The sequence below is a fragment of the Salvelinus alpinus genome, chromosome 12 (assembly GCF_045679555.1).
Source record: "Salvelinus alpinus chromosome 12, SLU_Salpinus.1, whole genome shotgun sequence".
NCBI classification, from domain to species: domain Eukaryota; kingdom Metazoa; phylum Chordata; class Actinopteri; order Salmoniformes; family Salmonidae; genus Salvelinus; species Salvelinus alpinus.
Window position 1 is genome coordinate 22,801,983 of NC_092097.1, and position 567,902 is coordinate 23,369,884.

Sequence of the window (567,902 nt, forward strand, 5' to 3'; positions counted from 1 at the left end):
TCCCAAAGCAAAAGCGATAGAGAGGGCACACTGTATCGGTAAAACATGAGCCTATCACAATAATTAAAACAAAATGTCAAGAATACTGTAGGCTATTACACCATTATTTATCATTACCGCATGTCAGAGGCATGAAACATGTGCAAAAGGACTTGAAATGTGTGGTATAGCCTACAATAGAACATTGCCATTTTTCCAAGGCAGAGATGAGTGGCCAACACTGAGACGCACGCGGACAGAAGTGGAAGCATAAATTCTGGCCTAATGACAATCGCCAAATGTCATTACAATTTTAAATGTTTTGTGTAACAGATGTCTCTTTCCATTCTCAACTGTTTGGAGGCTGGGAATATGTTGCGAGTGGATGAACGTATACGGGTAGCCTAGTAAAGAAGCTTTTGAAGTGATTGTGTTTATGCCACAATAAAAGGTAATACATTTTAAAAGTTAAATGACAAATCTTTACGACTAGTTCCACAGAGATCCTATTGAATTAATTACGCGCAAGCGTCAGTGACTATTTACCAGTTGTACACTCATTTTTGGAGAGTTTCTTTGACATGGCAGGAATTGTTTAAAAAAAACGTTTAAAAATGGTCACAAAGCCACTGTCGGCGGCCTCTCTCTGCCACTTGCCAAGGTTGGTCTGGGCTGAGGTAGATCCGCCTTCGGCGGAGTTTGCCGTTGAACAGAGTGGTGAATGAATGCGCTGCTAACAAAGCAAATCCGGGGGGAGCAGACGAACATAACGGGCATACCTGAATCACGTTCGCAGAGAGACCGGCGTGATTAGAACTCTGACCAATAAAATTATCATTCTAAGCATTGACCAATGCTGGATACTCAATAATACGTGGGTAAACGACAATTAACCAAATAAAAAGTGAGTAAACTCTATTTCACAAATTGAAAGGTGCTTTGTCTTGGCAGTTGCATCCATGACCTTGACCCGTTTTTCGATGACATTGATGGCTAAGGGATCTCTTACCGCATCATACTTTTGGGAATGGATCAGTCCAGCTCATTCTTACTAGGCAACCTGTCTTTATCATCACACAATGAACTTCCAACAGCAGCATTCCCCTGCTAAATGACCACATTCATTATTCATCAAGGATTTCTGTCATAATCGATTTTGTCCGAGGGGCCTTCATCGCACACTGTGTTCTTAATCCCTACCTCGAGAGACTCTGAACTTTGTCATATCTAATTAGTCAGCTGGAGTCAGCTGCATTAAGACAGCCTCTCCAACCTCCCCATTATATGCATGTTAATCTGGCCAGCCTGTGCTTTTGAATTCCATAACTGCCTCTACGTATTTCCAACATGGCCAGTCATATGATCTTCCCTGACAGCGAAGTCATGAAGAGTGTGATGGGAGTTGCAGGGCTCCAGCACTCCAAAATCACTGAGTGGGTATTTCTCCAGAGGATTGTGAGTGTGTTTATGATGGAGCAGCTTCTCAACCAGAATGGAGGTTGCTGTGTGTCATTCATTCACACTGAATTAGACTGCATAATGTTAACTCCTTACAGCCACCAGGAACACTTCAAGTATGCTTTGTAAATGTTCCTGTGGATACACAAACAATCAGTGAGAGCTAGAACAAACAATGAAGGGAAGGTATTCAAAATTCAGAAGATGCTAATTTATTCACAATGACACACCACCTCTGTCCCCATCCTGTGATCCCGGGGCCTCTCCGTTACCACGTAGAAGATGGGCCTGTGCTGCGTGTGACATCTGTATCTGCAACTGTCCGAGCCAGTCATCCTCCCAGCTTCTTGGCTGTCAGTCACCAGTGTTGGTGTGCAGCCTGGGACACAGCTGTTACGGTGACAGGAACAATTTGCATGTCCTCACATCCTCCTGATGCATGTCCTACCTCCTCTTCAGAGGTAATTTAACTTTTTTTGTGAAAAAAATCTTTTGTGAGTAAAAGATTTACTCAGGTTTATAGAAAGGACAATTTAAGTATCACTCATACAATGTCACATAATCTGATAATGAGATATAATCTGTTATATATTAATCACATTTAACCATACTAGTGGGAGGAAGATTTACACACACTCCAAACAGAGGTTATGCTTTAGCAGGTGAAGCGTTATGCCTGAGATCACCACTGTTTGTGTATGTGCAGTTACATTCAAAAAGAAATACAATATACAGTACATTCAGAAAATATTCACACCTTGACTTTTTCCACATTTTGTTACCTTACAGCCTTACACTACAATATCAAATCAAATCAAAGTTTATTTGTCACGTGCGCTGAATACAACAGGTGTAGACCTTACAGTGAAATGCATACTTACGCACTACCCTTACAGGCTCTAAAAATTATTAGGTGAACAATAGGTAGGTAAAGAAATAAAACAACAGTAAAAAGACAGGCTATATACATTAGCGAGGCTATAAAAGTAGCGAGGCTACATACAGACACCGGTTAGTCAGGCTGATTGAGGTAGTATATACATGTAGATATGGTTAAAGTGACTATGCATATATGATGAACAGAGAGTTGCGTAAAAGAGGGGTTGGCGAGTGGTGGGTGGGACACAATGCAGATAGCCGGTTAGCACTGGTAGCACTGGTTGGTCGGCCCAATTGAGGTGGTATGTACATGAATGTACAGTTAAAGTGACTATGCATATATGATAAACAGAGAGTATCAGCAGCGAAAAAAGAGGGGTTGAGAAGCCTTGTTGTTCAAGACTTGGCACTCCGGTACCGCTTGCCATGCGGTAGTAGAGAGAACAGTCTGTGACTGGGGTGGCTGGGGTCTTTGAGAATTTTTAGGGCCTTCCTCTGACACCGCCTGGTGTAGAGGTCCTGGATGGCAGGCAGCTTAGCCCCAGTGATGTACTGGGCCGTACGCACTACCCTCTGTAGTACCTTGCGGTCAGAGGCCGAGCAATTGCCGTACCAGGCAGTGATGCAACCAGTCAAGATGCTCTCGATGTTGCAGCTGTAGAACCTTTTATGGATCTCAGGACCCATGCCAAATCTTTCTCGTTTCCTGAGGGAGGAATAGGCTTTGTCGTGCCCTCTTCACGACTGTCTTGGTGTGTTTGGACCATTCTAGTTTGTTGTTGATGTGGACACCAAGGAACTTGAAGCTCTCAACCTGCTCCACTGCAGCACCGTCGATGAGAATGGGGGCGTGCTCAGTCCTCCTTTTCCTGTAGTCCACAATAATCTCCTTAGTCTTGGTTATGTTGAGGGATAGGTTGTTATTCTGGCACCACCCGGCCAGGTCTCTGACTTCCTCCTTATAGGCTGTCTCGTCGTTGTCGGTGATCAGGCCACTGTTGCGTCGTCTGCAAACTTAATGATGGTGTTGGAGTCATGCCTGGCCATGCAGTCGTGGGTGAACAGGGAGTACAGGAGGGGACTGAGCATGCACCCCTAGGGAGCTCCAGTGTTGAGGATCAGCGTAGCAGATGTGTTGCTACCTACCCTCGCCACCTGGGGACGGCCCGTCAGGAAGTCCAGGATCCAGTTGCAGAGGGAGGTGTTTAGTCCCAGGATCCTTAGCTTAGTGATGAGCTTTGAGGGTACTATGGTGTTGAACGCTGAGCTGTAGTCAATGAATAGCATTCTCACATAAGTGTTCCTTTTGTCCAGGTGGGAAAGGGCAGTGTGGAGTGCAATAGAGATTGCTCTATTGTGGAATAGAGATTGCATCATCTGTGGATCTGTTTGGGTGGTATGCAAATTGGAGTGGGTCTAGGGTTTCTGGGATAATGGTGTTGATGTGAGCCATTACCAACCTTTCAAAGCACTTCATGGCTACGGACGTGAGTGCAACGGGTCTGTAGTCATTTAGGCAGGTTGCCTTTGTGTTCTTGGGCAAGGGACTATGGTGGTATGCTTGAAACATGTTGGTATTACAGACTTAATCAGGGACATGTTGGAAATGTCAGTGAAGACACCTGCCAGTTGGTCAGCACATGCCCAGAGCACACGTCCTGGTAATCCGTCTGGCCCCGCAACCTTGTGTATGTTGACCTGTTTAAAGATCTTACTCACGTCGTCCTCGATGCTCTTATTGATAAAGCCAGTGACTGATGTGGTGTACTGATGTGGTGTAAAGCCGCCATTACCGTCAATACTACTCGCCAACGTGCAATCATTGGACAATAATCTAGACGAGGTACCATCATGAATATCCTACCAACGGGACATCAAAATCTGTAATATCCTATGTTTCACGGAATCATGGCTGAATGACGGCATGGATATTCAGCTAGAGGGATACACGCTGCACTGGCAAAATAGAACAGTACACTCCGGTAAGACGAGGGGGGGCGGTCTTTGCATATTTGTCAACAACAGCTGGTGCACGAAATCTAAGGAAGTCTCTAGATTCTGCTCACCTGAAGTAGAGTGTATTGTGATAAATAGCAGGCCACACTACTTGCCTAGAGAGTTTAGATAGATACAATTAATGTTTTTCCTCATCAATCTACACACAATACCCCATAATGACAAATCAAAAACAGGTTAACATTTTTTTTGCAAATGTATCAAAAATAAAAAAAGAAAGCCTATAAGTATTCAGATCCTTTGCTATGAGACTCGAAATTAAGCTCAGGTGCATCCTGTTTCCATTGATCATCCTTGAGATGTTTCTACAACTTGATTGGAATCCACCTGTGGAATATTCAATTGATTGGACATGATTTGGAAAGGCACACACCTGTCTATATAAGTCCCACAGTTGACAGTGCATGTCAGAGCAAAAACCAAGCCATGAGGTCGAAAGAAATGTCCGTAGAGCTCCGAGACAGGATTGTGTCGAGGTACAGATCTGGGAAAAGGTAGCAAAACATTTATGCAGCATTGAAGGTCCCCATGAACACAGTGGCCTCCATCATTCTTCAATGGAAGATGTTTGGAACCACCAAGACTCTTCTTAGAGCTGGCCCCCCGGCCAAACAGCAATTGGGGGTGAAGGGCCTTGGTCAGGGAGGTGAAAAGAACCAGATGGTCACTTTGACAAAGCTCCACAGTTCCTCTGTGGAGAGAACCTTCCAAAAGGACAACTATCTCTGCAGCACTCCACCATTCAGGCCTTTGCAGTAGAGTGGACAGATGGAAGCCACTCATCAGTAAAAGGAATGAGAGCCCGCTTGGAGTTTGCCAAAAGGCACCTAAAGGACTCTCAGACCATGAGAAACAAGATTCACTGATCTGATGAAACCTAGATTGAACTTTTTGGCCTGAATGCCAAGCGTCACGTCTGGAGGAAACCTGGCTCCATCCCTATGGTGGCAGCATCATGCTGTGGGGATGTTTTTCAGCGGCAGGGACTGGGACACTTGTCAGGATCGAGGGAAAGATGGACGGTGCAAAGTACAGAGAGATCCTTGATGAAAACCTGCTCCAGAGCACTCAGGACCTGAGACTGGGGCGAAGGTTCACCTTCCAACAGGACAACGACCCTAATCACACAGCCAAGACAACGTGGGAGTGGCTTCGGGACAAGTCTCTGAATGTCCTTGAGTGGCCCAGCCAGAGCCCGGACTTGAACCCGATCAAACATCTCTGGAGAGACTTGAAAATTGCTGTGCAGCGACGCTCCTCATCCAACCTGACAGCTTGAGAGGATCTGCAGAGAAGAATGGGAGAAAGTCCCCAAATACAGGTGTGCCAAGCTTGTGGCGTCATATCCAAGAAGACACTATGCTGTAATCGCTGCCAAAGGTGCTTCAACAAAGTACTGAGTAAAGGGCCTGAATACTTATGTAAATGTGATATTTATTATTTTTATATCTTTATTTGCAAAAAATTCAAAAAAAAACTGTTTTTACTTTGTCTTTATGGGTTATTGTGTGTAGATTGATGAGGGGAAAAAAAACAATTACTTTTTTTAGAATAAGGCTGTACCATAACAAAATGTGGAAAAGGTCAAGGGGTCTGAATACTTTCCAAAGGCACTATAGCCACAAAAAACTAAACCTACAGTGCCTTCAGAAAACAGTGCCTTCAGAAAGTATTCACACCCGTTGACTTTTTTACAGCCTGAACTTAAAATAGATTAAATTGAGATTTTGTGTCGCTGGCCTACACACAATACCCCATAATGTCAAAGTGAAATCATGCCTTTAGAATATTGTGTAAATTAGTTATAAATGAAAAGCTGAAATGACTTTAGTCAATAAGGATTCAACCCCTTTGTTATGGCAAGCCTTAAGCTTAAAGCTGTTCAGGAGTAAAAATGTGCTAAACAAGTCACATAATACATTAAATGGGCTCACTGTGTGCAATAATAGTGTTTAACATTATTTTGGAATGACTACCTCATCTCTGTACCCACATACCTGTAATGTCCTGAGTCGAGAAGTGAATTCAACCACAATAAACAGGTAGTTTATCCAATGCCTCGCTAAGGACACCTTTTGTTAAACATTCTAAACTTTTGTGAAACATAACAGCACAGTTGAAAAATATATGTCAATTAGAAATCAAAACTGGATGGTTTTCAGGACTAGGTGGGATGGGTGGGACTAAAAATAAATAAACAAATTTAAAAAAGTGAACTAATGTAAAATATACAGTCTCCGTAAAATGTATACTGAACCAAGATATAAACGCAACATGCAACAATTTCAAAGATTTTACTGAGTTACAGTTCATAGAAGGAAATCAGTCAATTTAAATCAATTCAATGTGTCCTAATCTATGGATTTCACATGACTGGGCAGGGGCGCAGCCATGGGTGGGCTTTGGAGGGCGTAGGCCCACCCACTTGGGAGCCAGGCCCACCCACTGGAGAACCAGGTCCAGCCAATAAGAATTTGTTTTTCCCCACAAAAGGGCTTTATTACAGACAGAAACATTCCTCAGCTCCATCCCTCCCTCTCCTCAGACGATCCCGCAGGTGAAGAAGCCGGATGTGGAGGTCCTGGGCTGGGGTTGTTACATATGATCAGTGGTTGTGAGGCTAGTTGGATGTACTGCCAAATTCTCTAAAATGTTGTTGGAGGCGGCTTATGGTAGAGAAATGAACATTACATTCTCTGGAAAATGCTCTGCTGGACATTCCTGCAGTCAGCATGCCAATTGAACTCTAGTGTAGTTAAGCACACACAAATTCCTAGAGGAAAACCTGGTTCAGTCTGCTTTCCAACAGTCACTGGGAGAAAAAAATCACCTTTCAGGAGGACAACAACCTAAAACACAAGGCTAAATTTACACTGGAGATGACATTGAATGTTCCTGAGTGGCCTAGTTAGTTTTGAATTAAATTGGTTTGAAAATCTATGGCAAGACTTTAAAATGGCTGTCTAGCAATGATCAACAACCAATCATTTTCGTCTCAAAGAATTTTCAAAAAAATAATTAGCAAATATTGTACAATTCAGGTGTGTAAATGTCTTAGAGACTTACCCAGAAAGATTCACAGCTTTGGATATATTTCTAAAAACATGTTTACACTTTGTCATTATGAGGTATTGTGTGTAGATGGGTGAGAAAAAACATATATTTATTCACCTCATAATGTAAGATATTAATACGTTTTTTTTAAAATTATTTTTACTATTTTCTACATTGTATGAAATAACACATATGGAATCATGTATTAACCAAAAAAATGTTAAACAAATAAAAATATATTTTAGATTCTTCAAAGTAGCCACCCTTTGCCTTGATGACAGCTTTGCACACTAATGGCATTCTCTCAACCAGCTTCACCAAGAATGCTTTTCCAGCAGTCTTGAAGGAGTTCCCTCATATGCTGAGCACTTTTCCTTCGGTCTCCGGTCCAACTCATCCCAAACCATCTCAATTCGGTAGAGGTTGGGTGATTGTGGAGGCCAGGTTACCGGAGGCAGGTGGTCAAATAGCCCTTACACGGCCTGGAGGAGTGTTTGGTCATTGTCCTGTAGAAAAATAAATGATTGTCCCACTAAGCGTTAACTAGATGGGATGGCGTATCACTGCAGAATGTTGTGGTAGCCATGCTGGTTAAGTGTGCCTTGAATTCTAAATAAATCACTGGCAGTGTCACCAGCAAAGCACCCCTACACCATCACACCTCCTCCTCCATGCTTCACAGTGGGAACCACACATGCGTAGATCATCCACTCACCTATTCTGCGTCTCACAAAGACACGGCAGTTGGAACCAAAAATCTCAAATTTGGACTCATCAGACCAAAGGACAGATTTCCACCAGTCTAATGTCCATTGCTCATGTTTCTTGGCCCAAGCAAGTCTCTTCTTATTATTGATGTCCTTTAGTAGTGGTTTCTTTGCAGCAATTTGACCATGAAGGCCTGATTTACACAGTCACATCTGAACAGTTGATGTTGATATGTGTGTGTTACTTGAACTCTGTGTAGCATTTATTTGGGTCTTCCTTTCCTATGGCGGTCCTCATGAGAGCCAATTTCATCATAGCGATTGATGGTTTTTGCGACTACACTTGAAGAACCTTTCAAAGTTGAAGAAACTTTCAAATGTTCCGTATTGACTGACCTTCATGTCTTAAAGTAATGACAGACTGTCATTTCTCTTTTCTTATTTGAGCTGTTCTTGCCATAATATGGACCTGGTATTTTACCAAATAGGGCTATATTCTGTATACCACCCCTACCTTGTCACAACACAACTGATTGGCTCAAACACATTAATTAAGATGGAAATTGGAAATTCCACAAATTAACTTTTAACAAGGCACAACTGTTAATTGAAATGCATTCCAGGTAACTACCTCATGAAGCTGGTTTGTGAGAATGCCAAGAGTGTGCAAAGCTGTCATCAAGGCAAAGGGTAGCTACTTTGAAGAATCTCAAAAATAAAATATATTTTGATTTGTTTAACACTTTTTTGGTTACTATATGATTCCATATGTGTTATTTCATTGTTTTGATATCTTCACTATTATTATGTAGAAAATAGTCAAAATAAAGAAAAACCCTTGAATGAGTAGGTGTGTCCAAACTTTTGACTGGTACTGTAAGTATTCAGACTCTTTACTCAGTACTTTGGTGATGCACCTTTGGTAGAAATTACAGCCTCGCGTCTTCTTGGGTATGACGCTACAAGCTTGGCACACCTGTATTAGGGGAGTTTCTCCCATTCTTCTCTGCAGATCCTCTCAAGCTATGTCAGGTTGGATGGGGAGCGTTGCTGCACAGCTATCTTTTAGGTCTCTCCAGAGATGTTTCGATCGGGTTCAAGTCCGGGCTCGGGCTAGGCCACTCAATGACATACAGAGACTTGTCCCGAAGCCACTCATGCGTTGTCTTGGCTGTGTGCTTAGGGTCGTTGTCCTTTTACAAGGTGAACCTTTGCCCCAATCTGAGGTCCTGCGTGCTCTGGAGCAGTGTCACTGCCGTCAAAAGAAGGAGACCAAGGTGCAGCGTGGTGGGCGTACATATTCTTTTTATTTTAGAAAAATGACGCCAACAAAACAACAAACGAAGAAAACAACCGTGAAGCTTACGGGGCTAAGTGCCACTAACAAAAGTCAACTACCCACAACGAAAGGAGGGAAGAAGGGCTACCTAAGTATGGTTCCCAATCAGAGACAACGATAGACAGCTGTCCCTGATTGAGAACCATATCCAGCCAAAACATAGAACCACAAAATCATAGAAAACAAACATAGAATGCCCAAACCAAATAGAGACATAAAAAGGCTCTCTAAGGTCAGGGCATGACAAGCAGGTTTTCATCAAGGATCTCTCTGTACTTTGCTTTGTTTATCTTTGCCTCGATTCTGACTAGTCTCCCAGTCCCTGCCACTGAAAAACATCCCCACACCATGATTCTGACACCCCCATTCTTCACTGTAAGCATGGGGGTGTAGAGCGAATTTAGAGTTTACCATCTACTTTACCAGCTACTAATATTAGCTAGCTAGCTAACAGTACACTTTAACTTGAAATGAAAACAACTTTGTCAAAATTAGAAACGTGCAATATCTGAAAATGTAGCTAGCAAGACTATCTTACCCATATACATCATAGATTGACGTATCTTCTGTCACGGATGCCATGTTTGCCCTTAGTTTGAAGACGTAATCTGGAGACAGGGGTTTTCTCCATTTTCTTAGCTATCATACTCTAATTCTACTGATTTCAAAACTCGGTCCTCCAGGAAAGTGGAGAGCAACACTTATGCAGATCTACTAAGCAATATAACATTTTTAAAAGCTGTGTTAGACAGGGTTACCTACACAGACTAACCAGCTCAAATAGACAGAAGCGCACTATATGGCAGACCAATCCGAACTCATCTCTCAGCATGTCCAGCCCACTAATTATCTCAGCCAATCATGGCAAGCAGGAAGGTTGCTGACTTTTTCTGTGGCTAAACCAACTAGGCTCATCATTTAACATTTGTATTCGTATTTACAGATGGCATACAAGTTTGTTAATAAAGAACATGAAAGTTGAACATGAAAGGTATTTCTGCCAAAAACTGCATTTTGATAAAAATTAAAATAAGATTACGTTCAAATGGCTATCGTGTGAAGTAGGGACCTGCAACATATGCCTAGTTTCCTGAAATGGGTCACATATTTCATAGAAATCTGGAAACACTTGGCAGTTACTTTTAAATAAGGTGATGTTTTGAGATGTAATGTTATCTGGTGGCTCAAAGAGAGACATGGATTCATGCAATTGATTAACCATAAACGTTAATAAACAGTTAATAGGTTATTGTTTAAAGCAGTCAATGCTTCCCCTTATTGCAACGGTTAAATTGTTAACAGTGACCTATGGATGTCAATATATGGTGCCCTGCTGTTGAATATACAGGTATTTGCCAAAATAAAGGAAACACCAACAAAGTGTCTTAATAGTGCATTGAGCCACCACTAGCCAGAACAGTTTCAATGCACCTTGTCATAGATTCTGCAAGTGTCTGGAACTCTATTGGAGGGATGCGACACCATTCTTCCACGAGAAATTCCATAATTTGGTGTTTTGTTGATGGTGATGGAAAACGCTGTCTCAGGCGCCACTCCAGAATCTCCCATAAGTGTTCAATTGGATTGATATCTGGTGACTGAGATGGCCATGTCATATGGTTTACATCATTTTCATGCTCATCAAACCATTCAATGGCCACTCGTGCCCTGTGGATGATAATATGGCCTCCCCAGCATTTTTATACAGTACATGACCCTAATTATGATGGGGTGTTAATTGCTTAATTAACTCAGAAACCACACATGTGAGGAAGCACCCGCTTTCAATATACTTTGTATCCCTACTTTACTCAAGTGTTTCCATTATTTTGGCAGTTACCTGTATGTTGCAATGAATATAAATGTACATTGACTGTTGGCAAGTGACTGTTTAGGCGTTCACCATCCATAGTGTTGGACACATGGTGCTGGTCTCTAATGAGACTGAGGGTGTCTATATGTGTCTCCCATTACCCACAGCTGAATTTTAACAAGGGTGAGAGACAATGCTGTCATATCCCCCACCGTGTGAGTACAACAGTGTCTGCATTCAGGGGGCCTTCTGTGCCATGAATAATGAAGAAATGCCTAGTCAGGTAATACGAGCGTAAATCAACGAAGCACATCGGTGAAGTGACTTGTATTTCGACAGTACCTCATCAAATGGAGGGGGTTCATACTCATGCTCTGCAGAGAGCTCCAACAAAAAAAACGATTCAGTTTAAACAGCTCAGCTGAAAAGGTATTCAGTTGTAATAGGTAATAGGGAGGGGATGATCAGACATTTTCTTTGTTGAATCTCTGTGGGCCCTATCAAGCCACCCAATTAAATGAATAATGAAATGTCATACATCAGAAATATCAGGGAGGCTGAAATGACAATTAGTCTGGAATATTGCTTTGATGTGTGTGGCACATGGATCACCTAAAGCAGAGACACCCAATTACCCAGGGTAATTTCCCTGCAATAACCACCGACAATCAAACAACTGGGAAACAAGTCTCACTAAACAGGAATGGGCTGTGGTTATGCAATGTGTAGGCCTGTATTAAAAATATAATGAACCATTGATTGATATTTTTCTTTTTATTCACTCAATGATCAGTGTGGGTGAAATGATTGAATAACATGTATGTTCATTTATTTTGCAACGCTTGCGCAAGCAACGTGAAAATCAAATCAAATTGTATTAGTCACATGCGCCGAATACAACAGGTGTAGACCTTGCAGTGAAATGCTTACTTACAAGCCCCTAACGAACAATGCAGTTTAAAAAATATGAATAAGAAATAAAAGTTACAAGTAGTTAAAGAGCAGCAGTAAAATAACAATAGGGAGACTATATACAGGGGGTACCGATACAGAGTCAATGTGCGGGTTCACCGGTTAGTCGAGGTAATTGAGGTAATATGTACATGTAGGTAGAGTTATTAAAGTCACTACACTAAAGTGTATGCATAGATAATAACAGAGAGTAGCAGAAGCGTAAAAGAAGCGTAAATTGCAAATAGTCTGGATAGCCATTTGATTAGATGTTCAGGAGTCTTATGGTTTCGGTGTAAAGCTGTTTAGAAGCCTCTTGGTCCTAGACTTGGCGTTCTGGTACCGCTTGCCGTTTGGTAGCAGAGAGAACAGTCTATGACTAGGGTGGCTGGAGTCTTTGACAATTTTTAGGGCCTTCCTCTGACACAGCCTGGTATAGAGGTCCTGGATGGCAGGAAGCTTGGCCCAGTGATGTACTGGGCCGCGCGCACTACCCTCTGTAGTGCCTTATGGTCGCAGGCCGAGCAGTTGCCATACCAGGCAGTGATGCAACCAGTCAGGATGCTCTCGGTGGTGCAGCTGTAGAACCTTTTGTGGATCTGAGGACCCATGCCAAGTCTTTTCAGTCTCCTGAGGGGGAATAGGTTTTGTCGTGCCCTCTTCAGGACTGTCTTGGTGTGCTTGGACCATGTTAGTTTGTTGGTGATGTGAACACCAAGGAACTTGAAGCTCTCAACCTGCTCCACTGCAGCCCCGTCGATGAGAATGGGGGCGTGCTCGGTCCTCTTTTTCCTGTAGTCCACAATCATCTTTTTTGTTTTTGATCAGTTGTTGATTGAATTTATCTGGTTGTTTTTACCCACAAAGTTCCAGGACAGATGGAAGGTTGACTTGTTTGGTTTTGCTAGCTAGCTAGTCAGCACCGGCTGCTTCTTGATCAATGAGACCTGACTGCATTGTGGAAATGGCAGAGCGCTCGTAGTGAGGATGACTACTGCTTTGGCCCCGGTTTCTCGATAGCGATGGAACTTAGGCTTTAGCAATGCATCGTTCTAATAACCGTCGAAGAACTCGCATGCATTTCCCAAAACACCTTATAGGGAGAACTTTCACTAAGTGTGTCGTTGGAGCATGGTTTGATACTAGAGGCCTTCAAGGGTCAAAAAGTTGGATCCTTTCCGAAAAGGACCTGGGGCTTTCCCATCTGGACCCGATATGCATAAATTAATTTGTAAAATATTAGAGACCCGTTCTGAACAGACCCAAGGACAACTAGATCCTTTCCGTATAGACCTGGTCTGATCCAGACCCAGTCCAATCCGAGTGAGGGAAGCAGCAGAATAATTCATTTTTAAGCTACTTTATTAACCGGAGCTGATAAAGCGAGGTATAGAGAGGTGATGCTCCGTGCAGTGTGTAGGCTACTGTGAGTGTGAGCGAGTGACATGGAGAACAGGGAGGAGGGTGTGAGAGATGAGAGACAGCAACCAACTAAGTTACATTGATTATATATCTCCTAACTTTTGCCCAACACAAAGGCTCTATGACCGTAGCCAATTGCACGCTTTGATGACTTATGATTGGCCAACAACAAGCTACATGTGCCACTCTCCTGAAAAGAGCAGAAGCATAATTTATACATATATATATATATGTATATAATATATAATCTCTCTCTCTCTCTCTCTCTCCTGCAGCTGTCGCAATGTGATCTGTATGGGTCCATCGGACAAGTCAGTTAAAATTATACATACCCGTGACAATCATATCAGATCCGGCCCAGACCCGTGACATTATTTAGAATTCTGGATACGAACCCGCTTGGGTCCCGGATCGGGTCTCGGGTATTCAGGTACAGGAGGATCCGTGAAAACCTCTATTTGATACTGATAGGATCGAAACAAAGGCAGCGCTGCTTTCAGATCAGCTTTCTCTGTTCACATCATACATTCAAATTATTCCACAACATTGACAACAGATCAGCTCCTATATATTATCACCTATATGGCTGCAAATATTGAGATGGGTTATTCTAATGATTAGGCTTCCCTATAATAATGCCTTATAGTAGATTTGGCACATCATTGGAATGGCGCTGCAGTGGATAGAAGCATTTTATTTCTACTTCAAAGAGTCAGCAGGTCTGGAAGTTCTGCTTACTCCGAACCAGGCCCTAATCCACGGGACTCGAAAGAGGTGGTGACGGCGCAAAAGAGGCATCCTGACGAGACTACATTGGAGAGCAAATAAACCGCCTCTACCATGAGTTCTGTTGGCGAACATACAGTCACTAGAGAACAAACTGGACGAGCTCCGTTCGAGACTATCCTATCAAAGGAACCTGAAGAACTATAATATTCTGTGTTTCTCTGGGACGTGGCTGAACAAGGACATGATTAATATACACTACCGTTCTAAAGTTTGGGGTCACTTAGAAATGTCCTTGTTTTTGAAAGAAACACACATTTTTTTGTCCATTAAAATAACATCAAATTGATCAGAAATAATTCTTCAGGCTAGGGTCTATTTTTCTCCACTTCCTGTCTGACTGACATGTCCAAAGTAAACTGCCTGTTACTCAGGCCCAGAAGCCAGGATATACATATAATTGGCACCATTGGATAGAAAACACGTTGAAGTTTGTAGAAATGTTAAAATAATGTATGAGACTATAACATAATTGATATGGTAGGAGAAAATCCAAAGATAAACCAACCAGATTTTCTTTTGTTTTTGAGAGCCCATGCTCTTCCAATGGAATGTATAGGGTCATATCCAAATCCAGCTCCCAGATTGGAATTCCTATGGCTTCCACTAGATGTCAAAAGTCTTTGTTCAAGGTTTCAGGCTTGTTTCTTCCTAAACGAGGAAGAATTTTGAGTTTTAGTACTGGGAGTCAGAGTTGGAAATCATATTTTTTTGTATTTATTTTTTTTACCCCCTTTTCTCCCCAATTTCGTGGTATCCAATTGTTAGTAATTACTATCTTGTCTCATTGCTACAACTCCCGTACGGGCTCGGGAGAGACGAAGGTCGAAAGCCATGCGTAAATGACTATTGTAGCTGGAAACAGCAGATTTTTTTGATGGAATATCTACGTAGGCGTACAGAGGCCCATTATCAGCAACCAACACTCCTGTGTTCCAATGGCACGTTGTGTTCAGCTAATCCAGGTTTATCATTTTAAAAGGCTAATTGATCATTAGAAAACCCTTTTGCAATTATGTTAGCACAGCTGAAAACTGTTGTTCTGATTAACTTCTCTCGGATAGGGGGCAGCATTTTCACGTTTGGATGAAAAGCGTGCCCAGAGCAAACTGCCTCCTACTCAGTCCCAGATGCTAAAATATACATATTATTATTGGTATTGGATAGAAAACACTCTGAAGTTTCTAAAACTGTTTGAATCATGTCTGTGACTATAACAGAACTTATTTGGCAGGCAAACCCAGAGGACAAACCATTCAGAATTTTTTCTTTTGAGGTCACTCTCTTTTCAATGGGGATTCATTGGGAATCCATATTTCTAAGGGACCTTCCTGCAGTTCCTATCGCTTCCACTGGATGTCAACAGTCTTTAGAAATTGGTTGAGGTTTTTCCTTTGAGAAATGAAGAAGTAGCCATGTTCAGAATGAGGCTCCAGTGAAGTGTACTGTTTGTTAGAGGCGCGTGACCACAAAGCATGCTACATATTGTTTTCCTCCGGTATTGAACACAGATCATCCCGTCTTCAATTTTAGCAATTATTTACGTAAAAAAATACCTAAAGTTGTATTACAAAAGTAGTTTGAAATGTTTTGACAAAGCTTACAGGTAACTTTTGAGATATTTTGTAGTCACGTTGTGCAATGGACATTTTGGATATATATCGACGGAATTAATCGAACAAAAGGACAATTTTTGATGTTTATGGGACATATTGGAGTGCAAACAGAAGAAGCTCGTCAAAGGTAAGGCATGAATTATATCTTTATTTCTGCGTTTTGTGTCGCGCCGGGAGTGTTGAAATATGATGGTCTGTGATTGTTAGCTGGGGTGCTATCTTCAGATAATAGCATTGTTTGCTTTCGCCGTAAAGCATTTTTGAAATCTGACACGTTGGCTGGATTCACAACAAGTGTAGCTTTAATTTGGTATATTGAATGTGAGATTTCATGAAAGTTAAATTTTTATAGTAATTTATTTGAATTTGGCGCTCTGCATTTTCACTGGATGATATCCCAGAGAGGTTAAAGAAGCGATAAAACTGGCCTTCTTTAGACTAGTTGAGTATCAGGAGCGTCAGCATTTGTGGTTTGATTACAGGCTCAAAATGGCCAGAAACAACAAACTTTCTTCTGAAACTTGTCAGTCTATTCTTTTTCTGATAAATTAAGGCTATTCCATGCGAGAAATTGCCAAGAAACTAAAGATCTCGCACAACGCTGTGTACTAGGCGTGGAATTGCCCGACAACAGCTTCGCCAAAAATTAACACCATTTGCGAGGACGTAAACAATCAACTTACCGCCACTCTCACTCGAGACCTTATCCAGGGCCTGCTTGATCAAGAAACAAGCCCATGGGCTTTCACTATAGACTCGGATACAAATATTGCGACACACAAGGTAAATGACATCGCAATAGCCAATTCCACTAAAACTCCGATAAGTCGATCTGTTTTCACCATGAACACAAATGACAACATCACGCCGTTGCGAACAATCACTCCACTTTTGGGGGATTATGACCACAAAATGCAACTCAGAGGCCATACCTCAAAACAGTCCTGGAGGACTGCTTAACTTCTTGAGAATACAGGGGGTGCTATTTTCCCATTAGCATAATTTGCTCTACAGATTAAACTGCCTCTTATTCAATTATTGCTCTTACTATATGCATATAAATAATACCATTGGAAAGAAAACAATCTCTAGTTTCTAAAACCGTTTCAATTTTGTCTCTGAGTGATACAGAAGTCATTTGACAGCACTTTCCATGACCAAGAAGAAAAAAGCAAGATGTGTATGCCAGCTTCAACGCTCTGCCTATATATGGTCGTGCCCCCTATGACCCGAAACACACCTCATTGGCCTTCCTCTGGGTGTCAAGAGGACGTCAGAGGAAAAATATCTTGTTTATCTGGGACTGACGTGAAATGAGAGCTAATTCTTTGGCGTGACCGACAACTTCCGGTTGTCTAAATCGTGCGACTTGTAGCTGCGATTGTCTTCTGTTGTGCGGCCATTATGGATGAAAACTATCTCCGTCTCGAAGTTTGTTTGATACATGTGACCAGATCATCGTAATGTATGTTTTTTCAATATAGTTTAATCAGATTATTTGATTTTTTTCGGGAGTTTTGTGGTGTTCCGTTGTCTGAATTTATTTACGTTTGAGAGATCCGTGCCACTCGACCAGTACCTGTGCTAAATGGAGTGGGAAAGGAACAATTCTGAACGGAACCAACGACTCATCTTGACAAAGGACACTTTGATCAACATTCTGATGAAAGATCAGCCATAGTAAGACCCAATTTACGATGTTATATCATATCTGTTGTGCATGTGAACTGGCCGTGGGCGCCTAGCCGAATCTGCCTGGTATAGCTATGCTAATTTAGCGCTACATTTTGTTTTCGTTATAAAACATTTCATAAATCTGAAATATTGTTTGGATTCACCAGATGTTGGGCTTTCAATATCTGTACGCTGTGTATTTTTCTGAAATGTTTTAAGATGAGTAATTCGTTATATGACGTTGGTCTCTGTAATTGTTCTGGCTGGGTCAGCACTATTTCAGATTGCAGCTGCAATGTAGAACTGTGATTTATACCTGAAAAATGCACATTTTTCCCAAAAAAAAACTATGCTATACCATAAATATGTTATCAGACTGTCATCTTATGAAGTTGTTTCTTGGTTAGTGGCTATATATATTTTTATTTAGTCGAATTAGTGATAGCTACTGACGCAGGAAAAAGCTGTTGGGAGTAAAAAAATAGTGTCCTTTGCTAACGTGGTTAGGTAATAGATTTACATATTGTGTCTTCCCTGTAAAACATTTTAAAAATCTGAAATGGTGGCTTTATTCACAAGACCTGTATCTTTCATCTGGTGTCTTGGACTTGTGATTTAATGATATTTAGATGCTACAAGTTACTTGTGACGCTATGCTAGCTATGCTACTCAGTGGGGGGGGGGGGTGGGGGGTGATCCCGGACCCGGGGTAGATACTCGTGAAAGGTTAACCCGTGATGCGCTAATTGATTCGGGCTCGACAATACTGCTCATCTCTCAAACGTTGTTCAATGATCTCAAAAGGACTTTAATCCCAGTTAAACATTGGTGGAAAACGGAATGATGCGACACTACATTTTGAGGTTTCACTCAGACTACCTCGCCTCTCACAATGCGACTCATGCTGAAACTACACTTCCAAGACGTATTGCTTGTTCACCCTATGTATGTGACCAGTCTCAAAACTGAATATCTGCTACTCGGAGCAGACTTGATGGATTGTTTGGTCCCACTGATGGATTGGAAAAACAACCAATTGTGGTCACAAGTAACCGTGCCGTCTCCACTGACTACACTGTCTTCTCCTAACGCTGGCTGCAACACAGTCATCCACAAAGAGTATCTGTCGAAAGGACCCCTTGGGATTTTGTTTGGTGCAGAATCTGACTCAAGGCGATATTACGATATCTCATCACATTCAATCAGCAAACCTGATTGACTATTATTTTCTTGATTTCAGCAGTCTCTGTGAGTGAGCAACATCCCTCATTGATACTGCAGCTAAGATACACTTCCGCAAGCATCGCTGCCATCTCAGGAATAAAAGCATTTACGTGTAGAGGGGACTCTGCTTCTGATGATACATTTTCCGCTTTGAGAGGGACTGAAACCCATTTCTATGAAATTAATGGCGTCAGTCCCGCCAATGACCCGATTACTCCCACTGGTGAAACACTGTGCGATATCACAGAAAGATATCCTTGTCTCAGTTCGCAGGTACTGGAATGGTTGCCACACCTGGATGCTGTGGTGACTGGCAGGCCACGACAGCCAATGAGAGTTTTGAAGCACAAACACCAGAAGGTTTGGTTGAAAGGTTACAGCCAATCCTCAACAACGCGGCTGCTAACAACTCGTACAAAGGGTCCGACCTTTTTGTTTGTGCCTCGGACACCAACACCAACCACTGGTGGGGGGGTCCCGAGACACAAGGGGGGGATACTAGTCCAGACCCTTGATGAGCCAGGGGGGGGGGGGGGTTCCAGACTACGTGCAACACTGTACGAGGCCTCCCGATCAGAAAACAAATGAAGTTGTAAACGTCCCCACAAGAACAGACAGGAGCGGACAAGCCCCTCGATGGGGATAACCTTAGAATACATCTGAGATATCACTTAGGTGTCCCACACTGGTCGTAAAATAAGTCCAGTGGACTTTCCACCTCCCCCCAAAAATGGGAACAATAATCAGTCCTTGCCATGTGTAGTCTCTACTACAATGCAACTAATAAAATGCTCTAATCATGTGTTCCGGTAGGATAACATTTAGGTTAGAGACTTAAGAGGTCGAATTGCCCTTCATAACAGCGACAAAGGAGGTAGTAGTCACTCAGATTGCAACACAAGGAAGGGAATCTCCAAAACACTCTTCTAATGGTTAACACAAAATCCGCTAATTAATAGAACCCTCCATTTAGGAGGAAAGTTATTAGAAGTCATGAATGATGATCACACTGCTTACGACTGGTTCAGTGCTTATAGAGCACTTCTGTCATGAGTTTAGCTCCTCCGTGAATAACATAGCTATGAAATAGACTCCTTCATACCTATCACCACTACAATGGTTTAAGACACATTGACTTGTAGTAAAACCACTACAGGTCCCCTTGGCATATGGCTTGAGGTTGGCACCGATTCTTACTGACATATGGTCATTGACATGGAAATGATCAGGATACTTGGTTTTCGTTCCCTTGGCATGTGCGCTTGTGTAAGCATAAACGCACATGTACATTAGAACACTTAATGAGGATTTATACTAGGATCACTTAAGGGCCCGAGCAAAATACCAGCCTTGGTAAAGTTGAACATTTACCCCGACACCCCTTTGAATCTATAGCTACATTAATCACCAGTTTCTTCCCAGAGGTCCATAGGTCATCCTTGTAGACTGTCCGATGCTAGTGCCTTACAGCTGTAGACATATCATGTAGTTATCAACTTAGGATAGTGCCCTACGCAACACACCACTAAGTAGGATCGACCTAGAGTGTTTGGCCGAAAGGTTGCTGGATCGAAACCCCGAGCTGACAAGGTAAAAATCTGTCATTCTGCCCTGAGCAAGGCAGTTAACCCACTGTTCCCCATGCGCCGAAGAAGTGGATGTCGATTAAAGCAGCCCCCGCACATCTCTGATTCAGAGGGGTTGGGTTAAATGCGGAAGACATTTCAGTTGAAGGCATTCTGTTGTACAACTGACTAGATATCCCCCTTTCCCATCTCTTATGGGATTAATTGATACATAATAAAACATTACAATTCACTATGGAAATTAAATGATAATTAGTCCGGTGTTCTCTGCATTGTGCATCACATAAAGACTGAAAATATATATATATGTATATAAAAAAACACATCATTTACAAATAATACTAAAACATAGGTAAAAATAATCAAGGTAAAAATGTGTACATAATAGTATTCTACATTGTAGAATAATAGTGAAGACATCAAAACTATGAAATAACACATGGAATCACGTAGTAGCCAAAACAGTGTTAAACAAATAAAAATATATTTTACATTCGAGATTCTTCAAATAGCCACCCTTTGCCTTGATGTCAGCTTTGCACACTCTTGGCATTCTCTCAACCAGCTTCACCTGGAATGCTTTTCCAACAGTCTTGAAGGAGTTGCCACATACTGTGTGCTGAGCACTTGTTGGCTGCTTTTCCTTCACTCTGCGGTTCGACTAGCGGGGTGCGTAATGGGCGGCAGAGAAGTCAGGCGCAGGAGAGCAGAACTTGGTAATAACCGGAGATTTATTAAGCAAAACCAACGGCATCCAGAACAACAAGAATAAATGGGCACAAAATAACCCGTCATGCGCTCCAGGGGAACGTGCACAAGCACTACAATAAACAATCCCACACAAAGACATGGGGGGAACAGAGGGTTAAATACACAACAAGTAAATGAGGGAATTGAAACCAGGTGTGAGGAAAAACAAGACAAAACAAATGGAAAATGAAAAGTGGATCGACAATGGCTAGAAGACCGGTGACGCCGAGCGCCGCCCGAACAAGGAGAGGACCCGACTTCGGCGGAAGTCGGGACAGACTCATCCCAAACCATCTCAATTTTGTTGAGGTTGGGGGATTGTGGAGGCTTGGTCATCTGATGCAGCAATCCATCACTCTCCTTCTTGGTCAAATAGCCCTAACACAGCCTGGAGGTGTGTTGGGTCATTGTCCTGTTGAAAAACAAATGATAGACCCACTAAGCCCAAACCAGATGGAATTGTGTATGGCTGCAGAATGCTGTGGTAGCCAGAATGCTGGTTACGTGTGCCTTGAATTCTAAATAAATCACAGACAGTGTCACCAGCAAAGCACCCCCACACCATAACACCTCCTCCCCTATGCTTTACGGTGGGAAATACACATGCTGAGATCATCCATTCACCCACACCGCGTCTCACAAAGACACGGGGGTTGGAACTAAAAACCAGTTTAGGGGACCAAAAGTATTGGGACAAATTCACTTATGCATTGCCCTTCGGAAAGTATTCAGTCCCCTTGACCTTTTCCACAGTTAGTTACATTACAGCCTTGTTCTAAAGTGGATTAAATAAATAAAAATCCTCAGCATTCTACACACAATACCCCATAATGACAAAGTGAAAACAGGTTTCTAGAAATGTTTGCAAATGTATAAAAAAATTCAAACTGAAATACCTTATTTACATAAGTATTCAAGTCCTTTGCTATGAGACCTGAAATTGAGCTCAGATGCATCCTGTTTCCATTGATCATCCTTGAGTTATTTCTACAACTTGATTAGAGACCACCTGTGGTCAATTCAATTGATTGGACATGATTTGGAAAAGCACACACCTGTTTATATAAGGTCCCACATTTGACAGTGCATGTCAGAGCAAAAACCAAGCTACGAGGATGAAGGAATTGTCTGTAGAGCTCCGAGACAGGATTGTGTCGAAGCACAGATCTGGGGAGTGGTACCATAACATTTCTGCATCATTGAAGGTTCCCAAGAACACAGTGGCCTCCAACATTCTTAAATGGAAGAAGTTTGGACTGAGCAATCAGGGGCTACATCAGTGTGAATGCATTTGAAATGAGCATTTGTGCATTCACACTGATGTAGCCTTTTAAGTAGCACACAGATGCAATGTTCATTTCCTGTCACTGTTCCTAAAATATGTGGGGTGGTTGTCATGGTAACAGCAGGTTGTGTAAAAAAAAAAAACACGTCAGAGACAAAAAATGTGATTGGAGAGTCTAGACAGAGGTCACATATATATGGATAGAGTTTGTATCAGGATTCCCATTCACTTAGGCTGTGTTTACACAGGCAGCCCAATTCTGATATTTTGTCCAATTGTTAGTGGGGGAAAAGAAGATCAGAATTGGGCTGCCTGTGTAAATTCAGCCATATGGAGGCTGTATAAATCGGAAGCCAAACGATAAGGTTCCATGTGGTTTTTCTTTGTTAACACATTAGGGATAATATTAAATACTGTAGGTATCAGATATGCAAATAACTGGCAAAATATCTATATTGGGCTGCCTGTGTAAACACGGCCTTAGAGACACAGATGCTAATTTCAGCTTCTTGACCAAAATGATGTTATAGGAAGGAGTTAATGAGCGTTAAGCTATAGATGTTTTACTCTATTCAAAGCGTTGCTTTTCCGTCACACATGATGAATAAGGAATGGACAAGAGATAATTAAAAGACTCTTCTCCTCTTGATGAGACCATCGCTTTCATTAAAAGCAGCAAACAAATGATCTGCCTAATGCATTAGCATAGTGCCTTTGCTACTTGAATGCAAACAAACCATTTGCAATTTAATGGTCTTAAAGAGCGATGTGACAGCTGTGGACACATTCAATTGTCAGATCGGAGTAAAAAAAAAAAAAAATAATAATAATTAAAGGTGACTAGTTATTAAAAGCATCCTTTTGTGGCTGTTTGCTTTGTGGTGTTGGTGGTTACTCTGCATATCAGTCTGTTGACGCCATCGGTGTCAGGGCCAGCTCTAGCCTTTTGGAGGCCCTAAGCAAGATTTGGTTGGGGGGGAAAAATATTTTAGTGGACCCCTTCTTGATAGTGAAAAGTACAATTCCTGCAATTCTCCACATTTTGCCATGGGCGGAGAGAAAATGTTTCAATTTTATGACAAATTTCAGATAATTCCACTCATTTTGTTATGACTTATGCTGTTTTAATATGATATCTCAGTGAGAATGACTAACAAAATCAAATCAGGGCCCTCTTAAGGTCAGGGCCCCTGGGCATTTGCCCCTGTTGCTCAGTCAGTATTTGGCCATGATTACTACAAGTTTAGATGGCTGATTAGACTAACTACCCATCTGAAAATTGTTAGCTGACATTACTAATTGAGCGACTGTCAGTGATTCACATAATAAGATAAACTGCTGATGCACAACCAAATTTCAAAATTGCACCTGGTGTATTCTACTATTCTTACTCTCAACAGTACGTTGATACCCCTTCTGAGTTCCTTTTTGTGCTGGGTGGGGGGCCTAGCGGCCAGGGGCCCTAAGCATCCGCTTATGTCGCTTATGCCCAGAACCGGCCCTGATCATTCTTCATGCTCATCAATTGTCTCTGAGAGGGTATATGCTCATTAGCATGGTCTTGTACTTATCATGCTATACAGCGGTAGGAATGCCTCCCAGTGATCTTTTTAGGCCACACATTCCTTTTTCTGTTCCAATTAAGGCGTTCGCAAGCTTCCCAGTCGAAACAGTTCGGAAGAGTTTGTGCATATATTATCACAACATTATGACGTTTTGTTCGTTTTGGACTTCATAAGGGTTTTTCGGCTGTTCGGGCACACAACATTTTTTCTCGAGGCCAGCCGAAGTCTATACCCCTTCATCCGTGATTCGTCACCTGTAAGGATTCTTTAATAAAGTCTTTGATCTCATTCAACAAGAGATTACTTGTTTTCCTGCTGATTTTGTCATTGAGAAATACTGCAAAAATAAATCTTACTTAGATGTAAAATTGTGCGACTAAGATCTCCTCGACAAAAACGTCAATTTCTTTGAGTCATCTTAGATCAGTACTAACTATTTTGACGAAATGTATACTGGCTACGATGTCTCAAATAGGACAAACACTACTATAGTACTATTGCTGCTTTTTTTTTCATTTTTCAAGATAAGGTCTTTTAAACCTTTAGGGTATTGGGAATAGTTACAGTGCATTCAGAATGTATTCAGAATCCTTCCCTTTTTCCACATTTAGTTACGTTACAGCCTTATTCTAAAATGTAATCAATTACTTTTTCCCCCCATCAATCTACACACAGTACCCCATAATGACAAAGTGAAAAAAGGTTTTTAGAAATGTTTTCACATTTATTAAAAATAAAAGAACATAAATACTTTATCTAGATCTTTTGCTATGAGACTCGAAATTGAGCTCAGGTGCATCCTGTTTCCATTGATATTCCTTGATGTTTCTACAACTTCCTTCCAACTTGAGTCCACATGTGGTAAATTAAATTGATTGGACATGATTTGGAAAGGCACACACCTGTCTATATAAGGTCATGAGGTCAAAGGAATTGTCTGTAGAGCTCCAAGACAGGACTGTGTCTAGGCACAGATCTGGGGAAGGGTACCAAAACATTTCTGCAGCATTGAAGGTCCCCAAGAACACAGTGGCCGCCCAGCCAAACTGAGTAATCGGGTTAGAAGGGCCTTGGTCAGAGAGGTGACCAAGAACTCAGTGGTCACCTCTCTGTGGTCCCGTGTGGCTCAGTTGGTAGAGCATGGCGCTTGCAACGCCAGGGTTGTGGGTTCATTCCCCACGGGGGGACCAGGATGAATATGTATGAACTTTCCAATTTGTAAGTCGCTCTGGATAAGAGCGTCTGCTAAATGACTTAAATGTAAATGTAATGTCACTCTGACAGAGCTCCAGAGATTTTTTGTTGAAATGCGAGAACTTTCCAGAAGGACAACCATCTCTGCAGCACTCCAACAATCAGGCCTTTATGGTAGAGTGGCCCTGTCCGGGGGTATCATCGGATGGGGCCACAGTGTCTCCTGACCTCTCCTGTCTCAGCCTCCAGTATTTATGCTGCAGTAGTTTGTGTCGGGGGGCTAGGGTCAGTTTGTTATATCTGGTGTACTTCTCCTGTCTTATCCGGTGTCCTGTGTGAATTTAAGTATGCTCTCTCTAATTCTTTCTTTCTCTCTCTCGGAGGACCTGAGCCCTAGAACCATGCCTCAGGACTACCTGGCATGATGACTTCTTGCTGTTCCCAGTCCACCTGGCCATGCTGCTGCTCCAGTTTCAACTGTTCTGCCTGCTGCTATGGAACCCTGACCTGTTCACCGGACGTGCTACCTGTCCCAGACCTGCTGTTTTCAACTCTCTAGAGACAGCAGGAGCGGTAGAGATACTCTTAATGATCGGCTATGAAAAGCCAACTGACATTTACTCCTGAGGTGCTGACTTGCTGCACCCTCGACAACTACTGTGATTATTATTATTTGACCATGCTGGTCATTTATGAACATTTGAACATCTTGGCCATGTTCTGTTATAATCTCCACCCGGCACAGCCAGAAAAGGACTAGCCACCCCTCATAGCCTGGTTCCTCTCTAGGTTTCTTCCTAGGTTTTGGCCTTTCTAGGGAGTTTTTCCTAGCCACCATGCTTCTACACCTGCATTGCTTGCTGTTTGGGGTTTTAGGCTGGGTTTCTGTACAGCACTTTGAGATATCAGCTGAAGGGCTATATAAATACATTTGATTTGATTTGATTTAGAGTGTCCAGACAGAAGCACATGACATCCCGCTTGGAGGTTACCAAAAAGCACCTAAATGACTCTCAGACCATGAGAAACAAGATTCTCTGGTCTGATGAAACAAAGATTGAACTCTTTGGCCTGAATGCCAAGTGTCACGTCTGGAGGAAACTTGGCACCATCCCTACGGTGAAGCATGGGGGTGGCAGTATCATGCTGTGGCGATATTTTTCAGCAGCAGAGACTGGGAGACTAGTCAGGATCAAGGGAAAGATGAATGTAGCAAAGTACAGAATCCTTGATGAAAACCTGCCCCAGAGTGCTCAGAACCTCAGGCTGGGGGCGAAGCTTCACCTTCCAACAGAACATCGACCCTAAGCACACAGCCAAGACAATGAAGGAGTGGCTTCGGGTGGCTTCTCTGAGTGTCTTTGAGTGGCTCAGCCAGAGACCTGAAAATAGCTGTGCAGTGACGCTCCCCATCCAACCTGACATAGCTTGAGAGGCTCTGCAGAGAAGAATGGGAGAAACTCCCCAAATACAGGTGTGCCAAGCTTGTAGCGTCATACCTAAGACTCGAGTCTGTAATCGCTGCCTGTATGTAAATGTGATATTTCAGTTTTCCATTTTTTATAAATTTGCAAAAATGTATCCAAACCTGTTTTTGCTTTGTCATTATGGAGTATTGTGTGTAGATTGATGATTGATGTAGATTGATGATAGATTGATGATTGATGATGGAAAAATGATTTAATCAATTTTAGAATAAGGCTGTAACGTAACAAAATGTGGAAAAAGTCAAGGGGTCTGAATACTTTCCGAATGCACTGTATCTATGAGTGGTTGTATAAAAGGGTACACGTGGCAATTTAGTCATCTGTACTCCTCATCAGTTACCTCTAAAAAAACACAACTAATTTCACTGTTTTGATATCTTGTGTTTATAAGTGCTATGTTCACATTAATAATAATTACATCCTAGCTAAGGGTATGTTTACACAGCCACCCTAAACCCAAAACAGATTTTGTTTCTATACCTCATATTTTTTTCTGACTGTCCACACTCAGTTTTGCATGTGACCAAATCAAATTTGCACATTCACACTGATGTAGCCTCTGAAGTAGCACAAATACACTACCGGACAAAAGTTTTAGAACACCTACTCATTCAAGGGCTTTTCTACATTTTTGAATAATAGTGAAGACATTAGCACTATGAAATAACACATGTGGAATCATGTAGTAACCCAAAAAGTGTTAAACAAATCAAAATATATTTTATATTTGAGATTCTTCAAAGTACCCACCCTTTGCCTTGACAGTTTTGCACACTCTTGGCATTCTCTCAACCAGCTTCACCTGGAATGCTTTTCCAACGGTTTTGAAGGAGTTCCCACATATACTGAGCACTTGTTGGCTGCTTTTCTTTCACTCTGCAGTCCAACTCATACCAAACCATCTCAATTTGGTTACGGTCGGGGGATTGTGGAGGCCAGGTCATCTGATACAGCACTACATCACTCTCCGTTTTGGTCAAATAGCCCTAACACAGCCTGGAGGTGTGTTGGGTCACTGTTAAAAAAAATGATATTCCCACTAAGCCCAAACCAGATGGTATGGCGTATCACTGCAGAATGCTGTGGTAGCCATGCTGGTTAAGTGTGCCAATGAATTTTAAATAAATCACAGACAGTGTCACCAGCAAAGCACCCCCACAACATAACACCTCCTTCTCCATGCTTTACGGTGGGAAATACACTTGCGGAGATCATCCTTTCACCCACACCGCGTCTCACAAAGACACAGCGGTTGGAACCAAAAATCTCAAATTTGGAATCCAGCCCAAAGGACAGATTTCCACCGATCTAATGTCCATTGCTCAAGTTTCTTGGCCCAAGCAAGTCTCTTCTTCTTATTGGTGTCCTTTAGTAGTGGTTTCTTTGCAGCAATTTGACCATGAAGGCCTGATTCACTCAGTCTCCTCTGAACAGTTTATTTTGAGATGTCTGTTACTTGAACTCTGTGAAGCATTTATTTTGGCTGCAATCTCTGAGGCTGATAACTCTAATGAACTTATCCTCTGCAGCAGAGGTAACTCTGGGTCTTCCATTCTTGTGGCGGTCCTCATGAGAGCCAGTTTCATCATAGCGCTTAATATTTTTTGCAACTGCACTTGAAAAGACTTTCAATGTTCTTGAAATTTTCTGTATTGACTGACCTTCATGTCTTAAAGTAATGATGGACTGTTGTTTCTCTTGGCTTTTTGAAGCTGTTCTTGTCAAAATATGGACCTGGTATTTTACCAAATAGGGCTGTCTTCTGTATACCACCCCTACCTTGTCACAACACAACTGATTCGCTCAAACACATTAAGAAAGAAAGAAATTCCAAAAATAAACTTTTAAAAAGGTACACTTGTTAATTGAAATGTATTCCAGGTGACTACTTCGTGAAGCTCGTTTTGAGAATGCCAAGAGTGTGCAAAGCTGTCATCAATGTAAAGGGTGTCTATTTGAACAATCTCAAATATAAAATAGATTTTGATTTGTTTAACACTTTTTTTGGTTACTACATGATTCCATATGTGCTATGTGAGCAATTAGAGTTAAGTGCCTTGCACATTGACAGATTTTTCACCTAGTCGGTACGGGGATTCAAACCAGCAACCTTTTGGTTGTAATGGCCGACCGCTCTTATCCGCTAGGCTATCTGCCACCCAGACAGAGGTTGCATATGGAAGATCGGGTTTGTATCAGGATTCAGATCCACATATGGAGGACATATGGAAGCAATATAAATCGGAAGTAAAAAGATCAGATTCCATGTGTTGTTTTGCTGTTTACACATTAGAGAAGAGAAAAGATCAGATAGGTATCATATATGCAAATAATTGGCCAAGATCTGAATTGGGCTGCCTGTGTAAAAGCATCCTAAGCACTTTGCATGCCCTTACCACAGCCCAGGTCCCATAATTGCCTTTCCTGACCAGGGATACTGTGCCTATTTTGGTGGAAGCATCATGTTATGGGTATGCTTGTCATTGGCAGAGACTATGGAGTTTGTCAGGATCAAAATAAATATGACAGAAGCAAAGCCGAGGTAAAAAGTTAAAGAAACCCCCCCCCCCCCCCCCCTCAGTCTTCGGAAAACCCAACCATGGGATAGAGTTTCATTTTTCGGCAAGACAATTACACAAATGTAATGACCAAAGACACAACAAAATGGCTTTCCAAGAGGTATGGAGTGTTCCTGAGTGGTCTAGTCTCAGTCCTGACTTACATTTGCTTAAAAGGGGCGACAAGGTTTATATATTGCTGTCCATCAATGATTCCCCCCAACCAAATCTCGCTTAGGGCCCCCAAAAGACTCAAGCCGGCCCTGCTGGAACCAACCGATTTTCAATTACTGGCACCTTTCCACACTGAAAGGTGAGTCAGCTACACTAAACTAGTGGCCATCTCATTAATCCTTGGAGCAATGAGGAAAAACAATGGCCGACTCGCATAATCAGCAATTATCTAGCACTGCCACCAGAGAGTTCATAATTATCCACCCGTTTATTTCATTAGAATCAGAGGTGCTTCACGTCCCTCTTGGGAACCAACTCTAAAGTACACAAACCAATCTCCCCGATGAAAAGAGGGTTTACATTTGCAGTTTCCTCTACAGTTTAAGAAACAGCATCAATGAAACCTTTGAAGCACTGGTGTCAAATTGGAGATCCAGTCTACGGTATGGTATTTAGTTTGGCTGCTAGACTTTGGGTTATTGGTAATATGTTTAATGATTTTTCCATCCCAAGCGGAAAAAAAGTATACTTACATATACAAAGATTTCAAAATAATATACTTCAATTACGATAACTTTTTTCCTAGTATATGTTATGTATACCATAAATATGATATCATTATCTTTCAACACACTTAAAAGTGTACTTTATATAATTGTTTTTTCAGTCTTTTAGTATACTATAAATATACTGTCATGAACCTTCAATACATTTATTAAAAGTATACTTTAAATGAATTGTTTTTCAGTATGTTAGTTTTCTATAAATTTACTTTCATCAACCTTCAATACACGTATTAACAGTGTACTTCATTGTTTTTCATTCTTTCAATATTCTATAAGTTTACTATCATTAAACGTAAACACACTCATTAACACTCAAATTTCAAATGCTTTAATTGTAATTTAGTATATTTATACAGTTGGAGTTTGTTTTTAAGTTGAAGCATTGCTTTTTTTAAATGAAACTATTCTTGTGAGTGATCACATACACTATAAGTATACAATGCCTTGCAAAGGCATTCATAACCCTTATATTTCTTCAAATTTTATTGTGTTAAAAAGTAGGATTGCAATTGATTTAATTGTCATTTGTTGTCAACAATGAACTCCAAAATACTCTGTAATGTCAAAGTAATTTTTTTTAAAGATTAATAAAAATGTGATAACTAAAACATAGTCATTGCTTAAGTATTTTTTTTAGGCGAGCCGAAATTAGTTGAGGAGTCAAATTTGGCTTAACAAATCATAGAATATGTTACATGGACTGTGAAATAATAGGGGTTGACATAATTTTTTTATGACTAACCCTTCCCCTGTCCCCCATACAACATCAACATTTTCCAACCAGGGCTGGAAAAACCCTAGATCATTGTTATACTAATTTCCGCGACGCATATAAGGCCCTCCCCCGCCCCCCTTTCGGAAAAGCTGACCACGACTCCATTTTGTTGATTCCAGCCTACAAACAGAAACTAAAACAACAAGCTCCCGCGCTCAGGTCTGTTCAACGCTGGTCCGACCAATCTGATTCCACGCTTCAAGACTGCTTCGATCACGCGGATTGGAATATGTTCCGCATTGCGTCCAACAACAATATTGACGAATATGCTGATTCGGTGAGCGAGTTCATTAGGAAGTGCATTGACGATGTCGTACCCACAGCAACGATTAAAACATTCCCAAACCAGAAACCGTGGATTGACGGCAGCATTCGCGTGAAACTGAAAGCGCGAACCACTGCTTTTAACCAGGGCAAGGTGACCGGAAGCATGACCGAATACAAACAGTGTAGCTATTCTCTCCGCAAGGCAATCAAACAGGCTAAGTCCCAGTACAGAGACAAAATCGAGTCGCAATTCAACAGCTCAGACACAAGAGGTATGTGGCAGGGTCTACAGTCAATCACGGATTACAAAAAGAAAACCAGCCCCGTCGCGGACCAGGATGTCTTGCTCCCAGACAGGCTAAACAACTTTTTTGCCCGCTTTGAGGACAATACAGTGCCACTGACACGGCCCCCTACCAAAACCTGCGGGCTCTCCTTCACTGCAGCCGAGGTGAGTAAAACATTTAAACGTGTTAACCCTCGCAAGGCTGCAGGCCCAGACGGCATTCCCAGCCGCGTCCTCAGAGCATGCGCAGACCAGCTGGCTGGTGTGTTTACGGACATATTCAATCAATCCTTATCCCAGTCTGCTGTTCCCACATGCTTCAAGAGGGCCACCATTGTTCCTGTTCCCAAGAAAGCTAAGGTAACTGAGCTAAACGACTACCGCCCCGTAGCACTCACTTCCGTCATCATGAAGTGCTTTGAGAGACTAGTCAAGGACCATATCACCTCCACCCTACCGGACACCCTAGACCCACTCCAATTTGCTTACCGACCCAATAGGTCCACAGACGACGCAATCGCAACCACACTGCACACTGCCCTAACCCATCTGGACAAGAGGAATACCCATGTGAGAATGCTGTTCATCGATTACAGCTCAGCATTTAACACCATAGTACCCTCCAAACTCGTCATCAAGCTCGAGACCCTGGGTCTTGACCCCGCCCTGTGCAACTGGGTCCTGGACTTCCTGACGGGCCGCCCCCAGGTGGTGAGGGTAGGTAACAACATCTCCACCCCGCTGATCCTCAACACTGGGGCCCCACAAGGGTGCGTTCTGAGCCCTCTCCTGTACTCCCTGTTCACCCACGACTGCGTGGCCATGCACGCCTCCAACTCAATCATCAAGTTTGCGGATGACACTACAGTGGTAGGCTTGATTACCAACAACGACGAGACGGCCTACAGGGAGGAGGTGAGGGCCCTCGGAGTGTGGTGTCAGGAAAATAACCTCACACTCAACGTCAACAAAACAAAGGAGATGATTGTGGACTTCAGGAAACAGCAGAGGGAGCACCCCCCTATCCACATCGACGGGTCAGTAGTGGAGAAGGTGGAAAGTTTTAAGTTCCTCGGTGTACACATCACGGACAAACTGAATTGGTCCACCCACACAGACAGCGTCGTGAAGAAGGCGCAGCAGCGCCTCTTCAACCTCAGGAGGCTGAAGAAATTCGGCTTGTCACCAAAAGCACTCACAAACTTCTACAGATGCACAATCGAGAGCATCCTGTCGGGCTGTATCACCGCCTGGTACGGCAACTGCTCCGCCCACAACCGTAAGGCTCTCCAGAGGGTAGTGAGGTCTGCAGAACGCATCACCGGGGGCAAACTACCTGCCCTCCAGGACACCTACACCACCCGATGTCACAGGAAGGCCATAAAGATCATCAAGGACAACAACCACCCAAGCCACTGCCTGTTCACCCCGCTATCATCCAGAAGGCGAGGTCAGTACAGGTGCATCAAAGCAGGGACCGAGAGACTGAAAAACAGCTTCTATCTCAAGGCCATCAGACTGTTAAACAGCCACCACTAACATTTAGCGGCCGCTGCCAACATACTGACTCAACTCCAGCCACTTTAAAAATGGGAATTGATGGAAATTATGTAAAAATGTACCACTAGCCACTTTAAACAATGCCACTTAATATAATGTTTACATACCCTACATTACCCATCTCATATGTATATACTGTACTCTATATCATCTACTGCATCTTGCCATCTTTATGTAATACATGTACCACTAGCCACTTTAAACTATGCCACTTTATGTTTACATACCCTACAGTACTCATCTCATATGTATATACCGTACTCTATACCATCTACTGCATCTTGCCTATGCCGTTCTGTACCACCACTCGTACATATTCTTTATCCCTTTACACTTGTGTGTGTATAAGGTAGTAGTTGTGGAATTGTTAGGTTAGATTACTTGTTGGTTATTACTGCATTGTCGGAACTAGAAGCACAAGCATTTCGCTACACTCGCATTAACATCTGCTAACCATGTGTATGTGACTAATAAAATTTGATTTGATTTGATTTGACATCTGTAAGGTCCCTCAGTCAAGTGTTGAATTTCAAGCACAGATTCAACTACAAAGACTAGGGAGACTTTCGGGAAGCCTCATAAAAGGGCAGTGATTGGTAGATCGGCAACAATATCAAATCAGACATTGAATATCTCTTTAATTATGGTCAAATTAATAATTATGCTGTGGATTATGTATTAAACCACCCAGACACATCAAAGATACAGTCGTCCTTCTGAACTGAGCTGCAGGACAGGAATGAAACTGCTCAGGGATGTTACCATGAGGCCATTGGTGATTGTAAAACAGTTACAGAGTTCAATGGCTGTGATGGGAGAAAACTGAGGATGGCTCAACAACATTTTAGTGACTCCACAATAATGATTTAATTGACAGAGTGAAAATAATAATACAAATAAATGCAAAGCCTTACATTTAGGGCATATCCAACACAACACATCACTGAGTAATTGCCGCCTTATTTTTAAGCATGGTGGCTGCATCGTTTTATGGGTATGCTTGACATCGGCAAATACTGGGGAGTTAAGCACAGGATGGAGCTAAGCACAGGCAAAATCCTAGAGGAAAACCTACAGTCTGCTTTACATCATGCAATGGGAGAGGACTTCACATTTTCAGCAGGACAATCGGCCAAATCTACACTGGAGTTGCTTACCAAGAAGACAGTGAATGTTCCAAAATGGCCAAGTTACAGTTTTGACTAAAATCTGCTTGAAAACCTATGGCAAGATTGGAAAATTGCTGTGTAGCCATGAGCACAAAATCTTGACAGAGCTTCAAGAATTATGAAAATAATTAAGGGCTAATATTGCACAATCCAGGTGTGTCAAGCTCTTAGAGATTTAACCAAGAAGATTCACAGCTGTATTCGCTGCCAACGGTGTTTCTAGCATGTGTTTAGCAGGTGTTTCTACTCAAGGAGCTGAATACTTATGCATCAACTATATTTTTGTTATTTATTTTCAATTAATCTTTTCAAAACATTTATAGAAATAATTCACTTTGACATGTAAGTACTTTTTGTAGATTGTTGACAAATTACAATTGAAATCCATTTTAATCCCACTATCTAACAACAAAATGTGAATAAATCTAAGGGTTATGAATACTTTTGCAATAATAATAATAATGAGTTTTGAAGTTCTTTGTGAATTCCTGTTCAGAAGAGTGCAGAGAAAGTTGACAATGATAACAATTGTTTATTGCACAGCTGAGGAACATGCTTACTGAGCGTATACTTTTTCAAATCTCAAGAAAATATACTTAAATATACTTTCAAAAAAACTATACTTAACCTTAAATGTCCACAAAATATATTTAAAGTATACTTTCAAAAATATACAGTATGTGCACAAAAATGTGCATATTCCCCAGCATCCTTTTCAGCAGTTGAGATTTGGATTTATAATATGATATTATTCTTCAAATTTTGCTTATTCAAATGTTTTGATGTTGATTTTCAAACTGAATAAGGTTGTACTTTTAATTAAGCATCACACATTATTGAAATGTTAAGTTATTACCATAACATGAACAACTAAAGTGTAAAATACCAATGGTGCACAGTTCACAAGAGTGTTATTTTTCAATTAATGTTCCAGCCACTGATGGTTAGTAAATAGCATTTTAACACAGGCTGAGAAGATGCCTTGATCAATCAAGGTAATATTTACATGGCTTTACAGTAGCTAATTTGGATAATCAGTAGAGATGTATTTGTAAAAGTATACATGGAACAAGAATATGAATTTTGTTTTGTATAGAAAATGCAGGATTTTAAATAGCAATTTAGTATATTTCAAATTCATGAGGAATATACATAAAAAGTACTTAAGATGTATTCAAAGTACATTTGTTTTGCTATTTATCTAATATACTAATATACATACAGTAAGTACAAAAAAGTGTCCCAATTCAGATACTTAAATCCTAATAAATACAAATAAAATGTACATTAAATGTATTTAAAATAGTTCCGATTTAGATCATTTAAAATGTACTTAAAATATGTTAATGAAGTATGATTTAAGTATATTAAATATTTTTTTTCCGCTTGGGATTGTAGAGCTGTAAATCAATTATTAATGTATTTTATGTATAGTAAATACGTGGGAACACAGCATAGAGTGAAGCCGTTCTATATTGAAAGGAATCCGTTGGCATAGCTATTGTTCTGTTTGCAGTCTGTAGGCAGCTTAAGTTCTCAAAGTATTAGCTTGGTGAGGTGGTAAGAAAGGTAGTAAATAATTCAACAAATTATCTCTACACACACAATAAAAAGGACAATAAAACAAGCTACCTTTTGTACAGCTTTTTTTGTATTTGTGAGGCAGCATTAAGACATGCACAGCGTCAAAGCACTGTACATTTGACATGTGTCTGTGTGTATATGTCATGCGTGTGTGTGTGAGTGTGCTAGTTAGCTAGAGCATCTATTCTGTATTCTGATCAGGTTTGCAAAATTGCAGGAACTTTTAATAAACTCCCTGGTTTTCCCAAAATCCTGGGTGGATATTCCCAGAATAACCAGGAAATCCAGAAACCTCCAACCAGGATTTCTGGAAAACCAGAGCATTTATTAAAATGTCCTGGAATTTTGCAACCCTAATTCTGATTATGAAAGCACATCATTGCTTTAATGCATGTCATCTCACCCACCACATGGTGTTCATATTCACATGAAAATACATAATAAAAAAAGGGCTAAATTCTAACTGTATGTTGGAAGTTCCGCGGTATAGCGCGATTGAAATGTAAAGGTAATTTCCCATTTAGCCAACATGTGCAGCGTTTACTGTGAATGCAGTCTCCGTGAACCCATGTGTATTTACATTGTGGAGGTTCCAGGGTCTGATCTAATTTTGAGAGCAACATGTAGTCTATTGCATTGCCTCCATCCTTTTACATATAAGCTTATCTGATTATCATGCCAAACATCATTGGGCAACCAATCGCAGCGCTCCAATAGATAACTGTCGTCGAGACCGACACCTCCGACAAGCTCACTTTTCAACCGCATGAAAGGCAGTGGGCAAAACTGAGTTTTCTTCAAAAAATAAATTATTTAAATCAAATCAAATTGCATTTGTCACATGCGCCAAATACAACAGGTGTAGACCTTACTCTGAAATGCTTACTTACAAGCCCTTAACCAACAATGCAGTTCAAGAAATAGAGTTAAGAAAATATTAATTAAATAAACTAAAGTAAAAAAATAAAAAGTAACACAATAAAAAAACAATTACGAGGCTATATACAGGGGGTACCGGTACCAAGTCAGTGTGCGTTAGAACAGGTTAGTCGTGGTAATTTGTACATGTAGGTAGGGGTAAAGTGACTTTGCATAGATAATAAAATAAACAGCGAGTAGCAGAAGTGTAAAAACAAAGGGGGGGATCAATGTGAATAGCCCGGGTGGCCATTTGATTAATTGTTGAGCATTCTTATGGCTTGGGGGTAGAATCTGTTAAGGAGCCTTTTGGACCCAGACTTGCCGTGCGGTAGCAGAGAGAACAGTCTATGACTTGAGTGAGTGACTGGATTCTTTGATAATTTTTTGGCCCTTGCTCTGACACCGCCTAGTACATAGGTCCTGGATGGCAGGAATGTTGGCCCAAGTGATGTATTGGTCCGTATGCACTACCCTCTGTAGCGCCTTACGGTCGGATGCCGAGCAGTTACCATACCAGGCGGTGATGCAACCGGTCAGGATGCTCTTGATGGTGGAGCTGTAGAACTTTTTGAGAATCTGGGGACCCATGCCAAATCTTTTCAGTCTCCTGAGGGGGAAAGGTGTTGTTGTGCCCTCTTCACGGCTGTCTTGGTGTGTTTGGACCATGATAGTTTGTTGGTGATGTGGACCTGAAGGAACTTGAAACTCTCTATCTACTACAGCCTCGTCGATATGAATGGGGGCGTGTTCGGCCCTTCTTATCCTGTAGTCCACGATCATCTCCTTTGTCTTACTCACGTTGAGGGAGAGGTTGTTGTCTTGGCACCACACTGCCAGGTCTCTGACCTCCTCCCTATAGGCTGTCTCATCATTGTCGGTGATCAGGCCTACCACGGTTGTGTCGTCAGAAAACTTAATGATGGTGTTGGAGTCGTGCTTGGCCACCGTCGTGGGTAAACAGAGTACAGAAGGTGACTAAGCACGCACCCCTGAAGGGCCCCCGTGTTGAGGATCAGCGTGGCAGATGTGTTGTTGCCTACCCTTAACACCTGGGGGTGGCCCATCAGGAAGTCCAGGATCCAGTTGCAGGGGGATGTGTTTAGTCCCAGGGTCCTTAGCTTAGTGATGAGCTTTGTGGACACTATGGTGTTAAACGCTGAGCTGTAGTCAATGAATAGCATTCTCACATAGGTGTTCCTTTTGTCCAGGTGGGAAAGGGCAGTGTGGAGTGTGATTGTGTCATCTTTGGATCTGTTGGAGCGGTATGCAAATTGTAGTGGGTCTAGGGTTTCCGGGATGATGGTGTTGATGTGAGTCATGACCAACCTTTCAAAGCACTTCATGGCTACCGAGGTGAGTGCTACGGGGCAGTAGTCATATAGGCAGGTTACCTTCGCTTTCTTGGGCACAGGGACTATGGTGGTCTGCTTGAAACATGTAGGTATTACAGACTCGGTCAAGGAGAGGTTGAAAATGTCAATAAAGACACTTGCCAGTTGGTCCCGCGCATGCTCTGAGTACACATCCTGGTAATCCGTCTGGCCCTGCGGTGAATGTTGACCTGTTTAAAGTCCTTGCTCACATCGGCTTCGGAGAGCAGGATGGCTAAATAATTGAGCAGTATATCAGGGTTACTTGCTACTGTGATTCCTGAAATGCAGGAATCACAGGAGTTTATGGATTTTTTTTTTAAACTGAAATGATCAGCTGGTTAACTAGCTCTCATTTTGACAACCACATGTTGCTAATGCTACCTAGCTAACCACTTAATATAACTATTTTCTCAAAATGTATGTTAGCTAGCTAAGTTAGCCATGTTATAAATACAACTCCCATCTGCCTTGGAATTCAGGACAAGATTTGAGAGCACTAGTTAGCTCCAAAAGTAGTTAGTAGCTTTGACTACATGCTGACAGTGAATTCAGAGACTCGCTATTAACATAATTGTACCTGGTTCTCGTGAAGCAATTGTAATGACAGTCCACCACAACATACCCGATAGTTTCCTGTTTAGCAATTGGAAGTCTAGGTTTAATTTCGTTGTGTATAAAAACACAGTTTGAGATGATTGTGAGGGGATTTTGGTTTGAGTAGAGAATTGGGCTTCCCGGGAAAAATGTATTCAAGGTTGCAACACTAACCAAGGTGGGCAGGGCTTAGCAAAGGGTAAATGATCTGTCGTTTTTCACCATCTTTGACCCTTTCAAGAGGAAGTGGGTTTAGAAATTACCTTCAGCCTTCACACCCCTCAACCTTCAGGAATGCCTGTGAATAACCCAGAAGACTGAATCTCCATAAGGCCCACACCATGTTCTGCTATTGTAAAGGATGCCACACCGAGGCACAAACCCAGGACCTCTGCCCTGCTAGCACATGTGACCTCCCTCCTGAAGCGTCTTACCAGTTGGCACCACTTGAAAGCTAGCAATTTGGCCGCGCAAGTGGCGACACTTCAGGCTGAGGAGTAAGTTTAACACATCTCCATATGCTACACTATGGTTCTTTGAAAGATAATAGATGGTGAGGAAACCAGGGATATGAATTAGTATGGATAGGCATTAATGTGGCATATGGTGTGGTCCATTTACATCTGCTTGACCAATTTGTTTATTGGATGATTGATTTATTTAACTGTTTAACATGGGCATGTTGGGGGTATTTTGAGCATTAAGGGTATTTTTTTAGTAGCTGACTCTCCAAATTATTTCTGTAACATTCTCAGTTTTAAGTGATTAAACCCTAGATTTGAAGAGCTATCTGATATTCCCTTTATTGTATCAGAAATGTGATGATTACATCATAACATACATTTTTTAAATCAAATAGTATCGCAAATCAGGTTTCTAGGGTCAATATTATGTTATGAACAATACTCAGAATTAAAGGTTGTGTGTTACAGATGGTAGTTGTACAAGGAAGAGAAGCAGAGCTGTCTAGTGGAATAATGGGAGGAATAGGGCAAGTTTGAAAGAGGAATAAGTGCAGTATGAAAATGGAGGGAAGCAAGGCAAAACTTATCTGTGAATACAGAAACCTTTTATGATTCTGCTCAGTTTTTACCAACAAGAAATTATAGTTGTGTGTCATCGTAATTATTTTAGATTAAAATTATCAGATAAACAAATGCAGTGTAAAGCAAGGTCAGTGCATAATGTTTCAAGCTGAACCTTGAAATGAAGACAAACCAAGATTAAACATCCTCCTACTCAATTTCACTTCATCAGCAAGTACATCTAAATGTAAATGTACTTTGCAGAATCATGCAAATCAAAGGTGACGTGTCCTACATAGCTTCCAAATGTGTAAACAATTTCATTCCTTTGCATTGCCTGGTAATGTTCAATCATGTTGTTAATCATACTCTTACATTCGATTTGAAAAAGGTAGACGATATAAAACAGTTGGTTGGTAAACTGTAAACAAGCTGTCCTTGAACACGGTGGTTGAATGAGGAAACTGAAAGCACCAATACCTGATAGTCGCTGAGATGTTAAGAGCTTACCCTCTTAAAGGCACTTCTCAGTATTTGGTATTCAGTCTTACCTTACACAGGTGCACAACAAGCTCTTTGGGAGTGGCTCCCTTATGTGTACTGAATAAATGTAATTCAACCACTGAAAACCCTCCTATTTGCTGACCAACCGATTTCCTCATGGAGTTTACATTCTTTGGTGTTTTCAGCAGTAGCGGTGTGTAGGTAAAAACACTGGGAAAGCCAAGCCAGTAAAAAAGGCATATTACAACCTATGTTGTGATAATCTTGTTGTTTGTTCTATAACCCTTTCGTTCATACGCCACCTTGATATACAATAAGGCCATAACAACAAAAAGATAACAGTCACACAGCGGCAGAATAAATTCAACTACACATACGTTTGTTTCAACACAAAACCGGAGAGCAACATCTGTCTGGTGGTTCACAAAGCAAATATTGCTTGTAACAAACAGTTATGACCTGCAGCATGGTCAAGCAAGTTAATGTTTTCAACAGTTTACTAAACATATACCGATTTAGAACCACAGAGTTAGTCAGCACGAAGACAATGGATGGGAGCACTGCGTCCGCTATTCCAGCACCATTTCAACTTAAACATTTAAACATCATCAAATCAACAAGGCTATATATGCTTAGCTTAATACACTGAAAACAAACTTAAAGATACAGAAATCAGTACCATGTTTTTGGTGTGTGCGTGTGCGCGCACAAGTAAAACTTTTGGGGGGGACTCACCCTACTTGTAGAGTAGAACGCCAATGCCGCCCTCCTCCCTTTCGTGTTGGCAAGATGGTCTATGGCTCTGTACACTTTTAGTTTAGTTTTCATAGGCTACCTAGCTAAAATGCTTGCTAGCCTAACTTCCTCACTTGGGCAACAATGAACCAGTTAAGTTAGCTTGCTAGTTAACGTGAGTCTACTGGGCTACATTTAGGCTACATATTGCACTTCAACTTCTCAGGCCAATAGCACAATATATGAATTTATGGTTAGATCAGAATCACCATCATAATAATTGGTTTGTACAGAGAATTAAGTCAAAACCAAAAGGCCAAATCCCAATCTCCAACCATGACTTAGGAAATAGCCGATTTAGTAAGGTAGCTACTGCAGGACATCAACACAAGCAGACCAGAAACAAACACGTTTTGTTGACAATGATGATGTTTTGCTCAGTATGTGATTTGATTGGTGTGAAGCCAAATCCAAACTGGCCTCCTTTAGAGGGAGTTTTGCTGCACCAGGACAACCCACAGTTGAACTCAGCTTTTTATTGGTCAAATATTTGGGGAAGCGCTTCCCTTGGCATCTGTGAATACACGCCACTGGTTTTCAGTACATCTTTCAAAGCCATCCCTTTAAATATGGTGCACCTTTTAATTTGAATTTTATCGACAGACTCACAATAATGTATCAAGAGAACAGGTTCAGAATATTAAGGATCAATTAAAGAAAGCAATCAAAATATAGCCCTATGTATATCTCAGTTTCAGCACCAATTGGTAGATTTAAAAAACCATCTGATTTTGTGGATTATTTAGAGTTAGGAACGTATTTAGGAATCTACCTACAGGTTTGCAGAGCCTTTACGCACAAAATATATTGGTGAATCAAATATATAATGGTTTAATTAATCCTGAAAGTTGCCATTCAGTTGTTCAATATAAATATTAGAATGTGAGAACTGTAACAATAAGGGTTGACGAATAGTCCTATAAATCTACCCTAATCCTCACTGATCATGGAACTAATATGACAACGGTCCAGTCGTCATAAACCGTGCCCCAGATTCCAGTTTAGAACTGCCAGGCTTGGTCTGTGTTCCATGATGATTCCATTGTAATTCCATGAAGTGGGCTACATGTCCCAAATTATTTAACTTGTAATACATTAAATATTATCCACTATTGCTAGCGACCCTCAGGATCAGCTACACAGACGTGACAGTATAAAGAAAGGGAATTTAACTTCTCTAGGGTATGTGGGACGCGTCCCCCTCGTCAACAGCCAGTAAAACTGCAGGGCGCCAAATTCAAAACAACAGAAATCCCATCATTTAAATTCCTCAAACATACAAGTATTTTACACCATTTTAAAGATACACTTGTTGTAAATCCAGCCACAGTGTCCAATTTCAAAAAGGTTTTACGACGAAAGCACACCAAACGATTATGTTAGGTCAGAGCGAAGTCACAGAAAAAGACAGTCATTTTTCCTGCCAAAGAGAGGAGTAACAAAGAGCAGAAATAGAGATAAAATTAATCACTAAGCTTTGATGATCTTCATCAGATGACACTCATAGGACTTCATGTTACACAATACATGTATGTTTTGTTGGGTAAAGTTCATATTTATATCCAAAAATCTGAGTTTAGGCGGGATGCTACTGTCTCATTTGGCCAAAAGCCAGAGAAAATGTAGAGCGCCAAATTCATATAAATTACTATAAAAATCTAACTTTCATTAAATCACACATGAAAGATACCAAATTAAAGCTACACTGGTTGTGAATCCAGCCAATATGTCAGAATTCAAATAGGCTTTACGGCAAAAGCAAATGATGCTATTATCTGAGGATAGCACCATAGTAAACAGAGAGAGAGAAGAATATTTCAACTCTGCAGGCGCGACACAAAACGCAGAAATAAAAATATAATTCATGCCTTACCTTTGACGAGCTTCTGTTGTTGGCACTCCAATATGTCCCATAAACATCACAAATGGTCCTTTTGTTCGATTAATTACGTCGATATATATCCAAAATGTCCATTTATTTGGCGCGTTTGATCCAGAAAAACACCGGTTCCAACTAGTGAAACGTGACTACAAAATATCTCAAAGGTTACCTGTAAACTTTGCCAAAACATTTCACACTACTTTTGTAGTACAACTTTAGGTATTTTTTTACGTAAATAATCGATAAAATTGAAGACGGGATGATCTGTGTTCAATACAGGATTAAAACAAACTGTAGCTAGCTTTCTGGTCAAGCGCCTCTAACAAACAGGACACTTCGAGTGACCCTCGTTCAAGATGGCCGTACTTCTTCATTACACAAAGGAATAACCTCAACCAATTTCTAAAGACTGTTGACATCCAGTGGAAGTGGTAGGAACTGCAAGAAGGTCCCTTAGAAATCTGGATTCCCAATGAAACCCATTGAAAAGAGAGTGACCTCAAAAACAAAAAATCTGAATGGTTTGTCCTCGGGGTTTCGCCTGCTAATTAAGTTCTGTTATACTCACAGACATGATTCAAACATTTTTAGAAACGTCAGAGTGTTTTCTATCTAAATCTACTAATAATATGCATATCTTATCTTCTGGGGATGAGTAGCTGGCAGTTTAATTTGGACATGCTTTTCATCCAAAATTCTGAATGCTGCCCCCTACCCTAGAGAATGTAATTGAATGATTACAAATTCATGCTACAAATTGAAGGGAACTAAGCGGTGTTGGCTACCGATAGTAGCTAGTTTTTAACATGATACAAATAGTTGTTGTTTTTTACTGAGGAAAGTCCAGGCTAAAATTAAAACATTCTAGAGCGCCCAAAAGTTAAATTCAGCCAGACTTTCACTCTGCCCGGATTTGGCTTATCATCTTTTTTGCCTTGCGTCTCACCGATTAATTCCTGCAAGTTAGAAGGCCATACAATTTAAATTCTGCATAACAGCACAGCATTTCATATAATTCAATGTGGTAAAAGGGAACACATAGCCTACCTGTTGATATGCTTCAGTTTGCTGCCATATGACTGGTTTCAGATGTCTCCAGCGATCATAAGGTAAAATAGATCTAAAACTATTGTCATTTATATTTACAATCCCCTTTACAAAGATATTACATTTTACCTAGATCTTATCAATAGCTCTTATCCATTTTCAAATTACAGTGTATTGAGAATGGTGTTATTTCTATCAGGAAAATATTTATTAGATGTTTTTCCACTTGGAACCGACAGGTTGTTAATCGTTTCCTCGCACGTAAAGGTGGTGGAATTATGAAGGAATTAAGTCAAAGTCAGAATATGGGGCTGTAGACACACCTCCCTCTGTAAACACACCTCCATTTATTTGATCTCCATGCCAAAGTTTTTTATTTTACCTTTATTTAACTAGGCAAAACTCTTATTTTCAATGACTGCCTAGGAACAGTGGGTTAACTGCCTTGTTCAGGGGCAGAATGACAGATTTTTACCTTGTCAGCCCAGGGATTCAATCTTGCAACCTTGCGTTTACTAGTCCAACGCTCTAACCACTAGGCTACCTGCTGGCCTAGTTTTTCCCCATGCGTCAGTTCAAGGTCAGAATACATGTAGAGAGAAAAGTGCATAAAATGGGAATAAAGTTCCATTTATGCACCCGCAACAAAGCTCTGAATTCCCCCCTTAGAAAGAGAGGTGGTCTAAGAGGGATTGATTGTGTGGGGGAGTGCCTTTTGACTTGGTCAATTACCCACCATTGATATGTTGTTGTTCCAGTTGTGTTTGTACTCTTGATCTAGAATTAAACCTATGCGCCCTAAGTGGACCAATTCAATGGGGTATGGATTTCTCCACCACTGAGTCCAAGTCAAGGATGTCTCTCGTTATGAAAAAATGTGCACTAATGCCTTGTTATATGGCGTCTCAACTATGTTGAAAGGTACTCTTTAATTGCTTGGAAAGAGTATTAACGATCATACACTTCTATCAATAAATTAACAGACATGTTAACAGCATGTCAAATCATTAAATTAAATTGTATTTGTCACATGTGCCGAATACAAGTGTAGACTTTACTGTGAAATGCTTAATTATGAGCCCTTTCCCAACAATGCAGTAAAAAAGTATGAAAATTAACAAATAGACAAAATACATAGATAAACAAATAGATAAAATAGTAACACAATAAAATAGGAATAGCAAGGCTATATATAGGCTATCTAGAAGGAGTGCCGGGACAGAGTAAGTGTACGGTGGTATGAGGTAGCTGGGGTACAGTTTTTTGTTATCAAAATGTGTTTTTTGGCAGAAATGCCTTCTGGAACATGTGCACTTTCATGTGCCTTAATAACAAACTTGTATGCCATCTGTAAATACAAATAAAATGGTTAAATTACAAGCCTTGTTGGTTAAGCCACAGGAAAAAAAACAAAAACCTTCCCACTAGTCATGATTGGCTGAGATAATGAGTGGGCTGAACATGCCGAGAGAGGTGTTTGGATTTGTCTGCCATATAGAAGGCTTCTGTCTATTTGAGCTGGTCAGTCTGTGTTGGTAATCCAATCGAATGCGGCTTTTTTTTTAAATGCATCATGTAGTGGAGCTGCATAAGTGTTGCTCTCCACTTTCTGGAGCATTGAGTTTTGAAATCAGTGGAATTTGAGTATGATAGCTAAAGAGACGGAGAAAACATCTGTCTCTGGATCACATTTTCAAACTAAGGGCAACCGTGGCATGGCATCCGTGACAGGGAGACGCGTCCATCATGCACGAGTCTAGCGTTAGCTAGCTATATTTTAAGATATTACACGTTTCTAATTTTGACAGAAAGTGATTTTCATTTCAAGCTAAAGTGTACTTTTAGCTAGTTAACATTAGCTGGCTGGCTCCCTAGCTAACGTTAAGTGTATGACATTATTATTCATATCCCAGAACCGGTGCTTTGCTAGTTATAGCCTAATGTTAGCTAGCTAACATTGAACATGGTTGGTTAGCTCCCAGCAGATTCATGCAGGGTACCAACGACATGATTTGGCACTATGTTCATTGTTGTTTAACTAGCTAATGTTAGCTGGCTGGCTCGTTAGCTAAATTTACGGAACGTGTGTGATCTTACACGTTATTTACCTAGCTAGGTTCATTGTTTACCTAGCTAGATACATGTCTTAAGCTAAAGTGTACAACACCCGTTGAATATGGAAGGGTGTCAGTAAACATCTACACTTTTTTGCAATGAAATTGTTGCCAGTAGAGCTGGTCAGGCGGTTTTCATGTTATCCAGAGGTTAACAAATCATTGGCCAGAGCGTCAAGTGTGCACTCTGAACACTCCGAGAGCAAAACAAGATGGGTGGAGATAAAGCTTAAGAGGGTGTGAACGATGCTGAATGGGTGTAGACAAAGAAGAGCTCTTCTCTAGATACCAAAACATTCAAAGGCCATTTTCTCAAAAGTGAGTTTACAAGTTTATCAACTTTCAAAGCAGAATTACTTTCCCATTGTTCCTCAAAAATGCTGTGTAAGATGTACCATGTAGCTCTGACTCTACTTTTATTCAATTTAAAAAACACTATTTCAAATTTTGCTACATAAGACCAAATCCAGGTGGTGAGTCACATATGTACATGTAGGTTTGTTAAGTGATTGATTGAAGTATTATGTACATGTAGGTTTGGGGTGAAAACCAGAATTCCGGGTAGCCGTTTAATTAACTGTTCAGCAGTCTTATGGCTTTGAGGTAGAAGCTGTTCAGGAGCCCTTTGGTCCCAGACTTGGCACCCCGGTACCGCTTGATTTGCGGTAACAGAGAGAACAACCTGTGACTTGGTTGGCTGGAGTCTTTGACCATTTTTAGAAACTTCCTTTGACACCACCAGGTATAGAGGTCCTGAATGGCAGGGAGCTCAGCCCCAGTGATGTACTGGATGGTATGCACTACCCTCTATTGCCATACCAATCAGTTATGCAGCCAGTCAAGATGCTCTCAATGGTGCAGCTGTATAACTTTTTGAAGATCTGAGGGTCCATGCCAAATCTTTTCAGCCCCCTGAGGGGGAAGAGGCATTGTCATAACTGTTTTTTTGTGTTTTGACCATGTTAATTCCTTAGTGATGTGAACACAGAGGAACTTGAAGCTCTCGACTAGCTCCTCTACAGCCCTGTCAATGTGGATGGGAGCCTGCTCAGCCCTTTATTTCCTGTAGTCCACAATCAGCTCATTTGTCTTGCTGACATTGAGGGAGAGGTTGTTGTCCTGGCAACATACTGACAGGTCACTGACATCCTCCCTATAGGCTGTCTCGTCGTAACCAGTGATCAGTAAACTTAATGATGGTGTTGGTGATGGTGTCGGTGAAAATGTCGTAGACAGATAGGGCTGCTGTGCTTCTCGCGTTTCTTACATTATTAGCCCAGGAATTTTTTTGTGTTATTACATACGGCCGGGAAGAACTTTTGGATATCAGAGCGGCGGTGACTCACAAGCATTACAACCAGGAGTACAACTTTCCCGAATCGGATCCTTTGTTCGTACTCCCCAGGGCAATTGAACTGATTCCAGAGACTGATCCAAAACACAGCGGGCAGAAAAGAGGTACTCGCAGTGGATTTCTAGTCCAACTCAGAGGTATAATAAAGTTGACAAGCTCAGGGCGAGGATTTTCTTCCAGAGAGACAACAGGAAATTCACTAAAACATGGCTCTCTCTGGATATACTGTCTGAGTCCGTACAGCCAGTTGGGTTCGCCGTTCATTGCGCAGACAGGAATAAATATCTCTCCGGGAAGAAGAAGGACGGGGGTGTAAGTTCCATGATTAATTACTCACGGTATGATTGTGATAACATGCAGGAACTCAAGTCCTTTTGTTCACCTGACCTAGAATACCTCACAATCAAATGCCAATCGTATTACATCCCAAGAGAATTTTCTTCGGTTATTGTCACAGCCATGTATATTCCCCCTCAAGCCGATACCACGACGACCCTCAAAGATCTTCACTGGACTTTATGCAAACTGGAAACAAAATATCCTGAGGACGCATTTATTGTAGCAGGGGATTTTAACAAAGCAAATTTGAGAAAAATGTTACTGAAGTTCTATCAACACATTGACTGTAGTACTCGCGCTGCTTAAACACTCGACCACTGCTACTCCAAATTCCGGAATGCCTACAAGGCCTGGGAGTGTGCTGCCAAGGTAATAACCTCTCACTCAACATCAAAAAAAAGGAGCTGATCGTGACCTTCAGGAAACAGCAGAGGGAGCACCCCCCTATCCACATCGACGTGACCGCAGTAGGGAAGGTGGAAAGCTGACAAATCACTGACAAACTGAAATGGTCCACCCACACAGACAGTGTGGTGAAGAAGGCGCAACAGAGCCTCTTCAACCTCAGGAGGCTGAAGAAATTTGGTTTGGCACCTAAAACCCTAACAAACTTTTATAGATGCACAATTGAAAGCATCCTGTTGGGTTGTATCGCCGCCTGGTACTACAACTGTACTGTCCGCAACCGCAGGGCTCTCCAGAGGGTGGTGCGGTCTGCCCAACGCATCACCGGGGACAAATTATCTGCCCTCCAGGACACCTACGGCATCCGATCTCACAGAAGGCCAAAAAGATCATCAACGTCAACAACCACCCGAGCCACTACCTGTTCAGCCCGCTATCATCCAGAAAGCAAGGTCAGTACAGGTACATCAAAGCTGGGACCAAGAGACTGAAAAACAGCTTCTATCTCAAGGCCATCAGAATGTTAAACAGCCATCACTACCACATTAGAGGCTGCTGCCCTATATACACTACCGTTCTAAAGTTTGTGATCACTTAGAAATGTCCTTGTTTTTGATAGAAACGCAAAAAAAAAAAAACATTAAAATAACATCAAATTGATCAGAAATACAGTGTAGACATTGTTAATGTTGTTAATGACTATTGTAGCTGGAAACAGCTGTTTTTTATGAAATATCTACACAGGTGTACAGAGGCACATTATCAGCAAACACCAATGGCACGTTGTGTTAGCTAATCCAAGTGTATCATTTTAAAAGGCTAATTGATCAATAGAAAACCCTTTTGCAATTATGTTAGCACAGTTGAAAACTGTCGTCCTGATTAAAGAAGCAATAAAACTGGCCTTCGTTAGACTTGTTGAGTATCTGGAGCATCAACATTTGTGGGTTCGATTACAGGCTCAAAATGTCCAGAAACAAAGAACTTTCTTATGAAACTCGTCAGTATATTCTTGTTCTGAGAAATGAAGGCTTTTCCATGCGAGAAATTGCCAAGAAACTGAAGATCTCGTAGAACGCTGTGTACTACTCCCTTCACAGAACAACTGGCTGAATAGAAAGAGGAGTGGGAGGCCCCGGTGCACAGCTGAGCAAGAGGAGAAGTACAGTAGAGTGTCCAGTTTGTGAAACATACGCCTCACAAGTCCTCAACTTCCAGCTTCATTAAATAGTACCCGCAAAAACACCAGTCTCAACATCAACAGTGAAGAGGTGACTCCGGGATGCTGGCCTTCTAGGCAAAGTTCCTCTGTCCAGTGTCTGTGTTAGTTTGCCCATCTTAATCTTTTCTTTTTATTGGCCAGTCTGAGATATGGCTTTTTCTTTGCAACTCGGCATGTCGTTATGCTTGACAAGGATTCATTCTCTGTAGCAAGGAAGTGGTCAATTGATTAGTCAAAGCCATGACAGAATACAATGCTTTCTTTCATCTGGAATCACAGACCACAACATTGTTTTAATGAGTAATAGGCATCAATTCGATTTGAGTGACCAATTTTCTAAATAGCAACCTGTGTCTGCACTTTACAATCAAACAACTTTGGCTGTGATAATTCCATCACCCTTTTGTTCTATTACAGCTGGGAGCAGATTAAAAAAAACACTGGCTTCCGTTTGCATGGCTTGTACAACATCACAGATTGCCTCAAAGCTGCCTTTTGAGAGGGGAGGTCGAAGGTCCCTACCAAGCAAACACGGTGTGCTGTTGTCTGACGATGGCCCCATACTGGTCAGTAAAAAGGACACTGCTCAACTGATAAAAGTGCACAGCGTGATATATCACATCCAGGCTTCACCGATGCCAAAAGGGTAATCTTGTTTTGTGATTAAGCAAATCTTGTCCTGTGAGCTGAACCAACACATAGCCTCAGCAGTTTGTAACAGTGACACAATAAAGACAATAACTATGGTAACCAGAGGTTGATTTGTCTGCATATTCTATTTGTAGATGACTGTGAGTGACAATTACATCAATAAGTGAAAATCAACCAGCAGTTAATGTATAGTTTGAAAACAAGGACCAGAAATTTACAAAGATGCAATTCAGATCAATTTGTCTAATGCTGTGCTTTTGCAAGTTCTTAGTTTTATCTCGAAATTATGTCAAATTGCTTCCCTGGCCTATGATGCTGGTGGGTTGGAAAGGGAACTGGCTTTTCTGAGCTAGATATTACAGTGCCCTCTCTAACTATTGAGACAATTGGCTCTGTACACCAGCACTTTGAATTTGAAATGATATAATGACTATGAGGTTAAATTGCAGACTGTCTGCTTTAATTTGAGGGTATTTCCATCCATATTGGGTGAACCGTTTAGAAATTACACCACTTTTGTACATAGTCCCTCTATTTTAGGAGACCAAAAGTATTGGGACAAATTCATTTATATGTGTATTAAAGTAGTCAAAAGTTTAGAATGTTGTCCCATATTCCTAGCACACAATGATTACATCAAGCTTGTGACTCTACAAACTTTTTGGATGCATTTGCTGTTTGTTTTGGTTGTGTTTCGGATTATTTTGTGCCCAATAGTAATTAAGGGTAAATAATGTATTGTGTCATTTTGGAGTCACTTTTATGGTTAATAAGAATAGAATATGTTTCTAAACACTTCTAAATTACTGTGGATGCTACCATAATTACGGACAGTCCTGAATGAATCGTGAATAATGATGAGTGAGAAAGTTACAGACTCACAAATATCATGCTGTAATCATTGCGTGCTCTGAATTTGGGACCAAAAACTAAACTTTTGATTACTTTAACACATATAAGGGCATTTGTCCCAATTTGTTTGGTCCCCTAAATTGGGGGGACTATACCCCAAAAGTGCTGTAATTTCTCAACAATTCACCCAAATGGATGAAAATACCTTCAAATAAGGGTGACAGTCTACACTTTAACCTCATACACTAGTAATTGTCATTCCAAATCCGAAATTCTGGAGTACAGAGCGAAAACAATAAAAAAAATGTGTCACTGTGTCACGCCCTGATCTGTTTCACCTGTCCCTGTGATTGTCTCCACTCCCTCCAGGTGTCATTTATTTTCCCCAGTGTATTTATCCCTGTGTTTCCTGTCTCTCTGCCTGCCTGACCTTTCTGCCTGCCTTAACCACGAGCCTGTCTGCCACTCTGTACCTCCTGGACTCTGATCTGTTTTTTTCATGATAGTACGAACTGGCCATGACAGACCCAGCAGACTTGGACCATCCCTGCCACGCTGTCTCCCTGCAGGGAGCCAACATTAGGAGACATGAGGAGTTGTTACAGGGCCTTTTGGAAGGGCTCAGTTACTTGACTAACACGACGACCATGGCTTAAAGGCTATTATGGAGCAAATCAGGAAGTTAGCTCAGTTAGCCTGCCACCTCTGAAAAACCCCAATCACCCAGTAAATTTTCCCCTTTCTGTGGTGAGTTTGTACAGCCTATCCCGGCTCCCGAGAACCCCGCTCCCTTCCCCCGGAGCGATATTCGGGGAATCCTGGTACCTGCCGGGGTTTTCTCTCAGTGCTTGCTTATTTTTGAGCTACAGTTATCTTCGTTTCCTTCAGACCGATCAAAGATAGCGTATATAATTACACTAATGATAGGAAGGGCGCTCTCCTGGGCTACGGCAGATTGGGAACAACATTTGTGCCATTTGTGGTCATCTGGAGGAATTTATGGCAGAGGTAGGAACGGTATTTGAGTCTTCGGTATCCGGGAAAAAGGCAGCCAGTACACTGCTTGACTTACGTCAAAACTCTTGTAGTGTGGCAGACTACGAGGTTGATTTTCGCACGTTGGCTGCCGAGAGTGCCTGGAATCCGGAGTCTCTTTTCGATACTTTTCTGCACGGATTATCTGATGAGGTAAAGGATGAGCTAGCTGCTCGGGAATTGCCGATGGACCTCGACTCCCTTATCGCCCTTACCATCAAAATCAATGAATGCCTAAGGGAACGTAGGAGTGAGAGGAGGTCTGGTCTCGGGCACTCTCGTGCACCCGCTATGGCTCGTTCACCTTTGAGGGAATCTGGAAGTTTCCGAAGGCAGCGTTTCCGAGAGGATTCGAAGCAACCCGAGCTCTCTCGTGAATCTACGCTGAGTGAGTTGAATACTCCTGAGCCAATGCAGTTGGGAAGTGCTAAGTTATCAGTTGGGGAATGCTCACGGAGGATGAACAGTAACTTTTGTCTGTACTGTGGAGGGGCAGGACATTTTATAGCTACCTGCCCTATTAGGAAACCCTTGTCTCTAGTGGGTACCAGCACTATGGTGAGTCAGACTGGGAGTTCCCTTATTCCCATCACCCGCACACCCTTTTTTGTGCTTGTGCTGTGGGGAGACCAATCTAAGTCTCTCCGAGTGCTCATTGACTCTGGGGCTGATGAATGTTTTATGGATGCCACTATTGCTTCGGAGCTTGGTATTCCCACTCAGCCTCTCTCTGTCCCCATGGATGCTAGGGCACTGGACAGCCGCTCTATAGGGGAAGTGACCCATAGTACTGTGCCCGTTCAATTACGGTTTCTGGTAACCACAGTGACACCATACAGTTCCTCCTCATTGCATCTTCCCATGTCCCGGTTGTTTTGGGATTTTCCTGGCTTCAAAAGCACAATCCTGTGATTGACTGGACCAAAAGCTTCATCCTGGGTTGTGGATGTCTCTGCTATTCCCACTGAATACCATGACCTCCTGGAAGTGTTCAATAAGGCACGTGCTACTTCCCTTCCCCTGCACAGTCCTTATGACTGTGCCATTGATCTTCTCCCAGGCACTACACCACCTCAGGGTCGGTTGTATTCTCTGTCCGGACCAGAGACCAAAGCTATGGAGGAGTACATAGAGGAGACTCTGGCCACTGGGGCCGTCCGTCCGTCTGCATCTCCTGCCGGCGCAGTGCATTGACTACCGGGTACGAAACAGCATTACGGTTAAAAATCGGTAGCCCCTACCTCTCCTCTCCTCGGGGTTTGAACCTCTCCAGGGGGCCACAATGATTTCCAAGTTGGACCTTCAGAATGCGTACCACCTGGTTTGGATACGCGAGGGGGATGAGTTGAAGACAGCCTTCAACACAGCCAGTGGACATTATGAGTACCAGGTCATGCCATTTGCACTCACCAACGCCTCCGCTGTTTTCCAGGCTTTGGTCAACGGTGTGCTCCGGGACATGTTAACTTCTTTGGGGTACCCCCCCCTCTTCTCAATTTCCGCCTAAAGACATACCCTAATCTAACTGCCTGTAGCTCAGGCCCAGAACCAAGGATATGCATATTCTTGGTATCATTTGAAAGGAAACACTCTGAATTTTGTGGAAATGTGAATTGAATGTAGGAGAATATTACACAATAGATCTGGTAGAAGAAAATACAAGGAAATAAACATATGTTTTCTGTTTTTTATTGTTGCTGCATCATCTTTCAAATGACCAAGAACAGCCAAACATACAGATAGGATGCTGTGGATGATTTGAATGAAGAACATAAGATGGCAACAATAGCTGAGCAGATAACTTAAAAAATGAGCGAGCTACATGACATTGAGCATGAAGTCACCCAGGTGTCCCACACAAATGTACCCAAATGTACCCAAGTGGCCGAATTGGTACAGTGATACATTTTGAAGGAAATAAGTATATACAAAATACATAAATGCTATTCTAACATACCCCCCAAAAAAAATATATTTATGAAAAAATATATATATAAATAAAATAATAATAAACAAACAAATAACAAGGGTAACTATTTACACATTTTCTATTTACAATATTGTATATTTTATAAATAAATAAATAGATAAATATTGTGAAGACCCTCAGCCCTCAGTCCTGGTGCCATGGCCCATAGCAGTCTCTTTCTGCTGTAAAGCAGAGGCTTACTGAACAGGTGGTGCAGGTGATGGGTCATTTCCTGTGACAAAGGGCAAACCGTCGCCTCCCCACTGTGCCCTTTTTGCCCTGAGGCACATTCATGCCTGCAGAATGGTTGACGGAGCAGAAGGTGCTGCAGTGGACTTGCTGTAGCTAGCAAGCTCCTGGATGAGCAGCTCCCTGAAGGCTAGCTGTGAGATGGGGGCTGTCTCTATCAATTTCCTCTATAATTTGGGTTAAATCTGTATACCTAGACTTTGTTTTAGCTTTTCCTGATTTATTCGCCATAATTTAAATATATAAACTTGTTGAAAATGCTATTGAATATGTACTGCTATGCGTAACACTCGTGGCTCCGTCAAGTAGGATTTGCAATGGCGAATGAACCTCTTTTACGCCAGAGTTTACGACAAAGGCTGGTCTTCAAACGTATAACCATTACATATTGCCGTTTACCTCAGCTCATTGGCTATCTTCCAAGCTCGATTTCAAGATGATCAGTGGTCATTGGGCCAAAATACAGTCAATCAACGATAGACCGGTCCTACCATTGGTGCGCAATGAGGTCATTGATTGGTGTCTTCAAATCGGTTTGTTTCGGTCAATTACGTCCCGGGAAAAGAGCCATCATGTATGGTTGTGTTAGTAACAACCAGAGGATTGCAATGAAACCAACCATGACTGGATAAACGTTTGTTTAGTGTGTGTAATTACCACGAACGCTTCATCCAAAGTTGAATGAGACGGAAATCACGACACAACCGGTTTACAAATGTTTCGTGTTAGGCTATAAAAATTGATTTTATCAAACAAAACAAACATGCACTGTGTAGGTAGGATGCTTGGCATTGCCACCAGAGGAAGATCTTCAATGGTAAGCGATTTATTTTATTGTTATTTCTGACTTTCGTGACGCTAATGCTTGGTTGGAAAATGCTAGTAATACTTGTGTGTGTGGGGCGCCGTCCTCAGAAAATCGCATGTTTGCTTTTACAGTAAACCTTTTTTGGATTAATAAGACGTTCATCTTTTAAATGATGTAAGATACATGTATTTAGAAGAATGATTAATACAACGAATGGTGAAATGTTAGCTCTCTGCAGTTTCACCGGATGTTGGCCTGGTGGGACGTTAGCGTCTCACCTACCCTAGAGAAGTTAAACCATTTTGTGTTTGTTTACCTTGACGACATCCTGATTTTTCCTGATCTGCCCAAGAACATGTACTTCATGTCAGACAGGTCCTTCAGCGCATCCTGGAGATCCAATTGTTTGTGAAAGCCGAGAAGTGTGAGTTCCACCGCTCTACTATCACCTTTCTGGGATATGTCATTGCTGAGGGCAATGTTCAGATGGATCCTGGAAAGTTGAAAGCAGTGGTGGATTGGCCTCAACCAATGTCCAGGGTGCAGTTGCAACGGTTTCTTGGTTTTGCTAACATCTACCGCCGTTTCATTCGGGATTACAGCACCCTGGCGGCCACCCTCTCGGCTCTCACCTCTCCCAAGGTACCGTTCAAATGGTCTCCAGCTGTCGACAAAGCCTTTGTGGACCTGAAGCATCGGTTCACAACAGCACCCATCCTCATCCATCTGGACCCCTCGTGTCAATTTGTGGTGGAAGTTGATGCTTCGGATGTTGGAGTGGTGACCATCCTGTCCCAGCGATCTGCCCAGGACCAAAAGCTTCATCCCTGTGCCTTCCTGTCCCATCGTCTCAAGCCTGCAGAGAGGAACTACGATGTAGGCAACCGAGAACTCATGGCAGTTAAGATGGCGTTGGAAGAGTGGAGGCACTGGCTGGAAGGAGTAGAACAGCCATTCTTGGTCTGGACCAACCATAAAAACTTGGAATATCTCCGTACAGCCAAGCGCCTCAACTCCAGGCAGGCCCGATGGGCCCTCTTGTTGACCAGATTCAACTTCACCATTTCCTACCGCCCAGGGTCAAAAAATGTGAAGCATGACGCTCTCACCCGCCTATACATTTCCGCTGCCACACCCTTGACCTCCGAAACCATTCTCCCTACCTCATGCCTTGCTGCCACTGTGGATTGGGGTATTGAGCACCTGGTTTGTGAGGCGCAAAGCTCCCAGACTGGACCTGAAGGGGGTCCGGCTAACTGGCTGTTTGTCCCTAACCCAGTCCGGTCTCAGGTCCTGGAATGGAGTCATTCCTCCAGGCTGACCTGTCATCCAGGGTCCCGTCATACACTAGCTTTCCTCCGACAAGGTTTCTGATGGCCTATTATGGTTCCTGACATCTCTGCCTTCGTTGCCGCATGCACAGTGTGTGCTCAGAACAAGACTACACGGCAAGCTCCTTCTGTCCTCCTTCGGCCACTGCCGAAACCCTCATCGTCCCTGGTCTCATATCCCTGGATTTTGTCACTGGGCTCCCTCCGTCTGATGGTAACACTGTCATTCTGACGGTAGTCGATCGGTTCTTCAAGGCCGCCCATTTTATCATGCTCCCCAAACTACCCTCTGCCAAGGAGACGGCACAGCTTATGGTGCAGCATGTCTTCCGGATCCATGGACTCCCGGTAGACATGGTCTCCGATCGGGGTCCTCAGTTCTCGTCTCAGTTCTGGAAGGCATTCTGCACCTTTATTGGGTCATTGGCCAGCCTGTCATCCGGATTCCATCCCCAAACCAACGGTCAGTCGGCGCGAGCCAACCAAGACCTAGAAACCACATTGAGATGCCTGGTCTCAACCAACCCCACTACCTGGAGCTGTCAATTGGTCTGGGTGGAGTATGCCAGGAACACCCTTCCCTGTTCTGCCACCGGACTCTCTCCTTTTGAGTGCCCATGGGGTATCAGCCTCCACTCTTCCCTCAACAAGAGCAGGAGGTCAGCGTACTCTCGGCCCAGATGTTTGTCCACTGTCGACGTACCTGGAGAAGAGCCAGGGCGGCTATTCTCAAGACCAACTCCAGGTATCATTGACAAGTGGACCGTCGCCGGACCCCAGCTCCCCGCTACCGCATTGGGCAGAGGGTATGGCATTCCACTCGTGACCTGCCCCTGCGGGTAGAGTCCCGCAAACTGTCTCCCCGGTTCATTGGTCCTTTTCTCATCTCCAGAGGCCTCAGTTGCACTGCTGTCCATCATGTGTTACCCCGTACCCTCCGTATCCACCCTACTTTCCATGTGTCCAGAATTAAGCCTGTGTCTCACTGTCCTTTGTCTTCTGTTTCCAGGCCCATCTCTCCCCCCCGGGTAATCAATGGCCAACCAGCGTATACGGTGAGACACCTCCTGAGGGTTCGACCACGGGGCAGGGGTTTCCAGTACCTGGTTGACTGGGAGGGTTATGGCCCGGAGGAGAGGTGCTGGGTTCCTGTTAAAGACATCTTGGACCCGGCCCTCATTGACGATTTCCACCACCGACACCCCGGTCAGCCAGGTATGCGCCCAGGTAGGACACCAGGTGGCATCCCTGGGTGGGGGGTGGGGGGGGGGGGTTACTGTCACGCCTTGATCTGTTTCACCTGGTTTCATCCTTTTGTTAAGGATTACTGAAACTAATATTTGTGATCTAACCGTTTTGTGTATAGTATCACATCTGTTGTGGTGAATTTGAAGAGCTGTTTTACAAAACAAATTAGCCACGGGAAACAATTGATTGATCGTTTGCGCGATGGAGCTCTACTTCTTCAGCAATCTTTAATTCAAAGGATTACGACCAAAACCATATTTAAAGTATATATCTATAGCTGTATTTCGAAATGGCTCTGCGTATGACAGTAAGAACATCACAAAGGAAAAAAACTGACTGCAGTTTTTTAAGTTGCCTGTTGCTTTGATAACAAAATATATATTTTTTTACATTAGTTTATGTCACATGAAAACAGAATGACTATGTTCTATGTTGCGTAACGGGAGTCATATGGATGAAGTAATGCAACGCGAGACTAGGATGACAGAGGTTTAAAAAACATTCCCTGTCAATGTTGGTTAGAGTGAATGTCCACCCGCTAAGACTTAACACTTTCAGGCTGGTGTGCTTCCTGTGCAGGCTGCGGCCTCCTTTCCTCATGCTATCAGAAGCAGAATTGCATTTTAAATAAATATAATTTCTTCCACCATTAATATTGATTTTCACTCCCTTTGAAAGCTAAGACTCCAAAACTGCATTGTGTGTGCCAGTCAGTCCTGGGGCCTTGTGTAAAAAGTCCATTATCCAGCCTCACTTCTTTCTCAGATTAGAGATCAGTCTTGACAGGGAGGATTAGACCCTTTTCTAGTTCCCTTTGGACAGCCTAATATAATCAAAATACACATCTTACAAATCAGGATGCAGAGGGAATTCGGTATTGGCTGACTTAAAAAACAAACTTATGAGGGCTGGGTATGTTTGTGCTTACCTGCATGAAAGCAGAGAATTTAGGCTAATAAAAAAAAACATGCATACAGAACATACTGAAGAGCACAGCCATGTCACAAAATATGTTTGTACTCCTTCAATCTGCCATGTAGGGGACAAGACCAACAAGTGTATTTCCTTGAGAGAGAGAGAGAGAGAGAGAGAGAGAGAGAGAGAGAGAGAGAGAGAGAGAGAGAGAGAGAGAGAGAGAGAGAGAGAGAGAGAGAGAGAGAGAGAGAGAGAGAGAGAGAGAGAGAGAGAGAGAGAGAGAGAGAGAGAGAGAGAGAGAGAGAGAGAGAGAGAGAGCGAACAAACAAACTGCCAGGGGACTGATATGGTGTGTGCTGCTCACCCACAAGACTCTTGGCTGGTGGTACAGCTGTCATACAAAGGACACAGACAATAAATGCTGTGGTATTACTGGGCATTTGTCAGATGGAGAAGATAGGAGAGGCAATGCTGATTCAGGGCACCAAACAGACACATAGTGAAATAATAGCCTCTCAATATGGATACCAAGGGGGGAAAGTATCGATTTGTATTTGTTCTTTTCTATATTGAGGATGCAGCAAGTCATATTTTGTTCACCTTGTAAAACGGAACAGGGCTGTTGTCATATTCAACACATTATTTACCTCTGACTTGTTCATCCAAATTCACCAGTGATAGGGAGAAGCGAGGACTGAATTGACTATACCTGAATGCTAACGCTCTCATTTTGTTTGAATAGTGGGAGAAATGTTGGCATAAAAGTGATTTTGATTTACTGCAAGACATAAAACAACATTTTATCTCCTCGATGGAGGTCCCAGTGAGATGGTAGCAGAGAGTTACAGCGATAGATATGAATTGAAGGTCACCCTTCAAAGGACTAAACATTCTCATAAAATAAATGCTGCAAGTCAGAAAAAAAGTACACTGTATAAAATGTTTTATATTTCCAAAGGTAAATAAAGAGAAGGGAGAGGGGGCTACAATGGTGCTTATACCATAATGTAGTTTGAGGAGATTGCCTGTAAAATCCTTTAGCTTTTTACCAATTATCATTTTACACACTGTTAACATATAAATCATAACATCAAGGACTGGGACCAGGGAGCAGTGAATACACTAAACAAAAAAAGAAAACTATCGTTGTTATTTTTATGAAGAGTGTAAGGAAGATGTGCCTATTTTTCAATAGGCCTTCTCCCAGTCTCCAGACATGGCGATTTAAATCACTGAAGATGATAAGTATTTAATATCACCATGGTGTCGAGCCATGGAGCGGACCTTGTCCTTAGAGACAGGCTGAATAATGTACAGCGATCAAAATTTTATCAATCCTCTGCATGATTAAAAGGCGATAAATAAAAGATTTGGGTGAGTCGCTCCAGGAGCCTCCACAAAGCACTTTGTACAGACAGGTCTTCCCAGAGCAATGAGAGAGTGATGGGCCTGACAATTAGAGCAGCATGGTGGGAGTTGGAGCAAGGACCTCTGCTTACTTCTCTCCTGCATGGCAGGTCTGTCTGGGAAACTTAATACAATTAGATTTTTTATTTGATTTATTAGGATCTCCATTAGCCAACACCAATGGCGACAGCGAGTTTTACTGGTGTCCGACACATAACAAAAAGGAGACTACAGACAATACTTTGCATTTTACCTACATTTAAAAACAATAACATGTAGTGTGTGTGAGCATCTATCAGTTGCACATACATGTCAGTACCTATATAGCCGTAGCAAAAAGTTTTGAGAATGACACAAATATTAATTTTCACCAAGTCTGCTGCCTCAGTTTGTATGATGGCAATTTGCATATACTCCAGAATGTTATGAAGAGTGATCAGATGAATTGCAATTAATTGCAAAGTCCCTCTTTGCCATGCAAATGAACTGAATCCCCCAAAAACATTTCCACTGCATTTCAACCCTGCCACAAAAGGACCAGCTGACATCAGTGATTATCTCGTTAACACAGGTTGACGAGGACAAGGCTGGAGATCACTCTGTCATGCTGATTGAGTTCAAATAACAGACTGGAAGCTTCAAAAGGAGGGTGGTGCTTGGAATCATTGTTTTTCCTCTGTCAGCCATGGTTACCTGAACGGAAACAAGTGCCATCATCATTGCTCTGCACAAAAAGGACTTCACAGGCAAGGATATTGCTGTCAGTAAGATTGCACCTAAATCGACCATTTATCGGATCATCAAGAACTTCAAGGAGAGCGGTTCAATTGTTGTGAAGAAGGCTTCAGGGCGCCCAAGAAAGTCCAGCAAGCGCCAGGACAGTCTCCTAAAGTTGATTCAGTTGCGGGATCGGGGCACCACCAGTACAGAGCTTGCTCAGGAATGGCAGCAGGCAGGTGTGAGTGCATCTGCACGCACAGTGAGGCAAAGACTTTTGGAGGATGGCCTGGTGTCAAGAAGGGCAGCAAAGAAGCCACTTCTCTCCAGGAAAAACATCAGGGACAGACTGATATTCTGCAAAAAGTACAGGGATCGGACTGCTGGGGTAAAGGGTAAAGGGTAAAGTCATTTTCTCTGATGAATCCCCTTTCCGATTGTTTGGGGCATCTGGAAAAAAGCTTGTCCGGAGAAGACAAGGTGAGCGCTACCATCAGTCCTGTGTCATGCCAACAGTAAAGCATCCTGAGACCATTCATGTGTGGGGTTGCTTCTCAGCCAAGAGAGTGGGCTCACTCACAATTTTGCCTAAGAACACAGCCATGAATAAAGAATGGTACCAACACATCCTCGAGAGCAACTTCTCCCAACCATCCAGGAACAGTTTGGTGATGAACAATGCCTTTTCCAGCATGATGGAGCACCTTGCCATAAGGCAAAAGTGATAACTAAGTGGCTCGGGGAACAAAACATCGATATTTTGGGTCCATGGCCAGGAAACTCCCCAGACCTTAATCCCATTGAGAATTTGTGGTCAATCCTCAAGAGGCGGGTGGACAAACAAAAACCCACAAATTCTGACAAGCTCCAAGCATTGATAATGCAAGAATGTGCTGCCATCAGTCAGGATGTGGCGCAGAAGTTCATTGACAGCATGCCAGGGCGGATTGCAGAGGTCTTTTAAAAGAATGGTCGACACTGCAAGTATTGACTCTTTGCATCAACTTCATGTAATTGTCAATAAAAGCCTTTGACACTTATGAAATGCTTGTAATTATACTTCAGTATTTCATAGTAACATCTGACAAAAAAATATCTAAAGACACTGAAGCAGCAAACTTTGTGGAAATTAATATTTGTGTCATTCTCAAAACTTTTGGCCACGACTGTACACAACAAGTAGGTCACATGGGGGAGAGGCTGGGTATATGGCAGAATACAAAACAGTGTAGTTATTCTCTCCTCAAGGTAATCAAACAGGCAAAATAGAGACAAGGTGGAGTCACAATTCAATGGCTCAGACACGAGACGTATGTGACAGGGTCTACAGACAATCACGGACTACAAAAGGAAAACCAGCCACATCGCCTACACTAACGTCTTGCTTCTGGACAAGCTAAACACTTTCTTTGCCCGCTTTGAGGATAACACAGTGCTACCGACGCAGCCCGTCACCAAGGACTGTGGGCTCTCCTTCTCTGTGGCCGACATGAGTAAAACATTTAAATGTGTTGACCCTCGCAAGGCTGCCAGCCCAGACGGCATCCCTAGCCGTGTCCTCAGAGCCTGCGCAGATGGGCATATTCAATCTCTCCCTATCCCAGTCTGCTGACCCCACATGCTTCAAGATGGCCACCATTGTTCCTGTACCCAAGAAAGCAATGGTAACTGAACTAAATGACTATCGCCCCGTAGCACTCACTTCTGTCATCATGAATTGCTTTAGTCAAGGATCATATCACCTCTACCTTACCTGCCACCCTAGACCCACTTCAATTTGTTTACCGCCCCAATAGATCCACAGACGATGCAATCACCATCACTCTGCACACTGCCCTATCCCATCTGGACAAGAGGAATACCTCTGTAAGAATGCTGATAATTGACTATTGCTCAGCATTCAATACCATAGTACCCTCCAAGCTCATCATTAAGCTCGAGGCCCTGGGTCTGAACCACGCCCTGTGTAACTGGGGCCTGGACTTCCTGACGGGTCGCCCCCAGGTAGTGAAGGTAGGAAACAACACCTCCAGTTCGCTGATCCTTAACACTGGGGCCCCACAAGAGTGCATGCTCAGCCCACTCCTGTACTCCCTGTTCACTCATGACTGCATGGCCAAGCATGCCTTGCACTCAATCGTCAAGTTTGGAGACGACACAACAGTAGTAGGCTTGATTACCAACAATGATTAGACAGCCTACAGGGAGGAGGTGAGGTGCCAGGAAATTAAATTCCTGTGGTGCCAGGAAATTAACCTCTCACTCAATGTCAACAAAACAAAGGAGATGATCGTGGACTCCAGGAAACAGCAGAGGGTGCACCCCCTTATCCACATCGACGGGACCACAGTGGAGAAGGTGGAAAGCTTCAAGTTCCTTGGCGTACACATCACTGACAAACTGAAATGGACCACCCACACAGACAGTGTGATGAAGAAGGGGCAACAGAGCCTCTTCAACCTCAGGAGGCTGAAGAAATTTGGCTTGGCACCTAAAACCCTCACAAACTTTTACAGATGCACAATTGAAAGCATCCTGTTGGGCTGTATCACTGGCTGGTATGGCAACTGCACCGCCCGCAACCGCAGGGCTCTCCAGAGGGTGGTGCGATCTGCCCAACGCATTACCGGGGGCAAACTACCAGCCCTCCAGGAGACCTACAGCACCCGATATCACAGAAAGGCCAAAAAGATCATCAAGGACATCGACCAACCGAGCCACTGTCTGTTCACCCCACTATCATCCAGAAGGCGAGGTCAGTACAGGTGCATCAAAGCTGGGACCGAGAGACTGAAAAACAGCTTCTATCTCAAGGCCATCAGACTGTTAAACAGCCACCACTAGCACATTAAAGGCTGCTGCCAATAGACATAGAATATAAATCACTGGCCACTTTAAGTAATGGAACACTAGTCACTTTGATAATGTTTACATATCTTGCATTACTCATCTCATATGCATATACTGTATTCTATACAATTCTACTGTATCTTAGTCACTTTAATAATGTTTACACATCTTGCATTACTCATTTCATATGTATATACTGCATTCTATTTTATTCTACTGTATCTTAGTCCATGCCGCTCTGACATCGCTCGTCAATATATGTATATATTCTTAATTCCATTCCTTACTTAGATTTGTGTGTATTGGGTATATGTTGTGAAATTGTTAGTTATTACTTATTAGATATTACTGCACTGTCGGAGCTACAAGCACAAGCATTTCGCTACACCAGCAATAACATCTGCTAAGGACGTGTATGTGACCAACAAAATGTTATTTGAGAGGGGGAGAGGCATTGTGCAATGACGTGTTTCTTTATTTGTTTTTTGAAACCAGGTTTGCTGTTCACTTGCACTATATAGGATGAGTTTTCTTGAATTTTGTTCTGGACCTGGGGACTGTGAAAAGACCCCTGGTGGCATGGCTGGTGGGGTAAGTCTGTGCTGTGTGTATGTTTACTATGCAAACAATTTGAAATTTCCAACACATTAATATTTCTTATAAAAACAAGAAGTGACATAGTCAGTCTTTCCTCAACTCTTAGCCACGAGAGACTGGCATGCATAGTAGTAATATTGGCCTTCTGATTACAATGAAGAGCAAGACGTGTCACTCTATTTTGGGCCATCTTCAATTAACTAGGTCTTTCTTTGCAGCACTTGACCATATGACTGGACAATAATCAAGATAAGATAAAACTAGAGCCTGCAGGACTTGCTTTGTGGGATGTGGTGTCAAAAAAGCAGAGCATCTCTTTATTACGGACAGACCTCTCCCCATCTTTACAGCCATTGAATCTATATGTTTTGACCATGACAGTTTGCAATCTAAGGTAACACCAAGTAATTTAGTCTCCTCAACCTGTTCAACAGCCACACCATTCATTACCAGATTCAGCTGAGTTCTAGAACTTAGGGAATGATTTGTAACAAATACAATGCTCTTAGTTTTTGAGATGTTCAGGACCAGTTTATTGCTGGCCACCCATTCCAAAACAGACTGCAACTCTTTGTTAAGGGTTACAGTGACTCCATTAGCTGTGGTTGCTGACATGTATATGGTTTAATCATCAGCATACATGGACACACATGCTTTGTTTAATGCTAGTGGCAGGTCATTGGTAAATATAGAAAAGATTAGAGGGCCTAGAGAGCTGCCCTGCGGTACACCACACTGTATATGTTTGACATTATAAAAGCTTCCATTAAAGAAAACCCTCTGAGTTCTATTAGATAGATACAGCATGATATGGCAGAGGTTGAAAAGCCATAACACATATGTTTTCTCAACAACAGATTATGGTCACTGAAATTGAACAGTACATCTCCCACAATCTTATTATCAATTTCTTTCAACTAATCATCAGTGAAGTACATGTTGAGTGCCCTTTTCTATAAGCATGCTGAAAGTATGTTGTAAATTTATTTACAGAGAAATATTGTATTTGGTAAAACACAATTCTTTCCGAAAGTTTGCTAAGAGTTGGCAGCAACCTGGTAGGTCTGCCAATAAAGGCTGCTTTACCACTCTTCTGTAGCGGAATGACGTTGGCTTCCCTCCAGGCCTGAGGACAAAAACTTTCCTCTATGCTCAGATTAAAGATATAACAGATAGGAGTGGCTATAGAGTCAGCTACCATCCTCGGTAGCTTTCCATCTAAGTTGTGGCTTCTAGAAACCTCTGAAAAATATAGGCCTATGCGTATTCATATGAGATTTAAATGGTCAGTATTACCAACATTTGCCATCACATAAACCATATCTAAGCCCATTGCTGTGCCTATTCCTAATATTTGTTACTATGGACAGACATACACTAAGAGCTTTAATGGAGGCCCATAATAACACCCAATATGACTGTGTATGTGGGCCCTATCTTTGTATTCTCTTAATGCAAATCGTCAGCCCCAGCCTCTTTGTCGAGGATAGTTGGTACATTGTGCTGTTCTTCCTTTATCATGGGTACTGCTGAGCCGGCGGAAATGAAAAGCAATGCAAATATGCCCAGCTTTTTGGAGCCAATAGATAAAGCATGAAGACCTTCAAACTGCATCGCTTCATTCGCTCCAGTTTAGCCTTGACCGAGCCATGCAAATTATACCTGAGATGCAGTGAGAGTGACGCCGCCAGCTTCACAGGTGCAAAGCTGGGGCTCAAGATAGTCAAATCTCTCCTGGGGCAGGGTTAATTGGGAAAAATATCATTAGAAAGGTTTAGAAATGGGTTTGTGAAGTTCCCCTGGAAAAAAAGGACATAATGCACTACTGTTTGAGTTCTCTTTGACAGCGGAAGCTTGCGCAGCATTTTGGGCTTTTTCTCAGTGTGTCGTTTTGTTTGCAGGGAAGGATGCGTTCTATTGCTGACCCAGGTACAAGGTGCAATTCAGCAGAGCTTTATCAGATCAGTATTATGTTCCCTGTTCTATGGATGGTTTGGGGCACCGTATAGGTACAGCAGCACAGGGCATTATGTGTTCTTCATTCTGCCTCTGTATTGTCTTCTGTTCTGTGGTTAACAGTTCTCCCCAGGGGAGGCCTAATAAGAGTGAACAGCTTGGTAAATGAGAAATTGCTGTGAAAATGAAGAGAAATAAGGAGAAGCGAACAACAATGTGGATTATTCACACTCAAAGACTGTTGAAGCATATTATGATCCATTCTCTTCTGCATTCTGTTGCAGAGAGTAGGCAACAGTGGGGAAAAGATGATTATTAGCTGATCAACATTATTAGCTGAAGACATTCCCCTGTTTATCAGCTGCTGTCAGCAAGGAGCTATCATAGCTATTCATGAGGAGACATGAGGACAAGAGAGGGTGTTGAGGACATGCAACTGGCAGGTCAGGGGTTTGTAGCACACAGTGCTAATGGCCAACCAGGCCATCCAGAAACCGTAGTAAGCAGGGTCGTCAGCTGCTGCTTGGGCTGGGTTGGCAGACACCAATGCTACACAGAGAGAACGTCTCCCAAACTGTGGAGAGCCAGTGATTAGATATGCAGCTGGTGTTCCACGTGGAAGGCTAGTGGTGTGGAGACATATGGGCAGATGGCGCAAGGAGGGTCACCAGGTCTAACAGACTGGGCTGGACCTCACTGCCATGGGCTGTCCGAACAGAGAATTGTGAAGTCCGGTTCCAAATTGGACGAGCCAAGAGATTGGACACAGTGGTCTTTAACAGACAGATTAGATTGTTATTAGGCATCACACAATGGGTCAAAATGTAGACAAAATTGCTGTTTCTTTGGTAATTGAACTGCTCTAGACTTGCAAAGATATCTTCAAAGCAACACATCAACCTTAATTCGAGCCCCACAAAAGATAATTGGAATATCATGTTATCGCTATGAAGTATTTATTTAACATTGACGTATTACACATGAATTATGAAACACTTTTAAAGTACAGTATGTATTCATTAACGTACCAAAGGGAATTTGGAATTGACATTTAATGGAGTTAAGCAATGTTTTATATGTGCAATGTAACTTAACATTATACTGTACATCTAATGTTAGACCTCTCACTCTATCCACGTATACAACTGAGTCACATTATTTCATCATGTTCAAAAGTTAAACCGAGTGACTTATCATAAGCCTCATTCTCTACCACAGGGGTGTCAAAGTCTATAGTATTATAAGGGCACATTATTTTCAATTATGTGAATGAAAGTCAAAGTATGGGTAGCTTCTAGTAGCTGCAAAATCTGTTTTATAGGAACAGACAGCATGGTTAGTATGAGTGTAAAGTTATAATAGACAATCTCCATTCATGAGTGTGAATAGATAAAATAATATTGAAGCTAAAATGATGGGAAAGGATGAGAGGACGGACACACATTAAGATACACATTAAGATATGAATCCCACAAGAGAAAGGGAAAGTATAAGATGATGAGAATGCGTACTGTAGATGCGAGAAGGAATTATACAACAAGCAAATGATCATGCTGTTTGTATGTGGCTGCTATGAAAGTGAACTGTGTTTGCGGTGGTCAGGGGTGTATTCATTCTGCCGATTCTGTTGAAAAACTTAAATGGAAGCAAACAGAATGAAACGGGGATAAACATACCTGAATTTTTCCAACAGAAACTCTCATTTGCAACTGTTGGACTAATGATTACACCCTAGATCAACTAGATGCAGGCAAGAGTCTGCAAGGCGATATTGAATATGTAATTTCTCTCTCAACCTGTGCAACTACGTCGTAAACTTTAATTCGGAAGCTAGGTTGTAACCTCATGATGGGTATAGGGAAAATTTGAGTATCATGTAGTAGCCTAAACCTATCGATGTTACATTGAGCTGGGTGAATGGAATATGAATGACAGTCATCCAATATGCTGTAATAGAAATAAGGCCATGCTCATAAAAAAAAAGATTGGCCTCCCTCATCTTAAATGGCACCGACCGCCAATGATGTATACTACATAAAGGTTACTCAATCATACACTCTGGCTACATCCAAATAACCTTGACATGTGGGTGACCTCCAGAATAGTGTTGTAGAATAGTATTATCATAGGAACACTAAACAAATCTTGTACAGTACGCTTTCAACAGCTTTTCTCATGTGCACTGTACATTTTGATAGAAACAACGCAACACTGTACTGAGTTATGTTTTCTGTTGACCTTGACCTGTTAAACAAAGCAACTGTATTTTAATGCCGGGGAGACGAAGTAAAATAAAATAATGTTTCAGAACCATAGAAAGCATGACCTTCTACTGGGATGAAAAAGAGAACTCGGGTATGGAGATGTAAGGGGAATTAAACAACAGATTCTACAGAAGTGGTGACAAAATATGGAATCAACCATCATTTCCATCCAGCAGCATAGGAAACTCAAAATAACACTAAGTCTTCAACACCATGCATTCATAGCCAAACATCTCAATTAATTTGTCAATCAACTCTTTTCAAAGACATTGTCAAAGGTAGGCCATTTCCGTTGAAGCAGAATAAAATAGAAACAGAAACAGGGCAGGAGATTACCATGTCTCTGTTAGCACAACAAACCACCGATGGCAATGGCTTCAAACAGGGAGTGAAGGAAAGGAGATACAAATGCTTAAGGACACTAGGGGATAGATTTATCAAAGGTTTGTGTGTGTTAAATTGCCACAAAAACCCATACAAAGCATTCTCCCTTTTAGGTGCCTCCACACACTAATGACGTCTGGGTGGCTGCAGCAGTTGTAGCCATTGTCTTTAGTGAATAGTGAATTCAGTATGCCTTTTGATGTGTAACATAGGTTAAATGAAGTTTGTTGCATATTATCATGCTGGTGTGGATATGTATTTGCTTTAACTGACTTAAAATGGACAATATCATCGTCATCCACAAGAAACATATATGGTGTGCATTTTGCACTTTGTAGTAATACAAGTGGGAACATTTAAATGTAAAACTACTAACCTCTGATAGACCAGGACACAAAGACAATGCCTTCTATTCCCTCTCATATCTCAGATAACCTATCTATTTCTGCAGTAGAAAAAAATCCGACGATTAAGCACTCACAGTCAGCGTCCAACACACTTTCATTTTTCTAAAAGCACAGATTCACTTGTGACACATTGACAGACATTTCACATATTTCACATTGCCAGGAAGAGCTTGAAGTTTGCTGAACTAATAGAACTAAATAACAGTGAAGTACTTTGTACACCTACAGTAGTTTCTCAGCCCTAAACAGATGGCTTCTCTCCCAAAGGATCAGATAAAAGAGGTCCATCTTCGGCACTGCAGCATGGTAGATTCAACAAAGTGTCACTCTCAAAGGAATGTGGTCCATTCTTACTCACAAAGGAAGGCTGTCAACCGTGGGAGAGAAATCTGTGTGAGGTAAGCACTGTCAACTCTGATGATGCTTGTTTTCGGCATATCCATTTTTGTAAGGAGGGGAGAGGACCAGTTTAAGCTGTCACAAGAAAGGCTCTGGGCCTGTGGCTGAGAATGAGTAAGCAGGGTCATCCAGATCCACCAATGGGATGGCAGTGCATGCCTCACAGGTCACCAGCAGGTCTCCTCAGATGGAGCATGCAGGAGCTCCCTAACACAAAGAGTCATCAGCCTGGCCTTGTGCTCTGTGCCAGCACTAATGTCCTGCTTTCACATGTTTCATGTTCCTGGCATTACGGGATGGAGAGGATTCAGGGCTGGGGCAAAGATCTGCTTCTCCCCTCTACACTGCCTGAATGTTGATACCCAGATCACACTGTCAGTGGTAGTTGCCATACCATCAGGGTGGTTTCTGAAGACTCCACCCCCGCCCGCTCCGTTGTCCCTTCCCTCAATCTGTGGAAACCCCTGCCCCCAGATATGACCGCTGCCGAGATCACTCTGTCCCTGCGCCCCCCGTCCCGCTCACAGGGGTGCCCCTGCACCCACATCTCTGGGTCGTCACTGAACTCATAGATTGAGCCGTCCTCCAGGCTGTGCTCCAAAGACTCCAGGGAGGAGTCCGATGCTTCATCGCCCCTCGCCGTTAGCGGTCGCCCTGGCAACCCCGAAGTGGAGCGCAACCTGTACTGTAGCAGCACACCCCGCCCCTTGCCCACCCCCTCCCCCTGGGAGGAGCCTGATTGTGGCAGAGACTCCTGGGAGGAGGAGTCACTGCGGTCCTCCTCTCCGCAGGCAGCGTCGGGTCCGTCCGCCACAGAATCCCTCTTCAGTAGCTCTGGGGACAGGGTGCTGAACGTGGCCACCAGGAAGTCCACTGGACCACAGTGGGCATTCAGAGAGGTCATCCCCTTTCCTGTAGGACAGAGATACAATCAGAAAAGAACAATGGTGACATACATACCCCCAGAAGCAACTAGCACCATTTTTATAATGGATCACTTTTCACTGTGAAAAACGTTCACAGGCCCCTTGATTCATCATATCCTCCTCCGTCATCTGTACCTGTTATTTTGGGGATGCCCTCCAGTTTGGGCACGGGCAGAGTGATAATGATTCCCTGAACAGTGCCCACCCACAGCAGCCCCTGGTAGATGAGTAGGCTGGTGACACGCATGCTCTTCTGGCCTACAACATAGGAATAGGGAAACATTGGGGTTTTGTTAAGTACTGTCTTAACATTATTAAAATAAATGTTTTATTGTCACATACACCAGATAGGTGTAGTGAAATGTGTTGTTTTACAAGGTCAGCCATAGAAGTATAGCACCCCTGGAGCAAATTAGCATTAAGTGCCTTGCTCAAGGGCACACCAACAGACTTTTCACATTGTTGGCTCTGGTATTCAAACTAGCAACCTTTCAGTTACTGGCCCAATGCACTAACTGCTAAGTTACCTGTCCCCCTCATGTTGATAGTCTTGATAAATACGGTCTGGTACACTCACTTCATTACACACTTAATTTCCAACCTCCCCTTCCTTGCCAAGACTCTGGAACGGACTGTGGCCTCCCAATTACAAACCCACCTACTAATCAACAACCTATATATGGGTGGCAAGTAGCCTAGTGGTTAGGAGCATTGGTCTAGTAATTGAAAGGTTGCTGGTTCAAATCCCAGAGTAGGTGAAACATCTGTCAGTGTGCCCTTGAGCAAGGCACTTAACCCCACTCTCCAAGGGTGTCTCAGGGGGAATGGGATATGCAAAAGTGTTTTATAATCATTTGCAGTGGTGTAAAGATCTTAAGTAAAAGTACTAATTACGTCTGTTTTTTGGTCTTTACTTTACTATGTTGTTGACAACTTTTACTTATACTTCACTACATTCCTAAAGAAAATAATGTATTTTTAACTCTACATTTTCCCTGACAACCAAAAGTACTCCTTTTCATTTTGAAAATGCTTAGCAGGACAGGTCACACACATCAAGAGAACATCCTTGGTCATCCCTACTACCTCTTATCTGGCAGACTTACTAAACACAAATGCTTAGTTTGAAAATGATGTCTGAGTGTTGGAGTGTGCCCCTGGCTATACGTAAATTTAAAAAACAAGAAAATTGTGCCATCTGGTTTGTGAAATGATTTATACCCTTACTTTTGATACTTAAGTATATTTTAGTAATTACATTTACTTTTGATACTTAAGTATATTTAAAACCAAAACTTTTACTCAAGTAGTATTTTACTATGTGACTTTCACTTTTACATTAGTAATTTCCAATTATGGTATCTTCACTTTTACTGAAGTATGACAATTGGATACTTTTTCCACCACTGCACTTGTGCATGTGTGAAATAGGACAAATTTAAGCACCCACCTAATTATTGTTATAATAGAGCCCCTCCAGTCTGGTTTCCATCCCCTCCACAGTACTTAAACTGCACTCCTCAAAGTTGTCAATGACCTCACCTCTGCTATTGCTGGTGCCCTCAACATCCTGATTCTCCTCGACCTGGGTACCGCTTTTGGCACAGTGAGCCATCAGATCCCCTCACTAGGCTTGAGGGTCTGAGCGTTGAAGGCACTGTACTCTCCTAGCTACAATCATATCTCACAAACCAGACCCACTACATCTCCCTCAATGGCCACACCTCAGCTGCAGTTACACAGGGTGTCCCCCACGGCTCTGTGCTGGGCCCCTTACTCTTCATCCTCGCCCTTGGTCAGATCCTCTGTCACTTCTACCTTAAATTCCACTGCTATGCCGATAACACCCAGATCTACCTCAGCACCAAATCCTTTTTCAACTTACTTCTGACCACATTAAATCCTGCCTCTCTGCAATAAAAACATGGATGCAACAAAACTTCCTCAAGCTCAACAGTGATAAAACGGAACTCCTCCTCATAGGCACCAAATCCACCCTCACTAAAGCTGGCAACCTCACCCTCACCATTGATGATACCACTGTCTCTCCCTCCCTCCCCCACACACGCAACCATGGCGTCACCCTCTCCTTTGATCACCACATAAGACACTGTCAAATCCTCATTTTTCACCTCCGCAACATTGCCAAAGTCAGGTCCTCCCTCTCCCATCCTGCTCCTGAAACCCTCATACATGTATTCTTCTCCTCCCGTCTTGACCACTGCAACTCACTGCTCTCCTGTATCAACTCAATGGTTCAAAACTCTGCTGTCCGACTCTTCACCCACACTAAGTCCTGGCAGCTCATCACCCCTGTCCTCTGGTGGCATGGCTTGTGGGGTATGCATGGGTGTCCAAGCTGTGTGCAAGTATTTTAAAAAGTACATAGAGAGCTAACATTAATGACATGCATGTCAATCTCTCATGGCTCAAAGTGTAAGAGAGATTGACATCATCATTACTTGTTTTCATAAGAGGTGTTGACAAGCTGAAGGTACCGAGCTGTCTGTTAGGGATAGCCCCCTTTAAAAAAAAAAATGTTAGCCTAAATGACATACCCAAATCTAATTGCTTGTAGCTCAGGCCCTGAAGCACGGATATGCATATTCTTGTTACCATTTGAAAGGAAACACTTTGAAGTTTGTAGAAATGTGAATTGAATGTTGGAGAATATAACACAATAGATCTGGTAGAAGAAAATACCCTTGACTTTCGTGACCATGCTAATTTGGGGCTAGCTGTTGTAGCATTGATTGATACACTCACAAAAGCTTAGATTGCTTTCGTTGCAAAGCATATTTTCAAAATCTGACACGATAGGTGGATTAACAACAAGCTAAGCAGTGTTTTGGTATATTTCACTTGTGATTGCATGATTATAAATATTTTTTGTAATATTTTTTAATTTGGCGCCCTGCAATTCAGCGGTTGTTTAGGGAAATGATCCCGTAATCGGGATCTGTGCGCAGAAAGGTTAAGTGTTGCAGTCATTTCAGTCACTGTAGTAGCTGACATGTATAGTGTTGAGTCATCCGCATACATAGACACACTGGCCTTACTCATAGCCAGTGGCATATCGTTAGTACAGATTGAAAAAAGCAAGGGGCCTAAACAGCTACCCTGGGGAATTCCTGCTTCTACCTGGATTATGTTTGAGACGCTTCCATTAAAGAACACCCTCGGAGTTCTGTTAGACAAGTAACTCTTTATCCACATTATAGTCGGGGAGTGAAGCCATAACACATCAGTTTTTCCAGCAGCAGACTATGATCAATAATGTCAAAAGCTGCACTGAAGTCTAACAAGACAGCCCCCACAATAATTTTATCATCAATTTCTCTCAGCCAATCATCAGTCATTTGTGTACGTGCTGTGCTTGTTGAGTGTCCTTCTCTATATGCGTGCTGAAAGTCTTTCAATTTGTTTACTGTGGAATAGCATTGTATCTGGTCAAACACCATTTTTTCCAGAAGTTTACTAAGGGTTGGTAACAGGATGATTGGTGGGCTATTTGAGACAGTAAATGGGACGTTAGTATTCTTGGGTAGCGGAATGACTTTAGGCATGGAGGGAAGCTGAGGGCACACACTTTCTAGTAGGCTTAAATCAAAGATGTGGCAAATAGGAGAGGCAATATCGTCCACTATTATCCTCAGTCATTTTCCATCCAGATTGTCAGACCCCGGGGCTTGTCATTGTTGATAGACAACAATACGTTTTTCACCTCTTCCACACTGACTTTACGGAAATCAAAAGTACAATTCTTGTCTTTCATAATTTGGTCAGATATACTTGGATGTGTAGTGTCAGCATTTGTTGCGGGCATGTTAACCCTACAGTAAGTTTGTTTATCTTGCCAATGAAAAAGTCATTAAAGTAGTTGGCAATATCAATGGGTTTTGTGATAAATGAGCCGTCTGATTCAATGAATGATGGATCCGAGTTGGCTTTTTTCCCCAAAATGTCATTTATGGTACTCCAAAGCTTTTTACTATCATTCTTTATAAACTTTATCTTTGTTTCATAGTATAGTTTCCCTCTCAACCATACCATTTTTCAATTCCTCATCAATCCAAGGGGATTTAACAGTTTTTACAGTCATTTTCTTAATGGGTGCGTGCTTATTAGTAACTGGAATAAGCTGACCTAAGTATGACCTCGTATACACTATTTTAGGCCCAGCCTTTGGAACTTTGGTTTTCCTAGATATGGCTATTATTTTGTGATCACTACATCCTATGGATTTGGATACTGCTTTTAAAGCAAATGTCTGCAGCATTAGTAAAGATGTGATCAATACATGTTGTTGATTTCATTCCTGTGCTGTTTGTAAATACCCTGGTAACTACCAATTGTGCTGTTTGTAAAATACCCTGGGAACTACCAATTGGGAAGAAAAAGGGGTAAAAGTACAAAACATATATAATATTAAACTTAACAAGCTAAAATACAAACCAAAACATTGTTTAGAAAGTAACTTTTAATTGCCTGGTTTGCTAGATTGACATACAGTGGGGAGAACAAGTATTTGATACACTGCCGATTTTGCAGGTTTTCCTACTTACAAAGCATGTAGAGGTCTGTAATTTTTATCATAGGTACACTTCAACTGTGAGAGAAGGAATCTAAAACAAAAATCCAGAAAATCACATTGTATGATTTTTAATTAATTAATTTGCATTTTATTGCATGACATAAGTATTTGATACATCAGAAAAGCAGAACTTAATATTTGGTACAGAAACCTTAGTTTGCAATTACAGAGATCATACGTTTCCTGTAGTTCTTGACCAGGTTTGCACACACTGCAGCAGGGATTTTGGCCCACTCCTCCATACAGACCTTCTCCAGATCCTTCAGGTTTCGGGGCTGTCGCTGGGCAATACGGACTTTCGGCTCCCTCCAAAGATTTTCTATTGGGTTCAGGTCTGGAGACTGGCTAGGCCACTCCAGGACCTTGAGATGCTTCTTACGGAGCCACTCCTTAGTTGCCCTGGCTGTGTGTTTCGGTTCATGCTGGAAGACCCAGCCACGACCCATCTTCAATGCTCTTACTGAGGGAAGGAGGTTGTTGGTCAAGATCTCGCGATACATGGCCCCATCCATCCTCCCTTCAATACGGTGCAGTCGTCCTGTCCCCTTTGCAGAAAAGCATCCCCAAAGAATGATGTTTCCACCTCCATGCTTCACGGTTGGGATGGTGTTCTTGGGGTTGTACTCATCCTTCTATTCCTCCAAACACGGCGAGTGGAGTTTAGAGCAAAAAGCTCTATTTTTGTCTCATCAGACCACATGACCTTCTCCCATTCCTCCTCTGGATCATCCAGATGGTCATTGGCAAACTTCAGACGGGCCTGGACATGCGCTGGCTTGAGCAGGGGGACCTTGCGTGCGCTGCAGGATTTTAATCCATGACGGCGTAGTGTGTTACTAATGGTTTTCTTTGAGACTGTGGTCCCAGCTCTCTTCAGGTCATTGACCAGGATCTGCCGTGTAGTTCTGGGCTGATCCCTCACATTCCTCATGATCATTGATGCCCCACGAGGTGAGATCTTGCATGGAGCCCCAGACCGAGGGTGATTGACCGTCATCTTGAACTTCTTCCATTTTCTAATAATTGTGCCAACAGTTGTTGCCTTCTCACCAAGCTGCTTGGCTATTGTCCTGTAGCCCATCCCAGCCTTGTACAGGTCTACAATTTATCCCTGATGTCCTTACACAGCTCTCTGGTCTTGGCCATTGTGGAGAGGTTGGAGTCTGTTTGATTGAGTGGGTGGACAGGTGTCTTTTATACAGGTAACGAGTTCAAACAGGTGCAGTTAATACAGGTAATGAGTGGAGAACAGGAGGGCTTCTTAAAGAAAAACTAACAGGTCTGTGAGAGCCGGAATTCTTACTGGTTGGTAGGTGATCAAATACTTATGTCATGCAATAAAATGCAAATTAATTACTTAAAAATCATACAATGTGATTTTCTGGATTTTTGTTTTAGATTCCGTCTCTCACAGTTGAAGTGTACCTATGATAAAAATGACAGACCTCTACATGCTTTGTAAGTAGGAAAACCTGCAAAATCGGCAGTGTATCAAATACTTGTTCTCCCCACTGTATATACTATACTTTTTAAATGGATGGGTTTATTGGTGTGAAAATACACCAGCTGTGCTATTTTGGAACACCATGCTGCTGACGTCATGCAGCCTGTCGTTTTTGTATTTATACTTTTTCATAACGACAAGTTTGATGTCGGAAGACAATAGAATGTTCATGATGTCACTGTGACAACTGTATACAGACATGTCGATAGACGTAGCATAAACCAGCCTTTAGTCTTGAAATCTTTGGCTGTTTAGTACACTATCGTACTCACTCTGTTTAGCCTGAATCCTTAAAGAGATGGGTGGGCTAATGGTTGAGAGGGTGTGAATGATGCTGAATGGGTGTAGACAAAGAAGACCTCTCCAGTGGGTGTACCAAAAAAAAGTGGGGCCACAAGTTTATCAAATTTCAAAGCAGAAACTTTCCCATTGTTCCCCAACTGTAGTGTATGATATATCATGTTCTAGAGCTGAGTCTTTACTTTTATCCAATGTAAAAAACACTTTAAAATGTTGCTACAAAAGACCGAATCGAACCGGTCAGTCACATTTATCTCTGGCCCTCTGTGTGACCTCTGTGATCACATGTGAAATATACAGTATCATTTTTTTTAAACATTAGATGACTTTAAAATCGAAAAAGACAAAGCTATAAACCATCAACTTTGTGAATTCCACTAGTATTTAATAGGAGGGGTTCAGCATGAAATATCCTTTATATTCTTTTTACACACCTATATATTTTTAACTATGTCAACATGTCTTTGTTGTAAATGCTTTGAAGCCAAACTGGTTGTAAAAAAATACAAGAATTAGAAAAGTTGCAGAGTTAATTGAAAATAATGCCATTCTTGATTAGATTAAATTAATTTGTCTATTTTCTTGATCGATATGGTCTATCCACTAGAAACTCATGGACAATTTGGACACAGATATAACAGATATACACTACCTTTGAAAAGTTTGGGGTCACTTAGAAATGTCCTTGTTTTTGAAAGAAAAGCAAATTTTTTGTCCATTAAAATAACACCAAATTCATCAGAAATACAGTGTAGACATTGTTAATGTTGTAAATGACTATTGAAGCTGGAAACGGCTGATTATTTATGGGATATCTACATCGGCATACAGAGGCCCATTATCAGCAACCATCACTCCTGTGTTCCAATGGCACGTTGTGTTACCTAATCCAAGTTTATCATTTGAAACGGCTAATTGATCATTAAAAAAAACTTTTGCAATTCTGTTAGCACAGCTGAAAACTGTTGTCCTGATTAAAGAAGCAATAAAACTGGCCATCTTTAGACTAGTTGAGTATCTGGATCATCAGCATTTTGTGGGTTTGATTAAAGGATCAAAATGGCCAGAAACAAAGACCTTTCTTGTGAAACGCGTCAGTCTATTCTTGTTCTGAGAAATGAAGGCTATTCCATGCGAGAAATTGCCAAGAAACGGAAGATCTTGTTCAACGCTGTGTACTACTCCCTTCACAGAACAGCGCAAACTGTCTCTAACCAGAATAGAAAGAGGGGTGGGAGGCCCCGGTGCACAACTGAGCAAGAGGACAAGTACATTAGAGTGTCTAGTTTGAAAAACAGATGCCTCAAGTCCTCAACTGGCAGCTTCATTAAATAGTATCCGCAAAACAGCAGTCTCAACTTCAACAGTGAAGAGGCGACTCCGGGATGCTGGCTTTCTAGGCAGAGTCGCAAAGAAAAAGCCATATCTCAGACTGGCCAATAAAAAGAAAAGATTAAGATGGGGAAAAAAACACAGACACTGGACAGAGGAACTCGAGCCTCTTCAATGTTGACGTGGGGACTGGTGTTTTGCGGGTACTATTTAATGACGCCTATGTAGATATTCCATTAAAAATCAGGCGTTTCCAGCTACAGTAGTCATTTACACAATTAACCATGTCTACACTGTATTTCTGATCAATTTGATGTTATTTTAACCTTTACTTAACACCCATCCCGGATCCGGGAGCATCCTCATCAGTAAAAGCTGACTAGCATAGCCTAGCATAGCACCACAAGTAAATAATAGCATATAAATATCATGAAATCACAAGTCCAATACAGCAAATGAAAGATAAACATCTTGTGAATCCAGCCATCATTTCCAACTTTTAAAATGTTTTACAGCGAAAACACAATATGTATTTCTATTAGCTAACCACAATAGCCAAAGACTCAACCGCATATTTTCACCATGTTTCTACCGCATAGGTAGCTATCACAAAACCGACCAAATAGAGATATAATTAGTCACTAACCAAGAAACAACTTCATCAGATGACAGTCTTATAACATGTTATACAATAAATTTATGTTTTGTTAAAACATTTGCATATTTGAGGTATAAATCATAGTTTTACATTGCAGCTACCATCAAAAATATCACCAAAGCAGCCAAAATAATTACAGAGAGCAACCTGAAATACCTAAATAGTCATCATAAAACATTTATGAAAAATACATGGTGTACAGCAAATGAAAGATAAACATCTTGTGAATCCAGCCAATATTTCCGATTTTTTTAAGTGTTTTACAGCGAAAACACAATATAGCATTATATTAGCTTACCACAATAGCCAAACACACAACCGCATTTATTCACCGCATAGATAGCATTCGCAAAAACCAGCAAAAGATATAAAATTAATCACTAACCTTGACCAACTTTATCAGATGACAGTCTTATAACATCAGGTTATACAATACACTTATGTTTTGTTCGAAAATGTGCATATTTAGAGCTGCAAACCGTGGTTATACATTGTGAATATGTAGCATCGATTCACCAGAATGTCCGGAGCTATTTTGGACACTCACCTAATCTGACCAAAGAACTCATCATAAACTTTACATAAAAATACTTGTTGTATGGCAAATGAAAGATACACTGGTTCTTAATGCAACCGCCGTGTTAGATTTAAAAAAAAATAACTTTACCATAACAAACAGCTTGCGTTATTGCGAGACAGCGCCCGCCAAAACGGCAGAGAATAGGACTCAACATTTTCCACAGAAATACGAAATAACATCATAAATTGTTCTTTCTTTTGTTGAGCTTCCATCAGAATCTTGTACAAGGAGTCCTAGGTCGAGAATAAATCGTTGTTTGGTTTTAGAATGTCCTTTTCTCCTGTCGAATTCGTGCCACAATGCTAGCCAATGTTGATGACGTTCCCAGTTTTTCTCGACGCAAAGAACGGAAAACTCCAAAAGTCCAAATAAACGTTGAATAAACTGATAGAACTCGGTTGAAAAAACCTGCTTTACGATGTTATTATCACATGTATCAAATAAAATCAGAGCCGGAGATATTAGCCGTGTATACCGAACGCTTATCATAAGACAATATGGAGGTGCTTCCCGCGCCTTGGTAGACAAAGGAAATTCTGGACACGTCATTCCAAGAGCTCTTGTTCGACCTCAGATCAAGCTAGACACCCCATTCCACCTTCCACTGCCTGTTGACATCTAGTGGAAGGCGTATGAAGTGCATGCATATCGATAAATATTAGGCAATTGAATAGGCAGGCCCTGAAACAGAGCCTCGTTTTCAGATTTTTCACTTCCTGTCTGGAAGTTTGCTGCAAAATGAGTTCTGTTTTACTCACAGATATAATTCAAACAGTTTTAGAAACTTGAGAGTGTTTTCTATCCAATAGTAATAATAATATGCATATTGTACGATCTAGAATAGAGTACGAGGCAGTTTAATTTGGGCACGATTTTTTCCAAAGTGAAAACAGCGCACCCCTATTGACAAAGAAATGTGTTTTTCTTTCAAAAACAAGGACATTTATAAGTGACCCCAAACCTTGAACGGTAGTGTATACTATATATTAATATATATTTTTCAAGTTATTCAAGTAAAAATAACCATAAATTGCTATAGATTACCTGTAAATTACCAATGTTACCGGGATCACTTACCGGTAGCTTTGCAACCCTAGTTATCACTATAAACGAAGATGCCATAATTGTGAAATTACAAACAAAACAGGAGACAATACATGAGGTTTATGTTTTTCTGGTCCCTCAGTCATTGGCTCTCCTGGTACTGATATCTAGAGCTCCACTTAATATCTACGGCAATCACCTAATTGAATTACAATAACAGCCATGTGATCGCTACTGAAAGAATGCTCATTTACATGTAGAGCTGCATTTACATGGTTGTTCTGTGTCACACTCAGATTATGATGTGTGATTCGCATGAGTGGTTAGAGAGCACCTTAATTGATTCATTTCACCACGCACGAACACAGCTCAAGTTTGGAAGAAACAGCAGGGTTGTGCAAGTAGGGAACGGATGCAGGATCGCTGAGGTGCATGTTAAGCGTCTGCAGAGAGGAAGCGATCTCAGAGGGTCACAGGAGAGTTAGAAGGCATAGTGAAGAACTCAATCTTCAAAATGTCAGCCAACTGCTTACATAGAGATTTTGTCTATTTCTAGTGTGTGTCACAGAGTGCTGCATCAGAAGGGCAGTGGTTGTCATGAACACCCACTGCAGGGTTAACATGAACTGTAAAGTTAAGTGAGAACATCTTCTAAGAACAGCAATGAAGGAGGAAAATGACAGACTGGAGTTTAGGGAGGTTGTAGCCCTTACCTGCAGTCAAATTTCCTAGTGGCCTCATGGGTGGAATGTTATTCAAATTTTTCATAATTTCCTAATTAATAATCATTATTTAAAAAAGCCACCTAAAATCCGATGTTTCTATGTCAAACGGTTTTGGTATATTTCAATCTTCTGTGTATATAAAGTTGGGATGCAAACTCAAAATTGAATACATTTCAACTATATATCTGACATGGTACATGTGCCTTCATTTTTTTATGCCCATAACCATGTGTTTGAGGTGCATACTTTAAAAAATATATATTTGTTTAAGACTCTCAAGAAACATTATGTGACCCTGATTTAGCCCACTGCTGCAAAAGGTTAACTTCTTTGGGGTAGGAGGCAGTATTTTCACGTTCGGATGAAAAGCGTGCCCAGAGTAAACAGCCTGCCAGTCAGCCATAAAAGCTCACTTTGCACTTCTTAAGGCTTTCTATAATATAATATAACTTTTTTTACTTTTCGTCCGTACTTTCCGCTAGACTTGACCGCGCGCGGACGAAAAGTTCAAAAAGTTATATTACAGTCCGTATAAACATGACAAACAAAGTATTGAATCAATCTTTAGGATATTCTTATTAACATAATTCTTCAATAATGTTCCAACCAGAGTATTCCGTAGGCTTCAGAAGTGCGATGGAACAGAGCTCGCTCTCACGTGAACGCGCATGGTCAGGTCATGGTAGACCTGACTCATTCCTCTCTCCTTCGGCCCCACTTCACAGTAGAGGCATCAGACAAGGTTCTAACGACTGTTGAGATCTAGTGGAAGCCTTAGGAAGTGCAACATTACCAATATCCCACTGTATCTTCAATAGGAGCTGAGTTGAAAATCAACCGACCTCAGATTTCTCACTTCCTGGTTGGATTTTTTCTCAGGTTTTTGCCTGCCGTATGAGTTCTGTTATACTCACAGACATCATTCAAGCAGTTTTAGAAACTTCAGAGTGTTTTCTATCCAAATCTACTAATAATATACCTATTCTATCTTACGGCTTTGTAGCAGGCCGTTTATTCTGGGCATACTTTTCATCCGGACGTGAAAATACTGCCCCCTACCCCAAAGAAGTTAAGGAGAAGTGCATCTAAAATTCCATGCATAACACTTGTATTTTCATCAACATTTATTTTGAGTATTTCTGTAAATAGATGTGGCTCTCTGCAAAATCACCGGATGTTTTTGAACTACTGAACGTAACGCGCCAATGTAAACTCAGATTTTTGTATATAAACTTTACCGAACAAAACATACATGTATTGTGTAACATGAAGTCCTATGAGTGTCATCTGATGAAGATCATCAAAGGTTAGTGATTAATTTGATCTATATTTCTGCTTTTTCTGAATCCTCTCTTTGGCTGGAAAAATGACTGTGTTATTCTGTGAATAGGCACTCACCTAAAATAATCGTTTGGTTTGCTTTCGCCGTAAAGCCTTTTTGAAATCGGACACTGTGGCTGGATTTACAACAAGTGTATCTTTAAAATGGTGTAAAATACATGTATGTTTGAGGAATTTTAATTATGGGATTTCTGTTGTTTTGAATTTGGCGCCCTGCAGTTTCACTGGCTGTTGACGAGGTGAGACGCTACCGTCCCACATACCCTAGAGAGGTTAAGCGATCCTCCACCTCCGGTTTCCACAGTAATGCAGAGGTCTTCAGTGGGCTGATCTAAGGAGTGTTTTTTTGTGTTAAAAATATGTTTCTAAAGATAAATATTTTGCTGTGATATTTCAAATGAGGACCTTTTGAAGTACAGTACCAGTCAAAAGTTTGGATACAGCTACTCATTCAAGGGTTTTTCTTTATTTTTAAAATGTCCTACATTGTAGAATAATAGTGAAGACATCAAAACTATGAAATAACACATATAGAATCCATATGTGTTATTTCATAGTTTTGATGTCTTCACTATTATTCTACAATGTAGAAAATATTAAAAATAAAGAAAAACCCTTGAATGAGTAGGTGTGTCCAAACTTTTGACTGGTACTGTCCATATTTTTTTACCCAAAGAAAACAACTATTAAACCCATTAGCAGAAGGGACAGGTTTTTCTTCTCGGCTTTAGAACCTTCCCAGTTGTTTATGGCATCGGACAGAAACCCCTTGGTGAGGAGCAGCACATTAACCCTTTGCACTCGTACCCGTATACGATTTGAAGTGGCAGATTTGGTCACTAATTAGCACCGAAATTGAAACATGGTGGCTGTACAGTAACATGCTATACATGATGTCAGAGCTTTGGCTCTGTGCTTCACATCGCTGTATGGGTTTTGACTGACAGCTGTTCTGAATTTGAGCATCGCTTGCAACAAGAAGTTTCCTCCATCCCTCCCGGTAATTAAGCAACTTTTATAAATGTTTTATCTCAGTGAATAAAATTCCGTAAATTTAAATGACTCAATGTATTTTGAAAGATGCGACGTTGAGGATTATTATAAATACTGCTTTGATGTTATACAAGCAAGCCAAACACCGGTGAGTCCTAATGTGCACTTTACATTTCCAAATCATAAAACTCACGTCATATAGTGTCAAAGTTTACGATCACTATGTTTGATGTACAGTTACAAGATGACATGGCATCATACCTGTCACGGCCGTCGTCGGAAGGAGACCAAGGTGCAGCGTTGTGAGTGTACATTTTCTTTTATTTATGTAAATGTCACCAACAAAACAAGAAAACAAAGACACGACCGTGAAGCTTAACAGGGCATTAGTGCCACTAACAAAGATAACTACCCACAAACACCAAAGGGAAAAAGGCTGCCTAAGTATGATTCCCAATCAGAGACAACGATAGACAGCTGTCCCTGATTGAGAACCATACCCGGCCAAAACATAGAAATACAAAACATAGAAATAAAGAAACCAGAATGCCCACCCTAGTCACACCCTGGCCTAACCAAAATAGAGAATAAAAGCCTCTCTATGGCCAGGGCGTGACAAATTGTTCTCTACAGAATGAGCCTATGTTTGTTTATTTTGAAGTATCTCAATGCACTCATGACTCCTTTCTATGCGCACCAAAATTATGGTCTGTTTCTCTGAATTGCCTTGTGAAAGCCTAACACTGTAAGATCGAATATTATAACATAGCTAGTCATGATGGCAATAGAACAAGCTTACAAATCATACCCACCTTACCCAGATTGCGATTGAAAATAGAAAAACTTTGGATTGTGTAAACAACAACAGTAATGGTGTGATGGCGGGAATGCAGAGTTATGTTCCAAACAAAACAACTACAAGTGTGCTTGCTCTAGTTCCTCAACAGCACAACTAGGAGAGCTTGAAGAAGTGCCTGATACTGTAGTTGAAGACTCTTCTTTAATCATAAAGGTGCATTAAAATTGCATAGGGGCAATTCCTTGATAATGGATTTACGCTTTGACTCAGTTTTTTTTCACTGTAAAATGTTGATTTCAAAGTTTAACAAACCATACAACTCTATGCACAAGGACTACTTCAACAATTTCCACAGCAAAATGTGCAAAAAATAATTTAGTGGAGGAACTGTGCCGATGCAAACTTTAGTAACGGAATTACAGTAAAATCTCCCTCAGGTTTTTATGCGACCACATTTTCAAAACTCTGTAAAATATTTGCTCCAAAATAAGATTCAAAGACGTCTGCAGAAAGAATGGGGTGTCAGCTATGACATGGCACCTTGAGTTAGAAAACATTTATTTTGGTTGTTGAGTAAGTGAAATGGATTTACACCTGGTAACGGAATTGCATCATGGATCCCTGATCTGTACTACACGTAAATGCATAATTATGGATATGAATGTCATTTTCCTCATGTTTCATAAGTTTTGACATCACAGCTCAGCTCAGCACAGCAGAGCACTGTAAAGTACAGTGCAGTACAATACAGCACAGAATGGCAGAGTAGGGTAGAGTACAGTAGAGTTCAGTACAGTAGAGTGCAGTTGAGTACACTGCAGTATAGTACAGTAGAGTTCAGTATATTATATTCTACTGTACTATACTTTACGGTACTGTATTGTACTGTACTACTCTATTGTATTGGACTGTACTCTACTGTGATCTACTCACTGTACTGTATTGTACTTGACTGTGCTCTACTCACTGTACAGTACTGTGCTATCCAAACTTGTGAAACATACTGTATGTCTATGATAGGTTCAGATTTGGTCCATCCCGGTTCGTTTGTGGACTGGGTGGACTGACCAAATTTGAACATCCATGGACGTCTGGTGTCGGTCGATGCTCAGTGGGTGAGGATGCTGGTTATGGTAAATGGAAAGAGAGGGGTGGTAATGGGTGGGTGTTAGTAAGAGCTGGGAGAGGTGACATTAACTGGAGAGTGAGAACGAGAGGCAGAGTGAGAGAGAGGGAGAGGTTGTCCAGACTCAGACTGCTCTAACACTCTTGGTTTGACCACCAGATAACAGAAAGAGGAAGAAAACAGTAACCAGCTGAACATAACAGTATGACAGTGGGAGGCAGGACAGTAGCAGGTGACTATTATGATTTCCCATTGTAGCCAATTCAGTTGCAACAATTCCATTACTGATTTTTTTGGTAACGGAATTACGAGTTTTAATCACTTACTAATTCATAAACAAAATTGATATTAGTAAATCACTATAACTAATTGGTGGTCGACGATTACTTGTTACTTCTGTGAACTTTCATTATCCTCCCTCCTCATGAGGGAGATAAATGTTTAAATATCTTGAAGATACAGTATGTGGGATTTTGGTAACAGAATTACAAGGCACAAGGCAATGTAAACAATTTCTCTAAAACAAAATATAACTGTTGATATTAGTTGTCAGGGGTCTTTACTTCAATATTATTGTGTTTTGATGTATTTCTGATACCTTTTAATACTTTTTCTGGTAGATGTTTTCTAACACCCCTTTTCCATCTGTTTATCCAGAAATCAAAACCTTTACGTATGCCTAATTAAGATGGAAAATGATTGAAACATCTATCTATGCCTTCCCAAAAATATAGACTCTTAGCTTTCATTTGACATCCAATTTGACATGCTCCTATGAACTTCACATGTTGGTACTCATGGGTCATTTTAGATGGAAATGCCCTTAGAAACTGTGCACACCTTGGAGAGGTGTGTGGTCACTTGGAGACACCAGTCAGTCCTCTCACTCAAACCCTTGTCATTTTTGTTGTCTTATGTTGCACCTACCCCACATTTACCAGGAATATACTTATTATCATGTTAATGAATGTAACAAGAGTATTTTCAGATTTCGGTATCAACAAATGCGGCAAAAAAGGAAGTAAATGTAAAATGCACATAATATAATCAGTGTAATGTTTGTATTCAGTGTTGTGTCAGGTGAACTGTTGTGTCCTCAACTTTGGTCTAATAATTTTCCCATTATCTCCAAGCTGTTCCCTTTCAATTGCTACCATGGTTATGCTTATGCTTTCCATGTTTCTTCTGTAAGAAACATTTCAATTCAGCCACATCCATATAGGCCAATTCCCACAAGTGTAAAAGGTTAAAGGGTGAGGATTTTGGGAAAAGATCATTCATGAATGAATGATCTATTAATAGAGAGGCCAGTGGAAATGGAAGAGCATTGATCTGTAATAACTCAATCAATATTCCATGTTACATGTGCACTCAGTGTATCCAGAAGAACCAGGTGCTCCTTTACCCATGAGCACAGCAGAAGAGAAACTGGAGCATTTTCTCTCTCAGGCCCTGAGGACCCCTCTAGCCACCCCCCATCCTAGCCCCCCTAACCCCCCTTGCACCCTGTCTCCCAACTTTCCCTGAGGCCAACCTGCCACCCTCTCTCATTCTCATACATGCTGCATATTTCATCAGGAAGTGCTGGAGTAGGGAAGAAATGACCTCAGGATCACCAAACTATCTAAAGTCTAGACATCTTGACCGATAGGAACGTCTTCTACAAGTGTCTAACAAAAATAAACTTCGATCTGAGAAAGAAAAGCTTGGGCTTTCTGAAACATGACTTTTTTTATTATTATTTTCTTCTCCATCCATTTCATGAGAAAGGGCTACAATAGTGGAACTGTTGACGGTAATTATCTTTGTCTGGCTGCTGAAGCTTGATTTGGTGCACTGCCTTTTTCTAATTTTAGTTTGTCCGACTCTGATCCTCAGTCCTTTTGACCTGGAGAATATCAAACTCTGTCTGGGCTGAGATGCATGGGGGAAGGAGGCACATTTGAATACATTCAGACAGCATTAGCGGAAAGGGAGCACAGGCTACACTGAATCAGCTCAAAATAACCCTCAGAAACAGTGTGAGAGTTGAGGCACCAGGTTAATCAGGATGTAATGACTCCCTGGGCCATAGGACCTTGGGTTGAGATTGAATCAAAATGACAATGTGTGGAATGACTACCCTCAGACATACTCTTTTCTGTGTCTGCTGTGGGTTTGTCCTGACTTTCCCATGGAAATACCTGGGTTGGCTGATATACAGTATATTTAATGTATCATGAAGGTAGGAGGCGGAGAGTGAGGAGAATGTATACATCATCCTAAAGGGGTTGCAGTGAAAGGTAAAATGAGGGTGAGATGAAGACAGCAAATATGGGTGAGAAGAAAAGAGATGTGGCAGTACAAAATGAAAGGGAGAAAGATAAGGTAAGAAGAGAGAAAGTGAGAGAGGAGAGAAGAAAATGGAGAGACGCCAATAGAAAGAAGGGGGGAAAACTGGCACAATACCAGCGTTGCAGGGGCGCTAAAGGAAAAACAAGCGTTTCCATGGCAACTCATGCAATGAAAAACTTTGCCTGTCAGCATTTTAACAGCGCCTTCATGACTCTACTCCTTTTATTAATTCCAGCCTCTTACCCTACAGCTTCATTAGGGCTTCACGGGTTCTGGAGGCTACTTATTCAGGTCAATCCCTGGAGCACAGGACCCAAGGAGCAGCTAGCTCCAGCAAGACAAGACCAGAATACCTGTCCAGTGAGGAGCGCATCGTCGGTGTGACTTAATTGGTGCCCTCTCATTGCTCTTGTACAATGAGGGCCCCAAAAACGGACTAATGTATGCCATATGTTTTCCTCCTAACCCCACTAATACAACAGGTCAGGCTCATGCATTTGCATGTGCTTGAAGACAGATTTGAATGTGATAGAAAAATAGCAAAGACTTGTGGAGTTGACGTTGTTTCATACAACACTTGACTTAAGTGTTTTCTAAAATACTTCAAAAACAACCAAGAATTGGCCGTCAAAATTATAGAGATGCATTAAATCAGAGGGCTTAAGGGCAGGAGTGTTAGAGAGGGTGACATTGGGCTCTACTGTAAAAACAGCAGGAAAACGTTGGCCCCTGGAATTAGAAGGTCAAGATGAATCCCTATGCCAACCTGAGGGTGGGCGTTCTGTACTGTACCTGGGTTGTGCAAAGATACTCGCGTGGAGATGTTGATTTCCTGCAGATGCTCCAGTGTCTCAGTGTGGAACAGGCGAATAGAAGAGCCCTCACTAAAGGCCATCCAAACTCCTCCCCCAGCCCGCACCATATGGGCCACGGTCACCATGGGGTCTGGGTGCACCTCAAACCTCTGGAAGAGAGGGAAGGGGGGAAGCTGTCAATAACATCACTATGGAAGCAGTGAATAATATCACCATGGAAACCATAGTAGAGATGGGACTTAAAATAGGCCTAGAGCTGGCAAGCAAATGCTTACACACAGAACATGTATATACAAATCAATGACCAAACAGTATGGCCACCGTTAGACCCGGTTTACATTGGTATTTTAAATTAGATATACTGTAGATCTGAGTTTTTTATGAATACAATTCATTTTACATGTAGAGATCCTGGTCTAAATGCAATAGAACATATTTGTTTTGTCAAATCACGTGATGTTATCTTGGTTAGCTTTCTCTGCTATCAGATATAAGGGTTATGTGAGGAACTGCTGAGGTACATGCTCACAATCTGGAGAAAAAAATTATCCTAGAGAAATCTGGACATTTATAATACCGGTATATTGCATTCTGGCTATCAAAACAAATTACCATATTAAGTGTGACGTTACTGTCTGTAATTGCTTATTTACCATTGCTCTGCACATCACAATTTTATGGACCTGTATGTAGACACCTTATCCATAATGAAGTTATAATATCATAGATATGACTTTATTAAACGTATGCATGCACATAAAAACTCACCCACACAGAAGCACACACACAAATGTGCACACTAAAAAAGGACTGTGGCTCAATGACATATAAGAACCCCTCTCCAGGAGTTGTATTTAATAGTGTTGGATAATAATGTGGCATAATCACCTTCCGGTGTAAAAACCATGCAGATTAAAAACAAAAAACTATGTTTTAAATCTGAAATATGTAACTTTTTGTGCAACCTGACCAAATTCACATAGAATTGTTAGTTATAGATCTGTCATTCTCATTAAAAGCAAGTCTAACAAGCGGTAGATCTGTTCAATGTGCCCTATTTCTATGCTTCCCGTTCTTAAGTTGTGTTTTTACGTCTTTTACTTTCGGTTCTGTGCACCAGCTTCAAACAGCTGAAAATACTATATTTTTGGTTAATTAACAAATATTTCACAGTGGTTTAGATGGTACAATGATTCTCTGCGCTTGCTTATTTTGTCACATAAACTGAAATTAGGCGAACTATTAGAATTTTATCAACCAGGAAATGGCAGAGCGATTTCTGCATATTGCACCTTTAAGTGATAATTAGGCTGAAAAAGAAAGGAAATTCACATGAGCACCACAATGCCTACTCCACCCTTGCTCTACCAAGGTTTTCCACCACACAGCTTTGACCTACAGTAGCTATGTTGGTCTATTATACTTCAAACAATGTTTAGGCAGGTTTCATAGGATTCAAACCTTCTCAAACAGCCTAATTCATACTCTTAAAGGAGGTGCTCCCACAATAATGTGATTTGTACCGCATACAAGGTAAATTATTGAATTTTTCACACATCACTAATTCATACTCTTCAGAGGGATAATGGATTTTACAGTGTCCTGCTATTAAAATTATGTGTGTGTATATATTAGCCCCCCATCCTTAGGCTGTATGTATTTTTTAGATATAAGCCTATTGGAAATTGTAGCATCACAATCTTTATTGCAAAAATAAATACAGATACAAACATAACTTTAAGCTACATATTCACTTGACTGAGGTAATGAACTGTCCTTTGATCATCACAGCAATTGATTAAACAGGACCATGTTTGCATATTCTGAGTTTATGTCAATATTACACAGATACGCTAACGGTTACAGAAATCAGAAATGCAGACAGGATTTATATATCTGAGTAACACACCACCACCTTTTGTTATGTTGGGCACCTACTGACCAAAAAAATGATGTTATTATGAAAATAAAACATTTTCTCAATGACGTATTGTAACCAGGACCTCTATACCAGGCAATGTCAGAAAGGCCCTAAAAATTGTCAAAGACCCAAGTCATAGATTGTTTTCGCTGCTACCGCACAGTAAGTGGTACTGATGCATCAAGACTTGAACCAACAAGACCCTGAACAGCTTCTACCCCAATGCCATAAGACTGCTAAGTAGTTAAAAACCTCTTGGCGCACAGATCCCTTTAGCGGGATCATTTTCGTAAACATCCGCTGAATTGCAGAGCGCCAAATTAAAAGAAATTACAAAAAAAATTTAATTTCATGAAATCACAAGTGCAATATACCAAAACACAGCTTAGCTTGTTGTTAATCCACCTGTCGTGTCAGATTTTGAAAATATGCTTTACAGCGAAAGCAATCCAAGCGTTGGTGTGAGTTTATCGATCACTAGACAAAACATTACAAACAGCTAGCAGCAATGTAGATTGGTCACGAAAGTCAGAAAAGCAATACAATTAATCGCTTACCTTTGATGATCTTCGGATGTTTGCACTCATGAGACTCCCAGCTACACAATAAATGTTACTTTTGTTCGATAAAGATTATTTTATATCCAAAAACCTCCATTTGGTTGGCGCGTTATGTTCAGTAAACCACAGGCTCGTGCAGGTCATGAAGGGCAGACGAAAATTCTAAATAGTATCCGTAAAGTTTGTAGAAACATGTCAAACATTTTTATAATCAATCCTCAGGTTGTTTTTAACATAAATAATCGATAATATTTCAACCGGACGGTAAACTATTCAATACAAGAGAGAAAGAAAATGTCGAGCTACCACTTTCGCGCGCATGAACTAATCGAAAGACATCTGGTAGTCCACTGACACGATTTGATAAATCTCGCTCATTTTTCAGAATAAAATCTTGAAACTATGTCTAAAGACTGTTCACACCCTGTGGAAGCCAATGGAAAAGGAATCTGGTAGATATCCCTTTAAATGGAGGAAAGGCAGGCAATGGAACAGGGATTCTTCAAAATAAGAGGCACTTCCTGGTTGGATTTCCTCAGGTTTTCGCCTGCAAAATCAGTTCTGTTACTCACAGACAATATTTTGACAGTTCTGGAAACTTTAGAGTGTTTTCTATCCTAATCTGTCAATTATATGCATCTGGGCCTGAGAAATAGGCCGTTTACTTTGGGAACGTTATTTTTCCAAACATAAAAATACTGCCCCCTAGCTTCAAGAGGTTTTAACCAAATAGCATTTCACTGTCAGTCACAATTGTTGTTTACAAAGCAAGTGACAAATAAAATGTGATTTGATTTATATTGCTAAAATAAAGATTAAAGGAAATACAGGGAGGCACCACATTACTACTAGACAAAACAGCTCACTCAATCAAGCCTGATGGTCTTGTAAGTATAAAAGCAAAGCATGCTTTCATTTAATAAATATAAGCTTGAAATGGTAGTGGAATGGGATAAAGTCTTGGTGTGGTGTGTGAAGAATCCAATAATTTACCTTGCATACGGTACAAACCACATTATTGTGGGAGCACCTCCTTTAAGAGTATGAATTAGGCTGTTTGAGAAGGTTTGAATCCTAAGCAACCTGCCTACACATTGTTTGAAGTACTTGATTAGAAAAGACCAATAGAACATCTGAATGTAGCCCTCTTTAAATCTTTCCACAAAACCCAAGTAGGTCAGATGACTGGAGATTACCAACCCTGCTTTCTCAGAAGGCCATAGTGTGTCTCTCTTGAGTTTGTAATTAACTGCACCAATGATTCACAGACTGGGGCATCTTTTCTACTGTGTCAGTATACAACATCCTCCCACCCTCCAACTTCTCAAGACCACAGGAAAAGAGAAGGCTTTTCAGGCAAAAACTCGGGCTCCCAAGTGGTGCAGCGGTCTAAGGCACTGCATCTCAGTGCAAGAGGCGTCACTACAGTCCCTGGTTTGAATCCAGGCTCTATCACATCCAGCTGTGATTGGGAGTCCTATAGGGCGGTGCACAATTGGCCCAGCGTCGTCTGGGGTAGGCTGTCATTGTAAATAAGAATTTGTTCTTAACTGACTTGCCTAGTTAAATAAAAACATTTTTTAAATGAATGAGTCGCTGAGGAAGAGCAACGAGCCTTATCATGGCTAGGCATGCTAGCCCCGAGGTCTGCACCATGACAGGGGCTGGCTCTGGCATCATCTCACAGGTCCTCTTGGTTTATGAGTGAGGGGCTAAGAGATTAGTCAGAAAGAGAGCGAGACAGTGAGAGTGAGAGTAAGTGTGAGAGAGAAAGAGAAAGAGAGAGCGCGAGGCACCAGCGGACAGGGATTTCAACCTGTTTGTGTGCTCTTGCCAGAGGGACCTCCTTTGTTTGAGAGTGGGGAGAGAAGAGAACCCTTTGATGTGTTTTCTCTTTTAATTGACTCCACAGCAGTAGGTGCATGCTCTGCTCTGTTTGGGAGGAGAGGATACTGCATCTCTCCCATTTTCAAGTGCAACCACAAAGAAAATATGTTTGGATTAGGTTTAGAAAAATAAAATAAAAGGGTTAGGGTTAAGTTTAGGGTTAGGACCAGGGTTAAAGTTAGGGTTAGGGCAAGGGTTAGTAGATTGTTAGTTGAACCATAACTGATCATCTGTAGAGCATCTACATTTAAACAAAAAAAATTCTACAGATGGACTATACAAATAAAGTGTTACCAAATGTTTTTTTTCTGATAGAGAATTCAATTCAAGAAGTCTTATTTCAAATAATTTAAGATCTAATAACAGACCAAGTTCAAACGTGTATAAAATGTAAAGAACATTAACAATGTCAGTGAACCGTGAGAAATTATGAGGGGGGTTTAATCAGTGATTTTGGCATAAACAGACTAATTCTTAATTAACAGACTGATCATTAACTGACACCCTGTCATCATGACACCTTGTCTAGCATATGTTTCACTGGATATGTCATTATCTGGCTGCTTTAAATTTGATCTGTCCCTGTACATTGGTGAGGCCAAACACAATTTTTTTTTTTTATTTAACCTTTATTTAACTAGGCAAGTCAGTTAAGAACAAATTCTTATTTACAATAACAGTCTACACCGGCCAAACCCGGACAATGCTGGGCCAATTGTGTGCCACCCTATGGGACTCCCAATCATGGCAGGTTGTGATACAGCCTGGATTCAAACCAGGGTGTCTGTAGTGACGCCTCAAGCACTGAGATGCAGTGCCTTAGACCGCTGCGCCACTCGGGAGCCCAATGCCATAGCCACAGTAATAATTAATTGACTGGTAGGGTAATTTAATTGAAGAGGTTAGTGGAAGTGATATTTGTTTACAGGGCTGCATGACTGCCAGCCTTGACAACATTGGATACTGCCTGGAGAGCCCATCAGCCTATCAGAGCATATATTTGGCACTAAGGTCTCTTCTAAAATGGATGGTGATGCTGAACATGTAGTGGAGCACTCTTTCCTCACTATCAAATAAAGTGAAGGCAACAACTGCTCACCCAATTGACACCGTGGTATTAGGGAGCTGAGTTCTGCATTGCTTACAACCACGAGAGTGGTAGCAAAGCGTGACAGAGGTAATATGCCCCTACCACCCATCACTGCTGTCACACAAACAGCAGCACCACCCAAGTCCTTCATCAGCAGAAGAGAGAAGCACTGCTGGCTAAAGCCCCAGCACTAAAGTATCACTAAAGTCCCACCGCCTGAACAGCTCATTAGCCCTGCATTACACTGAGCGCAATCTCAATCGCACTCCACACTCTCCTTTCCCACCTGGAAAAAAGGAACACCTATGTGAGAATGCTGTACCTGCCTAAATGATTACCGCCCCGTGGCACTCACGTCGGGAGCCATGAAGTGCTTTGAAAGGCTGGTCATGGCTCACATCAATAGCATCCTCCCGACACCCGAGACTCACTCCAATTCGCACACCGCCCCAACAGATCCACAGATGATGCAATCTCAATCGCACTCCACACCGCCCTTTCTCACCTGGACAAAAGGAACACCTATGTGAGAATGCTGTTCATTGACTACAGCTCAGAGTTCAACACCATAGTGCCCACAAAGTGCATCACTAAGCTAAGGACCCTGGGACTAAACACCTCCCTCGGCAACTGGATCCTGGACTTTCTGACAGACCGCCCCCTGGTGGTAATGGTAGGCAACAACATATGTGCCACGTGCTTAGTCCCCTCCTGTACTCCCTGTTCACAGATGACTGCATGGCCAAGCATGACTACAACACCATCATTAAGTTTGCTGACAACACAACAGTGGTAGGCCTGATCATGGACAACGATGAGATGGCCTATAGGGAGGAGGTCAGAGCCCTGGCAGTGTGGTGCCAGGACAACAACCTCTCCCTCAATATGAGCAAGACAAAGGAGCTGATCGTGGACTACAGGAAAAAGCGGGTCGAGAGTTTCAAGTTCCTTGGTGTCCACATCACCAACAAACTATCATGGTCCAAACATACCAAGACAGTAGTGAAGAGGGCACGACAAAACCCTTTCCCCCTAAGGAGACTGAAAAGATTTGGCATGGGTCCCCAGAACCTCAAAAAGTTCTACAGCTGCACCATGGAGAGCATCCTGACTGGTTGCATCACCGCCTGCCATGGCAACTGCTCGGCCTTTGACAGCAAGGTGCTACAGAGGGTAGTGCGTACGGCCCAGTACATCACTGGGGCCAAGCTTCCTGACATCCAGGACCTATACATTAGGCTGTGTCAGAGAAAGGCCCAAAAAATCATCAAAGGCTCCAGTCACCCAAGTCATAGACTGTTCTCTCTGTTACCGCACGGCAAGCGATACCAAGTTTAGGACCAAAAGGCTCAAAAGGCACATAGCCATAAGACTGCTGAACAATTAATTAAATGGCCACCCGGACTATTTACATTGACCCCTCCCCTTTGTTTTTACACTGTTGCTACTCGTTGCTCCTTATTATCTATGCATAGTCACTTTACAAATTACCTCGGCTAACCGGTAACCCCGCCCATTGACTCGGTACCAGTACCCCCTGTATATAGCCTCGTTATTGTTAAAAATATATACTCTGTTTTATTACATTGTTTTACTTTAGTTTATTAAATATAAATAAATATAGTAAATATTTTCTTAACTCTATTTCTTAAACTGCATTGTTAGTTATTTAAGGGCTTGAAAGTAAGCATTTCACGGTAAGGTCTCCACCCACAGCGTTCACACAGCGTTCACATCACTGAAATGGTCCACCCACAAGGACAGTATGGTGAAAAAGGCACAATAGCGCCTCTTCAACCTCAGGAGGCTGAAGAAAGGTGGCTTGTCACCTAAAACCCTCACAAACGAGATTGATAAACAGCTTCTATCTCAAGGCCATCAGACTACTAAACAGCAATCACTAACTCAGAGAAGCTGCTGCCTACATAGAGACTCACTAGTCCCTTTAAACAATACCACTTTAATAATGTTTACATATCTTACATTACTCATCTCATATGTACAGTGCCTTGCAAAAGAATTCATCCCCCTTGGCGTTTTTTTCTATTTTGTTGCATTACAACCTGTAATTTAAATGTATTTTTTATTTGGATTTCATGAAATGGACATACACAAAATAGTCCAAATTGGTGAAGTGAAATTCAAAAAATTACTTGTTTCAAAAAATTAAAAAAATGATAAACGGAAAAGTGGTGCGTGCATATGTTTTCACCCTCTTTGCTATGAAGCCCTTAAATACGATCTGGAGAAGCCAATTACCTTCAGAAGTCAAAAATTGTTAAATAACGTCCACCTGTGCGCAATCTAAGTGTCACATGATCTGTCACATGATCTCAGTATATATACACCTGTTGGAAAAGCCCTAGAGTCTGCAACACCACTAAGCAAGGGGCACCATGAAGACCAAGGAGCTCTCCAAACAGGTCCGGAACAAAGTTGTGGAGAGCAACAGTTCAGGGTATAAACTTTGAACATCCCACGGAGCACCATGAAATCGATTATTAAAAAATGGAAAGAATATGGCACCACAATAAACCTGCCAAGAGAGGGCCGCAAACCAAAACTCTCAGACCAGGCAAGGAGGGCATTAATCAGAGAGGCAACAAAGAGACCAAAGATAACCGTGAAGGAGCTGCAAAACTCCACAGCGGAGATTGGAGTATCTGTCCATAGGACCACTTTAAGCCGTACACTCCACTGAGCTGGGCTTTATGGAAGAGTGGCCAGAAAAAAGCAATTTCTAAAGTAAAAAATAAGCAAACAAGTTTGTTGTTCGCCAAGAGGCATGTGGGAGACTCCCCAAACATATGGAAGAAGGTACTCTGGTCAGATGTGACAAAAATGTAGCTTTTTGGCCATCAAGGAAAATGCTATGTCTGGCGCAAACCCAACACCTCTCATCACCCAGAGAACACTATCCCCACAGTGAAGCATGGTGGTGGCAGCATCATGCTGTGGGGATGTTTTTCATCGGCAGGGACTGGGAAACTGGTCAGAATTGAAGGAATGATGGATGGCGCTAAATACAGGGAATGTCTTCAGGGAAACCTGTTTCAGTCTTCCAGAGATTTGAGACTGGGATGGAGGTTCACCTTCCAGCAGGATAATGACCCTAAGCATACTGCTAAAGCAACACTCAGGTGGTTTAAGGGGAAACATTTATGACTTAAAGATTGCTGTACACCAGCGGAACCCATCCAACTTGAAGGAGCTGGAACAGTTTTGCCTTGAAGAATGGGCAAAAATCCCAGTGGCTAGATGTGCCAAGCTTATAGAGACATACCCCAAGAGACTTGCAGCTGTAATTGCTGCAAAAGGTGGTTCTACAAAGTATTGACTTTAGGCGGGTGAATAGTTATGCACTTACTTCTTGTTTGTTTCACAATAAAAAATATTTTGCATCTTCAAAGTGGTAGACATGTTGTGTAAATCAAATGATACAAACCCCCCAAACAACATTTTAATTCCAGGTTGTATGGCAAGAAAATAGGAAAAATGCCAAGGGGGTGAATACTTTCGCAAGCCACTGTATATACTGTATCTTATACCATCTATTGCATCTTGCCTATGCCGCTCGGCCATCGCTCATCCATGTATTTATATATACATATTCTTATTCCATCCATTTAGATTTGTGTGTATTAGGTAGTTGTTGGGGAATTATTAGATAACTTGCTAGATATTACTGCACTGTTGGAACTGGAAGCACAAGCATTTCGCTACACTTGCATTAACATCTGCTAACCATGTGTACAGTATGTGACCAATAACATTTGTTTTGATTTGATTTGACATGTTGTATTCGGCGCATGTGACATAACATTTGATTTGATTTGACAATGTGTCTGTTCTTAGGAGAGGAGCAAATCCACAGCCACAATCACACAGCCATGGAGGTGAAGGAAGGATGGAGGGGATTGGGCATGGAGAGGGAGAAGGATGAAAGTGGGCATGCTTAGGACAGGAGGAAGGAGGCGGAGTAAGCATATTCCTATCTTATAGAGTTGGGAGGAGAGGGAGGTAGACATGCCATGCCTGTCAATATTGATCAAAGGCCCATGTGTCGATGCTGTCTTGCCTGGTTAGGCTTTGACGACAGGCCTGATTTAGAACCCTTCTTTTTGTGGGCAGATGGACCATTCCCACAGCTCTGTCACAATGCAGAACACACACACACACAGGTCGCTTCAAACCCAATAAGGGTGGAGAGGAGGAGAAGGAGGAGAGATGGATGCATATCCACAGGACTGTCTGAGGGGCTTTATTCTGTTTGCTCGGCACACTGCGATGTCACACCAGTGTGGTGCTGCCCATTTACACAGGAGCTTTGCAGGGAGCACAGTGTAGCCTTTTGTGTTAACTGCCGGCTCTATCAAGGATCATCAATTCAAGATAGAGCAGAGCTGACAGTAAGGCTGTTCTAACTTAGGTAAATGGGCTAGACCACTAAAGTAGTAGAGAGGGGTGAGTCTGAATGATCACGACCCTGGCCTGCCCCCATCACGAAGTTATTGCTTAGCCACAGGGGCAAGCGCTGCTTCCCTGATCCCAGTTCCGCATCACAGCCCCAGTGAAGTCAGCCCTCTAGGGTGTGCATTAGTAAGGAAGACAAAGTTATGAAAGGAGCGACCAGCGACGACCTGAGCACACACGCCTGTTCAACGCGGAGGAGGGATATGCTGGAGCCAGCCAGACAGAACCTTGTCTCCTTTGCGTGGTCACTCAGCTGGCTAAGCTCTGATCTCCAGAGGACTGGACAGGCAGGAAAGTGTACAAGCACAGAGAGCCACTGCTGCCTCAAAGCTCATTCTGTACTCAGGGTAAGTAATAATGTATAACTTAAGGAGTTTTGAGTTCGAATATAGTTTACAATTCCAATAGCAAGTGTGTTGAGTTGAAGTAAAAGACAGGCTTGTTGAGACTATTCTGTGCGTGAGCCTCTGCTCTAAGGCAGTTGTGAAAAGTATGCCAGGCGGAAGTGAAGATGCTTTTCAGGGGCATTTCAGGAGGTATGTGTTTGTGTGCTGTTGTGCAAACTATAAAACACTTGGTGCATCTCCTATTGTACCTGGGTGGCAAGGCTGGAGCCCTTGATGACGGTCACAGAGTTGGCACAGCTGGCCCACATAGAGTCCTCCAGTTCCAGAAGAGTCCGCACCGGCTCTGGGCCCACAATAACAGTCCTGCAGGAGTCTGGCTCCCACAGCTCACCTGAGAACACAACACAACCAACACTCAGGAGTAGAACACTTTAAACTAAAGATTTAAGATCACTTTATTTGTCAGTTGTACACAGTTCCAACCGAAATGTTACTTCCGCTTTTTTATCCCAACCCCACCGAAAGATCCACATACATACAGGTTGTAGAAGGGTGCCCGTGGAGCAGTTGTTGTGGGGGGTAAAGTGCCTTTCTCAAGGGCACAACGGCAGGCAAAAGCATCTAGAATTTGATACCAGCAATCCTCCGGTTGCCAGCTCACTTCCCAACAGATTAGAACTGGCAACCCTTCGGCTGCTGGCTCGACTCTCTAACCCCTAGGGTACCTGACGCCCCATTACTCCTACTTTACAATGGACAAATCAAAGCTCTGCTAAAACAGCTGACAAAATCATGACTTGTTATCACCATTTAATGATTATGTTTTAAATACATGCAACACTTTCTGTTTGACTATGAAATGTAGTGATTCAGCAGCTGTTGCCTTGAGCAAGGCAATTAAACTATATTTCCTCTACTTATACTGAAGCAACTTGCCCTGGTGTTTGCTAGACAAATATTCCAAACTGAAAACACATACAAATACTTATACTTACTGTTTCACAAACACACACGGGCACGCGCAACTAAGCATGCACATGCGCGCACATACACACAAATAGACATACACACATACTGTACACGCGTACTCACGCATGTACACACCAGCTTGAATCACAATTTTATGAAAGCAGTGTCTCTGGAATATGTTTTGAGACTCGTGCGCTAAACAATAATTAATTCTTAATACCATATGCTAATATCTGCCATACAATTTAATCAGCTTTCCAACTTCTTTATCGCAACTTTCTTTTTTTTGCACATCAGTGTGAAAATGAAGCAGACCTTTTTCCTTTGAGTTGTAATCACGGGCACCCATACCTGCTTCTGTGGCAACGTGTTATAAAGCGCATTACATAAGCTTTTCATTTGCAGTGCGTTAATGAAGCAACATTTAAGAAGAAAGTGCACACAGCCATTTAATTATCATTTTTAGTTGTTTATATCTTGCCTTTCAAACCAGAATAGCTTCACAATGACTTCTGACTTGCCCAGGTTAATTGCTTGTCGTGTTCTAAATGTCATTCTTCCACCTTTTCAAATTCAGTCTTTTAAAAGTCCCCTTGGCACTCCTCTACCACACGCACCACAAAAGGAAAAATTACATTGGGATTTTCAGCTAAGCAACAATGTGCTGGGAAGGCTGTTCATATGCCTTTTGATAGAAGTCCCATGTGAGGACTTGATATTTTCCTACTCCTGCAGACATGGTTTCCAGGCAGTAGTGTACCATCCAGGGGCATCAATCTTTAACAGCTGTGCAAAATGCACAAACATTGCCTGACACCATCCACGCTCCACTCCAGAGCTTTTCACCTGTCTTCTCCCTCTTTTTTATTTATTAATTTTACATAACATGAATAGTCATATTTAATCTACACGCAGCACACTGGCGTAATTAATCATCCTTTCTGCATGGCTGGAGGTGAGAGCAGAGTAGAGTGCTGGGGAGATGCAGGCAGCCACACTGACACAGCCAGGACAGATGCACCACACCACACCGCACGGTGATAAAGCCATTGTGCTCCCGCAGGCTGAGGTGACTGGGAGAGTGAATGTTGAGATTGTGCTAACTAAGCCTCCTGGCCCTACTGTATGATATGCCTGACTGACCAAAGCACAACCACGCCTACCACTGTATGGTGACTTCAGGTGTCAATTCTTTACACTGGCAGGGAATATCACCAACAATGGGCATTAAAATAGGTATTTTATGGCAATATTTTCCAAGGTTGCTAGTCTGAAATTAAGTTGCTTTTCACAAATGTATCCACTTGATGGAATCCCCTGAAAATCCTATCACGCATTACATGTCTCCGCAAGCAGACTGAATGCATGACAGAAAATATGTTTCTTACACACTCACTGAAGCATTCACTGCAGCAGATTGAGACATACATTAGCATGTACAAATCGACAGATGTACAAATTGAAACAAGGAAACAGTAAGACTCATAATTGCACTACTAATTTCATTGGATTACTAAATCAAAAGCCATTTTGTTACAGATACAAGCCCTGTTAATAATGTCTAATAACAAAATAACCTATCCATTTTAATGTCACATTCCATACAATATAATACAATCCTTACACATTGTTGAGTGAATGCAATGATTATCTGAATTAATATCAATTACTAGCTAATATTTGTAAGAGTATTAGTGGCGTGACATATTTATAAATGTATTCCATTCTCCTGCTTTAATTGTACTGCAATTGCTTTCATTGCTATAATGGTGATGGCTTGAAACATGTATTTCTGAGTGTCCATCTATGACTACTGACATTAAAGAAATTGCTATGAGAGAATGCTTCAACAATTCTGCCATTTTGGATTTAAATCTGAGGACTATCTTCCTGACATACAGGGAGATACCTTTTTTTTATTATTCTATTTGTTACTCCGTTTTTCTCCCCAATTGGTAGTTACAGTCTTGTCTCATCGCTGCAACTCCCGTACGGACTCGGGAGAGGCGAAGTTCGAGAGCCGTGCGTCCTCCGAAACACAACCCAACCAAGCCGCACTGCTTCTTGACACAATGCCCACTTAACCCGGAAGCCAGCCGAACCAATATGTCAGTGGAAACACAGTACACCTGGCAACCATGTCAGCATGCACTGCGCCCGGCCTGCCACAGGAATCGCTAGTCTGCGATGGGACAAGGACATCCCTGCAGGCCAAACCCTCCCCTAACCCGGACGATGCTGGGCCAATTGTGCGCCGTCCCATGGGTCTCCCGGGCGCAGCCGGCTGCGACAGAGCCTGGACTTGAACCCAGAATGTCTAGTGGCACAACTAGCACTGCGATGCAGTGTCTTAGACCACTGCGCCACTCGTGAGTCCAGGGAGAGACCTTCTTACCTCCATTACTTCTTCCATAGACCATCATGGTTCCATCCCTGAGCCCAGCAAACAGGAAGTTGGTGCAGTGTTTGAGGCACAGGACAGGGCAGCTATGAGGGTTCCGCAGGTTCAACAGGCACTGGGCCTCAGTGTTTACACTGCCATACACCAGGATGCTGAAAGGAAAAGGAGCAGGAACAGCGTAAATGAACATAATTTATGAAGACAGAGTACCTCGTTAATGTGTCATTTGATGTAACTGGGCACTTTGTAGCTTCAGTATTGTGTGTGCAGCCTCTCGCTCTTTCTCGATTCCATCTGAACTTCAGTGACTGTGCTGCACTTTTTTTTCATCTTTACAATTACTTTTTTTGTCTTGAAAGAGAACGTTAACTAACTTCGGAGTTGACAGTCATTCTATTGTGTCCCGCTAAAATAAATGCTGAAATTGTGCTGCTATTACACTCTGTCTTTTCCAATGATGTACATGTATATATAAACCCTGGATTGCTGATGCTATGTATTGGCCAATTAGAGGCTTTGACGCCACCAGCTGCCATATTGAGGTGTCATAATACCAAATAAAATCTAGCGGTCAAACAGGGAAAGGATTCCAATTGTTTTTCCACCATAGATCTTTCCCATAGGGAATTTTAGAAACACTTAATATAAGGGCTGTGTTTCGTGTAGACCTACCCTGGAATTACTTTTTGATAACCATGTACGTAAATCTCTCTAGGTATTATGACTCATATTGTGGTACTCTATGGGTACTCCCCAGAAGGAGCAGTCCTCCATAGGAATTAATATAATTCTACAATTTCAATATAATGTTTCAAGAACAAAATTACAGGTATTTTGTATTTCTTTGTGAAGTGGGGACATTAGTACTATTTATTTAACATGTTTATGTTCAGTTCGCATAATGAATTAAGGTGTCTGTAACAGAATATACTTGCCAAAAACGAATGTAAACATTTAATAAATGCATTTCTATAGCTTTTTTTTTTTTTTTTACAATAGAGGAGTACCAGCTGTGGAGTGGCTTCAGTACAGCGCCCCCATGTCAGTCATCCAGGGTTTATACACATCATTGGTATTTTCTCTCATCTCAGGACAAATATACAAGAGTGAATGAGTTGAGGGAATGAGTTAACATAAAGAGATAAATGACACACATTTCATTTTATTCTGGTGCCCAAATGAATAACAGAAACATTTGCAGAGAAAATAACTACAGTAACTGGCAATATCTTGCATCTCAAATGCAAGAAGACTGTTTTCTCGTTCTGAGAAAGTAATGCAATCACCACATGCAGTAGAAATCTGAAAATACAGACAGTAGACAGGAAAATAAGAAATGGTTGTGCACCAGGATTCAATGTGTATGAAATCAACTCTGATTTCTTGGTCCGATCTACTACTACTAGTTTGAGAGCAGCCTTACATAAATTGAATACAGATTATGACTCTCTGTGAAAACAAATTGACTTCAGAGTAGGATGATAGTGGTGATGCCAACAACAGTAAATACAAGAATATTGCTGTGTAACTCACACTACAGTATTTGACCATTTCTCTAAGAGCTGTGTTCTCCTCACCGTCCATCATCTAGTCCCAAACAGATGGTGTTCCCCACCCCAGTAGAGCTCCTGAAAGCTACATCCTCCACCTCCTCTGAGGGTCTGGGTTCAGGCACATACTCCAGACACCTCACTGGGGCCCCCACCTGGAAGCTCTTCACTGGGCGCAGTGTGGGCCTGTTCAGGGAGAATATCTCCACCTGCCCCTGGGTGACATCCCCTCCGCTGGCCACCTGCAGAGAGAAAAGTGGGTATCTAAGGTCAGTAAAATACTCATCTACTAGTCACCTGCAGATAGAAACGGTGAGATAATCCTCACTGGCTACCTACAGAGAGAAAAGTTGGGTATGTAAGGTCCTTAAAATAATCCCACTAGTCATCTGCAGAGAGAGACGGTGGGATACTCCTCACTGGCTACCTACAGAGAGAAAAGTTGGGTCATTAAGATACGACAGCACAAGTCACCTAGAGCAGGGGTTGCCAAACCTTTTCACTCAGGCACCCCTACCAGCATTAGGGAACATCCCACGTACGCGCCATGTCTATTTCTATGTCAATTTCTCTGTTCAAACCCTTCGTCGGTGGAGAGAATGTGCAGTTTTAAAGCAAATTTCCTTGCAATTTCATACAAATATCACACGTATAATGTGTATTCATGTTATATTTAGCGACTAAAAAATTACTACAAAATCTATGTACTAAAAAACCTAGCTAAAAAACGTTAGCTGACAAAGGCTTGTTGATCTGGACATTTCTGACAAGTTATAAATAGTTCTCTAAGGTATGCAATGACTTACATGACAAGAGGAAAACAGATGATACACTACCCAATTTCGAAATTGAACCTTGTGCATTCTACAATAATAACTTTCAAGAGTAAGTTGAAAGCCGGACTGAATTCCTAGGGGGCAGCATTTTCACGTTCGGATGAAAAGCGTGCCCAGAGTAAACTTCCTGCTACTCAGGCCCAGATGCTAATATATGCATATTATTAGTAGTATTGAATAGAAAACACTCTGAAGTTTCTAAAACTGTTTGAATGATGTCTGTGAGTATAACAGAACTCATATGGCAGGCAAAAACCTGAGAAAAATCCAACCAGGAAGTGGGAAATCTGAGGTTTGTAGTTTTTCAACTCATTGCCTATCGAATATATAGTGTCTATGGGGTCATATTGCACTTCCTAAGGCTTCCACTAGATGTCAACAGTCTTTAGAACCTTGTTTGAGGCTTCTACTGTGAAGTGGGGGCGAATGAGAGCTTATTGAGTAACAGGTCTGCCAGAGTGCCACGAGCTGATCACGCGTACACACGTCAGAGCGACATTGCAATTCTAAAGACAAAGGAATTCTCCGGTTGGAACATTATTGAAGATTTATGTTAAAAACATCCTAAAGATTGATTCTATACATCGTTTGACATGTTTCTACGGACTTTTTGACATTTCGTCTGGACCTAGTGATCGCGCGTCATGAATTTGGATTTGTGAACTCAAGGCGCGAACAACAAGGAGGTATTTGGACATAAATGATGGACTTTGTCGAACTAAACAAAAATGTATTGTGGAACTGGAATTCCTGGGAGTGCATTCTGATGAAGATCATCAAAGGTAAGTGAATATTTATAATGCTATTTCTCACTTCTGTTGACTCCACAACATGGCGGGTGTCTGTTTGGCTTGTTTTGGTCTCTGAGCGTCGTACTCAGATAATTTTATGGTTTGCTTTTTCCGTAAAGCTTTTTTAAAATCTGAGAAAGCGGTTGCATTAAGGAGAAGTATATCTATAATCCTGTGCATAATACTTGTATCTTTTATCAATGTTTATTATGAGTATTTCTGTAAATTGATGTGGCTCTGTGCAAATTCACGGGATGTTTTGGAGGCAAAGCCAAATATAAACTGAGGTTTTTGGATATAAATATGAACTTGATTGAACAAAACATACATGTATTGTGTAACATGAAGTCCTATGAGTGTCATCTGATGAAGATCATCAAAGGTTAGTGATACATTTTATCTCTATTTCTGCTTTTTGTGACTCCTCCCTTTGGTTGGAAAATGGCTGTATGCTTTCTGTGACTAGGTGCTTACCTGACATAATGATATGTTGTGCTTTCACCGAAAAGCCTTTTTGAAATCGGATACTGTGGTTGGATTAACGAGAAGTTTATCTTTAAAATGGTGTCTAATACTTGTATGTTTGAGAAATTTGAATTATGAGATTTCTGTTGTTTGAATTTCGCGCCCTGCAATTTCACTGGCTGTTGGCGAGGGGTTCCGGTAGCGGAACCCCGTTCCCAGACAGGTTTAAAAAAATATATATATATATATCCACATAATTTTCTTCCTCATGATGTCATCTATTTTGTGAAGTGCACCAGTCCCTCCTGCGGCAAAGCACCTCCACAACATGATGCTGCCACCCCCGTGCTTCACGGTTGGGATGGTGTTCTTCAGGCTTGCAAGCCTCCTGCTTTTTCCTCCAAACATAACGATGGTCATTATGGCCAAACAGTTCTACACTGCTCAAAAAAATAAAGGGAACACTTAAACAACACAATGTAACTCCAAATCAATCACACTTCTGTGAAATCAAACTGTCCACTTAGGAAGCAACACTGATTGACAATAAATTTCACATGCTGTTGTGCAAATGGAATAAACAAAAGGTGGAAATTATAGGCAATTAGCAAGACACCCCCAATAAAGGAGTGGTTCTGCAGGTGGTGACCACAGACCACTTCTCAGTTCCTATGCTTCCTGGCTGATGTTTTGGTCACTTTTGAATGCTGGCGGTGCTTTCACTCTAGTGGTAGCATGAGACGGAGTCTACAACCCACACAAGTGGCTCAGGTAGTGCAGCTCATCCAGGATGGCACATCAATGCGAGCTGTGGCAAGAAGGTTTGCTGTGTCTGTCAGCGTAGTGTCCAGAGCATGGAGGCGCTACCAGGAGACAGGCCAGTACATCAGGAGACGTGGAGGAGGCCGTAGGAGGGCAACAACCCAGCAGCAGGACCGCTACCTCCGCCTTTGTGCAAGGAGGAGCACTGCCAGAGCCCTGCAAAATGACCTCCAGCAGGTCACAAATGTGCATGTGTCTGCTCAAACGGTCAGAAACAGACTCCATGAGGGTGGTATGAGGGCCCGACGTCCACAGTTGGGGGTTGTGCTTACAGCCCAACACCGTGCAGGACGTTTGGCATTTGTCAGAGAACACCAAGATTGGCAAATTCGCCACTGGCGCCCTGTGCTCTTCACAGATGAAAGCAGGTTCACACTGAGCACATGAGACAGACGTGACAGAGTCTGGAGACGCCGTGGAGAACGTTCTGCTGCCTGCAACATCCTCCAGCATGACCGGTTTGGCGGTGGGTCAGTCATGGTGTGGGGTGGCATTTCTTTGGGGGGCCGCACAGCCCTCCATGTGCTCATCCAGAGGTAGCCTGACTGCCATTAGGTACCGAGATGAGATCCTCAGACCCCTTGTGAGACCATATGCTGGTGCGGTTGGCCCTGGGTTCCTCCTAATGCAAGACAATGCTAGACCTCATGTGGCTGGAGTGTGTCAGCAGTTCCTGCAAGAGGAAGGCATTGATGCTATGGACTGGCACATCTGGGACATCATGTCTCGCTCCATCCACCAACGCCACTTTGCACCACAGACTGTCCAGGAGTTGGCAGATGCTTTAGTCCAGGTCTGGGAGGAGATCCCTCAGGAGACCATCCGCCACCTCATCAGGAGCATGCCCAGGCGTTGTAGGGAGGTCATACAGGCACGTGGAGGCCACACACACTACTGAGCCTCATTTTGACTTGTTTTAAGGACATTACATCAAAGTTGGGTCAGCCTGTAGTGTGGTTTTCCACTTTAATTTTGAGTGTGACTCCAAATCCAGACCTCCATGGGTTGATAAATTTGATTTCCATTGATCATTTTTGTGTGATTTTGTTGTCAGCACATTCAACCATGTAAAGAAAAAAGTATTTTATAAGAATATTTCATTCATTCAGATCTAGGATGTGTTATTTTAGTGTTCCCTTTATTTTTTTGAGCAGTGTATTTTTGTTTCATCAGACCAGAGGACCATTTCTCCAAAAAGTATGATATTTGTCCCCATGTGCAGTTGCAAACCGTAGTCTGGCTTTTTTATGGCGGTTTTGGAGCAGTGGCTTCTTCCTTGCTGAGCGGCCTTTCAGGTTATGTCAATATAGGACTCGTTTTACTGTGGATATAGATACTTTTGTACCTGTTTCCTCCAGCATCTTCACAAGGTCCTTTGCTGTTGTTCTGGGATTGATTTACACTTTTCGCACCAAAGTACATTCACCTCTAGGAGACAGAACGTGTCTCCTTCCTGAGTGGTATGACGGCTGCGTGGTCCCATGGTGTTTATACTTGCATACTATTGTTTGTACAGATGAACGTGGTACCTTCAGGCATTTGGAAATTGCTCCCAAGGATGAACCAGACTTGTGGAGGTCTACAACTTTTTTTCTGAGGTCTTGGCTGATTTCTTTTGATTTTCCCATGATGTCAAGCAAAGAGGCACTGAGTTTGAAGCTTGGCCTTGAAATACATCCACAGGTACACTTCCAACTGACTCAAATGATGTCAATTAGCCTATCAGAAGCTTCTAAAGCCATGACATCATTTTCTGGAATTTTCCAAGCTGTTTAAAGGCACAGTCAACTTAGTGTATATAAACTTCTGACCCACTGGAATTGTGATACAGTGAATTATAAGTGAAATAGTCTGTCTGTAAACAATTGTTGTAAAAATTACTTGTGTCATGCACAAAGTAGATGTCCTAACCGACTTGCCAAAACTATAGTTTGTTATTAACAATACATTTGTGGAGTGGTTGAAAAATTAGTTTTAATGACTCCAACCTAAGTGTATGTAAACTTCCGACTTCAACTGTATCTGGGTCAAGATATCTTCTCCCCTAGCCATCAGCAGAGAATAAGGTGGTCATGTAAAGGTCAGTAAAGACCGTCAGTCACAGCAAACATTCTTCCCAGTCTAAGCAGTTTGGGTATATATTATGATCTGTTCGCTTTAGTGTTCGGCAGGTTTTTTTTATGGCTGTTTGACATTTCTTCTTGAGGCCAAGTCCATTTGGTAGCCGAAGTCTACTTCGTCTGTGATTGGTCAACAGTTCTTTGTTGTCATTCAACGAGAGACAAAAAGTTTTCAGAAAATAAAATTAGCTTGAGAAATACTGAACCAAACATCTTTGTGAATGTTAAATTGTGCAACTATGACCTTCTCTGCAAAAATGTCAAAACTTATTACAGATTTCTTGATTTATCTTAGATGAATTGTGACTATTTAGAGGAAGTGTTATGGCTATGTTGTTTCTACGTTGGCTCAAGAAGACAAACTAATATTTCTGCTTCTTTCTCATTTTTTCAAGCAGTCTTTTAGGGGAGTATGCGAGGCACAGAAGTTTGCTTCACCAAGCCGAGTTCTGCTAGGATCAAACCAAACCTAGTATGCGGGTGCCGAAACACAACACAGGCGAATAGGGTCTGGGTGAATGGTGGTTGAGAAATATGTTGGATACGGGACTATGGGCCATCTTTTTTAGTGACTTGCTCATGCTTACAATATGCACGTCTTGATAGAATTTCAGAAGACGGAGAACACTTCGTCTTCTGTAATTCCTCTTAGCTCTGATATTCGCACTTGTCAGCAGTTTCAGCAGAGACTAAAGTTAAAATCAAATATCCTTTCAAATCCTGTCAATAGTCCTCCCTCACTTTTAAATATCCCTCAGATTCAGAGACCACAGACTGTAATGGATTCATAATGTCATCTCTAGAACATCAAACAATTTCTAAAACTCAGATCTTTTCATCAACGAAGAACAGAGAGATAAAAAAAAAAAATACTGTACTTTGAAAGGCTGTGCATCGCTTGATAATTGAGGGTTTTCTTTAAGATGATTGATTTAATGTTTGAGTCGGGTACTGAGCAATGACAAACTCAATCCCAATGAAGGGATGAAATACTGTTGACTGTTGAATCAGATGACAAGGTGACCCCATTAAAACTCATCTTCACAGAATGGACAGAATGAGACAAGGTTATTGATCATTAGGAGGGGGGCACATTGACCGGTGGTTGTATGTTAGTGGTGTTCCTTTGCCTGTGGTCCATAGTGTCTACAGGGGCATGAGTTCGACATATCTTGTTCACCAACACACGTTGTGTCAGCCACAAGTAGCAGTCCATAAAAATAAAAAACACCTGACATAATCAAAACTGGCCTGGCAATCATCCCCCACTTCCCCTCTGGATTCCACACTCTCTGCTGTAGGCCTGAGTGGCTGCCTGACTGAATAGAGGCTTGATTCTGCAAGTATCACGCTCATATTGAATACAAGGATATAACATCTATAAACGAGACAGGAATGCTTTTGGGGGAGGTGTTGCTGTATATATTCAGAGCCATATCCCTGTAATGTTTAGAGAAGATCTTATGTCAAATGTTATTGAAGTGTTGTGGTTGCAGGTTCACCTGGCACATCTAAAGCCTTTTTTGGGGGGGTGTTGCTGTAGGCCACCAAGTTCTAACAGTCAGTATCTAAATAATATATGTGAAAAGATTGATAGTGTATCTGGTTAAAATGGCGCCAATGAACATGGCTGACGTTATACAGTTTTGTGTAACTTATTTTTTTACTTATTGTGTACATAATGTTGCTGCTACCGCCTCTTATGACCAAAAATAATTCTGGACATCAGAAAAGCGATCACTCACCACAGACTGGGAGAAACTTTTTCCTTTAACGAGTCAGACAAGAAGGATATCCTGCTTTCACTGGAACAGGCCCAGATCCACGCCTTTTACGTGAAGAAAAGATGCCGGAAAAGGGGACCCAGAACGGGATCCTTCTGAGATGCCGGAGGCGAGCGAGTAAACTCCCAATGCCTTCCATTCGCCTTGCTAAAGTGCAATCGTTAGAAAATAAAATTGATGACCTATTATTAAGATCATCCTACCAACGGGACATTAAAAACTGTAACATCCTATGTTTCACCGAGCCGTGGCTGAACGAAGAAACGGACAATATAGAGGAAATTCCATGCACCGGCAGAACAGAGATGGAACCTCTGGAAAGATGAGGGGTGGGGGTGTGTGTCTTTCTGTCAATAACAGCTGGTGCGCGATGTCTAATATTAAAGAAGTCTCGAGGTATTGCTCGTCTGCGGTAGAGTACCTTATGATAAGTTGTCGATCACACTTTCTACCAAAAGAGTTCTCATCTGTATTGTTCGTAACCATCTATGTACCACCACAAAGCGAAGCTGGCACTAAGACCACACTCAACCAACTCTATAAGGCCATAAGCAAAGAAGAAAATTCTCACCCAGAAGCGGCGCTCCTAGTGGCCGGGGACTTGAATGCAGGCAAACTTAAATCAGTTTTACCACATTTTTACCAGCATGCAACCAGGGGAAAAAAGTCCTAGACCACCTTTTCTCCACACACAGATGCATACAAAGCTCTCCCCCACCCTCCATTTGGCAAATCTGAGCATAATTCTATCCTCCTGATTCCTGCTTACAAGCAAAAACTAAAGCAGGAAGTACCAGTGACTCTCTCAATACGGAACTGGTCAGATGACGCGGATGCTAAACTACAGGACTATTTTTCTAGCACAGGCTGGAATATGTTCCGGGATTCATCCAATGGCATTGAGGAATACACCACCTCAGTCATTGGCTTCATCAATAAGTGCATCGACGACGTCGTCCCCACAGTGACTGTACCTACATATCCCAACCAGAAGCCATGGATAACAGGCAACATCCGCATCGAACTAAAGGCTAGAGCTGCCGCTTTCACGGAGCGGGAGACTAATCCGGAATCAGGAATCAGATTGTTTATTCACCCAAAATACATTGGAAGTAAAATGCATTAAAAAAAACGAATAATGAAAGAAAAGCATTGTATGTTAGAATTTTGTTAAGTTGGTACTGACATTGACAACTTACATGGAAAGATACTAAGGATGTTACTTGACTATATAGCCACTCCTATCTCTCATAGACCAACTCCAATTATCATACCGCCCCAACAGATCCACAGATGACGCAATCACAATCGCACTCCACAATGCCCTTTCTTACCTGGATAAAAGGAACACCTATGTGAGAATGCTGTTCATCGACTATAGCTCAGCATTCAACACCATAGTGCCCACGAAGCTCATCACTAAGCTAAGGACTCTGGGACTAAACACCTCCCTCTGTAACTGGATCCTGGACTTCCTGACGGGCCGCTCCCCAGGTGGCAAGAATAGGCAACAACATGACTGCCACGCTGATCATTAACACTGGGGCCACTTAGGAGTGTATACTTGCCCCCTCCTGTATTCCTTGTTCACCCCCGACTGTGTGGCCAAACACGACTCCAACACCATCATTAAGTTTGCTGATGACACAACAGTGGTAGGCCTGATCATGGACAATGATGAGATGGCCTATAGGGAGGAGGTCAGAGACCTGGCAGGGTGGTGCCAGGACAACAACCTCTCCCTCAATGTGAGCAAGAAAAAGGAGCTGATCGTGGACTACAGGAAAAGGCGGACCGAACAGGCCCCCATTAACATCGACGGGGCTGTAGTGGAGCGGGTCGAGAGTTTCAAGTTCCTTGGTGTCCACATCACCAACAAACTATCATGGTCCAAAACATACCAAGACAGTGGTGAAGAGGGCACGACAAAACCCTTTCCCTCTCAGGAGACTGAAAAGATTTGGCATGGGTCCTCAGATCCTCAAAAGGTTCTACAGCTGCACCATCGAGAGCATCCTGTCGGGATGCATCACCACCTGGTATGGCAACTGCTCGGCATTTGACCATAAGGCGCTACAGAGGGTAGTGCGAACGGCCCAGTACATCACTGGGGCTAAGCTTCCTGTCATCTATGGACCTATATAATAGACGGTGTCAGAGGAAAGCCCATAAAATTGTCAGAGACTCCAGTCACCCAAGTTATAGACTGTTTTCTCTGCTGCCGCACGGCAAGAGGTACCGGAACGCCAAGTCTAGGATCAAAGGCTCCTCAACAGCTTCTACCCCCAAGCCATAAGACTGCTGAACAATTATTAAAAACCGCCACCGTACAATTTACATTGACACCACCCTCCTCTTGTCCTCTTGTACACTGCTGCTACTCGCTGTTTGTTTGTTACCTATGCATAGTCACTTCGCCCCCACCTACAGATTACCTCAATTAGTCTGTACCCCTGCACACAGACTCGGTACCGGTGCCCCCTGTATATAGCCTCGTTTTTGTTATTCTTATAGTGTTACTTTTTATTATTACTTTTTAATTGAGCCTACTTGGTAAATATTTTCTTCTTCTTGAACTACACTGTTGGTTAAGGGCTTGTACGTAAGCATTTCACAGTAAAGTCTACTTTTGTTGTATTCAGCGCATGTGGCAAATAAAGTTTGATTTGATTTCATGTAAACAGAGAGGTCTACTTTCTTGGGAACCTGAATATTGACTAGTTTTCATCTAAAATCCTTTTCATTTGGGGTGTTTCTATAGGCCACCATGTACTAACAGTCAGTATCTAAATATTATGTTTGAAATGCTTTATGGTGTATGTGAAGTAAACAGAGAGGTCTACTTAATTGGAAACCTGAATATTGACTGGTTTTCATCAAGCTGTCCACTCAAGAGGAAGCTTCTCACTGTAACCAGTGCCTTTAAATTTAGTTCAGGTTATTAATCAACCTACCAGGATGTTAACAAACACTACAGGAACATGCATTGATCACATTTTTACTAATAATGTAGAACTTTGGATGCAGTGATAACAATGTAGTGACTATATCCAGGAAAGCCAAAGTTCCAAAAGTGGGACCTAAAATAGTGTGTAAGAGGTCATACAAAAGATTTAGCTGTGACTCTTATGTGGATGATGTTAAAAAATATTTGTTGGTCTGATGTGATTAATAAGGAGAGTCCAGACGCTGCACTTGATGAATTTATGAAATTCCTTCTTCCAATTATTTATAAACATGGACATGTTAAGAAACTGACTGTTAGAACTGTTAAGGCTCCATGGATTGATGAGGAATTGAAAAACTGTTTGGTTGAAAGAGATGGGGTAAAAGGAATGGCTAATAAGTCTGGCTGCACATCTGACTGGCTGACTTATTGCAAATTGAGAAATGATGTGACTAAACTCAACAAAAAGAAGAAACTGTATTATGAAGTCAATATCAATGATATAAAGACACACACCCCCACCCCTCATCTTACCAGAGGTACCATCTCTGTTCTGCCGGTGCATGGAATTTCCCGCCAGCTCTATATTGTCCGTTTCTTCGTTCAGCCACGGCTCGGTGAAACATAGGATGTTAAAGTTTTTAATGATATAAACAGACAAATTCAATTCCATCTTTCATCGAATCAGATGGTTTATTCACCAAAAAACCATTGGAAGTAAAATGCACAAAAAAAAACATTAAAAAACAAATCATGAAAGAAAAGCAGTGTATGTTAGAATTTTGTAAAGTTGGTACTGGCATTGACATGGAAAGATACTAAGGATGTTACTCGACTATATAGCCACTCCTATCTCTCATATCTTTAATCTGAGCCTGGAGGAAAGCCTTTGTCCTCAGGCCTGGAGGGAAGTCAAAGTCATTCCACTACCCAAGAGTGGTAAAGTGGCCTTTACTGGTTCTAACAGCAGACCTATCAGCTTGCTGCCAGCTCTTAGCAAACTGTTGACCAAATGCTAGATTTCAGTGCAGCCTTTGATATCATTGACCATAACCTGTTGTTGAGAAAACATATGGCTTTTCAACCTCTGCCATATCATGGATTAAGAGCTATCTATCTAATATAACTCACATGGTTTTCTTTAATGAAAGCTTCTCTAATGTCAAACATGTCAAGTGTAGTGTACCGCAGGGCAGCTCTCTAGGCCCTCCACTCTTTTCTATTTTTACCAATGACTTGCCACTGGCATTAAACAATGCATGTGTGTCCATGTATGCTGATGATTCAACCATATACGCATCCGCAACCACAGCTAATGAAGTAACTGAAACCCTTAACAAAGAGTTGCATTCGGTTTTGGAATGGGTGGTCAGTAATAAACTGGAGGATTGTATTTGGTAGAAAATCATTGCCTAAGTTCTCGATCTCAGCTGAATCTGGTAATGAATGGTGTGGCTGTTGAACAAGTTGAGGAGACTAAATTACTTGGTGTTACTTTAAATTGTAAACTGTCATGGTCAAAACATATGGATTCAATGGCTGTAAAGATGGGGAGAGGTCTGTCCATAATAAAGAGATGCTCTGCTTTTTTGACACCACACTCCACAAAACATGTCCTGCAGTCTTTTAACAGTCCCCAGGTCCAGAACAATTTCAAGGAAACGTACAGTATTATACAGAGCCATGAGTGCATGGAACTCCCTTCCATCTTATATAGCGAAAGAAAACAGCAAACCTGGTTTCAAAAGACAAATAAAGAAAAAGTTCATCTGTCCAGTGTCTGTGTTCTTTTGCCCATCTTAATCTTTCCTTTTTATTGGCGAGACTGAGTTTTGGCTTTTTCTTTGCATCTCTGCCCAGAAGGCCAGCATCCCGGAGTCGCCTCTTCACTCTTCACCGTGCTTCTACACCTGCATTGCTTGCTGTTTGGGGTTTTAGGCTGGGTTTCTGTACAACACTTTGAGATATCAGCTGATGTAAGAAGGGCTATATAAATAAATTTGATTTGATTTGATTCACTGTTGACGTTGAGACGTGTTTTGCGAGTACTATTTAATGAAGCTGCCAGTTGAGTACTTGTGAGGCGTCTGTTTCTCAAACTAGACACTAGACATGTACTTGTCTTCTTGCTCAGTTGTGCACCGGGGCCTCCCACTCCTCTTTCTAGTCTGGTTAGAGACAGTTTGCGCTGTTCTGTGAAGGGAGTAGTACACAGCGTTGTACAAGATCTTCAGTTTCTTGGCAATTTCTCGCATGGAATAGCCTCAGAACAAGAATAGACTGACGAGTTTCAGAACAAAGGTCTTTATTTCTGGCCATTTTGACCCTGTAATGGAACCCAGAAATGCTGATGATCCAGATACTCAACTAGTCTAAAGAAGGCCAGTTTTATTGCTTCTTTAATCAGGACAACAGTTTACAGCTGTGCTAACATAATTGCAAAAGGGTTTTCTAATGATCAATTAGCCTTTTAAAATGATAAACTTGTATTAATTGACACCACGTGCCATTGGAACACAGGAGTGATTGTTGCTGATAATGGGCCTTTGTACGCCAACGTAGATATACCATAAAAAACCTGCCGTTTCCAGCTACAATAGTCATTTACCACATTAACAATGTCTACACTGTATTTCTGATCAATTTTATGTTATTTTAATGGACAGAAAGTCTGCTTTTCTTTCAAAAACAAGGACATTTCTAAGTGATCCCAAACTTTTGAACGGTAGTGTATGTGAATTGTAAAGTCTTTTGTCTGTAATGTCTTTTTCATTATGTGTCGGACCCCAGTAAGACTATCTGTCGCCATTGGCGTCGGCTAATGGGGATCCTAATAAATCAAATAATAAGTCAAATCAAATATTGGCCTTGTGTCAAGCCTGCCAATGTCACTAGGTAAACCTAGAGCTGTAGCAATTTCAATTAGGAGGCTCCAAATAATTCTCTCCAATCATTAAGTGAAGTCATCATGGGTTTTCAACAGGATTCTCCAAGCTGTTTTTCTCTCTATGGGACTGATGCAACTGTCCAACTGAAGTGTAATGTCCCTCCCAAAAACTGACACTGAATAGCAAAGATGGACTTTCCACGGGAGTCACATTATTATTATTATTATTATTATGTAAGTCACAATCTGGTTTCAGAGCTGGTCGTTGGTGCACCTCAGCCACGCTCAAGGTCCTAAACGATTTCTTAACCGCCATCGATAAGAAACAATACTGTGCAGCCGTATTCATTGACCTGGCCAAGGCTTTCGACTCTGTCAATCACCACATCCTAATCGGCAGACTCGATAGCCTTGGTTTCTCAAATGATTGCCTCGCCTGGTTCACCAACTACTTCTCTGATAGAGTTCAGTGTGTCAAACCGGAGGGACTGTTGTCCAGGCCTCTGGCAGTCTCTATGGGGGTGCCATAGGGTTAAATTCTTGGGCCGACTCTCTTCTCTGTATACATCAATGATGTCGCTCTTGCTGCTGGTGAGTCTCTGATCCACCTCTAAGCAGACGACTCCATTCTGTATACTTCTGGCCCTTCTTTGGACACTGTGTTAACAAACTTCCAGACGAGCTTCAATGCCATACAACTCTCCTTCCGTGGACTCCAACTGCTCTTAAATACAAGTAAAACTATGCTCTTCAACCGATCGCTGCCTGCACCTGCCCGCCCGTCCAGAATCACTACTCTAGACGGTTCTGACTTAGAATATGTGGACAACTACAAATACCTAGGTGTCTGATTAGACTGTAAACTCTCCTTCCAGACTCACATCAAAAACCTCCAATCCAAAGTTAAATCTAGAATTGGCTTCCTATTTCGCAACAAAGCATCCTTCACTCATGCTGCCAAACATACCTTCGTAAAACTGACCATCCTACCGATCCTCGACTTCGGCGATGTCATTTACAAAATAGCCTCCAATACCCTACTCAATAAATTGGATGCAGTCTATCACAGTGCCATCCGTTTTGTCACTAAAGCCCCATATACTACCCACCACTGTGACCTGTACGCTCTCGTTGGCTGGCCCTCGCTTCATACTCGTCGCCAAACCCACTGGCTCCAGGTCATCTACAAGACCCTGCTAGGTAAAGTCCCCCCTTATCTCAGCTCGCTGGTGACCATAGCAGCACCCACCTGTAGCACGCGCTCCAGCGGGTATATCTCTCTGGTCATCCCCAAAGCCAATTCCTCCTTTGGCTGCCTCTCCTTCCAGTTCTCTGCTGCCAATGACTGGAACGAACTACACTGGAAACACATCTCCCTCACTAGCTTTAAGCACCAGCTGTCAGAGCAGCTCACAGATTACTGCACCTGTACATAGCCCATCTATAATTTAGCCCAAACAACTACCTCTTCCCCTACTGTATTTATTTATTTATTTATTTTGCTCCATTGCACCCCAATATTTATATTTCTACTTTGCACATTCTTCCACTGCAAATCTACCATTCCAGTGTTTTACTTGCTATATTGTATTTACTTCGCCACCATGGCCATTTTTTGCCTTTACCTCCCTTATCTCACCTCATTTGCTCACATTGTATATAGACTTAATTTTCTACTATATTATTGACTGTATGTTTGTTTTACTCCATGTGTAACTCTGTGTTGTTGTATGTGTCAAACTGCTTTGCTTTATCTTGGCCAGGTCGCAATGGTAAATGAGAACTTGCCTACCTGGTTAAATAAAGGTGAAATAAATAAATAAATAAAATGTGAATAAGACTTGGGATAAATATAGTCTTTAGACCCTTTCGACTCCCCTCCCTGGCCTTATTTGCATGCAATCATTTGTTAGATTTGTATCAGCATGCTGATCTGGAAGGGAAAAGTCCCTTGGGCTCTGGCTAGCGAGCCAGAGCAAATAATGGACTGTTACACGGGGAAAGCTACAGAGACGAGCTCCCCGAAAACAAAGCTTCAAGACAAGTGGCTCTGTGTAACAAGAGCCTGAAGCAATCCCAACTCCTACACTTAACCACCCACACATCCAACTGCCCCTGTCCTTCTCCATCCAATTCCTCCACAGACCCAGTGAAATGACTGTGTCCTGACAAACTCATCACTACATGTTTGTTGGAATAGATATCTGGAGTCGTACCCCGGCCAGAGTTCTGTTGTTTTGTCAGAGTGCAGCAGGAACTTCCTTAAAGTATCTAACTGCTCTGACAGCAGTAATTAGATGGGTCTGGAACGAGGGAGGCAGTGTAAGAGGATGAACATAGACATGCCTTGGTGGTGAGGCTAAGTGAACGCTGAAGTTTGTAACGTTGGCAATGACTCATTCTAAAATCTTAGCTCTTATTCTGTTTCAGTCCTGCTTTGTTTACCACGTTACACACCATGAGGATGAATCTGAACTTGTCTGAAATCTGGTGTGGCTGAGGACGAGGGTGAGAGGAGAGGTCATATATGGTATAAGGGGGAAATACACCAGTCAGAGAAGGGGAGTGAAGCGGCGAATGTAGACAAACAGGGAAATGCATGTGAATCAGACTGATTAGAAACATGGGCATTGCTGTGATCAAAGCCAGCAGAAATCCCACCAGCCCATCTCACTTTAACATGATTAGTGTCATCCCTCATTTGACAAGCCTGCCAGGGAGGTAGATCTGAGACGAGTGGGGGAGTGAGCAGAGGAGAGCAGAGCGCCCGACCAGTTGTTTATTCATGGATCCACTGGCTCTTATTATGATATTGTGTATCTTCCAAAAAATAATAATCCTAACTTTGGGATGTTGTTAGGAAATAAATTACAGGCATGTGACATACAGTAGCTTGGGAAGAACACTTACTTAGGTGAAGATATATGCTGTTTGAAAATCTTTCTGTGATGATTGCATGGTAGGTAACAGTGGATGCTGGACTCTTTGCAAAACTTGATCTTTCAAGGTAGGTACTGTATCATGTGTTGCAACCTGTCACACATGTAGCCTACATAACTGCAGCACATGACATTCTCAAGCTCAATGTTGCCAAAACATTGCAAAACACTTCAATCATTGTTATTTATTTATTATTTAGGTACTGTACAGTCGTGGCCAAAAGTTTTGAGAATGACAAAAATATACATTTCCACACAGTTTGCTGCTTCAGTGTCTTTAGATATTTTTGTCAGATGTTACTATGGAATACTGAAGTTTAATTATAAGCATTTCATATGTGTCAAAGGCTTATATTGACAATTACATGAAGTTGATGCAAAGAGTCAATATTTGCAGTGTTGACCCTTCTTTTTCAAGACCTCTGCAATCCGCCCTGGCATGCTGTCAATTAACTTCTGAGCCACATCCTGACTGATGGCAGCCCATTCTTGCATAATCAATGCTTGGAGTTTGTCAGAATTTGTGGGTTTCTTGGGCGCCCTGAAGCCTTCTTCACAACAATTGAACCGCTCTCCTTGAAGTTCTTGATGATTCGATAAATGGTTGATTTAGGTGCAATCTTACTGGCAGCAATATCCTTGCCTGTGAAGCCATTTTTGTGCAAAGCAATGATGACGGCACGTGTTTCCTTGCAGGTAACCATGATTGACAGAGGAAGAACAATGATTCCAAGCACCCAAGCAGGGTGGTTACCTGCAAGGAAACACGTGTCGTCATCATTGTGTGTGTGTGTGTGTGTGTGTGTGTGTGTGTGTGTGTGTGTGTGTGTGTGTGTGTGTGTGTGTGTGTGTGTGTGTGTATGTGTGTGAATGGTATGTGTGTGGGCGTATGTAGTCTGTGTGTGTGTGTGTCAGTGTAAGGTGTGTGAGTAGAGTTCAGAGTCTTAAGGATAACCACTAAAACAATTAAGTCCCAGATAGGGAGCACAGCCTTCCTAGAGGGCTTCTTCCACTGTCTGGCCTTATCCACCCAATTTATCCACCCGATTTATCAACCTACTTTAGGAGGATTACCCCATCAATTGCCCATTCTTCCCAGAAAGGAGGGGCACCAAAAAATGAAACTAAGATTAACAGATGATTTTCTGAGGCATGGTTTTTCACAGAAAGTGGTCCTATTTTAAATCCAGCTAAATTCCAACAAGTCCAGGGATTGTGGCACTTTTGTCTGCCAGTGAAATTTGCTCCACTCATCACAAAACCCCTCTGTAGTCTTTTCTTTCTCCCACACACTCGTATATACTACCAAAAAGGTTTCGAAAGGGTTCTACCTGGAACCAAAAATAGTTATTCAAAGGGTTCTCCTATGGCGATAGCCAAAGAACAATTTTAGGTCTAGATAGCACCTTTTTTTTACTAAGAGTGTATATGAACGTGAAGGGTCAGTTTCCATGATGATAATTGTTTTGAAGAGAAAACCCTTGAAACCACATTCACTGCTAAATATTTTGTATTTTAGATGAAAAGATGTGAACAATCCTGAGGCCAATATAAATAGTATATTACAGAAGAATATTAGTATCAAAATGTGTCATGGTTAATGGTTAATGGTTGTTAAATACTTTGGTGTGCATGTGCATGTCTGTGTGCATGCCTGTGCGTGTGTGCACGTGTGTGTTTGTGTGCATGCGTGCATGTGTGTGTGTGCCTGTAAGCACTGCATGTGTCACTCACCCAGAGGTAGCCTTGAGGTAGCAAGGTGCACCCTGCAGAGACCTGTACCGGATTGTGAAGGGCAGCTTCAAGCTAAAAAGGAAACAAAACAAATATTAAGCAATAAAAAAATATTACCAGTGACGTGTAGGCAGGCTTCCCCCAAAAATGTACCCCCTGACAAACTCATCGCTACTTGTTTGTGGGAATAGATATCTGGAGTCGTGCCCTGGCCAGATTTCTGTTGTTTTGTCAGAGTGCAGCAGGAACTTCCTGAAAGTAACTAACTGCTTTTACACCAGTAATTAGATGGGTCTAGACCGAAGGGGGCAGTGTAAGAGGATGGAAATAGACATGCCAATTCACAAGAGGCTGAATATTTCTCACCGGAGAAAGCATCCGAGTGAGCGAAACAATGCCCCTCTGTCTCAGATGCTGTCTGGACAAAAAGAGTATGACATTGTCGCCGCCCGTAGCATTGAATGCAAGGGAAGCCAGCGAGCATTTGGCCTCCCTTGGTAAAAAAAATATAAAATAATAGCCAGTCAGTGTTGAGCTAAACTGAGTGAGCTCAACTGTGAATGGTCCTGGCGCTCCAAAAGAAAAGTGTAAAGGGAAGCCAGTTTGGATTTGGCTTCACACCAATCACATCACATTAAGAGCAAAATGTCATTGATAGAAAATAATGGAATTGTTGCATCTCGTTGCATTGTTGTCCTCGGTGGCTAGCTAGCAAGCTAAAATGGTCCGTTTCTTAAATTAGCCATGCATGGAGATAAGGATTTGGACTTGTGGTTTTACTTAATTCTCCGTTCTGGCCAATGATTATAAAGGTGATTCTGATCCATTCGTAAATTCATACATAGTGCCCCTGGCCTGAGAGGATGGACGTTCAATATGTAGGTAAATGTAATAGGCTAATGTTAAGTAGCTGACTCATCATTGCCCATGAAAGGAAGTTAGACTAGTGAGCAAGCATTTTAGCCAGGTAGCCTAGGACAACAAAAACTCAAAGCGTGTACTGTATGACGGAGTCATAGTGCATTTCATCAACATGAAAGAGAGGAGGATGGCTTTGGCATTTCTCTACAAGTAGGGTGAGTCAACATGTTTTTTCTACTTACTTGCACACACACAGAAATCACAACCATGGACAGCCAAATCATATTTAGCTTATGTTGATTGGACTAAATAGTTTTTGGTATCTTTTAGTTTTCACTGTATTAGCATAGATGATTTGATGATGGTGCTGGAATAGTGGAGACAGCTCCTGTTTTCTTTGCTACTTGCAGTAACTCTCCGTGTTTCTAAATCAATAGTTGTTCAGTAACGTTAGTCCGAAAATTTCGGAAAAATTAACTTGACCATGCTGTAGGTCATGCAACTGTTTGTTACATGCAATATACTTTGTGGACTTCACCAGACAGAGGTTGGTCTTCGGTTTTGTGATAAAACAAAGGTGTGGTTGAATTTATTCTGCCACTGTTTCTTCTTATTGTCTCGGCCTTAGGCCTATATATCACGGTCACAAGACATATAATCTAACAGGTTATAAAGCACACAAAGCACTTATCACAACACAGGTTGTAATATGGCTTTTCATTTCTGGCTTGGCTTCCCCAGTGATTTTACCCATGCAACGCAACTGAATATTATATATTGTTTTGTTCATTTAGATAATTAAATATTCATCCCCATATGGTTTAGGTACAGTTGCTCTTCTAGCTGGAGACTGATTTCCCTTGGGATCGACTCTACACATCTGGATCGGCTTATAGAGCCCTGTAAGAGGATTAGATTCAACCAAGACATAGGCCCGTTTCTCAGTGGTGTGGTATCAATTCACGTGTTCCATCGTCAACACGTGTTACCATGTCCAGCAGATCTAAGTTGTCAACCTGTGAGTGACGTTTATTTCCCTGGAGTCTGACAGGTGTTTTTCCATTTGAATAAACAGGTCAGTCTAAAATGGCCACTCTTTTCATATTGGGAACTTCCTTTCAAGCAGCACTCACAGCACAGTTCTCCTACTGACAAAATGACAGTACCACATTGAGAAATTGCACCAGGCATGGGAAATTGATGGGGATGCACTGTTTCATGTTGAAATAAACAAAGGACATTTCTTTAAAGCTTTTCATTTGGTAGGATGTCAATCATAATAGTGGCCTCCTGCAACGAAGGCATTTTATGACTGTCTAAAATAGGTAGAGTGGGCTAACATACAGTACCTTGTCAGAGTTTGAACCATGGTCTCCATAGCTCCTACTGTTATAATAGCACCCTTGCCCTTTCACTGCTGCACAGACCTCTTCTACCTACTGCCCACAGCCATCTGTAGATTCTGCTTCTCAACACCCCCTCACATACAATAAATGTACATGTACTTGGTTTGTGCTATTTGCACCCTCACAATTGAAAGAGCACAGCTAGTACCTGGGACCTGCAGAACAATTATAGCCATTATGTTGCTCCTGAATGAGAATTTAACCCCTTTAGCATCAACTCATTTTCTATTACTAAAAAGTTTGGGAAGGTACAGTATACAGTACATGAAAAACAGGGAATCCACTGGAGGACTGTAAGTGCTATAGGAATGTGACATTTACCATGACCATAACAGACCAGTCCAGAGTTGGAGCAGTATGAATCGCTGCAATACAAAAGCTAAAACTGGTTTAGAAAATCACAGCTCTCAGATCTATGAGTCAGCAGTAAAACAATAGAAATAGACATTCAGAGAATAAGAGCAAACAGCAGTCTTAGGCCTGGAAGCTTTCAGTGTTGGCCAAAGAATAGCTGCTTCTCGATCTTGGTGTCCCCATGAGACAAAGGACTGTGGGCATGCAGCCTCCCTGACCAGCACTATAGCCATGGACGTGAGGGAATGTTTATTGGTGGTGGTGATGCTGGGCCATGTGGCAGACGGAACATCTAATTGTGTGGTGCTGGGGTGGGAATGTGGCTCAACGAGGTCAGCTGTGGATGCTGCACGCCATTTACTGTTGTCCAAAAGGCAGGAAACATCGATCATGGGTAATTTATAACATTCACTTGCCAAATCCCTCCCTCTCTCCCTTGCAGGGTGTGTAAACACAAAACACACCCCCAAAAATTATGCTGGACAGATGACTGCTTCTGCCCATCTGTCCAGTGAGTGCGTTCCTCCAGATCCCCTCGGTCTCTCTACATCTATTCACATTCATCACGCAGATGCACTGTCTCTCTCCATCAATCTCTTGCTCTGCCGCCCATTTTTTCTTCTCTCTCTCTGCTTATAGAGCCCACGTGTTCCAATCTCTCTCCCTCTCTGCCTGTCTCTCCCTCGCTATCCCTCTTGGCTAGCTATGAGGAGTGAGATGTTTTTTGATTGGTAATTAAACGGCAGTAATAATATGGCCCCATATGGAAGCCCTACGGTTAGAAGGAGGAGGCTGGTAGCTGAAGCAAAGGGACAGCAGCGTAGCGATGGGATACTGCTGGTTTTGTGGGCTGCAGACAGTGGGTTTTTATCAGTCACCGGAGACCGCTGGCCTTTGCAGGTAATTTTCACAGTCAGAGTTTGATTTGTCTCTCTCTCTCATATATATATATATACACACACACAGTACCTGTCAAAAGTTTGGACACATCTACTCATTCCAGGGTTTTTCTTTATTTTTATTATTTTCTACATTGTAGAATAATAGTGAAGACATCAAATCTATGAATAACACATATGGAATCATGTAGTAACCAAAAAAGTGTTAAACAAATTAAAATATATTTAATATTTGAGAATCTTTAAAGTAGCCATCCTTTTCCTTGATGACAGTTTTGCACACTCTTGGCAGTCTCTCAACCAACGTCTCTGTTCATTGACCTTTCAACTCTGAACTACACTGTATGTTGAGTGGATTGTTGACTGCTCAATTTTTGCAAATCATATAATGTTGTTTGAAAGAATCTACAGTCTCTCTTTAGAATTTCCATGACAGTATACAGAGGATAGCCCTATTTGATAAAAGACAAAGTCAGAATTATGGCAAAAACAGCTCAAATATGCAAAGAGAAACGATGTAATGAGTGCGTTGAGAGTCGGGAAGCAAGGGAGTGAGTGTTTTAATAAATAAAATAAACAATGAACACGAAACACAAACAACGCACCGACATGAAAACAGAGTCAGAAATAATGAAGCCTCGAGAAGGAACCAAAGGGAGTGACATATATAGGGACGGTAATCAGGGAAGTGATGGAGTCCAGGTGAGTCTGATGACACGTAGGTGCGCGTAACGTCGGTGACAGGTGTGCCCCATAACGAGCAGCCTGGTGACCTAAAGGCAGGAGAGGGAGCAAACGTGACAAACGACAGTTCATCATTACTTTGAGACATGAAGGTCAGTCAATGCGGAAATTTCAAGACGTTTTAAGGTTTCTTCAAGTGCAGTTGCAAAAACCATCAAGCGCTATGATGAAACTGGCTCTCATGAGGATCGCCACAGGAAAGTAAGACCTAGAGTTACCTCTGCTGCAGAGGATAAGTTCATTAGAGTTAACTGCACCTCTGACTACAGCCCAAATAAATGCTTCACAAATTTCAAGTAACAGACACATCTCAACATCAACTGTTCAAAGGAGACTGTGTGAATCAGACCTTCATGGTCAAATTGCTACAAAGAAACCACTACTAAAGGACACAAATAAGAAAATGAGACTTGCTTGGGCAAAGAAACACAAGCAATGGACATTAGACCGGTGGAAATCTGTCCTTTGGTCTGATGATTCCAAATTTTTGATTTTTCGTTAGAACCACCGTGTCTTGGTGAGATGCAGAGTAGGTGAACGGATGATCTCCCCATGTCTGGTTCCCACCGTGAAGCATGGAGAAGGACCTGTGATGGTGTGGGGGTCCTTTGCTGGTGACACTGTTGTGATTTATTTAGAATTCAAGACATACTTAACCAGCATGGCTACCACAGTATTCTGCTGCGATATGCCATCCCATCTGGTTTGCGCTTAGTGGGACTATCATTTGTTTTTCAACAGGTCAATGACCCAAAACACACCTCCAGGCTGTGCAAGGGCTATTTGACCAAGAAGGAGAGTGATGGAGTGCTGCATCAGATGACCTGGCCTCCACAATCACCCAACCTCAACCCAGTTGATATGTTTGAGATGAGTTCAACCGCAGAGTGAAGGAAAAGCAGCCAATACGTGCTCAGCATATGTGGGAACTCCTTCAAGGCTGTTGGAATAGCATTCTAGGTGAAGCTGGAAATAAATCCCACATATTAACTTTTAACAAGGCACACCTGTTAATTTAAATGGATTACAGGTGACTACCTCATAAAGCTGATTGAGAGAATGCCAAGAGTGTGCAAAACTGTCATCAAGGCAAAGGGTGGCTACTTTGAATAATCTAAAATATATTTTGATTTGTTTAACACTTTTTTTGTTACTACATGATTCTATGTGTTATTTCATAGTAGTAAAAATAGTAACTAGTAAAAATAAAAGGTTTGTGTGTGTGTGTGCGTATGTATGGGGCGGCAGTTAGCCTAGTGGTTAGAGTGTTGGACTAGTAACCGAAATGTTGCAAAATCGAATCCCTGAGCTGACAAGGTAAAAATCTGTCGTTCTGCCCCTGAACAAGGCAGCTAACCCACTTTTCCTAGGTTGTCATTGAAAATAAGAATGTGTTCTTAACTGACTTGCCAAGTAAAATAAAAATAATTTAAATTAAATATCTATATATATGTGTGTGTGTGTAGCTAGGACCTTGAACTAAATGCACGTGCTAGATTATGCACATCTTTAGTGTTGACAATGACTAGTGGACGCTCAATAATGTAAATCATAATGCTGTAAGGTGTGAACCAGTTCCACCTAAAATGTACAGGAAGCATTGACAGGTACAAAGGCAGCATGTGGGGTTTCCAGCGATGCACACACCATTGAGGTTGCCAATTCTAAAAAGGTGTCAGTGAGGAACCATTTAAAAATCTAGGTTCCGCTAAGGCAATTGTCAGTCAGCAGCCCACTCTCCCTCATCGTCTACTACAGCTGTCTGCCAAGGAGAGCAGACAAGATCCCAGTTGGAGGAGGGAGGATGTAGGGAAGATGGAGGGAGGGAGGCAGGTAAGCCAGATCGAGGGGAGATTTGATGGAGGACTTTGGGGAACGTGGGGAAGAGAGGGGAAGAGGATCAGCAGGTGAGCTAATTAAAGGGGGATTTGTTGGTGCGATGAGAGGGCGGTTTCCCAGCTGCCGGTTCCCAATGACCCAATGCCCGACACTGAGTCTGCCCCACCCATTACCCCAAGGGTGCGCCAGCCCATATGCCGCCTTCAGGTGGCCACTATGGTTAGTGTAGGCCAGAGCCGCACTGCAGCATGCTAGGAAAACAGGGGAAGGATGTATAGCCATAGATATTCCTACACACATCATCAGGGACTGGCCTTCCCCTCTATGATAGTCACTATTTATGTTTTATATTGCATCAATGGCAGCCAGACAGTTATATGCATCAACATTTGCTGTCAAATCCAATATTCTGGCCTGTGATTGAAGGTACTGTCACTGGTAACAGTACACAATAGAACCATGTTTTATACTATTTATACAGTTTACATGTTTGTCAGGCTTTTGTCGTCTCTGGTTCGACAAGAGAGGGATGACTTACACAGAAGCAATTAATGTTGTTCTCCTCCTGAGGGAAAAACAGGTGGACGTGTGTGTTAACCCTTAAAGTTAAGTTCCTGTGCAGCCGCTGTGAAATATATACTCCACTGTGTCTACATTTACCACACATTAGATGTGTGACGATTGCTGGACGTGCTTCTACGAGGCACAAATATCAAACCCAGTGGACCTGTAACGTTATCAATGAGAAGTCACACTGCAGCAAACAGGCATTGCATTGTCTGTGTAATGGATTATCTTTATTGGAAAGTGTGCAGTATCATCACTGATGGGATGTCTTTTAGAGTGTGATTCCTGATCTTACAGTTTGGGCCTGCCCAGCAGAGAATTGTGAGTTTGTTTGCAGATATATTATATTTTAAGCTCAGAATTACAACAACAAAACAAGCCAAGTTAAAGCAACCCAATGGATTTAGGTATAATACACCCAAGGCAAAGCTCCTCCTCCCTCCCCTCCCTTCTCCTGTCCTTTCCTGCTCAATACCACATAGTCACAGTGCCCCCCTCCCAATTCCACATAGCAATCTCTCACACGCACTAACAGACACTAATAGAAAACCTCCGCTGTTTATTAACTGATAATTTACTGGCTCTGGCGCCTGCTCCCAACTGCATCCCTCACTGCACCCTCCCGTTGCCGTAGGCTACAGTCAGGATGGCCGGGAACTGAATTTCAAGTCAAACTGAAATGAATGGCTGCAGGTAAAGCAAACTAAGCAGGTTAGGACTTTCAGGGGTTTTATTGTGAACATGCAGACAAGACTGTGTGGCAATTCACCATTACCATCCACACAAACTGCCTTGAGCATGTGCTAGAGAATAGGACGTGTTCACTGCATGATACATGTTTAGTATTCTGTACAAGGGAATCACAGTGGATTATCTCACAGGAATGTAATCAAAAGAGGGTTAGGGTTGAACAGTGGCAGTCAGGTAACGCCCCCTTCCCAAAAGTAAACCAACACACACACACACACACACACAAGCTGTAACGGGCAGATTTCCTCCTCTTTGTCTGAAGAGGAGGTGTAGCAGGGATCGGAACAAGACGCAGCGTAGTTAGTGTTCATCATGACTTTAATTAAGACAATAAACGTGAACACTACAAAAATACGAAAACAACAAATGTGAAAAACCGAAACAGTCCTATCTGGTGCATAGACACAAAGACAGAAGACAACCACCCACAAAACCCAACACAAAACAGGCTACCTAAATATGGTTCCCAATCAGAGACAATGACAAACACCTGCCTCTGATTGAGAACCATATCAGGCCAAACAACAAACCCAACATAGAAACACAACACATAGATAACCCACCCAAATCACGCCCTGACCACACTAAAACACAGAAAATACAAAAGAACTATGGCCAGAACGTGACACAAGCACATGTGTATGCACACAAAGGCACACACAGTCAGTGGCAGTATTTATAGAGACTCTCTTAGCCTCACTAGGGTATGTGGGACGGTAGCGGGCCACCTTGTCAACAGCCAGTGAAACGGCAGGGTGCCAAATTCAAAACAACAGAAATCCCATAATTAAAATTCCTCAAACATACAAGTATTTTACACCATTTTAAAAGATACACTTGTTGTAAATCCAGCCACAGTGTCCAATTTCAAAAAGGCTTTACGACGAAAGCACACCAAACGATTATGTTAGGTCAGAGCCAAGTCACAGAAAAACACAGACATTTTTCCAGCCAAAGAGATTAGTCACAAAAAGCAGAAATAGAGATACAATTAATCACTAACCTTTGATGCTCTTCATTAGATGACACTCATAGGACTTCATGTTACACAATACATGTATGTTTTGTTGGGTAAAGTTCATATTTATATCCAAAATTCTGAGTTTACATTGGCGCGTTATGTTCAGTAGTTCCAAAACATCCGGTGATTTTGCACAGAGCCACATCAATTTACAGAAATACTCATAATAAACATTGATAAAAGATACAACTGTCAATTTTAGATCCACGTCTCCTTAATGCAACCGCTGTGTCAGATTTCAAAAAAACTTTACGGAAAGAGCACACCATGCAATAATCTGAGTACAGCGCTGAGAGACCAAAACAACCTAAACAGATATCCGCCATGTTGTGTAGTCAACAGAAGTAAGAAATAGCATTATAAATATTCACTTACCTTTGATGATCTTCCTCAGAATGCACTCCCAGGAATCCCAGTTCCACAATAAATGTTTGTTTTGTTCGATAATGTCCATAATTTATGTCCAAATACCTTGTTCGCGCGTTTAGCCCAGTAATCCAAATTCATGATGCGCGATCACTAGATGCAGACGAAAAGTCAAAAAGTTCCGTTACAGTCCGTAGAAACATGTCAAACGATGTATAGAATCAATCTTTAGGATGTTTTTAACATAAATCTTCAATAATGTTCCAACCGGAGAATTCCTTTGTCTTCAGAAATGCAATGGAACGCAAGCTAACTATCATGTGAACGCGCATGGCCAGCTCGTGGCTCTCTGGCAGACCTCTGACTCATTCCCCTCTCATTCGCCCCCATTTCACAGTAGAAGCATCAAGCAAGGTTCTAAAGACTGTTGACATCTAGTGGAAGCCTTAGGAAGTGCAATATGACCCCATAGACACTGTGTATTCGATTGGCAAAGAGTTGAAAAACTACAAACCTCAGATTTCCCACTTCCTGGTTGGATTTTTTCTCAGGTTTTTGCCTGCCATATGAGTTCTGTTATACTCACAGACATCATTCAAACAGTTTTAGAAGCTTCAGAGTGTTTTCTATCCAAATCTACTAATTATATGCATATTCTAGCTTTTATGGCTGAGTAGCAGGCAGTTTAATTTGGGCATGCTTTTCATCCAAAATTCCGAATGCTGCCCCCTACGCTAAAGAAGACAGCTTCCAGACTTTTTAATTTTTCATTTACAACTGCGACCTGGACAAGAAAAAGCAAAGCAGTGTGACAAAAACAACAACACAGAGTTACACATAAACAAACTAACAGTCAATAACACAATAGAAGAGAAAAATTGAAAAATCTATGTACAGCGTGTGCAAATGTAGAAGAGTAGGGAGGTAGGCAATAAATAGTCCATAGAGGTGAAATATTTACAATTTAGCATTAATACTGGAGTGATAGATGTGCAGATGATGATGTGCAAGTAGAGATACTGGGGTGCAGAAGAGCAAGAGGGTAAGTAATAATAAGGGGATGAGGTAGTTGGCTGTGCTATTTACAGATTGGCTGTGTACAGGTACAGTGATCGGTAAGCTGCTCTGACAGCTGATGCTTAAAGTTAGAGAGGGAGATATAAGAGCACATGTCACTGCCACCAATGGGACAGACCTGTGTTTGCTTGTTAGTTGTTCAATATCCTCCAGTAAATCTAACCCAGAAGGATGGCAGGATCAAAGTTGAGACACACTGCTCATGTTATCATTTCATGAGCTGGATGTCATCCAGCGATTTAAATTCCATGAGCGTCAATGGACAGAGATCAAAGTGTCAACCACCTGCTGTGCTTGCAGCCCTCTATTACTCAGAATATTCAAAGTCATTGGAAGACTATGATTAAACCATCTGCAGCAGTAGGAATTCATTGAATAGGGTGCTGCTGCTTTCTGTTTTTAACTCTTCATTGACCCGTAGCTAAGCTCATAGTGTGGTCAAAGCTCCAGGCTAAACATATGGCTATCAGCTTATTATTAAGCCTGGCCAGGGATGTCTCCTTCAATTTCCTAAGTACTGACTGTAGAGTAACGATTGGCTGTCTCCTTTGGCTATCCCACAGATCATATCAGGCAATAACTGGAATGAAGTGGGAGAGTGGTTTTGCATATCTCTGCTCTGAGCGCGGCCTGACATTGCCAGGACATCACAAACTCATATTCGTGACTCAACTCAGATTTTTCTCTTCCTTGTGTCCTTCACAGCTGCTCGCTGACCGATTGCAACATGTCCGGCTAATGTGATACAATTTCCGCATGTAGCCCTCCGTCCCCGCGGCCATGGCAGGCGGTTCCAACTCGCCTGGATGAAAGCAATGGACTCTCCCCCGATGAATGGGTTTCAAAAGAGGACCACAGGTCAATAGTTCTCTGTGGCGTCAATCGCCTCCCTCCATCTCTCCCTTCATCCATCTTTCCCTCTCTCTGCCAGGCACAAATCTATCTGCATGAGGCCAAATTGTTCTGGGCTATGGGGATCTCTGTCCACCTATAAGATGTCACAACCACAACGCCGCCTCGACAGGGGTTCTGGATGGCACCAAACGGGAGGCACAGGGTTTAATCCTCCTGATCAGATGGCATGGGACTCAGAACAAAGGGTCCTCTGGTGCCCACTTAGACAAAACAGTGGGACGTGCGAACAGTTGCCAGGGCGTCTCTACATAGAATCAAGTAATATCCTAGGTTTGGAATTTCCCCTGTACCATTCTATTGTGGCCAGATTGGCTCATCAAAATAGAAATTCAATGCTCGACTCTCTCAAAAATACTAATAAATGTTTTGTTTTTGTAAGCTTTATTAATTTTATTAATATTATTAATTTTTATTAATTTTTATTTTTATAAATTTTCTGGACAATGTAAAAAAAACAAGCTGAATTCTTATACATTTCTGAATATGATCACGGTTGTCAATAAGCCACTATGTGCTCAAAAGAGGGTGCTGTGCTGGGTGCTCTCACAAAGTGCTGTCCTCAAACATTTGGTTTTGTCTTACAGTTTTCTACATGGAGGTAGCTAGTGTTCTAGTAAAATCTGGCAGTGGGCCATGTATTGGATTCAGGTAGAGGGGTGACTGACACGAGTAATTAGTAGAGACGAACAGAGAGAAGGAGAGAACAAACCAACACAACAAACAGACAGGAACAATGCAATAGGAACATTCAGAACAGGGTGGGATGCAGAACTAGTTTGCTTTGTTTTCTTTATAGTGATGCAATGATTTCATATAATTCTGGCACATTAGTCTCCTTTTATATCATGCAAAGGTAGGCTAAGATTTAGCCCATCTGCTGTGTTCCCCTCCTGGTTGTACAATGTGTCTGTGCGCTATCTTGACAGGAACAGAGTGAAGTGAGACGCTGGGCCAAGGGTGGAGGGGTTGAGGACAGAGGTGGCTTTCCCCACTCCCAGGCATTACTAGAGCACGGATGATTTCCAGTAATTAGTATGTTAAATGTCACAGCAACGGATCATCCTCGTTGTAGATGACCTCGCAGTCCAGCTGTGCAACGGCTCAGGCTGCCCCTGCATCTGAACACCAGCACCACACTGTCCTCTGTTGGTATGGAGTGTAGTAAAGAAGAGAAGACATGGATGGAAGCAAGCTGAGGAACACTCAACTCTGTTCTCTTAAATCGAGGTGGAGTTGACTATTGATAACTGCTCGCTAGCAACAACATTGAGTCACCATCAGTTGAATCTTTAAAAAAATATAAATTCTGAAAACGCTTACTTGTACCTCAGTGGCGGTCGGTGTAGTTTAAATTGAGGAAAGATATTTCTTTTTTTAATAAGCATGGCCTTATTTCTATTACAGTATATTGGATGACTGTCATTCATATTCCATTCACCCGGCACAATGTAACGTCAATTGATTTAGGCTACTACGTGATACAAACATTTTCCCTATACCCATCATTAGAATGCTACAACCTAGCTTTTGAATGAAAGTTTACCACGTAGGTCGAGAGAAGAATTTGAGTAATCAAGGTGACACATTCAATATCACCTCGCACACGCTTGCCTGCATATAGCTGATCTAGGGTGTAATCATTAGTACAACAGTTGCAAAAGTTTCTACAAATTCAGGTATGTTTATCCCCGTTTCGTTCTGTTTGCTTCCGTTTAAGAAACATAAAAGCTCTTCCTCAACACCCCTGATCACTGCAAACACAATTCACTTTCATAGCAGCCACATACAAAGACCATGATTATTTGCTCGTTGTATAATTCCTTCTCACATCTACGTGCTCTCCTCCGCTCACCTTTTCCCTTTGCTTGTGGACTGTAACCAGGCGAAAAAACCTTTCCAACCCAAACCTTCATACCATTAATATAGCTAGCACTCTCTCTTGCTTCTCCTTCATTTTTATTATTTCTCTTATAATTATTTCTCTTCTCTTTCTCTTATTTCTCTATCTTTGAGTAAACTACTAGCACATTGTATGCACTGCGGTGCTAGCCTACTGTAGTTTATTCTTTCAGTACTAGATTAATTTACTGATCCTTTGATTAGGTCGACAACATGTAAGTTCATACTGCAAGAGCTCTGATACATTGGAGGACGTCCTCCGGACATTGTCATAATTACTGTGTAAGTCTATGGAAGGGGGTGAGAACCATGAGCTTCCTAGGTTTTATATTAGAGTCAATGTACCCAGAGGAGGACAGAAACTAGCTGTCCTGTGGCTACACCATGGTGCTACCCCAGAGAGTGCTGTTGAGGCTACTGTAGATCTTCATTGCAAAACAGTGTGTTTTAATAAATTATTTGGTAACGTGAATATATTTAGTATAGTTTTATCTAATATTTTATTTTCTGAAATTCACTGAGGAGCATCCCCTTACTCATCTGAGGAGCCTCCACTGCTGTACCTATGTTTGTCCTGTACAACTGCGGTCCTTCCGCAGGGTTATGAAATGCATACTTACTAACCATTTTAAATTTCAACTTCAATGGTGTAGGGGCGTCCCAAGGGTCCTGGATTCCACGGATCCAATTGAATCTCAATTTACGTAGTACGTAGTATGTACTATGAGCAGCACAAATGAGGAAAAAGTCAGTGGTTGCTAAAAGTTTATCAAAGGTATGAATTTCAGCCCCCCGTGGAAGGACCGCAGTTGTACAGGACAAACATAGCGTTTTCACAATTTACATTTTTACAAGAATTGACTGATGGTGACTCAATGTTGTTGATAGCAAATCCCGCGACCAGTTATTTAAAGTCAACTCCGCCTCGATATCAGAGAACAGAGTTGAGTGTTCCTCAGCTTGATGGAAGCCAGACAGAAAAAGCTTTAAGCAAGGAAAAACTGAGGGTTGTGATAACCATTTTACTACCATGGTAATCACACAAACAAATCAATGCATGCAACCAGACAGTCCACATTTTCTGTCAAATCATACGTGTTATGGCTATCCATTAATATAGTTGGGGAGTATTCATAAGGATGTTGACATCCTACAGAGGCTTGAACGGATGATAATGTAAAGCACATGTGATTAATACTACCTTCATACATATTTAATTGCCATACTTTAGGTCTATTTCCAATAAAACTCATATACTTCATCAGTGCTATTTGAGTTTACCTCTGAAGACTCTACAGACCGCCACAACACTAACAATCTACTCACAGGGGGGAGCCCAATATACCCAGCAGGAAGCTGAGGTAGCGGAGTTGTGCTGACTATCACCAGCAATATAAAACATTATCTTGGCTCAATACGTTTGGCATCTGATACTCTTTAGTGCTGACATGAAGAGATCCACAAAGATGAGACCTTGGTATCTGTCTACACTACATCTGGGTTAAGATGTTGGAACAGCCACAACTCCCAGTGAGTTGTTTTCTCTAAAACCCAGATGTGTGGCTCTTGCCCTGACCCTATAAAGAGTGCTTATTTGATAGGGAGTGTTAAGCAGTAGAAGCTTTGTGCTGTCACTGTGTCCCCATGATGGTGATGGTGACAACCTAGGCTAGGCGTGTCTGAACTGCAGCAGGTTTTTTTTTCTGAGCCCAGCGACCCTGATGGATGAGACTGAGAGCGGGAGGCCCAGCCGTATCCAGGCGACACGTCTGCTGTGATCCAGCTAGCACAGAGAAATTAGATTGACACTTCCTCCTGCATCCCCATAATCCTCCCTCCGAGGGCCTGTCTCCTTGTCCCATTTGAACTGTGGGGATGAGCAGCGGCTGACTGTTAGTGTGGAGAGATCAGTTGTCCTCTGACGCTGGGTGACACACCGGGAGAGAGGAGGAAGGAGATGAATAAACAAGTGACAGATTAGGGCTGTTTGAAATTAACCCCACTTCACCAGAAATCTATAGCCCTCCTAATGAATTACGCTGCTCCTGTGAGACAGGGGGGCTGGGGAGGTTACGGCTTTAGCAATTAATAAAGCAAAGCCTTGATGAGGGATGGGCAAAATGGCTGCAGGGACGGAATGTGCTTTTCAACAGGCAAGCACAGGCACTTTTTCACCCCGCTGTTTGTGTGTTTATGTTTGCCAGAGAGATAGCGCTGCAGAGTAGAAAGGGAGCCTGCTACGTCCCAGTGGATCTGTGTTGAGGAAGAGCTTTTAATCCATGCTATGGCATCTGTTCCCCACAAATCAGAGAGGAGGATGATATCTGCTGCTCAGAAAGGAAGAGAACGACCTTCATGAAGAACAGAGGAAGAGAGCGATTGCATAAGGTGTCATCCTGATGACTTTACCCAAAAACATGTTGGGGAGGAAAAAAATAAACCAACAGATGGATGTTGCATCAGGGAAAAGGGCACCTTTCTCCCTTTCCCTTTCTCTCCCTCTTTTTTTATCCCTATTTCATGGGCACGTCATCTATGGCATGGTGACAAACACACATACAGCCTTCAAATTGAGCCACCTTTTCCACCAACGAAATAACAGCTTCGAGTCATTGTCATAAATCAGCAGATCTTTCAAACCCAACGGAGCTATAAAAAGACTCCATTAACACTTACAGCCTGAGACCAGTGGTGCTGGCCCCTCTACAAACTCATCTCCAGCACTCTGAGTCACTCCTTTAGGGCCAGTAGTAGAACACGCCACTGCCTCCTCTCTTATCCTCCCATCAGCAGGAAAGATGGATGAGACAGAGAGCGGGAGGGACATGTACAGCACACGGCACACACACAAAACAAGTCCAGTAAACAAGTGCAGAGAACCCAGTGACCATATTTAATGGGTCTCGCCATGACGTCTGTTTAATGGATTTAAAAACCCAATAACAGTGACCTTGCTTGGCGAGGCTAGTGATCTCTGTGTACTAATCGAGTGTATTAGGCAGTCTCTGTTGTAGTCTCTGTTCACAGGAGCTAATCCTCAACAACAAAAAATAAAAAAAAAGCTTGTCACTATCCACTTCAAAGACTACATAATGAAATCTAAGGAATTATAAAGAGCTCTACTGCTGCATACCAGCCATCACCATCTTCTTTCCTTCTAATGCCCTCATAAACGGAATGTGGGAAAAAAACTATTCTGAAAATCTTTATGGCCTTAGACCTCTTAGAGCCCTACGAGACGCTGAGGAGGATGCTCTTTTAGTCTGGAGGAGACGTGGAGGGTTTCTGCTGTGTGTCCAGGTGCAGGCACGCCCATTTCTCTCACTGCTGCCTTCGTGATCAAGAATCACCAACCTCTGAGGCGGTTTGAAAGTGAGGAGTGTTATGTTGCCCCATTCCTGGGCTCTAGGGAGACATGTTGTATGCACAAGCATGATCTTCACCGAGACAAGCATGTGACATGCTCTACAGTGACCACCACAGCACACATGTGATGTGATATCTTCCTTAGAAAGGGAAGAGAATACACATGCTTGTTATAGCTTCCAGTCCCTACTGGATTGGCTGTTGATACCTAGCACTACCTAGCCTGGTTGTTAACTTGCTAACACCCACATGAAGGCGAAGCTAACATGGCTATCTGAATTATTGTCACAGCTTCCGCCGAGGTCAGTCCCTCTCCTTGTACGGGCGGCGTTCGACGGTCGACGTCACCGGTCTTCTAGCCATCGCTAATCCATCTTTCATTTTTCATTGGTTTTGTCTTTATTTTCTACACACCTGGTTTTCATTATCCAATTACATGTTCATGTATTTAACCCTCTGTTTCCCCCATGTTTGTTGTGCGTGATTATTTCTATGTTCAGTTCGGTTCATGATGGCTGGTTTTTCGACGGGGGCTGTGTTCACCCGTGCGTAATATTTACCGTTGGTTTTTGGTCAAGTGTATTTGTTTACCTTGTGCCTTTATTTTTTGAGTAAAGTACGTTGCTCACTCATTTTGCTCTCCTGCGCCTGACTTCATGCACCAGCTACACTCACCTTCTGACAATTATCATGTTATGTGGATAGCGGGGTGAGGAGTATAATATTATGTCTACTCTGCTATATTATAGTGTATAATATTATGTCTACTCTGCTATATTATAGTGCAGTTAAACACAGTCATTTCCCATTGAGGGCAATCAAAGAGTACTTGCTGCAGCCCAGGAGCTAAAAATACATAGTCTCAGGGATGATCTCACTACAAAGGTCCTAGGCTTTGTCTACACTAAAGACTTACATGCAAGTTCTGCTATCAAAATGAGAAGATTGCACTGAAAAGACAGGACTATAGTAGATGCACAAAAGTCGCATTGTGGTCTGATTGTGTTCAGATCTGTCTTTTCAATGTAATCTTCGTATTTCGACAGCAGAAGTTCCATGTAAACTCTGAAACAATGTCCCCCAGGGAGCTACTATACAAATCATATCAAATTTTATTTGTCACAAGCGCCAAATATGAAATGCTTATTTACAAGCCCTTAACCAACAATGCTTTAAGTCAAGAAGAAAAAAAATACGTATTAAGGAAAAAATAGATGAGTAAAAATGAATTATACAAATAATTAATCAGCAGCAGTAAAATAACAAGCAAGTCTATATAATCAAAGGGTACCTGCAGTAGCAGAGAGAACAGTCTATGACTAGGGTGGCTGGAGTCTTTTTAGGGCCTCATTCTGACACCGCCTGATATAGAGGTCCTGGATGGCAGGGAGCTTGGCCCCAGTGATGTACTGGGCCGTACACACTACACTCTGTAGTGCCTTACGGTCGGAGGCAGAGCAGTTGCCATACCAGGCAGTGATGCAACCAGTCAGGATGCTCTCAATGGTGCAGCTGTAGAACCTTTTGAGGATCTGAGGTCCTATGCCAAATCTTTTCAGTCTCCTGAGGAGGAATAGGCTTTGTCGTGCCCTCTTCACGACTGTCTTGGTGTGTTTGGACCATGATAGTTTGTTGGTGATGTGGACGCCAAGGAACTTAAAGCTCTCAAGCTGCTCCACTGCAGCACCGTCAATGAGAATGGGGGCGTGCTCGGTCATTCTTTTCCTGTAGTCCACAGTCATCTCCTTTGTCTTGATCACGTTGAGGGAGAGGTTGTTGTCCTGGCACCACCAGACCAGGTCTCTGTTGTGTCATCGGCAAACTTGATGATGGTGTTGGAGTCGTGCCTGGCCATGCAGTCATGAATGAACAGGGAGTACGAGGGGACTGAGCATGCACCCCTGAGGGGCCCCCGTGTTGAGGATCAGCGTGGCAGATGTGTTGTTCCCTACCCTTACCAGGATCCAGTTGCAGAGGGAGGTGTTTAATCCCAGGGTCCTCAGCTTAGTTATGAGCTTTGAGGGCACTATGGTGTTGAACGCTGAGCTGTAGTCAATGAATAGCATTCTCACATAGGTGTTCCTTTTGTCCCGGTGGGAAAGGGCAGTGTTGAGTGCAATAGAGATTGCATCATCTGTGGATCTGTTGGGGCGGTATGCAAATTGGGGTGGGTCTAGGGTTTCTGTAAGTCGCTCTGGATAAGAGCGTCTGCTAAATGACTTAAATGTAATGTAATGTTTCTGGGATAACGGTGTTGATGTGAGCCATGCCCAGCCTTTTAAAGCACTTCATGGCTACAGACATGAGTGTTACGGGTCGGTGGTCATTTAGGCAGGTTATCTTAGTGTTCTTGGGCACAGGGACTATGGTGGTCTGCTAGAAACATGTTGGCATTACAGACTCAGACAGGGAGAGGTTGAAAATGTCAGTGAGACACTTACCAGTTGGTCAGCGCACGCTCGGAGTACACATCCTGGTAATCCGTCTGGCCCTGCGGCCTTGTGAATGTTTACCTATTTAAAGGTCTTACTCACATCGTCTACGAAGAGCGTGATCACACAGTCGTCCGGAACAGCTGGTGCTCTCATGCATGTTTCAGTTTTACTTGCCTTAAAGCGAACATAGAAGTAATTCAGCTCATCTGGTAGGTTAGTGTCACTGGGCAGCTCGTTGCTGTTTTTCCCTTTGTAGTCTGTAATAGTTTGCAAGCCCTGCCACATCCGACGAGCATCGGTATAACGGTCATCGTTGCATGAAGAAGTGAACCAAAGCGCAGTGTGGTCAGTGTTCATGATTTATTAATAAGACTGAACACTGAATAACAAAAACAACAAAGAGAACGAGCAAAAACCGAAACAGTTATGACAAACCGAAACAGTGCAGACACAAAAAACAAAAAACAAATACCAACAAAACACAGGTGGGAAAAGGCTACCTAAGTATGGTTCTCAATCAGAGACAACGATAGACAGCTGCCTCTGATTGAGAACCACACCCGGCCAAACACACAGAAATAGAAAACATAGAACACAAAACATAGAATGCCCACCCCAACTCACGCCCTGACCAAACCAAAATAGAGACATACAAAGGATCTCTAAGGTCAGGGCGTGACAATCGGAGCCGGTGTAGTACGATTCAATCTTAGTGCTGTATTGATGCTTTGCCTGTTTGATGGTTTGTCGGAGGGCATAGTGGGATTTCTTATAAGCTTCCAGGTTAGAGTCCTGCTCCTTGAAAGCGGCAGCTCTACCATTTAGCTCAGTGCAGATGTTGCCTGTAATCCATGGCTTCTGGTTGGGATATGTACGTACTGTCACTGTGGGGACGACATCATCGATGCACTTATTGATGAAGCCAGTGACTGATGTGGTGTACTCCTCAATGCCATCGGAAGAATCCCGGAACATATTCCAGTCTGTGCTAGCAAAACAGTCCTGTAGCTTAGCATCTGCTTCATCTGACCACTTTCTTATTGACTGACTCTAGTGACTAGTGCGTCCTGCTTTAGTTTTGCTTGTAAGCAACAATCAGGAGAATAGAATTATGGTCAGATTTGCCAAATGGAGGGCGAGGGAGAGCTTTGCACACGTCTCTGTGTGTGGAGTAAAGGTGGTCTAGAGTTTTTTTCCCTCTGGTTGGACATTAACATGATGATAGAAATGAGATAAAACTGATTTGAATTTCCCTGCATTAAAGCTCCCGGCCACTAGGAGCGCCGCCTCTGGATGAGCGTTTTCCTGTTGCTTATGGCCGTATACAGCTCATTGAGTGCGGTCTTAGTGCCAGCATCAGTCTGCGGTGGTATATAGACAGCTACAAAAAATATAGATGTAAACTCTCTTTGTAAATAGTATGGTCTACAGCTTATCATGAGATACTCTACCTCAGGTGAGCAAAACCTCGAGACTTACTTAGATTTCGTGCACCAGCTGTTGTTTACAAATATGCATAGGCTGCCACCCCTTACAAAAGGCCGCTGTTCTAGCATGACGAAAAAGCTTCAAACCCGCCAGGTGTATGTAGGATCAACAGATCCTTCATATAACTCTTTTGTTGCTGAGAATTTTCCTATACAGCAGGAAATGCATACCTTGTAGTGTATTGAAGGTTTAAAATGCTTCTTAAGTTTGTAATTTCCACTTTAAAATGTATCAACCCCCACAAAAAAATTCCATTAATTATAATCCACATAATAATTAATATTTCCTGTGGAAAACTTGCTCAAATTAAGATCCTACATCTGTATGATCATCATCATTGAATCTGCTCCATTAGCCTGGCCTTGGAGCGTCTGAGTGGGACATACGCTACATGGAATGGAAATAGACGGCCTTGGGAACACAGCAGACCACTTCCCTGTGACATTCACGGAGGAGAAAGGAGGAAAGTGGAGTGGTGAAGCTGGACCCTAGCTGGGGGATTCAAGTTGAGCACCACAGACAAGCCAACTAAAACCCTTTTAACACCCAGCAGAGTTAGACATAGGTAACAGGATACAGCCACTTCCCTGGACAACATTAACACTCACTTTCACCCTCTGTATTAGTTTTATGAACAACAGGTTCACATGTGGTTGGTGAGGTGGGCAATGGGGTAGGGGAATGGTGTTCTAATAATACAATACATTCTACAAAGACCTCATTTCAACATACAGTAGAGCTTAAAGTTGGAGGCATTGCATGGTTGACATATTCTAATTAGTTCCAAGAACAACAAAGGAAGTTCTACATTAACAATGACAGCCACTGCTTATGTGCCTCAGAAGTGGGTCAAACCATGCCTGGTAGATTAGGTTGTGTGCGCCTGTGTCAGTCAGTCCCTACTGATCTCACTCAACAGAGACTGTGATAAGGATTTTCTCCAGTGCCTAACGACTTTGCCCAGTAGCCCTCTCCACCTCCCAGCGAGCAGTGCAGAGCAGTGTTCAGAGTACAGAGCGCACAGCAGTGATCAGTGGACTGAGCTCCCTCAGGTGACCCATACTCTGCTCACATGTTGTTCATGCTACGCTGCTTTAGAACTTTATTTTTCTTTCGTAACGACTCTGGCCCCTTCGTCCCCATCTCTTTCAATCTGGACGTCTTTTTTTTTCTCGCCCTCAATCAAGTCAGACTGCCAAGTGAGGCTGCCAAAGTGGGAGAAAGAGATGTTGGGAGCTTTGGCACAGAGAGGCGTGTGCTTCCCAGTCGTAGTGCAAAGGCAGAACTGCAGAGAGAGGAAGGGAAAAAGGAGAGAGAGATAAGAGAGAGAGACAGAAGAAGAGAGAGGGAGAAAGAAAGAATGAGAGAAAGATGGAAAGAGAGAGGAAGGGATAGAAAAAGAGAGGAAGGTGGGGCTGCTGTTGAGTTAAGCCCCTAATCACAGGCTGTTCTGCATGAAAGACTTACCACCTTCTCTTTGGTTAAAGAGAAAACACATTCAGCTCGCCTCTCCCAGCCCCTTGTTCCCACATCCTCTACATCAACAACTAATGTGCACACAAAAACATTAATTTCAGAAACTCACCCACACAGTCACATACTGTCATGCAAGCACAAACACAAAAACAAAGCTGTCTCTCATCCCAAGGAAATAATTCGGTATCAGGCAATTTTACGGTCAACTCATATTAATGACAGATATGCCCTTCTATTGGCATGCTCAGGTGCTTAATTTGTTAGTGTCAGAAATAGAGAATGTGGGCAAATCCTGAAGCAATGTGGTACTTCTGGCTCCAAGTCCATGAATTGCCTTGGCTCACTCGCTCAGCAGGCGTACCAGATATTAGTCGAAGAATCCAGAAGCTCCATGCGATCCTCTGGGAGGGTTCTAAAACCCACAGTAATAGAGAGGTATGTTTGTCTCCTCTAGACTCAACTTTTCCAGCTGCCGAGGACCCCCCTTGCTCCGTTGCCCACATAGTTTCCAGACAGACTATTGGGTTGTGTGTGGGATCTTAATCTAATGTCGGAACATTGATTTATGCTTGGGTGTCCCACGACCATTAAGGTAACTGCCTGATCACTTTATAACATCCTCCTCTGGTGGTAATTTGGAATCCCCCACCCACCTTGCGATGCAAGCCCCATAACCGCATTATAGCTTAAAATGTAGTCTGAATATCATCTTCCAGCCACTGCAAATTGATTTTATAACTCTTTGACGGAGTCCTGAAACCCTTTTAGTCTGTCTCTCACCTGAGTTTGCCATTTGATCTATGAGAGGCTCCCAACTCTTCACAGGCTCTATCGATCGCCACTTTCTAGCCAGCTTTGCTGTGGAAGGTACAGTGTCACCTTGTAATTCTAAGACTCAATGGTCATGTCTAGAGTTGGCAGTTAATAAAGTTTTGGAATTTTAATCATGAAGTTTTGATCATAGAATTCCGAACACATCATGCATCTACATTTACATTTAAATGTGTTCACATTGTTTCCGGATTCCCTTTTCCTACGCTATATGCAAATGTAAGTATGCATTCTGAAAATGGTGGAATAGGCAAATATGTTAATAACACAACAACAACTTGATGGCAGTAGCTAACTACTGTAGCTAAGTAGCCTGCTAACTTCTGTAACTAGCCAGAAAGCTAGCAAGCAAAGCGAAGTGCTGATGAAGTCACCAACTGTACGCACTTTTGGTAGCCTGATTGTGTCCAGACTGAGAAAAAATCTGCACACAATGCACCTCCTGAGGTGGTCAGACAGATCTGAACACAATCAGACCACAATGTGACTTTTGTGCATCTACAGTAGGGTGACCAGACGTCCTCTTTTTCCGGGGACAGTCCCCGTTTTTGGTGGCCTGTCCCCGGCTGGAGCTGTCCACGGAAATGTCCCCGTTTTTAACTGTGCTTTAAAAATAATACTCCAAAGTGAAATAATATTTTAAGAAAGACTGGGCAACAGAGCCTACCGGTTGACGTCTCAATCGCGTTGTGTTGTTTTGTCCAGCAGAGGGGGCTGCTCGCTACAGCAGTTTCATTCACTCTCCTTCTACTAACTACCTGCTCGCTATAGCAGCTTCATTCACTCTCCTTCTACTAACTACCTGCTCGCTATAGCAGCTTCATTCACTCTCCTTCTACTAACTACCTGCTCGCTATAGCAGCTTCATTCACTCTCCTTCTACTAACTACCTGCTCGCGATAGTTTTAGAGAAAACTGCTGTGGAAAACTCGACCAGAAGCTAGCAAGTATCAAGTGAATCCACAACATCACCACAAACGTCTTTTTAAGCCAGGTAAGTTACAATCGTTTGAGATACTAGCTAATGATGTTATAATGTCACAATGTATTATATAGATAGATTATCTGCTTTATAAGGTTTTAAATAGGTTATGCTAGCTAACATTAGCTATGTCGACTAAGTTATCTAGCTAGGTTAGCTAGCTCTGTCATGGTAACTTAGCTAGGTTAAAAAACGTTCACATGTAAACATGCAGTGGACGGGCTGTTTTGAAAATATGATTATATTAAATTAATGCACAATTAATTATGAGAATATTTATTTGTAGATTACAATGTTAATGGTTTGGCGTTATAATAAGTAGTGTGAAAATATATTTTGAAATTTTCATGGATAACATTAGCATAATGTTTTCTGTTAGAGAGTGGAGAGGAAGGAGAGGAGGAAGACTGGATAGGAAGAAGAGTGAAAGGGAGAGAAGAGGAAAGGTAAATATATGATTACAGAGCCAGCCAATTTATTATTCCAAGCAATGTTTTTGAGATAAAATACAAAAATGAGGCAAGCAATGGGAATCTGTTAACCAAAGTATTTTATCTAATAGTGTACTATTTATTATTAAAGATTGGAGAAGAAGGAGAAGGAAAAATTAAGGGAGTAAAAATAGTGAAGCAAGGAGAGTGTGGAATAGTGGGGTGGAAAGGTAAAGAGAAGGAAAGGAAGAAAGAGCAGGAAGACGAGTGAAGAAAAGAGGAGAAAGATTGGAGGAGAAGAAAAAGTTTGGCTAGCCTTTGTCCATGGAAACCCGACCGTATTCAGTGACACGGTCAAGATGCTTGAAGGCCAGGACCGCTGTGCTGTGGAGTCAGCTGAGGCAAAATTGAGGCAAAATTGACTGCAAGATGTGATGACAACTTCATTCCAGTTTTGGTCAAAGGACTTCTGAGAGAGCAAGAGGAAAATGGAGCCATGTCGAAAGAGAGCTTTCTCAAAACATCCCAATCATTCTTCAATCAAAGCACACAGATAATCTAAAAGATTTTACATTGTCTCCTTTTAAAAAGGAAACCTCAGCGTGTAGAGATCCAGAAGGCAGCACTGCAGGAAATATGCCCCAATGTGACCATCAATGAGGATGCATTGTGTGACGAGGTTACTGGCCTGCAAGAGTTCCTAAAGGGGGGATCACTTGAAGAATGGAAAACATCTGAGACACCGCTTAGTCAGAGATAGAGCACGGTGGTTACCCACTTCAAAGAGAATGACATCCCACACACTAACCTGGCTAGATTAGTGTCTGTTGTCATGTGCTTACCTGGAAGTAATGCACCAGTCGAGAGAGTGTTCTCCCAAATGAATGATATATGGACAGCAGCAAGAAATAGGTTCACTGTTCCTACCATCAAGTCCATGCTTTTTGTGAAGATAAACTTCAACCTTCCCTGCCAGGAGTTCATGGAGAAGCTGGCCAAAGACAGAGCAATCCTGAAGAAGATACATTCTTCTGAGAAATATACAGATTAGGTTGGTATAAGTATATTATGTAGTTACCAATCTCATCATCGTCTTATTTCTTTATTGTGTTGTTAATTATTTCACATATAATATTGTCAGTTTTTTTTCAATTTTGCTCATGTTCTCTTCTGCTCTTATTCTACCCAGACTACCAGGACCACTGAATGGCTGTTCAGATTGGACAGTTCTGTATTGTCTGTAGTGTTTCTGTAACATAGTTGTTTTCTCTATCACAGTGTGCCTGTTAGAGTAAATACATGAAACCGGAATTGTCCCCTTTTGTATTTCATAGATAATAACATTGGATATTTTAATGATATATTGACCGCCGAACTGGAAATGTCCCCGGTTTTAATTTCAGGAATCTGGTCACCTTAATCTACAGTTGAAGTCGGAAGTTTACATACACCTTAGCCAAAAACATTTAAACTCAGTTCTTCACAATTCCTGACTTATAAAAATTCCCTGTCTTAGGTCAGTTAGGATCACCACTTTATTTTAAGAATGTGAAATGTCAGAATAATAGTAGAGAGAATGATTTATTTCAGCTTTTATTTCTTTCATCACATTCCCAGTGGGTCAGAAGTTTACATACACTCAATTAGTATCTGATTGGCATTGCCTTTAAATTGTTTTACTTGGGTCAAACGTGTCGGTTAGCCTTCCACAAGCTTCCCACAATAAGTTGGGGGAATTTTGGCCCATTCCTCCTGACAGAGCTGGTGTAACTGAGTCAGGTTTGTAGGCCTGCTTGCTCGCACACGCTTTTTCAGTTCTGCCCACAAATGTTCTATAGGATTGAGGTCAGGGCTTTGTGATGGGCACTCCAATACCTTGACTTTGTTGTCCTTAAGCCATTTTGCTACAACTTTGGAAGTATGCTTGGGGTCATTGTCCATTTGGAAGACCCATTTGCGACCAAGCTTTAACTTCCTGACTGATGTCTTGAGATGTTGCTTCAATATATGCATATAATTTTCCTTTCCCTCATGATGTCATCTATTTTGTGAAGTGCACCAGTACCTCCTGCAGCAAAGCACCCCCACAACATGATGCTGCCACCCCTGTGCTTCATGGTTGGGATGGTGTTCTTCGGCATGCAAGCCTCCCTCTTTTTCCTCCAAACATAACAATGGTCATTATGACCAAACAGTTCTATTTTCGTCAGACCAGAGGACATTTCTCAAAAAAGTACGATCTTTGTCCCCGTGTGAAGTTGCAAACCGTAGTCTGGCTTTGTTATGGTTGTTTTGGAGCAGTGGCTTCTTCCTTGCTGAGCGGCCTTTCAGCTTATGTCGATATAGGAATTGTTTTACTGTGGATATAGATACTTTTGGACCTGTTTCCTCCAGCATCTTCACAGGGTCCTTTGCTGTTGTTCTGGGATTGATTTGCACTTTTTGCCCCAAAGTACGTTCATCTCTAGGAGACAGAACGCGTCTCCTTCCTGAGCGGTATGACGGCTGCATGGTCCCATGATGTTTATACTTGCGTACCATTGTTTGTACAGATAAACGTGGTACCTTCAGGCATTTGGAAATTGCTCCCAAGGATGAACCAGACTTGTGGAGGTCTATAATTTTTCTTCTGAGGTCTTGGCTGATTTCTTTTGATTTTCCAATGATGTCCAAAGAGGCACTGAGTTTGAAGGTAGGACTTGAAATACATCCACAGGTACACCTCCAATTGACTCAAATTATGTCAATTATCCTATCAGAAGTTTCTAAAGCCATGACATCATTTTCTGGAATTTTTCAAGCTGTTTAAAGGCACTGTCAACTTAGTGTATGTAAACTTGAGCCACTGGAATTGTGATACAGTGAATTATAAGTGAAATAATCTGTCTGTAAACAATTGTCCTCACCAACTTGCCAAAACTATAGTTTGTTAACAAGAAATTTGTGGAGTGTTTGAAAAAATTGTTTTAATGACTCCAACCTAAGTGGATGTAAACTTCTGACTTCAACTGTAGACCTGTCTTTTCAATGCAATCTTAATATTTTGATAGCCTAGGACCTTTGTAGTGATATCATCCTGAGACAGGGTATTTTTAGCTCCTGGGCTGCAGCAAGTACTCTTTGATTGCCTTCAATGGGAAATTACTGCGCTTAACTGCACTGTAATATAGCTGAGTAGACATAATATTATACTCCTCATTCACTGTTTGTTGCTGCGACCTGATTATTGATTGCGTGGTGATGTCGATAGGGGGCGGCCATTCTGTTTAGCCCTACAGTGTGCCTCAGTTCATGTCTGAGAAACAATTCTAAAAACTATCGAAGAACCCACACTACTCTGTTTAACTAGAAGACTTGAGTCGAACAAAGAGGCGTTTTAACCTGGAACTCACCTTCCTGTCCGAGGATTTGGTGGTAAAGACAGGCACACGGCAGGCCAGTAAAAGCCAAAATGGTGAAATGGTCTTCCCTTCATCCTCTGCACAGAACCATCCTGGTGTGTTCTCCTCTCCTAGAAGAAAAGACAACTAGTTTTAATTCCACTCAATCATATGTCGTAATGGCATATACCTTGTAACTGTATTTGTACTTACTGCAGTTGAGCCTTCCAAGTGTGCTCTTTAGGACCTCTTCAAATAAGCAATCGCAAGAAATATGAAATACTTGACTGAACAGTGGACACTGGTCTATTTTCTTGTTTCCAAAACAAAGTGGAACCCGATGAATTGGCTTCAGGTATGTAATATGAATAGGATAATTAGAATTGTGTGTGTGTGTAATCAGTCAGAGCCAGGGGAGATGGGACCAGGTACAGCCCACGCCCAGAAGCTCCATGCTAGGCCAACACTGATTAAGGCCATGGTGATGATCCTTTGTTAAAGAGAAAATAACAGCAAGTATCTGCCCCAGCAGGAGAAAGGCAACCGCTGGTTAATAAAGAATTTGGCTGGCACATGACATCTGAATACCTCGAAGCCACTACAACAGGTGCACCTGCTCGCCAGACACAACACAGATCTGCCAAAATACCTCCATTAAGTAATTTCGTAACTGTCAATTGCAACTAACTAAAAGGCAATTGTGTGTGCAATCAAACAGCTTGTTTTAATTTACTCCCTGTGTCTTGTGCATAACTGCATATATCAATATGCAATAAGCCACAGAAATACAGAGTTGCTGTTTCCAAAGCATTAACATCACAGTGTATCCTAAACACCTCATTTGGTTTGAGATGTGCGACCAGTTAATTTGACAGGGGCAGTTGTTTTTGCTATTTGGCTGTTGCAGTGCAGGTAGAAATACAGGAGACTTAAGGGCCAATTAGTTTAGTTCTGTCTCCCCAACTCATAACATTTCAGATGGGTTTCCCTTAGAAGGACTGGTACACAAAAAGAGGGAGTCAATTTGCAGGTGATACAGTACCTCAAGATGTCGCACTGCTTTTAAACCCTTATTCTCAGATTTTCCATAGATAAATATGTACTGGAGACACGTACATTCAACACCTCTTAACTCTGCATAGCTTCATGTTACCAAGCCTCAGTACAGTACTGAATAACTGTTCATGATGATACACATTTATAACCTCATTGAGATTGATGACCTTCAAAATATGAATCCATTCAGTGATGTTTGGAGAGAGTGAGAGGACAGGGTCAAGGTCAAAGCCCCTTCTTTTGAGAGGCTTTCATATCTGATACTCATTTCATTTCATATGATAACTTATTCCATATTTCTCTGAACCAGTGTGAATAGGAACAATGAAACATTGAGTGTGTCTTTAGAATGACAGAGTTGAGATGTCATTTGACAACAATGCTAAGAAAAAAAAGAGAAAAGTCCAGGCTTTCTTATGAGCCAGAAGAAAAATCATACTGTATCGCTAAAATCCACTAGTCTAAATCACTGAGGGGTGGTATTTATGTTGAAAGTTAGGTTGCAAATGATGATGTACTGTAGCTCCCTAGTGTTGGTAATTTAAATACAAGGGCACATGCGCTATGTCAAAACAATACACCTTAGAAATGGTACAGTATTTGACCAGAGCAACCAGATGAAGTGTTCTGCCAGAGAAGACTACCTGACAAATCAGAGGAGCAGGATCAGACAGATCATCAACTGATTAATCAGTAATGATGAAGTTGGGCTATTTAGTGTTTGCAAAGTATTCCTAAATGATCTCCCTCTGAGATGATCTCTGAGCCTTTCTCAGATAGAGCTCTTCCCAGGGAGGATCAGGGCTATGAGGGTCATTTATTAAAAGGCTGTAATTGAAGGCAGATTGCCCGAAGCTGGTCCGCGTGGGTTAGAGGGTCCACTGATTTCCTTTGCACCTTTATGCTCTGCACCTTTCTTCAGCTAATCATTCAATGAGCATAAACAACACTCCACTACTGTATGTTTGGCAACCAAGTGATTGTTGGTTCAGTAAAGGTATTGGTCCTGCTGATGTTATTTGTTGTGGAGGGTGATATTAAATACCTGAGTATGTCAAAGACTGTGTTACCCATTCTGATTTCCTTAAGTACTGTGTGCATGAAGGGAGGCAGGAGAAAAACAAAATACAGGCATTGTGAAAACACACCCTGCCATTCAGCTTTGCCTGTGTATTAATGATGACAAGTAATGGTGCCTGCCCCTCGGAACAAACAGTAAACACACAACCAGTCTAATGTAGGCCTTAATGAGAGAAAGACAGACAGTCACTTCACACACACGCTCACAACCACACATGGGCATGGGCATACACACATACACATACACAGCCAAAGTCACTAATGAATCCGAGATAATACATTCTATTCACAAAAGACCCTCTATGTCACGTACGTGAGGAGAGACGGACCAAGGCGCAGCGGATGTTGAATTCCACATATTTATTATAAAGTGAAACTTAGCTAAACAAAACAATAAATCAAATAAACTAACAACGAAACGTGACTACGTGGTACACTTGCACAAAACACAAAATAATATCCCACAAACACAAGTGGGAAAAAATGCTACCTAAATATGATCCCCAAATAGAGACAACGATTACCAGCTGCCTCTAATTGGGAATCATACAAATCACCAACATAGATAATAAACTAGAACACCACATAGAAATAATAAACTAGAATACCCCCCAGTCACGACCTACTACACCATAGAGAAACAAGGGCTCTCTATGGTCAGGGCGTGACACTCTAACCCTTTCAGATAGAGCAGAAAGCCAGAGCTCCACATCCAAATATCTTTGTCCCTCCCTCCCTCCCTCCCTCTCTCCAACTGCCATTATTCTGCTTAATGTGTTGTAAACTGAAGCATCATGGCGAAAGATAAACAAACAACGTGTCTCATCAGGTCTGAATGAAAGAGGGAGGAAAGAGAGAGGGGAGCTCGGCCTAGCCACAGTACAGCACTGCCAAATGTGGAAAAAAAATTGAAAATATCAGTTGTGACAGACTACACACCATCACATAAAATTGCTGTCAGGAGCTGCGTTTGGATGTCAACCACTCAAAAATAAAACCTTAGAACCAATACACTAAGGATGGATACTCTGGAGGTAAAACAGTCATCCACTCCAGTCTTGAATGCTGCTGTGGGGCTGGTTCTCTATGCCACCTGGCTGCCTCATATACAACTAAACAAAAAAGAATCCTATAATATGACTTCTATTTCTTGGTTACCCAAACTACCTGGCTACCCAAACTAACGTTTCTTCTCCACGATGAGTCTGGATTTGCCTCTCACTTACGATTTCTAGAAAGCAAACACATTCTTGGTCCCAGAAACCGATGGGTTCGGCCAGAGCCAGCCTACATGATGACGTTACCAACTTTGATACTTTGATTGGTAAGATTTGTTAGATACGTTCCAATCGCTGATGAATTTTCTTTTTACAACGCCCCTCATTTTGAAGTCACACAACAACTTATAGGATGGCAGATTCAGACTGAATGTACAGTACCAGTCAAAAGTTTAGACACACCTACTCATTCAAGGGTTTTTCTTAATGTTTACTATTTTCTACATTGTAGAATAATAGTGAAGACATCAAAACTATGAAATAACACATATGGAATCATGTAGTTACCAAAAAAGTGTTACGCAAATCATAATATATTATATATTTGAGATTCTTCAAAGTAGCCATCCTTTGCCTTGATAACAGCTTTGCACACTCTTTGCATTCTCTCAACCAGCTTCATGAGGAATTATTTTCCAAAAGTCTTGAAGGAGTTCCCACATATGCTGAGCACTTGTAAATTAAGAGGACTATGTAATTTGAAAGATGAGACGTTGAAGATTATAATAATACCGCTTTGATGTCATCATAAAACTCATGTCATGTACAGTTTAAATGTTTATGATCATTATGTTTGATGTACAGTTACAAGATGACATGACGTTATACCCCGGGTTGTTATGAACAGAATGAGCCTATGTTTGTCTCTGTGAAGAAAATTTGCTGTGGCACATGCACCTGAATGCAACAAATGCACAACAAAATGATGATAGGTTTCCTTGAATTGCATTGCAAACGCTGTGCACACTTTGGAGAGGTGTGTGGCCGCTTGGAGACACTATTTAGTCCTCTCTGACCCAAACCCTTGTAATTGTTTGGTCTTATGTTGCACCTACTCCACATTTTCCATCAATATGCTTAGCATGTTACTGAATGTATCCAGAGTATTTTCAGATTTTGTTATCAAGAAATGTGGCATTAAATGTAAAATGCACATAAAATCAACAGTGTAATGTTTGGATTTAGTCTTGTGCCAGGTAAACTGTTGTGTCCTTACCTTTAGTCTAATAATTTCCCCATAATCTCCCTTTCAATTGCTACCATGGATATGCATCTGCTTTTGTAAGAATCATTTCAATTTACCCCTTTCCATGAGTGTAAAGGGTTAAAGGGTAGGTAACATAAACATAACCACATGTAACATATGGATTTGCATGAGTATACACATCAAAATTCCCAATGAAAAGTTATACCTCACTTTTATATTTTTTTAGTTATTACATCAAACCGATCAAAATTCAGAAGAATGCCGAAGTCATGTCGGAAAATGTTTTTCCCGGTGTGTGATGTAATATGGAGGAATCGGCAAGTCAGCCTATTCCCTATAATGTAAAAGCCAACAGAAATAACTTCAAATGTATAACTTGAAATGAAACCAAATCATTTGCATGACTACTTGCAAATGATAAGATTTTCTGCCAAATTGCAAGCAAATACTTTATGAATTTATTGTTACAAATCAGCTTGCAAGGTTGCTAGCCAACTAGGAAACTAACATTAACCCTACTAGCCTGCTAATGTTACGTTAACACTGCATGAGTAAGCCAGTTGCTATCAACACACCTAACTTACAGCTACATTAAAGTAAACCAAGGTTTTGGAAAATCAATAACGGTTATTTTGGAAATACATCCAACCAGTTATCAAATAATGTTTCCGGTATATGCATTTATCTTAGCCAGCAAGCCAGTCATCCAGCCAGCTAAAGTTAGTTATTTTAGCCTGCTAGCTAGCCTAGCCAGCTAACTAGCCTAGCTACCCAACCACAGCTAAGTAATATGACAGAAATCAACACCAACTAGTCTAGCAAAGGCAGGAACCCACAGAAACGCATCACAAAGAAGACAGCAGGGAGAGTTAGCTAATCCAATTAACATATAGTGAGGTAAATCCAAATTAGATAGACTACAGAGACAATAATACAAAGTTGACCAAACAAATTGGAGGGTGAAAAACAAATGAAGAACATACGAAGTACTAGCTAAACAATTAGAGCAGGCAGGAATGATTTTCAACTTTCCTTTTGAGCCAGAGGAAAGCCTGTCAGTGGTGCAGGAGAATTCAGAGCTACATGGAATGGAAAAGCAGAGCAGGATCATGTGGCTCCCACGTGTGGGGAATCTGATTGGTTGTTTACATCATACCTCCTCGTGATTGGTGGATTGTAGCGCACCACTGCCAACACTCGGTCTGTATGGCTAGTGGTTTACGTTAGCCAGCTCGAGCTAGTTAACACAGAGTAGATTCTCCATATGACATTGAGAAATAGTGCAAAACATAACTTTGTTTGTAGTTATAGGTAACCAGATCGTGACTACAGCTAAGTTACTAAGTCTTTGACCACACTGTATTGTTAATTTGATGAGTAACAAATCATGCTTCCTACCCTTAAGTGAGTGCCAGCGCCTACATTCTGATATAGGATGCATTGATGTGTACTGAACCTGTCGCCCATAATAAAGCGAAGTGTGCTGTGGTAAACTGTGCTGTGGTATACTGCATCAGAAGAAAATGTACTGTACTTACTGCTAAAGACCACATTTTTAATTTATTTTTGACTTTTTCTTTTATTTAACCTTTATTTAACTAGGCAAGTCAGTTAATTAAAAGAACAAATTCTTATTTACAATGACGGGCTACACCGGTCAAATCCAAATACACAGACTGTAGTATGACCGTAGCCAACAATTCATTTGTCCTTCATGTAGTTCTTGCCATTGAAAACCGAACAGACACAAAATGACCATTCCATAGAAGTCAAACAAGTCGTTGCAGTGAACTATCAAAAAGCTGCCCCAAAATAACCTTGTCTTGGTCATTTAGGAGTCCTTGTGATTTTGAATAGCTAAACCATTAGCAAGAGAACGCTCAATTGCAGTCATCAAAATGTCAGGCCTTGTTCCCTTGACTTGATCAAATGTAGCACAATGAATGTTGGATAACTGTCTTTAAAGCTTCACCAATGGGACTAGGCCATGGACGATCTGTTCTATTTGGAAGCCTATTAATGTGGTGGGAGTCGGGGTCAATTCCATCCAAGTTCTAATCCATTCAAGAATTGAATAGCATCCTGTGACAAATTGACACGTCCAATTCAACAGACAGGAGTTGAAATGGTGATTGATCTCAACATGGAAAGGTGCATTCAAGCCATTCCACATAGAGGTTTAATTTCTCCGGTTGTGATGTTCTATTCAAATCAGGCTTGTGTTTCAAGTCTTTTGCCGATGATGATTTAATTTGCAGAGTGCAGCAGTCTATCAACCCTATGATACAAAGTTATAGACTAATTAAATATACCAGCGCAATTGATATTTCCTAGAGATCGATGCAAGAGTGGGATTTGTTAATTAAATCCCTGATAATGTATTACTCATCATAAACATTTCCCACTGTTTGAGCACAGTGAGATGTTGAGATAATCTTTGCGGTCTGACAGATTCATTTCGGGGTGTAAAAATTCTAAAGCTTAGCAGCATACAGTGGAGCATGTGGCAACGGCTTTATTGTTTGTATTTGACTCATCATCACTAGGTATCTTTCCATCTTTCTTATCCAATGCTGAATAATTACAACAAAAAACATATAGAAATTGATGTTGCTTGAGCAAGGCAAATAAACGTGCAGTTGCCATAACAACCATAATATGTAACGTGAGCCCTGAAGGAGATACATTGAATGACACCACAGAGGCACAATACTACACTGTAAAGGGGACACTACAGGGCAAAAGAGATCATAAGGACATGGCAAAATGCTCAACCATTTAAGGTTTGAGACTTGCTGCTACTACAATCTGTCCCTATACATTTTAAATTGATGGAGCACTATAACCAAATATGAGTTAAATTGGTACAACATTCTCACTAACAGGTAAAACAATATAACCTCTTACAAGGCATGCCTCAAAATATGTTAATGACTAGAAACAACAATATCATGCACCCACTATTGCAGTGGTTCCCACCGGTGTGCTTACTTGGGAGCGCTAGTGCCTGTCAGATAATACATTAAACGGCACATGGTAAATTGTTGTTGTTGTTTCAAGTCCAGTGTGCTCAGGCTGTTGTTACATTTGTATGATTTGAGGGGTGCGCATCACAAGCAAAGTCATTTGAATCATTTTACTTCTTCTATGAAAACCATTATCATAGATAAGTCTGATTAGGCTTAGCCAGAGAGGTTGAATTTTTAATATATGACTCTTGGCTTAGCTACGCCACAGCCTCTGCCAAAGCTGCAGCACCCCCCTGAAAAATCAGAATAAAAAATGTTAATACAATTAATACATTTAATTTTTTTAAACCCAAAAGTGGTCCTTTTTCCTATTTTACCAGAGCTACATGTTTTTCTTTCTGTTTCAGACTCACAGGACTCTCTAAAAGGGGTACACACAAATACACCATCATGAGTAAGGAACTGTGAAAACTATGAAAATTATTTTAAAAAATACCATATTTTATCTATAAAAAATTGTCACAGAAAATAGATGATTTGCAGTATGGATCAGATGAGATGGAGGTCATTACCAATAATAGGGAAATTGTAGATGTGCTGCAGAATTATATATCCCATCAAGGGGTGCCATGGTTCAAAAAAGGTTGGGAACCAATGCACTAGTGGTCAAAAGGTTTTTGGCGTTCCAAAGATATGGTCCGGTATTGTATTCTGTGGGGTGGAAATACAGTACCATTCGAAATACAGTAATTATTTCCCACCCACAAAATGTTCACACAATGCACCATAATTTATAGTATGCCGCAGTAAAACATTTGGGTATTTTACTGTTGATGTTACAGTATAAATTACAGTTTTCCATTAAATTGTACAGTACTTGAACTGACAGCATGGATCTGAAGGACATCTCTTCTACTTGAACCTACAGCATGGTACAGGGAGCACATGGCCCATCTCCTATGTTCTGCTCCCCGGTGCTTCATCATAGTACTTGTTAGCTGTCAGAGTCTATCTAGAAGATAGCGAAGGAGTCAGGCGCAGGACACAGGTAAGAGTAAAAAAAACACTGTATTTACTCAATACAAGAACGTAACAAAAAATCCCGTATTAAAACAAGGACATAACAGGACATAGAACTCCAACACACGAAAGACAATCACGCACAAAACAGAAAGGGAAACCAGAGGGTTAAATAATGCGATGGGAACCAGGTGTGTAAACAGGTGTGTAAACAGGTATGTAAACAGACAAAACAAAAGGAAAAATGAAACATGGATCGGTGGCAGCTAGAAAGCCGGTGACGTCGACCGCCGAACGCCGCCCGAATAAGGAGAGGGAACAACTTTGGTGGAAGTCGTGACAATACCCCCCCCTTGACGCGCGGCTCCAGCAGCGCGCCGACACCGGCCTCGGGGACGACCCGGGGGACGAGACGCAGGGCGATCCGGATGGAGTCAGTGAAATTCCTGGAGTAACCATGGGTCCAGGATGTCCCCCACCGGTACCCAGCATCTCTCCTCCGGGCCGTACCCCTCCCACTCCACGAGGTACTGAAGGCCTCTCGCCCGATGTCTTGAGTCCATAATGGCTCGCACTGTATAGGCCGGGGCCCCCTCGATGTCCAGAGGGGGCGGAGGAACCTCCCGCACCTCAGACTGCTGGAGAGGACCAGCCACCACCGGCCTGAGGAGAGACACATTGAACGAGGGGTTAATACGGTAATCAGGGGGGAGCTGTAACCTATAGCAAACCTCGTTCAGTCTCCTCAGGACTTTGAATGGCCCCACAAACCGCGGACCCAGCTTCCGGCAGGGCAGGTGAAGGGGCAGGTTTCGGGTCGAGAGCCAGACCCGATCCCCCGATGCATACACCGGGGCCTCACTGCGGTGGCGGTCGGCACTCATCTTCTGCCGCCTGATGGCCCTTTGCAGACGCACATGGGCAGCGTCCCATGTCTCCTCCGAGTGCCGAAACCATTCATCCACCGCAGGAGCCTCGATCTGGCTCTGATGCCATGGTGCCAGGACCGGCTGATAACCTAGCACACACTGAAAAGGTGACAGGTTAATGGAGGAGTGGCGGAGGGAGTTTTGAGCCATCTCTGCCCAGGGGAGAAACACCACCCACTCCCCCGACCGGTCCTGGCAATAGGACCGCAGAAACCTACCCACCTCCTGGTTGACTCTTTCCACCTGCCCGTTGCTCTCGGGGTGAAAACCTGAGGTAAGGCTGACCGAGACCGCCAGGCGCTCCATAAACGCCCTCCAGACTTTAGACGTGAATTGGGGACCCCAATCAGAAACTATATCCTCAGGCACCCCGTAGTGCCGGAATACGTGGGTGAATAGGGCCTCCGCACTCTGTAGGGCCGTAGGGATACCGGGCAAAGGAAGGAGACGGCAGGACTTAGACAACCGATCCACAACGACTAGGATCGTGGTGTTACCCCGCGAGGGTGGAAGACCCGTCAGGAAATCCACCGAGAGGTGTGACCACGGTCGTTGTGGAATGGGAAGGGGTTGTAATTTCCCTCTGGGCAGGTGTCTAGGTGCCTTGCACTGTGCGCACACCGAACAGGAGGACACATAAATCCTCACGTCCTTAGCTAACGTGGGCCACCAGTACTTCCCAGCAAGACAGCGCACTGTCCGACCGATATCAGGATGACCAGAGGAGGGTGAAGTGTGAGCCCAACAGATCAAACGATCGCGGACATCGAACGGAACATACTTACGCCCAACCGGACACTGGGTAGGAGTGGGCTCTGAACGTGACGCCCGTTCGATGTCCGCGTCCACCTCCCACACCACTGGTGCCACCAGGCAAGAAGCTGGAATAATGGGAGCGGGATCTGCGGACCACTCCTCTGTGTCATATATCCGGGACAGTGCGTCTGCCTTAACGTTCTGGGAACCTGGTTTTTAGGAGAGGGTGAAAGAAAAGCGGGTGAAAAACATGGCCCACCTTGCCTGGCGAGGGTTCAGTCTCCTTGCTGCTCGAATGTACTCCAGATTTCGGTGGTCAGTCCAAATGAGAAAAGGGTGTCTGGCCCCCTCAAGCCAATGTCTCCACGCTTTCAGAGCCTTGACAACAGCCAACAACTCCCGGTCCCCCACATCATAGTTTCGCTCCGCCGGGCTGAGCTTCTTCGAAAAGAATGCACAGGGGCAGAGCTTTAGTGGCATACCCGAGCGCTGAGACAGCACAGCCCCTATCCCTGCCTCGGACGCGTCCACCTCAACTATGAACGCTAAGGAAGGATCAGGATGAGCCAGCACGGGAGCCGAGGTAAACAGAGCCTTCAGGTGACCAAAAGCCCTGTCCGCCCCAGCTGACCACTGCAGTCGCACCGGTCCCCCCTTCAGCAGTGAGGTAATGGGAGCCACTACCTGACCAAAACCCCGGATAAACCTCCGGTAGTAGTTGGCAAACCCTAAAAACCGCTGCACCTACTTAACCGTGGTTGGAGTCGGCCAATTACGCACGGCTGAAATGCGGTCATTCTCCATCTCTACCCCTGACGCGGAAAAGCGGTACCCTAGGAAGGAGACGGACTGTTGGAAGAACAGACATTTCTCAGCCTTGACGTACAGTTCATGTTCCAACAGTCGACCAAGCACCCTGCATACCAAGGACACATGCTCGTCGCGTGTAGCGGAGTATATTAGAATGTCATCTATATACACCACTACATCCTGCCCGTGCAGGTCCCTGAAAATCTCATCAACAAAGGATTGGAAGACTGATGGAGCATTCATTAACCCGTACGGCATGACGAGGTACTCATAATGCCCAGAAGTGGTGCTAAATGCTGTCTTCCACTCATCTCCCGCCCGGATACGCATCAGGTTGTAAGCGCTCCTGAGGTCCAATTTTGTGAAGAAGCGCGCCCCGTGTAATGACTCGGTCATACTGGCTATTAGCGGTAGCGGGTAACTGTATGTTACCGTGATCTTATTTAAACTTCGATAATCAATACACAGGCGCAAACCTCCATCCTTCTTCTTCACAAAAAAGAAACTCGAGGAGACGGGTGAGATGGAAGGCCGAATATATCCCTGTCCCAGAGATTCGGTGACATATGTCTCCATAGCCGCCGTCTCCTCCTGTGACAGAGGATACACGTGACTCCTGGGAAGTGCAGCTTCTACCAAGAGATCTATCGCACAATCCCCCTGTCGATGGGGTGGTAATTGAGTCGCCTTCTTTTTACAGAAGGCGAGTGCCAAATCGGCATATTCGGGGGAATGTGCATGGTGGAGACCTGGTTTGGACTTTCCACCGTAGTGGCACCTACGCACCTCCCTGAGCACTGACGGGACCATCCCTTGAGAGCCCTCTGTTGCCACAAAATAGTGGGATCATGCGAAGCCAACCAGGGAATCCCCAACACAACAGGGAACGCAGGAGAGTCGATTAGGAAGAGACTAATTCGCTCCCTATGACTCTCCTGCGTTATCATAGTGAGCGGAGCTGTGACCTCCCTAATTAGCCTGACCCCAAAGGACGAGTGTCTAAGGCATGTACAGGGAAGGGAACATCAACAGACACAATACGGTTCCCTAATCTCATAGCAAAGGAACGATCGATAAAGTTCCCAGCTGCGCCTGAATCTACTAGCGCCTTATGCTGGGAACGCGAGGAAAACTCGGGAAATTCTATCGACAACCACATGTGTGCAACAGGGAGCTCTGGGTGAGTGGTGTGCCTACTCACCTGGGATGACCCACCAGTACTCCGCCTGCCACCTCTACCTCCTGGGGAACCCCCCCAGCACCGAACAGCAGTGTGCCCTCTGCGGCCACAGTTGGTGCAGGGAATGGTCCCCCCTCCGGTCCCCCTCGTTGCAGCGCCTCCCAATTCCATAGGCGTTGGATCAGGAGCGCTGGGGGATGGAACTGGCGGACCCCGATCAGGACGTCCGCGGGAGGCCAACAGGTTATCCAACCGGATCGATAGGTCTACCAGCTGGTCCAGTGGAAGGGTGGTGTCCCTGCAGGCTAGCTCCCGACGAACATTCTCTCGTAAGCTACACCTGTAGTGATCGATCAAGGCCTGCTCATTCCATCCCGCGCCGGCCACCAGAGTTCTAAAATCCAGCGCAAAATCTTGAGCGCTCCTCATCCCCTGACGTAGATGAAATAGGCGTTCCCCCGCCGCTCTCCCCTCCGGGGGATGATCGAATACCGCCCGGAAACGGCGGGGGAACTCCTCATAATCATCCAACGTCTGACCTTCCCTACCCCAGATGGCGTTGGCCCATTCCAGGGCTTTACCGGTCAGACAGGAGATGAGGGCGCTCACTCTCTCACGTCCCGAAGGGGCTGGCTGGACAGATGCCAGGTAGAGCTCCAGCTGGAGTATGAACCCCTGACACCCGGCAGCTGTCCCATCATATGCCCTCGGGAGCGAGAGCCGAATCCCACCGGATCCTGATGACGGAGAGGTGGACATCACGGTAGGTAGTGGGGAAACCTGAGGAGACGACACAGGGTTCACGGGAGAACCTCCTCACTCCCATCGGTCCATGGTGCTGCTGAACGTGCTCCTCCATTTGAAGCGGAGGGCTGGCTGCACCTGCTGACTCCATTAGTTTGGTGCGTGATTCTGTCTATCTAGAAGATAGCGAAGGAGTCAGGCGCAGGACACAGGTAAGAGTAAAAAAAACACTGTATTTACTCAATACAAGAACGTAACAAAAAATCCCGTATTAAAACAAGGACATAACAGGACATAGAACTCCAACACACGAAAGACAATCACGCACAAAACAGAAAGGGAAACCAGAGGGTTAAATAAGGAACATAATTATGCGATGGGAACCAGGTGTGTAAACAGACGAAACAAAAGGAAAAATGAAACATGGATCGGTGGCAGCTAGAAAGCCGGTGACGTCGACCGCCGAACGCCGCCCGAACAAGGAGAGGGAACAACTTTGGTGGAAGTCGTGACATTAGCAGTGGATTAAAGATGCTCTGGAACGTTGGTGACTAGTAAGTGTTTTTTAAACCTCACATTTTGGGCTGGATGTGTCAATGTTTCGTTCATACAGACATCATCTATGAGCAGAATTTTTTTAAATCTCAATTAGCCACGAAATCCCTAGTTTGAAAGCGACTGTTTACTGGAAGCTGTGCATCGCCATTTTCCCCCACCTGGGCCAGCCTAGCAATTCGAGTTCGATCCAATAAGGTTCAGCTCTTCGCTATTTGAGTGACAGCTAGTGAGATGCACACACAGCAGAGTGAGAGAGAGAGAGCAATGACGTGGTGCACATATCTGCACATATGTGACATACAGTAGTACACCATTTTGGGGAACACTTTTGGGTTGTGAGCACTACTTTCAGAACTACTGGCTAAAAAGTATACATAACTACTGGAGAATCTCTTTCAGAGGGCATCTTAGAGTGTGTGCCAGGACGGTCAAGCCACATTCCACTCCTCAGGCATTGTCTATCAATCGGCTGCTGCGGAAGAGGAGAGTCTGACACACTTAGAGATAGCAAGGTAACCGCAGGCCACAGCCCCCTGCCTGCCCTCTGCTCCCTGTGGTGGGACTGATTGCTTGTCTCAATCATCCTTTCCACCCTTCCATCCCTTTCAACCTCTCTCTTCTTGCCTCTATCCACTCCTCCGTCTCTCTGTCTCTGGCGCCTCAACTCCTCTCACTTGTCTGCTCTGCTTGTGTGGGCCGTCAAATCAGCAGTCCTAACCTTGCCTGGAAAGGCTGGAAGTCTATACATTGAAATAGTAATGAATTATTCTGCACAAAATCAACCTACTAATTATTAGGCTATGTGTCTGGCGATGTTATTGTAGGACCCTCTTAGAAACAGTAGTCCCAATTGAAGTGGCATAGGAGATGCTGCGTAACACGTAGCTTTCCTGAGTTCTGAGTGTGCTGCAGCACCACTGTTGGGCAATTGTGGACATGTGGTCCCAAGGTGACACAATTCGAGAGCTTGGGACTATAAGGTTATAATTGGCAAAATGTCATTATTGGCATTGCCTTGTTCTGTTCAATGTTCTCTGCCTATGTATGTATTCTAAATACCCCAATTCATGATATTAAGTACAAAAGATTACAAGACAAAAATTGGTGTCACCATTCAAACCAATAAGGGTTTGGAACTTTAAAGCGAATATCTCAGAATCATATTTTTGCAGATAGAACCTTATCAGCCCATGCTCTCAAAGTTTTTTTTACTGGAGGCATCTGTTCTATATTGTGTCTGTGATGCAAGGCCTAACTGCTGGACGCATCCAAAGTAAAAACCTCTACATCAACAAACTTTTCATATCTGGCAGACATTCCTACTGTATATATAATGTATGTGCCCAAGACAAATAGCTACGCTACAAGACAAATCATGCTATTAATGTGCTTCATGTTGTACCTCGGGCATACAATTATGTTCCTGTAGCTTAAGTGTAAGCAATGAGATGTGATTGATGTGTTTTGAAAGTACACTTTGGGGATAGCATTTGGCAAATTGGCACTAAGCGTATTCTGTGCGGTACAGTAAGGAGTGTACATGAAAGCATACCTGAGGGATATAAATGTGTTATAGAAATGGGGGGTTATAACATAAACACTGGTAGCTACAAGGCTGAGTCTGGCTTCAAAATGAGCTTTGTGATGTTTAATAGCTCACTAAATCACGCATTTGAGTGTTTGCTATTTGGGGCATCAGCCATTTGGAGACATTTTGGAGCAAGGCACCCCTCTCTGTCCATACAGGATACAGCTGAGTAGAGTTCAACTGCTGATTGAAATAGAAATGACCATGAAATGACAGGAGAACCTAGTGACGGCAGGCCATCCGTGAAATTACATCAACACCTCCCTTATTGTAATTACATTTGGTTAAATGGGAAAGCAAAGTGGGGTGTAATGCAATTAACATGTAATTGACATCCTGGCCGGGTTGATACAAATCTATTTTGTTCACACTGTAGCCTCAACAATGTCTCAATGGATTTTCACCTACATTGCCTATCATAAATAGCCCCTTGGATTTCTTCACATTATATGTTGTTACAAAGTGGGATTAAAATAGATTGAATTGTCTTTTTGTTTGTCAACGATCTACCCAAAATATTTTGTAATGTCAAAGTGAATTTTTGTTATCATAAATTGTATTGACACTAATAAAAAGTACCTTGATTTGATAAGTATTCGCCCCTTGAGCCAATACATGTTAGAAAGAGCTTTTGCAGCGATTACAGCTGTGTCTTCTTGGGTAAGTCTCTAAGAGCTTTGCACACCTGAATTATGCAATATTTACCCATTATTCTTTTCTAAATTCCTCAAGCTCTGTCAAGGTGTTGGGGATGATGGCTAGACAGCAATTTCCAAGTCTTACCATATATTTTCAAGCAGATTTAAGTCAAATCTTTGTCACTCAGGAATATTCACTGTCTTCTTGGTAAGCAACTGCAGTGTAGATTTGGTTTTGTGTTATAGGTCTGGTGTAAAGAAAATTGAAGCAGGTTTTCCTCTAGGATTTTGCATGTGCTTAGCTCCATCCCGTTTATTTTAATCGGTCTTTGTCAGTCTTTGTCGATGTCAAGCATACCCATACCATGATGCCGCCACCACACCATGCTTGAATTTAAGGTGGCAGTTACTCAGCGATGTGATGGATTTTCTCCAAACATAAGATGTAGCATTTAGGCCAAAAGGTGTATTCCTTCGCCATTACTTTTTTTCCAGTATTACTTTAGTGCCTTGTTGCATACAGGATGCATGTTTTGGATGATTTTTATTCTGTAAATTCCTATCCTATTCTTTTCACTCTGTCAATTAAGTCATTATTGTGGAGTCACTACAATGTTGTTGATTCATTCTCAGTTTTCTCCCGTTGAACTAGCTGTTTTAAAATCACCTCATGGTGAAATCCCTGAGCAGTTTCCTTCCTGTAATGCATTTCAGTATAGAAAGGACAACTGTGTCTTTGATGTGTCTGGGTGGTTCAATACATAATCCATAAAATAATTATTAAATTGGCATGCTTAAATAAATATTAGATGTCTGATGTGTTATTGTTACCCATCTACCAATCACTGCCCTTCTTTATGAGGCTCTGGACGAGCTCCCTGGTCTTTGTAGTTGAATATGTGCTAATATGTGTGACCTTACAGATGTTGTGTGTAAACAGGGCAATCATGTCAACCCCTATTAAGTCCATGTTACTTACTTTGTAATTTGTTTAGCCATATTTTACTCCTGGACTAATTTAGGCTTGCCTAAACAAAGGGGGTGAATACTTAAGCAATGACTATATTTTAGTTATATCATTTTTAGTCATTTGTAAAGATTTGTAGGATTTTCTTTTCACTTTGACATTGTCATATTTTGTATAAAGTGTAAGAACACAACATGGCCAAAGGTATGTGGATGCATGCTCGTCTAACATCTCATTCCAAAATCATGGGCATCGATATGAAGTTGGTCCCCCCTTTGCTGCTATAACAGCCTCCACTCTTCTGGGAAGGCTTTCCACTAGATGTTGGAACATTGCTGCGGGGACTTGCTTCCATTCAACCACAAAAGCATTAGTGAGGTCGCGCACTGATGTTGGGTGATTAGGTCTGGCTCGCAGTTTGTGCACGGGGGCATTGTCATGCTGAAAGAGAAAAGGGCCTTCCCCAAACTGTTGCCACAAAGTTGGAAGCACAGCATCGCTTAGAATGTTATTGTATGCTGTAGCTTTAAGATTTCCGTTCACTGGAACTAAGGGGCCTAGCCCGAACCATGAAAAACAGGACCAGACAATTATTCCTCCTCCACCAAATTGTACAGTTGGCGCTATGAATTGGGGCAGGTAGCGTTCTCCTGGAATCCGCCAAACCTAGATTTGTCCATCGGACAGCCAGATGGTGAAGCGTGATTCATCACTCTAGAGAACGCGTTTCCACTGCTCCAGAGTCCAATGGCTCCGAGCTTTACACCACTCCAGCCAACGTTTGGCATTGCGCATGGTGTGCGGCTGCACGGCCATGGAAACCGATTTCATGAAGCTCCCGATGAACAGTTCTCGTGCTGATTTTGTTTCCAGAGGCTGTTAAGAAGTCGGTAGTAGGTGTTGCAATCGAGGACAGGCGATTTTTACACGCTACGAGCTTCAGCACTCGCCGGTCCAATTCTGTGAGCTTATGTGGCCCAACACTTCAAGCTGAGCCGTTGTGCTCCTAGACGATTCCACTTCACAATAACAGCACTTACAGTTGAACAGGGCAGATCTAGCAGGGCAGAAATTTGACGAACTGACTTGTTGGAAAGGTGGCATCCTATGACGGTGTCACGTTGAAAGTCACTGAGCTCTTCAGTACGTGTCATTCTACAGCCAATTTTTGTCTATGGAGATTGCATAGCTGTGTTTTTTTTTTTTTTTACCTTCGCTTAACTAGGCAAGTCAGTTAAGAACAAATACTTATTTACAATGACGGCCTAGGAACAGTGGATTAACTGCCTTGCACAGTGGCAGAATGACAGAGTTTTACCTTGTCAGCTTGGGGATTCGATCTAGCAACCTGGCCTAACGCTCTAACCATTAGGCTACCTGCCACCCCTGTGTGCTCGATGTTATACACCTGTCAGCAACAGGTGAGGCTGAAATAGCCAAATTCACTCATTTGAAGAGGTGTCCACATACTTTTGGACTTGTAGTGTATGTTAGGTCTAAATATATAGTCCTACAGTCATAAACCTATTCTATACGTAACTACTGCAATACTGAGTATAAGGAATAAGGAAGCCAGAAAAATAAGTGGATATAGAGTGCATACAGGCAGGTAAAGTGATGGAGAGAATGTTTTATGGCAGGTCATAATGTTTTATATTAAAAACATTCCTAATATTGAACTTTTAATAGGCTTTTGGAAATGTTTGTCCCTCTCACTGAGTAGCTAGCTGCTATCTGTGTTTTGGTGATCTTTCCACTTAAACAGCAACAACCACTTCGTTATTTGCTCATCACCATTAAAAGATTTCCAATAACTTGAGCTTGAGAAGCATCGTGAGATTGGCATTGGGGTGGTTTGTTGTTGTGCAACCAATCTATTCTGCAAAAACATTCGCTTTCCAAGTAATAACCGGATAATACAAACCCTTGGCAAAAGTTGGGTAAGGGGAGGAAACAATTCAAATCAAAATACCAAACAAGCCACATTTCCACACTGTTGTCGTAGCTTGTCTAACAAAACCATATTGTTTATACGGTAATGGGGTTGAGAATATACTACATAGACTAAAGCTTTCAGAATGGTTCTAAAATGTATTTTGAGAGTAATTTGGCTTTGCATTTCGTCCATGTTAATGTAGCAGTGTTTAGAAACATATTCTATTCTTATTTACAATAAAAAGAGACTCCAAAAGGACACTATCCATTTTTAACCACAATTTACAGTATTTCTATTGGGTACAAAATAATCTGAAACACAACCAAAACAAACAGCAAATGCATTCAACAAGTTTGTAGAGTGACAAGCTTAATGTAGTCATTGTGTGCTAGTAATATGAGACCAAGTACTTAACTTTTTACTACTTTAATACACATAAGTGAATTTGTCCCAATCCTTTTGGTTCCCTAAAATGGTAGGAGTATGTACAAAAAATTCTGTAATTTCTAGACGTTCGCCCAATATGGATGAAAGTACCCTCATATTAAAGCTGACAGCACTTTACCCTCATAGTCATTGTATCATTTCATGTCTCACTGTCCCAATACTTTTGAAGTTATCTGTATAAGCTATGATTGCTACTGTAGAAGCTATCTATGAGCTAAGTAATTTCAATAGATCACCTGTCCTAATCAACACTGCTGTGTTGTGGATGCTGCTGTGCTGTGGTATACTCAACTGAAAGTATCCTCCCTGTCTGATGTTTTTGATGCCTTTCTGACAGTCAGACAACACCCCACGGGCTCTGCTGGAGAGCCTACAGACGTACTCCAGCACTGACGTATTCAGCACACTACCCCATGCCCCACTGTGAGACACAGAGCTGCAGCACCATGCAGAGATCCACTCTAGTGGTCTTTTCACTGGCATTTCTGAGGACAGAGAGATATGCAGATGTCTACAGAAACTAACACTGTGGATAGATAGCCAAACAGACATGACTACTTTAGCCTATAACACATAACAGTAGACTTAGTCCTGGCCCTATCGATCCCTTTGCAAGTTGTCCCTGGGGCTGGGTATTCCTCACCACCACAACAGGATGATGTTCAATTGCATCTCTGGCTGCTCATCTGTAAAATGCATTTCATGTTGTGGTGTTTAATCTGGTTCCAGTAACTTCCTTTGAAACCTTTACAGATTTGTGTACAGGAGCTTACTGTGAAGCCAGCGGCCTCTGGGATTTAAGCAGCCCAAATACAGAGCCGGCCCAAGTAACACGCTATCAGGACGCTTAGAGAGCAATACCATAGACACAAAACCATGAGTAGTGTATGTATGTGTGCATGTGTGTTTGGGTGAGTCAGGGGGAAGTGATGGGGGGACTGATGGGGAAGCTAGTTTTACCATGGCAAATCAGATTAATATTATGTACAGTAGTAGCACTGGCTGGCTAGCCCCGTGTCAGTTGCTCAGAGCACGCTTTGATGAACCTCCCAATGGATGGCCTCCAGCATCACTGGGTGGATTCACTCCGGTTATTGAGCCAGGCTATAGGTAGTGGGGAGTGGGGAAGGGGGAGACTGGAGGGGGAGGCAGTAGGAAAGAAAATCACAGTGCTGCTCCCTGCTGGAAAGGGACCAGTGCTGATGCAGTCTCCTCAGACTGTGTGTGTGTCTTCATGCTCAGCTCAATATGGCCTAGCCTCTGAGGCCAAGCACACATTATGCAGAACACATTATCCCTGGGGGACGTCTTTGGTTAATGTGATTCAATAACACATAACACCAGACTTTCACTGAGCCAATGGCTGTAAAACAAACCAGAAAGTGCCTTAGCAGGAGCACAGCTGCCTTAACCACATCCTATATATTACTACTCTTTTTCAAGGACTTGTAAGTGAAATGTTGTAACTACTACTCTATAAAGCCTAAACAACACCATAGAAATCAATTCACTGTGTTTATTTTGCAGCTTGTATTATGTAACAGGTGTTTTGTTTCAGTAAGGGTAAGGAAGGGTCATGCAATGTAGTACTCACGCTGCGCAATCTTGGCCAGGTGCAGCCGGTTGACCCAGGAGATCTTGCTGAGGGGGCTGGGGGTGTTGAAAACCACCATGAAGCTGACGGGACGTCCCGACCTGGAGGGGAATGCACACACACACAAGTTAAAACAACTGACTCATGCTCTGTGGGGACCTCATCAAGACCATTGTTCTACTGTCTACAGAAAGCTGCAGCTAAAAGCCCATCTGTGTTTAAGGGTCATTCACTGCACCGGAAAAGAGCCATAAGTGTAGGAATAATGGTATAGTGCTCCGTAGAGCAAATCAATGATTAAAGACAAATACCACATACAAATGCTCTGCAAAAGGCCTGTTCCTTCTCAGTGACAGTCCACACAGAGCAAGGAAAAAGTTCCAGGTGCTATTTCAGACTTTCAAACTGAAATTCAAAAATTCAAGTTCTCTTTAGGTCTGCGCAGTGTCATACAAGATATAGGTCTATGGTCCTTAGCTTCCCAAAACCAGGACACCGCTGCAGACGGGTCTGTTTTATGGATGTATGTTTGGATATGCCATGGGATTGTGATATGGTTGGATTATGTGATTATGAAATTCTGGTCTGCTTTTTATTTGGAAGCTTAGTCGTATGTGACTATTCGATGCTGTAGGCCTATCTATTTTACACATGTTGTAAACAAACCCCCCTTCTGGATTAATAAAGACATACTGTAGATATTCTACTGTACTATAAGAATGCCTCCTCTCCTGTAGAGGTACTTCTGGGGACAGGATGACGAGGAGGAGAGGGAAAGGGAGGAGATGTCAAGACCTCTCCCTCAACGTCAACAAAACAAAGGAACTGATTGTGGACTACAGGAGACAGACGACGGAGCATATCCCCATCCTCATCGACGGGGCTGCAGTGTATAGGGTCAAAAGCTTCAAGTTTCTTGGCGTGCCCTTCATTGAGGACCTGAAATGGTCTCACCAAACTGATACCCTGGTGAAGAACAGCGCCTCTACAACCTCAGACAGCTGAATAAATGAAGGACCTCAGTCACCCAAGCCACGGACTGTTCACTTGGCTACTGTCTGACAGACAGAGACAGTACAGGTGCATCAGTGCCAAGACCAAGAGACTAAAAAACAGCTTCTATTGCCAAGCTATCAGACTGTTGAACAGCCATCACTAGCCATCTACCAGGTGATGCACACTACTTACACACACACACACACACACACACACACACACACACACACACACACACACACACACACACACACACACACACACACTCGCTGTTGTCCCATCTTATAGAGGCATTAAACCACTGAACATAGTGTATTCTCAACAAAGCTCATTCTAATAGTTTAATTACACTGTTTATACACACCACACATTCATTTATATACTTGATTCTTGACATAGCTCACTGTAATATATCTATTGCTGTACATTTCCTTCTTAGTAAATCGTGTGTAAATTCATCCGGTGTATATACTGTACATATATATTGCATTTGGATTACTGTTACAGTGCTATCTGGGTAGTTAATTACATTTGTTCCGACGTTTCTTGATTTTTTAAAAAATATAACAATTTGTATACTACATTTTACTGCATAGTTAGGAGCCAGTAACATAAGCATTTCTCTGCACCCGCTATAACATCTGCTAAACCTTGGATGCGATCAATAAACTTTGATTTGATTTGAAGGAGTAAGAGGCCTGTAACCACAGAGCCGTAACAAACAGCACATTTCACCTCCCCCTGTTTCAATCAGGATGGTGGAAGTGATGTAAAGGTCAGATGATACGGCATGCGCCGTTGGACCCTGAAGGTAGAGACGCCCAGATCAGATAAGAAAAGGGATGAGAGGGGAGCATGAACTGCTAACACACAAAGAAGGAGCCAGGGAGCTGGATTAACAGGCCAGAATCCCCACTCCGCCCCCCTGCTCCTCGCCCCTTGGCCCCCGACATGCCTCTTACACCCTGGGTAAAAGCTGACAGTTCTGGACCTGAATGTGGGAATAATGTGATCCTTGAACAGGGGGAGCTCAGTGTGGAACTTTTAAAGGTCATAGGCCTCCAGTAGTGGCTCAGCACTCTGAGATCATCAGCTGTGATTGGGCTACCATGTTACCTCTCAACAATGGCACACAGTTTTACATTCACCAACTCCTCCTGCTGACACTCATCCTTGCAGTCTCTATGCAATACTTGTCTTAAATGTTATTTTTTCCTCTGTTCTACATGAATAAACAAGGACACAGATACTACTTGCTTCAGGTTGAGTGATAAAAGATACAACAGCAGTACACATCCCCAGTGACTCGTATCTCTCTCTCTCTCGCTCTCTCAAATCTGCTTCTGTCATACCTGCCTGTTCAGACTGAGTGAGAGCGTGAGAAAAGACAAGGACAGAAAGATGTGAGTAAGATCTCCAAATTATTTGACATGTTGAAAAAGTGGGGCTTTCACACAGAGATGTAATTCATACCCTTCACTGCTTAAATAGAGCAGAAGCAATTTGCTGAGGAAAGAGAGAGATGAAGCAAGAGGGGAGGGAGAGGGGGAGAAAGATGAGAATGAAACTGGTCACTTCATCAGATTGCCAGGGAGGGTAATACTTGACGCTCACGCTGCTCCAAACATGCTAATCAGAGCAGACTTGGAGTCCTCCCACCGCCTGATTGACAGGCGCAGTGCAGGTGTGCTGGTACACAGGCAGCATGGGGAAGTAGGCACGGGCATGATGGCGGAATAGAGTGGAGCAAGGACCCGGCCCACAGCCCAGACCCGGGCTGATGTATGGCTGCTGGTCACTGCTGAGGCACACATGTGACATTAATGCACAAAGAGTGGACAGACACTGAGAGGTCCTGTGGGAGCATCAGTGTGCCTAGACCAGACCTGGCTGGATGGGGAAAGTCACAACTTAGCTGCTCATTGCGAGGGGAGTGAATGATGCATGTGCCATGCAGCAAGTCAAAGGTCTTCTTTCCACACTTGGCTTATGTGTGTGTGTGTGTGTGTGTGTGTGTGTGTGTGTGTGTGTGTGTGTGTGTGTCTATAGCACCATTAAAGCAGCCATAGTTAAAGCAGATGTTAATAGTGTGCTGTCACACGTACGGCTGTGCAGTAGAGATTCCCCCCACGTCCTCAGCTCAGCCTGTCCCTGCTCAGCGTGGAGGGATGGAGGGAAGGGAGGCTGTGATGTGCTGCTTGCTTGGAAACTCTCCCAGGATGACAGGAGGGGACCGACTCAGTAAAGGGGGACCCTGCTGTGGACCCACTCTCCCTCCACCACTCTCATAGAGACAGAGCAAGACTGTATATCAACGTGTGTGCATGATTGAGAATAGAGAGAAAACAAGAGAGACAAAATAGAGAAAATAAAGAAAAGAGAGAAAGAAGGAGACAGAGAGAGAGACACAGAGAGCAAGATGCCGAGAGCAAGAGAGACACACAGAGAGAAAGAAAGAAAAAGAGAGAAAGAAAGAGAGAGGTGTGCCCAGTCTACCCTCTGTTCTCTCCTGCAATCTGCCACCATTGCACCCTGGGTCGTGTCAGAATGGCTGAGGCACCCACCGCGCCAACTATCACCCCCCAACCCCCACCAATTACCACCAAACCCAAGCCCTAAGGCACTCTGCTGGCCCTGCCACCTCAACAGCCAGCCCTGCCGGCCAAGCAACCACCCAGCCTCCAGCAACAATTAGTCTGCTATCAGACCCTGCTCAGCTCTCTCTCTCTTTATTACTTTATCGCATGCCTCTCTTCACAATATACTATAACCATCACTACACTCTACACTGGAGTCCAGGTCTGTATAGTACTCTACTTGCTCAAAGCATTTCCCCCACTTTACATTGTAGAAACCTGCTTCTCTGTGTGGCAGAATGTGGTCTGTCAGAGATGGGGTATGGGGGTCTCCCTCCCTGGTCCATGCTGCTGCTAATGACATTATCAATGGGACCAAGGGGATGTGGTACTCCTCAAAGGGGATGCTAGGACTTTCTTGTATGCATGACGTCTGGCTCCACCAAACATCGAGAAAGCAGCTTGGCCCTGCAGGCCCAGTGTGGCGCCACAGGGGGGGGGGGGGGGGGGGGGGGGGGTACCAATCTGCAGTGCTCTGCTGCTCAAGCTGTCACTTTAGGTTGGATGGGTACATTTAGGCCCTCATTGCTGTCACCCTGCCTTGCCCCGTTTATGTTGTGGAGGTGGATCAAGGTCTCTTTCCCTCCCTGCTCATAATACTCCCCTCCTCCCCCTCTCATCCTCCACACACTAGCAGCCACAGCACGACTCCCACTCTAATCTGTCTTCATTCTCTATCCTCCTCCTCTACTCTCAGCTGAGTCCATAGCCACTTGAGCACATTACGATAAGCACATTCAGACTCATCACAGTGTGAGAGAATTATAGAAGCTCCCATTATGGAGCCTTTAGATTTAGTATATCTAAAAATGACAAAATTACCTGTCAGTCAAAGACCACTTTCTGTGTGTCCTTGAGCTGAACTACAATAGCTTTTTTATTTTTTTATTCTGTCGGAACAAATGAAAAACACACAATACTGGCTATACCTGTAATATGAATGGAAGTCCATGAAAATAACATGGCTAATGCTGTCGTTCCATTTGCGTTCTCAAGGAAGTGAATATGTGAACGATCAGTTAATGACCAATTGCGGTGCACACCTCTAATTTGCCAGCCAGCTGTGGCAGAGATGGAGTCAGGCTTTTAACACTGGCTGAGCGTAATGCCAGGTAATGTGCTCAGTGAGGTTAAGCGAACGCAACGTCAGGCTCCTGCATCATCATAACGTTAGCGCCCAGACACATTAAAATGTTTGTCACCGGCCATTCTCTTTTAGTGTTGAGTGTGATGGCATGTTTTCCGAGTTATGGATGAGGCAATTTCTCCAGCAACCCATTTTGTGGAGTCAAGACGGCAGTGTAAAACAAGCCCTTGCAGTTCAATTTGTCGTCTTTAAATCGTAAAATCACACAAGTGTGAAGATAATGGATGAATTCTACACATTGGGTGGTACTACAGTATGTCTTTAACAGGCCCAGTAATATTGATGTAATACTCACTTGTCTGGTCTCCCAGGCACCTGCAGGCGTAAGCGGCACTTGTTGGCACTCTGAAGTTGATCCTCCTTGATCCGAATGAGTCTCTGTAGAGCTAGACACCAGTCCTGGGCCACAGTCGTGTTCAGGTTCTATGATCCACAAACACACAAGAACATTCTGCTGTGACAAGAAAATATAGCTACAGTACATACTCCCATGTGCACGATATTCTTCTATCCACTCCTACATGATGCACTTCTGTGTACATTCACAAGCTAACATTCATATCTCATGCTTACACTCACACCTTTATATTTATGGACAGTACTGACATAAACTCAGCAAAAAAAGAAACTTCCCTTTTTCAGGACCCTGTCTTTCAAAGATAATTCGTAAAAATCCAAATAACTTCACAGATCTTCATTGTAAAGGGTTTAAACACTGTTTCCAATGCTTGTTCAATGAACCATAAACAATTAATGAACATGCATCTGTGGAACGGTCGTTAAGACACTAACAGCTTACAGACGATAGGCAATTAAGGTCACAGTTATGAAAACTTAGGACACTAAAGAGGCCTTTCTACTGACTCTGAAAAACACCAAAAGAAAGATGTCCAGGGTCCCTGCTCATCTGCGTTAACGTGCCTTAGGTATGCTGCAATGCTGCAAGGAAGCATGAGGACTTCAGATTTGGCCAGAGCAATACATTGCAAGGTCCGTACTGTGAGACGCCTAAGACAGCGCTACAGGGATACAGGACGGATAGCTAATCGTCTTCGCAGTGGCAGACCACGTGTAACAACACCTGCACAGGATCGATACATCCGAACATCACACCTGCAGGACAGGTACAGAATGGCAATAACAACTGCCCGAGTTACACCAGGAACGCACAATCCTTCCATCAGTGCTCAGACTGTCCGCAATAGGCTGAGAGAGGCTGGACTGACCCACCGTCGCTGGACCAGACAGGACTGGCAAAAAGTGCTCTTCACTGAGGAGTCGCAGTTTTGGCTCACCAGGGGTGATGGTTGGATTCGCGTTTATCGTCGAAGGAATGAGCGTTACACCGAGGCCTGTACTCTGGAGCGGGATCGATTTGGAGGTGGAAGGTCCGTCATGGTCTGGGGCGGTGTGTCACAGCATCATCGGACTGAGCTTGTTGTCATTGCAGGCAATCTCAACGCTGTGCATTACAGGGAAGACAACCTCCTCCCTCATGTGGTACCCTTCCTGCAGGCTCATCCTAACATGACCCTCCAGCATGACAATGCCACCAGCCATACTGCTCATTCTGTGGGTGATTTCCTACAAGACAGGAATGTCCGTGTTCTGCCATGGCCAGCGAAGAGCCCGGATCTCAATCCCATTGAGCACGTCTGGGACCTGTTGGATCGGAGGGTGTGGGCTAGGGCCATTCCCCCCAGAAATGTCAGTGAACTTGCAGATGCCTTGGTGGAAGAGTGAGGTAACATCTCACAGCAAGAACTGGCAAATCTGGTGCAGTCCATGAGGAGGAGATGCACTGCAGTACTTAATGCAGCTGGTGGCCACACCAGATACTGACTGTTACTTTTGTTCAGGGACACATTATTCCATTTATCTTAGTCACATGTCTGGGGAACTTGTTCAGTTTATGTCTCAGTTGTTGAATCTTGTTATGTTCATACAAATATTTATACATGTTAAGTTTGCTGAAAATAAACGCAGTTGACAGTGAGAGGACGTTTCTTTTTTTGCTGACACTCTCTATTAAAAGAACCCACCACCCCTTCCTCATAAAACTGCTTCCATTTATAGACCCTTTCATCAACCCACAGCAAAGCACTTTTATACCATCAAATACGTCATACAGATTACATCTCCTACACCACTTTTACAGTTAAGTCCCCCCAGTCATACTGTAAGAATCAAATCAATTTATGAAGTCAATGAGCCATGCAGAAGTATTTCCTATATTTGTTTAGTGGACATTTATATTATAACTGGGTGGAGTGTGAAAATCAGTAATATGGAGTAAAGCCTATTTTACTCCACCTTAAAAAAATAGAGATCCAAAAAGCCACCTTTCCACTGAGAGGCTCTTTGGTGATTGCTGGAGTATACTGTGACTGTGTTATGTACAGTAGCTTTAATGTGATTGTGGCTACTGGTAGGTGTACTGATTTGAACACACCAGAGCTCACTGCAGGAGAGAGAGGCACTACATTCTTCAGGAGATAGCCCTCAAATCTGTCACATCTCTGATTCTCACATATCCTCTGTTTTTGATATTTTTGGGTATTTTATTAGGATCCCCATTAGCTGTTGCAAAACTCTTTCTGGCACTGTTGGCATGGGGATATCGCATGTATTTATGCTGTTTTCAATTGGTGATTCCAGAAAGATGTGTAGCTTTTATATGATCACATTTTAATTGCATTTTAATTCTCCATTTTGAATTTCAGTGTGAATGTTCCCAGAAAGAGATTTCCCCAAATGTCTTCCTCTCTATCATCTTTGAATAATTATCATCTTTGTTGTTGTACAATGCCCTGCATTTTACAAAATAACACTTTGTTCATGCATTTTCAATATCCAATCAAAGAATTCTGTGTTCTCAGAGTTCAGACCTGTAGATAGTTGGGATGTGGAAGAAAGAAATCACTTTACGTGTTATTTTGACTTACCAGCTTTATGAAAAATTTGTCAAGCTGCAAATGAAATCTCTTTAAAGTAAAGACCATTGTTTTTGGAGGTCAGGCTGCGGTTCACATTTTTAAAGAAGGTAATATGGATGTAGGCTTTTGTGAGTAAATCGGAGGCAGCCTGGGCTATGAGGTGATGCAATAAATACTATAGTAGAACAACAGGTTGGGTTTGGGCTGTGTATACCAAGTATGTCTCCTATAGCATTCCTACAATATGTAGTGAGGCAGCGTGCGACAGTGGTTTGGCACTAGTGGAATGGGATGGTGTTATATAGTAAGTAGTGGGGTGGTGTGATATAGTAAGTAGTGGGGTGGGCTGGTGTTAAATAGTAAGACCTGGTGTTACATAGTAAGTAGTGGGGTACGCTGGTGTTATATAGTAAGTAGTGGGGTGGTGTGATATAGTAAGTAGTGGGGTGGGCTGGTGTTAAATAGTAAGAAGTGGGGTGGGCTGGTGTTACATAGTAAGTAGTGGGGTGGGCTGGTGTTAAATAGTAAGAAGTGGGGTGGGCTGGTGTTAAATAGTAAGAAGTGGGGTGGGCTGGTGTTACATAGTAAGTAGTGGGGTGGGCTGATGTTATATTGTACGTACTGGGTATGCTGGTGTTATATAGTAAATAGTGGGGTGGTATTATACAGTAATTAGTGGGGTGGTGTTATAATAAGTAGTGGGGTACACTGGTGATATATAGAGTAAGTGAAGGGGTGGAGTGGTGTTATTTAATAAGTAGTGAGGTGGTGTAATATAGTATGTAGTGGGTTGGTGTTATATAGTAAGTAGTGGGGTGGAGTGGTGTTATATAGTAAGTATTGGGTGGGCTGGTGTTATATAGTAAGTAGTGGGGTGGTGTTATATAGTAAGTAGTGGGGTGGGGTGGTGTTATATAGTAAGTAGTGGGGTGGGCTGGTGTTATATAGTAAGTAGTGGGGTGGGCTGGTGTTATATAGTAAGTAGTGGGGTGGTGTTATATAGTAAGTAGTGTGGTGGTGTTATATAGTAAGTAGTGGGGTGGTGTTACATAGTAAGTAGTGGGGTGGGGTGGTGTTATATAGTAAGTAGTGGGGTGGGGTGGTGTTATATAGTAAGTAGTGGGGTGGGCTGGTGTTATATAGTAAGTAATGGGGTGGTGTTATATAGTAAGTAGTGGGATGGTGTTATATAGTAAGTAGTGGGATGGTGTTATATAGTAAGTAGTGGGATGGTGTTATCTCGTAAGTAGTGGGGTGGAGTGGTGTTATATAGTAAGCAGTGGGGTTGTGTATATTGTAAGTAGTGGGATGGTGTTATATAGTAAGTAGTGGGATGGTGTTATCTCGTAAGTAGTGGGGTGGAGTGGTGTTATATAGTAAGCAGTGGGGTGGGGTGGTGTTATATAGTAAGTAATGGGGTGGTGTTATATAGTAAGTAGTGGGATGGTGTTATATAGTAAGTAGTGGGATGGTGTTATATAGTAAGTAGTGGGATGGTGTTATCTCGTAAGTAGTGGGGTGGAGTGGTGTTATATAGTAAGCAGTGGGGTTGTGTATATTGTAAGTAGTGGGATGGTGTTATATAGTAAGTAGTGGGGTGGGCTGGTGTTAAACAGTAAGTAGTGGGGTGGTGTTATATTGTAAGTAGTTGGCTGGTGTTATATAGTAAGTAGTGGGGTGGGGTTTTGTTATATAGTAAGTAGTTGGCTGGTGTTATATAGTAAGTAGTGGGATGGTGTTATATAGTAAGTAGTTGGGTGGGGTGGTGTTATATAGTAAGTATTGGGGTTGTGTTACATAGTATGTAGTGGGGTGACGTTATATTGTAAGTAGTGGGGTGGTGCTATATAGTAAGTAGTGGGGTGGGGTGGTGCTATATAGTAAGTTGTGGGGTTGTGTTACATAGTAAGTAGTGGGGTGGAGTGGTGTTATATAGTATGTAGTGGGTTGGTGTTACATAGTAAGTAGTGGGTTGGTGTTATATAGTAAGTAGTGGGGCGGGGTTTTGTTATATAGTACGTCGTGGGGTGAGGTGGTGTTATATAGTAAGTAGTTGGCTGGTGTTATATAGTAAGTAGTGGGGCGGGGTTTTGTTATATAGTACGTCGTGGGGTGAGGTGGTGTTATATAGTAAGTAGTTGGCTGGTGTTATATAGTAAGTAGTGGGGCGGGGTTTTGTTATATAGTACGTCGTGGGGTGAGGTGGTGTTATATAGTAAGTAGTTGGCTGGTGTTATATAGTAAGTAGTGGGGCGGGGTTTTGTTATATAGTACGTCGTGGGGTGAGGTGGTGTTATATAGTAAGTAGTTGGCTGGTGTTATATAGTAAGTAGTGGGATGGTGTTATATAGTAAGTAGTGTGGTGGGGTTGTTTTATATAGTAAGTATTGGGGTTGTGTTACATAGTATGTAGTGGGGTGACGTTATATTGTAAGTAGTGGGATGGTGTTATATAGTAAGTAGTGCGGTGGTGTTATATTGTAAGTAGTGGGGTGGGGTGGTGCTATATACAGTAGTAAGTTGTGGGGTTGTGTTACATAGTAAGTAGTTGGTTGGAGTGGTGTTATATAGTAAGTAGTGGGGTGGTGTTATATAGTAAGTAGTGCGGTGGTGTTATATTGTAAGTAGTGGGGTGGGGTGGTGCTATATACAGTAGTAAGTTGTGGGGTTGTGTTACATAGTAAGTAGTTGGTTGGAGTGGTGTTATATTGTAAGTAGTGGGGTGGGGTTATATAGTAAGTAGTGGGTTGGTGTTATATAGTACGTAGTTGGCTGGTGTTATATAGTAAGTAGTGGGGTGGGGTGGTGTTATATAGTAAGTAGTTTGCTGGTGTTATATAGTAAGTAGTGGGGTGGGGTGGTGTTATATAGTAAGTAGTGGGGTGGTGTTATATAGTACGTAGTTGGCTGGTGTTATATAGTAAGTAGTGGGGTGGGGTGGTGTTATATAGTAAGTAGTGGGTTGGTGTTATATAGTACGTAGTTGGCTGGTGTTATATAGTAAGTAGTGGGGTGGGGTGGTGTTATATAGTAAGTAGTTTGCTGGTGTTATATAGTAAGTAGTGGGGTGGGGTGGTGTTATATAGTAAGTAGTGGGGTGGTGTTATATAGTAAGTAGTGGGGTGGGGTGGTGCTATATAGTAAGTTGTGGGGTGGAGTGGTGTTATATAGTAAGTAGTGGGTTGGTGTTATATAGTAAGTAGTGGGGTGGTGTTATATAGTAAGTATTGGGGTTGTGTTACATAGTATGTAGTGGGGTGACGTTATATTGTAAGTAGTGGGATGGTGTTATATTGTAAGTAGTGGGGTGGTGTTATATAGTAAGTAGTGGGGTGGGGTGGTGTTATATAGTAAGTAGTGGGGTGGTGTTATATAGTAAGTATTGGGGTTGTGTTACATAGTATGTAGTGGGGTGACGTTATATTGTAAGTAGTGGGATGGTGTTATATTGTAAGTAGTGGGGTGGTGTTATATAGTAAGTAGTGGGGTGGGGTGGTGTTATATATTAAGTAGTGGGGTGGTGTTATATAGTAAGTATTGGGGTTGTGTTACATAGTATGTAGTGGGGTGACGTTATATTGTAAGTAGTGAGATGGTGTTATATAGTAAATAGTGGGTTGGTGTTATATAGAAAGTAGTTGGCTGGTGTTATATAGTAAGTAGTGGGGTGGAGTGGTGTTATATAGTAAGTAGTGGGGTGGGGTGGTGTTATATAGTAAGTAGTGGGTTGGTGTTATATAGTAAGTAGTGGGGTGGGGTGGTGTTATATAGTAAGTAGTGGGGTGGTGCTATATAGTAAGTTGTGGGGTAGTGTTCCATAGTAAGTTGTGGGGTGGAGTGGTGTTATATAGTAAGTAGTGGGGTATGGTGGGGTTATATTGTAAGTAGTGGGTTGGTGTTATATAGTAAGTAGTGGGGTGGGGTGGTGTTATATAGTAAATAGTGGGTTGGTGTTATATAGTACGTAGTTGGCTGGTGTTATATAGTAAGTAGTGGGGTGGGGTTTTGTTATATAGTAAGTAGTGGGGTTGTGTTATATAGTAAGTAGTGGGGTGGTGCTATATAGTAAGTAGTGGGGTGGGGTGGTGCTATATAGTAAGTTGTGGGGTGGTGTTACATAGTAAGTAGTGGGGTGGTGTTACATAGTAAGTAGTGGGGTTGAGTGGTGTTATATAGTAAGTAGTGGGGTGGTGTTATATAGTACGTAGTTGGCTGGTGTTATATAGTAAGTAGTGGGATGGTGTTATATAGTAAGTAGTGTGGTGGGGTGGTGTTATATAGTAAGTATTGGGGTTGTGTTACATGGTATGGAGTGGGGTGACGTTATATTGTAAGTAGTGGGATGGTGTTATATAGTAAGTAGTGGGGTGGTGTTATATAGTAAGTAGTGGGATGGGGTGGTGTTATATAGTAAGTAGTGGGGTGGGGTGGTGCTATATAGTAAGTTGTGGGGTATGGTGGGGTTATAGTGTAAGTAGCGGTTTGGTGTTATATAGTACGTTGTTGGCTGTTGTTATATAGTAAGTAGTGGGGTTTTGTTATATAGTAAGTAGGTGGCTGGTGTTATATAGTAAGTAGTGGGATGGTGTTATATAGTAAGTAGTGTGGTGGGGTGGTGTTATATAGTAAGTAGTGGGGTTGTGTTATATAGTAAGTAGTGGGGTGGTGCTATATGGTACGTAGTGGGGTGGGGTGGTGCTATATAGTAAGTTGTGGGGTTGTGTTACATAGTAAGTAGTGGGGTGGAGTGGTGTTATATAGTACGTAGGTGGCTGGTGTTATATAGTAAGTAGTGGGGTGGGGTTTTGTTATATAGTAAGTAGTTGGCTGGTGTTATATAGTAAGTAGTGGGGTGAGGTGGTGTTATATAGTAAGTAGTTGGCTGGTGTTATATAGTAAGTAGTGGGATGGTGTTATATAGTAAGTAGTGTGGTGGGGTTGTTTTATATAGTTAGTATTGGGGTTGTGTTACATAGTATGTAGTGGGGTGACGTTATATTGTAAGTAGTGGGATGGTGTTATATTGTTAGTGGGGTGGTGTTATATAGTAAGTAGTGGGGTGGTGTTATATAGTAAGTAGTGGGATGGTGTTATATTGTAAGTAGTGGGGTGGTGTTGTATAGTAAGTAGTGGGGTGGTGTTATATAGTAAGTAGTGGGGTGGGGTGGTGTTATATAGTAAGTAGTGGGATGGTGTTATATTGTAAGTAGTGGGATGGTGTTATATTGTAAGTAGTGGGATGGTGTTATATTGTAAGTAGTGGGGTGGTGTTGTATAGTAAGTTGTGGGGTTGTGTTATATAGTAAGTAGTTGGGTGGAGTGGTGTTATATAGTAAGTAGTGGGGTGGGGGGGGGGGGGTTATATAGTAAGTAGTGGGTTGGTGTTATATAGTACATAGTTGGCTGGTGTTATATAGTAAGTAGTGGGGTGGAGTGGTGTTATATAGTAAGTAGTGGGTGGGGTGGTGTTATATAGTAAGTAGTGGGGTGGTGTTATATAGTAAGTAGCGGGGTGGAGTGGTGTTACATAGTAAGTTGTGGGGTTTGGTGGGGTTATATAGTAAGTAGTGGGATGGGGTGGTGTTATATAGTAAGTAGTTGGCTTGTGTTACATAGTAAGTAGTGGGGTGGAGTGGTGTTATATAGTAAGTAGTGGGTGGGGTGGTGTTATATAGTAAGTAGTGGGGTGGTGTTATATAGTAAGTAGTGGGGTGGTGTTATATAGTAAGTAGTGGGGTGGTGTTATATAGTAAGTAGTGGGGTGGTGTTATATAGTAAGTAGTGGGGTGGTGTTATATAGTAAGTAGTGGGTGGGGTGGTGTTATATAGTAAGTAGTGGGGTGGTGTTATATAGTAAGTAGTGGGGTGGTGTTATATAGTAAGTAGTGGGGTGGAGTGGTGTTATATAGTAAGTAGTGGGTGGGGTGGTGTTATATAGTAAGTAGTGGAGTGGTGTTATATAGTAAGTAGTGGGTGGGGTGGTGTTATATAGTAAGTAGTGGGTTGGTGTTACATAGTAAGTTGTGGGGTTTGGTGGTGTTATATAGTAAGTAGTGGGATGGTGTTATATAGTAAGTAGTGTGGTGGGGTGGTGTTATATAGTAAGTATTGGGGTTGTGTTACATAGTATGTAGTGGGGTGACGTTATATTGTAAGTAGTGGGGTGGGGTTTTATAGTAAGTAGTGGGTTGGTGTTATGTAGTACGTAGTTGGCTGGTGTTATATAGTAAGTAGTGGGGTGGGGTTTTGTTAAATAGTAAGTAGTTGGCTGGTGTTATATGGTAAGTAGTGGGATGGTGTTATATAGTAAGTAGTGGGGTGGGGTGGTGTTATATAGTAAGTATTGGGGTAGTGTTACATAATATGTAGTGGGGTGACGTTATATTGTAAGTAGTGGGATGGTGTTATATTGTAAGTAGTGTTGTGGGTTGGTGTTATATAGTAAGTAGTGTGGTGGGGTGGTGTTATATAGTAAGTAGTGGGGTGCTGTTATATAGTAAGTAGTGGGATGGTGTTATATAGTAAGTAGTGGGATGGTGTTATATAGTAAGTATTGGGGTGGTGTTATATATTAAGTAGTGGGGTGGTGTTATATAGTAAGTAGTGGGGTGGAGTGGTGTTATTTGGTAAGTAGTGGGGTGGTGTTATATAGTACGTTGTGGGGTGGGGTGGTGTTATATAGTAAGTAGTGGGGTGGTGTTATATAGTAAGTAGTGGGGTGGTGTTATATAGTAAGTAGTGGGGTGGTGCTGTATAGTAAGTCATTGGGTGGGGTGGTGTTATATAGTAAGTTGTGGTGTGGTGATACATAGTAAGTAGTGGGGTGGTGTTATATATTAAGTAGTGGGGGGGGGTGGTGTTATATAGTAAGTAGTGGGGTGGTGTTATATAGTAAGTAGTGGGGTGGTGTGGTGTTATATATTAAGTAGTGGGGTGGGGTGGTGTTATATAGTAAGTAGTGGGGTGGGGTGGTGTGGTGTTATATATTAAGTAGTGGGGTGGGGTGGTGTTATATAGTAAGTAGTGGGGTGGTGTTATATAGTAAGTCGTTGGGTGGGGTGGTGTTATATAGTAAGTTGTGGGGTGGTGTTATATATTAAGTAGTGGGGTGGTGTTATATAGTAAGTAGTAGGGTGGGGTGGTGTTATATAGTAAGTTGTGGGGTGGTGTTATATATTAAGTAGTGGGGTGGTGTTATATAGTAAGTAGTAGGGTGGGGTGGTGTTATATAGTAAGTTGTGGGGTGGTGTTATATAGTAAGTAGTGGGGTGGTGTTATATAGTAAGTAGTAGGGTGGAGTGGTGCTATATAGTAAGTAGTGGGGTGGTGTTATATATTAAGTAGTGGGGTGGTGTTATATACTAAGTCGTTGGGTGGGGTTGTGTTATATAGTAAGTTGTGGGGTGGTGTTATATAGTAAGTAGTGGGGTGGTGTTATATAGTAAGTAGTAGGGTGGAGTGGTGCTATATAGTAAGTAGTGGGGTGGTGTTATATAGTAAGTAGTGAGGTGGGGTGGCGCTATATAGTAAGTAGTGGGGTGGTGTTATATAGTAAGTAGTGGGGTGGGGTGGTGTTATATAGTAAGTAGTGGGGAGGTGTTATATAGTAAGTAGTGAGGTGGGGTGGCGTTATATAGTAAGTAGTGGGCTGGTGTTATATAGTAAGTAGTGGGGTGGTGTTATATAGTAAGCAGTGGGGTGGGGTGGTGTTATATAGTACGTAGTGGGGTGGGGTGTTGCTATATAGTAAGTAGTAGGGTTGGATATTGTTATATAGTAAGTAGTGGGGTGGGGTGTACCTGGTATGTCCCCTGTAGTGTTCCCACCAGTAGTGTGACCTCCTCCACCACAGACAAGTCATGCTGCAGGTCCTGGAGTTCTTGGTAAAGCCGTGGAGGACCCAGGATCACTTTCCCTGTGGTCAACACACAACACAGCCTTTCACACTACAGTGCACACATCAACAGTTTACACCAGTTAACACGTCACACACATCAATGCTTGTCTCCTAAAGAAATCTTGAAACATCTCAAGGTCAAACAACAATCCCCAAATGGAACTGCATTTCAAGACTTTCCTGAACTACAATAACTAGTGGAAGTGATAAAGAAAACTTGCGCTTGTTGAAACTCTGGTTCCACTAAGAAAGGAGTTCAATGTGTGATGGATCGATCACCACCGTTATTTGTTGAACAGTCTGAATAAAGTCGGGAGTCTGAATGTATAACTAAAAAGCAGATAGAGAGAGGCCATTTGGAGCTATATGATGCCCTTTTCTCAAACAAAAGGAATGCAGGTGTCTCATTAGACGTGAGATTCAACAATCGATTTTGAAGCACACTCTTTAAAGTCTACCTCTCCAACCTCAGGGAATCAATAGCTCTACCTCTCACTGCCAGCCTCCCTAATGCCCTGGTCCACATCTCTACACAAGGCTCCAGGAGCACAACACAATTCAATGTTGCAGCAAGATGTAGCTGTAGCGTTGTCCTGTGCTGTCATCACAACCACATAATCAAATAGCAGTCCGGCTTTGGCACAAGGCAGGTAACTGAAGCATGGCCCTTTGTGGGAATCTAGTGGCTGTGTAAAGCCAGGGGGTGTCTGTGTGGCTGTATCGACAAATAGTCAGAGAGTGGAGAGAGGCAGGTATTGTTCTCTTAAGAGAGCCTTTGTAACCTTTAGTGCAGAGGAGGCTGGCGAGCGGAGCTATAGGAGGACGGGCTCATTGTGATGGCTGGAATGGAATAAATGCAACGGTATCAAACGCAACTATATGGAAACCACATTGAACTCCGCTCCATATATTCCATTCCAGCCATTACAATGAGCCCATCCTCCTGTAACTACTCCCACCAGCCTTCACTGATTTAATGGGATCTCTCACACGGACGGGTACAGACATCTGACATCTGTGAGACACGATCAATAGCAGACACATCTGAATATAAAGAGGTGTGCCTGCCATGAGTCTCTGTAAACAATGGCTTCCCTGTAACTGTGGGGCTTTGGGATTCGCTGGCACACAGGTCCGCTGTGTCCCCGCCTGCCTAGAGTTGGCCCCAGCCCCAGAGGTGAATGTGCTGAGTTGTAATCCAGCGTAATCCCGTTGGTGTGGCGGGATTGGTTTTCACACTCAGACACGGTCATTCACACTGGCCGCCAGGCACGAAGCAGCAAGGCAGGGCTGAGCCCACAGGGGCCCCTGCCCTTCCTCCCAGAGGCAGCCGCTTCATGTAACAACAGCCAGCAGGAATCTTCATCCTCAGCATATAGTCCAGCTGGTGCTGCATCCAGCTCTGGGAACTAACCTGAGGGAATTTACAGCAGCCACTGTTTCCAAATCCCCAATATATCAAATCTGCACCAAAGCCATAGACTAATCCCCATCCAAACCTGGACACCAGCTCACTGCATGTAGATGAAGCATAGATTCAGTGTAGCATTGCTTTGCATCGCAGTCTTGTGTCAGTATCAGTATAAAAAAATAACTCTGTAATGGTGGCAGGGAGAAGGTAAGCCTGTGTGTCGGTACATGGGGATGGCACAAGACCAGACACAGTGGGGATACAAAACAGTTGCCCACCTTGGTCTCTGCACAATGGAGGGAGAGAGAGAGAGAGAGAGAGAGAGAGAGAGAGAGAGAGAGAGAGAGAGAGAGAGAGAGAGAGAGAGTTGAGAGATCCCTGTAGTTCCCAGAAGGCCAGCCTTCTCCATCAATAAGGAAGGGCATCAGGGCCTGCAGGAGATGAAAAATGAGCCCATTTCTCGCCAAGCCGTGGGAGTGTGGGATTTAGGCCGGACCCCCACACAGGGGACGGGGAACTATAAATAGACGTGGCAGTGGCAGGCTGGGAAACAATTCAGCAGATGCACAGAGGAAGATTCCTGGAAAGGCATGATTAAGGAGATGGCTTGCATTGGGCCCATGCAAAATTCTAAAATGAACCATCCTGGAGAGAGCGAGAGAGCGAGAGAGAAATAGCAAGTGAAAGAGCGAGAATCATAAGTCAAATGTCTACTGATGATCTGGTACTTCTGATCCCAACCAAGGAGGGCCTACAGCAGCACCTAGATCTTCTGCACAGATTCTGTCAGACCTGGGCCCTGACAGTATATCTCAGTAAGACAAAAATAATGGTGTTCCAAAAAAGGTCCAGTTGCCAGGACCACAAATACAAATTCCATCTAGTCACAGTTGCCCTAGTGCACACAAAAAAACAATACATACCTTGGCCTAAACATCAGCGCCACTGGTAACTTCCACAAAGCTGTGAACAATCTAAGAGACAATGCAAGAAGGGCCTTCTATACCTTCTAAAGGAGCATCAAATTTGACATACCAATTAAGATCTGAGTAAAAATACTTGAATCAGTTATAGAACACATTGCCCTTTATGGTTGTGAGGTCTGGGGTCCGCTCACCAACCAATAATTCACAAGATGGGACAAACATCAAATAATTCAAGCAGAGCAGAATAAGTCCGATTCCCGCTAATTATCAAAATCCAGAAAAGAGCTGTTAAATTCTACAACCACCTAAAAGGAAGCGATTCCCAAACCTTCCATAACAAAGCGATCACCTACAGAGAAAGGACCCTGGAGAAGAGTACCCTAAGCAAGCTGGTCCTGGGGCTCTGTTCACAAACAGACCCCACAGAGCCCCAGGACAGCAACACAATTAGACCCTACCAAATCATGAGAAAACAAAAAGATAATTATTTGACACATTGGAAAGAATTAACAAAAAAAACTGTGCAAACTACAATGCTGTTTGGCAGAATGCCTGACCACTGTGACTGACCAAAAATGAAGGAAAGTTTTGACTATGTACAGACTCAGTGAGCATAGCTTTGCTATTCAGAAAGGTCGCTGTAGGCAGCCCTGGCTCTCAAGAGAAGACAGGCTATGTGCACTCTGCCCACAAAATGAGGTGGAAACTGAGCTGCACTTGCCAAATGTATGACCATATTAGAGACACATATTTCTCTCAGATTACACAGACCCACAAAGAATTAGAAAAACAAATCCAATTTTGATAAACTCCCATATCTATTGGGTGAAATACCACAGTGTGCAATCACAGCAGCAAGATTTGTGACCTGTTGCTACAAGAAAAGGGCAACCACTGAAGAACAAACACCATTGTAAATACAACCCGTACTTATGTTTATTTCTTTTCCTTTTTTTCCTTTAACTATTTGCACATCGTTACAACACTGTATATAGACATAATATGACATTTGAAATGTCTTTATTAATTTGGAACTTGTGTGAGTGTAATATTTACTGTTCACTTTTTATTGTTTATTTCACTTGTATTTATCCATTTCACTTGCTTTGGCAATGTAAACATATGTTTCCCATGCCAATAAAGCCCCTTGAATTGAAATTGAATTGAGAAAGAGCGAGAGAGAGAGACAGAGAGAGAGAGAGAGAGGAGAGAGCGAGAGAAGGGGGTGATAGACCCTTTAATGTCAACTTAAATCATCCCGCAGTGTTGCAGTAAACTTTTAAGACTTTAAGGCTTAATCTTCAGAGAATCTAAACCTAATCTTGGCATCCCTGTTAAACTGTTGCTGTTCACTGAGCGTGACACGGTCAGACGCTGCTGTAAAAGGTGCCATTAATATTTAAAGGCCGTTCCATTACATCATGATAAGGCTTTGTATCTCCTTCTTCCCATAGCACATTTATCAAGGATCTCTCCACCAATCTGTACGCACAACAGAGTTTTGTGAGGGGTGAAAAAAGACCTGTTTCACCATTAGATTCCTATCTAGTGCTGCTGCTTCTCTAATTGGAGTTTGAGAGGAAGGGAATAATCTCTGCAGATTGATGACACCACTCCAGATATGTTTGTGGTCTATCAGAGAGTGAAATGAGACTGTGGAGGGTGCAGCTCTGTTTTCCCACTGTATCTCTCGCAGATAAAAACAGCCCAGGCAAATGGAACCAAGTGACCATCATCGCTATTCTTTTCACAAACACATCCTCAATCAGAGTGACAGCGCTGCGTCACCAGAATTCACTGGGATAGTTCACAGTAGCAAACAGATTAGAGGGCTGTGCTGAGTCAGACCATGGGGCTGAGACTAGGAGTCTGGCCAAGTGATGAGCTGGACTACAGGGATAGAAAGGCGATGGATGGATGACTCAGTAGGTTTACCAACCTGGGGGACAGGCACTGCCAGGGTGCTTGGCAACGCCATGTTGGAACAGGGTCTCCTTGGCCTGGGAGGCCTCCTGACCCACCTCCACTACCTGGACCTGCAGCAGGGGGGCACTCCACTTCATGGTGTATTTAGGACCAACAGGGACTAGGCTGCTGATATCAAGGGGCCCCCTGGTGGTTGAAAAGAGAAGAAAACAAGCAAACAAGTCAACGTTTCTCCCAGCATCCCTCTCTTTCTAACAGCAGCACTAATCCCAAACCACCAACAGGAGGAGAACTGAGGTATAGCTCCTTATATTGTCACATAAAGAGCTGAGGAGCTGAATTGGAATCCTTCTGATCAGCTGTGTTCACGGCAGAAAGCGGGACCCCCGGCTCTGAGCAGAGTTAATTTCATATTCATATATTCCTGTAATCACGCATACAATCAACGTTGTGATCACTTTGTCAAGATTCTAGAGGGCAGGCAAAGTCAACTTCAGGGGAATCAAGTTGAACGAAACATGGGGTGATAACTACTTTGAAGGCTGAACAAGAGAGCTTTGAGGTATGAACGTCTCAAACAGGAGCTTTGTAAATGGAGGAAAATATTTGCTGTTTACCTTTAGCTCTGAGACGATGTGAACAATGGCGCTGTCATAGAGGATAAATTGTAGAGGGACCAAGAAATATTTTATGTCAGTGATCTAGGACTCCTGTTGCTCTAGTTAAGCTGCCTGCAGTTTGTTTAAAGCTGATAAAGCTCCTGTTTCTCCAGATAGTGCTAGAGAACGCCTATTAGCTATTACTCTTTGCTATGCAGTTTGCCTAAATATATCCCTGTAAAGCTTTGTAGGCTGAGCCTTGTGGTGCTGCTGCTGTGGAGCTGGGAAGGTGTTTGTGTATTCAGACTGTAGAGCTGTTTAGCAGAACTCACTCTACTCTACAGAGACACCACTTACTTGACGTTGATGTTGGCACAGATGAGGATATCGTTGAAGAGGAAGACTTTGCGCTCCTTAGACTTCAGGACCTGGCCTCGCTCCCCATACACCGTCTCAATCAGAGTCTCACAAAGCACCAGCAACCCCTGGTCTGAGTTCAGTTGCTAAAGGGGCAGAGTAATCAGGACACTGTCTCATAAGGCACATCACAAATGGCAAATTCTCCAGTGTTTCAGTTCAATTGCTAAGGAGCACAGCAGGCAGGCTAAAGACTGGTTAAGTGAGTGCCTCGTTGGGGATCAGTGTCAGATCAAGGGAGATTTGTCCAGTCAGGGCACACAGAACACATTCACATGCTAAGACACACACACAGTGGCGACCTGTCAGTCAGAGCAGGTGTTTTGAGCCCCACCTGGTTTTTGTTTGGGCCTGTTTTGCATGTTATTTTGGCATTAATACATGTCACATATCAGTATACAAACATTGTAAAAAAAGAATGTATAAATTATTGACTTAATAATAAAGCAGAATACAAACATGGTCTCTTTTTTGCTTTCTTGAGTAAGGGAGCTCTAAAATGCAGGTGTTTCAGCCTAGCTCAGTGCTTTCTGTGGTGGAGGGGCAGCCAGCGGAAAATATGGAGCGTAGGGGTTGGTAATGTACTCTAGTTGCACCGTGATTGGCTCAGTGTTCTGTTACACATGTGGACACTACGTCAACGCAAAATTTAAAGGTAGAGAGAAAATTCGAGCCACTTGGGTGCTGCCATGGAGTTACGTTAGAAGAACCCATCCAAGAAGGCTCAAAGTCATTGGTCACAGATACAATTACATCAAATCACGGTATATCTACAGTAGTTTTGGACTGATCATGTCAACATCATACTTTCAAAATCTTAGCAAGCTAGCAGTCATCATCATGAATCAAGTCGACAATCTATCGGCAAATCCTTTTCAATCCTTGTCATATGAAGATAAAAAATTCAGAGAAATTATAGATAAAACGTATCGGTGCTCAATGGACATAAACATTACACAACAAGTTGGAAATCCCAAATTCAACAATGAGTGGTTTGGAAGGAATCAGTGGTTAACTGCAAGCATTGCAAAGCAATCACTAGCCTGCTATTCAGTGGAGTGGGTGTGTGGTCCCATGTCTGGGTTTAAGGGTCTCTTTTCCAAGCTTAAACGGATAAATAATCCAGCATGACTTCTGCCAAACTCAAAACATCTGGAAACTCGTAACTGGGAAATCTGAAAAAAACTAGGTCCGACTAGGAAAATAGGTTTTGAACGGTCATCTAACTCGGAATTGCAAGTCGGGAACTCGGGTCTCTTTCTAGAGCTCCGACCTGAAGATCACTGACGTCATGACTCAAACTTGTTTTTTGTAGAGTTCAGAAGTTCACCAGCACCATAAATCCAGAGAATGCCAGACTTTGATGACAAAATTTTCCCTCGAAGGACCGCCGCGCCACCTTCCTGTTCAAGTGAGCAAGGCACAACAAGGTGAGTCCAAAAATGTATTGTATGCTGCTGCATAAATGATGTAATATGCCAGGGAGATATGTACTGTATACTGTAGCTAAGAAAGTAATACTAAGTGTATGTTGTGTAGTAAGCTGTTAGTAGTCCATGTGCCTCAATCTTTTGGTCCCTTTTTGGCTCGTCATTTTGCCTACTGTTCTGACTTGGTAGTGCACATGTAGCCTATAGCCTGTTTTAGAGAAATGTAGTCCTTGAATATTGTAAGAGCTTTCATTGTCTGCTTATATTCCCCCTTTATTTATCCTGTGGTTCTGACTTGGTGTACAGGGAGAATACTGTACGAATGGCCCATGTTCTGAATTCTGTCGCTGTACATTTCAGAAGTGCTGAACAAATAGTTATATTGACTACGTCCATCCTAGCTCACTCATTAATGTCTTAATCGAAATTACGGATTGCTTCTTATCGTCCCCTTATGCCATAGTTTGTACATCTCAGATGTCAGTATAAACCACATTTGTTGAAGCAAGTCAGCCATATCAGTGCTGGGTTTTTTAAAGGCAGTAAATGAGGCTGAATGAACTGTTTCGCTGCCAGACAAGGCTCCTCTGATAGCCAGGTGTAGCAGTGGTAAGGTGTTGGGACTGCTTGTTGGGACACTGCTGTTTGGACAGCTTTATGTAGGCCCTAACAGTTTGTTGGCACCATTATAGAGCAATTAATGTATTGTTTAGTGCAGTTTCTTTTGCCCCACCAAGATCTACATGCTAAAATACCCACTATATACACACATACACAGACACATGGAAATATGCACAGAAATGTCTTTGTATACTGCAGTATGTGAGAACACACAAGACATACTTTTCCTAAGGTAAATATGGCAAGGGTAATCTAATAGAAAGCATTACTTGGTTCAGTCAATTTTATGTCCAGCTGAATCAATACAGTCAGTTTTATGTATTCGAAAACAATCTTCTGAAAAAAAGAGTCATTACAACTACAGTAAAACAAAAGACTGAACTGATGGTAAAGTACAAATATGCAGCTCAGATAGTGTCCCACTCTGATGTTTCTGTTTGCTCTATAGAAACACAATTTTTATGAATAATAATAATAATAATCTGTGTTTTGTCCATTTTTCAATGCACAGTGCTCTACATCCCATCACATCTCACAAAATGGATTGTTATATCTGTGGAGAATCAGTAGCTGTGCTTGGCTTTTGTTCAGATGGCTTGGGAAATGAGTCATTAGTCAAACAGTAGCCTGTCTTCTATGATCACAGAACTACAGCACCCTCCAGAGGCAGAGAGACGTAAGTCATGGAAGGCCCCTCTGAAAAGTCCCAAGTGTCAACAGTGTGTGTGCATGTGTGACTGTTTTGTGTGAGTGTGTGTCTGAGATATAGAGTGAAACGGAAACCTCAGCCTGTTCCCACTCACAGTGTTATCTCCCATATTCCACTGACTTAGATACTTAGTGACAAATAATTAATATTTCAATGGATAGTTATGGGATAATGGAAGAGAACTGCTTCCTATTGAAATTCTGCAGTCTCACCGCAGTAAATAGAATTCTGTGTGGAGCTGACGAGATTGGCCGAATCAGCTCATCTCAGGGCTCTGGAAAATTCACCACCATGGACCAATAGAAAGAAAGAGAGAGGGAGGCACAGAGGGAGGGAGAGGGAGAGAGGGAGATGATGGGCTCCAGGTGGGGACAAAGAGAGGGAGGAAGAGGGAGAAAGTGAGCAAGAGAAAGAGAGGGAGAGGGAAGAAAAGAATAGCAGAAGGAAAGGAGGGGGGAAATGATAGGGAGAAGGACAAGGAGAAATGGGGAGATATAGCTTCCAATTAAATGTCTCATTTACCCCTTAATTCCTCTTATTCAAAAATGCATTTGTTCAGATTTGCAGCGTCTGGACTGTAATTCCAGTGTGGTAATGGAGAAGAAACGCCCCTGCCGTGGTGTTTAAACACTGTTCAGGGGCCATAATGGACATAATATCTGGGCAATGATTTTTCGAAATAAAAATGCTTTTCTAGACTAATGTTTGGGAAAATAATGTAAGTGATGGGTATATATGCTAATGCATAGGTGTTTGGCTCATGCTGATAACACAGAGGAGGTATAGGAAGGGCTCTGGGGTTGAGCCACACAGTAAGCAGGTTGATTACTCTGTGTGTGTGCGTGTGTATGTGTCAGTGTCTATGTGTCGGTTTGTATGTGTCGGTGTGTGCTTGTGTCAGGGGGTGCGTATGTGTGCATGTGCTTGCGTACATGTGTATTGCAGTGTTTCTGTCACCTTGCTGAGCGAGCGGTCGCTGACACTGCGTGCTAGCTGCTGAGTCTCAGCTATTTGGTCGGCCACACGCTTCTGTTCATTCAGCTTCTCGGCCAGCATCTCCAGTTCAGTCAGAGCCAGCTGCAGAGGCAGGCAGTCTACGTGACCCTTAGGTGTGTTCTTCAGCATGTCCTGACAGAGAAACAGTGAAGAGAGAAACAAACACTAAATAAAGTGAAGAGGTGTTGGTTTGTGTGTAAGCGTGTGTGCGCATTGTTTTCTGTGTTTTTACAGCCCAGAGCCTGGTAAGCACATTGTTCTCATTTTCATATTTCTTTTAAAAAATCCAAGTATTTATTGAGTTTCATCCCAGATCTATGTGTCTGGCTTACCTGCAACTGTGTGTGCTTGTGGACCTGCATAAATAAGGCCTTGTATTCTGTGTGTGAGTCCCAAAAGAGTTTCAGTGCTTTGTTTAGTTCCCTGTGTAATATATGATTTAACACAGACACTCCCTCTCCAGGGTGCTGAGTTTGAGGCAAGAGGAAAATGCCTCATTCACATTCATAACTTATCTTTTGAAGTGATGGATAATCAACCCCTACTTATGGATAGAATGAGGTACTGCAGTTCCAGTACGCAAGTTGAAATCAAAATCTTTCCACACACAATGTTGAGACAGGAAAAGTAAAGGAAGACAAAGAAGCCTACTGCATGAAAAGCTTATATGGTTAGGCTAGATAGGTAGAACCATGCATGGTGTTATACCGTATCTCATGTATTTAGCAGTTTTCAATGGCTCAATGTATCATCACATGTGTTAATCTCTTGATTAGGTCCATAAAACATTGTGTGGTGTTAATCTCAGATTGTTTATCCGTTCGTTTTCTCATATGACATTATCTTGTCAATGTTAGCAGTGAAGGTGCTGGTAAAGACATATACCTGCAGTAAAAGGATGAACTGGGGAAAGCGTTGGATGGGCTTCACCATGAGGCCGTACAGGGTGATCCGGTCAACACTGGACGCCTGCTTCTTCTACACAACACAGGATAAGACGCTTTAGATAAACAGCATACCATAGTAAAGTCAGGAGATAAGCAAAAACACAGAGAGAAAGACCCCTCTAGGCACCTTTTATTCAGAGGACAAGATATGGAGAGTGCATGAGTGTGGGAGTAGGAGTGGGTTTAGGTTAGTAAGGTGTGGAGAAACAGAATCTGGTGGCTGTGCTGGTCATTAGAGATTTGGGAAGTGGATGTGTTCACATGCCACATCTATTTCTATGGGCACAAGCACTGTTCATGAAACAAACTGTTCACACCCCACATGTTGGTGGAGAGAAAATGTTGCAGTTTTAAAGCTTATTTCCTGCAATTCTACACATTTTGTCATGGGGTGCAGAATTGTTTTTGCCGTTTTAAAGCGACTTTTCTTGCAATTCTATACATTTTGCAATGTCTAATGTGTATTCATGTGAAATTTGAGCGACTTGAACATTACTACAAAATGTTGAAATTGCACCTTGTCTATTCTACTATTACAACTTTCAAGAGTAAGTTGAAGCCGGACTGAGTTCCTTAAATATACTGTATGTTTTATACTTTTTTTGTGGGGGGGCGGGGAGAGTTGTGAGAGTTGCTAATTGGTGCAATATAAATATTCTCTATGATTAGTGCAGTGTATTGCAACAAGTAAACACAACCAGGCCAGCTTGAAAATATTTGAATAAAGCAACTACACTTTTATGTAGTTGCTGTCCGCAACCCAGGGAAATCTAATTAGCATAATAAAAAAATCCCCATAAAAATCCCTCTATGGAAAGAGGTGTTCTCCGTTTTGCTCTACAACCTCCACAAGTATCAGGAGACTGGTCTGAAGTCGGTACAGCCGATCTGCCAACTTCTGTCTGTAGCATCCGAACCGGATGTGACCCCTCACACTAATATGACCCCTCTGTGCAAAAGTGAGACTCTGATGAACATTTACATGCTCAGGCTTCACAAGTCTCGTCTGAAGGTCCGTCGGTACCAGTTGAAAAAATGTATGGAAGTATATATGGAGTTTGTTTAATGCCAAAAATATGGGGTTAAATACATGTTGAAAAAACAAACAAATATTTATTATATCTCTCAGATATAGGAGAGACAATTCAGAACAAACTTCCTTTTGATATGTTTTTGAAACTATCTGTTGTTCCATGCAGTGAATCTGTTATTCAATGTGTATGTATGGGCTAATAGCAGTAAGGCCAAAAATAATTGTTCATCAAATAATTGTTCATTTTCAATTCAAGGGGTCTTAAAATTCAAAATCAAATAGCTAAATGATCCTTGGTATGAGCTTCTTAAAACAATTCCGTATAGCTTAGTAGACCCCCCTCTTCCCCTCGCCCGGCTTAGACAGTGCTTAGACTCTGATGGGTTAACCAAGTATCAAGACACCAGTAGAATTATAGTATGAGGGCCAAATTAAATAGTAGATGAAGGTCGACAGTGACCGTGGGTTAGAGGGTATTGAAAGAACAATAGAGAAAGAAACATGGACGGTTCTACTTTGTGACTCACCTTTAAGAATTCCAGGAAAGCTTGTTTGGACATGCATGCCTTTTTTACGAGGGCCATGGCATTGGTGAAGTTATTGACATAGTCGCTGTAAACATCTAGCACCATCGACTTAGAAAACTGTAAAAACACAGAAAGGTGGTTATGGGAAACGCAAGAGAAACAATCCTTGGATTTCACATCAGAAATCTGTTGGGTTCTTCATGGAACAAGTTCATTCAGGAACTAGTCATGCTTGGTAATTTATTTGTTAAAGCATCTGACAACATTAAGTTCCTTGAAAGTCAGTAGCTCCACTGCTCATCTAACAATCCTATTCATGGAATGGAAGGGAAGAAAAGGGTAGAAAATTGCCATTTAGGTGTGGTATTTAAGACCCTGACCTGTTTACCATCCAGGAGACCAACACACACCCTTCACAATCCACAATCCTGCTGCGGCGGCACACAGTCATTCGCTCTCATTTGATTAAACACAAAGCAGGCTGCTGACGGCAGCAGTAGCTGGAGAAGCAGTAGCTGGGAAATTAGCCAGTCTCACAGAAATTAACCCTCTCCTTCATCTTCTCTGCAAGCCAGCCACAAACAACACACAGATAGTATGAGACCAACTAATAGCATAAAACATTAACAGCTGGGTAACAGATCAACTGTCAGGTGAAAAAGAGAAATGAATGAGGAGTGTTGAGTCCCAACCCCCAGCCTCCCTCCCACCTCTCAAAATAGGCCCATTTGGCTGGTGTCAGGATATCAATGGAACATTACAATAAACAAGGGCAGAGGGATCAAAATGGCATCTTTCATAGGTAAATAATCAGCAACCCTTATGGATGACCACGTTGTAGAGGGTCACAGCAGCACACTCATACATTAGTCCAATAGTCCTGTGCCAATGCTATAAGCACACATATTCAGAGTGTATTTGCTGCAGAAGATATATTCATCTCAGCTGTAATTGTCTCCATGTTTGAAGTTAGTGATGTTTGCTCAATTTTAAGTGCAGCTCATTATAACTGTGTCTGTGGAAATTGTCTTCTAATGCCCTACGGGAAAACTGACACACTCTCTCACGCACACGCACATGCACACGCACACGCACACGCACACTAACCGAGGCCACAAATAGGTCCCCAATCTTCTCACTGCTGTCCCACTCAGCCACACGTGACGCCAGTGCGATCTGGAACATGGAGTGACACTGAGTGATTTCCCGTAGGCGGTAAAATACAGGCCGGATCTTCCGTGGGCTCAGGATGCGTGGGTCCGCCTCCAGCAAGGGCCTCTGGTACTCCTGGGGAAATAGTATACCCAGGTTAACTTGGATTAGGTGTGCTTTACGGTGGAGAACGACATAAAACACAAGTAGGCCCTGATCATAAAAAGCATCACATCAATAGCAACATCTCTCAACAGATACAACAGCACCATCACGTGTGCCTTGGACCCTTAATGAAAGGTACATTGATGGAATCGTCAGTTAGTAACAATCTTATAAGTAGTTGCAATTAGTCAAGATGCTGTAGAGTATCAAACTAGTCAACTATGTAAAACGTGTGACTGCAGTGTCTTTTAAGATGAGAGGCATGGCTAATGTAGCCTGTACAATCAGAAACTGCCAGATGCAGTCAGCAGAAAATGAAAGTGAAAGCAATGAAAGTCAATGTTTGGAAACAACAATAGATGACAGACTAGTGCTGCTATTGTTGTTTTATGAGCCTCCCCTGCCCAACCACAAATCCTCCACAGCAAATGAATTATCGACAAGTGGAATATGGACATGGGGAATAACACAGGCAATTTCTGATATTACAGGACTGAAGTTGCAGTTCTTTATGCCTAATAATTGCGCTCTTGGCTTTTTTTAAATATATATTTCCTTTATCAGTGAGTTTGGACTTGAATGGTATGCAAAATCACAAAAAAGGCTAAACATCCCAAATTATCAAACATGCCACAACAAAGGTAATACATCATATGTTCACAGACAATATTTTCCAGAGCATAACCTCTCATTGATCACACCTGATCCCATTTCAGCAGGTGTGTCACTCTTCATCTGATAGGAGAGATAACGAATGATTCTCTCTCTGCCACAGAAAAAGAGAGACAACAGAAAAAAGAGTGAAACCCATGCTGTGATTCTGTGAAAACCTGACAGAGAGAGAATCTCTTTATTAGCATCAGCGGGGCACCACAGATGCAAAAGAAATCTATTTCATCATGATTATTTATGCGTAGCAAGCCTGGTTATTTGATAAATATCTCCAGTTTTCCTTTCAGCCTCATTCGTAAATGCTGAAAAGATGAACGTATTATTATCTGTCAGAGTAAGGGTAGGGTGGAGTGGAGGGGTGGGGCAGGGAAAAAAGACTTACCTCAAGGATTCTCCTGAGGGATTCAAGATAACTGCGCTCACTCTGAATGATGGAGCCCAGGATGTGACGTCTGACCACCTGAGGACAGAAGAGGCCAATCAGGAAACATACAGGTCGAAGGTCAAAGGTCACACACAGAAAAGGGCATGATGGGAGTTGATTGTATGCCATACAGCCTCAATTGTGTGTGACAGGTTGTTTGATAGTACTATTTTTTGGGTGGAGTAGCCTTGTATGCATGAGGCCTGGATTTACCTTGAGGTTTCCCTTGAAATGAGTAGCGCTGTACTTAACTGTAGCAGACATATTCCTCCCAAACGTACTACCGAGTCAGTGTTGGCAATAGAAAAATTATGTTTGCATCATTGCATGCATATAACATTACCTTAGAGATTCACAGAATCCTCTGACAGACACACACACACACACACACACAGAGACAAACAAACATATGTTATACACACATACAGACCTGCTGGCTGCTCAGTCCCTCAGGCATAGGGCTCAGCTGTGCAGGAGGATGTTTCACATCTGACACAGCCACATCCAGGTACCCTGCGTCATCCTCCACATCCTCTGCACAGGGGCACACACACACACACACACAGAGAGACACACACACACACACACACACACAGAGCTTTCATATCTCAACTGGAGTCACACTCCAATGTATTACCTCTAAAACATGAAGAGATTAGCACTCTGCAAGAAAAACTCAGGAGGGAAAAATACATTTTAAACAATACTATATCTCAGTAGAAGTAAAGAGGCGAACAGACAGTACGTCTTCAAAAACACGTTCAAACACTCGGACTTCTCAGCTTCAGTACGAATGTGTTCAAAAAGCACTTCCCTGCAGCCATACAGACACAGATACTAAAACTGCTTTTCGCCAGCCAGCACCATTCCAATTAATGATTTTGGAACAATAATAGTGTCTCAGTATCAGAAATATAAAATGCTGCACATATTCCCCCTGATCAACAGCTAAAAATAGAACCACTGGTCTGTTTGATTGTTTGAAGATTTGTTTGAGTCGTGGCTCTGTTATCTGTGGTTTCTAGAGCTGTTCAACACTCCATTAATGGATGGTAATCTGGTTCCATTGTGAAACGAGGCTTCCTGGGGTGCAGCCTCTGTCACGTGAGATTTTCTGCCCATTGCTCTCCTACACATCAAAACCTTCAGTTGGCCACAACATCTGTCTTTAATGGGAGCGAGCCAGCTCGACATATCCCGGCTGTTTTGTTTGAAATATCTTACATTGTTTAGATCATTTTTCCAGGAGTCTTTTTCTATTTTAAAGCTGGGATTGGAAAAGCAATGGGAAGCTTTCTCCTCTATCTGCCTTAACATTACTTTTGGCCCGGCTGGCATCAAACAATTTCTTCACCGCAGCTTAATTCAAAAGAGGCGACTGAAATGTATGTGAACTCCGATTTTCCACAGAAACTCTCACTTCACTACAAATTCATACATATCGCTATAAGAGGGAGACTTTAATCTGACACAGTCATTTGGCAAACAGTCGGTTTGAATAACTTCTTCTCAGATTACCTGAGTGGTCCTTCTTGTGCAGGAAGGAGACTTTCCGCATAAAGGCTATTCTGGTCTTGTCCAGTCCATCCTTGGTCCCACTCCTGGCGGCATTCATTAGCTGATGAACCTGGTTCAAAAGGACAAAGAGACCAGAAGAGTTAGTCCACGAGGAGAGGGAGAGTGGAGCCAGGAAACACTGCACAGTAATCCACAAGGAGAGAGAGAGAGAGAGATGGGGCACTAGATGCATCCAGCCATTAATGCCGACATCTGCGCATCTCCGTTGGTCTAGTCTCTAATCAGGAAGTCTATGAGGAGATCATAGTGAGATTATGGTAGCAGACTGGGCTGTAGTTGTGGGGAGGTAGTGGAGTCATGCTCAGTGAGGCTACATTCATCTAACCACAAACCCCACTCTGAGCATCACTGAAGCCCTGCAGAGTCATGTAAAGCCTGCGGACCCAGAATACACACATGGTGACAGTATTTTTAAATTTTTAAATCATGTTGTGTTCTCTTACTGCCAGTGATATACCTTGGTGTCATGTTGTGTTCTCTTACTGCCAGTGATATACCTTGGTGTCATGTTGTGTTCTCTTACTGCCAGTGATATACCTTGGTGTCATGTTGTGTTCTCTTACTGCCAGTGATATACCTTGGTGTCATGTTGTGTTCTCTTACTGCCAGTGATATACCTTGGTATCATGTTGTGTTCTCTTACTGCCAGTGATATACCTTGGTGTCATGTTGTGTTCTCTTACTGCCAGTGATATACCTTGGTGTCATGTTGTGTTCTCTTACTGCCAGTGATATACCTTGGTGTCATGTTGTGTTCTCTTACTGCCAGTGATATACCTTGGTGTCATGTTGTGTTCTCTTACTGCCAGTGATATACCTTGGTGTCATGTTGTGTTCTCTTACTGCCAGTGATATACCTTGGTATCATGTTGTGTTCTCTTACTGCCAGTGATATACCTTGGTATCATGTTGTGTTCTCTTACTGCCAGTGATATACCTTGGTGTCATGTTGTGTTCTCTTACTGCCAGTGATATACCTTGGTGTCATGTTGTGTTCTCTTACTGCCAGTGATATACCTTGGTGTCATGTTGTGTTCTCTTACTGCCAGTGATATACCTTGGTGTCATGTTGTGTTCTCTTACTGCCAGTGATATACCTTGGTGTCATGTTGTGTTCTCTTACTGCCAGTGATATACCTTGGTGTCATGTTGTGTTCTCTTACTGCCAGTGATATACCTTGGTGTCATGTTGTGTTCTCTTACTGCCAGTGATATACCTTGGTATCATGTTGTGTTCTCTTACTGCCAGTGATATACCTTGGTATCATGTTGTGTTCTCTTACTGCCAGTGATATACCTTGGTGTCATGTTGTGTTCTCTTACTGCCAGTGATATACCTTGGTGTCATGTTGTGTTCTCTTACTGCCAGTGATATACCTTGGTGTCATGTTGTGTTCTCTTACTGCCAGTGATATACCTTGGTGTCATGTTGTGTTCTCTTACTGCCAGTGATATACCTTGGTGTTGTAGTTGTTTTTGCCACCCAGCCTCATGACTATTTCACATTTGGTCCTGGCACAACGCTCCCTCAGCTGATGCACGTCAGGAGAGTACTGCTACAGTACGGGGAAAGGTGTCAAAGCAGTGGGGTGTGGGGAATGTCAGGGCAGGTCGCATTAAACCACACAACAGGGCACAGGGATGAAGGAAGTAAGATGAGACGGCGGAAAATGGAGGGGAAATGATCAAGGCAAAACAAGCAAGGCAACAACAGGATTAATCACAAGTATGGAGAGCGGAAATTTAGAGCACTGCGCTGGTCATAGGGTAATGTCAGCCGAGGCTAATAGCACTGATCTTGGTGAAGGGAGTGTTGTGCAGGAGGGGAGGCGTGAGGCACACTCCTACTGTGATATTTATTACAGTAATGCCTCCATCGTTACTGCCCAAACATAACAAACAATTGTTCATAACAAGCAGGTCATCGCTCCCCTGTTCTGAGGATATCATTTCATACGATATTAGGATATTATTAAATTAAGTGGTATCAGCGTCTACAATACAAAAAATATGAGAAAATATTTAAGGGCATATTTTCCACATCTATGTACCAATAGCACCAGCTCAGGCAAATATTCCCTACAGACATACATGCAACAGGGATGAGACTGGACCAAGTCTGACCAAATAGAATAGAGCACAACGTCAATGAGTAAATACTGCCCCCATGTGGAGGAGAGAGAGGCTACAGTCACCTACTGTATGGTTATAACCATAGATTTTATATATAACTGTTATAACATACAGCACCTAGACAGTGTCATGGCATTGGTGCCTTTCAAGTGACAAGGGAGCTTGTTTATTCTCAGGCCACAAAGCGAGATACAACCCACACAGACAGGGTTGATACATTTTTCATGTTCTTTGTATTTTCCCTACCAGTTTCTCACATGAATAAAAAAGCATGCGTGGGGAGCAGTAACATTGGATGAAATATTCTCTTTGAGTCATGTCTTGTGCATTTAAGACAAACGCACAAAAGCAAACAGACAGACAGACAGACAAACAGACAGGCATAGATATACAAATGGAATACCATCTCTCCTACCTTGCTGAGGGTTGGTAGTTTGCACTCGGTATCAGACTGCTCTTCGTAGCTCTCAAACTCACTGGAGCTCCAATCATTGCCTGCACCCTGGGGCCCTTCTTCTCTGTGCACATCCTCATAGAGCATGTCCCCTGACACACACACACACAGAGAGATGTGCTGACATCAACACAGCACAAATACTGACAGTGCATTTTTAGACAGCAGACCCTCAAGCTTAATCAAGCACAAGTCAAGTTTTTTAAAAGGAACCAAATGACATTTTAACCCAAACCTGATGTCCATTGATCTGATGGTGCAGTACCAGACAAGGCACAATAAAAGCACTCAGTGGCCCCAGCCCCGGCACTTACCCCAGAGCTCACCTTCGTCAGGAGAGAGTGGTCCCTCACAGGGCACGTCATCATAGATCACCTCTAGGATCCCTGTCTGGGGCTCAGCATCAGCCTCAGCATCAGCCACATCTTCTGGGGAAGACAGTAAAGACCACTCACATTCACAACCCCTAACCATAGAGCCAAGAGGAGGGCCTCACACTGGTAATCTGGCAAAGCAACCAAACTTCAAGAGTATTGCACACTGCATTTTTCCCCCCATACATGCATTTGATTATGCCATCATTTCTGTTACATACCGTATATTTTGTAAATGTACATTTATGCAATCGTATTTGCATCAGTTCTGATTCATCTCAAACATCAAATACCTATTATTTTATTAGCAGTGACTTAAAAGGGAGATAGGCCTTGTGCGTTGCTGTTATGTGTGCTAGGTGTGCACTCTTAGAAAAAGGGTTCCAAAAGAGTTCTTCGGCTGTCCCCACAGTAGAACTCTATTTAGTTCAAGGTAGAATCCTTTTGGGTTCCATGTAGAACCGTCTGTAGAATGGATTATACTTGAACCCAAAAGGGTTCAGCCTGCAACTAAAAAGTGTTCTTCAAAGGGTTATCCTATGGGGACAGCCGAAGAAGCTTTTAAGGTTTTAAGAGTGTGGGATTGTGCTGTGGAATTGTGGCAGCATGATCCACCTTGTTTGTAATGGATCGAACCTATCTATCTCCACAGTCTGCAGAATTTGTCATTAACTGCTTTGAGAGTGTTTCAGCCTAATTTAGTTGAGGGGATTTATTGATTCGCTTTTAAATTGTGATTTGTCTGGAACGGTTCTTTATAAGCCCCAAACAATCCCTGGATTCAATGAATCTGATGAGAGATGTAGATTCTGACATGGATTAGCCAACACTGCTTTAAGGATCTAAATAACCTGGGACACAATCCAAGAGAGAGACACAGTGTTATTATACTACAATAGTGACTAACTGAGCAACACTCTCTGTGAAGAATGTGTACTGAATGAAAAGAGAATAACTGTATCTTGGCCATCAACCTGACTATCTGTAGATCTGGAAAGTAACTGACTCAGTCCTCTGGGAACTCTCATTGTTTCAAACAGCCTGGGTGTGTTTCTTCAAGCTCCCCCAGCAATCCCAGAAGGCGACAACTCAGGCAGGTTTTACCCTGGTTTGCTGAATAACTTTTTAGCACAGTATAACGTTGCTTTCTTCAGTTCGTCTTTGATGAATGTGTTCAAAGTCAAATTTGTAAAATCATAGAATTAGGGTAGTCTTGGGATTAAGACCCAAGATTTAAGGGGGTGTCTGGTGGCCATTTGATTAATTGTTCAGCAGTCTTATGGCTTGGGGGTAGAAGCTGTTAAGGAGTCTTTTTGTCCTAGAGGGAAAGTGCTATTGGTTGTTGGCTTTAAACAGTAAAAAGCTCATTAATCCCATAATAGCGCCAGTACTTAAGACATTGAAAACACAACCACTCATGCCAATGATGTCACAATAATAACACCCTAGCGAATCAGAAAACTGAGGTACACTACAATTTGGACATACTGTCCAAGCATGATGAAAACACCAAAATTATCATTATAAACAATATTGACAAAAACAGTAAAGGACATATGTGAAAGAGAACTAATGAGAAAGGTGAAATAATGGAGAAAGGTGTGGATTAGTCAGGCTCCATACAGTCTTTGAGTGGACCACCTTCAAAAAGCCTAATGTCACCATTGCTGACTGAGTCAAAATCCAAGAGCAATTTCCCTTGGTGGAAATAGACTAATAGTACACTATTGATCCTCATCCTGAATTAATGTAATTCATGTCTATGTGTAAATCAAATCATAGGAGGGAGAGAGTATGTATTAGCTGTTGCCCTCCATGAAGGTTACAGAAGATTACAGGCCAATACAGTTTTTACTGTAAAACAATGTCAACAAATATGCAATGCTACCAACAACAAGCCTTGTGGTGAAGGTTATGAAGGCTATACTGTAATTGATGTGAGCTTGCTCATGTCTGTCTATATCATGTTTCATGTGTCTCTGTACTATGCTGTTGTGTACCTTCAGAGTGTTCCCTCAGGATAGAGCTCTCCTTGGGCGTCTCCACACTATGGTCCTCCCAGTCAGTCTGCTTCTCCACAGGTAACGCCTCTCCAGGACCAGAACCTCCCTGGGCCTGCTCTCCCACAGAGGGTGCTGCTGCACTGGGCTCAACCAGCTCAACGGGGCCAGAGACCCTGGAACATACCAGACAGAGTAGTGAAAGCAGTTATGACCACTCTAGGCTGGGTGCTGTGTGGCTCATTACAAATTTAGTGCAGTGTGGATGAGGAGGGGAGGAAGAGAAGAAGGAGAAGGAGAGGTGGAGTAACCGGGGGCCAAGCACTGCCGTTCCAGCATGCTAACACTCCCATTAAACCTGGCACAGCACATATGTTCCTAGTGCAGCTCAGTTCTGCTAGGTTGGTCAGTCCTATTCACTGTGGTGTGATGATTCTGCTGACCGCTGTTGTGAAGGGTTGAGAGTCCTCTGGTCCAGGTGAACTCATGTGAGACCATGAATATGATCATGTGACCTTACCTCCAGTTTGTTATATTAACTGTGAGCTATGAAAGTTCCCCATAAACTATACCCCTTGATCACCTGCCATATCTAAAGCCTGACCATAATAATGATTAGCTTTAAATAAAAACTGGCCTGTAATATTGCCTTTGACACAACTCCTAATAATACTGATCTTGTCGGTATTCTGTAAAGAGCTACCACTTGCTTATGTTTTCAAGCTACCAGTCAGATTTACAGCAGTCCTCCCACATTATACAGCTAGGTCTGGGATGAAGGAGAAACCAATCTCATTAAATGCATCCCTCCCACCATCCCTGTCGGCTATACCAACAGCCAGTAAATCAATCAGTCAGCAAGATACTGTACCTCTTCCCTGTTCCAGACATGCCTGACAGACCGCAGTAGTTATATAACTACGCAGATAAGTTGAGAAGGAAATATTTTGCAGCCAAATAGCTTGCGAGCAGCCTGTTGGCCAGTTGGCAAGACAACGATAAAGGTGTTAGCTAATGCTTGTTTGAGTAATGTTCAAACTTAAAATCCCCTCCCGAGTAATGTCCGCAAATAAAAGTTGCAAATCTTCACCTTCATTGGCTCCGCAAAGACACCAGACAGAAGACAGTTAGAAAGCAGCTCACATGCATTTCCCATAACTGTGGTTTCAAAGGGGGATTTAACAAGACATTTTGTGAGAACAATAATATTATTTCAATGTTGGAGGAGTATATATTTTATGGTTCATCTTTGTAGGCCTACACCCTTCACTTGTCTATATAAGTCCCTGTGAGTCATAGGCCTGTAGGAGAGAACAGAGGAGCAGGGCAGGGAACGTTTTTCAATGCAAATAGAATAGCCTGAGGCAAAGCACAGCATGAGCACTGAGCAGCCTGAATGCAAAGCCTTTACTGTCTGAGATCTGTTTCAACTCCCTCCAGCTACAGTACTGTCAACCCAGGGAAAGTTCTTTAAATGGCTTTCCTCCTGTCTCTCTGGGGAACAGTGCTGACCATGCTGATGATGGGCTAGATATACAGTACCAGTCAAAAGTTTGGACACACCTATTCAATGTTTTTTCTTTATTTTTACTATTTTCTACATTGTAGAATAATAGTGAAGACATCAAAACTACGAAATAACACATATGGAATCATGAAGTAACCAAAAAATTTTATTTTAGATTCTTCAAAGTATCCACACTTTGCCTTGATGACAGCTTTGCACACTCTTGGCATTCTCTCAACCAGCTTCACTTGGAATGCTTTTCCAACAGTCTTGAAGGAGTTCCCACATATGCTGAGCACTTATTGGCTGCTTTTCCTTCACTCTGCAGTCCAACTCATCCCAAACCATCTCAATTGGGTTGAGGTCGGGTGATTTTCGAGGCCAGGTCATCTGATGCAGCACTCCATCACTCTTCTTCTTGGTCAAATAGCCTTTACACAGCCTGGAGGTGTGTTGGGTCATTGTCCTGTTGAAAAACAAATGATAGTCCCACTAAGCCATGGGATGGCGTATTGCTGCAGAATGCTGTGGTAGCCATGCTGGTTAATTGTGCCTTCAAAAATCTAAAATTTGGACTCATCAGACCAAAGGACAAATTTCCACTGGTCTAATGTCCATTGTTCATGTCACTTGGCCCAAGCAAGTCTCTTCTTTTTTTGGTGTCCTTTAGTAGTAGTTTCTTTGCAGCAATCCGATCATGAAGGCCTGATTCACACAGTCTCCTCTGAACAGTTGATGTTGAGATGTGTCTGTTACTTGAACTCTGTGAAGCATTTATTTGGCCTGCAATTTCTGAGGCTGGAGCCTGGAGCAGGCTGCAGTAGAGGTAAGTCTGGGTCTTCCTTTCCTGTGGGGGTCCTCATGAGAGCCAGTTTCATCATAGCGCTTGATGTTTTATGCGACTGCACTTGAAGAAACTTTCAAAGTTCTTGAAATTTTCCGCATTGACTGACCTTCATGTCTTAAAGTAATGGTGGACTGTTTCTCTTTGCTTATTTGAGATGTTCTTGCCATAATATGGACTTGGTCTTTTACCAAATAGGGCTGTCTTCTGTATACCACCCCTATCTTGTCACAACACAACTGATTGGCTCAAACACATTAATAAGGAAAGAAATTTAACAAATTAACTTTTAACAAGGCATACCTGTTAATTGAAAAGCATTCCAGGTGACTACCTCATGAAGCTGGTTGAGAGAATGCCAAGAGTGTGCAAAGCTGTCATCAAGGCAAAGTTTGGCTACTTTGAAGAATCTGTCACACCCTGGCCTTAGTTATCTTTGTTTTCATTATTATTTTAGTTAGGTCAGGGTGTGACATGGGGAAGTATGTGTTTTGGGTTGTCTAGGGGTTTGTAGGTTTAATGGGGAAATGTCTTGTCTAGGTGTTTGTATGTCGATGGCTGCCTGGATTGGTTCTCAATTAGAGACAGCTGTGGTTTATTGTCTCTAATTGGGAGCCATATTTAAGGCAGCCATGGGCATCATGTGTTTGTGGGTAATTGTCTATGTTGAACGTTTGTTGCTTGTCTGTGCACTTACGTTATTTAGCTTCACGGTCGTTTGTTGTTTTTGTTAGTTTGTGTATATTGTTCGTTTTCGTGTTTTTTCTCTCTTCCACAATAAAGAGATGTATTTTGCACACGCTGCGCCTTGGTCCAATCTCTCACAAGAAGACGATCGTGACAGAATCTCAAATATAAAATATATTTTGATTTGTTTAACACTTTTTTGGTTACTACATGATTCCATATGTGTTATTTCATAGTGTTCCACAATGTAGAAAATAGTAAAAATAAAGAAAAACCCTTGAATGAGTAGGTGTGTACAAACTTTTGACTGGTACTGTAGCTTCATTGTTATCAATTCCCTCCCTCTATCGAGTCTAACCTAACAACACACCACCTATTATATCAACTGCATCTTCCGTCTGCTGTGTGCACCCGGTCAGTCATAAAGCATTGTACACAGGTCTGCATACAGTATGTGTCTACTGTGACATTGTTTACTTTAACAGCTTGCAGATCTACCACACAGTAAAGGAAGGGTGGAACGCTGATAAAGAAAAAGGAGTGTTGTAAAGTGGGGTTGCTTCGGTGGTGTGTTAAATGTGTTTACCTCTAAGGTTACAGCTCAAATGAACATAAGGCAGAGCCATATAAATGTCAGGTGTCAAGTTGTCATGGTGACCTTTGTCTAGGACTTTTCATCTTAAGGGTCTCACTTAATGAAAGGTATCTGTTAAAGGTCCTAGAATCAGACGTACCTAGACACACACACAATACCACTGCTTTCCTAGGTTGAGGCTAAGTAGACAGGTAGACATTTTATGCATGTTCTGCAACAATGTTTCTATTACAAAGTATTCTTTGTGATGCAAGTTTTACCAAATGTGTTAAATGTGCAACCAGAGGGGAAAAAACTCTAGACCCCCTTTACACACAGAGTTGCGTAAAAAGCTTGTCCTCCATTTGGCAAATCTGACCACAATTCTATCCTCCTGATTTCTGCTTACAAGCTAAAATTAAAGCAGGAAGCACCAGTGACTCGGTCAGAATAAGCATATGCTAAGCTACAGGACTGTTTTGCTAGCACATACTGGAATATGTTCTGGGATTCTTCCGATGGCATTGAGGAGTACACCACATCAGTCACTGGCTTCATCAATAAGTGCATCGATGACGTCGTCCCCACAGTGACTGTATGTACATACCCCAACCAGAAGCCATGGATTACAGGCAACATCCGCACTGAGCTAAAGGGTAGAGCTGCCGCATTCAAGGAGCGACACTCCAACTCGGAAGCTTATTAGAAATCCTGCTATGCCCTCCGACTAACCATCAAACAGGCAAAGCGTCAATACAGGACAAATATCGAATCGTACTACACCGGCACGGTCATCATCTCAAAGCTCATCACTAAGCTAAGGACCCTGGGACTAAACACCTCATTTTGCAACTGGATAATGGACTTCCTGACGGGACACCCCCAGGTGGTAAGGGTAGGTAACAACACATCCGCCACACTGATCCTCAACATGGGGACCCTCAAGGATGCATGCTCAGTCCCCTCCTGTACTCCCTGTTCACTCATGACTGCACGGCCAGGCACGACTTCAACACCATCATTAAGTTTGCCGATGACACAACAGTGATAGGCCTGATTACTGACAACGACAAGACAGCCTATAGGGAGGAAGTCAGAGACCTGGCCGTGTGGTGCCAGGACAAACACCTCTCCCTCAATGTGATCAAGACAAAGGAGATGATTATGGACTACAGGAAAAGGAGCACCGAGCACGCCCCCATTCTCTCGACGGGGCTGTAGTGGAGCAGGTTGAGAACTTCAAGTTCCTTGGTGTCCACATCACCAACAAACTAACATGGTCCAAGCACACCAAGACAGTCGTGAAGAGGGCACGACAAAACCTATTCCCCTTCAGGAGACTGAAAGGATTTGGCATGGGTCCTCAGATCCTCAAAAGATTCTGCACCATCGAGAGCATCCTGACTTGTTGCATCACTGCCTGGTATGGCAACTGCTTGTCCTCTGACCGAAAGGCACTACAGAGGGGCCAAGCTTCCTGCCATCCAGGACCTCTATACCAGGCGGTGTCAGAGGAAGGCCCTAAAAATGGTCAAAAACTCCAGCCACCCTAGTCATAGACTGTTCTCTCTGCTACCGCACGGCAAGCGGTACCGGAGCACCAAGTCTCGGTCCAAGAGGCTTCTAAACAGTTTCTACCCCCAACCCATAAGACTCCTGAACGTCTAATCAAATGGCTACCCAGACTAGTTGCATTGCCCCCCCTTTTAGGCTGCTGCTACTCTCTGTTATTATCTATGCATAGTCACTTTAATAACTCAACCTACATGTACATATTATCTCAATTACCTCGACTAACCGGTGCCCCCGCACATTGACTCTGCACCGGTACACCCTGTATATAGCTTAGCTATTGTTAGTTTACTGCTGCTCTTTAATTATTTGTTACTTTTATTTCTTATTATTTTTTTAGGTATTTTTTTAAGCTGCATTGTTGGTTAAGGGCTTGTAAGTAAGTATTTCACTGTAATGTTTACACCTGTTGTTCACGAGTGTGATGAATACATTTTTATTTTATTTGAAATATATCTGAATCTTAGCTGAAACAGACACAGTGCAAATGCTCTGACACACACCTCTGACACACACCTTACACCTAAAAAAAATCTATTGATATTTCCACTAGGAAAGGGAGAATGTTGACCCACAGTGGAACAGTGTACTCAGCAGAAATCTTCCCGAAGAGAAACTGCAGAGACTTAACATTTCCTTCTCTCACAATCCAACCCTATTCAAACACAGACACAGACATACTTTATCACAGTCACTCAGATACCCCGCTTTCTTATCACAGGAAAGCACACAGGAATGGCCAGCCCTGGCTCTCCTATCAGCACAGGTTTCCCAGCACACTTCCTAGCACACCATCATGCTGGTACCTCACCAGGACCATTGGACCCCACCATGGTAGGGGATCACAAATGAAGAGGGTGATACAGTACACTGGTTGATAACATGTTTCTATTGTACATTCTAATGAAGACCCTAACTCATATATAACTTCAGGTGTCACTGATTATTTTTCATGTCTGTGCTTTGTTCGAGGTTCTTGTTTTGCATTATGTTCCGTTTATTTTATTAAAACACTCACTCCCTGAACTTGCTTCCCGACTCTCAGCGCACATCGTTACAACTGCTATAACCTGCAGACTATAGACTACTTGTTTAGGCTACTGATTCAGTCACAGATGGGCTGTCTCCTTTGACTTCCTTTTCCAAACATATCAGTCCAACCTTTCAACTTTTACACACACTTGCTCTATGAAAATAGAGTTGTATCTGATTTTGTGTTATGCAAATATATTGATAACTTAATGAAGACAGAAGTTTCCTCTTCCGATACCAAACCACACGGTCTCTAAGGATGTAATACCAATTCCCACAAACTGTGATAGCACATAAAAAGCAGGGAGTCTCTTACCGCCTGGGTGGATCACAAACTGGAACATCTGTGGGGACATTAGAGCCAAGAAAATAATGTTTAAAAAATGCTAACGTCATGTTACTTTATACTTAACTTGTGCAGCATGTACCATATGGGAAGAACAGTTAAAACATTTGGAATTCATCTAAGTAGGTTTCAATATGAGCAAAACTTTATCTAAATGTACCTTGAATAGGAAGGTCATTCCTGTGACTCAAAGACAATTGCTGATGAAAAGCCCATCGGAATCTTAATATTAGCTGTATATAACCATTGTGTGTATAGCAGCTTTTATGAAAGATATCTCTACCCAAGCTATTATCTAATTTATACAGAGACATTGTAAACCCTCTCATTTGCCTGCAGGGCTGAGTCCCAGCCTGATGCGGTCTCCTCCACCAGCCTCTGGTTATGTAACAGGCTTTCACTGTAGAGCATCATCAACCCCAGAATTCCCCAGCGGGGCGGAGAAACGCTCCACAACCCACTTAGCGGATTACTGTACTACATGTAGGCTTTGTGAGAAGCCTTTTAATTAAGCACTAGTCACTTCATTTTGTCCAGCAGAAGTTTCCGTAGATTAAAATCTTCCGCTTTAGCTGGGAGTGTAATTAACAGAGCTTTTTTGGCAGCATGACTGAGTCAGGTAGTCAATATTATACTGATAACAAGAGTTTCACTGCTCTTTATCCAATTACAACACGGTTTAACCTGGCTCTCTTTATGCCTGTCTGTCTGAAGCTATTATGAAATCACTTCATGAACTGACAGCACCTTATGAGACCAGTGGAGAAGAGTCACTCACAATGTGATGTAATAGAAAGAACACTTCACCTGGAGAGGCTGTGGAGTATTGTCCCTGGGAGGGACTGTCCTCCTGACCAGCAGGGGGCATTGCATTGAGGTGCTGTTGTGAGTGTGCAGTGGGTGTTATTGTGTTGTCCTGTGGTGGGTTTGTAGCCTCCTTAAATGACTGGTTTGATTTTTGACTGGCTTTTACAGAGTCTGAGACAGGGTCTTTACAATCCGCTGGCTCTTTCTCTTCATCAGCACTGTCGACAAACCCAAACTTCTCCCCTTGCTCTTCATCTTCCTCCTCCCCTTCCTCCCTCTGTTGCTGCTGAGGCATCACAGAGGACATAAGCTCTAGAACAGAGAACAGAGACAAAGGGATAGTGAAAATGTTGAAGAAGAAAAAACATAAATAATATTCCTTCACAAAATTAGCTACAATTTAGAAACTGATTTGAGTTTGTTTATATACAATGTCAAATGTGTAAATACACAAACCACAAAAGGTATAATAGTTGTAAGTACTAATAAAGTGTACTAACCAACCTATGTAACTACCAGTCATTTCCATCTAAAAGGACCCATGAGCACCAACATGTGAAGTTCATAGGAGCATGTCAAATTGGGTGTCAAATGAAAACTAAGAGTCTAGATTGTTTAGACATTAAGGCATCTTTTCCATTGTAAAAATTAGGAATGAGCAAAGACTGATGGAAAAGGAGTCTCAGAAAACATCCACCAGAAAAAGTCTTAAAATGTAGTATAAATACATCAAAACACAATAATATTGAAGTAAAGAACCCCGCCAACTAATATCAACACTTGTACTTAACAAAGAAATTAAATGCAACATGTAAAGTGTTGGTCCCATGTTTCATGAGCTGAAATAAAAGATCCCAGAAATGTTCCATAGGCACAAAAAGCTTATTTCGCTCAGATTTTGTGCTCAAATGTGTTTACATCCCTTTAAGTGAGTATTTCTCCTTTGAAAAGATCATCCATCCACCTGACAAGTATGTCATATCAAGAAGCTAATTAAACAGCATGACATTACACAGGTGCACCTTGTGCTGGGGACAATAAATGGCCACTCTAAAATGTGCAGTTTTATCACACAACACAATGCCAGAGATGTCTGAAGTTTTTAGGGAGCGTGAAATTGGCATGTTGACTGCAGGAATGTCCACCAGAGCTTTTGCCAGAAAATTGAATGTTAATTTCTCTACCATAAGCTGCCTCCAACGTAATTTTAGAGAACTTGGCAGTAGGTCCAACCAGCCTCACAACTGCAGACCACGTGTAGAAACGCCAGCCCAGGACCTCCACATCTGGCTTCTTCACCTGCAGTATCGTCTGAGACCAGCCATCAGTCAGCTGATGAAACTGAGATAATAAAGCCCTTTGGTGGTGAAAAATGTATTCGGATTAGCTGAGCCAACTCCCCAGTGGGTGGGCCTGGCTCCCAAGTGGGTGGGCCTAATTGGTAATGGAATTTCAGAAAAATTGGTAACGGAATTTCTGCAATCGAATTGGCAACAATGGGAAATCATAGTAGTTACAAACCACAGTGGAATTCACAAGTTTGGACAGCACAGTGCATATTTATACATTTGTGTACCTGTTCACGATACATCACCATGAAGAGAATGACATTTATACCCATAATTATGCATTTCTGTGTTTTACAAATCAGGGACCCATGATGATATTCCATTGCCGCAATTCCGTTACCGGGTGTAAATCCACGTCACTTACTGTAGTTCAAAAACAGTCAATGTGTCATGTGATAGCTGACACCCCATTCTTTCTGCAGACATAGCTGAATCTTAATTCGGAGATGATATATAACATAGTTTTTTAAAATGTGGACACATAAATACAGAAACTCTGTTACCAAACATTTCATGTGTTTTTGTAAAATATTTAGTGTAAAATGTTAAAAGTAGTCCTTCTGCATAGAGTTGTATGGTTTGCTAAACTTTGAAATCAATGGGGTTTTTTCGGCATTACATTTTAAGAGAAAAGTGAGTCTCAGCGCAATTACGTTATCGTGGAATTTCCCTGCCATGAAAAGACAAAGGTTTCAGGACACTTCATGTAAAGTTGAACCTCATTTTCAAATAGTTGATCAAGCATTTTGGTAAGGCCTATTTACTTGGTGATCTTTTTTTATTGACTGATATAGTTGTTTCAACTTTACACAGTCAAAGAAGACTCCATAATCTGTAGTTTGTGTATGGGTGCTGGGAACTATCAGGATGAAACTGAAAAATGGAATCATGTTAGAATGGGCTCCACTTCCTCCTACTAGACAAATTGTTTTAGTTTTATTCCAATCTAAATTCCAGAGAAAACAATGGTGTGAAACATTAGGCTCATGCTGTTTACATTTAAATAACATTTAGACAACTGCAAGATATTTTGGGGGAAAACAGTCTATTGCCAGATTCACATGCAAAACCACAGGTAACTGCTAAAATAAAGGAAACACCAACATAAAGTGTCTTAACGTTAATACCGACTGGGGTCATTTTGACCAGAAACAGGCTAACTGAGGGCAATACCAAAATAAATGGTCTATTGATTCTGTATCCTCACAACAAAATCTGCAGAGCTTTGATGATTTTATGCCCCAAATATTCAACATTTTGTTGGTGGCAAGAACGACGCCATCCCGGTTTCCTGAGCACCCCAAGCCCACCGAACGTATCATTGAGGAACCCATGCAGCTGGAACTCACACGTCTGAGCCCACAGGAGCATGACAGGCGCATGCGCGAAAGGCTGCTGCCTCTACTGTGGAAATGCCAGGGCTCGCCAGGACAAGGGGAGAACCTGACAAGCTGTGCAATTACCCCCCGGCTACCTAGTCTGTCACTACCCGCAACCCTCCACTGGGACAACCGTCAGCACCAGATTCAAGCCTTCGTGGACTCTCAGGCCGCAGATAATTTCATTGATCAAGACTTCGTCAGAGAATTACAAATCCCCTGCGTGAAATGTCCTATCCCTCTGCAGTTTCAAGCCTTCGGTGGAGTTTCAAGCCCATTGGCTCCGGCCAGGTGGAATATCAGACCAAGCCCATTCTACTGGAGGTTGGGGTGAATCACTCAGAGACTTAGTTTTCTTTTGATCACGGCTCCCGAGAACCCCCTTTCCTAGGGTACCCCTGGCTAGCACTACATAACCCACTACTCTCCTGGTCCACGGGACCCCTACTAGACGGGGGAAAGAACTGCCAGACTAAATGTCCAAGACCCCCACCTGGAGTCTCGCCACGTCCCCCTGCATCCATTGAAGACCAAGACTTCTCCGCTCTCCCTCCCGAAGGTTGACCTTCGGGAGGCCTTCACCCTCCCTCCTCATCATCCTTACGACTGCGTCATAGAACTCCTACCCGGCTCCACCCCCCTACCCCTGATATCCGCTGTCTTGCAGCTGGCCCAGGGGGCCCAATTCTTCACCAAACTGGACCTCCGCAACGCTTACAATCTGGTGAGAATGAGGGAGCGAGAAGAATGGAAAACTGCCTTTAACACCCCTAGTGGCCACTGAGTATTTAGTCATGCCATTCGAATTATCGAGCTCACCGGCAGTCTTCAAAGCATTGGTCAATGACACTCTTAGGGATATGTTGAATCAGTTCATCTTTGTTTACCTCAACAACATCCTGATCTTATCCAAGACCCTTCCGGAACACATCCTGCACGTCCGCCAAGTCCTGAGACGCCTCCTGCAGAGTCAACTATACGTCAAGATTGAGAAGTGTGAGTTCCATGTATCCCAAGTCTCTTTCCTGGGCCACATTATCTCGACAGATGCCCTGTCCCGCCAACACAATGTCTCTAACGAGGAGAGGGACTCCGAGCCCATCATCCCCAGCTCCCGCATTGTGGCTCCCATGTTATGGAGTATAGAGACCACGGTACGACAAGCCCAGACCCGAGAACCTGACTCCGACGGGGGTCCCATTAATAGACTTTATGTTCCACGAACAGCCCATTCTTGAGTGCCACAAGAGGGACACTACTCTAAATTAATAATAATCGGACACTGGAGTTCCTGAGGAAGAAATGCTGGTGGCCCAAAATGATTGAGGATGTGAAATCCTTTGTTGCAGCTTGTTACACCTGTGCCCAAAGCAAGTCCTCACGGTAGTGACCGGCTGGGTTGCTCCAGCCTCTGCCCATCCTCAGCCAGCCCTGGTCCCAACTGTCCATATACTTTATCACAGGGTTACCTCCATCCCAAGGGCTTACAACTATCCTGGCGGTCGTTGATCGGTTCTCCAAGCCAGCCTATTTCATAACCTTACCCAAGTTGACCGCTGATCTCATGATTACCCATGTCTTTCGACTACACGGACTTCCCCAGGAAATTGCCTCGGATCGTAGGCCCCAGTTCGTCGCACGGTATTGGAAAGCCTTCTGATCCCTGTTGGGGGCGTCAGTGAGTCTCTCCTTGGGGTTCAGTCGAATGGGCATACAGAGTGGGCCAACCAGGAGCTGGAGAAGTTCCTCCACTGTTTCGTCTCCACCCAGGCCAGCAACTGGAGCAAGTTCCTCGTCTGGGCAGAGTACGCTCACAACACACTGTTGCCGTTCGAGTGTTAGTTCGGGTTCGCACCCCCCCCTCCCCCGTTTCCTGAACAAGAGGCCGAAACAGTACTGTGTACTGTCATGGTTCCACCTGTCACCAGAGGGCAGCAGAGACCATCCTAGAGGCATTAATGACACAGATGTGTCCTATTTACTCATTATGATTTCCCTGTTAAAAGAGGTGTGTTTACTGTTGTCCTTTGCTGAAGCTTGAATTATGTGCCGTGTGTGTTTGTCTCCTGGGTGCGTTTGAGACTTAGTGTTTGTTGTTTTCCCAGTGTTACTGTGATCCTTCCACTACCGTTTCTCAGTAAAATATTATGTTTATTCTTAACCGCTGATTCCTCGTCTGGTCTCTTCTCTGCACCTGGGTCCAACCTCACCATGTCACAGTATGCTGTATTACCTACATTTCGGCATGTGGGTCACTAGCAACAGGTTGTTTTGACCAGTTTGCTTCTCAGGATTGTAAAAAACTCCAATCCTTTAAGCATGGCAGAATTATGGTTGCCCCCAAAACCACAGAGGGAGAGACATGAAACAGAGAGGGGACTACAGTTCCAGTATAAAAGCAGGACATATGGCTGAGAAGGGCTGTTAGCATAATTAGGGGCTTTCCTAAAGATTAATGGAGATATCTATACCCTGAGAGTAATGAGCCCAACAACCCACAGGTTGTTTTAAAAATGAGCATACATACGTGTCTGGCCTAAATACCTAAACTTTACACCCTGGGGGGGGGGGGGGGGGGGGGTCTGTAGCAGAGCACCACTCCTGAGTCCTGGACTTCTGGAGAAGTCTCATAGTACAGCTTGTGCTTTACATTTTGATTATTGCTAACTGTTTCCTCTGCAGGAACATTCCTGGCCCTGATAGGACTGTTTGCACGGCCCTCTGGCGAATGACAGCATAGGGTAGAGAGGGGTGGACACGATCATCGGTGCCTACGCGGGAAAGGGGTTTGGCGCTGGCCCACTTGGAGATCATTGCACAATTCCTTTTCAGTCCAAATCTTCCCTTGAATACAAAGTCTGACTCAAAAATGTATATTACAGTTTTACAAGCCTCATCAACACAAGCAGTCTCCTGACAATTCTGAGGAAATCAGGTCAGTTTTAGGGAAGTGAGGTACTATAATGTTGTTGGCATGGTGATGGCTTGGAATTACACAGGGATACTTTTTCTGGTCTTAATTTGAAATATATTACACATGACAAGTGGCAAAGTAGGCCAGGTTTGAGACTCACAGACTCTATCCTTTAGGGGTAATACTAAGCATATCCACACGGTCGGTGCAATTCTAGTCATGTGTGGACCCAGCCCACCATGGACTCTATCCCGTTCACTGTATCACAAACCCAGTTTCTCCAGCCGGCCCACTTACTGCTCCTAATAAACAATGAGCCTTTTGTAGGAGGAGAAACCTCTGTTCACCCTCAGAAAGCATTGTTTCTGTGTTGATAACTGAACTGCTGGGCTAGCTGGGAGTTAGATCGCAGGTCAGAGGGTCACGGACATGCTGTGCTGTATGTGATGTGTCAGAGCCAGGCTCTGCTCAGTATAATGGAGTATCTGTGGGATAAAATCTATGATAACCACTGTCCTCTTGGGGTTCAATACTTTAGCTGTCTACCGCCATGTATTGAAGGAAAGCAGGACTGGTAAAATAATCTTTCATAATAAGTTCTGCTTTGGCATTGGCATGTCTTACAGCTACTATGGTACAGAAAAACGTGCACAATGAAAACTAATGAGCTCATGTCACTTTTTGCATAAAAAAACGTACTTGCCATTGCCAGCAGAACATACACTGAGTGTACAAAACATTAGGAACACCTTCCTAAAATTAAGTGGTACCCTACCCCCCTCAGAACAGCCTCAATTCATCGGGGCATGGACTCTACAAAGTGTTGAAAGCGTTCCACAGGGATGCTGACCCATGTTGGAGCCAATGCTTCCCACAGTTATGTGAAGTTGGCTAAATGATTCAAATTACCAACTCATTATCAAGCTTTGATTATTTGAATCAGCTGTATAGTGCTATGGCAAAAAACAGCACCGGCCCAGCACCAAGTTTGGGAAACCCTGTACTACCATACCCCATTCAAAGGCACTTAAATATTTTGTCTTGCCCATTCACCCTCTGAATGGCACACATACACAATCCATGTCTCCATGTCTCAAGGCTTAAAAATCCTTCCTTAACCTTAATAACCCCTTCATCTACACTGATTGAAGTGGATTTAACAGGTGACATCACTAAGGGATCATAGCTTTCACCTGGTCAGTCTATGTCATGGAAAGAGCAGGTGCTCCTAATGTTTTGTACACTCAGAGTAGTTTGTTGCTGTTGTGTTCCTCACTAGGCTCCTCAAGCTCTGGAATCCCCCTCCTCATGTTGAAATACTTTGTACGACATACATTTAAAAACTAAACTTTGTGTGCAAAAGCCTTTAGACAGCCTGTCAAAAGAGACTAGGATAAGAGGAAACAAAGGAGATTGAACTGGTTCTGTCCTAAAGCCATTCTTGAGGAAAATTGGATAGCTTGTATAATTGAGATGAAACAAACACACCCTAACCCAAATAAAGAGTTCAGCAGCACCGATATGGTGTGGTAATGTTTGGGGAAGGTATCGTGATGTCAAGGAGATGTTGGATACACATAATTGTATATGTCTCTAATATGATACACATAATCAAATACACCACATGCATATGATATCTATAGAAGTATGGATCCATAGAGCTTTGTTGGAATTCGAACACGAGTTGGGAGAGATCGGCTGAACTGAATGTGGCATTTCACCCACAAAAACTTGGGGAAAGTTTCCAGAATTTTAATTTCCCAGTAACCCCATTTCATCCATCCCAGTCATCCCAGTCACCCCCCTCTCCCCAACATCCACACACCCTCAGACTCTACTCACAGACTAACGTTATTAACATGCCACATGAACACCACCTGTTGCCATGTTGAGTCCATTGCTGGCTGCGTGCATAATGCCCAGGCCGGGCAAGTCATTGGCCAGACAGGGAGAGTGAGTCAGGGTACATCAATGGACAATAGAACAGAGCAGCAGCTGGTGGAGAGTAGAGACTGAATAAACAGCAATGGAATTCTTACAGAAGACAGCTAAAACAGCCTTCTTTTATCCAGGGTCTTCCTTGGGTTTTATGCAGGGTGGTTTGACTGGTTTCTAAACTTCCTCTCTCTCATGGGCGTCTACTTCAACAAGATCCATGGACAACAAACAGTTGGGAGAAGTGACAGTCCGAGGCAGCTCCCTTCCTGCTTCCACTGAATATCAATTTCCCAAAGGAAATGATCTTATCAAAAGATAGGGTTGTAAGACAACCCATTTAGACACAAGCTAACCACTTCTGACCAGATTGACTGTCATCCTTTTAGCTGTCAAAAGCAGAGCTCCATGAGTGGGAGTGTTTGTAACACATACTAATGGATTGTATGCCTCCTCCATGATTCTCCAACCAACTCCTGCCAAACATTTAGCATAGGGACTTGTTAGAGTATCTGACTGTCAGATTTAGCTCAGAGTAGAATGAATCATACACCATAACCCAGTTTGTTTTTTTCCTATTGTAAGCTCCATTGTAAGCTACAGTATAGTGTACTGATTACTGAATATTGAGAATATACAGCACCGTAGACTGTATGGTCAGCATAGTGAAACCTTCATGATGGGCTGCTTTCATATGCACTGTTGTGGTCTGTACTGTTCAGCCATGTAGGTTTACATTATTCATACAAGAGTCACATTGGCCTTCAGTTGCCCTCCCCTGCAGAAGCTGTTGCTGTGACCACTGTGTGTGATGGTAGTCACACTACTCAAGGACGCCGTTGGTGTTACTGTATTCTCACCGCCTCTCTATCTCTGCTGTGACCACTGACTGTACTGACTATACCTCAGTCCAAATACTGCAGGTAAGTCACCTCAGTAACAACAATGTAATTATAATATTAATATTCTGATGTAGGTGTATGGCTTAAGCTATGGTAAGTCCTGAAATGCATCCATTTTTATCTCCTGTCAAATAATTTCTGGGTAACAATTTTTCTATTCAAATGATCAAAAAGAAACAAAAATATATTTTTAGCAAGTAGCAAATTTCTCAAGCAAGAATTTTGCTAGGACTGTCTGGGAGTCGTCTGAGTGGGGAGGGAAAAACTGAAAATGTGCTGTAATTGGCAGAGAGGTTTAAAACTCTCTTTCTTATTGGTCTATTAACCACTTTACCTCCTGCTGATGTCACCAGGCAGGCCAAAACTCCATTCCACCAAAACAGGCTGAAATTTCAGGCAGTCTTTTCAAACAGCTGTAACACTAAAAGGGCATTATCATAATTTTCACAATTTCACAGTATTACTCCAACCTCATAGTATGGAAATATATATAAAACATAAGGAAATCATGTTGACTGTACTGGGCCTTTAATAATACACATAATGACCTGGGTGTCCTGTCATTGGCTCGTTGGACTAATCTTTTTATTGGCCAGTTTGGGTCATCTGTGTGCACGCTCATTTGTTGATACTTCTCTATTGTTAAGTCTCGGCCAGCCAGGGTTGTTTTTCAGTATCAGAATACAGAATTGTTACCTATTACAATACAGAGGGTGGTTGGGCTGTCCCTTTGATGCAGTCTTAAGAATGCCACTTTGTTATGAATGTATGAATGCAAGTTATAGCACAGTTACAGCACGTATGAGGGAATTGACACAATGCAAACAGAGTGATACCAAACAGCTCTATACCAAACATCCTCCTATGTACCTCACTATACCAACACACTACTCTCCTACGACTGTACTCCTAAATCTCCTTACCCATTCCCTAGGGCTTCCAGGAGTGGGAAGGCCTTAGCTGTTTATAGGCTGTGGCATGAGAGGAGAAGGAGAGTGGGTTCCTATTCATAGGAGAAGCTGTATGGTTTAAGCTACAGGCCAGACATGCATAGACTATTAATGGAACTTGATTGTCAGACAAGGGGAAAAGAAACTAACAGTCTGACTGCTGGGACATCCGGCTAGAGAGAGAAACACAGTACATCTTTCCAAAACGCAGATCAGAGGACCCTTCTCCCTTCTCCTTTCGCCTCTGTTGAGATGAGGCAGCGTGAAATTCATGCAGGGAGGGGCTATTGTACTCCAGGAAGCAGACCCTACACTGGGGCTGGATAGGGACTCCTGTTTCAACCTGGGGTGATGAAGGGGGTACAGACAGTATTGTAGTGCAGTGGAGTAGCTCTGGCCCAGTTCTGACTGGAATCAACGGATCAATGAACCATCCTCCCAAGGGGCCAAAAGATGGTGTCTGTCTCTGAACCACAGTGTCTCATGGTCTTACCCCTGATAAGATGGGTAGTGAAACACCTGACACAGCCCTGAAGACTAGTCCTGGCGTAATTATTTGTGAGAGAGTGTATTCAAATAGAGGCCACCCAGCTTTGGGCAGTGCTCTCCTCTCCTCCTACCCAGCTCTACCCCAAGATGAAATCTTTCAGACACAGGGATTGAGAGTGCAAAACAACACACACTCACCCACCCCCACTCCATCCATGGCCCCTCTGACAAAGCTCCTGTCTTTGTTAAGAAACAGAAAAAGAGTAATCAGAGGGAGAGAGAGTATAGTAGAAAAATTCTCACCTTCTGTCCTCAGTAGTTCCACTAACAAGCTTCAGTTACTCCCTGTGGACTTTTAAGGTTACTTCCCATGAACGTCCTACTTCTATACTGACAGGTTCCTCATACTTATCGCCCTGTCTGCTTTTGAAGCTGCTAGGGCTCCAGCCTCAGGCGGAGTAGACTGGAAATATCCTGCACTATTTACTTTCCCACACCAAGTAAGTTCTTCCCTGCTCTGCTCTGCACACTAGCTGCTCTGAATGAGGCTCCCCCTTCTCCCCTCTCTCTCACTTCTATGGTTCAGTCCCCCCATCTGTTCCTCCCCTCTCTCTTTTTCAAAATGTTTTGCCCTGTCTTTCTCTCCATCTTCCCTCTCTTTCTCTCCCCTCTTGTTTAGTCCCTCCCTCCCTCCTCAACTCTCCTGCCCCCTGCAGCTTAACAGACAGCAGCACAAAGCAGGCCAAAGACAGAGCACAAATCTTGACATTGGCCAATAAAAATGCTAGAGTATTGCACATGCCCCAATCAGAGCAGATATGCAGATGTCATGGGCGGGTCAAGAGGAATTAGGGGTGGACACTCAGGGTGAAAGGGGGAATAGTTTTAGTGATTACATTACCAAGGCAAGGAATACAAGCAATTAAGTACTGTATTTGTAAGTAAACACATCTTCCTTTTCATATATATTTCAAAACATTTTGGTCACTATCTAGTCAGGGCAAGATAATCTGTGATTGGCTAAATGTCTTGACCTCTGACCTATTATGTCAATGGCTCTATTTCTGCTCCTAAGTACATTTACTGTACGGCCAGGCAGTCAGTGACCTGGACCGCTGGTAGACATCAGGATGAGATTTGATCAGAGGTCAAGCCCCATTAAAAAGCCTGCAGTTCAAAAGTCAAACTCTAAACAGTTCTAAAATCACTCTCATCTACAGAGACAAAATATATATACACTACCGGTCAAAATTTTAGAAAACCAACTCATTCAAGGGTTTTTCTTTATTTTTACTATTTTCTACATTGTAGAATAATAGTGAAGACATCCAAACTACGAAATAACACATATGGAATCATGTAGTAAACAAAAAAAGTGTTAAACAAATCTAAATATATTTTATATTTGAGATTCTTCAAATAGCCACCCTTTGCCTTGACAACAGCTTTGCACATTCTTGGCATTCTCTCAACCAGCTACACTTTGAAATGCTTTTCCAACAGTCTTGAAGGAGTTCCCACATATGCTGTGCACTTGTTGGCTGCTTTTCCTTCACTCTGCAGTCCAACTCATCCCAAACCATCTCAATTTGGTTGAGATCAGGGGAATGTCGAGGCCAGGTCATCTAATGCAGCACTCCATCACTCTCCTTCTGAGTAAAATAGCCGTTACACAGCCTGGAGGTGTGTTGGGTCGTTGTCCTGTTGAAAAACAAATGATAGTCCCACTAAGCCCAAACCAGATGGGATGGAGTATCACTGCAGAATGCTGTGGTAGCCATGCTGGTTAATTGTGCCTTGAATTCTAAATAAATCACAGACAGTGTCACCAGCAAAGCACCCCCACACAATAACACCTCCTCCTCCATACTTTACAGTGGGAAATTTACATGAGAAGATCGTCCGTTCACTCACACCGCGTCTCACAAAGACACAGCAGTTGGAACCAAAAATCTCCAATTTGGACCAGACCAAAGGACAAATTTCCACCGGTCTAATGTCCATTGCTCGTGTTTCTTGGACCAAGCAAGTCTCTTCTTATTATTGGTGTCCTTTAGTAGTGGTTTCTTTGCAGCAATTCAACCATGAAGGCCTGATTCACACATTCTCCTCTGAACAGTTGATGTTGAGTTGTGCCTGTTACTTGAACTCTGTGAAGCATTTATTTGGCCTGCAATTTCTGAAGCTGGTAACTCTCATGAAGTTATCCTCTGCAGCAGAGCTAACTCTGGGTCTTCCTTTCCTGTGGTGGTCCTCATTAGAGCCAGTTTCATCGTAGCGCTTGATGGTTTTTGCGACTGCACACAAAGTTCTTGAAATTTTCCGTATTGACTGATCTTCATGTCTTAAAGTAATGATGGACTGTCGTTTCTCTTTGCTTATTTGAGCTGTTCTTGCCATAATATAGACTTGGTCTTTTACTAAATAGGGATATCTACCCCCCCCCCCCACCCCCACCCCCCTTGTCACAACACAACTGATTGGCTCAAACACCTTAGGAAGGAAAGAAATTCCACAAAACTTTTAAGAAGGCACACCTGTTAATTGAAATGCATTCCAAGTGACTACCTCATGAAGCTGGTTGAGAGAATTCCAAGAGTGTGCAAAGCTGTCATCAAGGCAATGGGTGGCTATTTGAAGAACCTCAAATATATAATATATTTTGATGTGTTTAACACTTTTTTTGGTTACTACATGATTCCATATGTGTTATTTCATAGTTTTGATTCTACAATGTACAATTTTATTCTACAATGTAGAAAATAGCAGAAATAAATAAAAACCCTTGAATGAGTAGGTGTTCTAAAACGTTTGACCATTAGTCTATATATATGGCAAGGTAAACAAGCCCGGATAAAATTAACAAATTTGCATCGAGGGAAAGACAGGAGGACTATTTATACCAAACTTGAAATTGTGTTTCCAGGCACTAGCATTTCATCCCATCCTAAATTGGTTTCACATGATTATTCTGCCCCCTGGCCAAGTACAGAGAGAAATATGGTGTCTCCTATTTTCCTGGAAGAGATTGTCTTCACTGATATATTCCTTAAACAATATAAACTATGCTTTTGTCCTGTTATTGCTCACACAATTTCTATTTGGCACGGAATATAAGAACAATGTAACTGGGAATTAGAATGGCATGCCCATACTACAATTGTCACGCCCTGGCCTTAGTATTCTTTGTTTTCTGTAATATTTTGGTTAGGTCAGGGTGTGACAGGGGGGATGTTTGTGTGTATTTGTCTCGTCTTGGGTGGTTGTATTGTATAGGGGGTTTTGTAGAGGTTATGGGGTTGTGTTTAGTGTAGGTGTCTAGGTAAGTCTATGGTTGCCTGAATGGTTCTCAATCAGAGACAGCTGTCTTTCATTGTCTCTGATTGGGAGCCATATTTAAGGCAGCCATAGGCATTAGGCTATTGTGGGTAATTGTCTATGTGTAGTGTTTAGTGTCAGCACTATTTCGTTTGAAAAGCTTCACGGTCGTCTGTTTGTTGTTTTGTTCGTCTTCATAATAAAAGAAGATGTCTTTCTATCACGCTGCGGCTTGGTCCACTCTTCTTCAAAGTTACGACGATCGTGACAACAATATTTCACAATAATGCCTTGCAATCTGGAGGGCAGACTTTTGCATCCCCCGGTCCACATATGGAATCCGTATCTTTGCCGATATCACGGACAGTAATGGTTTGAGAACATTCCAAGATTTGAAAGACACATACATACACATTACCAGGTAACTCCTTTTTTCTATTAGGTTAGGTATGCTGGCCTATGGAGTCCCTTGGGAAACCCATCTACCAAACCATCCAATGATGAGATTTATAAATAAATTATTTTGTCTCTCAAAAGGACTGATCTCTATAATATATAAACAACCTTTGGAAAGCTCATATTCTAAACTAGCCATTGAAAAAGTATGTTCCACAGATCTAAGTGAATCTGAACAACCCTTTAACTGGAACAGAATTAGGAAAAATATGACCTTGGCATCCCGTAAACCGAACCATCAATTTATGCATTTTAAGTTTGTTCACAGACCGTATTTAACAACAAGGGAAAGTTTTCAAATGAAATTGTCCCCAACTCTCAACTGTTCACTGTTTCCCCTAAATCAGGTAGGCACATTCCTTCATATGATGTGGGAGTGCCCTGTAGTTAAATGCTTCTGGGACAAAGTTATAAAATTCATTTCGAAAGTGCATGAAGGTAAATATTCAATGCGTTTGCATCTACTATGTTACGGTCATGGAATTGATCGCTTCTCCCAGCTATAAGCACTGGACTCTTAGATGAAATCAGGTCTCTGCTCTGAAAAAGTGTTGGATTATATTTACAATTTCAATCTGTTTTGGGAGGGACCGCAGTTCCTAAAAAAGGGATGGCCTGCACCTGAACAGGAGAGGAGCTTGGATGCTGAGTGCTAACATTGAAAGACTACTAAAAAAGTGATGGGATATCAGTCCTTGCCCGGAGCAGGTAACCCTTATTGAGTTTTCTATTTAATCCACATCCTCATTCGAGGCATAGACCAAATGGCACAGTTCTAAGCAATCTTTTATCTATACCATTTCAGGCCAACCGCATGGCTATTTCATATAAGGGTTATCTACTGATCATTAGCATGTTTGTGTTAGATACTATGTCTGGTATGAAATCCCGCAGTTGTGGATTTGGGCTGATTCATGTAAATGTCAGAAGTTTGATTTAGAAAATGGATCATATCGTAATTCTGTTTTCTCAAACACGGACAATTAGATCATTACTGAGACTTGGTTAAAAAAGAGTCTGTGCCAGACTCTGATGTCTCTGAATGGATATAATGTTTATAGATTTGACAGAGCTGGCAGGGGTGGGAGTGTTTCCATATTCATAAAGAACAACTTGACTGTTGCTGTGTGTATTACCATCTCTGCCCCAAAGCAATTTGAATGCCTAGTCTTAAATGTGGGCCTTTGTATTGATGCCAAACTAATGTTAGTGGGAGTTTATCGCCTTCCCTCTGCCTCCTTATGTGCTCTCAGCAAATTGTCTGACCTGCTGTCTAACTATGCTAAATCCAAATTATTAATAGTGGGTGATCTTAATCTCCATTTGTTGATGCCAGAGTCTGATGGGCTAAAATATATTAAAATTTTACTCTGTTGCATATAAACATGCGTCGCACAAAAGGCTAAGGAAAATTGAATCCTTGGTTGACGCATGAATTGACTGAGAAATTACAGGAAGCAAATGTAGCTTGTGCTAAGGCTAGACTGAATGATTGTACGTCTGATTGGCAGTCCTTCAGACACTTGAGAAATAGATGGTTAGAAAAGCAAAATCAACATATTTCTTGAATTGTGTATCAGAGTGGTGGTAATCCAGCAAACTTCTGGAAAGTGGTCAAATCTTTGAAACAAAACTCCACCCCCTCGTTTCCCCAACAGGCTTTGACAGCCTCTGGTCCAATTTTAGACAAAATGAAAATGTGTAGTGCTTTTAATAACTATTTTGCCACCTGTTTGAAAGAATAGTCTCTGAAACAGGGAGTATTTTAGTCACCTCAGAACAGATTGTGGAGAATGATGCTCTAACAGACTCACATACTTTATTTTAATTTCAACCATTTGACGTCTACGATGTATTAAAACAAATCAAATGTTATTGGCCACATACACATACATAGCAGATGCTATTGTGGGTGCAGCGAAATGTGTTATGTTCCTAGCTCCAACAGTGTAGTAATATCTAACAATACAAAACAATACATGCAAATCCAAAACGTTAAAGAATGGAATTAAGAAATATATAAATATTAGGACGTGCAATGTCAGAGTCTGGAATATTCTGTAAATATACAGTATATGTATATGATGGTATGTATAAACCTTATAGACAGTATATGGATAGAATATGTAGTATATTAAGTGCCTTGCTAAAGATCGATGTAAAAAAATCCACAGGGGCTGAGTCACTTGACCCATTCTTACTACAGCTCTCTGCCCCAGTCATTGTTTAACATTTAACCTGTATATTTTACTTGACAATTGCTACTGGTGTTATCCCTAAGATTTGGAAAGAAGCACATGTACTCCCCTTACATAAAGGCGGAGATACTTCTGACTTAGATAATTACCGCCCCATCTCCAGGTTATCTTGCCTAGCCAGGGTACAAGAATCCCTGACCAACTCCCAGCTAAGAACTTGTTTAACTTGTCACTCTATTCTCAGTCTGGTTTTACATCTGGACATAGCACTGTTTCAGCCACTCTGCTTGTGTTAGATGATGTGTTAAATTACAACAACAAAAAATAACATTGTGCTGCCCTATTTATAGACCTTTCCAAGTCATTTGACACTGTTGACCATTCTCTATCCATTAAAAACCTTGAGGCGTTACTACAGACCCGGGTTTGATCCCAGGCTGTGTCGCAGCCGGCTGCGACCAGGGGGAGACCCATGAGGCAGCGCACAATTGGCCCAGCGTCGTCCGGGTTAGGGGAGGATTTGGCCAGCTGGGATGTTCTTGTCATATCGCGCTCTAGTTACTCCTTGTGTCAGGCCGGGCGCATGGATGCTGACTTCGGTCACCAGCTGTACGGTGTTTCCTCTGACACATTGGTGTGGCTGGCTTCCGGGTTAAGCGATCAGTGTGTCAAGAAGCAGTGCGGCTTGGCAGGGTTATGTTTCGGAGGATGCATGGCTCTCGACCTTCGCCTCTCCTGAGTCCGTAAGGGAGTTGCAGCTATAAGACTGTAACTACCAATTGGATATCACAAAATTGGGGAGAAAAATGGGTAAAAAAAAGTACGAAAGAAAACTAAAAAGTTCTGAATTGGGCCTGGACAATAACTATTGCAAATGGTTTTAGAGCTACAGAGCTATCTGACAGACAGGACACAATGTGTGCTTTCTGATGGTGTCAAGTCTAGTTTTCTCAATATTATGAAAGTTGTACCGCAGAGGTCGGTATTGGGAACTGGTCTCTTTACTATTTACAGTATATAAATAATATTGGTATATTTATTAAATCCTGTAATATTCATCTGTATGCAGACGATATGGTTATGTATGCCATTGCACCGACTGTTGACCAAGCTATGTTAGAGCTGCAATCTGATTTTGTTGCATTACGGAAAGCCCTTGTTGATTTAAAACTTGTTCTAAATATATGTTGTTCTCTAATTCACTGAAAAATGTCTCAGATGGGCTACATATTCACTCATTGGGTGGCTCTCTCAAGGAGCGGGATCCCGCTTATAAATATCTGGGCGTTTGGATTGATAAAGATCTAACGTTTAAAAAACATACTGATGAGCTAGATAAAAAGATACGATTCAAAATGGACATCTTCATTAGAAATAGATCTTGCCTCTCCATGAACAGCAGGAAGCAGATTGTGCAGTCAACTTTCCTGCCGGGGAGTTGGACGGAGACATGTTGGGCTGGGGAGAATGTGGGCTCCCGAGTAGCACAGCAGTCTAAGGAGAGTGCATCTCATTGCAAGAGGCATCACTACAGTACCTGGTTTGAATACAGGCTGCATCACCTCCAGCCATGATTGGGAGTCCCATAGGGTGGCACACAATTGGCCCAGCGTCGTCCGGGTTTGGCCGAGGTAGGCCATCATTGTAAATAAGAATTTGTTCTTAACTGATTTGCCTAGTTAAATCAAATAAATAAATAGGGGGGATAGGCCCACCACTTTTCGTTTCTATTTACTTTACATACCAATTGCATTATTATTATGATCATTTCTCTGTATGTAATTATTTTTTCTCCGTTTTTTTTTTTTGGAGTGGGTATAAACGTTGTAAATGTACATGAATATTGTACCTGTAACCCCGCCCCCCCAAAAAAGCAAAAAGATAATACAAGCAATAAAAGAACAGCTTTTCTCCAGTTCCTTCATTCTCTTTATTGATGTTTCAGAGCAACTTGACTTACGTGACTTAGTCATTTCAGCTCCTCAGTGGTGCATCTCCAGCTAACTCTGTTCTGGAACGTTTTCTTGAAATAATTCCAGGTGGTTCCTGTCTTCTTCATCTCCTTCTCATGTGTCCTGTTCCATGCCTTTTTTGGGCGGCCAACCTTCCATTTGCCCTGTGGGTTCCACTCAGAGCAACAGAAAGTCTACTTAAAAATTAAGCTTCACAGTTCACACATACATACATACTCAAGCTGAGAATTTGCTTATTTTCTCAGATGTGCATTTATCAAAGCAACAATGAGGTATGTCTATTGTTGTTGAGAGGATTTATTAAAATACATTGAACAAATACACAAAGTACAAAGTAAAAGATTACAATTAACTTTTTTCATTGATTTGCAATTTAGCACAAACATCTGTACCATTATAATAACACTGCTTGAATTCAATAGCTCTCTCAAAGCTAGCTACGCAGAGCAACCATCTCTTTCTTTACCAAAGTGAACCTTCATACAAAACATTTTACATGCTGTGCATTCTCTGCAACAAAGGTGCCTTTACCACGGTCTTTTGGTAGCTTTTGAAGCCTTGTTTATAAGCATGTACATATACTGTAAATATATTTATAATATTAGACTGAAGCCTTCTTACATACACATTACATTCATACTGACTTCAGTTTGATTGCATTTCATTTAAACAATTTGATTTCAGTCACTTCAGCACTCCGTAAGGAAACAGACATGGATTTGATTGAACACATTCTGTGTGCACATTGCAGTTCTATGGCAACTACCCTGCAACATTCATTTTCTCTCACGCATACTATGAACACTGAACAAAAATATAAATGCAACATGTAAAATGTTGGTCCCATGTTTCATGAGCTGAAATAAAAGATCCCAGAAATGTTCCATACGCACAAAAAGCTTATTTCTCTCAAATTTTGTGCACAATTTTTTTTACATCCCTATTAGGAAGCATGTCTCCTTTGCCAATATAATCCATCCACCTGACAGGGGTGGCATATCAAGAAGCTGATTAAACAGCACGCTCATTACACAGGTGCACCTTGTGCTGGGGACAATAAAAGGCCACTTTCAAATGTGCAGTTTTGTCACACAACACAATGCCACAGATGTCTCAAGTTTTGAGGAAGCGTGCAATTGACATGCTGACTGCAGGAATGTCCACCAGAGCTGTTGACAGAGAATTGAATGTTCATTTCTCTACCATAAGCTGCCTCCTACGTCGTTTTAGAGAATTTGGCAGTACGTCCAACCGGCCTCACAACCGCAGACCACATCAAGCACAGGGGGGGAGAACCCCTTTTGTGGGGGAAAACTAATTCTGATTGGCTGGGCCTGGCTCCCCAATCGATGGGCCTGGTCATGTGATTGGCTGGGCCTGGCTGCCACCCAGGCCCACCCATGGCTACAACCCTGCCCAGTCATGTGAAATCCATAGACTAGGGCCTAATTAATTAATTTCAACTGACTGATTTCCTTATATGAATTGTAACTCAGTAAAATCTTTTAAATTGTTGCATGTTGAGTTTATATTTTTTTCAGTATAGTTAGGTACATGATCGATAAGAGTATGAGAGAGACAAAATACTGGAAATCTTAGTATTTACATAGCATTGCTATTTGCTTCTGTCCAGTGACACTATTCCAATTTATGACAAGGCGTGGGTCTTGTCCAAACCATCCAAAGCAACACTTTAGTCCACACAGGGACCCTCACAGGACTTACAAATGGAGTAACAGGCTGAACAGAAACACTGGGACTGCACACTCCATGGACAGAACAGCACTGATAACACGCACTCAATTGGGTGCAAAATAATAGCTTACGAACTGATATGTGCCCTATTTGTTGAAATTCCTATCTCAACTTCAGGTGAAGTGCTTTGTCTGGGCACAATCCCAAATGGAGTCTTAAGACCTACAGTACGCCCTATGCCCTTGGGAGATCTTAGAGGATTTGACGGGTGTAAGCAATATGGTTATAGCTCCACCTTGCCCTATCATACACTATGTGGATGTTTTGCCATGTTGCTTATACCGTTCAAATCCTCTCAGACCTCCACAGGTGCATAGGGAGTAGGGCTTAGGGGTTCATTTGGGATCAACAACTGAAACAATATGTAGTTACACATTCCAGCCAACAGAGGGCATGACAGAGCACCTCAGGAGATTCATATAAAAAGCCTACAGAGAAGAGCTACAATCAGACCCTGTATACAGGAATCTCTTCAGTTCAGGATGGTCCATTCACAATTTCTTTCTCAAAAGCTTCACATACTGTAAGTGCTATAGCCCTGTCATTAAAAACAATACAAATAGGTAATGCCTTTACTCTTTGAGAGAAAAATAAGAGCAAACATTGCAATGACAAAATTGAATACACACATTCTTGAAAAATCTGAACAAATGAAGTCTCATTAAACATATAAAACAGTAGTTTCACTTTGGACAATCACATTAGCAGACAGATGGAATAAACAGTATTGTCAAGTGAATCCATGCTGTCGCTCTGATACAGTTTAGTCCTCACAACACGCAATGCAATAAACAGTTCTCTTCCAAGGAACCCATATATAAAAAGAAACATAAAAATACATTTTGATACTTTTTCTGTAATGCTCTCCAACCATGTTCCTTGATGGCTAATATCTATGGAGATTCTAATCTATAGATGATTGAATTAGCTATCTAATTCCACCACTGCCCTCACTTCTTAATGAAAACATTTTCACCAATGTCTAAGATTATCAGCATACAATCTGGGACGTTAGCCATCCAGGACACGGAGTGAGCAGCCATCTTTTAGTGGCACTAAAGCAGTAAATACTGAAATAACACTTTACCTTAACATGAAGAACACACAATAAAGCACTTTTCATGGAAAACATGAAACCTAGGCCAAAAGGTGACGGACGCAGTGTCATAAGCACTTTTTTGTTTTAGCATTTCTCAAAATGGAAGAGGGAGGGAGGAGCTGTATGTGTAGCAGGCAACAGCCAATAAACACATTCAAATGTTAAAGAAATACATGTACTATACCATTGGCTGAAATAGGCTAGTCTTGAGTCTCTTCTGAAATGTACAAATGGTTACAAACTGTACCACAGTTAGATATGTTCTGTAACTTCTATGTGATCGTCACTTTTTGCACTAATCCAGCCTGTTACATTGTTATGCATGTATGCATTAAATTCACAATGATTATGCAAGGCAAAATAAACAGAAGTCTCTTGAACTATGTACATTACAAGGGGGAACCCTTAGTATATTAGTAGCTAATGCAGCTCTGTAACTAGGATCCCTTTCTCCAGAGGCGGGAGATGGCAGTCTTTATGGGTTGAGGCATAGTGCAGCTATCCTTCCTTAAAGTCACTCTTATTCTTACAAGTTCCAAATCAAGGCTCTGCCATGAAACTATAAAAACAAACACATGTACTAAAATTGACCAGAGAATTGGCTGCTGTATGAGCACCCACTTATCATCTCTATAATTCTAGGAGGGGAGACTTATGCCTTCGTGGTTTTCCTTCTATTTGTATGTAGCTAAAGCACAAAGCTCCAGCAGAGGTCAGTCCCGATGCACAATGAATAGGCCAATGATGAACGCAGAAGGAAAAGACCCAGAACGAAGGAGCAGAGCCAGGCCTAAACGGAATAAATAGACATAGATAAGTCTCATTACAGCAGCCTTGGCACCTCCACCGGCTCATCTTCATGTGAACTTTGACTTTCCCAGCTCTCCCTGTAGCCAAGACAGGGCAGTTCCAGTCATCCTATAAGATCACCACGGTCGTGTTCCTCTGCACAGCCGTTGCTGACACATGGCAGATCTTACAACCCCTGGATAGGTATTTTACGTATAGCAATGTGGTGCCCGATGGCACAGTCGATGGCGTAGCACCCAACCATTAGTTGATGCATGCAACGTCTGAGCAGGGGAACACGCTTCCACATGTCAGGTAGCAGAGGTCGGGGCGTATGAGGTCGTTTGACTCTCACATCCTAATAGACAGTTCCTCTGCTTGACTCACCAACCTAAGTCATAAAAGCAAATAGCTACTGCAAAGTATGTTGAAGAATCCTTGAAAGATAGAAGTGCAATTGATACGATAGACAGATACATCAGTGTAATGTTCTTAGTGTTATCCTATGATCCATAGACATAGAGCTTCTTTAGGAGTTCTCTGGTGGGTTGATTCTGTAATCATTGATACAGTAGTTGACATCCCTTGGCTTGGCTGACTCCAGATCAGTTTTGGAGTAGATTACCTAATCTTCAATACAGATAACATCACTGGGCTTGCCTGACTTAAGGTCAGGGGTGGTGACATCCCTCAGGTGGTCGCAGGACTTCTTGTCCAAGTGGCTGGATGTGGGTGGGGGGCCGTTGGACACTAGAAAGGGGGGAATGATTGGGGGTGGGGTGGGGTGAAGGGATACCAAACAAAGGGTGCTCAGCAAAAGAGATGAGCCAAATAAAATATTTGAAGCTATGTATTCCCTAACATATTATTAGAAAGAGAAGCAGAGCAGTAGATCATCTTACAGTGCTCCCTCTTTTTCAGTTATCATACATTCTGTCCTCGACTGTTCAGCTGAAACATCTTGTATTACAGTTAAAGTCGTGCAGAGACAGGCCACTTACCACTGACATAGGGTCCCAGGGGCATCTGGCTATAGTTGACCATGGCCTCACCTGCAGGCCCCCGGAAACTGCCCCCAAAGCCAGTGCTGTACATCTGGGAACAGGCAAATGAGCCCTGGCCGAACGGCTGGAGGTAGAGTAAACATTTTACACATCCTGTCAATGATGGAATCAACCAAAACTACCTATCACCATAACAGAGCCAATGACAGTACAGTACCTGTTGGGGCGGAGGTTCGTTGCCGCGGCTGGTGAGGCGGCTGAGGATGCTCCTCTCAGACATCTGCAGACGCGAAGACACTGGGGGGATCCGGGACAACATGTTGGGAAGCCGCGTCACATCTGCCTTCATATCACTCAGCAGCTCCTCCAGCTGGTTCAGTACTGGAACGCACACACACACACAATCACACAGAACAAACACATACACACACACATTCACACACACACACCGTCAATGACGAGAATGCACTAACGTATTCAATCTTATCTACAGTTCATGCGATGCTTAATTATTATTCACCCAGATCTTGAGTTTGTAGACAGTGTTTAAGTCCTGCTGCTGTGTACACACTGGGAGATGACAGACCTTTGTGCAGCACGGCGTTGGCTGGCTTGTTTCCAGCCAGAGACTCCTTGGACAGGTGCTGGTGAGACTCTGCCAGACACTCCACCTCAGCAAAGCGAGTGTTCAGGGCCATGGCCGGGTGGCTGGGGTCCTGGGTCATATTCAGGTACGCTGCCCTCCTCAACTGCTCCTCTATCACCAGAGCCTGCTCTAACAGCTAGGGCAGAGAGGGAGGGAGAGAAATGATATTGAAATTGAGAGAGAGAGAGAGAGAGAGAGAGAGAGAGAGAGAGGGTGGTGAGAGAGAGGGTGGTGAGAGAGAGGTGGAGATTGAATGTTGCCTTCAGTAGTCCACTTTTCAGATTCAAGGTGTTCAAAAATGTGTCCGTATGACAGCAATAAGCATTTCACCTTAAAGCGACGAGCCAGGAACTTGTTCTTCATCTCCAGGTAATTTCCCTTGTGCATCTCAGTCTTGAAGGGCTCATTGTGGATGGCATAGCGTGGATCGTTCTGAATGTCCTGCCAGCGGGCATAGCCATGTCTGAGGTTCCCCCGTAAAGGAAAACAAACATGATAAAAGGGCTTCACATCACAAACAGAGAGACCTGCACACTGTGAATTCCGAACAGCTGTGTTAGATGCAGAGGAAGGATACGTTACGATGCCAGCCAGTAGCCAGTAGTCGTGGCGACGGTGCCAGATGTCATACATCTTCCCAGATGACACGGCAGCCCGCTCCTCGTTCTGCCACAGGGTGTGCAGCTCTGAGATATAGTAACACATCAGATCATACATCTACACTATATATACAGAAGTATGTGGACACCCCAGAGACAAACCTTGGCAGTAGAATGGCCTTACTGAAGAGCTCAGTGACTTTCAACGTGGCACCGTTATAGGACGCCACCTTTCCAACAAGTCAGTTCATAAAACTTCTGCCCTGCTGGAGCTGCCCCGGTCAACTGTAAGTGCTGTTATTGTGAAGTGGAAATGTCTAGGAGCAACAACAGCTGAAACGCGAAGTGGTAGGCAAGACAAGCTCACAGAACGAGACCGTAGAGTGCTGAAGCGCATAAAAGTTGTCTGTCCTTGGTTGCAACACTCTCTACCGAGCTCTAAACTGCCTCTGGAAGCAACATCAGCACAATAACTGTTCGTGGGAACTTCATGAAATGGGTTTCCATGGCCGAGCAGCCGTACACAAGCCTAAGATCACCATGCGCAATGCCAAGCGTCGGCTGGAGTGGTGTAAAGCTCGCCTCCATTGGACTCTGGACTCTGACAGTCCGAAGGACGAATCTGGGTTTGGCGAATTCCTACCTGCCCTAACGCATAGTGCCAACTGCAAAGTTTGGTGGAGGAGGAATAATGGTCTGGGGCTGTTTTTCATGGTTTGGACTAGGCCTTTAGTTCCAGTGAAGGGAAACCTTAACGCTAAAGCATACAATGACATTTTAGATGATTCTGTGCATCCAACTTGTGGCAACAGTTTGGGGAAGGCCCTTTCCTGTTTCAGCATAACAACGCCCCCATTCACAAAGCGATGACATACAGAAATGGTTTGTCGAGATCGGTGTGGAAGAACTTGACTGGCCTGCAGAGAGCCCTGAACTCAACCCCATCGAACACCTTTGGGATGAATTGGAAAGCCTACTGCGAGCCAGGCCTAATCGCCCAACATCAGTGCCCGACCTCACTAATGCTCTTGTGGCTGAATTGAAGCAAGTCTGGAGTGCTGTTCTTCCCATTGACATGCTCAAACTCCTGGACCTGGCTACAGACACAACAGTGAGTTAACAATCTAACAACAGAAGACTTGGATTTCTCAACCATTCTAGACTTGTTGTATTTTATTGAATGCATCCTATCTAAAACCAGATGCTAGAGGCAGGGAACCAGCCTTACTCAATCTAAACATAGGCTACAAGACATTTCTCAACCCTGTTAGGATGTAATGTTCCATCATCTAGTGGAAAGCCTTCCCAGAAGAGTGGAGGCTGTTATAGCAGCAAAGGGTGGACCAACTCCATATTAATGCCCACGATTTTGGAATGAGATGTTTGACAAGCAGGTGTCCAAATACTTTTGGTCATGTAGTGTATGTAGTGTTCCTACACCTTAGCTGTTTCTCCCACTCATCCCTCACCTGTGAAGCCTCCGTCGGCAATGTTGAACATGAACCTCATCTTGAAACCATTCTTCTCCAGTAATTCCCTCCTGACCTCCTCCATCTCCTCCTGTGCTTCTTTTTCTCCATTCAGCCGTCCGTCGGGCACGAGCAAGTCCTCGCTCTTGGCCTCGTCTGAAACAACTAAGGAAATGGAACAACTGGCTTACATTTTTGTGGTCCTCTTTCAGCAAAAAGTGTCACTCAAAGAGTGACAAGGTTTTAATGTTTTTCGCTGTTCCGCAAATACCTGGATTCAGTTCCTTCTCCTCAGGTTTGGCTGGGGCAGGATCACGGTCTCCTTTTTCTAAGGACTTCTCTGTCTCTCGACAGGGCTCCGCTAGAGGGTCATTGACAAACAGATGACCACATCAGAACAGAGACATGTCACAACTGATTTTTATGAAGTGGGACAAACCAAAGCCATTACACCAACCATTTACACCTCATTTGATTATAATAACCATGTAATGCACCGCTCACCTTTTGGTGAGCTTTGATTGGACGACAGCTCTGTATGTATGGATGGAGGCTCTTTAGGATTGATGGATGGCTCTATCAGTGCGGAGGGTATGTCTGTCATTTCACTACTCTCCTCTGAGGAGACTGGTTTGTCCTCTGTGCTGCCTTTCGCTGTCTCATCACTGTCAGGAGCGATGTCCGTCTTCTCTACCTGGGAAGATGACTCTGTACTAACATGAGTCTGGAGAGACAACCATCACAGATGGAGAGGGAGACAGAGTAAAACAAAAAGGAGACAGTTTACTTTAAAAGGTGACAGTTAGAAAGTTGCATGTGTTTTGTATTATAATAATAATTAAATTAGATGTATGGGGAGATGTATGAAGACAGTAAAGGATAGAGGGATGAGAAGGATAAGAGAGGGGAATAAAGGGACATTTCTGAAGAAGCGTGAACTCTGACCTCCAGTTCTGGTAGCTTCTTGCATTCCTGTTCTGTGGGCTCCTTGTCTTCAGCAGGCCCTGAGATCGAGTCCATCTTCTCTGTAAAAACAGCAAAACAATCACCAACAGTGTCTCTCATTTCCTGTCTAATGAATCTAATGAACTAAGCTGAATTCTGAAACACACACACATACCACACACACTGGAGGGGTGAGGATGTGACTCTGACCTGGTGGGACAGGACTTCCAGGAGGCTGGGGTGTGGCAGCAGGGCTAGCAGGGACGGGGGTGTTGGGGTCAGAGGACAGACTCTCAGTCAGTTTCTTCAGGTCCAGTCCAATAGGGATCAGGTCTGGAGTGCTGTATTTCCCATTGACATGCTCAAACTCCTGGACCTGGATACAGACACAACAGTGAGTTAACAATCTAACAACAGAAGACTTGGATTTCTCAACCATTCTAGACTTGTTGTATTTTATTGAATGCATGCTATCTAAAACCAGATGCTAGAGGCAGGGAACCAGCCTTACTCAATCTAAACATAAGCTACAAGACATTTCTCAACCCAGTTAGGAGGCTAACTTACTGCTTTCTGCTGGGTTTTATTAATGTAACTACGGAGTCATTGGATGACTGGTTGATGTGTACCTTTTTCCTGACCAGAGACATAACCCCAATCCTGGTGAGGACATGCTGGCGGGACAGCCCTTCTCGTGGAACCCCATCTGCAAAGGTCTCCGCCCCGTCTGCCCCGGGCTCACAAAGATGTCTCATGAACAGGGACACGTAGGCCCTAAGAGAGACAGGGTCACATTCATAATGCTAATCAATTTCCGATCATAGTATCAAAGATACTTGAACTGGGGCCTCCCGGGTGGCGCAGTGGTCTAAGACACTGCATCGCAGTGCTAGCTGTGTCACAAGAGATTCTGGGTTCGAGTCCAGGCTCTGTCGCAGCTGGACGCGCCCGGGAGACCAATGGGGTGGCGCACAATTGGGACAGCGTCGTCCGGGTTAGGGGAGGGTTTGGCCGGCAGGGATGTCCTTGTCCCATCGCAGATTAGCGACTCCTGTGGCGGGCCGGACGTAGTGCACGCTGACACGGTCCCAAGATGTACGGTGTTTCCTCAAACACATTGGTGCGGCTGGCTTCCAGGTTAAGTGGGCATTGTGTCAAGAAGCAGTGTGGCTTGGTTGGGTTGTGTTTCGGAGGACGCGCGGCTCTCGGCCTTCGCTTCTCCCGAGCCTGTACGGGTGGTGCAGCAGTGAGACAAGACTGTAACTACCAATTGGATACCACGAAATTGGGGAGAAAAAAGGGAAGAAAAAAAATAACTAAAAAGATACAAAAATAAAAAATAAAAATACATTTTTATACTTGAACTGACATTGTCTTGCATTTCGTATGGGAGTGAACAGTAGACTGCAGCTGAACCCCAGTTAAAATAACCCTGAGTACAGGAGGAGCTTTAAATACCTGAACTCTTTCTCACTCTTCCCTCTCAGGTCTCTGACTAGCCAGTGAGAGTTGAAGGCGTCCTGAGGAGGCATGCCCCAGCGCATGATAGCGTTGAGGAAGGCCTTCCGCTGACGGGCGTTGAACCCCAGCACCTGGCACAGGGAATTATACCCATTGGTCAAATCAATGTGCATACACACGTTGTCTACTAAATTAAAACCAGAGTGCTTCCTTCCTTACCTCGATGTTGCCCCCTACGCGCGCCAGCAGGGGTGGCAGAGGTTTGTCCCTGTCACTCTTCAGCTGTCTGCGAGAATGCCTGCGCCCACCTACAGAGAAACACCCCCACCATCAGCCAGGTGCCTCAGCAACATCTTATCAATGATAGGTTCCAGGCCCATCTACACAGGACAGAGCAGGCACTGAGAGAGTTAGTTATCTATAACGTAGTGATTACGCAGGTCTCATTGACACCCACCTTCCGGCCTCTCCTCGAAATCTTCGTCCTCGTCCTCGGACCCCACGGAGTACTCGGAATGATTGTCTGAAAGATCATCCTGCCACTCTGAGCCACAGATCAGATCAGAGAGAAACAGCACAGTGCATTCACTTGTGTAGGGGCCTACTGGGGGAGGAGGGGAGGGGGGCTAGCACCGCAGACCGCTACAGTGGGCATGCACACTGACACTACTCCACTACACCACTGGGGGGCAGGCATTCTTTCAAAAAGAAAGTTCTGTCCTCCCAGCCACTACACTGGTGGACTGTGCACTTCATCAACACTTCATGTCTCTGAGTGTGCATTTGCTTTAGATGGGTTTAAATGTTTCCCTTTCAGTCTCAAATGCCTGTTGTTGAACTATGGGGGTAGCGTTTTAAGAGGAACTCTACACAACTTACATACTGTAACGCTATAAGCAATATAAAGCAATCAAGCTTCTAAACGTGCCACTATTTTCAAGCAAGCTGCTATAGTTATGGACACACAGCCAAAGAAAGGTATAGTGTGCCACTCGTGATACCAGAGGTATATCTAGAGCAGTGGGCTTCAAAGTTGGGGTCACGGGGGAACTGCAGTGGGGTCGCCAAATAAATAAATGAAAAAGTACCTGTTACAAATTATTGTATGGGATCCATATGCAAAGGTTTTTGAGAAAGATCATTTGGAAAATACAATTTTATTGAGTAAATGTATTTATTGGTTTATTTTCCAGATGGAAATGTGATGAATTGAAGGTTATTTGTTGATGTAAAAATATAAATTTACCGGTTGTAAGGTTGTGTCATTAGATTTGGGGTGGGGCCACGCAAAATACTTGGGAAACAAATGGGGTCCCCAGAAATTCTGGCCAAAACAAATGGGGTCCCCACTGAAAATGTTTGAATACCACTGTTCTAGAGTGATGCTAAGTTCACTCAAATGTTTTCTAAAAGGAGGGGGACCAATAAGCATAGCATTATTGTTACAGTAAAGGGATACTTCAGGATTTTGGCAATGCAGCCCTTTATCTACTTCCCCAGAGTCAGATGAACTCATGGACCCATTTTTTATACTCTGCATCCAGTATGAAGTAAGTTAGAGGTAGTTTCATGAGCCAATGCTAACTAGCATTAACACAATAACTAAAAGTCTATGGCATCTACTAACATGCTAGCACTTAATACGTCCAGTCATTGAGTTAGCAATTGCACTAACGCTAGAGACATGAAAATGGTATCCACGAGTTCATCTGACTCTGGGGAAGTAGATAAAGGACTTCATTGCCAAAATCCTGAAGTATCCCTTTAAAGCAGAAGAGAATAGCAGGCTAGAGTGTACAGTACAGTATGAGGCAAACCTTGGTCCTCCTGAGACGTGTCGTTGTAGTTGACCTGCTTGCGGATGCGTTTGCCTTTGCCCAGGTTGCGGGCCAGATCCTCCTGTTGCTGCTCATAATGGTGCCTCAGCAGCTTCTCCCAGTAGTCTGGATCCACATTCTCCTCCTGCTTAATGATCTCCCGCTGGGGCTCCTCCTGAACACACACGCATGCACACAACGTGAGAATACTGAACAAGGATACTCCTGGGTAAACAAAATGGTTAGCTACTACTGAATAAACACTGGTAATCAATGAGAATACAATGAAGAGGCTGCTGAATACTCACACATACACACTGTGAGAATACATAACAGAGCCACTCCTAGACATAACAACGCCCATGCTGACTGAGTGTGTGAGTGTGTCCTCACCTCTGCGTCCTCGTCTTTGACCACGTACTGGGCCACCTTGAAGGAGCTGAGGTATTCGTTCATGTTCTGGATCTCAGTGTCCTCCGTGGCATTCTGGCTACGGTCCAGCAGCTTGGAGATGGCATTGTCATCATAGTGAATGACACTGCCCTCATCTCCATCCTTTATGTCCCCTGGAGTAAACACAAGTATCACAATATATCAGAGGGATACAGGCTGGTTTACTTTACATCCATGTCAAATCTAGAAACAATATTAGAAGAATGCAAATTGGTTTAATGTCCAGTTTAAAACTACTATATGTTCCTAGCAAAACAGGTCTGACTTTTCAAACAGAAATGCTAAACCCTTGGGGTGAATTGTATATTGATCCCATACAATAATCCCTACTCAGTTATTTATTTGGTGACCCCACTGCAGTTCCCCCGTGACCCCAACTTTGAAGCCCACTGCTCTAGATATACCTCTGGTATCACGAGTGGCACACTATACCTTTCTTTGGCTGTGTGTCCATAACTATAGCAGCTTGCTTGAAAATAGTGGCATGTTTAGAAGCTTGATTGCTTTATATTGTGACACAGTGTAGTCAGTGTGCGTACCATTATTCTTACAGAGTTTTTGATGGGAACCCATGGCCCGTGCGGCTGCCTCCATCTCGTCCTTGAAGAGCTCCTCGGTGCCGAACTTGAGGATGTCGTCCAGCTCCTGTTTGGACATGGAGCCGGTCTTGGAGCCCAGGCCGGGCCTCACCACCAGGTGGGTCAGCATCATCTTCCTCTTGGCCACCTGGGTGATGCGCTCCTCCACGCTAGCTCGCGTCACAAAGCGATAGATCATCACCTTCTTATTCTGACCTATACGGTGGGCCCTGCTGAATGCCTGCAGCATAGAGATGGAGGGAGGGAAAGAGAGAGCGGCAGAGACAGTTACAGAGTTAGAAATAAAGAAACATAACAGGGAGTCAAGGAGGAAGACAAATAGAATGAGGTAACACTGTGAGGGTTATAATGCATTCAGAAGACAGTATACTGTATGTACAGTATGCCTGTGTTAGTCGGTACCATGTCCCACAGTACCTGGATATCGTTGTGAGGGTTCCAGTCTGAGTCGTAGATGATGACGGTGTCTGCCGTGGCCAGGTTGATGCCCAAGCCTCCAGCTCGGGTGGAGAGCAGGAAGCAGAACTGCTGAGCACCCGGTGCTGCAGTAAGAATCAAGGCGCACAGTCAATGAGTGAGTGAGTACGCGAGTGTGAGTGCTGTTTGTGCTGCTCCCCTACTGGAGAAATACAGAACAGCAGCGTAACTCACCGTTGAAGCGGTCGATAGCCTCCTGTCGTAGTCCCCCTGTGACGCCTCCATCAATGCGTTCATATTTGTAGCCCTCGTATTCCAGAAAGTCCTCAAGCAGATCCAGCATCTTAGTCATCTGGGAGAAGATGAGAACTCTGTGTCCTTCATCTTTGAGTTTCCTTAGCATCTTCTGGAGCAGAGTGAGTTTGCCTGAGGACTTGACCAGCTGGTTCCCATCATAAGAGCCATTGGGTAACACTGGTGCCTCCTGCATATACACAATGAGCAAATAACCCAACAAGAGGCCACAGCCCCTCACACACAGACAGTCAACTCTCACTGATAAACAAACATACCTGCATATTGGCAACCTATCAACTTCTACATTACACACCAGTGGAGGCTGCTGAGGGGAGGACGGCTCATAATAATTGCTGGAATGGAGTGAATGGAATGGTATCAACCACATGGAAACCACATCATTGATGTGTTTGATACCATTCCATTCACTCCATTCCAGCCATTATTATGAACCATCCTGCCCTCAGCAGCCTCCACTGATGCACACATTTAGAAACACACAAGTCCTCCTAAACATCAGTCCCTCCCCGCAGCCCTTAGCATGGTCTCCCCCCTCTGCCCTCTCTCCCTCCCTCCTCCCTCTACCCCGAGAGGGATCCCATCTCTCCTCCCTCCCTCACCACGGCTGCCACGGGGAACAGGTAGGGGTGGTTGCAGCACTTCTTCAGGTCCATCATGATGTTGAGCAGGGACACCTGGTTGCCCCCGCCCTTGGAGTTGAGCGCCTCAAAGTTCCGCGTCAGGATAAACTTGTAGTACTTCCTGTGGGTCAGAGGTCAAACATGAAAGGTGGGATTAGGTCTGGGGGAACCACTCTGAAGGGGTTTTATACAACAATGGGAGGTTCAATAGAAAAGTACTAGAAGAGGACTAACTAACTTCTGCATGGGGCTGAGCTCCACTCGTACGATGAGCTCTGTCTTGGAAGGCATGTTCTTGAAGACGTCAGCCTTCAGTCTCCTGAGCATGTGTGGGCCCAACAGATCATGCAGCTTCTTGATCTGGTCCTCCTTGGAGATGTCTGCAAACTCCTCCAGGAAGCCATCCAGGTTACTGCACACAGAGCGAGCAGACACAGCAAAACGGTTTATAGACACCATTTAAAGACGGCACAATCCCCATATGTTCCAGTTGATGTTAAGAGGAGCAACTGACGCTTAAGTGTCCGCCATGGCTTTAGGCTGTACTGTAAGCCTTAGTATGCAGGGATTTGAAAGGAGAACCCTGTGGTAACAATTGAATCTCCCTCAGCATTAGGTCTTTACTCTCTGCTACTGCAGCAGGTACGAGGCCCAAGAGGCAGGCTGCCAGGCTAATGGATGGCCACAGAAGGAAGTACAGTACAGCTCTTACTTGAATCTCTCTGGGGTGAGGAAGTTGAGCAGGTGAAACAGCTCCTCCAGGTTGTTCTGCAGAGGAGTGCCAGTCAGTAGCAGCTTATAGTAGATCTTATAACCATTGAGAATTCTGAAAAACTGAGGAACAGTGACAGCGACATTAGACACTCAACCAAGCCACAAATAGAGTTGAGTCATAATGCTATACAAGGTTGATGATGTTGGAAGGGAGGAGATAGATAAGATACTGATCATAGATTGTAAAGAAATCAGAATTTGGACCTTAAGAAACGCTATTAGCCAATTTACCGTTCACCAGTGACAAAGAAAATAAAGACCAATTACATCCATTTGTAGAATGCATTGGTTTAATGTGCGGTGGGTTACCTTTGACTGGTTGTTCTTCAGTCTGTGGGCCTCGTCCACCACTAGACAGGCCCAGTTAATGGAGCCCAGAATGGTCTGATCGATGGTGATTAGCTCATATGACGTCAGCAACACATGGAACTTGATGGCCGTGTCTTTCTGTCAAGACCAAAACAGAGAGTCTATATATGACCACCACTCTCCTTTGGCCTGTAAATTACATGCTTGTCAATGTTTACTGAGATTCAATACATTGTAAGTGTAGTTTATGGGGATACCTTCATACGGAAGACCTTGCGGCCTGTTTTGACCGCACTGTCCTCGAAGGTGAACTCGTTCTCCCTGATGACCGCCCGGCTTTCTTTGTCCCCAGTGTAGGTCACCACGTAGAAGTCTGGGGCCCACATCTCAAATTCCCTCTCCCAGTTGATGATGGTGGACAGGGGGGCACTGACCAGGTATGGCCCTTTGGAGTGACCCTGAGAGGGGAGGACATGTTTCAGTCATGACTAAGGACACTATTTGATGATATACACAACAGATATTGCATTACTTTCATCACTACTGATTCTATTGTGTATTGTATTTACTTAATAATGTCATAGAACATTAATACTAAACAAATAGACCCCTGTCCTGTATGAGCCTGTCCTCCTCACCCACCTCCTTGTAGAGTGAGTAGAGGAACACGATGGTCTGGACAGTCTTGCCCAGGCCCATCTCGTCTGCTAGGATAGTGTCTGTGCCCTGTGCCCAGGAGAACCGTAACCAGTTCAACCCCTCCAGCTGGTATGGGTGTAGGGTTCCCCCAGTGGCATTGATGTACCAGGGTTGATGTTCAAACTTGATGGTAGGCTAGTGATGGAGAAAGAACAGCCAGAGGTGTATCAGCTTATTGTTAAGCCAATAGTACAGTATGTTTTAGTCCCTAGTAATGATTCCCACTCACATCTATAATTGGAGCGTTAGGAGGGATTTCTCTCTCCCTCCTCTTCTCCTCCTCTTTGCCCTTCTTTCCCTTTCTCACAACTAAAGGGCGCTGGTCGTCACCAATCATCTGCTCCCTGTCAAATCACAGGAGACGTCAACAAACAGTCTACTCAGGTTGTAAAATCATGGGAAATATGTTTGTCTGTATGTGCATGCGTAAGAGAGAGAGAAAGAGAGATACAGTGAAAGAGAGAGAGACAGAGAGAGAGAGAGACTTCTTTGAGTGTAATGTTTACTGTTCATTTATATTGTTTATTTCACTTTTGTATATTATCTACTTCACTTGCTTTGGCAATGTTAACATATGTTTCTTATGCCAATAAAGCCCCTTGAATTGAATTGAATTGAGAGAGAGAGACAAAAGAGTTCTGAGCTGACCTGTGGTCCCAATAGGAGTGTTTGGCGTTGTGATACTCAGGGACGTCAAAGTCATCCACCTCCCAGGTGCACTGGTCATAGGGCAGGTCTCTCCACTTGATCAGGTAGTGCACATCCCCATCCTTATCATAACTGTAGGGAACGCGAGGAACAATGACAATCACAATTCTGTGAGCTTCAGAATACAAAAGGAAAGGTTGCAATTACATAGTTCAAACCTGGGACAAAAATGTATGGTTGAGAATCCTGTCTCTAGTTTATTCCACTGTATATCAGGTGCTGAGCGTGAGTCTGGGTGAGAGAATGTCCCGACAGGGAGAGGAAGGTGTGTGTGTCTGGGGTGGGCACCTGTGGTTGAGGATCCTGTGGATGACCATCCACTCTGGCTTGATGCCGTAGCGGTAGAATCTCTCCTCCATGGCAGCGTACTGCGGGTCTTTACTCTTCCTCTTCTCGTTGTTCAGCTCCTCCTCCCCAGAGCCGTAGTCGTACGGAGGGGGCTCGTCCATGTCGTTCTTCCGCTGGTAGTTACGGTACATCACCGCGTGGTACAGCTCCAACTGCACACACCACAAACAAGACCATGGCTTAACCAACGATGCTGCAGAAAATTATTGTCGTATTTGTGACAATGTGCTGTAGCAAATGTAGAGTCTTGTAACTTCTGCAAACTAGATTTTTAAAGTGAGAGTAAGCCAGTATATTTGACCATGGCTGACTTTCAAACACTGACAAACCCCTCAGCAGCAGTCAAACAGACAAATGTGTGTCTCACCTGCAGTTCACTGACCCAGGAGCAGTGCCAGTAGGAGAGACCAGCCCACTTGACAAACAGCTCCCTCTCCGGGTGGCCCTTCAGGGGGGGCTTTACCAGCGGGTCCACAGTCTCTCCATTGGGGCCAGGGGGCACCTCAGTTGGTAAGGGAGGGTCCCCCCAAATCCAGTGGAGAATCCTCTGTACCTTCCCCTTCGGAGGTGGGCACTAGAGGGGAAAAGAGAGTTGTGTGAGACAGCATGGTATTATCTCTCTGTTCTCTCTTGGGAGCCTGCACAGAGAATGACACTTTCATTTTGTTTCCAGCAGTCAATTTTAATAATGGAGAGCCAAGTGCATTCTCACAAATAACATGGTTCATCAACTGGATCATCACACTGACTGGTGGGAGAACTTGTCACTCACCATGCAGCGTGGGCACAGCCACTCCCCATTGGGTATCTCAGGCAGTGGAGGGTTGAGGCAGTGGATATGGTAGGACGAGGGGCAGGTGTCACAGCACAGCAGCTCCCCTCCGTCTTTACACACTCTGCAGAACTCCAGGTGGTCGTCCTCTTCCTCAACCGCAACCTCCTCTTCCTCATCGTCATCATCTTTGGCCTCCCACTGGATGCCCTCCTTCTCCTGAATGCACAGATGGGGGATAGTGATAATGTAGATTTTTCTACAATGTGATAGTGATGATGCACTTCTGTTGTGTTTAGTGATAGTCCAGGTAAAGGTGTACTACTTACACAGTGGGGGCAGCTCCACTTGCCCTCGGGAGCTTTTTCCAGCTCAGGGTCCAGACACACCATGTGATAGGCTTTGGGACAGGTGTCACACAGGATGATCTCCCCTCCCTGCTGGCACACCTCACAGTAGTCCTGGTGGTCTGTCTCATAGCCGTCCCCATCCTCTCCTGAACACAAGACAGGAAACACAGATAAAAGTAAATGTAGTCTTCACACACACAGCACTAACAGTCATTAGGTTATGAGGGTTATGAAAAGGTAGGAGGATATACAGTATAAACTAGTGGACCTGGTTAGTGTAGATAACGGACATAGCATACTTTTCCTTTTTTTCCGACCCTTCCGGGCTTTCTTCTTGGCATTCCCCGAGGTATCAGAGCGCACCGAGGCACTGTGGATGCTGACATCATCAAAGTCCGACTCCTCCAGCCCAAAGTCCTCCTCACTCTGCCAACAGACACGAGTCATTCACAACCACACAGTCAATCAGCAATGAGAGCCAATAACGTTCACACAAGTTTGGACATAAAACCCTAAAATGAGTATTTTGGGTGCTGTATAACTAAGACAATAAGCACATACACTGTACCTCATCCATTCCTGAGTGTGGGAAGAACAATCTAGTGTATCTTCTCAAGTCATAGTAATGTGACTGAAGGTAAGAAAGGAGACATGTGCCGCTCCAAACCTTACCGAGGATGCTTTCTTCTTTGATTTGGTCTTCTTCCCTTTACTTTTCTTCTTTACCTCCTTTACAGTCTTTGTTTTCCGTCGAACCCCAGGCCCTATAGGACAACAACATCCAGCACAGGCCAGAGAGGTATAGAGGGTACTTTATTAGTACATTTCAATACATACTGATATAAAGAATTATTTAATGACAGCCCTTACCCTTTCCATCTTTGGTTTTGGCTTTTCTGATTTGCCCAGGCTGAGAACTTGACAGTGTAGTGATCTCTTTGACAGAGGTGGGCGAGGCAACGGTGACCGTTTCCACGGCAGCAGCCACCGCAGCAGCCACAGCAGTTGCAGAGGTGCCTTTGAAGGGGTTGTTAGCGCTGAACTCTCGCCACTTGGCCCCTAACACTGTCATCATCTTTGACATGGGGATCTTAGGGTTCTTCTTGGCAATAAGTGGCCTGAGGAAAGTCAGGGAAAGAGAAAGAACACTGTAATCTTACTATCTTGTTATTTTCTTAGTTAATTATATACTGTAACAATCTGCACTAGAGTGACTTTTATTCACAAGAACTAGTGGTGACCCACCTGTGTGACATCCCCTCTGTGTTGTGTGAGTACTTTGATTGTGATTTGTCAACCAATGTCTTGTGGTTCGGCACATTGGTCTCTCTGAGATTCTCGGTCAATGCATTCAGTCTCTGAGCTTCCAGGCTGTCACACACAGCCACAACATCTCTCTCTCTCTCTCTCTCTCTCAAACAGTCCAGTGTTCACCACACACAGTTTCTCTATACAGTTTTTATTTGGTTTTATTTGTAACTACGCTACACAGCTACACAGCCATGACAGCCATCCATAGACAAGAAAGGCAGTAAATGATGATCCTACATGTACAGTACCTGAGGAACTGGCTGAAGGCCTTGTAGTTGGTGAGGGTTGTATAGTCCTCCTCTGTGAAGCCATACTGCACATCCTCCAGACCCCACTCCTGCATCAGCTGGCTGGACGACTTGGGCTCCTGGGGCACAACAACACTGAAGTAAGAGTTCAGTCTATAAATCCACTAAGGCCCCAAATAATATCAAATACATATCAAACTAAACAGAGATGTTCTAACAGAGGCACTCTTACAGTACCTTATTATTTTCATCATCTTCGTCATCATCATCATCGTCATCCTCCTCCTCCTCTTCTCTCTTCTTCCGTTTGGGTTTCTTCTCCTTAGGTTTCTTCTTCTTCTTTGTGGTAGGGGCGTAGGTGCTGCTCTCGCTCTCTGAGCCAATCTCTGGACCCTGCAGTGGACGGTCATCCTCCCGCTCAGGGGCCTGCTCCTTCAAGTCACTGCCACCACCTCCTACTCCTCCACCTCCTCCTCCCTGTCACACACACAGATACAACATTGTTTATTATCTCAATGCTATCATTACTTTCCCATATAATCTCACCCCCTTTGCCTGTCAATCATTCAGGAGACATTTGATGCACAGACAATGAGTCAGCAAATATCACTAACATACAGAGTCTGTACTTGAAGAGGAAAGTCCCCAATACCATCTGGATAATGATGACCATTTGTAACCGTTTCAGGAAGCTAGGCGTATGTCGCACGTCACTACTTCACAGGAGACGCATTTGAACGTAAACATTTATTTTTTATCAAAATGCTTTTTTGGCAGAAATGCCTTCTGGAACATGTGAACTTTCATGTGCCTTAATAACAAACGTGTATAACCTGTAAATATTAATAAAACGGTTAAATTACGAGCCTAGTTGGTTTAGCCACAGAAAAAGCCAGGAACCTTCCCACTAGCCATGATTGGCTGAGATAATGGATGGGCTGGACATGCCGGGAGATGAGTTCAAATTGATCTGCCACGTAGCCCACGTCTGCCTATAACATGAGCATCTCAGCGTGGGGCGGCAGGTAGCCTAGTGGTTAGAGCATTGGACTAGTAACCGAAAGGTTGCAAGATCGAATCCCTGAGCTGACAAGTTAAAAAGCTGTCGTTCTGCCCCTGAACAAAACACTTAACCCACTGTTCCTAGGCCATCATTGAAATTAAGAATTTGTTCTTAACTGACTTGCCTAGTTAAATAAAGGTTAAACTGTATGGATAATCCTTGCTACTGTGGATTTTTTGAAAAATATAATGTTAGAAATGGAGAAATGCAAAAGTGCTACTGCTCTCAACAACAATGCTCCCCTGAATTTAGCAGGCACTATTGACAGTGGGGAAAAGTTGTGATGGACTGCTTTATGCACAGGGTCAGTGAGAACCGGAGTGATTTGACACAATGGGCCAAACAAGCTGTAGCTCCAAAACAAAACGGAAACGACACAGCTAGACGTCTTACTTAGTTAAAGCGGTTCCAGTCTGCCGTGAAGCAGACTGTAACCATGTATACGGGTAAGAGTCTAGCTAAATTGTCAGGTATTATAAGTTTCTAATTTTGTCAGAAAGTAATTTTCATTGCAAGTTAAAGCGTACTGTTCACTAGCTAGCAAACGTTAGCTTGCTGGCTCACTATCTAACGTTACATGTATGATCTGTGCAGTAATATTAATTGTATCTCAGAAAGCTATTTGCATTGCTATTTATAGCCTAATGTTACAGTAGCTAACATTGAAGTTAGTTGGTTAGCTTTAGCTACCTGCAGATTCACACAACAGCATTTCATGCATGGTGGCTACCTATGATAATCAATTTGTACGGTAAGGGTTGGGATTATAGTTAATTGTTTAGCTAGCTAACTAGCTACATGCCAAAACAAAAGACTTCACTTCGCCAGATGATTACATGATCCATCAAGTTAGCCAGGTGTGTCTGGGGGTGATGATGGCCATCTATTGTATTTCATGAACATGCATACATGTCTAGACAATAATGACCTTAGCTAGATGTGGCTGGGGGGTAGGTATAGCATTTTGTTCGCATGACCCATTATTTACACAAATGTGTCTGGTTAAGCATCATCTAATAATTATATAAAATTATATATTTTTATCTGGAAACTTTCTATTTTTGATAGCTACTATGCAAATATGCAAGTAACCATTTCACTATACCGTTTACACCTTCTGTATCCTCTGCATGTTACAAACAAACATGGATTTTATTTGATATACTGTGTGTATCAAATAAAAGAACAACATGACCTGCACCAATGTTAGATTGGGATATAGGCCAAGAACTAGATCAATTGTATTTTTACTAGAGGTCGACCGATTAATCGGCATGGCCGATAAATTAAGGCTGATTTCAAGTTTTCATAACAATCTGTAATCTGCCTTTTTTGACGCCGATTATATTGCAATCCACGAGGAAACTGCATGGCAGGCTGACCACCTGTTATGCGAGTGTAGCATCAAAAGAACCTGGTGGCTGCAAGGAGCCACGGTAAGTTGCTAGCTAGCATTAAACTTATCTTATAAAAAACAATCAATCTTAAAATAATCACTAGTTAACTACACATGGTTGATGATATTACTATGTTAACTAGCTTGTCCTGTGTTGCATATAATCAATGCGGTGCCTGTTAATTTATCATCGAATCACAGCCTACTTCAACTTCGCCAAATGGGTGATGATGTAACAAAAGCGCATTCGCGTAAAAAGCACAATCGTTGCACAAATGTACCTCACCATAAACATCAATGCCTTTCTAAAAATCAATACACAGAAGTATATTTTTTTAAACCTGCATATTTAGTGAAAATAAATTAATGTTAACAGGCAATATTAACTAGGGAAATTGTGTTACTTCTCTTGCGTTCAGTGAAAGCAGAGTCATGCAACAGTTTGGGCCGCCTGTCTCGTTGCGAACTGTGTGACCGTAATTAATTTGCGGTTGTGCATTGAAGGTTGTGCAATGTAACAGCAATATTTAGACTTAGGGTTGCCACCCGTTTGATAAAATACGAAAAGGTTCCGTATTTCACTGAAGGAATAAATGTTTTTTTTCCGAAATTATAGTTTCTGGATTTGACCATTTTAATGACCAAAGGCTCGTATTTCTGTGTTTATTATATTATAATTAAGTCTATGATTTGATATTTGATAGAGCAGTCTGACTGAGCGGTGGTAGGCAGCAGCAGGCTCGTAAGCATTCATTCAAACAGCACTTTACTGCGTTTGCCAGCAGCTCTTAGCAATGCTTGAAGCACAGCGCTGTTTATGACTTCAAGCCTATCAACTCCTGAGATTAGGCTGGCAATACTAAAGTGCCTATAAGAACATCCAATAGTCAAAGGTATATGAAATACAAATGGTATAGAGAGAAATAGTCGACGCGTCATAATTCCTATAATAACTACAACCTAAAACTTCTTAACTGGGAATATTGAAGAACTGGGAATATTGAACCACCAGCTTTCATATGTTCTCAGGAACTTAAACGTTAGCTTTTTTACATGGCACATATTGCACTTTTACTTTCTTCTCCAACACTGTGTTTTTGCATTATTTAAACCAAATTGAACATGTTTCATTATTTATTGCAGACTAAATAGATGTTATTTATGTATTATATTTAGTTAAAATAAAAGTGTTCATTGTTAATTCAGTATTGTTGTAATTGTCATTATTACAAATATATATAAAAATCAGCCGATTAATAGGTATCGGCTTTTTCTGGTCCTCCAATAATCTGTATCGGTATCGGCGTTGAAAAATCATAATCGGTCAACCTCTAATTTTTACCTGGAGTTTTGTCTTATTTTAGGCTACTACTTTCCACTGTAGTCTTGAAATCTTTGGTTGTTTCCTACAATACCTTACTCAGTATGTTTAGCACATGGCCTCATATGTAAATCCTTAAAGAGATGGGTGGGGCTAATGCTTAAGAGTGTGAATGATGCTGAATGGGTGTAGACAAAGAAGAGCTCTCCAGTAGGGCCATTTTCTAAAAAGTGCAGTTACAATTTTATCAACTTTCAAAGCAGAATTACTTTCCCATTGTTCCTCAACTGCAGTGTATGATATACCATTTTGTAGCTGAGTCTCTACTTTTATCCAATGTAAGAAACACCATTTCAAATGTTGCTATATAAGACGGAATCGAGGTGGTCAGTCACATTTCATCAATTGAATATCTAGCACCCAGCTTGTTGAGAGCTCCATAGAAGTCATGATCAGAGGCTTGTTCACCTCTAAACTGGCTGCTGCTTACACAGAGAACTGCAACAACACAGCAACATACACCTTGAGCGTCTGCTCAATCACATCTCCCCCTCCCAGCCACAGTCAATAAGACTAGGGCAGGTATTGTCTCCTTCTATTGTCTCCATGGCCTCGCTATGGCTACATCTGGAAGGCTACACAGATGTACGTTTATAGATAAAGTGTATGAGTGAGCACTGGCATTGGGTTGTGTGTGTGTGTGTGTGTGTGTGTGTGTGTGTGTGTGTGTGTGTGTGTGTGTGTGTGTGTGTGTGTGTGTGTGTGCGTGTGTGTGTGTGTGTGCGCATGAAAGAGCTGTGTGCAGCTTGTTGCCTGTTGCACTATAGGCCTGTGTGGATCCATGGAGAGACTCGCAGGCGTCTCGCTCTGTGGCGCAGAGGAAAGGCTCACGTTGCCGCAGCGCCCGCCAACCCCACCGCCAGCCCGTCTGTGTTGCCATGGCGACCAACCCGTGCAGAGTCTGGAGCTCTCTCTCTCTTACCCTCTCTCTCTCTTACCCTCACTCTATAGCAGCAGCAGCCAATGAAACGGTGCCATCCAATCAGACACGTTTGCATAACGAGCTTGTTATGCAGAGGCCTGTGGTTGCAGAGCCTGTGTTCCAGCACCCGTCTAGACAAATCTCATTTATGCATACGGAGAAGGAGAGAGAATGAGTTTGGAGGGAGGTCCAAATGAAAAAGGGTGGGGGGGTGGTGGAAGTAGTAGAAGCAGAGAAGCAGAACCTCCGTTAATCTAGAGAGATAAACTGCAGAGAAGTGACTTAACCCAACCACTGACGGCACACACAGGGTTGAATGTTACACAAACACATCACAGGATACATAAGACCAGCGTGGAAAGAAAGAGGAGGACTCTTCTGGGAGATCATGAAAAATAAATAAAGTCCTAAAGCATAACCAAATTGTTTATTCCTATATATAATGCCTTCCCTTTGGTATCAACTTCATTTCTGTTCAGCATCTAGTTTCAGTACTAAATTAAATTAGTACATACTAATTGTATAATGTGCAACCATTATTTAAGAAATGAATGTCAGATTGAATACACAAACTTCACATCCTAACGATACCATAAACACCCAAAGGCGTACAATTGTACAGTGCAACAGGGGGGAAAACACTGCTGACTATCAACACGCAGTCCCCCTAAAGGGATTTCTCTCCTTAAAACTGATCTAGCCAGTCATCAGTACTAACAGCTCTCCTGTGGTGTGCTTGGGCCCTGCTAGAGGGAGTCTGAGCACTGCTTGCTTTCTCAGCTCTGAGACTGACCTGGGGGAGAGAGGCCCACTGACAGGGCTGTAACCTCCATTGATCCGTGGCCTATGTCTGACAGTAGACTTTGGGGAGAGATTGTAAGTGAATAACAGCTAGTAGTGGTTTCCCTTAACAGAGAGTGCTGCCTGATAAACACGTACAGTGTACTGTCTAGCAGAGCTTGTGAACTGAGCATGGAAAGAGAGCGGTATGGAGAGAAAGAGTGTGTGAGAGAGAGGAAAGAGACAGGGAGACCCCTCATTAGCACAGCGGGGTCCAATGCTCAGTGTTTATCGTGGCCAGCCAAAGGGCCGGTGACAGGCTAGCCACCAGAGCTCCTCACAGTGCAGCTGGCAGCCCTGGACAGGGACATCCCTGCTCTGTCACCGCCACAGTTCAGAACACTGATCAACCGCGAACACAAGCAGGGGACACACAAATGAGAAACAGGCACCGCAAAGCCAACACAAACTGTATAAAGAGCAAGGCCCTCAAATGGCAGAGGGATGTTTTACACACTTTCCTCCGGCTCACTGTCACTGTGTTGCACCAAACATTTTCCCCTGACTTCACTATGATGTCTTTCAAGGCACACTTGTGGTTAACCTCAAATAGCCAAGAATCTAAGGAGCAGTCATGGAAACAAATAAAATGCAGGAGTGGTTTGTTGTCTGTTTTGATATATGGTGGTGGTGTGGTAGATGGAGAGCCTCAGCTCAGTGCTGCTGTTTAAAGCCTGTTGTCTGAATGCCAGGAACTAATGCCTGGTAGAGTTCAGCTGTCAGAATAGCTCTGTCACAATGTTGTTGTTGGAACCTACTGGCACACGCTGTAGGACTCCTGACCGACCGCCCATTTTGACTGCCACAGGGACAGGCACTTCTCCTGATCCACAATCTACACTCGCACTCAAAGCCCACAGCTTACACTGGCACTCACGCTGGCACTGGTGCCAAGTGCCCCTAAGCCAAAGACACTACTGTTTCTCCTTGAAATTAGAGAATAGTCCAAGAAACCAAATATTGTACCCCAGTAAAGAAATAAAGTGTTCAATCCCAGCCAATATAAATGGCTGCTCAAGGACTACAGTATATGGCACAACATCTACTGTAGCTTTTTAGAGGTTCTGTGTTATTGTGCATGATTGTAATCTGATAGAGTTTACCTCCTTTTTCCTCTTCTTGACTTTGGGCATCTTCCCCTCCTTCATCTTTTTGAGTTTCTTCTTCTTCTGTTGTTTGAGGGAGTCGTTGTCAGTGAAAAAGCTGTCCAGAGGTGTGAGCGGGACAGTGTTATGTTGACCCTCCTCATCCTCATCTAGACACACACAAACACAAACATGGCCTTCAGAACCACATGATACAAGTATTCACAACTTTGACTCTTATTGTAACATATACAGATTTCATGGGGCTTCTGTTAGTCATCACTTTACCATCCTCCCCTTTTACCTTATATCCTGTTGGCCAGGCAAGACTCAAACCTTAACCTAGTGGGCTGCTAGTTCTCTTTCAATTGTATTGTCTCAATATTGTTGTATACATATAAGCATGCTGACAACAGTGTATAACGGTGCTCCAGACTTCAATGCTGCCATAGTGGGTCACAGAGGAGTAAGAGAGACAGCAGGGCCAGGGAGACTGCCTTAGACAGTAGACAGTACATCACTATAAAGAGACACTCCCACGGTGCCTCCTCACACACAAACACACAGACTGGAGGGCATGAAATATGCAGCACATGTATCAGAGTCAATCAGCCAGCCAACACTAGACTAGCCCTGCAGCCTACCACTCCCAGAGGGACACTGAGTAGGGAGGAGGGGTTCCCCGTCTCCATAGCACAAACATTGGCTTGCAATGTACTTATCCTCCATTTAGCCAGGCTAGTCAAGAGGGGCCACACAGACACTAGGGGCTTCCAAGGTCCATTATCAATGAGAGACCCATAGAAATGTCTATCTATATATTCCCATTCACCACTGGATAAGCTGGATGCATCTTCCCACGTGTGTCCAGCAAACGGTACCGGAGCATTTGTTCTCAGACCAACAGGCTCCAAGACAGCTTCTACCCCCAAGACTGCTAAATAGTCAAACTGCTAAATAGTCAATAATGGCACCCAAACTATCTGCGCTGACTCTATCTTGCTCTGACCCTACGCAAAGCAAAATATACACACACCATATACAGTGCAATCAGACCCCTTGACTTTTTCCACATTTTGTTATGTTACAGCCTTATTCTAAAATTTATTAAATAAATGTTCCTCATCAATCTACACACAATACCCCATAATGACAAAGTGAAAACAGGTTTTTAGAATTTTTGGCAAATGTATTAAAAATTAAAAACAGACATACTTTATTTACGTAAGTATTCAGACTCTTTGCTATGAGACTCGAAATTTGAGCTCAGTTGCATCCTGTTTACACTGATCATCCTTAAGATATTTCTACAACTTGATCGGAGTCCACCTGTGGTAAATTCAAATGATTGGGCATGATTTGGAAAGGAACACATCTGTATATATAAGGTCCCACAGTTGACAGTACATGTCAGAGCAAAAATTGAAGGTCCCAAGAACACAGTGGCCTCCATCATTCTTAAATGGAAGAAGTTTGGAACCACCAAGACTCTTCCTAGAGCTGGCCGCCCGGCCAAACTGAGCAATCGGGGGAGAAGGGCCTTGGTCAGGGACGTGACCAAGTACCATATGGTCACTCTGACAGAGCTCCTCTGTAGAGATAGAGGAATCTTCCAGAAGGACAACCATCTCCAATCAGGCCTTTATGGTAGAGTGGCCAAACAGAAGCCACTCCTCAGTAAAAGGCACATGACAGCCAGCTTGGACTTTGCCAAAAGGCACCTAAAGGACACTCAGACCATGAGAAACAAGATTCTCTGGTCTGATGAAACCAAACTTGAACTCTTTGGCCTGAATGCCAAGTGTCATGTCTGGAGGAAACCTGGCACCATCCCTAGGTTGAAGCATGGTGGTGGCAGCATCTTGCTGTGGGGATGTTTTTCAGCAGCAGGGACTGGGAGACTAGTCAGGATCGAAGGAAAGGTGAACAGAGCAAAGTACACAGAGATCCTTGATGAAAACCTGCTCCAGAGCGCTCACGACCTCAGACTAGGGTGAAGGTTCACCTTCCAACAGCACAATGACCCAAAGCACACAGCCAAGACAATGCAGGAGTGGCTTCAGGACATGTCTCTGAATGTCCTTGAGTGGCCCAGCCAGAGCCCAGACCTGAACCCAATCGAACATCTCTGGAGAGACCAGAAAATAGCTGTGCAGCGATGCTCCCCATCCAACCTGGGAGAAACTCCCCAAAAACAGGTGTGCCAAGCTTGTAGCATCATACCCAAGAAGACTCAAGGCTGTAATCGCTGCCAAAGGTGCTTCAACAAAGTACTAAGTAAATGGTCTGAATACTTATGTAAATGTGATATTTCAGTATATACAGTGGGGAGAACAAGTATTTGATACACTGCCGATTTTGCAGGTTTTCCTACTTACAAAGCATTTAGAGGTCTGTAATTTTTATCATAGGTACACTTCAACTGTGAGAGACGGAATCTAAAACAAAAATCCAGAAAATCACATTGTATGATTTTTAAGTAATTAATTTGCATTTTATTGCATGACATAAGTATTTGATACATCAGAAAAGCAGAACTTAATATTTGGTACAGAAACCTTTGTTTGCAATTACAGAGATCATATGTTTCCTGTAGTTCTTGACCAGGTTTGCACACACTGCAGCAGGGATTTTGGCCCACTCCTCCATACAGACCTTCTCCAGATCCTTCGGGTTTCGGGGCTGTCGCTGGGCAATATGGACTTTCAGCTCCCTCCAAAGATTTTCTATTGGGTTCAGGTCTGGAGACTGGCTAGGCCACTCCAGGACCTTGAGATGCTCCTTAAGGAGCCACTCCTTAGTTGCCCTGGCTGTGTGTTTCGGGTCGTTGTCATGCTGGAAGACCCAGCCACGACCCATCTTCAATGCTCTTACTGAGGGAAGGAGGTTGTTGGCCAAGATCTCGCGATACATGGCCCCATCCATCCTCCCCTCAATACGGTGCAGTCGTCCTGTCCCCTTTGCAGAAAAGCATCCCCAAAGAATGATGTTTCCACCTCCATGCTTCACGGTTGGGATGGTGTTCTTGGGGTTGTACTCATCCTTCTTCTTCCTCCAAACACGGCGAGTGGAGTTTAGACCAACAAGCTCTATTTTTGTCTGATCAGACCACATGACCTTCTCCCATTCCTCCTCTGGATCATCCAGATGGTCATTGGCAAACTTCAGACGGGCCTGGACATGCGCTGGCTTGAGCAGGGGGACCTTGCGTGCGCTGCAGGATTTGAATCCATGACGGAGTAGTGTGTTACTAATGGTTTTCTTTGAGACTGTGGTCCCAGCTCTCTTCAGGTCATTGACCAGGTCCTGCCGTGTAGTTCTGGGCTGATCCCTCACATTCCTCATGATCATTGATGCCCCACGAGGTGAGATCTTGCATGGAGCCCCAGACCGAGGGTGATTGACCGTCATCTTGAACTTCTTCCATTTTCTAATAATTGCGCCAACAGTTGTTGCCTTCTTACCAAGCTGCTTGCCTATTGTCCTGTAGCCCATCCCAGCCTTGTGCAGGTCTACAATTTTATCCCTGATGTTCTTACACAGCTCTCTGGTCTTGCCCATGGAGAGGTTGGAGTCTGTTTGATTGAGTGTGTGGACAGGTGTCTTTTATACAGGTAACGAGTTCAAACAGGTGCAGTTAATACAGGTAATGAGTGGAGAACAGGAGGGCTTCTTAAAGAAAAACTAACAGGTCTGTGAGAGCCGGAATTCTTACTGGTTGGTAGGTGATCAAATACTTATGTCATGCAATAAAATGCTAATTAATTACTTAAAAATCATACAATGTGATTTTCTGGATTTTTGTTTTAGATTACGTCTCTCACAGTTGAAGTGTACCTATGATAAAAATTACAGACCTCTACATGCTTTGTAAGTAGGAAAACCTGCAAAATCGGCAGTGTATCAAATACTTGTTCTCCCCACTGTATATATATATATACAGTGGGGCAAAAAAGTATTTAGTCAGCCACCAATTGTGCAAGTTCTCCCACTTAAAAAGATGAGAGAGGCCTGTAATTTTCATCATAGGTACACTTCAACTATGACAGACAAAATGAGAAAAATAAATCCAGAAAATCACATTGTAGGATTTTTAATGAATTTATTTGCAAATTATGGTGGAAAATAAGTATTTGGTCACCTACAAACAAGCAAGATTTCTGGCTATCACAGACCTGTAACTTCTTCTTTAAGAGGCTCCTCTGTCTTCCACTCGTTACCTGTATTAATGGCACCTGTTTGAACTTGTTATCAGTATAAAAGACACCTGTCCACAACCTCAAACAGTCACACTCCAAACTCCACTATGGCCAAGACCAAAGAGCTGTCAAAGGACACCAGAAACAAAATTGTAGACCTGCACAAGGCTGGGAAGACTGAATCTGCAATAGGTAAGCAGCTTGGTTTGAAGAAATCAACTGTGGGAGCAATTATTAGGAAATGGAAGACATACAAGACCACTGATAATCTCCCTCGATCTGGGGCTCCACGCAAGATCTCACCCCGTGGGGTCAAAATGATCACAAGAACGGTGAGCAAAAATCCCAGAACCACACAGGGGGACCTAGTGAATGACATGCAGAGAGCTGGGACCAAAGTAACAAAGCCTACCATCAGTAACACACTACGCCGCCAGGGACTCAAATCCTGCAGTGCCAGACGTGTCCCCCTGCTTAAGCCAGTACATGTCCAGGCCCGTCTGAAGTTTGCTAGAGAGCATTTGGATGATCCAGAAGAAGATTGGGAGAATGTCATATGGTCAGATGAAACCAAAATAGAACTTTTTGGTAAAAACTCAACTCCTCGTGTTTGGAGGACAAAGAATGCTGAGTTGCATCCAAAGAACACCATACCTACTGTGAAGCATGGGGGTGGAAACATCATGCTTTGGGGCTGTTTTTCTGCAAAGGGACCAGGACGACTGATCCGTGTAAAGGAAAGAATGAATGGGGCCATGTATCGTGAGATTTTGAGTGAAAACCTCCTTCCATCAGCAAGGGCATTGAAGATGAAACGTGGCTGGGTCTTTCAGCATGACAATGATCCCAAACACACCGCACGGGCAACGAAGGAGTGGCTTCGTAAGAAGCATTTCAAGGTCCTGGAGTGGCCTAGCCAGTCTCCAGATCTCAACCCCATAGAAAATCTTTGGAGGGAGTTGAAAGTCCGTGTTGCCCAGCAACAGCCCCAAAACACCACTGCTCTAGAGGAGATCTGCATGGAGGAATGAGCCAAAATACCAGCAACAGTGTGTGAAAACCTTGTGAAGACTTACAGAAAACGTTTGACCTCTGTCATTGCCAACAAAGGGTATATAACAAAGTATTGAGATAAACTTTTGTTATTGACCAAATAATTATTTTCCACCATAATTTGCAAATAAATTCATTAAAAATCCTACAATGTGATTTTCTGGATTTTTTTCTTCTCATTTTGTCTGTCATAGTTGAAGTGTACCTATGATGAAAATTACAGGCCTCTCTCATCTTTTTAAGTGGGAGAACTTGCACAATTGGTGGCTGACTAAATACTTTTTTGCCCCACTGTACATATATACACATACAAATAAAATATGATTTTGCTTTGTAATTATGGGGTATTTTATGTAGATTGATGAGGGGGATTTTTTTTTTTTATACATTTTAGAATAAAATGTGGGAAAAGTAAAGGGGTCTGAATACTTTCCGAATGCACTGTACATACACATTACACACACACGCACAATCACACACTTTTACAGTAATTGTTTGCTGCTGCTACTCTGTTCTATATTTCACTCTTATTATCTATCACTTTACCCAGCCTAGTCACTTTACCCTGCCTTCATGTACATATCTACCTCAAATACCTCATACCTCTGCACAATGATCTGGTACTTGTACTCCCTGTACATAGTTCCATTCTCATGTATTTTATGGTATTATTCTTGTGTTACTATTTTATTTGTATTATTATTTATAAACTCTGCATCGTTGGGAAGGGTTCGTAAGCAAGCGTTTCAAGGTAAAACACCAGTTATATTTGGTGCATGTGACAAATAAAACTTGATTTGATTTAGATTGAGTCTTTCTCCTAAACATACATCATGGTAGCTACCCACTGGGCGCATTCAGTGCCAGTCAAAAGTTTGGACACACCTACTCATTCAAGGGTTTTTCTTTATTTTTACTATTTTCTACCTTGTAGAATAATAGTGAAGACATCAAAACTATGAAATAACACATATGGAATCATGTAGTAACCAAAAAAGTGTTAAACAAATCTAAATATATTTAATATTTGAGATTCTTCAAATTAGCGACCCTTTGCCTTGATGACAGCTTTGCACACTCTTGGCATTCTCTCAACCAGCTTGGGAAGTCACCTGGAATGCATTTCAATTAACAGGTGTGCCTTGTTAAAAGTTAATTTGTGGAATTTCTTTCCTTCTTGATGCGTTTGAGCCAGTTGTATTTACAAGGTAGGGGTGGTATAGAGAAAATAGCCCTATTTGGTAAAAGACCAAGTCCATATTATGGCAAGAACAGCTCAAATAAGCAAAGAGAAACAACAGTCCGTCATTACTTTAAGACATGAAGATCAAAGAACTTTGAAAGTTTCTTCAAGTGCAGTTGCAAAAACAATCAAGCGCTATGATGAAACTGGCTCTCATGAGGACCGCCACAGGAAAAAAGACCCAGAGTTACCTCTGCTGCAGAGGATAAGTTCAATAGAGTTACCAGCCTCAGAAATTGCAGCCCAAATAAATGCTTCACAGAGTTTAAGTAACAGACACATCTCAACATCAACTGTTCAGAGGAGACTGAGTGAATCAGGCCTTCGTGGTCGAATTGCTGCAAAGAAACCACTACTAAAGGACACCAATAAGAAGAGACTTGCTTGGGCCAAGAAACACTAGCAATTGACATTAGACCGGTGAAAATCTGTCCTTTTGTTTGATGAGTCCAAATTTGAGATATTTGGTTCCAACCGCTGTGTCTTTGTGAGACGCAGAGTAGGTGAACGGATGATCTTTGCATGTGTGGTTCCCATCGTGAAGCATGGAGTAGGAGGTGTTATGGTGTGGGGGTGCCTTGCTGGTGACACTGTCAGTGATTTATTTAGAATTCAAGGCACACTTAACCAGCATGGCTACCACAGCATTCTGCAGCGATACGCCATCCCATCTGGTTTGCGCTTAGTGGGACTATCATTTGTTTTTCAACAGGACAATGACCCAACACACATCCAGGCTGTGTAAGGGCTATTTGACCAAGAAGGAGAGTGATGCAGTGCTGCATCAGATGACCTGGCCTCCACAATCACCCGACCTCAACTCAATTGGGATGGTTTGGGATGAGTTGGACTGCAGAGTGAAATAAAATCAGCCAACAAGTGCTCAGCATATGTGGGAACTCCTTCAAGACTGTTGGAAAGCATTCCTCATGAAGCTGGTTGAGAGAATGCCAAGAGTGTGCAAAGTCATCAAGGCAAGGGGTGGCTACTAAAACCCTGGAATGAGTAGGTGTGTCCAAACTTTTGACTGGTGCTGTATGTGTCACTCAAAGTCTATTCCACGTTGGTTCAACGTAATTTTATTTAAATGACGTGTGGGTAGTGCCAGCTCTATAGTTATTAGGTCAACATGTCTGCAGTACCTCACACTGGGAGCTCTTTCATGTCTGAGCCACAGTCAGGTTCAAAATTATTGGCAGCCTTGATAAAGATGAGAAAAAAAGACTGTATAAACTTTATGAAAATAGAGCTCTTTGGCCATGCACACCAGTGTTGAGTGGCGTCATATAAGTATGCATAAGCAGGAAATTACCCCATACCTATTGTAAAATATGGTGGTGGATCTTTGATGTTATGGGGCTAGTTTGCTTCACTGGTCCTCGAGCCCTCGTTAAAGTCAACGGCATCATGAACTTTACCCAGTACCAGGACAATTTATCAAAAAACCCGGGTGCCTCTGCCAGTAGGCTGAAACTTGGCCGCAAATGGATCTTCCAGCAAGACAATAACCCCAAGCACACATCAAAATCCACAAAGAAATTGTTAATTGACCACAAAATCAACATGTAATGGCCATCTCAGTCTCCAGACTTGAACCCCATTGAAAACCTGTGTTTTGAATTAAAGAGAGCAGGCCATAATCACAAACAAAGGATTTCAAGGATCTGGAAAGATTCGGCATGGAGGAATGGTCTCAGATCCCTCCCAATGTATTCTCCAACTCATAAAATATTTTAGAAAAAGGCTCAGTGCTGTTATCCTCGCAAAGTGAGGTATTGAAAGGTATTGACAACAGAGGTGTCAATCATTTTAACCTCTATCTTTTTGAGAGAAAAAAAATGAAGTGTTAAATAAAATCTATGTCTGCAGCCTGCCAGGCATGTCATAATTACGACAACTCAGCTAATGTTACAGCTCTTTCAAATGCACTCATGATAAAATTGGCTGAGATGACAAGAAATGCAGTTGTTTATTTAAGACCTACAGGAAGGTTGAGAGCGAAAATCTGCTGTTTCCATCTCAAGACATCTAATTCTCCTCCTTGCTGATATGTGACACCCGCCTTTATTTACCACCAAGTTGACCAGAAATGGCCACTACCATCAATGCAATTGAGACAAACACATTATGTCTGCACATGTAAAAATGTATTTAAGGCACCACATCTAAGTGTGTGATCCCAGAGAGAAGCCTCTGGCATTCTGGCAGCTATTGTTCTAATGCTCTGTGATGTCTTCCAGAGGTGGCTGCTTCGTACCGGGTGATGAGGGGGATCACTGTGGCATGTGGCAAAGGACAGCTGGCACCAGGCCCAGTTTGAACTAGACTGCAGCCTCACTTGGCACACTGTGCCCACATTGAAGCGTGGACGGGGGGCAGGCAGCACCGCTCTGACCTTCATGCAAGGGCTTGGCCACCGGACCGCTCCATTAGAAGGGAAATTCATGACCCTCTCATTCCTGAGAAGTCCAGCATTTACAGGAACACGCATTAGGCCACTCTCTCTGACAGGCTCCTTATGGAAATACTCAGTTAATGGTGCCCTGACCGCCAATGTGAAGAGAGTGACTTCAGGCTTCTCCCATCATTGAGAGGGTGTTTATAGCTCACTCTACTTATGTCTTAGGACACACAAAGGCACCCTCACACGCATTTACTCCAAAGCTTGGAGTAAAAAAACTGCTTCTATCTCAAGGCCATCAGATTGTAAAACAGCCACCACTAGCACAGAGAGGCGGCTGCCTACCTACAGACTTGATATCATTGGCCACTTTAATAAATGGAACACTAGTCACCTTAATAATGCCACTTGAAGAATGTTTACATATCTCACATTACTCCTCTGATATGTATATACTGTATACTGTATCCTTTTCTATCTATTCTTTACTATCTATTGCATCTTAGCCGCTCTGTCACTGCTCATCCATATATTTTATACTTAAATATTCTTATCCCATTCCTTTATTAGATTGTGTGTATTAGGTTTTGTTGTGGAATTTGTTAGATATTAGGTTTTGTTGTGGAATTGTTAGATATTACCTGTTAGATATTGCTGCACTGTCGAATCTAGAAGCATAAGCATTTCGCTACACTCGCAGTAACATCTGCTAACCATGTGTGTGTAACCAATAACATTTGATTTGATGTTGGTCTTTCTAGTAGCGGATATGCTTTTATAGTGTAGCATTCTGAATTGTGGACTGTATGACTTCATGATAGAATCAGAGTAGTAGTCATTGACTGTGAGCTCACTTTCCTGCTCCTGGGTCTTGGGAGTTAGTGATAATAAATGGTGGCAGTGCAGTCAGGATCTAAGGGTACAGAGTGATGGTGTGTGAGTGAGTTAGATGTACTGTGGGTCAATTTAGGGAAAGTCAGCAGAAGCCTGGTGGTGGCAGGGTATAATCTGGCAGCTGATGTAACATTACAGCTCCTTTGTGATTTGCTATTCTTTCTCATGCACCATAAATATTATGAGATCACAGTATATTATTATGACAGTGTAATTAGAACATACATGTGCAGTTGAACAAAAATGCAGTGGTAACATTACATTTACATTTAAGTCATTTAGCAGACGCTCTTATCCAGAGCGACTTACAAATTGGTGCATTCACCTTATGATATCCAGTGGAACAACCACTTTACAATAGTGCATCTAACTCTTTTAAGGGGGGGGGGGGGTTAGAAGGATTACTTTATCCTATCCTAGGTATTCCTTAAAGAGGTGGGGTTTCAGGTGTCTCCGGAAGGTGGTGATTGACTCCGCTGACCTGGCGTCGTGAGGGAGTTTGTTCCACCATTGGGGTGCCAGAGCAGCGAACAGTTTTGACTGGGCTGAGCGGGAACTGTACTTCCTCAGAGGTAGGGAGGCGAGCAGGCCAGAGGTGGATGAACGCAGTGCCCTTGTTTGGGTGTAGGGCCTGATCAGAGCCTGAAGGTACGGAGGTGCCGTTCCCCTCACAGCTCCGTAGGCAAGCACCATGGTCTTGTAACGGATGCGAGCTTCAACTGGAAGCCAGTGGAGAGAGCGGAGGAGCGGGGTGACGTGAGAGAACTTGGGAAAGTTGAACACCAGACGGGCTGCGGCGTTCTGGATGAGTTGTAGGGGTTTAATGGCACAGGCAGGGAGCCCAGCCAACAGCGAGTTGCAGTAATCCAGACGGGAGATGACAAGTGCCTGGATTAGGACCTGCGCCGCTTCCTGCGTGAGGCAGGGTCGTACTCTGCGAATGTTGTAGAGCATGAACCTACAGGAACGGGTCACCGCCTTGATGTTAGTTGAGAACGACAGGGTGTTGTCCAGGATCACGCCAAGGTTCTTAGCACTCTGGGAGGAGGACACAATGGAGTTGTCAACCGTGATGGCGAGATCATGGAACGGGCAGTCCTTCCCCGGGAGGAAGAGCAGCTCCGTCTTGCCGAGGTTCAGCTTGAGGTGGTGATCCGTCATCCACACTGATATGTCTGCCAGACATGCAGAGATGCGATTCACCACCTGGTTATCAGAGGGGGGAAAGGAGAAGATTAATTGTGTGTCGTCTGCATAGCAATGATAGGAGAGACCATGTGAGGATATGACAGAGCCAAGTGACTTGGTGTATAGCGAGAATAGGAGAGGGCCTAGAACAGAGCCCTGGGGGACACCAGTGGTGAGAGCACGTGGTGCGGAGACAGATTCTCGCCACGCCACCTGGTAGGAGCGACCTGTCAGGTAGGACGCAATCCAAGCGTGGGCCGCGCCGGAGATGCCCAGCTCGGAGAGGGTGGAGAGGAGGATCTGATGGTTCACAGTATCAAAGGCAGCCGATAGGTCTAGAAGGATGAGAGCAGAGGAGAGAGAGTTAGCTTTAGCAGTGCGGAGCGCCTCCGTGACACAGAGAAGAGCAGTCTCAGTTGAATGACTAGTCTTGAAACCTGACTGATTTGGATCAAGAAGGTAATTCTGAGAGAGATAGCAGGAGAGCTGGCCAAGGACGGCACGTTCAAGAGTTTTGGAGAGAAAAGAAAGAAGGGATACTGGTCTGTAGTTGTTGACATCGGAGGGATCGAGTGTAGGTTTTTTCAGAAGGGGTGCAACTCTCGCTCTCTTGAAGACGGAAGGGACGTAGCCAGCGGTCAAGGATGAGTTGATGAGCGAGGTGAGGTAAGGGAGAAGGTCTCCGGAAATGGTCTGGAGAAGAGAGGAGGGGATAGGGTCAAGCGGGCAGGTTGTTGGGCGGCCGGCCGTCACAAGACGCGAGATTTCATCTGACAAGTGACACTTGTAACAAGTGTGACAGAGTAAACACATAAAACACACATTTACTTGGATAAACATTACACACACGTGCACACACACACACACAGATGGACAAAAATGGTGTCAGCTTTCACAGTGGAGTCTCCAGAAATAGCCCCCACCAATCAGGGATGACTTTAGTAGGCGCACAAAAGCCCATGCTAATCTTTCAATTTCATTGAAGGACGAAACAATTTCAAAAGGAAACAAGACAAAGAGAAATGTCAGAGGCAGTATCAAAAGGTAAAACTGAGACACAAGGACAGCGCTAGTGACATGACCAAGAACGGGACAATGGGAAGGACAACAATGAGTTTGAGGCAGTGAGTGGTGGTGTATGGCTGTGACAGCAAACAGTAGAAGCTACTGTACTGTGGGTCCTCAGCTCTCCCTCCATGGCTTGTGGAGGGCCCTTGCCAAACCTGAAGTTCATTAGACTGCTGTCAAGCTTGGCTGGGTCTATATGAAGAACATTCTCATCAAAGCATCAGGCACATGCATGGTTAGGGAGATGCTACATGCACAATTATAGAACAGAACTGATTGATACACTCAGGGAAAATAAATCTAAAACATACGAAGAACCAACTGGAACATAACAGGAGCAAGATTTCTTTATTAACACATTCCATGGCTATTTGTATGCAATTAACCTCCTTTTTAACCACTAGTTGTTGCTTATTGGGGATATGCATAGTGATTGCTTTATCCCTCAGGTTGCAGCTGTCAGACTGCATGTACAGAAATCACAGAGCACTCCCCCCTTCTAAAGATAACCAGTTCTTTACTAAATTGTACCAATACAAAAAAAGGTTATTTTGTGAGTCGGTTTGCTCCATAACACCCATGACTACATTCATTAACCTTTTCTGTATGTTCCAAAGTCAGAAATGTTGTTGGAAACTATTTTAAATGTAACATAATAATGTACATGTATTGATTCCATAGGCTACTATCAGAAAGAAGCTCAGACACGGGCATTTTGGTATCAATGACAGGCCAAATGCAAACCCCCAACTATCCACAGTGCATAAAACTCTTACAAGCAAACAGCATGAAATTCAAGCAAAATATTTAACATACAAAACAATACATTACAAATGTCATTATTGCACCATGATAAACTGGTGCCATAACCAGCCAACCATTTCACACTAATAGGCTAATGCAAATGCTATGAGGGCAGGAGGGCATATTGGTCTGCACTGGCTGCTAATCCAGGAGTAAATCATCTGGGGCCTGGCACTAGCTGGACGAGAAAACTATGAATGTATGATTCTATTTACTGAACTGACATGGTGGTATAAAAAGGCAGGCTCCTGACTTAGGCACTTGCTGTAGAGCACTTCATCACCTCACCCCTGGCTCAGCAACTGGCTCCCCAGAGATGTATGACCTGGTTGACAGCCATGGATGGAGAGATTTATGAACCAGGCTCAGGGGCCACATAGACACTCTCTTTGACTAGCAGTGTAAATAAGAGGCATGTCCTGTTGCAGATGACCACATGAGTTGATGGGTTTACAGATTTCATCCACCATGCTCTCACCATTCTAACTTTGGAGGATTCACGTGGTCTTGAGTGCATTAAAATATGCAGGCCTATTAGTTTTGTTTCACAGTCATATTCTGTGAAAGACTAACACAGCAGTAGTCCTGCGTGGCTCAGTTGGCAGAGCATGGTGCTTGCAAAACCAGGGTTGTGGGTTTGAGTCCCACAGTGAACCAGTATGAAAAGGTATAAAACTGAATGCACTCACTACTGTAAATCGCTCTGGATAAGGGTATCTGCTAAATTACTCAAATATGCAGTAACAAAGACACCATTGTGGAAAATGGCATGTGCAATTAACTAGTATGATGGATGTGTGGAGAGTATCAACCCATTGTGCTGGTTGATGGCCACAATCAGTTTGATTACACTTGACTTATCAACAGGACAGTTGCCCTAACCAGTGTTTTCCTGGTACACGTGGGTTCAGTCACAGCCCAGCACATTTGTGGCCACTACCGAATCAATTGGACAAGAGCTTCAAAACAATTGGGACACAGCTGTTCAATTTTGATGATGGGGCATCACCAGGGAGAGTTGGACAGTCTATGGACATTCATTTAGTAATAACGTATACCTTTTATTCAGTTGTCACAGGGTGTGAGGTGAAACTTCTGACCTCAAATGGAAACACAAAAAAATATTATATTGTTGCCTAACAGCAAAATAAAAGGGCGCACCCTCAAAACAGCACGAATAAAATGGTGTGCATGTGCCTAATTCTAAAAAGAAAAATGTAGGATATATGCTGATCGCAATCAAAGTCAAATGGAGATCGGTGGCCTAACATCTGAGCTTTTAATTTAAAAAAAAATCTCGAGAATGCACGGATTCTAGGCTGTCCCCCTTTTCTCGGACCGGCTCATTTCAGTACCACAGATGGTGGCTTTTCATTTGTCTATCTATATCATATTTGAAGATGACACAGTGGCGACAAGTGCAGACATGTGCCCCTGAGGAAAACAACGGGTTGTGCAAAAATTGAAACGCTTACTGCACCCCACCCCTCTTGTCTCCTATAACGTATAGTACGACAAGCCCTTTTCCCGCATTCAACTAGGCGTAGCAGCGCAAAATATCTGACGGGCAGAAACTCCCCCCACCTTACTTCGCTCGCTCACCTGGTATTTCGTCTTCAAAATCCATGTCCTCTTGTCCCTCGTCTTCATTGCTTAACGACCCAGGCATCTTTATCGCATACCAAAAACCTCTTGCCTGAGAATTAACTGAAAGTTAACCCTCTAAAAGCCACTGTTCACCTCGTATTGCTTCTCCGAAAATAATTATATGGGTCTTGTGTAAATAAAATGTATATATGTATATTTCCAAGAATGATGACTTCCCTCTTTTTGTAGGAAAACATGTATTTCCTTTTACACTCTTCTCTATCCAAGTCCTCCAGTCTGAAAATAAGAAAGAGACAAAACTGGAACACACATGCCCAGATTGTGACGTCTGGTCTGTTGCCATGACAATCCATCCCATAATTTCACCACAACTAGTTAAGTCATGCTCCCCTAGTTACCACTTTTACTAGTCGTATGCAGGGCTGCAAGTAGCAATGTCACTGTGTGCATCTCTTCCCGTCTGTCTCTTTGCCCGTTTTCCCAAGCAAGTCTGTAGAAATTGAGGTTACACCAGGATATGGGGAAAACACTTCACTCAATCCCCTCCTGAGCCCCCACTTCGCATTTCGTCTCAAATGGATTTGATGCAGTGTAATGTATCCAGTTGTAAAACAATCTAAGTCCAACTTGGTTTGAATAATCGCCAAAATTGCATATTTTAATTAAACGTAGGCTATTATGACAATGGCAAGAATCATAAAGCCAAGTTAATCTATCTATTGGCATTATTAAACTTGAGGCAATGTGGGTCATTCGTATTTAAACTTTTAAATATAGGATGCAAACAGCTCGCTGATGTAAGGGCAACGATAATATGTTTGTTACCATAGACATTAAAAGTGTTTGTTAGATGTAGCGGTCATTTCGGCTACATTGTATTGCATCTTGATTTGAAGGCGGCGCATGTTGAACAGTCAATGTTACAAAGTAATATTCTACAGAGAAGGTATTCGTTCGTGAAATTATTGCAACCTACACTAAACTTGTTTGAATTGGCAATTTCAAATATATTATTCCTTTTGTTTTAGCAATTATTTAGTCAAGGTATGCATGCATTCAACAAACTTACTTGCTTTTTCACCTACACGAAATTGCAAGTGCGCAGCCAGTGCTGTGTTGATTGCTTAGAACAGTTGTCAAGGTTACGCTGCAACCTGAACTCAGTGGTAGACATAACATAGTACATTTATATCCGGAAACCACAAATTATTATGAAATGTTACGCTTTGTATTGGTATTTATTAACTTGTGGATGTCTATAACCCACCTTCGTATGATATGTTAATTTATTATATTTTTTAGGGGGTGGATCAGCTTTAATATTGAGGATAGATTGTTGCTTCCATCAATGTAATTGTCTGCATAATTTCCAATCCCTCATATATGTTTTTGGTAAATATATATATATCTATATATATATATATATAAACATACATACACATACCCACAAGTATATATATATATATATATATATATATATATATATATATATATATATATATATATACAGTTGAAGTCGGAAGTTTACATACACTTAGGTTGGAGTCATTAAAACTCGTTTTTCAACCACTCCACAAGTTTCCTGTTAACAAACTATAGTTTTGGCAAGTCGGTAAGGACATCTACTTTGTGCATGACACAAGTCATTTTTCCAACAATTGTATATAGACAGATTATTTAATCTTATAATTCACTGTATCACAATTCCAGTGGGTCAGAAGTTTACATACACTAAGTTGACTGTGCCTTTAAACAGCTTGGGAAATCATTTGAGTCAATTGGAGGTGTACCTGTGGATGTATTTCAAGGCCTACCTTCAAACTCAGTGCCTCTTTGCTTGACATCATGGGAAAATCAAAAGAAATCAGCCAAGACCTCAGAAAAATAATTGTAGACCTCCACAAGTCTGGTTCATCCTTGTGCGCAATTTTCAAACACCTGAAGGTACCATGTTCATCTGTACAAACAATAGTATGCACGTATAAACACCATGGAACAATGCAGCTATCATACCACTCAGGAAGGAGATGCATTCTGTCTCCTAGAGATGAACGTACTTTGGTGCGAAAAGTGCAAATCAATCCCAGAACAACAGCAGAGGACCTTGTGAAGATGCTGGAGGAAACAGGTCCAAAAGTATCTATATCCACAGTAAAAACAAAAACTATATCGACATAACCTGAAAGGCCGCTCAGCAAGGAAGAAGCCACTGCTCCAAAACCGCCATAAAATAGCCAGACTACGGTTTGCAACTGCACATGGGGACAAAGATCGTACTTTTTGGAGAAATGTCCTCTGGTCTGATGAAGCAAAAATAGAATTGTTTGGCCATAATGACCATCGTTATGTTTGGAGGAAAAAGGGGGGACGCTTGCAAGCTGAAGAACACCATTCTAACCGTGTAGCACGGGGTGGCAGCATCATGTTGTGGGGGTGCTTTGCTGCAGGAGGGACTGGTGCTCTTCACAAAATAGATGGCTATAACAATTATGTGGATATATTGAAGCAACATCTCAAGAAATCAGTCAGGAAGTTAAAGCTTGGTCGCAAATGGGTCTTCCAAATGGACAATGACCCCAAGCATACTTCCAAAGTTGTGGCAAAATGGCTTAAGGACAACAAAGTCAAGGTATTGGAGTGGCCATCACAAAGCCCTGACCTCAATCCTATAGAAAATGTGTGGGCAGAACTGAAAAAGTGTGTGTGAGCAAGGAGGCCTACAAACCTGACTCAGTTACACCAGCTCTGTCAGGAGGAATGGGCCAAAATTCACCCAACTTATTATGGGAATCTTGTGGAAGGCTACCTGAAACGTTTGACCCAAGATAAACAATTTAAAGGCAAGGCTACCAAATACTAATTGAGTGTATGTAAACTTCTGACCCACTGGGAATGTGATGAAAGAAATAAAAGCTGAAAGAAATCATTCTCTCTACTATTATTCTGACATTTCACATTCTTAAAATAAAGTGGTGATCCTAACTGACCTAAGACAGGGACATTTTTACTAGGATTAAAAGTAAGGAATTGTGAAAAACTGAGTTTAAATATATTTGGCTAAGGTGTATGTAAACTTCCGACTTCGGCTGTATATATATATATATATATATACACACATATATATATATATATATAAACATTCATAAATATACACACATACAGTGGGGCAAAAAAGTATTTAGTCAGCCACCAATTGTGCAAGTTCTCCCACTTAAAAAGATGAGAGGCCTGTAATTTTCATCATAGGTACACTTCAACTATGACAGACAAAATTTGAAAAAAAATCCAGAAAATCACATTGTAGGATTTTTAATGAATTTATTTGCAAATTATGGTGGAAAATAAGTATTTGGTCACCTACAAACAAGCAAGATTTCTGGCTCTCACAGACCTGTAACTTCTTCTTTAAGAGGCTCCTCTGTCCTCCACTCGTTACCTGTATTAATGGTACCTGTTTGAACTTGTTATCAGTATAAAAGACACCTGTCCACAACCTCAAACAGTCACACTCCAAACTCCACTATGGCCAAGACCAAAGAGCTGTCAAAGGACACCAGAAACAAAATTGTAGACCTGCACCAGGCTGGGAAGACTGAATCTGCAATAGGTAAGCAGCTTGGTTTGACGAAATCAACTGTGGGAGCAATTATTAGGAAATGGAAGGCATACAAGACCACTGATAATCTCCCTCGATCTGGGGCTCCACGCAAGATCTCACCCCGTGGGGTAAAAATGATCACAAGAACGGTGAGCAAAAATCCCAGAACCACACGGGTGGACCTAGTGAATGACCTGCAGAGAGCTGTAACCAAAGTAACAAAGCCTACCATCAGTAACACACTACGCCGCCAGGGACTCAAATCCTGCAGTGCCAGACGTGTCCCCCTGCTTAAGCCAGTACATGTCCAGGCCCGTCTGAAGTTTGCTAGAGAGCATTTGGATGATCCAGAAGAAGATTGGGAGAATGTCATATGGTCAGATGAAACCAAAATAGAACTTTTTGGTAAAAACTCAACTCGTCGTGTTTGGAGGACAAAGAATGCTGAGTTGCATCCAAAGAACACCATACCTACTGTGAAGCATTGGGGTGGAAACATCATGCTTTGGGGCTGTTTTTCTGCAAAGGGACCAGGACGACTAATCCGTGTAAAGGACAGAATGAATGGGGCCATGTATCGTGAGATTTTGAGTGAAAACCTCCTTCCATCAGCAAGGGCATTGAAGATGAAACGTGGCTGGGTCTTTCAGCATGACAATGATCCCAAACACACCGCACGGGCAACGAAGGAGTGGCTTCGTAAGAAGCATTTCAAGGTCCTGGAGTGGCCTAGCCAGTCTCCAGATCTCAACCCCATAGAAAATCTTTGGAGGGAGTTGAAAATCCGTGTTGCCCAGCAACAGCCCCAAAACACCACTGCTCTAGAGGAGATCTGCATGGAGGAATGGGCCAAAATACCAGCAACAGTGTGTGAAAACCTTGTGAAGACTTACAGAAAACGTTTGACCTCTGTCATTGCCAACAAAGGGTATATAACAAAGTATTGAGATTAACTTTTGTCATTGACCAAATACTTATTTTCCACCATAATTTGCAAATAAATTCATTAAAAATCCTACAAATCCTACAATGTGATTTTTTTTCTTCTCATTTTGTCTGTCATAGTTGAAGTGTACCTATGATGAAAATTACAGGCCTCTCTCATCTTTTTAAGTGGGAGAACTTGCACAATTGGTGGCTGACTAAATACTTTTTTGCCCCACTGTACATATATACACATACACTTTTAAAAAATATATACCTTCCTTTTTTATTCCTGCAAACTCTACCACCCCTCCCCCAATTGGATAAAACTAATAAACAATAACACTTCGGCTTCTACTTCCAGTTTATACATACTATACACAATTTACAGACACAATCCATTTTACAATAGTTATATTTAGTTTGTTTTTAGTACTGGCCTTCCTCTATTTCTGATGTCTATCCAGTTTGATTTCTCCTTCGTATGATATGTTACCAATTACAATTAGTCTCTTACTGAGTATACACCTTCGTAATATTGAGTTCACTCCAACGCTTCCCACAGTTGTGTCAAGTTGGCTGGATGTCCTTTGGACCATTCTACACATGGAAAACTGCTAAGTGTGAAAAACCCAGTAGCGTTGCAGTTCTTGACACAAACTGGTGCGCATGACACCTACTACCATACCCTGTTTCATATTATTCTGTATGTAAATCCGAGACACTCCATTTAGTATGATACGCTACGTCGCGTATGGTATGTATTAATTTGTGGATGTCCATCAACCATTTTGTGTGATATGTTACAAATTACAACTCATATGTTACGAATTGCAATTCGAACAATATGTTAAGAATTCACAAAATGTACAATATGATACGAATTTCCAAAACGTATGATATATTAGGAATTCCAATTTGTTGTGGATAATGCTAAAATTAGCTAGCTGGCTAACGTTAGCTAGACTAGGGGTTAGGGTTAATGTTAGGAGTTAGGTTAAAGGGTTTAAGGTTAGATTTAGCTAAAATGCCAAGTAGTTGCAAAGTAGCTAACAAGTAGTAAGTCGTTGAAAAGTTGCTAAAATGCTAGTTGTCTTGATGAGATTTGAACATGCAACTTTTGGTTGCTAGGCATTCGTGTTATATGCCCGCTCACCTATCCACCCCCGACTAACCACCATCCTTTAGTTTTTGCCTTAAGTAACCTTCTGTTTTATATAACCACATCAAATGTAACATATTATACTAATTCCAGTGTCTCGGATTTACTTTTACTATGTTATGTCTAGTCTATGAGACCAGGCTGGAATGGCACACACAATCCATGTCTCAATTGTCTCAGGGATAAAAAAATAAATAAAAAAAATCCTTCTTTAAGCTGTCTTCTCCCCTTCATCTCGATTGCAGAGGATTTAACAGGTGACATCAATAGGGGATCAAAACTTTTACCGGGATTCACCTGGTCGGTCTGTCATGGAAAGAGTAGGTGTCCTTAATGTTTTGTACACTTAGTGTATGTTACGAATTGCAATTCCTACTGAAAGCAGGTCCTACCTGCTCTACATACTTTAGTGGTTTGTGACCTACTGACACCGCCCCCAGATAGAGGGGAATAAAGCAGCCAAAGAGTGAACACACACAGGGAACTTTATTCACACACAGGAGAAGTTGAATATGGGGATGCATATGAGAATGTACATGGGGATGGTTCTGTAGGAAAGGTAATGGTTCTGTAATGGACAGAAACCGAGGTAATGAATACACACATACTGAATGAATATACCAGGGCAACAATCAAGATACAGAATAGAGCAGTAATAAATGGCAAAGGACTGTTTAGATTGTATATGCTATCTGCAGAGTATTATACAAAACAGTAAACACAGAGGGGCAACATAAAATACGCAATAGTAGTAACTAACTATGAAGAACAATATACAAATGTCAATACAACTCACTTTGGGCACCCATCCCATCTCACAAGTTCAGAGATATGAATGAGTCCAGTTGTTGATGGGCAGAGACAGAGATGTTGCTCTCTGCCACTGCTTGAGGGAGACTGGAGGTATTGTGTTGCCTGTATAGTCAACCTAGTAACCTACCTAGCAACCTATCAGGGCACAGGTCACAAAGGTCAGAAAGAGTTTGAGAGGCAGGTTTATGGTACCCCGTAGACGCTCAGGCTACAAAGTGTAGTGCAGCTAAGGGGCTGTGAGGTGCTGATAAGTCACCGGCAGGGAATTCCTAACAGCCACCCCTAAATATGAGCAGCATATTTACGCCACCCCATCAGAGGCAGGCAAGGAGCAGCCAGGGGACAGAGTGCTGAGGTTGTCCATATTGATGGCACTTCAGAGTAGGGCCAGCCCACTGCAGCAAGTCAGGTGCTGGGGGGCTCCCCCACAGAGGCGGCCCAGGAGTGCCCCCATGTCCAGGGAGGAGAGCAGGCCCAGCAGCAGCGATTCCCCAACTGAGGCAGGTCCCAGCAGCGGGGAGCAAGCGCGGTGGTGTTCCCCCACAGGGGCTTGCTGTGCCCCAGTAGAGGAGAGAAGGCCTGGCTGTGACGGTTCCCAAACTGAGGCAGGCAAGTCGCCCAGGGCAGGCCCCAGAGCAAGGCCCCCGATCAGAAGGCAGTGCTGGTGAGTCCAGGGCAGATGGTGGATCAGCTCGGACCCCAGGAGCAGGAATATATAGTGCCTCTGAGACAGGACACTGGGGAGTGAAGTCTGGGTAGTAGTCCGCGATTAGGTCTGGTGTGTCTCACACAGTCACGTCGGGGGTTGAGTCCAGCAGCAGCAGGACCAGGACTGGAGATTGGACAGAGGCATCCTGGACACCCCAAATGGGACCCAGGGCTGTGGATGGGTCAGGTGAAGCAGTACTGTCAGTACCTGGCGATAGTGGTGTGGCTAGGTCTTCCCATGGGCCCAGGTCAGGGCTGGACCGCTCATCAGAGGTAGCAGCAGACAGGTCTGTTGCTGCTGGAGGGTCCCCTAGTTCAGGGACAGGCTGAGAGTCAGAGGCAGGCATGATCTGGTGGCGGTGAGGAATTGGGTCCTGTCAGCAACATAGGCTCACTACCGCTTGGCGATTCTGCTGGAGTCGCATAGACTGCCCGAGCCAGGGAGAGGGTTCCCCCAGAATCCACAGCAGTGGAGGGGGGATCGGGAATGACATCTGTAATAGACTCAGTCACTGAAGCAGGCAACTCCAGAGGAATGTGATTGACCACATGAAACAAAGGAAACGTGCAATATTTATTTTTTAGAAGCGCTGCATTTGAAAGCAGATTCGAAAAGTCATTGAATTACTTGAGGGGCTGTCATAAAACTTAAAAGTTCTAGAATTGGGTGAAAATGGCAGCCAGGGAGAAATCCAAACCAGTCTAATTGGAATGAATGGCAGAGGCATAATCCAGATTGTTCTGGATTATGTAAAAGGAATGTGTATCAGAAATTGTGTAACACAATTGTCAACCTAAAATATTTTAATATAATTATAAATACAGTTTATACCGGTTTTATACACATGTTCTGTATAAATAGCCTCTAAAATATATGTAAACAGACCATAAATGTCTAAATTGTTTTCTTTGTGCTGTGTGCTATTATTTTTTATTTATTTAACCTTTATTTAACCAGGTAGGCCAGTTGAGAACAAGTTCTCATTTACAACTGCGACCTGGCCAAGATAAAGCAAAGCAGTATGACAAAAACAACAACAGACTTACACATGGGATTAACAAACGTACAGTAAATAACACAATAGAAAAATCTATATACAGTGTGTGCAAATGTAGTAAGATTAGGGAGGCAAGGCAATAAATAGGCCATAGTGGCAAAATAATTACAATTCAGCATTAACACTGCAGTGATAGATGTGCAGATGATGATGTGCAAGTAGAGATACTGGGGTGCAAAAGAGCAAAAAATAAATAACAATATGGGGATGAGGTAGTTGGGTGGGCTATTTACAGATGGGCAGTGTACAGGTGCAATGATCGGTAAGGTGCTCTGACAGCTGATGCTTAAATTTAGTAAGGGAGAAATGTCTCCAGCTTCAGTGATTTTTGCAATTCGTTCCAGTCATTGGCAGCAGAGAACTGAAAGGAAAGGAGGCCAAAGGAGGAGCTTGCTTTGGGGATGAGCAGTGAAATATACCTGCTGGAGCGCGTGGTACAGGTGGGTGTTGCTATGGTGACCAGTGAGCTGAGATAAGGCGGGGCTTTACATAGCAAAGACTTATAGATGACCTGGAGCCAGTGGGTTTGGCAACGAATATGAAGCGAGGGCCAGCCAACGAGAGCATACAGGTCGCAGTGGTGGGTATTATATGGGGCTTTGGTGACAAAACGGATGGCACTGTGATAGACGACATCCAACTTGCTGAGTAGAGTGTTGGAGGCTATTTTGTAAATGACATCGCCGAAGTCAAGGATCGGTAGGATAGTCAGTTTTACGAGGGTATGTTAGCAGCATAAGTGAAGGAGGCTTTGTTGCAAAATAGGAAGTCGATTCTAGATTCAATTTTGGATTGGAGATGTTTCATGTGAGTCTGGAATGAGAGTTTACAGTCTAACCAGACACCTAGGTATTTGTAGTTGTCCACATATTCTAAGTCAGAACCGTCCAGAGTAGTGATGCTAGTCGGGTGGGCAGGTGCAGGCAGCGATCGGTTAAAGAGCATGCATTTAGTTTTACTAGCATTTAAGAGCAGTTGGAGGCCACGGAAGGAGTGTTGCATGGCATTGAAGCTCGTCTGGAGGTTTGTTAACAAGGTGTCCAAAGAAGGGCCAGAAGTATACAGAATGGAGTCGTCTGCGTAGAGGTGGATCAGAGAATCACCAGCAGCGAGAGCGACATCATTGATATATGCAGAGAAAAGAGTCAGCCTGAGAATTGAACCCTGTGGCACCCCAATAGACTCTGCCAGAGGTCCGGACAACAGGCCCTCCGATTTGACACACTAAACTCTATCTGAGAAGTAGTTGGTGAACCAGACGAGGCAGTTATTTGAGAAACCAAGGCTGTTGAGTCTGCTGATAAGAAGCCTTGGCCGGGTCGATGTAGACGGCTGCACAGTACTCTTTTATCGATGCCGGTTTTATCGTTTAGGACCTTGATCGTTTAGGACCTTATAAGACACAATATCAGTACTTGTTGCATTTACAGTGCCTTCAGAAAGTATTCATGCCCCTTGACTTTTTCCACATTTTGTTGTCTTACAGACCGGATTTAAAATTGTATTAAATAATTTTTTCACACAATACCCAATAATGTCAGTGGAATTGTTTTTCAAAATGTTCACAAATAAAAAATGAAATGCTGAAATGTCATGAGTCAATAAGTATTAAACCCCTTTGTTATGGCAAGCCTAAATAAGTTCAGGAGTAAAAATGTGCTTAAGTCTCATACGTTGCATGAATTCACTGTGTGTAACAATGATTTTTTTAATGACTACCTCACTGTACCCCACAAATACAATTATCTTTAAGGTCCCTTAGATGAGAACTTAATTTCAAACAAAGATTTAACCACAAAGAGAAGGGAGGTTTTCCAATGTCTCGCAAAGGGCACAAAAAAAGCAAACATTGAATATCCCTTTTAGCAGAATGAAGTTATAACACTTTGGATGGTATATCATTATACCTAGCCACTACAAAGACACAGGTGTCCTTCACCATGAGTCCAATGGTGACTAAAATAGTTTAATGGCTGTGACAGAAAACTTAGGATGGATCAATCACATTGTAGTTACTCCACAATACTAGCCTATATATAATTGACAGAGTGAAAAGAAGGAAGCCTGTATAAAGGAGAGCTTCAAGTTCCTCATCCACACACGCACAGTAGTGAAGAAGCCATGACTCTTCCCCCTCAGGTTGTAAAGGTTTGACATGGGCCTAGAGTGGTGTGGACATCCCAGTACATCACCGGGGCCGAGTTCCCTGCCATCCAAGACCTCTATATCAGGCGGCATGAAATGAAAGGCCGGAAAATCCTTAGACTCCAGCCACAGACTGTGCTCTCCACTTCATCACAGCAAGCGGTACCATTGCAAGTCTGACACCAACAGGCTACTGAACAGCTTCTATCCTCAAGCCATGACTGCTCAAAATGGCTAGACAGACTATTTTATTTTTGCATCGTCTCTACGAACACTCAAAAGGGCCCTACACACTCCATTTGCTCACACATAATATGCATATTTATACTGACTACACACACACACACAACCAATCACATAAGCTGCTGGTACTGTTTATCAAATCCTGTTGCCTAATCACCTTACCCACATCTACCTCTATCACTGCAGTATCCCTGCACATTGTAAATATGGTACTAGAAGTGACTGACCCTGTATATAGTATGCTTGCTTACTTTATGGGTGTTCTTCTTATACATCTTGTGTTTTTCCTACATTGTTATTTTTACTACTACATTGTTATTTTTACTACTACATTGTTATTGATTACTGCATTGTTGGGTTTAGATTTTGTAAGAAAGGCATCACTGTACTTGTGCACATGACATTAACTTGTAAGCACAGAACTCATCCTCACATTATAAAGAATACAGGTTTTCAAGTCTAACCAGCTCATTGCAAGAGTAGTTACAATGATCTCCAAACATTATGCAGATTTAGTCCCAAATCAGCAAATAAAATCCATGGGAGAAGCTTTTGTTCTTTAGACATTTTATTGACAAAAGAAAGCATGGATTTAATCTTCGTCCTCCTCCTCTTCCTCATCCTGGTTGATCTGGAAGTATCGCAGTTCATAACTCTCCTTGGTGTTGGCCACCACACGCAGCCAGTCCCTCAGGTTGTTCTTCTTCAGGTACTTCTTGGTCAGGTATTTCAAGTACCTGGCACATAGAAGGGCAGTGTCAGCAATTTAAAACACCATTGAAAATTACATTACATTTTGAGGACTTATCAGGCTAGGCCTGTGGTTTATTTCGGAGGGTGCAACATTACAGAACGTTCAGATAGAACAGACAATATAACTTGCAGAACATCAAATCATCAGCTCCATATTTAACCGTTCAATCTGCAATGTACACCCCCCCCCCAAAAAATGCACTCTCCGGGTTCAATTTAGAGCAGGTCTTGGCACCCCCATAACAAATCAGGGATCCCACCTAAGAATTTAACATTTCTATGTGAGACACCCCCAACAACTGTCAGAGATAGACGTCAGGCACCCCCCAGACACTTCAGTCATCTACAAGAGTCAATGTATAACTTAAACCCTGACCCCCCCATTACATAAAGCCTAGATGTACTAAATCACCACACATTAATGCTAGTCAAATGGCATTCACATCTTAAGTCAACTGTGTAAACCTCACCAACAAAGTGAATCTGTTCAAAATACTGAACCTATCCATATCAGAAGAAAAGGATCAGGGATACATCCAGGGATCTATGTGGAGGGTACAGATGTAAAAAGGCTTGTTTTAAAAAGAGCCCCGTTTGCTTCCCTGCCTGTACTGCAACATCTATATTATAATACCGTAAAGACAAATTCACACGGGGAGACATCCGTCAACGGCGTGAAATGTGTGTGCGAGAGTTGCGAGTGTTAATTCACAGACCGCGTAGCATAACCAGCATAATTTGTCATGAAAATCCATAATAAACAGTTGTATTATCTTAAAATCGTAGTAGCCTAAAAGGCACCAAGTAGACCAACTATACATTTCTTTTCTGTAAATGTATCCTGTTATTTTAACAGCATTGTGCCGCGTAGACGCAAGAACAATAGACTGGCGTCATACTTTGACAAGCTATACGCGCGTGATGCCGTTGACGCTCACAGCCCGTCTGTTTTATCTCATTTAGTCCTGTGCATTCCATTTCAAACACGCTCGTTCTCGTGCATAAAAAAACATTATTAAAAACACTGCTTGCCATGTGATTCGGGGCTTAAGCCACAAAATTACGACGGGATTTGCTTCTACAATTTTGTGCTGATTTTCTTCATTTTAGGCTCACAAGTGCCGTCAAGAGACATGCCAATGGCCACTTCATATTCAGCTGTGTTTTGTATTTTTGTTTATTTTTTCCCCCCCTGCCCTCCAATCTAACTCTCAAACCCTTACAAAATAAAGGTTCATAATGAATCAATTAAGCACTAGGCCCACACTGGAGGGGGAAATTTGATTATAAACATTGCATTTCAGAGAAAGCAAGTGCCACGATCCCACGGGAAATACAAAAAGAGTTTTATATAAGGTATATATATATATATTAAAAACTACGAAGTTAAAATATAAAATGGCATATCCAGAGACTGAAAAGCTCAACAACAAAAAAACATTTAGGGGGAAGAGATTGCACTGAATCAAATTATTAAATGCCAATTATTTACTGCCCGTAAGGGCAGGGTGTTGCTAGTGTTCCATAATTTCCTGCCATGTAGGCCCAAATATTGCTTCAGAAGGTGCTTAAGAATCCATGAATGTCTAAGAGGGTACATGGTGACTTGGAAACAACAATGTTACTTTGAGACTGACGAAAGACCTCGATCAGATCACAGCATCTCATCCCCTTGTGGAAATAAAGCTGACTGAAGTCAAAAATAAACATTGTGCGTTCTCTTAACTTGTTCTACTCATATTGATCTGTCTGTCTAATGATAGTATTTTATGTGAAACACTAATAATCACTTCAAAGCACTCCTTCAAACAATGAATTAGACTTTGGATTTTCTCCAGATTGTCCATCAGGTAAGACAACAGAAAGCCAATCAAAGCCCAACATCGATGGCAAAACTGCAATGAGCAAATAACTATTTGTGCCATGTTACTTGCTGCCTTCTTAAATGCAATACCACAACACAACTGAAAGCAAAGGACAGTTCCACCTTCCTAATAAAAACAGGTGAAAATGCAATACATGCATAACTGTGGACACAAACCAAGTACCACCATCAGACAACACAACATAAAAAATGGAAGATGATGTTGCTCACCACATCACAAGGGCAATTCATAAGCTAAATCAAGATTTAATTCAAACATACCTTTTGGAGAATGGCACCTCAGAATTCACAGAGATTTTGCTCTTGCTCCTTTCAATGGACACCACGCCACCACCCAAGTTCCCAGCTTTACCGTTGACCTTGATGCGCTCCTGCAGGAACTGTTCCTGTAGAAGACGAGGCCAAAGGTGGATTTTAGGACAAATATGGAACCATCCCAACTGAATACTACCTGTAATGAATGCTACATACTGCTGCAAATATTCTGTCAATATGAGAACCATAAGTTGAATATAATTTACATTTGAAACATTTTCATTTAGCTGACTCTAGTAGCAATTTACAGTTTGTGAATTTTAATTAAGGTAGTTATGTACGATAACCACATAGTTATAGTAGCCTAGTCTAGAATCAGGCTTCCCTAATCGGAAAGCCTCCTGAATTCAATGGCAGAAAGTAGCTACAATGGGGTGGAAACCCAGTGTAAATCATTAACACCTCACAACATGTTAAACCAATCAAATCCCTTGCTTGTGCAGATCTCTAAAAAGGTGCCCACTAGATTAGTGCCATAGGTGCAACAGTGCGTGAGGATGGCCAGGAGTACAAAGGTATTGAGTACAAAACAGAATTACGTTTTTCTCCAGGTTTTCTGCAACGTTGCAAACTAGCATACGCAACAACTCTGCAAAATGTGTCCTACCCGGTCGGAAAACAGTGACAAACATTACACGCAGCACCCCTTCTACAGGCATATGGGGGTATGGGTCTTGAAATGTAACATCTGCTGGAAGCTGGCAGACCATTCGAGCAGTCGACTTACACAAAATTCTACAGACCTCCAGAGGCATAACAACTGACTTGGAGGTGTGGCTACACGAGACTACGGCCACAGTCACTAAAACTTCAATACAGCAGCAATCATCAAAAGCAGTGCTAGTAAGAAAAAAAACAAGTGCAAATGTCATTGCAACTTTCAGGATGACTTAATTTACTAATTCCTTTTTTTTCTCTTCCTGAAATCTGGTGTGTGTGTGTGCTGTGTGACACCAACTGCAAAATATCAGTAGTATGAACCACACTAACCATTACACTTGTACTAAATTGAAGACATAGCCTAGTAATAATGCATAATATATGCATAATGCAGATAAGGGACATCTGGATTAGGAATCATGTGCCTAGCCCCTTTGCTCCCGGAGACCTGTACACATTGGGCTCGAGTCACTCGAGGTTACATCCCGTATGCCTGAAAACATTAGGGCTGGGCGGTATCCAGGTTTTCATATCGTCCTTCTCTTACCCCAGGATTTACGGTATTACCGGTTTAGTACATAAGTGTGCGCAAAAAAAGTCCATTGGGCGTCTTACCAGAATTTGAACAAAAATAGCGCTAGTAATAGTGAATTTGCATGAAGGCTGCTAGATAATGTATTCAACTGAAATGTGTCTTCCGCATTTAACTGAACCCCTCAATCAGAGAGTTGCGGGGGGCTGCCTTAATTGACATTCACGTCATCGGCGCCCGGGGAACAGTGGGTTAACTGCCTTGCTCAGGGGCAGAAAGACAGATTTTTACCTTGTCAGCTCGGGGATGTGATCCAGCAACCTTCCGGTTACTGGCCCAACGCTCGAAAAATAAATAGGCCAACGAGCGCAAGCGAATTGCAAAGACAGGCAATCCCGCTCAAAGTTATACATATATAGGAGCTACCGAATGTCATTTTTGGTGAGTTTCGACATTTACAAGCTAATGTGAACGAGAGACATTGTGCAAATGAACAACGTTTTGACGCATGCCGTACTGGTTCTCCAGCAGCATGTCTACACACTGTGTGTGGAGTCGCTAGGGCAACGGGCTCAGAGAGGGGAGGAGCAGATGGGCTGAAAACAGAGGACAAAAAAACAAAAAAAGGAAATCAAGTCAGCAGCAGCAGCTGTACAAATAAATTAACCAAAAGGGCTTTGCCTTCTCAAACACTGCAGAAAGCTAACACAGTATGACACCCTGTCACCTTAAATTCAGCCACTTATAAACTCAGCAAAAAAAGAAACGTCCCTTTTTCAGGACCCTGTCTTTCAAAGATAATTTGTAAAAATCCAAATAACTTCACAAATTTTCAATGTAAAGGGTTTAAACACCGTTTCCCATGCTTGTTCAATGAACCATAAAACAATTAATGAACATGCACCTGTGGAACGGTCGTTAAGACACTAACAGCTTACAGACGGTAGGCAATTAAGGTCACAGTTATGAAAACTTAGGACACTAAAGAGGCCTTTCTACTGACTCTGAAAAACACCAAAAGAAAGATGCCCAGGGTCCCTGCTCATCTGCGTGAACGTGCCTTAGGCATGCTGCAAGGAGGCATGCAGATGTGGCCAGGGCAATAAATTGCAATGTCCGTACTGTGAGACACCTAAGACAGCGAGACAGGACGGACAGCTGATCGTCCTCGCAGTGGCAGACCACATGTAACAACACCTGCACAGGATCGGTACATCCGAACATCACATCTGTGGGACAGGTACAGGATGGCAACAACAACTGCCCGAGTTACACCAGGAACGCACAATCCCTCCATCAGTGGTCAGACTGTCCCACAATAGGCTGAGAGAGACTGGACTGAGGGCTTGTAGGCCTGTTGTAAGGCAGGTCCTCACCAGACATCCCCTGCAACAACGTCGCATATGGGCACAAACCCACCGTCGCTGGACCTGACAGGACTGGCAAAAAGTGCTCTTCACTGACGAGTCGAGGTTTTTGCTCACCAGGGGTCGGATTCACGTTTATCGTAGAAGGAATGAGCGTTACACCGAGGCCTGTACTCTGGAGCGGGATCGATTTGGGGGTGGAGGGTCCGTCATGGTCTGGGGTGGTGTGTCACAGCATCATCGGACTGAGCTTGTCATTGCAGGCAATCTCAACGCTGTGCGTTACAGGGAAGACATCCTCCTCCCTCATGTGGTAGCCTTCCTGCAGGCTCATCATGACATGACCCTCCAGCATGACAATGCCACCAGCCATAGTGCTTGTTCTGTGCGTGATTTCCTGCAAGACAGGAATGTCAGTGTTCTGCCATGACCAGCTAAGAGCCCGGATCGCAATCCCATTGAGCACGTCTGGGACTAGAGGGCTACAGCCATTCCCCCCAGAAATGTCCGGGAACTTGCAGGTGCCTTGGTGGAAGAGTGGGGTAACATCTCACAGCAAGAACGGGCAAATATGGTGCAGTCCATGAGGAGATGCACTGCAGTACTTAATGCAGCTGGTGGCCACACCAGACACTGACTGATACTGACCCCACCCTTTGTTCAGGGACACATTATTCCATTTATGTTAGTCACATGTCTGTGGAACTTGTTCAGTTTGTCTCAGTAGTGTAAATATGTGTATGAACATAACAAAATTCAACGTGTTAAAACTTCTTCGGGCTAGGGTCCTTTTTTCTCAATTTCCGCCTGACTGACGTGCCCAAAGTAAACTGCCTGTTACTTTAAAGGCCCTGAAGCCAGAATATGCATATCATCTGTACCATTGGAAAGAAGACACTTTGAAGTTTGTAGAAATGTTAAAATAATGTAGGAGACTATAACACAATAGATATGTTAGGAGAAAATCCCCCCAAAAAACAAACAGAATAAAAAAAAAATTGAGCCCATGCTCTTACAATGGAAAGTATAGGGAAATAATTAAATCTAGCTCCCAGTATGCAATTCCTATGGCTTCCACTGGGTGTCAGCACACAATGTTCAAGGTTTCAGGCTGGTTTCTTCCAAAACGAGTAAGAATAATGAGTTTTACTACAGGGACAGTCTTGGAAATTCGTGTATGTGCGAGCGATGAAGAGAAAACGCACCTGCAAATATCGTTTTCCTATTGAACATACTTCATTCCGAATGAAATATTATAGTTTGATTACATTTTAGGGTATCTGAGGAGTCAACAGAAACGTATTTTGACTTGTTTTAACAAAGTTTAGCGGTAGATTTTTGGATTCCTTTCTCTGCATGTTGAGCGAGTGGATTATTCAAATCGATGGCACCAACTAAACAGACTTTTTGGGATATAAAGAAGGATTTTATCTAACAAAACACTACGTGTTATAGCTGGGACGCTTTGAATGATAAATCAGATGAAGATTTTCAAAAAGTAAGTGAATATTTAATTCATGAAACCTGTGCCGGCGGAAAAATATTTTGATCTGGGGCGCCGTCCCCAAACAATCACGTGGCATGCTTTCGCTGTAATGGCTACTGTAAATCGGACAGTGCAGTTAGATTAACAAGAATTTAAGCTTTCAACTGATATAAGACACTTGTATGTACATAAATGTTTAATATCCATAATTTTTATGATTATTCATTTGAATTGCGCACCCTCTAGTTTCACCAGAAGTTGTCCCACTAGCTGGAACCCTATCCCAGAGGTTTTAAGTTTGCTGAAAATAAACGCAGTTGACAGTGAGAGGACGTTTCTTTTTTTGCTGAGTTGATAAAGTTAAACTAGAGGTCGTATTATCGCATGAATCTGTATTTTTCACGCAGGAATTAGTTAGTTAAAACGAATAAGAAACATCATCCTGTGTTTTGTAAACACAGATGTAAAATGCTTCTTATTGTAATTTCTGCTCGGCATCAGACTAAGTTTGTGCTTCAGTTGCACTTCTAAATAAGCCAATTTTTCTCCGGTAAAATGCAAGATCAACTTTAAGCAAAACATTAGGACATGTAGCTGTCTACATTCTTTCTATGACAGGCATAAATATTAGGAAAATGATGACCATGCATCATTTTTTGCAAAGAAGACCTTGCTTTTTCATTGTGAGCTCATTTACCTGTGGTTGGCAGTTATTTCATTTTCGTCTGATGAAAATTAAGCTATTTTATGCCTAATGTGTTTTCCGTGAAGGGAAACTATACTTGCACGTCCCTGATCACTCAATCGAAGCAAAAACAAAACAAAAAACACTTGACTTTCAATATAAAAACACGACCCCTGGACTCTGATGATCCTGCTCCCGCTTTCTACTGATGTGCTATTTACAAACACGTGACTGGCTCAACTTTACTGGGGAACTAAGCTTCACAATGTAAAATAATATAACAGGTGAAATAACAACGCAATCTGCTTTATCTCCTAACGCATTGCACAAGTTGACTGCAGGTATTTAGTTAAATAGCTGAAAATATTAAAACGTATTGAAAAACCATCCCGTATATACAGTATACTGCCCAAGCCTAGAAAACATATTTACCAGCCCTCTAGCTTACACATTTCCGAGAAACTTTCCTCCCCACTTAAGCAAATCTATAATACCTTATCAGTCGGTAAGGGTTATAAAATGTTTAAACTATGGTAAAACAAACATTTAAATAAAATTGTTTCCGAAGTTCACTCACTCCATACTAGATCCCAGATGGAAGCGCACCTTTATGGAGATAAGAGTGTATTCGGTAAACTCAGGAAGTGGGATATAAATGTTTCTTTTCACACAATTTATAACCCGTACTGACTGGTAAAGCATCCCGGATTATAAATTTGTCTTCGGTGGTCGGAAAAGTTGATTAGAAATAGGTCAACCAGAGGGCTGGTAAATATGCTTTCGGGGATATGGGACGTAGCCTACAGCGACGGTTGCCCATGTGTACAGGTCTCCTGGAACTAAGAGGCTAATTTGTGAAATGCAATAGGTACATTGCAGCTAGTGACTGGAACGAGCTGCAAAACAAAACACTCACACTGGACCGTTTTATCTCCATCTCTTCATTCAAAGACTCAATCATGGACACACTTACTGACAGTTGTGGCTGCTTCATGTGATGTATTGATATCTCTACCTTCGTGCCCTTTGTGCTGTTGTCTGTGCCTAATAATGTTTGTACCATGTTGCTACCATGCTGTGTTGCTGTCTTATGTCTCTCTTTATGTAGCGTTGCATTGTCTCTTGTCCTGATGTGTGTTTTGTCCAATATTATTACTTTTAATCCCAGCACCCGTCCCCGCAGGAGGCCCTTTGCCTTCTGGTAGGCCATCATTTTAAATAAGAATTTGTTCTTATCTGACTTTCCTAATTAAATAAAGGTTAAATTAAAAAAAAATATATGTAACATGTCTAGTAATAAAGTTAGACATTTAATAGGATATTGCATGTTTTTTCTCTAACATAGGCTACTTACAAAGTTGGCAGCATCCATGATGCCATCCTCCACTGGGTGAGTGCAGTCCAGGGTGAACTTCAGGGCCTGCTTCTTCTTCTTGCCACCCGTCTTGGTCTTTTTGACGACCTGCTTCTTCTGTCAGGACATTGCAGAGGGTCTAACGTTATTAACTACAACATGATAAATACTGAATGGGACACCATACTGTGTCATTTTAGTATCGAACGTGCTAGATTCTTTTGAAATGAGCTAACTTGATTGATTTGTTTTATCAAACTGGTCCGGAAATGTTTGCTCGTGATGTGTGTAAACTAACGATGGGACTAGACTTTAGCATATCAATTTGGTAAAACATTTGATTAAACATATTTTAAAACGGTCACTAATGGGACTATAATTTTCACGCTAACTTCTAGCTAGTGTATTTCCCGCTGGCTAGCCACCCATCGTTCACGGTTACTACTAGCATTTGCCAACTAGCTAGCTGTGTTAGCTACTATAGCTAAATTGCTACAACGTGGTTCAATGGGTGCAGGCCCAACCGGTAAACAAAGCAATCGATTGGTGCTACAATTCTTCTTTGGAAACACAGTTCAATGTGGATTTATTACGTGAACATTAACTACAATAAAAGACAGACAAAAAGTGATATACTTAGCTATACAACCTATTTCAACGTGAGTACTCACAATCGGAGCCATGTTGGCCGGCGATTCTTGTCCAGAAAGGAAGAGGCAGGGTTTGCTAAGTCATATATCCGGTCTACATAAATATATGAAATCCATGAATCTGTGATAGATTCATCCAGGAGATATTCTATGCCCAGTTTGAGGTATACGTATTTGGGCAAAAACAATTTAATAATTGTTCTACACTTTGGCTACAGACCATTTTGAAGGTAGTCCAATTCAACAATTATTATTGACAATTAGTATAACTTCAACAGGCCTAACAGGCCTAGGCTACAGGTATCCTCTAAATCCTGTTGTTGCCCAAAAGAAAATAGCTTCTCTCTACAATTGAGTCAAAAAGCCTGCCCTCATTTCAATATTTCTGAGACTGCAGCATAGGTGTTGGTGGTGATACCCATTCAATCCCTGATTCCTGGTTAACTAAGGGGAGAATATTCTATATTGGGGGGATTTTTCCCCTGCTGACAAGGCAACAATATCTGATTTCCCTTTTGTCATCTGTGACAGTATGGTTGCACCGTTGGCCCATCCCCAGTCCCCCACTCTGTGAGCAGAATGGCTGCTGGCTAGGGGAGCAGTCAGCTGCCTGGCGTCAGGGCTCAACCAGGCCACTCCAGAAGAGTTTCTGCATTGCTGTCATTCCTGCTGGGGGTAGTTGATAGTACCACTGAAAGGTAAGACAGTAGCGCTCCGTGCTGTCCATATGTAGGAACAGACTCCATCCACTACACGTTTACAGTGAGCTCTTCTGTTGGGGGTGCCTTGTGTTTGGTTGGACATATAGAGCAGTAGGCTACAATAGAAGTACTAATATGACAAAACAATAGAACTTTCATGTGACATCATGTGTGTTTTTTCATCACAGCACTGAGGACTTCTACCATGGCTGGCAAGGTAAGTGAAAGAGGGAAGTTCTCTCTAACCTAACTGTTCCAACTAAATTAGACTAAAGTTATGGGAGTATTATGTACTGCATTAGCCTGGTACCAGTGTGTTAATGCTAATGTTCCAGTTCCACTTCTTGTACTCTGAGTCATTGGCATTGACACGGGGTACAAGGAGTGGAATGTTAGCAGAAAGTGACTGGTACCCAGGCTAGTCCTGCATCACATTATTCCATTCGAAAAATTATCTATATGATCTCAAACTCTATATGTGAAGTCAAACATGATGTCCTACTTACATTGTGGCTGATTTTAAATGTCAGTTTAGTTAAAAAAAAAAAGGCTAATCCTAAGGGATTCACTGTCACTACACTCTCTCTGTAGATGGCAGGGGGTGTCCTCTCTCCTTTGGATAATCTGTGTGGAGTGGACTGTGCCAATGTCCATCCCCTGTTTTGTCACCTGTGCCATGAGCAGTACCAGCACCCATGCCTCTTAGACTGTTACCACATCTTCTGTGCGCGCTGCCTACAAGGCAGAGCCAATGAAAGCCGTCTCAACTGCCCCCTCTGCGGGTAAGGGACTGAACTTAACTTACTGAAAGAAGCTTTCTGAATACACAAGCTGTGCATTTGATTTGATACTATTGTTAGTCCAAGACTAAAAAAATGCCACCAACCACATTTGTATCTTTGTGGTGACCTATAGTTACTTGTTACTTGTTTAAACATTGGGTTTGAGCATAAGGCATTGCATCTCAGTCTTGGCTATGAAATAGGAGGAATCCCCTTAAGAATCTGTGTAACTCTCCAGTTCTACAGGGCGCTTAGAGCATGCATACTGCACAGCCAACTCTGATCTACACATGAATGGAAAACATGACAGGGACTCACCTATCCTTACAATCAATACCAGCCTTAGTGGATGAAGTCAAGCAGTCTGCTAAGGACTATGGCTCAGAGTGACCTGGTCCAGCCCGACCAGGGCAGGATGGTTTTGAGCGGCTGGGACAGCTGCAGGGTCAGCCCTGGCTCTGAGTTAGCACCATGTTAAGGCCACAATGCAGTCACACTACAACAAAACCTACACAGGCATCTTGGCAATGGAGCCGGGAGCTCAGGGCAATTAAATGTGACCTCACAGTGCCCTATCCATTTTATCCCCTACTGGAGAATGAGTCATGGCCAACAGTATTACCTAAAGGCCCTCTGGATTAGCTCTCACTGATCAAAGAGCACACGGCTATGTGGAACAAAACTTCTCCAGGAAAAAGATTATACTGGAAATAAAACTGATCTTAGATTAGGCCTTTTCTATCACTAAAGAGTTTTCAGCATATGAACTTATCACTTATCTTTGATTATCTTCAAACCCAAAAACACAGATACACAAAGAAAAGTGGTGGCAACCCCATTTAGATCACTGGATCAAGTAGTGATGAGCAACACATTGGGGATGATGTTACAGCCAAACTGATACACTGCATTGTACAGATACCCCAATGTGCACACACTGGTTGAACCAATGTTGTTTCCATGTAATTTCAATGAAATTACATTGAAACAATGTGGAGTAGATGTTGAATTGTCATCTGTGCCCAGTGGGACAGTATGCAGCTGACATGATCAGTCATTTCAGTCCATTTCCTGAATACATCCTGAGGTCCCCTGATCAACTCCCCAACGTGATGCCAAACAAACAGTAGATTGCTGAAATCATTTTTGTCTAAATCGTTCCTCTGACATTGGGTAATTTTGAAACATCCTGGGTTAAGTTGGATTTTCTTTGTAGGGGAGAAAGGGGATGACCGCAGGTCATCAGACTGTAAAATCATCTTACAACTCGCTGTAAGATTATCGCTTCTGCGGGTTCTGATAGTATCAAAGCCTACAGCTAAATCTGTCCCTGTAGATCTTTAGTGGTCCAGAGGGGCTTTGTTGCCCTGCCTGCTGAGCCCACAACTGCTATGGTTGCTGCTTTGTTCTGCAGTTGCATTGTCCCCCCAGAACCCGAGGTCTCCTTGTGTGCTCTGTGATTACATATCTGGGATGAAACCAAACACTGGATCACATCCGATCATGCAAGATGATAAGTTAAATAAAACATAGTTGGTACGAGTACGACTACTATGGGGCGGTTTACCTATTTAAAAATGGCTCCCTGTGGCTCTCGACCAGGCATAATTTATACCAGAGTTCCTCTCATTGCAGGTATTGAAGAGCTTGCAGGAGTGAGCAGATGGATCTATTGAGTGGACCATTGTGTAGTAGAGTGAAGTGTGTTCCGAGGGGAGATAACCCAGTGGGCACACTGTCTCCCTGCAGGTCCCCCTGGCCCTGTGGCCTGTGCATGGGCAATACGGAAGTGCTGTTTGTTGCTATTTTCATCAGTACTTCCAACCATCAGCGGTGGGAAAAGTACCCAATTGTCATACTTGAGTAAAAGTAAAGATACCTTAATAGTAAATTACTGAAGTAAAAGTGAAAGTCACCCAGTAAAATGCTACTTGAGTAAAAGTCTAGAAGTATTTGGTTTTAAATATACCTAAGTATCAAAAGTAAATATAATTTCTAAAATATACTTAAGTATCAAAAGTAAAAGTACAAGTATAAATAATTTCAAATTCCTTATATTAAGCAAACCAAATGGCCACTTTTCCTATTTTTATTTACGGATAGCAAGGGGCACGCTCCAACTCTCTGACATCATTTACAAACGAAGCATGTGTTTAGTGAGTCCGCCAGATCAGAGGCAGTAGGATTTCTCTTCCCTCCTCGCCAATGTTTATCTAGTTTGCATAGCAACAGGGTCTATTGTGTGCTACTAATAGCAGTGTAGCAAATTCCCGAGATTACGTGGTTCTTGAGTGAGTGGATGGCAGTGGTGTAAAGTACTTAAGTAAAAATACTTTTTTGGGGCATCTGTACTTTACTATTAATACTTTTGACAACTTTTACTTCACTACATTCTTAAAGAAAATTATGTACTTTTTACTCCATACATTTTCCGTCACACCCAAAAGTACTCATTACATTTTTAATGCTTAGCTGGACAGGAGAATTATCTAATTCACACACCTATTAAGAGAACATCCCTGGTCACCCCTGTAATACTGCTAGAACCAGGTCAATGTTAGAGCTTGCATATTGGAACTCTAAAATGAATTATTGTTTGACATGTTTATGACATGCCATTTGTCCTACCTGTAGTAAAAAAGTACTGCCACGTACTGAATTCAGAATATGTTAGCAAAGCTTCTGCGATTAGATATGTTGCACCATCTGCTGGAGAGCCTTGGGAATGCAACTCACTACTTTTTTATGATCAGTGTAGCGAGAAATAAAAATTTGAACGAAGCACTGCATAAAACATTTGTACTGTGCTTTTGTTGCTGGATCCATCTGTGTCACAGATACCCATCAGTTGTAAAAGGAATGAATGCACTCCCACCAGAGGACCGTCTGCTGAAGTTCCTGGTTGATAACGCTACTGATGACTGTGAAGAGACAGTCCAGTGTGCCAACTGTGATCAGCAGAGCAACAACCAGGTACCTCACAACAGAAATAACTAACAAACCATGCTATAGATCTTAATAGAGAGCATTTATTATCATGGATCATATTGTGTGTGTGTGTGTGTGTTTTATAGGACACAGGGCCAATGTACTACTGTAACACGTGTAGCCAGCCCCTGTGTGGAGCTTGCAGGGATTCCACACACAAGGCCAAGATGTTCTCCCACCATGAGATTGTGTTCCTGGCCAAACGCACCAAAGTGTGCCACCGGATGTGCTGTGAGTACCACCTGTATTATATTCACACTACAACAAGTGCTCAGCGACTTCTAGCTATAATTACATTGTTATCTAATAATAACCTATGGTAACACTTTACATTAAGTTTCCCCTATTACTACGTAACTAACACAGTAATAACTGTTAACAACATAGATTTTACTAGGCTAACCAGGAGAAATTAAGAGACAGGAAAACATTAGGTATAACCCTTTTAGTTACATTATACAATGTAACAATCTTTGAGAAAGAACTGTGTACTTACACTTTACATTAAGTTGCTTGCTCCTGGGTATGTGCATTGTAAATACATGTATATCCCTTGTAACAACATTGTAATTACAGAGTTGGTTGTTAAAGATGGTTATATTGTAAAAGGGTTCATCCTAATGTTCTCCTGTCTCCTAATTTATCCTGGTTAGCCTATTGTCTGCAAAGGTTATTACATTGTAACTGCATAGTAACTATAAAGATTATACCCTACTGGGCTACACTTTACATTCAGTTGCTTGCTCCTGGGTAGGTACATGATAACTACAAGTATATCCTATGTAACTACAATGTTCTTGCATTACACTTGATTCAGTATAGCCTTTGTGCCAGGTCATAACATACAAATAAACTAATTGAAAATGGCCAGTAGTTAATGTGCCTTGTTACAATTGTTGTTACCAGGTCCTAGGCTATTTAATCAACCCTGGTATTACATGTTGATTCAATGGTAGTGGAACCGTGTAGTTACATGTACCAAGATCAGATTTTGGTTTGAGTTATTAACATGGTAATTCACAGGTGACTTTCAAATGTGTAATTACAAAACATTAGTTATATAGTGGAACAAGAGAATGTGTAATAATAACATAATTAGTTACACATGTAGAATAACCTTCATCAAGTGAATGTGTAATTAAGTGTTACCTAACCTATTGACACAATTGTCAACATGTTCACGGGATGATTATGTTATTGTAAGGAAACAGTGATGTGATAGTGATGGTCTAACATAATGTTTGTCTCCACAGCTCTCCACGATGAGCCCTACATCATGTTCTCCACAGAGAAGAGGTCGATGCTCTGCATCAAGTGTTTCAGAGACATGCAAGTGTGAGTGAAGCTCCTACTACAGCGACGCCACAGATTCAGACAGGAACACTGTGAGTAAAGCTAATTGATGTTTCTGCTAAATTCCACAGAGAGAGCCGGATACACTGCATTGATATTGAGACAGCATACATGCAAGGCTGTGAGATACTAGACCAGGCAGTGCTGGTAGGTGAATTGTGACTTTTGTTTTCTAGATACATTGTGTGTTATCCCAGCTAGAAAAACAAAGAGAGTTGCACATTCTATGTATAAACTCCAGGTATTTATTGGGTAAACCATCAATGTTTCGGCATCACTGTGCCTTCTTCAGGGTGATGTCATGAATGCTTGAACCAGGTTATGTAGACAAAACAGTGCAATTAGTGCAACCAATTACAATAGTGAGGGGTGTGTCATAATTATCAGGTTAATTATAATTAATTTTGTGAAACTGTTAAAAGACAATAGTTTACAGCATATTGAATATATTAGGCTATTGTTATCATTAGCATAAGATTATCATCAACATACATGATTGTTTCATTGAATTTCACATATATATTTAATTGTTTCCAATTTCATTCAATTTTTGTTACATGTAATATTTTGGTTCAACCATAATGCATAATAAGCATCATCAACAGGGGGAACATATTGGATGTACGTGGATAAGCTGTAGAAATAATATATTAATTTATAAGACTTGTTCATAGAAAATATAATTGTTCATTAGAAGGGCCTGAGATCCAGTGGTGTAAAGTACTTAAGTAAAAATACTTAAAAGTACTACTTAAGTATGTTTTTGGGGTATCTGTACTTTGCTTTACTATTTATTTTTTGGACAACTTTTACTTTTACTTCACTACATTCCTAAAGAAAATAATGTACTTTTTCTTCTATACATTTTCCCTCACATGCAAAAGTACTTGTTAAATTTTGAACGCTTAACAGGACAGGAAAATTGTCCAATTCACGCACTTATCAAGAGAACACGTGGGCATCCCTACTGCCTCTGATCTGGCGGACTCACTAAACACAAATGCATAATTTGTCAATTATGTCTGAGTGTTGGAGTGTGCCCCTGGCTATCTGTACAATTTAAAAACAAGAAAGTGTCATCTGCTTTGCTTAATATAAGGAATTTGAAATTATTTATACTTTTACTTTTGATACTTAAATTTATTTTAGCAATTCCATTTATTTTTTATACTTAAGTATATTTAAATTCAAATACTTTTAGACTTTTACTCAAGTAGTATTTTACTGGCTAACTAACTTTTACTTGAGTAACTTTCTATTAAGGTATATATACCTTTACTCAAGTATCACAACTGGGTACTTTTCCCACCACTGCTGAAATCAAAGTCAATATTCAGACCACTAGAGGTCAATGTTTTTAAACAGGATATCCAGTAGGCATCCTTCCGTAGTAGTAGGATCTCGATGTTACATACTCTCCTTTGTAGAGCAACATGCTCAATGCCTGTGTACATTCTGAGAACTACATGTTTCTTAGAGCTTGGTGAGAGCGTCCTATGGTTATTTTGCATACAACCTTCCACAACTTTCTGGGAATGGTGCAGGGTAGTTGCTTGGTTTTGAAACATTCTCAGCATATTTAATGAATTTGACAAAAAAACAATTTTCTTAGAATTTCATTACTTTAACAGAACATTTCCTAAAAGTTCAAACATGGTCTTTCAATTTTGGTAATGCTCTTGGAATGTTCTCAAACTGGTTTGACATTGGGAATGTTCTCAAATAGTTCAGAGAAAGTTAAGAAACAATGTTCTTCTGTGGGAATTTCAGTACTTCAGCATAATGTAAATAGTTCAGAGAAAGTTAAGAAACAATGTTCTTCTGTGGGAATTTCAGTACTTCAGCATAATGTAAATAGTTCAGAGAAAGTTAAGAAACAATGTTCTTCTGTGGGAATTTCAGTACTTCAGCATAATGTTTCCTACAGGTTTCCTCATGGTTCTATTCAAGCTAATGTTCTCAAATTGTTCCGAAAACGTTAAGAAAAGTTCAATAAAAACGTCAAGAAAACTTTAGTAACATTCAGAGAACGTTCTAAGAATGTTATTTAAAGAGTAACTTTCATGATTTTTATTTTTTTTACACAGAAAACCAGATGTTTTAGTTATCGTGAAACACGTCAATTCTGGTCTTCATTTTGATATTTTGTATATATTTATTTTGTCTATTAGTAGTAAATTAGTAGTAAATCTAGCTGCACCTTGAGAAGGTACCTCTACGTTATCTCAAGGGAGGGCTTCTGTATGAAATCCACTCCCTTCTAGATGTTCTGGGTGGTACCACCTCAAGGCTTACTAAAAAAGCAGATGACAGCACGCCTTATTTGGCAATGGTTTTGGTACTCTTAGTGGAGTTTGCCAATATATTTTGCATGATGCTTCCTTGACTTGACTACTGACATTACACAAAATTCAAAAGGCAGTAAGACACATTTACGTTTTTGACAGTTTTTGCTTATCTTTTCATACACATCTATGTGCTTTTACAAAGAAAAATAAAACATGTCGGCTATCAGAATTATACGTTTATATTCGTAGCTACATCGATCAAAACAAGAAATAGATGACAATGGTATTCTTGTCAATTATTTTTATATTTTCACTATCATAATGTCTGATTGGTGGCGCAGTCTGCTAAAACAGTTGGCTCATATTTAGTCGTTATGAGTTCTAATCCCACATGGAGCAGTTGTCTTTTATTTATTTTTAATAATGTAATTTACAATATTTATCCCATGCCCACACACTTCTAATTCTGAAAAGTGAAAGCATACCTGTGAGAGGGGTCGCCCTTGTACTGTAGTAGTTGTAGATTTTTATGCAGTTCCCAAGACCAGTCTGTGAGTTACTTTGACCACTGGAAAAATAGTTACTTCGTAAATACTGCAATGAGGGTTGGATTGAATTGAGCCCCTAATCCTTCATTTGCAAGGTGATGATTGCACTTTTCTTCCCAACACAATACCTGTAACGGCTGTCTTTGGGTGAAAGAGAGAACGACCAAAATGCAGCGTGATGATGATCCATATTTTAATTAGGATATTTAAACGACGAACAAAAACAACAAACTGACAGAAGGAACCGAAAACGCTAGTCCTGAACATGGGAACACAGAATAGATGAATACACGAACATGAACAATCACCTACAAACAAACAGTGAAAACAGGCTACCTTAATATGGTTCCCAATCAGAGACAATGACAAACACCTGCCTCTGATTGAGAACCATATTAGGCCAAAAAACAAACCCAAACAACAAACCCAACATAGAAACACAAAACATAGAATGCCCACCCAGCTCACGTCCTGACCAACTAAACAAAGACTAAACAAAGGAACTAAGGTCAGGAACGTGACAGTACCCCCCCCCCCCCAGGGTCTGGGCGGGCATCTATCCACGGTGGCGGCTCTGGCGCTGGACGTGGCCCCCACCATAGTTAATTCCCGCTTCCGTGGCCTCCTCTTAACGGCGACCCTCCAAATTAACCCCACTGGACTGATGGGCGCCTCCGGACTGAGGGGCAGCTCCGGACTGAGGAGCAGCTCCTGGCTGAATGACGGCTCTGGCAGCTCCTGGCTGACTGACGGCTCTGGCAGGTCCTGGCTGACTGACGGCTCTGGCAGGTCCTGGCTGACTGACGGCTCTGGCAGGTCCCGTCTGGCGGGCGGCTCTGGCGGCTCCCGACTTGCGGGCGGCTCTGGCGGCTCCCGTCTGGCGGGCGGCTCTGGCGGCTCCCGACTGGCGGGCGGCTCTGGCGGCTCCCGACTGGCGGGCGGCTCTGGCGGCTCCTGACTGGCGGGCGGCTCTGGCGGCTCCTGACCGGCGGGCGGCTCTGGCGGCTCCTGACCGACGGACGGCTCTGGCGGCTCCTGACCGACGGACGGCTGTGAAGGCTCAGGACAGACGGGCGGCTCAGACGGCGCTGGGCAGACGGGCGGCTCAGACGGCGCTGGGCAGACGGGCGGCTCAGACGGCGCTGGGCAGACGGGCGGCTCAGACGGCGCTGGGCAGACGGGCGGCTCAGACGGCGCTGGGCAGACGGGCGGCTCAGACGGCGCTGGGCAGATGGGCGGCTCAGACGGCGCTGGGCAGACGGGCGGCTCAGACGGCGCTGGGCAGACGGGCGGCGCAGGCGGCGCTGGGCAGACGGGCAGCGCAGGCGGCAGCTAAGACGGCGCTGGGCAGACGGCAAACTCTGGCCTGCTGAGGCGCACAGTATGCCTGGTGCGTGGTGCCGGAACTGGTGGTACCGGGCTAGGGACACGCACCTCAAGGCTAGTGCGGGGAGCAGCAACAGGGCGTACAGGGCTCTGGAGACGCACAGGAGGCTTAGTGTGTGGTGCCGGAACTGGTGGTGCCGGGCTGGAGACACGCACCACAGGGCGAGTGCGTGGAGGAGGAACAGGGCTCTGAAGACGCACAGGAAGCCTGGTGCGTGGTGTTGGCACTGGGCTGGGGCGAGGAGGTGGCACCGGATATACCGGACCGTGAAGGCGTACTGGAGCTCTTAAGCACCAAGCCTACCCAACCTTACCTGGTTGAATGCTCCCCGTAGCCAGGCCAGTGCGGCGAGGTGGAATAGCCCGCACTGGGCTGTGCTGGCGAACCGGGGACACCATGCGTAAGGCTGGTGCCATGTACACCGGCCCGAGGAGACGCACTGTGGACCAGATGCGTTGAGCTGGCTTCATGGCACCTGGCTCGATGCCCACTCTAGCCCGGCCGATACGTGGAGCTGGGATGTACCGCACCGGGCTAAGCACACGTACAGGATACACCGTGCGGTGTCTGCCCGTACTCTTGCTCTCCACGGTAAGCACGGGAAGTTGGCGCAGGTCTCCTACCTGACTTCGCCACACTCCCCTTTAGCCCCCCCCCCCCCCAAGACATTTTTGGGGCTGACTCTCAGGCTTCCAGCCTCGCTTCCGTGCTGCCTCCTCATACCACCGCCTCTCGGCTTTAGCTGCCCCCAGCTCTTCACGAGGGCGGCGATACTCTCCAGCTTGAACCCAGGGTCCCTTACCGTCCAGAATTTCCTCCCATGTCCAGAAGTCCTGAGTACGCTGCTGCTGCTGTCGCTGCTGCCCGTTACCACGCTGCTTGGTCCGGGTTTGGTGGGTGATTCTGTAACGGCTGTCTTCGGGTGAAAGAGAGGAGGACCAAAATGCAGCGTGATGATAATCCATATTTTAATTAGGATATTTAAACGACGAACAAAAACAACAAAATTGACAGAAGGAACCGAAAACGCTACAGTCCTGAACATGGGAACACAGAACAGATGAACACACGAACATGAACAATCACCCACAAACAAACAGTGAAAACAGGCTACCTTAATATGGTTCCCAATCAGAGACAATGACAAACACCTGCCTCTGATTGAGAACCATATTAGGCCAAACAACAAACCCAACATAGAAACACAAAACATAGAATGCCCACCCAGCTCACGTCCTGACCAACTAAACAAAGACTAAACAAAGGAACTAAGGTCAGGAACGTGACAATACCGCAATAAATGTGAGCCCACATTTCCAAAAAAGAATTTGCCCCCATGGGGTATTCAAATTTACACCGCAAGTGGCAATAGATGTCAGGAACTCGGCGTTGTGCCACTGTGAGCTAACTGTCCAGAGCCGTTTTGTATGCAATGCACATAATTGTATTTTCAGAACGTGCCAGTGGACTTCTGGTAAGTATGCTTTAGTGATAAAGTGTTGGGATCAGGTACAACTAGGTTTACCCACCCCCAAAATTCATATTTATAAGCAATTTCCCCCACCAACAACTCACCAGAATGCATTTTTAATTTTATTTAAAGGTATTGGGCAAAGGCTGAAATTGGGGGTGAGAGTTACTCTTTAAAAACATACATTCCATTCTGAGAACGTGAAGAAAATGTTCCATAAAAACAATCTTAAGTGTGTTCATGTGTGTTGGCCGCAGTCACTAATTGACTACACCTGATCTTAATGAGTGCTTGTTTCCTTTGAAATGGGGTCTATTTGGATAGACTGAAATGAACAGCTTTGTATGTGTAAAAAAATACAGTATGCTAGCTCCATTCTGGTGGCACAGTGGACTAATTCCATGGATAGAGAATAGAAGATTATATGTTCGAAGCTCATTGATCCCATGTCAAAATAAAATGTGTTTGCATGATTAATGCCTAAGGAAATTATATTCCATATGTTCAAACAAGTTAACTGAAAGTAAGTTAGCAATGTTATTGAATGTCTTATTGAAACATTCAATGAAAGTTTTAAGAAGGTTATTCAAAAACCTTGAAATAACCTATAATTTCCGTTCTCAGTGTTAATAAAACCTCTCAAGGAACCAGAGTAAAATGTTCTCACAACTTCCCTGCAACCTAAAAATAAAGTTCCTAGAACATGCAAAATTGTAACTACTACAGTATGTCAGAATTCATATTGCTTTGTTCCCATAACAAATGTGAAACCAAAAAGATACATTCCCACAACTTCCAAGGACAAATGTGCGCTAGCTGGGATTACATTGATATGTCACAGTCACCACCTCTGAAAATCACAGTTTTCCTTTGTAGGGGAGATATTGAGCCATTTTTTATGTTCAGCATCAGTATTCTTTCTAACAAAGATACACTACATGACCAAAAGGTTGTGGACACCTGCTCGTCGAACATCTCATTCCAAAATCATGGGCAGTAATATGGAGTTGGTCCCCCCTTTGCTGCTATAACAGCCTCCATTCTTCTGGGAAGGCTTTCCACTAAATGTTGGAACAATGCTGCGGGGACTTGCTTCCATTCAGCCACGAGCATTAGTGATGTCGGGAACGGATGTTGGACACTGATGTTGGGCGATTTAGGCCTGGCTCGCAGTCTACCTTCCATTCATCCCAAAGGTGTTTGATGGGATTGAGGTCAGGGCTCTGTGCAGGCCAGTCAAGTTCTTCCACATCAACCTCGACAAACCATTTCTGTATGGACCTCGCTTTGCACAGGGGCATTGTCATGCTGAAACAGCAAAGGACCTTCCCCAAACTTTTGCCACAAAGTTGGAAGCAGTGAATAGTCTAGAATGCCATTGTATGCTGTAGTGTTAAGATTTCCCTTCACTGGAACTCAGGTGCCTAGCCCAAACCATGAAAAACAGTCCCAGACCATTATTCTTTCTCCACCAAACTTTACAGTTGGCACTATGTTTTAGGGCAGGTAGCGTTTCTCCTGGCATCCGACCAAACCCAGATTCGTCCGTCAGACTGCCAGATGGTGAAGTGTGATTCATCACTCCAGAGAATGAGGCTCCAGAGTCCAATGGCGGCAAGCTTCACAACACTCCAGCTGACGCTTGGCATTGTGCATAATGATCTTACTCTTGTGTGCGGCTGCTCGGCCATGGAAACACATTTCATTAAGCTCCCGACGAACAGTTATTCTGCTGACGTTGCTTCAGAGGCAGATTGAAACTCGGTATTGAGTGTTGCAACCGAGGACAGACGATTTTTCGGCGGTCCCATTCTGTGAGCTAGTGTGGCTAACCACTTTGCATTGTAGCCGTTGTTTCTCTTAGACATTTCCATTTCACAAAAACAGCATTTACAGTTGACAGGGGCACCTCTAGCAGGGAAGAAATTTGATGAACTGACTTGTTGGAAATGCGGCATCCTATGACGGTGCCACTTGGTATTTTGGTATTTTATTAGGATCCCCATTAGCTGTTGCAAAAGCAGCGGCTACTCTTCCTGGGGTCCACACAAAACATGAAACATAATACAGAATGACATAATACAGAACATCATTAGATAACAACAGCTCAAGGACAGAACTACATAGATTTTTAAAAAGGCACACGTAGCCTACATATCAATGTGTATACACACAAACTATCTAGGTCAAATAGGCGAGAGGCGTTGTGCTGCGAGGTTTTGCTTGATCTGTTTTTTGAAACCAAGTTTGCTGTTTTATTTGAGCAATATGAGATGGAAGGAAGTTTCATGCAATAAGGGCTCTATATAATACTGTACGCTTTCTTGAATTTGTTCTGGATTTGGGGACTATGAAAAGACCCCTGGTGGCATGTCTGGTGGGATAAGTGTGTGTGTCAGAGCTGTGTGTAAGTTGACTATGCAAACAATTTGGGATTTCCAACACATTAATGTTTCTTATAAAAAGAAGAAGTGATGCAGTCAGTCTCTCCTCAACTCTTAGCCAAGAGAGACTGGCAAGCATAGTATTTATATCAGCCCTCTGATTGAACCACACGACTGGACAATAATCAAGATTAGACTAAACTAGAGCCTGCAGAACTTGCTTTTTGGAGTGTGATATCAAAAAAGCAGAGCATCTCTTTATGACCATCTTTGCAACCACTGAATCTATATGTTTTGACCGTGACAGTTTACAATGTAAGGTAACGCCAAGTAATTTAGTCTCCTCAACTTGTTCAACAAATACAATGCTCTTAGTTTTAGAGATATTCAGGACCAGTTTATTACTGGCCACCCATTCCAAAACAGACTGCAACTCTTTGTTAAGGGTTTCATTGACTACATTAGTTGTGGTTGTGTCATGCCCTGACCATAGAGAGCCTTTTTATTCTCTATTTTGGTTAGGTCGGGGTGTGACTAGGGTGGGTAATCTAGGTTGTTTTATTTCTATGTTGGCCTGGTATGGTTCCCAATCAGAGGCAGCTGTTTATCGTTGTCTCTGATTGGGGATCATATTTAGGCAGCCATTTCCCCACTGTGTTTTGTGGGATCTTGGTTATGTGTAGTTGCCTGTGAGCACTCCATAGCTTCACGTATCGTTTGCTTTTTTCTTGTTTTGTGCGTTTCACAAATAAAAAGATGTGGAACCCATATCACGCTGCGCCTTGGTCCGAATGTTATTTTGACGATCGTGACAGGTTGCTGATGCGTATATGGTTGAATCATCAGCATACATGGACAAACATGCTTTGTTTAATGGCAGTGGCAGGTCATTGGTAAAAATAGAAAAGAGTAGAGGGCCTAGAGAGCTGCCCTGCGGTACACCATTTGTATCAGTGTAATACATGTTGAGTGCCCTTCTCTATAAGCATGCTGAAAGTTTGTTGTTAATTTATTTACAGAAAAAGAGCATTGTATTTGGTCAAACACAATTTTTCCCAACAGTTTGCTAAGAGCTGGCAGCAAGCTTATAGGTTTGCTGTTAGAACCAGTAAAGGCCGCTTTACCGCTGTTGGGTAGCGGAATTACTTTGGGTTCCCTCCAGGCCTGAGGACAAAGACTGTCCTCTAGGCTCAGATTAAAAATATGACAGATAGGAGTGGCTATAGAGTCAGCCACCAACCTCAGTAGCTTTCCATCTAAATTGTCAATGCCAGGAGGTTTGTCATTATTGATCGTTAACAATAATTTTCCCACCTCTCCCACACTAACTTTACAAAATTCATACTTGCACTGCTATTCTTTCATTATTATTTTTTTTATGCATGAATATAATTGCTCACTCTTTGTCATGGGCATTTCCTACCTAAGTTTGCCCACTTTGCCAATGAAATAATCATTAAAATAATTGGCAACATCAAATGGTTTTGTGATGATTAAGCCATCTGATTCGATGAAAGATGGGAGTTGAATTTGTCTTTCTGCCCATAATTTAATTTACTCAAGTTTTTTTCCATCATTGTTTATATCATTGATCTTATCTTCATAATAAAGTTCCTTCTTTTTGTTGAGTTTAGTCACATAATTTCTAAATTTGCAGTAAGTAAGCCAGTCAGATGTCCAGCCAGACTTATTAGCCATTCCTTTTGCCCCATCTCTTTCAACCAAACAGTTTTTCAATTCCTCATCAATCCATGGAGCTGTAAAAGTTCTAACAGTCAGTGTCTTAACAGGTCCATGTTTATCAATAATTGGAAGAAGCAATTTCATAAATTCATCAAGTGCAGCATCTGGATGCTCCTCATTAATCACATCAGACCAACAAATATTTTTAACATCATCAACATAAGAGTCACAAACAAAATCTTTTGTATGATCTCTTATACACCCTTTTAGGCCCAGCTGTTGGAACTTTGGCTTTCCTGGATATAGCCACTATATTGTGATCACTGCATCCAGTGGGTACGGATACAGCTTTAGAACAAAGTTCTACAGCATTAGTAAAAATGTGATCGATACATGTGGATGATCTTTGTCCTGTAGTGTTTGTAAACACCCTGGTAGGTTGATTAATAACCTGAACCAGATTACAGGCACTGGTTACAGTAAGAAGCTTCCTCTTGAGCGGACAGCTTGATGAAAACCAGTCAATATTCTGGTCCCCAAGAAAGTAGACCTCTCTGTTTACGTCACATACACTATCAAGCGTTTCACACATATTATTTAGATACTGACTGTTAGCACTTGGTGGCCTATAGCAACACCCCAAAAGAAAAGGCTTTAGAAGTGCCAAGTGAACCTGCAACCACAACACTTCAATAACACTTGACATAAGATCTTCTCTAAGCATTACAGGGATATGGCTCTGAACATATACAGCAACACCTCCCCCATAAGCATTTATGTCTCTTCTATAAATGTTATATCCTTGTATTGCTACTGATGTATCAAATGAATTATGTAAGTGAGTCTCAGAAATGGCTAATATATGAATGTTATATTATGTTAGCAAGTTATTGATTTCATGAACCTTATTTCTAAGGCTACATATATTAATATGGGCTATTTTCAGCCCTTTCCTGGGTAGCTTATCAGAAATAGACATAATATTGAAAAGAGCAAAGCAAGAGAAAAAAATATACATTCAGCAGTCCATTAATCAATTGGTGTGTGTGTGTACTGTGGGGTTGAGGCTACGAACCCATAGGCTTGGCTCTCTCATCCCTTCCAGGCTTCTGGGAGAGAGGGTGGACAATGAGTCTGGTGGTGGATTTTCCAATCCTGTGGGTGCGCTCCACCTCAATCTTCCTGTGGTCCATCTTCAATTTCTCAGAGATAATTTCCCTCACTTTGTCCTCAGACTCCATCCAGGTCTCATGTGGAGATTCTGCAATTCCGTCCACAACCATGTTGTTTCGCCTTGATTGTCCCTCGAGATAGTCTAATTTATCTGTCATTGTTATCATGGATTCACATACAGAACTGATGTCCTCTCTCAATGACTTACAGATTGCTGTCATCTTGCCGTTCTACTGTTTCAACTCGTCGAGCTGACCCTGGGAGAACTGCAGGTCCTGGACCTCTCTGGTCAAGTCACCATTATTTTATTAGTTGAATTCACCAGTATTTGGACAAAACACTTTAAACTATTTTCTTGTTGTTGTAACAACTGCTTATAGGTATCTTTTTGTTAGTTTAAAAGATCCTTCACGTGTGATAGAGAGACACCACTGGCACTGTCCTCAACGGTACTCCCGCCGGCTTTGGTCTTTGTCATGGTAGCTAGCAACGTATGTTAGGCTGTTACTCCTCGCAGTTCCAGACAGGGCAGGTCATGGGGAAAATTGAAAACAACAAACAGCAGGGATCTAGACAGCCAGAAACTCAGGACAATCCACGGTCCCAGCCACAATGGCTAACCGCGTCGCGGGCTGAGTTCAAGAACACCTCGCTAGCTTGATGTCCTGCTAGCTAGCAGGTTCGCTAGCTGCGACGCCAAATAGCTCCTCAGACCCGTCCTTGATCGGCAACATCACTGGAAAGTTGAAAGTCACTGAGCTCTTCAGTAAGGTCATTCTACTGCCAATGTTTGACTATGGAGATTGCATGGCTGTGTGCTCGATTTTATACACCTGTCAGCAACGGGTGTGGCTAAGATAGCCAATTCCACTAATTTGTGTATATATAGTGTATCTGCATATATGTCAGGATGTGCTGTATGCCTGGAAATAATCAGAATTAATGTAAACATTACAGTTTATAAAACATAGTTGGCCCAAAAAAAGTGGTCCCGGGTATGAGGTAAGTTGAGCTGCGGGACAGGGTAAATTATGCTGCGTTCACAAACTAGTAGGAACTAGGAAAGTCCGAAATTTCCAACTTGCTAACTGGTTGAACGCGGCACATGTATCGGCACATGTATAACTACAACCAGTTAGCAAGCCACAAATTTCAGTTTCATAGTTCATCTAGCACATGAACGTGGCAATAAGCCCCCTACAAATTGCTGTATTGAATGAAATATTACCACTACATTTTAAACCCATTCAAACACAAAATTCAAAATCAAAAGTAACAGTCAGTGTCTGGTGTGGCCACCAGCTGCATTAAGTACTACAGTTTATCTCCTCATGGACTGCACCAGATTTGCCAGTTCTTGCTGTGATATGTTACCCCACTCTTCCACCAAGGCACTTGCAAGTTCCTGGACATTTCTGGGGGGAATGGCCCTAGCCCTCAACCTCCGATCCAACAGGTCCCAGACGTGCTCAATGGCATTGAGATCCGGGCTCTTCGCTGGCCATGGCAGAACACTCACATTCCTGTCTTGCAGGAAATCACACACAGAACGAGCAGTATGGCTGGTGGCATTGTCATGCTGGAGGGTCATGTCAGGATGAGCCTGCAGGAAGGGTACCACATGAGGGAGGAGGATGTCTTCCCTGTAACGCACAGTGTTGAGATTGCCTGCAATGACAACAAGCTCAGTCCGATGATGCTATGACACACCGCCCCAGACCATGACGGACCCTCCACCTCCAAATCAATCCCGCTCCAGAGTACAGGCCTCGGTGTAACGCTCAAACGCGAATCTGACCATCAACCCCGGTGAGACAAAACCGCGATTCGTCAGTGAAGAGCACTTTTTGCCAGTCCTGTCTGGTCCAGCGATGGTGGGTTTGTGCCCATAGGCGACGTTGTTGCCGGTGATGTCTGGTGAGGACCTGCCTTACAACAGGCCTACAAGTCTCAGTCCAGTCTCTCTCAGCCTATTGCGGACAGTCTGAGCACTGGTGGTGTAACTCGGGCAGTTGTTGCCATACAGTACCTGTCCCGTAGGTGTGATGTTCAGATGTACCGATCCTGTGCAGGTGTTGTTACACGTGGTCTGCCACTGGGAGGGCGATCAGCTGTCCGTCCTGTCTCCCTGTAGCGCTGTCTTAGGCGTCTCACAGTACGGACATTGGAATCTATTGCCCTGGCCACATCTGCAGTCCTCATGCCTCCTTGCAGCATGCCTAAGGCTTCTTTAGTGACCTAAGTTTTCATAACAGTGACCTTAATTGCCTACCGTCTGTAAACTGTTAGTGTCTTAACGACCATTCCACGGGTGCATGTTCATTAATTGTTTATGGTTCATTGAACAAGCATTGGAAACAGTGTTTAAACCCTTTACAATGAAGATCTGTGAAGTTATTGGATTTTTACGAATTATCTTTGAAAGATAGGGTCCTGAAAAAGGGACGTTTCTTTTTTTGCTGAGTTTATATTAGCCCACACAGCTACAGCATGCTAGGTTTAGGACCTCATATTGAAGCTTTTAGAGAACCCAAGTCCCCAACTGATGTATACAACAATCTTTAAATTATCTACTTTGTTTTAGATACAAGCATCATGAAACCTCATTTGACATGGTGAAAATACATTTTTGGGGACCTAAGTTTGCTTACCACTTTTTCAATGTGGTTTCTTCCTTCACAGACTCCATGAAATGATGACCTCTTCCTAAATATTTGGTCAAATTATACATTTTGTGTATGGTCACATATAAACAAGGGTGGCTCAACATTCCCCACTCTCCCCTAACGCACTCACAACTCCATGGCTTAGTATGAATCTCCCTCGGCAACTCTGTTTCCATGCTATATTTTACTTGACATAATATAGGATGCTTATGTTGTCGATTTTGAAAAGATACCGGGTGGGTCTTGAGTTTGAGATAAAGCATATGATCATGTGTGTGGTTTAGCTACAGGTGAGTGAGAATATATACCATGACCATGTGTGAGCCTTGCTTTCTCTGTAGGCAGTGAAGGAGCTGCAGACATTGGCCCGTGAGGCTATTATCATGCTGAGGGCCATGATAGGGGCAGTGGGCTCCAATATGGAGGAAGAGGAGAATGCAATCTGCAACATCTTCACCAGTATGCAGGTAAGACATCACTACAGGACTCTTTTCAGGTCACCTGAAGAAAAAAAAGATTATGTTGTTATTGAGATTTGAATGTATTAAATAAACATTGTGAAGTTTAACTATCTAAGTGCAACACAATAAATTTGATTCCACATTTGAATATGTGATATGCCCTTTACATGGAATATATAACTTTGAAGATGCTATGATGGTGCCTCACCACTGGGTGACTCTCTTGCTCTTTTTGTTAAAAGATTGCAAGGGTATTCAGCTCTCAACAAAAACTCCATGAATGGACCAAACCCATACTGGTACAATTACAAGACAATGTGTACCACAAAATTACATTTTAGAGGAAATAAATTAGAAGTTAAATCCCCAGTTATTTTCAAAAATGGAGGGTGGCAAACAAGGCCAACAGTCTTTTTCACAGTAGACCTACTACTAGCAGACGTTTTCATATCCATTTTCCTTTTGGTTAACTTTTTCTCTGCTCTCATCTGACAGGAAAGACTGGCTGAGAGGAAGAAAATTCTGTTGCGAGCGGTTCAAAGGTACTGCATTACTTTGCTATGAAACTGTTGCTTTGATGCCAGAAAAACTATGGATAGGCAATCTGATAGGCATGGATTGAATTTAGCAATTTCCCCTAGGCCTCAATGTGCTTTACATTGTACAGTTGTACATAGTTAGCAAATCTCATTTACCAATACGAGTGTATTGCAGCGGTTATATGTCACACCCTGGTGTAGGCTAGTTTCTATTTGGCCCCATGAGATAGACTTCACAGTAAACAATTCAAACAATAATGACTAGGCAAACAGAGTAAGGACTGCTTCAACACAACTACTCATCATTCCATGTCCACAGCTGCAGTTCACGGTTACATTTAATCAATGAAAATGTGTAGATAACCTCTGGTATTGATATTTACTCTCTGGTAGCAGTCCATCACAACTAGTGGAGCAGGAAGCTAGATCCTGGGGGCCACTGGACTGCAACATTACTGCCTCTGAAGTCTGTATGGGAGAGAGTGTATCAAGTTGCATTGTGTAGAGATCTTCATTGAGATTTTTGTGCCCCGTGTTCTCCATCTTTCTCGGCTCGCTGCCTGGAAGCGGCCCAGTGACTGTCTGGATTCCCAGAAGGGAGTTAAAGGCTATTTATGGCAGGCTGTGTGTTTCCATCTCAGTGTCTGTCGGTGTGTATGTGTTTGTTACGGAGAGCAGAACATAGATAAAGACCTGGATACATGAAGTATGGGTTTCTGTATTGCATAACCCTCTGCATCGAGGTGATAGATGTGTAGTGGAAATGTTGTGTGTGTGTTTGTAGCCAACATGAAGAAAAGGAGAAGGCGCTAAAGGAGCAGCTCTCACACCTTGCTGCCCTCCTGCCAACCCTGCAGGTTAGATCATCATATCTCTATATCCCCAGGCCTGTAATTAACAGTGTAGGCCAATAACTAGTTGTTACCTAGTTGCTACCAATAAATACATTTGACAGTGGTATAGATTGTTCGTTATTACCTGAACAGTTTATTATTCACGAGCCCTCCAGTGTGGTTGACCTATGACCCTCTCTGATGCCCTCTCCAAGGGCCACCTGGTCACCTGCTCAGCCTTTCTCAGCTCAGCCAACAAGTTTGAGTTTCTGGACATGGGATATGTGAGTACTGGCACTTTATATTCTGAAGAGAATCAAAGATAGAATGGGTAAATTAACCAGAGGTTTGCATCAAATATGGTGGCTCTCTCCTCCACAGCAACTAATGGAAAGGCTGAGGAGGATTGTGAAGCTCCCTCATCAACTGCGACCAGTGCAAAGCAGCAAAGTGAGTGTGGCTTGTCTACGCTGTTCTTACAAAACAATGTTACTTCAATCCACACTGCCCTTACAAAAAATTATTGCCGTTTTGAAACTGCAGTAAAAGTGCAGTAACTGCAGTCGACTGTGGTATTTTGGACGCAGTAATTGCAGAATAACTGCAGTGTACTGCAGTTTAACTGCACTGTAACTAACTGCAGTAAAAAAAAAAAAGAGTTATTTTGGATGCAGTATTTGCAACATACTGCAGTTATACTGCACACTGACTGAAATCTTTTTTTGTAAGGGTGTCATGTAGAATTTGCATTTAATACTATACACACAGTAAATGTGTTGTCTCTTCCTTCAAAGAAAGGTGCTAGGTGCTCTGACCCAGATGATCTCTCTCTCCCCTCAGATTAACACAGACTACAGGGTTGAGTTTGCTCGCTGTCTGGAGCCCCTACTGCTGCTGGGACAGCGCCGCCCAGCCTCCATTACCGGAGCAACTAGTATTGCAGCCCTGTGAGTCTGCTTGGCCTTTAACTCTTGTGCAAAATATTCTTCCCTAATCTCTGTCTTTCAGTATACAAGTGGGGCTTTTTAATGAGACCAAATCTCTGGACCCAAATGTTTGCACATATAAAATATGAGATATGAAAATCTCCTTAGATTAAAACATGAGATATAATATAAACCATTCTTGGAAGCACAACTGGCAGATGGTGATAACCACAGAGAGAGGGAAGGAGACGCCATTATGAGCCCCACTATGTCACTTATCCTGTCTGCCTGTAAACTCTGGCCACAGACATGCTTAGGCTACGTAACTCACCTTTTTGGTGGCGGTCTTCCTGTTATAGCGGGCGCTAGTCCCGTCCTTTCCGTGCCAGAAATACGGGTGATTACAGTGGGCTGGGCCAGAGTGACCAGCGCAAAGCCAGGGTTCCAGGAAACAGCTTTTTCCAGCAAGGCTCTGTGTCTGTCTGGATATCACAACACAGTCTGGATCCCAAGCAAACCTTGACACACATGACAGTATGTCTCTCAATACACACACATACTGGGGTGTCAATGTATTTGGCTGAAGTATAAGATACAGTGAGGATGACTGGACCCAAATTCAAGGACTGAGCTTGCACTGAGCTTAGCTGTTACCAGAGTTTTAACAGAATCAAAATGTCCCCTTCCAGAGCCTTGATTCCTAGTTGGTGTAAGCTATAGTTGTAGGTATTTGACACAGACATAGAGATTCATTTGTTTTCAAAATGGAGCCATTTGTTCTCACAAACTCATTCAGATGCAGACTCTGTCCCTGTCCATGTGGACACAAGGGACGCATGCTCCCTGACCAATTTTCCACATCAATCACTCCCAACTGTTCACAGGTCTGTAACTCCCCCTTTTCCCAAACCCCCAACATACTGACAGTCCACCCTCCCAACCAGTGCCCCTCCATGTAGGATACGGAGTGGGTGGGGACGGCACTGAGCAGCCTGGCACTATTTTTATCAGAATTTCACAGAACTCTCCAGGATTCATCTGGTAGCTAGGCACACAGGAGTGGCGGGGCCAATTTGTTCCATGCCACTGATGTCACTGCTTTTGCCAATGTCTTAAATTGGTATCAGTGGTGGGGGCAGCAAGTGGATGCTCAGAGGACTAAATGCGTATGGCAGGGTGAGAAAGAGACACTCACAGCAAACAATCAGAGACTCACTCTCGGGATAGTTCTACTGCTGTATCAGGGCATGTGCCAGGCAAGAAATCAGGACTGAAAGCATTCCAGAGCCCAGGTAAGCTACATGTCTTCCCCAGTTGTGTGCCCATAAACTTTTCTGTAATTATAGAATATCTGTCTTTACTAACTGGCTCATGATATTTCCACCTGTTATATATTCCAGAGTTTATTCCGTGTTTCATTGGTAACATACATAGCCCTCCCTCATTCATGGACAATTATAAACTATGGCAAACATTGGGTTAAAATTGTAATATTGAGTGTTAGGAAAGTCTGTTAAAGTGGTCTACAGTATTACATGAATAGCTATCTATTACTCCAGTGGTAGTTGTGGTGGTAAGGAGTGAGAGAAAGCCAGGTCAGGGCCCGCTGTCTGTCTGTCCTGGTTGTCTCTTTGTCTTAAAGCTCACTGGAGACGGGGAGAATTTTATGTTTCCAGTTCAGCCAGGTCTCAAAAGCGACTCAAGTACAGTCTACAATATTTATAATTTCCATTTGTTGCAAATACAGTATATGAAGCAATGGTTCTATTGTTCAAAATTTTATAGCAAAGTAATTTTCTGAACTGGAACTCGGCAAGCAAATGTTTTACATTGTTAGTTGTAAACATGGTCTTCAGAATGCCATTATCTGAATAGCCTGTGTTGAGTTATGGTTTTGAGGTGCACGCTTCAACTATGAATCACTCCCTCTGGAACATTAGCAGTGAGAAGACCTGAATATAATATTGAACGTAAGGGACAGTATATTTATATAAAATGGGATAGATAGGCTGTAAAACGTACTCTCTGATTCATTCTTTATGTAAGTATATAATTAGAGCCTTAAATAAATAACTGTTACTTAGAACGAGGCTTCCCAATGAATGATGCCCTGTGGTTTAATCTCCCCACCATCAGGCTCCATTCCCCCCTCTCCATGTCGTGCCGCTCCCCGTCCCTCAGTGACATGCCCCTGGGCTCGGCCGCGGGGAGAAAGTCCACCTCCCACCGCTACATCTGCACCAAGGTCCTCCTGGCAGAGGGGGGCGACACACCCTTCACTGAGCACTGCCGCAACTATGAGAACAGTTACAGGGTGAGTGACATGACCACAATGACAACAACTATGGGTAGAGTGACTTGGCCACTTCACTTGTGATAGGGTGTCTGTGACAGTGTTGGTGCGTGCGTGCGTACATTCATATGTGTGTTTGACCCAGACCCTCCAGACTGAGATCCAAAACATGAAGGACCAGGTACAGGAGCTACACAGGGACCTGACCAAACACCACTCCCTCATCAACACAGACACCATGGGGGAGATCCTGGACCGCTCCCTGCACATCGACGGACAGATCTCCTCCCAGTACTCCTCTGTGGAGACCATGAGGGCTCTGTTTGAAGAGGTACATCCACAGGCCCCATATCTAACACCAGCAATATGTTAAGGAGGTCAAGCAGCTTATAGATCCTTTAATATATCCTATGTTTTGTACACATGAATGACTTGGCCTTGTGAATGATTTGACCTTATTAAAGGAAGTAAACATTATTTCCCTTTAGATTTGGGAGGAGACCTTTCAGAGGGTCACTAATGAGCAGGAGATCTATGAAGGTAAGGTTTACCCATAAACTAAACATCCATCTGTTGTATGTATGTACATGTGGACTTGGTAACATGCATCATGATCTAATCCCATCTTTGGATGTGATGCATGTGCTTTGTTCTGTACTTTGACATGGCATTTGTGTTCGACCACATTCTAGCACAACTCCACGACCTGCAGCAGCTGAAGCAGGAGAACTTGTACCTGACCACCATCGCCCGACAGATTGGACCATACATCCTGTCTATCGCCAAGGTTAAAGAGCGCCTAGAACCAAGGTAATAATGATATACAGTTCCCTTACAAACCACAACTCCATTGATACAAAATACAGAAATTCAATGTCAAATATATAACAAGTAAAATACTGGTCAATCCAGATTTCAGGAGCCCAAAGAGCTTCATGATGATCGCACAGAAACCATGCTGAAAATCTATGAGGACACCTCTATGGCCATGGACGCACAACACAGGTACCTCGCAACACATAACTGTGGTTAGTCTGTATACTGCAGAGAATATAAATAATGATCGGAAACTGGGACAGATTCCATTTTATAATCATGAAGGTGTTGAATGCACTATCCGAGCTATGTACCCTCTCTTTGTTTTCCTTGGCAGTGAAGACCACACCTGTCCCACTGACAGTGACTGGGAAAGGAACATGGACAACCGCTCCCTTATCATACAGTCTGATGAGGCTTCCATCAAGACCAATGACTACCATTGGCCAGGAAGGCAGACAGCCAATTACAATGAGATGCCATTATAAAGCAGAATGTTACACTTTCCCCTCCCCCCTGTTTCCTGTGTGGCTTCCAGCTCAACACAACAGGACAGGGACAGCATGTGACATTCTCCTCTGTTCAGATAGCCGCTCCTGACATTTCATGGTGACATTTCTTGGCAGGGAGGTGTTGTCATCAGCTCAGAGGTGAGTCCTTAGACAAACAGGTGTCAGAGGACCCCACTGACACTCACTGGACTCAATGACTAACAAACTGGAGTCAATGGACTCACCGAGAGGGTGGTGAATCCCCTCCAATCTCACTTGTCAATGTGAATGTGAATGTGATGGACCAGTAGAACACCTCATTATGGACTGATTGGATGGAGGATCTGGAGTTTTATGCTGAGGTACATAGTACATAGTGTAATGTGTGTAATGTGTATCTGGTGATGTATGGCTTGTTGGTCCTCATCCTCAGGTCATAGATAGTGCTGGTGTGACCTCAGTAAATACAACAGTCAAATGTAATGATGCACATCAACTTGTGCATTAATCATGGAGAAACTGGGTGAGTATTGTCAGTGTGGTTTCCTTAAATTACCCAAGAATATGCAGCAAATTGGTGAAGCCGAGCTTGTGTGAGGGAAGCAATGGCAAAAATGTTGTGTCAGGCGCTGCTCCAGAATCTCCCATGTGTTCAATTGGGTTGAGAGCTGGTGACTGAGACGGCCATGGCATATGGTTTACATCGTTGTCATCCTCATCAAACCATTCAGTGACCACTCGTGCCCTGTGGATGGAGGAATTGTCATCCTATGGGGGCATAGCCATGGTAGCCACAATACCCCATAATGACAAAAGCAAAAAACTGTTTTTTAGAAATGTTTGCAAATGTATAAAAAACCGAAATACCTTATTTACATAAGTATTCAGACCCCTTGCTATGAGTCTCGAAATTGAGCTCAGGTGCATCCTGTTTCCATTGATCATCCTTGAGATATTTCTACAACTTGATTAGAGTCCACCTGTGTTAACTTAAATTGATTGGACACGATTTGGAAAGGCACACACCTGTCTATATTAGGTCCCACAGTTGACCGTGCATGTCAGAGCAAAAACCAAGCCATGAGGTTGAAGGAATTGCACGTAGAGCTCTGAGACAGGATTGTGTCGAGGCACAGATCTGGGGAAGTGTACAAAAACATTTCTGCAGCATTGAAGGTCTGCAAGAACTCAGTGGCCTCTATTCTTAAATGGAAAAAGTTTGGAAACCAGCAAGACTCTTCCTAGAGCTGGCCGCCCGGACAAACTGAGCAATCGGGGGGAAAGGGCCTTGGTCAGGGAGGTGACCAAGAACCCAATGGTCACTCTGACAGAGCTCTAGAGTTCCTCTGTTGGGATGGGAGAACCTTCCAGAAGGACAACCATCTCTACAGCACTCCACCAATCAGGACTTTATGGTAGAGTGGCCAGACAGAAGTCACTCCTCAGTAAAGGCACATGACAGCCCACTTGGAGTTTGCCAAAAGGCAACTAAAGTCTCTCAGACCTGGAGAAACAAGATTCTCTGTTCTGATGAAACCAAGCTTGAACTCTTTGGCCTGAATGCCAAGCATCTCGTCTGGAGGAAACCTGGCACAATCCCTACGGTGAAGCATGGTGGTGGCAGCATCATGCTGTGGGGGTATTTTTCAGCGTCAGGGACTGGAAGACTAGTCAGGATCGAGGCAAAGATGAATGGAGCAGATAACAGAGATCCTTGATGAAAACCTGCTCCAGAGCGTTCAGGCCCTCAGAGTGGGGTGAAGGTTCACCTTCCAACAGGACAACGACCCAAAGCACACAGCCAAGATAATGCAGGAGTGGCTTCGGGACAAGTCTCGAATGCCCGTGAGGGGCCCAGCCAGACCCCGGACTTGAGCCCGATCGAACATCTCTGGAGAGACCTGAAAATAGCTGTGCAGCAATGCTCTCCATCCAACCTGACAGAGCTTGAGAGGATCTGCAGAAAAGAATGGGAGAAACTCCCCAAATACAGGTGTTCTAAGCCTGTAGCGTCATACCCAAGAAGACTCAAGGCTGTAATTGCTGCCAAAGGTGCTTCAACAAAGTACAGAGTCTGAATACTTATGTAAATGTGATACGTTTTTTATTATTTAATAAAGTAGCAAACTTTTCTGAAAAACCGTTTTTTCTTCGTCATTATGGGGTAATGTGTGCAGATTGATGAGGATAAAAAAGATATATTTTAGAATAAGGCTGTTACCTAACAACATTTTGAAAAAGTCAAGGGGAATGTGGAAGTATCTGCTGTCAATATACTTTGAATCCCTCATTAAGTGTTTTCATTATTTTGTCAGTTACATATAAATATTTATTTACATTTACATTTAAGTCATTTAGCAGACGCTCTTATCCAGAGCGACTTACAAATTGGTGCATTCACCTTATGATATCCAGTGGAACAACCACTTTACAATAGTGCATCTAACTCTTTTAAGGGGGGGGGGGTTAGAAGGATTACTTTATCCTATCCTAGGTATTCCTTAAAGAGGTGGGGTTTCAGGTGTCTCCGGAAGGTGGTGATTGACTCCGCTGACCTGGCGTCGTGAGGGAGTTTGTTCCACCATTGGGGTGCCAGAGCAGCGAACAGTTTTGACTGGGCTGAGCGGGAACTGTACTTCCTCAGAGGTAGGGAGGCGAGCAGGCCAGAGGTGGATGAACGCAGTGCCCTTGTTTGGGTGTAGGGCCTGATCAGAGCCTGAAGGTACGGAGGTGCCGTTCCCCTCACAGCTCCGTAGGCAAGCACCATGGTCTTGTAGCGGATGCGAGCTTCAACTGGAAGCCAGTGGAGAGAGCGGAGGAGCGGGGTGACGTGAGAGAACTTGGGAAAGTTGAACACCAGACGGGCTGCGGCGTTCTGGATGAGTTGTAGGGGTTTAATGGCACAGGCAGGGAGCCCAGCCAACAGCGAGTTGCAGTAATCCAGACGGGAGATGACAAGTGCCTGGATTAGGACCTGCGCCGCTTCCTGCGTGAGGCAGGGTCCTACTCTGCGAATGTTGTAGAGCATGAACCTACAGGAACGGGTCACCGCCTTGATGTTAGTTGAGAACGACAGGGTGTTGTCCAGGATCACGCCAAGGTTCTTAGCACTCTGGGAGGAGGACACAATGGAGTTGTCAACCGTGATGGCGAGATCATGGAACGGGCAGTCCTTCCCCGGGAGGAAGAGCAGCTCCGTCTTGCCGAGGTTCAGCTTGAGGTGGTGATCCGTCATCCACACTGATATGTCTGCCAGACATGCAGAGATGCGATTCACCACCTGGTTATCAGAGGGGGGAAAGGAGAAGATTAATTGTGTGTCGTCTGCATAGCAATGATAGGAGAGACCATGTGAGGATATGACAGAGCCAAGTGACTTGGTGTATAGCGAGAATAGGAGAGGGCCTAGAACAGAGCCCTGGGGGACACCAGTGGTGAGAGCACGTGGTGCGGAGACAGATTCTCGCCACGCCACCTGGTAGGAGCGACCTGTCAGGTAGGACGCAATCCAAGCGTGGGCCGCGCCGGAGATGCCCAGCTCGGAGAGGGTGGAGAGGAGGATCTGATGGTTCACAGTATCAAAGGCAGCCGATAGGTCTAGAAGGATGAGAGCAGAGGAGAGAGAGTTAGCTTTAGCAGTGCGGAGCGCCTCCGTGACACAGAGAAGAGCAGTCTCAGTTGAATGACTAGTCTTGAAACCTGACTGATTTGGATCAAGAAGGTCATTCTGAGAGAGATAGCAGGAGAGCTGGCCAAGGACGGCACGTTCAAGAGTTTTGGAGAGAAAAGAAAGAAGGGATACTGGTCTGTAGTTGTTGACATCGGAGGGATCGAGTGTAGGTTTTTTCAGAAGGGGTGCAACTCTCGCTCTCTTGAAGACGGAAGGGACGTAGCCAGCGGTCAAGGATGAGTTGATGAGCGAGGTGAGGTAAGGGAGAAGGTCTCCGGAAATGGTCTGGAGAAGAGAGGAGGGGATAGGGTCAAGCGGGCAGGTTGTTGGGCGGCCGGCCGTCACAAGACGCGAGATTTCATCTGGAGAGAGAGGGGAGAAAGAGGTCAAAGCACAGGGTAGGGCAGTGTGAGCAGAACCAGCGGTGTCGTTTGACTTAGCAAACGAGGATCGGATGTCGTCGACCTTCTTTTCAAAATGGTTGACGAAGTCATCAGCAGAGAGGGAGGAGGGGGGAGGAGGGGGAGGAGGATTCAGGAGGGAGGAGAAGGTGGCAAAGAGCTTCCTAGGGTTAGAGGCAGATGCTTGGAATTTAGAGTGGTAGAAATTGGCTTTAGCAGCAGAGACAGAAGAGGAGAATGTAGAGAGGAGGGAGTGAAAGGATGCCAGGTCCGCCGGGAGGCGAGTTTTCCTCCATTTCCGCTCGGCTGCCCGGAGCCCTGTTCTGTGAGCTCGCAATGAGTCGTCGAGCCACGGAGCAGGAGGGGAGGACCGAGCCGGCCTGGAGGATAGGGGACATAGAGAGTCAAAGGATGCAGAAAGGGAGGAGAGGAGGGTTGAGGAGGCAGAATCAGGAGATAGGTTGGAGAAGGTTTGAGCAGAGGGAAGAGATGATAGGATGGAAGAGGAGAGAGTAGCGGGGGAGAGAGAGCGAAGGTTGGGACGGCGCGATACCATCCGAGTAGGGGCAGTGTGGGAAGTGTTGGATGAGAGCGAGAGGGAAAAGGATACAAGGTAGTGGTCGGAGACTTGGAGGGGAGTTGCAATGAGATTAGTGGAAGAACAGCATCTAGTAAAGATGAGGTCAAGCGTATTGCCTGCCTTGTGAGTAGGGGGGGAAGGTGAGAGGGTGAGGTCAAAAGAGGAGAGGAGTAGAAAGAAGGAGGCAGAGAGGAATGAGTCAAAGGTAGACGTGGGGAGGTTAAAGTCACCCAGAACTGTGAGAGGTGAGCCATCCTCAGGAAAGGAACTTATCAGGGCGTCAAGCTCATTGATGAACTCTCCAAGGGAACCTGGAGGGCGATAAATGATAAGGATGTTAAGCTTGAAAGGGCTGGTAACTGTGACAGCATGGAATTCAAAGGAGGCGATAGACAGATGGGTCAGGGGAGAAAGAGAGAATGTCCACTTGGGAGAGATGAGGATCCCAGTGCCACCACCCCGCTGACCAGAAGCTCTCGGGGTGTGCGAGAACACGTGGGCAGACGAGGAGAGAGCAGTAGGAGTAATTTATCTGGTGTAAATACTATTCTTTATTTGTCCTTTCCCATTTTCTTGTATGTTTCTTTTTTTTTTGTCTGTTGAAGACATGTCCATACAAAAACGTATTCCCATATTATAAGAAAGTCGTTGCTTCACCAGTAATTAATATCCCCCTTTGTATTGTGGATAGAAGCAGGAATGACCTCTATGCAGGAAAACCAGGCTTACATACAGATGGATGATGTAGAGCAGAGGGTGAAGGTTATTTACGTTACAGTATGTGATTTTAGGTCTGTTCAGCCCCGCTGCTTCTCAGAAAATATTGAGGTCAGGCTGAACCTACAGAACAGGGCTGTCTCTCCTCTGCAGAGGAGTCAGGGGTGCACACTCATTAAAAACATATTTGTGACAGCAGAGTAAAAACTGAGTTTGCAACTGCTCTGGCCATCCACTGCCTCCCCGTGGTCGTATATCATCTCATTGAACATCTAAACCTTGTTTCATCCCCTGTCCACTATAGAGGATATTGATGACCTGTGACTGATCCCAGCCAGGTGTTGAACAGTAATTGGAATCAATGTTGATCCCCTTATCACCACGGTGACAGGTGCTGGGGCAGCCATAGAAAAATGTCAGAGGGCAAGAGAGTAGTCCCATGGGATTGTGGATCCTCAAGGAAAAAACACATCTCACTAGCACCAACCGAACCTCTTCACATACACACATACGCTCACGTGCGCACGCACAAACTAACACACAGGCTCACTGACAATGTCAATGCATGTTAATGCAAGTCAATTTCCTTCACTATTCCCTGTCTCTCAGCTGTATAATTGAAGGCTGTCTCTCAGCCTAGGGTTTCTAATCTGATCCCTGTCTCTCTGAAGGTCACACTGTCCTCGGTCTCCACGGCTACAACAGGGAGCTCAGATGCTGATGGAACAGAGTGACAAGAACACACTGCCCAGTCCACACAGGAGAACCACACACCCACTGGATCCACTGAAACTAGGGCAGTGACACACACAGTATGGGTCACACACACACACCAGCTGGAGTGATAGGTCTTTTTCCAGCTCCCGCCGTTAACATGCGTCATTCGTCCTGATCTTGACCTGATCTGATCTTTTAAGTGTAAACAGACAAGATCACAATGCGTCCTTTAATCGACTACACTTGTATAAAAATGTGGGCACAATTAGAATGTGTTCAAGATCAGGACAAAGACTGTATGTTAGAACCAGGTATAAACAGTCTAGGTAATTTGTAAAGTGACTATACATACTGTAGATAATAAATGGCGAGTAGCAGCAGTGTAAAAACAAAGGGGGGGGGGGGGGTCGTCTCACCTTGCTACTTTAAGATGAATGCACTAATTGTAAATCGCTCTGGATAAGAGTGTCTGCTAAATTACAAAATTGCAAATGTAAAATGTAATCACACTCCTGTGGAGACAAGATAAAGACAATGTACAATAGCAGTGTGGTAGCCTCTCAAAGCCGCCTGATCCCGAGAGCTTACATTAATGTTGCTGCGCAGCGTGAATCAGTATGGTACAGCTCTAGATGATACACTGGAACCGTGGCCTTTTCTTGATTTCCTTCTATCTGCCTTTGAGTGTCGCAGTACAGAAGGAAGTAGGAGAAAACAGGGAACTGTTGACCCTTCCTATCAATGACCTCACATAGTGGTAAATACTGTATGTCTTGTATGTGAGGCTGACAAGGTGTGCAAAGTGAGAAATGTTCTATAGGGAACAGCCTTTTTGTCATTCCTTCTTCTTTTACACAGAATCCTTGCAAAATTCCAAAGTAATGCTAAAACAAACAAAGGAGAAATTGCCTGTTCCACTTATGTATGCGCACGGTGTTGTTCCATGTAATATAACAATAAAACCCAAATCCCTGCAAAATCCTTCACCTTTGGATGTCATTTTGGATTTGGTGATCAGTCCAATACTGATGAGGCATGTCTTACAATGCTTAAAATCCATATTCTTATGGCTTCGGAATTCACTCACAGAAAACCTCTGGAGGATCGTTGCTAATGCAATGAAAGACCTGACAAACAGAGCTCTTTTTATTGCTCAGAACAAATGCAGTCACTGTGTCCTTGACTGGGAGGGATCACAGGTGTGTGTGTCAGAGGATGTGTCAACCCAGTAGCACACCATGCAGGACTCAGGAGACAAAGCCCAGCAGTCCCTGTATTAATCATCAGCTGGTTGGGGCTGACAGACCCTGCTCTACTCCACCTCCTCTTCCCCCTCCTCCAGCCTCCGTTCTCATTAGGAGCTCAGCAGGAATGAATCATTAACAGATCAGTTACTCGTTAATTAAGACCTCTCCCAGATGCTCTCACAGGGGGAGAGAGAAAAGAAAGAAAGGGAGAAAGAGGAAGGAGAAAGGCACTCAACACTGAAGCCTGCATGTGGTGTGATATGGGTATTTCAGAGATGGGGAGCAATCATATAATTCCTATAGAGGCTCTTCTTCCTCAGAGATGCAGTGGAAGCTACATGAACAAAAACAAGGCTTATGCAGCCTTAGCCAACCTGATGACAATGAACCATACAAGGGTTAGCACACAGCAGGTACCAGGTACTTTAAATTCCAGGAGGCATAGATTATCACTCCAACTACATCGGGTTCATACAGGAGAGGTGGTAGACTATCAAGCAACACTACTGATGTGTGATGATCACAGGACAATTTTATGTCACATGCCGCTTCTCTTCTCCCATGTGAAAAATGCACTGGTGCGGCACTCCACACAAGTGTCAGGAGAAGAACTGCATACCAGAGTGATTTCTCCCCTAATAGCCAAATCCTGAATTCTTCTTAGATTCCTTAGATTTTCTGTTCAAATCTACTTTCACAATGTATAACATATAATACCTACAAAATAAATACAGTTGAGTGTGAAAAGGGCAGGGCTGTAAACCAATGTAGACCTGTGTCCTGTCCAGTCTATTCTGATAAATCAAAGCAGTGGTGGGGCTGTGGAGCGGCCGCTCCTGACAGGGAAGATCAGGGCCAAGGTTAACAGAGACATGTCTGAGAGGAGAGAGACAGAAACAAAGAGAGAGAAGAAGAAAGAGAGGGAGAAATTAAAAGGAAGGGGCATGGTAGGAACATTATTAGGGAGATGGTACCGCCTGTTTTGGGGGAGGGGGTACCCTAATAAAAACGACTTCATACTGCACTATAAAAATGTTCAAGAAGAGTTCAAGTGGGTTCTATTATAATGCCTGTCAGACAGGCTCTCTGATAAAGAGTCAAAGCAAACAATTTAGCCAACGGTAGGCTTGTTGTGTTGTGTTGTGCACTGTGAAAGAAACAGTGATCTGTGCTGTTCTGACTACGTCTTATATAGAGGCAAGTGTAAAACATCCATTGTTTGAGCTAGAAAATAGTTTAATTGTCTAGTGTTTTCATAGACAAGTGTAAGGGGTATAGCATTTGCCTAAGGAACATAGCATTTGCAAGGAGCGTAGCATACTTTTTTTTAAAGTACATTATGCATGCATTTCTGTCTACCCTGGATAATAATTCAATTAAACACTCCATGCCCATGAACAATGTAAATGATATGTCAGAGGTGTCGTGTTTTTATTAACATGTAGATAGAATTTCAAGGTGGTGAATGTTTGGTATTCACCCATGTTACTCAAATCAATGTGGCTGGTAACTCAGATCAATAAAGAGTTAGTGTTTTATCAAGAGAACAACTCAACACTGCTGGGACATACACATTGGTTTTTCGAGTAAATTCCCTCACAGTCATTGTAAGACTAAGAGTAGTGTTCTTTGACAAAGGCTTAATTGCATTTACATATGAAAGACAAAAATGATTTATTTCAGGTTTTATTTCTTTCATCACATTCCCAGTGGGTCAGAAGTTTACATACACTCAGTTAGTATTTGGTAGCATTGCCTTTAAATTGTTTAACTTGGGTCAAACATTTCAGGTAGCCTTCCACAAGCTTCCCACAATAAGTTGGGTGAATTTTGGCCCATTCCTCCTGACAGAGCTGGTGTAACTGAGTTAGGTTTGTAGGCCTCCTTGCTCGCACACGCTTTTTCAGTTCTGCCCACAAATGCTCTATGGGATTGAGGTTAGGGCTTTGTGATGGCCACTCCAATACCTTGACTTTGTTGTCCTTAAACCATTTTGCCACAACTTTGGAAGTATGCTTCGGGTCATTGACCATTTGGAAGACCCATTTGCGACCAAGCTTTAACTTCCTGACTGATGTCTTGAGATGTTGCTTCAATATAGCCACATCCTTTTTCTTCCTCATGATGCCATCTATTTTGTGAAGTGCACCAGTCCCTCCTGCATCAAAGCACCTCCACAACATGATGCTGCCACCCCCGTGCTTCACGGTTGGGATGGTGTTCTTCGGCTTGCAAGCTTCCCCCTTTTTCCTCCAAACATAACGATGGTCATTATGGCCAAACAGTTCTATTTTTGTTTCATCAGACCAGAGGACATTTCTCCAAATAGTACGATCTTTGTCCCCATGTGCAGTTACAAACCGTAGTCTGGCTTTTTTATGGCGTTTTTTTCGAGCAGTGGCTTCTTCCTTACTGAGCGGCCTTTCAGGTTATGTTGACATAGGACTCGTTTTACTGTGGATATAGATACTTTTGGACCTGTTTCCTCCAGCATCTTCACAAGGTCCTTTGCTGTTGTTCTGGGATTGATTTGCATACCAAAGTACATTCATCTCTAGGAGACAGAATGACAGAATCTCCTTCCTGAGCGGTATGACGGCTGCGTGGTCCCATGGTGTTTATACTTGCGTACTATTGTTTGTATAGATGAACGTGGTACCTTCAGGCATTTGGAAATTGCTCCAAAGGATGAACCAGACTTGTGGAGGTCTACAATTTTTCTTCTGAGGTCTTGGCTGATTTCTTTGATTTTCCCATGATGTCAATTAAAGAGGCACTGAGTTTGAAGGTAGGCCTTGAAATGCATCCACAGGTACACCTCCAACTGACTCAAATGATGTCAATTAGCCTATCAGAAGCTTCTAAAGCCATGACATCCCTTTCTTGAAATGTCCAAGCTGTTTAAAGGCACAGTCAATTTAGTGTATGTAAACTTCTGACCCACTGGCATTGTGATACAGTGAATTATAAGTGAAATAATCTGTCTGTAAACAATTGTTGGAAAAATGACTTGTGTCATGCACAAAGTAGATGTTCTAACCGACTTGCCACAATTATAGTTTGTTAACAGGAAATTTGTGGAGTGGTTGAAAAACAAGTTTTAATGACTCCAACCTAAGTGTATGTATACTTCCGACTTCAACTGTATCTGTTAATTTCCCAGTTTAAAGGTATGACTTGCTCTTAAAAGCTAGAATCCTTAGTTGCTACATACATTTGACTTATAAATTAATAATAAATATCCACTGATTATTGAAAAATATAACTTATGAATGCCTCAAGCATAGTTCAACTGTCGTACCCCATCAGAACCGAAAATAAGTTTGTTTTACTCCAATGTTTGTAAACAATGTAAACAAATAGCTGCAAAACATGGTTAAAACTTTGGTTAAATTTTTTTATATAATGCATGGTCATTCCTTGCATCCATAGCTCTGTCTATAATTTGAGAGTGGTTACATTTCTCCTGGCCCATCCCTCAGCTTTTTACCAAATCAGAGGCAGGGTGGCGCTTTGCTATTGTTTCAACTGCAGATTATAGCTTTAACCCAGACGGTATGGAAGGCACCAATCCACTGGGCACACACACTGGTTGAGTCAACGTTGTTTCCACGTCATTTCAATGAAATTTCATTGCACCAACATGGAAAAGACATTGAATTAACATCTATGCCCAGTGGGAAGCATCTCATACTGTGTGTTCAGACAGAGATACAAGTCTGATTTCAAAAAGTACACTCACAGTGAAAGGATGTCACAGTACCATTGCAAAACAAATGACTCGCATGTGACTACATGTTGACCTTCTCAATACACTCCTAATCCTGAAACAGGAACTACCCTTAGAGGGTTATGTTCAGTTTCACAACAAATAGATCAAATTATTTAAGTCCTTCCTGAAAGCTGCAATGTGCGTCATGTACAGTCAAATGGGGAAGTAAAACTAGAAACATCGAGGAGATGGTGGTGCTGAGAATAGCTTATGGATAGCTTACAGTAACATAAGGCTTACTAAAATAACACAAAACCAGAGCACTGGTTATTCCAAACACTGACAATAATACTGTTGAAAACATGTCATGTCCATCTTTCAGGGTTACGACCAATGTTCCCCCTGAGGTTTTTCGTCACTGAGCAAATTTCAGGTCTGCTGAGTGCAAACTTGAACATTGTGAGAATTCTGTGGAACTTCCGGCGTGTGTTTACTGTGAACACTGAGGCTGTACCCAGCTTTACAGTTATAACAGTGTTCAAGTAGGCTACTGTGGCTATTTGATGATAATGTAGGCCTTCCAGAGTGGCCAACCATAAAAAAACAAGGGAGAAAATGCATCCCATAACATTTTAACATGGAAATAGCTGTTCTATCATTCAGCCTACAGTAGCAGTCAAAGTATGGTGTTCAATGTAGGCCTACAGTTGAAATAATTTTGGAGAAAACAAAAACATGAAGGTCTTGACAGTAACCTGTTGATCTTGTCTTTCAGACAATTGACTTACATTTAGTTGTTTGCTTGATGCAAGAAACCACTTAACAAAATAAAATGCACCATTATTCCCATATAAGAGAATCAGACAAATTATGCTACCTTCTGTCTATTGGCAACTTAGCTTATTCAAGCCTGTCTCAAAATAAAACACTGCCCATTAAAGACTAAAAAAAGCTATTTACCGGCTCTCTTTTTCAAAGATGTCTAGAAATGCACACATTTTGTGCTCTTGTAGGAAGCAATCACTCCCCCATTGCGGACTACAAATTATCTATAACTGGGCTAATAACTCACTAGCAAAGGATATGAACAAACTTGTACACTGCGCTACATGTAGCTCTCGCTTTGATCTCAAGACAAGCTAATTCTGTAAAAACAGTCCAGTTCAAAGTGAATGGCACTGATCCATATATGGCAATGGTCTATTTGCATATAGGCCTACTGCAGCTCTGATTGGTTATGGTGCACCGGTCTGTGTAGAGTACAGGCCTGAGTCTTGCCTGTCAATGCAACAGAATCCTATTCTGACGCATACTGACTACAACAGTTTAGCATAGTTTGTTTTGCTTCATTATGTTGCATTGAAAGTAGATAATATTGCGTTGATTCGATCACAGTTTCTACTGTAAAGGGAAACATTGACAGGTATTAACGGGAAAACTCTATAGATAGTTCAGTGAAGTTTAATCTCGTGCTTTTCTGCGCAGGGCGAGCTGATATTTCTTCTGTGAGGCAGTCCCGGAGGAGTTGCGTGCCCACACATACGCGGAGCTTAGAGGGAACATTGGTTATGACAACAAAGATCTTTCTTCAGACATCTTTTTAAAAATGGCACAAAGTAAGAAATATAGTAGCATTAAGGCCAGGGAAGATATTGGTAAGAGGTGGCGGAAACGTGGGTGTATAATTTTGTCCAACTGTGTTCTCTACATTATTATCCCATTAGCTAGGTTTCCATCCAATTGGGGACAGATTTTCATGCCAATATTCAAAAATCCCGAATGAAGAAAAATATGTGCATTTTCCCCACCAGTGGTGTTTCTCCAACATACTGTAGCGACCCGCACAGACAGCTGTGTGTTATGTGTTAGGCTAGTAGGTGGTTGTGTTGTACTTACCAGTATCCAGTGTTCGCGGGGTCCGACATGCCAATCAACCTGCTATCTGCCAATCACGGGAATGCCTGGAATGTTCTGATGCCGGGCATCCTGGCTGTTGGCGGAGTGGCGTGGAGGGGGGTTGGGCAGGGGGATGGAGCATTGGAAGTTAAGACCAGGTTTAGCCTTTGTTCTCTCTCTTATGTCTGGCCTTCACAAGAGAAGGTCACGGTTGGCTTGTGGTTATCTTTCATTTATTTGGCGTGGGCTACGGCCAAACAGTAGCCTGTGTAAAGTTGGGTTAATAAACCGTCAATTCGTAAACTCAACCCTCTGTCTGGACAATTGTTCCTTTATGATCTAGTCAGGTCATTACATTGATGTCAGAAGTAAAAAGTTGATAAAAGTTAGCCAGCTAGTGGCTAGCTACCTTAGGTGAGAACGGGGTTGAAAATGCTTCGAGGGAATCCGAAAGTGAAGTTGGAGGTAGGGACGATTATGGCCAAGGGGGTGCGTGTGCATGGACGTCGGAGGATCTGGCTGAGGAGATCGCCAGGGCGCCGGAGCCCAGAGGCCGCTTGAGGGAGGACGTTAGAGTGATGGCCGCTGAAGCGGGCATGAGTGCTTCGTCGACTGTGCTTCGCGCGGAATCTCGACCGGCGGGACGAGGAATCTGGGGCTCAGGATGTAAACAAACATGGCGGCGCCCAGTTCCCGGCTGCGTCCGTATCTGTTAAGACCCCGAAGTATTCCGGTAAGGCAGATTGGGAAGCTTTTCATGCTCAGTTTGAACTGTTAGCTCATTTTAGGGGGTGGTCGAATGAAGATAGGGCACTGCATTTGGCTTTATGCCTCACGGATGATGCTCTGGCCTGTTTGATATTGATTAGCCCCGAGGACAGACGTGATTATGGTGCTTTAGTGGGAGCACTGAGGAGGCGCTATGGACAGTGTGTACAGCCCGGGCTACTGCGCTCCGAACTGAGTAATAGACGCAGGCAGCCTGGAGAGCCTCTACGGGTGCTAACTAATGACATTGAGAGCCTCTCTCGGCGGGCATATACTCACATGCCCCCTCCATGCAGAGCGAGCTAGTACGGGACCAGTTCATACAGGCGCTCTCTCCTACGGAGCTGCGCATACAGACCCAGCTGGCTCATCCTGAGTCATTGCAGATAGCCTTGGAGATGGTTTTGGAGAGGGAGCTGGTGTGGGCAGGGGCTTTGGTGGGGGTGCAGGGAGACAGACCCTCTGTGCGAGCTGGGGGGCAGAGCAGCCCGGAGCCGGAATAGCCTGCATGGCTGGCTGAAATGACAGAACTAATTCGTGCTGTGTCGCTACAGGCTGCACGAAACACACGCCCTGGTCCCAGGGTCTGCTGGGGTTGTGGCCAGCCAGGCCATCTGCGCCGGAATTGCCCCCATGTCCCCCAGAGCTCAGGGAAACGGCTCGGGGTCCGCATAGACCGGGTAGTGCGGACCCCTGGCTTTCTATCCCAACCACCATCTTCTTCAGGAGGAGCCCACCGGCACAGACGGGGAAGCAAGGCTCCACTTCCCCCAGAAGCAGACGAGGGCAAGCGGATGGAGCCTGTTGTTGTGGTGGGCCGGACCTGTGTTGGGGACTTTTGTCATGTCCCTGTCACTGTGGAGGGGGTGCCCTGCTCTGCCCTGGTGGACACTGGGTCCACAGTAACCCTGGTGAGGCCAGATATTGTGCCAGGTTGGACTCAGTGTGAGCCTACAACTGTGCAGCTCCGCACAGTCACAGGTGAGCTGGCACCCATGAAAGGGAAGGGAATAATGACTCTGACAGTAGGGGGCAGGACTGTGCGTCATCCTGTGTGGGCGGCGGCTGTGCAGGACCCTTGTATACTGGGGTTGGACTTTCTTAAGAGCACAGGCTGCCAGTTAGACCTAAATAGGGGCACACTGAGCTTCCAGGGAGGGCCGGAAGTTACCATGGCCCCCCCTAATGTCACATTCACTCAACCAAACAAACCCTTTACTCCAACAGTTAAAGCAGCAGAGACTCATGGCTGCCCCCCCTCCCCCACATCTGTGTGTGACTTTTCCCCAGCCCCCCTGTCACCTACTGCGGTGTGTTGCATTCCCCCAGCTACCTCCACGACACAGCCCTCTGTGAGCCCGGGCCGCGCCCCCCCCAGCCCAGCTACCCCAGATGGGAGAGGAGAAGACACTGTCTGCAGTGAGGGAGATATGGGGGAGGAACTGTGTTGGTCTTGACCCCGAGCAGCAGGAACGGTTGTGGCAGTTGCTGTTTGAATTCAGAGACAGCTTTGCGCTGAGTGAGGAAGAGGTGGGTCAGACTCATCTGGTGCAGCATGAGATCGACACAGGTGACGCTCGACACATCAAGATGCGTCCCCGCCGTATCCCGCTGGCACGCCAGAAGGCGGCAGACAAGGCTGTGTTGGAGATGCAGCGGGCAGACTTCATTGAGCCCTCAGACAGCCCCTGGGCGGCGCCAGTCGTCATGGTTCCGAAGAAGGGGGGCAAGCTGAGGTTCTGTGCGGACTACAGGCGGCTGAATGAGGTAACCAGGAAGGACTCATACCCCATACCACGTATCGATGAGTCGCTGGACCTGGTTAGGGGGTCCTCCTGGTTCTCCTCACTAGACCTCCGCAGTGGCTACTGGCAGGTGCCCCTCTCCCCAGAGGCCAGAGCCAAAACAATAGTTTTTGCCGATAAAAATCAGTGTGTGATGACGTAGTGCACATGCAATTAACATTTCTGCTTAAGTTTTCATGTACCTTATTCAAATCTAAAGTTCAATGTGTTTCCATCGTGTTTCCAACTAGTTTTGTCACAAACACTGTTGCATTAAATAGCAAATGTGCCTACTCTGGTCTTGGCACCTGCCTCTAGCCAACAGCTAGCAGATACAGTGTGGGTAAAATGGTCTTGGCTAAAATAGTCTAGGCAGAGGAAAGTGCAAACAGGTGTGCCTTGTTAAAAGTAAATTTGTGGAATTTCTTTCCTTCTTAATGCGTTTGAGCCAATCAGTTGTGTTGTGACAAGGTAGGGGGCTATACAGAAGACAGCCCTATTTGGTAAAATACCAAGTCCATATTATGGCAAGAGCAGTTCAAATAAGCAAAGAGAAACAACAGTCCATCATTACTTTAAGACATGAAGGTCAGTCAATATGGAACATTTCAAGAACTTTTAATGTTTCTTCAAGTGCAGTCGCAAAAACCATCAAGCGCTATGATGAAACTGGCTCTCATGAGGACCGCCACAGGAATGGAAGACCCAGAGTTACCTCTGCTGCAGAGGATGAGTTCATTAGTTACCAGCCTCAGAAATTGCAGCCCAAATAAATGCTTCACAGAGTTCAAGTAACAGACACATCTCAACATCAACTGTTCAGAGAAGACTGTGTGAATCAGGATTTCATGGTTGAATTGCTGCAAAGAAACCACTACTAAAGGACACCAATAAGAAGAAGAGACTTGCTTCGTCCAAGAAACACGAGCAATGGACATTAGTCCTTTGGTCTGGAGTCCAAATTTGAGATTTTTTGTTCCAACCGCAATGTCTTTGTGATACGCGGTGTGGGTGAACGGATGATCTCCATATGTGTATTTCCAACCGTAAAGCATGCAAGGAGGATGTGTTATGGTGTGGGGGTGCTTTTCTGGTGACACTGTTTGTGATTTATTTATAGTTCAATGCATACTTAACCAGCATAGCTACCACATTATTCTGCAGCGATACCCCATCCCATCTGGTTTGCGCTGAATGGGACTATCATTTGTTTTTCAACTGGGCAATGAGTGTGTTACTCCAGAGTGTGTAAGGGCTATTTGACCAAGAAGGAGAGTGATGGAGTGCTGCATCAGATGACCTGGCCTCCACAATCCCCCACCTCAACCAAATTGAGATGGTTTGAGATGACTCGGGCTGCAGAGTGAAGGAAAAGCAGCCAACAAGTGCTCAGCATATGTGGGAACTCCTTCAAGACTATTGGAAAAGCATTCCAGGTGAAGCTGGTTGAGAGGATGCCAAGCGTGTGCAAATCTGTCATCAAGGCAAAGGGTGGCTATTTGAAGAATCTCAAATACAAAATATATTTTGATTCGCTTAACAATTTTCTGGTTACTGAATGATTCCATGTGTGTTTTTTCATCGTTTTGAGGTCTTCAGTATTATTCTATGTATTCTACTATGTAGAAAATAGTAAAAAGAAAGACCCTTGAATGAGTAGGTGTTCTAAAACTTTTGACCAGTAGTGTACTTAAGTATCAAAAGTAAATGGAATTGCTAAAATATACTAAAGTATCAAAAGTAAAAGTATAAATATTTTCAAATTTTTTATATTAAGCAAAGCAGATGGCATCATTTTCTTGTTTTAACATTTTACAGATTGCCAGGGGCACACTCAAACACTCAGACATAATTTACAAATAATGCATTTGTGTTTAGTGAGTCCGCAAGATCAGAGGCAGTAGGGATGCCCACGTGTTCTCTTGATAAGTGTGTGAATTAGACCATTTTCCTGTCCTGCTAAGTGTTAAAAATTGAACGAGTACTTTTGGGTGTGAGGGAAAATGGACGGAGTAAAAATTACATTATTTTCTTTAGGAATGTAGTGAAGTGAGAGTAAAAGTAATCAAAATAGTGAAGTAAAGTACAGTCGTGGCCAAAAGTTTTGAGAATGACACAAATATTAATTTCCACAAAGTTTGCTGCTTCAGTGTCTTTAGATATTTTTGTCAGATGTTACTATGGAATAATGAAGTATAATTACAAGCATTTCATAAGTGTCAAAGGCTTTTATTGACAATTACATGAAGTTGATGCAAAGAGTCAATATTTGCAGTGTTGACCCTTCTTTTTCAAGACCTCTGCAATCCGCCCTGGCATTCTGGCAATTAACTTCTGGGTCACATCCTGACTGATGGCAGCCCATTCTTACATAATCAATGCTTGGAGTTTGTCAGAATTTGTGGGTTTTTGTTTGTCCACCCGCCTCTTGAGGATTGACCACAAATTCTCAATGGGATTAAGGTCTGGGGAGTTTCCTGGCCATGGACCCAAAATATCAATGTTTTGTTCCCCGAGCCGCTTAGTTATCACTTTTGCCTTATGGCAAGGTGCTCCATCATGCTGGAAAAGGCATTGTTCGTCACCAAACTGTTCCTGGATGGTTGGGAGAAGTTGCTCTCGGAGGATGTGTTGGTAACATTCTTTATTCATGGCTGTGTTCTTAGGCAAAATTGTGAGTGAGCCCACTCCCTTGGTTGAGAAGCAACCCCACACATGAATGGTCTCAGGATGCTTTACTGTTGGCATGACACAGGACTGATGGTAGCGCTCACCTTGTCTTCTCCGGACAAGCTTTTCTCCGGATGCCCCAAACAATCGGAAAGGGGATTCATCAAAGAAAATGACTTTACCCCAGTCCTCAGCAGTCCAAATCCTGTAACTTTTGCAGAATATCAGTCTGTCCCTGATGTTTTTCCTGGAGAGAAGTGGCTTCTTTGCTGCCCTTCTTGATACCAGGCCATCCTCCAAACGTCTTCGCCTCACTGTGCGTGCAGATGTATTTAAAAAATATATATTTTTAAACCTGCATATTTAGTTAATATTGCCTGCTAGCCTGGCTTTTTGCGAACTCTGTGAAGACTATTTCTTCCTAACAAAGACAGCCAACTTCGCCAAACGGGGGATGATTTAACAAAAGCACATTTGCGAAAAAAGCACAATCATGGCACGACTGTACCTAACAATAAACATCAATGCCTTTCTTAAAATCAATACACAGAAGTATATATTTTTAAACCTGCATATTTTGCTAAAAGAAATCCAGATTAGCAGGCAATATTAACCAGGTGAAATTGTGTCACTTCTCTTGCGTTCATTGCACGCAGAGTCAGGGTATATGCAACAGTTTGGGCCGCCTAATTTGCCAGAATGTTACGTAATTATGACATAACATTGAAGGTTGTGCAATGTAACAGGAATATTTAGACTTATGTATGCCACCCGTTAGATAAAATACGGAACGATTCCGTATTTCACTGAAAGAATAAATGTTTTGTTTTCGAGATGATAGTTTCCGGATTTGACCATATTAATGACCTAAGGCTCGTATTTCTGTGTGTTATTATGTTATAACTAAGTCTATGATTTGATAGAGCAGTCTGACTGAGCGATGGTAGGCACCAGCAGGCTCGTAAGCATTCATTCAAACAGCACTTTCGTGCATTTGCCAGCAGCTCGTTGCTGTGCTTCAAGCATTGAGCTGTTTATGACTTCAAGCCTATCAACTCCTGAGATTAGGCTGGTGTAACCGATGTGAAATGGCTAGCTAGTTAGCGGGGTGCGCGCTAATAGCGTTTCAAACGTCACTCGCTCTGAGACTGGTTGTTCGCTCTGAGAGTGGTTGTTCCCCTTGCTCTGCAAGGGCCGCGGCTTTTGTGGAGTGATGGGTAACGCTGCTTCGAGGGTGGCTGTTGTCGATGTGTTCCTGGTTCGAGCCCAGGTAGGGGCAAGGAGAGGGACGGAAGCTATACTTTTACACTGGCAATACTAAAGTGCCTATAAGAACATCCAATAGTCAGAGGTATATTCTATACAAATCGTACAGAGAGAAATTGTCCTATAATAACTACAACCTAAAACTTCTTATCTGGGAATATTGAAGACTCCTGTTAAAAGGAACCACCAGCTTTCATATGTTCTCATGTTCTGAGCAAGGAACTTAAACGTTAGCTTTTTTACATGGCACATATTGCACTTTTACTTTCTTCTCCAACACTTTGTTTTTACATTATTTAAACCAAATTGAACATGTTTCATTTTATTTGAGGCTAAATTGATTTTATTGATGTATTATATTAAGTTAAAATAAGTGTTCATTCAGTATTGTTGTAATTGTCATTATTACAAATATATATTTTTTTTAATCGACCGATTAATCGCTTTTTTTGGGTCCTCCAATAATCGGTATCGGCATTGAAAAATGATAATCGGTCGACCTCTAGTACAGATACCCCCAAAACTACTTAAGTAGTACTTTGAAGTATTTTTACTTAAGTACTTTACACCACTGCTCTGAAATTTTGAGCTGACAGAATCATATTACATCTCTTATCATTTCCTCTTCAGACAGACATAAAACCTCTCTCACTGAGGGGATCTGTCTAATAACATCAATATCCCGTGTTAAAAAAATACTGTCTGTCAGAACAGCATATGCTTCAGAGAATTGCTAATCTATCGCATCTCTGTAACTCACCTTAAATGGTTGCTTAATGGACAGTTTGTCATGTTCCTTTGAAATCAAAACTCTGATGCAGATAAGAAACTTTACTGTGTAAAGTATATCGTATATCAGTCACCCTGTTATGTACTGTATCTCTACAGGTGCACCTTTAATATTAACTCAATTATAATCAAAGTCTGTCAGTGTGTGAGCTAGGACTGTGATTTGTATTTGTATAAATGAAACAGGATTTTTAACATACATTGACTGTACATTCTAGTAGACACATCTCATTGATTGAAGTGAAAGGCTTTCCAAATGTGGCCATGTATAGCCCCCACTTTTATGATTGGCCGGATATCCTACAGGGGACTTTGGAGGGAGGGATGGAGCGAGAGAGAGGGTGGTGGTGTGTGTGACATGGATCTATTACTTAATTTGTGTTGTAATTTTGTTTTACACTTGGGAGCCAAATTTAATAGAATTGGAAAACAAGTGACCATTTTATGTTGTCACCTCCCAATAGAGTGATAGACTGCACATACACAACAATACTCCTTTGAAGCATCTTCCCATACATTCCATGTTAAAAAACAATTCCTCACTCCTGCTGTTTAACAGTCTAGGCAGGTCCCTAAGTGATGCCACCGCTCCCTATGTATCCTGCCACCATCTGGCTGGGGGTGATCTATCATTTGACTGGCTGCTATCTAAGTTCCAGCAGTGCACTCAGTAGCACTGCACTTTCTCTGAGGTTATTAATGAATACATCACAACCACTTTTTTTCCCCAAGGCCGTGAATCAGAGTGAGAGCAACCTGGTGCTCCCAGTGTGCTGATTGTTTGGGAAGAAAAACAATTACTACTCTGCCTGATCAAATATTGATACAGGTACAATTGTGTGGTGGGAGCTAATGTTTTACTCACCAATATACAATATACACTTGATGTCATTGATTTAACTTTCTTTATACTCTGTAGAGCAAGTCTTGAGAAAGAGAGAGAGGGTGAGAGGATTAGAGAGAGAGTGCGCATCTGTTCTCCTCCAGGGAACGCTGGGCCGTGACACACAGAATCCCACTGAGAGCGGTGGGCATATACAGACTCAACCTCAGCGCTCCTGTGGCTCTTTGGAACCAACTATCACATCTGTCTCCACACAGAGTACTGAGAAGAATTATCCTTACTGGTGTCACGGAGTATAACGTTTCATAAGACCCTGAGCTCAATGACTAAGCATACTGAACACATAGAGGCAGCATGATGAGCATGATAAGAATCTTAAACAAGCCTGTCTCTGCCCTGCCTGTCCATGAAATTATCAAAGGACATGAACTCCCATTGACTGCTATGGGCCATCTACAGGCCATGTATTATGTGAAACCCTGAAGGATGATGTAACATGAGGTCCTTGGCATTTGACAAAAAATGTGACTAAATTTGACCCAAAAAATCATGCATCCATAAGATGAAGAAAACACACTCAAGAAAACTCAGAACAACAATCATCAATGTACAAGAATTTAATCACATAAAATGAGGTTGAAAAAACACAATAGACACAGAGTTCTGTTGTAAGTATTGTATAAATAAACCAAATATTAAAACATATAGAAGGAAACTCAAACATTTTTGCTTATCATAATAATTACCTTTAAAGAGTAGTGTGACAGAATCATTAGAAAAGCCATTGACAATCTATCCATTCTCAGAAAACACATTCGTATGTTCAGGACACAGTTGTTGTTTTGGAACTAATGTGTACATGTACGTGATTCTGTGGCACTGAAGTGAGGGAGACCAGATGAGTAGTACGAAAATTCTGAATGAACTATCACTAGACACTGTCTGTCTTTTATGTCAGAGAGGGTGGTCATGTTCAGTGTGTGGTGTGTGTCTGTGACCCCTCACACTGTGATGAAGGACCCCTGGTCTCTGTTGGCTGACTCTGGCACCACACAACGACCCCTTCGTCTGGTCACACGAAGCTTCCGGTGGAATTTGGCATAGCAACGGAACCCTGAGACAAATTAAGAGGAACGCTGTCAGAGGATGGACAAGCAGGCTCCTGGCATCAGAAACTGAGCCCTATATGTCCTATGTTGGTTGTGTTCTCACTTAAATTCTCTGATGCTCTGTGGCTTTGGCCTCTTACGTCGCTTACTCACCTTCCTCACACATACAGTCATCATAGCACTTGTTGTTGAGGCCGCGGTTGTGAAGCTTGCACTCGTGCTGTCTCAGGTCACAGCAGGATCCTATGGGTGGGGTAGAGGGAAAAACGTCATGTTATTTGCGTAACCCCGGTTCTCTGATAATATGACTGAAGTATCTCACTATAGGGACACATGAGAGCCAGTTTCATCATAGCGCTTGATGGTTTTTGCGACTGCACTTGCAGAAACTTTCCAAGTTCTTGAAACTTTCCGCATTGACTGACTTTCCTGTCTTAAAGTAATGATGGACTGTTGTTTCTCTTTGCTTATTTGAGCTGTTTTTGCCATAACATGGACTTGGTCTTTTGCCAAATAGGGCTATATTCTGTATACCACACCTATACCACAACTGACTGGCTCAAAGACATTCCACAAATTAACTTTTAAGAAGGCACACCTGTTAATTGAAATGCATTCCAGGTGACTACCTCATAAAGCTGGTTGAGATAATGCCAAGGGTGTGCAAAGCTGTCATCAAGGCAATGGCTAGTGTCTAGTTTGAAGACTCTCAAATAAAAAACATTTACTGATTTGTTTAACATTTACTGATTGGTTACTACATGATTCCATATGGGTTATTTCATAGTTTTGATGTCTTCACTATTATTTTACAATGTAGAAAATAGTCAAAATAAAGTAGGTGTGTCCAAACTTTTGACTGGTACTGTATATATTTTTTTACAGCATTACCAATATTATTTACAGTATATAGATTGTAAACAGTAGTGGGCCGAGTATCGAACCTTGGGGCACCTCTTTATGTAACTCAAGAAACTCAGATTTGACCCCATCTACCTTGATGGCCTGAGTTCTGTCGTTGAGATAATTCTGAAACCATTGGCAAGCATCAGTATCCAACCCTATAGAGGACAGCTTATTCAACAGAATAACATGGTCTACAGTATCAAAAGCTTTTGACAAGTCTACAAACATGGCAGCACAATTCATTCTATCATCTAAGGCATTTGCAATATAATTTACAAGCATGGTAGCCATAGCGGTACTACATTTAGGTCTGAATCTGAATTGATTAACATTAAGAATACCATTTACAGATAGAAAATAATATAGCTGTTTGTTGACCAATGATTCTAGGATTTTTTGCAAGACAAGGGAGCCTGGAAATGGGTCGATAATTATCGAGATCATTACTATCCCGCCTTTATGGAGTGGCAGCACAAAAGCTGCTTTCCACACGTTTGGAATATTTTCTGATACTAAAGTTAAATAAAAAATGTGTGTTACTGAGCAAGCAATGAGGGGTGCTGTATAGTTAAGCAAAGACGGGTCCATCTTGGTGTCAATAGCTAATCAGGCAGCAAGAACTTCTGTTTCTGTGAGTTGCCAAAAAGAAAAACCCGGACTACCATTTCCCAAGTTGACTGATTCCACCGAGACAACTGAAAGCTGTATGTGGGAAGAACAGTCAACTGACTCGCCAAGACCAGTTTGACCACCATTTATTTCAAGTAAGAAACTAGCTGAGATAAAATGCTGATTAAAACCATCACAAATCTTAACTTTCTGAGTAATGATGCAGGAGTCTAAAACTACTTGCTTAGAAAGGGAAGTAGAGGAATTACCCCGCTTCAGTGAATTAACAGTTTTCCAGAATTTAGAGGGATCACTAACAGAGTCTGCCATAGAGCTAAGGAAGTATTTTGATTTAACCTGTTAAACCGAGGCAATGCACCTATTTCTCAATTACCAAAATAGCTGCTTATCAGCTAACGAGACAGTTTGTCTTCGCCAGGCTTGATTTCTTACCAAGAGGAGGTCTGAGAGTACAGGAGAGTACCATGGATTAATTCGTTTTTTGACTCTGAGTTGCTTGAAAGGGGCATGTTTAGGGCTCCTGAGTGGTGCAGCGGTCGAAGGCACTGCATCTCAGTGCTTGAGGCGTCACTAGAAACCCTGGTTTGAATCCAGGCTGTATCACAACCGGCCGTGATTGGGAGTATAGGGCGGCGCACAATTGGCTGGTGTAGGCCGTCATTGTAAATAAGAATTTGTTCTTAACTGACTTGCCTTGTTAAATAAAGGTTAAATTTTTTTAAACCAGTCAAAATGGATGAGAAAAATCAAAGTGCCAAAACAGGGTACTGGTATGCAGCTAGTAAAAAAAAGCTAATCAATCAAATTTATTTATAAAGCCCTTTTAACACCAGCCGATGTCACAAAGTGCTATACAGGAACCCAGCCTAAAACCCCAAACAGCAAGCAATGCAGATGTAGAAGCATGGTGGCTAGGAAAAACTCCCTTGAATAGCAGGAACCTAGGAAAAAACCTAGAGAGGAATCAGGCTCTGAGGGGTGGCCAGTCCTCTTCTGGCTGAGATTATAACAGAACATGGCCAAGATGTTCATAGATGACCAGCAGGGTCAAATAATAATAATCACAGTGGTTGTAGAGGGAGCAACAGGTCAGCACCTCAGGAGTAAATGTCAGTTGGCTTTTCATAGCCGATCATTCAGAGTTAGAGACAATAGGTGCGGTAGAGAGAGAGAGAGAGAGTCGAACACAGCAGGTTCGGGACAAGGTAGCACGTCCGGTGAACAGGTCAGGGTTCCATAACCGCAGGCATAACAGTTGAAACTGGAGCAGCAGCACGACCAGGTGGACTGGGGACAGCAAGCAGTCACCATGCCAGGTAGTCCTGAGGCATGGTCCTAGGGCTCAGGTCCTCTGAGAGAACAGAAAGAGAAATATTCATATCTGTATTAATATGATCTATATCACTTGCAAAAACACCACTAGCCAAATACTAATGGGGTCGGTTAGTCAGTATAAAATCAATCGATGAGGAGTTTGCTAGTTTTTTTACATGAATCTGAATGGGTTTCATTATCAGCTGAGTCAAGTTGAATTCAAGACAGATATTCTTAAACCGATCTGAGGCATGTGTAAGCCAATCAAGATATAGATCTCCTAACACATCCAGTTCAGATACCAGAAAGGGTTTTAAATAATCAGAAATAATACCAACAGCCCCCACAGAAGCGGCTGGGGGGCGGTAGACAGCAGTAATAAATATCTGCATATTTTGGCTTATGGCCACTTTTACAACCAACAGCTCACACATATTGGGGCCATAAGAGTAGATTTGACATAAATAGCTACCCCTCCCTCTCATTTTTGTCTATCACATCTGAAAATGTTATAGTCCACAATGGCAACGTCCTTATCCATAATAAAATTATTCAGCCAGGTCTCCAGAATGTCTGGGCTAGTGTCATGCACCAGACATCCAGAAAGTCTAGTTTAGACATCAGGCTTCGCACGTTTACAGTCAATTGTTCAAAAATATAAATGCAACATGTAAAGTGTTGGTCCCATGTTTCATGAGCTGAAATAAAATATGCCAGAAATGTTCCATACACACAAAAAGCTTATTTCTCTCCAATTTTGTGCACAAATATGTTTACTTCCCTGTTAGTGAGCATTTCACTATTGCCAAGATAATCCATCCACCTGACAGATGTGGCATATCAAGAAGCTGATTAAACAGCATGGTCATTAAACAGGTGCACCTTGTGCTGGGGACAATAAAAGGCCACTCTAAAATGTGCAGTTTTGTCACACAACACAAAGCCACAGATGCTAAAGTTGAGGGAGCGTGCAATTGGCATGCTGACAGCAGGAAGGTCCACCAGAGCTTTTGCCAGATAATGTAATGTTCATTTCTCTACCACAAGCCAACACCAATGTCGTTGTAGAGAATTTGGCTGTATGTCCAACCGGCCTCACAACCGCAGACCATGTGTAACCATGCCAGTCCAGTATCTCTACATCCAGCTTCTTCACCTGCGGGATCGTCTGAGACCAGCCACCCGGAAAGCGGATGAAACTGAGGAGTATTTCTGTTTGTTATAATGCCCTTTGGTGGGTAAAAACTGATTCTGATTTGATGGGCCTGGTTCCCCAGTGGGTGGGCCTATGCCATCCCAGGCCCACCCATGGCTGCGCCCCTGCCCTAAATCCATAGATTAGGGCATAGAAAATGTATTTAACTTGACCAATTTCCTTGAATGAACTGTAACTCAGTAAAATCATTGAAATTGTTGCATGTTGCGTTCATATTCTTGTTCAGTATAAATGTAACAGTTCAAGCCATCTGTAAGATTGAAAAGAGCAGGAGTATCCATGTTGACACAAGAGTCAATAAAACTGGATGAGCTAGCCACAATGGGCTTTCTGATCGGATTCAAAGTGGCAGAGCTAATAGTAGAATTCAGATAAATGTGCACAAGATTACTATTGACAATACCCCTATGTTTATGAGCACATGTAGCAATATGATCGCTTGATATGCGCATACTGTAGGTGGAGCTAACAACAGTGGGTTCCTTACGGGAGCTAACAGATCTATCAATGGAAATGTAATTAACAGGCCCATAATTACTATTTACAATACCCCTATCAACATGTGAATCTGTGGAGGAATGATTTCGCTGCGATTTAATAGGAGTAAATACCTTTGAAGAGCATCCTCTGCTTCCAAAAGGTGTCAAAATTGTCTACAAAAGTTACACCAATGGAGCTGCAGTAGTCACGTAGGTAGTGAAGTGCTATTAACCTGCTTAAACGTTCATTACCTCGACCCAGCAAGGGCAGAGGGCTAGAAATGATATGATGTTTTTTGATGTCCAGCAGAGATCCAATCAGTTCTTCAAAATCCCGTTTCAGCCGTTCCAAACTACCATTCCTAATGTCATTAAATCTCACATGGAATACAACAGCATCAATCTCTGTGTGCTGACGTAGAATGGTAGGGAGTAGCCTAGTAATATCCTGGACTCGAGGTCTGGGGTAGCACAGGGTTTTTGGTCCAGGAACCGAGACGTTTCTTACCATAGAGATGCCTAAAACAACAGCCAGTGAGATGAGAGAGGAAATCCGCCCATTCCTATGCCTCGCATGAGTCGGGAGACCCGTTGAGGACTAGTGAGAGGCGGTATCTCGTATGCTCGGAACTCTTGGCACCCGGTTCAAGCCTCCCATAACCAGTGAAGCGTCATTCACTGTAGAAGCCACCGGCAAGGGAGACAGAACAGGGGACCAAGACGCAGGTATCTCCGGATCCAATATTGAAGCAGAAGCCCCCAGGGATGAAGGTGCTGGAGGGATGAAGCTGTTTGAAGTCTTTATCAGGTCCGGGCTTCCCACCGCCAAGGAGGCCCCTATTGACAAAATGCAGCTGCTTTCGACATCCACGGCGAGTGACGTGCCTCCATGGGTGGTTGGTAGGGTCAAGAATAGGAACATCCACGAAGTCATCCAGAAGCATCCTACCAACTCCATTCTCCAGGGAAGGGGTAAACCCCTTTGGGGAGAGATCCCTGCAGAGCACCGGCCAGTCGGCTGTGGAGAGACAACACGGCAGCGGCACTCCCACCAGGCCAGAGCGGCATCCAGCAACTGGAGTAGAAGAAAAAGTAGGCGGACATGGATTCCCCAGTAGCTTGTGTAAATTCGCTATTTGTTTGCTAAGAGTAGCCACTTCACCCCTGTAGTCTTATGCAAGCAAACAGTTGCTACATTGAAAGTCCGGATGGTCCACATTGTCCCAGAATAGAGCAAAAATAAACACAGCTCCTGCATCTTTGAAAACATTCGTTAGCAACCTTAATTTGAAACTACAGTTTAGCCAGTCTAGCTGGGCTTCCATGTCTCTCTTGTTGACAGGAATTTACTAAAAGTTTGCTACAAGCTACAGTGGGTTTGCAAATACAGCCTGCACCCCACTTCCTGAAACAAGCACAGCCAGTGAAATGGCAAACACACAAGCAACACACACCCGAGTCACACACCAGTAAGGCAAACAGAGAGAAAGCGGAGGACTTGCTCATCGTATGGATCCCGGCTGCACATACACTATACGAGCGGGAGATGACCAACTCGTAAGTTGGTGCTGTAGAAACAAGTAGTAAATTGTGGGGCACTGAGCCAAAACACAGGTCAACATGTCATAAGGCTCCACGGTCCCACCCTCTACTTCATTATCAAGCAAATGTTTTCGTCCACGTGAAGGGAAACGTGGTGAGATACTTCACTCATATTAATATTGTCGGTAGAACCTCATAAAAGGTTTGAGGGGTAGCCCAACATGCCACATTACAGATCTCTTGGATAGAGATGCCTTTGTGTAGTGCCCATGACGCAGCCATACCTCTGGTGGAATGGGCTCTCAAGCCCTCCGGAGGTGGTAAACCCTTGCTATTATAAGCCAGGGTTAGGTTGTAAGGTAACCTTTGATAACCCTAGGGGAAATAGCAGGTATGAGTGCTGGACTGACAGTGCGTGCAGCTCACTCACCCACTTTGCGTACGTAATGGCTAAAAGTAATGCAGTTTTAAATGAGAGATATCACATTCCTACGCTTTCCAGCGGCTCAAACGGTTGCTGTGAAATGACCTCAAGCACAATAGGTAGGTCCCACGATGGGACAAACGGTTTGGACACTGGGCATAAGTGACACGCCTTTCATAAAATGACAACTCAGGGGGTGTTTTCCCGCTGTATTATTGTCGAAGCCTATATGACAGGCAGAGTCTGCAGTCAGGTACATCTTAATGGTGGAAAAGGCTGTCCAAAAGGTCCTGCAAAAAGCATAGTACCTCTGAAACAAAGCATTGGAAGGGGGTGATCTGTTTCTGACCGCACCATCTTTCAAACATACACCACTTATTGTCATATAGTGAGCTTGTAGAAGGGACCCTAGCCGTAGGCCTATTGCATTGATATTCATCCGCTCACGGGCCAGGCCCAAAGAGTGAGCAAAATCTCCATTCACTTGGGTCAACAGATCACTGCGTAACAGCAGCTGCCAGGGCTGGTCAAAACAATCTCCGCTAGCCACAGCTGTCCTGGCCATTGAAGGGCTGTAAGAACGAGGGACACGTTCTGATCCTTCACTCTGGATAGAGTGGGAAGGATCAGACAGGGGAGGGAATGCATAAAGCTGCACCCTTGGCCATGGGTGTGCCAGCGTGTCCACCCCTAGTGGCGCATCACGGCCAGCTAGTGCAAAGAACAGCGAACAGTGTGTGTCTGTGCATGATGCAATGAAATCTACAGAAGCTTGTCCGTATCTCTCCCAGACTTGGGCCACCAATTGGGGATGTACAGGGGATTCCCTCTGGACAACATGTCTGCTACTGTGTTCATAACACCTGGAACATGAGTCACAGGTGAAGAGAAGAGGTGCTGCTCCACAGAATGAGCTTGTGGACTAGCCTGCATACAGCTACAGAGATCGGGCGCCACCCTGGCGGTTGATGTATGCCTCTACAGTCATATTTTCCATCCTAACCAGGATGTGACAATTCCTAAGAAAAGTCAGAAAATGTTTTAGGGCCAGAAGGGCTGTAAGCAACCTGAGGTAATTTATATGAGCAAGTGGGAGTTGTGGGGACCACAATCCGTTCACTGCTCTGCCCTTGTGGGCTGCGCCCCACCCTGTGACAAATGTGTCTGTCGTCAATACTTTCCTTGCAAACACTACCCCTAGTGGAGTGCCTTCGGCAAAGACAGAGAGGTCCATCCAGTGGCAGAGAGCCGGGACGGACTTTGAAGTGGCTGCAATGAAGGACAGCTTGCCCCAGGACCTGCCTCTACTCTGTGAACTCGCCTCCGGGTTCGCAGTCTTCTGCGACGGTGAGGGTTTGGAACCCCTGGCACCAGTGTTCTGCCCTCGTCCTGCAATGAAGTTACACGGGCTGGTTGCAGGGGACTTCAGACCGGGATGGGGCCTGGGACTGTGTGGCAGGCAGAAGTTGAAAGCCTCGCCTTCTGTACTGCGAAGTTCCATCCTACACATACACATTCTGGAGGATGGAGGAAGAGAAACATTCAGGCCAGGGAGAGATGTGCCGGCAATTGAGGAGGCACAGCGTTTGGGGTGGAGGTGGTTAGCTAGAGAAGGATCCACTGGAGGGGTTTGCAGAACCCCAGCTCCTCCATACCCTGCATGTCCATGGTAGCAAAGTCCCTAGCTGGGACCTTGCCCAACAGGGTCTTTTGCCAGTTGTGTTTGGCCTCCGCCAAGCAAGCTGGAATCGCAGGGACATCCTGTTCCCCAGGGACGGAACAGGATGGAAGTCTCTTCCAATCAAATCAGTCTCTTTCAGCGTTTCACTCAATATTGAGCTTGGCTGCAGCCTGTTTGTACACATGGAGCAGCCGATACTCCATGCTGGGAGAGAGGGGCCCTTCCTCCCTGGGGGGGTTCTTCCTCCCCTTCTTCATCCTCGTCGTGGAAGTGGTGCAGAATACTGTCATCCTCCTCCTTGTACATCCCCTTGTCTCCTTTCCCTGTTGCTAGTTTGTCAAACAGTGGGTGGAAATCCAGGGGGAGACCGTCCATAACCTCAGCTCAGCTGGTTTCATTCAGGGTTGTTGGGTTGCCTCTTGGCCTGAAGGCTGGGAGGAAGAAGAGCCTCGCGGGGGGCTGCCTGGCGCGCCCTACTTTTGAGACTCGACTTAGGCAACTTCTTGCAATGCGTGCAAGATTCAGGATTAGCAAGAGCTTCCTGAGCATGCTCCAGTCCCAAGCAGCCAACACAGATGGTATTGTGTGTCCCTCCCTGACATGTAGGACCCGCATGGGCACGAGCAAGCAGGGGGTCTGCTGGGTTCACCCTGTGCAGGGGTAGTAGTAGCCATAGCTCTGGCTAATGGGTCCAGGCTATGCTTGTGATGGCTGACGCTTAGCCGTATAGCTAGCTAGTGTTCACATCATGAGCTAATTGCTAGCACGCTGTTAGCTGAAGAAAATGTATGTGGCGTAACTCTTTGGTGAGCTAGCTAGGTTAGCTTTGCCTTGCAGTGTGGGCTAACCAAATATTAAAAGTATATTTACTGTCTTTCACCGTGATGGGGGAAAAGAAGCATGAAGAAGTTAGCTAAGTAGTGTATTGGGGCGAAGGCTAGCCATGTGGTGCTAGCATTGACTGGAAACTGAGAAGTAAACTTTTCCTTTGGGTAAGTGTGCTCAATTCATGCAAAGTAAAGCTGTTATCTTGTGCTAGGCAACGCGTCCTGTATAGGTCCCCTTTGAGCAGTTAAGCAGGAAAGCAGTGGTTCAAGTCTTGCTGAGGAGAGATAGATAGAGCTTGTTCTCCATTAAGAAACTGATAATAAAGTAGAGGGTGTTACCATGGCACCTATTTACCATACACTATTTGCCACGCTTCCTGTCTGCCTTTGACAGACGTGTTATTGGAACTTTTTTCACAAAGAAAAATGACTTTCGGTTGTAAATTCAAACGCAAATGTTTCGACCATCACATGGCCTTTATCATAATGAGCTTTCATGAGACCATGACCTGAGTGGCCAGAGGTCAAGGGTCAGCAGAGTCGTGGATGGAGGAAGGTTTAGTCACTGACCTGGGAGGCAGTCCAAGTGGTGGTCACATGGCTCGATGGCATCAGCGTCCACCGTCACGTTGCCACTGCTTAGGTTCTTACTGCGCCGCTTGTCTTCAGCATGCAAAATAACCAGCACAAAAACAGATTACAAGTACTGATTCAACCCAGGCTCAGACAAACATATGAACGATCAAGCAAACACTTCAATGTCAAACATGTCTATCCTATACAGTACAGTATGTTCAGTAGTTTCAAAAGGATCATTAGGGTTTTTTGTGGAGTTAACACATATTCATGTATGACTTTCCACCAACATTAACTGTATCTTCTCAAACTGAGATGACTAAATGTGTATTTGAATAAAGTACTGACCTTTCTTCCTGGAAGAAGGCCAGGCATCCACTGGCTTCATGTCCTCGTAGTCCGTCCAGTCAAACAGCGTCATATCCAGAGTGGGCATCACCTCTCCTTGCACTTTCCCCCGGCCTGACTTCTGTAATGCAGAGAGAATATTATAGCCACACTTCAGTGGTCTATAACTACATTCCCGTAGTTGAGGTGAACAGACACCTGGACCATAAAATGGCCTGTTAGTTATGGACACTCAGGACTTCACAGCCCAGAGTGCTTTACAGGCAATCAGTGGGTTTCGGAGGACATGCCTGCCCACTACACTGTTTATGGCCCTGAGGCAGCATACATACATCGTACTAAACATTGTATGGTAGAGTGTTACTACTTGTCAGAGGAGAAGGCCTGTGAATCACTTTCACACAGCTGTGATTTTACCGGTACGTCAATGTCCTTCAATATCACACCTTGAAACAAAGCAATTTAAGCAGAAGTCAATATTGAATAAAACAACTCCTCAGAGGACTACTTAGCCAAAACCGATATGTCATAAACTTCAACGAAGCTCTTTACATAACTCCTTTCCTCTGGACCTCTGGACTGTGTTGACAAAATAATAGCAGGTTATAATGAAGTCAATATGACATTGAGAGGTCTCCTGGGGATGTCTAGAGAGACAGGACCTGAGAAAATCATCTATCAGGAAATAAGGGTCTGTGCCAACCAGACTCCTTGTGCACATTGATCCCAGCTCATTCTGTCTCACCCAGAGGAAACATTGAGAAACATCAATTAGATGAATGGCGGTGGGATACTAGTACCTGGCTGTTCATTTTGCCATCAGCCAGAATCAAACATTAATTAAGAACGCTCACAGCGTCCCGGTGTCAATAAACCCAGGTCCACTCCAAGCGAGGCTATAATTTCAACTGCAGGCCGATATCTGACAGCTCCTGAATAAAGCCATGCACACAATATCCAAGGCTCTCTGGCAGCTTGTAAACAGCATACCAAGCAGTCAGACAGTTTAGACATCAAACACTCACAGAGGCCAGTAAAGCCAGACAGGGCTACAGTAACTATGGAACTATGGACCTGAGACAGACACCACAGAAAAACAGCCTGGAGTAAGAATCAGAGCTCAACACAGGCTGAGTACTGTTATTTACCAGTCTGATGAGTGTGTTGGTGATTTAATAGCATCCTGAGAAAAATAGAGGGAGGATAGAAGAGGGAGAGTATTTGTATGTGAGAAGCAGAGAAGGGATCTATCTATCTATCTATCTGTGTGAGTGATCATTGTGATGGCAGGCAGCATGCTGGGAGAAAGTGAAGGAAAAATGATAGGTAATTTAAAAAGCCTGTCTCCTCATTTCTCTGAGATGAGTAATGAGCTATGTGATACATTAAGCCCATTACGGAGCCTAGGTATTTCCAAATAGGAAATACAGTCACTCTTTCTTTACCATGACTAGCTCTATAAATCCTACAACACTGAATTACAATAGACAATGTTGTTTTGAATAAGCACTCATATGTCTTTATGGGGTACCTTGGGTTTGGTGGAGGCTGGGGGCAGCGTTGGGGGATGCTCGCTCATCACCGTGGTAACTGCAGAGGAGCCGGAGCCAAAGATGGTGGAGGACACAGATCCCTCCTTCAGACTAGAGTCCAGCTCAGGCTCAGGGAGGAAACCTATAGGAAGGATGGATGGACAGAACAGGGGTTGGGGAGGAGAGGAAAGACCATACATTATCATATCCACTTAACCAGATCTCTCCCTGTTGACAAGAAAATTCAGTAAAAAAAAAAAAAGTATAAGGTCAACTTCAAACTTAACCTCTTAAACTCTGATGCTCTCTGGTGGCATTTTCTAAACTACACATAATATTGTATATTACCCTCATTAAGAACATTTCTGTTTCAAAGTCCTACAAACATATGTTTAGTACTGTTAGAAAGGTAAAACCTGTGGGATTCAGATTTTTTTATATTACAGAGCCCAAGAAAACTATGCGGGCCCCCAAGAAACTGAAATTGTAATATTTTAAACAAATTCCCATCGGCACACAGGCATTTTAAAAGCGCAGGGCTTGTACAATGTGCAATGCCTTAATTTTTCGTCTTACAGGAACGATATACATATGATGAGAAAGCTGAAGTCTCTACCTATCCAATGATGTAAATACACGGAGTGTACAAAACATTAGGAACACCTTCCTTATATTGAGTTGCACCCCCTTTTGCCCTCAGGATAGCCTTAATTCGTTGGGGCATGGACTCTACAAGGTGTCGAAAGTGTTCCACAGGGATCCTGGCCCATGTTGACTCCAATGCGTGCCACAATTGTATCAAGTTGGCTGGATGTCTTTTGGGTGGTGGACCATTCCTGATACACATGGGAAACTGTGGAGCATGAAAAACCCAGCAGTGTTGCAGTTCTTGACACACTCAAACCGGTGCGCCTGGCACCTACTACCATACCCCGTTCAAGGACACTTAAATCTCATCTTGCCCATTCCACCTCTGAATGACACACAAACACAATCCATGTCTCAATTGTCTTAAATCTTAAAAATCCTTCTTTAATCTGTCATCTACACTGACTGAAGTATATTTAACAAGTGGCATCAATAAGGGATCATAGCTTTCACCTGGTTTGTCTATGTCATGGAAAGAGAATGTTTTGTAAACTCAGTGTATATCCCCTGTCTGATTCCCACTTTGTCCACTAGATCAGGGGTTCTCAAACTTTTGGGGGGCCGTGACTCCTTTTGCGATAGCAAATTCATTAGGGATCCGCTCATAACTCGAGTGAGATAAAATAGCAGGTAAGGAGTTTTACTATGACTTCGGAAGTACATGGCCGGACGAACTAAGTCTCGGGCCCTGGGAAGGAACATTTTAAAGGCCCACCGCTTGGCATTTGAGAGAAAATGTTGCAGTTTTAAAGCTAATTTCCTGCTATTCTACACATTTTGTCATTGGGCAGAGAGATGTGTTGTTGCTGTAGCTTTGAAGCTAATATCCTGCAATTGTACAAATTTTGCCATGAAACTCATACCATGAATCCCTTGGCCAAAATGTGTTAAATATGTCATTTTTTTGTAATATTCAATTAAAAAATATATATATATATATAATAAATAAATAATAATATGAATATTAATTTGGAGATCTGGCCGCAGACCCCCTGTAGTACCTCAAGTCTGAGGACCTCAGTCTGAGAACCCCTGCACTAGATAGCAGTAGGAGGTCTTTTGGCCACTTGAAGCCAGTTGCGTCTGGTTTGGGTAGTGAGTCACTTTGCCAAAATGGCTGAGCGGATTTTCAAGCCTGACATCTTAAAATTATCTTACCAATCAGGGTTTTCAAGTTATGGAGTTTTTATTTATATACAGGTGAAGAAACCTCTTTTCCCTTTCCCTTTTCCTATTGTAAACAATGAGATAGATTAGCGGACCATGTGGAGGATGCATATGAGGTAATGTGGATGGAGAAGAAAATGCATTGCTTCACAATGACCATCAAGGTGTACCCTTTCCAATCACTGTAGCTTTTAAAGTATATGTCACTTTATATTTTCTGACAACAACAAAAAATTGGGTTAGATAAACAGCCTTTTGGCCCAAATCCTGAAGTATTTCTTTAACAGGTTAATAAATGTATCAATGCTCTATGACAAAATCACAGAATTCATCATTATGTTTATGTTTTTTAATTGATTAGTAGCTAAGCATTTGGGCTCTTTCCCAAATCATATGTAAACAGAATTAATCCCAAACAGGCTTACGGCTCATTTGATAACCCTAGATCCTATGGGGACTCACCTTTAGTGTGCCGACCCTTGTCTCTCCGACCTCCATGTCTCCTGTGATCAAAGTGGTGCCCATGTCCCTGTGCCTTCCCCTTGTGTGGCCCCAAAGGGTGGTTGTCCCGAGCATGAGATGGGTTCCTGAAGCCTCCGCGACCATTCTCCCTCTCCCTGCCCCCAGGGCCCATCTCCAGTCTCACCGGGATCAGGCCATCCAGACCCGTCCCATCATCCTCATGCCGAGCTGCGGGGTGCAGGGGACTGCGGGAGAGGAGCCCAGCCCCAGTATTGGCTTTGGCACTGTGGGCCTCTTGGCCCCCATGCCTCCCTCCATGCTCCCTGCCGTTCCCATACCCATGACTATGGAAGCCCTGCTCAGGGTACTGGAGGGCATTGCCATTGCCTGGTGAGGGCTGTGCCAATTTCCTCTTGGCGTGTGTGGAACTGGGCTCGGTGCTGTGTGAAACGGCCAGATTGGAGACCAGGAGAGCCAGAGGCAGACACCAGGAGGAAGCCATCACCTATAAGTACAGCGCCACCTGCTGGAAAAATACAACAGATTTCAGTACACTCATTCTATATTCTATGTTTTACTCAAGAAAAGGGATGGGCAGGAGCAGCTACAGTATGATGCCGCAGACACGCTATGGACTTCCAAAGTTCATTCAAATACATGTAGACAAACTAGGCTCTTCCTCATAATGTATTTAAAAAATCCCTACAGAACAGAGTATTTTCTTGGGTGAAAGATCCGCGTCATAGCTAATTGGTGTGTTATCGCTCTGGACTATCTGTGGTTTTAAACCTCTGCCATGGAGTCCATCACCAGGCAGCCACACTATCATCTTCTGAAGGCCCCAGACAGTACCCATGTTGTTCCCTTGTTCTCTTTTCCCAGAAGCACTCAGTTCCACCATATCATAGCCTACTCACCACTTCACCCCATCCCTGATGCTGTGCTACAGCAGCACTCATCAGTCCTGGCAGTAATCATCAGCCTCTTGGGCTACCCTCTCAAGCTGCAGTGGCTCTTTAGGAGCCTATAAAGACAGAGACAGGCAGCCCCTTAGTGCTTGTGTTGTAAATGCCTTTCCATGTCTGTCTGTGGCCTTGGAACATCCTCTTCATCATGAGATCCTGCAGCCGTTCTCCATCACAGGCTTGTATACCTGTAGGCTCTGGGACTAGTGGCACTGACTGCACTTGGTTGATTAAAAGGTGCTTGGTATAGTAGGATTTGCTGGAAATATTCCCAGCAAACATGCCCATATTGGCACGATGTGGGCCCAATGCAGGCAAAAATATTGGACCCATATAGGCTGCCTTTGCTCATTGGCTCCACATTGGCCCCCAAGGCATTTGCCCAGTGTGGACATCCCATATGGGGTGAGGGCAGCCCTCACCTTGCCTGAAATAAGCAAACATTCTCACATTGGCACGATGTGGGCTAAAATATTGGCCCCATGTAGGCTGCCCACCTTGGGCCAATGCGCCTTTGCGATTTAATAGGAATTCATAATTTATTTATAAAAATGTAATTCAATGCATAAATTGCGCAATTTAAGCCTTAAAGGTATTTAGGGAACGTGACACATTGTATCAGAAAAACAATGCTGTTGTTACTATCATACATATATTTTCACACAAGAGAAACTGTTACCTTTCTCCTATGTCACATGTACTTAAGTATTTTTAAAGACTTCATCATTGGCAGTGTAGAAGATAAAAAACTAACAATTTGGTCATCAAACAGAACAACGCCAGTAACGGTTGCACAAAAAGAACTGTGTGCAAACCACCCCCCAATATATACAAATTGGGATGGCCCGTGCTGGGCTTGGTGTGGGCTAGCCTGTGCTGGGGGTGGGGTAGCCCATGTTGGGCTTGGTATGGGCTGGCCCATGTTGGGCTGATGTAGGATTGATGTGGGCTAGCCTGTGTTGGGCTGGTGTGGGCTAGTCTCTGTTAGGCTCGTGTGGGCTAGCCCCTGTTGGGCTTTGTGTGAGCTGGCCCATATTGGGCTGATGTGGGATTGGTGTGGGCTAGTCTGTGTTGGGCTGGTGTAGGCTAGCCCGTGGCAGGCTTGCCTGGGCTTGATGTAGGCTAGCCCGTTTTGGGCTGATGTGCTATTGCTGTGGGCTAGCCCGTGCTAGGCTATCCTGTGTTGGGCTTGATGTCGGCTAGCCCGTGCCCACCTTGCCCTCCGAATAACCACACAGGGCCAATGGAGTAATGTTCGCTGGGTTGGTATGGGGCTCAAGGAATCCTCAGGATTAATAATCACTAACTGACCAACTTAATATGTATTCAACTCAGGATATCCTAATAAAATGTCCCTGTTTGCTGTTTCTAACCCCCTGGTCTAGTTCATGTGGGTTCATTTGGGTTGTTTATTAAAAGAACAGGGTGGGCTTTCTGTTCCTCTCTGATGGGTTGGGACCGTCCATCGCCCTGGCAATGCAGAATGACTGCAATGCCCCTGCAGGTCAGTCTTTTATGTTAAAGACGGACGGCAGTGTGACCCATACAGAAAATCAATTGGGAAGAAGTATTGAGCCACTGCTGCTGGGGTGTTGTGGGTCGATAGTCTTGCCTCCATCATCACACACACACACACACAAACACACCCCCCACCCGGAGGTTTACAGTGGGTTATTTAGGTGCTTCTAAAAATGGGCCAGGAATAGGAGATTGCGCTATGGGGAGGAGGGGAAGCAACTGCTGTCCAGGGAAATTTGTGGTGCTATTGCAGGCAGACCTGCTGGGGGATTAGACACAAACTGCTTTCTCCTGCCCATCTCTGGGAGGGAGTTCCACCAGCTGTGCAGTTTGCAAACAACAGTGGGACGGTAGTTGCTGAGGTGAGACCTTTATCTTCTCCAACCTTACAGTGTGTGTCTGAGAGGCAGTGTGCCATATCCCACATAAAGTGTTTGGTCAGGCTTGATCACATTTTCCAGCCCTGTACATATGACTAGCGTGGCAAAGATACCGGTAATTACCAAAGTTACCAGAATCTTCAGTAATTTTGGCAATTAACAGATAATCTATAGCAATCTATCATAACTTTGGAAATTTATACTTGAAATAACCTAAAACAAATATATATACACTACCAGTCAAAAGTTTGGACACACCTACTCATTCAAGGGTTTTTCTTTATTTTTACTATTTTCTACATTGTATAATAATAGTGAAGACATCAAAACTATGAAATAACACATATGGAATCATGTAGTAACCAAAAAAGTGTTGAACAAATTCTTCAAGGTAGCCACTCTTTGCCTTGATGACAGCTTTGCACACTCTTGCATTCTCTCAACCAGCTTCACGTGGAATGCTTTTCCAACAGTCTTGAAAGAGTTCTCACATATGCTGGGCACTTGTTGGCTGCTTTTCCTTCACTTTGTGGTCCAACTCATCTCAAACCATCTAAATTTGATTGTGGAGGCCAGGTCATCTGATGCAACACTCCAACACTCTCATTCTTGGTCAAATAGCCATTACACAGCCTGGAGGTGTATTCGGTCATTGTCCTGTTGAAAAACAAATGATAGTCCCACCAAGCGCAAACCAGATGGGATGGTGTATCGCTGCAGAATGCTCTGGTAGCCATGCTGGTTAAGTGTGCTTTGAATTCTAAATAAATCACAGACAGTGTCACCAGCAAAGCACCCCCACACCTCCTCCTCCATGCTTCACGGTGGGAACCAGACATCCGGAGATCATCCGTTCACCTACTCTGGGTCTCACAAAGACAAGGCTGTTGGAACCAAAAATCTTCAATTTGGACTCATTGGACAGATTTCCACCGGTCTAATGTGCATTGCTCGTGTTTCTTGGCCAAAGCAAGTATGTCCCTGATTGAGTCTGTAATACCAACATGTTTCAAGCAGATCACCATAGTCCCTGTGTCCAAGAACACAAAGGCAACCTGCCTAAATGACTACAGACCCGTAGCACTCATGTCCGTAGCCATGAAGTGCTTTGAAAGGTTGGTCATGGCTCACATCAACACCATTATCCCAGAAACCCTAAACCCACTCCCATTTGCATACCGCCCAAACAGATCCACAAATGATGCAATCTCTATTGCACTCCACACTGCCCTTTCCCACCTGGACAAAAGGAACACTTATGTGAGAATGCTATTCATTGACTACAGCTCAGCGTTCAACACCATAGTACCCTCAAAGCTCATCACTAAGCTAAGGATCCTGGGACTAAACACCTCCCTCTGCAACTGGATCCTGGACTTCCTGACTGCAGTGGAGCAGGTTGAGAGCTTCAAGTTCATTGGTGTCCACATCAACAACAAACTAGAATGGTCCAAACACACCAAGACAGTCATGAAGAGGGCACGACAAAGCCTATTCCCCCTCAGGAAACAAAAAAATATTTGGCATGGGGTCCTGAGATCCTCAAAAAGGTTCTACAGCTGCAACATCAGGAGCATCCTGACTGGTTGCATCCCTGCCTGGTCCGGCAATTGCTCGGCCTCTGACTCCAAGGCACTACAGAGGGTAGTGCGTACGGCCAAGTACATCACTGGGGCTAAGCTGCCTGCCATCCAGGACCTCTACACCAGGCGGTGTCAGAGGAAGGCCCTAAAAATTGTCAAAGACCCCAGCCACCCCAGTCATAGACTGTTCTCTCTACTACCGGAGTGCCAAGTCTAGTACAAAAAGGCTTCTCAAAATTTTTTGGGGCCCCCAAGCCATAAGACTCCTGAACAGGTAATCAAATAGCTATCCGGACTATTTGCATTGTGTTCCCCCCCCCCAACCCAAACCCTCTTTTTACGCTGCTGCTACTCTCTGTTTATCATATATGCATAGTCATTTTATCTATACATTCATGTACATACTACCTCAATTGGGCCGACCAACCAGTGCTCCCGCACATTGGCTAACCGGGCTATCTGCATTGTGCCCCACCACCCACCACCCGCCAACCCCTCTTTTACACTACTGCTACTCTCTGTTCATCATATATGCATAGTCACTTTAACCATATCTACATGTACATACTACCTCAATCAGCCTGACTAACCGGTGTATGTATGTAGCCTCGCTACTTTTATAGCCTCGCTACTGTATATAGCCTGTCTTTTTACTGTTGTTTTATTTCTTTACTTACCTATTGTTCACCTAACACCTTTTTTGCACTATTGGTTAGAGCCTGTAAGTAAGCACTGTAAGGTCTACACCTGTTGTATTCGGCGCACGTGACAAATAAACTTTGATTTGATTAGATTCTTCTTATTGGTGTCCTTTAGTAGTGGTTTCTTTGCAGCAATTCGACCATGAAGCCCTGATTCACGTAGTCTCCTCTGAACATTTGATGTTGAGATGGGTCTGTTACTTGAACTCTGTGAAGCATTTATTTGGGATACAATTTCTGAGGCTGGTAACTCTAATGAACTCATCCTCTGCAGCAGAGGTAACACCATCCTATCTGTTTTGCGCTTATTGGGACTATAATTTGTTTTTCAACAGGACAATGACCCAACACACCTCCAGGCTGTGTACCTAGTCAGTTGTACAACTGAATGCATTCAACTGAAATGTGTCTTCCGCATTTAACCCAACCCCTCTGAATCAGAGAGGTATGGGGGGCTGCCATAATCAACAGCCACGTCTTCAGGGCGACCGGGGAACAGTGGGTTACTGCCTTAGGTATCCCCCTTTCCCTTTTTAAGGGCTATTTGACCAAGAAGGAGAGTGATGGAGTGCTGCATCAGATTATCTGGCCTCCACAATCACCCGACCTCAACCCAATTGAGGTGGTTTGGGATGAGTTGGACTGCAGAGTGAAGGAAAAGCAGCCAGTGCTCAGCATATGTGGGAACTCCTTCAAGACTGTTGGAAAAGCATTCCAGGTGAAGCTGGTTGAGAGAATGCCAAGCGCGTGCAAAGCTGTCATCAAGGCAAAGGGTGGATACTTTGAAGAATCTGAATTCTAAAATATACTTTGATCGGTTTAACACTTTTTTGGTTACTACATGATTCCATGTGTGTCATTTCATTGTTATAATTTCATACAATGTAGAAAATGGTTTTTTTAAACACTTGAATGAGTAGGTGTTACCAAACTTTTGACTGGAACTGTATTTTATCTGTGTCCATATTGTCCATGAGTTTCTAGTAGATAGACCGTATGGTTCAAGAGAAAATAGCCTGACGCATGAAAAAAGCATTTAATCAACAATGGTATTAACTCTTAACTCGTCCAATTATTGACTTTTTTCACAACTGCCATCAGTTTGACACCAAAACATTGAGAGCAAATACATAGACATACTAAAATAAATGTGTAATTAAAAATAAAAACATTATGCTGAAACCCTCATATTAAACACCAATGGTATTCACTAAATGTATGGTTTATATTTAGCATAATGTTTTACAGATTTGTCATTCTATTTTTCATTTTAAAATTGTCTTATTTAATTATTTAATATATTTTACATGTGATAAGGCCACACAGAGGGCCAGAGATCATTACAGATGCCTGTGATAATCTGAAGTACCAAAAAGGGCCACTAGATGTCATGTAATAGATTATATAAAATCGTTGAAAGATACCAAAATTATATTAGTTTACTGGTAAACTTCAAAGGTTTCCATTAATATACCCTCCCTTTGCAACCCTACACTTGACACAAACTACTGCTGTGGTGGAGGGCAGAGGGTATTTTTTAGGGAGACTTCTCAGAAAATCTGCCATCGCTAGAAAATACTCTTGCTTGTCAGTCTGCTCAGTTCTGGAGGAGTGCGCTCCATGAGGCCTTGCTGCCAAAATGAACCAACCAACTAGTCCAAAAAAATAAACAATCAAAATACACAGGAAACGGATTGACTGAGCCCAGACTCATTTTGGAGATCACTAAGCCCTTTGAAATGAGCATGCAGATAATGGGCCGCAGACAGAGGCTGAGCAGCAGTCTGATTGAATGGCACAAAAATGATTTTTCTCTCACACAATGAGAAAAGTGACGCCTTCATAGAAACAGAGAACTGCTTGTCGCAGCCTGAATAGTCCTGTTGCCTTAAAAGGAAGCTGGTTGGTGACAGAGGGGCACAGAGAGGCACAGAGCACCCCTGCCTAGCGAAACCCCTTCTCCTTTGGCCCTTTCATGTAGCCACTAACAGGTGGTCCCCTGACAAATCAGGATGTGGGTGGTAATGGAATACTCTGGGGTGAAGTTCTCAGCATCATCTGATGATTAGAAGTCTCTACCAAACAGTGTATTACAGAGCACTGTGTGATATAGGTAGGACACAGCAGGGGTTAGCAACTGGCGCTGAGGCTGTGGCCGGGCCTGAGGGGCCACATTAGCAGGGTTAGCTAGATAGTGGAGGAGCGTGAAACTTTGATTCTGAAGACAGAGAGGGCTTTGAGAGAGCATGAGGAGGAGTAGGACATGTAGTGTACCTTCACCTCATATACATGGAAAGCTGTGAACATGAAAAATGACCTATTGAAATAACGAGGAATAAGAAGCCACAGATCCTAGAAGACTTTGTAGAACTACTGCATATCATCAGTTGAAGGCCACTAGCTGGGTTAAAACAATAAAGATGATTTAGACTGTTCAGACAGAAGTCGGGCCAGTGATGATGGACAATCTAGCAGCGGAGTGTAAAGGGCCACCTCTGGAGGGCTGATTCATTAAACACTATTGATGCGATCTGATAATTCTCTCTGGTTCTACGACCAGTCCTCAGCGATACCAGGCCCCGACATGCTTCATAAAAGCCCAGCTAACAGCAGATCATGGACACTGCTGAAATTATAGTTTGAAGTGTGCTTCTGTGGTAGTGAGGGAAGCAGCAAGGCAAAGTAAAGCAGTGGAGGCACAAGGCACTGGTCTGGCAGTGGTCTCTATTTAATGCGCATTGATAATTTCACCTGCTGGGCAAAAAGCCTCCAGAAGCCATCTGCTTCTTTCCTGTTGTCTGTCATAGCAACCAGCCAGGCCACAAGGAACAACCAAACAAAGACCTCAAGACCACCGGAATCATTCTGGGTTTACATAAAGAGATTACAGGCCCATGTCTAAAAGCAGAGACTTCCTTTTTCCCATTTCTATTCGATTATTTACCTGATTAGCAGTGTTCCGTCAGGTTGCTGAGTGTGTGCCTTATGTGTAATGTGGTTAATTTAGGCCAGTCAATGACAGTGAGAGGACAATGGGAAGGCGTCAGGAAGGGAGTGGGTGGCAGGGCTCAGGTGAACTCTGGTCCCTGTCCCCATCACACACAGCTCAATGAAGAACAGCAGAAGGAAGATTTCACACCAACCAGATCAGACATGCACAGCTAATTTACCATCCTTTCTTTGCTCCTCCAGTGAACAATGCCAATAACCCCCCCCCCCCCCCCCCAAAACAAAAACAAATGTGAGGTTATGTGGTAAACACAGCTGGTGATCCACTGCAATACTGTACACTAGTCAAAATAAGAACGCAAGGATAAAGATAAAGATAAAGATAATTCAATAGCCTGCATAAGTGAATGTTCAAGAAAATGATTGATTTGTCAGTCATTTGGAAAACTTATTTAAGGGACAATGTATGCCTTAATTTATCTATTATACAATTAAAGTTTACTGTTTGTCAGGTGTTTGCCATGTGTGTAACACATAAGGTTCTCAATATTTACCAACATTTTACAAGTCTGACATGGTAGTTTCCATCTGATTTCTCAAGAAATACTTCAGTAAACCTGCTGTATGCACTATGAAAGTTAATTTCAGCCAGTAGCATTTCAACTGCCAAATCAATTACCACTGACTTAAGCAGTTTGAATTCTTCAGCACTCTGGAGAACAATATTGGAGATTTCATACCATCATTTTTTTCAGCTCTCAGTGTGCAGCATTATCCGTGGAGCCCTTGGAAACTGCCCAGGGTGATAAATAGAGCCATAAGGAAAACCCATCTGTCAGCAAGTGAGCTGATGCAGAGGAGGCACAAACTGATTGTGGCAATTTTGTTTCAGGTACAACAGGGGTGTATTCATTCCGCCGATTCTGTTGCAAAACATTTCTTAAATTGAAGCAAATGGAACGAAACAGGGAGGGACCTACCTGAATTTGTCCAATATAAACTCTTGTATTGGTCTGTTTGCTTCTGTTTGGTTCATAAGCAGTTTCCGTGATGAATACACCTCTAATGTTGGGTGAGATCGAATATTGCCACGGTTGCACAGCAACATCACAGACATCCCGCAATGTAGTCCTTATCTTCCCGTAGAGCATGCTCAGTGCACATACACACACTCACAGCGGGGCAACCTCCTCCAGACACCCACAGAGCAGAGAGAGAAACACGTTCGAACAACGCTGAGACACAAACAGCACCAGGAGAACCGAGCTACAGACATCACACTGAGGAGAGAAGGGGGGTAGGCCAAGAGAACTTAGGGAGATGGGGAGAGAGAGATAAAGAGAGAATATCCAGGGGAGGGTTAATTGGAACAGTGACAGTGGAATCTTTCTCTCATTTGGTGGCACATAAGGAGACCAGCTGGGTCCACTGTTCCACAAAGACACTTCTTGGCCAACCAAAACACAACAACAACCAATCAGACTGAACCAACCTTGAACCAGCATCTCGCACCAGAATACTCATTATAGGACATGGAGATGGTGGACACTAGTGGATCACCAATGGAGTCCATAGTGGAGGAGATTTTCTATGATGGCACAACTCACTACTTATAGACTACCCACTACACAAAGGAACACAGAGGACACACAGGGAGGGTGATAATGATAAGAAGTTATCTATGTAAGTGGAATGGGGGGGGGGGGGATTACTTTTAGGTGAAAGAATGCTTAGTTAGTGAACCATAAAGTCATGATTAATATTGTCCTTTGGTTTCCTATTATTTTGATTAATTTTCTCTGATTAGTGATTGTAGACTGGGATGTGGCCCCCAATTTGCCCTGCTGGGAGCTTCACAGTCAGCTGATTGGCTTGGTTTTAATTAACAGACTTGTTAATGATGAGTCCACAAACACTGTACACCCGAAGTGTCTGCTTTATATTCACTTTTAAATGCATGATCTGACATGGAGACCCCCAAACTAAATATATATTTCTCTCCCTCTAATTAAGTCCTTGTAATAGCAATATTATTGAGTATAGTCTCAAAGATGTACAGGCAAGAGGACATGATCACAATATATGATTGTATCATAACATATTCACATAATTAATATTCTTTGAAATATTTGCCTGATACAGAAAACATAATACCCTCCCCCCCATATCAGAATGATTTCCCCCGTGCCAAATAGAAACATACTTTTGTTCAGATATCAGAATTAAAGTTACCATTAAGTAATTAGTCATATTGAAGGTACTATTGTGCATAGTAAAAAGGCATACAATTTCACATTTATTTAAATGTATAATAACTGGTCGCAACGGTTTATATCTTGCCTTCTCAGTGGATTCCATTCAAATAACTTTTTAGAAGCAACAGTGTGTGTTATTCATGCACTACTTGGTAGGCTACAAGATTTAGTCTAAAATGCAACAATAAGGTAAATGAATGACACAAAAGGTGGCACATTTGATTGGCTTTTCGTTATTGCGTCATAGCCATGTTTCAACACTTGAATAAAATGACAAAAAAATTAACTCACCCGCGTTTCTTAATCCGTTGAGGTTGACTATTATTGCAAAGGTAATTCAGTTTTATATGGGATGAGAGATGTAGGCCGTGAAAGCGCACAGGACTGAAATTCCGTCTGTTTCGGGTCCGTTCACGGTCGGTGTGTTGATCGTTGGGATTAAATTTGGTTTATGAGAGTCACTGGCTGGAAGCGCGTAACCGTATGCGCGAACGTGCGGGGACTGATGTCAGTGTTTGTCCCATTAGTTGATGCGCAAGAGAATAGGCTACCTGGGTGTGGGATGGGTTACGTCAAATTTGTTGCAAATAATTAAATTCGTTAATTATTTCTGAACGTTTCACAACATGCATTGGGAACTGAATATTTTAACTCAGTGTTAGACAAGCAATGAAGTGTGCTTAAAGAAATTATTTAGCAAGAAAAACTAAAGAAGCCTGTACAGAATATTCGTGTAAGAATATTGTAGAAGTCAAGAACTGGCATCCGTGCATGTGGCACTAGAGGGTAATGAAGAGGCAGCGGTACAGCATGTTGTGGAGTAGGACTTCCTGCTTGTGACATTATCTGCATATTACTCCCGTGTCCCAGGCAAGAGCAGCGCGTGGTATTCTAGCTGGTATCAACTCCCCTCCCATGAACTCCCTAAAATGTCATAAGTACCCCCCTACCAAAAACATGACAAACGACATTAAAATATTCAGATTTAATTCAAAGTGATTGTCAATAGAACAAAAAAACTTTCCTAATTTCGGCGCGTCGTGAACTCCTAACGCAAATTAATTATATTAACACTTACTTCACATGTCTATACACAAATGATAATACAATATCGTAAAGTGAGTTCACAGGTTAAGCAAAAAGCCATGGAAACATTTGGACAGCAAGACCTCAACCTCCATTTCAGACACCTGGTTTGATAAAGATAGTATGAATGAGTGTCATCAGTAAGTCAATTAATTAACCATCAAATACTTTGTCACCTCCAATTTAGTTTAAACTATTTTAAGAATTGAAAATAGATCCCTTTTACACAACATTTTTGTTAATGACAGTGGTTAGCCTACTGTTTGAAAACTTCAATGTTTTAGTTGTTTGGAAGCAGACCTAATTTACTAAGGCTACCAGAAAATGATGACACAAAGATGGCTTAAACATTTGCAATAAAAATTACCTGAAATACACATTGAGTTTGACACAACACACTTTCAAAACGTCCATTGAACAAAATATACTTCACATTTAATTTGGGTTGTTAGGAACATATTTCACAGTAAAATACTGCCACCTTCTGGAATTTTAAGAATAATTTTAATCCCATCAATAAAGTGCTATTATCCACTCTTTTCAAACAAATTCCCAGTAGCAACATTTTAGCTTCTCAGGCAATGATCATCACACAATTAAGTAAATAATCTCAATTCACCCAGTGGCAGTGATGAAAGGAGGCAAATCCTGTAATCAAAGAAAAGACACTCATGTAGCCCAAGGTAACAAACGTCCATGCTTTCCCTACACCAGAAATTAAACCAGGTTGGTTGCATTTTGAACAAGCTATGCTTTTCATCACTCCAACCTCAAGGCACATTTACCATATTTTCATGTTGCTTCGCCACAGATTGCTGTAATTACCCTGGTAGCAAGCCACACACAAAGCATCTCCACCACTGAAAGGGACACGTTGTCATGGTAACCATTGGGATGCTGTGTGTAAACAGCAGGGTACTGATGATAACCTGTCTATAAATGCACTCAGTAGAGTATCTCACCAGCATTGACAGTCAATCTGCAAAGAGTGCACACCTCTACCACTGACTACCGTTGTCTGTTCTGATACCTTAACTATAATTTAGGCTGTGATCTACAAGAACACACAACATGGTGCAAAGTATGGCTGTATATTCAAAAAATAAAGACATTTAAATATTCTGGTGTTACAAAGCAATGTTATACTCTGCTTTGACACTCTTGCTAAAATAACCCACTAAGTTTTCAAAACAACCCAAGTCCAATGATTATCTTAACACCTCCCTGTACAACCAGCATGTCAATCATGAGGTGGTCAAATCAACCCCATTACAGCCAACTGAACCTCTCTAACTAGTACCTCAACCAGTTCAGCCTGTCCCATGATCAGACTTCAAAAGAGAGAAATTATGAAGGCGTCACTGGAACATGATCCAGGGTGGTGGTTTTGTGGCCTGGTGGCACCTCATACTTGAAGACCACACTGAAGAGCTTGCCCCCCAGCCGGTCAGCCAGCCAGGAGTTCTTGATGACAGCCATTTTGAGGCTCTCGCAGCTCAATATGGCGTAGTAGTTGGTGTGGATGGCCCGGCCCATGCCCTCGATGATCACCAGGTCTACATGGCGCTCTCGCACAACCCCAGCCAACACCTTGTCAAGGCGGCTGTGGTGGGGAGAGAAAATAACACACATTTGGGAGGATTTACCTTAAAAATTTAAGTTAAGAGAAATTAATAAAGAAACTTAAAAATGTTGCTTCAGGTTATGTTTTTAAACATAGTTAACAAAGGTATGTTACATTGAAATATAATGAACGCTTAAGAAATAAAACAGACCTCAAGTCTAAGCAAGGAGAGCTAGAGCCACTCTGGACTAGCGTCAGCCTGTCCTCCTTCACAGCAGACCTGCAAAACAAATTAAATGGACATTAACATGCTGGTATAGGAAAACAAAAAAACGTATCATTACTATCCTATCTTTAACATCCATAAATGCAGTGCCAAAAGACTTAAACACTCACTGTATGACTAAATCCATTGCAGCTATTCTTTCAGTCAAGATCTGCAGCTCACTGTTTGTTACATCATTCAGAGCTGGGCTAGAGTTGCTGGCAAGGACAACCTGGAAAACATAGCAGGGGGTCAAAGGGAAAAAAAGGAAATCTTGCTGCGTTCATACTGTTTTATTAAACCCTGTGTATATTTGAAGGGGTGGTACAAGTGACAGCTTTTCAGATGAGGGGAAGGACTGTGTAGCTTCTTACCTCTGTTCCCCTGCAGAGAAGCTCTCTGACAAATGGGAACACTCCAAGTATGATGTCTATTCCACTATTATCTACGAAAAACAATGCACACTTATGAGGTGGGCCCTGGAAAAGAAAGCCAGCAGGCATGGTATTCAATTACTGTTCCATGGCATCAAGTCATATACATCTTTGTGCAAAATCCTAACTTGAGATCCAGGCACACAACTTCTGTGGATCTTAAGTTAGGATGTGGCCCATAAACCAAATGCAGCTACTATAATAACTTTGAAACACTTCGACATCAGGAAACCATTTAAATTCTTACCTTCAGTCTCTCGAGCCATTGGTCATAGGCATCCACAAGCCACGGCCGCTCTATGGAGAAAAAGGGACTATAATTAAGTAGCCTGTATAGGTTGCAGCAGCAGTATAAAATGCAGGACCCATATAAAAACACATGTTTACCCAATAGGGGCATACCTTCCAACTGCAGTTTTGCATGTTCAAAGCCAAACTCCGGATCAGACTCCAGAACACTATTACAAGTGAAAACGTGAGCATGAGCGACATTCTTTGCTCATCTAAAAACACAATATTTTCAAGAAAATTGAAATATACAGTACCAGATGAAAGTTGACACACCTACTCCTTCAAGGGTTTTTCTTTATTTCTACATTGTAGAATAACAGCGAAGACATCAAAACTATGAAATAACACATCTAGAATCACATAGTAACCAAAAAAGTTTTAAATCAAAATATATTTTATATTTGAGATTCTTCAAAGTAGGCACCCTTTGCCTTGACAGCTTTGCACACTTGCCATTCAACCAGCTTCATGAGGAATGTTTTTCCAAGTCTTGAAGGAGTTCCCACATATGTTGAGCACTTGTTGGCTGATTTTCCTTCACTCTGCGGTCCAACACATACCAAACCATCTCAATTGGGTTGAGGTCAGGTGATTGTGGATGCCAGGTCATCTGATGTAGCACTCCATCACTCTCCTTCTTGGTCAAATAGCCTTTACACAGCCTGGAGGTTTGTTGGATAATTGTCCTGTTGAAAAATAAATGATAGTCCCACTAAGCCCAAACCAGATGGTGTATCGCTGCAGAATGCTGTGGTAGCCATGATGGTAAAGTGTGCCTTAAATTCTAAATAAATCCCTGGCAGTGTCACCAGCAAAGCACCCCCACACCTCCTCCTCCATGCTTCACGGTGGGAATCACACATGCGGAGATCATCCGTTCAACTTACAAAAGACACGGCAGTTGGAACCAAAAATACAACATTTGGACCAAAGGACAGATTTCCACTGGTCTAATATGCATTGCTCGTGTTTCTTGGCCCAAGCAAGTCTCTTCTTCTTACTGATGTCTTTTAGTAGTGGTTTCTTTGAAGCAATTCGACGATGAATGCCTGATTCACGCAGTCTCCGCTGAACAGTTGATATTGAGATGTGTCTGTTACTGGAACTCTGAAGCATTTATTTGGACTGCTATCTGAGATGCAGCTAACTAATGAACTTATCCTCTGCAGCAAAGGTAACTCTGGGTCTTCCTTACCTGTGGCGGTCCTCATGAGAGCCAGTTACATCATAGCGCTTGATGGTTTTTGCGACTGCACTTGTAGAAACTTTAAAAAGTTCTTGAAATTTTCCAGATTGAACAATGGACTGTCGTTTCTTTTGCTTATTTGAGCTGTTCTTGCCATAATATGGACTTGGGTCTTCTACCAAATAGGGCTATCTTCTGTATACCACCCCTACCTTTTCATAACTGATTGTCTCAAATGCATTAAGGAAAGAAATTCCTCAAATTAACTTAAGGCACACCTGTTAATTGAAATGCATTCCTGCTTGATAGAATGCCAAGAGTGTGCAAAGCTGTCAAGGCAAAAGGTGGCTGCTTTGAAGAATCTCAAATATAAAATATATTATTTGATTTGTTTTAACACTTTTTTGGTTACTACATGATTCCATACGAGTTATTTCATAGTGTTGATGTCTTCACTATTATTCTACAATGTAGAAAATAGTAAAAATAAAGAAACCCTGAAATGAGTAGGTGTGTCCAAACGTTTGACTGCTACTGTGTGTACAAACATACATACACAGAGCATTCGGAAAGTATTCGGACATTACAGCTTTATTCTAAAATTAATTCAATCGTTTTTTCCTCATCAATCTACACACAATACCCCTTAATGACAAAGCAAAAACAGGTTTTTAGAAATGTAGTAAAAATAAAACCCTGAAATATCACATTTAAATAAGTATTCAGACCCTTTACTCAGTGCTTTGTTGAAGAACCTTTGGCAGTGATTACAGCCTTGAGTATGATGCTACAAGTTTGGCACACCTGTATTTGGGGAGTTTCTCCCATTCTTCTATGCAGATCCTCTCAAGCCCTGTCAAGTTGGACGAGGAGCGTCACTGCACAGCTATTTTCAAGTCTCTCCAGAGATGTTCGATCGGGTTCAAGTCCGGGCTCTGGCTGGGCCACTCAAGGACATTCAGAGACTTGTCCCGAAGCCACTCCTGCGTTGTCTTGGCTGTGGGCTTAGGGTCAGTATCCTGTTTAAAAGGTGTACCTTCGCCCCAGTCTAAGATCCTGCGTGCTCTGGAGCAGGTTTTCATTTAGGATCTCCGTACTTTCTACATTCATCTTTCCCTCGATCCTGACTAGTCTCCCAGTCCCTGCCAGTGAAAAACATCCCCACAGCATGATGCTGCCACCACCATGCTTCATCTTAGGGATGGTGCCAGGTTTCCTCCAGATGTCAGATGTGACGCTTGGCATTCAGACCAAAGAATTCAACCTTGGTTTCATAAGACCAGAGAATCTTGTTTCTCATTGTCTGAGAGTCTTTAGGTGCCTTTTAGCAAATTCCAAGCGGGCTGTCATGTGCATTTCACTGAAGAGTGGCTTCCATCTGGCCACTCTACCATAAAGGCCTGATTGGTGGAGTTCTGCAGAGATGGTTGTCCTTCTGGAAGGTTCTCCCATCTCCACAGAGGAACTCTGGAGCTTTGTCAGAGTGACCATCGGGTTCTCGGTTACCTCTCTTATCAAGTCCCTTCTCCCTCGATTGCTCAGTTTGGCCGGGCGGTCAGCTCTACGAAGAGTCTTGGTGGTTCCAAACTTCTTCAATTTAAGAATGATGAAGGCCACTGTGTTCTTGGGGTCTTTCAATGATGAAGAAATGTTTTGGTACCCGTCCCCAGATCTGTCCCTTCGACATAATCCTGTCTCGTAACTCTACGGACAATTCCTTCAACCTCATGGTTTGGTTTTTGCTCTGACATGCACTGTCACCTGTGGGAGCTTATATAACCAGGTGTACCTTTCCAAATCATGTCCAATCAATAACATTTTCCACAGGTGGAATCCAATCAATTGTGCTTCGGGACAAGTCTCTGAATGTCCTTGAGGGGCTCAGCCAGAGCCCGGACTTCAACCCGATCGAACATCTCTCCTGAAGAAAGCTGTGCAGCGACGCTCCCCAGCCTACCTGACAGAGCTTGAGGGGATCTGCAGAGAAGAATGGGAGAAATTCCCCAAATACAGTAGTGCTAAGTTTGTAGCGTCACACCAAAGAAGACTCGATGTTGTTATCATGACCAAAGGTGCTTCAACAAAGTACTGAGTAAAGGGTCTGAATACTTATGTAAATGTGATTTCAGTTTTTATTTTTAATACATTTGCAAACATTTCTAAACCTGTTTTTGCTTTGTCATTATGGGATATTGTGTGTAGATTTGAGGAAAAAAATGTAATCCGTTTTAGAATAAGGCTGTAATGTAACAAAGTGGGAAAAGTCAAGGGGTCAGAAAACCTTCCTAATGCACTGTATATGACCAGAATTTTAGTCCTAATAATATCCTTTAAAGTCCCAAGTTTAGGAGTGCACAGAGTGCTGCCTCATTAAGACTCACTCGGATACAGCCTTGGCTCCCCAATCGAAGACGTTCCCAGCCAGGAGGCCCCTGACCAGGGCAAACTGCCTCTGCTCCCAGCTCAGCTCCTCCAGGGACTTGACTGCCTTCTGGAAGTACTTGAGGGCCATGTCGTTCTCCCCCTGTTTGATCTGTGGGAGGGATGGAAACACAGCACTGAGACAACAGCTTCCTCCCACTTCTCACTGATGATCTACAACATTAGCAAATCAAGCTAATCAAGGCAAGTGGACATGAAATTACATTAAAAGGCACACAAGATGACACTTGAAAGCTTCATCAGATGAACTACCCAACATTCAAGGTAAATCAATTCCAGAAAAAGAGTAGCATTAGAACATTTATTGGAACAGTGAACAACAATAGAGAAGAATAGTTTTATAGGAGAGAGCTATAGAATCCACTCAAACCTTTGAGTATGGGTCAGGGAAGTTGAACTCGTTTAAACAGTGTTCTCTTGTGTCTAACAGACTTCTGACAGTGAGGGATCCATAAGCACTAGAGGTGAGAAGAGAAGTACTCTACATTAGCAGATAAACACATACAGATTGTTGAGGGAACAGTGAGACGTCATCTACAAGAGTCACTCATCCACTAATAAGAGGCCTTTGGAGACAAGCATCTATAAATTATCAAGAAACTGTGTTATGCTCTAGTTAGATTTCAAAGGCTGTTAAACCATCTGCAGCTGTGGCATTCAGATCCTGTGGCTCCCCTTACAAAGGCTGGTGGCGGAGGGTCTGAAGCTTGTGCTGGTACTTGTGACGGAACTTCTCTGCTCGTTCAGCAGCCTCTGGAAGATCAGGCTGGCTGGCAACAGCTCTCTTCACCACCTATCCAAAGCACATCGCCCAGATCAGCTGTTTCAAAAGTGACCAGGATAAGGACTCCCTGTCAATGCATCATGCAATGTGTGTATATTGATTAATAGACCAGTGGCAGGTTCTCTGCCTCTTACCCCATCCAGGGCCTCCTCGAAGCAGTAGAGCCAGTACTCCCGTGCAAGGGCGTCCTCTGAGAGGTCCACTGTGTCTGGGATGTAGGAGGACGGGTCCTGCAGCAGGGGCAGATTCACCAGCTGCCTTTCCAGACGGTCCATCTCCAACATGTCAAACTGAAGCCGAAGAGGAGACACACTGAGCACTGTACATAATGCAAGGCTAATGCATTCATGCACACTTAGACGGGTGGCCTGATAACGTCAGACAAATGATGCGTGCACATCGCAGGGGTAAAAGGCTATGTGTTATGATTCTGAATGGTCAGATAGCCAGCAACAATGACAAGAAGCTGCCGTGGTCGGACTCCACCTTGCTCCTACAGTCCTATAGGCAGAAACTCAAACAAGATGTACCCTGACTATAACATTCAACGCTGTTCTGACCAATTGTAATCCACGCTTCCAGATTGTTTTGATCACGAGGACTGGGAAATATTCCGGGTAGCCTCAGAGAATAACATCGATCTACAGCTGAAGTCGGAAGTTTACATACACCTTAGCCAAATACATTTAAACTCAGTTTCACAACTCCTGACATTTAATCCTAGTAAAAAATTTGTTTTAGGTCAGTTAGGATCACCACTTTATGTTAAGAATGTGAAATGTCAGAATAATAGTAGAGAGAATGATTTATTTCAGGTTTTATTTCTTTCATCACATTCCCAGTGGGTCAGAAGTTTACATACACTCAATTAGTATTTGGTAGCCTTGCCTTTAAATTGTTTAACTTGGGTCAAACGTTTTGGGTAGCCTTCCACAAGCTTCCCACAATAAGTTGGGTGAATTTTGGCCTATTCCTCCTGACAGAGCTGGTGTAACTGAGTCAGGTTTGTAGGCCTCCTTGCTCACACACACACACTTCTTCAGTTCTGCCCACCAATTTTCTATAAGTGTGAGGTCAGGGCTTTGTGATGGCCACTCCAATACCTTGACTTTGTTGTCCTTAAGCCATTTTGCCACAACTTTGGAAGTATGCTTGGGGTCATTGTCAACTTCCTGACTGACGTCTTGAGATGTTGCTTCAATATATCCACATTATTTTCCTTCCTCATGATGCAATCTGTTTTGTGAAGCGCACCAGTCCGTCCTGCAGCAAAGCACCCCCACAACCTGATGCTGCCACCCCTGTGCTTCACGGTTGGGATGGTGTTCTTCGGCTTGCAAGCCTCCCCCTTTTTCCTCCAAACATAAATGGTCATTATGGCCAAACAGTTCTATCCAAAAAGTACAATCTTTGGTCCCATGTGTAGTTGCAAACCGTAGTCTGGCTTTTTTATTGAGGTTTTGGAGCAGTGGCTTCTTTCTTGCTGAGCGGCCTTTCAGGTTATGTCGATACAGGACTCGTTTTACTGTGGATATAGATACATTTGGACCCGTTTCCTCCAGCATCTTCACAAGGTTCTTTGCTGTTGTTCTGGGATTGATTTTCACACCAAAGTACGTTCATCTCCAGGAGACAGAACCCATCTTCTTCCTGAGCGGTATGACTGCTGCGTGGTCCCATGGTGTTTATACTTGCGTACTATTGTTTGTACAGATGAACGTGGTAACTTCAGGTATTTGGAAATTGCTCCAAAGGATGAACCAGACTTATGGAGGTCTACAATTTCTGAGGTCTTGGCTAATTTCTTTAGATTTTCCCATGATGTCAAGCAAAGAAGGACTGAGTTTGAAGGTAGGCCTTGAAATACATCCACAGGTACACCTCCAATTGACTCAAATTGTGTCAATTAGCCTATCAGAAGCTTCTAAATCCATGACATTTTCAGGAATTTTCCAAGCTGTTTAAAAGGCACAGTCAACTTAGTGTATGTAAACTTCTGACCCACTGGAATTGTGATACAGTGAATTATAAGTGAAATAATCTGTCTGTAAACAATTGTTGGAAAAATAACTTGTCATGCACAAAGTAGATGTCCAAACGACTTGCCAAAACTATAATTTGTTAACAAGAAATTTGTGGTGTGGTTGAAAAACGAGTTAACGACTCCAACCTAAGTGTATGTAAACTTCCGACTTCAACTGTTTACGCTGACTCTGAGAGTTTATAAGGAGGTGCATTGGAGATGTATCCCACTGTGACTTAAAACCTACCCTCACCAAAATCCATGGAAGAATGGCGGCATTCGTGCAAAACTGAAAGCGCGAACCACCGCATTCAGCCATGGAAAAAGGACTGGGAACATGGCCGAATATAAACAGTATAGTTAATCCCTCCGCAAGGCAATCAAACAAAATGTTGGTATAGGGACAAAGCGGAGTCGCAATTCAACGGCTCAGAGACGAATGTGGAAGGGTCTACAGGCAATTACGGACCACAAAAAGAAAACCAGCCACGTCACGGACACCAACGTATTATTTCCAGACAAACTAAACACCTTCTTTGCCGCTTTGAGGATAATACAGTGATACCGACGCGGCCCGCTAACTAGGAGTGCGCCCCCCCCCTCATTTTCCATGGTCGATGTGAGTAAGACATTTAAACTTTTTAACCCACGCAAGGCTCTTGACCCAGACAACATCCCTAGCCGCATGTGCAGACCAGCTGGCGGGTTTGTTTACAGACATATAGTCAGCTGTCTCCACATGCTTCAAGATGGCCAACATTGTTTCTGTAACCAAGGCAAAGATAACTGAACTAAATGACTATAGCCCCGTAGCACTCACCTCTGGCATCATGAAGTGCTTTGAGAGACTAGTCGAGGATCATATCACCTCTACCTTACCAGCCACCCTAGACCCACTTCAGTTTGCATACCACCCCAACAGGTCCAGACGATGCAATCGCTATTACACTGCCCTATACCATCTGGACAAGAGGAATACCTATGTAAGAATGCTGTTCATTGACTACAGCTCAGCATTCAACACCATGGTACCCTCCAAGCTCATCATTAAGCTGGAGGCCCTGGGTCACAACCCAGCCCTGTGTAATTGGGTCCTGGACTTTGACGGGCCGCCCCCAGGTGGTGAAGGTAAGAAACATTGCCACTTCGCTGACCCTCAAAACTGGGGCCCCACAAGGGTGCGTGCTCAGCCCCCTCCTGTACTCCCTGTTCACCCATGACTGCGTGGCCATGCACACCTCCAACTCAATCATCAAGGTTGCAGACGACACAACAGTAGTGGGCTTGATTACCAACAACAACGAGACAGCCTACAGGAAGGTGAGGGCACTGATTGTGGTGTGAGGAAAACAACCTCTCAACGTCAACAAAACAAAGGAGATGATCGTGGCCTTCAGGAAACAGCAGAGGGAGCACCCCCCTATCCACATCGAAGGGACAGTAGTGGAGAAGGTGGAAAGCTTCAAGTTCCTCGGCGTACACAGACAAACTGAAAAGGTCCACCCACACAGACAGTGTGGTGAAGGCGCAACAGCACCTCTCAACCTCAGGAGGCTGAAGAAATGCATATTGTCACCTAAAAACCCTGACAAACTTTTACAGATGCACAATTGAGAGCATCCTGTCAGGCTATATTACCGCTTGGTACGGCAACTCAAGGCTCTCCAGAGGTAGGTGCGGTCTGCACAACGCATTACTAGGGGCAAACTACCTGCCCTCCAGGACACCTACAGCACCCGATGTCACAGGAAGGCCAAAAAGATCATCAAGGACAACAACCATCCGAGCCACCGCCTGTTCACCTCGCTACTACCCAGAAGGCGAGGTCAGTACAGGTGCATCAAAGCTGGGACCGAGAGACTGAAAAACAGCTTCTATCTCAAGGCCATCAGACTGCTAAATAGCAATCACTAACTCAGAAGCTGCTGCCTACATAGAGACTCACTAGTCACTTGAATAATGTTTACATATATTTCATTATTCATCTCATATGTATATACTGCATCTAGCCTATGCCGCTTGGCCATCGCTCATCCATGTACATATTCCATCCCTTTAGATTTGTGTGTATTAGGTAGTTGTTGGGGAGATATTACTGCAGTGTCGGAACTAGAAGCATAAGCATTTCGCAAAACTCGCATTAAAATCTGCTAACCATGTGTATGTGACCAATACAATTTGATGTGGGGACTCATAGGCGGCTCGTTTCAGCCAGTTGTATCTTGTTCTTGATACCAGGTCTTGTTTTGAGGTGTTTTGAGTAATGACACATCCATGCTAATATGGCTAAAATTCATTAGTTAGCTAACCAACAACTGTAACGATGTATTTGAGAGAAAACAAGAGCTTCTTGTGCACATTTATGTTTTCAATAAATATTTGGAGGCCAAATATAGTTTACATATTATCAAAAAGGAGGACCAAGGCACTCTTCATATAATTAAAATGCCTTTATTTGTATGGCATGTTCAATGGGAAAAAAGTTAAAATCAGACGCGTTTCGGCTGCATGGCCTTCGTCAGGGAGTACAAAGAAATAATACAATGTCCTCTGAACAGCTTTTCAAATTAGCCCTAATTTGAAGAGGGAGTTTACATGTTGTCAATAACCCTTTGAACATAAGCCAACCCAGTCTGTTTTGCCCCAAAGTTGCACACGCATCGGTTTTGTTGCTAAACAACCCGATAATAGTGAAACGACTCCTTCAAACATAGCTAAACTCCAATATGTTTCCACTATGCCCCCTAGTGGTCAGTGAGCTGAGAATAGCATTATGTGTCAAACTCCACACTGTTAGTGGGAAGTGGACACACGCATCAACATTACAGTATCAACATTAAGAAATATAGTATACCACCTCACACCCGTCACATCCGTGCAGTGAGTATGATTTCATGCACAATTTATAAGGTGAACAGACCTGACTACTATTGACTATAAGGTTGGTTATAACATGTTACAGCTCAGTTTAAACCATGACTACATAAAGCAACACTTCAAAGGCTGTTAAGCAATAAATATGTGAAAGGAAAAGGCTGGCATATAGGAGTTACAATGCCACAGCTGTCTCTCTGAAACCTTATTTAACCCATTGTGAATGTGAATGTTTGGCAAGCTGTGTAGCTACAAAGCCAGAATCATGAGGAAACATATAGCCCTAATCAAACCACTACACACAAAGCATGGAGAAGTACTTACGGAAAACTGAAGATAAGGGTTACAGTAGGTAAACAGAGGTAAGAGATTGTGGATATGAAGAGAAGAAATTAAAACAAAATGTTAAGACTGAAAAGATCAATGAATGCCTCATACCAGGCTTGTGGATTTTAAAAGGACGGCGTTGGTGACATTTCCATAGAAAATATCAAATCCACAATCTCAGAAAGAGAGTGGGGAGAATTGCTATAATGGTCAATGAAATGACACCAAAATTATATAAAACGTGGGTTATGAGCGCACCCTGGTGGTCTTATGCTGACCTTTCAGTATTTTAACGTTTTCTTTTCCAATGGACTTACTGTTCCACTACGTGCACGTTGCATGGGGTTCAGGTCAGGAGAAGTACTCATCAGGCCAGAGCTCCCAGCATAGTTCTCCCCCCAACTGTACTGATTAGGATCTAGATAAAGTGAAACAAATAACAGTGAATTAGACAAAAGAACTTCCCATCAAGAAGAAAATCCTTACATAACCTAGGGTGTGATAAAGTATGGATTCCTGTGCCACTTTCTGTCAAGAAGAAACCCCATAGATGAAAGCATCTTGACCTACTGTCTTCCTCTGCTCCCTTAAGGAAGGCTCCAATAGTCCCCAGATAGCCTTCATGCCTCAGGAAGAGTGCCTGGACTTCACCCTGCAAAAACACAATATAAAACTCGACTCAGATAGAACCATTTCCAACTAATTATGCTCACAGATTGTATCATTTAAAAGTAGCTTATCAGCACAATACAATCAAACATGTCATATCACTGTTTATGTATTATTATCTCCACTAGGGAGGGGCACGGTTAATCGAATATCCGGATATACGAACTATATACCATTCGAAAACTTGTGAGTAATCTTTTTTTTTGGGGGGGGGGGGGGGGGGGGGGCATTTTAACAATGAAAAAGCTCTAAATTAAATTGTCCATGTTACATTGTTACACACAAGGACATGACATTTGAAATACTTAATTTAATAAAACAAACCTTAAAATGTTGTGTTTATGTACAGCGCTGTTAGCTACTGCTGCTTCAGATGTCACGTGGCTGTGAAAGTTTTTTTTTTTTTTTTTTTTTTTCCCAAGCTCATTTTCTCATCCATGGGCTATATGTTGCGTTTTACACTTAAAAGGCATTTTACCATCATAGCCATCCAGTCAGCCCTGACAAGGGTATGCCATTTTACCCACTTCAAATAGCGACTAGCCTACAGGTACGCACCAACAGAGGGTTCACAAGACCTGACACAGATCAATGCAAAACACGCACCAGAAAACTTTTTCTATGATGGCTAACATCAGACTTCTCTTCCACTGTTGCCGTTAGCCTAGGCTACTGTTAGCCAAAAACTATTAGCACCCTGAAAACAAATGTGCACTCTCTGTGGTTGTAGCACTTTGCGTCATTCTGATTGGTAAAGAGAGTAAAGCAATTTGTATCTCAGGATAAAAGGTGTATTTGCATACTACTGTGTGAATACTGCAGTTGAGATTTGATTGCTGCTTTTCAAGCTCTGAACTAGGCCCATACCTGATTAGTCAGCTGCCATCAGATCCAGTTCTGTCAGTGCTAAATCTAGACCTCAATCAAATGTACCTGGATTGAGAAAGACATGCTTGTTAATGAGGTACATTGTGGGGGGGCTTGCCTTGGTGAAGAAGTTGATGCTGTAAGTGATGGTGTGCATAGTGACAGGGTGTCCTCGGATGAAGAAACCCCCAAAGTATACCCTGGTCAAGTTGTGGAGCCGGGCATAGAGGCAGGCCAGCTGCCCAATGTCATTGCTGATCATATGGAGCAGGCTCTTAGCCATGTCTTCTTTAGAGAACTCTAATTCAGGAGAAGACAAAAGTAAAGGTATGTCAACATACAGCCAAGTGAAGCACCAGAAACATAACTCATCAACAAGCCCAGGTCCCATTGAAGTACGTACGTACGTACAGTGTTGGTTTATGTATTGGCAGTTTGTGACCGGTATTATTGGCACTACATGATACACATGAATGAGCTAATAGAGTGAATTAGTTGATTTCTTTGCCATGGCTGGCTGCCTTGTTTACATTTCTCAACAGTAACAATAACCAACCAGCCTACAGGGGACAAGGTCACAGTAACTGGGTAAGAGGTCATCAATCAGTTAGTGCTCAACAGGAATGTAGCCTACATTACAGTAGATAGCATGCCAGGGAGTGTGCTCCTAAGACAGTACCATGAAAAACATGTCATGGGGTAAAGAGTAAAAGTACTGCAAATGCTCTTTTCTCTTTACCTTTGTCAGGAGTAGCAGATTTTCCAAAGCTGCTTGCAATAAGGTCCCCAGTCAAGCCCAAGGACCCATAAGATCCCCCGTAGATGTCTTTGACCAGCATGTCAACATTTGTGTGCTGCCCCTTCGAGGCCAACTGAAGGAGTTCATCAAACCTCTGTAGGAGGGGAGAGCAGGTCATGGGAGTACAGTAGTTCTAAAAAGACTTTTCACCCAGATAGCTATTTTGTAACCACCCTATTCGGAACAAGAGTTTAACTTCACTAGGGTAGGGGGCAGCATTCGGAATTTTGGATGAAATGCATGCCCAATTTAAACTGCCTGCTTCTCGGGCCCAGAAGATATGATATGCATATAACTGGTAGATTTGGATAGAAAACTCTAAAGTTTCCAAAACTGTTAAAATAGTGTCTGTGTATAACCGAACTGATTTGGCAGGCAAAAACCTGAGAAAAAATCCATTCAGGAAGTCGTTTTTTTGTTGGTTTTGTAGTTTTCTATTCAATGCCATTACAGTATCCATTGACTTAGGACTCAAACTGCAGTTTCTATGCCTTCCACTAGATGTCAACAGTCTTTAGAAATAGTTTCAGGCTGGTATTCTGAAAAATGAGGGAATAAGAGCATTCGGAATGACTGGACGCTAAAGTGTCGCAGAGCTTTTTCATGCGCTCGACAGAGAGAGAGCAATTCTTGTTTACCTTTTAAATTGACGACGTTATTGTCCGGTTTAAATATTATCGATTATTTAGGCTAAAAACAACCTGAGGATTGAATATAAACATCGTTTGACATGTTTCTATGAACTTTACGGATACAATTTGGATTTTTCTGTCTTCCTGTTTTGACTGCGTTTGAGCCTGTGGATTACTGAAGAAAACACGCAAACAAAACGGAGTTTTTTGTATATAAAGAGATCTTAACGAACAAAAGAAACACTTATTGAGTAAATGAATGTCTGCTGAGTCAACCATATGAAGATCATCAAAGGTAAGGGATTCATTTTATCTCTATTTCTGACTGACTGTTCTACTTGACTGGTTACTGTTTGTAATGAATTGTCTAGTGGGCTATGTTCTCAAATAATCGTAAGGTATGCTTTCGCCGTAAAGCATTTTTAAAATCTGACACCGTGGTTGGATTCACAAGACGTTCATCTTTAAACCTATGTAAAATATGTTTTCTTTTCTGAGTTTTTATAATGAGTATTTCTGTATTTGAATTTGGCGCCCAGCAGTTTCACTGGCTGTTGAAGAGGTAACGCTAACATCCCACATACCCAAAAGAGGTTAAGTACACAGGGCAGTCTTCCAGATAATAAAAAGTAGCAGTAAGGTCAACTGGCAAGATAATAGGCAAGAACAAACAGAAAATAAAAATGTAAGTTAATTTGAATAGCTTGACCAATTAAAAAAGGTTATTGGGCTTGAAGTCTCAACATGGGGGTGAGGGGTTTTACCTTTGTTTTCGTGAGCAGTGCTCCAAGGCCCCAGAATGTCCCCCCACCTATGGAGCTTCCTCCAACACGCTCAAATGTATCCTCTGATTCAACCTGTTTGGAGAGAAAGATTGTTGAATTAATGGGTAAGTCTACATAGGCCACGTCACACCAGATCTGGAGAGTCAGGCATTGGTACCTTGAAAATGGACACCCCTGAGCCGATGTTGATGAGCAGGTAAGGGAAGATGTCAGGGTGAGTGTTCTGGAAGCGGAACTCAGAGTCTGCATGCTTGACATAGACAAAGGCCTCGTGGGTGATATTCCTCAGCACAAAGTTGCAACCCTTGATGAGGCATGTCATTTCATCCTCCTTGTCCACCCTAATCAAAACATAAAGAATAGCTACATTATAATAAGCAAAACCTTCTACTGGTCATGCGGTCTTTAAAAATAAAACTCACCTGAGTTTCAGTTTCTTCTCTATGAGATCTTTAAACTTGTGAGCCCCTCCACCGGTGGCTTTGATGACTTTGGTGTCAGTGTTGACCAGGTGGTCTTTGATAAAGTCCAGGCAGGTTTCGATATAGGCATTTTCAAATTTGATGAAGTGAAGGCGAGCCGACACCTCCTCCTGCATAGAGATCTCATAGAGGGGGTCACCCTCAGTCTCCTAGTAAAGAGGAGAGACACAGTTAAGAGACCAGGCCAGCACTGCAGACCACCAGGGCAACCTGAGTGGTCTCAGTAAGACCTTTAAGTCAACACCTTCACTGTCCCAAGGTACAAACCTTTTGATAGGGATGCACGATATCGGTAAACATATCGGAATCGGCCAATATTAGCTAAAAATGCCAACATCAGCCTGATATCTAGTTTTACACCAATGTGAAAACCGATGTCAAAGCTGACGTGCATACCTATAACACGTAGGTAGATGACGTAATGGCCCATGAAAAATATAGCGCTACATGTGCAACACAGCATTCCTAACCTAGCCCACAATGTCTGCTGTGTGGATCGAACAGTCAACAAGTCGAGAAGTCATTTGAAAGAGTAAGAAAATTTCAGGGTGACAACTCAAAGGGGAAGTCCATTAAAGCCAAGATAATGGAATTCATTGCCCTTGACAATCAACCGTTCTCTGTTGTGTATGATGTTGGCTTTCCCCGACTGGATCGAGCACTGGCACACACTACCAAGTAGGCGCTATTTTTCAGATGCTGCCCTACTGGAGTTACACAGCATCCATGAGCTACTTGATATGGGCATCACTGCTATTAGCTTCACAACTGACATTTGGACCAGTGATGTCAGCGCCATGAGCATTATGAATCTAACAGCACATTTGTTCTACGAGGATTTCCTACTGACTAAAGCTGTATTGCACGCTCAAGAATGTGCTCACACCGCTGCTGCCATTTATTTCAATGGCATTTGAGAACGTGTTTGAAAAACTCACCTAGCTCCATTCGAACAACTGACTCGAGAAATAAGCTCAACTGTGTCTGCAGCAGACGTGATACCCTGTCATGGCATTGAAACGCTGCTCAACAAAAATGCCAACACAGACCATCGGGTTAACTTGGAAAAGTACTCTACTAGAGGCTGTGAACAAGCGATTCGGTGGCATTCTGAGCCTCTACTGTGTCACACCATGCTCAATGCTAGGTACAAGGACCACTACTTCGATGCAGACAAGAAACAGAGTTTACGTGAACACTTCACTGCTTGATATGCATGATGAAATCCTGGTTGAGACAAAACAGCACAGCATAAACGAAATAAATGTTTTGACTATGTTTTACTGGTAATTGGGACATGCTTAAATGCCAACAAAATAACTTTTTGGTCAGTGTGTATGTTTCAACTACACTGCTCAAAAAAATAAAGGGAACACTTAAACAACACAATGTAACTCCAAGTCAATCACACTTCTGTGAAATCCAACTGTCCTCTTAGGAAGCAACACTGATTGACAATAAATTTCACATGCTGTTGTGTAAATGGAATAGACAACAGGTGGAAATTATAGGCAATTAGCAAGACACCCCCAATAAAGGAGTGGTTCTGCAGGTGGTGACCACAGACCACTTCTCAGTTCCTATGCTTTCTGGCTGATGTTTTGGTCACTTTTGAATGCTGGCGGTGCTTTCACTCTAGTGGTAGCATGAGACGGAGTCTACAACCCACACAAGTGGCTCAGGTAGTGCAGCTCATCCAGGATGGCACATCAATGCGAGCTGTGGCAAGAAGGTTTGCTGTGTCTGTCAGCGTAGTGTCCAGAGCATGGAGGCGCTACCAGGAGACAGGCCAGTACATCAGGAGACGTGGAGGAGGCCGTAGGAGGGCAACAACCCAGCAGCACAGGACCACTACCTCCGCCTTTGTGCAATAAGGAGCAGAAGGAGCACTGCCAGAGCCCTGCAAAATGACCTCCAGCAGGCCACAAATGTGCATGTGTCTGCTCAAACGGTCAGAAACAGACTCCATGAGGGTGGTATGAGGGCCCGACGTCCACAGGTGGGGGTTGTGCTTACAGCCCAACACCGTGCAGGACGTTTGGCATTTGCCAGAGAACACCAAGATTGGCAAATTCGCCACTGGCGCCCTGTGCTCTTCACAGATGAAAGCAGGTTCACACTGAGCACGTGACAGAATCTGGAGACGCCGTGGAGAACGTTCTGCTGCCTGCAACATCCTCCAGCATGACCGGTTTGGCGGTGGGTCAGTCATGGTGTGGGGTGGCATTTCTTTGGGGGGCCGCACAGCCCTCCATGTGCTCATCCAGAGGTAGCCTGACTGCCATTAGGTACCGAGATGAGATCCTCAGACCCCTTGTGAGACCATATGCTGGTGCGGTTGGCCCTGGGTTCCTCCTAATGCAAGACAATGCTAGACCTCATGTGGCTGGAGTGTGTCAGCAGTTCCTGCAAGAGGAAGGCATTGATGCTATGGACTGGCCCGCCCGTTCCCCAGACCTGAATCCAATTGAGCACATCTGGGACATCATGTCTCGCTCCATCCACCAACGCCACGTTGCACCACAGACTGTCCAGGAGTTGGCAGATGCTTTAGTCCAGGTCTGGGAGGAGATCCCTCAGGAGACCATCCGCCACCTCATCAGGAGCATGCCCAGGCGTTGTAGGGAGGTCATACAGGCACGTGGAGGCCACACACACTACTGAGCCTCATTTTGACTTGTTTTAAGGACATTACATCAAAGTTGGATCAGCCTGTAGTGTGGTTTTCCACTTTAATTTTGAGTGTGACTCCAAATCCAGACTTCCATGGGTTGATAAATTTGATTTCCATTGATCATTTTTGTGTGATTTTGTTGTCAGCACATTCAACCATGTAAAGAAAAAAGTATTTAATAAGAATATTTCATTCATTCAGATCTAGGATGTGTTATTTTAGTGTTCCCTTAAACGCTTAAAAAGGCCGCAAACATTTTTAATATCAGTGTCGTTTTTTTTGGCAAGGAAAATATCGGCCAAAAACGTAATATCGTGCATCCCTACTTCTTGATGCCCTAGATCGTGAATCGGTAGCCTACATGTGTCTACCACGAAACCCACACTGAAGCAATCCCCTATTGGCTTTTCTCCAACTAAAACAAGCTTGATTAGTTTACGTTTCTGCAGCTACACACACATTTTTTAATTAGGTAGACCCATCAGAGACCTCAGACCAGAAACACAGTTCAGTCTGCTTAGTTAACCAGGCCTAAACACTAATAACACTTCATAGCCGAGCACTTTGGCAGCAAATCCCTTTATCCCCTCATTGAGCACTGACATTTGATGTTATTGTTGCTGAGTAAATGGCTTAAATAGCTGGACACAAGGGGGGGGGGGGGGGTCTCTCATTTTGGCAAAATTCTGTCCTCCGTCCTCTCTCCTCCCCCCTTAGTGACCAGGAAACCGATAAGTGGTCGAGTGGTGTGTCAATTCGTTAGTAGCATACGGAAGATGGTACTCCACTCCTCGAAAGCCTCCTTTTGGTGAGGAAGCACAAGTGTATCTAGTGCTCAAACTCTAGGAGGCATTCTACCTTCACCCTAAAGTTTTCAGCGATTAGAGTCGCCAACGACTGGCTCATGTCATCTACAATCCCGATGCTGTGTTTTAACGTTTAGAAACCTCAATAATCCTCCCTTGCAATATTGCTTTTGAAACATATGGCCGTTAACTTTTATCAGCGAGAAAAAATCTTTCAGATAAAAAGATACTGACCACACCGCCCGCGTGCGTGAGCATTGAAAATAAATTTACACTCTACACAGCATATGGAAAGTATTCAGACCCCTTGACTTTTTCCACTTTGTAACACTACAGCCTTATTCTAATATGGATTCAATTGTTTTTCCCCCCCGCGTCAATCTACACACAATATCCCATAATGACAAAGCAAAAACAGGTTCAGAATATTTTGCAAATGTATTACAAAAACTGAAATTTCACATAAGTACTCAGAACCTTTACTCAGTACTTTCTTGAAGCACCTTTGGCAGCGATTACAGCCCTGAGTCTTCTTGGGTATGACGTTACAAGCTTGACACACCTGTATTTGGGGAGTTTCTCCCATTCTTCTCTGATGATCCTCTCAAGCTCTGTCAGGTTGGATGGGGAGCATCGCTGCATAGCGATTTTCAGGTCTCTCCAGAGATGTTCGATTGGGTTCAAGTCCGGCCTCTGGCTGGGCCACTCAAGGACATTCAGAGACATGTCCTGAAGCCACTCCTGCATTGTCTTGGCTGTGTGCCTAGGGTCGTTGTCCTGTTGAAAGGTGAACCTTCACCCCAGTCTGAGGTCCTGAGTGCTCTAAAAAAGGATCTCTGTACTTTGCTCTGTTAATCTTTCCCTCAATCCTGACTAGTCTCCCAGTCCCTGCCACTGAAAAACATCCCCACAGCGTGATGCTGCCACCACCATGCTTCACCGTAGGGATGGTGCCAGGTTTCCCCAGACATGATGCTTGGCATTCAGACCAAAGAGATCATCAGATGGTCTGAGAGTATTTAGGTGTCTTTTGACAAACTCCAAGTGGGCTATCATGTGCCTTTTACTGAGGAGTGGCTTCCGTCTGGCCACTCAACCATAAAGGCCTGATTGGTGGAGTGCTGCATAGATGGTTGTCCTTCTGGAAGTTTCTCCCAACTCCACCGAGGAACTCTGTCAGAGTAATTTAACATTTTCTTTTTAGAAAACAATTTCTCGCTGATATAAAAGATACACTATACACACACAAGTGGACACCCCTTCAAATTTGTGGATTCGACTATTTCTGCCAAACCCGTTGCTGACAGGCGTATAAAACTGAGCACACAGCCATGCAATCTCCATAGACAAACATTGGCAGTATTATGGCCTTACTGAAAAGCTCAGTAACTTTCAACGTGGCACCGTCATATGATGACACCTTTCCAACAAAGGAAAGCCCTGCTAGAGCTGCCCCGATCAACTGTAAGTGTTGTTATTGGGAAATAGAAATGTCTAGGAGCAACAATGGCTCAGCCGCGAATTAGTAGGCCACACAAGCTCACAGAATGAGACCACTGAGTGCTGAAGTGTGTAGCACGTAAAAATCATCTGTCCTCGATTGCAACACTCACTACCAAGTTCCAAACTGCCTCTGGAAGCAACGTCAAAACAAGAACTGTTCATCTGGAGCTTTATGAAATGGGTTTCCATGGCCAAGCAGCCACACACAAGCTAAGCTCACCATGCGCAATGCCAAGCATCGGCTGGCTTTTGTGTAAAGCTCGCCGCCATTGGACTCTGGAAATATGTTCCCTGGAGTGATGAATCAGGCTTCACCATCTAGCAGTCTGAAGTAGGAATCTGTGTTTGGCAGATGCCAGGAAAACACTACCTGCCCCAATGCATAGTGCCAACTAAGGTTTGGTGCAGGAGGAATAATGGCCTGGGGCTTTTTCATGGTACGGGCTTGGCCCTGTAGATTCAGTGAAGGGAAATCTTGCTTCCAACTTTGAAGCAACAGTTGGGGAAGGCCCTTTCCTGTTTCAGCATGACAATTCCCCCGTGCACAAAGCGAGGTCAATACAGAAATGGTTTGTCGATGTGGAAGAACTTGACTGGCCTGCACAGAGCCCTGACCTCAACCCCATCAAATACCTTTAGGATGAATTGGAACACTGACTGTGAGCCAGGCCAAATCGTCAAACATCAGTGCCCGACCTCACTAATGCTCGTGGCTGAATGGAAACAAGTCCCTGCAGCAATGTTCCAACAGCTAGAGGAGTGCCTTCCCAGAAGAGTGGAGGCTGTTATAGCGGCAAAGGGGAGACAAACTCCATATTAATGCCCATGATTTTGGAATGAGATGTTCTACTTAACCTTTATCAATGAAATTTCCTGCCAACAAGCAAAATGTTTTTTATCACATGGTATATTTATTTTGGGATTCCACCCAATAAACGTAATTTGCCTGATGTCGCGCTATTGGAGCGTCATGGTAGTTTCAAGATAACTGGGAACGAGGTCAAATCATGACTAGGGTTGCAAAGGGTTGGACATTTCTGGGAGACTTTCGGAATTTCCCCCAGATATTTTTCATGGGAAGTTAAGCCATGGAATTTGGGGAATTTTGCTTAAATTCATCAAAAAAAGGTTAGTTTATACTGAATATTTTTTTGTGGGATACACAAGGCAATTCTAGGTATTGTGGCATACTTTGGTCAAACTATCCCCAATTCAATGGAATTGCAACCCTCTGCAAGCACAGTGCATTCTTCCATCACATGTGCAGTGCACTCTCCCATCACATGTACATCTGATTCTCAAGATCTTGCTATTGAGCCCACACTACTACACTGTCTGAGCCAAGGACGACATGCTTTCTGGTAAGTTTTGATTACAATACCGGGTGGGGTGAATATATTTTATATGACATACATTCTTTTTTTGTTAACTAGTAATTTCTGCTAGTTCATTTTTGCTGTCATGTGGGTTTTAGCACACCTGTTAACTGAGGAATATTAATTCACCTGTTTCCATACATGTTTCATTTTTAAAACATTTATCTTACAAAGGAGTACATAATTCCATTATCTGTACATGGAATTGTATTTGATTTTTCCCCTAATATTTACAGGAAAATGCCACGGGCACTATCTGATGTGTGGAGACATTTCACTCCACCTTATGTAGAAGGAAAAGCTGCATATATTCGCAAATACTGTGCCAAATCATATGTGAAGAATGCAACAAAGATGCAGAATCATCTGGCCAAGTGCATAAAGTTCCCTCAGCGCTCACAACAAGCAACCTCTGACAATTCTCCCTCTACTCGAGGTGAAAATGATGAATCAGACATCTTATCGATAGCAACAGCTCATGGTCCTCCTGGAATCAGAAGTTTTTTTGACTCAATGGAGGAACGTAGAGAAATGCTGATGAATGTCTTGCTCGAGCTGTGTATGTAACTGGTTAACCTCTGATGCTCAGAGGCAATGTGTATTGGAAGAGATTTCTGAATGTTCTTCACCCAGCATACACCCCTCCAACCAGACATGCTTTATCTACTCAATTGCTGGATGCAGAGTTCAAGTGAAGGTCAAGCAAATCATAGAGAAAGCAGACTTGCAATCATCTTTGATGGGTGGTTGAATGATCAAGGAATAGTTAACTACATCATCTCCACCCCTCAACCATTATTCTACAAGAGCACAGACACAAGGGACAACAGACACACCGGTCTCTACATTGCAGATGAGCTCAAGGCAGTCATCAATGACGGACCACAGAAGATATTTGCACTGGTGACAGACAATGCAGCAAACTTGAAGGCTGCTTGGTCTAAGGTAGAGGAGTCCTACCCTCACATCACACCCATTGACTGTGCTGATCATGCATTGAATATGCTCCTCAAGGACATCATGGCACTGAAAACAATGGATACACTCTAAAAGAGAGCCGAGGAAATGGTTAGGTATATGAAGGATCATCAAGTTATAGCAGCAATCTACCTCACCAAGCAAAGTGAGAAGAATAAGAACACCACGTTGAAGCTGCCCAGCAACACCCGTTGGAGTGGTGTTGTCATCAAGTTTGACAGTCTCCTAGAGGGGAAAGAGTCTCTCCAAGAAATGGCCATATCACAGATATGGCCAGCCCCATCAAGAGGATCCTCCCGGATGATCTATTTTGGGAGAGAGTGGTAAGCAGCCTGAAACCTATAGCAGTAGCCATTGCACGGATTGAGGGAGACAATACTATCCTGTCTAATGTTCAGACTCTGCTTTCAGATGTAAGAGAAGAAATCCATACTGCCCTGTTCACTTCACTTCACTGTTGCTCCAAGCAGAGGAAACTGCAGTTCTGAAATACATCAAAAAGCGTGAAGACTTCTGCCTGAAGCCCATACACGCCGCAGCGTACATGTTGGACCCCAAGTATGCTGGCAAGAGCATCCTGTCTGGTGTAGAGATCAACAAGGCCTATGGTGTCATCACTACCGTGTCTCGCCACATTGGCCTAGATGAGAGCAAGGTTCTTGGCAGTCTGGCGAATTACACTTCCAAGCAAGGGCTTTGGGATGGAGATGCAATATGGCAGTCGTGCCAACATATCTCATCAGCCACCTGGTGGAAGGGACTTTGTGGATCTGAGGCTCTTTCCCCTGTTGCCTCCATCATCCTCCAAATTCCACCAACATCAGCCGCCTCAGAGCGCAACTGGTCATTGTTTGGGAACACACACCAACGCACACAACAGGCTGAGCAATACAAGGGTTGAAAAATTGGTGGCCATCCAGGCAAATTTGAGGCTTTTTAAGCCTGACAACAAGCCATCCTCAACAAGGTTGGAAAGTGACAGTAAAGATGAGGCCTCAGTCTGATGTTCAAGAGGTGGACATTGAGGAGGTCCAGAGAGAAGACATGGAAGCCTGAGAGGAAGACAACCAAAGCTTTAGTGTCTAGACTATCATTTTACAGATGTATGTTGAAAACGTTTTTGGGAGACGCGATGGATCATTCAATATTCCCTTTTGTTGTTCAGTGAAATCATCCCATGTGAAGAGTCAACTCAATTAAAGTTCAATTCGTAACTACATTTTTTTTTTTTTCTATTGGAAGGATTTAATCATTTGCAATTATGTCTACTTATGATAAACCTTTTACCTTATGTTTCTGTCTTCATATGATATGGTAAATATAGCCAATGCAAAAAATCTCTACATTTAAAATGGTATTAATATTAATTTGCATATATTTCTGTTAATTCCCATATATTCCCACCTCTGATTATTCCCCAAAATGTGCAACCCTAATCATGACATCAGTGATCTACATGTCAATGCTCTAGAAAAATTCTAAAGATTTTTCCCAGTCGGAAGTCTGAGATTTCCCAGTTCCCGCGGCTTAATTTCATACATGCGCATTATTATCAACAGTCCCTCTCCTCGATTATCTTTGACCACAGGAGTTGAGCAAATCTAACAGGGAAAAGACCAAGCTCTTATGTACCGTATGTCCTCTGCTCCATTGGACCTCAGCGCTGCAACCTGGTTTTAGAGCATTTCGTATTATTCTGTACGTAAATCCAAGACACTACATTTAGTATGATTTGTTATGTTTTGTATGGTATGTATTAATTTGTGGATGATCATCAAACATCGTATGATATGTTACGATTTTCTGTCTAACGTTAGCTAGGCTAGGGGTTAGGGTTGAAGCAAATTTATGCTTGACCATGCAGCAGCTTTTAGGGGTTAGGGTCAAGTTTAGGGAAAGGGTTAGCTTAAAGGGTTAAGGTTAGAGGTATGGGAAGGGTTAGTTAACATGCCAAGTAGATACAAAGTAGCAAAAAAGTAAAAAGTAGTTGAAAAGTTTCTAATTCCCTAAAATGCTCAAGTTAACCATGATGAGATTCGAACTCGCAATGTTCCCTCTAATTTGTTTTGTCACGGAGTAAATTTCAGGTCTGCTGAGCACCAAATTGAACGTTGTGAAAATTCTGTGCAACTTCTGGCGAGCGATTGCTGTGAACATCTTAGGCTGTACTGAGCTTTAAGGTACAGTTATAACAGTGACCAAGAACGCTACCGTGGCTATTTGATCATAATGTAGGCCTACCATCAAAAACAATAAAGAAAATGCATCCCATAACATTTTAACATGGAAATAGCTGTTCTATCATTCAGCCTACAGTAGCAGCCAATGTGTGGTGTTCAATGTAGGTCTAAATTCCATGAGACTTTTGAAAAAAAACAACATGCAAGGCTTGACATGAACCTGTTTATCCACTTGTCCTTCAGACAAGGAGGTGACTGAAAATGTGTTGTTTGATGCAAGAAACCACTTAACAAAATAAAATGCATCATTACTCCCATACTACTACTTAGCTTATTCAAACCCGTCTCAAAATACAACACTGTCCCTTTAAGACAAAGAAAAGCTCTTTACCTGACTCGCTTTTCAAAGACGTCTATAATTGCACACGTATTGTGCTCTTGTAGGAAGCAATCACTCCCCCATTGCTGACTACAAATTATCCATAACTGTTAAAAATTCACTAACTAGCAAAGGATATGAACAAATGTGCATACATCGCTATAAATAGCTATCGCTTTGATCACAAAACAAGTGCATCACCTCATGACCGCTCATGCTGTAAAAACAGTCCAGTTCAAAATAAATGGCACCGATCCTACTGCAGCACTGACTGGTTATGGCTTACCGGTCTGCATAGAGTACGGATCTAAGTCTTGCCTGTCAATGCAATAGAATCCTACTCCAATGCCTTCTGCATACAACAAAATCTCTTGCATAGTGTGTTTTGTTACGTTGCATTTAAAGTAGCTAATATTGTGTTGATTCGATCACAATTCCCACAGTAAAGGAACGACAATAGTGTAAACTAATGGAACAAACTCTAGAAAGTTGAGTGAAGTTCAATCTCGTGCTTCTCTGCGTGGCTGAAGTTTCTTCTGCGCGGTAGTCCCTGGGGAACTGCTTGCACGTGCGTAGCTTAGAGGGAACATTGGTTGCTAAACGTTCCTGTTATATGGCCACCCATCCACCCACCCTACTTTCGCTTGAGTAACCATCGGTCTTATGTAACCAAATTTTGGGTGTCCCGGTTGTACATGTACTATGTTGCGTCTAGTCTGACGCCAGGCTGAGGGTACTGACAGTGTTCCAACGTTTATGTATACCACCTACCTTTGCAGTATGGTCGAATGACCGTACTTTCGCTACTTTGTGTTGAACAGTGGAGTAATAGGCGAGTTTCGTCAGAGATCCACCTGTGAGAAAAAAACGTTGTTCTTGAGATAATTGATCGTAGTAGCTACCTAGTTAGCATGGAATAACATGTCAGACACTGTTGACAGCTCAGCCACTTTTGCTCAGTGGTAAAAATTAGCTAACTTAACTAGCTAGACAGTTGAGAAAACTACAGCTAAGTTGGCCCATAAAAATGTTAATTGCCACTAGATAACATGTATGTCTGTAGCAGGCTTGTGGCGCTAAAGTAACTTCGCAGCAACAGGTACTTAATTTAGTTAATATAAACACTGCAGTGTTAGCTAGCCAGACAGAACGACAACGCGTCGCTGCTTGCTAACCTCTCGTGAATGCCTGGCTGTGTGTGTAGTCAAAGTAAGAAGCCAACTGAATATATTCAAGTAGTGCTAGAAAAATGCAACTTAGTGTATAACGTTACCTATGTCTATTGCGAACCTCTTTGCATTTTCCAAATTCCTGAAGATCTCGTCGGGTGGAAGAGTTATGCTTTTATCCATGCTGTGACTACTGTCCACTCTTTCACATCCCGCCGCCATCTTGGAAGTAGACATTGGGCGGATTCGATTATGCTGAGCAGCAGGGCACTGACTATAGCCTGTGACGAGAACGGGCAGGATGAGCGCCTATCTCAATCGAATGCTATTCTGCGCCGCTCGTAGCCTGGCTGATATGACCCACTTGACTACAGCTCGGTCATGTTGTTAACAAGGCAGCATGGTGCATCGTCCATGGCCCGGCTCCACCAGGCGGCAAAATGGTTCTTAGACCCCTCAGTTGAAAAGTTTTAGTTTTATGTCCCTATTTAAAAATAGCAAAAAAGTTAAAATGGTTGAGTGACAGGGTGACGCAAAATCCGAATATCCGCTGTGATGCGTCAGCACAATAGATAGTGCTCCGTCCAGAAACGTACATCTCTTTACCATAAAACATGTTTGATTTTTCAAACTAGTTTTCATTGGGAAGGTAGATAAAGCGTTTATATTAAAAAAAAATCACGTTTGCATGTTAAAAAATAGAATCCCACTCATTACTCCACTAGGACACCTGGCTCACTCCCGGGATTTAGCCAGCTTCCAAAACGAATGCATTCAACTTTCACAGTCCCTAACCGGGCGCCGGGCCCAGATTAATCAAATCGCCTCATTGGTCGTGTTCCTCTGCTCAGACGTTGCATGCATCAACCAATGGGCACATTACTCTGCCCAGGCGTTTGCTGACGCATACCAGATCATACAACGCCTAGATAGGCATTTTAAGTATTAGCTAACCACATAATATGTTATAGCAATTTGTCAGTCGATGACACAGTTGCCTATCCTGCGTATAGCGGGACGCAACGTTTTGGAACATTCAGATGCCTGTAGAATAAGTGTAGAATAAGTGTAGAATAAGGAATCACATTGGCTCTATCCATGGCATTTCTATCTGCAACATTCAATAACGTTTGGCAACTGAACATGGCCCTGAACTTCTGTGATATTTGCTTTAGGAAATCTCTGGTCTTCTGTGATATTTTCTGTAGGCCTACACATGGTGAACACTTGTGAAACTATTTGGTACACATTTGATGAGCAACAAAAATCATTATTATATCATCGTAAACCTTCAGCACACAGTGGTGTACAGTAAGTAAGTACAAATACTTTTAATTACTATTTTTGGGATATCTGTACTTTACTATTTTATATTTTGACAACTTTTATTTTGACATAAATTCCTAAAGAAAATATGTACTTTTTACTCCCATACATTTTCACTGACACCCAAAAACTTGTTATATTTCGAATGCTCAGATAGGACAGCAGTATGGTGCAATCCATTCACGTATTAATATAACGCTTTGTCATCCCTACTGCGTCTGATCTGGCAGACTTACTAAACACAAATACTGCATTTGTAAATTATGTCTGAGTATTGGAGTGTGCCCTATCGGTCTGTAAATACTTTTTTTTTTTAAGAATCGTGCAGATAATATTTGCTTAATATAAGGAATTTGCATTTACTTTGACTTTTTACATGTACTCTAGTATGACAATTAAATACTTTTTCCCACCACTGTAATTTGTAATCATTTCACTTTTAGGCCTAAGCCTACACATTATTGAACTGAAATATAGGCTGTCATAGTAAAGATGAGAAAATGTAACTAAGTAAAGAACAAGAAAAAGTATTTAATTTGAATTTATAAAAAATTGACTCAATGAGACACATTGTGCAAAGTGATTAAACATCACAAACAGAACATGGAAAAATCTCCAAGTCTTACTCTGACAGAGTATGGGCTGCCAGGCAATAGTATGGGGGATATAGGCTACATTTACTGTCTTTAAAAAAGACACTGGATTGTTGAAAATCAACAAGAGTTTGGAGACAGTTTTCATCAATCTGCAATAGGCACATTCGGGTAATGTTTTATCATGTTTTATCATATCACAAAACATCATAAAATAAAATTGACAAGTTTGTTCTTAAATCAGAGTATTGCTTATCACAGAGTGATGATTACAGGTATAATACCCAGCTTGGGTAAATAATCATCATGGAGGAACAGTGATGCTGTAGCTTAGGTCCATCATTATCAAATAGATAACTAATACATGTTTCACATAAGATGCTCAATACAATGTAAATAAAACTATATCAGTACACAAATGTAGTGGAAACAATTGCTTATTCTCTAAGATTTGACCTTAAAACAGATCATTAGACAATCCCCAAAAGTTTGCATAAAAGTCCTCATAGAGGACTTTTAAAGTTGATGTTGCTCATGAATCACCATTCAACATAATCAACACACTTTAGAAAAAATAAAGGTTATTCATTATATAATACCATCACACTACAAAAATTTAGTTTTCATAGTATGGATCATTTTCTGAGAAAAACTTATTCAGTAAAACTGAAATGAACAGTCTCAATCAGAGCAAGACTTTTAGAAACTCCTGCATGAGTAGAAGATAAAGAAGATCTCTTCCTATTCTCATTCATGTCCATGACAATGATACCATTATTCTTAGACCAACGTGATCCATAGGTTTTCTCTGCTGACTGGACTCTTCTCTTTGCTGTTGCCTGAGGCAGGTCACTCTCACTTCTGTTCTTATCACAGGATGGCTGCAGGCTCTGGAAGTGGCTCAGCAGTCTTCTCTGGAATGTGTCTTCACCTCATCCTTGGACAAGAAGTGCAAAATCTCTTGGAGACATCTGGAGTAACCCTGATTGACAGGTGCTGAGCATGAGGAGGAACTCACTCGCTGGATGTGTTGCCGTCCTCTCAGGAAGCAAACTAATTTCCAGGATGTCTGCTTTCTCCAGCTTGAAGTTGTGCTGCTGATTGAGGATCTCTGGACCCAGGAGAGACTTGAGCTTCTCAATGCTGCTGTTGATACTATCTCTGCGTAACTTCTCCACCACTGGCTTTCTTAGTTGTGAGAAGAGGAGGAGTGTCATTAAAAGTGTTGTTCTGGAATATGGTATTATTGAAGCAAATAATAAATCTAATCAAACTGAATAATGGTCCTTGAATTTGAATCTTCAATTGACCTTTTTGGTCAGTCAGGTGCTCCTTATAGTAGATCATTGCTGAAGTGATTGTAGGCCCCATGGCTGGATCCCTGTGCTGTGGAGGTCTCTGTGTAGAGTTATTTCTACTGGCTTCATCTCTCCTATATATAGTCCCAAATCTACATATGAAAGTGTGTGTCTTGGGCTTGTTGGAGTTTCTCACAGTCTGTAGCCAATGGGTGAGCTTGGGAGGACAATAAGGAATGTGGAGCTGCCACATGCTCAGTGTTCATATTGCTGGGGGACAATGGTCACGTCTCAGGGGAACAGGTGGAGGGGTGGTGGGTGATGGAGTGACTCTCAGAGCGCTGTGTGAATCAGGGAAAGTGGTGCCCCCCAGATCTGCTGCTAAATGTTGGGATCAAAGACACAGGCATTGATCCCACAACTTACATATGTGTGAGATGATACATACCTTTAAAACACTGGTAGGCTACTCATAATGTTGTAACTTTTACTGAAAGCTGTTTGAGACAGTGACAGTACTGATCAGATTGGAGTCCTTTCACACTTGTCCATCTGTATCAGACGACCTTCCAGGTAATGTGACTCCATCAGAGTGCTGCAGCTCTGAGGTGATGATGACCTGTCTGTCTGTCTACAGGCGCAGGTTTCCCAGAAGCCCCAGGCAGCACACTTCCCTTCTCTGCGTTTCACAGCACAGCTGGCTCCCTGCACAAAGCTGAGTGTGCCCCAGTCACACGCCCTCTTCTCTCTGGAGCTGGGAGCCACAGAGACACACGGCTTCCCACACTTCTGCATGCAGTCTGCTGAGCCCTGACACACAATATAAGTGTGTCTGCTATCACAAAGACCCACTGCATGGCAGGAGGGGTTTGAATAGATGTTGTTGGGGTTCCCAATACATTCCAAATGCATTCCTCATGCTCTTTCAGCCATCAATTAATATTCTCAATAGTTTCTTTATATTTAAATTCTGAGATGGCTCTCTTAATTTATCCTTTGAAAGCGAACATGTGAAACGCTTTATTTAAAAAATACTTTCATTATTTTTTAATTAAAAATAAATAAATAATTTCACCTTTATTTAACCAGGTAGGCTAGTTGAGAACAAGTTCTCATTTGCAACTGCGACCTGGCCAAGATAAAGCATAGCAATTCGACACATACAACAACACAGAGTTACACATGGAATAAACAAAACATACAGTCAATAATACAGTAGAACAAAGGGAAACAAAAAGTCTATATACAGTGAGTGCAAATGAGGTAAGATAAGGGAGTTAAGGCAATAAAATAGGCCATGGTGGTGAATTAATTACAATATAGCAATTAAACACTGGAATGGTAGATGTGCAGAAGATTAATGTGCAAGTAGAGATACTGGGGTGCAAAGGAGCAATATAAATAATAAAATAAATACAGTATGGGGATGAGGTAGGTAGATAGATGGGCTGTTTACAGATGGGCTATGTACAGGTGCAGTGATCTGTGAGCTGCTCTGACAGCTGGTGCTTAAAGCTAGTGAGGGAGATATGAGTCTCCAGCTTCAGAGATTTTTGCAGTTCGTTCCAGTCATTGGCAGCAGAGAACTGGAAGGAAAGACGACCAAAGGAGGAATTGGATTTGGGGGTGACCAGTGAGATATACCTCCTGGAGCGCGTGCTACGAGTGGGTGCTGCTATGGTGACCAGTGAGCTGCGATAAGGCGGGGCTTTACCTAGCAGAGACGTGTAGATAACCTGTAGCCAGTGGGTTTGGCGACGAGAATGAAGCGAAGCATTGATTTGTGAACATTTCTTGTGACTGTTTCATAGTTACATTCCAAATTCTATGATGAAAATTAGTCGGCTGGCTAATACGTGCACTTCTACAGTAATGTTGATTAAGTGCAATGTCCCTCTAAAACTAAAATGCAATTAAGTAAAGTAAACATTTCCACTGTCTTCCATTGTTTCTCATTAGTCGTAAATGAGATTGACACCACTTTTTTGATGCAGTGGTGAATGTGACGAATGTTCCAACAACTCATGTGACAATATTTACCTCTAGTCAAAATGTTTGTGTTTGTCTATTTCCTCATTGAGAAATATTGTACTCATGAGCTTTAATCCCAAGGGCATGTTGGAAACGGCTTGTGTAGAGATTCATTAGCATTAAACAATGCACACTTCTATTGTTTATTTGAAGCTATCGCAATGGGCAGTGTGGGAAAGCTCTAGAGAGCAGAGACAGTTCATGGTCATTCATCAGTCCCACCAGCACCTGTGAGTCTCAGTGGGGGAATAGGCACACTTCAGGAAGTGAATGAGCAACAATTTACAAGCCTGAAAACTGAGGTTATGTTTTGTACATAATAGTATTACCTTATAAATCAGTATATTTATTTATATCAGTATAAAATGTATATGTTCTGAATCATCTGAACAGCTAAACAACATGGCAGTTATAATAGTGGAAATAAGTTATTGAATTAGACTAATTAGGCTATATGAGCAGGTATTTGAACCCATTCAAAGTGCTTCACATTGGATGGAATTTTTACAATGTCAGGACAGTAATAATTATCTAAAATGCAAAAACCTAAAATTATTAGGAATTTTATTGAAAAGTATTTGAGTCAATTGTAAATTGTGATGATGAGCGTGTGCTCTGTCAGTGTCATTGGTCCCAAGATCCGGGGGTCACCATTTTCCCAGAGTCACACAGCGCTCTGTGAGTTACTCTCCATCACCCCTCCATCTGTTCCCCTGAGACGTGACCATTGTCCCCCAGCAATAAGAATACTGAGCATGTGGCAGCTCCACATTCCTTATTGTCTTCCCAAGCTCACCCATTGGCTACAGACTGTGAGAAACTCCAACAAGCACAAGACACACACTTTCATATGCAGATTTGGGACTATATATAGGAGAGATGAAGCCAGTAGAAATCAGATTCACTTTCTACACAGAGCCTTCTACAGCACAGAGATCCAGCACAGAGATCCAGCCATGGCACCTACAATCACTTCAGCCATGATCTACTCTAAGGAGCACCTGACTCTGACCAACAAGGTAAATTGAAGATTCAAATTCAAGGACATTTATTTACTTTGGTGGATGGATTATTTGTTTCAATAATGCCATATATCAGAATAAGGTTATTAATGACTCTCCTCTTCTCTTCTTGCAGCTAAGAAAGCCAGTGGTGGAAAAGTTATTCAGAGATCATAGACTTCAAGATGGAGAAATCAGGCATCCTGGAGCTGACAGTTTGCTTCCTGATAGACAACAACAGTACCAGCCAGTGAGGTACTCCTCATGCTAAGCACCTGTCAATCAGGGTTACTCCAGGAGTGTCCAAGAGATTGTGCACTTCCTGTCCAAGGATGAGGTGAAGACACATCCCAGAGAAGACTGCTGAGCCACTTCCAGATACTTCAGCCATCCTCTGATAAGAACAGAAGGGAGAGTGACCTGTCTCAGCTGAGTCCCCCACCCCAGCACAGCATAAGCAAAGAGCAGAGTCCAGTCAACAGTGCCCTCTGGAGGCCCTGGTAGAGTCCTACAGACCGGAGCTCCACTCTGAGACAAACATAATGGACCACGTTGGTCTTACATTAATGTTGTGGACAGTAATGACAATGTAAAGAGACATAATCTTCTGCTTAAGCAGGACATTTAAAAGTTATGTTTTGATTGTGTTTATAGTTTTTTCATGAATATGTGAAAAAGCCTTCCCAATGGAAGTTCATATTGATATGACCTTTTTTATTTTCCTCTGTGAGGAAATATCATCACTTTTCCTTTTCATGTAACATGAGTATCATGTTAAGTTATTCTTACTATTTAAGACGAAATTCCTCAATCTGCTAAAGATAGTTTATAATCTGCATTGTTCAGAAAATGCAAAACAACTACAAAGGAACAATTAATTTCATAATATTTTTGATGTTTTTGAGTGAATTTATCTTCTTTGAAGATTTGTATTGAATTATTATTCATCATTGACCCATTATAGTCTATTTATTACCCACATTGGGTGAGAAAGCGCACAAAGAATGTTTAAATTCTTGAATTATGCAACACTATCCTTCTGTGAAGGAATTTCAGATAATATTTTCTTGTTTATGACTTACAAATCTTTAATTGATTTGCTTGATATTCAAGCCAGTTTTTTTGTGATGCACTACCAATGTTACAGCACTGAAATGCTCACATCATATTGACATATGTATCTGTAAGAAATGCATTTGTTTGCAGTTGCTTCTATGGAGATTTTATATGATGTGTCTTGAAGATGTTTTCAAGAAATTGTAGGAATGTTTAATCACAAAATTAAGGAAAACTATTCTATATGAAAAATAAAAGAAATCATTAAATGTATCTGATGGTTTGTGTGTTTTTTTTCAAAATCCTATATTTTGCGTTAGAGTCCAAGTACTGATCATTTGACATCCTAAAATCTTAGATCCAAGGAAAGAAAGATGCAATGGCTTATGAACGTCATCAATAAATATATGATTATCCAGTAGTTACAGTACCTTCAGAAAGTATTCATACCCCTTGACTTTTTCTACATTTTGTTGTGTTAAAGACTGAATTCAAAATTGATTAAATATATTTTTTTTTTCAACCATCTACACACAATACCCTATAATGACAAAGGGAATACATGTTTTTAGAAATGTTCAAAAAAATTTTTTTAAATTAAATAAATAAATATCTCTTTTTTTTTTTACATAAGTATTCACACCCCTGAGTCAATACATGTTAGAATCACCTTTGTCAGCGATTTCAGATGTGAGTCTTTCTGGGTAAGTCTCTAAGAGCTTTGCACACCTGAATTGTACTATATTTGCACATTATTATTCTTAAACTTCTTCCAGCTCTGTGAAGTTGGTTGTTGATCATTGCTAGACAGCCATAGATTTTCAAGACGATTTAAGTCAAACTGTAACCAAGCCACTCAGAAACATTCAATGTCATCTTGGTAAGCATCTCCAGTGTATATTTGGACTTGTGTTTAAGGTTATTGTCCTGCTGAAAGGTGAATTTTTCTCCTAGTGTCTGTTGGAAAGGAGACTGAACCAGGTTTTCCTCTAGAATTTTGCCTGTACTTAGCTCTATTCCGTTTCTTTTTATCCCCAAAAACACTCCCTAGTCGTTGCCGATGACAAGCATACCCATAACATGATGAAGCCAACACCATGCTTTAAAATATGAAGATGTGATGTGTTGTGTTTGCCCCCAAACATAATGCTTTGTATTCAGGACATCAAGATAATTTCTTTGCTGCATTATTTGCAATTTTACATTAGTGCCTTATTGCTAACAGGATGCATGTTTTGAAATACTTGAATTCTATACAGGCTTCTTTCTTTTCACTCTGTCATTTTGGTTAGTATTGTTGAGTAACTACAATGTTATTGATCCATCCTCAGTTTTCTACTATCACAGTCATTAAACTCTGTAACTGTTTTAAAGTCACCATTGCCTCATGATGAAATCTCTGTGCGGTTTCTCTGACACCTGAGTTATGAAGGACGCCTGTATCTTTGTAGTGACTGGGTGTATTGATACACCATCCAAAGTGTAATTAATAACTTCACCATGCTCAAAGGGATATTCAATGTATTTTTTTAACCCATCTACCAATAGGTTCCCTTCTTTGCGAGGCATTGGGAAAACGTTCCTGGTCTTTGTGGATGAATATGTGTTTGAAATTAACTGCTCGACTAGGAAACCTTACCGATAATTGTATATGTGGGGTACAGAGATGAGGTAGTCTTTCAAAAATCACATTAAACACTAGTATTGCACAAAGTGAGTCCATGCAACTTAAGATGTGACTTGTTAAGCACATTTTTACTCCTGAATTTATTTGTTACGGCTTGCCATAACAAATGTGTCGAATACTTATTGAATCAAGACATTTCAGCTTTTTATTTTTTATTAATTAGTCAACATTTCTAAAAACATAATTAAACTTTGACATTATGGGGTATTGTGTGTAGGCCAGTGACACAAATCTCAGGCTGTAACACAGCAACATTTGGAACAAGTCAAGGGGTGTGAATACTGAAGGCACTGTATGTAATATTCTGTGTTAATTAATTTAGTTGAGGGTTTAGAGGTATGAGATATGTATCACTAGCAAACCTAGGCTCCAACTTCAAATATATGTGTATTTGATTATTTGTTATTTAAATACGTACTTTCTGTGTATTTGAGTATTTTCAAATAATGTGGCCGAAATCACCTACTACTGGAAGTATTAAAAGTATTTTCAAATAATAGCTTACTAATACATGATTTGACCTGGGGCCTCCCGGGTGGCGCAGTGGTCTAGGGCACTGCATCGCAGTGCTAGCTGCGCCACCAGAGTCTCTGGGTTCGCGCCCAGGCTGGGCTGGGTTCGCGCCCAGGCTCTGTCGCAGCCGGCCGCAACCGGGAGGTCCGTGGGGCGACGCACAATTGGCATATTTGGCCTGGGTTAGGGAGGGTTTGGCCGGTAGGGATATCCTTGTCTCAGTATGTAAAATGTAATAAAATGTAAGTCGCTCTGGATAAGAGCGTCTGCTAAATGACTAAAATGTAAATGTAATGATTTCAAATATTTTTAGGACCTGGGGTCAAATGCATGTATGTATTTAATTGTATTTGAATATACTCTGTATTTGAGTATATTCAAATACAGTGCCTTTGAAAAGTATTCAGACTAGAGGTTGACCGATTATGATTTTTCAAACGCCGATACCGATTATTGGAGGACCAAAAAAGCCGATACCGATTAATCGGCTTTTATAATAAAAATAAAAATGTATTTGTATGTATTTGTAATAATGACAATTACAACAATACTGAATGAACACTTATTTTAACTTAATATAATACATCAATAAAATCAATTTAGCCTCAAATAAATAATGAAACATGTTCAATTTGGTTTAAATAATGCAAAAACAAAGTGGTGGAGGAGAAAGTAAAAGTGCAATATGTGCCATGTAAGATGGCTAACGTTTAAGTTCCTTGCTCAGAACATGAGAACATATGAACGCTGGTGGTTCCTTTTAACTTCTTATGGCTGCAGGGGCAGTATTGAGTAGCTTGGATGAAAGGTGTACAGAGGTGCCCATAGTAAACTGCCTGCTCCTCAGTCCCAGTTGCTAATATATGCATATTATTCGATTATTCCAATATTCGTATTGGATAGAAAACACTCTGAAGTTTCTAAAACTGTTTGAATTATGTCTGTGAGTATAACAAAACTCATATGGGAGGCAAAAACCTGAGAAGTTCCACTTCCTGTTTGAATTGTTTCTGAGGTGGCAGATTTTCAACCAAGCTCTCATTGAAATTACAACGAGATATTGATGAGTTTTCACTTCCTACGGCTTTCACTAGATGTCAACAGTCAATAGAACTTTGTCTGATGACTCTAATGTGAAGGGGGGCCGAAGGAGACAGGAATTAGTCATCACTGCCATGAGGTGACCACGCATTGAACACGCGCCTTCACATGAGGAGGACCTCCGTTCCACCGCTCTTCTGAAGTCAATCTAATTCTCCGGTTGGAACGTTAATCAAGATGTATGTTAACAACATTCTAAAGATTGATTCAGTACATCGTTTGACATGTTTCTACTGACTGTTACGGAACTTTTGGACATTTCGTCACGTTATAGTGGATGCGCTTTGTGACTTTGGAATTGTTTACCGCTAACGCGCTAACCAAAGTAGCTAATTGAAAATAAATAACGGACATTATCGAACAAATCAAGCATTTATTGTGGACCTGGGATTCCTAGGACTGCATTCTGATGAAGTTCATTAAAGGTAAGGAAACATTTATCATGTATTTTCTGGTTTCTGTTGACCCCAACATGGCGACTAATTTGGCTATTGTTCTGAGCTCCGTCTCAGATTATTGCATGATTTGCTTTTTCCGTAAAGTTTTTTTGAAATCTGACACAGCGGTTGCATTAAGGAGAGATATGTCTATAATTCCATGTGTATAACTTGTATTATCATCTACATTTATGATGAGTATTTCTGTTGAAACGATGTGGCTCTCTGCAAAATCACTTGATGTTTTTGGAACTAGTGAATGTAACGCGCCAATGTAAACTCAGATTTTTTGTTATAAATATGAACTTTATCAAACAAAACATGCATGTATTGTGTAACATGAAGTCCTATGAGTGTCATCTGATGAAGATAATCAAAGGTTAGTGATTCATTTTATCTCTATTTCTGCTTTTTGTGAAAGCTATCTTTCGCTGGAAAAATGGCTGTGCTTATTGTGGTTTGGTGGTGACCTAACATAATCGTTTGTAGTGCTTTCGCTGAAAAGCATATTTGAAATCGGACACTTTGGTGGGATTAACAACAAGATTACCTTTAAAATGATATAAAACACATGTATGTTTTTTTGATTTTGAGATTTCTGTTGTTTGAATTTGGCGCCCTGCACTTTCACTGGCTGCTGTCATATCGATCCCGGTAGCGGGATGCAGCCATAAGTTAACATGAGTCTTCAATATTCCCAGGTAAGAAGTTTTAGGTTGTAGTTATTATAGGAATTATAGGACTATTTCCCTCTATACCATTTGTATTTCATTAACCTTTGACTATTTGATGTTCTTATAGGCACTTTAGTATTGCCAGTGTAACAGTATAGCTTCCGTCCCTCTCCTCGCTCCTCCCTGGGCTCGAACCAGGAACACAACGACAACAGCCACCCTCGAAGCAGCGTTACCCATGCAGAGCAAGGGGAACAACCACTCCAAGGCTCAGAGCGAGTGACGTTTGAAACACTATTAGCGCGCCATTTCACTTCGGTTACACCAGCCTTATCTCGGGAGTTGATAGGCTTGAAGTCATAAACAGCGCAATGCTTGACGCACAACGAAGAGCTGCTGGCAAAACGCACGAAAGTGCTGTTCAATGAATGTTTACGCGCCTGCTTCTGCCTACCACCGCTCAGTCAGATACTTAGATACTTGTATGCTTGTATGCTCAGTCAGATTATATGCAACGCAGGACACGTTAGATAATATCTAGTAATATCATCAACCATGTGTAGTTAACTAGTGATTATGATTGATTGTTTTTATAAGATAAGTTTAATGCTAGCTAGCAACTTACCTTGCTTCTGCCTACCACCGCTCAGTCAGATACTTAGATACTTGTATGCTTGTATGCTCAGTCAGATTATATGCAACGCAGGACACGTTAGATAATATCTAGTAATATCATCAACCATGTGTAGTTAACTAGTGATTATGATTGATTGTTTTTATAAGATAAGTTTAATGCTAGCTAGCAACTTACCTTGGCTTACTGCATTCGCGTAACAGGCAGTCAGTCTCCTTGTGGAGTGCAGGTCGTTATTGCGTTGGACTAGTTAACTGTAAAGTTGCAAGATTGATCCCCCCCGAGCTGACAAGGTGAAAATCTGTCATTCTGCCCCTGAACGAGGCAGTTAACCCACCGTTCCTAGTCCGTAATTGAAAATAAGAATGTGTTCTTAACTGACTTTCCTAGTTAAATAAAGATTAAATAAAGGTGTAAAAAATAAATACAATTTTTTTTTTTTTAATCTGCAAAATCGGTGTCCAAAAATACCGATATCCGATTGTTATGAAAACTTGAAATCGGCCCTAATTAATCGGCCATTCCGATTAATCGGTCGACCTCTAATTCATTTTGTTAGGTTACAGCCTTATTCTAAAATGTATTAAATTGTTTTTTTCTGGTTTGTAGCCATTTTTGCTCATTTATAAAAAGTTTAAAACTGAAATATCACTTTTACATAAGTATTCAGACCCTTAAAAACTAGAAAAGTGTGCTGTCTGGTTTGATTATGTCACGGATCCCCCCGGTACTGCTGCTCATTCCGTTCACCAGCTCCAGAGGTCTACATCACCGGCCTTCTAGGCTGGATCATTACCACATTACCACCAACCCCGGACTGTCTTGTCTCATTACGCACACCTGGTTCCTATTCCCCCTGATTAGTATGTGTATTATTGTGCCCTCTGTTCCCCATTGTCCTTGTCGATTATTGTTCCATGTCTGTTGGTCTTGTTAAGTACCTGTGCTCTGTGGTATCGGCTTTTGTACTACGTTTACTGTACATTGTATTACGGTTTACATACCGTGTTAGTGTGCACTTGTTATTACGGGTCTCGTCCTGTGTATTATTATTCCGGGTCTCGTCCCATGTATTTATTATAAGTTTACACCTCGCTCTTTTGTTTGGGTTACATCCCTGTGTTATGTATATACGTGTTTGTTTTGGGCTTCGTCCCCATGACGTACTCTATTTTGGTTAGGGATTTTTTATTTTATCCTGCGCCTGTCTCCTATCATTATACAACGTGGCAGATTAACGTACGGAATTTGAAATTATTCATACTTTTACTTTTGATACTTAAGTATATTTGAGCAATTACATTTACTTGTGATACTTAACTATATTTAAAACCAAATATTTTTAGACTTTTACGCAAGTAGTATTTAACTGGGGGACTTTCACATTAGTTATTTTCTATTAAAGTATCTTTATTTCTACTCAAGTATGACAATTGGATACTTTTCCCAACACTGTTTGCACGTTAGTCTTCGCAGAAGTGCTTACTTGTGCAATGTCATTACAAAAGGCAAATAAACAATTTTTACATTGGTAAAATGTATCTTTTCTGCATTGTTCCGTAGATTACAGGTGTTCTATATCTTGATTTAGCTAACATGGTAGATTTTCTAAGTGATTTATAAAAATAAAGCTTATTGATACCCTCATCATAGTCAGGTGGGCAGACAGAGTAAGTATCCTTCTTTGTCTGGGACTTGACTCAACTGCATAGCTAATGTGATGAGTAATAAGACACACTTCTGTTGTTCCATTGAAAGGAAAGCAGTCAATGGAGAGAGTGTGGGAAACCCAGGAAAACTCATTCGCAGAGCCTCTTTGAGACAATAGACTCAGACCCCTACACAGGGGGGGGGGGGGGGGGTCAAGGGATAGGGAGAGGAATTTTGATTGTTATATTTCAGAATCCTAGGCCTATGTTTAGTAAATGTTCACATAATTTCCCAAACCAAAAAAGTAAATAAAGTGTCTGGTGAAAATCTAATTTCATAGTCTTATTTTGAAATGTATTGTTACAGTCCTTATACTAATGCTAATGAAATAAGGCCAATAATAACTTGCTGTATGGTTAACCCTTCAGGATTTTTTATTAAACTTGTTGCTTCTTGTATAGGCTACCGAGACTATATCAATTATAGTCTCGGTAGCCTATATTTGTATTAAATATTTGTATTTACCATCATCTAAATTGACAAATATCTAAGAAACAAACTTAACCCCAGGGGCTTGATGGGAACTGCTTGTGTAGAGACAATGCCATTTAACAAGGCATACTAAATGGTGATTTGACTATTTGGTTCCGTATTTTTTTTTACACTATTCCTATCTTCCTGGAAGAAAATCTTATTATTTTATGTCATTTGTAAAAACATCAAATGTTTCCTTTAAAATATAGCTATTGTCTAGGACAAAGAGAATCAATATCAGCTTAAATACCATTTAGAAAACGGATTGAATTGCAGACATTGACTTGGACTAACTTGGATACACGGTCTGTACCTCTAAGAGTATGTGTTGAATCAGGCAGTGCAGGAGTTTCCCTCCAGAATCCAGATGGTCTGTGATGTCAGAATCTGTCTATCATACAACACAGATCCAATAGCCATCACTAAAGGTCCAATGAGCAGCTTTTGTAGTGCATTGATCACAGCACACAGGACTTAGTGTGGGAAACTCAGATCAGCTCTCTACTCACACTGACCACCAGGCTTAAGCCAGAGAACACATCTGCTACCTCTGGACTTCCAAAACTGGAATAATAGTAGTTATTAGTTATGAGAAATTATGAAATGATGAAGTCATTCCGATATCGATCTACATTTTGCTCATATTGCTATTTTCTCTGTCTTCTATAAGAATTCATCCCATTATGCTAATTACGCTACTTCATTATAATGAAAAAAACATTTAGCATGAATAAATATCAAACGTGTACAAACCTTTTACGGATAAAGCAAACACGCAAACAAGCTAAAATACTGAATTTGCACAGAATTTGCAGGAAGCCATTTTTCTATTCAGGATAACAAATAAAGAGGTCATATTCATAATGCAGTCACCAAATACAATATGGTAGGCTATGAATCTTCCAATAAAATGTATAAGAAAGCAGTGTAAGTTTTAATGCAGAAGGTATGTGTCAGTCCCGCATGTGTAAGTTTTGATGATGAGCGTGTGCACTGTCTGTGTCATTGATCCATTAGGCAGGAAATCTGGGGGTCACCACTTTCCCAGATTCACACAGCGCTCCGAGTCACTCTCCATCACCCCCCACCTGTTCCCCTGAGACGTGACCATTGTCCCCAGCATTAAGAACCCAAGCTCCCCCATTGGCTACAGACTGTGAGAAACTCCAACAAGCCCAAGACCCACACATTCATATGCAGATTTGGGACTATATATAGGAGAGATGAAGCATGTAGAGATCAGATTCACTTTCTACACAGAGACCTCTACAGCACAGAGATCCAGCACAGAGATCCAGCCATGGCACCTACAATCACTTCAGCCATGATCTACTCTAAGGAGCACCTGACTCTGACAAACAAGGTAAATTGAAATTACAACTTGCTTTATGATTTGGTTCTTGATAATAGTTGTCGTCTTTTTATCAGACCTCTGATATATTTTAGAGCAATGTTATAAATGACTCTCCTTATTTTTTTGCAGATTAGAAAGCCAGTCGTGGAGAAGTTACGCAGAGATCGTATCAACAGCAGCATTGAGCAGCTCAAGTCTCTCCTGGGTCCAGAGATCCTCAACCAGCAGTCTGACTCCAAGCTGGAGAAAGCAGACATCCTGGAGATGACAGTTTGCTTCCTGAGACGACAGCAACAGTACCAGCCAGTGAGTTCCTCCTCATGCTCAGCACCTGTCAATCAGGGTTACTCCAGATGTGTCCAAGAGATTGTACACTTCCTGTCCACAGATGAGTTGAAGACACCATCTCAGAGAAAACTGCTGAGCCACTTGCTGCTGGAATTTCAGAGCCTGCAACCATCCTCTGATAAGAACAGAAGGGAGAGTGACCTGCCTCAGCTGAGCTCTCCAGTCCAGCACAGCATCAGCAAAGAGAAGAGTCCAGTTAACAGCGCCCTCTGGAGGCCCTGGTAGTGTCCTACAGACTGGAGCTGCACTTTCAGACAAGCACAATGGACCATGTTGGTCTAAGAATAATGTTATGGATGTTAGACAGTAATGAGAATAGGAAGAGATCTTCTTCCTCGTCTGCTCAAGCAGGACATTTCCAACTCCACATTACTGACGATTTCATCCTCATTTTCTGCATTTGCAGGAGTTTATACTATAAGTTCTAGTTTTAATGAAAAGGACTTAACAATGTCAGTATTTTAATTATCCTCTCTTGATTACAAGAGCATCAATTGAATCTTCTGTTTTTATTTTCGTTTCACGAATAAGATTCTATTTCATTTTTATAAAGTGAATATATTTTGTATTTTTCCCTGTGGGGAAGTTTAAAAAAATAATAATTTAAGATATGGTGTTCACTGTCTTCCTAGTGGAAAGACTAGTGAAAAAAATGTAATTCTTATTTGTTCTGTTTTGATATTGATATTAAAACATGCAAACAGTATCATATGTCATAATTATAAAAAATGATATCTGCATTTAAGTCAGAATAAGTTAAAACAAATATGTAATGGTTTGTGTCACTATGTGAGTTTATCAGTATCACTCGCCTTCCGAGAAGTTATTGTCAAGCTTGAAAACATGTTTTCAAAATGAATGTAAATCTTCAAATCAAGTTGATGCGAATAAAAACAATCATCGAAAACAATTCTTATGTTTGTTTGATTAATTACACTCCATTGAAAGCCCCACCTGTTTTGAGCCCCACATTTTTGGCACGTCACATATCAATTTGCAAACAATGTAAAAAATAAAATAAAATAATCATTGAGTTAATAAAGCCGCATACACACATGGTCTCTTTTTTGCTACAGTATACATTTCTCCCTGGCATATTACATCATTTATGCTGCAGGATACAATACATTTTTGGACTCACCTTGTTGTGCTGTAATCACTTGAACAGGAAGGTGGCACGGCGGTCCCCGTTGGGAAAATTTGGGCATCAAACTTATTCATTAAATTCTGGCATTCTCTGAATTTATAGTGCTTTCATGACAAACGGGACCTCCGAAAAAAAACAAGGTAAAATCATGACGTCAGTGATCTTCAGTTTAGAGCTCTAGAAAGGGACCCCAGTTACCGATTTGGAATTCCGAGTTGGATGACCGTTCAAAACACATTTTCCCAGTCGGTGCTCGTTTTTTTCTGAGTTCCGAGTTGTCTTGAACTCACTGAAGTCTGAGATTTCCCAGTTCCGAGTTCCCAGTTGTTTTGAATGCGGCAGAAGTCATGCTGGATTGACAGCATGGCCAATGTATTCAACCTTTTCTGGTCCATGGTGTTGAATGTTTATCCTTTTAAGCTTGGAAAAGAGACCCTTAAACCCAGATTTGGACCACACACCCTCTCCACTGAATAGGAGGCTAGTGATTGCTTTGCAACGCTTGCGGTCAGCCACTGATTCCTTCCAACGCACTTATTAGTGAATTTGCGATTTCCAACTTGTTGTGTAATGTTTATGTCCAATGGTCGATGAACACCGATACATTTTATCTATAATTACTCTTCATATTACAAGGATGGAAAGGATTTGCCAGTAGATTGTTGACGTGATTCACGATGATGACTGCTTGTCTAAATTGCTAGCTAAGATTTTGAAAGTATGACGTTGACCTGATCAGTCCAATCAAAGCTACCGTAGATTTGTCATTTGTCATTAGTCATTTTATCTGTGGCCAATGACCTTGGGCCTTCTTGGATGGGCACTTCTAATGTGACTCTATGTCAGCACCCAATGGGCTTGAATTTTCAAGCTCTCTCTGTAAATTTTACAGTGTCCCCATGAGTGACAGAACACTGAGCCAATCACGGCGCAACTAGAGGACATTACCAACCCTCATTACTAACCCCTACAACAACAACAACAAAACAATAATAATAATAATAATTGGCCACACCTGCCTTGAATGAGGGGTCGCCACTGTGAGAGGGCAATAAACAATAACAATAGTAATGCTGCATACTCCAAGAAAGGTTCAAATCTTACCTTTCTGGAAAAACATTTTTTTATAAATTGCTGAAGTGTATTCACAATTTGAGGATACATGCTCAAGTACACAGTACAAATATGATCAAAGTATGAAAATATGAAATATTTTATATGACGTATTTCCTATTCAACACAATTGAATGAATAAGTCTTGAAATGACTTATACGCTTTCTAAATTTAGTATAATCAATTATAAAATGACTACCTATAAGATTTTACATCCTATGTCAAGCAGGCTCAGAAATATACTACTGTGTCGATGTGGGAACCAGGGCTATCGCTCAATGCATGCCATTTCGGTCTACGGTGTCCACAGATGATCCATTTATAAGCAAAAATGTTGATTTCTTTGCGAAAATATAGGTTGGAACCGGTCCCAGAACCACGTTGGTCCCCTAAACAGGGGACTTCAGATCTAAGAGGTTTTTACTGTGTTAATTTACTTGTCAATGTGCTTGTCAGTAGTTGTAATGAATAATGTAATGTAGTAGTAATTAATATAATTAATTAGTAATGAATTAGTAACTAATGTTAGTTATTACTCCTAATTACTGTTATCTAGTCATGGAAATGTCACGCCCAAATAGGCTTTTCCTACAGGTGGTTTACTGCAATGCCCTAACTGATGCACATAATACAGGACATGTCAAAAGACTCAACAATCATATTCCCGGTCTACCCTTCTCTCCTCTTTCCCTCCACCTCATGGATTTAAAAGGAATGAACTAGTGTAAGAAATATGATGGATCACCAGTGCCATGCATTTAAATCCATGAGAGCAAGTGCACACTTGGCGGGAAATGGTAAGTCCTTTATGTGAAGAACCATAGTGACGCTTTGGACTTTTTTACAGTATACACATTTTGAGGAAGTATGCTAAAATAACCAGAAGATGTCCTTCTCCTGAGTTTCTGTAGGATGGTAAATGAAGCCAGTAAAATTCAGTATTAATTTTCAGACAAAAATCCCAGATATGAGGAATAGGAAAAAATAGTGAATTTTGTTTGCAGTTTTATTAGCTTACAAAAATAAACAACAATATTAACAAGAATATAAATCCCCTTTGGGTTCTTACAATAAAATAAACATTTACTTTATGTATCATGCACAAGAATGCACTGTTCCTTTACAAAAAGAAAGGTATACGTGTGGATTTATTTTCCAACTTGAATCAAGGCATTATTTCTCCTTGATACAATGTATTTGGTTCATAATTTCACAGAAAGAATGAAGCAGTACAACTCTGCTTATATCAATGCACACAATTCATTTCAAATGAATCTGCAGCTTTAAATGTCATGTAAAACAAAAGCATAGGTTCCAGACCTATCTCTGACAGTCTGGTCCAAATAAGACAACCAACCAATCACCATGGTGGGAACAGACGTAGAAATGGCACATATAATCTGAGCAGAATTTGCACATAAACAGTATATTGTGCTCTGCTTGCCTTAAGGTCAGTTCATGCCCTTTCCACGGGTTTGTATCTCACAGTGCAGTGATAATTTTGTCTCAGACCCTAGTCTCAGCCCAGTATGTGACCCCTGACCTATAACCTCCACATCCATGCGTCTCTCTCAATTCATTGTTCGAAAGCAGTGGTACAGTGGTACAAAAAGGCACAGCATGTTCCTGGAACATTTGGAATAGCCGGAGGGTGACACCAAGGCCTTCTTCGGAGTGAAAAGGGACACTGTCTTCTCCAAAATAGGAGATATGGGAGATGTAGGGATCCCGTTCTGGAGGTGTCCTCCAATGACTATCTTCAGTTTCTCCACACCACTGCTGCATTTCCTCTCAAACAGAGAGAGTTCACACCTAAAAACAACACAAGACAATCATGGACACCTATTCTCTCTCACACACAGTTTCTATTCATTTTAATATCTTATTAAAATATTTCAGTGTAATTTAACCTGGTCTTACCTAATGTGCTGATCTTTCACGTTCATGTCGTCCTGAAGAGCGATGTCCATGTAGGCTGGCATTTTTAGATATTGGTCTTGAGTTTGAAGCTCGTCAAAAAAGTAGAGAAGTTGGTCTTGGTAGGTTTTGCTCTAGCATTTGTGTTGTGGTAGCTCCTCTGCTGTGCTGTGTTGCTGCTGGTCTTGGGTCAGCTGATGCTTAGAGAGTCTTCGTTAGTGAACTCTGCATCTCCACTTTCTATTTATTTATGTGCCTCCTCCTACGCTGTCATACGCTCTGCAGCCAATCAGAGGGCTCGGATGGTGGGACAAGAGTCAGTGGGAATAATAGCGGATTCCACACAGGACAGGTGGGATGTTGTTCTTGATGCCATACGGCAAAGAGGTCGGCCACTTTAGTCCGTGTCTCTGTCCATGTGTACTCAGAAAAATCACGTTCCCATGTCAAGTTCCCATGTCAAAAATCATCAGAATTAAAATATGGCACATATGCTAGGATCACAAGTCTCCGTGCTCATTGCAACACATATACTGTCACGGTTGTCTTCGTCCTCCTCATCTGAGCAGTAAGAAATGTCGGACCAATACGCAGCGTGGTAAGTGTTCGTCATTTTAATGGAAAAACTGAACACTACAAAACAACAAAGTGACAACTGTGAAGCAAATGAACAATTGTGCTGACACAAACACTACACATAGACAATCACCCACAACCCACAATGACAAAACAGGCTACCTAAATATGGTTCCCAATCAGAGACAACGACTAACACCTGCCTCTGATTGAGAACCATATCAGGCCAAACACAGAAACAGACAAACTAGACATACAACATAGAATGCCCACTCAGATCACACCCTGACCAAACAAAGCATATAAACATACAAAGCAAACTATGGTCAGGGCGTGACATATACGCATCACAGAAAACACAACAACATAAGTCTTTATTTATAATATGACCATTTTATAGTAGGAATATGATAAAGACAGTAATGAGCACATAGATGCATGGATTACCTGTCTTTAGATTGATAGCCACCATCAGCAAAACATTGGACTATAAACTGGCCATCGCAAGTTTTGACCACGTAAATAGGATCAATTATTCCCATATCCTAAGGTGTCAATTATATCAGATTTGAACAATTATATGATACGTTGAAATAAAAATATATCAAAAAGGTTGTTTGCTTGCTTTTTGAAGGAAAAAAGTTTTGGAAACTGGTGTTTGTACAAATTGAAACTGATTTGTTTGTTTTTGAAAGAGTGTCTTTCTGAAGTGAGTTATAGCTGAACCAGAAGGTTTGCCCTGTAAGCCATGCTGTGTCCCTGCATGGGAACAGGCAGTAGGTCTTTGTGATAGCAAACACACTTATATTGTGTGTCAGGGCTCAGCAGACTGCATGCAGAAGTGTGGGAAGCCGTGTGTCTCTGTGGCTCCCAGCTCCAGAGAGAGGATGGCGTGTGACTGGGGCACACTCAGCTTTGTGCAGTGAGCCAGCTGTGCTGTGAAGGTCAGAGGAGGGAAGTGTGCTGCCAGGGGCTTCTGGGAAACATTCCTTATTGTCCTCCGAAGCTCACCCATTGGCTACAGACTGAGAGAAACTCCAACGAGCGCAAGACTCAGACATTCATCGGCAGATTTGGGACTATATATAGGAGAGATGAAGCCAATAGAATTCATGATTCACTTTCTACACAGAGACCTCTACAACACAGAGATCAAGCCATGGAGCCTACAATCACTTCAGCAATGATATACTCTAAGGACCACCTGAATCTGACCAATAAAGTAAATTGAAGATTCAAATTCATGGAAATTAATTACATTTTAATGATTGTTTGTATCAATAATGCCATATTTCCTAATAAGGTGATTAATGACTCTTCTCTTCTTGCAGATAAGAAAGACAGTGGTGGAGAAGTTACGCAGAGATTGTATCAACAGCAGCATTGAGCAGCTCAAGTCTCTCCTGGGTCCAGAGATCCTCAACCAGCAGCCTGACTCCAAGCTGGAGAAATCAGACATCCTGAAAAGGAGAGTTTGCTTCCTGAGAGGACAGAAACAACAGCAACAGTACCAGCCAGTGAGCTCCTCATCCTGCTCAGCACGAGCCAATTAGGGTTACTCCTTCTCTGTGTCCCAGAGAAGACTGCTGAGTCACTTCCAGATACTAAGAACAGAAGGGAGAGTGACCTGCCTCAGATGAGCTCCCCAGCCCAGACAAACACAATGGACCATGTTGGTCTTAGATTAATGTCATGGAGAGTAATGCGAATAGGAAAATATCTTCTTCTTCATCTTCTGCTTATGTAGATTTTTTAAAGTATAGCTGTGATTGAGACTTTTAAATTCAGTTGTACTGAACAAGTTGAAATGTTTTTCGAAAGAAATGATCCAATTGATGAGCACTACATTTTTGTAGTATTTTTTAAACGTGTTGATTACAGTGATCAACAATAACTTGAATGGCCCTCCATGAGGACTTTTATCCCAAAATGGGTGTTATATCACTAATCTGTTTGTGAATGTTTATGCCTTATATTTTTTAAGGGGAACGTATAAGAGAAAAAAAACATATTTGCTTTGTTACCAATACATTTGTTTAGTGATATGGTTATATTGATGTTATATTGCACATCTTCTGTAAAAAAAAAACATGTATACTAGTCCTGTATTACCGGACCGATAAAGTTGTCTGTCGCGCAGGAAAAATAAATAAATCAGCGCCCACCCCTCAAACAGCTATCTGTATCAGTTATTTATTTGATATTGATCAACTTGAGCTACAGTATCACTGTTCCTCCATGACACATTTTTACCCAAACTAGGTATTATACAGTACCTGTTATCATCAATCTGTGATTAGCGATATTTGATCTGTTTTAAGATCAGACTTTATGTGTGAACACTTTTTGTGTGAAAATGTGGCTCACATGATTTGAATAATGTGCACATTGCAGATGGTGAAAACTTCACGCTCATTGTAAAACCTGTTGTTTATTTTGAACAATATGTTGTATTTTATAAAGACAGTAACTGTATATCCTATGTATTGGAGAGGTGTCCAAGTTCTTGTTGTTTAATCACTTTATTTCTATTTAAATATTTACCTTAAATTAAGGTCTTTAATGATATGAATCATTGAGTCAATCTGAATAAATACACAAATCATTAAATTAAATCTTGTTTGGTTTGATGGCAACCTTCCATCACAGTTACATTACTGATTCATGATATTCCACATGTAGAAACAATAAAGCCTACTATTACCCATTACTGTAAACAAGGATATTGAATTCATTAGAATGCAACACTGAATCCATATTAATTTGTACCTCTCTGGGTGCTTCATTCTAAGTCTACCACGTAAGATAAAAGTTAGACATTTCTATCCACACATAATTACAATTTTCCCTTTATTTAACCATGAAAGACATGACAAGACATTGCATGAATTGTTTTAGTTGGCATGTGAAAGTGACTATAAAGAGATAATTAATCATAAATATTCCCCAGGAGGCATGAATGTGATTTTCTTTTACTGACACGCATATATTACATAAATGTATTTTCAGTGTATCAGAATGTATAACAATTCCATTTCAGTGAGTTTAGTTTGGTCATCAGTAATTTCAGGTGTTGGACCAAAACTGCTACTGTCATCTTAGTGCTCTAAAAGTTTAGGGCAGCTGTGCCCTCAAAACTCAATAGCTAATGTGATGTGCAATAAGACACACTTCTATTGTTCCTCCATTGAAAGTAGTGAATGGAGAGAGTGTGGGAAACTGAGGAAAACTCACTCACAGACTCAGCCCCCTACCTTGGACTGTCAATGGATTGTCATATACGCTAAATACAAATACAACCTTATAGTGAAATGCTTACTTGCTTCTACACCTGCATTGCTTGCTGTTTGGGGTTTTAGGCTGGGTTTCTGTACAGCACTTTGAGATATCAGCTGATGTAAGAAGGGCAATATAAATACATTTTATTTTATTTTATTTACTTACAAGCCCTTAACCAACAATGCAGTTTTGAGAAAAATACACACAAAAAAACTAAACAAAGTAACAAATAATTAAAGAGCAGCAGTAAAATAACAATAGCGAGGCTATATAAAAGTGGTACCGGTACAGAGGCAATGTGCGGGGGCACCGGTTATTGGAGGTAATTGAGGTAATATGTACATGTATGTAGAGTTATTAAAGTGACTATGCAAAGATAATAACAGAGAGTAGCAGCAGCGTAAAAGAGGGGGGCAATGCAAATAGTCTGGTTAGCCATTTGATTAGATGTTTAGGAGTCTTACGGCTTAGGTGTAAAAGCTGTTTAGAAGCCTCTTGGACCTAGACTTGGCGCTCCGGTACCGCTTGCTGTGCGGTAACAGAGAGAACAGTCTATGACTAGGGTGGCTGGAGTCTTTGACAATTGTTAGGGCCTTCCTCTGACAACACCTGGTATAGAGGTCCTGGATGGCAGGAAGCTTGGCCCCAGTGATGTACTGGGCCGTAGGCACTACCCTCTGTAGTGCCTTGCGGTCAATAAGGCCTATCTACATAACCAGTGGCATAATGCATTTAAACACATTTTCTAAATGGTTTATATGTGGGGCATGGTTGAAAATATGGAATTTGTTTGTGTACACAAACACACATACAACTTGAATTGATACTCTGTAACAGTGAGTCTTTATCTGTTTCTTAAGAACAATATTTCAGTAATGAGCTTTGCCACCAGGGACTTAAAACTTCTTAAAGATCGGCGTTCCGTCAACGGGACAGTTGTGAATCATGCAGCGCATTATGTCAAGATCGCAGATTTTAGAGAAACAACAAATGTCGGTACATATAAGTGTCTTATATCGGCTGAAAGGTTAAATTCTTGTTAATATAACTGCACTGTCCAATTTACTTAAGCTATTACTGGGGGAAAAAATGCCATTCTATTATTTGAGGAGAGCTCCTAACAACAAAACACTTTTTTCTTCGCGATAGGTTTGATAAATTCACCTCTGAAGGTGAAATGTGTACTTACATTCTGAAATCTTTCTCTGATTCATCATCCAAAGGGTCCCAGAGATAACATGAAGTGTTGTTTTGTTAGATAAAATCCTTTATCATATCCTAAAAAGATCCATATAGCATGCACGATCGATTTTGTATTTCCACTCACTCGTTCAATTTGCAAAGAAAGGAATCTGTGAAAATCTCACCCTAAACGTTTTCAAATCCAATTAAATCAAATCAAAGTTTATTTGTCACGTGCGCCGAATACAACAGGTGTAGACCTTACAGTGAAATGCTTACTTACAGGCTCTAACCAATAGGGCAAAAAAAGGTATTAGGTGAACAATAGGTAAGTAAAGAAATAAAACAACAGTAAAAAGACAGGCTATATACAGTAGCGAGGCTAAAAAAGTAGCCTCAGAAATTGTAGCCCAAATAAATGCTTCACAGAGTTCAAGTAACAGACCCATCTCAACATCAACTGTTCAGAGGAGACTGCGTGAATCAGGGCTTCATGGTCGAATTGCAGCAAAGAAACCACTACTAAAGGACATCAATAAGAAGAATCAAATCAAATCAAAGTTTATCTGTCACGTGTGCCGAATACAACAGATGTAGACCTTACAGTACTTACTTACAGGCTCTAACCAATAGTGCAAAAAAGGTGTTAGGTGAACAATAGGTAAGTAAAGAAATAAAACAACAGTAAAAAGGCTATATACAGTAGTGAGGCTATAAAAGTAGCGAGGCTACATACAGACACTGGTTAGTTAGGCTGATTGAGGTAGTATGTACATGTAGATATGGTTAAAGTGACTATGCATATATGATGAACAGAGAGTAGCAGTAGTGTAAAAGAGGGGTTGGCAGGTGGTGGGTGGTGGGGCACAATGCAGATAGCCCGGTTAGCCAATGTGCGGGAGCACTGGTTGGTCGGCCCAAACAAGGTAGTATGTACATGAATGTATAGTTAAAGTGACTATGCATATATGATAAACAGAGAGTAGCAGCAGCGTAAAAAGAGGGGTTGGGTTGGGGGGGCACACAATGCAAATAGTCCGGATAGCCATTTGATTACCTGTTCAGGAGTCTTATGGCTTGGGGGTAAAAAAATGTTGAGAACCTTTTTGTCCTAGACTTGGCACTCCGGTAGTAGAGAGAACAGTCTATGACTGGGGTGGCTGGGGTCTTTGACAATTTTTAGGGCCTTCCTCTGACACTGCCTGGTGTAGAGGTCCTAGATGGCAGGCAGCTTAGCCCCAGCTGGGCAGTACGCACTGCCCTCTGTAGTGCCTTGCGGTCAGAGGCCGAGCAATTGCCGTACCAGGCAGTGATGCAACCAGTCAGGATGCTCTCGATGTTGCAGCTGTAGAACCTTTTGAGGATCTCAGGACCCATGCCAAATCTTTTTAGTTTCCTGAGGGGGAATAGGCTTTGTCGTGCCCTCTTCATGGCTGTCTGGCCATGCAGTCGTGGGTGAACAGGGAGTACAGGAGTGGCCTGAGCACGCACCCCTGGGGAGCTCCAGTGTTGAGGATCAGCGTGGCAGATGTGTTGCTACCTACCCTCACCACCTGGGGGCGGCCCGTCAGGAGGTCCAGGATCCAGTTGCAGAGGGAGGTGTTTAGTCCCAGGATCCTTAGCTTAGTGATGAGCTTTGAGGGTACTATGGTGTTGAACGCTGAGCTGTAGTCAATGAATAGCATTCTCACATAGGAGTTCCTTTTGTCCAGGTGGGAAAGGGCAGTGTGGAGTGCAATAGAGATTGCATCATCTGTGGATCTGTTTGGGCAGTATGCAAATTGGAGTGGGTCTAGGGTTTCTGAGATAATGGTGTTGATGTGAGCCATTACCAACCTTTCAAAGCACTTCATGGCTACGGACGTGAGTGCTACGGGTCTGTAGTGATTTAGGCAGGTTGTGTTCTTGGGCACAGGGACTATGGTGGTCTGCTTGAAACATGTTGGTATTACAGACTCAATCAGGGACATGTTGAAAATGTCAGTGAAGACACCTGCCAGTTGGTCAGCACATGCCCGGAGCACACGTCCTGGTAATCCGTCTGGCCCCGCAGCCTTGTGTATGTTGACCTGTTTTAAGGTCTTACTCACGTTGGCTACGGAGAGCGTGATCACACAGTCGTCCGGAACAGCTGATGCTCTCATGCATGCCTCAGTGTTGCTTGCCTCGAAGCGAGCATAGAAGTGATTTAGCTCGTCTGGTAGGCTCGTGTCACTGGGCAGCTCGCAGCTGTGCTTCCTTTTGTAGTCTGTAATAGTTTGCAAGCCATGCCACATAAGACGAGCGTCGGAGCCGGTGTAGTATGATTCAATCTTAGCCCTGTACTGACGCTTTGCCTGTTTGATGGTTCGTCGCAGGGCATAGCAGGATTTCTTGTAAGCTTCCGGGTTAGAGTCCCGCACCTTGAAAGTGGCAGCTCTACCCTTTAGCTCAGTGCGGATGTTGCCTGTAATCCATGCATGGCTCCTGGTTGGCGTATGTACGCACAGTCACTGTGGGGACGACGTCATCGATGCACTTATTGATAAAGCCAGTGACTGATGTGGTGTAGCCCTCAATGCAATCGGAAGAATACCGGAACATATTCCTGTCTGTGATAGCAAAACAGTCCTGTAGTTTAGCATCTGCTTCATCTGACCACCTTTTTATAGACTGAGTCACTGGTGCTTCCTGCTTTAATTTTTGCTTGTCAGCAGGAATCAGGAGGATAGAGTTGGGGTCGTATTTACCAAATGGAGGGCGAGTGAGAGCTTTGTACGCGTCTCTGTGTGTGGAGTACAGGTGATCTAGAAAAAAATGTCCCTCTGGTTGCACATTTAACATGTTGATAGAAATTTGGTAGAACTGATTTCAGTTTCCCTGCATTAAAGTCTCCGGCCACTAGGAGTGCCACCTCTGGGTGAGTGGTTTCCTGTTTGCTTATTTCCTTATACAGCTGACTGAGTGCGGTCTTAGTGCCAGCATTTCTGTGGTTGTAAATAAACAGCCACGAAAAGTATAGCTGAAAACTCTCTAGGCAAGTAGTGGCCTGCAATTTATCACAATATACTCTACTTCAGGCGAGCAAAATCTAGAGACTTCCTTAGATTTCGTGCACCAACTGTTAACTGTTTACAAATATGCACAGAGCGCCCCCCCCCTCCCTCCTCTTACACACGGAGTGTGCTGTTCTATCTTGCCGGTGCAGCGTATATCCCGCCAGCTGAATATCCACGTCGTCATTCAGCCACGATTCCGTGAAACATAGGATATTACAGTTTTTGATGTCCCGTTGGTAGAATGTCCTCTGCGTCCTCCTTGTTGTAGAAAAAATCTTTGTCTATTCCGAGGTGAGTGATCGCTGTCCTGATATCCAGAAGCTCTTTTTTGCCATAAGATACGGTTGTAGAAACATTATGTACAAAATAAGTTACAAATAACGCAAAAACCCCCACATAATAGCACAATTGGTTGGGCGCCCGTAAAACTGCTGCCATTTTTTACGGCATAATTCAACGAGTCAAATCATGTTCGTATGTATTCCTCAGAGATCCTAGAAGGTAACAAGACTTCACTATTTCATTAGGGGTATAGTATATCCTATAGGACACCATATTTGGTCAGAGAGCGACGCCTTAATGGCACGCCGGGCGGCCATCACTTGATCGACTGTATCCTTGTCCAATAAGCATTAATCGGGGTCAAACAAAGCTAGCTAGATAGCCAATGAGCTGGGCTTTACGGGAGTATTCGGGAACCATGTATATGTTGTAAAATGTAGCTACTAACCTTGTACGACAGTATGCCTTTTCATTTTGGACAAACATTATAAGGATATTCAGAGTTATGAAGTTATGAAAAATGGTTGTTTTGCAAATGTGGAACTTATAATATGGCTACTAATACTTGGAAAGCTAAATCAAAGTCCAAGTATACAGATTTGACGATATTCTTGCAAAAGAATTGAATTAAAATGTGAATGTCTTCTTCACGATTTGCCCAAATGTACCTGGAGACTTCACACTTAAAGGCTTGTTGTTCACTAATTTTTCAAGTTATCCATCTGAAACTTTGTACATACACTGCTGCTATCTTGGGGACACTATCGGAATTACAACCAGAGTGATGGCAATAACTATGGCCTTTCTCTTGCATTTCAAAGATGGTGGTAGAAAAAGGCAAGTTGTTTTTTTCTTTGTATTTTCTTCTACCAGATCTATTATGTTATATTCTCCTACATTCAATTCACATTTCCACAAACTTCAAAGTGTTTCCTTTCAAATGGTACCAAGAATATGCATATCCTTGCTTCAGGGCCTGAGCTACAGGCAGTTAGATTTGGGTATGTCATTTAGGCGAAAATTGAAAAAAAGGGGGCTTTTAATGAACTGCTTGTGTAGAGATTCATTAACATTTAACAAGGCACACTTCTGTTGTTTAGTAGCTCTCAATAGGCAGAGTGTGGGAAAGCTCTGGAAAGCAGAGTCATAGTTTAGTTTTGTCAGTCCCACCAGCACCTGTGAGTCTCAACGGGGAAAAGGCACACTTTATGAGGGTAATAAAAGAAAGATTAAATAAAGGAATCTCAGGTTTACCAAAGTTATGAAAGGCATTTTCAGTTTTTCTATCTCTATGATTAACAATCTTTATTAGTAAATTTGTGTAGCCCACTTATTTGTGTAGACAGAAGTAAAGCACTCACAAATCCCAAGGGAATTTAAAATATTTTGGCATTAAACAAAGAGTAAAAATTAAAAAATGTAAGCTTTTAGTTCAACAGTAGACACAATCATGTGCTCTTTTGATTGGCTAACAATCCCTTTCTAAAAGTGTGTATTGTGAGTTTAGGCATTGAATCAGCCAGTGTAGACAATCCAGATTGTCTGTGAAGTCAAGTTCTGTCTATAGTACAACACAGACCTAATTGCCGTCACTAATGGTTCACTGAGCCGCTTTTGTAGTGCATTGATCACAGCACACAGGACTCAGTGTGGGAAACTCAACTAGCTCTCTCAAGACAGAGGACACAATCTGCTGCATCTGGACTCCCAAAACAGGGAAAGCATTCCATGCAAAACACATGACATCCTACTTTGCCCTATTATTGTCTAATTGTTCTATTTTTCTGGATTAAAAAAAGTTACATTCTGAAATCACAAGGAATTACCAAATGGATATACTGTTTATAAATATAGTGAAACAATTCAAGTTATTCATCATATCAGATTAACAGAGCTTAAAATTATTTAAAGTGCTTAAATGTGACCAAACTGCACGGTATCAAGGAAATAGCAGACTGTCCTTCAAAATGCAACAATCTAAAGGGTTTGGGTAACACCAAGAGTTTTAATGTAGAGGCTCTGCGTCAATCTCACATGTAATCTCACTGTCAGTGTCATTGATCCCAACATCAGGCAGCAGATCTGGGAGTCACCATTTTCCCAGAGTCACACAGCGCTCTGTGAGTTACTCTCCATCACCCACCACTCCTCCACCTGTTCCCCTGAGACGTGACCATTGTCCCCCAGCAATAAGAACACTGAGCATGTGGCAGCTCCACATTCCTTATTGTCCTCCCAAGCTCACCCATTGGCTACGGACTGTGAGAAACTCCAACAAGCACAAGACACACACTTTCATATGCAGATTTGGGACTATATATAGGAGAGATGAAGCCAGTAGAAATCATGATTCACTTTCTACACAGAGACCTCTACAGCACAGAGATCCAGCCATGGCACCTACAATCACTTCAGCAATGATCTACTCTAAGGAGCACCTGACTCTGACCAACAAGGTAAATTGAAGATTCAAATTCAAGGACATTTATTTACTTTGATTGCTGGTTTATTTGTTTCAATAATGCCATATCAGAATAAGGTTATTAATGACTCTCCTCTTCTCTTCTTGCAGATAAGAAAGCCAGTGGTGGAAAAGTTATTCAGAGATCGTATCAACAACAGCCTTGAGCAGCTCAAGTCTCTCCTGGGTCCAGAGATCCTCAACAATCAGCCTGACTCCAAGCTGGAGAAAGCAGGCATATTGGCGATGACAGTTTGCTTCCTGAGACGACAGCAACAGTACCAGCCAGTGAGCTCATCCTCATGCTAAGCACCTGTCAATCAGGGTTACTCCAGGTGTGTCCAAGAGATTGTGCACTTCCTGTCCAAGGATGAGGTGAAGACACATCCCAGAGAAGACTGCTGAGCCACTTCCAGAGCCTCCAGCCATCCTTTGATAAGAACAGGAGGGAGAGTGACCTGCCTCAGCTGAGCTCACCGGTCCAGCACAGCATCGGTAAAGAGAAGAGTCCAGTCAACAGCGCCCTCTGGAGGCCCTGGTAGAGTCCTGAAGAAGCTGCACTCAGACAAACTTGATGGACCATGTTGGTCTAACGTTAATGTCATGGATGAGAATAGATCTTCTTTATCTTCTGTTTATGTAGGAGTTTTTACAAGTCTTCTGTGATTGAGACTTTTCATTTCAGTTTAACCGCATTTCTGAAATCATAACCTTTATGTTTTGTGAAACGTGTTAGTTATGTTGATCGTGTGTTCATTCAAGATCAACAATAACCTGAATGATCTTTCATAAGGACTTTTGACCCACAATGTGTAGTTATTACATCAATTTTTTTGTGATTGTCTATGACTCATCTGTTTAAAGGTCAAAACGTATAAGAGAAAACAACTGTTAGTTTTTTTGTTACCAATACATTTGTGTAGTGATATGGTCATGTTGACGTTATATTGAGCATCTTCTGTGAAGCATGTATCAGTTATCTGTTTGATATTGATCAACCTAAGCTAGAGCATCACTGACAAAACGGTTCTCTCTCATTGTAAGACCTGTTGTTTATTTTCAAAAGACATTAACTGTGTATCCTATACTCTGTTAGAGTATCTTATGTCTTGGAGATTTATCCAAATTCTTGTTGTAATGTTTAATCACTTTATTTCTCTTGAAATATTTACCTTAAATTAAGGTTTTCAATGATGAGACTGATTGAGCTACTCAATAAATACACAAATCATGAAATTAAATCTTGTTGTTTGTTACTCTATTCTTCTCTTGACAACCTTCCGTCACAGTTATATTACTGATTTATCAAATTCCACATAGAGCTACTAGCTAGACCATATGGATCTGAATCAAACAAAGCCTACTATGAGTTTAAATTCTACAGAATTATCTTGAAAGAATAACACACTAAATATATATATCGTTCACCTCTTTGTGCTTTGTTCAAAATCTTCAGAGTACGATAAATATTTTTGTAGTCACACATTGTAACTTCACATGAATTGGTTTGATATAGTCCGAAAATACGAATGAAAGATTCAGGCTGTTTATTTGACATATAATATCACTAAAGTGTAATGTAGTTTGAAAGAGATAATTGATAATATGAGTTCCCAGAAGCATGGCTGTGATGTTTTTACTGAAACACCTGTTTTACATACATTTATTTTTAGTATATCAGAATGTATTGCAATAGAATTTAGTTAGTTTATCAGTGATTCCAGGTGTTGGAAGAAAACTTCTGCTGTCATCTTAGTGGTTTAAAAATGTACGGCTGCAGGGCTGCATAATGTGATGTGTAATAAGACACACTTCTATTGTTCCTCCATTGAAAGCAGTGAACGGAGAGAGTGTGGGAAACCCAGGAAAACTCACTCACAGAGCCCCTTTGGGGCAATAGATTCAGACCTCTAACCTGGACTGTCAAATTAGAGCGGGGGTCTAGTCTCAATGGGGAAATCTATGGATCTATTGCTAATGAGCCTATAAAATGTTCTGTATTTTGTGTCTTGCAGGAAGAAAACTGATAAAATATATACATTATCAAAATAAAGGTTAAAGACATCATATTTTGATAATTCGCTTTTTTGCGCCACATGGGCAGTACTTCTTCTTCTTCAAGATCAATGCAATTAGTCCAGTATTTACAGTGCATTCTGAAAGTATTCAGACCCCTTCCCTTTTTCCACATGTTGTTACGTTACAGCCATACTCTAAAATTGATAAAATAATTTTTTTCCTCATCAATCTACACACAATACCCCATAATGACAAAGCGAAAACAGGTTTTCAGAAATGTTTGCTAATTTATAAAACCTTAAAAACAGAAAAAGCTTATTTAAATAAGTATTCAGACTCTTTGCTATGATACTTGAAATTGAGCTCAGGTGCATCCTGTTTCCATTGATCATCCTTGAGATGTTTCCACAACTTGATTGGAGTCTACCTGTGGTAAATTCAATAGATTGGACATGATTTGGAAAGGCACACCCCTGTCCTTATAAGTTCCCACAGTTGACAGTGCATGTCAGAGCAAAAACCTAGCCATGAGGTCGAAGGAATTGTCCGTAGAGCTCCGGGACAGAATTGTTTTGAGGCACAGATCTGAGAAAGGGTATCAAAAAATGGCTGCAGCATTGAAGGTCCCCAAGAGCACAGTGGCCTCCATCATTCTTAAATGGAAGAAGTTTGGAAGAAGGCTCTTCCTAGAGCTGGCCACCCGGCCAAACTGAGCAATCGGGGAAGAAGGGCCTTGGTCAGGGAAGTGACCAAGAACCCAATGGTCACTCTGACAGAGTTCCAGAGTTCCTCTGTGGAGATGGAAGAACCTTCCAGAAGGACAACAATCTCTGCAGCACTCCACCAATCAGGCCTTTATGGTAAAGTGACCAGACGGAAGCCACTCCTCAGTAAAAGGCACATGACAGCCCACTTGGAGTTTGCTAAGAGGCACCTAAAGACTCTCAGACCATGAGAAACAAGATTCTCTGGTCTGATGAAACCAAGGTTGAACTCTTTGGCCTGAATGCCAATGTGTCACGTCTGGAGGAAACCGGGCACCATCCCTAAGCTAAGGTGAAGCATGGTGGTGGCAGCATCATGCTGTGGGGATGTTTTTCAGCGGCAGGGACAAGAAGACTAGTCAGGATCGAGGGAAAGATGAATGGAGCAAAGTACAGAGAGATCCTTGATGAAAACCTGCTCCAGATCGCTCAAACTGGGACAAAGGTTCACCTTCCAACATGACAACAAACATTAGCACACAGCCAAGACAACGCAGGAGTGGCTTCGGCACAAGTCGCTGAATGTCCTTTAGTGGCCCAGCCAGAGCCCGGACTTGAACCCGATCGAACATCTCTGGAGAGACCTGAAAATAGTTTCGCAGCAACGCTCCCCATCCAACCTGACAGAGCTTGAGAGGATCTGCAGAGAAGAATGGGAGAAATTCCCCAAATACTGGTGTGCCAAGCTTACAGCGTCACACCCAAGAAGACTCATTGCTGTAATCGCTGCCAAAGGTGCTTAAAAATGTACCTAGTAAATGGTCTGAACGCTTATGTAAATGTGATATTTCTGAAGAAAAAAAAATAGACATTTGCACAAATTATAAAAATGTGTTTTTGTTTGTAATTATGGTGTGTATCGTGTGTATATTGATGAGGAAAATAAACAATTTAATCAATTTTAGAATAAGGCTGTAACGAAACAAAATGTAAAAAAAGTCAAGAGGTCTGAATACTTTCCGAATGCACTATATACTGTTTGTATGTTGGGTATAGTTAAAACACACTATCTGTTTGTGTACACAAACACACAGGTTTGCATTGATTATCTGTAACAGTGTAACTTTATCCGTTTTTAAAAGAAAAATATTTCAGTAATGGGCTTTACCTGCAGTGGCTTTATGGGAACTGCCTGTGTAGAGATTAATTAGCATATAACAAGACACACTTCAATTGTTTAGGAAAAGCTCTTTCAATGGGCAGAGTGTGGGAAAGCTCTGAAGAGCAGAGTTTCAGTTTAGACTCATCAATACCACCTGTGAGTCTCAATGGGGAATAGGCACACTTGTAATGTTCAGTGGATAGAATGGGTGGGAGGGTGTATTTGGGGTTATTTATTACTCTTGCTTATGCAATTAATAAATAAAAAATATTATGTAAGCATGTTCTCTGCAACTATACATGAGTAGAAAATGCTTCTTTCTCAATTATTATATGGATATGTGTCTGGTTATGTTTCAATATGAGAGATAAGCCACAAATAAATTATGATAACTTTCAATGCCATTTGTATTATGCATTATATTCCTATTTTCCGTATAATTATTTTAATGATGTTTCTATAACAGTGTATCAGAATCTTGTGAGTTCAGGACCTGAATCAGCCAGTCCTGGTTTTTCCCTCCAGAATCCAGATGGTCGGTGATGTCAGGCTCTTTCTATAGACAACACAGAGCCAATGGCCGTCACTACTAGTCCACTGAGCAGCTTTAGTAGTACATTCATCACAGCACACAGGACTCAGTGTGGGAAACTCAGATCCGCTCTCTACTCACACTAACCAATAGCCCCAAGACAGAGGACACATCTGCTACCTCTGAACTCTCAACACTGAAGGAGAATTCCCTCCATTCTCTGAATACAGAAGTAGTGAAGGTGTGTAGATACAAAACTCTTTCTCCTCAAGAAGAACATCAATAATCAATCACTTCAATACTCATCAATTAGGCTCCACTTAAATGTGCACGTTTTTTATAGTTTGTTACTCATTTCATGTCATATTGATCATACTGAGTGCAATAATTGGGAGGTTTTGTATTTGACACACATTTCTAAAAGGAATGAAGCAAATTTAGAGAAGGAGCCTAAGAGAGTACAATAAATAACCATCATCAGCCAGTCAACAGTGATCCAAACAGGATCTTATTAGCAGCCCTACCTTGAAATTAAACTCTAGGAGAGCACAACACATTCATAACAGCAGAATCAAAGAGGTCAAACCCATCTTCTAGTGCTTAAATGTGACTGAACCTGTACTGTATAAAAAATAATGGTAGTCAACAACAAACCCAACAATCAAAAGGACCTGTGTAGCACCAAGAGTTTTAATGTAGAGGATCTGTGTAAATTGTGATGATGAGCGTGTGTTCCGTCAGTGTCATTGATCCCAACATCAGGCAGCAGATCTGGGGGTCACCACTTTCCCAGAGTCACACAGCGCTCTGTGAGTTACTCTCCATCACCCCTCCACCTGTTCCCCTGAGACGTGACCATTGTACCCCAGCAATAAGAACACTGAGCATGTGGCAGCTCCACATTCCTTATTGTCCTCCCAAGCTCACCCATTGGCTACGGACTGTGAGAAACTCCAACAAGCCCAAGACACACACTTTCATATGCAGATTTGGGACTATATATAGGAGAGATGAAGCCAGTAGAAATCAGATTAACTTTCTACACGGAGACCTCTACAGCACAGAGATCCAGCACAGAGATCCAGCCATGGCACCTACAATCACTTCAGCCATGATCGATTAAGGAGCACCTGACTCTGACCGATAAGGTAAATTGAAGATTTAAATTCAAGGAAATTAAATCAATTGTAATGGTTTATTTGTTTCAATAATGTCATATTTCAGAATAAGGTTATTCATTATTATCCTCTTCTTGCAGCTAAGAAAGACAGAAAGACAGTGGAGAAGTTACACAGAGATCGTATCAACAGCAGCATTGAGCAGCTCAAGTCTCTCCTGGGTCCAGAGATCCTCAACCAGCAGTCTGACTCCAAGCTGGAGAAAGCAGACATACTGGAGATGACAGTTTTCTTCCTGAGACAACAGCAACAGTACCAGCCAGTGAGCTCCTCCTCATGTTAAGCACCAGGGTTACTCCAGGTCACAGGAAGTTGGTGGCACCTTAATTGGGGAGGACGGGCTTGTGGTAATGGCTGGAGCGGAATAGGTGGAATGGTATCAAACTCATGGTTTCTATGTGTTTGATGCAGTTCAATTAGCGCCGTTCCAGCCATTATTATGAGCCGTCCTCCCCTCAGCAGCCTCCACTGCTCCAAGTGTGTCCAAGAGATTGTGCACTTCCTGTCCAAGGATGAGGTGAAGACACATTCCAGAGAAGACTGCTGAGCCACTTCCAGATACTTCAGCCATCCTCTGATAAGAACAGAAGGGAGAGTGACCTGTCTCAGCTGAGTCCCCCACCCCAGCACAGCGTAAGCAAAGAGCAGAGTCCAGTCAACCGTGGCCTCTGGAGGCCCTGGTAAAGTCCTACAGACCGGAGCTCCACTCAAACAAACAAAATGGACCATGTTGGTCTAAGATTAATGTTGTGGACAGTAATGAGAATAGGAATATATATTCCTCATCTTCTTCTTATGCAGGAGGTTTTAAAAGTCTTGTTGTGACTGAGAACCTCTTTTTATTTTTTTTCTATGAAAATGATCCAGTCGATGGACACTCCATTTTAGAAGTGTTAATTGAAATAATAACCATTTATGTTTTATGAAACGTGTTGATTATGTTGATTATGTTTAAATTCATGATCAACAATAACTTGAATGGTCCTCCATGAGGATGTTTAACCCAAAATAGGTTTTATATCTGTTTGTGATTGTCTATATGTTACCACTAAATTTTGTAGTGATAAGGTAATATTGAAAAGTTATTGAATATGTACCAGTCTGTTCAACTTCCTCCATGATTAGACTTTACCTAAACTGGGTAATATATCTGTGTCAGATCAAAATTATAGAATTTGCTTGATGTGAATGTTATTCAGATAATTTCAGCAATGAAGATATTGCATATAAATGTGTATTCTCTCACATAGACCCCTTGTTAATTTTAAACAATGATGTTGTCTTTTATAAAGACGGTAAATGTGTTTCCTATACTCTGTTAGAGTATCATAAGTCTTGGAGAATTGTCCAAGTTCTGTTTGTGATGTTAAATCACTATTATTTGTCTATTCACGTTGAGTCAATTTTAATAAACTAAAAAAGCAATCAAATTAATTGATTCTTCACTTCTTTCCTTGTCTTTATTATTTACTAATCTCCTCACTCAAGAACATTAATGGGCTAAATTTCACATTTAGATTGTGCGGATTAAGCCCAAAAAGTGAATGCCCACAGCTAAAAGTTTAGAACATTTTGAAAATACTTATCTGGTAGCACCCCCTGGTGTGCGATTAGCTCTTGAATTGTCCATGGTGCTGAACTAGAATTGCCCGCCACTGAACATTGCAGCACACGAAGCAAAGTCTTTCTAAACTAAGTTACTAATGCCATTGCTAGCTAAGACTGATAAATGTTAGCCTACTTAGATAAATATGTTGGAAGTCGTTCCACAATTGGCTCAATGCACCATGAGTCAGTGTGATAAGAGGGAAATAGATACAAGACAGAACCAATAGAATTAGTAGAAAATAATCAGGAATGTTTAATAAGTGGTTTCAATTACAACATGAAGTGGTATCAATTACAACATGAAGTGGTATCAATTACAACATGATGTGGAATCAATTACAACATGAAGTGGTATCAATTACAACATGGTGTGGTATCAATTACAACATGAAGTGGTATCAATTACAACATGATGTGAAAATAATCATTGCTGAACTTGAAAAGATAAGTAACATCATACAACAAAACAGAGTATAACGCCTTTACAAAAGGCAAAATTATTTGAGAAGCTTACTCCCTATAATAATACAACTGCTTTGCAGCAGTGTTCGTCATACACTGTAGACAATTTCTGGGTACATCAAAATAAGATATGTGCAAATGTTGAACAACTGACAATAAAAAGCCCATACTGAAAATAAGACAAATCAACGACAGCATTGGTTGTTGGGTTGAGAGGAGCAAATATGATCCAAAATGTTCAGGTACGCTTCCCTAGTCTTGTGATGCAGTGATCGTTGTCAGTAGGCTATTACCATGGCCTCCACAGAGAGCCTTGGGAACGCCGTGATGATGACCTTGATGTTGACCGCTTGGCTGCAGACCGCGCGTGCTGTTCACTTGACATGCTCCTGGACAAGGCTGTTTTCTGAAGCACGTAAAGGCGTTTGATCTCCTGTTGTTCTGCAGCCTGCAGAGGCTCGTGAAGGGGCAGGTGGCGGAGGGTCTCCTGCAGACACTGGGAGCAGCCCTGGGAGTAGGTGGGCGAAACGCCCGCATTGGTCTCCCTCTGTAGGAAACTCACCGCCAACTCCAAAATATCCGCTTTCTCCAGTTTGGATAAGCGCTGCTGCTGCTGGCCACACATCTGTCCTCTGTGGAGAAGTGTTCTCAGTTGCTCAATGCTGCTGTTCATGCGGTCTCTCCGAATTTTCTCCACAACGAGCTTCTGTAACTAGAGGAAGGATAAAGAAAAAAATATTAGACTATTGTTCGTGATAATTAAACTGAAACTAAAAATATGAAAATAAAATGGTGCTGTGCTTGTCAAATGCCGAGCATTCGGCTACTTACCTTATTACTGGATGAACAAGTAAGCCTATTGCTTTCAGCAAAAGGAGCCATGGCCGTTAGAAACAGGCCGTTGGAAACAGGCGTTCCAATTTGGGACATTTAGAGTGGATATTCTTCAACGAGCTCTCATAAAAAGCTATATGTAGGCTACAGCAGCCCAGCAACCCAATCTAAATAAGTTTGTGATGAGTCTGTGGAGTCTGTACTTATACTATGCGCATCCCTACCTAATTGCGTGGATTTTTAACACCTGAAACTTTCCCACACTCCACAGCCAACCATATAGCCGACGACCGCAATAAAATTTCAGCGGCATATATTTGATGACATCCCCCATTTGCCATGTCCCACTAACACTGTTGGAAGGAACATACGTGTGTGAATGGGACATGCTGCCATCCAAAAGTGTGCCGGTTAATCACACCTACCTTGGCGCCTAACTACACTGCCCACGAGCCCACCATTTACCTTGAGCAAAATAGTCTGTCTCCGTTGACGGATCTTTGATGTCCACCACATGGTGAGATAGAGGGGAAACAGGAGTAGCCGGGCACACGTTACCACAAACATCAAAGATGCATTTTGCACCCATGGTGCTTGTCAAATAACTCATAAAGCTAGATCCACGCGCTGCTCCACAGGAAATCGAATGTGTGGTTGCCTTTCACTTCCCACTTTCCGGTAGTAGTCTACATTCTGTGTTTACTGCAACGTTTGTCAGTAGATGCAGTTGCATACTTTAGCCCTCGAACTAATTTAATGTAAAGTTAAAATGAACTAATAATCTCTCTCCATCTCTCTTGCCTCCCCCTATCGCTCTGCCACACACACACACACACACACACACACACACACACACACACACACACATACACACATACACACACACACACACAGTTTAGTTATCTGGAGGGACAGATTGGACGTGTGCTTTCTCCATTGGGAGATCTGACCAATATGGTTTAGATGAATAATCCATTTGTCCTACATATTAATGATACTAACTGTTGCTGTAAGTGTGGGGTCAGGATAACTGGGATGAAGCAAAGATCATGAAAGATAATACAAGACATCTATCTGTCTTTCTTTATCTAATATTATTTGCACATGTCCTTATGTCTTAGAGTGGAAAGTTGTCTTTAGTAGAGAGCATGGTGTTGTCATTGGGACGTGAATGGGACATGCTGCCACCCAAAAGTGTGCCGGTTAATCACACCTACCTTGGCGCCTAACTACACTGAGAGATGGAGAGAGATTATTCGTTCATTTTAACTGTACTCATCAAGTTTGTAAACAAAACATCCATTGAATTATTCAAGTAATTGCCTTAGTCAGATTTTTTTCCCATCACTCATACAATTTCTTTTTTATGTTAATAATCTCTTTAGTGTGATTATTCTCTGCCTATCTGTCATGTGAAGTGTGCAGTGTCTCATTTTGTATGCTTTTAAGGTCTCTTATCAAGTCTACGGTCTGACCGAGTCCCCATCTGCCTGATAAGGAATGTTCCCAGGTAATAAAAGTGTAACGACCTGCTCGTGTTCAGTCTGTGCCTTTAATATCTGCAGCACCGTTCCCTCTGTTGAGGCCAGTAAACCATGAGATAATGGATGCCTCTCCCATTGTTATGTCCGCCTCGCCCACTGGCCTCTGAGTGTGGGAAAGCTAATCCAGCCAGGAACTCATGCCTTTATAATGCTAATGGCCTCCTATAAATAGGGGAGTGGGCTCCTCTCTCAGCTCACAACCCTCTCGCCTTCCTCAGAGAAGCACACTCTCTCTCTAACAGAATGGCTCCTACCTACACCAGAGACTGTGACAACACCATGCTCTCTATTAAAGACAAACATAAAGTAAGTATTGTTTATAACATATGTTTGTGTCATAGTTTACTATTGAATCTTTTCTTCATGATTTGAACTTAAAGGACAGATAACTAACTGAATGCCCTCTTTTCTTCATCAGCTAAGGAAACCAGTTGTGGAGAAGATGCGTAGAGACCGCATCAACACCTGCATAGAGCAGCTCAAGACCCTGCTGGAGAGGGAGTTCCACAAACAGGACCCCAATGCCAAGCTGGAGAAGGCTGACATCCTGGAGATGACGGTGGGGTTCCTGAAGCAGCAGCTGCAGCCTCAGAGCCCAGTTCCTCAGAGGGCCCACAGTGAGGGCTACTCCCAGTGCTGGAGGGAGACACTGCACTTCCTGTCTTCCAGCTCCATGAAGGACATGATGCTCCAGAACCTCCAGAGAGCTGGCCAGGACATCTGTCTCTCCTCTCCACTCTCCTCCCAACACCAAAACCACAGCCAGGGTCCAGTGAAGCAGGCCACAAGTGGCCACGAACCAGTCTGGAGGCCTTGGTAGAACCACCGCATAGAGAGACTCTCTGTCTCACAAACTGGATGGGTGTTTACCATCTTTCATCCTGTAGGAAATCTCTGTTTCTGATTGTACTATCTGCTTAGGTCCTTTATGAAGGATAGAAAACGTCATATGACAAGCGTTATAGTTTGTTGTCCCCTGTATGGAGCTGTCTGTAAAATAGACTACTATGAATCTGCTTTGTGAGTAGACGTAGGCAATACTTTTTCTGCTGCCTAAACTTCCTGCCATGTGGCATATGACTCTTATGGAGTCGACTCAGATATTGATGATGAATATAGAATCAATTGTATTCTAAATGCAAAATATTTATTGGAGATGAATTATCACGTTTAAGTGAAATCCTTTTATAAAGGAACAGATTGCACATGATGAGTCATCATGCATACTGGGGCGACAGGTAGCCTAGCATTGGGCCGGTAACTGAAAGGTTGCTAGATCGAATCCCCAAGCTGACAAGGTGAAAATCTGTCGTTCTGCCCCTGAACAAAGCAGTTAACCCACTGTTCCTAGGCAGTCATTGTAAATAAGAATTTGTTCTTAACTTACTTGCCTAGTAAAATAAAAAAATACTGAAACATTTTGTTGTAAAGACATTGTATTTTCATATTGTTGACATACATGTCCTAAACTAAACTGTGTGGACCTGCATATGCATATTGGTAATATTGATTATTTTATCGCCACTGAAGTCTCAAGTCTCTCTCTCTCTTTCCCAATTTAATTCAAAGGGCTTAATTTGCATGGGATACATGGTTGCCTTTTCTTGTGGCAACAGGTCACACATATTGCTGCTGTGAAGGCTGTGAAGGCACACGTATTTCACCTTATAGATATGGGAGTTTATCAAAATTTGATTTGTTTTCAAATTCATTGTGGGTCTGTGTAATCTGAGGGAAATATGTGTCTCTTATATGGTAATACATTTGGCATGAGGTTAGGAAGTGCAGCTCAGTTTCCACCTTATTTTGTGGGCAGTGTGCACATAGCTTGTCTAATCTTGAGAGCCAGGTCTGTCTACAGCGGCTTCTCTCAATACAAGGCTATGCTCACTGAGTCTGAACATAGTCAAAGCTTTCCTTAATTTTGGGTCAGTCACAGTGATCAGGTATTCTCCCACTGTGTATTTACTCTCTGTTTAGACCCAAATAGCATTCCAGTGGTCTCTGTTATTTGGTTCATTCTTTCCAATGTGTCAAGTAAATATCTTTTACTTTTCTCATGATTTGTTTGGGTCTAATTGTGTTGCTGTCTGTCTCTCGTTCTCTCTCTGTCTGTCTGTCACACTCTGTCACACACAATTCATGTACTCTAAATCTCAGAATCTACTCTCTTCATAGGTCAAATGTCAATAATAGTTTTATTAAAGTTGCAGCCTTTAGTTTGTAGCTCTAATTAAGATATGTTTTATTATTTATTCAGTTGCATGTGTTGATAATATGTTGACGTTGTATGTACTGACACCCCAATAAGAGAACATTAAATGCATACTCATGTAATAATGTATGTATATAGTACAGGTACGATTAAAATGAGAACATGAGCATCGGCGCACACACACGTGTTTGTGCCATTGTGTGTGTGTCCAACGTGCCTGTCTTGGGCTTTGTATGTAAAGCCCCAGGCTAACGTTGGGCCGTCGGCTCTGTCAGCTCTGGTTTCATCAAACAGCTGGTGAGCCGGGCCGCTGCCTGACTGACTGTCGGGCTGTGTGACTGTGTGCCGTGTCTCTCCTCGGCTTTCCCACACTCCTGTTTCATTCTCCCCTTTCATCGCAGGGACAAAGGAAGTGTGCCGCGCTAAATTATCCTCTAGGCATGATGCTGAGAATCCTGATCCCCCCACCCACTCACAGCCTGGAGAAAAAAACTGCTTATTCATTTAATCATCACGTCCTTCTTCATTATTAAATACAAGTGATTATCGCTAACAGTCCCTCTGTATTTCTTAGCAAGAAAAAATATATATTGGTTGAACGCATTTCATAAATAATGTATGAAACTGGCATGCATTTAAATTTGGATAGTATTCAAACTAGTTTTGATTAACATTTAAATGTCTTTTCTCGTTAAAGTATATTCTACCCTGTGTGAAATTGCATTTATTTATCTGTTCTTTAATCTAATGGTGTGTACAAAATAAAGTCTGAATGCACTTATATTATATTAGAGAATTTATTGACTTAGTGACACAACAGTGCTGTGAGGGTTAAGCTTTGTTTTGAAGATGTGAGTGTTAGTATCTATATGACAGGATGGGCCTGTGCCTGTTGCAAGGCCTCGCTGTGTAGCGCCGTGGGAAACCTATCTTATCTGCCTGATGCAAGCAGGTGTCAGTCTGGAGGGTAAGTCTGCTCCCAGGTGATAGATTAGAGTCAACACACCTTAAGCAAACACACACACACACACACACACACACACACACACACACACACACACACTCACACACACACACACACACACACACACACACACACACACACACACACACACACACACACACACACACACACATACACACACCCCCACACACACACGCACACACACACACACACACACACACACACACACACACACACACACACACACACACACACACACACACACACACACACACACACACACACACATACACACACCCACACACACACACACCCGACACCAACCATGACACACATCCTCCTCTAAACTCACTGACTGCTGCTCCACCCACAGCCCATGCATGGTCTCTCTCTCACTCTCTGTCATGCACGCGCGCACGCACACACACTCAGTCACATTGACACTCACACACAAAGTCATTGATGTTATCTATTGTCCTAATCAGGGCTGTTATTGGTTGAGGAGTGTGGGAAAGCTGGGTGAGCTCCAGACTCATGCTACCAGATGCAGACCATGTGGTATACACACTAAGCCAATCCCTGATAATTGATTATTGACCTCTACAAAGTATCAATATGCCCTGTTCAAGACATGCAGTTCCACCACCAATACCAACACATATGTCTCAGCACAACATGTACTAATAAACATGTTATGATGCTTGTTTTCCTGTTTTTATCATTTGTATTATTCCATTGACTGTACATCACTTTCAATGTGATCTCTACTTAACAAAAACATGTTAATGTAAATGTCAAGATAAACCATGCAACATTTCCAGGTTGGTGTTGAGATGTGAGCTCACCAAATTAAGCAACTATATTTGGGCAGGCAGCTATTTTCAAAATGTATATTTGAAAATAAGTGCATCTCACAAGATAAACTATGCAATGCAGCAGTATCCAATAACGTCAATGTAACAGCTAGATAGAGAATTCCATTACAGTAATTGTGACCTTACAACTTAGGTTTACAGGCATTAGACTGTGATTTACTTTATATGATGTGGCCAGATGCCTGCTCTTCTACCTATAGTATCTATCAGTACATCTGCCTGTTTGTGTTATCTGTTGTTCCCTGTTTATCTCCACTTCCGTTTATAAAACCGTTACTTTCCATCTACCCTGTACATTATGACTTTTTCTACATATCCCATCATCCCCTGGTTAACTACAGCTCCTTTAGAAACACACACACAGTATGGTTGCTTTCCAAAACATTTATTGGAATCCATTTTAGGTGTCTGTTCACTTTATCAAGTGAGAATGAAAGACACACAGTGTCAACAATACATTTCACAGCACAACAGTGCCTATGGTGGAACAACAACGTCCCAAAAAGCCTTTACAAAAGGCATATCAAAGCATGTGTAAATGTCCTTCAATAGGACAGTACATACAATAGAGTTAAAGCAAGATTTGAGTTAGCTAAGCAACCATACACGTTAAGATATAACCTTTACAAATCATCTTCATAGAAAATGAAAGGACTAAAGAACACATTGGTGCATCAAGTGAGCACAAAATGCATACACACATAAACATACACGTAAAATATCAAACATATTCTTCATTATGAATTAATACAAATGTGTTTTCAGCTTCTCCTCTGAGAACAAATAATCACATCAGTAGAATTCCGTTCAAATATAACAAGAAAATAATATAATTTCAATATAACTTTTGGAAATGTATTTCCTACAGCAAGAAAGATGGTAAACACCCATCCAGTTTGTGAGATAGAGAGTCATCTCTATGCGGTGGTTCTACCAAGGCCTCCAGACTGATTTGTGGCCTGTGATGGCCTGCTTCACTGGACCCTGGCTGTGGTTTTGGTGTTGGGAGGAGAGTGGAGAGGAGAGACAGATGTCCTGGCCAGCTCTCTGGAGGTTCTGGAGCATCATGTCCTTCATGGAGCTGGAAGACAGGAAGTGCAGTGTCTCCCTCCAGCACTGGGAGTAGCCCTCACTGTGGGCCCTCTGAGGAACTGGGCTCTGAGGCTGCAGCTGCTGCTTCAGGAACCCCACCGTCATCTCCAGGATGTCAGCCTTCTCCAGCTTGGCATTGGGGTCCTGTTTGTGGAACTCCCTCTCCAGCAGGGTCTTGAGCTGCTCTATGCAGGTGTTGATGCGGTCTCTACGCATCTTCTCCACAACTGGTTTCCTTAGCTGATGAAGAAAAGAGGGCATTCAGTTAGTTATCTGTCCTTTAAGTTCAAATCATGAAGAAAAGATTCAATAGTAAACTATGACACAAACATATGTTATAAACAATACTTACTTTATGTTTGTCTTTAATAGAGAGCATGGTGTTGTCAGAGTCTCTGGTGTAGGTAGGAGCCATGTTAGAGAGAGAGTGTGCTTCTCTGAGGAAGGCGAGAGGGTTGTGAGCTGAGAGAGGAGCCCACTCCCCTATTTATAGGAGGCCATTAGCATTACAAAGCCATGTGTACCAGGCTGGATTAGCTTTCCCACACTCAGAGGCCAGTGGGCGAGGCGGACATAACAATGGGAGAGGCATCCATTATCTCATGGTTTACTGGCCTCAACAGAGGGAACGGTGCTGCAGATATCAGAGGCAGAGACTGAATACAAGCACATCGTTACACTTTTATTACCTGGGAACATTCCCTATCAGGCCTCTGCAGATTGGGACTGAGTCAGACTTGATAAGGAACCCTAAAGGCATATAGATACTGCACACTTCACATTGCAGAAATGAATGCTAACCTATTAAGGAGACAATGAATATAATCAGAAGACACAATGTTAATTAAAAATCAACATGAATTCAAATAAATCAAATTGAATGTACTGCAATACTGTGATAGTACTGTAAGTGTGCTGTATAAATTAAATAATTTCTCTCCCCTTACATCCGTAACTTATATACCCTTTACATCTTCTCTGTCTTTCACATGTACAGAAAGCATGAGAAAGGTACACTGGGAGAGAGAGAGAGCGAGAGAGAGAGAGAGAGAGAGAGAGAGAGAGAGAGAGAGAGAGAGAGAGAGAGAGGGGAGAGAGAGAGAGAGAGGGAGAGAGAGAGAGAGAGCGAGCGAGAGCGAGAGAAAGAGATTGAGAGAGAGAGAGAGAGAGAGAGAGAGAGAGAGAGAGAGAGAGAGAGAGAGAGAGAGAGAGAGAGAGAGAGAGAGAGAGAGAGAGAGAGAGAGAGAGAGAGAAACATTCACATTGTAGATGCCAATTAAACACAATTATCCAGCACCTTCTGGGAAGGCACACTTCCATTGTGAGACACCTTCACTCAGCCCCCCCACAGAATATGTAGTAAATGTGAAAGAGAGTGTGGGAAAGCAGGAGAGGATCCTACTCATACCTCCTCCAGTCAATAGGCCACACCCCATCTCCCCTCCATCCACCACCCCCTTGCCCCCCTCTAGAGACACCCTTTCAACCTACTGCCCAGATCAGAGGCACTGCTGAGCCAGGGGGCACGTGTGTTCCCCCCACCTCGCCCTCGTTCACATGGCCGGCCTGTGTGCGTGCACACTTACCTAACACTGATTACACCTCTCCTCCTCTAATCTCCTCTGGCCTCTCATTAATGGAACCTGCAGTCAAACATCTGCCCCCACTGAAGCCTTTGGACAGTACAATACAGTGAACTTCACTCTCTTATCATCAGAGGCTATTACTAAATAATGTTTCTCCTATCACTCGTGAATAAGTCAATAGAATTGGTAAATGTCTACATACTTCAATAACTTACTAGACACTTGCATTAAAATGTTTAACATTGATTCAAATGGTTGCTCTAAACTAAATGGACAAAATTTGTGAGTTATTTGTCAATGCTTGATGTGTAAAGAGGCAGATGGCAAGGGTATTTTTGGAGGGAAATCATTTCTGGTCTGTCTTTTCTTCTCTCTTTAAAGATATTTCTAATAAGTGAGTCATGACTATGCAGATGAAAACATTATTTGAGTATGAACACATTCCAATGTGGACATTCCATCTATTCAGGAAGAAAAGCGATGGCCTCATTATAAGCACCTCCACACACACACACACACTCTCGCCCACGTGCATGGACACACGCACACACACCAAAACAGTCTCCATAGCTTTGAGCCCAGATGTCCCAGTGTCTGTGTGCAGCCAAAGGCCCTCTCCCTCTCTCCAGTGAGGAATGTGTGAGAGCTCCGACCTGCTCCTCTTTCCCACACTTAGCCCCCATTCACGGCTGCGCCCCACCCTGCCACAGTCGCCACTGATCCATCACCCCTCATTATGCCTGGAACTCAATAGGCCATCTGGAACTCTGCTGGGCGAGCCCAGGACTCTCACACGCTCCACACCTAGAGGAAGTCACAGGTAGATCATACTGGAATGCAAATAATAAGACTTGAGGCTGCTATTATGATATAAAGCCAAATACATGTTATATTTGTGTTATTGTCTGATAATGGAATACAGACATGGACATACAGTAAATACACAATCCAATGATACCTAAAAAAGACTGAACCTTCTCCGGAACTAGTTAATGGAAAAAACATGAAGTGGTACATTGCAGAGCAAGAATAAGATATTTATTGTTTTTGTATGTGTGAATACCTATTAAAAATGACCACCAACACACTGACCCATGACAGTACTGACAGGGCGTCGACTAAGACAGAAGTCAAACATTTGACAATTTCCCGCTTCAGGTCACATGTCCATGGGATACCATAGACCGGGGTGCACATTGAGGAGGATTTATCAGGTCTAAAGAGAGGTCAGGCATTTCCCAGGTCCCTGTGTGGCTCATGCCTCAAGGATACCCTACTTGATGAGGCGCGTGATACCAAGCACCTGCCCCTCTCAGGCGAAGCCTGGTTCAGCACAACAGTCAGGAATGCATTGTGCCCTTTTACATGGCACAGTTTGGCAGAAGAGAGAGAGGGATACATGTGGGAGATGCAAGGTTGGTTAAGACAATCTCACAATCTGGAGTTAAAAAATACACAGAAACAGCATGAATGAACAAAAATAGCTGTTTTTACTGTAAGATGTTAATTGATGTGACAGATAACATAGACCAACAAATTAAACAGTTCTATAATTATAGGTCCAAGTAACACAAGACAGTGCCCATGGCCATGAGTGAAACTAGGTGCACTAATTATAGCTAATAGGTTATTTAAAAGATATCACCGTTTATATGGCATCTCATGTGGTTATAAACATCACACAAAATTGAATAAAACATTTTGAAAGACATTGAAATTGAACCTTTAATCTTTGATAATTTGTATGGATTATCAAAGATGATCCAGCAGAACCCAACTATTTTGGAGTAGACATACTTTCCATTCAACAGGTTGTTTTCATTATCCTATAGGCCCATAATGTTGCCAGCAATGATTGCTGCAACTTTTCCCATTGAAATGGGCAACTTTTCATTATCTGTGGAATTTTGAATATGTAAAAAATACCAACAAAATTTGTATTGAAATTCTAACATTTCACAACTGTTGCACAACTGGACTGATGCCCTCTAACTAGAACTAGAGAGGAAACATGTATTGTAGAATTCACCCAGCTGACAGAGGTTTCCCGCCACAGAAGCCAGCTGCTGCTCTATTCAAAGACTAATCCTGTAGGCTGTGGTGTCCCAACTTTCCCACAGCACACTTTCAACAGAGCAACAATGTAAGTGTGCTGTGCTCAATACCGCATTCGTCACGGTCCTCAATGAGGCATCTCATTCCCAAGGGGCCATATAGAAAAATATCACGTTGATATATTGTTGACCGATTGGTGATGAAGCGAACAGGAAAGAGTCGTTTGCAAAGGTTCGCATAAACTACCTGTATATAAATAGACTGTCGCTGTATAGCCTATATCGAAAATATCCTTTCAATGACAACAGACATAGTATAATAATAATAATAATAGTTTTTGAAAAACGTATTATATAGGCTAATGTCTAATTATATGCTATTTATTATCATACTATTGTTATGGTTCATATTATAATACAATATGAGTAAGAGTGGCTATAACAATCATAATTATAACTTGCGCATAAGAATAACAATCATAATTATAACTTGCACATAAAATAGCCAAATCAAACATTGTGTAAGGTTGAATGAATTCATCAAACTAAGTAATGTATTAAAAAAAAATGCGGGAAAAAGCATACAGAAGGCAACGCCTCTTGATCCTGAATAATCTTCTGAAACCCATTTACTTACTCAGGATTTATTTCCCGCCTTTTGGTTTGACCGTGAATGGAGCAACATCTTGGTGTGCAGTCGCAAGGAACACAGTCAAATATTTCAGAGCATTTACTCTATTGCACAGTCCACCTGTTCCCGTGGGACACGCTCATTGTCCCAAAGCAATAGACAGTCAATTTAGCATGAAGTAATGGAACCCTCTTTCTTTGTACTGCCCGCGTTCCTGATTGGCCAGCAAGTGTGGGAAACCTGTCAAACTGAAACCCACACGGGTTTACAGTGTGAGGGGTGTATAAATACAGAAGCCCTGTAGAGGTGGTCAAACCACACTTCTGACATCCGCAACAATCTTTACTAAGAACAAACACCAACTGACCGACAGCAATGGCTCCTGTCAATATGTGCAACATTGTGAGGACCACGAAAGATAAAATCAAAGTAGGCTAAGTACAATTGACTACTGTCCTCTGTATTCATCATTTCAATTTGTTAACTTTTAATTTGAAGATGTCTTTTTAATCTGCGATTAACTAATCAGATTATTTATTTTATCTAGCTGAGAAAACCAGTGGTCGAGAAGATGCGCCGAGACCGCATCAACAGCAGCATCGAACAGCTCAAGTCACTCCTCAAAACCGAACTTCAAGCACACCAACCCAACTCTAAACTGGAGAAGGCTGACATTCTCGAGACAGCTGTGTTTTACCTGAAAGACAACAGCACGCGCCCTGCTTCTTCATTCAACGCAGCGTCAACTGTCCAGAGCTACGCGGAGGGATTCACCCGGTGCCTGGAGGAGACGCTGCGTTTCCTCTCAGCGCACAACCAGCCGACTGACTCGCAACATAAACTTGTCGATCACGTCCATCGGGTACAGAAACTTGGTGACAGAGTTGTGCTGAGTCCAAACCGCGCGACTGTCCCTCACAACAGCAGAACTCCGAAATGTGTCACCGCAGGTGGAAGTGGGCCTTTGTGGAGACCCTGGTGATGCGCATAGCCTATTTTGAGACTTTCGATGTCAAAACCAGATAATATGTTGGTCTAGCTGCACGACCAAGTATGATCTCTTGTAGGAAATTATTCCCTTTACAATTTATCTTTTGTTTTTAAAAGTTTAAATTATTGTTATTATTCTGTTTAGAATGTAAATTATATATCCTGTATTGTGCTATTGCGCATATATTTTTAACTTCACAATTGTGAAGTAAAATATTTTTACATATTGTAAAATATATTAAAGTAATACCTTGGTGTATTTATGGGAAAAGAACTCAGCCATATGTTGCTGAATTGTAATGTGTCCTGAAACAAACTGTGATTGGAACATTGATTATCACATTGATATGGAAATATTCCCCAATAAATAAAAGGAAATTACAATTTATGGACGAATCTCTATTAATTAGGCTACTATTTCTATGTTTTTTTACACAACACTTATAGACACGGTAGGCCTACACCTCTATTTAAAATAAGGTGGCACTTAAAGGCCAGGAATGACTGAACTTTATGCATAAAAATACATAATTTCACATCATTCAGAATGATACCAACAGGACTACACAATGATTTATACCAAAATATTTCAGCGAACAACTTAACCTAAACGAAGCCTACAAGACTACAGGTGGTCTCCATATTTCCCGACAAAAAAATATTGATGTACAGCCTTCCCACACAGAGTAACGTTACTATTTATTTTGCTTCCAACCATAAAAACATCTTGCTCTAAATGTCCCATTGGGCAAAAACTGGTTGAATCAACGCTCTTTACAAGTAATTTCAACCACAAAAATGTATGTGAAGACAAAGTGGAAAACGAATTGGATTTGCAAAAGTCATCAATAAGGGCATTTCGTCTTTTTTTCTTCATTTATTAACCAAACTTTTAACCTAAACCCAATCACATGGTGAAATATTTTGTTGATTTCACGTTGAATTCATGCTAGACTTTGAACTGACGTCTGTGCCCAGTGGAGTGTTTTCACTGCAGGAGCTTGATTTTGGGAGGGAGAATTAAGGCATGAAAGGCTCGATTCTGTTGAGTAAACATGTTCAAACTGAATGGTCCAGCTGCTGTTACACAAAAGCTAGCACTGGCGCCTCCGGAAAACGCTAGCTAACCGGAGCTTCTCTCCCACACTCACACCATTCAAGAGCTGTCAATTAGAAGCGCCAACATTCTCAATCCAACACATTGCGTTTTATTGCTGATATAAAGCTCTATGGTAAAAAAAAGAAATCAGATTAAATCTTACATGTGAATATGGCATTAGCCTGAAATTTAGGCTACAACAATGCCATTAACAATTGAATATGACCAGTGAATGTACATCTATGTATTAAAGGGAACAATGGACATCATATAATTCAAAGCGTGATGGGGATTTATTTGAAGCATCCCACATGCAGCTCTCCCAATTGTGCTGCACAACAGACATAATGTTATTCCATAAATCTGCATAAAAAAGCATTCCACTGCAGTATGTATCACCATGAGATCAGCCCCTAGAATACTTGGCATAGCTTTGTAATGACACTATAAAGTACCCAGGACCTGTGCTAAATATTTTGACATGACAAAATGACAATTATTCTTCAGACTTCTTTCAATAGGAATAGTAACACGTCATTTGTATTCCCCCTACAGAAGGTTGAGAAATGTTCAACTAATGAGTTACAAATATGCCAGTGACCAGTTTGAATATTTAGTTTGTCTAGATATGTTTCTTTCAATTTCCCTTTAGTTAATGAGCACCACTGCCTATGCCTGCCTGCACATTGGCTCTGGTTGTCTGATTCCATTAGGATTCATAACAGTGGAAAAAGTTGTGATGAGAAAGTTGAGTATAAAAAGAGACAGCAGGTTCTTTGGGCCTATACATCCAGACATTTGGTGTCTCTCAGGTAGTGGAGGATGCTGAGGGTAGAACGGCTCATAATAATGGCTGGATCGGAGCGAATGGAATGACATTCCACTAATTCTGGTCCAGCCATTATCATGAGCCTCTCCTCCCCAATTAAGGGGCCACCAACTTCCTGTGCTGCCAGGCAGTGCTCTTTCCCGTGTCTACACTTACAGCACTAACTTCTAACAGTTTGAAGGATGGGAGTGTGCCAAAGGCATGGTAAGGATGTCTCCTCCCACCTGACTTTGATGTGACAGGAGTGTGGCACTATGAACACATCACAGTGTGAGGGATGAGGTAGAGATGCTAGCACACACTCAAACATCCTGACAGGAAGTAAAAACCTTGGCTTTGTACGTTGACACCTCAGTGTAGGACAGCATTCCCAACTCATTCTGGGAATTCTTAACTCTTGTCAAATTGGCTAACCCTATCAGTCCCGAGACCCTAGCAAAAATTGGCTTTTCATTTATCTGCATGTCCAACCCTTATATTTAGCCTCACAATGAAGTGTTTGACCATTTTATTTTCAGAACAACCAGGGCTACAAACAGAACACAAAACAATTTGATAAATTAGTTGCATTCATGAGTTTTGACAAATGTCAAAACAATTGTCCAACAAAGCAAAACCAGATAAAAATTAATTTATATGAATGCTGTAAGTACAGAAATTGTTTGCTCAGTGGGAAATTAATATTGAACTGGTCAGTGACAACTGTGTGGAGTTTGGTGTTTGTGACAGAAACTATGTGAGCTTATTACAGTATTATAGATACTATGTCCTGGGATTTCCTATGATCTATGTAGAAGAGCCCGTTACCTTCTAACGTCCCTTGTGTAGCTTGTGAGCATCAGAGGAAAACATGTCACATGTGTGTTTGTTAGAGTCCCAACTTTTCATAGATCGCGTATATGAGTTTGTAGCTCAAACCATTAGGACGCTACAGACATTTTTGTAAAAAGACCCGGCCACCTTTGGGATGCGCCCTAGTCTCCTAAACACCGCCCTAGCTCAGCCCCCGTTAATCACACAGATTAATAGTTGGTATCGATGGACGCAGAAGAAATAGAGGAATCCAATGGTACAAGAAGTATGTAGCTCAACCTTACAATGTATAGAAGGGGTTAGAAACCGGAGAAACACCATCAGCTGTCACAATAACAACAGGGTATGGATTCAAGCAAGCCACATTCAGAAACAAAAATATGACATTAAACACAAAAGGTTAATATACTTTCTGAAATAATTTAATGACCATTATTACAAATTTAATAAAGGTCCATCTCTATTATTACCAATACAGGCACAATCGAAGACAAATAATTTCTATTAGCATTTAACAGAAAAATATTAAAACACATTTTATTAAAATATATCCCCCTGAAATTGTTTTCAAAACAATAAAGATGGCATGTAATTCAGATTGAGACTGAGCAATCACATGAAGTTGAAGCAATTAGCACTTACATACATTTTTTGCCAACGTTCAGTAAAATATTCTACAATTGGAAAAGAACAGTAAGTGTGCGGTTGCTGAGGTAAACATGATTAGATGGCAAAGTGGGGTTTAAGTAAAACGGTAACAGCACCCTCATGCTCAACCGGGTCTCAGAGCATTTTGTAATATTCTTAACGGAAATCCAAGACACTCCATTTAGTATGTTACGTTTCATATGGTATGTATTAATTTGTGGATGTCCATCACCCATTTTGTATGATATGTTACGAATTTGAAAAACGTACAATATGTTATGTATTTGGAAAATGTACAATATGTTATGAATTTTCAAAACGTATGATATGTTACAAATTCTAGCTAGGTGGCTAATGTTAGCTAGGATAGGGGTTAGGGTTAAGTTTAGGAGTTAGGTTAAAGGGTTAGGGTTAGCTAAAAAGGGTTAAGGGTTTGGTAGTTGAAAAGTAAAATGTGAAAGTTGTCCGTGATGAGATTCGAACTCGCAACCTTTGGGTTGCTAGACATTTACGTTATATGCCTGACCAACCACCCTACTTTTGTTTTTTTCTCACGTTACCATACCAAACATAAAATATCATACTAATTTGAGTGTCCCGGATTTACTTTTAGTATGTTATGTCTGGTCTATGAGACCAGGCTGTCATGCGTAGTCTCAATGTCTCTCTTTCTCTCCTCCCTCCCAGAGGACCATCCCTCAGGACTACCTGGCATGACGACTCCTGGCTGTCCCTGTCCCCAGTCTAACTGGTCGTGCTGCTGATCCAGTTTCTGCTGTTTGTATGCGGCAATGGAACCCTGACCTGTTCACCGGACGTGCTACCTTGTCCAGGACCTGCTGTTTTCGACCCTCTCGTTTGAACATATTCAAGAACGATCTGGCCATGTACTATTATAAATCTCCACCCAGAACAGCCAAAAGAGTGGCCACCCCTCAGAGCCTGGTTCCTCTCTAGGTTTCTTCCTAGGGAGTTTTTCCTAGCTACTGTACTTTACATCTGCATTGCTTGCTCTTTGGGGTTTTAGGCTGGGTTTCTGTATAAGCACTTTGTGACATATGCTGAGGGCTTTATAAATAAACACATGGTCCTCCTACAGCCATAGCTCAAGTGTAACAAGTCAAGTACATCACCTTTCCTATCAGAGACAGTCAGGAGGATGAGTATTAGTGTGACAATACAGCAAATCAATCATAACACAGCGAGGAACTGAGTTTAGGTTAAGGACTGTTAGTAAGGACTTTCTTAGCACCAAAAAAGGAAGATAACCATTCTTCCCTCTTTTTGCCATCACAAACACTTAAAATTATAAACATTTTGATACTTGAACTTTAGCTGTCATGAAATATTCATGGTCGAAACTCAGTGTTATTGTTTTTGTCAAAGGATGTTAAGGTGATAGACGGTCAGTTAATTTTTATAATACAATAGTCAGTTTTGTATGAATAAAAAAAACATCTTCCTCTCATAAAGTATTTGATGCTTAACAACTCTTTGAATACTTTCCTTAGGACAGAACAGGCGGAGACAACCTAACAGTGAGTAGTCTACATCTCAGGACCAGTCTGTACTGAGATGGTAAAAAAGCACATAGCAGCCATTTGATTAAAAACAGATGATTGATTATTACGTCTGTGGAATCCATGGTAGACCACACAGTTTTACTATGTCTGTGGATCCATGGGACGTTTTCATATTGTCATTCTTCTGTACAGCTAGCAGGCAACTTGGCTGGGTCAGCTGCAGCTCCTGCTGATCTCATGAAGTGCCAGAGGGGCACTGTTGCTCCCACTTTCAATTTAGAACAGCTAATAATTACATTTGTACATGTGTATAGATTCAGTGCATACTTATAAGGGCAAAAATGGACAAAACTTGGATGAATAAGGAGAGTATTTTTCTCTTCATTTCATTGTCCGTCTTGACTGGAGGAAACGCCTACAGATTCCTCTACAGAACTAGGATTGGATGAGGGAGGCCTAGGTAGGTGAGGAAGGGGTAGAGTACTGTCTTTTTAACCCATATAGGGGTACTTCCATTCTCGGAGCAGAACGTGGGTGGCCTTGACCACCTGTGGGGACGTCCATCGCAGTACGTAGTGAGGACCACCAGGTTTGTCATTAGTACCTTTGCAGACAAAAGTTCATGTTTTAGGTATTATTGATATCAATAAAGATGATGTACCCATTTGACAGAAGTTTCCATGTCAGACATAGAGAGCTAACCAGGAGTAATGAGAAGTCCTGATTTATAGAACTGTTGGCAGTCACATGGATATCAATGAGCTGTGGATTGGTGTGTGGGCTGTGGATTGGTACCTGAAGCTCTGGCGCCACCAAATGGTTGCTGGGCGACAATAGAGCCAGTGGACTTGTCGTTCACATAGTAATTTCCTGCAGCGTTCCGCAAGGCTTTGGCTGCCTCATTCACAACATTCCTGGAACAAAAACATTACTAAAGGGTTAGGAAGCAACATCTATTATCAATAAGCTGATCAAAGTTGGCTTTGCATTCATAATAGTTGTATATAAAACTGTATTATGTTCTTTATTTCATCAATACTGACACTCCGTAGCAAACCAGCTGAAGTAACCGAACGTACTTATCGAGAGCAAAGACAGCTCCTGTCAGGGCATATGGTGATGTGTTGTCTATCAGGTGCAGAACTTCCAGGTAGTCGTTCTCAGGGTAAACATAGACAGACAGAACTGGCCCAAAGATTTCCTACAGGAGTTAACCCAGAACCGAGTTATAACAGAGTTGTTATAAAGTTCCATATTAACTGAGCAATCACAATGCAAGGAAGCAAGGAGGACTGGCCCCCCGTTTGTGAAGCAGAGTGCACTGTAAACCCCAATGTGCTGTCATTACTAAAAACTTGAGGAAACCGGTTGCACTTAATATATTTGAGTACAGTTACCTATAGTGATTTTGTAGTCATTACTCATACCGAAAGAGTCACTGTGACCCTGTAGGGGGTCCAGAACTGAGTTGTATCAGCTTGAACACACCTCCAATATAATTTCCCAGTGTGCCTTGCCTTTGAGTGAATTGTAGTGTTACCACCCATGACACTATTTGTTGTTGATAGTTGAATTTGTTCATTTTCTGTCCTCTGGCTTTCACCAAGTGAGTTCCTAGGCAAATATTATCATTATAAATAACTCTTTATGACAATACATATCTCATAAGGCCTAATTTTGAGGCCTAGTTTTACCCTAACGCAGTGGCCTAAAACTCATGGTTTACAAGCCACATCAGGCCTGAAAATGTGGTGCAAAATTCCAGTAATTTCCCCTTTATTCACAGATTTAAAAAAAAATTATCCTGGTTGAAGCATATCCAGGAGTCTTCCAAACCAGATTTCTGGAAAACCTGGGAAATGTACCAGAACTTTGCAACCCTAACCGCAATTCACATTATGTTGGCATCCAAGGTGATGTGTAATTCCTATTGGAATCCAGCCAGAGTTAGGATATCCAACAGTTGAAATGTTTATTCACCCGCATCCTGCATTCATAGTGACTGCCAGGGTTAGAAACAGTTTGAGGAGACTACATAAACCATTTAATCTGGAACAACTATTTCAGTAACAGGTACAAGAAATCTAACTAAATGATTTGATTTGTTTAGTTATTTATCTTTGTGTAGCATAAGATTAATCAATCACTCAATGTACATGCAAAAACACAGATATAAAAATAAAACCAACCTACAGTAGAGCATGCTGGGAAAAAGTTAATTTGTTATCATTAATAAAAAATAAAAAATGTTGATTTGATAACTCATTTAGTTTTGAGTGAGTACCACAAACATTTTAATTAATAATGACTTTGAGTTCAACTTACTAGACGTTTTTGAGTTAAAAATGCCTTGGGGTTTACAGTGTGTGAAGCATGGCTTTAGTTAAACAAACATGGTGTCCATTCCATATATCCCTGTATACATGTTTATGTGAGTAAACCAAGCACTTGGCCCTGAGCCTGATCGCAGGCATCAGTTAAAACTGAAAAAATAATCCTGCTTCTTTTCTTCATAAAACAACCATATCTAACCGGCTAGAATAAAGTCAGTTACAGCAATTCAGACCCAACTGATTGTCTCTCATGTGATTATGACATGTATGCATGTCTGGTATAACTCTTGCAGGTTGGTTTAAAGAAGTGAGAACATACATGGTTAAAACTGGAATCACAGTACGAAGTTCCATAGGCTAATAACAGTGGTGAGTAAAGAGGTGATCTATAACTACATAACTACTTATCAAGAATATCGAGTCTTACCTCGGCCATGATGGCTTCTTGTGGGTCTGTGCTCTCAATGATGGTGGGCTCCACAAAGTAACCCTTCTTGTCATCACAGTGGCCCCCAGCAATAATGTTCAACTTAGGGGAAGACTTGGCATGGTCCAACCACTTCTTAATACGAGCAAAGGACTGAGACAAAAATAAATAATATATAAAGAGTCACTACAAGTAAAATAATCTTGAAAATAAAATAACTCTTGATCAGAAGTAATATAGCTGCTTCTGATCAAGCATCCAGAGTGGCAAATCTCACAGTACTGTACCTTGTCATCAATCACAGCAGAGAAGAATGTACTCCAGTCCTCCACAGGCTGGACAGGGGAATCATGGAGACCGTTACAACAACCTGACATCAAATTATCAACTACAGTATAAACTTCAACACTTTCAAATATCTCCTATTGGAGCACACGTCAACTGGCTGTAACTATTCCCACCAAAATAACCATAGTGCCAAAGTGACTGATGAAACAGTCCTAGAAGCTAAGGTCAGTTGTACACTCACGTCTCCCACTTTGAGCTGCTTGTGGATGTCCAGGAGCCCCTGTTTGATCTGGGGCCACAGAGAGTCTGGTACATACATCCTGGAGCAGGCCGAGCACTTCTGCCCTCCATACTCAAACGCTGAGCGGATGGTCCCAGTCACGACACTCTGCACATCTGCTGACTTGTGCACAAAATGGAAGTTCTTACCGCCGCATTCTGAAAGGTATGGTAGAGGAGGATGTCGGTGAGGCAGTTTTCAAAAACTGATATACACTCCCCTCCGTATTTATTTGGACAGTGAAGTTAAAATTAGCAAATGTGGCTCTATTCTCCAGCTTTTTGGATTTGAGATCAAATGTTTTGAATGAGACAAGAGTACTGAATGTCACCTTTTATTTGAAGGTATTTTCAAACATACAGTATCTGTCCTACCATTTAAAAATGAAAGCACTTCATATATCTAGTCCCCACATTTGAATAAGATTTTTTTTTCATAAATACTTTGACAAATTCACTTATAGTGTATTAAAATACTCAAAAGTTTTGTATTTGTTCCCATATTTCACAGCACGCCATGACTACATCAAGCTTGTGACTATAAACTTGTTGGATGCATTTGCAATTTGTTTTGGTTGTTTTTCTAATTATGTTTTGCCCAATAGGAACTGAATGGTGAATAACGTAGTATCATTTTGGAGTAACTTTTATTGTAAATAAAAATCACGAATAATTATGAATGAATAGTGAATAATGATGAGTGAGAAAATTACAGAGGAACAAAGATCATAACACCCCCCCCCCCCCAAAAAAAATGCTAACCTCTCATCATTCATGATTATCCATGGTAGCATCCACATTAATGTAGAAGTGTTCAGAAACATATTATATTATTATTTACAATAAAAGTGACTCCAAAATGACAATACATTATTCACCATTTAGATCCTATAGGCAAAACATAATCTTAAACACAACCAAAACAAACTGCAAATGCATCCAACAAGTTTGTAGAGTCACAAGCTTGATGTAGTCATTGCGTGCTAGTAATATGGGACAAAACTTTTGACAACTTTAATACACTATAAGTGAATTTGTAAAAATACTAATGGAAAAAAAAACTTCAAATGGGGGGACTAGATACATAAAGTGATTTCATTTAGAAACAGTAAAACAGATATGTATGAAAATACCCTAAAATAAAATGTGACATTCTGTATTGTCGCCTAATGAAACATTTGATCTCAAATCCAAAATACTGCAGTATAGAGCCAAATGTACAAATTTGAGCTTCACTGTCCAAATAGATTTGGAGGGGAGTGTAGATATAAGATGAGTATGAAGTCAATATTCTCATGTTTAATATTCAATATGTTTAATAACTTGACAGTGTGGTGGTGTACAGCATTTATCTCTATGGTTTACAAGCTATTGGTCCAACCCACCTCCTGCCACCCGAGGAAAATTCTTGTAGACATCCAGGTTCTGGGCCACCTGTTTCCACAGGTGCTTGAAGGTACTGAAACAGAAATGGGATGTTAAGAGACTCCAGGGTTGTTAACTTCTATTTAAGTTATTAAAAACAGTGTGGTACAGATTTGGTATTATGTACCAAAAGTGGCAATCAGTTTTAGGTATGCTTTAACATGTAGAGATAAACACATACGGGACACTGCCAGTGAAGTTGATGCCAGCAAGGTGTTCAGAGGAGGTGATGGTGTCTCCAAATACTGGTCCATCAGCCGGCACAAACTGGATGATGTTGGGGGGCAACCCTGAATCCCGGAGGACATTGTAGACAGCGTAGCTAGCTGACATGGCTGTGTCACTAGGCTTCCACAGAACTACATTACCCTGAAAAACACAGGCAAACAAAGAAAGTCCAGTTCAGACTATAACCAACAACACACATCAGGATCTAAATGTGAAATGTATTAGAACTATAAGGACAATTGGGTATTGTTGTTTGTAGGGGAACACTTACCATGAGAGCAGGTGTACCTGCCAGGTTTCCACCAATTGCAGTGAAGTTAAATGGGGCAACAGCAGCTATGAAACCCTGTAGTTAAAGGGGAAATAAAGGTGTTGACAACAACAACTCCTGGAAAATATGAGTTCTAGAAAATCCATCCTAACATATCCCCAAGTATACATGCTTTTATCTGTGACTATTATCAAGTTTAGATGATGCTAGGACCAGAGAGTGCTCACCTCCAGCCCACGGTAGAGCATGGTGTTGGTGCTACCATCACTGTCCAGGGGCTGCTGGCTCTCCAGTTCAACAGCGTGCTTCGCATTGAACCGGAAGAAGTCTATTAGCTCTGCAGCTGCATCAATCTCTGCCTGCACCACTGTTTTACCCTAGAAAATAAATCAGAAAAAAATGTGCTCATTCAATTGGCTCATTCATCCACCCTCCTCTCCCCTGTAACCTTTATTTAACTATTCCCCAGGTCATTGCTGTAAATGAGAATGTGTTCCCAGTCAACAACAAAAAAAGAGCGCTTAGGGGATGAATATCCACTTGATATTCAGCCATACAATTATAAGATTATTAACACAACATGTAGACTAAATATAGTATTTCACTGTACCTGGCCTATCATGGTTTTGGCCAGAATCTCAGCTCTCTTAGGTCCACTGATGATGTCAGCAGCCTTAAAGAGGACCTGGGCTCGGTCCTGGATGGGTTTCAGGTCCCATTCCCTCCGTGCCTGCACAGAGGCCAAGATAGCCTTGTTGAGCAGCTCCTGTATAAATCATACCGAGGCAACACCATCCAGTCAGGTTATGTAAATCTTGGTGAATGTCTGATGAATAAAAACAGAAGAATTGTAATCTTAGTTTACCTTGTCAGCATAGCAAAACTTGGCCAGTTTGTGAGAGTGGTTGAAGGGCTATCAAAAAGAAAATAAAGAATTACCATGATTAATAGGTAATAATACCTTCAGGAAATAACATTTAAAGACAGTGTGGTATTGGTCGAAATTTACATTTGACTAATTTAGCAGACGCCTTATCCAGAGCGACTTACATTAGTGAGTGCATACATTTTCATACTGGTCCCCCGTGGGAATGAAACACACAAACCTGGCATTGCAAGCGCCATGCACTACCAAATGAGCTACATGGGACTAGAATCCACAGGCAGGCCCCCAGCACAGGTAGTATGTTGGTTTATGATGGATGTTATAGAAAACTAATAACACAGCTGATAACACAACGTTATTACAGTCATTTCCAGTTTTACTTGACAGGCCTTGAAAGTATCCATTTGGATTAGGCAGTATGCTGTGTATCTGAGCAGCAGTGTGAGGGTAAACGTGAGAGCTTCAGTCTCCAGGCTCCCATATTTGCAGGCAGCATGGAGCAATAGTTTGCTCAGATTAGGGACATGCTGTTGACTCCACTCACCGATAGCTGGTATCTGATGTCTTTGGTCCACACATGTTCATCTCCAACCACACAGGGAATCTCCTCTGTCTTCCCCTTCAGGTCATCCAGGGCCTATCACACACACAACATTATTGAGTCTCATCTTTTATAGAGATGACCTTGTAGGTCATGAAGGGCATATGGAATGGTGCATGCGGTGGTTATTTGCTTGAGAGTGTGTGCTGTGTATGATTGTGTGTGTGCGCGCACCTTCTGCAGCTCGGCCCTCTCTAGACTGCCCTCGTTGAATCCCAGGATGGGCTCATTCTTCACCTCAACAGCTGCATAGGGGAAGGTCCTGAACCTGCACAGAGAGACACACATTAGGATAGACCGATGCACACTAAGTGAAGACGGACATATATGCGGCAGCAGACATCCCCAACATACATTATATCCCAAAACATGAGACTCAGCCTCATGGTGCAAAGTGAAGCATTTGTTCATCAGTGTATTACAGCCCTTTAACCTGAGGTAGCATACCGGCCATTCATTCACTTCACCCTCCATAACATGTTCTGCTCTTTTACATCTTTGTTTTGAATAATATGAAACTTAACAATGTGGTTATGGAAGAGAATGAATGCCATTCAGTTCATTTTGAGGCAAGTCCAAATTCTGTTGACCTGAATAAGACTTTACTGGCCATGTAGATTGTGGTCTTGGTGCGATATTGAACTGTCTTTTTATACAGGTGCCCCTCAGAGTTGGTTCTGTCCTGCCTCTTCCCTGCTAGATTCTGGCAAGCTGCAGTCTTCTGTCAGCTGGAATAAGTAACTTGAAGTAATCTCATAATCAGTTATTCTGTTATGACCAGTTGTTATAGCATAAAGGCTTAGAAAATGCAAGTCATGCATAAAAGATGGGACCATTTGGCATCTGTAAAAACTATAAAAAGCAAGACACACCTAACAGCAGCAAGCAATTGCAATAAGCAATTCATGCTTATTTGATATTTCACTATTCTCTGTGTGTCGGGGTGAACACGGCTGTCTGTGTAATTTCTTTGTGGAAAAGTTAGAAAACGGCCAAACTTCTGGTGATCGTGCATGCACTGCCTCAAAAATGATTAACTGCTCTAGTTTAAATAGTCAGTGAAGGTCAGAGTGTCTAACTGGGTAGACAGGGGCTCGTATTCAAATATTAAAAAACACCCTCAACTCCCCCAAAACATGGAACCGATGAAATATGATTAGTCAACTGCCTTCCCACATCTACACAGATGCTTCTCTGTCAATGGGTGACCTGGTGTACAACAACACAGCCTTCATACTGTTTATTGATCTTCCTCACCCAACAGAAAAGTCAATAGACCTCTATAGAGATTCAAAATATGGCTATAATGTTTTACCAAGGGTAACTGCATAAATAAACATTCATTCAGCTGGCTTGCCCATACAGGTTCCTTCTGTCCATTTGATTTCTTGCATAACACCAGTTGCCAGTGCTACTTCAGGTTTTTAGCCCAAGTCCACTGTCATAGAGATAGATAGAGGACTCATCATCGATATAACCATTTTAGCATGAACATTGCCATGGACATCGCCATGGAGGGCTTCCACCATTTTAAAGTAGTCAACTGGGTGGAGTTTCCTATGGGTGGGGTTTCCTATGGGTGTGCAGCAATCAGCCAATGAAGAAGGAAATTGACCCCTTTAAAATAGATATAGCCTCAATGGCGCTGCCCATGCTGTCACAGACGCTATAATAGAACAAGATAAAAAGAGGAGTTCTCGTTCCAGCTCTATGTGCCCAGGGTATATCATTCACGTTCTGATTTAATCAGAAAATACAAAATCATAAATAACTTATTTAAACCTATTTAGCTTGCACTTGACATTGAAAGGGTCTGGTGGCTGACAGGGAAAATCATTACATAACACCCAGTTAAATAAAGGTTAAATAAAATAAAAAACATTTAGCATTGCAGCAGCTTATTTTTTGTTGTTGTTCTACTTGGACAGTTCTAACTATAGTGTGGCAAAAAACGTTAGGTAGAGCAACAATCATAAGTCAAACATTGACTATCAGCTATCAGTAATGCAAATTACATTAGCTTGGTTACGAAAAGTCAAAGCTAAGGGGAGTTAGTCTCGTGTATGTTCATGTGAAAATACGTACCCCCTCCAAGACTGATAGAATGCTGATCTCACACGCAGCATGTTCCAATGGAAAATATGTAGAGAGAAAAAGGACAATCTAATAAAAACACACCCTTATAAGACCACTTCAGGCAACCGATACAATGTATCAAAACTGATTAGAAACATTGAAGCTGTTTGATATCTTGAGAATGTAGCCTACTGGTTGCACGTATAGCGAGTTCAGAGGATTCGGCCCGTACCAATATTCCATAGGGAGGCCACATTCATTATATTACCACACTTGCGTCTAAATTGTCACAGTAATTTACAGTATTTTATCTAAACAGAAATTACATAATTTAATCTTAATATTTACACTGTGAAACTGTTTTGAAATTGTACTTGTTAATATTTCAAAGAAAGAAGTATTGCTAAACACACCTCACATTTTCATAATGAAACTTACTGGAGGCTAAGAGGGCGAGTCTGTGAGTGAGAGCCACTCAGCGCTAAGAAGACATCTCCAGCCAATCACAGTAGAGGGCTGTCATTTCTGAATAGAGAAATTATATTTTCGACAGAGCAAATGTTTCTCTTTGAAGTAATGTCCCGCTTATCTTTTGCACAATTACTGATTTCCCCATGTAACCTAGATGACTTTCATTGTGACGAATGTAACTGTCAGAGAATCACTTTTCTATCTACACTGAACAAAAATATAAACGCAACAGATAAGTGTTGGTTCCATGTTTCATGAGCTCAAATAAAGGATTCCAGAAATGTTCCAACCGGCCTCACAACTGCAGACCAGGTGTATAGTGTCGTGTGGGCGAGTGGTGTGCTGATGTCAACGTTGTGAACAGAGAGCCCCATGGTGGCGGTGGGGTTATGGTAAAGTCAGGCATAAGCTACTGATAACTAACACAACTGCATTTTATCGATGGCAATTTGAATGCACAGAGATACGGTGACGAGTTCCTGAGGCCCATTGTCGTGCTATTCATCCGCCACAATCATCTCATGTTTCAGCAAGATAATGCACGGCCCAATATCGCAAGGATCTGTAGACAATTTCTGGAAGCTGAAAATGTCCCAGTTCCCCTATGGCCTGCCCACTCACCAGACATGTCACCCTTTGAGCATGCTTTGGATGCTTTGGATTGACGTGTACAACAGCGTGTTCCAGTTCCCGCCAATATCCAGCAACTTCGCACAACCACTGAAGCGGAGTGGGACAACATTCCACAGGCCACAATCAACAGCCTCTGATCAACTACATGCAGAGGAGCTGCGTCGCGCTGCATGAGGCAAACCAGCAACAGGCTGGTTTTCTTATCCACGCCCCTACCTTTTTAAAAACGGTATCTGTGACCAACAGATGCATATCTGTATTCCCAGTCGTGAAATCCATAGATTAGGGCCTAATTAATTTGTTTAAATTTACTGATTTCCTTATATGAACTGTAACTCAGCAAAGTCTTTGAAACTACTCCATGTTGCGTTTATATATATATTTTCAGTATATCTACAGTGCCTTAAAAAATGATTCATACCCCTTGAATTATTCCACATTTTGTTGTGTTACAGCCTGAATTCTAAATGGATTAAATAGATTTTTTCTCACCCATTTACACACAATACCTTATAATGACAAAGGGAAAACATGCTTTTACAACTGACATAAGTATTCACACCCCTGAGTAAATACTTTGTAGAGGCACCTTTAGCAGGGATTACAGATGTGAGTCTTTCTGGGTAGGTCTCTAAGAGCTTTCCACACATGGATTGTGCAACATTTGCCCCTTATTCTTTTCAAAAGTCTTCAAAACTCTGTCAAATTTATTGTTGATCATTGCTACACAACCATTTTCATGTCTTGGCATAGATTTTCAAGTAGATTTAAGGCAAAACTTTAACCCAGCCACTCAGGAACATTCACTGTCTTCTTGGTAAGCAACTCCAATGTAGATTTGGCCTTGTGTTTTAGGCTATTGTCCTGCTGAAAGGTGAATTCATCTCTCAGTGTCTGGTGGAAAGCACACTGAACCATGTTTTCCTCTAGGATTTTGCCTGTGCTTGGCTCCATTCCGTGTCTTCTGAAAAACTCCCCAGTCCTTTAACAATTACAAGTATACCCATAACATGAGGCAGCCACCACTATGCTTGACATTTTGGTGAGTGGTACTCAGTAATCTGTTGTATTGGATTTGCCCCAAGCATAACACTTTGTATTCAGGACAAAAAGTGAATTGCTTTGCCACATTTTTTGCAGTTTTACTTTAGTGCCTTGTTGCAACAGGATGCATGTTTTGGAATATTTTGTACAGACTTCCTTATTTTCACTCTGTCAATTAAGTTACTATTGTGGAGTAACTACAATGTTGTTGATCCATCCTCAGTTTTCTCCTATCACAGCCATTAAACTCTGTAACTGTTTTAATTGGCCTCATGGTGAAATCCCTGAGCATTTTCCTTCCTCTCCGCAACTGAGTTAGGAAGGACGCCTGTATCTTTGTAGTTACAGGGTGTATTGATACACCGTCCAAAATTTAATTAATAACTTCACCATGCTCAAAGGAATATTCAATGCCTGTTTGTTTTTTCTCCTGAAATTATTTAGGCTTGCCATATCAAAGGGGTTGAATACTCGTTGACTCAAGAAATTTCAGCTTTTCAAATGTAATTATTTTGTAAACATTTAGAAAAACACAATTCCACTTTGAAATGATGGGGTATTGTGTGTAGGCCAGTGACAAAAAAACTAAATTTAATACATTTTAAATTCAGGCTATAACACAACAAAATGTGGAAAATGTCAGGGGGTGTGAATAGTTTCTGAAGGCATGGTACAGTCTGTCTTTCTATCTATCAATCTATCTGTCTATCAGATTATTTAGACATCATTGTTATTAGGCGATATGAATCCATCTTCAACTTGTTACTTAAGCACAGGATAATGTAGAGTAGACTGTATGAGGTGGGTACAATTACATACAGATCAAACATTTTGTAATATGTATAATTAAACATGATACATCTCTAGAGAACAACACAGACTCAAGCTGAAGGCAATCCACCATTTTATTTCACTTTCCCCCAACACCAATTACAGTGTACATTCATTATTTTCAAACAACAGTATACCCCGAATCCCCATGAATGCAATGTTTTACTAATAGCTTACATACAAATAACATCATATTTTACAATGCACAGAGGTATGCATTGAAAAAATAAAGATGCAGGGAAATAAATCATTTGAATTAAAAACAGCAGGCGTCATCATTATGTAATGTGTATGAAAATACAATGAGGTCAATGGTCATCAAAGACAGTACTTTCCTCCATGGCCACCTTGACTGGGGATGATGACCTACCTCTGCCTCTCTAGAACACAGGGAATACCACCCACTACAGACAAGCGCTGAACGTTAGGGTGACAAAGCAATGGAAGATACACAATACATACAAAAGTATGTGAACACCCCTTCAAATTTGTAGAATGGCCTTACTGAGGAGCTCAGTGACTTTCAACGTAGCACCGTCATAGGATGCCACCTTTCCAACAAGTCAGTTCGTAAAATTTCTGCCCTGCTAGAGCTGCCCCGTCAACTGTAAGTGCTACTATTGTGAAGTGTAAACGTCTAGGAGCAACAATGGCTCAGCCACGAAGTGGGAAGTCACACAAGCTCACAGAACGGGATGGCCGAGTGCTGAAGCGTGTAAAGATTGCCTGTCCTTGGACGCAACACTCACTACCAAGTTCCAAACTGCCTCTGGAAGCAACGTCATAAGAACTGTTCGTCGGGAGCTTCATGAAATGGGTTTCCATGGCCGAGCAGCCGCACACAAGCCTAAGATCACCATGCGCAATGCCAAGCGTCGGTTGGAGTGGTGTAAAGCTCGCCGCTATTGGACTCTGGAGCAGTGGAAACACGTTCTCTGGAGTAATGAATCACACTTCACCATCTAGCAGTCCGACAGACTAATCTGAGTTTGGCGGATGCCAGGAGAATGCTACCTGCACGAATGCATATGGACAACTGTAAAGTTTGGTGGAGGAGGAACAATGGTTTGGGCTAGGCCCCTTAGTTCCAGTGAAGGGAAATCTTAATGCTATAGCATACAATGACATTCTAGATGATTCTGTGCTTCCAAATTTGTGGCAACAGTTTGGAGAAGGCCCTTTCCTGTTTCAGCATGACAATGCCCCCGTGCACAAAGCGAGGTCCATACAGAAATGGTTTGTCGAACTCAGTGTGGAAGAACTTGACTGACCTGCAGAGCCCTGACCTCAACCCCTTTGAACACCTTTGGGATGAATTGGAACACCGACTGCGAGTCAGGCCTAATCGCCCAACATCGATGCCCAACCTCACTAATTCTCTTGTGACTGAAGGGAAGCATGTCCCCGCAGCAATGTTCCAACATCTAGTGGAAAGCTTTCCATGAAGAGTGGAGGCTGTTATAGCAGCAAATGGGGGACCAACTCCATATTAATGCCCATGATTTTGGAATGAAATGTTCGACGAGCAGGTGTCCACATACTTTTGGTCATACAGTGTACATTTCAGTAATGGCTAATGTAACACGTTAGACCCTAGCACTACATTGATAAAACCAACCATATAAAACACCTATGAAACAATTAAACCCAACAATTTCAAATTCCCATATAGGCTCAATAAGCCAAACTTACGTCCTGCAAGGGCACATAATGTAGTAGTTCAACTATACATGTACAATTTGTGTTTGCTTAGACAATAAAGAACAATGTGCCATGTACACATCAGGTTTCTGTGTTCTGACCCATATCCTGAGATATGCACCAGTTCTGATTGTAAGGTTGGGACGGTAGGTCTACTCAGAAGACTGCTCCTAAATATTGACCATACATTCAGCAAAGAAGGTGTCTACAATCTGTTCAATTGAAAATATGCAACAATATTACAGTCATCATGGTACATGAGAACTAAAGGCATTTGGAGATTTTGTTATGTCAGTGCTCATCACACAAACAGCCACATAGGTCTACTGTACAACGTACAAGGTGTTTCCCAGCCTATACTGTATGGTGCAACAAAGGACAAAAAAAGCATGGCTTACTGCTGTACTCGTCAGGCTGATTTTAAATCTAACACAAATTATTTTTTATAGTTAGCTGGGAATAAGGCCTCTCCCTAAATGTTACCTGTCTTTATAGTGTGTATTAGTTTTGACATTTTCCCATGGTTTAGGACATAATATACATTAGACTGGTTGGGCCAGAATCTTTGTGTCAGATGAAATTATGAAATAGTTAAGTTTCCATACCATTTTTACCATCCATGATTGTTAAACAAGAAGATAATATTTCATTTATGCCTCAACACTCACAATTCAATCTGTAAATGCAAATTCATGGGCCCATGTAAAGTTACATGAACATAATGTATCTTTTGATTTAAGAAATTATAGGGAATTGCAACACTATTGTACTACAACTATGTGCCTCTAGTTCAATGTAAAATAATTCAAAGAAACAACCAAATGCAATAACCCTTCTTTCATAAAACAATGCAATGACAAATGTCATTATTTTTCTATTTTTCCATCTTAAAACCCTCATCATACAAATAGCACTTTTGTCCTTGATTCTGTAAACTAACAACATTCCATAAACCAATTGAAAAATAACTTCCAGAAAACCTCTCCCAATCCCCATGCATTGATCAATTGTGTTAATTGATTAATTTAATTCAAATCATTAGACAGGATGTAATACAACAAAATTCATTATACATAGAGCAATATGAACAGAAAGGCATCTGGGGTATACGATCACATGCCAACAGCCCTCTTAACCAAGTAGAAACAATTATAAACCCAATCAAGGGCGCATGACAATTAGACAACGGAATATGATAGGAACAGTGCACCCTGCTGGACAGACGGGTGGGAGTTGTTATGAAAGGCCATCTGATTTTAGTATCCAAGATTGGCAAAATAAAATCATAAATACCTAATTTTTCAGTGTATAATCTAGGGAATGTATCATCAACCAATGTTCATGGTATTGCCTGTTTACGTGATTGTTTTATGTATATATCATTTCATTACCCTCTCTCTGAGAGAACAAACAGGTGACCAATAACTTTCAAAAGCTCTTTGGACCACAGGAAGTTGGTGGCACCTCAATTGGAGAGAACGGGCTCGTGGTAATGGCTGAAGCTGAATAGGTGGATTAGTATCAAATACATCAAACACATGGTGTCCATGTGTTTGTTGCCATTCCATTCCATTCGCTCCGTTCCATCCATTATTATGAGGCATCCTCCCCTCAGCAGCTTCCACTGCTTTGGACTTACCAAAGAGTAGGCCAAGGGACCATCAATAACTTAGTTCTACCAATTAGATACATTTAAGGGAAAATAACTAAAGTTAGCTGAAGCTTACTATGATAGTAATAAGCATAAGGCAATACAAATCAAAAACAGCACGTTTGCTGGCACCTTGTTCCATATTGTTTTGGATAACTTTCAAATGTTTACGGCCTCTAAATTAACATGGATAGGGGGAGAAGGTATGCCTTTGACAAAGGAAACTAGGGAGTTTTCCTTTTTTGAGATAATTCTGCACCTCCCATTGCTCTTCTACTTTGGAGAACACACAGGAGCACACCTGCCCAGCTTAAAAAGGCAAATCATGAGGGAAAAGAGGGGTAATGAAGGTCAAAGGTTATCCTGAAATAAGGCTAGCTAAATTGCATAGAATGTGAACAATGCATTATTGCAGCAAAGGGCTTTGCTCCGTTCCCCAGTCAACACTGGTAACCGTGGAGAGTCCAGTCGAACTGATTTTTTTAGCTTTGACTCTTTGGTGAGAACATTTCAATCCCCATTTGAACATTTACATGTACAGTATATGTGAATGATCAATCTGCATCTATGGGGAACATGCGAGTACAAAATAATGTGACTGCTCTTGATCTGTGATTTTTTTGTGTGATTATATAAAAAAAAAAAAAGGAAAGATATTCTCACTGGTGAATAATGTTGTGCATGTTGTTCCCTGTTCACCAAATGGACTGTTCAGCCTCAGGCCAATAGAATGACAATCGTGACAGTGGAACTGTTTAGACTATGCTAATAGTGAGCCAGAATGACTGGTTTTATCATGTTGATTGTTTTTCTGGATGTTCCTGTGCAGCACTGTGGAAGAGAGCCCAGCTCAGACAGTATATTGTATGTGCCACCTCTGCCTTAAAACACTTGTGAAGCAAATGAACCCCGTCCCCCTCCATTCCTGTGAGAACAGAGACAATAAGCACCAGTTCCGGGCCTGGGACAGTGATCCAGATCCATAGGACCATTAGGACCATCAGGACCACCAGTAACCCTTGGCTAAAGATGCCAAGCAGGACAGAACACTGGGGTCAGCCCCCAAGCAAAGTGGAGCTCTGTGAGCAGCTGTCAGTGAACAGGGGAGGAAGGGGGTGGAGCCAGGCTATCAAGTGATTGGCACCTCAGCCTGTCCATCCTTGTCCAGTAGTTTGTCCTGGATCTCGTCAGTGTTCCCTGAGTCGCTGCTAGCCACCGAACTGACGGAGGGAGAGTTCCTGCCCCCTTTGATCATCCTCCTGCACGTCTCCATCTGCACGTCCAGACCACGCTTCATGCTACACATCTCCATGTACTCATGCAGGTGTCTGTTCATGTCACTCTTCGCTGTGGCTAGCTCCATCTGAGAGGGAGAGAGAGAGGGGCAGGGGGAGATGGAGGGAGGGAGAGAGTTAGAGTGAGGGAGAGGGTGAGAAAGATAGATGGACAGAGAGAGGAGATGAGGGGAAAGGTGAAAGGGAGCCAGAGAAAAAAAAGTAAGGAAGAGAAGAGAGAGAGACATCAGTGATGTTGATCAGGGACAGGTGCCAGCCCTGCCAGGGACTGAATCACTCTGGCCGAAATCGTCAACCGAGTCACAAATCAAAACCAAACAGAGAGAGGGACAAAACAACCAACAAATCAAAGGCAGTCGCCCTCCTCTGTACTTTCACTTGACAGGTGTTTCTATTAGATACAATGAGAGGAAAAATTTCCCAGGGACAATCTCTAAGAGGTAGATAAATCTCAGGGGATTTCATTCTCCCTCTATTTTTGTTACTGTAAGCCCCTACCTCTCTTTCTGTCACATTGTCTCTCTCATACACACATATACACACACAGGCTCGTAGGCAGGCAGGCAGGCACGCATGCACACACCCACAGACACTGCCTGTTCACCTCAATCGCGCCAATGGTCTCCTGGTACTCCTGCTCTCTGGTCTTGAATAGTGATTCTGTCTCATCTATGAGGCTGCCCAGGCTTCCATCCTGAGAGACCTGGGAGGAAGCAAAGAAGATTAGCTAATACATTCTGTACAGGATGTTGAATTTCTCAACTGAGAGCAGAACAATGGGCAGGATTTCAAAATGAAAATAAGTTATTTTACTGCAAACATTTCACTTTGCTGAATATGAATGGATGGGAACTCCTCTATGCCCTCCTGTACCCTTGTCCATTAGTTTATCAGTAGGTAGTGGTAATTGAAATGTTTATGCATTATCCTGTACATATGTATCCTTGACATTTACTGTATGGTGTCTATTCCGACTCACAGGCTCCTCTGTGTTGCTGTTGGCTGCGCTGGTGACTGTGCAGTTTGCCGCGGTGATGGCACCGGGTTGTATGTTGTAGTTGTTGAAGTCCTCCCAGAGCAACAGGGTCTCGTCATTCTCTTCCCACGTCAGGCTGTCACAGTCATCATCAATGTCAAACGTCTCCCTCCTGGCAACAAAATTGTCATCTGAACAATTTCTATGGGGGACAGAGACAGCGAGAGGAAGGAAGAGAGAGAGGAAGGAAGAGAGGACAAACACAACAGGCACCACCTTACAAGAGGTCCAAACACAGAGGAGGAAGAAAGATACAGAGAAGGCATGCAGGAAAACAGACTACATACAGTGTTTGAGACTGACTTGAGACAGTGACAGATTTAGTACAATACAAATTAGACTTATAACCAATAACTAATATTACACTGAGGAATTCATATACACAATGAATAGATATTCTTTGTTTTAATGTTCTCATCTATCATTTGGTGGCCCTAATTGTAGCACAGGAAATCAACTACTGAAAAAATAATTAATGCAGGACTCTGAATTAACACTAGATGGGAGCAAAGTACAACATGATAGAAACACAATGCACCATGTGTGTGTGTGTGTGTGTGTGTGTGTGTGTGTGTGTGTGTGTGTGTGTGTGTGTGTGTGTGTGTGTGTGTGTGTGTGTGTGTGTGTGTGTGTGTGTGTGTGTGTGTGTGTGTGTGTGAGAAGGCTGACTCACAGCTGGTTGAGCATGCGTTTCATTTCGTCAGTAACGTTGAGCGGGACCTCCTCCTCTGAGGTACTTGTGCTGGGGTCTGCATCCATCTCAGAGCTGTCCTCGTCAGACACAGGCATGCACTCCTTCTTCCTGCAGCACGCCATGGCACCCTGGAACACACACACACACACACACACACACACACACACACACACACACACACACACACACACACACACACACACACACACACACACACACACACACACACACACACACACACACACACACACACACACAACCAGATTACTTACTGGTGGCATCAATGCAGAATTTGAGGCAGTTTATCTAATCCGACATTAGTAATTTAAGCAGTACAATGCACCACCTAAAAAGCCTCTGGTCTGTTTCTGTCTGGATTCATAGTTGGGCTTTAGCCAGCACTGTCTGCACAATGTGATAACCTTGTGTGCAGTGCAGAGAGTCACAGCATCAGCAATTCACTGCTGAGCAATGACTGTGTTTGTGTGTGTATGGAGGTGGGGTCAATGAGTATTGTGTTAGTGGTGTGTGTCTGCCTATGTAGAAGAGAGTGTAGCAGCAGTATACCGGTAGTTAGCTGTTCCAGAGTGAGGCCTAACATACAGATAGATACACACCCTCTCTGGGAGCGACCCGGCCGGGCTGTCGTTGAACATCTTTAACATGTCCTCTGAGTTGCACTGCTGAGCCACGTCACACAGTTTGGCGGTGATGTCGATGCGCCGGCAGATGTCCATGTCCACCCGCATGGCTTTCTCCTGGATCTTAGTGTCCATGTCGGACATTTGCTGGAGAGGAAGGAGAGGGGTCGGTGTTGCTGGCTGTGAAGTAGAGAATCACCCCACCAAAACCTCTCCTTACTATATTCAACAAATCTCTAAACGCTTTTTATAGCTATCGGACAGATATGAATAACATAAGTCACATGCTGAGTTCATCCATGACTGGCTATCTGTGATTGGCAATATGCGCAGGGCCGGTTCCAGCCATAAGCAACATAAGCAGTCGCTTAGCGCCCTTAGTCGAGTTAGAATAGTAGAATACACAAGGTGCAAGTTCGAATTTTGGTTGTGCATCAGCAGTTTATCTCTTGTTTTGTCAGTCACTGACAGTCATTCAATTAGACATGTCAGTGAACAATTTTTAGATTGTTAAATTAGTCTAACCAGTCTAAACTTGTAGTAATCATGGCCGAATACTGACAAGGCACATAGGGCACATGCCCAGGGGCCCTGACCTCCAGGGGGCCCCCATTGATTTTGTTAGTCCCTCTCACTCAGATATCATTAACATGGCATAAGTCATGGCAAAATGTGTAGAATTGCAGGAAATTCGCTTTAAAACTGCAGAAATTTCTCTCTGCCCCACCGCAAAATGAGTAGAATTGTATGAAATGTGTTATAAAACTGCAAAACTTTATCCTGTGGCAAAATTTGTAGAATTGCATGACATTTGTTATAAAATTACTTATGATGTCTCTTCGTCTCTCCGTCCCATGGCAAAATCTGGAGAATTGCGTGCCGCCCAACCAAATCTCACCTAGGGCCCCCAAAAGGCTAGAGCCGGCCTAGCATATGCAGCAGTGTTAAAGTCAATTGAATACACTTGTTGAATTGCAGACCCGGCAGAAACCCACATCCAGTCAGTCTGGGTCAATAACACATCATGCAACATTTCTGTGAAGGTCCAAAAGAAACTCCAAAATGAATTTGATCACTGCTGCATCCCATGCTTCTTTTTGTCACTCAATAACTTGCAATTAGTCTAATATGCTATTATGACCAAACAATTCTTTACTAAACCGTCTACAAGGGGAAGGCTAGTATTTTGATTATAGGGTAAAGGGGAGTGGGAAGGCAGGAATAGAAGTATCTCTTACTTTCATATCCAGATCCATATTGACATATTGAGATCTCCTGACATATTTGGAACTCAGATGTCGACCACCCTTAATAAATGAGCGATGACAAAGTACACCAATTCTAAGGACATGTCCCAAATTACAGTGTTTATTCACTACCCAGGACATCTATCAGATTAGACACACTGTGTTGCCGCATAGATCTACTACTGTACTGAATGTATCCTCTCTTCTCTGACTACAGGTAGTTGTGCCATGACGAGGAAGCTGCTATTACCCATAATAACACTAACCGACATGGCCAGTTAAACAGAGAAGTCAATAAGAGAGGGAGCCAAGCTAGAATGGTTTCTACAGAAATCCAAATTACTCATTTACATTTACATTTAAGTCATTTAGCAGACGCTCTTATCCAGAGCGACTTACAAATTGGTGCATTCACCTTATGATATCCAGTGGAACAACCACTTTACAATAGTGCATCTAACTCTTTTAAGGGGGGGGGGGGGGTTAGAAGGATTACTTTATCCTATCCTAGGTATTCCTTAAAGAGGTGGGGTTTCAGGTGTCTCCGGAAGGTGGTGATTGACTCCGCTGACCTGGCGTCGTGAGGGAGTTTGTTCCACCATTGGGGTGCCAGAGCAGCGAACAGTTTTGACTGGGCTGAGCGGGAACTGTACTTCCTCAGAGGTAGGGAGGCGAGCAGGCCAGAGGTGGATGAACGCAGTGCCCTTGTTTGGGTGTAGGGCCTGATCAGAGCCTGAAGGTACGGAGGTGCCGTTCCCCTCACAGCTCCGTAGGCAAGCACCATGGTCTTGTAACGGATGCGAGCTTCAACTGGAAGCCAGTGGAGAGAGCGGAGGAGCGGGGTGACGTGAGAGAACTTGGGAAAGTTGAACACCAGACGGGCTGCGGCGTTCTGGATGAGTTGTAGGGGTTTAATGGCACAGGCAGGGAGCCCAGCCAACAGCGAGTTGCAGTAATCCAGACGGGAGATGACAAGTGCCTGGATTAGGACCTGCGCCGCTTCCTGCGTGAGGCAGGGTCGTACTCTGCGAATGTTGTAGAGCATGAACCTACAGGAACGGGTCACCGCCTTGATGTTAGTTGAGAATGACAGGGTGTTGTCCAGGATCACGCCAAGGTTCTTAGCACTCTGGGAGGAGGACACAATGGAGTTGTCAACCGTGATGGCGAGATCATGGAACGGGCAGTCCTTCCCCGGGAGGAAGAGCAGCTCCGTCTTGCCGAGGTTCAGCTTGAGGTGGTGATCCGTCATCCACACTGATATGTCTGCCAGACATGCAGAGATGCGATTCACCACCTGGTTATCAGAGGGGGGAAAGGAGAAGATTAATTGTGTGTCGTCTGCATAGCAATGATAGGAGAGACCATGTGAGGATATGACAGAGCCAAGTGACTTGGTGTATAGCGAGAATAGGAGAGGGCCTAGAACAGAGCCCTGGGGGACACCAGTGGTGAGAGCACGTGGTGCGGAGACAGATTCTCGCCACGCCACCTGGTAGGAGCGACCTGTCAGGTAGGACGCAATCCAAGCGTGGGCCGCGCCGGAGATGCCCAGCTCGGAGAGGGTGGAGAGGAGGATCTGATGGTTCACAGTATCAAAGGCAGCCGATAGGTCTAGAAGGATGAGAGCTATGAGAGCTTACTCCCAAGCTAAGCCTGCTGCAGTATATTACAGCCGTCACACTAGAGCCAAGCTCCATTGAATTATTATAATATTTTTTTTACCTTTATTTAACTAAGCAAGTCAGTTAAGAACAAATTCTTATTTTCAATGACGGCCTAGGAACAGTGGTTTAACTGCCTTGTTCAGGGGCAGAACAACAGATTTGAATCTTGTCAGCTCGGGGATTTGATCTTGCAATCTTTCTGTTACTAGTCCAATGCTCTAACCACTAGGCTACCTGCCACCCCATGAGAAAAATAAATTGTTGTGGACACAGCGTAAAGTCCTGTTGATCTACTGTTCGTTTATGAAAACAGTCCTATCTGAGCACTGTGCCTGTCTGAAATGTTGTTTGTGGCAGAATATGTTTTCACTGCTGGGTAAAAATCCAAACAAGGAGGGGTATGAATCTACTAGCCTGTCCTGGAGCCCAGTCTCTAAGTGTGTTCAGGATGATGAATGAAGCCCTAAGGACCTCTACAGTATGACTGACAACATCTATCATCACCTATAAAAAACAAGGATATACACTGAGTGTAGCAAACATTAAGAACACCTTCCTAATATTGAGTTAAACCCCACCCCTTTGTGCCCTCAGAACAGCCTCAATTCGTTGGGACATGGACTCTACAAGGTGTCGAAAGCATTCCACAGGGATGCTGGCCCATGTTGACACCAATGCTTCCCACAGTTGTGTCAAGTTGGCTGACTGTCCTTTGGGTGGAGGACCATTCTTGATACACACGGGAAACTGTTGAGTGTGACAAACCTAGCAGCGTTCAAGTTCTTGACACAAACCGGTGTGCCTGACACCTCCTTCTTTAAGCTGTCTCCTCCTCTTCATCTCAAATCAAATCAAATTGTATTTGTCACATGCGCCGAAAACAACAAGTGTAGACCTAACAATGAAATGCTTACTTTACAAGCCCGTAACCAATAATGCCTTAAGAAGTTAAGAAAAATAAATAAATAAGTGTTAAGTAAAAAATGAATGAGTAAAAAATAGAAAATAAAAGTAACAAATAATTAAACAGTAGCAGTAAAATAACAAGAAAGCTACAGTTGAAGTCGGAAGTTTACATACACCTTAGCCAAAAACATTTAAAATCAGTTTTTCACAATTCCTGACATTTAATCCAAGTAAAAATTCCCTGTCTTAGGTCAGTTAGGATCCCCACTTTATTTTAAGAATGTGAAATGTCAGAATAATACTCGAGAGAATTATTTATTTCAGCTTTTCTTCCTTTCATCACATTCTCAGTGGGTCAGAAGTTAACATACACTCAATTAGTACTTGGTAGCATTGCCTTTAAATTGTTTAACTTGGGTCAACCGTTTCGGGTAGCCTTCTACAAGCTTCCCACAATAAGTTGGGTGAATTTTGGCCCATTCCTCCTGACAGAGCGGGTGTAACTGAGTCAGGTTGGTCAGCCTCCTTGCTCGCACATGCTTTTTCAGTTCTGCCCACAAATTTTCTATGGGATTGAGGTCAGGGCTTTGTGATGGCCACTCCAATACCTTGACTTTGTTGTCCTTAAGCCATTTTGCCACAACATTGGAAGTATGCTTGGTGTCATTGTCCATTTGGAATACCCATTTGTGACCAAACTTTAACTTCCTGACTGATGTCTGGAGATGTTGCTTCAATATATCCACATAATTTCCCTACCTCATGTTGCCGTCTATTTTGTGAAGTGCAGCCGTCCCTCCTGCAGCAAAGCACCCCCACAACATGATGCTGCCACCCACGGGCTTCACGGTTGGGATGGTGTTCTTCGGCTTCCAAGCCTCCCCCTTTTTCCTCCAAACATAACAATGGTCATTATGGCCAAACAGTTCTATTTTTGTTTCATTAGACCAGAGGACATTTCTCCAAAAAGTATGATCTTTGTCCCCATGTGCAGTTGCAAACCGTAGTCTGGCTTTTTTATGGCGGTTTTGGAGCAGTGGCTTCTTCCTTGCTGAGCGGCCTTTCAGGTTATATCAATATAAGACTTGTTTTACTGTGGATATAGATACTTTTGTACCTGTTTCCTCCAGCATCTTCACAAGGTCCTTTGTTGTTGTTCTGGGATTGATTTGCACTTCTCGCACCAAAGTACATTCATCTCTAGGAGACAGAACACGTCTCCTTCCTGAGCGGTATGACGGCTGCGTGGTCCCATGGTGTTTATACTTGCGTACTATTGTTTTTACAGATGAACGTGGTACCTTCAGGCATTTGGAAATTGCTCCCAAGGATGAACCAGACTTGATGTCAAGCAAAGAGGCACTGATTTTGAAGGTAGGCATTGAAATACATCACAGGTACACCTCCAATTGACTCAAAATATGTAAATTAGCCTATCAGACGCTTCTAAAGCCATGACATCATTTTCTGGAATTTTCCAAGCTGTTTAAAGGCACAGTCAACTTAGTGTATGTAAACTTCCGACTCACTGGAATTGTGATACAGTGAATTATAAGTGAAATAATCTGTCTGTAAACAAATGTTGGAAAAATGACTTGTGCAATGCACGAAGTAGATGTCCTAACCGACTTGCCAAAACTATAGCATGTTTACAAGAAATCTGTGGAGTGGTTGAAAAACAAGTTTTAATGACTCCAACCTAAGTGTATGTAAACTTCCGACTTCAACTGTATATACAGGGGTTACCAGTATAGAGTCAATGTGCAGGGGCACCGATTAGTCAAGGTAATTGAGGTAATATGTACAGGTAGGTAGAGTTAAAGTGACTATGCATAGATTATGAACAGAGAGTAGCAAAAGTGTAAAAGAGGGGTCTGGGTAGCTCTTTGATTAGGTGCTCAGGAGTCTTATGACTTGGGGGTAGAAGCTGTTAAGAAGCGTCTTGGACCTCGACTTGGTGCTCCAGTACCGCTTGCCGTGCGGTAGCAGAGAGAACAGTCCATGACTAGAGTGGCTGGAGTCTTTGACAATTTTTTGTGCCTTACTCTGACACCGCCTGATATAGAGGTCCTGGATGGCAGGAAGCTTGGCCCCAGTGATGTACTGTGCCATACACACTACCCTCTGTAGTGCCTTGCGGTCGGAGGCCAAGCAGTTGCCATACCAGGCAGTGATGCAACCCGTCAGGATGCTCTTGATGGTGCAGCTGTAGAACCTTTTGAGGATCTGAGGACCCATGCCAAATCTTTTCAGTCTCCTGAGGTGGAATAGCCTTTGTCGTGCCCTCTTCACAACTGTCTTAGTGTGCTAGGACCATGATAGTTTGTTGGTGATGTGGAAACCAAGGAACTTAAAGCTCTCAACCTGTTCCACTGCAGCCCCGTCGATGAGAATGAGGGCGTGCTTGGTCCTCCTTTTCCTGTAGTCCACAATCATCTCCTTTGTCTTGATCACGTTGAGGGAGAGGTTGTTGTCCTGGCACCACGTGACCAGGTCTCTGACCTCCTCCCTATAGGCTGTCTCATTATTGTCGGTGATCAGGCCAACCACTGTTGTGTCATCGGCAAACTTAATGATGGTGTTGGAGTCATGCCTGACCATGTAGTCATGAGTGAACAGGGAGTACAGGACGGGACTGAGCAAGCATGTGGCGGATGTGTTGTTCCCTACCCTTACCACCTGGGGGCGGCCCATCAGGAAGTCCAGGATCTAGTTGCAGAGGGAGGTGTTTAGTCCCAGGGTCCTTAGCTTAGTGATGAGCTTTGAGGGTACTATGGTGTTGAACGCTGAGCTGTAGTCAATGAACAGCATTCTCACATAGGTGTTCCTTTTGTCCAGGTGGGAAAGGGCAGTGTTGAGTGCAATAGAGATTGTGTCATCTGTGGATCTATTGGGGCGGTATGCAAACTGGAGTGGGTCTAGGGTTTCTGAGATAATGGTGTTGATTTGAGCCATGACCAGCCTTTCAAATCACTTAATGGCTACAGACGTGAGTGCTACGGGTCTGTAGTCATTTAGGCAGGTTACCTTAGTGTTTTTGGGCACAGGGACTATGGTGGTCTGCTTGAAACATGTTGGTATTACAGACTCAGTCAGGGACAGGTTGAAAATGTCAGTGAAGACACCTGCCAGTTGGTCAGCGCATGCTCTGAGTACACGTCCTGGTTATCCGTCTGGCCCTGCGGCCTTGTGAATGTTGACCTGTTTAAAGGTCCTACTCACATCGGCTACGGAGAGCGTGATCACACAGTCATCCGGAACAGCTGGTGCTTTCATGCATGTTTCAGTGTTACTTGCCTCGAAGCGAGCATAGAAGTAATTTAGCTCGTCTGGTAGGTTTGTGTCACTGGGCAGCTTGTGGCTGTGCTTTCCTTTGTAGTCTGTAATAGTTTGGAAAGCCCTGCCACATCCGACGAGCGTCGGAGCCGGTGTAGTATGGTTCAATCTTAGTCCTGTATTGACGCTTTGCCTGTTTGATGGTTCGTCAGAGGGCATAGAAGGATTTCTTATAAGCTTCCGGGTTAGAGTCCCGCTACTTGAAAGCGGCAGCTCTACCCTTTAGCTCAGTGCAAATGTTGCCTGTAATCCATGGCTTCTGGTTGGGGTATGTACGTACGGCCACTGTGGGGACGACGTCATCGATGGAATTATTGATGAAGCCAGTGACTGATGTGGTGTACTCCTCAATGCCATCAGAAGAATCCTGGAACATATTCCGGTCTGTGCTAGCAAAACAGTCCTGTAGCTTAGCATCTGCTTCATCTGACCACTTTCTTATTGACCGAGTCACTGCTGCTTCCTGCTTTAGATTTTGCTTGTAAGCAGGAACCTGGAGGATAGAATTATGGTCAGATTGCCAAATGGAGGGCGAGGGAGAGCTTTGTACGTGTCTCTGTGTGTGGAGTAAAGGTGGTCTAGAGTTTTTTTCCCCTCTGGTTGCACATTTAACATGCTGATAGAAATTAGGTAAAACTGATTTTAGTTTCCCTGCATTAAAGTCCCCGGCCACTAGGAGCACAGCCTCTGGATGAGCATTTTCCTGTTTGCTTATAGCCGTATACTGTACAGCTCATTGAGTGCGGTTTTAGTGCCAGCATCGGTCTGTGATGGTATGTTGACAGCTACAAAAAATACAGATTAAAACTCTCTAGGTAGATAGTGTGGTCTACAGCTTATCATGAGATACTCTACCTCAGGTGAGCAAAACCTTGAGACTTCCTTAGATTTCGTGCACCAGCTGTTGTTTACAAATATGCATAGGCCGCCGCCCCTTGTCTTACCAGAGGCCGCTGTTCTATCCTGCCGAAAAGCTTAAAACCCGCCAGCTGTATGTTAATCATGTCATCGTTCAGCTACGACTCGGTGAAACATAACGTGCTCGTAGTTTGTCTATTTTATTACCGATTGATTGTAACCTTTACCGATGGTAAAGGTAGATTACCATCTCGGCTACGGATCCTTAGAAGGCTCCCGGACCGTCGTCCACAATGTCTCTGTAAAGGGTCGATGTGCAGCAGGTGGGACGGAGTCGGGTGCAGGACACAGAGGATGAGTAATAACAGACTTTTACTCAAGACGACAACAAAATAAATTCCACGCAGGGAAAACAATCCAGCTCATAAAATAGTAGCGACTGCTAAACACAGAACAAACACACATAAAACCATGTGGGAACCAGAGGGTTAAATAGGGAATAAATAATAATGTAATGGAAACCAGGTGTGTACAATAAAGACACAACAAATGGACAATGAGTGCAGATCGGTGGCAGCTAGAAAACCGGTGATGTCGACCGCCGAACGCTGCCCGAACAAGGAGAGGCATCAACTTCAGCGGAAGTCGTGACAGTCTCCGTCTTTTCCTCCTGCGAGTGACGAGGATGAGGGCCTTGTCGGGTGTCTGGAGTAAATCCTTCCCGTCCGACTCGTTGAAGAAGAATTCCTCCAGTACGGGGTGAGTAATCACTGCCCTGATATCAAGAAGCTATTTTCCGGTCATAAGACACGGTGGTAGAAATATTATGTGCAAAATAAGTTTCAAATAACGTGAAAAAACATACACAACAGCACAATTGGTTACGGGATCGTAAAACGGCAGCCATCTCCTTCGGCGCCATTATTATTCTCTACATCTACACTGATTGAAGGGGATTTTAAGTGACATCAACAAGGGATCAAGCTTTCACCTAGATTCACCTGGTCAGTCTATGTTATGGAAAAAGTGAGTGTGCTGTCAAGTGTGAGGGTGTATATACTATACTCACATCGCTCATAAGGCTCTTAAAGACCACCAGCTCAGCCTTCAGTCTCTCCACCTTCTCATGCAGTTCATCTTGGATCTCCTCTGACTCCTGGGCACTCTGAACACACACCACACACACATACACACAGATTTGCACAATTCAAACACATGCACCAACCACATACACTCAAAGACATGCAGCAAAATATCAACACACTTTCTTATTTACCATATTAGAGAAAGCATGTTATTGAATATGGCCCCAATAAATATTTGTACAAGTATGCAGTGGGATAAGTAGTAAAGATGGATTATGGACATTACAGTAGATGCCCAGGGGGACCACATACAGAGTAAATCACACTACATAATCAACTGATATTATTTGTCAAATGACTATTATAATGCAGACCTCCTGTTTCACTTCCATGCTAAACAATATCTACCTGTGTCACCTCAGAGAGGTTAGAGCACCCCAGGGAAGTCTGCTCTCTTCCAGCTTTCTGCTGACCCATAATCCAACACAAACACATATGCTGCCATTGATCAATTTGTCTGTTGACGGAGGTGCAGAGAGAGGGGGGATTTCTACTGTACTAGCACCTGCTGAGGCTTTTGATGTTGCATAGGAACCATGGTGCCTGCCTTGGGCCATGATACTGCAAACTGGTGTAACGATGAGGCACGGGGCATAGTGGTGAGACACGGATTTCCAGGTTTGCTATGGGGGCCATCCAGGTCACCAGGGTCTATGTAGGTTTTCTGACATACATCTACCAGATAGTGATGGGGGAAAACATCTATACAGTTACATATCAAGATATTAATTTAGACAGTATCACAGTATCAAATCGCAATACATATAGAATAGTAAAAATCATAAGAATCACATAATATCGTATCGTCCCTAGCAATTCCCAGCCCTACTACCTGACTATCTCGGGCCAAATTCTGTTGACACACACCCGCTCAAGACATTATGGATATGAACAGACCGTAAGAAATGAAGGATGGTGGCATGTACAATAAGTAATGGTCATTTCCACGTAAAAGGACCCATGAGCACCAACATGGAAAGATAAGAGTCTATATTATTTTTGATATTAAGGCATATATTTTTTTACGCACAAATTTTCCATCCTAAAAATGTTGAATAAGCAAATACCCCTTACTAGAAATATAGTGCATTCGGAAAGTATTCAGACCCCTTAACTTTTTCCACATTTTGTTACATTACAGCGTTATTCTAAAATGGCTTAGATTTTGCCACCACCATGATTCACCGTAGGGATGGTGCCAGGTTTCCTCCAGATGTGACGCTTGGCATTCAGGCCAAAGAGTTCAATCTTGGTTTCATCAGACCAGAGAATCTTTGCCTTTTGGCAAACTCCGAGCGGGCTGTCATGTGCCTTTTACTGAGGAGTGGCTTACGTCTGGCCACTCTATACTGTACTTTACTGTACTCTACTGTATTGTACTTTACTGAACTCTACTGTACTGAACTTTACTGTACTGTTCTGAACTATAGTCTACTCTACTTTACTGTACTGTACTATATCCTACTGTACTCTACTGTAATCTACTGCACTCTACTGTAGTGTACAGACCTCTACTCTACTGATGAATTGATACACCACCCCTACCTTGTCAGGTTGTAATACGTCACTTCCTTTTGAACGCGGAACGAGGAAGAGCTCGGTTTTTTTGTTTTGAAAAGTTTGTTGTTTTGAAAGTGTTGGAAGTAGCTAGCTAACTTTTTTGTTTGGACCCCGCGACACAGTTGGCATCAGTTGTTGGGACTGCTAGTCTCTGTCCAGTGATCCTGTCAAACACGGATCGGATCTGAGGACCTTTTTGGCATTATCAAGCTAGCTGGGTTTTCTTGAGGGCTTGAACGCAGCCCGTGACGCGGTTAGCCATTGTGGCTGGGACTGCGGATTGTCCCAGGTTTGTGGCTGTCTAGATCCCTGCTGTTTGTAGTTTTCAATCTTCCCTGTGACCTGCCTGTCTGGAACTGTGAGGATTAACAGCATAACCTACGTCGCTAGCTACCATGACAAAGACCAAAACCGGCAGAGACCAAAGTACCGTTGAGGACAGTGGTGTCTCTCTATCACACGTGAAGGATCTTTTAAATGAACAAAAATAGTTCTACGAGCAGTTGCTACAACAACAAGAAAATAGCTTCAGGTATTTTGTCCAAATACTGATGGAGTCAACTAATAAAATAATGGTGACTTGACCAGAGAGGTCCAGGACCTGCAGTTCTCCCAGGGTCAGCTCGATGAGTTTAAACAGGAGAACGGCAAGATGACAGCCATCTGTAATTCATTGAGAGAGGACATCAGTTCTGTATGTGAATCCATGATAACAATGACGGCTAAATCAGACTATATCGAGGGACAATCAAGGCGGAACAACATGGTTGTGGACAACATTTTATTGAGGTGTTGTGGTTGCAGGTTCACTTGGCACATTTAAAGCATTTTCTTTTGGGGTGTTGTTATAGGCCACCAAGTGAGAACAGTCAGTATCTAAATAATATGTGAGAAATGCTTGAAAGTGTATGTGATGTAAACAGAGAGGTCTACTTTCTTGAGTACCTGAATATTAGCTGGTTTTCATCAAGCTGTCTACTCAAGAGGAAGCTTCTCATTGTAACCAGTGCCTGTAATCTGGTTCAGGTTATTAATCAACCTACCAGGGTGTTTACAAACACTACAGGAACAAGATCATCCACATGTATCGATCACATTTTTACTAATACTGTAGAACTTTGTTCTAAAGCTGTATCCGTACCCACTGGATGCAGTGATCACAATATAGTGGCTATATCCAGGAAAGCCAAAGTTCCAACAGCTGGGCCTTAAATAGTGTAGAAGAGATCATACAAAAGATTTTGCTGTGACTCTTATGTGGATGATGTTAAAAATATTTGTTGGTCTGATGTGATTAATGAGGAGCATCCAGATGCTGCAATTATGATAATGATGGTGACACTGTCTGGGATTTATTTAGAATTTAAGGCACACTTAACCAGCATGGCTACCACAGCATTCTGCAGCGATACGCCATCCCATCTGGTTTGCATTTAGTGGGACTATCATTTGTTTTTCAACAGGACAATGACCCAACACACCTCCAGGCTGTGTATGGGCTATTTGACCAAGAAGGAGAGTTATGGAGTGCTGCATCAGATGAACTGGCCTCCACAATCACCCGACCTCAACCCAATTGAGATGGTTTGGGATGAGTTTGACCGCAGAGTGAAGGAAAAGCACCAACAAGTGCTCAGCATATGTGGGAATTCCTCCAAGACTGTTTGAAAAGCATTCCAGGTGAAGCTGGTTCAGAGAATGCCAAGATTGTGTAAAGTTGTCATCAAGGCAAAGGCTGGCTACTTTGAAGAATCTTAAATATAAATACATTTTGGATTTGTTTAACACTTTTTTGGTTACTACAAGATTCCATAAAGTTGAGGTCGGAATTTTACATACACTTAGGTTGGAGTCATTAAAACTCGTTTTTCAACCACTCCACAAATTTCTTGTTTACAAATTATAGTTTTGGCAAGTCGGTTAGGACATCTACTTTGTGCATGACACAAGTCATTTTTCCAACAATTGTTTACAGACAGATCATTTCACTTATAATTCACTGTATCACAATTCCAGTGGGTCAGAAGTTTACATACACTAACTTGACTGTGCCTTTAAACAGCTTGGAAAATTCCAGAAAAGGATGTCATGGCTTTAGAAGCTTCAGATAGGCTAATTGACATCTTTTGAGTCAATTGGAATTGTACCTGTGGATGTATTTCAAGGTCTACCTTCAAACTCAGTGCCTTTTTGCTTGACATCATGGGAACATCAAAATAATCAGCCAAGACCTCAGAAAAATTATTGTAGAGTCCACAAGTCTGGTTCATATTTGGGAGCAATTTCCAAACGCCTGAAGATACCACGTTCATCTGTACAAACAATAGTACGCAAGTATAAACACCATGGGACCACGCAGCCGCATACCGCTCAGGAAGAAGACGCTTTCTGTCTCCTAGAGATTAATCGTACTTTGGTGTGAGAAGTGCAAATCAATCCCAGAACAACAGCAAAGGACCTTGTGAAGATGCTGGAGGAAACAGGTACAAAAGTATCTATATCAACAGTAAAACGAGTCCTATATCGACATAACCTGAAAGGCCGTTCAGCAAGGAAGAAGCTACTGCTCCAAAACCGCCATAAAAAAGCCAGACTACGGTTTGCAACTGCACATGGGGACAAAGATCGTACTTTTTTGGAGAAATGTCCTCTGGTCTGATTAAACAAAATTAGAACTGTTTGGCCATAATGACCATTGTTATGTTTGGAGGAAAAAGGGGGAGGCTTGCAAGCCGAAGAACACCATCCCAACCGTGAAGCACGGGGGTGGCCGCATCATGTTGTGGGGGTGCTTTGCTGCAGGAGGGACTGGTGCACTTCACAAAATAAATGTAATCATGAGGTAGGAAAATGATGTGGATATATTGAAGCAACATCTCAAGACATCAGTCAGGAAGGTAAAGCTTGGTCGCAAATGGGTCTTCCAAATGGACAATGACCCCAAACATACTTCCAAAGTTGTCAAGGTATTGGAGTGGCTATCACAAAGCAATGAGCTCAATCCTATAGAAAATTTGTGGGCAGAACTGAAAAAGCATGTGCGAGCAAGGAGGCTGACAAACCTGACTCAGTTACACCAGCTCTGTCAGGAGGAATGGGCCAAAATTCACCCAACTTATTGTGGGAAGCTGGTGGAAGGCTATCTGAAACGTTTGACCCAAGTTAAACAATTTAAAGGCAATGCTACCAAGTACTAATTGAGTGTATGTAATCTTTTGAATGTGATGAAATAAATAAAATCTGAAATAAATCATTCTCTCTACTATTATTCTGACAGTTCACATTCTTAAAAATAAAGTGGTGATTCTAAATGACCTAAAACAGGGATTTTTTACTTGGATTAAATGTCAGGAATTGTTAAACTGAGTATAAATGTATTTGGCTAAGGTGTATGTAAACTTCTGACTTCAACTGTATGTGTTATTTCATAGTTTTGATGTCTTCACTATTATTCTACAAAAAAAAAAAAAAAAAAAACGTGGAATGAGTAGGTGTGTCCAAACTTTTGACTGGTACTGTGTATATATAACATTTTTGGGAGTGGCGGCAACGAGTTATCGGGGAAACACTGACACTACTCTACTATTCTGTGCTGTACTCTACTGGGGCCTCATTTATCAACCATGTGTAAATGTCTTACTAAATTCTGGCGTAAATTGAGATTCTAGGATTTGCATTGCCTCACAAATTATTGGGATTTATCAAACTGTTGCACGCAACATATATGCATGATTTCATTGATATATCAGAGCTATATTGTATTATATTTGACTCACACAGTCTCCTTATATTATATTTATGCGGTCGTGAACGACCACTCCAACCCCACCTAGAAAACGCCCTCCATTCACCTTTTATGGTAACAAAAACGACCTAATTTGTGTATAATTTGGAGATGTTGGAACTGTGCCATGATAGTTCCTGAAAGAAAGTGCAATGGCAAATTTGATCACATTTCTGTAGATGTGTGGGCAGAATGTTTGTGACTTTTACAAACAAAAAATGCATGCAGCCTAGTGAATGCCAAACACTGTCCATGCATTCTGCAAGATTGATTGTCCTCTCTAACAATTTTAAAGTAAATGCTGCATCCCACACTGCTATGTAAAATACTAATTGTTGTTCAATATTTTGTTTATCAATACATGAATGTGTTTCTATCTCCTGCCTTAGTATAGGCTCAAATTAGATAGGCTAGGCTTTGATTTTCACACTCCTAATCCTATCGCACATTAACACTGGAGCGTACCCATACTGTCACATACTGTAGGCTACTGTGAAGGCTACCGGTCTGTTTACTTCAGAGCATGCTTCACTATTGAATGAGCGAATGAACATTTGTTGTGTAGACAGAATCATTTAAACCAATTATGTCAGCAAAGGAGAGACATGTCCTGCAATATGATTTTGATTTAGGCCTATATAATAAAAACAAAATAAATATACTGTATTAGACGACATGCTGCTATGCAATCTCCTTACCATCAGCAAATGCATGTGTTTTATCATTAGGCCTACATTTGAATGTTTTTATTAACTTACCACTATTGTAATTCCTGTGCATCAAACACCTCCCATTTCCCCCAAATGAACAATATGTCTATTTGCTTGCAATAGAGTTGATCAACCTTGTAGAAGATGTGCACACGCATGGTTTGAGATTTGAGTGGAGATATATGCACTTTCCCTTCAAGTTCAAAATGGATAAATACCAACCTTTGCGGGAAAACTAAAGCACGCAAGCTTTAGAGTATTTTTTTGTGTCCATAAACCATTGACAAATGAGGCCCCTGAGCTCTACTGTGCTTGCTGTAATTTGATGTCCAAACTTGTGAAACATACACCATGATTGGTTCAGATTTGGTCCGGTCCAGACCAACCAAATTTGGTCTTGGTTGGGGGCAGAGCTCATTAAAATAATTGCCAGTATGTAGAATAATACCCAAATATGCAAAGGAGGATATTGCATGTTTATACCTTAGTGTACCTATTTAGGATACATCACCATGAAGAGGATGACATGTATATCCATAATTATCTATTTCTGTGTAGTACAGATCAGGGACACATGATGAAATTCCGTTACCGCAATTCCGTTACCAGGTGTAAATCCACTTCACTTACTGTAGTTCAATAACCACATTTATTTTTTTTCAAAGGCAATGTGTCATGTCATAGCTGACACATCATTCTTTCTGCAGACATCGTTGAATCTTAATTCGGTTACCAAACTTTGCATCTGCACAGTTCTTCCAGTAAATGTGTTTTTGTAAAATATTCTATGTAAATTGTTAAAAGTAGTACTTTTGCATAGAGTTGTATGGTTTGTTCAACTTTTAAATCAATGGTTTTTGTTCGGCATACATTTTAAGTGAAACATCTCAGCGCAAGTGAGTTTCAGCGCAATTCCGTTACGGTGGAATTGCCCTGATTCAAAGGATGTATCTTTTTTCAGCAGCTGTGGGGCTTACATTTTCTTTGTCTTTATGACAATAACCATCTGAAAGGCATTATACGGTAGTGAATAAAGTACAATTGGATCTTGAGATGAAGGTGAAATTATGTTATGGTGAAGGTACGTTTATTTTATGTTGGTTGAAGGTGAATTGATGGTTTGTGTCTACTCACCTCCTGCATGGATTCCACCAAGGACTCGAGCTGCTCTCGTCTGTTTAGCTCCTCTTCCCATCTACAACACAGAACACATGGAGGGTCAGTTACCTGCACTTACATTATACTTACATTTGAAATACAAAAAGCCTTATATTCAAGACTAATGTTCAAACTTAGACGTCAAACAGTGTCAAGGTTCTGGCCTAATGCTTCTAAAAATGTTAGGAATAACCGTGCTCATGGAGCTCTCAACTAGCCTTCGTATTGTTTAATATGCCATATAGCCCTTTGAGGTATATCAGTGTGAACAGAATGTCACAGTTAGTAAAGACACTATATGGTCAGAGTCTCCCCGTCCCAGCCTTGGCCTTAACCTTTACCTTGACTGTAACCTGAACTCTGTCTCCCACTACTGCCCTATACACTTCCCACTGGGTCTTTGATTACAACAAAGGAGAGGAGGTTCCATACAATATACTGTATGTATATCACCTAGAAAAACAAATGATCACTAAGTCTTCGCTACAAATTGCTTGAGGTTCCTCCAGATTGGACCTCTGTTTTATGTTTAAAAAGAGATTCTATGAAGTTGACAGCATGTCTCAATTGATATAATGTCTTGGCTGCTTAAACAGGCATCTATCTACCAGGGTCTCATCATTACATGGAATTCAGTGGCTAACATCAATGGAAGAAACATTCCTTCCATCCTAGTCACAGAAGGGGAAGAAACATTCCTTCCATCCTAGTCACAGAAGGGGAAGAAACATTCCTTCCATCCTAGTCACAGAAGGGGGAAGAAACATTCCTTCCATCCTAGTCACAGAAGGGGAAGAATCATCCTTCCATCCTAGTCACAGAAGGGGAAGAATCATCCTTCCATCCTAGTCACAGAAGGGGAATAAACATTCCTTCCATCCTAGTCACAGAAGGGGAAGAATCATCCTTCCATCCTAGTCACAGAAGGGGAAGAAACATTCCTTCCATCCTAGTCACAGAAGGGGAAGAATCATCCTTCCATCCTAGTCACAGAACGGGAAGAAACATTCCTTCCATCCTAGTCACAGAAGGGGAAGAATCATCCTTCCATCCAAGTCACAGAAGGGGAAGAAACATTCCTTCCATCCTAGTCACAGAAAGGGAAGAAACATTCCTTCCATCCTAGTCACAGAAGGGGAAGAAACATTCCTTCCATCCAAGTCACAGAAGGGGAAGAATCATCCTTCCATCCTAGTCACAGAAGGGGAAGAAACATTCCTTCCATCCTAGTCACAGAAGGGGAAAAAACATTCCTTCCATCCTAGTCACAGAAGGGGAAGAATCATCCTTCCATCCAAGTCACAGAAGGGGAAGAAACATTCCTTCCATCCTAGTCACAGAAAGGGAAGAAACATTCCTTCCATCCTAGTCACAGAAGGGGAAGAATCATTCCTTCCATCCAAGTCACAGAAGGGGAAGAAACATTCCTTCCATCCTAGTCACAGAAAGGGAAGAAACATTCCTTCCATCCTAGTCACAGAAGGGGAAGAAACATTCCTTCCATCCAAGTCACAGAAGGGGAAGAATCATCCTTCCATCCTAGTCACAGAAGGGGAAGAAACATTCCTTCCATCCTAGTCACAGAAGGGGAAGAAACATTCCTTCCATCCTAGTCACAGAAGGGGAAGAAACATTCCTTCCATCCAAGTCACAGAAGGGGAAGAAACATTCCTTCCATCCTAGTCACAGAAGGGGAAGAAACATTCCTTCCATCCTAGTCACAGAAAGGGAAGAAACATTCCTTCCATCCTAGTCACAGAACGGGAATAACTGAACATGTGTTGTATCTATTGAACTTGAAAATGAATGTCAGTATATCTGAACTCTAAAGAGACTAATGTATTAAATATTTTTAAGTATTTAACTAGTCAGAAATATGAATATGGTTACTCAAGAACATCTTCAGAGTTATTGTTTGTATAAACCAACTCCTTACAGGAATAGTCAGAAGAGACCATGATAAATGTGAGAGTATATGAACTGCCTGACTCTCTCACAGTCACAATTGTTACTCATAGCCTATGGTTAGCAGGGAATTGTTCTCTCAGTTGACAGGTCATATCTTCTTGGTTACCATAGCATGCCAGTAGACTTGTGTAGAAATAGAAATAGAAATAGTGCCGCAATGGGTTATAAGCCACTTTTAGCCTCTATTACATTCACATGACATAACAGGCAGTTATAGCACAGGCCTGGTCAGTATCTCCAAACTAGACTCTGACTGCCACATTGTCTAAGGATAGAAAAAGAGGACATACCGAGGCACAGCATGATTCCCTAAACAGAGTGGAAAGTGAAAGAATAGAGAGTAAAGTCATTCATCAGTATGAGGTAAGTCACAGTGTTACACATTAACGTGACTAAACGACTTTATGGGCTATCAAACAAAATAATGGTAATTTCCCCCCTCCCCCAGCTAACTCTCATGCCTTGCTCCACCAATGCGAGACAGGGTGTGGGGGATGTGACCAAAACACCAAAGAATGCTGGCACATTTTGTCTGGCCATGCCCTCACTATAGCAACAGGACCAGAGACAGAAATACTAAAGTAAAAATCATTCCACACAGAGTTAAATACTTTTTAAAGATCTCCTCTCTTGATCTGAAAGCAATTTTCTAGAATTCACCATTGAATGTAGAGTAAACAACATACAGTCCATCACTAGAGAGTCTTCTATCTGACCAACCTCCCTTTGTTGCTTTCGGAATCCACTAAATGTAGGCGACACTGTCTTATTAGCTAGAGAGAAGTATCCCTGGCTGGGCGGTCTCCAGCTCACATTTGATTGAAGCGTTGGTTCAAAAAAATGCTGGCACTGCTGCTTTACTGTGTCCAAGAGCAGGATGTTTCCCAAGTAACACAAAAGTCATTGGAGTTCAGAACTGCATCACATCTACCCTCTGCAGACAGAGGAAAACAGTATGTCACAGCATCTGCATGTGCTCCGCATCACTTACAATCTACAGTGCCTTCAGAGAGTATTCATACAGCTTGACTTATTCCACATGTTGTTGTGTTACAGCCTGAATTCAAAATGGATTAAATACAAAAAATCTCAAACATCTACTGTGGCAAAGAAGGGGGCCGAGTGATAAAGGGCAGATATATGAGGGCAGAACTAATAAACAAGAGTTCGTAATTCAGACGGATGCCTCAGAGGTCGGCTTTGGAACACCCCATCCTGTTTTTAAGCAGGAAGCTGGAACCATGGGAGGCCAACTACTCAGTCATTGAGAAAGAGGAGCTGGCAGTAAAGTGGGCTCTAGAAAGACTGAAATACTACCTGCTAGGGCACCACTTCACCCTCATCAGTGACCATGCCCCACTCACCTGGATGCATAGGCTCGGGTGATGCAGTGGTTTTTGAGTCTCCAACCGTTTCACATTGACTTAAAATACAGAGCAGGGAAGGAAATGGGAAATGTGGATGGGTTATCCCGCATACACGCCCATTTTGCTACGGTAGCCCGACCTAGGGGTCAAATCTAGGGGGGAGATGTGTGTCAAAGAAGGGGTCTGATTGCTAAATGGCAGATATGTGAGGGCAGAACTAATAAACGGGCTCTGCCCTCTCACTAAAATGGCCACCCCGACCAGAACTACAGATCACAAAATGGCAGACCGCCAAAACCACAACTCCCAGAAGCAAGGGGAACGTCCAGAAAGTGGGGCCAACCCACAAATAAGGGGTCAAGACAAACGAGGAAGAGAGAGAGGAAGGGGCTGGGGGATCTGTGAACCATAGAGAAAGTGACAATATATATATTGGTTGGATTTACCGTGTATGACCTGGACTGATTGGACTTACTTGTTGGCGTTTGGACCTGGACCTACCGAGAAACCGATTTGTTTACCGAACCCTGCTATCCTTGACCTCGCCTGCGGCCTGGGTGGACCAGGACGGAGAAACCAACACACAGGTACTGTCCTCTTCGAAATAACTCTCATTCTGGGGTGATTTTGGTGACGGTCTCCCGCTTAATTTGTGACAAACTATGAAATAACACATATGGAATCATATTGTAACCAAACAATTGTTAAACATATCAAAATATATTTGAGATTTGAGATTCTTCAAAGTAGCCACCCTTTGCTTTAATGACAGCTTTGCACAATCTTGGCATTCTCTCAACCAGCTTCATGAGGTAGTCACCTGGAATGCATTTCAATTAACAGGTGTGCCTTGTTAAAAGTTCATTTGTGGAATTTCCTTCCTTCTTAATGCATTTTGAGCCAATCAGTTGTGTTGTGCCAAGTAGAGGGTATACAGAAGATAGCCTTTTTTTGGTAAAAGACCAAGTCCATATTATTGTCACCCCCTGATCTGTTTCACCTGTCTTTGTGCTTGTTGTCCGGACCTCTGGCAGTCTCAATGGGGGTGCCACAGGGTTAAATTCTCAGGCCGACTCATTTCTCTGTATACATCAATGATGTCGCTCTTGCTGTTGGTGATTCTCTGATCCACCTCTACGCAGATGACACCATTCTGTATACTTCTGGCCCTTCTTTGGACACTGTGCTAACTAACCTGCAGACAAGCTTCAATGCCATACAACTCTCCTTCCGTGGCCTCCAACTGCTCTTAAATGCAAGTAAAACTAAATGCATGCTCTTCAACCGATCGCTGCCCGCTCGTCCAGCATCACTACTCTGGACGGTTCTAACTTAGAATATGTGGACAACTACAAATACCTAGGTGTCTGGTTAGACTGTAAACTCTCCTTTCAGACTCACATTAAGCATCTCCAATCCAAAATTAAATCTAGAATCGGCTTCCTATTTCGCAACAAAGCATCCTTCACTCATGCTGCCAAACATACCCTCGTAAAACTGACTATCCTACTGATCCTTGACTTCGGCGATGTCATTTACCAAATTGCCTACAATACTCTACTCAGCAAATTGGATGCAGTCTACAACAATGCCATCCGTTTTGTCACCAAAGCCCCATATACTACCCACCACTGCGACCTGTATGCTCTCGTTGGCTGGCCCTCGCTTCATATTAATCGCCAAACCCACTGGCTCCAGGTCATCTAAAAGTCTCTGCTAGGTAAAGCCCCACTTTATCCCAGCTCACTGGTCACCATAGCAGCACACACCCATAGCACGCGCTCCAGCAGGTATATTTCCCTGCTCACCCCCAAAGCCCATTCCTCATTTGGCCGCCTTTCCTTCCAGTTCTCTGCTGCCAATGTCTGGAACGAACTGCAAAAATCACTGAAGCTGGAGACTCATATCTCCCTCACTAACTTTAAGCACCAGCTGTCAGAGCAGCTCACAGATCACTGCACCTGTAAATAGCCCATCCAACTACCGCATCCCCATACTGTTATTTATTTTTCTCCTTTGCACCCCAGTATCTCTACTTGCACACTCATCTTCTGCACATCTATCACTCCAGTGCTTAATTGCTATATTGTAATTATTTTGCCACTATGGCCTATTTATTGCCTTACCTCCCTTATCCTACCTCATTTGCACACACTGTATATAGACTTTTTCTATTGTATTATTGACTGTATGTTTGTTTATTCCATGTGTAACTCTGTGTTGTTGTTTGTGTCACACTGCTTTGCTTTATCTTGGCCAGGTCACAGTTGTAAATGAGAACTTGTTCTCAACTAGCCTAGCTGGTTAAATAAAGGTGAAAAAAATACAAATAAAAAAATTAAATAAAAAGGACACCAATAGTAAGAAGAGACTTGCTTTTGCAGTTTTACTTTAGTGCCTTATTGCACAGGATGCATGTTTTTGAATATTTTTATTCTGTTAATTATTTTCACTCTGTCATTTAGTATTGTGGAGTAACTACAATGTTGTTGATCCAACCTCAGTTTTCTCCTATCACAGATATTAAACTCTGTAACTGTTTTAAAGTCACGATTGGTCTCATGGTGAAATCCCTGAGTGGATTCCTTCCTCTTCGGCAACTGAGTTAGGAAGGGCGCCTGTATCTTTGTAGTGACTGGGTGTATTGATTGATACACCATCCAAATTATATTGATTACTTCATCATTCTCAAAGGGATATTCAATGTATGCTTTGTTTTTTAAACACATCTACCAATAGGTGCCCTTCTTTGCGAAGCATTGGAAAACCTCCCTGGTCTTTGGTTGAATCTGTGTTTGAAATTCACTACTTGACTGAGGGACCTTACATATAATTTTACGTGTGGGGTACAGAGATGAGGTAGTCATTCAAAAATCATGTTAAACACTATTATTAAACAGAGTGAATCCATGCAACTTATTATGCGACCTGTTAAGCACATTTTTATTCCTGAACTTATTTAGGATTGCCATAGCAACGAGGTTGAATACATATTGACTCAAGACATTTCAGCTTTTCATTTTTTATTCATTTGTAAAAATGTCTTAACATAATTCCAATTTGACATTATGGGGTATTGTGTGTAGGCCAGTGACACAAATCTAAATGTAATCAATTTTAAACTTAGGCTGTAACACAACAACATGTGGAAAAAGAAAAGGGGTGTGAATACTTTCTGAAGGCCCTGTAAGTACAGTAGTATGTCACTTCCCAGATGGGCACTAGGCCATTTCCTTTACACTGTGTGCATTGATGGAAAAGGACCCATAAGTAAGCATTTCACTCTTAGCCTACACTTGTTGTTTACAAAGCGAGTGACAAATACAAATTGATTTGATTTATAGTATAACTGGAGTCTCAAACTAATTACTGTACTCTGCCAAGCAACAGAGGAAATGGTAATGTGACAAAGTTGCTCCATCACTTCTAGGTTATAGAAAGGTTCTGTGTAGTGATAGCAGTCATGAGACCTGTCCCTGGAAACTAAAGCATCCAAATAAACATTCCACCATTCCACATCGGAGAGGTCTTCTGCCATAACCCTGCTCCCAAAGGATTGTTGAATGAGTTTGACCTTTTAGCTGGAGTCTGTGAACCAACCTGGAGTCTCCTTACAAGGACAAAGACAGCAGGAGACTATTAGCCTGATTGTGTCATTCCTTAGACATCTGTCTGTGTGAGACCAGATGCCTGTTATCTCGTCAGGCTGCTGTAACACAACTAGAGTACACTCTGGATTCATATTCATATCCAACATAGGTTACATAAACAATGTATACATACATTATTTAATTTGAGTAACCAATCAATACAATTACTTAAATAAAAAATGGCTGATGCAGTAAAATGGTTCTAAACAAGGATAAAATAATGCAGTTCTGGGCAAACCTAGCCAGAGATTCTCGTATGATTTCCCCCTGCTGAACAATTTAATTACAAGGCAAGGCCTGCCAACGTACACTCCCTCCCAGTATGGTATGCCTTGGGAGTTTCATTTGCACGCGAGCCGTTTTAATCCTTTATTTATCACTCTGCCCCAGGACACAGAGATTATCACTATTACCTGCAGATGTAGGATCTTAATTTGAGTCAGTTTGCTACAGCAGGAAAATAATCCTGCAGAAACAGTAGATGTGAATTCTTATGAGGATTATAAAAATGTCCAGTAATTATAAGGTTTCATAAATGTATAATTTGGGCAAATAATTAGGAATTATTAATTAGGGAAAATTCTCAGAAACAAAAGATTGATCACATTAAGATCCTACACATGTAGGAAGCATGGTTTCTCCATCTGATGATCAATTCTTGTTTTTTTTGCGTTTTTTGTCGTTGTTGGAATTACATTCTTAGGGTGCAAATAATATTTTTTAAATTTTCAAGTATTAGAATGTTAATTGGTCTGATCTATTATGGCTGCTCTGTATTGATGAACGGAAAATGCCCAAAGGATAGGGCGATTTCTGCTTGTGTCAACCCATTCATTCCCCAAGTAAGGCCAGATCCAAGTAACTAGTCAACCTTTTCCCTGTAAAGCTCTGGCCAACCTTTCACTCTGAGAAATAATTCACTGTAAAAAAGCCAATTTAACCAATTGCTTAATCAACGTTAATCTGTGAGTTGAGTGGACTTCAAAAGGACAAGAATTGAAGTTAATGTGTCCTCTAGAGTGTAAGACACAGTTCAGACAATGAATTTATGGGAAGTCGAACTGAATAGAAATTGAAAACAGGCTGGCATGGTTAGGAGCTTTTCTTGACATATCGATTGGTTTCATACAACCGATCTCAACACTGCAGAAGACCTCCTTATTGGTTTTGGGTCGAATTCAGGCATAGCAGCGACCTCTCACAGAAGTCATCCACCTGCAAATTCGAGACCATGATTGAGCTTCTGATGTGGGTGTGGTAGCTACGCAACCTTCATTTGCATGCAATTAACATGCAGTGTATATTAATATGCATTACCATTTCTCCCGAAAGTGGAAGAACTGCTCTCTGGCAAGCTACATGAAACGGTGGCGTGCTTCACCCGCACCGCGCCGAAAGAGCGGCAGAGGCTGCCGAACTATCATCTAAAGTCTGATGAGGTGCACTTAACACTTTCAAACGGCACTCTATCCCCACTCTTCCAAAGAGAAAGTGACATATTTTTGGTTTGAAGTATCTGTCCTACATATTAGAGATATTAGAAAGCTCAGGAATGTATAATATTTTTTAACCGCATAATGATGTAGAAATACCCTATTCACTTCCATAACTGTTTCAGCCCGGTAGTGGGTTACCTTCAGATTTAGTCTTGTGAGGCTTGTGGGCAGAGAGAGAGCAAAACAACCAACATGCACATGTTCGTGAGAGTCTCAGCTTTCGATGGTGGGGTCATATTAGCCCCAACCATTCGGACGCTACAGACAGAGGTTGGCACATCGGCGGTACCAACTTCAGAAGAGTCCCGTGAAGCATGTACATGTTCGTGAGAGTTTCAGCTTTCCAAAGTGGGGTCCAGTGGCAGCTCGTCCATTAGGGCATTAGGGGTGGTGACCCACTTGTGATTGGTCCAAAAAGTATTTTGGAAACAAATTACACACTGAGTATACAAAACATTTTGAACACCTGCTCTTTCCAAGACATGGACTGACCAGGTGAATCCAGGTGAAAGCTTAATCCCTTACAGATGTCACTTGTTAAGTTCACTTCAATCAGTGTAGATGAAGGGTAGGAGACAGGTTAAAGAGGGATTTTTAAGCCTTGAGACATGGATTGTGTATGTGTGCCATTCAGAGAGTGAATGGGCAAAGCAAAAAAATTAAGTGCCTTTGAACGGGGTATGGTAGTAGGTGCCAGGCGCACCGGTTTGTGTCAAGAACTGCAACGCTGCTGGGTTTGTCACGCTCAACAGTTTTCCATGCGTATCAAGAATGGTCCACCACCCAAAGGACATCCAGCCAACTTTACACAACTGTGAGAAGAATTGTAGTCAACATGGGCCAGCATCCCTGTGGAACGCTTTCGACACCGTGTAGAGTCCATGACACAACTAATTGAGGCTGTTCTGAGGGCAAAAGGATTGGGGTGCAACTCAATATTAGAAAGGAATTCCTAATAATGTTTGGTATACTCAGTGTATTTATAGATGTCAGATCTTAACTTGATCACTCTTTTGTCGCAGAGAATTTTCCTGCTGCTGATATCAGGAAATTCAAATGAGCCTTGTGAGTCTCTGAAAAATAGCAGTTCTCTTTCTCTCCATGCGGTTGCATTTGAATCATTGAGATCAGGGCTCGCTATCAAAATAATTTTCTCTCTCGCTTGCTCAAATGCTAGGCCCAGGTCTTATTAACGAAACATTCACATAATCAAAAATGTATCTGAAATGCTGCCATACACATCAACAACCGTAGTTTCATATAGCCTAATAACACACGATAGATATTGGTTTCCATTAAACTACGACATTTAAGTGTCAAGTTTATCCTCAGGTCAAAATTTTGTTCAATCACAGCCTGGGGTGGACTAGTGGTTGGGGTCGCTGCTTTCATAGTGCACATATAGGCCTACCGCGTCGGCATGGGTTAGATTCCGGCCCGCACCCTTCTGGCACAAATAACTCAATCCCCCGATCAGTGGCGATCCGTCATTCAGGGCAGGCTGAGCTCCACCTGTTATAAGCACCAGCCTTGCAGGTGTATAAACCTAGCTCAGTGCTTTCTGTGGTGGTGAGGCTAGTCAGCAGAAAATATAGAGTATTGAGCCTGATTGACTCAGTTTTCTGACATGATTGGCTCAGTTTTCATCCCCAATTCTAAGGTTAGAGCTCGAAAAAAAAATTGCCCCTTGGGTTCTGCCATAGAGTCATATTAGAAGTGCCCATCCAAGAAGGCTCAAGGTCATTGGCCACAGATAGAATGATATCAAATCATGTTATATCTACAATAGCTTTGATTGGACTGATCATGTCAAAATCTTACTTTCAAAGTCTTAGCTAGCAGCCATCATCAGTTGTTATCAAGTCGACAATCTACTGGCATATCCTTTTCAATCCTTGTCATATGAAGAGAAATGGTGAAGAGAAATTATAGATAAGACGTATTGGTGCTCATCGGCCATTGTACATAAAGATTACACAACAAGTTGGAAATCGCAAATTCAACAATGAGTCGTTTGGAAGGAAGCAGTGGCTAACTGCAAGCATTGCAAATAAACCACTAACGCTATTCAATGGAGTGGCTGTGTTTTTTCTCTTCGAGTTCCCACGATAAATCCAGAGAATGCCAGACTTTGATGACAAAATTTGCCTACAAAGGACCGCTGGACCACCTTCACAAGGTGAGTCCAATAATGTCTTGTAAACTGCTGCATAAATAATGTAATATGCAAGGGAGAAATGTATACTGTAGCTAATAAATTAATACTAAGTGTATGTTGTGTAGTAAGCTGTTAGTAGCCCATGTGCCTCAACCTAATAATTGGGTCTATTTTCACCAACGCGGTATTGTAAACACATAACGTTAGTAGTTGTGGTGCTTGGCTTGCACCTGCAAATTCAACACACACAACATTCTATAATAGAATTGTGTTATATGACGTGTATCTTTTTTGACGGGCAAAGACTTAAATGGCGTTCAATGTGCCTCACCCGAATAATTTGGACTATTTTCACCCCTTAATTTCTCCTACTGTTCTAACTTGGTGGTGTACAAATAGCCTATAACCTGTTTTAGAGAAATGTAATCATCAAATATTGTAAGAGCTTTCATTGTCTGTTTTATGTGCCCCATTTATTTATCCTACGGTCCTGACGTGTACAGGGAGTACACTGTAAGAACGGCCCATGTTCTGAACTCTGTCGCTGTACAGTTCAAAAGTGCTGAACAAATAGTTATATTGACTACGTCCGTCGTCGCTTGCTCATTAATGTCTTAATCAAAATGACGGATTTCCTCTTATCCGCTTGTTGTCCCCTTATGCCATAGTTTGTACATCTCAATTGTCAGTAGAAACCACATTTGTTCAAGCAAGTCAGCCATATCAGCTTTGTTTTTTTAAAAGGCAGTAAATGAGGCTGAATGAACTGTTTCACTGCCAGACAAGCCTCCACTGAAAGCCAGGTTTAGCAGTGGTAAGGTGTTGGGACAGCTTTATGTAGGCCCGAACAGTTTGTGGGCACCATTTGTCACCGTTATAGTGTAATTAATGTGTTGTTTTGTGTAGTGGATTTGCTGGCACACATCCCACTTTTTTTTTTTTTTTTTTGCCCCACCAAGATTTACTTGCTAATATCGCCACTGCCCCCAATTGACTTGATTTAGTTACACATTTCAAATATGGACAGTCCAGGGATATATTACCCTCGATCTTGATAAGAAATGACTGTACCAGACAACTTTTGGATAACATAAATAGGAAACTAATAAAATAATAACTGTAGACTACACCAACATTAGTTTTCATTCAAACAATTAATTGTTGTGGTAAACAATTAAATACTTTATTCTATTGTACGGAATGCTTGTCTGTCACGTCCTGTCCTTAGTTCCTTTTTTATGTGTCTATTTTGGTTTGGTCAGGGCGTGAGTTGGGGTGGGCATTCTATGTTTTTTCTATGTTCATTCTATGTTTTGTATTTCTATGTGTTTGGCCTGGTATGGTTCCCAATCAGAGGCAGCTGTCTATCGTTGTCTCTGATTGAGAACCATACTTAGGTAACCTTTTACCACCTGGTGTTTGTGGGTAGTTGTTTCCTGTTTTGTGTTGTGTCACCTTGCAGGACTGTTTCGATTTTTGTTGTTTCACTTTTGTTATTTTGTATTCTGTGTTCAGTTATAATAAATTTAACATGGACACGTACCACGGTGCATTTTGGTCCGATCCTTCCTATTACTCGTCCGAAGAAGACGACGATCGTTACATTGTCAAATAGATAAATCATCCTCAGTCTGTTCAAAATGGACTAAGATGTTCTGATTACAATATCAACCAGAGGGTGAACATATCTTGAAAGACCTTGGTTGAAAGCAGGACTAAATGTAACACCTACATAATATTTTAGGGAGTGGCAATGAGGTGACCAACAGTGGTTGCAATTGAGATCAGATGTGCGGGTGAATTTAGCACGTATTGATGGTTTAACGTGACATCAGCTGGTGATAATCTAGTGCCATTGATGGTTGCAATAGATCCCTTTTGTTATTTGATTATATTCCAATAGGCTACATTCTGTAGGCTACCCGTTAGCCTATCCATTGTCACATAATGAAAGGTGTGAAATCTGATAATAGGCTACTGTGTTTCCCTGGCTGAGTTGATGAGCGGATTTGAGCCATCAGTTGATTGGTAGATGTAGGCCTACTATAGAATGATAAACTTTCCTCCAGTGTGGATGCTTGTCCATGTTTTATACTTAGGCTATGTATAATTTGTTAATATAGTTCTGGTCTATTGTGTGGATTGAAAGCCTATATTGTTTGGCTTTAATATTTGATTTTGTGAAGCTGTCAAGATGTTTATGCATTTGAGCCTTTCCAAAGAAGATTTCATTGAGCTGAGACACTTTTTTTTTCTTTGTGTAAATAAATATCAAACTATTCGTTTTACTTAAATAAATGCAATTGACTTGTAGGCTCAGGCTGGTCACTATGTTGCCCAGCACTTGGCGCAACCTCATGAGGCTTGGAGCCGGAGTGCGTTGCTTAGACCCTTGTGCTACGGCAATTCACAGTGCTCTAGCAAGCTCCAAGAATATACATCAATTTATTATAATCCACAGAAGATTTCACGAGAGAAGGGCTATAGCCTGCACATAGTCTACATCCGACGTTAAGGCTAATCTGAAGATGGTGCTGGCTAAAGCTAAAACTGGTGAGTGTAGAGAGTATAGAGATATTGTTATCCACGTCGGCACCAACGATGTTAGGATGAAACAGTCAGAGGTCACCAAGCGCAACATAGCTTCAGCGTGTAAATCAGCTAGAAAGATGTGTCGGCATCGAGTAATTGTCTCTGGCCCCCTCCCAGTTAGGGGGAGTTATGAGCTCTACAGCAGAGTCTCACAACTCAATCGCTGGTTGAAAACTGTTTTCTGCCCCTCCCAAAAGATAGAATTTGTAGATAATTGGCCCTCTTTCTGGGACTCACCCACAAACAGGACCAAGCCTGGCCTGCTGAGGAGTGACGGACTCCATCCTAGCTGGAGGGGTGCTCTCATCTTATCTACCAACATAGACATGGCTCTAACTCCTCTAGCTCCACAATGAAATAGGGTGCAGGCCAGGCAGCAGGCTGTTAGCCAGCCTGCCAGCTTAGTGGAGTCTGCCACTAGCATAGTCAGTGTAGTCAGCTCAGCTATCCCCATTGAGACTGTGTCTGTGCCTCGACCTAGGTTGGGCAAAACTAAACATGGCGGTGTTCGCCTTAGCAATCTCACTAGGATAAAGGCCTCCTCCATTCCTGCCATTATTGAAAGAGATCGTGATACCTCACATCTCAAAATAGGGCTACTTAATGTTAGATCCCTCACTTCAAAGGCAGTTATAGTCAATGAACTAATCACTGATCATAATCTTGATGTGATTGGCCTGACTGAAACATGGCTTAAGCCTGATGAATTTACTGTGTTAGATGAGGCCTCACCTCCTGGTTACACTAGTGACCATATCCCCCGTGCATCCCGCAAAGGCAGAGGTGTTGCTAACATTTACGATAGCAAATAACCTTGCGCAATACCCTAGATGCAGTTGCACCCCTAAAAACTAAAAACATTTGTCATAAGAAACTAGCTCCCTAGTATACAGAAAATACCCGAGCTCTGAAGCAAGCTTCCAGAAAATTGGAACGGAAATGGCGCCACACCAAACTGGAAGTCTTCCGACTAGCTTGGAAAGACAGTACCGTGCAGTATCGAAGAGCCCTCACTGCTGCTCGATCATCCTATTTTTCCAACTTAATTGAGGAAAATAAGAACAATCCAAAATGTATTTTTGATACTGTCGCAAAGCTAACTAAAAAGCAGCATTCCCCAAGTGAGGATGGCTTTCACTTCAGCAGTAATAAACTTCTTTGAGGAAAAGATCATGATCATTAGAAAGCAAATTACGGACTCCTCTTTAAATCTGCGTATTCCTCCAAAGCTCAGCTGTCCTGAGTCTGCACAACTCTGCCAGGACCTAGGATCAAGAGAGACACTTAAGTGTTTTAGTACTATATCTCTTGACACAATGATGAAAATAATCATGGCCTCTAAACCTTCAAGCTGCATACTGGACCCTATTCCAACTAAACTACTTAAAGAGCTGCTTCATGTGCTTGGCCCTCCTATGTTGAACATAATAAACGTCTCTCTATCCACCGGATGTGTACCAAACTCACTAAAAGTGGCAGTAATAAAGCCTCTCTTGAAAAAGCCAAACCTTGACCCAGAAAATATAAAAAACTATCGGCCTATATCGAATCTTCCATTCCTCTCAAAATCTTTAGAAAAAGCTGTTGCGCAGCAACTCACTGCCTTCCTGAAGACAAACAATATATAAGAAATGCTTCAGTCTGGTTTTAGACCCCATCATAGCACTGAGACTGCACTTGTGAAGGTGGTAAATGACCTTTTAATGGCGTCAGACCGAGGCTCTGCATCTGTCCTCGTGCTACTAGACCTTAGTGCTGCCTTTGATACCATCGATCACCACATTCTTTTGGAGAGATTGGAAACCCAAATTGGTCTACACGGACAAGTTCTGGCCTGGTTTAGATCTTATCTGTCGGAAAGATATCAGTTTGTCTCTGTGAATGGTTTGTCCTCTGACAAACCAGCTGTACATTTCGGTGTTCCTCAAGGTTCCGTTTTAGGACCACCTATTTTCACTATATATTTTACCTCTTGGGGATGTCATTCGAAAACATAATGTTAACTTTCACTGCTATGCGGATGACACACAGCTGTACATTTCAATGAAACATGGTGAAGCCCTAAAATTGCCCTCGCTAGAAGCCTGTGTTTCAGACATAAGGAAGTAGATGGCTGCAAACTTTCTACTTTTAAACTCGGACAAAACAGAGATGCTTGTTCTAGGTCCCAAGAAACAAAGAGATCTTCTGTTAAATCTGACAATTAATCTTGATGGTTGTAAAGTCGTCTCAAATAAAACTGTGAAGGACCTCGGCGTTACTCTGGACCCTGATCTCTCTTTTGACGAACATATCAAGACTGTTTCAAGGACAGCTTTTTTCCATCTACGTAACATTGCAAAAATCTGAAATTTTCTGTCCAAAAATGTGGCAGAAAAATTAATCCATGCTTTTGTTACTTCTAGGTTAGACTACTGCAATGCTCTACTTTCCGGCTACCCGGATAAAGCACTAAATAAATTTCAGTTAGTGCTAAATACGGCTGCTAGAATCCTGACTACAACCCAAAAATTTGATCATATTACTCCAGTGCTAGCCTCCCTACACTGGCTTCCTGTTAAGGCAAGGGCTGATTTCAAGGTTTTAATGTTAACCTACAAAGCGTTACATGGGCTTGCTCCTACCTACCTTTCCGAGTTGGTCCTGCCGTACATACCTACACGTACGCTACGGTCACAAGACGCAGGCCTCCTAATTGTCCATAGAATTTCTAAGCAAACAGCTGGAGGCAGGGCTTTCTCCTATAGATCTCAATTTTTATGGAATGGTCTGCCTACCCATGTGAGAGACGCAGAACCTTGAAGTCTTTATTGAAGACTCATCTCTTCAGGAGGTCCTATGATTGAGTGTAGTCTGGCCCAGGAGTGTGAAGGTGAACGGAAAGGCTCTGGAGCAACGAACCGCCCTTGCTGTCTCTGCCTGGCCGGTTACCCTCTCTCCACTGGGATTCTCTGCCTCAAACCCTATTACAGGGGCTGAGTCACTGGCTTACTGGTGCTCTTTCATGCCGTCCCTAGGAGGGGTGCGTCACTTGAGTGGGTTGAGTCACTGACGTGATCTTCCTGTCTGGATTGGCGCCCCCCCCCTTGGGTTGTGCCGTGGCGGAGATCTTTGTGGGCTATACTCGGCCTTGTCTCAGGATGGTAAGTTCGTGGTTGAAGATATCCCTCTAGTGGTGTGGGGGCTGTGCCTTGGCAAAGTGGGTGGGGTTATATCCTTCCTGTTTGGCCCTGTCTGGGGGTATCATCGGATGGGGCCACAGTATCTCCTGACCCCTCCTGTCTCAGCCTTCAGTATTTATGCTGCATTAGTTTATGTGTCGGGGGGCTAGGGTCAGTCTGTTATATCTGGAGTACTTGTCCTGTCTTATCCGGTGTCCTGTGTGAATTTAAGTATGCTCTCTCTCTTTCTCTCTTTCTTTCTCTCTCTCGGAGGACCGAGCCCTAGGACCATGCCTCAGGACGACCTGACATGATGACTCCTTGCTGTCCCCAGTCCACCTGGCCGTGCTGCTGCTCCAGTTTCAACTGTTCTGCTTGCGGCTATGGAACCCTGACCTGTTCACCGGACGTGCTAGCTGTCCCAGACCTGCTGTTTTCAACTCTCTAGAGACCGCAGGAGCGGTATAGATACTCTTAATGATCGGCTATGAAAAGCCAACTGACATTTACTCCTGAGGTGCTGCACTCTCGACAACTACTGTGATTATTATTATTTGACCATGCTGGTCATTTATGAACATTTGAACATCTTGGCCATGTTCTGTTATAATCTCCACCCGGCACAGCCAGAAGAGGACTGGCCACCCCTCATAGCCTGGTTCCTCTCTAGGTTTCTTCCTAGGTTTTGGCCTTTCTAGGGAGTTTTTTTGCACATTTGTGGCCTGCTGGAGGTCATTTTGCAGGGCTCTGGCAGTGCTCCTCCTTGCACAAAGGCGGAGGTAGCGGTCCTGCTGCTGGGTTGTTGCCCTCCTACGGCCTCCTTCACGTCTCCTGATGTACTGGCCTGTCTCCTGGTAGCGCCTCCATGCTCTGGACACTACGCTGACAGACACAGCAAACCTTCTTGCCACAGCTCGCATTGATGTGCCATCCTGGATGAGCTGCACTACCTGAGCCACTTGTGTGGGTTGTAGACTCCGTCTCATGCTACCACTAGAGTGAAAGCACCGCCAGCATTCAAAAGTGACCAAAACATCAGCCAGGAAGCATAGGAACTGAGAAGTGGTCTGTGGTCACCACCTGCAGAATCACTCCTTTATTGGGGGTGTCTTGCTAATTGCCTATAATTTCCACCTTTTGTCTATTCCATTTGCACAACAGCATGTGAAATTTATTGTCAATCAGTGTTGCTTCCTAAGTGGACAGTTTGATTTCACAGAAGTGTGATTGACTTGGAGTTACATTGTGTTGTTTAAGTGTTCCCTTTATTTTTTTGAGCAGTGTATAAAAAACTAAATTATGTTTCTATACAGATGATAATATTTTAAACATTTGATAAGAAAGGACTGAGCATTATTTCATTATTTAAATTATTGACCACTGGAAGAAATAGATCACCATAATTGTCATCAATAACGCCTAATGTATATGAGAAGCGGCGATCGAAAACTGAAGAAGTGTTAGTGTTACGGGATTGAAGGATCAATATGTCTGCTCCATGCAGGAGGAACCGGCCCTTTCATCACCCTCCCTCACAGACAAGACCAGGATGAACCCAGTGACAACACAGATAAATCATACCAGGCACTGAGGCTAGAACACACACCTACTGTACATGATTCATCCTATGGAGCGCCATCCATGTCACTATATATCTCCAGGTCCATGACAGCATCCCACATCCTCTCCATGCAATTATATCTATTGCATGGAAGGAGCTTCAGCCCCACCAACAAAGAGTTGTTAGAAAAACAGCATCAACTCTCAACGGCAGACAACTGCGCCTCGATGTCCACTCTGCAGATGGAGGGAGGGCAGAAGGTGGGGTGCGGAGGGATCTGACACAGAGGTTAAGATGGGAAATACTGAAAAAATGTGTCGGTTGTTTGAGTCAGAGGCTGTCTGTTGGGAGATGGAGGTACATTTTAGTTTTTTACATTTGAGTAATTTAGCAGACGCTCTTATCCAGAGTAGCTATCAGCAAAGTAGGGGATAATTTAAGACACTCTTTGAAGAGGTAGGGTTTCATGTGCTTTCGGAAGATAGGCAGGGATTCTTAGCTGTGTGGGAAGCTGGTTCCACCATTGAGGTGCCAGGACAGAGAAGAGCTTGAACTGGGCTTAGCGGGAGCTGCCCTCCCTTAGGGGTGGGAGGGCTAAGAGACCAGAGGTGGCAGAACGGTGTGCTCGGATTGGGGTGTAGGGTTTGAGCATAGCCTGAAGGTAGAGAGGGGCAGCTTTTGTTGCTGTTCAATAGGCAAGCACCATGTTGTTACAGTGGATACTAGTTTCGACTGGAAGCCAGTGGAGTGTGCGGAGGAGCGGGTGACATGGGAGAATTTGGGAAGGATGAAAACTAGGTGTGTTTCAGCATTCTGGATAAATTGCAGTAGTCCAGACTGGAGCGGACAAGTGCCTGGACTAGGACCTGCGCAGCTTCCTGTGTGAGGTAGGGTTGTACTCTACAGATGTTGTAGAGCATGAACCTGCTGGAGCGAGTCACTGCTTTGATGTTTGCAGAGAACAACAGGGTGTTGTACAGGCTAACGCCAAGGTTCTTTGCACTCTAAGAGGGCGACACTGTGGAGTTGTCAACAGTGATGGAGTCTTTGAGCAAGCAGGCCTTGGTTGAGTGACCCGTCTTGAAGTCTGACTGGTTAGGGTCAAGAAGATCGTTCTGAGAGAGATAATGAGAGAGTTGATCAAAGATGGCACACTCAAGTGTTTTAGAAAGAAAATAAATAAGGGACACAGGTCAATAGTTTTTGACGTCAGATGAGTTGATTGTTGGTTCCTTGAGGAGGGGAGCGACTCAGGCCATTTTGAAGTCGGAGGGGATGCAGCCAGTGGTCAAGGATGAGTTGATGAGGAACAGGAGAAGGTCTCCAGAGATGGAAGGAGGGAGAAAGTCGAGCGGGCAGGTTGTAGTGCGGATGGAGCTCACTAGTCGCAGGATTTCATCTGGAGAGGGGTCATTGATTCTATGTCATCAGGCTGGCTCTGTGATCTATGATGTCCACATTATGGGACATGTGTGGGGTACTAATGAACAGACACGTGTACAGATAGGGCTCTAGGGGTGCCTGAGCACTTGCCCTTTTGCCCTCCTTTGAGTAAAATGCCCTTCCAGATTGGTAAAAAAAAATGAATACATTTCTGTTGAACTTTTTCTCTCTTCTCTTCTGTTTATGTAAAGAATTGCCCATCAAACAAGCTAATTTCAAATTATTGAATCTTTGGGAAATTCCCCTTCTCACGCTCCCATGTGAACGTGCACTGCAATTGTGCTCCTGCTGCTGCACAAGCAGAAGCTATCTGCACCTAGAGTACGTATGAGTAGTGGCACACTGGCTACTTTTTGAGTTGAGCCTGTCACGGTCAGGGACAGGGAAGGGTTCAATTCAACGTTGTAGATGTTAGCAGCAGAACAAACTCCAATCACAGGTAAAGAGTAGCTAAATTGTTACAACTGCATAGCTAACAGTTAGCTAGCTTACTAGTTAGCTGATTTCCATCATTCTGTATAATCAGCTGATAGCCCTCCCCTATTTACCCTCTCTGTGAGCAGCAGGCCAGGAAGCTTGTTTAGAGTGTGATGACTGTTTTTGCAGAAAGGAAAGGCCTATGCCAAAAAAATATACATTGAAATTAGAGAATGATGAATGTAAGGATATATACAGTTGAAGTAGGAAGTTTACATACACTTAGGTTGGAGTCATTAAAATTAGTTTTCCAACCACTCCACAAATTTCTTGTTAACAAACTATAGTTTTGGCAAGTCAGTTAGGACATCTACTTTGTGCATGACACAAGTAATTTTTACAACAATTGTTTACAGACAGATTATTTCACTTATAATTCACTGTATCACAAATCCAGTGGGTCAGAAGTTTTCATACACTAAGTTGACTGTGCCTTTAAACAGCTTGGAAAATTCCAGAAAATGATGTCTTAGCTTCTGATATGCTAATTGACATCATTTGAGTCAATTGGAGGTGTACCTGTGGATGTATTTCAAGGCCTATCTTCAAACTCAGTGCCTCTTTGCTTGACATCATGGGAAAATTAAAAGAAATCAGCCAAGACCTCAGAAAAAAAATTGTAGACCTCCACAAGTCTGGTTCATCCTTGGGAGCAATTTCCAAATGCCTGAAGGTACCACGTTCATCTGTAAAAACAATAGTACGCAAGTATAAACACCATGGGAACACGCATCCGTCATACCGCTCAGGAAGGAGACGTGTTCTGTCTCCTAGAGATGAACGTACTTTGTTGCGAAAAGTGCAAATTAATCCCAAAACAACAGCAAAGGACCCTGTGAAGATGCTGGAGGAAACAGGTACAAAAGTATCTATATCCACAGTAAAACGAGTCCTATATCGACATAACTTGAAAGGCCGCTCAGCAAGGAAGAAGCCACTGCTCCAAAACCGTCATAAAAAAGCCAGACTACGGTTTGCAACTACACATGGGGACAAAGATCGTACTTTTTGGAGAAATGTCCTCTTGTCTGATGAAATAAAAATTAGAACTGTTTGGCCATAATGACCATTGTTATGTTTGGAGGAAAAAGGGGGAGGCTTGCAAGCCGAAGAACACCATCCCAACCGTGAAGCACGGGGGTGGCGGCATCATGTTGTGGGGGTGCTTTGCTGCAGGAGGGACTGGTGCACTTCACAAAATAGATGGCATCATGAGGAAGGGAAATTATGTGGATATATTGAAGCAACATCAGTCAGGAAGTTAAAGCTTGGTCGCAAATGGGTCTTCCAAATGGACAAATACCCCAAGCATACTTCCAATGTTGTGGCACAATGGCTTAAGGACAACAATGTCAAGGTATTGGAGTGGCCATAACAAAGCCCTGACGTCAATCCTATAGAAAATGTGTGGGCAGAACTGAAAATACCAAATACTAATTGAGTGTATGTAAACTTCTCACCCACTGGGAATGTGATGAAAGAAATAAACGTTGAAATAAATCATTGTCTCTTCTGTTATTCTGACTAGAGGTCAAACGATTATGATTTTTCAACGCCGATACCGATTATTGGAGGACCAAAAAGGCCGATACCGATTAATCGGCTGATTTAAATTTAAATTTTTAAATTTTAAATTTTAATTTTCTATTTGTAATAATGCCAATTACAACAATACTGAATGAAAACCTTTATTTTAACTTAATATAATACATCAATAAAATAAATTTAGCCTCAAATAAATAACGAAACATGTTCAATTTGGTAAATAATGCAAAAACAAAGTGTTGGAGAAGAAAGTAAAAGTGCAATATGTGCCATGTAAGAAAGCTAACGTTTAAGTTCATTGCTCAGAACATGAGAACATATGAAAGCTGGTGGCTCCTTTTAACATGAGTCTTCAATATTCCCAGGTAAGAAGTTTTAGGTTGAGGTTATTATAGGAATTATAGGACTATTTCTCTCTATACCATTTGTATTTCATATACCCTTGACTATTGGATGTTCTTATAGGCACTTTAGTATTGCCAGTGTAACAGTATAGCTCCCGTCCCTCTCGCCCCTACCTGGGCTCGAACCAGGAGCACATCGACAACAGCCACCCTCGAAGCGTCATTTCCCATCACTCCACAAAAGCCGCGGCCCTTGCAGAGCAAGGGGAACAACTACTTCAAGGTCTCAGAGCAAGTGACGTCACCGATTGAAACGCTATTAGCGCGCACCCCGCTAACTAGCTAGCCATTTCACATCGGTTACACCAGCCTAATCTCGGGTGTTGATAGGCTTGAAGTCATAAACAGCTCAATGCTTGAAGCACAGCGAAGAGCTACTGGCAAACGCACAAAAGTGCTGTTTGAATGAATGCTTACGAGCATGCTGCTGCCTACCACCACTCAGTCAGACTGCTCTATCAAATCATAGACTTAATTATAACATAATAACACACAGAAATACGAGCCTTAGGTCATTAATATAGTCAAATCCGGAAACTATCATTTCGAAAACAAAACGTTTATTCTTTCAGTGAAATACGGAACCGTTCCGTATTTTATCTAACGGGTGACATCCATAAGTCTAAATATTCCTGTTACATTGCACAACCTTCAATGTTATGTCATAATTACGTAAAATTCTGGCAAATTAGTTCGCAACGAGCCAGGCGGCCCAAACTGTTGCATATACTCTGCGTGCAATGAACGAAAGAGAAGTGACACAATTTGCCTAGTTAATATTGCCTACTAACATTAATTTATTTTAACTAAATATGCAGGTTTAAAAAAAATATACTTCTGTGTATTGATTTTAAGAAAGGCATTGATGTTTATGGTTAGGTACATTCGTGCAACGATTGTGCTTTTTTCGCAAATGCGCTTTTGTTAAATCATCCCCCGTTTGGCGAAGTTGGCTGTCTTTGTTAGGAACAAATAGTCTTCACACAGTTTGCAACGAGCCAGGTGGCCCAAACTGCTGCATATACCCTGACTCTGTTGCACAGAACGCAAGAGAAGTGACACAATTTTCCTAGTTAAAAGAAATTCATGTTAGCAGGCAATATTAACTAAATATGCAGGTTTACAAATATATACTTGTGTATTGATTTTAAGAAAGGCGTTGATGTTTATGGTTAGGTACACATTGGTGAAACGACAGTGTTTTTTTTCACGAATGCGCTTGTTAAATCACCCTTTTGGCGAAGTAGGCTGTGATTCAATGATAAATTAACAGGCACCGCATCGATTATATGCAACGCAGGACAAGCTAGATAAACTAGTAATATCATCAACCATGTGTAGTTAACTAGTGACTATGTTAAGATTGATTGTTTTTTATAAGATACGTTTAATGCTAGCTAGCACCTTGGCTTCTTGCTGCACTCACGTAACAGGTAGTCAGCCTGCCACGCATTCTCCTCGTGGAGTGCAATGTAATCGGCCACAAAAATGCAGATTACCGATTGTTATGAAAACTTGAAATCGGCCCTAATTAAATCGGCCATTCCAATTAATCGGTCGACCTTTAATTCTGACATTTCACATTCTTAAAATTTAGTGGTGATCCTAAATGACCTAAGACAGGGAATTTTTACTAGGATTAAATGTCAGGAATTGTGAAAAACTGAGTTCAAATGTATTTCGTGAAGGTGTATGTAAACTTCCAACTTCAACTATATACAGTGGGGAGAACAAGTATTTGATACACTGCCGATTTTGCAGGTTTTCCTACTTACAAAGCATGTAGAGGTCTGTAATTTTTATCATAGGTACACTTCAACTGTGAGAGACGGAATTTAAAACAAAAATCCAGAAAATCACATTGTATGATTTTTAAGTAATTAATTCGCATTTTATTGCATGACATAAGTATTTGATACATCAGAAAAGCAGAACTTAATATTTGGTACAGAAACCTTTGTTTGCAATTACAGAGATCATACGTTTCCTGTAGTTCTTGACCAGGTTTGCACACACTGCAGCAGGGATTTTGGCCCACTCCTCCATACAGACCTTCTCCAGATCCTTCAGGTTTCGGGGCTGTCGCTGGGCAATACGGACTTTCAGCTCCCTCCAAAGATTTTCTATTGGGTTCAGGTCTGGAGACTGGCTAGGCCACTCCAGGACCTTGAGATGCTTCTTACGGAGCCACTCCTTAGTTGCCCTGGCTGCGTGTTTCGGGTCGTTGTCATGCTGGAAGACCCAGCCACGACCCATCTTCAATGCTCTTACTGAGGGAAGGAGGTTGTTGGCCAAGATCTCGCGATGCATGGCCCCATCCATCCTCCCCTCAATACGGTGCAGTCATCCTGTCCCCTTTGCAGAAAAGCATCCCCAAAGAATGATGTTTCCACCTCCAAGCTTCACGGTTAGGATGGTGTTCTTGGGGTTGTACTAATCCTTCTTCTTCCTCCAAACACGGCGAGTGGAGTTTAGACCAAAAAGCTCTATTTTTGTCTCATCAGACCACATGACCTTCTCCAATTCCTCCTCTGGATCATCCAGATGGTCATTGGCAAACTTCAGACGGGCCTGGACATGCGCTGGCTTGAGCAGGGGGACCTTGCGTGCGCTGCAGGATTTTAATCCATGACGGCGTAGTGTGTTACTAATGGTTTTCTTTGAGACTGTGGTCCCAGCTCTCTTCAGGTCATTAACCAGGTCCTGCCGTGTAGTTCTGGGCTGATCCCTCACCTTCCTCATGATCATTGATGCCCCACGAGGTGAGATCTTGCATGGAGCCCCAGACCGAGGGTGATTGACCGTCATCTTGAACTTCTTCCATTTTCTAATAATTGCGCCAACAGTTGTTGCCTTCTCACCAAGCTGCTTACCTATTGTCCTGTAGCCCATCCCAGCCTTGTGCAGGTCTACAATTTTATCCCTGATGTCCTTACACAGCTCTCTGGTCTTGGCCATTGTGGAGAGGTTGGAGTCTGTTTGATTGAGTGGGTGGACAGGTGTCTTTTATACAGGTAACGAGTTCAAACAGGTGCAGTTAATACAGGTAATGAGTGGAGAACAGGAGGGCTTCTTAAAGAAAAACTAACAGGTCTGTGAGAGCCGGAATTCTTACTGGTTGGTAGGTGATCAAATACTTATGTCATGCAATAAAATGCGAATTAATTACTTAAAAATCATACAATGTGATTTTCTGGATTTTTGTTTTAAATTCCGTCTCTCACAGTTGAAGTGTACCTATGATAAAAATTACAGACCTCTACATGCTTTGTAAGTAGGAAAACCTGCAAAATCGGCAGTGTATCAAATACTTGTTCTCCCCACTGTATATGTTTTGTGTGTGTGGGAGGGGGTGGGGTCACTTTGAGCACCTGCCCCTCCAAAGGCCTGTGCACGGCCCTGCTAATGAGCAGTGGTGGTGGTGTGGGTAGAGCAGCAGGCATACGGTCAGTGGAGTCTCCCCCTAGAGGCTGTAGGCGGGGCGGAGGGTGGGGGTCTGCTTGTGCTGAATAAACAACACCTCAAGGTCAGATCTAATTTGATTTGCCCTGATCTCATTCCCTGCTCCCTGACTGACTCCATCTCCCTCCTCCACTCCCACCCCCTTCCTCTCCCATCACCCATCCCGGGGTAGCCTTCTCGTGTCCATGGATAACATGCCACCACCTGCATACATCTAATACATACAGAGCTACTGTACATTCACACCTTACTCCAGCATGTAGTGTACACTGTAGTCAACATATAGACAGCTGATGGAGTCATCACTCAATACATGCAGTTGACCTGTTCCACAATTCAGTCTTTAAATAGCACTCCTCTGTCCTCTCCCAGACAGGCCAGAGTCACAGCCAAAACTGTTTTATACAACCTGACATCTCCAATTAATAAACTACTCCCTAATAATAGAGAGCATCACCTCAGACATGCAAAACAACACAATAAAACAAAACATTGCTATAAAATATATATTTTTAAACAATCACATTCATTCTGATGGGGATGTGCTGCAGTAATGGAATTGAATTAATTAATATTCAAATAAAATAAAATTGTATTTGTCACATGTGCTGAATACAACAGTTGTAGACCTTACAGTGAAATGCTTACTTACAAGCCCTTAACCAGCAATGCAGTTTTCAGAAAATACCTTAAAAAAGTAAGCGATTAAAAACAGCAAATTAAAGAGCAGCAGTAAAAGAACTATAGCGGGGCTATATACAGGGGGTACCGGTACAGAGTCAATGTGTGGGGGCACCGCTGTCGAGGTAAATGAGGTAATATGTAGGTAGAGTTATTAAAGTGACTATGCATAGATAATAAGAGAGTAGCAGCAGCGCAGAAGAGTACTCCTCAATGCCATCGGAAGAATCCCGGAACATATACCGGTCTGTGCTAGCAAAACAGTCCAGTAGTTTAGCATCTGCTTCATCTGACCACTTTTTTATAGACCGAGTCACTGGTGCTTCCTGCTTTAGATTTTTGCTTGTAAGCAGGAATCGGGAGGATAGAATTATGGTCAGATTTGCCAAATGGATGGCGAGGGAGAGCTTTGTACACGTATCTGTGTGTGGAGTAAAGGTGGTCTAGAGTTTGTTTCCCCTCTGGTTGCACATTAACATGCTGATAGAAATTAGATAAAACTGATTTAAGTTTCCCTGCATTAAAGTCCCCTGCAACTAGGAGCGCCGCCTCTGGATGAGCGTTTTCCTGTTTGCTTATGGAGGTATACAACTCATTGAGTGCGGTTTTAGTGCCAGCATCGGTCTGTGGTGGTATGTTGACAGCTACAAAAAATACAGATGAAAACTCCCTCGGTAGATAGTGTGGTCTACAGCTTATCATCAGATACTCTTCCTCAGGCGAGCAAAACCTTGAGACTTCCTTAGATATCATGCACCAGCTGTTGTTTACAAATATGCATAGGCCGCCACCCTTGTCTTACCAGATGCTGCTGTTCTATCCTGCCGATAGAGTGTATAACCCACCAGCTGTAAGTTATTAATGTCGTTGTTCAGCCACGACTCGGTGAAACATAAGATATTGCCGTTTTTAATGTCCTGTTGGTAGGATATATGTGCTTTCAGTTCGTCACATTTATTTTCCAGCGATTAAACGTTGGCTAACATTACGGATGGCAAAAGCAGATTAGCCACTCGTCGCCTGATCCTCACAAGGCACCCCGATCTCTTTCCGCAAAATCTCAGTTTCTTTCTCCTGTGAATGATGGGGATGAGGGCCTGTTCGGGTGTTTGGAGTATATCCTTCCTGTCCGACTCATTAAAGAAAAGTTATTTGTCCAATTCGAGGTGAGTAATCACTGTTCTGATGTTCAGAAGCTCTTTTCGGTCATAAGAGACGGTAGCAACCACATTATGTTCAAAATAATTTACACACAATGCGAAAAAACAAACAAAAAAGCACGTTTGGATAAGAGCCAATAAAATGGCAGCCATCCTCTCCGGCACCATCATTACAATATTGATCCCCATTGGAAAACTGGGTTAGATATGTACCTAGTTCAATAATGATCGAGTGAGAAGTGGTTGAGTTTTGAATGGAACAGTAAGCATTATATGACTCAGCAGATTCCTCTGATGCCTACCCTTACTGGGGAGGAAGACCACAGCCATAAATAAAACACTTCAAATAGACCACCCTGAACCAGCTAAAACTTACAACGTTCACTACACGTATCAATGACAATGAAAAGGACAAGCAGCTGGGAGGATGAAGCCTGGCAAATTTTCTGTATTTCTAAGGTGCTACAAACTATAGAGTAGCATGCCGTGTGTGTGTGTGTGTGTGTGTGTGTGTGTGTGTGTGTGTGTGTGTGTGTGTGTGTGTGTGTGTGTGTGTGTGTGTGTGTGTGTGTGTGTGTGTGTGTGTGTGTGTGTGTGTGTGTGTGTGTGTGTGTGTGTGTGTGTGTGCGTGCGACGTTCCTGTCTTAAGCATTGTATGTTAAGCCCCAGGCTAACTATGTGTGTGCAGTGGTGTAAAGTACTTAAGTAGTACATTAAAGTATTTTTTAGAGGTATCTGTACTTTACTATTTATATTTTTTGACAACTTTTACTTTTACTCTACTACATTCCTAAAGAAAATAATGTACTTTTTACTCCATACATTTTCCCTGACACAAAAAATACTCGTTACATTTTGAATGCTTAGCAGGACACGAAAATGTTCCAATTCACGCATTTATCAAGATAACATCCCTGGTCATCCCTACTGACTCTGATTTGGCGAACTTACTAAATACAAATGCTTAATTTGTAAATTATGTCTGAGTGTTGGAGTGTGCCCCTGGCTATCCGTAAATTCTAAAAACAAGAAAATTGTGCTGCCTGGTTTGCTTAATACTTAAGTATAGTTTAGCAATTTAACTTAAGTATATTTAAAACCAAATACTTGTATTCAGGTGATATTTTACTGGATGGGTATTTTACTTTTACTTGAGTAATTTTCTATCAAGCTATTTTTACTTTTAGTAAAAAGTATGACAATTGGGTACTTTTTCCAGAACAGTGTGTTTGTTTTGTTTGTTTGTTTGTTTGTGTGAGGAGTCTGTTGCTTTTAGTTATCAACTTGAAAACAGTTCAACCACAACAATGTCAGGGGAACATACATTATTAACCCTGTGAGACCCAAGCATTTTTGGAAATGCATTTTTGCCAAACTTACAAACATAGCTCTAGCTCAGAATGTTTGTTTCTCTATTTATTTTTTCTCATAATCACTACATCATAGGGAAAACAGGACACAACAATTAATACTAAGAGATATAGTACATCTGGGTCTAAAGAGATTAACTATGTAGTGTTTGAAATGAGTTTAGGACCTGTTGCATTTTTGCAACCGATGGTCTCACAGGGTTAAGAAAGACCAGAAAGACTTATATACAGTATGTATTCTAAATCCTAGAGCAATGGAACTTCCTTTTCCAAGCATCCCAGCACTAAGGAACCATGGAGGGGCAGGTTCTGACAACACACGACAGGCTCTGGGTGCAATATTGATACAGAGAGGGGCCTACGTAGTAAATAGCCATTTCACACAATTCACGATTCCGTAAGCTATTTGCTGATGAACCCACAATTAATCAAAGTCTAGCTCAATAGAAGGAGTTGTATAGGTATTAGAGGACACACCACGGTGAGGGGTGGCGTGCCGGATGGGTTGAAGCCAACATTGTAACAGTCCTAATCGCAAGGCCTTTCCTGGTCCCACTCCATGCACAGCCACACACCACTCGACTATCCCAACAATAGGAGTGTGTGCTAGGCTTGTCTCCAGTATCTGCACTTTGCAAACACATTATCTAATCACGAAGCCCCACAGCCAGCCATGATGGCCCTCCATTTCCCCCAATGGGGTACAGTAATCCCTCGTTTATCGCGGGGGTTACGTTCCGAAAATGACCCGCGATAAGTGAAATCCGCGAAATAGAAAACTTTTTTTTTTTTTACAATTAGCAACTATTACATGTATACAAATACAGTGACTCACGTGTAGGCCGTTTCGTCGACATTATGGGTTTAGGAGATGTTCGAAATTACAAGATAATTTGGCCAACTTAATGTAAATTTGCCAAGCTGTTTTATGTACGTACACATAACTGCACGAGACGACAAAATGATAGCACAATTCGTAGCATGTTTTGATACAAGAAGCGGGAGTGAGTTTTTAGCGAATCAGAATGCAGAGCACAATGCACCAAAAAAAAAAAAAAAATGCATTATGAAAATCCGCGAAATAGCGAATCCGCGATAAGTGAACCGCGAAGTGGCGAGGGATCACTGTATACTGTTCGCCATTAGCTCTTCTACAGAGGCACACCCAGTGAGAAGACTGGCAGAGCTCTGGTTCACCGCCTCACGTGTCAGCCAGACAGGTAATCTCACATTTTGTTAACACAGGGCACTGTGATCAAAGAACAGCCTGGGAGGAAAAACACATAATTTTCAATAGGGCACAGGTAATTGTTTTAACAGTAACAGTTTCAGGCTGCTAACATTTTATCTAGAAAGGCAAAGATAATAAATGTGGGTGTGTAGGGACTTGTCACGTTGGCACTGGCTGCCATTTAAAAAAAACACCATAAACTGATGCAAGATGAAGGAGACGGTGTGATAAAACCGCCAAACCTATTGCTTTGTGTTTCTCCTGAGTCTGCGGATTCCAAGGCTGGACCACAAGGCTTAGCCCCACTGCTGTAAAGCTCACTCACAGAGAGATGACCTGACAGTATTGAAAAATGCCTGACAATAGGGATTTCTAAAAGACACAAAGAATAGATTATTGTTTCTCTCTTCTAAAATGTATGGTTAAATGTCTACAACTGGTTGTGCAGTTTTGTGTAATGTCCATTGCACTGTACACCAAAGACATTCTGTGTCATTTAATTTATCCAATGTAACTAGCACTAATTACTATAAAATGGTACTTTCATCCCAGGGAACGGCATCAACAGTTCTGGCACATTGATGCAATTTGTTCATTAAGAGGGGCTTGAGAGTAATGACAGAAAATCTGTTTTTCACTGAGGTCTGCAAAGCCAACAGCTCACCCACCCATCCTCAATTGAGAACACGCCTGCTCTCATGTTTCCACTATAGATATCTCACCTCCTGCAGGCCACATTAGAACCCAGTACATTGGCTGTCCGCTCCAGGCTATTGACTCGAGATATAGAGGGACATTAAAATGTATCAATGCAAGAAAAGAGCTGAAAAGATAAAACACAGTTCATGGTGGAAAATTAGCACGTCTTCTTACGCTAATAATGGTGCATTTCTTTTTATTTTTTTTTTATTATTTTTTTTTTTATCCCCTTTTCTCCCCAATTTTCGTGGTATCCAATCGCTAGTAATTACTATCTTGTCTCATCGCTACAACTCCCGTACGGGCTCGGGAGAGACGAAGGTCGAAAGTCATGCGTCCTCCGAAGCACAACCCAACCAAGCCGCACTGCTTCTTAACACAGCGCGCCTCCAACCCGGAAGCCAGCCGCACCAATGTGTCGGAGGAAACACCGTGCACCCGCCCCCCTCGGTTAGCGCGCACTGCGCCCGGCCCGCCACAGGAGTCGCTGGAGCGCGATGAGACAAGGATATCCCTACCGGCCAAACCCTCCCTAGCCCGGACGACGCTAAGCCAATTGTGCGTCGCCCCACGGACCTCCCGGTCGCGGCCGGCTGCGACAGAGCCTGGGCGCGAACCCAGACTCTGGTGGCGCAGCATAGCACTGCGATGCAGTGCTCTAGACCACTGCGCCACCCGGGAGGCCCTATAATGGTGCATTTCAATAGGATTTCCCGGTTAACAAATTATGGGGGATTTGGAGAGTATTATGAAATATGTTTTGTCCATGGGCAAGCTCAGGCCTGGTTTGGGTGGAGCTGTGGGTGGATAGTCCCATTAGAGAAGTTCTACCCTTTTGGCAAAGATCCTCCCTAATCGGGATGTGTACAGTTTAAACTATGGGAAAGCCATGTTTCTGCTTTCCATTTTCACTGTATAACCCATTGTACATCCCTATTATCGTCTAAGTAGATTGTGTCAAATAAATCAGAACTCCAAGGAAAGCATGACAGCTGTATTCACAGAAAGTCAGCTTTCCCTCATTATCATCCCTGTTTCATTTCCCCTCACTCTCATCATGGTCCATCGTCATTGTTTATCCCCTGGCTTAAAGGTATGTCAAAGCCAACATGTCCCTAATTCAATATAGGTTAAACAAAGATCTGCCAGGTTAAACAAAGGTTCAAATATATTGAAGTGTAGTTTGGAATGGGTCACAAGAGAGGCTGACAGCACAGCAGTGCCCACAAAATGATAACTTACAGCAAACTATATTTGAATGATTATTAATAAAGAGCAAGGCACCAATACTAGCATATAATAGATACGCATTGTATACACAGTACATGTGTGGCCTCTCTGTTTTCATCCAGCTATCTCGCTCTGTTTGATGGGAGGGAGCTACAGCAAGCACGTCTACATCACCATGACGATTAGCCTTTACACAGTGGGCCACTTAAACAGACATAATGAAAACGCTGTCACAGAAGGTTCATGTGCTTTCCATCCCACTGCATTAAGTGTATCTTAAGTGTTACTGTGTCTCTAAGATGTACATGTTTAGTCTGGTCTAATGCAATGGAATCCAAAGGGGTTCCTCGAAGACACTTTAAAGAGGGGTTCCTCGAGGTACCTTTTTCAACTGGAAAGGTTCTGCCGGTGTGGCAACCCAAAAGGTTCTTCCAGGCACCTTTACTTCTAAGAGTGTACACTCAAAATAAAAAATAAAAAAGGTTCCTGGAATATCCTTTAGGGGTTCTTCGAATTGAAACTTTGGGGGAACCCCTATTCTTTAAAGAACACCTTTTTAATGATTCCTCTAAGAACCTTTTGAAGAACCCGTTGCGGTTAATTTTTGAACTACCCCCCCACCCTCCACTTTATCACATTATTAATAATAATATGCATAACAATAACAACAATAACACAATATTTTAGTTGTCAGTGTTTATTATGATATTAGTGGCAAAGCAGAATAAAAAAATCCAAATGTGAGGTAAACTCCAAAAGTCCAATGGATATATCCTCGGACGTGTTGATGTTAATGTGTTGATGTTCTCCGTATCCATAGCCAGAATGATTTTGCAGTGCATGGTGATCAGACAGATTTTCTGTTATATTCATCAAAGGTGTAGGGAGGGTGAAGTCTGTGAAAAATAGTAATTATACAGATGATTAACAAAACATGTACACGACAGTATTCATACATTGGTTGTTGTGGTAAAATGTGAATGAAAAAAACTGTTTTGATAATGGTTTTCCTACACATACCTTGTCCATAATGTAGAGGCCTATGGGATATTAATTGAAGAGGTAAGGGAGGAGGATGGTAAATGTGATCTCCATAACATACCAATACCAATTGAATACAGTACCAGTCAAAAGTTTGGACACCTACTCATTCCAAGATTTTTCTACATTGTAGAATAATAGTGAAGACATCAAAACTATGAAATAACACATACTGAATCATGTAGTAACCAAGAAGGTGTTAAACAAATCAAGATATATTTTATATTTGAGATTCTTCAAAGTAGCCACCCTTTGCCTTGAGGCTTTGGACACTCTCTTGGCATTCTCCCAACCAGCTTCACCTGGAATGCTTTTCCAACACTCTTGAAGGAGTTCCCACATATGCTGAGCACTTTCTGGCTGCTTTCCTGCAGTCTGCGGTCCAACTCATCCCAAACCATCTCAATTGGGGTGAGGTCGGGTGATTGTGGAGGCCAGGTCATCTGATGCAGCACTCCATCGCTCTCTTTCTTGGTAAAATAGCCCTTACACAGCCTGGAGGTGTGTTGGGTCATTGTCCTGTTGAAAAACAAATGATAGTCCCACTAAACCCAAACCAGATGGGATGGCGTATCGCTGCAGAATGCTGTGGTAGCCATGTTGGTTAAGTGTGCCTTGAATTCTAAATAAATCACAGACAGTGTCATCAGCAAAGCACCCTCACACCATCACACCTCCTCCTCCATGCTTCCCGATGGGAACCACACATGCGGAGATCATCCGTTCAGCTACTCTGCGTCTCACAAAGACACAGAGGTTGGATCCAAAAATCTCAAATTTGGACTCACCAGACCAAAGGACAGATTTCCACCGGTCTAATATCCATTGCTCTTGTTTCTTGGCCCAAGCAAGTCTCTTCTTATTATTGGTGCAGTGGCTAACCACCTTTAGTAGTTGTTTCTTTGCAGCAATTCGACAATGAAGGCCTGATTCACGCAGTCTCCTCTGAACAGTTGATGTTGAGATGGGTCTGTTACTTGAGCTCTGAAGCATTTATTTGGGCTGCAATTTCTGAGGCTGGTAACTCTAATGAACGTATCCTCTGCAGCAGAGATAACTCTGGGTCTTCCTTTCCTGTGGCAGTCCTCATGAGAGCCAGTTTCATCATAGCGCTTGATGGTTTTTGCGACTGCATTGAAGAAACTTTCAAAGTTCTTGAAATGTTCCGTATTGACTGACCTTGATGTTTTAAAGTAATGATGGACTGTCATTTCTCTTTGGATATTTGAGCTGTTCTTGCCATAATATAGACTTCGTCTTTTACCAAATAGGACTTTCTTCTATATACCAACCCTACCTTGTCACAACACAACTGATTGGCTCAAACATATTAAGAAGGAAATAGATTCTACAAATTAACTTTTAAGAAGGTACACCTGTCAATATAATGCATTCCAGGTGACTACCTCATGAAGCTGGTTGAGAGAATGCCAAGAGTGTGCAAAGCTATCATCAAGGCAAAGGGTGGCTACTTTGAAGAATCTCAAATATAAAATATATTTGGGTTTGTTTAACCCTTTTTTGGTTACTACATGATTCAATATGTGTTTTTTCATCGTTTTGCTGTACTTTGGTATGCCTCCTCGTCTGTATTCCTGCAGGCACAGAAACAAAAGTGAGCAGTTCCGTCATCTGCAACCAATACAGCTAGCCTTCAACATATTCTTATTTCCTACATATTCTTACCTCTTAACTGATTGATATCCATTGAATTGTGTCCATTTTCTGTTTTAGAAAGGTTTGCACCAATATGAAAAGATAGATGGTATCATCATAAATCAAATCAAGTTTATTTTATATAGCCCTTCGTACATCAGCTAATATCTCGAAGTGCTGTACAGAAACCCAGCCTAAAACCCCAAACAGCAAGCAATGCAGGTGTAGAAGCACGGTGGCTAGGAAAAACTCCCTAGAAAGGCCAAAACCTAGGAAGAAACCTAGAGAGGAACCAGGCTATGAGGGGTGGCCAGTCCTCTTCTGGCTGTGCCGGGTGGAGATTATAACAGAACATGGCCAAGATGTTCAAAATGTTCATAAGTGACAAGCATGGTCAAATAATAATCAGGAATAAATGTCAGTTGGCTTTTCATAGCCGATCATTAAGAGTTGAAAACAGCAGGTCTGGGACAGGTAGGGGTTCCATAACCGCAGGCAGAACAGTTGAAACTGGAATAGCAGCAAGGCCAGGTGGAGGCAGCTGGCCTTGCATAAAACAATATAAATTTAGATCATACAAGGGACAAACCTTACCTTATATTGCAGAGATCTTAAAATTGTTCAGTGCCTGCACCTGCTGTCCTTTCAAATTCAAGTGTTTCAGTTGGGCAGTTCGGTTCCTGCAAGAAGCTCCACCAACTAAGGAGGTTCCACGATGAACCCCACCTCCTATGGGGTTCTTGGAAGAACCTTCTGGGGACAATTTTCAGTACCCCCAGAAGGTTCTTCAAAGAACTTTGAGAATCTTAGAAGAACCCTTGTTGAACCCTTAATTTGTAGTGTAGGACTGACTGACTACTGGGTGGAACAGGCCACCTGAACAGCAGATGTGAATTACACATAGCAGACCACAACAGTGCAAAAAGGTTTGCATACATAATGCAGAATTATGTATGGGATAAAATTACAACCTGAGGTTATTGTGCTCTGTAATTAGCCATATTAGGTTTTCTACGTGGGCAGGTCTTTGTCCTCCTTTTGCTGAACCCAACAAGCCCAATTAGCCCTTTCATCTCCTGAGCAGCAGCAGAGAGATCAAAGCAGAGAGAAAGTGTCTCCTCAGGATTCTCATCTCATTGATCTACACTCAGCAAGGCAGCTAAATTCAGCTGCCTTCAATTATTAATGCAGGAAGAAACTGACTGTCGTGAAGAGCTGTGCTGCCTGCCTGCCTGCACTGTATGGGGTTGGGGTTTGGAACAGGTCCCTTTTTGTCATTGAGGGCTATGCTGTGTCTGAACTGCTGCAGTAAACATTGTGTAGCGGAGGTGGTTTGGTGAACTATGGTCACATGACGAGCAACCTTGCCTTAGTCCTGAAGACTTATGTTAGCTTGCAGAGTTTATGCCTACTGTAAGGATTAGCTCACAAGCATAACAGGGTATTGAGTTGTGCAGATGTTACAGGATCAAAACCTGGGTGGTCACAACTGTACATAGAAATTGTGTAACATCCCACGACAAGACGCATTGAAATAGCAAGCATCCATCCAACTACAGTACATCAGACTCTAGTAGGCAGCTTATTGCCCATTTACAACTCTATTTCCTTCTCTCTTTCACATTTTGAAGTTATCACACACACACACAGCCTGTGTGAACCCTGCTCGCCATTCAATAAAAAAAATACACTAAAGGGATACTACATTACAATAAAAACACCAAACTTCCACAACAGGCAACACACACACTCATACACACACACACTTTATTGCCAATAAAAAAGGACATTGGACAAGGACATTGCTTTTCTCCTTCTCTCAAATGCCATTTTCATTATAGGTTTAGAGATGTGGTTCTTTCTGTGTTTATGGTTCTTATACTCAACCATTGCTTTGGTATTATGAATGACTTTCAGCATCTGAACTGGGGCACTGGCAATGACCCTGGTCACCTGTCTTTCTATTCTCATTTGTCAACATGACAGACATGTATTCTTCCTGTCCACATATTCCAGCATGCTATTGTGATCTCAAAACAGAAGCCCACTGTGGTCTGCTCACCCAGTGCTTTTAGTTCAAATGTGAATTTCATAAACTTGAATACCCCCTCAGTTTTCAAATCAGCTAGAGGGCTTGGGCTGTTGCACTATAGGCCCATGCAACCAAGGCCCATGTAAGTCAGTTTATAATATTCCATCACTGGTTACTCGGAGAGTTCCTCATATTGAAATTGGCTGTGGCCTCAGGCCCAATGGGCCTAACCTTGGAAAAGTTATTTTAATTTCAACTCCATCCTCTGTTACTAATAGGGACAGACCAAATGGTGCAGTTCTATGCAATCTTATAGCCATACCAACTATGTCAATATCAGACAGGGCCTGCAACCACCTATTGAACGTAGCTTGTTTGAGTTGGAGACCCCATGTGTCTTTAAAAATCTTAAAGGACTTGGGTTGATGCATCTGAAGAGCTGACTTCCTAAACTGGATTACATTAAGATTTTGGCTATGCAGACAAATCCAGACATTCTTGTGTTGACTGAAACTTGGCTCTCTGGGGACATTCTGGACACTGATATTAATATTGAGGGTTATGTCTTCAGTGATGACAGACAGGGTAGAGGTGGTGGAGTGGCCATTCTTATAAAAAAAAAATTCACTGTCTCTTTAGTGAAATCCATTTCCCTTGCCAAAATAATGTAGCCACTATCTTTAAGCTTTTGTCTGGGGAACAATGTATCCATAACTGTTATAGGGGCCTACCATCCTCCATCGGAAAAACCTTTGTGCACTCGAGGAGTTAACTAGTTTGTTATCTTCTTTTATTAAATCAGAATGTATTATTATTATTGGAAATTGCAGGCTTCAGACAACCTAAAAGACATGTAATGATCAAAACTTAACCCAGTTTGTGACTAAGCCTACACGGCCCAAAGTCAACTCTGATTGATCTTATTTGAATGAATACACCAGAGAAATATGTTTCTACTGGTGTCTTCGCCCAAGACATTAGTGACCATAAGCCTTGTGTCACCGCAAAGAGGAAGTTCAAAAACTTAATTGAACAGGCTTTTTTACATGATCTTTATTTTAGTGACCTTGATTGTATTTCAGCTATCCCTGAACCTGATTTAGCTTTGTGCCTTTTTGCAAATATCTTCAATACTTTTGTGGATAATCATGCTCCCTTCAGAAAATGAAGAGTTAAAGGTAGATGGAATGCCTGGTACACTCCGGAATTATCAGAACTCATTCTGCCTGGGTCAAGGCCAGGAACACAGGCTTAGGCCCGGACTGGCAAGCTTTTAAGCAACTGATGAATCACTTTGTAAGTGATCCAATCAGAAAGGCTCAATCTGATTATTATGTAATCACTCTTTTGGATTCTAATGGCAACCTCGCCAAATTCTGGAAAACTGTCAAATCCTTGAAGGGTTCTACTTCCTCCTCTCTGCCACAACAAATTAATTCAGACACTGGCATCAAAAAAGGCCATCATTGATGAATTACAGTGGTTTGCGAAAGTATTCACCCCCTTGACATTTTTCCTATTTTATTGCCTTACAACCTGGAATTAAAATGGATTTTCTTTTTGTAGAGCCACCTTTTGCAGAAATTATAGCTGCAAGTCTCTTGGGGTATGTCTCTATAAGCTTGGCACATCTAGCCACTGGGATTTTTGCCCATTCTTCAAGGCAAAACTTCTCCAGATCCTTCAAGTTGGATGGGTTCCACTGGTGTACAGCAATCTTTAAGTCATACCACAGGTTCTCAATTGGATTGAGGTCTGGGCTTTGACTAGGCCATTCCAATACATTTAATTGTTTCCCCTTAAACCACCCGAGTGTTGCTTTAGCAGTATGCTTACGGTCATTGTCCTGTTGGAAGGTGAACCTCCGTCTCAGTCTCAAATCTCTGGAAGACTGAAACAGGTTTCCCTCAAGAATGTCCCTGTATTTAGCGCCATCCATCATTCCCTGACCAGTTTCCCAGTCCCTGCCGATGGAAAAACATCCCCACAGCATGATGCTGCCACCACCATGCTTTACTGTGGGGATGGTGTTCTCGGGGTGATGAGAGTTGTTGGGTTTGCACCAGACATAGCATTTTCCTTGATGGCCAAAAAGCTACATTTTAGTCTCATCTGACCAGAGTACTTTTTTCAATATGTTTGGGGAGTCTCCCACATGCCTTTTGGTGAACACCAAATGTGTTTTCTTAATTTTTTCTTTAAGCAATGGCTTTTTTCTGTCCACTATTCCACTCTTCCCCAGCTCTGTGGAGTGTACAGCTGAAAGTTGTCTGAAGGACAGATACTCCAATATCCGCTGTGGAGCTTTGCAGCTCCTTCATGGTTATCTTTTGTCTCTTTGTTGCCTCTCTGATTAATGCCCTCCTTGCCTGGTCTGTGAGTTTTGGTGGGCGGCCCTCTCTTGGCAGGTTTGTTGTGGTGCCATATTCTTTCAGTTTTTTAATAATTGATTTAATGGTGCTCCGTGGGATATTCAAAGTTTTTTTATAACCCAACCCTGATCTGTACTTCTCCACAACATTGTCACTGCCCTGTTTGGAGAGCTTCTTGGTCTTCATGGTGCCGCTTGCTCGGTGGTGTTGCAGACTCTGGGGCCTTTCAGAACAGGTGTATATATACTGAGATCATGTGAAAGATCATGTGACACTTAGATAGCACACAGGTGGACTTTATTTAACTAATTATGTGACTTCTGAACGTAATTGGTTGCTTCCAGATCATATTTAGGGGCTTCATAGCAAAGGGGGTGAATACATATGCATGCACCACTTTTCCGTTTTACATTTAAAAAATAATAATTTTTAAACAAGTTCTTTTTTTCATTTCACTTCACCACTTTGGACTATTTTATGTATGTCCATCTCATGAAATCCCAGTCTGCTTAACTGTGCAGCGACCATCATTGTTGGCTCAATAACCCACATTTTTTATTTACCATTATCAGGAAACATTCCAAAATCATCTCTTGTGCTGCCACTCCAAAAGGGCGGGGATAAAGGAGATCTTAATAATTATCGTCCCATTTCAAGGCTTCCTTTTCTAGCTAAGTTTCTTGAACCCTTGGTAAATGCACAACTTTGCTTTTTTATATCTGAGAAATGTATTTTTAATATAAACCAATCAGGGTTTAGGCCTGGGCATAGCACTATTACAGCAACCACTTTAGTTGTTAATGATCTTGTCAGTGCTTTAGACACAAAAGCTCTGACGAAGGCCTTGAGGCCGATACGTAAAGCTTAATAAAGAGCAGTGATACTAGACAGAGCATTGTGCGGGTTTCTTCTTTTTTTCTCATCTTATTCAACTGTTACCATGCACCTGCAACAGAGATAGCTCAGATGTGCAAATGCTTTAGACACTAAAATTAAATGTGCTGCTTTGTTTGTGGACCTGTCAAATGCTTTTGATAATGTTGATCATGCTATTTTATTGAATAAACTGTCCTCGATAGGTCTGAGCTCTGACGCCTGTTTATGGTTTTATGATTATCTCAGTGACAGAACTCAGGCAATCTGAATTTATTGAAGTATATAAAGGTGTCCCACAGGGGTTTGTCAATATTTATATAAACACCATTGACACGATCAATCTGTTAAAAAATGTACATTTAATCTATATGCGGATGATACTTTTATGTATGTTATTGCCCCGACTGTGTCAAAACTACAGTCAGATTTTATAGCAATGCAGGAATCCCTTGCGGATTTAAAACTTAAGTTTTAATGTACCGTATTGCTGGAACAAAATTTAAAATACATTTCATCTTGATGTTCTGGTGCCATTCAATTTTTTTAAAAGTTATTGGGAACTTATTTGTGGAGGAATGTAACTGTTTTTTAGGTGATTTGTGATGTTTTATTTGTGCTTCCCATGACTGTGTTTTTGTATTTTAATGTGCATATATACAGTACCAGTCAAAATATTTGGACACACCTACTCATTCCAGGGTTATTCTTTGTTTATACTATTTTCTACATTGTAGAATAATAGTGAAGCTATCAAAACGATGAAATAACACATATGGAATCATGTAGTAACCAAAAAAGTGTTAAACAAATCCAAATATATTTTATTTTTAAGATTCTTCAAAGTAGCCACCCTTTGCCTTCATGACAGCTTTGCATACTCTTAGCATTCTCTCAACCGGCTTCATGAGGTAGTCACTTGGAATGCATTTCAATTAGCAGGTGTGCCTTGTAAAATAAATATTTGTGGAATTTCTTAATGTGTTTGAGCCAATCAGATGTGTTGTGACAAGGTAGGGTTGGTATACAGAACAAATCCCTATTTGGTAAAAGACGAAGTCCATATTATGGCAAGTATAGCGCAAATAAGCAAAGAGAAACGACAGTCCATCATTACTTAAAGACATGCTTAAATAAATTGAATAAGCCTTACAAATACGGAAAATTTCAAGACTTTTGAAAGTTTCCTCAAGTGCATTGCAAAAACTATCAAGCGCTATGATGAAACTGGATCTCATGAGGACCGCCACAGGAAAGGAAGATCGAGTTACCTCTCGTTAGCGCACCCCGCTAACTAGCTAGCCATTTCACATTGGTTACACCAGCCTAATGTCGGAAGTTGATAGGCTTGAAGTCATAAACAGCTCAATGCTTGAAGCACAGCGAAGAGCTGCTGGCAAATGCACGAAAGTGCTGTTTGAATGAATGCTTACGAGCCTGCTGCTGCCTACCACCGCTCAGTCAGACTGCTCTATCAAATATCAAATCATGGACTTAATTATAACATAATAACACACAGAAATACAAGCCTTAGGTCATTAATATGGTCAACTCCGGAAACTATAATTTCAAAAACAAAACGTTTATTCTTTCAGTGAAATACGTAACCGTTCCGTATTTTATCTAACGGGTGGCATCCATAAGTTTAAATATTCCTGTCAAATTGCACAACCTTCAATGTTATGTCGTAATTATGTACAATTCTGGCAAATTAATTACGATCTTTGTTAGGAAGAAATTGTCTTCACATAGTTCGCAACGAGCCAGGCGGCGCAAACTGCTGCATATACCCTGACTGCTTGCACGGAATGCAAGAGAAGTGACACAATTTCCTTAGTTAAAAGAAATTCATGTTAGCAGGCAATATCAACTAAATATGCAGGTTTAAAAATATATACTTGTGTATTGATTTTAAAGAAAGGCATGGATGTTTACGGTTAGGTACACATTGGTCCGACAACAGTGCTTTTTTCGCGAATGCGCTTGTTAAATCATCACCCGTTTGGCGAAGTAGGCTGTGATTCAATGAGAAATTAACAGGCACCACATTGATTATATGCAACGCAGGACAAGCTAGATAAACTAGTAATATCATCAACAATGTGTAGTTAACAAGTGATTATGTTAAAATAGATAGTTTTTTATGAGATACGTTTAATGCTAGCTAGCACCTTGGCTTCTTGCTGCACTCACGTAACAGGTAGTCAGCCTGCCACGCATTCTCCTCGTGGAGTGCAATGTAATCGGCCACAAAAATGCAGATTACCGATTGTTATGAAAACTTGAAATCGGCCCTAATTAAATCGGCCATTCCAATTAATCGGTTGACCTCTACATAACACCACCTCCTCCATGCTTTACGGGGGAAACACACATGCGGAGATCATCCGTTCACCCACACCGCATCTCACAAAGACACGCCGGTTGGAACCAAAAATCTCCAATTTGGACTCCAGACCAAAGGACAAATTTCCACCGGTCTAATGTCCATTGCTCTTGTTTCTTGGCCCAAGCAAGTCTCTTCTTATTATTGGTGCCCTTTAGTGGTGGTTTCTTTGCAGCAATTCGACAATGAAGGCCTGATTCACGCAGTCTCCTCTGAACAGTTGATGTTGAGATGGGTCTGTTACTTGAGCTCTGAAGCATTTATTTGGGCTGCAATTTCTGAGGCTGGTAACTCTAATGAACTTATCCTCTGCAGCAGAGGTAACTCTGGGTCTTCCTTTCCTGTGGCGGGCCTCATGAGAGCCAGTTTCATCAAATAGGGCTATCTTCTGTATACTAAAGAGGGTTAAACCAAGGCCTTATACCTTTAAAGGGTTAATAAATTATGTTATGATAAACTGTAAGGTCTCCTCTTCAGGAGACCTCTGTGTGTGTGTTAAAACCTGTTTTGAGTGTTGTGCCCTTCAGACCTTCATTTGTTGAAGAAATTGACCAACATTATGTCGAGCTTGCCAGGAGCGAGTGACCACTTCGCTGGACTGACCATTGATCCACGTCCAAGCACTACAAAATTACAACAGGCGTCTGCTTACCTTGTATCTAAAGTCTGTCATTTGTATATGTGCACGCTGTGGTTAATGAGTCATTCTGGCAAGTAAGTGGTGCCTCGCTGATTAAATTTATATGAACTTAAATTTCTTTGTAATAGTGGAATAATTGAAAGTGTTAAATTGTTACACAATCTGTGGGAGGATGCACAGACCACCTAGGTGAAAATAGGTTATAAATTCCTGGGTTAAATGTTTGTTATTGTGAGATTTGGTGATAGGTTTAGGGCGAAATTCCAAGTATAAACGCCGATTGTTGAGATTATTCTGATATGGTATTCTGTAATTGTTCTATGTATTTTGTAATTGTTCTATGTATACTGTCTTCTGTGTGGTATGACTGGATGGTGGGACATTAAATCAGGAGTTAGTTATAAACAATATAATCCCCGTGTATTTGAATTAACTGAGTGGACATTCGGATCAGATGCTCGAAGAGTTTCCTGTGGGGGTATAAACCTTAATGCATACACCCTTGCTGTGTTAGGACTTACCCGTGTGTTACTGACCCATGTTATTTTAAAAAGAACTAGTTTTGAAGTAATAGTTTCTCCCTTGGAAGGAGAAGATTATCACAGAGATACCAGGGTTGTTGTGGAGGTGACACCAAAGTTCATACCAGTTATAAATCCTCTATTTCATGGTTGCTCCATAGAGAACGATTATTTTACACCACCCATACATTACATGGTATTCAGTTATCCTTTACTAATCACCCTGCTTTAAATAACGTTATTTGAGTTAAGGGATAGACTATACACACGTAGGGTTATTTTGCATTCATGTATCTATATCACATTACACGTAGAGCCTAATAAAAATAAATAAAAATAACATTTTTGAGATATGGCAGATGGGAACTCAAGAGTTGTCTGAGGCGCCAGTTGCAATGAAACCCGCCACCCCCCTACAGTTTTTAATTGGGAAATACCCCACTATGGAAAAGACTTAACCTGGGTTTTCATGAAAAGGCGTGATTGGACTAAAGACGCCACTGAATATAGATGGCCTACGGAGGGGTCATTTAATTAAACCAAGTATCAACATGTGCAGGACATTGTGAAAAGAAGACAGGAAGATAAGACAAAGGAAAATAAGAAATCCACCCTGTTCTCTGTCACTGCTTTGGCAATATTAAAAACTGAGGGTAACCTATTCTGGACTCAACAGAAAGCTACCTGTTGGAAAAAGGAATTGACAAAGATGAAAGATTCTGCCTCCGTCAAGACAGAGAAGTTTCCTCTAGGATGCAGCGCTCCACTATATGCGCCACAACCCCCTCCCTACTGCGGAGATAGGTTTAAAGGAATGTGGATTCACACCTTTGAGACTGTATAGCCTCACACCATCAGCTGTGCCTAGGGGATCTTAAAGCTCTCATGGCTAAGGTGTTGACCCCCGGACAGTGTGACACCATTTGGGACCAATTACAGCTGACTCAAGGCCAAGTGAAACTGCCCTTCACCCATTTCAGACAAGCACACTACCGACAGTTGAGGGAAATGTTTCCCACCACCAGAGATGTTGCAAGACTGGGTGAACTGCTCTTCACTGAAGATGATAATATCCACAACAAGATGGAAAAGATGAAGCCTGAAGAAAAATCAAGGAAGACTGGCCTTAACACAGCTCAGGAAGGCCCAGCTGGGGGAAGGTAATACTATTAAGGCTCCCTTTCTGAACTCTCCGGCCACTCCTGTTAGCCTACTGGGTAGAGACATTTTCCTGATCAAGTCCAACGTGATTCTAAGGCCAGGTCTGACCTTTATGATGAACCTTTTGAGCTCCCTGATGTTACTCTCTTTGTTGACGGCTCTGCCTTTATTGATATGGAGACTGGTAGGAAACATGCAGGGTTTGGTATAGTCTCACTGGATAGGTCATTGTTGATTGAACCGCCCTTGCCTGAACATTACTCAGCACAACAATCTGAGCTTCTAGCACTTACTGTAGCATGTAAATTAGGTAGTGGTTTGAAGGTAAACATTTATTCAGACTCTGCATACGCCATTGGTGTTTGTCTGTCTTGGAAAGGGGTTTGGAAAGGTAGATACTTTGTTAACACGTCTGGGACCCCTATTAAAAACCGTATACTGATTGAAGCCCTGCTTGAAGCCATGTTGCTTCCAGCCCAGTTGGCTATTCTTAAGGTCTGAGCCCACACAGGCAACACTGACAGCATTAGTTTAGGTAATGCAGCTGCTGATGCTGCTGCTAAGAATGCTGCTTCTCGCTGCCATACTCATGCTGTTATGCTTTCCTCCCCATGTACATCTGAAATCACTGATCTGGACCAACACCAGGTTGCAGATGCACTTAATCACCCTTTGTGGGAGTCTAGAGGCTGCACCAGAGGCCCTGATGGCCTGTGGAGGCAATCACTCTCTGGCTAACCAGTTCTGCCTCTGCCTCTCGTCTCCTCTGTGTGTCGCCTGGCCCACCCCTAAGGGGGGAGATGGTTAGACTAATATCTGACACCTGGTTTTATCCAAATCTGATTAAAATTTGCAAAACACACGTGTATAAATGTACCACATGCATGCAATACAACATTGGTAAAGGTACCCCCTGAAACCAGGGAAATGTCCAGCGCCGGCCGGCCCGTTCACCCATTTAGCTATTGATTTCATAGACATGGCTGAACGAAAGGAAAGAAGGAGATACTGCCTGGTAATAATTTACCGCTTTACCAGGTGGGTTGAAGCATTTCCAACTGTTCAATGTGATGCTAAAACGGTAGTAAAACTTCTGGTAAGGGAAATTAACCCTAGATTTGGTATTCCGGAAGTTCCTTCCGCAGACAATGACACCCATTTCACAGGACATGTGGTTGCACAGGTGGCTGCCCAATTGGGGATAGATCAGAAGTTTGTTTGTATCTACCACCCACAAAGTAACAGGATTACTGAGAGGGCTAATCAAACCATAAAAGGGGGGCTTGCCAAAGCATGCCACTCCACAGGAAAGTCATGGGTAGAGTGTCTCCCCTTAGTCTTGATGAAAATGAGCAATAGTATAAACCGCGGAACGGGGCTTAGCCCACATGAGCTCTTAACTTCTTGCGGCTGAAATTCCGCTAACGGGATCGATATGACAACAGCCAGTGGAAGTGCAGGGCGCAAAATTCAAACAACAGAAATCTCATAATTAAAATTTCTCAAACATACAAGTATTTTACACCATTTTAAAGATAAACTTGTTGTTAATCCCAGCACAGTGTCCGATTTCAAAAAAGCATTACGACGTAAGCACACCAAACGATTATGTTAGGTCAGCAACTAGTCACAGAAAAACACAGCAATTTTTCCAGCCAAAGACAGGAGTCACAAAAAGCAGAAAGAGAGATAAAATGAATCACTAACCTTTGATGATCTTCATCAGATGACACTCATAGGACTTCATGTTATACAATACATGTATGTTTTGTTCGGTAAAGTTCATATTTATATCCAAAAATCTGAGTTTACATTGGCGCCTTACGTTCAGTAGTTCCAAAACATCCTTTGATTTTGCAGAGAGCCACATCAATTTACAGGAATACTCATAATAAACATTGCTAAAAGATACAACTGTTATGCATGAAATTTTAGACGCACTTCTCCTTAATGCAACCGCTGTGTCAGATTTAAAAAAAGCTTTACGGAAAAAGCACACCATGCAATAATCTGAGTACAGCGCTCAGAGACCAAAACAAGCCATACAGATACCCGCCATGTTGTGGAGTCAACAGAAGTCAGAAATAGCATTATAAATATTCACTTACCTTTGATGTTCTTCATCGGAATGCACTCCCAGGAATCCCAGTTCCACAATAAATGTTTGTTTTGTTCGATAAAGTCCATCATTTATGTCCAAATATCTCCTTTTTGTTCACGCGTTTAGGTCACAAATCCAAATTCATGAGACGCGAGCACTAGGTCCAGATGAATAGTCAAAAAGTTCCGTTACAGTTCGTAGAAACATGTCAAACAATGTATAGAATCAATCTTTATGATGTTTTTAACATACATCTTCAATAATGTTTCAACCGGAGAATTCCTTTGTCTTTAGAAATGCAATGGAACGCAGCTAACTCTCACGGGTGCGCGCGAGACTGAGCTCATGGCACTCTGCCAGACCTCTGGTTGAAACAGCTCTCATTCTCTCCCCCTTCACAGTAGAAGCCTCAAACAAGGTTCTAAAGACTGTTGACATCTAGAGGAAGCCTTAGGAAGTGTCGGACCAAATCGGACCAAACTTACTCTGTATCTTGGATAGGCAAAGAGTTGAAAAACTACAAACCTCAGATGTCCCACTTCCTGGTTGGATTTTTTCTCAGTTTTTTGCCTGCCATATGAGTTCTGTTATACTCACAGACATCATTCAAACAGTTTTAGAAACTTCAGAGTGTTTCCTATCCAAATCTACTAATACTATGCATATCTTAGCTTTTGGGCCTGAGTAGCAGGCAGTTTACTCTCGGCACCTTATTCATCCAAGCTACTCAATACTGCCCCCCATCCATAAGAAGTTAACTGGCCGTCCAATGAACGTTCCTTTACACAGACCAATGACTTCAAAACTGACTGACCTGACTGCACTGGATGATGATTTGGGTAAATATATGAAGGAACTAACCCATGCTGTTAGGTCTTTGTATTCCCAATACAGGAAGGCCCAGGAAGTTCCAGAACAGGGCGACCCAGATAGCCTACCTGTTGACATTGGAGAATGGATCAAGCTAAAGGTCCACAAATGAAAATGGAACCACCCCAGATGGATGGGTCTGTACCAGGTCATCGCAGCGACACCTACAGCAGTGAAGGTTCAGGAGCGCCAGGGGTGGCACCACCTATCACGCTGCCAAAAGACGTCCCAACCATCATAACAGATAAGAGTGCACACCCAGACCCAGATGTTGTTACACATGACCACTATGGTCACATTGTCAAAAATAAAACTTGGGGTAAACCTTTGAGGTACATGTTTTTGATACTTCTTATCATCCACCAGCAGCCTTTGTTGGGGGGCATAGAGATCCAAAGGAATCAATTGAAAACCAGTAACCAATGGGTAAAGATGGTTCAGAACCTGAGTCGACAAGACACGCCTAGTGGTTCGTATGTAGTCATTTTAAAAAAAACTCAGTCAGAGTGAATTGTTTGGATCAATTGTAGTCCCATTGCTAAGTACGTCTATCGCATGCAGTGTTCTCTCATACATCCTCCAACAAGTTAGGACAGCTAGGAATCAACCCAGATGCATCCAATTATATGTCTCCAAAGAGTATTCCACCACGATTAACCATACTATTGGCTCTCATAAGGTTTCTGGTCAGTTTACCAATCCATGTGCCTGAATGAGAAATATACTCCCCAGTAATGGGTCCATCTAGAGCCTTAGTCTAGGACCCGCCCTTATGTTTAGGGGTAGTAAGTATGCCTCGAAGTTATATAATGTCTCTGCTATTGAATGTCCTAAATATCCCGTTCATCCACTGACTTTGGCAATTGGAAATAACAAGAGAGAACCTGTCTTGAATAATTTGAGACCTGTAACCGAACCCCAGCTTTGTCTTTGTGGTAGAGGTAGTCATGGGCCTTTGAGACAGCTGTAGGTGTTACGTGGGTGTGCCACCAACTACCGAACCTTCCCTTAATATGAATTAACCTTCTCTCACTCTAAAACTGGAATACCGATATCCGTTATAGGGTCTGGATTGGGAGCTCCTAATGGACTTTGCGGTGAAAATGGCTACTTAGAATTGCCTAATGGGTGGGATGGTTGCTGTTATTTAGGCCAAACTAAAATTCATGTCGCAACCATACCCCTGCTGACCCTATTGGAGGCTAAGCGTAACTCCACAGCGCACCGTAGTAGCCATGTGAAATGAGCAATGGCAGATAATGGCTTGGCTAGTACATTTTCTCTTAGCAATGGTGAACCGTTTGGATTGGCACTCTTCCCAGGGGTTGGAATTAAAGTGTTAGGTGATTGGATTAACAACATCACCTACTCCATGCAGGCCCATATGAATTTGACTATTGCTGGGTTTGCCCTTCTTTCTACTGATGTTCAGAATCTTAAAGCTGTTACAGCCAGGCATAGCCTGGCATTAGACTACATCCTGGATAAGGAGGGTTGATATTGCAGGGCCCTAAATTCTATTTCCCCCACTGACTGTGTTATGTGTCTCCCTGACTCATCTGATAATATGACTGAGATTTTGAAAGAATTAACAATTGGCTGACACCTACACCCCCACAAGAGAAGACTCCTGGTTCCTGTTTGGGTGGTTGAAAGTTAAACTAGTACATTTTGGATTTAAATTGTTTTCCATTTTAGTCCCATTATTGGCCCCCGTGCTTGTTCTGCTGATTTGCATTTGTGCATTCTGTGCAGCTGGAAAATGTGTACTTCATAAGGCTATGCCAGGCATGTTTATGCTTCATGTTTCTCATCCCCCAGACCCTTATTTTTATCCTCAATCTCCTGAGGATTGCTTGCAATCCAATACACCTTTTATGTATGATTCTTATAGGGGGGAATAAAGAGGGTTAACCCAAGGCCTTATACCTTTTAAAGGGTTAATAAATGATGTTATGATAAACTGTAAGGTCTCCTCTTCAGGAGACCTCTGTGTGTTTGTGTGTTAAAACCTGTTTTGAGTGTTGTGACCTTCAGACACTATCAGAAGGCATCTACATTCAGACTCCTCCTGTCTGGATCCCACCGTGGTTATCTGGTTTTCTGAGAACACAAGGCTACCACAGACCTGATGAAACCAGCCCCCTGTCAGAAGATACTTACACTCGTTCACCTTGTCATGACCCTATACTTGTGATGAAAGGTCAAGTTTCGGTCAAACCCACTTCTGAGTTTTTACTTGCTGATAAGATGGTTCCTGCTGTCAGGGGGAAATCAGATTTATTAAAATGTTGCCAGGGAAAGTTACGTAAGGGGGATTGGGGAGGCTATATGAGTTACAGGATGTCTTAGACATTTTGTAGAACTTGGGAAGAAACTATCATATACTGTTATACTGAACTCTGTACCAACTTCTGCCTCCAAATTGTATTGCTAAAGAATAATAATACTTTAAAAAATAGTCTGTGTTTCCTTTCCATTACTAATGCATGTTTGATACCTGATCATATGTTGAAGAAATGTACCTACCTTGTCACAACACAACTGATTGGCTCAAACGCATTAAGGAAAGAAATTCCAGAAATACATTTTTAAGGAAGCACACCTGTTCATTGAAATGCTTTCCAGGTGACTACCCCATGAAGCTGGTTGAGAGAATGTCAAAAATAAGCTGGTTGAGAGAATGCCAAAAATGTGCTAAGCTGTCATCAAGGCAAAGGGTGGCTATGTGAAGAATCTCAAATATAAAAAAATATTTTGATTTGTTAAACACTTTTTTGGTTACTACATGATTCCATATGTGTTATTTCATAGTTTTGATGTCTTCACTATTATTATACAATGTAGAAAATAGTAAAAATATAGAAAAACCCTTGAATGAGTAAGTGTTCGAAAACTTTGGACCGGTAGTATATACAGTTGAAAGAAATAAAAGCTGAAATAAATCATCCTCTCTACTATTATTCTGACATTTCATATTCTTAAAATAAAGTGGTGATCCTAACTGACCTAAGACAGGGACATTTTTACTAGGATTAAATGTCAGTAATTGTGAAAAACTGAGTTTAAATGTATTTCGCTAATTCGCTAATATTTCGTATGTAAACTTCCGACTTCAACTGTATATATGTGTAATATATAGTTTAGTTATAATGTATATATTTATGTTGTATATACAGGGCACATTTGTAAAAGAGACCTAGGTCTCCATATGTCTTCCGTGATCAAATAAAGGTTAAATTAATAAAATATGTCTCACTGATTAACTGAGCCTATCATCCATCCATGGGACGATGTACTGCGTGTGTTTGTGTGTTTGCATCCCCCAAAATAAAATGTCAAAATAATTATTGCTTGTATATCTATATGTACAGTATGTCCTGCTCAGACAGTGTTGCAAAAGTCTGTTATAAAATCAGATAAGAGGTAAGGCTCTTTCTCAAATCTGGCATTAAACTTTTCGACCGAGAAATAATAGAGACTGTTGCACAACTGCAAAACAATGAACGTTGTGCAACTGAGCACTAAGCAATTTAGAAAGACGTTTATCTTTATTGTTCCCTGGGGGGGAAACAGGTGATATTGAAAACAAATTCTGTTATGACATGTTTAACATAAGTAAATTGATTACTTCTTGCCATGTCTCTACAGATACTTAGTTTCCCAAATCTGGTATGAAAAATCTAATAAATCCTGTCCATACTAATTCCATAGACACAGTATATCAATATTGTGTAACGTGATGGCTGGTGACAAATCATTCTGTTTTTCCTGAAGCTTACAAAATGGACGCCGGATTTGGGAAGGTTGCATTGTAAAGAAGCAGATTATAAACATATGAATAGTTTGGGAATCCATCTCATGGTGTGTCCACACTCAAAAAGCTTAATTAAATCAGCACACTAGGCTGAAGGTGCAGGGCCTCTCCAGTAGGATTGAATAAGCTTTACAAAGCAGTCTGCATGAGACAGGGAAGGGTGGAGAAAAGGGTGGCTACAGTTAGTGGGCTATTAGGCCAGTCTTTTGACAGCATATTCTACTCAGTTGACTTGTCATCATGCATTCTTGAATGTTCCATCCATTTAATACTGCACAGCAGGAAATGGAATCTTGCCTCAGAATGAATTACTATTCTATTTTCTGAGATGCATCTAAAGAATATGAATAGTGTCTGAAGCCTAACCGTTAAATGTATGACTCCACGAGTGGTTCTGACAGCTACTGACTCCCTAATTTAGCAATGGAAACATTGGGCCTAGGACGTTTTTTAAATCTTAGCTGCAGAAATGTCTAAAGTACATGGAGCTGGTATCTCCCAAACATAATGTGAGCTGATCTTTGCAAGATTGTTCCATGCCTTGTCGGTCATTTGTAGCAGAGTTACAAATTGTCTACTTTACCAATAAGATCACCCTCCAATAGGCTACCTGGGGCGACAGGTAGCCTAGTGGTTAGAGCGTTGGGCCAGTAACCGAAAGGTTGCAAGATTGAATCCCTGAGCTGACAAGGTAGAAATCTGTCGTTCTGCCCCTGAACAAGGCAGTTAACCCACTGTTCCTAGGCCGTCATTGGAAATAAGAATTTGTTCTTAACTGGCTTGCATAGTTAAATAAAGGTTAAAGACTCTTAGTTCAGTTATTTAATCCTTCCCTGGTTAAATCATGGGGAAACAGGCGATTGGCAGGGGTTCCTGCAGTAGCCAGCCATGCCGGCCAGTTGTGACGTGGGCCAGGGATGCTGCAGTGAATCCTTTGGGAAATTACATCAGTGTGAGCAAAGAGGAAGTGGGGGTTGGATGGGACATCCACACCATGAACCATTCTACCATGGTGAACTCCATTAAGACAGTGTGATCACGTTTAAAATGACAGTGTTCAATTTAAACGAAGTGCACCAACTATTTTCCCTCAGACGTACCCTCTAGTTTCAACATCCTCACTATATCTATTACTGTACCAATGTGTAACACTGCAAACCAATACTGTATGAACTCTGGCTTCTTTTAGCTATATTCATTTCATTTATCATTTCTATCATCTCACCATGGTAACAGCACCTTCTGGCCTACAGGCCACATAACTGCTCATGGGTCAACCAATCATGGTTCATACTAAACATGATGACAATTAAATATTTGAAACTGGTTTCAACAAATCTGTCCTGAATTCAAACTTCATGGAGGTAGATTGTGCAATGCAATCGCATGGTTTTGGCAAGAGGTACAATACCCTTGTTGCTTGCTGTTTGGCTGCCAAAAAATGTCTAGTAAGCAATGAATCCATCCACCCTTAAAGGGACAAACTGAAGTTGCTCCATACATTTTCTGATGTATAAATTAATGATATGTACCCATTGATTCTTGAAGATTATAACTTATAAATGCATCGTGGACTGGGATATGGTCCGCATAGCGTCGGACAATAACATTGATGAATACGCTGATTCGGTAAGCGAGTTTATTAGCAAGTGCATCGGTGATGTTGTACCCACAGCATCTATTAAAACATTCCCCAACCAGAAACCGTGGATTGATGGCAGCATTCTCGCAAAACTGAAGGCACGAACCACTGCTTTTAATCAGGGCAAGGTGACCGGAAACATGATCGAATACAAACAGTGTAGCTATTCCCTCCGCAAGGCAATCAAACAAGCTAAGCGTCAGTATAGAGACAAAGTAGAGTCGCAATTCAACGGCTCAGACACGAGAGGTATGTGGCAGGGTCTATAGTCAATCACGGACTACAAAAGGAAACCCAGCCCCGTCGCAGACCACGATGTCTTGCTCCCAGACAAACTAAACAACTTCTTTGCTCGCTTTGAGAACAATACAGTGCCACTGACACGCCCGCTACCAAAACCTGCGGGCTCTCCTTCACTGCAGCCAACGTGAGTAAAACATTTAAACGTTGGCCTCCCGGGTGGCGCAGTGGTCTAGAGCACTGCATCGCAGTGCTAGCTGCGCCACCAGAGTCTCTGGGTTCGCGGCCAGGCTCTGTCGCAGCCGGCCGCGACCGGGAGGTCCGTGGGGCGACGCACAATTGGCCTAGCGTCGTCCGGGTTAGGGAGGGTTTGGCCGGTAGGGATATCCTTGTCTCATCGCGCTCCAGCGACTCCTGTGGCGGGCCGGGCGCAGTGCGTGCTAACCGAGGGGGGCGGGTGCACGGTGTTTCCTCCGACACATTGGTGCGGCTGGCTTCCGGGTTGGAGGCGCGCTGTGTTAAGAAGCAGTGCGGCTTGGTTGGGTTGTGTTTCGGAGGACGCATGGCCTTCGACCTTTGTCTCTCCCGAGCCCGTACGGGAGTTGTAGCGATGAGACAAGATAGTAATTACTAGCGATTGGATACCACGAAAATTGGGGAGAAAAGGGGATAAAATTTATAAAAAATAAAAATAAAAACATTTCAACGTGTTAACCCTCGCAAGGCTGCCGGCCCAGACGGCATCCCCAGCCGTGTCCTCAGAGCATGCGCAGACCAGCTGGCTGGTGTGTTTACGGACATATTCAATCAATCCTTATCCCAGTCTGCTGTTTCCACATGCTTCAAGAGGGCCACTATTGTTCCTGTTCCCAAGAAAGCAAAGGTAACTGAGCTAAATGACTATCGCCCCGTAGCACTCACTTCAGTCATCATGAAGTGCTTTGAGAGACTAGTCAAGGACCATATCACCTCCACCCTACCTGACACCCTAGACCCACTCCAATTTGCTTACCGCCCCAATAGGTCCACAGAAGACGCAATCGCAATCACACTGCACACTGCCCTAACCCATCTGGACAAATCAAATTTTATTTGTCACATACACATGGTTAGCAGATGTTAATGCGAGTGTAGCGAAATGCTTGTGCTTCTAGTTCCGACAATGCAGTAATAACCAACGAGTAATCTAACCTAACATTTTCACAACAGCTACCTTATACACAATAGTGTAAAGGGATGAAGAATATGTACATAAAGATATATGAATGAGTGATGGTACAGAACGGCATAGGCAAGATGCAGTAGATGGTATCGAGTACAGTATATACATATGAGATGAGTAATGTAGGGTATGTAAACATTATATTAAGTGGCATTGTTTAAAGTGGCTAGTGATACATGTATTACATAAAGATGGCAAGATGCAGTAGGTGGTACAGAGTACAGTATATACATATGAGATGCGTAGTGTAGGGTATGTAAACATTATATTAAGTGGCATTGTTAGAGGAATAGCTATGTAAGAATGCTGTTTATCGACTACAGCTCAGCATTTAACACCATAGTACCCTCCAAACTCGTCATTAAGCTCGAGACCCTGGGTCTCGACCCCGCCCTGTGCAACTGTGTCCTGGACTTCCTGACGGGCCGCCCCCAGGTGGTGAGGGTAGGTAACAACATCTCCACCCCGCTGATCCTCAAAACTGGTGCCCCACAAGGATGCATTCTCAGCCCTCTCCTGTACTCCCTGTTCACCAATGACTGCGTGGCCATGCACGCCTCCAACTCAATCGTCAAGTTTGCAGACGACACTACAGTGGTAGGCTTGATTACCAACAACGACGAGACGGCCTACAGGGAGGAGGTGAGGGCCCTCGAAGTGTGGTGTCAGGAAAATAACCTCACACTCAATGTCAACAAAACAAAGGAGATGATTGTGGACTTCAGGAAACAGCAGAGGGAGCAGCCCCCTAGCCACATCGACGGGACAGTAGTGAAGGTGGAAAGTTTTAAGTTCCTCAGTGTACACATCATGGACAAACTGAAAGGGTCCACCCACACAGACAGCGTGGTGAAGAAGGCGCAACAGTGCCTCTTCAACCTCAATTCGGCTTGTCACCAAAAACACTCACAAACTTCTACAGATGCACAATCGAGAGCATCCTGTCAGGCTGTATCACCGCCTGGTACGGCAACTGCTCCGCCCACAACCGTAAGGCTCTCCAGAGGGTAGTGAGGTCTGCACAACGCATCACCGGTGGCAAACTAGGACACCTACACCACCCGATGTCACAGGAAGGCCAAAAAGATCATCAAGGAAATCAACCACCCGAGCCACTGCCTGTTCACCCAGCTATCATCCAGACGGCGAGGTCAGTACAGGTGCATCAAAGCGGGGACCGAGAGACTGAAAAACAGCTTCTATCTCAAGGCCATCAAACTGTTAAACAGCCATCACTAATATTGAGTGGCTGCTGCCAACATACTGACTCATCTCTAGCCACTTTAATAATGAAAAAATGGATGTAATACATGTATCACTAGCCACTTTAAACAATGCCACTTTATATAATGTTTACATACCCTACATGACTCATCTCATATGTATATACTGTACTCTATACCATCTACTGCATCTTGCCTATGCCTTTCGGCCATCGCTCATTCATATATTTTTATGTACATATTCTTATTCATTCCTTTACACTTGTGTGTATAAGGTAGTTGTTGTGAAATTTTTAGGTTAGATTACTTGTTAGATATTACTGCATGGTCGGAACTAGAAGCACAAGCATTTCTCTGCACTCGCATTAACATCTGCTAACCATGTGTATGTGACAAATAACATTTTATTTGAGCTCAGTTCAAATGTTGTACTCCATCAGAACCCAAAATATCAGCTTGTTTTCCTCCAATGTTTCTAAACAAAGTAAATGTTAAACACTTTATAGCTGTCACGATCGTGTGGAGGAGAGACGGACCAAAACGCAGCATGAGGAAAATAAGCCATCTTCTTTTAATTAAACGAACGAAGATGAACATGAAACGAAAACACTATTACAAACAAAACAACAAATGATCGTGAAGCTAAATAACGCAAGTGCCCAGACAAGCAACAAACGTTAAACAAGACAACTACCCACAAAAGCCTACTGCCTATGGCTACCTTAAATATGGCTCCCAATCAGAGACAAATGAATGACAGCTGTCTCTGATTGAGACCCAATCTAGGCAGCCATAGACATAACCTAACAATACTCTATCCCATACACATACAACACCCATAGACTAACCAAAACACACACAACATACAATGCCCACCCCAACTCACGCCCTGACCAACTAAACATAATCAAAATAACATAAAAATAGGTCAGGAACGTGACATAACCCCCCCCTCAAAGTGCGTACTCCGAACGCACCACCAAAAGTCTAGGGGAGGGTCTGGGTGGGCATCTGTCCACGGTGGTGGCTCCGGCTCTGGACGCTGTCCCCACACCACCATAGTCACTCCCCGCTTCCGTATCCCCCCCCCAATGACCACCCTCCAACTAAACCCACCTAACTGAAGGGGCAGCATCGGGATAAGGGGCAGCACCGGGATAAGGGGCAACACCGGGATGAGGGACGACAGCTCCGGGCTGAGGGACGGCAGCTCCGGGCTGAGGGACGGCAGCTCCGGGCTGAGGGACGGCACGGGCTGAGGGACGGCAGCTCCGGGCTGAGGGACGGCAGCTCCGGGCTGAGGGACGGCAGCTCCGGACTGAGGGACGGCAGCTCCGGACTGAGGGACGGCAGCTCCGGACTGGCTGGCGGATCCTGGCTGGCTGACGGCTCTGGCTGGTCATGGCTGGCTGACGGCTCTGGCTGATCCGGTCTGGCGGAAGGCTCTGGCTGATCCGGTCTGGCGGAAGGCTCTGGCTGATCCGGTCTGGCGGAAGGCTCTGGCTGATCCGGTCTGGCGGAAGGCTCTGGCTGATCCGGTCTGGCGGAAGGCTCTGGCTGATCCGGTCTGGCGGAAGGCTCTGGCTGATCCGGTCTGGCGGAAGGCTCTGGCTGATCCGGTCTGGCGGAAGGCTCTGGCTGATCCGGTCTGGCGGAAGGCTCTGGCTGATCCGGTCTGGCGGAAGGCTCTGGCTGATCCGGTCTGGCGGAAGGCTCTAGCGGCTCCTGTCTGGCGGACGGCTCTAGCGGCTCCTGTCTGGCGGACGGCTCTGTAGGCTCATGGCAGACGGGCGGCTTTGCAGGCTCATGGCAGACGGGCGGCTTTGCAGGCTCATGGCAGACGGACAGTTCAGACGGCGTATGGCAGACGGGCAGTTCAGACGCCGCTGGGCAGACGGGCAGTTCAGGCGCCGCTGGGCAGACGGGCAGTTCAGGCGCCGCTGGGCAGACGGGCAGTTCAGGCGCCGCTGGGCAGACGGGCAGTTCAGGCGCCGCTGGGCAGACGGCAGACTCTGGCCGGCTGAGACGCACTGTAGGCCTGGTGCGTGGTACCGGAACTGGAGGTACCGGGCTAAGGACACGCACCTCAGGGCGAGTGCGGGGAGAAGGAACAGTGCGTCCAGGGCTCTGGAGACGCACAGGAGGCTTGGTGCGTGGTGCCGGAACTGGAGGCACTGGGCTGGAGACACGCACCATAGGGAGAGTGCGTGGAAGAGGAACAGGGCTCTGGAGATGCACTGGAAGCCTGGTGCGTGGTGCCGGAACTGGAGGTACCGGGCTGAGGGCACGCACCTCAGGGCGAGTGCGTGAAGGAGGACACACGCTCTTGAGCACCGAGCCTCTCCAACCTTACCAGGTTGAATGGTCCCCGTAGCCCTGCCAGTGCGGCGAGGTGGAATAGCCCGCACTGGGCTATGCAGGCGAACCGGGGACACCACCTGTAAGGCTGGTGCCATGTACGCCGGCCCGAGGAGACGTACTGGAGGCCAGATACGTTGGGCCGGCTTCATGACATCCGGCTCGATGCCCAACCTAGCCCTCCCAGTGCGGCAAGGTGGAATAGCCCGCACTGGGCTAAGCACGCGTACTGGGGACACCGTGCGCTTTACCGCATAACACGGTGTCTGACCAGTACGACGCCCTCTTACTCCACGGTAAGCCCGGGGAGTTGGCTCAGGTATCCAACCCGGCTTCGCCACACTCCCCTTTAGCCCCCCCCAATAAATTTTGGGGTGAGCCTCTCGGGCTTCCAGCCTCTCTTACGTGCTGCCTCCTCATACCAGCGCTCCTGGGCTGTGGCTGCCTTCTTCTCCTCCCTCAAGCAGCGATTCACACCAACCTTAGCCCAGGGTCCTTCTCCATTGAAAATTTGCTCCCAACTCCATTCCTCTTCTCTCCATTGCTTTAGTTCCTTCCCTCCTTCCTCAATCCGCTTGGTCCTGTTGTGGTGGGTAGTTCTGTCACGATCGTGTGGAGGAGAGACGGACCAAAACGCAGCATGAGGAAAATAAGCCATCTTCTTTTAATTAAACGAACGAAGATGAACATGAAACGAAAACACTATTACAAACAAACAAACAAAAAATGATCGTGAAGCTAAATAACGCAAGTGCCCAGACAAGCAACAAACGTTAAACAAGACAACTACCCACAAAAGCCTACTGCCTATGGCTACCTTAAATATGGCTCCCAATCAGAGACAAATGAATGACAGCTGTCTCTGATTGAGACCCAATCTAGGCAGCCATAGACATAACTAGACAACCTAACAATACTCTATCCCATACACATACAACACCCATAGACTAACCAAAACACACACAACATACAATGCCCACCCCAACTCACGCCCTGACCAACTAAACATAATCAAAATAACATAAAAATAGGTCAGGAACGTGACAATAGCCTCTATTGTTTGTATATAATGTATGTGTTCAGTCCTTGCATCCATAGCTCTGTCTATGAATTTGGTTATATTTCTCCAGCCCCATCCCTCTGCATTTTACAGAAACAGGGGCTGTGAGAAGGCTTTGGTATTGTTTCAACTGCTGACTGCCTCTTTAAAAAATATATAGGCAAATGGGAGGTATTGAGAGTTGCAGTTTCTCTACCCATGGCGTATTTCATTCATTCCTACCTGAATAAAATATAATCAGTCAGGCCTATAACTGCTGCAATTCAAAATGCGCACTGATGTCACTGTCAGAGTGCAGTAGTTTGTTGGTAGGCTACTTACTTTCTCTTGTATTCGTCTCTCTCTCGTTTGACTTTAGCCAACACATTATACAGAGCTCGTATTTCTGGGGTGATGGTATCGATTTGGACCCCAACACCGTCCGGATGATTCCAGGATACACCAGGGCCCTGGAGAGTCTCATAGCGCTCTCCGTGTCTTCTCACGTGCGTGAAACTCCAAATGGTACCAGGCAGTCGGGATTCAGGAGAGTCGGTTTGGACAGCTACTTCACGAGTGTATACTTGGTATCGTTGTTGCTCCAAGGCTTGCTGCAGTTGGTTCTCTAATAATTTGTTTCTCCGCTCTAATTCATGAACTTTGGCAAGAAAACAGCGAAACCGCAGGTTCAGAGTCTTTAGGACATGAATATTGGACCCCAAATCATTTCGAAGCGCACTGGTTACAGCGCCCGTCCCAGCAGTGGACATGCCGCTGACAGGAATTGTAGCAATCATAGCAGCAGGCGAAGAATCAAAAAAAGAGTTCATCATACTGGTAAACATAGAAATGATTAAATCGTGTTTTGTTTTTTGTTTTGCTACATGAATTTAACAACAAAACTGATCATATCCTCCAAAATGCCAGTTCTCCAGGTAGTTTCTTATGATGTGGCTCCTTGAAATTAGATTGACGGGGCAGTTGAAGGTGATGGACCTTCGCTGTCCTCAAAACTCCAGAAAACACATGTTCCTATTGATAGGCTATCCACAAACACATGTTCCCTTCGGTAGGCTATCCACACACATATAATCTTATCAGTCCAGATCTCTGGCGCAACGGGAAAGTCTCCATCCTCCTCTGTTATACGCAGGAATATGACACACCGTGCGTTTGCCTCTGCTTTTTCAGATGCTGCTGATGCTGTAGACCTATGCGCTCAGTTTCTCCCTTTCCCATTCTCTCTAGACACACTCACTGTCTTTGCTCCTATACGCGTGTCTTTCTCCGGACTCTGGTACCGCGGTGTGATGACAGACTAGTCTACAGCCCTACCCCTGCCTCTGTGGCGCCGCTAGGTCATTCAAGCAAACTGCTAAACTGGGCACTGTATGCATCAACCCTCCCATTCTCTGTCACGTACCCTCACGTGCAAAAACACAAGCACGCGCGCACACACAGTATTCCCAAAATGCATAGGCCTTTCAAAGAATGTCCTGAAGTGGACACAATTGGTTATTTCAAGGTAGGCTTGTCTAATTCTTGGGCTAATATGTGAATTTTAGGAACTGTATTTTCTCTCATAATTCTGCGCTTTGGGCTCCCAGTCACCCTGTGCAGAAAACAAATTGTTAAAGTTTAAAATTAAGCAATAAAATATCATAATGTTATTATTATATATTTTTTTTTAACTAGGCAAGTCAGTTAAGAACAAATTCTTATTTACAATGACAGCCAAGGAACAGTGATTTAAACTGCCTCAGGGGCAGGATGACAGATTTTTACCTTGTCAGCTCCAGGCAGAGATTCGATCTAGCAACCTTTCGATACTGGCCCAATGCTCTAACCACTAAGCTACCTGCCGGTATAATGTTGTCCAGAAAAAAAGATGTGTGATAGATCCCACTGGACACAGACATCAATTCAACGTTGGCTACCACAGCATTCTGCAGCGGTACGCCATCCTATCTGGTTTGGGTTTAGTGGCACTATCATTTGTTTGTTTGGGTTTAGTGGGACTATCATTTGTTTGTCAACAGGACAATGACCCAACACACCTCCAGGCTGTGTAAGGGCTATTTTACCAAGAAGGAGAGTGATGGAGTGCTGCATCAGATGACCTGGCCTCCACAATCCCCCGACCTCAACCAAATTGAGATGGTTTGGGATGAGTCGGACCACAGAGTGAAGGAAAAGCAGCCAACAAGTGCTCAGCATTGTGGGAACTCCTTCAAGACTGTTAGAAAAGCATTCCAGCTGAAGCTGGTTGAGAGAATGCCAAGAGTGTGTAAAGCTGTCATCAAGGCAAAGGGTGGCTATTTGAAGAATTTCAAATATAAAATATATTTTGATTTGTTTAGCACTTTTTTGTTTACTACTTGATTCCATATGTGTTATTTCATAGTTTTGTTGTCTTCACTATTATTCTACAATGTAGAAGGTGGTAAAGGGAAGTAGTTTGTGGTTGAAGAAAATAAAGAAAAACTCTTGAATGAGTAGGTGTTCTAAAACTTTTGATCCAGTGGTGTATATGTAACTGATAGATGCACACACATATTACATGTTACTGTCATTTGTAAAGTTGTTTTTGTCTGTAATGTCTTTCATTGTGTCGGACCCCAGTAAGACTAGCTGTCGCCATTGGCATCTTCTAATGGGGATCCTAATAAATCAAATCAAATATCATCTTCACAGACTGAGGCTGTGTTAACACTTCAACAGTTTTCAACAGTTACACTTCAACAATGAAAGTAAACAAACACAACAGCACACCCGGTGGATTACTAAGCACTCACTTCCGTCATCATGAAGTGCTTTGAGAGACTAGTCAAGGACCATATCACCTCCACCCTACCTGACACCCTAGACCCACTCCAATTTGCTTACCGACCCAATAGGTCCACAGACGACGCAGTCGCAACCACACTGCACACTGCCCTAACCCATCTGGACAAGAGGAATACCTATGTGAGAATGCTGTTCATCGACTACAGCTCAGCATTTAACACCATAGTACCCTCCAAACTCGTCATCAAGCTCGAGACCCTGGGTCTCGACCCCGCCCTGTGCAACTGGGTCCTGGACTTCCTGATGGGCCGCCCCCAGGTGGTGAGGGTAGGTAACAACATCTCCACCCCGCTGATCCTCAACACTGGGGCCCCACAAGGGTGCGTTCTGAGCCCTCTCCTGTACTCCCTGTTCATCCACGACTGCGTGGCCATGCACGCCTCCAACTCAATCATCAAGTTTGCGGACGACACTACAGTGGTAGGCTTGATTACCAACAACGACGAGACGGCCTACAGGGAGGAGGTGAGGGCCCTCGGAGTGTGGTGTCAGGAAAATAACCTCACACTCAACGTCAACAAAACAAAGGAGATGATTGTGGACTTCAGGAAACAGCAGAGGGAGCACCCCCCCTATCCACATCGACGGGACAGTAGTGGAGAAGGTGGAAAGTTTTAAGTTCCTCGGTGTACACATCACGGACAAACTGAATTGGTCCACCCACACAGACAGCGTTGTGAAGAAGGCTGAAGAAATTCGGCTTGTCACCAAAAGCACTCACAAACTTCTACAGATGCACAATCGAGAGCATCCTGTCGGGCTGTATCACCGCCTGGTACGGCAACTGCTCCGCCCACAACCGTAAGGCTCTCCAGAGGGTAGTGAGGTCTGCACAACGCATCACCGGGGGCAAATTACCTGCCCTCCAGGACACCTACACCACCCGATGTCACAGGAAGGCCATAAAAATCATCAAGGACAACAACCACCCGAGACACTGCCTGTTCACCCCGCTATCATCCAGAATACGAGGTCAGTACAGGTGCATCAAAGCAGGGACAGAGAGACTGAAAAACAGCTTCTATCTCAAGGCCATCAGACTGATAAACAGCCACCACTAACATTTAGTGGCCGCTGCCAACATACTGACTCAACTCCAGCCACTTTAATAATGGGAATTGATGGAAATTATGTAAAAATGTATCACTAGCCACTTTAAACAATGCCACTTAATATAATGTTTACATACCCTACATTACTCATCTCATATGTATATGTATATACTGTACTCTATATCATCTACTGCATCTTGCCATCTTTATGTAATACATGTATCACTAGCCACTTTAAACTATGCAACTTTATGTTTATATACCCTACATTACTCATCTCATATGTATAGACTGTACTCTATACCATCTACTGCATCTTGCCTATGCCGTTCTGTACCACCACTCATTCATATATCTTTATGAACATATTCTTTATCCCTTTACACTTGTGTGTATAAGGTAGTAGTTGTGGAATTGTTAGGTTAGATTACTTGTTGGTTATTACTGCATTGTCGGAACTAGAAGCACAAGCATTTCACTGCACTCGCAATAACATCTGCTAACCATGTGTATGTGACAAATACAATTTGATTTGATTTAAAGCACAACCACCAACTACCACACTAAAACAACCACAAACTATTTCCGCTTTACCACCTTCTGTCCATGCCTCCTCAAGGCAACAGCACACACGGGAGAGATATTCCCATCTTGTCATGTCCTCTATATTTTCTCCTGTCCTGTGTTAATAGCAGATTGCACCTTAGCATACTTGTCTGGCTCCTCATTGCACATCCACCAAGACGGCCTACCTCAGTCAGACGTTCTTCACAGTTTGGGAGGTTGACAACGCAGTTGTCAACAATGATGGAGAGGTCTTGGAGCTGGCAGGTCTCCCAAGGCATGAATAGCAGTGCTGTCTTGTAGAGTTTGAGCCTGAGGGTGTGGACCAACATCCAAGCGTGTGTAACAACACATCCACCACACTGATCCTCAACACAGGGGCCCCTCAGGGGTGCATGCTCAGAACCCTCCTGTACTCCCTGTTCACTCATGACTGCACGGCCAGGCACGACTCCAACACCATCATTAAGTTTGCCAACGACACAACAGTGGTAGGCCTGATCACCGACAACGACGAGACAGCCTATATAGGGAGGTCAGAGAGCTGGCCATGTGGTGCCAGGGCAACAGCCTCCCCCTCAGCATGATCAAGACAAAGGAGATTATTGTGGACTACAGGAATAAGAGGACCGAGCACACCCCCATTTTCATTGACGGGGCTGTAGTGGAGCAGGTTGAGAGCTTCAAGATTATTGGTGTTCACATCACCAACAAACTAACATGGTCCAAGCACACCAAGACAGTCGTGAAGAGGGCACGACAACACCTATTCCCCCTCAGGAGACTGAAAAGATTTGGCATGGGTCCTCAGATCCTCAAAAAGTTCTACAGCTGCACCATCGAGAGCATCCTGACTGGTTGCATCACTGCCTGGTATGGCAACTGCTCGGCCTCCGACCGCAAGGCACTACAGAGGGTAGTGCGAACGGCCCAGTACATCACTGGGGCCAAGCTTCCTGCCATCTAGGACCTCTATACGAGGCGGTGTCAGAGGAAGGCCCTAAAAATTGTCAAAGACTCCAGCCACCCTAGTCATAGTGTCACGATCGTCTTGCTGAGAGAGAGTGGACCAAGGCGCAGCGTGTGCAAAATACATTCTCTTTTATTTTAGAGAAAAAAGGAAAAAAAAACACACAACGAACACTTTAACAAACTGAAACAACAAACATGAAGCTAAAGACGTAAGTGCACACACAAGCTACAAACGTACAACATAGACAATTACCCACATTAACCTAGTGCCTATGGCTGTCTTAAATATGGCTCCCAATCAGAGACAATTAATGACATCTGTCTCTGATTGAGAACCATTCAGGCAACCATAGACACAGCTAGACACCTACACTAAACACAAACCCATCTACTCTACTTAACCCCCTAAACCATACAACCACCCTAGACAATACAAAAACACATACATTCCCCATGTCACACCCTGACCTAACTAAAATAATAAAAGAAACAAAGAATACTAAGGCCAGGGCGTGACACATAGACTGTTCTCTCTGCTACCATATGGCAAGCGGTACCGGAACGCCAAGTCTAGGTCCAACAGGCTTCTAAACAGCTTCTACCCCCAAGCCATAAGACTCCTAAACACCTAATCAAATGGCTACCCAGACTACCCCCCCCCCCCCCCCCTCTTTTATTTCTTATTCTTATCCATATTTTTTTTAACTGCATTGTTGGTTAGGGGCTCCTAAGTAAGCATTTCACTGTAAGGTCTACACCTGTTGTATTCGGCACATGTGACTAATAAAATTTGATTTGAAGCGGAGACATCTTCCAAAAACACAGAGATAATATGTCAGGGGAGTGGCAGAAAAAGTGAGTGCCTTCAGCATACCAGTGATAAGAGAGACCCTGAAATGCCAACACAGAGGGGGAGAGCAGAGTACTATACATATCAATAACTTTCCTAGTTTCATCATTTGCGGTAAAGTGCCTCACACCATCACATCTGGAAAAAACAGAAACCACCAGTTCGCAATAAAGGTCGCAATAAAGTAAACAGACAAGAGACAACAGCACGCAGTAGAAATGGAAACGTTAGCTAGCTGAAGCTAACTGTTAGCGAAAGTGTTTTGAACCTGTTGAAAATAAACTTCCAATGCTCCTTCATGTTCTTCATCCAGTTGTTTCATCTTCAGCTGAACATTTCAAATGTGATTTGTTGAAATATTTTCCGATCATGTCTAGTTAGAATACAGCTTATGTGAAATTGACGTCAAAAGTAGAACATTTTGGCATTTTAGCTAACCCTAACTCTTTTCCTAACCTTAATCTAATTCTCATAACTTGCTGCGTAAGTTCTCCTAACCTGCTACGAAAAGTCAATTCTGACATAAGCTGTACTCTATTCAAAACTATTTTTTCCTTCTGCTTCAAATAGTTCTGCAAATATGACCTATCTCATTTTAACCAATCTAATCTTTGTTTTAGCTTTGACGTAGTGTCCGTCATCAGTATGGAGTGATTTCAGTGCCCCCCCACAAAAAAAGTCAGTGGCAAAATAAATTGTATTTGAATTCATTCAATTCAGTTTGAAATCATGAAATACAAGTTCAATTTATGAAATAAATGATTCCATTTGAGCATTACACATTCAAATTCAATATCTTAATACAAATTCAAAATGATGGAATTCAAATACAATTTTTGTTGGCACTGAAATCACTCGATACATTGGAATCAGCTGAGCTGATGGAGACTTGACAACATTTCATCAGAGATTTTAGATTTAATTCGAATAAAGCCCTACATTTATACCCAGTCGCATCTTTGAGAAAATATGGTGAAAATATTCAGTCATACAAGCTAAAGAAAATCAGTGAAGTCTACAAAGAATAGAAAGAACACACACACACTCACAACTCCATTTCATTTGTGTATGTTTAGTACACCATACCATCACCAGGTTCTTGTGTGTGTAGGAGCCAGGTAGGCCTAATAGCTTGTCTATCTGGAATTTCACCTCTTGCCACTGCATTTTTCACTTCAGGTTCACAGATACAACCATGGGTGATGGAGATTCATCATTTTAAGCCTTGTATAAATCACCACAGTAATTCATAACTTCATCACTACATGATCATAGGCTATATTTACATAGCCTAGCAGATGGGAAGGAAAGAGAGATGGAATGAGGATGGGAAATGGGTGATATGATGTAACATACCACTGTGACCCAGATTTGACAAGTCAAGCACCCACCCTACCCCCTGCTGAATAATGCTCAATAAATGCACTACTGCAGCTGCTGTGTCTGCTGATCCATGCAACGCCTCAAACCAGATCCCCAGATCTAGCTGCAAGGTGGCTCCCTTGACAGAATACATGGCTCGGTGCAGAGCATAAGATAAATATGATGTTGTCCATAAACTCATCTGTTACAGATAATTATTCCACAAGCACAGCAGGAAACAGCCACTGTCTGTTTAATGTCTGTTTAAAGCATTGATTAATTAGCCTACATTTAATCATATTTTAGAGAGAGAAACACCCTTTACTTGCAAGTGCATACCACAGACCTCATTCAAGTGAGACTGCCCCCCTCTCCAACCTGTCCATTTTTTTTGTCATTGCAGCGCAATATGTGCTTTATGGAGCGAAAGAGGTACAATATTTAGATTCAATAGAAAACAACAGAATAAAGAAAGAAATCATTATTTCTGTCACACCATAATAACTTTTAATGGCTTTATCATGATTGCTATGTGCTTGTTACAGCACTTATTATAAGGTGCGCCCTCTCATGTTTGCAGGGTTCCATCTACTGGGGGAAAAGAGACCATGTCCATAAAGCACATTTATTTTACATTGTTAATCCAGATTATTAAATCATGTATTTATATTATCAAAGTCAATATTTTATTTCAAGTCAATTATGTAGCAGAAAATGAGTTCCGGAAATGCAACAATACATTTTTTGTAGGCATATTTTGGACCGCTATATTCAACAGACAGAAACACGTGGGGTCCTTTTCCTCCATAGGTCTACACAACGTGAGAACCATGCCGAAGTCAAAGAGAGACAAGAAAGGTATGTTTTTATGTCATTCGTCCAGTAAATTAAGGGTATATATAGTCTAGTGTATTGCTTCATGTAACAGTTAACGAATATAGCATTTCCAGGGTATGTTCTGCATCAAGAGGTGAAAGAGGAGCCAGCTAGCTACGAAGCTAACATTAGCTAACTAGCTAATTATGTTTATTATGATGGCTAATGCTGGAAATACTTTGTTGTCCTGTATGCATCAAACCTGATTGTTTGCCTTTTTCATCTCTTCAGTTTCACTAACAAAAACAGCCAAGAAGGGTCTGGAAACTAAACAGAACTTAATAGAAGAGGTAACTACGTATACTGATACCCATCAATCCTAGCTAGCTAAGTTTTCTGTCTGACATCGGTATCCAGCTAATAAACGCTTGACTAATGGCCTGTATCTGTATGTTCATGTCTTTATAGTTGCGGAAATGTGTGGACATTTACAAGCATCTGTTCATCTTCTCTGTGGCAAACATGAGGAACAACAAACTGAAAGACATCAGGACAGCCTGGAAACACAGTCGGTAAGAACACACACAACACAGGTCTATGCAGCCTGGTTCTCATTACTCAGACAAATCTAATTGTCAGACACCCATGACGTGTTATGCGTATCGTTAGGTGCAGCTGGTTTGACAATGAGGTGATGTTTTTCTTCTTCAGATTCTTTTTTGGCAAAAACAAAGTAATGATGATCGCTATAGGTAAAGGACCAACAAGCGAGTACAAAGACAATTTGCACAAGGTATGCTATATTTGTTATGATTAAGTAATGTAGACTCATGAGGTAAGGTCTTGTACATTTGGTTTGCACAAAGACACTTTTCAATGAGTTTAATGTTGGTCTCTGCTTATTTTGTAGGTCAGCCGGTTTCTGAGGGGAGAAGTGGGTGTGTTATTCACAAATAAAACCAAGGAAGAGGTACGAGAGTAAGTAAACCTATGTCTTGCATTTCCATTAAAGATGTACCATCATTAAATGTAGTATATATTTTTTTGTTCATCCGGTGCTTTGGCTGATTCCTTGCCCTCCATGGTAGTTTCATATAAGTTGTTTTTCTCTTGATAAATGTTTTTCAGGTATTTCAGCCAGTTCAAAGAGATGGATTTTGCACGAGCGGGAAACAAGGCAGGGATGGCCATAACACTTGATGAAGGACCCCTGGAACAGTTCCCTCACTCCATGGAGCCACAGCTGAGACAGTTGGGACTCCCCACAGCACTCAAGAAAGGTGAGACCTGTCTCTGATGTTCAGAGAAACCTTTCATAAGTCTGTAATGAAAGGATGGCTGTAACCTCTCTAGTGACCCATTTTGTTTAAATTGACTTTTTCTGCTTCTGCTACAGACTTCAAACTATGATCTACCAACTGAAGCTCTTCGATAACTAGTCAAGTTTACGTTGGATTACTTCCAAAGGGGAAGGATTAAATGTTGCAATTGTTGGCTTATACCCCATTGTTTTGTTGTAGGAGTGGTGACACTACTGAAAGACCATGACGTGTGCAAAGAGGGAGACACACTAACCCCTGAACAGGCCCGTATTCTGGTGAGTTCTAAACCTTTCCCCCAGTCTACACCCGATTGGCCTATGAGACATTCTGCAAGTCCACAGTTGCTAGATGGTTCCATTATTTTCCCCATATAGAAACTCTTTGGGATTGAGATGGCAGAATTCAGAGTGCAGATCAAGTGCATGTGGAACTCTGAAACGAGCGACTTTGAGAAGCTGGCTGAGGAAGAAGAGGAAGAGGCCATGCAGGATAATGACACAGAGGAGGAAGAAGGGGATGGGAAATGAATCTGGATAGACCAATGGACTTCTCAGACCTTATGATTTTAATACTGTGTGACCTGTATGTTTTAATGCCTCAACCTTCAAGTGTTTCCTTTTGCCTATGAAATGCTAGATTTCTGAGGCACAAATTCACTGGTATGTTACCCATTGAATCTTGTGGACATACATTTTGTGCTTTATACATCTTTTGTTGTCCACTCAAATACAACAGTACAAACTAAAACAGTTTGCTTGGTTGTGTCTTATAAAACATCCCACAAAAAAATGTTTAGTGGGAATTGTTTATGCACAGTATAGCTTTAAGTTAGGTACAGCAATGTAAAATTGTTAGCCACATTGCGATCCTTACAAACGCACCGGCCATGGCAGATCAGTGAAGATAAAATACTCCCATTGTTCTCCAGTTTATTAGACACAGCCTCCAGAAAATGTTTTTCCCTAATTCATTGAATTTACATGAATTGCTCACCATTAGAATATACAAGATCAAAGTCATCTGTGCCTTTCCTAGTTTGTTTTAATGAATACTTGCATCAATGAATACTTGCAAAAATCTCACTGTACAATTTGTCAATTGTTATAAGGCAAATCAAGAAAAAATGGCAATGGTTTGTGGATAATGTCGATATAGTCAATCAGATGACCATGGGTTGTTGAGACATCTAGCTGAAGTAATTGGGGCTACCAGGTCCCAGACCTGTTTGAAGGCCTCCACCACCCGCACATCTAGAGGGCCCTCAGAGGCAAACAGGTTCTGCTGCAGCTGCTCGATGCTGGACATTCCAATGGTGACAGTATCCCAAATCCCTCTGGAAGAGTGGCGACAACCCAGGTGCAAGAGGACCCAACCATTAGCACTACATATGTCACACTAACTAAACATTTATGGTGATAATTGTAGATAGTACTGCTGACATTGAGTGGCAATTGTCATGTTCATCCTATTACATTTATTTTAAAAAATGTCATAAAGGTGGAATATGTAGAAATCCTTCCGCCATTTCCTTTTTGCTGAAATTCTAATAGTTCACCTAATTTCAGTTTGTGACAAAACAAGCAGTCATTGTGTAGAGAATCATTGTACCATCTAAACCGCTGTGAAATATATTTTCCGTAACCAAACATACTGTGTTTGAAGCTGGTGTACAAAACCGAAAGTAAAACACGAAAAAACAAAACTTAATGGGAAGCATAGAAATGGTGCACATAAAACAGATTTACTGCTTAGACTTGCTTTCAATGGGAATGACAGATCTATAGCTTACATTTCTATGTGGATTTGGTTGGGTTGCCCAGAAAGGTACATATTGTAGCTTTAAAATCAAAGTGACTAGCTGATAGTGGGTTGTCCCTGTTCTTGTTGCATGCGGCTTGTTACCTTGAGGTGGGAGTCCAGTGTAAAGCAGCATATGTCATAGTCTTCTTGTCTGAGCCATACACTGTCTCCAGGGCCTTCTGAACAAGCTCTATATCCTGGAAGTGGCATTCCTTCCAGTACCTGACATAGAACACATTAATCATCCGAAGGTAATGTTTTTTTTTGTATCTAGTGTAAAGGTAATCTCGACAAATAATGTTTTCATTGTGAATAACAATGTTTATCCTATTATTACTGTTTAATCTATTGTAATAGTTTAAAAACGTAATAATATTGTTCTGTAATTTGAATGAAGGCAATGTGGTGAGTGACAGATGCAGGCTTCCTGTGTGTGTTACCTGATACACAGTGGGAAGTATTCAGTTGTTTGCGAATGGTAACGATTTCAGTGACTTCTGATGCTGTATAGTTTGGTAAGCCAAGCTCCTTGTATTTCCCCTGAAAACCAACATAGAAAAAAAGACCATGCCCAAAGAGCATTATCAAACGTTATTTGTCACATGCGCCGAATACAACAGTTGTAGACCTTAGAGTGAAGTGCTTACTTACAAGCTCTTAACCAACAATGCAGTTAAGAAAAGCATAATTAGCATAATATTGCAATATTTTAATAGTTGATATGGTCACCACAATTTTTTTCTTACTCAAATATCAGAAGCAGGTTTTAGAACCGGTTCAGGGAACAGAACAGAAAACCGGAAAACAACATTTATCAACGAACAGATTCAGAGCCGAGAACAAAAGTGATCTATACTGTTCAGGAGCAGAGCTGTTCTTTTATTTTCCAATGCAATCTGGGGATCCCTGCACAACTGAAATGAAGCGCACCGCACTCTAGTAGTGAACATATTGCAGAAACATAGCAGTGAAATATGCAACATAGGGTTTTCTTCCATGCGCTGTGCTCTCCTTATGCTAAGTAGTCAACACTTCATAATATTAATTCAATGGATTGTGGTCAGTAAACCCATGGATTATGGTGTTGATAATATTTATAAAAAATCTATTAGCAAGTAAAAATCTAAAGTGCATAACTAAACTCAGCAAAAAAGAAACGTCCCTTTTTCCAGACCCTGTCTTTCAAAGATATTTTGTAAAAATCCAAGTAACTTCACAGATCTTCATTGTAAAGGGTTTAAACACTGTTTCCCATGCTTGTTCAATGAACCATTAACAATAAATGAACATGCACCTTTGGAACGGTCATTAAGACACTAACAGCTTGCAGACGGTAGGCAATTAAGGTCACAGATATGAAAACTTAAGACACTAAAGAGGCCTTTCTACTGATTCTGAAAAACACAAAAAGAAAGATGCCCAGGGTCCCTGCTCATCTGCGTGAATGTGCCTTAGGCATGCTGCAAGGAGGCATGAGGACTGCAGATGTGGCCAGGGCAATAAATTGCAATGTCCGTACTGTGAGAGGCCTAAGACAGTGCTACAGGGAGACAAGATGGACAGCTGATTGTCCTCGCAGTAGCAGACCACGTGTAACAACACCTGCACAGGATCGGTACATCCGAACATCACACAGGCGGGACAGGTACAGAATGGCAACAACAGCTACCCGAGTTACACCAGGAACGCACAATCCCTCGATCAGTGCTCAGACTGTCCGCAATAGGCTGAGAGTGGCTGGACTGAGGGCTTGTAGGCCTGTTGTAAGGCAGGTCCTCACCAGACATCACCGGCAACAAACCCACCGTCGCTGGACCAGACAGGCCTGGCAAAAAAATGCTCTTCACTGACAAGTCACGGTTTTGTCTTACCAGGGGTGATGGTCGGATTCGCATTTATCGTCGAAGGAATGAGTGTTACACCGAGGCCTGTACTCTGGAGCGGGATCGATTTGGAGGTGGAGGGTCCATCATGGTCTGGGGCGGTGTGTCACAGCATCATCGGACTGAGCTTGTTGTCATTGCCTGCAAACTCAATGCTGTGCGCTACAGGGAAGACATCCCCCTCCCTCATGTGGTACCCTTCCTGCCTCATGTGGTACCCTTCCCGCAGGCTCATCCTGAAATTACCCTCCAGCATGACAATGCCACCAGCCATACTGCTTGTTCTGTGCGTGATTTCCAGTCAGTGTTCTGCCATGGCCAGCGAAGAGCCCGGATCTCAATCCCATTGAGCACGTCTGGGATCTGTTGGATCGGAGGGTGAGGGCTAGGGCCATTCTCCCCAGAAATTAAACTAAATGAAACTGTATTTGAAAACCTGTCTGACTTCACTCTTTCCCAAGCATGTTAGTATGTATATCATGATGCATTCTTTCTTGGGTCATTGGGCTCCTAAGCCAGGTATGTAGACGTCTTAATGCACTGAAAGATCTCTCACAGCTGCTAACTGGGATGGTCAGCGTGGCCTGTATGATTGCCTTCAATGATGGAAACCAATTAGGGTCTAACACTTTATACACACAGGACATGTCAGAAGTGGCATCTTTCTTTTTTGAGAGGTAATGTTTAGCAATAACTACTTCCTCTGGCTTGAGAGGAATATGACATGTTTGTCTTGTGTGTGCCTCCCCTCTATGTTCTCCTGTGTTCTCTCTCTGTCTTGTCTGCTCCTCTCTCTCCCTCCCCTTTCTTCCTTGCTGTCTGAAGTTCTGCCTCCCTGGATCTCCTATCTTATTACAGAGATGTCATAGTATCAGTGCTGTAGTAATATGAAGTATTCTGAACAGACAAATACACACAGAAGCAATATGCGCACGAACACACATGCAATATGAACAATAGGCAAATAATGTTTACCTGAATTGAGCGAAAGGTAAAATCTGGGATCATTACTGTTCCTTAATGATATTAGCAGTTCACTCAATCTTAAGCCTGATTTAACATTCAACTGTCTTACCCTTCACTAACCACAATACCTGTGTTCTCTCTCTGTTGCTTTAGCAACAAAATCAACATGCGTGCAACCATGGGGCAAAACATGAGGTAGGCTTAGAGATAGTTGACAACATGTAAGCTATATTTCATCTCCAATACTTATTGCAAACAAATACATTTGAACAATGACCACTTGTTGTCTCAAATACATCGTTACAGTTGTTGGTTAGCTAGTTAGCGAATTTGAGCCATATTTGCATTGACATGAAATGTCCAAGCACCTCAAAACAAAACATGGTATCAATAACATGATGAAACATCCTGAAATGAGCTACTTATGATTCCTCACATGACAGTTTGTCATTCTTGCTAGCAATCTGGCCATCCAGAATAACAACAGGCTGTCTTCTGCCCCATGGTTAGACAGTAATTGTTTATTTCGAGATAATTGTCGGGTGGTGAACGGAGTTCCAGCAGTTGGATTCAGTGTCTAGATAGCTAATCAATTAATGTCAAATCTCTGTACTAGGTAGCTAATGTTAGCAGCACTAGGTAGCTAGACTAGTAGTCCCGGCCTAACGTTAGTTAGTTAACGTTAAACAAGCTATCTGTCAGTGCAGCTTTTGAGTCAACATGTTGAAATGTAAGTTACTTGAATCTCAATAACTGAATAACATAATCATGGGCTAACAAAATGTGCTATAGTAGTAGCAAGCTAACAAAGGTGACCTCCGTCCTTGTCATCTTTGCGCTCTCTCTCGCTCTCTCAGAGAATGAACAGTCGCCCGAGCTTGCCGAAATATCATTTATTTGGATGAATTAAAAATAACTTTGGAAAACTAAAAAGGCAGGGCAGGCCAGGGCTCATGATTGGACTATTCAATGTAATGCACTGTAGCCTAGTTTGTTCTACAACTTCCAAGCAGGGCAAAAGACTAGGGCTGAGACAAAATTAATCAAAGCCTGGATCTGGTGACATCAATGTTCTACTCACTCCTACTGTGATGGTCTGGGCCTAAACCACATAAAACAACACTAGACACTATGGAACTCAAAGCTTTTACAATCTCATCCTGGAATATACAAGGTCTGAGGAAGAACCCAGACTTTATCCCATGTGTAACTCTGTGTTGTTGTTTTTGTCGCACTGTTTTGTTTTATCTTGGCCAGGTCGCAGTTGTAAATGAGAACTTGTTCTCAACTGGCCTACCTGGTTAAATAAAGGTGAAAGACAATAAATAAAAAGAAATTGGAAATACAGACATTGTCATCCTACAAGAAACATGGTATTAAGGAGACGGACCCACTGGTTGCTCTCTAGGTTACAAAGAGCTGGTAGTCCCATCCACCAAACTACCAAGTGTGAGATTCAGGGGGTATGCTAATTTGGTATAGAGCAGACCTGACCCACTCTATTAAATTAGGTAAAACATGAACATTTTACATCTAACTAGAAATTAATAAGGAAATGATCTCAACAGAGAAAAATGACCTTGTGTGCTACCTATATCCCCCCAATAGAATCCCCATACTTTAAAGATGACAGCTTCTCCATCCTAGAGGGGGAGATCAACAATTTCCAGGCCCAGGGACATGTACTAGTCTGTGGTGACCTAAATGCCAGAACTGGACAAATACCTGACACCCTCAGCACACAGGGGGGCAAACACCTACCTGGAGGTGACAGCATTCTCTCCCCCATATGCCCCCCTAAACACAACTATGACAACAAAAATGGGTCACAACTCCTGCAGCTCAGTCGGACGCTGGGTATGTACATAGTCAGTGGTAGGCTTCGAGGGGACTCCTATGGTAGGTACACCTATCGCTCATCTCTTAGCAGTAGTACTGTAGACTACTTTATCACTGATCTCAACCCAGAGTCTGTTAGAGCATTCACAGTCAGTCCACTGTCACCCCTATCATATCACAGCAAAATCACAGTCTACTTGAACAGAGCTATGCTCAATCATGAGGCATCAAAGCCAAAGGAACTGGATAATATTAAGAAATGGTATAGATGGAAGGAAAGTAGTGTGGCTAATCTACCAAAAAAGAATTAGGCAACAACAAATTCAATCCCTTCTAGACAATTTCCTGGACAAAAAGTTTCACTGTAATAGTGAAGGTGTAAACTTGGCAGTAGAAAACCTAAACAATATATTTGACCTCCCAGCTTCCCTATCGAATCTAAAAATGTCAAGCGGACAACCGAAGAAAAGGAACAACAATGGTTTGATGAAGAACGCAAAAACATAATAAAGAAATTGAGAAACATATCCAACCAAAAACATAGAGACCCATAAAACCTGAGCCTACACCTTCACTATGGTGAATCACTGAAACAATACAGAAATACACTACGGAAAAAGAAGGAACAGAACGTCAGAAATCAGTTCTATGTAATTGAAGAATCCATAGAATCTAACCACTTCTGGGAAAATTAGAAAACGAAACAAACAACAACACAAATAGTTCTCTATCCAAAACTGAGATATATGGATACATCACTTCTCCAATCTTGTTGAACATATAACAAAGAACAAACAGCAAAAACATATACATGATCAAATACAAATCCTAGAATCAACTATTAAAGACTACCAGAACCTGCTGGATTCTCCTATTACATTGAGTGAACAAAATACAAACCCTCCAACCCAAAAAGGCATGTGGGGTTGATGGTATCCTAAATGAAATGATAAAATATACAGACTACAAATTCCAATTGGCTATACTTAAACTCTTTAACATCATCCTCAGCTCTGTCATATTCCCCAATATTTGCAACCAAGGACTGATCACCCCAATCCACAAAAGTGGAGACAAATTTGACCCCAATAACAACCGTGGGATATGCGTCAGCAGCAAGCTTCGGAAAATCCTCTGCATTACCATTAACAGCAGACTCGTACATTTCCTCAGCAAAAACAATGTACTGAGCAAATGTCAAATTGGCTTTTTACCAAATTACCGTGCGACAGACCACGTATTTACCCTACACACCCTAATTGACAAACAAACAAACCAAAACAATGGCAAAGTCTTGTCGTGTTTTGTTGATTTCAAAAAAGCTTTTGACTCAATTTGGCATGAGGGCCTGCTAAAGAAATTTATGAAAAGTGGTGCTGGGGGAAAAACATACAACATTATAGAATCTATATACACAAACAAGTGTGCGGTTAAAATTGGCAAAAAATACACACATTTCTTTCCACCGGACCAGGTGATGAGACAGGGATGCAGCTTAAGTCCCACCCTCTTCAACATATATATCAACAAATTGGCAAGGGCACTAGAACAGTCTGCAGCACCCTGCTAGAATCTGAAATCAAATGTCTGCTGTTTGCTGATGATCTGGTACTTCTCTCTCCAACCAAGGAGGGCCTACAGCAGGCCCTAGATCTTCTGCACAGATTCTGTCAGACCTGGGTTCTGACAGTCAATCTCAGTAAGACAAAAATAATGTTGTTCCAAAAAAGGTCCAGTTGCCAGGACCACGAATACAAATTCCATCTAGACACCGTTGCCCTAGAGCACACAAACTATCCATACCTCGGCCTAAACATCAGCACCACAGGTAACTTCCACAAAGCTGTGAATGATCTGAGACAAGGCAAGAAGGGCCTTTTATCAAAAGGAACATAAAATTCGACATACCAACTAAGATCTTGCTAAAAAATACTTGAATCAGTTATAGAACCCATTGCCCTTGATGGTTGTGAGGTCTGGGGTCCGCTCACCAACCAAGAATTCACAAAATGGAACAAACACCAAATTGAGACTGCACGCAGAACTCTGCAAAATTATCCTCTGTGTACAACATAAAACACCAAATAATGCATGCAGAGCAGAATTAGGCCGATACCCCCTAATGATCAAAATCCAGAAAAGAGCCGTTAAATTCTACAACCACCTAAAAGGAAGCGATTCCCAAACCTTCCATGACAAAGCCATCACCTACAGAGAAATTAACCTGGAGAAGAGTCCCCTAAGCAAGCTGCTCCTGTGACTCTGTTCACAAACAGACCCCACAGAGCCCCAGGACAGCAACACAATTAGACCCAACCAAATCATGAGAAAACAAAAAGATAATTACATGACACATTAGAAAGAATTAACAAAAAAACGGAGCAAACTAGAATGCTATTTGGCCCTAAACAGAGAGTACACCGTGGCAGAATACCTGACCACTGTGACTGACCCAAACTTAAGGAAAGCTTTGACTATGTACAGACTCAGTGAGCATAGCCTTGCTATTGATAAAGTCCAACGAAGGCAGACCTGGCTCTCAAGAGAAGACAGGCTATGTGCACACTGCCCACAAAATGAGGTGGAAACTGAGATGCACTTCCTAACCTCCTGCCAAGTGTATGACCATATTAGAGACACATATTTATCTCAGATTACACAGACCCACAATGAATTCAAAAACAAATCCAATTTTGATAAACTCCCATATCTATTGCGTGAAATGCCACAGTGTGCAATCACAGCAGCAAGATGTGTGTGACCTATTGCCACAAGAAAAGGGCAACTAGTGAAGAACAAACACCATTGTAAATACAACCTGTATTTGTTTATTTATTTTCCCTTTTGTACTTTAGCTATTTGTACATCATTACAACACTGTATATAGTCATAATATGACATCTGAAATCTATTTTTTATTTTGGAACTGTCACGCCCTGACCTTAGATATCTCAGTTTTTCTATATATTTTGGTTAGGTCAGGGTGTGACTAGGGTGGGTACGCTAGTTTTTGTATGTCTAGGGTTTTTGTATGTCTAAGGGTTTTGGTATGTCTAGGTTTTTTTTGTATGTTTATGTTGTCCTGATATGGTTCCCAATCAGAGACAGCTGTTTATCGTTGCCTCTGATTGGGGATCATATTTAGGTAGCCATTTTCCTCGTTTGTGTTGTGGAAACTTGTCTACATTGAGTTGCCTGAGTGCACACATTTAGTTTCACGTTTCGTTTGGATGTTTTGTTAGGTGAGTTTCAGTTGACTAAAATTATGTGGAACTCTCATCTTTACGACGAACGTGACAGGAACTTTTTTAAGTGTAATGTTTACTGTTCAATTTTTATTGTTTTTCACTTTTGTTTATTATCGATTTCACTTGCTTTGACAATGTAAACACATGTTTCCCATGCCAATAAAGACTCTTAAATTGAAATTGAATTGTAGACTGCAGAGTTCAGTTGCTTCTGTCTGACAATGATTTACAGGTTAGGAGTCCTGTCAACAATTTGAATGCCTTCTCTTGTGTAGTTCTCATTTCAACCAGATGATGTCAGCAAACTACAACAGATTCCACTGAATCTTCATTCAGAAACTTCATCAATGCCTTGCATTGATCTTAATAATACCAATAGCCTAAATAACAGTAACACAGGCTACATGCTATGTGTATTCTGTGCAGCTTAAAGACAAGCACCAATTTCAACCAATATGTTACTGTTTAACATGTGGTCCTGTGTAGCTCGTTGGTAGAGCATGGCGCTTGCAATGCTAGGGTTGTGGGTTCCATTCCCACGGGGGACCAGTATGATAATGTATGCATTCTCTACTGTAAATCGCTCTGGATAAGAGTGTCTGCTAAATGACTCAAATGTAAATGTAGCATTTATAAACTAATAATGAATGTATAAACTATTCATAAATCCTGTATTAAGGAGGTCTATAACTATAAGTGTTACAGCTTCCCCTTTATTAGGGAAACACCTCTGGCTCATCAACCTGTCATCTGAATGGACTACACAGTTTAATAAATAAATCAGTCTTCTAATATTTATGTCAATGTGGGGACTTCAGCATGCTGGCAGAGTCATAGCCTATGTGGAATACTCTGTTCCCTTGGGTCACTTTCTTGTTAACAGAAGCCGGTACTAACAAGACAGTAACTATTATTAAGAGAGCGTTTTCACAGCCAGTTCAAGTTAGACATGGACACATTGAAGATAGTCAGCTGTACCTCCAGTCATGGTAAAATGAATCAGATTAATGGCAAATGTAACTGTATCAAGACGAGGTATAATCCCACACATTTCTGCTATCCCATGTTGTCATTTAAAAATTAAACCATGTTCCTAATTACCACTAATATTTTGGTGTGCAGACTTTATTTAACCATGTATGTAGGAAATTGCATGATTTATTCCATTACAGAGTATGATGCCAAGTGTCAAATAACACTTTTCGGTCAATCATATATCTATTTTTTTTTTTTAAAAGGGCTCACAGAGCTTGTTTTGCCATTTGTTTTTTATGAAGTTGACATGGTAGAAAAGAAACGTGCAGAACAGTGGGTTGGCGGTATAGGCACATGTACATTGCTTCATTTGCATATTTTTTTAAACAATATTTCATAAAATGTGTAATACACATATTGTCATATTTGTGTCTACGTTCAACTAGTAATGGTCATTTTGGTATATATGAAGAGAGAAAAAAATACTCTATCCGGTGTGGTGCCTGGCCTTAGCCTATGCAGTACACTATTCAGGCTAACCCTTTCTTTCCCAGGGACCCCCTCCCAGGTAAACCAGCGACCCAGGGACCCCCATCATATATTAGCAAAAAATAATAATTTCACTTGTTTTATCAGGTGAATGATATTGGTAAGGAGAAGTAAACACATTTTTTAATGGGATTTGGTAGGTATAGTTTTTCATTATTTTGACGTCCCCCACATTATTTTTGGAAGAGGAAGTGTAAACTCAAACGTAGCTTTTTAGCTAGAAAGGTAACTCGAAACACATTTTTGCTAAGAGCAGCTGTTTAGCTGGTTAAACAAAGTTTAGCCATGTGTTGGCAAAAATGTATGTCCAAGTCAAGAAAGCTTACCATCAGCCAGCAACAGTTGCCACACTGGCACCCTATTCCTGGGTGTTTTTCCTAAGCATATGCCAGGTACTTCAGTGAGTGCAATTGGCTCCAATGAGTGCAATTTGCTCAATATTAGGAGTTGGCAAATAAAGTTGCCATTATTAGTAAGAAGATGTTTTCCTTTTTTCTACTGTAGGTATGTAATCGACTTTTAATTTTTATATTTCTGCGGACCCCCTGCAGTACCTCAGCGGACCCCTTGGGAACCACGGACCCCCGGTTGAATACCCCTGATGTAGTTATATATGGTTCTGTTGACATTTTTTAAATGTTCCAAATCATAAAGTGTCATTATAGAATTTGATCAATAAATTATTCTGTTTCAGAATCTGTAACATCCTTAACCCCTGATATTGATCAAATTCCATAATGACACTTTTTTTATGATTTGGATTTTTTTTTAAATGTCAACAGAAGCCAACAATACCCTTGATGTAGTTATGGCTTCTGTTGACATTTTAAAAACGTTTTAAATTATAAAAAGTGTCATTATAGAATTTGATGTCACCTGTTAAATGAACTTCATCAGTATAGAATGGCTGAAAGGGAGAAGACAGGTTTAAAGATGGATTTTTAAGCCTTAAGACAATTTAGACATTGATTGTGTGTGTGTGCCATTTAGAGGGTGAATGGGCAAGACAAAGGATTTAAGTGTCTTTGAACGGGGTATGGTAGTATAGGTGCCAGGCGCACCAGTTTGAGTGTGTCAAGAACTGCAGCACTGGTGGGTTTTTAATGCTCAAAAGTTTCCTGTGTTTATCAAGAATGGTCTACCACCCAAAGGACATCCAGCCAACTTGACACAACTGTGGGAAGCATTGGAGTCAATATGCTTTCGACACCTTGTAGAGTCCATTCCACAACAAATCGAGGTTGTTCTGGGTGCAAAAGGGGGTGCAACTCAATAGGAAGGTGTTCCTAATGTAACTTGGTAGGCTATTTAAAAAATGCTAATTATATCAGGACAATATCTTCAAATGATATATAACTATTGCTGCTATTGTAGGCTATGCTACCCATTCTATCCATTGCAGTGGTAATTAGTCACCTCCAAAATGATTGGCACCCTTGATAAATATTTGCTAAAAAAACAGTATAAAATAGATTATATACAAATACCGACCTATATTGTATACAAAAAAAATAAAATTATAAGATTTTATACTAATACAATTGTTCAGGTAAAGAATGTTTGACAAGTAAATACAAAATCTCAAAAAGATTGGTGTCAAAATGATTGGCACCCCTAAAGATTCTTATAAATAATATCAAACCAAATAACATATGCATTAACATTATACTTGTTTAAGTTAATCTCAGTTAAAGGAACTGTATTGTGGTCTTCTATGGCTTCCTGTTTTACTGATATATTAAAATGTACAAATGTAAAATCAATTTTTCAACCATCACCATTGGGAAAGGCAAATAACTCACAAATGAAAAGAGCTAAATGGTGGTTGACTTTCATAAATCAGGCAATGAATAAGAAATTCATCATGTATTCCCCATTTGCACAAGGCTATCAGGCTACTTTTGCCTTCTTGCAATGCAATATTTCAACCACTAGAAACTGTGCGTAGGCATGGTCTAAAGTTTGCGGGAGGATAAGAAGATTTTATAAATGCCAACATTTGCGTGAAAACATGGCGCAGGCATGTTTTAGAGCTTATTTTGTGCGTAGGCTACACAACGTTTATAAATGAGGCACCTGGACATTTTAGTCAAAAACCAGGTTGCCTCTTCCAGGAGGCTGAAACTTGGCCACAAGTGGATCTTCCATCAATACAATGATGCCAAGCACACAAACAAATCCACCTAAATATGGTTAATTGACCATAAAATCAACATTTTGCAATGGCCATCTGTCTGCTAACATGAACCCCATTGAAAATCTGTGGTTTGAATTGAAGAGGGCAGTCTATAATCGCAGACTGAAGGATATCAAGGATCTGATCAGATTCTGTATGGAGGAATGATCTAAGATTCCTCCCAATGTGTTCTCCAATCGCACGGAACAATCATAGAAAGTGCCCTTATCCTCGAAAGGGGAGGGTGCTCAAAGTAGAGCTGGGTGATATGGACAAAAATCCATGTTGCGATAAATTGCCTGTATTGATGCGATAACGAATAGAACGATAGAACATCAATGTGCACTATTTTTTTATTACCCTTTAAACTATGACTACTAGCTTGATTGTTGTAGATATAAATTGTCTTAACAATCATCCATATTAGCAAACTTATTTAATTTAAAACTTAAAATGTAAAATATTTCTCTAGTATAGGCTACTTATCGTAATTAACACCTCTACTTAATCACCCTCCCGGATCCGGGATCCTCCTCATCAGAAACGCTGACTAGCATAGCCTAGCCTAGCGCCACAGGGATATCATATAATATAATTTCATGAAATCACAAGTCCAATACAGCAAATGAAAGATAAACATCTTGTGAATCCAGCCAACATTTCCGATTTTTAAAATGTTTTACAGCGAAAACACAATATATATTTATGTTAGCTCACCACAATAGCCACAAACGCCATTTTTTCACCGCAAACATAGCTTTCACAAAACCCACAAATAGAGATAAAATGAATCACTAACCTTTGAACAACTTCATCAGATGACAGTCTTATGACATCATGTTATACAATACATTTATGTTTTGTTCAAAAATGTGCATATTTATAGGTATAAATTGTAGTTTTACATTGCAGCCATCATCACAAATAGCACCAAAACAGCCAGAATAATTACATAAAATAAAACGTGAAATACATAAATACTCATCATAAAACTTTTATGAAAAATACATGTTGTACAGCAAATGAAAGATACACTGGTTCTTAATGCAACCGCTGTGTTAGATTTAAAAAAATAACTTTAGTACAAAGCACAGCATGCAATAATCTGAGACAGCGCTCAGCCATTCTCCGCCATGTTGGAGTCCAAAGAGACCACAAAAATACGAAATAACATCATAAATATTCCCTTACCTTTGATGAACTTTCATCAGAATGCAGTGCCAGGAATCCTAGTTCGACAATAAATCGTTGTTTGGTTTTAGAATGTCCATTACGTCTGTCGAATTAGCAACTTTGGCTAGCATGGTGGAGCTCACGTTTCCATAAAGATTTTACGCATGAACGAAAAATTCAAAAAGTCAAAATAAAAGTCGAATAAACTGGTCAAACTCAGTTGAGAATCCATCTTTAGGATGTTTTTAAGAAATACATCCAATAACGTCCCAGACGGAGCATTTCCTCGTGTCTACCAAACGAATTGCAACCAACCATATGACAAATCCTCGTGCGTCACCAAGTACTACCGATATGGCTGAGCTCTCACTCCAACGAGTCCCATCCGGTCCCAGAAAAGGCTAGAGACTTCATTCAACGTTCTACTGCCTGTTGACATCTAGTGGAAGGCGTATGAAGTGCATACAGATCCATAAATACAAGGCAATTGAATAGGCAAGGCCTTACACAGAGATCCATTTTCAGAATTTTCACTTCCTGTTTGGAAGTTTGCTGCCAAATGAGTTCTGTTTTACTCACAGATATAATTCAAACAGTTTTAGAAACTTCAGAGTGTTTTCTATCCAATAGTAATAATAATATGCATATCATATGATCTAGAACAGAGTAGAAGGCCGTTTAATTTGGGGACAATTTTTTCCCAAAGTGAAAACAGCGCCCCCTAATTAACTATCAGCAAAGTAGTTGGTATGGTTGGTGTCTATAAAGTATTAAACAGGGGGTGCCAATAATTTTGACATATCTTTCTGAGATTTTGTTTAAATTAATAGTTAAACAAAATATTTTTCTCTGAGCAAATTAGTATAAATGTAGATAGTTTAGACCATGTATGGCATTGACCTTCGGAACCTTGGGTCATTAAAATAGATACATGCATAGGAGGCTTTACTTGGAGAGCAGCAGTAGTGCTCTGCCTCTGACCCTATGACCACAGGCAGCATCAGCTGTGCCTGCACTGACCTGTGTACCTTGACCAGGCTCAGTCCTCCTTCACAACGCACTGTGGCATATCTCCTCCTTTCTCTCTCTGTTCTATTACAACTATAGGTTCCTCTTTGGGTAGGATTAGGCAGCAGTGGATACCACTGTTTCTAACACATTGCCCCTGAATTGAAACTGGTCTGCTGAATTGAAAACTGCTCTGTTCCCACATGTAATTAAGGAAACATGTAATTAAAAGAAACACTTGAGTGAGTGAGGGATACAAAGTATATTGAAAGCAGGTGCTTCCACACAGGTGTGGTTCCTGAGTTAATTAAGCAATTGAAACATCCCATCATGCTTAGGGTCATGTATAAAAATGG

The 567,902-nt window shown here is 42.5% G+C and overlaps 14 protein-coding genes, 1 long non-coding RNA gene and 3 pseudogenes across 30 annotated transcripts; 9 read left to right on the forward strand and 9 right to left on the reverse strand.

The window, feature by feature from the left end:
• Window positions 1-66,823: 66,823 nt before the first annotated feature.
• LOC139535716 (rho guanine nucleotide exchange factor 10-like protein) lies at window positions 66,824-222,585 on the reverse strand. Of its 6 annotated transcripts, none has more exons than XM_071335429.1 (27): window positions 222,253-222,585; window positions 212,032-212,343; window positions 211,195-211,222; window positions 204,663-204,838; window positions 202,615-202,713; window positions 202,250-202,380; window positions 201,159-201,257; window positions 199,642-199,750; window positions 198,554-198,657; window positions 198,082-198,159; window positions 196,818-196,997; window positions 195,711-195,827; window positions 194,089-194,181; window positions 193,165-193,335; window positions 189,388-189,533; window positions 188,445-188,617; window positions 184,071-184,186; window positions 173,631-173,758; window positions 168,557-168,657; window positions 148,032-148,150; window positions 120,933-121,004; window positions 103,635-103,849; window positions 102,052-102,209; window positions 98,936-99,078; window positions 88,387-88,558; window positions 70,400-70,522; window positions 66,824-70,250 (listed from the first exon to the last, which is right to left on the reverse strand). In XM_071335429.1, the coding sequence occupies exons 2-27, from the start codon at window positions 212,336-212,338 to the stop codon at window positions 69,706-69,708; spliced, it is 3,903 nt and encodes a 1,300-aa protein (XP_071191530.1). In that variant the 5' UTR covers window positions 212,339-212,343; window positions 222,253-222,585; the 3' UTR covers window positions 66,824-69,705. The 6 variants fall into 6 exon arrangements, with proteins under 6 accessions (XP_071191530.1, XP_071191528.1, XP_071191529.1 ...); XM_071335427.1 differs by having other exon boundaries at window positions 202,603-202,713; XM_071335428.1 differs by having other exon boundaries at window positions 202,615-202,716.
• Window positions 222,586-230,173: 7,588 nt separating this feature from the next.
• On the reverse strand, window positions 230,174-271,060 carry LOC139535697 (chromodomain-helicase-DNA-binding protein 5-like). Of its 6 annotated transcripts, none has more exons than XM_071335396.1 (39): window positions 270,544-271,060; window positions 256,110-256,261; window positions 249,642-249,881; window positions 249,405-249,523; window positions 248,716-248,963; window positions 248,518-248,609; window positions 248,145-248,271; window positions 247,825-247,991; window positions 247,496-247,714; window positions 247,091-247,297; window positions 246,664-246,875; window positions 246,316-246,447; window positions 245,897-246,011; window positions 245,611-245,802; window positions 245,226-245,426; window positions 244,969-245,106; window positions 244,598-244,719; window positions 244,124-244,297; window positions 243,865-244,006; window positions 243,182-243,431; window positions 242,948-243,072; window positions 242,483-242,750; window positions 241,872-242,044; window positions 241,479-241,653; window positions 240,119-240,205; window positions 239,881-239,969; window positions 239,659-239,792; window positions 238,830-238,974; window positions 238,411-238,576; window positions 238,201-238,280; window positions 237,760-237,979; window positions 237,527-237,616; window positions 237,256-237,420; window positions 235,765-235,873; window positions 235,518-235,650; window positions 235,062-235,323; window positions 234,759-234,922; window positions 234,539-234,665; window positions 230,174-234,287 (listed from the first exon to the last, which is right to left on the reverse strand). In XM_071335396.1, exons 1-39 carry the CDS (start codon window positions 270,608-270,610, stop codon window positions 234,163-234,165), a joined length of 6,153 nt encoding a protein of 2,050 aa, XP_071191497.1. In that variant the 5' UTR covers window positions 270,611-271,060; the 3' UTR covers window positions 230,174-234,162. The 6 variants fall into 6 exon arrangements, with proteins under 6 accessions (XP_071191497.1, XP_071191501.1, XP_071191498.1 ...); XM_071335400.1 differs by having other exon boundaries at window positions 235,128-235,323; window positions 240,119-240,184; window positions 242,471-242,750; XM_071335397.1 differs by having other exon boundaries at window positions 240,119-240,184; window positions 242,471-242,750.
• A 10,690-nt stretch (window positions 271,061-281,750) lies between these two features.
• On the reverse strand, window positions 281,751-291,459 carry LOC139535698 (large ribosomal subunit protein eL22-like). Its single transcript, XM_071335401.1, has 4 exons — window positions 290,909-291,459; window positions 290,238-290,354; window positions 284,100-284,224; window positions 281,751-281,937 (listed from the first exon to the last, which is right to left on the reverse strand). The coding sequence occupies exons 1-4, from the start codon at window positions 290,918-290,920 to the stop codon at window positions 281,793-281,795; spliced, it is 399 nt and encodes a 132-aa protein (XP_071191502.1). The 5' UTR covers window positions 290,921-291,459; the 3' UTR covers window positions 281,751-281,792.
• A 170-nt stretch (window positions 291,460-291,629) lies between these two features.
• Window positions 291,630-323,736, forward strand: LOC139535699 (RING finger protein 207-like). 2 transcript variants are annotated; one of them, XR_011667178.1, is made up of 19 exons: window positions 291,630-291,805; window positions 292,180-292,370; window positions 295,208-295,343; window positions 295,445-295,589; window positions 296,612-296,693; window positions 296,783-296,858; window positions 310,653-310,778; window positions 311,268-311,314; window positions 312,096-312,168; window positions 312,360-312,428; window positions 312,526-312,594; window positions 312,985-313,091; window positions 315,207-315,384; window positions 315,509-315,694; window positions 315,852-315,903; window positions 316,056-316,173; window positions 316,276-316,368; window positions 316,517-317,032; window positions 322,710-323,736. XR_011667178.1 is itself a non-coding variant. In XM_071335402.1 (18 exons), exons 1-18 carry the CDS (start codon window positions 291,794-291,796, stop codon window positions 316,665-316,667), a joined length of 1,911 nt encoding a protein of 636 aa, XP_071191503.1. In that variant the 5' UTR covers window positions 291,630-291,793; the 3' UTR covers window positions 316,668-318,960. The 2 variants fall into 2 exon arrangements, 1 of the variants encoding a protein (XP_071191503.1); XM_071335402.1 differs by lacking the exon at window positions 322,710-323,736 and having other exon boundaries at window positions 316,517-318,960.
• Window positions 323,737-338,332: 14,596 nt separating this feature from the next.
• Window positions 338,333-363,396, reverse strand: LOC139535700 (draxin-B). Of its 3 annotated transcripts, XM_071335404.1 has the most exons (8): window positions 363,235-363,371; window positions 353,510-353,616; window positions 352,593-353,118; window positions 350,315-350,457; window positions 348,784-348,904; window positions 348,430-348,522; window positions 338,994-339,083; window positions 338,333-338,845 (listed from the first exon to the last, which is right to left on the reverse strand). In XM_071335404.1, exons 3-8 carry the CDS (start codon window positions 353,092-353,094, stop codon window positions 338,733-338,735), a joined length of 1,062 nt encoding a protein of 353 aa, XP_071191505.1. In that variant the 5' UTR covers window positions 353,095-353,118; window positions 353,510-353,616; window positions 363,235-363,371; the 3' UTR covers window positions 338,333-338,732. The 3 variants fall into 3 exon arrangements, with proteins under 3 accessions (XP_071191505.1, XP_071191504.1, XP_071191506.1); XM_071335403.1 differs by lacking the exon at window positions 353,510-353,616 and having other exon boundaries at window positions 363,235-363,396; XM_071335405.1 differs by lacking the exon at window positions 353,510-353,616 and having other exon boundaries at window positions 352,593-353,115.
• A 517-nt stretch (window positions 363,397-363,913) lies between these two features.
• LOC139535702 (4'-phosphopantetheine phosphatase-like) lies at window positions 363,914-392,242 on the reverse strand. Of its 2 annotated transcripts, none has more exons than XM_071335406.1 (19): window positions 391,623-392,242; window positions 391,121-391,203; window positions 380,394-380,602; window positions 380,129-380,312; window positions 379,951-380,043; window positions 378,495-378,648; window positions 377,874-378,055; window positions 376,790-376,871; window positions 376,537-376,637; window positions 371,130-371,285; window positions 370,892-371,004; window positions 370,582-370,669; window positions 370,151-370,302; window positions 366,680-366,750; window positions 366,540-366,589; window positions 366,233-366,337; window positions 365,990-366,090; window positions 365,805-365,873; window positions 363,914-365,632 (listed from the first exon to the last, which is right to left on the reverse strand). In XM_071335406.1, the coding sequence occupies exons 1-19, from the start codon at window positions 391,753-391,755 to the stop codon at window positions 365,377-365,379; spliced, it is 2,382 nt and encodes a 793-aa protein (XP_071191507.1). In that variant the 5' UTR covers window positions 391,756-392,242; the 3' UTR covers window positions 363,914-365,376. The 2 variants fall into 2 exon arrangements, with proteins under 2 accessions (XP_071191507.1, XP_071191508.1); XM_071335407.1 differs by having other exon boundaries at window positions 366,695-366,750; window positions 391,623-392,239.
• Window positions 392,243-392,486: 244 nt separating this feature from the next.
• LOC139535703 (uncharacterized) lies at window positions 392,487-394,715 on the forward strand. The gene is made up of 2 exons (XR_011667179.1): window positions 392,487-392,833; window positions 394,314-394,715. It is a non-coding gene; the product is annotated as an uncharacterized lncRNA (long non-coding RNA).
• Window positions 394,716-397,665: 2,950 nt separating this feature from the next.
• LOC139535704 (transcription factor HES-5-like) lies at window positions 397,666-398,398 on the forward strand (annotated as a pseudogene).
• Window positions 398,399-407,297: 8,899 nt separating this feature from the next.
• Window positions 407,298-408,665, forward strand: LOC139535705 (transcription factor HES-5-like). The gene is made up of 2 exons (XM_071335409.1): window positions 407,298-407,416; window positions 407,537-408,665. The coding sequence occupies exons 1-2, from the start codon at window positions 407,354-407,356 to the stop codon at window positions 407,978-407,980; spliced, it is 507 nt and encodes a 168-aa protein (XP_071191510.1). The 5' UTR covers window positions 407,298-407,353; the 3' UTR covers window positions 407,981-408,665.
• A 4,921-nt stretch (window positions 408,666-413,586) lies between these two features.
• LOC139535230 (transcription factor HES-5-like) lies at window positions 413,587-414,938 on the forward strand. The gene is made up of 2 exons (XM_071334568.1): window positions 413,587-413,731; window positions 413,841-414,938. Exons 1-2 carry the CDS (start codon window positions 413,669-413,671, stop codon window positions 414,060-414,062), a joined length of 285 nt encoding a protein of 94 aa, XP_071190669.1. The 5' UTR covers window positions 413,587-413,668; the 3' UTR covers window positions 414,063-414,938.
• A 7,690-nt stretch (window positions 414,939-422,628) lies between these two features.
• Window positions 422,629-423,992, forward strand: LOC139535706 (transcription factor HES-5-like; annotated as a pseudogene).
• A 4,263-nt stretch (window positions 423,993-428,255) lies between these two features.
• LOC139535707 (transcription factor HES-5-like) lies at window positions 428,256-428,759 on the forward strand (annotated as a pseudogene).
• A 1,946-nt stretch (window positions 428,760-430,705) lies between these two features.
• LOC139535261 (transcription factor HES-5-like) lies at window positions 430,706-431,298 on the reverse strand. The gene is made up of 2 exons (XM_071334587.1): window positions 431,248-431,298; window positions 430,706-431,128 (listed from the first exon to the last, which is right to left on the reverse strand). Exons 1-2 carry the CDS (start codon window positions 431,296-431,298, stop codon window positions 430,706-430,708), a joined length of 474 nt encoding a protein of 157 aa, XP_071190688.1.
• A 1,690-nt stretch (window positions 431,299-432,988) lies between these two features.
• On the forward strand, window positions 432,989-434,212 carry LOC139535708 (transcription factor HES-5-like). The gene is made up of 2 exons (XM_071335410.1): window positions 432,989-433,100; window positions 433,213-434,212. The coding sequence occupies exons 1-2, from the start codon at window positions 433,038-433,040 to the stop codon at window positions 433,612-433,614; spliced, it is 465 nt and encodes a 154-aa protein (XP_071191511.1). The 5' UTR covers window positions 432,989-433,037; the 3' UTR covers window positions 433,615-434,212.
• A 3,005-nt stretch (window positions 434,213-437,217) lies between these two features.
• LOC139535709 (transcription factor HES-5-like) lies at window positions 437,218-438,415 on the reverse strand. Its single transcript, XM_071335411.1, has 2 exons — window positions 438,293-438,415; window positions 437,218-438,180 (listed from the first exon to the last, which is right to left on the reverse strand). The coding sequence occupies exons 1-2, from the start codon at window positions 438,353-438,355 to the stop codon at window positions 437,779-437,781; spliced, it is 465 nt and encodes a 154-aa protein (XP_071191512.1). The 5' UTR covers window positions 438,356-438,415; the 3' UTR covers window positions 437,218-437,778.
• A 7,927-nt stretch (window positions 438,416-446,342) lies between these two features.
• On the reverse strand, window positions 446,343-457,133 carry LOC139535710 (delta-1-pyrroline-5-carboxylate dehydrogenase, mitochondrial-like). Its single transcript, XM_071335412.1, has 15 exons — window positions 456,937-457,133; window positions 455,026-455,119; window positions 454,795-454,887; window positions 454,230-454,277; window positions 453,975-454,130; window positions 453,592-453,741; window positions 453,365-453,439; window positions 453,047-453,234; window positions 452,826-452,899; window positions 451,403-451,599; window positions 451,161-451,208; window positions 450,874-451,026; window positions 449,193-449,314; window positions 448,909-449,027; window positions 446,343-448,717 (listed from the first exon to the last, which is right to left on the reverse strand). The coding sequence occupies exons 1-15, from the start codon at window positions 456,975-456,977 to the stop codon at window positions 448,605-448,607; spliced, it is 1,671 nt and encodes a 556-aa protein (XP_071191513.1). The 5' UTR covers window positions 456,978-457,133; the 3' UTR covers window positions 446,343-448,604.
• Window positions 457,134-459,962: 2,829 nt separating this feature from the next.
• Window positions 459,963-543,478, reverse strand: LOC139535718 (intermediate filament family orphan 2-like). 2 transcript variants are annotated; one of them, XM_071335433.1, is made up of 8 exons: window positions 542,487-543,478; window positions 483,272-483,332; window positions 476,008-476,103; window positions 466,901-467,071; window positions 466,263-466,411; window positions 465,533-465,701; window positions 465,158-465,256; window positions 459,963-464,621 (listed from the first exon to the last, which is right to left on the reverse strand). In XM_071335433.1, exons 1-8 carry the CDS (start codon window positions 542,987-542,989, stop codon window positions 464,388-464,390), a joined length of 1,482 nt encoding a protein of 493 aa, XP_071191534.1. In that variant the 5' UTR covers window positions 542,990-543,478; the 3' UTR covers window positions 459,963-464,387. The 2 variants fall into 2 exon arrangements, with proteins under 2 accessions (XP_071191534.1, XP_071191533.1); XM_071335432.1 differs by having other exon boundaries at window positions 465,533-465,731.
• A 7,036-nt stretch (window positions 543,479-550,514) lies between these two features.
• Window positions 550,515-552,948, forward strand: LOC139535711 (mRNA turnover protein 4 homolog). Its single transcript, XM_071335414.1, has 8 exons — window positions 550,515-550,649; window positions 550,899-550,957; window positions 551,076-551,179; window positions 551,319-551,400; window positions 551,518-551,585; window positions 551,736-551,887; window positions 552,128-552,204; window positions 552,304-552,948. Exons 1-8 carry the CDS (start codon window positions 550,622-550,624, stop codon window positions 552,454-552,456), a joined length of 723 nt encoding a protein of 240 aa, XP_071191515.1. The 5' UTR covers window positions 550,515-550,621; the 3' UTR covers window positions 552,457-552,948.
• Window positions 552,949-567,902: the final 14,954 nt, after the last annotated feature.

What these genes read in the sequence shown, in the direction of transcription:
- LOC139535709 (XM_071335411.1), bottom strand. Translation starts at nt 438,355, where the DNA reads ATGGCTCCTACCTACACCAGAGACTCTGACAACACCATGCTCTCTATT. An exon ending in CTATTAAAGACAAACATAAA is followed by an intron (nt 438,181 to 438,292) that starts GTAAGTATTGTT and finishes TTTCTTCATCAG; the next exon opens with CTAAGGAAACCAGTTGTGGA.
- LOC139535711 (XM_071335414.1), top strand. Translation starts at nt 550,622, where the DNA reads ATGCCGAAGTCAAAGAGAGACAAGAAAG. An exon ending in ACAGCCTGGAAACACAGTCG is followed by an intron (nt 551,180 to 551,318) that starts GTAAGAACACAC and finishes TTTCTTCTTCAG; the next exon opens with ATTCTTTTTTGGCAAAAACA. An exon ending in CTGAACAGGCCCGTATTCTG is followed by an intron (nt 552,205 to 552,303) that starts GTGAGTTCTAAA and finishes TTCCCCATATAG; the next exon opens with AAACTCTTTGGGATTGAGAT.
- LOC139535716 (XM_071335426.1), bottom strand. Translation starts at nt 212,338, where the DNA reads ATGTCCTCTGTGATGCCTCAGCAGCAACAGAGGGAGGAAGGGGAGGAG. An exon ending in ATACTCCACAGCCTCTCCAG is followed by an intron (nt 211,223 to 212,031) that starts GTGAAGTGTTCT and finishes ATGTCCCCACAG; the next exon opens with ATGTTCCAGTTTGTGATCCA. An exon ending in GTGCCTGGGAGACCAGACAA is followed by an intron (nt 168,658 to 173,630) that starts GTGAGTATTACA and finishes ATTCCCCTCCAG; the next exon opens with GTCGGGACGTCCCGTCAGCT.
- LOC139535230 (XM_071334568.1), top strand. Translation starts at nt 413,669, where the DNA reads ATGGAGCCTACAATCACTTCAGCAATGATATACTCTAAGGACCACCTG. An exon ending in ACCTGAATCTGACCAATAAA is followed by an intron (nt 413,732 to 413,840) that starts GTAAATTGAAGA and finishes CTCTTCTTGCAG; the next exon opens with ATAAGAAAGACAGTGGTGGA.
- LOC139535718 (XM_071335432.1), bottom strand. Translation starts at nt 542,989, where the DNA reads ATGTTTACCAGTATGATGAACTCTTTTTTTGATTCTTCGCCTGCTGCT. An exon ending in TGGTGGAATCCATGCAGGAG is followed by an intron (nt 476,104 to 483,271) that starts GTGAGTAGACAC and finishes GTGTGTGTTCAG; the next exon opens with AGTGCCCAGGAGTCAGAGGA. An exon ending in AAACGCATGCTCAACCAGCT is followed by an intron (nt 465,732 to 466,262) that starts GTGAGTCAGCCT and finishes TGTCCCCCATAG; the next exon opens with AAATTGTTCAGATGACAATT.
- LOC139535710 (XM_071335412.1), bottom strand. Translation starts at nt 456,977, where the DNA reads ATGCTGCGTGTGAGATCAGCATTCTATCAGTCTTGGAGGGG. An exon ending in ACATCAGATACCAGCTATCG is followed by an intron (nt 454,278 to 454,794) that starts GTGAGTGGAGTC and finishes TCTTTTTGATAG; the next exon opens with CCCTTCAACCACTCTCACAA. An exon ending in AGTTTTGCTATGCTGACAAG is followed by an intron (nt 454,131 to 454,229) that starts GTAAACTAAGAT and finishes TGATTTATACAG; the next exon opens with GAGCTGCTCAACAAGGCTAT.
- LOC139535700 (XM_071335403.1), bottom strand. Translation starts at nt 353,094, where the DNA reads ATGGCTTCCTCCTGGTGTCTGCCTCTGGCTCTCCTGGTCTCCAATCTG. An exon ending in CAGCCTCCACCAAACCCAAG is followed by an intron (nt 348,905 to 350,314) that starts GTACCCCATAAA and finishes TCTGCATTACAG; the next exon opens with AAGTCAGGCCGGGGGAAAGT. An exon ending in GCCTTCTTCCAGGAAGAAAG is followed by an intron (nt 348,523 to 348,783) that starts GTCAGTACTTTA and finishes TGCATGCTGAAG; the next exon opens with ACAAGCGGCGCAGTAAGAAC.
- LOC139535261 (XM_071334587.1), bottom strand. Translation starts at nt 431,298, where the DNA reads ATGGCTCCTTTTGCTGAAAGCAATAGGCTTACTTGTTCATCCAGTAAT. An exon ending in CTTGTTCATCCAGTAATAAG is followed by an intron (nt 431,129 to 431,247) that starts GTAAGTAGCCGA and finishes TCCTTCCTCTAG; the next exon opens with TTACAGAAGCTCGTTGTGGA.
- LOC139535708 (XM_071335410.1), top strand. Translation starts at nt 433,038, where the DNA reads ATGGCTCCTACCTACACCAGAGACTGTGACAACACCATGCTCTCTATT. An exon ending in CTATTAAAGACAAACATAAA is followed by an intron (nt 433,101 to 433,212) that starts GTAAGTATTGTT and finishes TTTCTTCATCAG; the next exon opens with CTAAGGAAACCAGTTGTGGA.
- LOC139535702 (XM_071335406.1), bottom strand. Translation starts at nt 391,755, where the DNA reads ATGTCTACTTCCAAGATGGCGGCGGGATGTGAAAGAGTGGACAGTAGT. An exon ending in TCGAGGAGGCCCTGGATGGG is followed by an intron (nt 371,005 to 371,129) that starts GTAAGAGGCAGA and finishes TGCTTTGGATAG; the next exon opens with GTGGTGAAGAGAGCTGTTGC. An exon ending in AATGGCTCGAGAGACTGAAG is followed by an intron (nt 366,338 to 366,539) that starts GTAAGAATTTAA and finishes TTTCTTTTCCAG; the next exon opens with GGCCCACCTCATAAGTGTGC.
- LOC139535697 (XM_071335395.1), bottom strand. Translation starts at nt 270,610, where the DNA reads ATGCCTGGGTCGTTAAGCAATGAAGACGAGGGACAAGAGGACATGGAT. An exon ending in TGAAGAACAACCAGTCAAAG is followed by an intron (nt 244,720 to 244,968) that starts GTAACCCACCGC and finishes ACTGTTCCTCAG; the next exon opens with TTTTTCAGAATTCTCAATGG. An exon ending in TTTCGAGGAGAGGCCGGAAG is followed by an intron (nt 239,970 to 240,118) that starts GTGGGTGTCAAT and finishes GTTTCTCTGTAG; the next exon opens with GTGGGCGCAGGCATTCTCGC.
- LOC139535699 (XM_071335402.1), top strand. An exon ending in CCCTCCTGCCAACCCTGCAG is followed by an intron (nt 312,169 to 312,359) that starts GTTAGATCATCA and finishes GCCCTCTCCAAG; the next exon opens with GGCCACCTGGTCACCTGCTC. An exon ending in GACCAGTGCAAAGCAGCAAA is followed by an intron (nt 312,595 to 312,984) that starts GTGAGTGTGGCT and finishes CTCTCCCCTCAG; the next exon opens with ATTAACACAGACTACAGGGT.
- LOC139535698 (XM_071335401.1), bottom strand. An exon ending in TCATGGATGCTGCCAACTTT is followed by an intron (nt 284,225 to 290,237) that starts GTAAGTAGCCTA and finishes CGTCTTCTACAG; the next exon opens with GAACAGTTCCTGCAGGAGCG. An exon ending in GAGGTGCCATTCTCCAAAAG is followed by an intron (nt 281,938 to 284,099) that starts GTATGTTTGAAT and finishes TCTATGTGCCAG; the next exon opens with GTACTTGAAATACCTGACCA.
- LOC139535705 (XM_071335409.1), top strand. Translation starts at nt 407,354, where the DNA reads ATGGCACCTACAATCACTTCAGCCATGATCTACTCTAAGGAGCACCTG. An exon ending in ACCTGACTCTGACAAACAAG is followed by an intron (nt 407,417 to 407,536) that starts GTAAATTGAAAT and finishes ATTTTTTTGCAG; the next exon opens with ATTAGAAAGCCAGTCGTGGA.